At 27.7% G+C, this 460,528-nt stretch overlaps 21 protein-coding genes and 5 long non-coding RNA genes across 55 annotated transcripts; 16 read left to right on the top strand and 10 right to left on the bottom strand.

Annotated features, from left to right (window-relative positions):
* Window positions 1-21,495: 21,495 nt before the first annotated feature.
* Window positions 21,496-124,887, top strand: SLO2 (slowpoke 2). 2 transcript variants are annotated; one of them, XM_015327841.2, is made up of 23 exons: window positions 21,496-24,830; window positions 83,208-83,287; window positions 85,802-85,901; window positions 86,699-86,897; window positions 95,240-95,314; window positions 96,465-96,548; window positions 96,630-96,724; window positions 102,052-102,235; window positions 103,845-104,009; window positions 104,605-104,825; window positions 105,528-105,725; window positions 105,961-106,187; window positions 106,343-106,957; window positions 109,005-109,166; window positions 109,357-109,510; window positions 113,732-113,837; window positions 114,042-114,169; window positions 114,387-114,638; window positions 115,172-115,343; window positions 116,959-117,144; window positions 117,456-117,587; window positions 119,225-119,338; window positions 120,128-124,887. In XM_015327841.2, exons 1-23 carry the CDS (start codon window positions 24,268-24,270, stop codon window positions 121,037-121,039), a joined length of 5,124 nt encoding a protein of 1,707 aa, XP_015183327.2. In that variant the 5' UTR covers window positions 21,496-24,267; the 3' UTR covers window positions 121,040-124,887. The 2 variants fall into 2 exon arrangements, with proteins under 2 accessions (XP_015183327.2, XP_015183330.2); XM_015327844.2 differs by having other exon boundaries at window positions 21,497-24,830; window positions 115,172-115,283.
* A 237-nt stretch (window positions 124,888-125,124) lies between these two features.
* LOC107070033 (uncharacterized) lies at window positions 125,125-166,447 on the bottom strand. Of its 8 annotated transcripts, XM_089173273.1 has the most exons (10): window positions 166,309-166,447; window positions 161,931-162,036; window positions 132,389-132,649; window positions 131,343-131,414; window positions 128,130-128,310; window positions 126,494-126,628; window positions 126,263-126,414; window positions 125,841-126,204; window positions 125,545-125,734; window positions 125,125-125,456 (listed from the first exon to the last, which is right to left on the bottom strand). In XM_089173273.1, exons 2-10 carry the CDS (start codon window positions 162,014-162,016, stop codon window positions 125,299-125,301), a joined length of 1,599 nt encoding a protein of 532 aa, XP_089029399.1. In that variant the 5' UTR covers window positions 162,017-162,036; window positions 166,309-166,447; the 3' UTR covers window positions 125,125-125,298. The 8 variants fall into 8 exon arrangements, with proteins under 8 accessions (XP_089029399.1, XP_089029400.1, XP_015183348.1 ...); XM_089173274.1 differs by lacking the exon at window positions 131,343-131,414 and having other exon boundaries at window positions 166,309-166,446; XM_015327862.2 differs by lacking the exons at window positions 161,931-162,036; window positions 166,309-166,447 and adding an exon at window positions 157,537-157,675.
* A 1,975-nt stretch (window positions 166,448-168,422) lies between these two features.
* Window positions 168,423-169,358, top strand: LOC107070060 (protein LLP homolog). The gene is made up of 3 exons (XM_015327903.2): window positions 168,423-168,572; window positions 168,763-168,926; window positions 169,004-169,358. The coding sequence occupies exons 2-3, from the start codon at window positions 168,773-168,775 to the stop codon at window positions 169,327-169,329; spliced, it is 480 nt and encodes a 159-aa protein (XP_015183389.2). The 5' UTR covers window positions 168,423-168,572; window positions 168,763-168,772; the 3' UTR covers window positions 169,330-169,358.
* Window positions 169,359-169,502: 144 nt separating this feature from the next.
* Window positions 169,503-191,218, bottom strand: slow (epidermal growth factor-like protein slowdown). Its single transcript, XM_015327902.2, has 10 exons — window positions 190,892-191,218; window positions 190,165-190,731; window positions 172,548-172,613; window positions 172,362-172,447; window positions 172,180-172,275; window positions 170,614-170,739; window positions 170,386-170,508; window positions 170,129-170,208; window positions 169,900-170,007; window positions 169,503-169,806 (listed from the first exon to the last, which is right to left on the bottom strand). The coding sequence occupies exons 2-10, from the start codon at window positions 190,686-190,688 to the stop codon at window positions 169,654-169,656; spliced, it is 1,362 nt and encodes a 453-aa protein (XP_015183388.2). The 5' UTR covers window positions 190,689-190,731; window positions 190,892-191,218; the 3' UTR covers window positions 169,503-169,653.
* Window positions 191,219-200,536: 9,318 nt separating this feature from the next.
* Window positions 200,537-203,013, top strand: LOC107070017 (uncharacterized). Its single transcript, XM_015327802.2, has 2 exons — window positions 200,537-200,816; window positions 201,764-203,013. The coding sequence occupies exons 1-2, from the start codon at window positions 200,754-200,756 to the stop codon at window positions 202,334-202,336; spliced, it is 636 nt and encodes a 211-aa protein (XP_015183288.2). The 5' UTR covers window positions 200,537-200,753; the 3' UTR covers window positions 202,337-203,013.
* Window positions 203,014-203,194: 181 nt separating this feature from the next.
* LOC107070016 (uncharacterized) lies at window positions 203,195-204,718 on the bottom strand. Its single transcript, XR_001476196.2, has 3 exons — window positions 204,281-204,718; window positions 204,073-204,211; window positions 203,195-203,993 (listed from the first exon to the last, which is right to left on the bottom strand). It is a non-coding gene; the product is annotated as an uncharacterized LOC107070016 (long non-coding RNA).
* Window positions 204,719-209,012: 4,294 nt separating this feature from the next.
* Window positions 209,013-230,648, top strand: DopEcR (G-protein coupled receptor DopEcR). 2 transcript variants are annotated; one of them, XM_089173301.1, is made up of 6 exons: window positions 209,013-210,383; window positions 211,098-211,304; window positions 216,508-216,949; window positions 217,949-218,168; window positions 218,779-219,208; window positions 220,456-230,648. In XM_089173301.1, exons 3-6 carry the CDS (start codon window positions 216,838-216,840, stop codon window positions 220,633-220,635), a joined length of 942 nt encoding a protein of 313 aa, XP_089029427.1. In that variant the 5' UTR covers window positions 209,013-210,383; window positions 211,098-211,304; window positions 216,508-216,837; the 3' UTR covers window positions 220,636-230,648. The 2 variants fall into 2 exon arrangements, with proteins under 2 accessions (XP_089029427.1, XP_089029428.1); XM_089173302.1 differs by lacking the exon at window positions 211,098-211,304.
* A 3,286-nt stretch (window positions 230,649-233,934) lies between these two features.
* Window positions 233,935-237,279, bottom strand: LOC107070038 (uncharacterized). The gene is made up of 7 exons (XM_015327871.2): window positions 235,825-237,279; window positions 235,460-235,663; window positions 234,995-235,321; window positions 234,793-234,917; window positions 234,596-234,713; window positions 234,348-234,514; window positions 233,935-234,279 (listed from the first exon to the last, which is right to left on the bottom strand). Exons 2-7 carry the CDS (start codon window positions 235,652-235,654, stop codon window positions 234,054-234,056), a joined length of 1,158 nt encoding a protein of 385 aa, XP_015183357.1. The 5' UTR covers window positions 235,655-235,663; window positions 235,825-237,279; the 3' UTR covers window positions 233,935-234,053.
* On the top strand, window positions 235,434-241,931 carry LOC107070036 (lysosomal acid phosphatase). Of its 5 annotated transcripts, none has more exons than XM_015327868.2 (7): window positions 235,434-235,575; window positions 238,083-238,174; window positions 240,300-240,398; window positions 240,477-240,716; window positions 240,828-241,013; window positions 241,086-241,421; window positions 241,496-241,931. In XM_015327868.2, exons 3-7 carry the CDS (start codon window positions 240,303-240,305, stop codon window positions 241,670-241,672), a joined length of 1,035 nt encoding a protein of 344 aa, XP_015183354.1. In that variant the 5' UTR covers window positions 235,434-235,575; window positions 238,083-238,174; window positions 240,300-240,302; the 3' UTR covers window positions 241,673-241,931. The 5 variants fall into 5 exon arrangements, with proteins under 5 accessions (XP_015183354.1, XP_015183352.1, XP_089029422.1 ...); XM_015327866.2 differs by lacking the exon at window positions 235,434-235,575 and adding an exon at window positions 237,389-237,850; XM_089173295.1 differs by lacking the exons at window positions 235,434-235,575; window positions 238,083-238,174 and adding exons at window positions 239,211-239,565; window positions 239,915-239,965.
* LOC107070039 (uncharacterized) lies at window positions 240,920-243,455 on the bottom strand. Of its 3 annotated transcripts, none has more exons than XR_016176814.1 (5): window positions 243,323-243,455; window positions 242,422-242,541; window positions 242,048-242,349; window positions 241,108-241,269; window positions 240,920-241,017 (listed from the first exon to the last, which is right to left on the bottom strand). It is a non-coding gene; the product is annotated as an uncharacterized LOC107070039 (long non-coding RNA). The 3 variants fall into 3 exon arrangements; XR_016176813.1 differs by lacking the exon at window positions 243,323-243,455 and adding an exon at window positions 242,625-242,819; XR_001476203.2 differs by lacking the exon at window positions 243,323-243,455 and having other exon boundaries at window positions 242,422-242,618.
* Window positions 243,456-243,682: 227 nt separating this feature from the next.
* LOC149032388 (uncharacterized) lies at window positions 243,683-244,725 on the top strand. The gene is made up of 2 exons (XR_016176815.1): window positions 243,683-243,815; window positions 243,987-244,725. It is a non-coding gene; the product is annotated as an uncharacterized LOC149032388 (long non-coding RNA).
* A 521-nt stretch (window positions 244,726-245,246) lies between these two features.
* Window positions 245,247-262,439, top strand: Dhc1 (dynein axonemal heavy chain 1). The gene is made up of 34 exons (XM_015327800.2): window positions 245,247-245,742; window positions 245,873-246,112; window positions 246,214-246,371; window positions 246,460-246,683; window positions 246,770-247,047; window positions 247,120-247,293; window positions 247,378-247,607; window positions 247,697-247,896; window positions 247,961-248,184; window positions 248,410-248,585; window positions 248,688-248,870; window positions 248,952-249,350; window positions 249,432-249,676; window positions 249,753-250,004; window positions 250,079-250,242; window positions 250,313-250,573; window positions 250,644-250,872; window positions 250,943-251,616; window positions 251,678-252,483; window positions 252,550-252,757; window positions 252,827-253,213; window positions 253,270-253,442; window positions 253,525-253,891; window positions 253,947-254,141; window positions 254,209-254,347; window positions 254,424-254,700; window positions 254,758-255,199; window positions 255,269-256,626; window positions 256,696-260,273; window positions 260,344-260,570; window positions 260,652-260,963; window positions 261,032-261,483; window positions 261,553-261,847; window positions 261,947-262,439. Exons 1-34 carry the CDS (start codon window positions 245,653-245,655, stop codon window positions 262,331-262,333), a joined length of 14,004 nt encoding a protein of 4,667 aa, XP_015183286.2. The 5' UTR covers window positions 245,247-245,652; the 3' UTR covers window positions 262,334-262,439.
* On the bottom strand, window positions 262,433-264,737 carry LOC107070048 (protein Loquacious). 6 transcript variants are annotated; one of them, XM_089173298.1, is made up of 5 exons: window positions 264,610-264,737; window positions 264,341-264,517; window positions 264,103-264,201; window positions 263,797-264,011; window positions 262,433-263,235 (listed from the first exon to the last, which is right to left on the bottom strand). In XM_089173298.1, exons 4-5 carry the CDS (start codon window positions 263,947-263,949, stop codon window positions 262,594-262,596), a joined length of 795 nt encoding a protein of 264 aa, XP_089029424.1. In that variant the 5' UTR covers window positions 263,950-264,011; window positions 264,103-264,201; window positions 264,341-264,517; window positions 264,610-264,737; the 3' UTR covers window positions 262,433-262,593. The 6 variants fall into 6 exon arrangements, with proteins under 6 accessions (XP_089029424.1, XP_089029425.1, XP_015183369.1 ...); XM_089173299.1 differs by having other exon boundaries at window positions 264,103-264,181; XM_015327883.2 differs by having other exon boundaries at window positions 263,797-264,201.
* A 991-nt stretch (window positions 264,738-265,728) lies between these two features.
* Window positions 265,729-269,003, top strand: LOC107070057 (wee1-like protein kinase). The gene is made up of 4 exons (XM_015327900.2): window positions 265,729-266,257; window positions 266,672-266,996; window positions 267,077-267,959; window positions 268,019-269,003. The coding sequence occupies exons 1-4, from the start codon at window positions 266,017-266,019 to the stop codon at window positions 268,352-268,354; spliced, it is 1,785 nt and encodes a 594-aa protein (XP_015183386.1). The 5' UTR covers window positions 265,729-266,016; the 3' UTR covers window positions 268,355-269,003.
* Window positions 269,004-270,886: 1,883 nt separating this feature from the next.
* subdued (anoctamin 1) lies at window positions 270,887-272,534 on the bottom strand. The gene is made up of 4 exons (XM_015327901.2): window positions 272,297-272,534; window positions 271,896-272,129; window positions 271,579-271,778; window positions 270,887-271,474 (listed from the first exon to the last, which is right to left on the bottom strand). Exons 1-4 carry the CDS (start codon window positions 272,359-272,361, stop codon window positions 271,368-271,370), a joined length of 606 nt encoding a protein of 201 aa, XP_015183387.1. The 5' UTR covers window positions 272,362-272,534; the 3' UTR covers window positions 270,887-271,367.
* Window positions 272,535-273,106: 572 nt separating this feature from the next.
* Window positions 273,107-276,146, top strand: PPP1R15 (Protein phosphatase 1 regulatory subunit 15). 2 transcript variants are annotated; one of them, XM_015327877.2, is made up of 3 exons: window positions 273,107-273,576; window positions 273,693-274,090; window positions 274,337-276,146. In XM_015327877.2, the coding sequence occupies exons 1-3, from the start codon at window positions 273,381-273,383 to the stop codon at window positions 274,535-274,537; spliced, it is 795 nt and encodes a 264-aa protein (XP_015183363.2). In that variant the 5' UTR covers window positions 273,107-273,380; the 3' UTR covers window positions 274,538-276,146. The 2 variants fall into 2 exon arrangements, with proteins under 2 accessions (XP_015183363.2, XP_089029477.1); XM_089173351.1 differs by having other exon boundaries at window positions 273,154-273,576; window positions 273,686-274,090.
* Window positions 276,147-276,619: 473 nt separating this feature from the next.
* LOC107070044 (uncharacterized) lies at window positions 276,620-279,825 on the top strand. Its single transcript, XM_015327878.2, has 2 exons — window positions 276,620-278,717; window positions 278,772-279,825. Exons 1-2 carry the CDS (start codon window positions 278,376-278,378, stop codon window positions 279,705-279,707), a joined length of 1,278 nt encoding a protein of 425 aa, XP_015183364.1. The 5' UTR covers window positions 276,620-278,375; the 3' UTR covers window positions 279,708-279,825.
* A 144-nt stretch (window positions 279,826-279,969) lies between these two features.
* Window positions 279,970-290,564, top strand: LOC107070045 (uncharacterized). Its single transcript, XM_089173352.1, has 3 exons — window positions 279,970-282,184; window positions 284,756-284,925; window positions 289,219-290,564. The coding sequence occupies exons 1-3, from the start codon at window positions 280,836-280,838 to the stop codon at window positions 290,223-290,225; spliced, it is 2,526 nt and encodes an 841-aa protein (XP_089029478.1). The 5' UTR covers window positions 279,970-280,835; the 3' UTR covers window positions 290,226-290,564.
* On the top strand, window positions 285,867-287,556 carry LOC149032387 (uncharacterized). Its single transcript, XM_089173350.1, has one exon. The coding sequence runs from the start codon at window positions 286,406-286,408 to the stop codon at window positions 287,537-287,539; it is 1,134 nt and encodes a 377-aa protein (XP_089029476.1). The 5' UTR covers window positions 285,867-286,405; the 3' UTR covers window positions 287,540-287,556.
* A 155-nt stretch (window positions 290,565-290,719) lies between the features above and the next one.
* Window positions 290,720-296,694, top strand: LOC107070047 (uncharacterized). Its single transcript, XM_015327882.2, has 2 exons — window positions 290,720-291,196; window positions 295,468-296,694. The coding sequence occupies exons 1-2, from the start codon at window positions 291,073-291,075 to the stop codon at window positions 295,809-295,811; spliced, it is 468 nt and encodes a 155-aa protein (XP_015183368.1). The 5' UTR covers window positions 290,720-291,072; the 3' UTR covers window positions 295,812-296,694.
* A 310-nt stretch (window positions 296,695-297,004) lies between these two features.
* Zip102B (Zinc/iron regulated transporter-related protein 102B) lies at window positions 297,005-299,600 on the top strand. The gene is made up of 5 exons (XM_015327892.2): window positions 297,005-297,524; window positions 297,657-297,789; window positions 297,881-298,104; window positions 298,169-298,303; window positions 298,383-299,600. Exons 1-5 carry the CDS (start codon window positions 297,432-297,434, stop codon window positions 298,629-298,631), a joined length of 834 nt encoding a protein of 277 aa, XP_015183378.1. The 5' UTR covers window positions 297,005-297,431; the 3' UTR covers window positions 298,632-299,600.
* A 207-nt stretch (window positions 299,601-299,807) lies between these two features.
* On the top strand, window positions 299,808-302,193 carry uri (unconventional prefoldin RPB5 interactor). Its single transcript, XM_015327801.2, has 6 exons — window positions 299,808-300,282; window positions 300,369-300,618; window positions 300,689-300,838; window positions 300,923-301,076; window positions 301,148-301,946; window positions 302,049-302,193. The coding sequence occupies exons 1-6, from the start codon at window positions 300,187-300,189 to the stop codon at window positions 302,175-302,177; spliced, it is 1,578 nt and encodes a 525-aa protein (XP_015183287.2). The 5' UTR covers window positions 299,808-300,186; the 3' UTR covers window positions 302,178-302,193.
* Window positions 302,194-303,972: 1,779 nt separating this feature from the next.
* Window positions 303,973-450,108, top strand: LOC107070049 (metabotropic glycine receptor). 6 transcript variants are annotated; one of them, XM_089173199.1, is made up of 15 exons: window positions 304,000-304,039; window positions 304,718-304,797; window positions 304,926-306,859; window positions 376,976-377,159; window positions 413,732-413,855; window positions 415,373-415,516; window positions 421,588-421,788; window positions 435,805-435,873; window positions 436,161-436,270; window positions 440,001-440,215; window positions 444,426-444,564; window positions 445,153-445,258; window positions 445,544-445,711; window positions 446,463-446,706; window positions 447,134-450,108. In XM_089173199.1, the coding sequence occupies exons 3-15, from the start codon at window positions 305,341-305,343 to the stop codon at window positions 447,508-447,510; spliced, it is 3,600 nt and encodes a 1,199-aa protein (XP_089029325.1). In that variant the 5' UTR covers window positions 304,000-304,039; window positions 304,718-304,797; window positions 304,926-305,340; the 3' UTR covers window positions 447,511-450,108. The 6 variants fall into 6 exon arrangements, with proteins under 6 accessions (XP_015183373.2, XP_089029325.1, XP_089029323.1 ...); XM_015327887.2 differs by lacking the exon at window positions 304,718-304,797 and having other exon boundaries at window positions 303,973-304,039; XM_089173197.1 differs by having other exon boundaries at window positions 304,023-304,039; window positions 304,676-306,859.
* On the bottom strand, window positions 381,676-383,716 carry LOC107070050 (uncharacterized). The gene is made up of 2 exons (XR_001476204.2): window positions 383,287-383,716; window positions 381,676-382,075 (listed from the first exon to the last, which is right to left on the bottom strand). It is a non-coding gene; the product is annotated as an uncharacterized LOC107070050 (long non-coding RNA).
* Ir87a (Ionotropic receptor 87a) lies at window positions 388,645-395,339 on the bottom strand. 4 transcript variants are annotated; one of them, XM_089173202.1, is made up of 3 exons: window positions 389,921-389,952; window positions 389,204-389,323; window positions 388,645-389,116 (listed from the first exon to the last, which is right to left on the bottom strand). In XM_089173202.1, the coding sequence occupies exon 3, from the start codon at window positions 389,041-389,043 to the stop codon at window positions 388,768-388,770; it is 276 nt and encodes a 91-aa protein (XP_089029328.1). In that variant the 5' UTR covers window positions 389,044-389,116; window positions 389,204-389,323; window positions 389,921-389,952; the 3' UTR covers window positions 388,645-388,767. The 4 variants fall into 4 exon arrangements, with proteins under 4 accessions (XP_089029328.1, XP_089029329.1, XP_089029330.1 ...); XM_089173203.1 differs by lacking the exons at window positions 389,204-389,323; window positions 389,921-389,952 and adding an exon at window positions 395,078-395,339; XM_089173204.1 differs by lacking the exon at window positions 389,204-389,323 and having other exon boundaries at window positions 389,921-389,963.
* A 7,166-nt stretch (window positions 450,109-457,274) lies between the features above and the next one.
* Window positions 457,275-457,920, bottom strand: LOC149032385 (uncharacterized). Its single transcript, XR_016176751.1, has 3 exons — window positions 457,781-457,920; window positions 457,555-457,642; window positions 457,275-457,402 (listed from the first exon to the last, which is right to left on the bottom strand). It is a non-coding gene; the product is annotated as an uncharacterized LOC149032385 (long non-coding RNA).
* Between the last annotated feature and the right edge of the window lie 2,608 nt (window positions 457,921-460,528).

Here is a 460,528-nt window from a genome sequence, read left to right as displayed (position 1 = left end):
AAAAAGAATAATCGTAAAATGGACGTGTTTATATAGCATAATTTCATTGAACGTTTTACTATAATGAATTAATAAATATTAGAATAAGTATAAAAGATTGTTACAGAAATTATCAGTAGTCGCGTAACTTTTTATTCATTGGATTGAGTAACGCAGTTCCTTAGAATTAGACATTACGAGAGTAACTTTATGTTCGTGTGCCTACAGGCGTAAAAGAACGACACGTAACGCAATAATATGGCGTATGGCTTTGCAATTCTAACTAACGTTTGGTACTTTGTACTAGAACGAAAGTACTTTGACGATCTTAAGACGGAAACACTATGACTATTCGGTCACACTCGATGATTTCTGGTTGTTACGGTTCTCGCCTTTTGATAATGATCGGCTTTTAAACCATTTGTCTATTTCATTCTAATAATGTACTTTGCATAGATTTTAACCAACTTTTTTCTCGCTTTTTTTCTGTATAAAATAACATTAGTACTTTTACAACAAACTGGTTTGTACAAAAATACTACGGTGACTACTTTTTGCTATAAATCAAACACACTTTGAAAAAAACACCAACTGTGTTGCGTTTTTTTAGTAATGAAATTATTAAAAAGGTTCGTTCTATTGTAAAAAAAAAAAAATAAAAAATAAAAAATAAAAGAAAGAGAAATCCAAGAGTTTTTATATGATTGAATATATTATAATATACGTGTGATTACTTGAAAAAAAAAATATATAAAAAAGACAGGTATGCGCATTCGTCTTTGCGTCGATACGTCGAATTTATTATTTATGTTTAAGGTCGATAAGAAATATATATATATTGTAATGTTACATCGTTGTACAATTTTACGTAATGGTCATTAATGTATTTAACGACTTGGCCGTGTACCACGTTTTTGACGTCATCCTTACGAACGGTAATGGGCGATTCAACGTTGTAGGCGCTTAACAGATAACCAACTTGTGAAAATATTGATAAATATTAATAAAAAAAAAAACCTTTACGCGAATTATCTGCCTTAATGAACAAAAAAAAAACCGAAAAACTAAATAAAATTCCAAAGAAATGGTAGTGGTGGAAGCAAAAAAAAAAAAAAAAGAAAGAAAAAGAATGAAAGAATCCGGTTTTACGGTGTCGAAAGTTATGCGAAAAAATACACGGTTGTTAGTTATCATCATTAAAAAGGAGAGTCCCTAATGAGAATTCCAACATTGTGGTGTCGTCGTCGTGTACACATAAATACAAGTGCTACCATAATCGCACAATGGCTCGTGTTTTCTCTAATTGCGAATGATAGCGTGTTACCTGTCCGTCTGTCCGTCTGTCTGTCTGTCTGTCTGTCTGTCCGTTTGTCTGTTCTGACGTTTACCAACGCGTTGTTACAACCAACGATTTGTCAATCGGTGCTTCCTGTGCCGATGAGGATTATTGATACAAGCAATACTCACTACACAGTGTAACATTATATCATACGTGATTCTATCTTTACGTTAAAAAGATAAAAAGATAAATGAAAATATGTCATCTTTTAGTTTCACAAGTTAATTTTAAATGTCATTAATAAATCTTCTTTTGATTTTAAATTATTGTACTAACTTCTTTGAATATTTTTTCTTCTTTTTTTTAAATTTTTTTAAATAAATGCGATAGCAATCCTAATATTTTTTATATTATATATTATATTATATTTATTTATTATATATTATATATTGTATTATTTTTATATAGTATTGGGATCTCTAGCACTTGAATACGCTATCTGGTGGCTAAATTCAGAACTAGAGCTGTAAGGGGAATTGCTGACAGCTGATTTAAACTAAACGATATTTATGTGGAAATATTTATATTTTTAATTTTATGACTTGCTTATTTATTATTGAAAGTAGAATTGAAAGATAACTAATATCGTTAAACTAAAAAGTTGTTGTAAAGATTTTTTTGTTTGTTATGGAGTTCCCAGCAAAAAAAATACAAGTAAAGTGTGTTGCTTTGTATTTGGTTGTAGAAGCATGGGTTGTCGTGATGAAAAAATTAGGTTTTTTCAAATTCCACCTCGTAAAAAACAATTTGTTTATCGAATAAACAAATTTGGTGATAAAGAAATAATTGATAGATATATAGCTTGGGTACGAGCGCTAAAAATCGGAAAAAGTATAACTCCCAATATGAAAGTCTGTTCACTCCATTTATTAAAGATGATTTTTTACCTTCACGTGAGTATTTTCAATAATTATTTTTTCTGATTATTATAAATTGTTAAATCAATAAATTTACTCATGCTTATATTGTTTATGTGAATTGTTATAGCTATTGATTCAACTCGAATTTATTTTAAAAAAACAAGTGTTCCTAGTCAAAATCTTCCTTTAGGATCATCCAAAGAATGTGCTTGTCTTGTAGATTAAATAGATTCTGGAGAAGAAAGAATACGTAGAAGATCAATTGAATTAGTGACAGTTAATGATATTGCAATACTGCAACAACATGTTTACAAATACCACTTAAACCAGCCTTGCATGAACAACTCATTCTAATTATTCGACCATCTTTTAATATTTCACCAGTTATTTCATGTGGATTATCTTTAATATGTGAAGTTTCTTAAACAAAAAGCTAAAATACTTATAATATTACAATCACAACTTGGTACTTGTCCACACTTAATAACATGTCCAGTATTTAATACACTTTCATCACCAACAATATTTTTATTGCTTGGTTTTGTGCAAGCAAACTTACAAATTTCTTGCAATGTAAGTTTCATTTTATTTAATTTAATTACAAAAAAATATAATAATAATATAAATAATAAATAATAGATAAATAATATATAAATAATAATATTATGCACGTTGTTCTCTATTTTGGTTATACAAGTAATGCACAGACCCATTTAGTCTCTAGTTCATATTTTTCCCACTAGGGTAAGCCCCACCTCTGCCAGAGATCCCAAAATATTATATATTATATTATACTTATATTATATTATTTTATATTATATTTTATAGAAAACACACAAGAAAATAAAAAAATATAAAATATTGGAAAGTAAAATACACTACGAATTGTATGAGATCATCGATAGAACCATATCTAATGGGGGACGAGGGGGTGGTATGACAACATTTGGAATGATCGAAATAATCGCGTGCAACCAACACCTTGTATTTTTGTGCGTGAATGCAAAACGTCGGTATTGCGATAGAAGTGTCTGATAGAACACTGATAGCAGATGATGAAACTCAACACGATTGGTCAATACCGGAGCCTAGAGGCGTGAATAAAAAAATGTTTAATTTATTAACTTATCTGTTTCTGATTTAATGGATCTACTTGTTTTTTATTTTTTATTTTTATAATATTTATGACAGGCATTTCAAATTTTATTTTACGAAATATTTTTTGTTGACTTTTAAACAAAAGTTTAATTGATTGATAGTTTATTATTAGATACAGGCAACGTTTTACGTTTATATAAGTTTCATACTTATTAATAAGTTATTCCTCTTAGACTTGTCTTTTTTATTTGATCTCTTCTATTCGAGCAATTAAATTTAAAGAATATTCTTTGCTGTTTGCAAACTTGTCGCTTGAATTTATTATATCGCCTACACTTTTCTCGTATTTAATGATACGTCTCGTTAATATTTTTTTGTTGTTCCCTTCGGTTAGTATCGTTTGAGTATTCGCACGAATCTGATTCTAATTAGAAAGAAAGAAATAAATAAATAAAGAAACATGTTCGAATTTAGTTGAAATAAATCCCATGGTACCGTAGTACTTTTCGATTCATACTCTACACGTATTATACCATACAACTTACACACACACATACACACGTTTATTCACGCGTGTACATGCCACCAATTGGCCAAGACTAAATGCTGTAATACGGTTATAGTTTATTACGATGTCTGTAAGAATACCGATGTGAAAGTATCACGGATTTGACTCGACATATTATATAACATAAGTGGGAGTAAAATGCTTTTGAAGTGTACACGACCACCACATAGAAAGTATATATATATATATATAGGTAGTACGATCATGTTGCGTTTTATGCTACTATGTCGTGTGGGCGTTCTATCGGTGAACGGATAAACGTAAAAACTAAAGAAATTTGTTCTTTTACCCTTTCTTTTCTCTTAAAAAACTTTACTTTTATACTTTTATTTATAACTATTTATTATTTTATTTCTTTCTACTTCAACTTGTAAAATTACGGTCGCGTGTGCACGTATCAGTTGTCAAGCAAATCTTTGTAATCGATATTCATGTATTATTCTTTTACAATGCTTATTATTACTAACACGAATCTCTCGAAAACGTAATTTATTTTACACACTCTCACACGGGACCCAGATGTTTTTTTAAAAAATGTCAAAGTAGAAAAGGGGAACGATCCTTTCTTTTCTTGGAAAAAAATATTACTATTTTTATTCTTATAAATAATACGAAGTATTCATTAGACACGATATGCGTGACTGGTTCACATTTGACGGCTCTTTTATGACCCTATTTAAATATTACATTTTACAATTTTTTATTCATTTTATTTATTTTTTTTTATTTGGAATTAATATTATATGGAATTAACACTACATTTATTATTCACGGTTAAATAATCAAATGATCGTGAGCTATAATTTATAATAATGAATAAGATATATGTTATTTATTTCTAAATAAAAAGAAAATATATATCCTTTATTATCCAATAGGTATTTATACGTACATGAATTCATGATAGGTTTAGTGTTAAAATACTAACGGTATTTCATTTAGATTATCAAGAATAAAATAATAGGAAAATTCTTATGACGTAAATACATAAATATTGTACTCGAATATAGTTGTTGATTATTGTTAAGAATTATAGTTTTAATATATCATATAACAATCATAGCTGTACACGAGTAATTAATTTAACTATTCCGCAATGCAGATTAAAGTGCTAGCACAACCATGTTTCTTGCATAATCCGATTAGATTTGTAGTATTTTTTACCAGCAGATAATTTTGAGTACTCAACGAAAAGACATCGAAAGTCAACGAATTCTTTTTTTATATTTTATTTTAGATATATAAAAAAAAAAATAAATCTTATCCAACGTGGCAAACAAAAAGCTTATGTCAAAGATGAAAGAGATTTGACCTAGGCTAATATTATTCGCATCGATACGATTATCATCGGATCACCTTGAAAATTTATAAACCGTAACACATGCAATGTGAAAAGATAACGGTGATAAAAAGAGAATATGATCGACGAATGTATGAACGAAGTACTTACCGTTGTCTTATCGACCTTTCAATTTTAAAACGCCAGACGTTTTTCCTTTTGATAGGAATGATTGATAGATTTTTCTTCGAACTGTATTGTAGGATTATTTTTGTAATTTATTGAAGACGATTTTTGTCTGCGTCATTTATACAATCATTTATCATTTATTATGTATAATTATCATTTATATAAAAATATTTTACATAATATTTTTAAAGTATAACGATGAATATGTTACAACAATAATTAAAAGTGAAACGAACGTAAATATCACTTACTAAAACCTAACGAAGAATTATAAATAAAAGTACTATAATCTTTTTATAAATCAATAAAATTTGCGAACAAAAAAATGATCGATTTTATTGAGTTATATACTTGTTTATATAAAATTTGAATATTAATAATACAAATTACATTAGTATAACTGTATTTAATTAATTAATAAATAATCCTTTCTAATGCTATGACGAGTTAGGTCAGCAATTATGAACAGCATACAGATAATCTGAAAATACTTTGGTGCAAACTTATTATAAATGCACTTTAATGTTAAAAGAGCATAACATTTAATATTTTATAACATTTAATTGGTGTTATAAGTTTTTTTAGTTAAATTAAATTAATACACACAAAAAATGTTAAATGCTGATTAATCTAGAACGATTAGAACACACCATTGAATACAGTGAACGTACGATAGATAGATAGATAATTCTAATTTTTATTATTTACCAACATAATTAAAAATTTTTATTGAATATTTTTAATAAGAAATTTAGCCATTTATTTTGAAAGTGTGTGTGACCTAAGTCTTTATATAATTTTTTGCCAGGTGATACGATTTGATTGATTTCAATATTTCGATGTAACAAAATAAACAAATTTCTATTAGAATTTTAAATAAAATTTCATAGTTCATCTTTTATAATTATAGGTAAAGAGTATAACAACACCTCTTTTCTTGTAGTTTAGTTTTTACGTTGAAACGTGATAGGGTGTGAGAATCGTAGGAATCGAAGCCGGTTTTTGCCAAGAAGCGACCCTACTCCATCTATTATAATTTTTATCGAGTACAAAGGTGAATTCTCACGAATATGAAAGGCGACGAATTCTTTAGAGAATGGCGTGGCTCACAAAGCTGCTTATCGATCTTTTCCATTAAACTAGACCGTTACACAACGAACTATAACTATTTCCGAGCAATAGATTACGACGCGGTTTTACGCGGCCGGTCGGAGAAGCGCAAGGTAGGGGATGAGGAGTGAAGAGGGGGAGTAAACGAGGGAAGGGGGAGGGGGAGGAACTCGTCTTATGCAAGCGTTACATACATTTGGTTATATTACTGCCATTATATAAGATATATTATGGAAGAAGTATAGTTGAGAGAAAAAGAACCAACCTCTATCTGTATAATATATATATGTTAACATGTTTTTGATATATCCATATCTAACATAAGACTTTTTACATAACATTATATTTTTTGATTAATTGCTATAGAAATAAATACACTAGTTAATATGTAGAAAAGTGTCGCGTTTGACCTCACCCACTCAGATCGATCAATAACGTGCGACCTATATATATATATATATATATGTATGTATGATGTTTTGGAGGAATATCAGGATTCATCTTCCCTGATGAATCTTTTATTATCAACGAGTTAACCCTGTTATTCAGAGTAAATCTTTGAAATGTTTTCGTAGGAACAAAATCGATGATCATGGTGTATAAGACCTCAATCTGTTAATTAATTATTATAAATGAAATAATAATTATTATTTCGAGATTTGATTTTATTTTATCTTCATTGAAAGTTTGGTAAAAAAAAAGGATCTTCTTCTTTCTTTTTTTTTTTTTTTCGTAAGCAGTAATTGACAAAGACAAGATGAGTGTCGGGCAACTCGCTTGACTTTGAAACGTTCCAGCTTGGCTATAATATTACGAAACAATTCTTTTTACCTTGTAATCGAGCGCTATAGGAGATGATCGGCATACACGTTGGCTGCGTAAGAGGCTGGTTACATGAGCATGTAAATATTTCAACTTTAGAGCCAACGGTTTACATTGACACGAAGCATTATGTTCGCCCCTCTTGACCAGCTGCCGGCTGACTGGTTGCTTGGTTGCTCGTTCTTGTTATTACATAAGTTTTCCATAATAGTTGTTTGACGTTTATTTAAATTGACGCGCATTGTCTTACCGACACCGATAAAAAAAAAACACATAGTCAATTTCAATTGAGCAACTTCATCATGCGAGAAAACTAACAACGAAAATCAGCAATGAACCGGTGTCGATAATTCAGCAAGCAACCGTCGGTATCGAAGGTTGCTTTTAATATCCCAGAAATCGGTGCTGCCACTCTACGGATGATCACGTCATTTTTATCGATCATTTATAATATTGTTTGTAGAAAGTTTTGTCATTATTTTTAACATCTGTAATCGTTATTTTATCATTTATTTATATTTAAAAAAATTATTACCAGCTTTTGTAAATGAGTTCATTTAATTAATTCTTTATTTAATAGTAAAACTTCTGACATTTTATTCAAACTAATTTCTATAGTAAATGGTCAAATCACCATTTTGAAATAACTTATTATAGCATGAAATTTTTTAGTAAATCAGATAGCGAAGAAAATATTTCCTTTTATTCAGAAATGAAGTTTAGTGTTAATGATAGGGAATAAAATTCATTGCAAAGATTTTGTAAAACGTTTGTTGTTTTATATAACACGTTTTATCTGCGTGTTATTTTTCTTTGAACGAATTCTCACTTAATTTTTATTGAAAAAATTCGTTGAAATGAATTTATTCATAAAGATTGAAGTTACTCGTGGAAATATTGAAATAGGAAATTATTCCGAAGACTCTTCACATTTTTCTTTGACATTCGTTCCGAATTTATTACACGAGTTTATTTGTTTTGATTATCAGAGGAGCTTTTACTTTTATTTTTTACTTTTTTTTTTACATTTCACCGCGAACGATTAAAATGAATAAAAGTATCATATAAATAAAAGGATAAAATTGAATTAAATGGAAGAAGTTAAATATATGGTTTGAAGCATAGTTATTTAATTTATATTTTTAACATTTGTGTATTTGCGCCAAGTTTAAAGGCACAATGATATTATATATGTATACATATCTTCGATTTATATAAAAATAAGGAAAAAGAGAAATATATTTAAACATTGTTTACTTTTGTCCCTAAGAATTCAATATAAATTCGCTGACCCTTGTCGAGAATATACGTTGACGAATATTTCTTTTTCTTTTTCATCGATTCCCATATAAAATAGGTTTTTTCTTTCTTTCTTTCTCCCTTCACTTTCCCACGTTTCCAATTGGAAACAAAATTTTACAAATTTTCTATAACCTATAAAGAAATATTTTACTATAGGTTTTTTATTATTTTTTTTTTCATTTTGAAAACTTTTCCTTTGAGACTTTTTAACGCAAGTCAAGTTCAAAAAAGTTTATGATTGCGTACCATTGAATCAACTTTTCTTTTTTTCTTTTTTTTCTCATACAAAAATCGGAAAGAGAATGAACAACTCTGATCCATTATGCGAATCGAATGAAACAAAATCACTAGCTTTTATTATAGACAAATCGATTGCATTGCGAATAGGGAATTTGAATCCTCTTATGGATATTTAGATTGGATACACATACACCCTTTTACGACTTACAACGTAATAACACAAGAGTGTTCAAATGAATTCAACAACAACAACAAAACACGATGAAAGTATTAAATCGAAATAAAAAAATAATGTTATCTAATAAATAATAATAAATAATTTTTCATACATTTTGTAAAATATCTTTGATTGAATCTCATTGTTTTCACAAATTATAAAGTTTAGTTTTAAACGAGAAAAAGAAAAGACATTGATAATAATTAAAACTTAGTTTCCATTAGACCTTACTTACCGATTATTTATTTATTAATCTTTCACGATTGAGGTCAATACTTTATTATTTATTTAATCTCTCGTGAGAGATGTATACTAGGATATATCCATCTTTGTCTTTTGCTTTTTCTTGAAGAACACGCGAAGATGTACTCGATGTGTGGTTTCGTGGTATTCGCGTAGTTACTAAATAAATACTAGCACATGAGTGCTAGAATAAAAATAGCACGAGAAAGCTTTTATCGAGATATACTATATTATATGTAAATCTTATATACGATTATTAACCTTGAATCGAGTCGAATTATAATCCCATCAATCGAATAATATCAAACGTATCAATTTCGTTTGATAGAAAAAAAATTGTAAACCACGTATCTTTTATTTTTTTTATTTTTTTTCCCACAATATCGTTCGATTATTTCATTTATAATCTAAAAGAAACGTACCAAACGATCTTTTCAAATGTCACAGGAGAGGAAAAAACGATTAACCGAGTAATATAACTTCATTACACTTAAGAAAATAATTCCAATAATCCGATGTGTCAATTATGATTTTTAATAATAAATTGAAAGGTTAAACACAAATTTAACGAGTATTCGTATTTTTATATTTTTAACTGTGTCAGGGTAAAAATAAATATATATATTTTTACAATAAATAGTAGAGAAGATTCTCATTTATAGAATTAAAATTACAAACTCGAAAGATGAAAATACTGACCGCAGTAATTTAAAAAGATAATAGATAAATAACATATTAATGGTAATTGTGCTTATATAACATTTCATTTAAAACGATATTGAGATTAATATATATATATATATATATATATGAATGATTTTAATTAAAGAATGATAGAAACTATTGAAGTATATTTTTCATCCATATTTCTTTTTTCTTTTTTCTTATAAATGAATATCTTAAAATATATCTTTATTTAAGTCATTCATTATCTTATTCATAAAATTTCATTTGCTATTCATTTTTAGAGATAAATTAGTATTATAATAAAAAAAAAACGATCGAGAAGAAAGAATAAGTTGGGGGTGTAACCTTGCATAAATAAATCTAATTACTAGGAGTTGTAAGTTAAAAAAAAAAAATGAAAAAAGGTTGTGTAAAAAAAACAAATTAGTTATAGTAGTTAGTTGGTTCTCATTATAAAAGTTATGTCATCGGTAAAGAATAAGGTAGTAGACATCCAGCAGACTGAAGGATAGACGGAAAACGTTTATGAAGGAAATAATCGGGCCTTGGGGGAGGTAAAAAATAAAAGATTTGTGCGCTTGCGCGTTAAAACGTCAAACGTGGCCATCAGTTTGCACCCTTGGCACGCGTTTTAGAACACAGAACACAACAAACCGTCGAGAGAAGAACGTGCTTGTTATTTTTGTTCTCTCGTTACTAACCTAAGTTATAGTGTTTATTTAATCATCACTTAATCATAATAATTCAATTATTTATCATAGTGCAAACGTTTTATGTAATAAGTGTTAAACGTTCGTCCAATCGTTAGATCGGTATTAATATTATTTATTATTATTATTATTATTATTATTATTTTGTTTTATAATAACGTGAAATAACAATAAAGACTAGAAATAAAAAAAAAATCGATCACTGTGGCATACGCGAATATTTTATTTCGTACTTCCCCCGACAGGACGGGGGGTACACGAAAAATTCAAACATTTCTAAAGAAATTTTGAATACTGAACGGATGTCTAACACGATGAACGAACCGGATCCTTGTCTGCCACTCATCCTGCCACCCAGATATCGTCTTCGTGATCTTATCCTGGGTGATTATGCTTTCAACGACGACGGACAACGGTGGGTAAATAATTATTTATACATATACATATTTTTTTAAATATTTATTCCTAGCATTCCTCTCTCTTTTTTTTTGTGATAGCTAGATTTTTATGTTGTAGATTTATTGAATTATTTTAATTAAGAAATCATTCGATAAAGATTTGATTTTACATAGTTTTTATATTATTTTTTTTTAGTTGTTATTTGCTATCTTAAATTATTTTTATATCTTGAATCTTGAAGAATATTTTATTTTTGAAGAAAATTTCTTTAACATATTTGTACATATGTTAAACTTAAACCTCACTATTATATTCGTGAAAGAATTAAGAAAATTTAAAGTCAAAAACGAATTACGAACGAGTCTCGAAAAAAATAATCGATTTTGAATATGAAACTACACATCATTTATTTATTCTTCAAATAGATCGATAAAATAGCATGATATGATGAAATGTTAGAATGACAAGAAAAAGGTTTCTTCTTCTTCTTCTTCTTTTTCTTCGACGATGAACTTTAAACTATTCGGTCAATAATACATTCATTTTTAAGTAGCATGATTGAACGAATAATTGTGTTTTCGAATTTGGTAAAAATTCTTTTTTTGAAATGAAATTTTTAAAGTGAAACTTATATGTATATATAAATAAAAAAAATCAGTCAATGGCCTAGTCACGCTGAATTAGTCGTTCCCGTCAGATCAATAAGGTCAAACAACGTGAGAATGATTAGTAAAATTGATGGGAAACCTGTTCAGAAAAAAAAAACAAAAAAATCACGAGCTGTTTATTGAAGAGATAAAAAGGCAAAACTACGCGTTCTCTTTTAGTAGCATTGAATAAGAGTGCGTAGGCGTGTTAGTAAATAAATGATTCAAATCCGTTAAAAGGGTGAGTAAAAAAGATACTCAAAGAAAAAAAAAAGCTATGCATAGATTTTTTTTCATTTTATTACTCAAATTTTTTATTCTATCGTTAGCAGACGAATTTTTAAAAAAACAAAAAACGAAAATAGAAGTTTAAGAAGAGATTAAATTAACTCAGAGAAGATAGAATTATGTCAATCAAAATAATTATCATCTTTCCCGATCAGACAAATGTATTTGTAAAGAGGAGCAATAGGGTTTAGGAGAAAATATAGAATGACAGTTTAGATTGTCCCTTGTAGGGTTGTCTGGCGGTTTATTTGCTTGAACATACTGAAGTGAAAAGACTAATCAGATACCGGTTGAAACCACAATTAAACTGAAGTACATATCGATCTTGTATTATGCTGATAAATCAACATTATCTGTAGTACATTCTAGGATAATTCGTTGGTAAAATTGTTCATGATCATCGTATCCATTTATTGATTTCCAAATTATACCTTCGTATCTTTTTCATAAATTCCAAATCACGTATAAATCTTTTATTAATTATGTTAATACTAATAAAATAAAATTACTTATATTCATTTCAGTAAATAATGTCATTTCGATTAAAAACTACGAATGGTTTCAACTATCGTTATACTAATCACAAACGTTGCATGGTTGAAAGGTGAAGAACGGTATCAAGTCAAATAGTTCAACGCAAGTAATTTGAAATAGTAAACAACAGAAAATGAATTGTAGATCATACTAGACGAAAATTTGAATATTTCATTTCATTTCATTCAAACTTTATTATTAAAAATAAAATCTTTTATGATAAATTGGATTTATAGTATAAGAGCATATGTTTTGTCAGAGTTACGTCAGGGTTTCTATACCAATGCGTATAGATTTAAAGTTCGATACACCTAATTTTGTACTTGTATTGATATTTTATAAAAGATTTTTTATTTTTAATGGTACGACTTATATTTTTAACATTTTTTTTAACAATAGGACTATAGAAAAATTTCCCATACGTTTAATACTTTCTCATAATACGACGTGGAATTTTTTTGAAGTCTGGTGTTAATATTTTTTTATATTTTTTTTTACTTCTTTCATTCAAAACAGTTCATTCGAAAGAAACGACTTCAATACCGATAAAAATAACCATAGATATCAAAAGTTATGGTCTTCTTCGATATGTTTTTTTCTTTTTTTTTCTTTTTATATTTCACGTGCTTATCCTTAATTCTTTAACAAAGTATTTTCACTGTTATCGTTTCGTTCGCGTGTTAAACTTGAACGACAGTTTTTTTTAGAATCGCACGTTTTATAAAAAAAGTAAAGAAAAAAAAGAAATAGAAAACCTGGTAGAAGGAAAAGAACTCTCTTTATCTCTTTGTTTCTTGTTGCAACTATGTAAATGCACGTGTTACATTGTGCTGAGATACTTTGCAATTGTTTTAACCTTCCTAATGTCTAACGTATTAATGCAAAAGTTTCTCTTGTGAACTTAGAACTTTTTATATATTTTTATTGTCAATATATTTCGTATTCATTTTCCACCCCCTACGAATTTTTTTGTTTTATTCAAATATAATTTACATATATATGTATGTATTTATAATGATTTGCTTCTCATTCGACCCTTGTTTTCTTAACGTTGAATATCTTATCGAACAAAAAGTACTTAAATTATACCAACAACAAGTAGTAGGGAATAGGTAGGGAAAAGAAGATTTAAAATTTATATATATATATACTAATTTATACAATCTTACGAAATAATATTAATAATTTTAAAATATGTTTCTTCTTTTAAAAATTTGTATACATATATATAATTGATTCAAAATTGTACAGCAGTGTTACGAATATTTCGTCGATTAGTTTTACGTAATTACGTTGATAGAAAAATGTATTTCTTGTATGAATATTATGTGTAACTAGGTAAAAGGGATCTAACTTTGAAGGCATTGTCTTATTTCGTGCACGAGTCAAGGATCCACACTTGACACAATTAATATCGAGCGGGTCTTTCTATTTTTGTCATTTGAAAAGTAGCTTTAAAGAGAAAGAGACAGAGAACAATAAGAAAAAAAAAATAAAAGAAAAGGGTAAAAGGGCCATGTGTCTTAGACTCCCTTCAAGAAAAGCTAGCCTAAGATCAGGGTTTACCTAACGGATTGTGTCTCTCTTCTCGTGTTCTTTTTTTTTTTCTTCTTTTTACCTCGTTGAAATGCTTCGTGCTCTTAACGTTTCTAGATACACTGATTGTCAGAGAGTTTCAGCAGACGGAAAAGTCTATAACGTTCCTAACAGAACTCTTTTCATCGACCCTTTGTAAAGGAAACGGAAATGAGAGTATGGATATCCAGCTAGTCATATACAGAAGAGCAAATCATTGTATTCGTGTATCTCCTAGCTAAAGTAATTATCTCGAACAAATAGTTTTTTTCTTATTACATTATCGAAATTGAAGATTATGTTAGTGCCTAACAAAAAACTCAGAGATGTGATTTGTTATTAATTATTTATATAATTATTATTGTTAATTATTTTTTATTTGGTTATTCATTTTATTTAAGATTGTATACTTGTTTCTCATATTACTTTATTAACGCTAAACCTATCAGACGTATATATATATATATATATATATATGTATATATATTAGGGTGGGTCAAAAAAATCAATTATTTTTTTTTTTACAAGTGCCACGGAAAAATGGGTTGCTAGACACCTTAAAAAAATTCTCACCAAATATGAGCTCTTAATTTTAATAGGAAGATCCTCCGCATAGCAATTTTTTATTTTTTTTTTCAGTCTAATAGATTAAAATTCATACCTCATTATTTCTGGATTGTACAGAAAAATGTTCTAAAAGAATTTTGTAGGAAATTGAATGCTCTACAAAAAAGGTATCTTATATTTTTTCCGTAAACCTTACCATTTGAATGATATTGAAGATTGAAGTTTGATTATTTTTAGACAAATTTCATTTTTGTTTATGAATTTTATAACTAACCACCGATTACATCCGGTCGTGAAAAATTGGCATGGGAGACGTTGATTGGCTTCCTTTCTCGTAAAATCGAAAAATCTTAAAATCTGTATTGCGTAAAATAATAAAAATCCTATTTCTCATGACACAAACGTGGTGCCAATTTTTCACGACCGGATGTAATCGGTGGTCAGACGCGGTGCTACCAAATTTTTTTGTTTGCCCTTTGGTTTTTAATCGAAAGTTAGAACCTCGATAACAAATTTAGCAACGTTGCGTCGTAATCGTTGATGCTTGAGATTTTTCGATTTTACGAGAAAGGAAGCCAATCAACGTCTCCCATGCCAATTTTTCACGATCGGATGTAATCGGTGGTCAGTTATCAAATTCATAAACAAAAATGAAATTTGTCTTAAAATAATCAAACTTCAATCTTCAATATCATTCAAATGATGCGGTTTACGGAAAAAATATAAGATACCTTTTTTGTAGAGCATTAAATTTCCTACAAAATTCTTTTAGAACATTTTTCTGTACAATCAATTAATGATGAGGTATTTATTTTATTCTATTGAACTGAGAAAAAAATAAAAAACTGCGATGCGGAGGATCTTCCTATTAAAATTAAGAGCTCATATTTGGTGAGAATTTTTTTAAGGTGTCTAACAACCCATTTTTCCGTGGCACTTGTAAAAAAAAAAAAAATAATTGATTTTTTTTGACCCGCCCTAATATATATGTATACTTGAAGTATGTATACTGTACTTGATAGGTTTTAGTGTTAAATATCGAGTTTCTATTATTCTTCTAATACACGTTTAAGACTTGTTTGTGTTAAAATTCGACCAACATTGAAACCACGATATATTTCTGTTCGTTCTAAGAAAAAAACGGGACTTCGTTTAATCACGTACCAGACTAACAACGACTCGTAGATTTAGGCAACGTAGGACAATTCTCGTACTTGTCCTATAACTACCCGTACTAACGAGCACCCTGATGCATTTCCATCGGCTTCGCTTGAGTGACACGTTAAAAAATCATGTCAAGTATTAAGTATTTTGTGTCAATGAGATGTGCAATGAATATCGTTAAAAGATACTTCTACTCGATTTCGATTACATTCACCTGTGTTCGACAAATTTGTATGATAATTTGTTTAAAAAAGTATTTTTTAAATGAATAATCCATTATACTATGATAACCCATTAGCGTGCGTTATTTTATTAATCATAATTAGAAATACTAAAATACAAAAATTCCTTATCTTATTTTAATACAATTACGTTAAATGCATTTAATATCATAGTGCGTTTCAGACCACCATCTGTTTTTTGTTTTGTTTATTTTTTTCTTTTTTTACAGGGTAGGTATTCCTAGCAATTCTCGCAATAGTAATCACTCCGACGCGTTTGCGTGATATCATTATACTCACTTTTCTAGGCATCATCGTAATATCATTTCTTTTTTTTTCTTTTTTATCACATTAATGTTCTCGTAGGGGTTGTCTCAAATTACCCGAATGAAATGCTTTCTTTAATGGTACCTCTTATGAGCATCATATTTCATTTTATTTGCAATATAAATATTCATTGAAATGAATGCTTTTTAAGGATTATCAGTTATGATTTTTCTTTCACAAATTATTGAAACAAAAGTAACGCATATCAAGATATTTCACGTGGATTAAAAGTATTCTTTCAAATGAAAACTTTATAAACATGAAATTGAAATTCACTTTTTCTTTTTATCTAGAATAATTTTGAACATTGGGAATAAGGTTAAATTGAAATTTCTTTTTTTATTAATGAAATCCCTCTTGATCGTTTTTCAAACCTTTTGAGTGAAAATAAAATTCAATAGTATTTCAATTTATTTATTTTTTTCTTTTATCAGAATGATCGATACAACTGATACGATTAATCACAAACGGGTCGACAATTATTCAATAAATTTAATCCTATAATTAAAATCGTAGCTAGTAGAAGATCAATGAAATGTAGGTTGGAAAATGAACGATTTGTTGGGTATGGAAAAGGTCCACCCTTTTTTACGGTTAAATTACTCTTTCTCTCATGTCCTTTGTAACTTTTTTTTTTAAACGAATTAGTTTCATCTATTTCAAATAAAGGTCGATTCTACATGAAAAAATAAATCGAAAATATAGAATAAATATTTTTCGTTTGAGGTTTTGTTTTCAAGAAAATTGACTTTGAATTTTAGCAAAGTACGCGTGCACTTGATCATGTCTCGTTATAACGGACCTACGAACTTTTCAGAAATACCCTACGAACTTATCGGAAATACCCTACGAACTTTTCGGAAATAACCTACGAACTTTTCGTAGGGTATTATCGTAGTAACGAGACAAATAATTTTTGAATGTGGTAACAATATTATAATAATAATATTATAATAAATAAACCCAACAATTATCTTACTCTTGAAACTGTGCATTCGTCTCATTCTCTCGAAACTTAGTTTTTTGAAGGTTTCACTTCCAACACGTGTGATCTGCACACATGATATTTTATAAAACGTGTTATATCTTTTCTATTTCAAAATGTTTCTATTTTATTGAAAAATTAGTATTAAATTCCTTATTTCGCAAATATTATAATTAATAATTATGAAATACATAGAATATATAATAATTGTATTATCTGAAATATTTTACAAAAAAGAATAATTACAAGATACATCAGAGAAAAAGAATTAGACAACACTGTAGAATACATTAGGAGCAATTGACAAATTCCATTCAAAAGCAAGTTAATTATTGTCATATTTTTCTTTTTCTTTTTAATAAAATATACTTAATTCATACAGACAAAATATGTCTCTTAAATTTGATTTTTATATGTTTTTGGAAAAAATATCCAAAGACATGTACTGACCCATGCATATAAGAAAATTATATTATTAATTATAATATTTGTGTATTTACGAAACTTATACTAATTTTTCAATAAAATAAAAAAATTTTCAAGATGTTGAACGCCCAGCGTGAATCGGTGGAGCTTACCACGGGGCTGAAATTTGAGACTCGTAGTGTACACAGTTCGATAAGCTGAGAGAGCGATACGATTCAATGCATTTTTTTAGATTTTTCGTTGTTCAGATCTTTATTTAGACGAGAGTATGCTATAGAATTAAAAAAACATTTCTAGAGAATATCTCTATTAGATCTCTCATTGCATTTTACCAGAACCTTCATTCAATCCAGCAGTATTTTCCATATGTTTTTCGTAACGTCTTTATTTCGTCTATCCTAAAATGTTTGTTAGCAGCGCAAGAATGTAGATGAAAACGGGACATTGAAAACCATCTTAACAAAAAAAATTGTATACCTCAGTTTCCAAAAAAGGATTATTTATATTTACTTAATTTCTGACGAATTATATTTCCTTTGATAAACATCCTACGATTTTGGTGTCTATTTATAACTATCGCATTCAGCATTCCATTTTTATTGCTTGAATTTGGAAAAGTGTACTTTTTATTAGCTATTCCATCCAGAGACCATACCGGTTCCCTTTGATATATATGGTAATAATATTAAAATAAATAAATCCTACCATTATCTTACTTTTGAAACTGTGCATTCGTCTCATGCTCTCGAAACTTATGTTATATTTTTGAAGGTTTCACTTCTCACACGTGTAATTTGCACACGTTTTTTTGAATTCATTTTTCTTTCTTTTACGTCAGATTTTTGTAAATTTAATTTAGTGACGCGTGCTCTCGCATGATAAATTTGATTTACACCGCTGTGAAAAAGAAAAATAAAACAAACAAATGAATTATTTCACATGGTTTCGGATAGCTTTAGTTGTTTTTTTTTTTTTGTAAATGAAATAATATTACACAACCATCAACATAGGTTACATATTAGGATTATTTGAATTATATATAGGTATATTATATTATATTATAAGTATAGCACATTAGGATTTTTTGAACTGAGAAAGGGTTGGGAAGAGGTAAATACATTTAATAACTCTATTAAAAACTACCCTATAATTTTGACTAAATATTATTTAAGTTTTTCTAAATATACATACATCAATAAAATCATAAACGAGTCAAATCGATTAATATCCTGTAATTTAGTGTTAAATCCTATATAATATTGAAATATATTTTGTTTTTTATAATTCCGAAGACAACAAGCGCGCCGCCTATGAACCAAAAGGATTCATTTTATATCTTTGGATGAAACTATGAAACTTAATGGATGATGGTTTGGTTGATAAATCAGCCAGAACACATTCCAATGTTCTATGAAAAGGCCTCGTATGTAACATATATGGTACAGTTATGCGATAGGGCATCATCTAACTCGAGCTTTTAGGGTCATTTCAAATGAACTGTTCATTGTAGCCACTGCTTTATCGACAGAGTACGGCATATCATACTCACTCGAGCTTTCTCTGTGCTTTCAAGCTTTCCCGTTGGAATTTGCTCGGCGTTGGTCCTCTACTACACGTTCTCATTCGTTCTATCTCTTCATCATACATGAGAGAACATGCGAACGCCATTGTCCATTATTTCGCATAGTTATGGGGATGAGAGGATACATGTGAGCATGCAATATGAGAAAAGGGATTCACAAGGAAAAATCTTATTTTATTTTATGCATCACAATATCGATGCTTTCCCATAATACTAGGACCATAATAAACATATTTTAAACATTTTTTTTTTTTACATGAAATGTTTCCCTTTTTATTTATTTTTTATATTCGTGTACTTGGACGACCTTCACCCTTCTCGTCATTTTTGCATGCACGAATTTTTTCTTATTCATGAGAATGGTCTCACACGTATGGGAAAAACATATGTATCTTCTCTTGGGAAATGTGTGTGTATGTATGGGTGAGATTGAGAGAAGAAAAAAAAGATGAACGATCAAGGGAGCCAATGGTACATGAAAAAAAATTGCAAAATTTATCTCAGCAATTTCTCCCTTAATTCACCTTTCCACAAAATACGAATGAAATATTCACGATAGAGGAAGAAAAAAAAAGGAATTTAAGCTTTTTCCTACGCATTATTTTCAATTGGATTATTATTTTATTCGTAATGCCTACTTTTCGAAACATTGTTCGTAATAATTCATGGGAATAATTGATAATTGATAATTGATAATTCAAAATTGAATTCAAAAAAAGGATAGGGAGAATACCATTTGTGGTTGGATTCATTAGGCGAATTATTTCGTATTGTTTTAGAATAAAAAATGTAAATAATATTAATTGTTAATGAGTACGATTTAAAAAAAAAAACAAATTATTAAAATATAAATTCATTATAAAAAATCAAACAATGTTAGATACATTTATACTTAATTATTAAAAATAATGATAATTATATAATAATAATTATATATTATAAATAATATAAATTAATATAAATATTATTTATAATATAAGTTATTATAAATAATAATAATTATATAAAATACAATATAAAAAAACAAAAAATAAATAAAATATAAATTCATTATTCAAACAATGTTAGATACATTTATACTTAATTATTAAAAATAATTATAATTTTATAATAATAATTACATTATTATATATATTAAATTATATAATTAAATATTAATATATTAAAGATAATTCAACATGTGATTACATTATCATAATGAATCAAATTCATTCAAATGGTATTCGTATTTATTTGAGAATAAGAGGTCAAAGTTTTTTATACCTTCGATTCGAAAACCACCTAGTTGATGGTTCAAACTGATCGTGTTACAAGAAATAAGAAAAATGTCATGATCCTCCTTTACTTGGGATGATTTTATCTCTCAATAGTTCGGATATTTTCAGATATGATTGATCAAATTGGGTAACTTTAAGCGCTATTCCTAGATTTCTAAAGCGCAAGCTCACCAACCGAGTTTCCGTTTGCACTGCATAGAATCGATGATACATTTCAGCCATCCATTCATCTCGTGAGCTTCATGTAACATTACGTTATCTGATAGAGTATCTTAAAAGACATCATCAATTTATTGAAATATACAAATAATTTACAAACATTTATTATCATATTATAAATCAATTATACATGTAACAGAATAGACAAATTTTGTCCCCTTTTCACTTAAGAATAAAAGAAACAAATCACATTAATTTTCAGCTGGGGTAGGGGGTGGAAAAAAAATGATCAACGATTGTATTCGCAAATTGAGATTAGAAATATACAAGTATGAAGGTACAAGTATGAAATATATAGGTATGAAGGTGTATATAAGAAGAAGAAAAACAATAACCTGAAAAGGGATGGCTTTTATTCGTTTCCGTGGCGCAATCGCCTTGACAACGGCGGCGCCACGTGCAATATAAGTGGATGCAAGTGTGCGTGATGATCTTACGTTAGTGTGAGTTTGTTAGGTGAGATAGAAAGATAGTCAGAGATAGCTATATACATATATATAACGATAGAAAGAGAGAAGGATCTCTTGGTAAGAAGAAAAAAGAGAGCAAAATGAAGGGTAGGGAAGGGAGGAGAAGGGTAGGGTAGATGAGAATGGTAGGAGGGGTGGTGTGCGCGGGAGACGAGATTCAACCACGAGAGAAAAGCTCTACAATGTACCGCAGTACGGGACAGCGAGTCAGACAACTCTCGTGGTAGTGTTGGTGGTGGTTTTGTTGGTGGTATTGGTGTTGGTGGTATGAGAAAAGCAAGCAGCCATCTAGGAACACGACTTATTATTGGTCAAAATTTTCACACACTCGAGGAAAAGAACAAACAACGTCTTTTTTTTAGTGCATAATAATTGTTTTTTTTTTTTTTTTTTGGTAGGGCCAAAACGTTAGAATCGAATTCGGCCATTTCCAAATACCTTCAGTCAATTGGAAATCAATTGAGTACTTTTATTTCCTTGTTCACGAAATTATATATACTCTCACTCTCCCTTATTTCCTCCCTTTCTACTCCTATCACCCTTTCTCTTTGTATTTTCGTGTGAATTTCACTGTCAAAGTATTCGGCGTTGTTTCGATCCAAAGCTTTTAGCTGGCTTCCGCCCTTTACCTATCTCGTGACTGTGAGTGTTTTAGAAGGAAGAATTCCTTTTCTTATCATAGTTCTAATGACGAAAGGGACGAATGACACTTAGGGAGAGAAGATATTAACTTGAGTACCCTATATTAGGTTAATCGAAAGAATAATATAATATTATTTATAAAATTTACTTTTATTTTCTTATTACGTGTCTCATCCTATGAGAATTATTTTTCTTGATTAATCGATCAGAAATGTAGAAATGAAGGGTTTTTTTTGTACAATCAGTTTGGAGTATAAATCGTCAAATGATTTTTATTCGTAATGCAGTGACACAGAAAAAAAGAATCAAGGCACGCTGTTAACTGGGACATCTTCATATACCTAATACACACACACACACACATATATATAGATATATAGAGCAAACCTTTTTTCAAATCAGCATTGATCGTTGTGAATTATTGTTGATACTATTAATAACATTACTATCAATTGTTGTTATTATTATTACTATTATTATTCAGGGAAAGTAATTAAAGTCAGTTTGTGGGAGTCAAATGGTTAGGGTGGGACGTTGAGCATGCCCACGGCTCAAGTATGAATGAACGTTTTCAAGTAACGTGGTGGTAGTGGTGGTGGTAGTAGTAGTAGTGATCTGCGTAAGAATCAAATCGCGTGAGCGTGCGTGTAGCAAAAAAAAAAATGTGTTAGCAGCAAACATTGGTGTTGCATCCATGTTATCGGAGAAGTTAAGTATAATTTATAGTTGTTAAAGTACGGTAAGAACGTCGAAAGTAGTTTTTGCTACCGGTTGACCGTGACCTTCACTCTTTTCTCTTACTCCCACAAGCAAAGCATTTTATGACGTATCCAGGTCAGTCGTGGAAAACTACGAAGCGAATTACTCGTTTTCTCTCAGTTTTCTCGTTGTTGACGTATCGTGCGGATCGTTGAAAAAAAAAATAAAAAAGAAAACCGGAGTAAGATCATCAATTTTTTGAGGCAAGTAATCAGTAAATTTTGTATTTCTGAACCGCCATGATCCCCTTTACAAAATGATCTCTATAATAGTGTTTAGAAGTGGTATGTACGTGCGCGCGCGTACAACCAACACACCACATTGTTCCTAGTCATCCAAAAAAGAAACACGCGCGAATTTTAATAGGAACCTGATGATAACGTTGAATAACAAATATTTTTCTAATCTTTGATAGATCCGAACGTGTTGGTGACAAGTTGTGAATATATTTCTCGAGAATAAATGATTTGAAAAAAAAAAAAGAAATGAAAAGTTGTTTAAACGTTCGATATTAATAATAGGATTTTTGTAGATAAATTATTTAACGCGTATATGTCAGCTGTTGCAAGATAATCTACTCGTTTTTTTAATAATTGCGCAAGATTTGTTAACAACTCTAATTGTTTTTATTATTAATCAAAGTATTTAATGTTAAATTGTTCAAACATTTTGCATACTTTCTTACAAAATAGTTACAATGTTAAATCTAGTTAATATTGAAGATAGTTATTGTTGAATTAGGGCATCGTGGTGTGTTAGTTTGTTACGTGCCCATTATATAAAATATTCTTGTTGAAAAAAAAAAATCGTATTTGAGTTTAAAAAGTTTGTAAAATCCAAGGAACGAGGGTTTGAAATTTGATGTCGACTTTTACACGTCTTTTCAGTAAACGTAAGAAGAAATTCGATTGGATAGTTTTAACACGTACGAGATTATTATTCAGATTGTAAAAGGATTTCATGAATGTGTTAAAAGCTTCAATAATTTTTTTTTTTTTTAAACGAACGGAAGAAAAATAAAAATCAACGAGACACATTAATAATACTTTAAATATAGTTTTACCTTTATACGTAGTAAGTATAATAAATATAAATGAGATAGAGTTAGCACCTTATTTCTCGGTTTATCTCGTGCGAATGATCGATCAGAGTTATTTCAACAAATTGAAAATTTCCTTGTTAGGAGGGGTAGTAGGTATAAATCTAATTTTTATGCAAATTGGAATAGAACGAATGTGAGTTAGGTGAAAAGGAATAATACGTCATTGTCACTCGTTCTTTTTACCCTCTCGTTCTATCATTCGAAAACTATTTTCTTAAACACTATTCTAAAAATAGAAATATTCTAAGAAAAAAGATAAGAAATAAAGAAACAAATAAGATAATACAAGTAAAAAAAAATCGCGATAAAACGTAAAGATAAAAAAGTAGAAAAGGGGTAGGAAAAGCAAGTACTCGGTGAAAAAAAGAAAAAAAAAGCTCGAAGTTCCGAGGGAGTTTCATCATGAAAGGAAGCGCTACGTGCGATCGATGCAGTAATCGATGCCAGGATCAAAGAACAAATTGGATAAACATAAGAGAGGACCGCCTAAGATCGAGATATCTGTCACGGGGTTATCGAACGAGGAGAGCAAAGTGAAATTAACGAGAAAAATTGATAAAAATCAAAATCAAAATCAAAATCAAAATCAAAATCAAAATAAAGATGACGAGGAAACGTTTAGATCGAACAGATCTTTTTCTAACGAATCAAAGATAGGACAAATAATTGGTTTATTGAGGAAACGTAAAAAGCCTCGGGACCCGCTTCCGGGTGCTAACGCGTCATCGACGGTACCCTTGCTCGAAATGGGAGCCCGTGGATGGGATTATGAAGCTTTACCAGAATTGCATACTTCAACCGCGGTTACGCCAACTTCGACACCACCTAATGCTCAACAAAAAACTCACTCCCCTAAGGTTTATTTTCAAACCGATAATTTGGCCTCTACGAGAAGACGAAGTAGTTCGAGATTAATCGTACCCCAGACGTCATGCAGAAGAAGAAGTCGAAGTATGAGTGCTTGGAGCGATTTATCTAGGTCATCTTTCAGATTGGACGAAAGGTATATTATTATATTTATAATAATTATTTGTCGATAATTATTACATTATTTTATTTAAATTTTTATATCGTAATTAGTATATATATATATTAAATTAAATACGTTTAATTTAATTTATATTTAATTTAATTTAAATTTAATAAACTATATATATATTTTATAATTATATTGCGTGCAATAGAACAATGTACATATTTTTTTTTTATTATTATTTTTTTTTATGGAATTTTGTTTTTTCATCGTCAGGTATCCTATCGTTATTTTGCAAAAAATAAATATTACAGATCAAGAGAGTCCTTGTCTTTCTATCTTTTTTTTTCTTGTTAAATGTATATGACTTGTTAATATTATTAATGAGTTTATCTTATAAGAGAAATAAATATTTATTAAATGTTCGCTAGATAATCTGCATTATGAAAATGTACAAGTATCATTGTGCATTTTTTTTTTTTAATTAATTAATATTTCAGAATGTTTTATAAATCAATCTTTTAAATTACTTTTTCGTAATTATAATTCCAGTATATATATAGTATTTATCATATTTTAATTTCAATCGTGCAATAACTTTTCAGTAAACAAGTAATTTCAGTAAAGAAGAAATAAATAGATAATTATAATTAACTTCTAGCATATTTTATAATTAATTGCAACGATTTTTCCACCCTTCATACTACTTTCTAAATTACTTTCGTAACAGAAGGTGAGATAATTCAATGTTAAGAGTTAGTTAAATACAAGAAAGATACTCTTCTATACTCTTGTGCATATTATTTTTACGATTAATAGCAAGTGAAAATTAAAAGTATTTTATCTTGTTAAAATTTAAATAAGAAAATTTATTTTAGATAAGCTTTTTAATACTTGATAAAGAATTTTTGTTATCCTGTAAAAGAAGCTATTACTTTAAGAACATTGAATTCATTTCATTTAGGATTACATTCATCTCTCCCTTTTACTATGACGTAAAACATTTTCCTTTTTTTTGTAAATATCAGTATGTATAACATTTCAATCGTAAACTCGAGTAGACTTCTTTTGAAAAGGAAACCTTGACATTCATTTCTTCCTTTGAAAAAATATGTACCGCAATGATGCACTATACTAAATATATATGTATGTCTATGTGTAATAAACGTGTACTATTTTACAGAAGTCGGAGATAAGTTGAATCGATTGTAATAACTCACTTTATCATCGTTATGTTCGTGAAAATAATAGTACAAAGAGAAGAAATAATAAATTAACTTGAAAAGACAAAAAAATAGAAAACGTGGATCTATTAAAAAGTCCTTGGGATTCATAGACGTGACTGTCAATATATTATTTTAAAATGCATACACATACATATAAATTTTGTATTATGACCATATTCAAACTGAAGAACACAAGATGAGACAGATTTTTGGGTGGTATACTTAATACTTATATTAATGGGGGTGTATCGGATCTCGTATTATCGGTTGACCTACTTTATTAGATTGGAATAGGCTATTTCGAACTATTAAAGTTTTATCTACATTTTTTATTTTTTTTTTATTTCGTGTATTTAATCTATTAAATCTAACGTCAAACAGAATTTTTACTTTCATTTTAAAATGTGCCAATAATTATGAACCAAAAAATTTATACAAATGTATATTTTATAATTATTTATGAAATTTATTATTCCAATTATCGATAACAAATAATACTAAAATTATATTCAAACTTGTATCTATTTATCTATTTAAATTATACTCATATTAATTTACATTTATTTTAAGTATGAAATATATTCTCTGTTAGGATTACAATTACCAGTCGTAAAATGAAATTCTATTGTTTTAATAAGGTGCAATCGTATTTATTATACGTCTTGTAATTAATTTATAAATTAAATATTCGTATAACGTAACAGAGAAAGAGAGAGAGAGAGAGAGAGAGAGAGGATTTTAATTATCGAGAAAAAGATTATAATTTATAAAAATCCTGTGTATTTTATTTATTTCAGGTAAGTGGCAAATCGTAATAAGCGGATTACGTTAAGTACCTGTCCACGTGAGTACACTTTTTTTATTCTGAACATTCAATTATACGAAAGATAATGGAGTTGATTATAAAAAAAAAATAAAATTAATTTTGCGCTTACATTTTATTTGATGTAAAAAGTGTAGACACCATTAAAAAAAAAAGCTGTAAAATGCAGTGAAGCACTCAAGGTTTTATAGATTTATAATATATATTTTTATTTTTATAGCGTCTAGTTTCTTAAGAAATGGAAGAAAGTTGTTTTACATTGAATATAATGCAAGAATAAAGTGTGTGCGTGTTTTTCAAATAAATTGTAACTCGTCATTCGCATTTTCCAAGTAAAAACGTTGTGAGTACATTTCCATACAACGTGAAACTACTAAAAGTAAAATATATTTTACATTTTACGAAAAGTATATAAAAAAAAAAAAAATAAGAAAACATCTCAGGAAATTATCTTGTCAATAACTTGCATCTCGTACAGAAGATAAACATGCATTTTGGCGATGTATCAAAAAAAAAAAAAAAAAAAAAAAAACCATTTTAAGTTACCATCGTTCGCATAATTTATCATCACGTATCATTTTCATAATTCTTCGATAAACGATGAAACTGATATCTCGTTGAAATTTAATTCTACAAAGTTTGGATGCACGTGTTACATAAATGTTTATCTCGATAATTGAAAATAAAGATAACCGGTTAAACTAACATTAATTTTCTATTTCACGTATTCTATTTAAATCGTAAAATGTCGATAACAAAATCAAGAAATTCCTTCTTTTTTTCTTTTTTTTTGCAATAAAGAAGAAGAGGTAAAATGTATAATACTTTATCTACTTTTTCCAAACTTTCTTTCTTTTCTTTTCTGCTTTTTTTCTTTGTACTGTCCCGAATATATCAAATAAAATAAAATAAAATAAAAATTCAATATAGTTAAGATAAGTTTGGAACGAGGTTTTCTAACATATGTTAGAGTAACATCAATCTATTAGAAAAGTTTATTCGAAAATAAAGTTAGTTTGATAAACTCGTGAATATAATTTCATGGTTTGTTAACATTTTCACGTCAATGCGTATTATATTGTAGATCGATAAATACAATACTCAATTTTTAACTAGTTTCAATTTTGCTTTATATAAAATATGCTTTTGTTTAACATAAAATACAGGAACAATTGATTTAAGGTTTAATCAAAGTTTTACAACACGAATCTAATATTCTTATTTTATTTTCTTTATTTTTTACCATAAGTTTGATCGATAATTTAAAAATTCTTGCCGACGAAACCTTTGCTTTTTCTTATTATCATTTTTATATTATATATAACCAGGAACTTTTTTACGCTTAATGATTTACTTTATGAAGCAAAGGATTAAGTATTCTCTTTACGTAAATGTGCGCATCGCGCTTTGGCCTGATTTAAAAAAAAAAATAATAATAAAGGAAGAAGAAAAAAAGTAACTATCTATATCGTTTAAGAAAAGATTATCGATTGGTATGATAATGGACTAACGAGTATACTAATTAACGAAGACCTAGTTCGTCAGTACAAAAGGTAGAACATCGTCATTACGAATACTTAGCTGTAATTTTACTCTAATTATGATCATGATCCATCGTCAATTAGTATACTTTATATAACATTTTATTAATGTAAGGAAACTTTGTTTTAAACAATCTAAGTACTTTTGCAAATTAAACATTTAAGTCACATATTTTATTAGGTTTAAAATTGTGATGTAAAATTTCTGGTATAAAACCATTTGTTAAAGTTTATTTTTGAATTATTATAACATTACGCGCCTGTAAATATTTATCAACAGTTGGGAATTCTAATTTTCTTTTGACACTTTGTACGTGTACGATATAAATCATTTTCGTTCGAAGAAATTTAGCGATGACATTTTATCTCCGTTGGTAAGGTAGAGTTGATAACAGGTTTCTCACGAAACATGGCTTTTTTCCTTAGTTCAAGGTGTCCCATTTGGTGATAAAAGCTTTACTTTTCTTACGTTCTGTTTTACCGACCATGCTGATAAAACTTTCGAATGCTTTCGTTTAACTTCTCATAGATGTTCGGCTAAAAAAAGCTTCCTACTTGAAAAGTCACTAGGATGATTATTTATCAAATTTTTTAACTTTCATTACTAATTTTATATTTATTTTTAATTGTATTATTTATTATTTATTATATTCGTAATTATAATTATTATTTGAGCTAATACCAAAAGCTCATTTCTCCATATGGTTATTCAAATTTTTTAATTCTTTTTAAATCAGTGAGAAATCTCATTTTAATTACCAAGCTTGGAAAATAATAAAAAACCAACAGAGAGAAATTATAACCCTCAATTATATTTAATTTGACAATACGTAAAAAGCTCGTTAGTTTGATAAATCAACTTGTTCAGATATATTGGAGAGATTAATGGAGGGTAATATTTTTGGACGATGATAAAAACGTGTTTATGCATTAAAATATCGATTGCTTTAAAACGTTTTTTATTACTACGAAAGGTAGTCAAGAGATTATACCATATTCAAAGCTTAAACTCTTTTATTGTGTCATCTAATAACCATTGAAAAAAAAAAAATTAAACATCTGACAATTTCAATTTTTTTACGAAAGCAAATAATATTTTTTATTGTATTATTAAACGATAAATAAAAAGAAAATATGCTGTAGTTTTAAATACTTCTTTATTGCAACAGTTTATTCAAAGTTACGTCACGTACTACCTGTTACATAAATAAACCATTGAAATTGTTTATACATTAACATTAGAAAATTATTGAATTAAGTAGGCGGATTTATTTATACTATAAGCTATTCACAAATTTCTAAAGTGACATTGCTTACTCACTGCATATCAATTCATTTGTAATGACAAAACATTATCAAATTAAAGTCTTTTAATGTAGTTTCATTCATAATTGAAGTGAAATAGAGGTAGACATATCCGTCGGTAATGAGGAAGGAAATGAGAAAGAAGATCATTAAAATCCTTTCTACGCCTACTGAAAAGTCATTGGGTGGATAAAAATACTCAGAAATGACATATAAATTAAGGGTTGGTTATTTGATATTTCAAAATATCAAAAGTACTTGAAAAAAAGATTTTATTTGATATATGTTTCTTTTCTTTTTTTTTTTTTTTGATACTTGCAAGTGACATGAAATGTTGTTTGATGGTTCTTCATAAAAAAAAAAAAAGATCCAATACCCATAGGGTTTAACCATTTCAGTATACAAAATCTTACATAATATTTTCTATAATACTTTGGATGAATGAACGATCGAAATTTCATTTTTTTTTTTCAATATACTTTGATAACTTATGACGTGTCATATAAAAATTTGCCGTGTCATGTCACCTATAAAAAAAAGAAGGGATGATAGTTTCTATGGGGATTTCTTATAAATGATTGTATATTTTAAAAATGTATTTTTTTCGTGCATATTCTTTAAAATACATTCGAATTAAAATAGAAGTTCGTTAAGCAGTTTTAATTCGCAACGAGTAATCACGTTAGTAATTTATAATTAATATTACGTGACGATATAAAAAATAAAAGAGAGGGAGAGAAAATTATAATTTGATAATAAATAATGAAAAATATGATACGAAAAATCGTGTTACACGTTATGATGATACATATTAATTATGTAAGAAGTGGAAAATGTAAACAACACTTGAATTCATTGCATTCATTATTCAATATTTTTTTCTCTTTTTTTTTCTACTAATCCGATTAATTTTATTCCTACCTGTATGATCTACCTGTATGAAGGTTTGAATTCACGTAGAAAAATTGTGAATAATTATTTTTGTAAATTCGATAGAAAAGTAAAACATTGGAAATGTTTAATAATTATTATTTAACTTTAGGATACTTTTAGTAATAACAATTATGTTCGTGAAAATAATGGTAAAAAGAGAAGAAATAATAAATTAATTTGAAAAGAAAAAAAAATAGAAAACGTGGATCTATTAAAAAGTCCTTGGGATTCATAGACGTGACTGTCAATATGTTATTTTAAAATGCATACACATAAATATAATTTTTGTAATATGACTATATTCAAACTGAATTAGAACTATTCAAACTGAATTAGAATTATTTTTGTAAATTCGATAGAAAATTAAAACATTGAAAATGATTAATAATTATTATTTAACTTTAGGATACTTTTAGTAATAACAAAAGTCTTTAATTTTCCAGCTTAAACTTTGTGACATTGATTTTGAATTTCTCTATGTTAAACGTTGACAAATTTCCGTAGTTTGTTAAATTTAAGTTTACTATCTTTTCTCCTCCCTCGTTCATTTCCCACTTAACGAAGTTTATTTCTTACCTTAACTGATCGAAATGATCGTTTGATAAGAGAAACGATCTAACCGAACGAAGGGTTTGTTTCTTACCACCGACTATTAAATTAAACCAAGTAGAATGAAATTAAATGATGAAAATGATGAATTAGTTTTAAATTTGAGATTCGAATTTGCTTCTTGTAAAATTTCTCTCAATACTTTTCTTTATTTCTTTTTAAATTGAATTGCTTTAAAAAAAAAAAAAAAACTCGCAATTTATATCATCGATAAAATGTTAAACGTAATATTTTTCCATTAAATGAATATTTTTTCTTTTATATAGATCATAAATATTAACATTCGATGAAACGATTCGAATAGAATATTTGAATATTTGATTTTTTTTTTTCATTTTAACTTAGGTACGAGACGTACCTATAGGACAGAAAATCAATTCCCTATACTTCTTTTTCTTTTTTTTTCTTTTGTAAATCGTCTTCTCGGGCAATACGATTTATTATCTTCTTCACGATATGACCGTATTTCGCGACGACCCTGTCGAACCTTTGGGGAATAAAGAATAAAACAAAAAAAAAGGGAAAAGTACGTGAAAAGGTTTTCGTTACGAAGACTTTCAAGTAGTTCGAAAATTCTGATCTTAACGTAAGAGAAAGAAAAAAAAGAAGAAAAAAGGTTCGTAGCAATTTGACAAAAGCTCGGATTGATTACAAATCGTTAAGGAGAACGAATCGTGTCGTGAATTCGATGATTGGAAATAAAAAAAACTAAGAAAAAAATAAAAATGTAGGATTATCTGGTAGTAGTAATAGATCGAACAAATCGAATTGCACAAAGCGTACGTCCTTATCGTATTTGAATTATGTTTTCAGAACCACTTTCTTGAATCTGGTTAACCGTTTGTTGAATGTTTGACCAAATAATGCAATCAAGCGGAAATGTAAGAGTTAGAAGGAGAAAAAGATGTCTTGCATACATGTAGTATACCTTTTTAAAACTATTTCGTTAGACGATGGTGGTGAAAAAAAGGGTTGAGGTGGGATTTGAGAAAAGCATAAAGGCAACAAAAGGAAAAAGTAGGTCGAGTTTTCCGAGCATACTTATGAATTTTAAGCGTAAGTATATATTTGCAATGAACGAGTTACATCATCATTATCGTACACGTTTTTACTTATTTCTGTGATTAAATTTAAAAAAAAAAAAAAAAGGTTTTGTAACCCTTTTTTCTACCATATATTAGAACAATATTTTTTAACGAATGTTTCATATTTAACAACGTACGTGATGCAATAAAAACTTTTTTTTCTTTTTTTGATGAATATTATTTTTTTATTATATAAATATAAATATTTTATTATTATTATGTTATCGTCTATTTAAAGTAATGGAAATACTTCGCGAATTATTTTTTTTTGAGGGGAATTTTTTTTATCTTAGAAGAATTCCTTTTTTTCCAAGAAAATATGTTCATTTTTTTCTGATGAATATTTTTTTATTGTATAAAATATATTAATATTTTATTATTATTATTATTATTATTATTATTATTATTATTATTATTATTATTATTATTATTATTATTATTATTATTATGTTATCGTTTATGTAAACTGATGTAAATACTTCGCGAATTATTTTTCTTTTTTGTGTGTTTCTGTTTATTTTAGAAGAATTTATTTTTTTTTCCAAGAAAATATGTTCAATTTCAAAAAGAAAAGTATTTTACGCAAAGGTCATATTTGCTATATCGAAGATGATTCTTTTTTAAAGATAAGCTTATTTTTTTGCAAAATAAAAATACATCTAAAAGATATAGAACCAGAATCGAAGAAAAAATTCAAAAATTCCGAAATGGTGGTTGTGGTTACGATGAAAAATCCAACGCAAAAGTTATTTTTCTCTTCCTCTCTTTTTCGTGTAAATAAATAAAAACCGAACGTAAGAAAAATTTTGTTTCGCAAGTTATTTCCGTAACTGAAATCTCTTTAAGAAAGTCGAGTGGAAACGATTAGGTGTAGGTATCTCTCACTCTTTTTCCTTCAAGTTTTATATTTCCTCTTTTCGTTAGTTACTTTTGACAAATATCGCGACACGACTTATTTCACATCGAATAAATTTCTCTTTTTCGAAATTTACTTTTACTTCGTCTCCTTTAAGCATTGAAAAAGTTACCTAGACGAAAACAAGGATAAACGAGAATGACGTAAGTTTGATTTCTGATAGATTAAAAAATTAAATGAAACCCCAGTATCGATAAAACCTTGTGAGAAATTGATCGAAGTAACTTGTAAATTTGATTTAGAAAATTTTTCATCGAATGAGAAAGAAGATCCTTTTGATCGATATTTTTAACAACAACAACAAATAAATGTCACTTAAATATGATTGAATATCTTACAAATCAAACCATAAAATTTAGAATCTACATTTCTACCATATGAAGTCATAAAAAAGAAAGAAGAAGAAGAAAAAAAAAACAAAAAAAAAAGAATTGTAATTCAAAAGAAACCCAAGGAAAATAACCAAAAAATAAGAGAAAAAACCGAAAGTTTACTTTCCTATCTACGGTTTTCCCTTTTTCTCGATTCACGTGAGGGGGTGGGAGTAGAGGTTGGTTCTGGAATTAATCTTGAGAATAGTACGATGGGTTATACGCGATCGTTTTTCATGATAGTACTTTTGGGTCGGGACGTTTGGCAAATCTCAAAAACGGTACAACCTTGTACAAACAAAGATAAAAAAGAAACGCACCCGTGATGTTATTGGAAAAGTGGAACGAGTTAAAAAAGAAATAAAGAAATAACAAAATCAAGAAAAGAAAAGAAAAAGGGTCTTTGACGAGTTAAGTTACTTGGGTATCCAGTTAGAAAGTTGCTAAGAAATTGTAAAGATGGGGTAGAAAAAGAAAAGAAGTAGAAAGAAATTGAGTTGAGGTTGAAGTGGAGGTAGAATCGGTTGAAGAAATCATTGGATTGTTTATGAGTATCGAATGATACTGTTATCTAAGAAACCAAGTGATCAAAATGAGAGAGTGTGAGAAAGTGAGAATGAAAAATAGAAGGATAAAAATAAAAAATAAAAAAAAATGTTGTTAGACGATCCTCTGCAAGAGTTTGCTACGAGGTTTGAGAATTTGATAGGTGAAGTGAAGAGATTGTTGGTGTAGGGTTGGTGGTGGTAGTATAAGGGATGATACGTAGGTGAATCTCTCTCTCTCTCTTGAATCTTGTTCGGTTTGTTCGCGTTTGTTGGCAGCGCGGGAGAGGCGTTGCTGGCGTCGAAGCCTTCGGGATGGCAGTTGCCTACGAACCGTCGTACGGTTGAGACCCCACCTGGTTAACTACACTAGGGTCTCATTCGTGTTTCGCGTAACTCGACGCCATCTATTATTATTATTATTATTATTATCATTATCATTATTATTATTATTATTATTGTACCTCGTGTCACGTAGAAACAATTTAAACTTTTTTTTATTTTTTTTTTTGTTGAGTTTTTCCTTTTATTTCATAGCACCGGCATATATTTTTTTTTTAAATTATAATCCAACTGTCGCAAATTTTTATTGGTTGAATCTTTCAAAGATTCTTATCAACAAATTATCATTTTTTACATTGAATTTATTTTTGGTTTGAATCATTTTTTTCGACCCCAATTCCGGAGAGTTTCCTCCTTGTTTTTCGAGATCAAATTATATTAATCATTTGTTAATTAATTTTCCTTCATATCTTTTCTTTCAATCATTTGGTCTATTTTTTTATTATCAAATTTAATTGACCATAGATTTCGTAATAATAATAATTATTCGTGTAATATAGAAAAAGAAAAGAAAAAGGAATACAAAAATATAAGAAATAAATTTTTCTCGAGTAATTAAGGTACCGAGGATTAAGTTATATTAAAAAGGGTGAGGGTGGAGTGAGGGATTGATGAAGTTAATTAAGATAGTCAAAAGGGATTCTTGTTAAAATATGGTTTCTTTGAGAGAATCTTTCACGTTCCGTGTTATATGTTATAAAAGCTCAAAAGTGGCGCCATCTTGGATGGCTTGCATCCCTTTTCATTCCTCTTGGTCATCTATGATTAGGAAACATTGACTAGGTTGACTAATGAGCAAGGAATACTGTCGGAGAAAACGGAAAAGGGATAAAAAGGACATTTCGTTTGGCAGAAGAGGGTAACGTTGTTAAAAAAACAAAAAACCAGAAAAAAAGGAAACAAAAAACACACAGGAGACCCGCGAATATCTTATTTTTCATTTATAACTCACTAATTTTGAGTTGATGACGATGAGTATAACGATGACTATGTTCAAAGATAATTATACTAATGCTATTGTATTTTTTTTAAACAAAGACCGGAGAGTTCTAATTTTGTATTGATAATTAGCTAGTTCATCAATTAACTATAATCTTCATTTATGCGTGTATGTATGTATGTATGTATGTATTTATAACGTGTTTATATTAATCGAGAATGAAAATATTTTCTTAAGTTATCAAGGAACTATTATACAACTTGTTTCACGTGGTAGCAAAAGCTTTATAACTTAACTTATATATCTATATATATATATAGTTAGATTAGATTTATATTATACATTGAAGGTATTTGAAACGAGAAGGGGTAGGGAATTGATTTATTAATGGAAATTAATTTTGCATCGTTAATATGCGATTAATTCCGCGACACTTATGTGAATCAACAGATTGCAACGTTGTTTTCAATGATTAACCAACGAATTAATCCTCCAAATCGGCCAACTATAATATTAACTACAATTTCATGTCATGTTAGTAATATTTTATTGACACTATATATATATTTATATATTTATATCTGTGTGATCACCAGACACACATATGTATATGTGTTTAAAGTTTATTTTTCGTTTGTTCCATTTATTTGTTCGCAGGAAATTGTTCGGAGCATTTAATAGATCGATCTGTCGGTTTTATTGCATGATGAGGGAGAGGGGGGAGGCAATTACTTGGACCAAAAAATATTCTACGATTGGATTTCTTTTTCACGTTATGGGATTATTGTCAAAAATTTCACGAATGTCATAATAACGACGATCCCGTTACGATTTTTCTTCTTCAATATTTCGTTTTTTTGCGCCTAGCGAGAATATATTTCTTTTTTGGTTTTTTTTTTTTTTTTTGTAATCGTGATAAATCATCGAGATGTTTATTTTTTTATCAGAAGAATATCGAGAGACGATAAATATGCGAAGAAAGATTTTTTATCTTTCATGTTTATTTTATCAAATGATATTATTTCAATTTAATCAGAGTTGAATAATTCAAATTCGCGAAGTATTTATTTTAATTTAATTGAAATGTTAACATTTCAATTATTAATTAATATTAGTAGTAATAAAGTTTATGTTTTCAATTTTTCTTTTTTTTTATATCGTAGATTTTCTATTTTTTTTCTCTCACCAATGTTTATTTTATAAAATGATTATTATTTATTTCAATTTAACAGGTTAATGCATTCGTGAAGTATTCATTTTAATTTAATTGAAATATTAACATTTCAGTTATTAATTAATATTAGTAGTAATAAAGCTAATGTTTTTAATTTTTCTTTTTTTTTACATCGTAGATTTTCTATTTTTTTTTTGCTCACCAATGTTTATTTTATAAAATGATTATTATATATTTCAATTTAATCAAGTTTATACATTCGTGAAGTATTCATTTTAATTAAATTGAAATATTAACATTTCAATTATTAATTAATATTAGTAATAATAAAGTTTATGATATAATTTTGTTTCTATTTTTCTTTTTACAGTATAAAATTAAAAGATAATAAATAAAAATGTTCCTTAAGACATATTAACATCATAAAACTACGATTTACCATTTAATTTACATAATTGTTACGCATCGAAAAGTACACGAGTAGTTGTTTATACATAAAATAAAATTTCTAGACTAGAAAATATGTTTTAATGCAACATTACGTGTATTATTTATTATTAGAGGTTTTATATTTCTTTTTTTCTTTTTTTATTTTTTTTTTCTTTATACACACAGTATAATAATGTCGATGCAATAATTTCTTTTTTTTTCTCTCGCATATTTATCCTGTCTCGTCATTTTTTTTTGAAAGATTTAAACGAATAATACTTTATTGTCTCGCTATAAGTTACGTTAATCCTTAGCACATTTTTAACGAATAAAAAATTCTTTAGAAGAAACGATCTAAAGGACACTAATAAAAAAAAAAATCCGTTATACGAGTGATGAAAGAAATTCAATGAGAGATCCTTTTGATGAAACCATTTTTTTCGTGCATTGTTGCAAATCCAGATGAAATGAAAAAAAAAAAAAATTAAAATGCTTTTTAATCGATTGTCCAATAGACGCAAGAGAATTTTCTTTTCTCTACTTTTATATTTTCCTTTTCAAATATTACAAACTGATTTTTCGATTGCATTATCAAAAGATATATTATTGAAACAAAGTAGACACAACCGACTGACTTATTGTCCGCCTACGTAATTCATTATACTCGTCAGATATTCTCCAATAAATTCAACAGGTGGAACGAAATATTTTCAAATGATGAATTATCGAGAAAGAAAAGGATTATCTAAAAAGATATTATTTCAACATGAAGTATTAAACAAAAATAAAAGGAATAATCATTTGTAATCTATTATATAGTTAGCTAACTAACGTTAGATTATTTATTTTATTATTTTTCTATTACTCGTTGTCTATTTATTCTTAATATTATATATAATATTTAATATAAATATATATATATATATATATATATATATATATATATAATTAATAATATTATAAATTATATATAATTTATCAATAGCAATAGCTTCATTCAAGATAGTTAAACAATATATATAATTAATATTTAATATAATATATATTATATATTTAAAATTTAAAATTTAATATTTTATATATATACTATATGTAATTAATAATATTATAAATTATATATAATTAATATTTAATATTTTTAATATATTTATTATATTATATAATATATTTTAAATTTATAAATTATTTTTATTATATAAATTTAACTTATTTTTTTATAATATTAATTTAAAATTTAATATCTAATACATAATAATATTTCATTTTATTTTTCATGACCGGATGTAATCGGTGGTCAGTTATCAAATTCATAAACAAAAATGAAATTTGTCTTAAAATAATCAAACTTCAATCTTTAATATTATTCAAATGGTGCGGTTTACGAAAAAAATATAAGATACCTTTTTTGTAGAGCATTAAATTTCCAACAAAATTCTTCCAGAACATTTTTTTGTACAATCAATTAATGATGAGGTATTAATTTTATTCTATTTGACTGAGAAAAAAATAAATAACTGCGATGCGGAGGATCTTCCTATTAAAATTAAGAGCTCATATTTGGTGAGAATTTTTTTAAGGTGTCTAACAACTCATTTTACCGTGGCACTTGTAAAAAAAAAAATAATTGATTTTTTTGACCCATCGTAATATATATATATATATATAATAATAATATTTTATTTTTTCTTTCCTTCCTCGATATCTTTTCCATTGAACGGATGTTTAATCAAGTAGGATAGAATATCCTACAAAAGTACTAGGTATAGAATAGAACTAATGGGGATTCGAAGAATACACATACGAACACCTATGTAGTAGTGTGAAATTGTTATACCTCCTACTGTCACTGGAGATTTTCAACGTACAAAGAGACGAGAAACTACAAGATAACAAATTCAATCGAACCCTCTATCTCTTTTTCTTTTTCTTTTTCTTTCCCAATGCTTTAATAAAAGATACAGGAGGAGGACAACTCCTAAAGGATTCTCCTCTTCTCTCTCCCTTGCAATTAATCGAACTATTTCCTTTCTAACGTCTCGATATATTGACGCTACTCTTATCAGATATCGGATGATCATGATCATACACCTGCCATAAATATAAAGCACGGATATATTCGATTGATGATCTCCTTCTTCTTTGAACCCGACAAAGAAACGAACCCATAGAACAAACCTACATCTACGACATCAAACGGACCTACCGATTTTTTTTTACGCAACAGCAGTTTCCACCTATAACGTCAGATATATTTCCTGCTATTTCTTTTTATTGAACGAGCAAAAAAAATGATCAAGGATCAACGTGTTCCACCCATGCCATGTTTTCTCTTATTAGATTTTTTTCTTAGATTATTAGGGTGACCCAACTGCAAGTCACGAAATTAATAACAAAATTCATTTTTTATTTTAGAAATAATTAAGAGATAGAATACTCTCACTTTAGAAGAAAGAAAAAAATAATATAATCCTTATAAAATTATATAATTCTTTTTGATAAATGATAGAAGATTAATCTTGTATAAATGAGATAATTAAAAAAATCTGGTACTCCATTAGTTTGAATTATTTGATAAACAGAATTGAGATTTGAAGGATGATAATATGATACACGTCCTTAAAAATCTATCTCTATCTGACGATGGGATAGAACGTGATCTCCATAACGATGTTGGACATATGTAGATGTGTCTGGGAAATTGGAAAGTCGAGGACCTGTCTGCGTTGGATATCGTAATCATTAAGGGCTCTAGGGAATATATGTGTGTATGCATTTGCAATTCTATGTGATATGGATATGGTAGTTGAACAAATTCGAATCTAGTTAACACAAATATGCACACATGATTTTATTTATTTATTTTCTAGATTTAAAATGTATTTGTATTTGTATTGAAAACCAGTTTTTAACTCTTTGAGGCACGGATTAAAAAAAAAATAAATAAAAAATGACAGTTGTATTTCTTTTTTTAAATTGCACAAAAATTGGTTTATGTTTATTAATAAAAAGGAATAACATGAATAATAATTATTTAATTAAGTTATTTTTTAAAGGGTGGAACTTTGTACATGCAAGCATCAAATTGCACGAAATTGGTTTATTTTTAGTAATATATAAACGTATCAAAAAATAATAATAATAATTTAATAAAGTTTTTCTTGTTATAGCGATGAGACTCGTGCACGTCTGCTCATCAAAAAGATCAGACATTTTTTTTAATACAACCGTGTCTCAAAGAATAAAACACCAGACGATAAAAGAGAGATGCCTCGTAATATTTTGAGCAAAATTAATAAAAAAAGAAAAAAATAAGATGAAAGTATGCTAGGATTTTATCAAAGATAAATCACCTATCGCGTTGTTTTAACATTTGTTATCAACGTTTATTATTTTTCGAGAGGATTTTCTTTTCTTTTTTTTTTTTTTCAAAGACTCCTTGAAACAAACTTTTAATAGATAGGTGGTTTATTCGCGTTGATGTACAACGTAATATAGCGTTTAATGCAAATATTAACAAGATAAATAATTCTGCCATTTCTGTTTGATACAATCTTTTAGATAGATAGATAGATAGATAGATAGATAGATAGATAGATCGTTCGAGTATAGTTACGTTAGTTATACATATACTTGAATAACAATGATTTCACATATATACTACAACACTTTTCATTGGATATTCTGCGTATATAACATACTTGTGAAGAACGAAAGAATGAAAAATAAATATCAATGCACAACGACGACCATCGGTTAGTATAACCCACCAATACTACGTAAATATTACATATCGATGTGAACTAATGTTATATTCCGTCTTGAAAAAAGAAATAAAACAATCCAAGGCTGTGTAAAAGAACAGAAATTCGTATTTTCTACCTTTTCGAAAAACGACGTATCAACGATTATTAATTCGTTCTTTTTTCAATTAAAAAAGAATTAAATTAATCCAGTAAAAGAAAAATAAACAAAAATTAGATTTATATCTTTTCAAAAATGACGAACGAATTTTTCTATTTACATTTGCAAATAAATTAATCGCTTTACGTAAAATAAATATAATTTATTTCTTTTTTTTTCTGTTTCCATGACATTTGGCATAAAATATCGAATAGGAAATACGATAGGTAGAGTTATCATATGGTTTCGGGACTATAAATTAAAGTGTTCGTGTTAATACGAAAGTGTCGTCGTTAGTTACATTTCACATTTTTCAAGTGTAGAGAGAAAATAAGAGAGAAACCTGTCGACGTGTTGGTGAATATATGACGCTGTTAGAAAGCTAATTTCATTGGTACGAATTTACGAGAACCTTTTTTCGTATACAGGTCGTATACAACCAAATTCCCGTTAAGCATTTGCTAACAATAGTAACACAAAATCCGTATTACGAGTTGGGCTGTTTAATTTTCCGTGCTCGTAATGCCAATTAGAAAATGTTCATATCTTTATTTTGAACTGAACGAACACTTGGAACGATCGTTTAAAACACACACACGTGCAAAACGTTCCTTGACCGAATAATATTTCACAGTACAAAGGTTTTATTATAGCATCGATCATTTTGCCAGTTTTATACGAGGTAAACCATTTCAAACAACGATTCATCAAAGACCTCAAAGTATATGTGTGTATTTGTGTGTTTTTCTATACTTGTATGCGTATTTTCTTCTTTCAAAAATGATCTTATAAATTATTCAATTCTTTTTTTTTCTCTTTTATTACCATTTTATGATTCAGGTAAAATGTTTATTTCTAATGAAATAATTGCAATTTTGATATTAACAAAGTATAGATAATTTTACGAAATTATTGATAATGTTTCGAAAAGATTCAAACTATTTAGTTTGTATGAACTTTTACGAAAGTTTGGAAAGAGGTCTCATTGTAGAAGTATTCTTGAAGAATAATTTATCTTCGTTAATTAATGTTTTAGTTGTAACTTTGAAGTAAGTTTTTAACGATGCTGGACATTAATTCGATATTTTCGATAAAATAATTGTTAAGAGATTGTATAATTTTGATATCAAATAATAATATATTTATTGGTATAATTTACGCCAAGTTGAAGAACATTTTACATGTTTATTCCAATTCATGAACAGTTCATAAAGTTTTTATAGTAGTTTATAATATACTTAACTAAACGTATAAATAATCTGAAAGTGCATTAAAACAGAAAAAAGACAACTGAAAAGTCAGAAAACGATGAAACGTAGAATTTATTTTATTACTTTTCCTTTTAATACGAGAATAAAATACAATAACTGTTAGTCATATTTTTTAAATTTGATATTATATGCATAGTCAAGAAATTTAATTGGAAGAAAATTTTATTTAAACGTTTATCGTTATTTTATCACCTTATTTTATTTATCAGCTTGATCGTAACAACAACGATGGGTTTTTTTTTTTTTTTGAATATTTCAATACGTTGAAATTTGGCTATTCTCCGATCTACGATACAAGATATTTGAACGACACATTGAAATAGTATTATAGTATGTTTGTATAAAAATTCTTCGAATGATATAAAAAAAAAAATTTGATCTTGATTATATTGATTTTTATCCGAATGGCCAACTTTATAAATTGTTGATACATAAACTCGTAAAATTATTCCCCTGTTGGTACGAAACAACATTTACCAATCGGTTTGAAGGATTTATATACTTCTACTAGAAAAGTTCATTGGGGAAAAGCCAATATCATTGCTGAAAGTTCTAACTATTTATTGTATCCTTTTGCAAAAGTTAAACGTAAACCTATCAAGCATAAAAAAAGAAAAAGAAAATTAACTTATACAATAAAACATTTTCCATGTGTAAGTGTATAATGAACCCTAGTTAAATACCCCAATGGAGTTTTAATGAATTTCTTGTGTAACTTTGAACCTAGTAGCATCTTAAGTATCCTTGTTAACTTTCATCGATAGCAACATATTCGCGAGTTAGAAAACTTTTCTGATCGATTATTCATCTTTTCGCGTTTTAGAAAAAATAATTTGACAAAAAAAGAAAAACAAATAATAATAATATTTCTCTTGTAATAAAAATATCGATCAACATAGTTTATCTTGCAACAAGAATATTGAATTTTTCATAAAATAAAAAATAATAATACAGAAAAAGAAACTGCTTAAGAGAGAGAGAGAGAGAAAAAAACAAATAAAAAATATTTTCTAATGAATATTACAACAAATTAACCCCTTACCACCCCCCCTCTCCCGCCGGATAAGCAATTTTCTTTGGGCATCGATTTTCCGATATCGAAGTAGTTTGTTTAAATGACGATTTCCTTAAACGCAGTCTCCAGACACATTATGCTAATTTATCTGATTAAAAGAAGATATCGTTGTCCCGAACTTTTAAATGACTATTTTTTTTTCTTTTTTCTTTCTCAAAGTTTCCTTTTTCCGCACGATTAACAAGATTGAAATGAAATCTTCTTGGTTGGGTTACACGTGCACGATTGAATAAGAATTTTTGCATTGAACATTTTTTTTTGCAAACCAGAATCCAAATATAATCCAATCTTAAATAAATATATATATATATATATATATATATATATATATATATATATATATAGTATATTTTATATAATTCTTTTTTTTTGAGCTAGACAGGTTTTACAAAAGAAAAAATATGTCAATAATATTTAAATGAGTTGTGTCAAGGTTTGGTTCAAAGGTAGGAGTTGGTTTTATAAAACCTTTTACTACTTTTTAGTATACTAAAAATTTCATATCCATTAATTTCCTATCAATTTGTTATTCCCCCTTTATAAAGCGATTGAAATTCTAAACACAAACACATACACTGTTGGATATTAATTAATTAACTGACCACAAAGTCGTTCAAGTTACCCGTATATACCTGGTGCAAACACCTTTACTTTCTCTATTGTTTATACTAATTCGAAACATAGGAAGTTTTCAAAAGATGCTTATAACCACGAGAAATACACCACTAGTCATCGTTTAACTGTAACGTTTAATAAATGAAAACCACTCGACGAAATTCAAATCGAGTTTTAACCCTTCTTGGTAATTGCTGAGAACTTCTATTACTACTCCTTTCCCCTTCCTCTCATACCTGGTTTTCCAACATTATCGTTTACTCTCTTGATATAAGCAAATGATAGCATTATTATCATAATCATAAATATATTATTACTAATGTTATTATTTTAATTTTTTATACAATGTATTCAAAATATTACTTTTGATGATTTAATTAATTATAAATTAACCCTTTGACTGCGGCGCGCTCTCGAACCAATCCATTAATATGAAAGACGCGATTTTCGCATGTCAGTCGCTGCGACTGTTATTCCATTGACTACTGACCAAAACCGATAATAATGGCAAATAAAATAAAAATATGAATTTTTTAAAACTTTTTTTAAAGTAATTTTTTAAGCTATTTTAATTTACTTTATTTGTTTTGTGCATTCCTTCAATAATAATCGGTAATTTAAATATAAAAGAAAAAATACAAAATTTATCATGTAATACAGAGTATAATTACTTTAACAGGATATTTTAATAATTTTAACCTAATTATAAAAATAATAAAACGATAAAATGAACGAATAAAGATAATAAAATTAAAATAGACGATTTTCAAATATAAAATCAATTAACTAAACGACATTGAAATAATTGCCAATATTTAGTTGCTATGTTATTATACATATCACAATAAATTTCATGTTAAATTAATCGGGAAAACAGCAATATATAAAGGTGTTATAGCAAAAAAAAAAATACATAGGGCGTATATTTACGCCTTTCGTGTATATTGATGGATTTGTGAGAGCGTATATATACGCCTTTAGCAGTCAAAGGGTTAATGAATATATGAATAATTTAATCAATTATTAGAATAAATTTACTAAGATATCAGTGATAATGAAAAATTTGTAATTAGTACAATTATATTAATTGAATGATTCTGAGAAAGTGACCCAATTCTGCCTATTTCCTTGAACTATTATTACATAATCTTGGGTTTTATTCATCATGCAGATCTCATTATCTGTCACATTATAGGGAACATAGTTTGAGTATCGAACTTATCTTGTCGTGTTACACTTGCTCGACAAGTTCAACCACTTTAAATGGAGATAAAAGATAACGTTGTAAAATTTAATACCCATTTTACCTAACTTAAATATTATACCGTATTTCTTGATATATTTTTAAACCCCATAAGTATAGTGTTCATTGTAAAATCGATGAAAATCAAATAGTATGATTTCATGATAATTTATAGAATGAATTATAACAATTTTATGTGTCATTTTTCATTCACAGTTTATAAAATTATATTTCTTATGGTTAAAAGATAAATCACAGGTATTTTACACCTTTCTGACGAAATGTATATGATTACATTAGATATATACCTCTCTCGTAATGTACTGCATTGACCTGAATGCATATTGCACTTGCACAATGTTACTTCTGATAGATTAACTAAACTACAATGAAATGTCACTCACAATTCATTGCATAAAATACAAAATTTTAATTATCTTTAAAAATTAGAAAATAAGTGAAATTAATTTGACGCCGAATTGAATCGTCCGATTGATCTTTCACTATGAACCTTTTCCTTTCCGATAAAATAAAATAAAAAAAATAAAAAATGAAAAAGATAATAAAAAAAAAAAATGACATCAAAGGGGAACAAAGTAAAGGATAGACGTAAAGGGATAGGGTTGGATTGAGTCAAAAGGTATCTTCATTCCACTTACAATTAAATCCACTTAAATTACTATAGGAATCCAATAAACGTTAATAACCTCTGTTGCGTCTCTGGACAATCGAAAGCCGATCTTATTAGAAGTTTTTAACGCTTGTATCAATTACTCTCCGGTCTGTTAAAAATTGTAAATGCATTTATGATTACAGCCATGCCCCCGATCGATAATATTTATTATCATTGATTACAATGAAGAACTTGACAAGATTATAATCAAATATCAAGAATCTTATAATAATTATATGAATAAAAATTATCATCTATACAAAATATAAGGACCAAAATACAAAATACGGAGGAATACAGGGATATATACATATATATTTAAAATAAAAATAGAAAACACAAATCAGAGGGACCTAATACGTATACCTTAAAAAATACTAATCTACCTATCTAAATAATTGTCCATTCGTTATTGGTGGGGCCACAATTTTCAAGAATTATAATATATACATGTGATAGTCAATTATTATTAAAATAATAATAAGAAACAAGTAAAGAAAAAGTGTGAAAACGAATGAGACTAAAAAATATTTTCGACGTGTATTATCAAATTCATTAGAGTGAATTACTTTATATACATATATATATAAATTGACATTATTTTTCATCGAATATATCATCGAAAAATAACCGAGGTGACTCTCTGGAAAATTAAATTACAAAAAAAAACAGACCATAAAACGTCGTCCAAATTTGACGATTTAATAATACAAACGAATCGAAGTGTTTAATTAGTGCTAAAAGATCGCCAGGTACTGTGCACAGCCAGTTAAAAAATAAAATAAAAATTATATAAAAAAATAATAATAAAAAAGAAAGTGTATTATACTTGTTGCACGATATGTCTTGAGTGTAAGTTGGTGTATCCTGATATATTACATGGCTCGTATGCCCTTACGCATGCTAATTGAGTTCTTATTCGATATCTAGCACGTTTAATTGCATTGCATGATCAATACAATACGATACGATAATATTGTCGTACTGACGAAATGATTTCTCTTTATGAATAATTCATGAAAAGAAAAGAAACAGAAAGAACACTTTTTGTATTCTGCGTCTATTTGTTAACAAAATTATTAACCCTTATCAATCGTCAGCTTTATTAAATTGAAGATTATCATTAACATAAGTTGTAATTGATTGCAGTAAATATACAACAACAAAAATGTTTAGTATTATAAAAATAACTTATTTTTATTTTTATTTTGAAAAAGTACTACAAATCTATAAAATTATTAATTAGTTAAATATTAATAATATATTTTTATTTGTAATTCACTTTCCATGTGACATACGATTGATGAGGGTTAATAAATGTTGATTTTCGTTTCCTTTGGAAAAATTTTTTAAACGAAACTTATTTCATGGATATTTTTCTTATTTATTTTTCCTTTTTTTCTATTATCACCCTCGATATCCTATATCGCAAAATTCAACAAGCCTGGAACGTACACTTTAGCAAAATAATTTTGTCACGTCAGTGAGCTCTTCTCTGATCCTGTAATTGCTCACCGATTTTGCTATCCACTCGGATGTGCAAGTCATGGCCCATGAGATACTCCAACTTATCTGATAGATAGGAAATATCGAAGCTAGGCAAATGTAATTTCACGGACTCAAATAGCGAATTAGTAAATGTATCGATCATCGAACTCACGAGTTTCATGAATTTAAATTTAAGGTTAGATATGAATAATTCGTTCGTGTACCATTCGATTAAATCTAAGCGCTATATTTGATCAAATAAATCAATCTTAACTTATAATGACGAGGATTCTTAAAAAAGAATAGAAAGTTAATGTTAATCAAATTTATAAAATGGTGCAAAAATAAGTTTTTTTTAATTTCATTAAATATCAGAATTGGGGGCTTAGGATTATCACGTTTTTTCAAATGGAATCTTATTAGTTGGATAATAAAAAATTCATTTTCATTTGTAGATTATCTAATAATTTAATAAATTAAGATCCCTTTCGTGACCGTAGTTAAATACGTGTCTTATCCTAATTTTTCTACTTAGTGTCATTCATATTCATATTTATCATGTCGTTGATGATTAAATTCAATCCTTGGGATAATTAATATAACGAAGGTTTTTATTTTTTCTTTTTTTTTTTTAATTGGAAAAAAAAAAGAAAAAAAAGATAACCACATATAAATAACGAATGTAATGCATTAACGATGAATCCGCTAATGGATGTACTTGAATTTCGAGTAGATGTGAGTCTAAGTGCTTGTGTGTGTCATGTGTATGTGTGAAAGTGTGTTTGTAACACACGTGTTGTTTTAAGTGATATCGATATGACGTTAACTGTATTGATAAATTCATAAAGGTATTTCAACCTGTTAGAGTAAGGGGTAAAGTTCGTAACGTTCGAGCTTTACAATGTATTCATACTAATATTATTATCGTGTATTAATTATTACGTATTCAAATTGATCATTACAACTCGCTAATTGGTTTTAATCAATTCAATTTGTTCTAGAAACAAATAAGAACGGTGACAAAGAGACAGAGAGAGAGAGAAATAGAGAGAGAGGATGAGATCGAATGCAACCAAAATTCCGTATTGATATTTGAAATTAGATAAAAATGATAACAAGTAATATATTATTACTCTGTTTATTTAAATATTTAACTACAACTCTCCTCTTAAAAGATCAGTATTATTAGTGTAAAGTAAAATCTTTATAAATGAAATTCAAACAAAATGTGTAATATTATCAATGTGATAATATTTATTGGACCAATTAAAATGTTTCAACTTTGTATATATATATACGTTTGGTATAATAATTTTTCGAAATCACGATTATATTAACTAATTGATCATTTATTACAACTAGATGATTTATTTACGTTAAATAAATTTATTTGTAATACAAGACAACCAAATGTTAATTAAAGTTAACAATATTTTTCAAATCAACTCAATCATCAATGTTAAATTGTTAGTACATTTTAAAGGTAGATCAATCATTATCAATTATAAACATAATTATTAATATTATTTTTAAATTATTTATATAACAAAGTAAATTAAATTATGCTTTTCTGTAGTGCTAATATGACATGCATCATTAAACAAGATGATAAGTTTGAAGTTAATTATTTTTTAATTTATTCTCTTGGAATATACTATAACGAGATCGATTGTCGAGAGCAGATTGTCGAGAATTTGCTCGTTAATCCTTAAACATCCTTCGATAATACAACGTCCCTAACTCTTGGCAATCGTACAAGTACGCTAATCGACGACACACACCTGAAACTTTGTAACTTTCAATGGAATAGAAGTGAGAACGACATTTGGTAATTAACTCCATCGTAATACTACTAGTAAAAGTAGTAATAATAATAATAGTATTAGTAAAAGTTTTGAAACAAATTAATAATTGCAAAAACAGATCACACGTATTCTATTCTTTCAAATAAAAATAAAATAAAAATGCAACATTTAAAGTTTAAAGTCTCTATCTTGTTTGTTCTTTTAACTCAAAGTTTTCTACTTTACATATTACTAATTTTAATTAATTATTTTATTATTTTATTATATATAATTATTACGAACATATTAATAATTGCAAAACCAGATCACACGTTTTCTATTCTTTCCAATAAAAATAAAATAAAAATGCAACATTTAAAGTTTAAAGTCTCTATTTTGTTTGTTCTTCTAGTTGAAAGTTTTCTACTTTACGTATTCTTATTGTCCTAGAGAACGTTAAGATAATAATACGATAATATTACACATTTCCGTATAATCTTCGCTTCTTTTGTAAACTTATATCTTTCTATTTCTCTCTCTTTCTCTCTCTCTCTCTCTCTCTTTTTAAGAGAGAAGTTTCAAGTGCCTACGTTACTTTCGATAATCATCTTGCAACAAAAGCATAGTAGTATAAGCACAGAGAATACACTATAAGTAGTGACTCTTCTTTTTATTTTTCTTCCTCTTTCTATCCTTAAAAAATATGAAATTCCTTGAAAGGAAATTTGTATTTTTCCGTTAAGGGTAAGGGCTCATGTTTTAACAGTTTCATAGAAAGGTTCGTAGTGTAGCGTGTAACGTCTCAGGAAATACTGTTACCCGCATAATTGCTGCAATCGTTAAGTGCTCTTCGTGCAGTTCTAGATTACAAAGGTAGCAAAGTCAAAAGGAAAAAGGTGGGAGTAAGGGTAGCAAAAAGAAGGGGTTAACTTAAAGAGAATTCACTTCGACGTTAACGACCTATCGTATTAAAATTTTGCGATAACTTTCAACCATGTCACTATTAATTATTATTCATGAAACTTTTTTAATGCATTTTATTATTATTATTAATATTATCATATGTGCATGTACACGTGTCTCTTTGAGTTGAATTAAAGAAAAAATTGAAATTATATAGAATTTTTCTTTTCCATATTTTCAATGTACTTTATTTAAAATCCTTCTTTTTTTTTTATATAAATAGTATTTTTAAAATATAGAAAAACAAAATTTGGCATTGTAAAATTGGCAATATAATAAAAACAAAAATACAGAAATGGTTTCTAAGAACTGTGTTCGAAAAATGTCATGGTCACGAATAGGTTAAGCAATAAAAAAAAAAAAAAGAAAACAGGAAAGGGATCTATTGTGTAACAACGTAAATAATTTCAATCGATCGAAGGGAATGGGTTGACGATACAATTGATGATAGGGTCGTTGTATGATGTGGTGTGTGGTGTGTGGTGTGTTCATATATTCGCGTATACTCGAGGGGAGAGAAAGCAAAGAGAGAGAGAGAGAGAGAGAGAGAAACAGAGAGTGAGATTACAAGTAGTACGAAAAGGGGGTGGTGATGATGGGGGTGGTGATGATGGGGGTGGTGAGTAGATATAGGCAATTCACTCGTGCTCTAATAAACGTGCGATAGATCATAGCAAGCAATCGTGTCTGGGCCGCTCGTAAAGCACCGACGAAGCAGTTTGACAGTGTCGAGAGTCGTATAACCGCGAACGTTAACTGAAAGGGTAAAGTTCAGAAGAGGGTTGCTTCGTTTGGTTTGCTTGAGTTGAGTTCAGTTCAGTTCGGGATGAGAAAAAGATTCCAAGTACCATTCGACAAAGATGACAACGATACGACCAGATTCGATAAATGGGTCGCAGTTTCCTCCCCCTACCGCTGTGATTCATCCAGATCTTTGGATCGTAATGAAAAAAGGGGTTGGTAAAATGATAGGAATAGAAAAAAACAACTTTCTCTAAGATAAACACATTTCTAGAATGAAAATGATAATAAACGTTATACAAACTAGAAGAATACTTTTTGTATCGTGATAATTGAAATATTACACGATTGTTTATAGATTTGATAAATGATAGATATAATTATACGTTAGATATGATATAAATAATAAAATATATGTGATAAATTTTTGTTCTTTTACTACACGTACCAACGAAATCAATCAAACACTACATTTGTAAGTTTTATTCATGAAAGGTTTATTTTATCTTTGAGAAAAAGATTCAGCTTTTTTTTCTTTTTTTTTATCTCCATTAATACCTTCGAGTTTCTTTAAACGAGGGTGGGGAAAGGTAAAAAAATAAAATAAAAAGAGTAAGATCTTAGGGAAAAAAGGGAGACTAAATCAGAATCCGAAGGACGAATTGTTAGGAGTTTTTTCTCATCTTAATTTGAGTGCCGAGGCGTTTGAATACATTTTTAGAATCTTCTTCTTCTTTTTCTTTTTACACTTGGAATTTCCATTCGTATAACTCCTTTCGTAGAACTCGAAGCATTTTACTTTAAGTGGAATGATCCCTATAGCTTTTCCACCCCAGCAAGCAATGTCTATTTTCGGACGTTTACATACTCGCCTTCTTTTGGGCCGATCCTTTCCCTTTTCCTTTCTTCATTTTGTTTTCTTCATTCTTCCATAGTTCTATCAAGGATTATTAGCTTTATAAAGATAACATATCAAACTTATCTTTTTCTTTATCGATTAAAGTAAACGTTTGTTAAGTGTACGAGATAATTTGATCCAATTATTTATATTTTTATTTATATTTTATTTTTATTCACAATTCATATTGAAATAAAATAACTTTTACTTCAAAAATATACTTGTTAAATTGAAATGTATAAGTTTTGTAAGAGATGATAAAACTCTTTATGGTTTCAATATTACGATATTAATTAAAAACAACAAAGTATGATAAGATAAATCTGATAAAATCTTCGTTGAGGAGATCGTTAAAAGGTGTTTACCTACTTCCACCGATGAATTATTTGCAAAACTTGTTTCGAAAAGGTCAAATCCTTAAAGTCTACAGACACGAGGAAGATAATGGTGTATCCTTTTATGAAGTTCACCTTGTTACCTGAGATAGAGTAAGAGAGAGTGAGGTAGGTGATTTACAAAAGCGCATTAGATCAAACTGAAGCCAGAAATTCAGGCAGGTCAATGTATCTTTCCTAGTACTCTCTTGAGACTTCTAGTACTCCTAGAATATTGTTATCACAATAGAACATCTGCAATATTACCTTTGGACGTTTTCATCCAGCATATGATCTCTCGTTACATCACATTTTCTTATTTCAATATTATCGAACAGTTGAGAACTATTTCTTTTACAAAAGAAACTTTTATTCAATTGTTAAGCTTATCAATTACAGAATTGATTATCTTCTTTACTTCTTCAAAAAAAAAAATTAAATCCTTACTGGTAATTTCAATGAGAAATAAATCGAACAAAGGAGGAACGTTCAAGATCGTTTATATCTAGCCGAGTATTTTCATACTATAGTATAATCCAATTTACGAAGCATCTTTTTACCTGGAAAAAATATGGGATTTCGTGGATTGACGTTTTTGATGAGGAATCGATCGATAATTGGCACAATACCCAGTTACCCCTTGACTCCTACCACCTTATCCAAGTAGAAGGATCATCAACGTCTAAGGATTAGTTAATTAAGGTGGTATAATACCACACTATACATATATAGTAGACACACACACCACACACACACTAACAGATTGTCTGTTGTCTCACACCAACCAATATCAAGATCTCAAGAGATATTTTACTTTTAGGTTAGGTGTCTCACTTAAAACGTCCATTCAACAAAAACAAATTTTTTCTCACACACACACACACACCATCGGTTTATTGAGTTTTTTATTTTTGTTTTTTCAACATTTTATTTTCGCCTAAAAGAATTCGCGATAATTTCACCCCTTTCTTCCACCACTGGATCAATCGTGGATTTTTTTCAACGAGATTTCTTCTTACTGGATTTCGTTAATCGAGGCCAAACCTTCTTCGTTTTCTTTTTCTTTTCTTTTTCTTTTTTTTTTTTTTCTTTCAATCTTCAGATAATTTGCTTCGAGTAGCCGACTCCCTTCGATTTAACTACCTATTACTTTATCAAACGGAATTCACTGTAAACGTTCACGGGTTAGTCACATCTTTCCATCGAGTTTTTTTATTACTCGATCCATCATTCGTCATATTGAATTCTAGAGACAAATTTTATTCTAATTTCTATTAGTTTTTCATTTATCTTAGAATTTTCAAACGTGTAATAGATGGTTTATTTTATATGCGTATCGAATAACACATGTTTGAAATCTTGAACATTTTTCTTATGAAAATACTAACTTAGGTACACGTGGCTCATTTTAAAATGATCGAACATTAAACAACAAACAATTGGATTATTATTAAATTTATATATACATCAAATGTCAAAGTATACGTAAAATAATATTCCATTGCAAAAGGATGAGTGATGTGCAAATTAAAATTCAAACGTCGAGTTTACATTTTAAAATGAAATTAATTCGTCATACTTTAGGGAATACGCGAAATCTCTTTGGCAATATTTTGATTGATAGAAAAATTGAGTAACTAGTAGTCAATCATATTCATTCGTGTTTTATTCAAAGATGGAATAATTTTGAAAAATAATAATTTCACAAAGTTTTCTCTCGTATTTTTATAATTATTTTTTTCTTTCATATATCCAAAGGTGTTTTACAAAGTATTCGTAAACAACGCTTTGTCCTTCCATTATTTAAACAAAAAAAAAAAAAGAAAAAAAAATCAAATTTGAAGGCTTTAAAATCAAAGGTGAAAAAAAAGAAATGAAATTGCATCAAAATCATAGGAAAGCTGACAATGGTTTGCACGGCTGCTTTCGAAATCTTTTTATATTTTTTTTTAGGCAAACAAATGGCGAATTAAATTGCGTTGATAAGGTAACAAAGTATAAAAGATTCGCATTAAAAAGAGCGAGCGCATTTTTACATTCAGTTGCAATCCCCCATGAGGATGGATTGCAGTGAAACAACTGAACGACGAACGTACTTTCGAAGCAGGTCACACGTATGTTTCGTAAAACTGTTTCGATGTTTGTCCGGTGCTACGGAAATGAGATAAACCAATTGAAATACTCTTTTACACTTTTACGACATTAGAAACTTGAATATCGTAGTTTAAATTAAAGAGAAATTTCTCATTGGGGATTATAAAAGTTCAAACATTTTGATGATCATCCGTTTCAAGAAATATTTTACTTGTTTTCTCTGACATATCGATGCAATATCTTGTCAACAAATTCTACTTTAGTTTTTTTGCTTAATTGTAAATTGTAAATATTCTTTTTACTTCATTTTAATTTTTAAAATAAAGTGTTGAAAGATAAACAACACATAGATGTTTAAAGAAAAATAAGAAGAAAACAGAAAGCCATAAAATCACTCGACTAGGGAAATCCTATTTTTTTTTTTTTTATTTTTTATCGCGGTATCCGAGGAATTTCTTGGACATTATTTTCACTTTTTATCGCCTTAGGAAGAAGACGGTAAGCGTAGTGGTAGGATGGGGTGTGATAGGATGAGAGTGCAGAGGGTTAGGGGGGTGCAAAGGTAACGACAGTAAAAGCGTTTCGAAGTCGAGTTTGCGAAATCTACGATACGACAGGACGGAAAGGAACGGAAATGGTGCCTCCTACCAAGGACAACGCTGAAAATGCCTCTTTAATATATTTTCTGTTTGGTCGTTTTGCGGGTGAGAAAGAAAAAAAGTGTCACACGGGTTGAAATAAATGGGCTAACCCCAAAAGTCGAACTCATCTCTCGAGGCAATCAAGTTTTCTAGTATTGGAATAAAAAGAGAACTTTATTTACAGGGGGAAATAGTTTAGAAATAAACGGGGGATGGGAAGGAAGATAAAAAAAAATGGGAAGGAAAAGTTTAATACGTTTTTCGAACATATCCGATTGGATTGAATTTTGGTGAGAGCAATTATAGGATAAAAAGAGTTTTCATCAAAAAAGTTTAGATCCGTATCGTTAAGATAATGATTAATAATATTAGATTGTCGGATGTAAGTCAATTTTACTTTATTTATAATTTTATTGATATAATAATACTTGAAACAATATAAAAAGTGAGGTTAGTTATGTCATATGTAACTCTGAAAAAAATGTGAAATAATTGAATTATAATACAGCGCCAACTATTGAAAACTTATAGAACTTAGAGAGTTGGCTAACTTCTAAATAATGAATCCCTAAATTGGCGATAAAAAAATAAAAAATAAACGCGATAAAAACTATCTAAGTTGAATTTTTATTTAATTATTATTATATTCTAAGTTGAACAAAATTACACGAAATAAAATAAATTTCATTAAAATTAGTTGAGTAATTTCAGAATTCATCGCAAATCAACAACGTGACACTGAATTTTAATATAGAAAGATATAAATTTAGTTTTATTTTTTTTTTTGTAAACTTTAATTTTTATGTAAAAGTTTAAATTGATTCACATTTCAAGTAAAATAACATCCAGCAATCTAATAATAATCAATTGCAAAAGAGAGAACGCATGTTATGTATTTATCACAAGCACGCATTTATCAATACCAATATAACATATGTAATATATATATATCACGTCCCAAGATGTATGACAAAACAAATGTTCTCGCGTTATTAATTTTGCGCATGTATATCTCTATCTCTACCTAATGGCTCGCATGTCAATAATTAAATATGCATGCGCGAGTTGTAATAGTTCCGAGCGAGAAACGTTTCAGACAATTTACCTGTTTCTTTTTGCCTCGTTAAACGCTTTGTTCTACACTTTCATCTAACAAAGGCATTTTTCTTAAACGATGCTATCGTCGGAAGAACGTTCGCCTAAAGCTGAATTTTGCAGTTCTTTAAGATTCTTCTTACAGCAAATGCTATTTATAGTCAAAGTTAAACCCTTTTCGCGGAGTTCATTAAATTTTATAAATTTCAAAGACTCAACTCTTTAAATGTATAAGTCCTCTCGTAGTCAATTTTTTGTCGTGTTGTTTGTTTGTTTTGTATTTACGAACAACTAATAAGGGGATAAGTTACAACTTTTCGAAAGAATATAAGCGAATCGTATTCTGCTTTTTAATCTTATTTCAATATCATTGAAAAATATAATTCATTATCATATCTGTTTTTATCTAATCAATGTGTCAACTCGGTACACGCAATTACACTTATAATTAGTAATTAATATAATGAAAACTAATAGTAAGGGTAGTAGCTATACAATGTAATAAAAGTCTTACGTTACATAATATTATCTTTATACACGCAAAGAATGATTCGTATGATAATGAATTAATTTAGTTTATTAAAAATTTGTTTAATAAACTAAATTCCCCCAATGATGCAACAATACAGCCGTTTCGTTCGAAAACAATTCGGGGAAGAAAAAGATAGCTTTTTAGACACACATAATTGAAATGAAAATTCGCGTTTTGGAGAAATACCATTAAAAATCAATCTGACCGAAGGTGTATTCGCAAAATTGTGTGAAACAGAAATGTCGATGTACTTCTTTCGGCTGCACAACCTACGCCGTCAGGCGGAGGAGGTACGAAAGAAGCGATTAAAACGCGGAAGAAATAATCAAAGTGGACAACTCGGGACCAATTGCGGGGACCAATTGCAACCAATGGCAGAATCGATGCAGTGTCCCAATAAAGTTCATCGGGGCCCTAGTAAATTATTCGAACGGGCCCCACTACAACCAAGCGATTCACTCGACGAAATTGCATTTCAAATACCAAGGTAAGAGTGTAATTGTATAATTACGATATAATTTGAAAATTCTAAATTTCTTACGTACGTTCAGTTTGGTTTATTAGTTCTCGTGAAATATGAGACCTACTCCCCCCCCCCCCCTGTCTTCTTGATTCTTTGCCTGAAACGAAATATGATCTTTTTTACGAACTTACTTTTCCTAATATTCTACTAAAAATCTACTTCTACTACTACTACTACTACTATTATTATTACTACTACTACTTCTTTACAATGATCATACATTTGAAAAGATATCCGAGTAGTTTTTATCTATCCCAAAAACTTTTTACCATACTCGAATAAAAATCTTTTTCATATTTTTTTTTTTTTATTTAAACAACGAAATTGCTTTTCTTCTTTTATCAACGTTAAGTGAAGCCAATTTTTTAACAAGGATTTTTTTGAAAAACCATTGTGATCATAATCATCATCATCATTATCATCATTATCATCATTATCATCATAATCATCTCCTATTAAACAATCGTACCGTAATTTTATACTTATCGTACTTTTACGCGATATTATCATCATCCGCAAAACAATGTTGCTTGTAAATTTTGTACATATACGTAATTTAACTTTTTCTCTCTCTCTCTCTCTCTCTCCCTTTCCTTTTCCCTTTCAATTTCCCTCATTCGCGCAAAATGAAAAACTTAATGCGATTCGGGGATCGTGATACTTTTCTCTCATAGTCTTTTCCACTATGTATATATATCTTCTTTCTCGGAAAAGGTCAAAGGTTAAGTCTTGTAAAAAGGTAAAGGAGGGAAGGGAGGGAAGAAGAGAGAGAGAGAGAGAGAGAGAGAGAGAGAGTGTACAGGGAGTAATCTTTTTCCAAGAATTCTCGAGTGAAAGAACGAGACTTAGAATAAACATGGGGTTCATTAAGATCGTGATGTAAACGCATGTTGCGCGCCATTTGCGAGCATGCTCTTGAGGATAACGAGAAGAGGGACAGACCCCTTTCCATCCCCCTTCCATCCCCCTTCCACCCCCTGCCCAACTTCTTCGGTTACTCCAAAAGATTTGGTTAGGTTAAACCAACCAGGGATTGTCATCAAAAAACTTCAAGTGTATATACATTGTCTTTGATGCATGCGTCTATCTTTTTCTTTTTTTTTTTTGCATATATATCTCAATTTTATATCTTCTTTTTTCTTTTTTAATTAAAACTAATCAAATATTTATCATATCACGAGAAAAGTTTGAAAAATGTACTTATGTTCAAATCACAATTTTCTTATCTGGGATTTAATATTTTTTTTTTTTGTGAGATTTGTTCTCATTAATCTTTTCATCTTTTTATTATTATATTATCGAAATATTCGACTCATCAAAAATATTTTGACGAGAATAGGAATAAAAGCTCGAGTTAATCTTACATTGTGTTACGTATGTGTTAAGCTCATTCGTCTCTTAAACTTTACCACAGTTCTCCTACCATTCATTCTTTTATTTTCTTCTTATTCTTGTTAGACAACAATAACCTAGCAACTTATCACGCGAACTCGCGATGAAAAGCACCCTTTTGTTCTTACAGTCTCCATAATAAATGTAGCCTTGAGTAAAGAGAAAATGCTAGTCAATAAAATTTCATCTCGTTGTGTTGTTTATATCGTCATCGGATTATAGCATCATCCAAATGTTATATTTGTTTGAAAAATTCGAAGTATTATCTCGATATTAAATAAATCTGCAAAAGAAGACTGTGTTGGTTTATAAAAATTTGATAAATCCCTCGAAAATAACTTTGTTCCCGTCTACGATTATTTTAAGGAAAGATATTCTTATAAACGAACGGAAGATAGGGGTTGGAAAACGTCGTATATGGCAATAGGAATGGGGTGGTGGTGGTGGTGGTTTGGTTGGGGGTTATGGCAATCTGCCTTACTCGTGCAAGAAAGTAGCTTCGTGGATTGTGCTGCCATTGCTGCGTAGAGATTCGACGGTAAAGCTTCGAACTAAAAATGCCGCGACATGACACACGTGCGCAAAAACACACACACATGCAGAAAAACGAGAGCAAAAGGAAGAAATTTTACGATGGTGACAGTGGTGGCACTGTGTTTGAACCATCCAGCGAGTTAATCTCGTTGCCCAGTGAAATGATAGAGGAAATGCGAAACTGGAATACTAACCTAAGATGGAAGATGAAAATGGTAAAAAAAATGGCGGTGGGGATAGAAAAGGGAAAGTGAGATGAACCACCACTATTATTCCCTATCTCTCTCTGTTGACTAAAGAAATTTTCTTTTTTCTTATTTTTTTCTCTTCCATTTTTTTTTATCTTCCTCTTTTTCTTCTTTAGATACCACCGACGCCATTGTACCACCAGCTAATGCAGTGGAAGTGGTCTCTCAATGATATTACCTCTAATCGTATCGAACTCACCCCCGTACTCTCTCAACCTTCCCAACCTTCCCAACCTTTTCTCTCTCTCTCTCTCTCTTTCTCTCTCTCTCTCTCTCTCACTCTATCTACACCGTAGGAAAATAATTTCTGGCAAGATATTCATTTTGCAGATACCTTCGATGCGCCTGTTAATATTTTTATCATCTTCTTCCACCTACCTCACCCTCGAATCAAATCTCAACTTCTATCGATATTTTTTTTCTTCATCCCCCTCCATAGCTTTTATTTTATAATTTGAAGGGTCACACGATTGAAAGGATAAATTATTATGGTTCTTTATTTTCCTGTAATTTATTTCTCAAATAATGTTGACTTGGTCTAGTTGAGGAAAAAAAGAAGAAATGAAAAATACAAATAAAGGAAAAAGCATATTTTTTTCGTTTTAGTTAGAAAAATAAAAAGAAAGGATTGTACACAGAGGTAGAATATTTTTGTCGAATCGCGTTAAAGGAATCGTCTTTATATGACTCCAGGAGATTTTCTTCGTAAAATCCAGCTGCCTGAGTTGTGTCCTTAAATCCGAAGGTCCTTCTTCTTCTTCTTCTTCTTCTTCTTCTTCCACGAGGTCAAAGGTTTACGATCGATGGTGCCAGTGTTTTATGGACGGAACGGCTTTACTCGTAAATTTCCTATCGAAATATTTCGAGTCTGACAGTAGGGCGATAGCGATCACATTTTATCTTATGTTTTTCATCTATAAGATGCGAGTCATCGTGTAATGGCTTTCTTAGGACATAGAAAAAGAGAAGATAGTGATCTTTATTATCTCAAGAATTATTCTAGATCTTGCGTACACCTTTCATTTTATTTTATCAAAAAAGAAAATTGCGTGGAACGGATTTGGTGAACAAACAACCCGGGTTTGATTTTCAACGCCATTCCCCATACCCACACATTCTCGATAAAAATTAAATTCTAGATATTATGAAATGTTTTTTAAACAATTAAATAAGCATAAAACAAAAAGAAATAAAACAGCTCGATCGAGATTGTATAATTCCCCATAAATTTTACAACCTTGTCTATCTAGCAAAATAATTATTTTTCTTCATTTAACATCTTTGTCCTATTTTGCAAGAAAAAAAAACATTTCCCGGTTATTTATTGGCCCCATTTTCGTGCATTTGTCGCGAGTACAGTTTGAAGTTAGGTAAAAGGTGGTTGTGGTAGTGGTGGGTGCAGAGGAGAGGGGGAGTGGCGTATGGCAAGCAAGGATGGGTTTGAGAGATAGAGGGAAAACATTCGAATCGGTGGTGGGGATTTAGGTAAAAAGTGGGGGTGAACCAACAAGAGGGAGAGGGAGAAAGAGAGAGAGAGAGAGAGAGTGATAGAGAAATTTGCGGAGCTTGCGCAGGTATCCCCGCTACCGAACGAGCCTTTCTCTTCCTAAGAAAGGGCTAAAGTTTGACGATGAATCCGCTAGTCGGCGCTGAACCAGCCCACGCGAAGAGCTTTTTATACTTTGCGAGCTTACGGAGAGGAGGTCCTCTCGCGGCGGCTCTCGATGCCAGAACGGCGGGCTAATGAAATCGCGCGATTACGCGTTATCGTCAACGGTATTTTATTTCAACACGAATTTAATCAAAACGATGATTCGTTATCTAAAGAGGAAGTGTCGTTGCCTAAATGCCAAATTTCCTGACTCTCATCAAAAACCGTGACGAATAATTTAACAACGAAAGAAATAATTAGTAAAATTAACAACGTCATCATCGTCTTAATAATTATTTGTCAAGAAAAATTCAAAGAGAAGAAATAACAACAACAACAACAACAACTATAACAAAAGAAAACAACAAGAAATAAAAAACAAGAGGACTTTTCGTCGAATCCTTGTTTCTTTTTTTTTTTCTTATTCGTCCAATATTTTTTTTGTTTTCTATTTCAAATGGTTAAACTTTGTGTGATTTAATTGCTTTTTTTTTATTATTATATAATGTTTTTATTGGTTGTGTTTCTTTTTTATTTTCCGATAAAAAAAAAAGGCGCGCGAGTTAAAAGTTATCAGAGACTGTGGTTCTATTGTGAAAGAAGAATCAAAGCGATTGAATTTTGGGAAAACAATTAAAGAATAATTAATTAATTTAATAATTGAAAAATAAATTCTATTCCTGTTTATTGATTCACAACTGGAAGTTTTTATTGATAATAATTGTGAGCTAATGTATCGAGTGATCAATCAAACACGAATCAAATGAAGTAATTAAAAAAATAAAAAAGGAGAAGAAAAATGTAAAATTCGAAAAGAGAAAATGATTGTAACAATTTTAACGTGTTAATGTGTTTCTCTCCAGTATCACGATCCTTTATTCATGTTTCTATGATCAAAGAGAAAAATTTGAATTGATGAATAGAAAAAAGAAAAAAAAAAGAAATAAAAAATGAGAAAGTTTACGAGGATGAAAGAAAAAGTGAGAAAATGAGAGAGAAGAAAAGAGTGTTATGATTTTTCATAACGACAAATCACTACGTGTTATGTGTATTCGATTAAGAAAGTAAAATATCTTACCGGAGGAAGGTTTGTTCTCGAAAAGTTAAGGCACAAAAAAAAAAAGAAAAAATTTAATATATATTATATATATATTGAAAAAAAAAAGTGAAGAAGAAATTATAAATGAAATGACAAAAAAAAACCAAAATAATTATTATTATAAATTCCTTCCTCCGAATTTAGGATATTATCCCAGAGCACGCTGGTTGGCGGGTCCAAAAACGTAGAATATTTTTAATATTACGTACACATAAGAGAGAGAGAGAGAGGAAGAGAAAGAGAGACGTGTATATGAAAGAAAGAAAAGAAAAGAAAAGAAAAAAAATAAATAAGCCTTGTTGCTAGTTGCGTATGCGTGAGACCGTTTTAATATGCGTGACAACCTGATAGAAATGAAAAGCAAAATAAAAATGTTAATTAAATCTACGATAGAATTTAATCACTAATTAAATCGTTAATCGTTGAAGATAGTGGTGAGAAGAAAGGTGTGGGAGGAAGAAAAGTGTGGAAGAAGTGAGGGTGGGGGAAGTCAAAGTGTCAGTGGTCCAAGAAAAAGTTAAAGTAGCCTATTTACTGGTGGTCCAAGTATTAGTGGCTTAGTGTATTTTTTATGAGTGTTATGTGAAACTTTTGGGAAAAAAGATTAGATATGCGTGTACATATATGAGCATAAATGTGTACTCTCGAATAAACAGATATATATATATATATATATATATATATATATATTGTGTGTACATATCATATATATATATACGTATATATATATACGTATATATATATATATATACTGTACACATATCTTTTATATATGTGTATGTACATTGTTTATCTTTATGCATTACGGGTTAAACGTGTTCCGCGTAATCTTGCTCGTTCACTTGGTTGCTTCATTGAAGCTCAGTGACATCGAATATAGTCAATGTCGGCCGGTACTTGCATCGTGAGTTCAAAAACGGACCAAATATTACCTTAAGATATCTCCAGTTAATATAGTGCAGTTAACAAACAAAAAGAAAAGAAAAAATAAACAGTGTTACATAATTAAGACAACGTTTTACGTTGTTGTTATCTACTTTTTCTTCTCTCTCTCTCTCTCTCTCTTTCTCTTGATATTATTTCGTTCCATCATAAACGTGGGGATCGAGTTTGACGTGCCATCTTTACAAAAAAAATAAAGAAAATGTTAACGATGACTACGTCCAGCAGATACAGCAGCTACAATTGTCTGACCAGTTGGGACAGTTACGACAGAATACCAAGGTATTTTTTATTATTTAAAATATCCATTTTCAACTATAATAAATTGTATTTTGATTAGACTATAAATTGAATGGAAAACAGACAACTTGGATCTTGAATCCTATGAATGATGATATGCAATAATAGAAACGGATATGAGGATTGTAAGTTCTCGAGTTTACTATTAATTACTCGTACTTGTACATTCCAGAAAGTTTTACACGAATTGAACCAAGTTAACAAATGAAATTATACATTCTATTCGTTCTTATACTTTTATAATCTTCTTCTTTTTATTTTTTTACTTAACAAATTTGAAATATCAACTTCTCAATCCAACCAACCAACCAACCAACGTTTTTCTTCGATTATCAGAAAACTAAATTCTTTTCATTAGTTCCAAATAGAATCGACTTTAACGAACCTATCTCTTTCTTTTTTCTTTTTATCCAATTAGCTAACTAAAACTTTAATTCGAATAGGATTTGTTCTCCTAACAGAAAAAAAAATTTCCAAGAAAAAAAAAATAATCGTGAACATAATCGACAATTCCAAATGATTGTTATCTATTATTAATGGAAATAGAAATTCTTTGATATTTTTGATCCTGTTATTGGTACGAATTCAGATTTATCAGATATAAATGAAATTACCTGTTCCAATTTCATTGTCCTATTGGTTGAATTTGATTTCGTTTGTTCAATGACCAACAATTGGATGTTCATTTAAATTCATCTTTTTGACGAATCATTGAATCAATAATACTCCTATCTTTTTTTTTTGACTTAAAATAATTGTCAACTTTTGAACGATGAAATTAAGTTTCACAAATAACAAGTTCAATTCTAGCAACGTAAAGACAAGTGCTTGGCAAATATGAGAATACAACGACCTGATTTCGATTTGGAAAATTCGACTAGGCTGTAGGTAGTTTCTCTGTAAAAAAAAAAAAAGAAAAAAAAATATTGTTTAAGTATACAACGAAGCCCAGGTATAACAGGTATAACCTTCCTCCACTCGAACAAACACAAAGTAAACGATACCGCGGAATAATTCCAATTACGGATGATGAAAGAACGACTCGATGGATAATAATTTGGCATCTCTTCCTACTATTTTTATTATATTTTTTAAGATAATGTATTATTTATACATAATTTCTCTCTTTCTCTGAGAAAAAAAAAACAAATGTTATTGTATAATAAAAACTTGAGTTTTTTAAACGGAAACATTTTGACCATAAAAGAATAAATTGTTTAAATCAAACATGCATTAGATTACATTTATTGTAACGTGAAATTATTATTTAACATAGATATAATATTTTAATACCAATAAATAGATTGATCCTTTTTTTATTCGTATCATAGAAACCATCGTAACATAGAATCGATAAAATAAAATCCAATTGTAATATAATTATAAAAATAAGATTTTTCATTAGAATAAAATCATATTATTATCATGCATTAATACGAAACTTTAAAAAAGACGAGTTTAACGTTAATTTAAACTAAGTCAAATTTCCATATTTGGTATAAAATAAATGGAATATTAATTAAAGAACAAGTTATAGTATAATCCCAAGTATAATAGTAAAATATATATATATATATATATATATATAAGAAGTAACTTATATAATACTTGAATAGGTGTATTGTGTTAGCTTTTGCAAAGTGTTTAAAAGAAAGAAACGATACAAAAGAGCAACGATCTCTTAGCGTACAAAAGGGATACGGTTCATAAACTATTTACAAAGTTGAACAGAATGTTAACAATTGTTATATAAATATTAATACGATGATAGTGACCAGCAGGTAATATGTTACGTGTCGTATAATATTAAAAAGATTTTTAGTGCCAACGAAAGAACAGGAATCGATTTATTCTACAGAAATAAAGTAAAAGTCAAATGGGAACGAGAAAGGGGGATGAAGGGTGCAAGAGAGGGTTGTGGTGGTGGTGATGGTAGTCGTTGGTTGGGCAAAAGCCTTTCAGATAATTTCATGTCATATGTGAGGGACAACGATCACGTAATACCACGTCCTCTTTGACATTTTTTTTTAAATAATTACTTATCTTTTTATTTTCATTTGTTTATATTGTTTATTGATAGAGAAGGTTGATAATTATTGAATTTAATTGATCGGATTTACAAATCGTTGCTACTTTTGCAATAGAAGGGGTAAATGATTAAAATTGAATTGTCTTATGAATTTGTAATTAATAAAAAAAAGATGGAAGGAAAGCAATTATCAGATAAAATAAATAAAATTGAGTTTTAACGTTAACACGTGAAAGATATTTTTGATAAGGGATCGATAAGAAGGCATAACCAAGGCTATCGTGATCATTCTCGACATAGGGGCGTCACGCATAGGACAATAATGTGCTCATATATTGTTGATGAAAAAATAAATAACATTAGGGCGTACCCCCATGCTATCTTATTTTCTCACTCTCTGTCTTTCTCTTTGTTTCTTTCTTCCTTCCTTCTTTTTTGTTTGTTTTTTTTTCTCTTTTTAGTTTCACAGGTGTAGACGAACACGCACATCACGCAGATAAATTAGCGAAAAGTTCAACCGAATGTTTCATTTTCTTCTGCGTGTTATTATACCACGAAAAAGTAAAATATTTTTCTAAAAAGCAACGATTCCGTAAATCCGCAAAATAACTAAAAGTTTTGTAACATCGTAACAAGGTTGTAACATTTTTTCGAACTTTTTAAATATACAAAACTTATGTATGCATCGTGCAATTTAATACTTTGTGACATTTGTATGAAATTTGTGTTACATCGTAAAATGTTTTTTATCAATAATTATTTCGATATATAGTTGGTGTTTTTTTTTTTGTGAAAAGAGAAGAATAAATTTATTTAATAATCACAGTAAATCAATTAGGTTTCAACGTCATTAAATTCAATTGCAATATTTAGAAAGAAATTGATGAATCGTAATGGGAAAAGTTGCTGTTAGGATACTCGAAAAATCCTTGAATAAATATCACTTTTTACAGAAAAATTTTGATTAGTTTGTTTTACAGTAATTACCGGTTTATTCTTCGCAAACTCATTGTTCTACTCTTCCCTTCTATCCTTCCTTCCTTCCTTCCTTCCTTGTTCAATCTGTCATTCTCATACATCGGAACGTTAAAACGCTTTTACGAGATTGGCATCTTCGGAAAATATTTATTTCATGATAATAACTAATTCCTGTTATGATATCGAGTATGTGTTCTGTTCGAATCATTTTCCTATAGTTTAATAAATATTCTTATAAATATTATATTGAATTTAACATTACAAAAAAAAGAGAACTTAACTAACAACATTTATTAAAAATAAATCGTAATAGGAATCTTGACGAAGTGATTAAAATTTTCCTAATAGTGTTGCAAGTGACTTAATTAATTACTTTTCCACGTAGTATGAAAGTGAAATGACTTACTTACAATTAGTAAAAGCCATTTTCAAGAGAACCCAACTTGATTAAACAATTTTTTTCTTTTTCTTCAATTATTTCAACGAATAATGAAATTTCTTTTCAAGATTGAAATTGTCATATTTAATTATAAATAATTCTATTTAATTTTGACAGATATATTTATGAGATAAATAAAAAATACTCATATTAGTATTAGAGGATTGACTCTAATCGAAATACCTTGTTCCCACAAATACTGGAGTAACCACTATGAAACCAAGCTTTCCATCTGATTCTCCATTCTCGTTCTGTTAATGAAACATGGTCCGCTGTCAGTCCGTTTAGGTTTAGGTTTTGCGAATGTCATATCATAGTCAATGTTCTATAAATAGATTAGAAGATTATTATCATTTAATCTCCCTCTTATCATTTAATTAGAGTACATTGAACACTATTGGTATAATATGTTGTAAATTTTATTTCATAATAACTATAATATAAGTATGTTAACATAATATATCTTACAAGTAATATAAAATCAAATTGTATAAGTTAATTTTATAACGAATAAAATATTTTTTTGTGTACTTAGAAATAAATAATTATAATGATATTATTTAGAATTTAAAATTATTTAATTCAGAAATAAATAATTATAATGATTGTATTTAGAATTTAAATTATTTAATTTAGAAAATAAATATTTTATGAGTTTCTATCCCATTTTTTACAAATTACAAAATAATACAAAATATATAAAATTTACAGAATATAGAAATACTTGAGAATATGAGTTTGATGTGTACGAGTGAGTTAAACGATTGCTAAGAAGCACAGAAAAATACAATTGTTAAATTAATATTATATTTCCGTGCAAGATATCGATTAAGATTATTATATCTGTATGCTAATTATACAGTGTGTGCTACATTCCGATAAGAAAGAAAATAATATATGAGTTAGTGAGTTTGAATGATCGAGGAATATTATCCTATTATATTCCTAGAATTTAATTAGTGAGAATTTATTATTCACTTTTCTATTCATTATTCATACTTCAATAAATTGAATACAATTATATTCACATATATAAATATAATCTCTATATAGTTTAATAATATTATATTTAATATAATTTTAATAGGATTATGAATCTTGAATTTTTACAATGACACTGAATGAATTTTTATTTATTTCTATATATATGTGAAATGAATTATAATTAACAATAGGTTTATTTGAAGGTAAATAAAAAAAAGATTAATAGGAAAGAGTAAAAATTGAATAATCATCTTCCGTTTCACAATTATACGAATATGAATTTGAATTTAGAATCGGATATAATATAAATATGCAAATCACTCAGATTTTAATAATATTAGGATGGTAACAGGAGGAAAGTGATCGAACCGATCAAGGTTTTGATATTATCCAATCGGGCTATACTGACCATACTATGAAACAAGTTTAGCATTTGCTCGTTAGTAGGTAGATAACGAGCTTTCGCGAAAATTATCGTGGTCTACCTCGATAATCACATTTATCTCGTACAATCTGTATTTTCCATCATGAGAATTAATTTTTAATATTTTTTTCTTTTTTATTTATTTGTTTTCATTATAGTTATCTTTTTTGTGGATTGGAATATTTCTTATTAAAGTAAAAAGAGTAATCGGACAACCAAAGGGCCCACACATATTGAAAACTTTGACAATTTTTTGATAAACAACATCACCACCATCACCCAGTTTGACCCATTCCTCTCACCTGCTCTGCTGACGAGATGCTATCGATCAAACTAATTGTAGGATTGCCCTTCCGGGCCCTTTATATATCTACCAGGTTTGAATAGGCTCGAAGGGTGAACCAAGAGAAAGAGAGAGAGAGAGAGAGAGAGAGAGAGAATCCCTTTAACGAAGTACAACTTAATTGTTACTTCGCTTCTCGAGTTTCTAGTTAAGATGAAACTTCTGTGGGAATCTTAACAAAAAGAAGTAAAAAAAAAAAAAAAAAAAACAAAGAAACTAGGGTTGTGAGGACGAAAACATTGGGGAATTTTCGACGTGAGAGATTTATTAAGAATGACGACTACAACTGATAAAGAAAGTCTCAAGTAAAACTTGATGGAAGTATTATCTGATAAGAGACAAGATATTATTAAATGTAAAAGGTACATATTATTATTATTATTATTATTAAAGTTTGAAATTATTATTATTATTAAAGTTTGAAATTATATTTCGTTTATACGTAAAACAAATTTTCTTAACCTGTGTTGCCAGATTTCTATCAAAGTTGTAATAAAGTATGATGTAATTTGTTGAATTTATGCAAATGAATAAATAAACGGTAGGTTTTTAAAACCATTTTAACTTTGCATACACTTTTCTGAACATCTAGTAAAAATTATAAAAGATAAATTGGAGTGTATGTTATCATGTATCATAATCAATTTGAGGGATGCGAAATATATATTTGATTTTTATACGAAAAATGACCTTTACGTATAAAATCGTAAAAAAGAATGTGTCGTAGTATATTAAAAACTTCAATCTGTATTGACCTTTTATAAATGTCATCATATCTGAAGTCAAGATTTCATCTTAATATTATATAATTTTTCTTTTTATTTTAAACATATATTTACGATAATATATGATCAATTCCCTTGACAAGAATTATAACGTGATACTTTAACATAAGTTGTAAATTTAAAAGATTTCTTATAAAGATAAATGTATATATATACATTATAGTATAATTGTATATAAATAAGTATATATATATTATATAAAATTAATAATTATTTTAATATAATATTTGTTATATTAAATACATAGTAAAACTTATATACATTTATATAATAAATTATTATTATAAAAAAATTCATAATTATATTAATACATTATCGGCGGTAACTTCGCGAGCTTAACTCACGCGTGTAATGAGCAAAAATGAGCGAAATATGAAAGCAGTGTACTTTTTAGAAAACATGTTATATCTTCACATCTAATAGTAGGATTTCAATGAAATTTGGAAAATAAGTGTCAAATAGTAATTCGAAGATGTAGAAAACTTAAACTCAATGCTATCAAAATCAATCAACTAAATTTATACTACTTTGTAAGCACGAAACTTGCAGTGTCAAAATAGCACATTTCATAAAATTATTACTTTTTCCTAAAAATTAATAAATTTAAGACTAAACACTGGTCAGGCTTTACAAAAAAATAACCAAAAACATCATTTCTGCTTAAAAATTAGTGACAATGAAAAAAAAAACAAGCATTAGTAAGTGTTTTACTGAAATTTAGCTTACGTTTTACATAAAACGTATTAATATGCGACCCGCTGACCAGCGCCAGTCTGTGAAACGGGTAGAACTACCCGACCCGCCGATAGTGTATTAATATAACATCTATTATATTAAATATATAATATAAGTTATATATATATATATATATTCTAGAAATAGAATCGAATTCGCGAATGACCGAGGTAAACTACTTGACCGAATTGAACTTGTTAAAAGAGATGGACAAATAAAAAACACAGTAAGGTTGAAATTATTACTAATTAATATTAACTATTTTAATAATATATATAACGTTGGCAACAATTGCGCTCACATCGGAGTCTTGTTGAAAAGAGAGAGACGCGAGAGCATTGCATAGTTCAAGCAGTTCTCGCGGTCACATGATATTCACGCACACACCACAAGAGGGGATTCTTACATGTTTACCTCACTGTCACACACTCATCAGCGCTTTCATCAATATTTACATATTGAACTTGGTTGAACTTGACGAAATACATAATAAATGTATTATATATTTTAACAAATATAATATTTACTATATATTATAACAGAATTACTGTATTTTTCCGATGATCTACGAAACCAGGAAGAGTAGTTTACGATAGAATAAGAAAAAGAATCCACCACTAGCACTAGTTTTTTTTCTTTTTATATTTTCCTTCTTCATTCGCGATCTAATCCTACAAAAGGGTCTTTGTAAAGGTACGAGTAAAAAGAAGAAGAAGAAGAAGAAGAAGAAGAAGAGTGGTAATCAAAAACTTTTCCGCTTCGTACTCTTTTAACGTCGAAGTGGGAGAAAAGAGAAGGGGAAGGAAGAGGGATAGAAAGAGGTGAGGGGGATGATAGTGCACTTACCTTTCTCTCTTGGAAACCGATCTCGTGAGGGTTATAGGATTTTTCTAAGACGATGCTTTCGGGTAGATAGAAAGAAAAAGAAATAGTAATAATAATAATGGTTAGATTGTAGTATACTTGAGAATAGATACATAGATGTATGTAACTGATACAAAAAAAAGGATACAAAAAAAAAATGTAAGGCGTTACAGTAGTTCGAAGATAAGAAAGTGGTACCACGACTTTGTTTTTTTTTTCTCTTTTTTTCATCCCTTTTTTCGTCTTCTTTTACTTTCTCGTATCGAATCGAATCATGGCACCCGTGGGAAATAAAGTTTTGGTCGATCATCACAGCGCATTCGCGCTAAAAAGATAGATAGAGTGATGTGGGAGTGTGGGGTTAGATGTTGGTTGGTGGGAAAGTGTCCGATCGAAAAATGTTTCGACTACTGCACTCGAAGGAATCTCAAAACTCAACGTTCCACCACTGAGATCCACATTTTTGCCATTTTCCAAATGGTATATTTTTTATTATTATTATTATTATTTTTTGTTGTTTGTCGTTGGTACAGGGGTTAAGGAAAGTTCAATAAAAAGAGAATTCTTATCGAGAAACGATAGTATTTTCCATTAACGAATCATTTTCTTGTAGGATATCGATGTCATTCTTGGGTTTTACTATTACATCGAAAAAAAACTAGAAAGAGAGTCAAGTGTCTTGTATTTTTGTCCTAAAAACAAAAAGAAAAGATAAAGTAGAGAAAGGAATAATGTGGAAAAGAAAAAAAAACAAGAAAATAAAACAATCTATGCAATTGCATACCCGGTGCAGTATAATGACACTTTCACACGTTGGCATATTGTTTGGGAGTAAGAAGAATACTCAACTTGACAAGGTTTGAGTACAGTCGTTACAAAACCTAGATGTGGAGAATTCTAATTTTAGATTCATTTGAGTATCTTCCCTTTGGTCTAGCTACTTTTCTATTTTTATATTGAACAATGTCATAGTCAACATATAAATATATTTTTATTCTATTATTTAATGTTCTTTGACGCGACAAAAAAATAAAAATACATTTCAAAACGTTCGAATTGTTATTTTGATTGAAAGTGCTTTTGAGTTTCTCACACGAAAATGTCAATACACTTATCGTCTGTTGAAACTGTTCAACTGCAAGGAATACGAGATAAAATTTATCGAAAAGGAGAGAAAGGATGAATAAGAAGGTGGAACATTCGAACTATTGAAATATATATACTATATAAATATATATACTTTCACTCGCGTTTATCGATAAATCTTTCAAATTATTATTTCATACTTTTCTCAATAGTTTCCATTGTAAACTTATACAATAAGCTTGACTTGTTAAAATTTGTATTACGTTGTAGCTCTGCATCACATTTTTCTTAAACTTATTAGGGTTTTATCATGATTTTACCAGGGTTGCATCTGGGTTTATTATTTTATACTTTTCTCAATAGTTTTTATTGTAAACTTATGCAACAAGCTTAAATTGTTACAATTTGTATTACGCTTTAACCCTGCATCACATTTTTCTTAAACTTATTAGGGTTTTGTCAGGGTTTTGACTGAATTTTGTCAGGTTTTCTATAAGTAAGGTAGACAGGATGTATCTGTAAGTTTATTGTTAGTTTTAAGTATTATTTTTTGTTTAAATTTATCGGTATAATTTTTAGAAAAATTAATTAACACAAATATCTTTCATCAAAATGATCCTAAAAATTTTTATAAAATATTATTCGTTACAAATAAATTATTTTATTCTTATCTATTTGATATTATTGATTTATATATCAATATTATCTAGTGGTGAACCCTATTAATAAATACCTACGAGCTGGTATAGAGAATTACAGATAATACGATCCGATACAATACGAAATAGTTTGCTACTTGACACGATATACCCAAGAGGTTTCAAACTGTCCGTCGCTAGAAAGTTCAATCGTAGAAGATTTATTAGGAATCGGGTTACTCTCTGCCAACACGAAATACCATTCCTTCAGTTTTAAAAAAGTAACATTTTCCAAATTTATCTATCAAACATATTATTATTGAGTATTTAAACGAAATAGAAATACAACTTTCATTTTGTCACTCAATTTTTAACAGAAAAAACAAAATTGACAATAAATATAAATTTAATTAAACCGATACTGAATAAAAAATAACAAATAATTAGTAAAGATTTAAAATTTTTATAATAAAGTAGAATTTAAACGATACTAGATAGAAATACAACTTTAATTTTGCCACCTAAATTGAAAAATCCTAACAGGAAAAACACATTTAACAATTTAATTAAACTGAAAATGAAAAATAAAAGACCAATTATTGTTAATGATTTGAAATTGTTATATCAAAGTATTGTTATAATATTGATCGTAATAAAGTTGAGGTATCGTATTAAAACACTCATAGTTTTAAAGTTATTCGAAAGATCTAACCATTTCGTTTAGAGACTTTGATGCCTGGCATGCGGTAAGCAAACGAATATCAAATTGCGAAATGTCCGATGTTTGCTGTCGGTAGCATAATACTTTGACTTGAAATTATTCCTATTTTAGAAAATATAATATTAACACAATATTTCCCTATAATCATTCTGTGTTATCATCATCGTCAAATGCGAAATAATTCTTATTTGATTTACGTACGAAACAACTTCGTTTTATTTTCCTTTTATTTTTATTTTTCTCTTTTCTTCGTTTCTTTTTACGACTATCGTTGAGGGTAAAATGGGTTGGTAGAAGGGTTGTGTTTCTTCGAAACGTATCGCGCAAACTAGCGAGAAAAACATTTGCCAAGAGAAAGTACGCTTTAAAATATTTTTTTTCTTTCTTTCTTTTATTATACCATCCTTCCTAGGGAATTCTTTCACGAATTGTTCCTTTTTTTTATTTTTTTTTTTTTACTTTTAATCGGAAGTCAACGCGTCTCGCACGAAATATACATTTTCATGGCTTTACGCGGGTATAATCTTGGACCTTCTTATACAGGTGAATATTACGAAGGGTTCGAAATAAAAAAGAAAAAAAAAGAGAAAGATTTACCGACATTTTATCATCTCACCTTTATTTCCTATTTCCCGTTGACACATTTACTTCGTCACATACGCAGAACCTTTCTCCTTTATTTTTTATTTCCATAGGATCATGTTAAACTTCATAGTAGTAGTAGTAGTAGTAGTTATTTTTTGAAAATAATAAGATGAAGTAACCAACCCCTGATAGAGGGGTGATTACTGAAACATACAAATGGATTGCTTTAAAGAAGACATCGTGAATTCGACTAGGAGGGAGAAACGAACCCTTCGTAGTAATTTAAATGACTACTACCCCTTCGAAAATGTTCCGAGGTTTCGTTGTACAACGATTGGAGGGTTGAGGAAAACACCACTTGAAATTTCCCATTAAAGTCTTGTAATTTATTTATCTCACGCGTTTATTTTCAGATCAACCTTAAAACCGAAACCAAACCATGTTAGTGGTTAGCAATTTACTGGCCTAAAAATATAAAAACAAAATCTATTCTCATACAAGGATTCAATTCCTTTATTCCACCCTTTTCTAAAACCTTCCCACAGCTAGCTACATTTATTACAACATTCTCTTAGCAACTATCTTCTACTAGAGTGGGGTTTCAAGGACAATGCATTTAGGATACTTGGATAATTATTTTATGGGGGCACTCCTCTGGATTTTTTATTTTTTTCCTTTCTTTTTATCTTCTCCTCTCTTTCTTTTTTCATTGCAAAATTTATTATCTTAATAACTGTGTCACTCGCGTTATTACCATGGTTAGTACGAGAGTGTGAGTGAGTTAGTGAGTGTTAGAAAGAGTGAGATAGATAGAGAGATCATAGCTAGTGTTCATAGCTTCGTTACTAGCTAGCTCTACTTGCTTTTAGCCCTTTAATTTATTTATGCCGAGCCGAGCCAACGTGCGAAGGGCATATTAACGCTACCGGCACGCAATTTCAAACACGCACGTCCCCATATGGGAACTGTTTCCTCTCTTATTCATTCTTTATTCTTCTTTTATTCCTTCTTCCTTTTTCTTCTTTTCTACTTTTTTTTTTTTTTGTTATCTTCCTCCTTCCCTCTCACTCTCACACTATCTGTTATATATATGTTATATATATGTTTCTGTTTCTATAATTTTTTTAATTTGTAACTAACATTGATGAAAAAAGATAAGAATATATTATTATTATTATTCTTATTATTATTTTTGTAATTGGTTTTTTTTTATTCTGAAAATAAAATGAAAGTTGTGACATTTTCGCCTACGTTGATTATGTTATTTATTCATAACCGTTCTCTAATTAACTGCTTATCTCGATTTTAAAATTTACCTTACGACTAATCCACCAATAGTATTATTCATCTATTTTTAGGATTTTATTTTCTCGTTCTTTTGTTTCTTCTTTTTCTATTTTTCTTTTTTTTTTAAATTGATCGTACTTCGTCAAGTTCGTACTTTTCAATCGATTATGGTTTGGTGGTATTGAATGAAACTTTTGATATTTCGTCATCGTTGGTTCATAAATAGAAACAGTTAATTTGGTGTTTCGAAATGTATGTATACTCTTCTTCCTTTCCTATCGCTTTTATATTGTTTGAACTAGTTATTAAGGTTAAAGACTATATACGTGTATAGATAGATAGATACGTCAATGGTATTGTAAAAACTTATTACAGTGCAAGGTTGAACTATTTTATTTTGAATGCATCTTCTATTCTATTCACAACTTGGATATATACTTGAACAAAAAAATAATACAAAGAATATATTATATAATTATATAAAAAGTAAATATATAAAAATAATTATATATTTACACGATTTTAAAATAAATCTCTTTTACAGTAGATGATCACTATACTTCCAGACTGTCGTCCTTCTACACTTTTAACTATGATCATGAATTATTCCAGAGTTCTCATATATATATATACTAACTCTGATCAATGTTATGAACATCGATTGGCTTATCTCTGCCTGTGAAATATCGCATGATATTTCAAGTTATTTATTGAAATATAAATAATTTAATGTGCATAAAATTATTAACGAATTTATATAAATAAAATAATAATATAATAATAATAATAATAATAATAATAATATATTTTATATTTTTATTTTTAATTTATATATATATATTAATATGTAATATAAAATATATGATATATAAAAATATGAAATATATATAAAATTACATATAAATATTACATATTATATAATTATAAGTATATATATGCCTATTACTATTAAAGAAGAATAATTATAAAAAATAGTACGAAAATTATTTATAAAAAAAAAAATAATAATGTGATAATCGTGTTACAAACGGTTGAATTTTTATTAAAAATGAACATTCACTTCTTCTCGAATCAACTCTAACATTTAACTAGTATTTAAACATAGTTTTTTTTTAATTTTATTATTTACGAAGCACGGATCGTGCATGGGGTGGTTGAATGAGGGTGGTATGTTTCATTTAAATGACAAACACCCAATCGATTATCGAAGGAAACATGTTTTTGCGTCGAATAAAACGAAATTACCTTTATACCCGTTGCTCTCGTTATTCGTAACCAATTTCTACGGTTTGTTGTAGACACTTTACAAATACTCGATTCGAAACGATCGGTAGACGGGGATGCTTGTCCTCGTTAAATCGTTTTCAATCACTTGTCCGAGAATCCTGCCACGTGACTCGTAACGTTTTGTTGACCTATCACATAGGGTAATACCTTTTTTCTATTCCGCCAATTCGTTTATATCACGGGGTAGGAAACTAACGTCAAATATGTGACAAATCTTCAACGTCATGAACCTTTACTCTAACTTTAAATTAAAAATAATTAAAAAAAATCAAACTGCCTAACGAGAAAAAGTCAAATAAAAGACAATTGGAGGATTATAGTTCAATGATAAAAAATAAAAATTAAACTTTAATATAATGAACAATTATTGAATATGTTTAGGTTTTTGAATGTAATGTAAATGTAAACTTTTTTGTTATAATATTACGAACACATATATTCTTAGGATGAATTAAAAATAATTAAAAATCAAAAAGCGTATCCTAAATGTCAACAAAATAAATTTAACAAATAATTATTGGGAGATCGTAGTTAAAAAATAAAAAATAAAAATTAAACTTTAATATAATTTTAATATATATAAATTTTAATATAATTATTGAATATATGCTTAGTTTTAGAATGTAATGTAAATGTACGAACACATATAGTCTTGGGGTGAATTAAAAATAATTAAAAATCAAACTGTATAACATAAAAGCCAACAAAATAAATTTGACAAATAATTATTAGGGGATCGTAGTTAAAAAATAAAAAATAAAAAATAAAAATTAAACTTTAAATGTAATTTAATAATCCAATATTTCCTAGATTCGTGAATGTTACGAAAAAATATATATATATATAAACGATCAATTAATCGAAATACTTGTTAAAAGCAAGTCATTGGTTACTGAAAGGTTAGGTACTTCTGTCATGGAACAAGAAGAAGAAGAAATAGAAGTAGGAAATGCACGACAACTCGATGTAGTATTTCGCGTGTAAGTGGTTTGCTCGAAGTAAACTTCGTGCGTGAATAGGAAGTTAGATAGGGTTACCTTCGTGGCATCGTCGAACAAAACAGCACGCAGTTAGAGTGTCGAGTTGTGTCGTATACTGGGTCATACCTGACCGATCGATGTTGCTGCAGGTAAATATAAACGATCGATTGTTTAACAAGCTGCAGTCAAGATGGCCTGCCATTGAACGGGGATCCTTCGCATAATTGAGCAACCTTACGAGGTTCGATATTAGAACAGCATACTCTCACTGTTGTACAATTTACAAACTAAAGGAATTGTTAATGTTTTCTAAAATATTTTATCAATTTTTTTAAGCATATGTTTTAACAAAATTCTAAATTATCTTTAACTTTAATCAAAATAAATTTCTAGATTTTTTATAAACGTTATTGCTAATATTGCAGAAAAGGAACCTCAACATACCCACTGCTGTACAATTTACAAAAATATTGTTAATGTTTTCTAAAATATTTTATCAATTTTTTCAATTATATGTTTTAACAAAATTCTAAATTATCTTTAACTTTAATAAAAATAAATTTCTAGATTTTTTATAAACGTTATTGCTAATATTGCAAAGAAGGAAGTTTCTTTTCTTTTCTTTTCTTTTCTTTTCTTTTCTTTTCTTTTCTTTTCTTTTCTTTTCTTTTCTTTTCTTTTCTTTTCTTTTTTACTTTGTTTTATCTTTTTTCTTTATACTTTTAATCGTGTCATGCCGATCCAACAATTCCTACGTGAAATTATACTTGAAATTATTCGCGATAAAGTTTTCTCGTTTCCCCGGTGGTCTCTAGGATACTTAATTATTATCATCGCGTGTCTCGCATTATGATTCTGTCGAGAACTCGACTTCTGCATGCTTATATACAAATATATGTATACTATGTGAGCATGCGCTAATATAAGTCATTTTTTTTTCTTCCGTTGTATCAAACCGAGTACGAAGTGCATATAAATTACATTTACAGATATTGCATGTTGATAGAACTCATTGAAACGTGTTTGAATCTCTATAAGACTATACAGACTGATACCAAACTTCTTATCTATGAAACTTAATAGAACTTATCGAAAGCTGTATACAAAATAATAAACAAATTAACGTTGATTTACAATTATATAAAATGATTTTTATTTTAATATTTTTCTCCTTTTTTATGAATCACAAAATAGATGACCCTTACGTACCTGCATATTTATTTTTGTACATTAATATATTTACATATCCATTTTGATGTATACATTACCATATGTAAATGAGATGAAACATCACTACCAACTATAAATTCCTGAAAAAAGTTTCAAGAGTTCCTGGGTTTGATAATATAGTTGGAAAAACAATCATCGGACAAGAGAGAGTTCTCAAATTCAATTCTGAATTTAGCGACCTTTTTTCCGAATACCTATATTTTTGATTCGAATACTTTATAAAATTTGTACGAGACCACAAAAATAAAAATAAAAATAAAGTATTCTATCAATATTGCAATCAAATGATTGAAATAAATCAAATCAAATTAATCAAATTGTTTATTCATTTTAATTGTACAAATATTGTATACAATTTAGGACTATTCTGTTTGCACAATTTGTTAAATAACAATTTATAATATAAACATTTTAATAGTGGCAATTAATGAAATAGCTTTATCGATTGTTACAAGCACACATTTGTTGTAAAATGGGGAAATATATGCGTAGTTGATTATTACAAAGATAATAACATTGAAAATAGAGATCAATTTATGTTAATCATTTTAATATAAAAATATTAATGAAATACTTATATTGATTCGTTCAAATTTTCATATTTATTATTAGTTAAGAAACATTTCAATAAATTGTTGCACTATCAAAGAAATGACAAAAGTAAACTATTGAAACTATAGAATATAACGTAGAAGAAATTGTTTCTTCTTTTCTCAATTTATAGATTGGTTTATGGTTAGTCTTCTTCCTGTTTTAAGTTCAAATAAAATGAAGTACAGTGTTAGAAGAAGATAGTTGTTAGTAGTATTTTCTTTCGTAGAATGGAAACATTTGTATGTTGTTATTTTCTTCAAGAATCCAATAAAAAAACAAACAACCATATAAAAGAGAAGAAGAAGAAGAAGAAGAAGAAGAAACGAAAAGATGAAACACAGAAAGTATTGAAAAATACAAAATAAATCCTCGTTATGCTCGAGTTTGTTCAAATGATATCAAATAATTCAACTTCATGAATTTATTTTCAATATTTTTTACGTAAATCGATCAATTGAAAATTTTTCAATTCGAAAGACACGTTTTAACAAATTTCGGTTAAATCTACTTTCGTTTTGCGAAGTATTTACCACCACCCAATCGTATCGGGAGAAAGGGAAACGAAAAACAATTTTCAGATGAACGATAAGGACGGTTGAAAAGAAAGTAGCAAAAAACTTGAAAGACAAATTGCGGATAGAGGTGAAAAGAAATAGAGATGAAAAACATTTCTTTCAATTTATATAAATTGCCCCGAGCAATATATATATATATATCTCAAATTGGAATAAAGAGAATCGTGGTATAGAAACCCCCTGTACAATATTTTCTTCCTTTAATGAAAAAGGTAAACCATGTAAACCGCGTTGAAAAAAGTTTAAAGAAGATACCAAAGAAAATGTTCACACACACACACGCAACTGTTAATCAGATTAATACAAATAATATAAATTAAATAATAAAAATAAAATTATGTTCACATAAAGGTATATCAATTTGAAACAAACGACAAAAAAAAAACAAATACAAAGTTAAATAAATTTAGAAAAAAAAATATCAAAGAAAATTGTCAACTGTTAATTACTTTGATATTTTTTAATTACATTAATAAACAAAATAAATATAAAAATAAGAATCACGTTAAAAATAAGGAAATACTTACTTTTATTATTTGAGGCAACAAATTAGGATAATAGGTGCAACGTTAAGAAAAATTTAGAAAAAAAATATCAAAGAAAATTGTCAACTGTTAATTACTTTGATATTAAATTTTTATTAATTACATTAATAAAAAAATAAATATAAAAATAAGAATCACGTTAAAAATAAGGAAGTACTTACTTTTGTTATTTGAGGTACCAAATTAGGATAATTTTCACATTTCATTTAATAGATGACGTTCTTAAACTCTTTCGTCAAATCGAAATAAATTTCATTTTGCATATGTGTAGGATATATTTCATACATGATTCCTATACGGTTCGTTACATTAAACGAAAGAGTTAAACAGAGTATAATTCACGGAAAAGGTATAATACCGGTCAGAATCAAGCAATAGGAAATTGGGTAACACAGTGTTCGAGAAACTCGTTATTGTGGGGATTGACCTTTCACTGGCGACCGAAACGAAACCGCATAGCCATTAATCTTGTTATAGAGAAATAGTTTTCATGACGCCTCGTTTGCTATAATTTTACACGTATCTAACTAGAAAAAAAGGGTATATATAAAACAAAAGGTAAAGAATAAAAAAGAAACTATTTTAAACGATATTATTTCTTTCTTATCGTATCACACATGAATATTTTATTTATTACAAATTAATATAATTAAATAAATAAATTTTATTTTTTATTTATTTGAGGAGATTTTTTGTTAATTTTTATTTTGTTTTGTTTTTCTATTATTCGAGCAATATAATAAAGTTAAGTGTGTCTCTGTGTAAAAGTGTGGTTAGAGTATGAGAAAACAAAATAAAATAAAATGAAAGAAATAAGCTCGGAAAAGAGCAGAAGAAGTTTCTCAGTATTTAACGTTAAACGAGGCAAAAAAGTAAGAAGAATGAAGGAAGAACCTGGGTGTGCTTTTCTTCGGCTCCCATAATCGGTGAATGTGTGGATAAAGAGATCATTAATCTTCTCTCCAAGGTTTAAGCTAACCAACGGGCATCAACCGCAACTTCTTTCCTTCATCCGATATCCTCCCTCAACCCCAACACTCCTTTCTAAGATTAGTGACATGAAGTTTTATTTTTCTACCGAATTCCTGGGACGTGAATCTCCGGAAAATGTGCCAAAAAATACAAGGGTTGAAAATAAAACGCGAGTCATCATCGATCTTATGTTGGTTGGTTGGGGTTGTTTTTTTGTGTAGGTTTTCTTTGTGTGTAAAAATATCGAATAAATTTAAAAAAAAAAAAAAAATAGAAAGTACGTAGGAGTTCATGCAAGTATTTTAATATGCGTTCCTTTAGAAACAGTATAGTAGAGCAAAACCATTTCAATCCGCAAATCAGAGGCACGCCCCAACCTACTGAAACGCACATGCACTTTTATCGCGATCTTTTACAGTAATTGCATCGTACGAATAATATATCATCTGTTACCATCTTGGCTACGATTTTTTGTCCATAAGGTTTTCTTCCATTTGTATTTTTTTTCTTTTCTTTTTACTCAGGAAGCTCTTGGATAATTACTAATTATAGTTATTTTATTATATTATATTTATTATAATGGTATATTAAAATTATAATATACCATTAAAATATTTATTTATATGTATTTATTACTATACTATATTATTATACGTATTAATACGTATTTAATATACGTATTTATTATACAATAATAGTGTATTAATTATAATTTGTGGTATAGTATAATATTTTATTTATATATAATCTAATATTTTATTATAATAGTATATTAATTATAATAAAATAAATAAATGAAATATATATATTTTTATTTTAATATATATATATATATATTATAAATATTATTTAATTATAAATATATATATACTTTATTATAATATATATATTATAATAAAAATAAATAAAAGTATATTTATAATAAAAATATAAATATACTATTATAATAAGTAAAAATACGTAATTACTATTACGTATTTATTTAGAAAAAAAAAACATAATTTTATAAAAATAATTTTATAAAATAAAATATTCATCTATAAAAAATAAAACATATAATAATAAAATAATATAACAAGGATAACAGTCAAAATAAAAAACGTTTTGATTTGTTTAATTTGTTGTAAGGGAAAGAGATGATGCATTTGTGAAGGGTTGGGTAAGAATGACGTTATATATGTAGGTCAAAGAACGAGTTTACAACGCAACCGGAAAGGATCGGGTATATGCCCACCACTGTTGTCGACCGGTTGTCGACGTTGCCCAAGTGACGTCACGTAACACTATTCTCAGTGACGCTACTGCATTACCGAGTCTAAGAATAGAACTCTCGTGTTATAACGAGAATGGAAAAGTGTGTACTACTACTACTACTACTACTACTATTACACACTGATTCAATGCAATTGATTCTTACTTTATACCCTTTTTTACAATGATTAAGTAATGCATGTCCCAAAAGCATGATCAATTATTTCACAGAACTGCTAGGATATTTATTGAACCATCAAATTCGATCGATAATATTGAATGCACAGGTAAATGCAGTTATACAACGTTTCTAAGAAAAATTCTGCAGTTCTCTAAAATTCTATTACTTTCAAATTGTAACACATTGATAGAGTCATGAATTTTTGTTTTAAAAGTATGATCAATTATTTTACAGGAAAACTCGGATATTCATTGAACCATGAATGGTATGCATAAAGAAATGCAGTTACACGTTTCAGAGAAAAACTCTTGAGTTTTAAAAAATTCTAGCATTGGTAACGTCATATTTTTAGGTTTACCATTAAACCCTTTTGGGGGTTACTACCATGTAAAGGTCCTTTATGAACGATTGACCCGTATAACAAGGGTTGGTAACAAAGATATGACATTTACCATTGGCGTGAAAATTTATCGAATTCTCAATAATAAAAAAAAACAACAAAAAAATCACATATACCTATACATATATATTTCTCTAACGAATGTGAATCTATATATATTTTTTTTCTGTTTGTTACAGAGTTCGCGTCGAGTATTACGTTAACGAGAATACCTTCAAGGAACGGCTCCAGTTATATTTCATCAAGAACCAACGATCGAGTGAGTTAATACATTCTACGATTCCATTTCTAATTGCTACGCTTTTTTTTAACCCAGCCTAAGCACATTTCTTTTTTATAGATGCTAGTATTGATTTGTTTAATCCGTTAATTCATAAAATAACTGGCTATTAAATCAATTCATCTGACAAAATTATATTAAATCAATATTATTGATTGATTCATGAAATAATTATTATTATTGTTATAAAAAAATAATAAATAAATAAATAATAATATTCTATTGTTATAAAAAAAAATACCAAGTATATGATCGGAGTACCATGCTCCTCAAAATTCCCCTTTAATCTGGCAGATGGTCATTTATTCAAATTCTTATATTACATATTGTTTATATGACTTTCAGAACATTGCGCATGTGCATAACAGGAACCATCTACCTAATTAATAGAATTTAATATTCTAATTTTCTAATTTTATCATTTTTTTGATCAAACGATGAAATTTATCCAACTTACGATACAATTTATCCATTAACAAATCAATTTATTAATTAACTTTAAACAAATTTTGTATAATAAATATACGACTATGATTAGAAAATAAATTAGAATATTGGGACCCATTGTAAGGATTTACCAATGATCTATTAATATAAATTCTAATCAGATTTATTCTGAACAACGTAACAAAGGGACCAAAACCATTTGATTGAACTATCAAAGAAATCACTCGGTCGTAATAACGCGACCATCAATGGGCCACGAATTTCAGGCCTAAATTCTGCCTAGATGTGATGTTATATTGCTTTTAGTATTTCACAATATTACCTTCTCTTATCTGTTATCAACGTTTCACCATCATAGTAAAGCATAGAAATCGTCATCGTATTCGCATTTAAACCTTCACCACAACGCGTAAGTCGTGACCAACGTCGATATAAAAGCTCGTAAAATATTTTGATCGATACTAAAGATAATCAAAGAATAGTTTTGGTTTAACTAAGATAGTATACTATTTTTTATGTATCAGTTATATGAACGCAATAAACGCAAAAATACGCAATTTGTGTGTTTGTTTTCGGATTGGTTCCCTTGTTTCGTGACAATAAATAAAAAAAAACCCTTCGTATTTGAGATTTTATTTTATAACTAATAAATTATACTGTATTATTATTTTATCTAATTTTATCTATAGGTAATACTGATTTAATTTACGCAACGTGTTTCTACAATAAATCGAAAACAACATAGTTTAACAAACATATTTTAATACGTTTTCAATACCCTACATCAAAGCTCTAGCAATGAGATGAAATTTGAACCATTTCATTCCTAAATATTTCAAAAATATCTTATCGATAATTGACAAACTGTATTAAAATGTTTGTTTCTCTTATACGAATCGATAAATTTTACAACGTTCCTCGATATTAAATGCCGAACAACCGACCAACTTTGTCTGGCACTTAAACGATTAATCAAATTTTCATTGAATGTTATTTGGAATCATTTTCTCAACCCCTTTCGTACTTCCACCCTCTCTTTCTCTCTCTTATTTCATTTTTCATGAAAACAAGTAAATATGATTAATCTCTCTTTTTATGTTAGTACTATAATGTTCAATTTACCTATTCCCATTGCGTTCACTCAGAAAGTAAAAAAAATCACTCGTTAAAGATCACTCAGCTATCACACTTTTTTTGCAATGACAGTTTTTTTGTGATGACAAGTTGAACTATAATTCTAGTATTGCACTTCACACTTTTGACAAAACGGACAGATTCTATTATCGTAGAATTTTCGTAATGCACATTTCACTGTAAACAAAGTTGAAGTTATTTTGACAACTGACTATGCATTGTATTACAGTTAAAAAAAAAAATAACAGAGATAATAATTAATTCGTTTAATTGTAACGTATTGAATTACACGGAAATAAAAAAAAAATAAAAAACATTTTGTTCGACGATACATTTCTCTTTATGGGGTGGATGGGACGAGAGTGAAAAATGAAGAGTGTGGAAGGGGAATAAATAATTATTTCGTAACGAGTTCGGTTCGTAATATGAAATTTGATAAATTTGTTATTATTTTTTTATTTTTAATACGAAATATTTTTTACTGGTTATATTTTTTCTCTCTCCAAAAAAAAAACATTTTTGTTGTTTTTTTGTTTATTTGTTTGTCAAAAGATTTAAATGCCATGTGAAATGGTGACAATCGTTTAACACTCAAAGATTTACACTTTCGAAAGCTTCTTGCCAGTGGCAGCAGTCAATAGCAGATATCACAAGTTGCAAGTTGCAAGTTGCTTTCTCGTACCTTGCAAGGGCCAATACCAACCTACAAACCTATCTACCTTTACCTAGGTGATATTGATTTCAATCAATATTCCTGTCACTCTTACTTTTCTTTTAAACTTCTATTTTGTTTACCCTTCTCCTCCCTCCTTCTCCTCCCCATTTCATATATATATAAAATCTATTCTTTTTCTATAGAAAAATTCTTTTCTATACATTGACATTGTGTTTCTTTTCTTTATTTCATTTCAGGTTTAAGAATACGACTGGCCAATCTTTTCTTCAAACTTCTGACATGTTTCCTTTACATATTCCGAGTTATAATCGACAACGATCCGACCTTCGCAGCATGGTGAGTCCTCTCATTTTATTTAAACATATAAAAAATTAAAAAATAAAAATATTAATAAAAGTTTCGAGAAAAAGATTTCAAAAAAAGAAAAAAACAATTCCCTTGTTTGTTAAACTAACGAACGTTATAATCAAACCCTTTCGTAGTTGAAATAGATAATAGAAAAATAAAATCATAAAAAAAGGATTAACTCAAAAAAAAAAGAAGAGAAAGATTTTTATTCTTTCCAACAGGGAGATTTCATTAAATGCCTTAATCGGCCCTTTAGGACAATTTGGTTCAGAGAATCCTTATAATCGGTAATCTTCATTTCTCGTCTAAAAACTAAATAGGGTACCTAAAGAAAATGATTCCCCCTTCTCCCTCTTTTACGTAGAATCTAGTATAGGCTATTCCCGCTCACGACCTTAACGCAATATTCATGCACGATTACTATACTTTGTTGCAATGCAACATCGCGGTGCAGAATAAAAGTCCGAGATAAGATTGCAGCAGCACCACCAGCATCAGCAGCAGTTTCAGTAGGAAAACGTTTTAGCATCTTATTGCTCGACCGTGTAAAACTTCCTTTATTCTTCTACCCCCACTCTCATTCTCTTTCAAACCATATTCCCCAAAGAATTTTCCATTGGTTTTACCTTTCATTTTCTTTTTATTTTTCTAAATTTCTTTTATATTCCCACATTGCTTTTCCTCTTTTTCTTTTTTGTTTTTTTTTTTCAAAGTTCCTCGTAACACTTCTCATTTTACCCTAAAGAGACGTTTTTTGTGTTTTTTTTTTGTTTTGTCTTTTTCAGTTACGGATGTATGCCAGGAAACAAAACGGAATTTTTAGCATCGCAAAATTTAACCGAAGAAGAATTTCAGGAACATCCAACCATCAATTGGGACGCAATCCTATGGGTAAGAAGACCATTGGAACTTTGGATCGTACAGGTGATCCTAGCTATGGTTTCACTCACGGAAGCCTTGTTACTTGCTTATCTTGGCTACAAGGTACGTGTCTTTTCATTTTATTTCACCTATACGTTTATGGTTCTTCTCTCTTTCTCTCTTTCTCTCTCTCTCTCTCTCTCACTCTCTCTTTTTCCATCTTTTTGGCTGTTCGTCGTCGTTGCATGGAAATTTTTCTTGTTGCTTTTTTGCTGATAATACAAAAATTTTTATGGTGGTTTGTTTATTTTTTTTTCATTACAATTTTTATTTGATCCAGTACCACCATATCACCGTAAATATATCGAATTTTATTCGCCAATCTTTTATATTGTATATTAATAAAAACTTAATTTTATTTTAGTTTATATAATAAAATTATAGTTTATATAGTTAAAGTTTATATAATTATAGTTTATATATAATAATAAAATTATAATTTTTATATAATAAAATCATATAGTATATATATAATTAATACTTCATATTAATTATTTAAAATATTATTATTTATTAAAAATTAAAATAAATTTATTATATTAAAAAATTATATACTATATAACATTCATGTATTATATGCATAATAAATTACATACTATATATACAGGGTGGGTCACCACATTTTACCATCTAGATTTACGTTATCATTATTACGCGTAGCAGACAATGTTTAACATGGAGTTGAATGGCTTTAAAAGGGGTTCATACTGATGGTACTTTTTTTTTTTTTTAGGTGGACGTGTCAAGGACATATGAAGGTCATTAATGTTTTTTTAAATGTCATGAATCATATATTTTTTATTGCATCATCTGATACTCTTTCATATTATTTACAAAAAAGTATTATCCTATTTATATAAAAAAATTATTACTTTAGGAGATATTTTAATTTTTATGTCTATTTACAAAAAAGGTTCAATGTGGACCATTTGCATCAGAACACTTTCTGAATCGAGAAATTAATGACTCATTAACGTTTCTTAATGTATCTAATGTTATTTTCTTGCATTCATTGACGATACGATCCCTCATATCGGCCATTGTAGTCGGAGGCTCAGCGTAAACTTTATTTTTTAAGTAGCCCAATAAGAAAAAGTCGAGGGGCGTTAGATCTGGTGACCTAGCCGGAAAATGAAAAAGTTGTCTCTTTGAGTGAGAGCCCAATTACAAAATTCTAAACGTTTATAACAGTCATTTGCGGTCAGTTCTTGAACATGATACATGATATGAATGGTATTTGTGTTTTCTCAGTATGCGTAAAATGCTTTTGCGGCTAATTCCAGCTTGTCTTTCGATTTCGCGAGAGCTAACGGATGGATTTATCGTAACTGCGACTAACACTTCCCAAATAGTTTGATAGGACGGGGTAGGCCCATTCATTTTCCGGCTAGATCACCAGATCTAACGCCCCCTCGACTTTTTCTTATTGGGCTACTTAAAAAATAAAGTTTACGCTGAGCCTCTGACTACAATGGCCGATATGAGGGATCGTATCGTCAATAAATGCAAGAAAATAACATCAGATACATTAAGAAACGTTAATGAGTCATTAATTTCTCGATTCAGAAAGTGTTCTGATGCAAATGGTCCACATTGAACCTTTTTTGTAAATAGACATAAAAATTAAAATATCTCCTAAAGTAATAATTTTTTTACATAAATAGGGTAATACTTTTTTGTAAATAATATGTAATAAATAATATGTAAATAATATTGCATCAGATGATGCAATAAAAAATATATGATTCCATTTAAAGAAACATTAATGACCTTCATATGTCCTTGACACGTCCACCTAAAAAAAAAAAGTACCATCAGTATGAACCCCTTTTAAAGCCATTCAACTCCATGTTAAACATTGTCTGCTACGCGTAATAATGATAACGTAAATCTAGATGATAAAATGTGGTGACCCACCCTGTATATATAATAAATTATATACTATATACTTTTATTATATATTTATATTGTAATAATTTTATTTTAATTTTTTTCGTCGGAATATTTCAATTTTTGTTTACACGAATATTTGAATAAGCTTTAACGCTTTTTGACGATAATAATTGGCATATTGTCGTTCTGCAGTTTCTCATTATATTATTTTGTTTATCAAATACTCATATTGTATTAAACCGATTATCAATTTATAAACTTATTCCTAAATTGAAACTGAAACTTCTGAAATATGAAATCATTTATCGTATGAATATTAAATCTTTGTTTTAAAAAATTTCCTTATTGTAAAATCATGATGGTTGAACGAATTCGATTAGATTTTAAACAGTAATCTCATTACATCGTAATTATACGAATCCAACGGATTAATCTGAATTCAACGAAGTGATTTCTGACTATTTAATCAGTAGGTTAGTTTGTTGAGTTAATTGGAGCGGTTAGGTGGAAAATCGAATGAACCTATGTATGAGAATATGTGTGAGAGGGAGAGAGAGAGAAAGCATAACGGTATTCTCATTTCTCCGATGCTACTTACAATTCCGTTTGCGATTCGTGAGGCTTTACCTGAAACGATTCCATACGAAAACTGTATATTCGAAAGACAGAGCCTAGGGGGTTAAAGATAGGAAAAAGAATGGGGTGGTGGATGTTGAGAAGAAAAATTTTATAAATAACAAAACACGTAGAAAACGTCCGCGTCATAAATACCACAAAGCTATATTTCTGTTAATCAAGCAACACTATGAAGGGTTGAACAGTAAACCTACCGATACTTTATGTATACCTATTTCTGACGTGATCAATCAAATGATTGGTTTAACAAAGTTATATGTTTTTATATGAAATGAGATTTTAGTTTAATTGGATAGGGAAGAATATAATCTTTGTATATTTCGTAATAAATAATATCCCACATAACAAAAACTTTCTAAAACATTTCTTTAAAAGTTTTAAACCTTTCAAAAAGGTTTCTAAAAAAATCTTTCTACAAGGTGAAAATGTCCGCGTTCAGAGACTTACAAAAGATTAATCTATCAGTAAAATATTTTAAAATTGTTTTTAAAATATTTTTGTAAAATCTTTTATGAATATTTTTCAAAATATTTTAGAATGATGCCTGCAAGATTTTTGAAAGATTTTTGGAAATATTTTACAAAACTTTCGCTGAAAGATTTCAAAACCTTTCGTGTTATGTGTGGGATAATATTATATATAATATATAATATATAATATAAATATAATATTATAAAATATTATTCACACAATATAATTTCAATATAATAGTAATTTTTATTTATCAAATAATATATATAATTTAAATAATAATAATTTTATTTAATTATATATTTATCATTATTTATCATATTTATCATATATATAACTATATTTTATTTTATATAATATATATAATACAATATAATTTTTAATTTGTTTATTAATTAATATTTAATTTAACATTATAATATATATATTTTAATATAATATAATTTTTAATTTTATTAATTTATATTATAATATAAATTACTAAATAATAATAATTACTATTTATCAGTACTAAATATAATAATTATTTATCAACTTTTTTTACAAAATTACATGATACGATTGGTCATTTGACCGACATGATAGATTTAATGTTAGGAAAGATTCTAATCTAAAATTCTAAAATTTTTAACTTTCGAATGATTTCAAAGGTATGAAGATTAACTACAGTTATAAATCCTCCCCGAACATCCAAATATCTTGCCAATGTATATACATTCTTACGTATATATATCTATGTATGTATTAGTGGGCCATCGCGTGTCTCTCGTTAAACGCATTTCCACCTGTCGCTTACGATTCCCCTAAGTTTCTCATTTTGCTTGCCTTCGTTGCTCAGAGAATTCGAGTAAGCTTACGTCTTGTAAGTGGAAACTTGCACCTCGTTAATCGAGTTAGACGCAACCCAGTATAATACGATTAAACGTCTTGGAAATATTTCTCGATATTCATTCGAAGAATTAGTTGTCCCTTGTCCCTAACACCAATTTCAAATTTCCTTTTTTTCTATGTTAGAATATTTTATTGTAATAAATAACCCATAACATGAGATGCAACTTGAAACACGTCGCATCAAAGGAAATGTTTTTCTTTTTGTATTGGATGTTTTAATAATTATTATTAATAATCGGTATATCAAATATTTATATTAATTAAATAAAGTAATTGTTATTGAAATATATAAGTATTTAAAAAATTATTATTAGTGTATTTTATTTATTAATGTAAGAAATATTTATAAATTATTATTAGTGTATTTAATTAATTAGTATAAGAAATATTTAAAAAATTATTATTGGTGTATTTAATTTATTAGTGTATTTAATTTGTTAGTATAAGAAATATTTATTAAATAATTATTATTAATTAGTAGTCAATGAACTTTATTTCTAATCAATGGATATCTAATGAAATTCATTTATTTTTTTTCTGTTTTTGAGGATATTTTTATTTTATTCATTTTTCACAAGCATTATTTAATTTATCTTTCTTATTTCTGAACACGCATAAGGAATGTTAGTTTTAAATGAAATTCATCGATTTACGTAAAGTTGAAGATTTGAAGCATCCTACCTTAACGCACTAACTACTAGACATAGCAAACTTTCATTCTCCTGAGACTGATTCAGCTCGTTCAATCTTCCTACCTTCTTCTTCTTCATCTTCTTCTTCTTCTTCTTCTTCTTCTTCGTTTTTTTTTCTTTTCTTCTTTATTTTTTTATTGTTAAAGTTTCAACAGGCGATTCAAAAAGAAAATTAGAAGTTTAAGCTAATACCGTTGGAATAGTTTGGAGCATAATTTCTAACCAAGTTCGTTTTAACAAACTTGCAGTATCATGCAAAAAAGCAAACGTAAACGTTTGAAACGAGTTATTTCAATTTTCTCGTATTTAATTAATCAACACAAATGATTTTATTTCATATTTAACAAAAATATTAAAATAAATTTGAAAGGAAAACGTGATAATCCTTTTTAATTCCTTCTTGGGTTTTATTATCGTTAACAAAAACGTACGTTTAGTAATAAACGAAAAATTTGTAAAATAAATTAAATAAATAATATTTAAAAAGAAAAATTAATAAATCAGAATAATAATAATAATGGTAAATATATAGGGTCTACAAGTAAGTTTCCAGTGTTTTTTAATAAGATGGTGTCACGAGTAGATTCCGAGCAGAAATGTCACATCTCATGTGTCATTTTCGAAGCTTGTGTATCTGTGAACAACATTGCATCATCATATTTGTGCATTTCTATCGGCGTCGTATATTTTATGAAGCAAAAACATGGCAAGTTGTGCCAAATAAGCGTCACTTGCGGGAAGCGCTGCTTCTATTCTTTAATATGAAGAAAAGTGCAACTGAGGCCTATCGCTTGCTTTTAGCAACTTAAGGGGCGGAATGTATTGGTGAATCGAAGTGTCATGAGTGGTTCAAACGGTTCAAAAATAGTGATTTTGATGTTGAAGACAAGGAGCGCTCCAGAAAGACGAAAAATTTTGAAGACGAGGAATTAGAGGCTTTGCTAGATGAGGATCCGTGTCAAATTCATGAAGAGCTTGATGCATCATTGGGCGTCACACAACAAGCTATTTCCCTGTGCCTGAAAGCTTAGGGATTCATCCAAAAAGTTGGAAACTGGGTGCCGTACGAGTTGAAGCCGAGAGATGTCGAACGGCGATTTGGCATGTTAGAAATGTTGCTGTAGTGGTATAAAAAAAGTCGTTTCTGCATCGTATTGTCACTGATGACGAAAAGTGGATCTATTATGATAATCTTAAACGCAAAAAAACATATGCAAAGCCTGGCGAGCCGGCCAAATCTACGCCGAAGCGAAATATTCACATGAATAAGGTCATGCTCTGCATATGGTGGGATCAGAAGGGTGTCATATACTACGAACTGCATCCGAGTGGTCAAACCATCAAAGGACCATTGTATTGAACCCAACTAATTCGTTTGAAGCTGTCATTGGCGGAAAAACGGCCAGAATATCAGACCAGGCACGAGTCCGTAATTTTTCACCACGACAACGCTCGGCCACATGTTGCTGCTTCGGTCAAAAACTACTTGGATAATAGTGGATGGGAAATTCTTCCTTCCCCGCTTTATAGTCCAGATTTGGCGCCATCCGACTACCACTTGTTTCAGTCGATGCAGAACACTCTTACCGGAATGCGCTTCACTTCAGTAGAGGGAATCAAAAATTGGCAAAAATTGGACATTTTTGGATTCAAAAGACGAGAACTTTTTTTGGTCCTGAATTCACAAATTGCCAGAAAGATGGGAATAAATTGTATCTTTCGATGGACAATATTTCGAATGAAAAATATGTAACCATTTTTTCAGAATAAACTATGAAATTTTATGAAAAGACGCTGGAAACTTACTTGTAGACATAATAATTATTATTACATTATAATTATATATTAACTGTTAGTATAATAACTATTATATATAACTATTATTATAATAATTAATAATAATAATAATTAGAAAATTATTAAATTGAATAAATTACAAAAATATATAAGTTATAAATCTCATATCGATAGTATTCCAAATCTGACATGGAAGATTTGCTTTTCGTAAAAAAATCCATCATAGTTGTCTGTTTCTTGTACTAACATGAAAAGGAAGAATCTTGAACGTTTTAAAAAGCTAAACCGAACTATATAGGAAAAAGAATCGACCCGATCACAAGGAGCTTTTGCTTGCTAGCATAGGTAGCTTACTTGCAAGCCTGAAAGCTTTACGATGGATAACTGAAAATCTATAAAGAGGGGTCTTGCATATAAATCAAAATTTTACCAATGTTCAAGTACAACCCTGTCATCGAGAAACGAACCATTTTTCCACCTAATATAATAATAATATTTTTATTTAAATATTTTTTATAAATTTTTTAATACTTTGTTTTTGTTTTTACCATATATATATATATATATATATAATATAAAATAATTATAAATTACGATAAGGATTACATATGTATATGTAAAAAATATGTATATGTATATGTAATACATCAATTTCCTATTTATTTTGTCCTATCGTAAAAAAAAGGGTTAGTAGGTTTTTTTTAATAAAAAATGTGTCCCTTAGGAGAAAACTATAATATGAATTTTTTTGGCAAAGTTTACGTATTGGATGGAAAAAGAAATAAAAAAAAAAAACATTCAGGAACAATATTTTAAATCTTTCAAAACGAAAAGAAATCCATTAGGGAAAAGTCATTGTTTTTTTGGTTTCATTTTGTTTATTTTTTGTTTTTTTTTTTTATTGAATAATATGAATGAAAGAAAAATATGTCCTGTCGGCAGGACGATTCACATCAACGAAATGCAATTTATTTCGTTGATTGGTTTGCGATATTATTTTATACAAAAATTTGTTCGTACGTGAGAGATTTAAATAATTAAAATCTATGTTATTATTCGATGTTTTTAATAAAATAGAATAGAAAAGAATAGAAAAGAAAAAGGAAAAGAAAATTCTTGCGAGAAAAAAAGAAAGGATCGATCAAAAATTCTATTCAAATTCTGACTTTGACGGATTAAAATATATAGCGTGGTTAAAAAGTTATAGTTTAGTTAAAAAATACAAACTTTCATAGTTCGAAAAAAGATTGTTCTCAATCCTAGAATAAATTTAAATATTCACACCTGTATGTTCGTTTTAAAAGAATAAAATCAAAATATTGCTTCTATTCTACCTTTTGAAAAATGAGAAATAAATTTTGAAAATAGTCTAAATCCATTTTAATATTTTTTTTAATTTTTATTGGTGATCATAACAACAGATAACTACCTGTCGTCATAAAAACGTCATTTTACGGGGAAAAAAAATAAAATCATGGACTTAGATCACCATGAAAATATTTCAACCTAAATTTATTTCAAATTTCAGGGATTATCCAAAAGTTTTTATAAGTGAAAAAAATGTGATATTTATTCATACCTATTTCGTAGAACAAACACCACCACCACCACCAATCATCATGTTGTCTAGAAACGAAAGTCATAACAAATTTTTTTTATTTTTGTTCAAAAGGATAATCAATAACTTTAACTGCAACAAAATGTTTGACGAGGATAGAAAATAAGAATGCAACGAAACACCACAACTTGCACAATAATTGCATTCGTTTAAATTGATTTTGTGTGGGTGTATTTTTTGTTTCTTCTTACGATGAATTTTTATGTAAATTAAAATTAATAATTGTTTTTATTATTAATTCGGAAAGAAATGAAGAGAGTGACACTGAACATTGCAAATATAGAAAATGCAGGACGACATAAAATTAAAAATTGCGCTTATGTTGTTTGAACGTTTTTGATTCTTTAATGATTCCTATTGATAAAATTGTCACTGGGTATGTTGAGCTGTCTTCCTAATGTCCACAGGGTAACGTCTGGCAGCAGCTTCTATCATTCCACTTCATATTGGAGTTAGTCAACACTATACCTTTCACGATTACGGTAAGTCATGTTAGTTTTTTTCTTTTGTTTCTAAGAAGTAAATAGGTGTTGTAATACCTTCATCAAGTTGGCAAGATCGATTCGTAAGATATATTATATTCTTTTCTATGAACTAGTAATAGAATTAGAATCATCTATGTTATCCCACCACCCACCCACTCATACACTTACATTTAACTATTGTATCTTCTCAATCGCGTTAAACGAGAAATAAATAGGTGTTGTAATACCTTCATCAAATTGGCAAGATCGATTCGTAAGATATATTATATTCTTTTCTATAAACTAGTAATAGAATTAGAATCATCTATGTTATCCTACCACCCACCCACTCATACACTTACATTTAACTATTGTATCTTCTCAATCGCGTTAAACGAGAAGTAAATAAGTGTTGTAATATCCTCATCAAGTTGGCAAGATCGATTCGTAAGACATATTATATTTCTTTTTATGAACTAGTAATAGAATTAGAATCATCTATGTATCCCACCATTCATCTCCCACCACCCACTTCACACTTACACTTAACTTTTGTACATTCTCATTCGCGACGAAATCACAATATTGCATCGATCTCCCTAAAGAAATAACCTTTATATATATTATAACAATATTACGTGCGATATCTCTATTGTGCTTTTGAATTTAATTAGTTTAACCTCATGCTTTATGCGGCGACAACGTTTCCTAACCGTATGGGTACCTGCTACCTGATTCATTATACTTTAGAATTGCTTATAATATATATATATATATATTAATATAAATATGCGTGTATAATTAAATAATTATTATGAAAAGTAGGTTTATTTAATTTATCAATATTTTCATCTATAAATAACACACACTGCATATATTATTTGTATAAATATAATTATATATATATATATTATATATATGCGTGTATATTTAAATAATTATTATGAAAAGTAGGTTTATTTAATTTATCAATTTTCTTCATCTATAAATAAAACACACTGCATATATTATTTGTATATTTTAATTAATTAGATATTAGATATTAGAATATTTCATTCAAAGTTTCCAGTAAATAACGTGGAATTGTATTACGACGTTTGTAATTGTTTTTAAATAATATAGTATTATAAATTGATAAAATTTTGATATATTTAAAATATGATTTCAGTTATTATATCCACCTATGAGAAATCTGTTCATCCCGGTATTCTTAAATTGTTGGTTGGCCAAACATTCGTTGGAGAATATGTTTGTAAGTATTTTGATATATCCAATTACTTTTATTGAAAGAAAAATATTTTATTAATAATAATAATTATTTGTTTAATTTCAGAATGATTTACACAGAGCTATGCAAAAATCTCAGTCAGCCTTGAGTCAACAATTAATGATTCTTAGTGCAACGTTACTGTGCCTTGTCTTTACTAGGTGAGCATTACAATTTATTTTATTCAAATATTTTTTATTTCGAATGAGAAACACCACACAATAAGTATTAGTAAAATTAATAGTATAAACAATTAATATTATTTTGATGAGTATTTTAAAATAAATAATACACAATCTCAAATAATTATTGTAGAAACTTTGTATGGGGGTGTGAAGAAAAGAGAATATTCATAAACCAAATTATATGAAAGTTGGTAGCATGATTAATGTTCTAATATTTCATTTAATGCCATGACAACACTCAAGAAGTAAATTTTTTATTAATTATTTAAATACAGAAAGTGATAAGACATAAAATTAATTTTTGTTTGTTCGTTGAATAAAAAATTTATATTATTTATATAATATAAAATTTATATAATAAAATATATTTAATATTTTTCATTTATATAATTATATATATATATATATATATATATATATATATATATATATATATATATATATATGTTAATTAAATTAAATATAAATATAAAAATATATAAAATATATATATTTCTTGTTTAACTTTAAAAATGAAATAAATGTTTATAATCGATATTATCAAGATTCAATCGAATCGTACAAATCTTTTAAAATATCTGCAAAAGAAAGAAAGAAAAAAAGAAAAAAAAAAAACAATCGAACGAATACTTTATTATTTCTTTTGATCGTTCATCAAATACCATTTAATTTCTTGGACAAGTATTTAGTTTGTGCATTCTATAAGGGGGAAAAAGAAAGAAAAAAAATTGTATAAACGTCCTTCGTACTAAAATACTCCAGAATATTCGATAATTCCCAGGTTGTGAGAAGTAACAAAGCATCAACGACCGAACACACTCATATACACAAATGCATTTTGCTTAAACTACTCGAAACTGCAATCAGAATTTTCTAAAGATGTCTATCATGGTAAAACAGAAACTATTGCGGTAAACGATAAAAGGTTTTTTTTTCAGAACAGGATTCGATTTATGTTAAATTTATCAGAACTTTTTATTTCGAAATAAACAATTCTTATTTCCATTTTTCTTGTTTAATTTCTTTCAAAACAAAACTTGAAATGTTTTTTCTCTTTCCCATCAGTTCTTGCAAAAATTACAAAAATAAATCGAACTCTAGGACGTTTACCAGTTTCATTATAAATAATTCATTATTATTTTCAAATTATTATACCACAAAGATTTCTTAATAACTAAGAACAATTTTTAAACATTTAAATAGTAAAAGGTAGCTAGTACGACAACTTTGGGGGCGTATTTCAAATGCCAACACTTTAATTTGTTTGTAGACGTTATTCAGCACTTTTATCCACGTGGTATGCTAATTTTCTTCGTCAACCATTCTCCATAGATGACTTGGACGATACCACACCCTTTTTCTTTAATCATTTTACTACTTTCGTATTATTTTATACCTTTAAAGATGTACCTTTTCTAATAAAATTTGATTACAAAGAAAATTCTAAGTTCTTCTTGAGAAAAAAATAAAATAAAATAATAAAATAATCATCGTGGTTTTATAAGGATTACATCCTCTAAAATTGTAAAATTAAGGATCTTGAGAAAAAACTAACAAAAAGTAATAAAATAATAAAATAATCATCATGGTTTCGTCAGAATTACAATTTTAATATCCAATATCTCGAATCATGCGAATTTTTGTTGATTAATTCGTTTTAATTCTAATTTTTTCTTGAGAAAAAAAAATGACATACAAAAATAAAATAAAATAAAATAAAATAAAATAAAAAGTACATACAAAAATAAAATAATCATCGTAGTTTTATCAGAATTACAATTCTAACATCCAATATCTCGAATCATGCGAATTTCTCTTGATTATTTCATTTTAATATAATTTCATTTTAATTTAGAGAAAATCTAATTGTTTAAAATTATGATTTCATTTCTAGGACAAAAATAAACAGTTAGCAGTTTCCAGACGAGGTTTAATATGATTAAAATGAATTTATAGTATTGGTTTTTTCTATGAAATCCAACGAATCTCGATATTAACATTCGTTATTTAAGTTATGTTTGTTTCATACACGACTTATTGTTATATACGTATAATGAGAAAAGTTTCCTACCGAGAGAGAAAGAAAAAGAGAAAGAGAGAGAGAGAGAGAGAGAGAGAGAAAGAGAACGTGTTAGAAGTTTGTGAATACAAATTCATCTTGTGAGGATAGGATTCTCCTTTCATTTAATCTCTTACTAAAATAATCAGTAATCATTTGTATTTGTCGCATGTTCACGCTTTTAAGTGATTAGTTTAGTTTCTATATCTATCTCAAACCCTCCCCCATTTATCTTTCTATCTATCTTTTTTACTATGTCTCTCACAATTACTTAAATCTGTCTCTCTGTAGTTAAAAAAAAAAAAACAATATAAATTTTACATTTTTATTATTATTTATTTTAAAAAATTTGTCTTACCTCTCACCACTCCCTTTGTTTTAATAAATGAATAAGAACCATAATTTTAAATTAAAAATAAAAAAAAAAAAGAAAAAAAAACTCATTGTAAACTCCGTAAATCACGTTTGGAGAAAAAGAAAAGTAATAGTAAGAAAAAACACGTTATAGTTTGTCGAGTATAAATATAAATGTGATGATAGTGTGTGTGGGTGAGAAGAGGGGGAGGAGGAAGACAGACACTATGGCGAATAGTTTCATCTAATATTCGTGGCGTCAGTAAAAGTAATAGGTTGTTAGAGATTTGTGACGACACCATCCTTCTAATCGATCATATCTAATGTTCAATATCACTTGAATACACATGTGTCTGTATATATATGTACATAGATACATTTAAAAGTTATATCATACAAGTGCAATGTTAACGTTAGTTTCGTTGCAAAAGAATAAAAGAAAAAGGAAGAAAGTGTTATAGATAGGAATAAAATTAAGTGGGGATGGTATAAGAAGGGGTTTAAAGGAAAGGTAAGAGAAATAAAGTTGAGTTGATCGAATCGAATCGTAATGTGGGACATACGTTAATAAGTAATCGTGGCGGCTTCTGCAGATGGATTGGTGTCACCATCGATCGTATAGGATTTATTATGTATGGTGTAATTCTGATGCTACGTATATAATATCAATGTATGAACACAATTGTTTTGCCCTTGTATAATCTAAGTGCGTTTTAATCAACAAACTGTAAAAATTTTTATCAACTTGTAACATTATCAAATTTCTTAGATAAAATTATCAAAATTATTATAATATCGAATTAAAGTATAGGAATATATTTATAATATGGGTGTTTAATTATATTAAACACCCATATTATACATAATAAAATATAAATATAAATATAAATATAAACTATAAAATATAAAATATATAATAATTAATTATATAATATAAAAAATTAATATAATATTAAAATAAATATAAAAATATAAAATAATATAAATATAAAAAATTAATATAATAATAAAATAATAATAAAAAATAAAATATATAAAATAAAATATAAAATATATTAATTAGTATATGGTTTTATTAAAAATCATTGAATAATAAATTAATTGTTTAAATTAGGATTCAATCTTTCAAATGTTCTATTTTTTAACTTTTGTTGTTGTTGTATTATTTATTGTTAGAAATAATATTTTACAAATGATTCCTCTCTTAAGATTTTCGTTTGCTTATCTTCCTCTTATTCGTCGTAGGTATTCGTCGTTTTCTTTCAATTCTTTGACGTTTGTCAAACGTTTTCCCTTTTGATCGTTTTGAATACTCGAGAAGTACTTTTGATTATAAAATACCAAATAGAAATGTATATATTCTCAAATGTTCTTCTCATTCAACAAATACATAAAAAACAAATTAATTCTATCGACAAAATTAAAATACACAAATCCATGATCTCTCATAAAGGTAACACAATTTGATAAATTATTTAATAATTAAAATAATAGGGGAAAATATTGTTGAATACTTTTGAATAATTTTCTTTTTCCTTTTTTTTTCTTCCCTTTGTGTACAAATTCAATTACAAATATTTTTTATAGAAAATGCGTGACAATATATTTCGTTTAGTATAAAAGTAACGAGAGATAAATTTTGTTCTTTTATTATATTTTTTTCTTCATTTTTTTTTTTTTTTTGAACGAGCTATTACGAGCAATTCTTCGCACGACTTTTTTAAAACCATTTTTCTACCGTGGCCGTGACACGTGACGCACAATTGAACGCTCTCTACAACCTTTATAATATAATCATTTTAAATGCACTTAACTATACCGGAATTACGTTCGTTGACCGTTCACATTTTTTCACGTTTCGTTTTATATATATATATATATATTTTGTATCCATCAATATTTTATCTCCATCAAAATTGTTATATTATATTATATTATCGGATGATGAATTTAATGGGATATTATTTGTATTCACTTACATTGAGATTTATTTATAATAAAAAAAAGGAAATAAAACATCGTTAAATCAAAAAATAAATATTCCGAAGTAAATTCAAATATAAAAAATATCCAAAGGAAGTAGAATAGAAAAAAAAGAAATATTTCAATCAGTTAAAAAAGTTTCAACCCCTATCAACGTAAAAAGAATTTTCTATTTTGCATTCTTTAAATGCTTATGTAAAAATCCTTTATTTAATGTCACGTTTCATTAAGGCTAGTCTCGTTATAACACGTGGCCAATGGTCGTCCGGTGTGTTGGACGAGTGAATAGCTTCTGTTAGAGAGAAAAAGAAAAGGAAAAAATAGGGAGACTGGGATGTAAAATGGGGAAGGAAAAAAAAGTGAAAAAAAAAAATAGAAAAAATATCCATACTTGATATAGATATAAAAAGGAGGCCGCATGCATAATGGATATCAGTCGTTTATAAATGCCAGCAGCCCTTATATTCCTTACTAGTAAACCCTGTATACGGTCTTCAACCTTTTTTCTGCAGCCTTTCCTTCGGTCCATCCATTTCTACAGAATTTATCAAGTATTTGTAGTCGTCATTATGCTCTTTGACGAGGGTTGTTTTTTTTTTTTCTTTCTTTCTCTACTCCACTTTGTACAGGACAAAAAAAAAGTATATATATATATTCCTGAAATGAGAGGTTAAAAAAAAATAATTTTTATCATTGATAACGTTGAAACATTTTTTCTTTCTTTTTTGATTGTTTTTTTTTTGCATCATATGTTTTTCAAGTAATATCCAAATGCAAATTGATATCTCGTTAACGATGAATACACCATGCACGTATCAATTGCAAATGATTCGTTTTTTTTTTATTTATATTAAAATATATTTTTATTTTATTTATTATATTTTGTTTCTCGTTGTATTGGTTTCAGTGTATGCGGAATTCAGCATTTTCAGAGAGCAGGGCATAGGCACTTAAATCTGTTTCAAAGTACGTACTTTGTCGTGGTAACATTTTCTACGGTAGGTTATGGAGACTTCGTGCCCGATATTTGGCCCTCACAACTTTATATGGTTATCATGATTTGCGTCGCACTCATAGTATTACCAACTCAGGTATGTATAAACATTATTAGTTTATTTTAATTCTCTTATCATTCTAAGAAACAGGTGTGCAGATCACATAAGTTAGAAGTAAAATCTTAAAAAAAAAAAACAAGTTTCGAGAAAATGAGACGTGTGCATAATATCAGGAATAGGATAATTTTTTAAATAATATTATTCTAATATTATTTATTTGATTTATTTAAATAATTATAAAAATGCGCGCCTTTAAATATGCAACCCTCCAAACACACTTTTAAAAATCTGCTTGCAAGCGCCATCTACTGGGACGGAATTTTTTTCAAGCCCAAGCTGTTCATACATATGTGTATAATGGGTTGCCTGTCTTTCGGGCAAAAAGAAATTCCGCTTCATCAGATGACGCTCGCAAGCAGCATTTTCAAATTGTGTCTGAAGGGTTGCAATCCAATAGGCGTAATGTTTTTTTTATAAATAATGACAAAAATTATCAATTATTAATATTAGTAATTAGTTCAGCATATTTTTAGCATAATATTTAGTATCTTATATAAAAAATAAATTTTTAAAAATTAAAATCTCGTTTCCAAAAGAAGTTTTCACTTAAAAAAAAAACCAAAAGAAAAACCCTGATAAAGACCATCCTAGTTCGCATATTATACGTTGATTCGAAAATAAATTAACCCCACAACAGGGTTGAGGCTCGATTAGAAAATGTCAAATATATCGACGACGATGACCATGACGAGTAGTAGTGAATTTATTTGGTTAAAAAGCGAAAAGTGAAATGAAAGCTCGACGTTCGTTGAGGATCAAAAATACCGCGTGCTAACTCGATCAAAGAGATAGGGGCGGGGATGGATGGTTGTAGGAAGGATTTAGGTGTAAAGTAGCCTGGGGTTAGCTCGGGTGTAACGTCGACCAAACGAACGAAATTTTCAAGAGTGCTATACGAGTGCTGTCCGATTAAATAGAGAGCGACATTGAACTGTTTAAAAATGGCGGGGCTATAGGAGGGATGGATATGAGGGAGGGGTTGTTAGAGTGGTACGTAGTACACTATTTGACAATCGTCTACGAACGTGACGGATGATGGAGGCTAAAGCTTGCACGAAACCAGTGGGGGAAGGTTCAACTGTCGATCCTTGATAACGACGAGACAATGATAGCTATGATATTGCCCTATTCAACTGTCAAATTGACTGTCATCTACATACACGCGAGAAATTGCGATTCTCTTCGTCATCGTCGTAGTCGCAGTCGTAGTCGTCGTCGTCGAAAACAACAGATGTTTCATCATACCTGGGTGAGAACGGATTTATTATACGTGAACGGATGAAAGGGTGAGGGTGGGATGGGATGGGTCTTCGATAACGTTTACACGGTGATCAAATATTTATTTGAGAATAGTTTTTGAAAAAACACGAACGAAAGAGAGAAAAGTTTTGTTTTTATTCTATGCTCGAAAAGGAATACTCGTATGAAAAGAAGAAAAGAAAAATTTAACACACACGTTCCTTTGAAAAATTTCATTCGCCTGTACGTTCATTTCTCTCATATCGGACGTTGAGTTGCGTTAGACACAATATTTTATACGCAGTTTGTTTTTCTTTTTTTCTATTTTTGTCCTATCATCCCCTAGTTCGAACAGTTGGCTTTTACCTGGATGGAAAGACAAAAGTTGGGTGGCTCCTATTCGTCGCACAGAGCTCAAAGCGAAAAACACGTAGTTGTTTGCAGTACAACACTACACGCCGATACGATCATGGATTTTCTAAATGAATTCTACGCTCATCCATTGCTGCAGGTCAGCAAGCATAGTATTCTTAAATTATAGTTTAAAATTATCAAAAATTGTTCCTAGAAATACTAGAATTCTTGTTTTAGTTTATTTAACTCTTTGTGGTACAAAATTTTGGGTAATAAAATAGTCCTGTGTTGCATAAAAATTTTATTGAATTTTTAAATGAAATAAAATTGGTATATAACAAAAAAAACATAAGTATACTTTAATTATACGTAGTGTTTTATGTAAATAAGGTGAAATTTTATGAACATGCAATTATTGCAATATTTAAAAATATCCCACATATTGAATTTTAAATGAAACAAAATTGGTATATTCTTATTAATAGAGGTATTAATAAGTTAATTATATTTGTAACATTTATTGAAAATATGTATTTTACGTAAATAAGATGAAATATAAATTTATTATGAACATGCAGCTACTTGCAATATTTAAAAATATCCCTCACTGTGCCCCAAAGAGTTAAAAAGAACAATTCTAATCAAAATTGTTGTTTGAAATGTAAAACTGGTGAAACAACACCAAACGAGAAATCGGATCTATCGTAGATCTCTAGCCACTAGTTAAATCTATTAAAGTAAAACGTGTTTAGGATTATTACGTCGTCCTGTTATCACCTATGGAACTCGACACGACGATGAGAATGATCCTGCAAGTGCCTATATGGGCACAAAGAGTGATTTATATTCAAGGATCCTGTTTGAAAGACGGTGACCTAGCCCGTGCCAGGATGAACGAGGCGGAAGCTTGTTTCGTCCTTGCTGCGAGAAATTACGCTGACAAAACGGCTGCCGACGAGCACACGATACTAAGGTCGACTATTTACCGCAGTTGGTAGCTTGTCGTGTGCCTGCCATTATATCGATTGATATTCGCAACTTCGTCATTTTCGTTCGTTATGGGCCAACTAGTTAAATGGATGGATGTTTCAAATGGAATTATCCGCAACTAGAGTTAAGACGATCAATAAAACCCTGTTCTAACTCCCCGCAAGAATATTTTCGTTATATGGGGAGGGGTGGATTGCTTTACAATTTTTTTTTGCAAATCATACATTTACATCCAATTTAAACACGTTGACTGTAGCGAATAAATGATATCGATTATTTATAACAAAATTATATTTTATATATTTAATAACATTTTAATAATAAAATATTATCTCGAATTTTATTTAATTGAATATCGATCGATACTATAATTATTTAACCCTTTGAATGTTGAATACTTTTCGTTAAAATGTTTTGTAAGGTACATAATAGTTTATTATTAGTTATATTATTTTAACCAAATCTAAAATAATAAATTATATTTAATAACTCAAGTTTTTTCTTCCTTTTATAATTTTAATAATAAGAAGACAAACCAACATTAAATTATTTGCATTTATATTAATGCGTGATTATTTATTATAAATATTATAATTATAAACGCGTGATAGTTTACATACTGAGGAACTTTTAACAAACGCATATATAATAATAAAATAAATATTTTGTTTAACATTGCATACAGGTCGTGGGCAGTTAAGGATTTTGCACCAAATGTTCCACAATACGTTCAGATCTTCCGTCCGGAGAATAAACTTCACGTGAAATTTGCGGAACACGTTGTTTGCGAAGATGAATTCAAATACGCCCTTTTAGCGAATAATTGTACTTGTCCCGGTGCATCGACCTTGGTAACCCTACTGTTGCATACATCGAGAGGACAGTAAGTTGTTTTCATGTTTTCTTTTTATTTTTTTATTTTTTTATTTTTTGATTCGCAAAGTAAGAAATTTAATCATCAAACTTGTCTCTTCCTAAGTTACGAGAGTAAAATAAAATGACTGTACATTGTATTCCCCATGACACTTTTGTAGAAAATGCAGACTTTAGCAAAATCGTTGTCAGGATTATCCTTTTACGAGATACTCCAATTGCATCCTTCCCCCTTGTAATTTTAGGGAGGGACAACAGTCACAAGAGGAATGGCACAGGCTCTATGGCAAATGTTCCGGCAACGAGATTTACCATATAATCCTAGGAGATTCACGATTCTTTGGGGAATACGAGGGCAAGTCCTTCACCTACGCGTCCTTTCACAGCCACCGGAAATACGGCGTTGCCTTGGTTGCAGTCAGACCGGCCGAACTTCCCGAATTTTACGAAGACACTATTCTACTCAATCCCGGTAGGACGTCTCCCTTGTGTACTATACTTCTTCAATACGATTTATATATCTCTATCTCTATCTACCTTTCTTTAACAAAAACTCATTCTACTAAATAACAGAATAATAATAATAATAAAATAATGAAACAAGCTTTACCGTGTTTTAATTGACAGGTCCAAGGCACATAATGAAAAAAACTGATACGTGTTATTACATGAGTATTACAAAGGAAGAAAATTCAGCCTTTGTTGTGGCAAATCATCAAAGTGCAGCTGAACCTACACAGGTAGTCGTAGAGACGAAAACAGACGCGGTGAATTCTGGTAGCACGACAGGTAGTGGTTCGACTACGACAAATACCAACACAACTACAACGAGCATCACTACGACAATGACATCTTCGAGTACAGCAGCCACGACAACAACCACCACTGCAACAACCACAACAACCCTCTCGATAAGTTGCAGTATACCTGGAACCGGTGGTTCACCTGGTGGTGGTGGAAGTGGAGGTGGAATTGGAAGTGGTGGCAATGGTACTGCAATGAGCCACGGTGCTGCTGAACAGCACCGGACATTTTCCAACAGTTGTAACGTTGCTCTCAGCGAAACATCCTCAAGGCAGGATACCTGCACGGGGCCCCGAGGACAGCAGGCTCGTACCACGAACGGTACCACACCTGCCAATACTCCTAGGGCCCCGTTACCGCCACAGGTTATTTTGCAGGTCCTCCCTAGCACGCCCACACCACACCAACACCACAACCTACTCGCATCCGATGTCCACCGTGAGTGTTGCATGCGCCTATTTCTTTTTTCTTTCTTTCTTTCTTTCTTTTTTTTAACTTATTTACTTTAATTTATTTTACTTTTATATTTCTCTCACTATTCTTAATTTTTTTCTTACGATTCACGCCAATGGATATTTAGGTAAAATTTATGCAAAATTGAAATTAGTTAAATGGGAGTAATTTATGTTTCTTATTTAATAGAATGGTCCTATTATTAGTAATAATAATAATTTTAAATTATTCACGTGAAAAATCTTAATAATAAATTCAAACGAAGATATGTTAACAAACAAAAAAATTGTGTAATCTTGTCAAATCGTAATTTTGTATTATAAAATTATAAATATTAAGTGTAGTTGATTATCGAAAAAGTTTATTCGATAACCTCGTTCATTTTCATCGTGCGACGACAACGCAAATTTTTCAATGATAGCCTTGGGATGTATATCGTGGAACTGGGCTTTCCAATATTAGAACATAAGTGCTCTATAATCTCATATCTAACAACTTCCACCCCCACTTCCACCCCTGTCTCACTTTCTTTTTTTTATACTTTTTTAATGCATGCTCTTCTTCTTCTTTCGCTGGCACGTTGTCCCGTAAGTTTTAGAAGCTTTTAGTATTTTTTTTTAAATTAGGTTTGAGACGGTGTGCAAATTAGAATGAGGGATGGGAAAAGAGAACAAAATTGGTGTCAAAAAACAAAAAAGAAATACTAGAAAATATGTAAAGTATAAAGCTTGTGGAAAAAAAGAATTTAATATTTCCTTTAGAAATACGCAAAAAGTTGTTTTTTTTTATCGTTGCGATTAGGCTACGTGGCAATTACGCGTAATTACGTCAGTAGGATATATCTACCGATAGTTTTATGCTTTGTAATTTGTACCTTGTGCATGATACCTTTAGCTAACGCCAGTTGCTGCAACTTAGCAGCCAGTTTTTTGATGCACGTTTTATATGCGAACACTTTAACACGGAAAGAAACGATTAAAACACTTACCGAGGATCGTTAAAGTTATTCGAACGATTTTACAAAGAGAAAGAAAAAATGTTTTAAAAGTTTTTAATGCCTATTTTCATATTTCTGACAATTAACACGAAACTTTATTTAAATCGTATGATGAACTTTGTTTATTAATCATAAATAATTGAAGAATATTTTCTGTCAGAGATAATACTTTTTTTATTCTCGAATTTTTATTATTTTATAAATGAAAAATTTATTGATAAGATATAAGTAATTGTTTCTCGTGATTATCATTTTGTTCTGTGTCAAGTATATTAATCCTTAATGTTGTATTATTTATTATTTCCAATAATACACACAGCTTGTATATTTTAAATGTATCTTGTTGCTTTTAAAACAATAAAACTTTACACAAATTACACGATGTGCTTTAAGCGTGGAAAAATTAAAAACAAAATAAATAATTAATTGTTTAATAACGCGTAATAAGAAGAGGGAAAAGTATAGATTGATATGTCTATATAAAATATAATATATTATATAATTATATATATATATATACTCTAATATAAATAATATATATATATATTAATAATATATTTATTACAATATAATAAATAATTAATATTTATATAATATAATATTATATTACATAAATTATATTATATAAAAAAATTATTATTTTTATATAATTTAATATATATAATTTATATATTATAATATTAATAATAATTATTTATATAATTAATTTATATAAAAAATATAATTTATATAATATAATATTAAATTATAATAAATATGTTATTATAACGAAACTAATTTTTACAATAAAATTTTATAAATCAAAAATATCTATTTATATAAATGTAATATTTTGATTATTTTTAATTGAATATTCTTTAATAAATTTATAAAAGTTCAGGACACATATTATATATCTATATCACTTCTCTCTTAATTAAATTAAATAATAAAATTTTTGATGATCACATAATCGCACATATAAGAATTATGAAAGGATATATAAAAAATGTAATTTTAAATTGAGCTCACTATCGTTGATTTGTAATGTTGTAGCAAATTATCTCGATCCTGGAGGGTTGGGTGATTCGAGACAATATTTAAAAGAAGCAAGTTCTACACCTCAAACACCAATTACAGGAAATCATTTGGATGTACCACGTTCTATCGATCCTAATCCAAATCTTCTCAGTCCAGAAATTCTCACACAGAGAAGAGGTATAATTGAAAGAAAATAATGAAACCAATTAAAAAAACCTTTTCGTTAGGAAATCCTTTTTTTTTTTAATGAGAAAAAATTCAATTCGTATCTATACTAGTATCCTATAAATAATTCTATAGTAATAATAATAATAATAATTTATAATAATTGTTAAAATAATTAGATTCGTTAAATTTGAATTTTCAGGAAGCAGAAGACCGAGTATCCTTCCTGTACCTGACATGTTAACGAGTTCAACTTTACATCTACCAGGACAAGAATCCTTGGATCACGAAGGTGACGAATCGGAGGACGAAATGGACGATGACGTTCCATGGAGATCGCCTAGTGAAAAAATAGCGTGAGTATTATTATATTATTATTATTTTTTTTGTTTCCATTACATTTTTTTACATATCTTTCTTTTTATTTATTTATTTTTCTTCTATCTATCTTCTATCTTTCCTGCATCTTTTATTTCATTTATTGAACTACACCCGAGGGTTCCAGGAATCAAGGTATAGAATCGAAATAAACAAATAAACAACAACGAAAATAAAAATTATAAAAAAAAAACTATGAACGATCTCGTTTGACGTTGAAAAATTTGATTAGAATTGTTTCTATTGAAAAAATAAATTAAAAAAATAAAAGTATACTTAAGATTTGATTTTAATATGCAGTTGTATTTAATGTAAGGTAATTTGATTTAAATTTGTGAAACGTCGAACGATATTTAAAAAAGTAAATCCTTAATATGTGTTAACGTTAGATTAAACTTAGAAAATATCATTTATACCACTTACGTCACATTTTTTAAATCTTTGCAATCCTAAATTTATATCTTTTTATAAAAAAATATGATTATTCTTGCACTGTGCATTTGCATGGCACACACAAATTTTTGTGCATTAAGTACATATATATTTATTTATTAATATATGTAATTATTAATTATATAGTTTGTGTATTATAATTATAATATTAATATTATATATAATATATAAATAATAAATATATATGTAAATATATATATATATATATATATATATATATATATATATATATATAAATTAATTTAAATAGTATATACTTTTATCTATACTTGCTTATTATACATAAATATATGCATATATGCATATATGTATGTACGTATATTAGGGTGGGTCAAAAAAATCAATTTTTTTTTTACAAGTGCCACGGAAAAATGGGTTGCTAGACACCTTAAAAAAATTCTCACCAAATATGAGCTCTTAATTTTAATAGGAAGATCCTCCGCATCGCAGTTTTTTATTTTTTTCTCAGTCCAATAGAATAAAATGAATACCTCATCATTAATTGATTGTACAGAAAAATGTTCTAAAAGAATTTTGTAGGAAATTTAATGCTTTACAAAAAAGGTATCTTATATTTTTTCCGTAAACCTCACCATTTGAATGATATTGAAGATTTAAGTTTGATTATTTCAAGACAAATTTCATTTTTGTTTATGAATTTTATAACTGACCACCGATTACATTCTTTCGTGAAAAATTGGCATGGGAGACGTTGATTAGCTTCCTTTCTCGTAAAATCGAAAAATCTCAAGCATCAACGATTACGACGCGACGTTGCTAAATTTGTTATCGATGTTCTAACTTTCGATTAAAAACCAAAGGGCAAACAAAAAAATTTGGTAGCACCGCGTCTGACCACCGATTACATCCGGTCGTGAAAAATTGGCACCACGTTTGTGTCATGAGAAATAGGATTTTTATTATTTTACGCAATACAGATTTTGAGATTTTTCGATTTTACGAGAAAGGAAGCCAATCAACGTCTCCCATGCCAACTTTTCACGACCGGATGTAATCGGTGGTTAGTTATAAAATTCATAAACAACAATGAAATTTGTCTTAAAATAATCAAACTTAAATCTTCAATATCATTCAAATGGTGAGGTTTACGAAAAAAATATAAGATACCTTTTTTGTAAAGCATTAAATTTCCTACAAAATTCTTTTAGAACATTTTTCTGTACAATCAATAAATAATGAGGTATGAATTTTAATCAATTGGATTGAAAAAAAAAATAAAAAACTGCGATGCGGAGAATCTTCCTATTAAAATGAAGAGCTCATATTTGGTGAGAATTGTTTTAAGGTGTCTAGCAACCCATTTTTCGTGGCACTTGTAAAAAAAAATAATTGATTTTTTTGACTCACCCTAATGTATATACTTATATATATTTTTTTTTCATATTTTTATTTTCTTATAGAAAAATCTTCACTCTCTCTCTCTCTCTCTCTCTCGCTCTCTCTCTCTTTTTCTCACTCTTTCACTCAATCTATCTTTCTCTTTTTCACATAATATATTTATCTTCACGTTTTATCGCGCGTATCGAACCGCGTAAAGTGCAGCTTAAGTAAAAAACTCTTAAGATATAAGGATTATACGATCGTAAGGAAAAAAAAAAAAAACGAGCAATACGTTTAACGATGAGATTGCTCACAAAACGTCGTGAAAATTTTCTCTCTAACTCTCTCTCTTACTCTCTCATTTTCTCTTAACTTGATAATATAATCGTATTATCATGGACATCGTATCCGTTGTGTCCATTTACCAAATGAAATATAATCAAAATAATTAATGCAAGTATTATTAATCGTCAATTCTTCTAGCACATTATACTTTTTTTTCTATTCTCATTTTCTGCACTTTGAATTTTGCGTTACACTCTCCTCACATTGATTGTTAGTTTTATTTGCATGAATCAATACATATACGTATATTTATTTTTTTGAATCATCAAGATTTAAATATGTTTAGTGTTTACCTTTAGGTTATTGTGGGGGCGCCTATAGGCGCATAGAAATTATGCATTTGACACTAAAAGTGCCTATAGGTTGTTTCTCATTAAAATTGTTAAAATTCATAGTAGAAATTCGGTTTAATATATAAAGAATTAATTATCATTGTTTTATTGTAAATAAAAATTGAGTTTTTTTTATTTTTTGTGTGTGAAATATGTTTCAAAGAAAATGCATTCTCGAATTCTTACGTCGGTGCATCTCAATGTTTGCCATAGTCAAAGGGTTAACATTTCGACTACCACTCAGAAATCACGTATGTCAATTAGGATATTCACTGTAGTATTATGTTTTTTATTGCAATAAAAAACTAAATTAAATACAATTAAATATATTATTATATAAATATATTATTAATAATATTAAATATAATAATACAATAAATAATTTAATATTAAATATATTATTATATAAATGAAATATATAATTTTAAAATTTTCAAACTATCCAAATAACTAATGACCACCATGGTCTCACAAAAAAATCCACACTCTATCATATGTGATCAAAGATGGTAGTCAAAATGTTAAGATAAAAGATAAATATTAAATATTCTATAGATTAGCTATGAAAATTCATAATTATATAATTATGTAAGTTTTCACGTTAGATCGGTTCGATGTGTTCTCTGTCATGTTTTTCAATGTATGTATCTCAAATACCTGTTCCAATTCACGGCACACCGAGCATGTGCCCGTCGTATATGCTGTTCGATGCGCTGTCCTGCCTGACACCCTATAAAAATCCTCGTGGATATTTTTGCTGTCTTCTTTCCTGCATCATCTTTGTGCACACTGCGTCTATCTTGCCGCACGACTTCTTCTTCTTCTACTTCCACTTCTACTTCTTACTACGTTTGACTACAGATTTAAAGGGTGAGTTTATAGTTTTATTTTATTTTCCTTCATATACTCATACGTTTTTGTTAATTCATTTTTTGACGAATATATATATATATAAATTATTGAATGTTATTATATATATTTTTAATTTAGATCATAGATGATTAAAAACCTTTACACGTGTTTACCTTAATCCTTATCGGTCGTCAGGTTTTTATATTAATGATTTGAATTAATTAAAAAAGAAACAAATAGGCAACAAAAATTGGTGAATGTTATAAGAATAATTTATTATTTATTAGAAATGATTTATTTATATTTTGAAGAATATTACAAATATATAAAATCATTAATTATTGCATATATCAATTATTAAAAAAATATTTTTATTTGTAAGTAACTTCCCACGTGATTTATGACCGATAAGGTTTAATTATATTTGGCTTTTTCCAATCTTTCAATGCATCTTTTTTAAAAAATTCTAATTATTATTACCTTCTTTGCTTTTTTTATAAATTTCTTTTTTAGAATGCACTTTAGTGCCTTTAATACACGAAAGTATTAACTAAATAATTTTGTCTAATACTTATACTTATATAATAGTAATAGTTTTTATTACAGAAATAATAAATTTATGCTCAACTCTAACTAACAAAGGTTTTTTTTTTATTTGATAAAAATAATTGAAAATTGTCGAGAATATTGAAGATACGATGATTTTGTTTTAACATATGTGAACTTTTTATTCTCGTGAGACATCTATCACAAAATTATCGTCGTCAACGTTGAACATTTTCTTTACGAGAACGTAAAGATTAAGAAAACACGACATTCTCACATTAAAAGTAAAATCGAAAAAGAAATTTAATCGATCATCGATAATTGTTACAGGATAGTCAAAGGTTTTCCACCTGTATCACCTTTTATCGGAGTTTCACCTACATTGTGTTACCTTTTGAAAGAAAAAAAACCCCTTTGCTGTCTTCAATTAGCTCAGGTATCATTATTATTAATATTATTCTCACTAAATTCATTTAATTCTATTTCAACATTAGAAATTATACAAATAATTACAAATGATTTCATTTACGTGGAATAATATTATAAATATCATCGTAATTATTTGTTGAAATAAAACACATAATATATAAATTCGTACAAGTAATTAAATGTTTTTCGATGCACTCACATTCTCGTACAGGTTTGCGAACATTGCACCTATAGAAACGCTAAGGAATATAATTGGCAGAACAAAACGATCATTCTAGCTGCCGATTATGCGAGTAATGGAATTTACAACTTTATAATTCCTCTACGAGCTCATTTCAGGTAAAATATAACTTTTCTTTAGAAAGTATACATTAAAACAATTTGATTAATCGTTTTGACGTGTTTTCAATTTAATCGCAAAAGTAACATTTTACTTACTCGTAAAATCATTTTATTTTACATCGAATGTTCTATAAATTATGTTTCGCAGTAATTCCAAACAATTCTTTGAAATGAAATCATTATTACAAAATATTACGTGTTACGTGTATTATAGATCTAAAACATCTTTAAATCCGATAATTCTACTGTTGGAAAGAAGACCGGAAATAGCTTTCTTGGATGCTGTATCGTATTTCCCATTGGTCTATTGGATGTTGGGTTCAATCGATTGTTTGGACGATTTACTTCGTGCTGGCATCACATTAGCGGAAAATGTCGTCGTAGTCAACAAAGAATTAAGCAATTCTGCTGAAGAAGATACATTAGCCGATTGCAATACCATCGTTGCGGTTCAAACGATGTTCAAGTCGGTATTTTTATTATAATATTATTTTCATTCAATGAAAGAAACAACAAAGTTTAAAAAAAGAAAGTTTGGAAATTATATAATATTATTCTATAATTATTTATTTAAATAATTAAAAAAATGTTTGCCTGTAGATATGCAACCCTACAGACACACTTTGAAAATGTTGCTTGAGAACGACATCTGTTGGGACAGAATTTTTTTCTACCCAAAAGATAGGCAATCCGTAATACACGCGTGTATAAATAGTTAGAGCTGAAAAAAATTTCCGTCCCGACAGATGTCGCTCACAAGCAACATTTTCGAAATGTGTCTGAAGAGTTGCATTCAAATAGGCGCAGTATTTTTATAAATAATAACAAAAATTTAACTTTAATTTTATAATTATTTATGCATATGTTTAAAATAATATTCATTATATGAAAAGTAAATTTTTAAAGATTGCAATATTTCTTTTTCAAATCACCCCCATTCTAAAGAAAAAGAAGTATGTTTTATAATAAACGTTTTCTTTTGATTGTTTTTGGTTTCAGATTCTTTCCAAGCATAAAGAGCATAACAGAATTGTCCCAATCGAGCAACATGCGTTTCATGCAGTTTAGGGCACATGACAAATATGCTCTTCATCTCAGCAAAATGGAAAAGGTACTCCTCAGTGCTAGTTCCGGTGACAACTACCACAATGAGCCTCCGATGGGCTCTCCGGTAACACGATATCACTCACTCTCTGACCTCTGATTGATAATTGATTGAATTATTGTTGGATTGACCGATCCATTGATTGTTAAAGATATATATCCTATTTTTTATCACTGATCATTACACACCTCGTACTCATCGTTCTCGTACAGAAAAAGAAAAAAATAGAAAAAGTAAAGAGTTATTCTTCTAATTAAAATTTTCAAATTTTTGTTTTGTACATTAAGCTATTACAAGGTTTATAATTAAAATGTTTGAACTATTAACCTGTGTGACAATTTTAATTACTCGTTTAAAAAATAAATCGACTTTAATACGCGTAGTACGTTTTTCATTATCGTAACGAAAAGAAAGGAAGAACATTTCTATTTTTAAACACTTCGGATAAAAATATAAAATCGTCTATGGGCGACGTGACAGATTTTAAGAAAAAACAAACATAATTAAAAATGTAATTAGCTTCGTTCTAAGAAAGGAAAAATGGTTTTTTTATGCAAAGTGTTTCTGTTTTAAAAATCCTGCACTTTCGCATAAAATATTTTCCTGACCTATTTTATTTTTATTTAATATTTTGTTTTGTTCATATTTCACGCAGAAATTGTTTTTTTTTTTTTTTTTCTAAAAAGGACAAAGTTACAAAAAAAAAAGGAAAGTAAGAGAAAAAAAATCTAGAATAAAATTTAAATTTCGATAATGTTCAAACGAAAACGATGAGAACGTGCTAAGAAAATTTTTATTTTTTGACATTGGCAGTGCTAGAGCATCGCTGATAGATAGTTATTTTGCTAGATAATTATATTTAGAAAGCATAATTTAATTGTTAAGGTCTTAACGCACTAGTCACGAAGGTCAGATTTTTTCAAAAAAAAAAAAGAAGCAAAAATAAAAATAGAAGGAAAACAATTAATCATTGAACAAAAAAACTATTAATTTAAATTAACTTAAATTAACATGATTAGTGCCTCGAGATCACTAGAACGCTTAGTAGTTTTTCCCTAGCAAGTGATATATTTATACTTCTTCTAATATACTTCCGTAAAAACTTAGTAGATATAAAAAGCATGATACATTGCATCAAATATATGTGTGTGTCATATTATTCTATAATATTTATTATTTATTATAATATTACGAAGATTTTAGTAAGAAAACTATACACCGATCGTATTTTGATCGCGTGTACAAAATTTTACACTATCAAAACGTGTGTTAATACTCACACGTTTCTAATTAATAAGTTTATTATTATTATTATTTATGTATATTTATTGTTTTAAAATTTAACGTAGTATACGCTTAACGTGAATTTAATTCTACGGGATATTAAATGATTTTTTTATCTTTCAACTATAGTCTACGATTATAATATTATTTGTTTAAAAAATAAATATATGAAAAAACGAATATGCACGTGGGGAAAGAAAGAAGAAACACGAATATATTTTATAGTTTTTTTAATAGAAAATTTGATGTGTGGTCCGTAGAGAGTAAAAAATGGATGAAAAAAGAAGTTATCGATCAATTGTTGAAAGTTATTTGTAATTACGAAAAAAAAAATCAAAAGAAAAAAAAACAAATCATGGTATTTATATATATGTATATATATGTATTTTATAAACAGAGAGAAAAGGAGAGAGGATCCCACATATCGTACATGTTTCGATTACCATTTGCCGCTGGCAGCGTATTCAGTGCATCCATGCTCGACACACTGTTGTATCAAGCTTTTGTCAAGGATTATGTAATAACCTTTGTAAGATTGTTACTCGGAGTTGATCAAGCACCTGGATCTGGATTTCTCACGTCGGTTAGTATCAACAGAATTGTTATATTGTTAAATCGATTTTCTCGATTAACACTTTCATTATGAACGATGACTATAATCGACATATGTGAGAAGAGAATCTTATCATTGCTAAGAATGCAAGAAGATTTTATAATTTAATTTTAGAGTATCTTTTAAATTTTAATAAATCGTATTGAATTAATTCTACTTACAACAATATATAATTATATAAATAATACGAAATACGATAACGAAAGGGTTAAATAAAACATCATCGAGACAAACAACATCAATTAAAAATTCGATTTAACTTATTAAACATTTTTTTACAGATGAGAATAACAAAGGACGATATGTGGATACGAACCTATGGAAGACTTTATCAAAAACTTTGTTCTACAACTTGTGAAATTCCTATTGGAATTTACAGAACTCAGGACACAACCGTATCGGATACTTCGCACGTGAGTACAAACAAAATCATTTGGTTTTTTATCCCATTAGGATAGAAAAGTAAGATAGAATTTATATATTAGTATGTTCGATGGTATTCGTAAACCATTCGAATAACATGAGTGAAAATTTGTTAAATGGCAGCTGTGAGTAAAGCATGATCGTGATCTATCGTTCTCTTTATCTCTCTCTCTCTCTCTCTCTCTCTCTCTCTCTCTCTCTTCACTATATATATATCTAGTTCTCCCGATTGAATCCCGATTCTATTTAACCCTATCTTATTTTATGCAATTTTTCGAAAATAGAAATCAAAAGTTAAGAATATGATGGAAAAAATGACAATAGTTAAATTATAATGCGATTGTAACCTCGCATCTTGATTCGAAGCACGTCCTCCGATTTGTCCAACCTTATTTTTTATTTTTTTTATTTTTTATTATAATAATTATTATTATTATTTTTATTATCAACGAAAAATCCTGCATCGTGTTATAGAAACTAGTATGATTATTTAGTGTGCTTTATTCTGTCGATATATATATATATATATTGTTTAGTTTTTCTGCATTGAGATATTAGCGGAACGGATAACGTCGAACTACGGCAGTCTCGATGTAGTTGTAAAGCTTTGAAGATTATAAAAAAAGAAAAAACGTGGATAGATCGTTAATCAAGATAGAGGTATACGATCAATAAAACAAAGATGTCATATTTTATAGTAGTTTTATCTTTACACGAACTATAACATATTAAATTTAACAAATAAATAAAAATATATAATAGTATATAATTATTAAATTTAAATTTAAATAAATTTATTATAAGGATTAAAAATTAATAATTAATCTAATGATCAAATAATACGTAAACAATTAGAAGAAGTGAAACAACAAGTCGGAAGTGAAACCTTCAAAAAAAAAGCAAGTTTCGAAAGAATGAGACAAGTGTATAGTATCAGGAATAAAATAATTTATTAAATAATATTATTATAATATTATTTTTTTCTAATTATTTATTTAAATAATTAGAAAAATTCGCGCCTGTAAAGATGCAACCCTCCAGATACACATTGAAAATGTTGCTTGCGAGCGACATCTGTTGGGACAGAATTTTTTTCTGCTTAAAAGATAGGCAACCCGTAATACACGCATGTATAAATAGTTTGAGTTGAAAAAAATTTGAATTCCAACAGGTGGCGCTCGCAAGCAACATTTTCAAAGTGTGCCTGGAGAGTTGCATTCTTACAGATGTAATGTTTTTAAAAATAATGATAAAAAATTAACTTTAATCTTATAATTAATACAAATTCTATTTCATTCTCTCCTAAGCTAAATCCTATATATCAATATATGTTTGCCTCTTTCTCTCTTCTTACCAACATAGTCGTTCTTTTCGTTTCATCGAGTTTGTTTGTTTTATTTATCGCTACTTGTCGCTTTTTCGTCGCATCTGTTTTTCAAATCATCCCCCCATGGTAAAAAAATTTTCACTTCAAAAAAGACTCACAACCAAGGCAGAAATATAGAGTTGAACGGGCTCGAATGAGGGTTGTGATGAGAATATTACGAAAAAAAAAAAATGTTAACGATTGCATATCATTTGGTTCAGTAAAATGAGTAGTAGTTCTTGTTGCTTGTCATTTTGACAGGGCGACTCAGACGCAGAGAGCGACGCCGGCGTCGGCGTGACGTACAAGGTGCGTCATTCGGCGGCTGCATCGTGCCTTGCAAATTGTTCAACCCGTGACAAGGGTACCTCAGCTGTGAGTACAGTGTGTCGAGAGAAAATTGCCTGTTCGTTGTTCTTTGTTCCTTAAAAAAAAAAAAAAAAAACTGACAATTTTGGTCTATTAAAAAAATTTACGATCATCGTTTGAAATTTTTCTCTAATTTCTTTTTTTTTTTTGTTGCACTCTCTATCTCTATCTCTCACTCTTTTTACACTCAAACTGTAAAACTCTATGCATAATGTAATTTATCTCTATTACCTTGTTATATTTTTATTCTAATTATTATTATTATTATTATTATTATTATTATTATTATTATTATTATTATTATTATTATTTGTCGTATTTTAATTAATTTGTCCTTGTACTACAGCTCTTTGTCACACTTTGTCGCTCTGTCTGCCTGTCTGTTTGTCTGTCTGTCTCGTATTATTTAAATGGTGCACATAAAATGGGGATTGTATGCACGAACAATCGCTTAAAACGAATTTAACCTGCAAAATGAATAAAGTTTGTTTTATATAACATTGATAATAAGATTAGGAACGGTAATCGATGAAACAGAAAGGGCAATGTCGGTTACCGGTCGAAGTATTTCTAGCACGGATCACTTATTTTTTAATTATCTTCTTTTACAATATTATGGGAACCGGAAAGTAATTTTTACATTACATTCAAACACTTTGAAGTTATACAATTATGTTGATAAATAATAACGAAATATTAACAATCTAACTTTCCAGTCCCCCTAATACATAAAAAGAATAATAATAATAATAATACAAATTAATAATCATACGTTTTTTGATCTTTTTAAATTAGTATTCGGTGAGCCTGGGTGACGAGGCAAGGGACAATCACGCTCAACAAATCGAGAGGGCAGAAATCGCCAACCTGGTGCGTTCCCGAATGGAATCCTTGAATCTACCTGTAGCCGATTACGACGACGTATCAGAAAAACGCAACAGCCTGTCCTACGTAATCATCAACCCTAGCTGCGATTTAAAGTTGGAGGAAGGTGACATAGTTTATTTGGTCAGGCCTAGTCCATTTTCGGCACAGAAGACCTTCGAGCGTCACAACTCAAGGCGTAAGAGCAACATCAGCTTTTGCTCGGCACAATTAGTCTCGCAGATGAACGCAGCGGTCGCCTCGGCAGCTGGATTTCCCGGTGGTTGTCCGGGTGGTAGCCGTCGAGGTTCGGCCATTGGCTTGGCCAGACCACCCCCATTAGGTACAACAAAATCGAACTCTTTGTCTCTTCCCGACAGTCCTACAGTAGCCGGTACACTTAGAGGACGTTCGAATTCCTTGAGAGTAGTCGATGACATCCTATTGAGACGTAGCAACTCTTTGAGACAAGGACTCACCGTTTCGAGGAGAAAAAGCAGCTTGGAGGACATCGGATTGGGTGCTTTACCACATCCCACCAATCACAACCCTATAAAGATAGCGCTCAACGGATCTATCGGTTTGGAAGTTACTCCACCGGAGGAAGGTTCTATGGGTGGTGGGGGTGTAGGTGCAAGTAATACGGGAATACTCGATGTTGGTTTACCATCAATGCCGAGTATGGGTCTTGGATTTGGACCTTCATTGGGTACAGGACTGTGCAGTTCCTTAGGTGGTCTGTACGATCCATCTAATCTTCAAAGTCCCATGGTGCAATCACCCCAATCACCGCAAATTCAAGCAACGCAAGATCCACAGCACATACAGGGAACGATAGTATGATATAACCTTATGTGGGGACGCAGACTATCCGGCGTAGTGCGAAACAAATGGCTCTAGCGTTCCCACATATTTAGGTATATATTAGTAATCGTACAAGTCGTTTTAAACGAGCGGTAGCGTGCTTCTTCGTAATCATCAAACGGTGATATCTCCCCCTCCCCAACCATCTGATTCATCACTACAATCCTGACCCCCTGACTACCCATGCATACAACACGATCGTGCATGGAATTTCGATGGAAAATGTGCAAAACCACCGCATTGCGCCTTTTACCATCGTTTATCCTTAATCCAAATAGAATTTATTGTTAGACGAACCCCCACCCTCAAGTAGATGATACTCTTATGATGCAGCAGTAATATTATTTCCTTACAGTTTTTTTTTTAACTACCCTAACGATTTACAAACTGTGATATATTATACTTTCGTATGCGTTACCTTTTTATCTATCGTTGTGATTTATTTTTCTATTTCAATTCGTTTGATAATTTTTTCTATTTTTTCTTTTTAATTTATTGACAAAAATAAAACAACAAAGGCGAAAGTATTACGACGAAAGGAGTAAACTTTAAATCTTTTCATTCAAATAATTAATATTCTATGTGTGTTCAACATAACAATATGTATATAAATTGAAGACATTTTTCTGAACGATTTACTACTACTACTGTCATCATCAAACAAATTGATCTACTCACAAGCCAAGTCGTTCTCCTACTCGTTCGCGTAGCAAGCAAAGTGATTGATCTTTTCGTCAATCGTAAATGGGGAGGGGGAGGGGTGGGTCAACGTGACGTTTTAAAACAAATGATACATAATAAAATAAGTGAGATTCCTAACCAGAAAGAACCAACCAACAAATATTAAAAACACGCGGTTTATTCTATTAATCATTTGAAAAGGTCTCGATCGGTGACAAATATCTAATTTGGAATTTTTTTTTTTTTTTTTTTATAAAGAGACAGTGAAAGTGAAAGTAAAAAGTTTCAAATGAAAGTAAAAAAAGAAGTGAATATTTCGATAAGATCGTTGATAATTCTATTACGAGTGAGATTTATAATTTTTTGTCTAATTACGAGAGTTATATAAAAAGAATTTGAATATAAAGTTGGACAAAATAAAAAAAAAAAAAGAATTCAAATTAGATAATATGAACTGATCAACAAATTTGGTAAACTTGTTCTCGACTAAAGGAAACGTACGAACGTAAAATATATTTCCCCTTTCTCCCCCTTTTAGCAAAATTCCTAATAATTTTATACTAGCAGAATTTAAGGTGAAAATATACAAAAGTAATACAAAAAAAAGAATACTATATATATATATATAAATACGAAAGAAAAAATATATATATATATATATATATTATAAATATAAAAAAAAGTATATATGTATATGTGATTATAAATATTAAAAAAAAAAGAAAAAGAAAATGAAAAAAAAGTAAAGAAAACTATGACCATACTAATCATATCAGTCGAAAAATGACACTCGAAAAAAAACGTCATCGTACTTAATATGCGTATACCAAAACGAATGAACAAAAACCATGAGAGTAGGAGTGAAACTAGATACTTATTAAGAATACGTAAACATTTAAAGTTTAACATTAAAAAAAAAATAAAAAAAGAATAGAAAAAAAGGATTCGAAATAGAACTAAAAAAAAAAAAATGTCACGTTTCTATTTTCGAATTCGATTCGAAATTAATTGCGCGAACGATTCCGAATGATCTAATTATAATGTGCAAGTAGGAAAAAAAAAAGGAAAAAAAATTATTCAATCATTTAAAAAGGAACAATCCCCCCTCTAAAAAAATCTTTCTTCTTATCTTCTATTAGTTGGAACCCAAAAAAAAAGTAACCCAGAAAAAAAAGTAATATATTGCAGTTAACATTTATATTAAGCGTGGACACTCGTCCTTTAACGAGAAGATGAAAAAAAATGATTTAGAATTAGCCGATTAAAAAAAAAAAATACGAAAAAAAAACAAAAAAAGAAATAAAAGAAAGCAAGGATGATCCTAATTAATTTGGACAATCCATTTTTGATTAGTTTAGTTATCTCAGACATTGAAATTTCCAAAATTTTTGTCTTTTAACGAAAAATCAATGATTTAGTGACATTTTTTCTTGGCGCCACGAGTTTTTTAGTGACGTTTTGAGCCAAATTATTATAATAATAAAATATATATGCGCGATCGTTCGTTGACCAATTTACACACGTTTTTTCGACCAAAAATATCGTCATACTTTAGCAAATACGTATTTTACATATACATATATATATATATATATATATTTGCTTGGTAAATTGCTTTAAAAACTAACCCCCTCTTCTTCTTATGCCAATAAATAAACGCACGAGACTTTATTCAAAATCAAGCCAAAAATTAATTCGTCAACAGTTGATGATTAATGATGATGATGATGATTTGCTACGTTCGAGTGATTATATCTTTTGCGATTTAAAAAAAAAAAAAGAAAAATAATCAAAACTGACTATTAAATCAGCAAGCCTTTGCTTTGTACAACTCACTTCTCTTTCTACAAATCTTCTTCTTGTCTTTTTACAAATGTCATACGAATAAAATAATATTATTTTATATTCATTCATTGATTCGTCGTCTAATTAAAAAAAAAAAAAAGAAGACAACAGGAAAACAATTACAATATTTCAGGAATTATTAATTCGGAATTTTATTTTAGATCGGCGAACGAATTTTGTGATTTGGTAGAAATTTTTTGACGTTGAAGTAATGAAAAAAAAAAAAAACAATTACAAAAAAACTTTATGAAAATTGTTATTATCTCTGTCTATCTATCAATCTCTCTTTCTCTTTATCTCCTTATTCGCTTTTTCTTACAATATTCGCTCGGTAAAATTTAGGTGATTGGTGTTAACATATTAACCCTTTCAATTAGGGCATGGTTTGACGTATAAATTTGTTCATACGTACGTCTCGTCGTGTGATATATGAACTCTTATGTGGGTCAGGACCTTTGTATAGATGACCCTTATATGAGTTTTCAGTCATGAAAGGGTTAAAAAAGAATTTGAAAAAAGAAAAAGAAACTATGAATCATCTTAATTTAAAAACAATGAAGATTAACTCTGTAATCTTGTCTATGTATGTATGTATATATGTTTTTGTTTTATATGTAGAACGTTTAAGTATATTATATCATCTGTGTGAGGGTTAAGTATTTTTTTGAAAGAAAGTAATTTTTCTATGATCTAAAAAAAGTTTCGTATAAAAAGGTTTGAATAAAATTGAATAAAATGAAAATTGTGAAAAATAATAATCGGTGGAAATAAAATTATTCCTTTTTGAACTTTGTACATTTTGCAAACCCAATACTCGTTTTTCCTTTCGAGGAACTTAGGGTAAATTTTAAGGGTTAAACTTTAATATTTTTAACTTCATTGAGGGGTGGTCTATTTCATAAACATTTGTTTCTTTTTCTTACATAAAAAGCAACGCATAAATTCTTTTTTCGCCGAACGTACCGAGCATCGCACAAATCTTGTTTTCACTTAAAAAAAAAAAAGAAATGAGGAAGAAAGAGAGAGAGAGAGAGAGAGAGATAAAGAAAGTACAGAAGTAAAAAATAATAAATTTAGGTATATTTGAAAAAAGTCAAAAGTATTCTGATAATTTTAAATTCAACTGATTAAACATTTCTTCGACCATTAAAAAAAAAAAAAAACAGAACACAACATTGTAAACTGATGTACGTAATGTAAAATAATAAATGGAAACAAAAAAAACAAACAAACAAACAAAAAAATACAAAGAAAAATAATGTAAATTAAAAATAAATATAAATATAGATACGTGCAATTTATGCGAGTGATACCCATGTAAATTTATTATGAATAAATTATTATAAAGCAATGGACAACAACAAAAAAATCAACAAACAAACAAACAAACAACGAAGCGTTCGTGTCGGATATGGTGACGACCAATTCAATTAATTTTTTTTCCTATATTTTCTTTCTCTGGTAAATTGTAAAAAAAATTAATAAAATAAACGAAAAAAAAAATTAATCAAACAAAAAAAAAAGAAGGGACGAAGAAATAATAGTTTACGTGGAATGTTTATTCTACGTATATGCACACGCGTGTGTTATATACATAAATTATGCGTATTGTCGTCTCTCTATGCACGATGTGTATATATATATATATAAATACAGCCCTTAAATACATTATCGACAGAATTTTTTGTTCTTTTTTTTCCGACAAATTCGGACTAGACGTTCTTTACAGGTTTAGGAACGTTTTCCGTAAACTGTCCAACGATATTACCCCTTGGGTGATAACACGCAACAACAACGCACGTTCCATCCCTTTTTGCCATAGCTATACCCATTTCAGTCGTGTTTTTCCATACGATTTGTGTGAAATGACCTAAAGAAAAATAGAAATATTTTTCAATTTACAAAAACAATCATTAATATTACTTACATTATTATTGTATAATTTATGGCATACGTACAGGTATTAAGAACCTTCGGTTCCGTACCAAACTTATGTTCCTTTTTCTCAGAATACCATTTAGATACAACTTCACGTGCTGATACTACCAATTTTGGATCGGAACATTGCATTGAGTAAATATTTTCTCCATAAGGTGAGGAAGATTGCGGTATCAGTTTATTTGTATTCAACAGCGTATTGGCCCATGCCTAGATCAATCCAAATAAGAACAACAACAAAATTCCCCATATATCAATGAAATGAAATGTCTTGTGAATTATACAACAAAAACGCAAAGAACGTAAACAACGGTACCTTAGCAGCTGCTGTTAATTCAGGACTTAACCTCAAGTCAGGTACACGATGCCTCCTTCTGTATTCGTTGTGAACTAACAAGGCCTCTTGTTGCCAGGCCTGTTCGTCTAATGTATATTGACTTTTTGAAAAGGATATCCTTTTGCTTGGACTAGTGCCACCAGGTGTAAGAACATTATCCGTAAAGCTACCTAAGAAGTTACCAGCTGGATTGTAATTGCATACAACGTAAACTTCCCCGTTTCTATTCCTTGCCATGCCAACACCTAACTCAGTACTGTCTCTCCATACTACTTGAGTAAAATGACCGGTTTTTAAAGTAGTGGGTTCCTTTCCATACTGATGTAAAGCTTCCTCAGCATACCTAAATAATATTAATATTTGAATCCCTTCGTTAGGGTTTGTTTGTAATAAAAACGTACCATTCGTTTACAGGCTCATCACCACCAACAACTGTCTTTGGATTGGAACTCCACATACAATAAAGATTTTCACCATAATCTATGTTAGCCCTATGTTCTAATCTACCCCTAGCTGCTAAAATATTTGCCCAATCTTGGCTGGTCTTGCATAACTGTTAATATAAATAATTGTTAATTATCTTAATAGATTTTGTTTTTGTATTATTGGGATGATTATTAATCGATAATCACCTGTTTGCTAAGTCGCAAAGGTGGTACACCATGTCGAATCCGATAATAATTGTGTGTCTCCAAGCACATATTGATGAATTCCTTTGGTGGTCCTGATCTACGCACAGATGGTTTACGCGTGTCAGTCTTTGTTATCTATAAAATAGATAGAGAACATTACTGAATAATCTAATGATCGATTTCTTTTTTTATTTGTGGAATATGATGATTAATTATTATTATCATATTATTTCAGAATAAAATTTTAATTATATGGGTGTGTGTGTGTGTGTGTATGCAATTGGTTCTGATATTTTTAGAAATTACACATCGGCAATAATTAGAATTATTTATAATTAAATAACTTATTTTTTTTTTTTAAGTAAAGTAAGAGGGAACAAAATAATGCTAACAGGTTGCAACGATTTCCCATCATTCTAACGAATAAGAAATATATTTTTTTTTTTTAATTGATTGGTCACGCCTTTGAGAAATTAATGTATTCTTTTCTTGTTGATATTCTATTCAGATTTTCCACACACGTGTTTCAAACTAGATTTCTCACACTTATAGAATGAAATGTTTCGAGATGCGTCACGTTTTCAGATCGCAGACAGACAGCACGTCGGAAAGAAATCAAGGATGTCTTTTATATGACTCGTACTACTTTTATACGATATAAAATTGTAAAGAAGTTATTAACGTTTTAAACGTTTGATCGATAACAAACGATAATGATTTTCTTTTCTTAATCGATATATCTATCGATATTTTTCTAAACGATATCACATCACACTACTTGTAAATAAAAACGAGATGATTGAAATTACTTGAAATTAACAAAAAAATAATCGTACAAATTATTAATTTAATTTTATAATATAATAAAGTTTAAATTTTGCATTAATCTCAAACAAAATTATTACAACGAATAGAAAAGAAATTAAATACAAACTATTTAAAATTAGATACAGTTGTATGAAAAATAAAATGATCTTCATAAACAAATATGATTTTACAACGACACGGATTTGTATTAATGTGAGTGTAAGCTAAGGTATTCACATAAAAGTAGCTCAACGAATAGGATGATTGAAACGTCCTGTAATCGAGATGATTATAAACGTTTACTACTCTCCCGTTCACCTAAGTAAGAGAGTAGTTGACCGGAAAAATGTGATTTGAGATTAATCATTTGTGCAGATCAATTCGATATCGTATAGTAATAATCCAACTTGATGAAAGGTAAAAAGATCTAAAAATCATTTTTTAATCCTGTCAGAAATTTTCTACTTGTCATATTTATCAATGTTTTAATACCCACGTTTGAATGAAAAGATGTTTGAAGTCATGTTTAAAGTGATGTTTGAAATCTCGTTCAAATTCAAAATAAATAAAATGATTGGAATATAATTTTATCTGAAAAAGGTTCTTATAAAACGATTTATATATTTTGCTTTTAAATTATATTATATTTAATTGTTTATTTTGAAATTTGCCTAAATCAAATTTAATATTTTCTTATCGTTGACCATAGTAACATTTACAATTGGAAATTAATTGTCCTAAAAATGGTCATATCATTTCACGTTGAAAAAAGGTCGTTATCGAACGATTTGGAATCTAATTTTGATCAAAGTGACGATTAATATTGTACCTGTGAAGAGGAATATCTAGCAGAATCAGGTGAAGCAGATGAAGACCTTGCACTACTGCAAGACATGCCATCGCTTCCTAAACTACCGTGAAAACTGCCGTGTAATGAATTTGAAAGTGGTCCTGGAGATGCTGGTGACGCAGTCAAAGGTGATTTAGATCTAACCGATTCTGTCCTCGACCTGAAAAATAAATCGATAATGACATGGCAGACGAAAGAAACTCTGACAAAGAGTCTCTTTCAATTTTTACACAGTAGTACTACTGTTTAAATAATTAGACAGTACATATATAATTTGATTTTTTTTTTCTTTCATTTTTCTAGGCAAAGCAGAGTTGTAAGTAATGTGCGAGAGAAGCTTTTTGAATTTGTAATTCAATAAAGCGTGAAAATTTATAACACATTGGTACGATTTTTTTTAAACACAAATCTTTCATAACAATTTTTTAGATTTATATATACATATATTTGGTTAGCAATTTTTGTTGGAAAAATAATAAATAAATTAAATTTATTAATTTATTTATATATAATTATATATAATAATATTTATTAATATTATATATTATATATTAATAATATTATATAATAAAAATAATAAATAAAAGTTAAATTATATTATAAAATAAATTATTAAAAAATTCTTTAAAATTGCAGGAACTTAGTTGCCAATTCAATATATGTATACATTTAACAACCATACAAAATAATATATATATATAAAATACAACATAATAATAATAATAATAATAATACTTTATAAACGAGTTTATTTATATATTTAAGAAAAATCAGTGCTTAAGCTAAAAGATGCTGCATACCTACTTGCATCATCATCATCATCATCATTTTACGATCGTCCTAAATATGAGGAAGAGAAATTCTTCTAAGAAGATCGAAAAATGTATGAATGAAAGGTAATGAGAGCGAGAAATATAGTAAGCATTAGAACGTATGAAATGGAAGCATAGAAGAAGAAGAAGAAGAAGAAGAAGAAGAAGAAGAAGAAGATAAAGAGGAATAATAATAAGAAAAAGAAACAAGCAAATGATGGAAGAAGAAAGTATACGAGGTCGGTCCGATCTTGATCTTGTGAATCGTACAAGTAGTCATTACGACATGCGGAATGGGTCTAAGCAATTCATGACGAGTAGTATATCTAATGCACTATCTAATAGTACTTCTAATCTATTTTCCGGCTAACAGCTAATCGCCCAAGCTGAACACTGTGCTTCTATTTACAACTCGATCTTCCATCCTACACGTTTAATCTATCTAAATACACACACATATATATGTATATATATATACATATATGTTCAAACATAATATATGAATATATTCTATTTAAAAAAAAAAAAACAAGAATTTTATCTTTTAAAAACCCCTTTGCATTAACAATTATATTTTTTCTTTATAGTTTGCAATATTTTTATATGTTTTATTTGTAATTTAATTTAACTCAAAAATATTGTATATTTAATATAATATAATAAATGTAATATTGTAAATATCAAAATAATATTATATAATATAATATAATTATAAAAATATATTATAATAATATATTTAAATATATGCAATTGTAGAAACAGATTTAAATTAAATGCCTGTTTTATTTAGATTATGCAAAGGGTTAAAAATCATTCCATAATTTTATAACAAATATATATATATATATTTATACATATAAATGTTTGTTACGTAAAATACGTAAAATAAAAAAATAAAAACATCATCTTTGATCTTTTACCGTCACCAATAAATAATAAAATATGATCGGTAATTCAATCCGTAGATAATGTTCGTAATGTTTTTTTTATGTTTCAAAGAAGCAAAGAGAAAGCTGAAAATTTCAATGTACGACAAGAACTAGCAAGAGGAAGGGATTGAGGGAAGGTGAAGGAGGTGAAGGAGGTGGAGACACGTCGTTCCGTCGAGAATTACGAGAAGTCTCGCTAAACTCTCCTAAAGTCCGTGTTGTTCAACACACGGTTTTACGATCAACGCTTTTACTTCCTCCTTCCTTCCTTTCTTCCTTTCTTCCTTCATTCTTCGTAGCACTCTAACCACGTCATGACCACGGTCATGGTCGTATCCGAAGACCTTCCCCCCTTTTTCCCTTTTCCCTTTTCCCTCTCCTTCCTTTCGCGCTAGTTCATCGACCCACCCCGATCGAAACCATAGACAATGTTTTATTATTTTATTAATATTCCTTATAAAAATTTAATTAAATGTACAAATTATTTCGAAAGTTCTATATTTTTTTTTAAATAATGCACGCGGGCCAATAATTATCTTAATTATTTTTTTTTTTCAAATCAATTAGTTTAAATTCTCGTGTTAGAATTTTCTAAACACACGTGCAACGATTAAATGTTTTTTTTTTTTTTTTTTTTTTTTTTTTATTATAGAAGTTAATTCGATCTTCTATCTTTTTAATACTCGTTTACATAGAACGATCTTTGAGAGACGTATGTATAAATAAACGAACCAGTTTGAATACGGTGGTTCTTGTAAACAAACGAACGTTGTCTCACACGGTCTTCAGACGGTCGTGGGAACAAAACGAAGCTGCATTTTATTACATTGAAAAATTTCCTTTCGTTAAAACGACATAAACAAGAACTGTACATTACGTAGGAGAGTTACGTTCGATTCATGAGAAGTCTCTTATGTCAATAAGTAAATATTTGAGAAATAAAACAAATCGAAGTAATGATACATTGAAAAGGGAAAGTGTTCTCTTACTTGTTATTTAAATATTACGAAAGCATATATTATGATACTTAGAAAAGAGTGATAATATTAATGATCAATAAATTTGAAAATGATTGCATTTAGTTTAAACGATTCGTACAATAGAAAATATTATAATATGTTTTAAAAGAGAAATTTTCAGCTGTCACTTTAAGTGTTGCAAAAAAAAATTAAAAATAAAATAAAATAAATATAACGCTTATACTACATAATTAAATTAATGAACATAATTAAAATAAATCACCATTACCGATTTGAGTGATTTCAGCGAGAAGCGTTTTCCTTGCTAGGATGCAAACAGTTGAGGGGAAGGAGGTGAGGGGTTGAGGGTAGGTGTAAGATTCATTATCTAGTGCTATAAATCATTCATATACTTTCTCGCTTCACTGGAAATTGGAATTTGACTTGACTGCAATTCTGCACCATCGCATAGAGGTGTGTTTGAGTGTGTACCTTTCGGGCGACAGCTGGTCGACAAAACCGACCACCTTCTTTTTCGTTCCACTGACGCTGAGCGAGGGCATACTATAGGGCAAGGAAGTAAGGGAAGATTTACGATGTACACAAACTATCATCATTTTGAACAAAAATAAAGTAAAATAAAATAAGTTACACACTATGTTGTCTAGAATACATAAGAATTGTATGAAGAAGAGAAAGAAAAAGAGAGAGTGAGACAATTTTGTAATAAATTTTATTCAAAATACGACATACTAACAGTAAGAGGATATGTATATTTCAACTGTGTAATGAAAGATACGTCCTGCAATTGACAACGAAACGCACACATGCGCAAATCGAGTCATAGTTTCTCTCTCTTCTTCTTTTTCTCTTTCTCTCACATTTTCTTTCTCAAATCTCACCATCCTCTCTATCTCTCATCTCTATCCTCATCGTGATATATCTCTATACACACACACATAGATACACACAATTCTAAAGGGGGGAAAAAGGATATAACGTAAAATTACCGACTACAACTTTACGACGTATAAATCTTTGCCTACTGAAACGCATGTAACGAGTTTCCGGTACTAGGATATATACACATAGAAGTAACTTCTAAAATGAAATTTCGTGCATGTGTGTTACCACCGACGTTTCTCACAATGCGATTATTATCGAGCAATATATATATATAGTATAGTAGGTTTTATGATAACGATTATTACATATATTATTATAAATACATGCTAACTCATCATCTAACGTTGTTTATTATTTTTTACTATTTTCTATTTTTCTAAGGGAATTATTTTTTTCTAGAAAATATAACACGACACATCGTTCCGGTTTTTTGATTTATGATAATTTACCGACTATTCCTTTTCTTATATAATATAACTTTTTTTTTCCTGTTGTTGTTTTTTTATTTCCTACGTGAATCTTCATCGTACCATCCTATATCTATTTGTATAATTCTTTTTCTTTCGCAATAATATAATTTATTTCTAAGAAAAATAAATTGAAATGAATATTTTTTTGTACTTATTACCAACCTGTTTGACTTTGGCGTTACGATATCTCTAGTTTCAGAAGTATATTTTCTTTCAGCTCTGCCACCGTTGAACAATTCGACGGTTTCCCTGGTTACGGTTTCCAAGAGAGGTTCACCACCACGTCTACCCTTACTGAAAGTTCTCTGATCCGTTTTACGGACCATAACAACCCTCGACAAGGGTTGGTTGAACTCGTGACCATGCATAGTCGGTGGAATCATTGCTAACGATTGCGAGAGGGGTCCTCCTACGCGTGGAGACCTGAAATTTAATTCAAATAATTGTATGAAACTCATTCCTATATGTGTAGTCTTTTTCCCTCTTTTTATGGTGTAAAAATTTATTTTTATGTAGTCGCATTTAACGATGAAATCATTAGTATATTATTTTCAATAAATAAAATATAACAATTTGTATTATTATTTTTCTGAAAAGATAACTTTGTTGGTTTTTTTTATCAAAAATTTCAAATAAAATTTTAATTTGTATTAGTAAAATTCATTTATATGTATATTCTTTTTCCTTTTTTTTATTTGGGAATAAAAATTTATGTTTTAGTGGTTCTATTTAACAATGAAATCATTAACATATCACTTTCAATAAATAAAATATAATAATTTGTATTATATGTTTTTCTAAAGATAGTTTTGTTGATGTTTCATCAAAAGTTTCAAATAAATTTGCAATTCATATTCGTAGATTTTATTAAAACCTATACAGAAATAAATTTAAACATTTATTCATTAATATTGTTAATATCTTTCCATACAGGTATTGATAATGTGATTATCAGATGATTCTTAGCTATTTTTGTTCACCTTTAAACAATCTAATTAACATAACATTTAAAACAAAGTATGTGGGGATTTTTTGTGATGTCAATAATATAGGTGAGATAATTTGAAAGAGTTTCGTAGAAAGAGAAGGTAATGTTTGACGAGTAATCTTATCTTATCTTAGGAAAGGTATGAGATGAGAAAAATGTATCTACGATTATTTCCGTTCCGTGACCGAAGGTCAGTACGTGGTGCAAAGCGGTTTAGAACGTTGTTACGTACTCGAGGCTAACAGATACATATAAATGAAGGTAAGTATATACACACACAGACACATATAGACGCACGCACGTATTAGAGAGGATATTCACATACTCGGATGACCATATGAGAAAGAAATTTTTTTCTCTCTCGAGGAAAGTTAAATGCACAAAACTTGGGATTATCTTCGACCAATTAGATCGCTAGAATTGAAACTATTCGTATAACAGTGAATTAGTAATAGTTGGCTCGTTAAATTATCGGCACACGAGGAGTTTTTTTCCTTGTTACAAAGTGACAATTAAAATCGATTAGGTTTAGTCTCTGGTTTTTTTTTTCTGTAATTTTGGAAAGTCTCGTGGGTGTTCGTAATTTTCCAATTAACCAGTTAAGTGTGACGATCTGTGAGCAGAGTTCGCTCCGGTGTGTGTCGCGATAATCAAGCGATGACGGATATAGTCGTCAAACACAGAGTAAGTGGCGCTGTTAAAATATTGGATCAAAAAGACGACTTTATTTTTGAAAATGAACAATTTTGCTAGTAATGTACACACAGTTTCTTAATATGAACATATATTTATACATAATAAACGGAAAAATTAGAGAAAAAATAATCGAATATTTATAGAAGTTAAAAATTTATTCTTGAGATTTTTTTTTACCTCTAAGCATTTAAAAAACATATTAAAATTTACGAATATTATTTAGTTTTCGCCAAAGTAACCATTTAAACATCAAATTAAAACGAACTTTTACGTATGACAAATATAGACGTCATAACACATGTCACATCTCCATGACGGATATAGTCGTCAAACATGCTTAACTAGTTAATTAGTATTTTTTTTTTATAAAATTGTTATTATCCTTCGTCTCAATTAATTTTTTTAAACTCGAAAAAAAAACACTGTAAGTTCACGAGTTCGTTCTCTAAGGAAATCGTAAATCGAAATAAATCGTTTCGCAGTTTTCATGGCACAACATCTTCCTGTTCTTTCGAAATGGTTTTTCCGAAGATAACTTTGTTGGTTTTTCATCAAAAGTATTAAAGTAAACTTTCAATTCGTATTCGTAGAATCCATTAAAACTTGTATAGAAATAAATCTAAACATTTCCGATCCTAAATTGGTTTAGGGTCAATGCAGAAAGTTTCTTTTTCAGAAAAAAAAAAAAAAGAAAAAAAAAATAACAAAACAAAACAAAAATATGTTTGACTTAACGACTTTCGTGAGAAATCCATCATCTCAGCATCGTAAATATATTGGAAAGTGTTCCATAGAAAGAAAGTAATATTCATACTAACTCTCAGAAGAAAAAGAAGAAGAGGAAGAAGAAGAAGAAGAAGAAGATAAATAAAAATAAAAATAAAAAGAAAAACAAGATGATGAAGTCTGTTTTGCTTCTCATTTGCAAAAAAAAAAAGTCACCTTATAGTTTGTTTAAGCAGCAATGCGTGTTCGCAACGATGTTAACCTTGACTTGAAATGCATCCTCCTCGTGTATGATTTAAAGATGATCGATAAAAAAGTTGCGGTCACGCGTCGACTATTCGAGGTCGATAGCTCGATAGATTGTCGTAAAGATCATAGATCGATTCGTCATACGAAATTTGTATGAAAAAGTTAAACAAAATCCAAACGATAAAACGAATTTATTAATAAGAAATAACAACAAATTAAAATATAACGATAATATAAGATAAAAATGATAACTTACGGGTAGAACGTAGGTGAAGATGAACAACAATAATAACAAAAATACTAGAAAAATATCTTAGTTAATTCTAAAATTCACGAAGAAAAGGAAGAACAAGGACGTGATGAGGATGAGGATGAGAAAGACGAAGAGGTGGATGGAGAAGAGAAGGATAACACGGAGGATCCATAATTTAGATTTGTAATGTGAAAAACGTGGGGTTTATTGAGGATCCGTAGCAAGGTTTATATAGGCGCCGACTTAACTCGGCTTCAAGTCCACAACTTCGATTCTGCACTCGGTTTAACCCGCGCGACAGGACGAACAAAACTGGCACGAGTCGACCGGCTTACTGAGGGAGAAGGCGTCGTGAAGAAAGAAAGAAAGAGAAAGAGAGAGATAGAGACAGAGAGGGAGAGAGAGAGAGATGGTAGAATGGAAAGGAGAGAGGGATTATTCTCTCTTCTTTTTCTTTTTCTTTTTCTCTTTCTTTTTCTCTTTCTCTTTCTCTTTCTATCTCGTTCTCGCACACGAAGAAAGAGAAAGAGAGAGGAAAGGTGGCCAATTAGCCGTTACTCGGTGCTGCAGCAGCAGAAGCAGCAGCAACAGCAATAGCAACAGCAACAGCAACAGTATAACAGCAGCAACAGCACATGACTATACTGAACGAGTAACTAACTCTCTAGATGATACCAGCTGCAACGAGAAAATACTATACTACACTAAACCGTACCTCCTAGCTCGACGATGTTCCAAACAACACTGTGCTGGTGTTTGCATGCAATGTTCTTTCACCGATCGCATTCGTAAGTTCGAGACGATTCAGAATCCTTTAGGAAAGAAGAGTCGGTCTGTTCGATAAGTTCGCGAGAAAATCATTGCAATCAATGCATCTTTAACAATGTGCTCACAGGATTATAACAAGGATAAGAATTGTATCGAGATATCGCGTAGTGTGTGTATTGCAATATTAAATTAATTACAAATGGCTCATTTGAGTTAAAAATAAATTACAGTAATATTATAAATGTCAAAATTTTACATGTATTCTTTAAAACAAAAACCTTGACACCCACAGGACAAGATGCTCTAAATATGTTTGGCAGTCAATGGGTTAAAATAAAACAAAAAGAAGAATAATGAGAGATTATAGTTTTAGCAATTCGTGATAATAGTTTATAAGTTCTTCCGCTTTCGCGACAGAAAGCGCATGCGCAATACGCTTTTAAGTGTGTTCACCGCGGGAAGGCAAAGAGATAATTCGAGACGAAGACACACACGGCCGAACGAGTACCGCTATTCCTGCTGACCGGAATCACTGCTCTGGAACAGCACGATATTTCGTCGTGTCGTATCTTCTTCTTGTACACACGTTATATTCTCTCACGATGAACAGAAAACACACGCACACACTGTTGTCCACCAATCTCTCATTTCGGAGCACGTGCGATTTGCAGTTGCACAGCGTGCAGTTGCACAGCGCAGTTGCACCTGACTCGAACGTTCCGCTTCGAGAATATCGGACGAAGATCGCGAGAAGGAAAATTTCTAAGCTGATACGCTCGGAAACGATTCATCCTTTTTCTTATTTTATTTTCTTTTCTTTTTTTATTTCTTTCATGACGAGAAATCATATTATCTTATCATCTTATGGCAGATCATTTAATGTTCACCATTAATATTGATAAAAGTGCACTTTTAATTCATGAAATTCTTTCGATATCTTACTCTGTTTTATTTGACGTTTTGTTTTATTAAATAACAAATTTAATCATATTTATGTCTAATAGAAAATTTGGTATTGATCAAAACTGTAGAACAGATTAAATGTAAACATTTCTAATTATTAATATTCATTTATAATAAATGTTAGAAAATCTAACATTCTGATTTATCGACCAACGCACTTTTTATATTCCATCGAAATTAAATAAACTTCACATTTTATCGTAACAATTAATCGTTGCAATTAAATACTTTATTGCAGATAAAGAACAAATAAATAATTAATGTTGAAATAGTTGTATTTAATAGAAAATAATTAGTTCTATTATTCTTTTGATCTAATAAAATAATACTTTGATAAAAGTCATGATAAAATGGGAACACGTCCTTCTAGTACTAGGTCGAGTATCTACCTGTTTCAAATTGTGGAACACTTGATTAGAAAGGATCTAATACAATAAAAAATAAAACTATGAACATGAATATGAATAAGAATAAGAAGAAAGAAGCCTTAGAAAGGGATTACTATAAGTAACATGATGTGTGTCCTTCGAACGTGCACTATACTTTCGTTTCGTGATACTCAACTCGAAAGTAGCATAATTCCTTCCGGAAGGAGAACAATTCTATCCCAAAAATATAAATACTTTTCTATTACGATTTATATATTCAGATTATTATAAATAATACTGTCGAAACGATAAGTTTTGTTTTGTTCTCTTAATCCAAATATTTTAATTGATTATTATATCTAAAGAGAAATCTTTGAGTGCACGAAACAACGCGTAACCTTTTCATTAATTCTTATCACGAATCAGATTATAATATTTGCCCTTCGATCGTGTTTCAATTCGCATGACCATGCATGCGCCGTGAAATCGATGACACGCGTAGATTTTTATATACCAACGTGTATAATTAATTTAATTTTATTTATAATACAATATAATAAGCACACGTACATTACCAGTGAAAGCAACCACGAAGTTGATGATAAACGTGATGAAAAAATAAACAGGAGTAGTAGCAATAGAAGAAGAAGAAGATGCAGATGAAGAAGAAAAAGTTGCAATCTCATTGCTCATTTCGAATTCGTGAAAATGAAAATGCTAATTGCACGCATATTTCTACGAATCATTTACCAAGATTTTCTCGGCATGCAATTCTTTTTTTATTTTTCCCCTATCTTTCTCTGGATGTTGTATCAACGATGATGAATGTAATAGAATAATCATTATCCTATATATATACGTATGCGTGTGTGTATTTACGGAACGTGCTGTATAATTAAACTCGAAGAAAGTCGTTTTGCGAGCGTGCCGAAGTAAAACGGTATCTGCGTGAAGGAAAAAGAAAAAGAAAAAGAAAATAAATATAAAAAGAAATAATTTCGAAAGATTACCTTTGCTTATATCTCAAAGAATGTTTCAACTCTCGATAGAAATTGTCATAAACGAAGGAAGAACACACGAGAGTATTCTTTACTCGAAAACTATGTGCGCTTTCCGTTCCATTCAGTTCCGTTTTAACGTTTGCGGAATAAATTTCGTGACAAGTATCGCGTGCCATCGAGTAATCTCAATAAATTAATGCTAGTAGAAATCTCTTCTCGATCTAATCGACATTACTTAGAAATTGTCATGTTTTCTCATTCCCGATCTTAAAGATAATAAAATACTTGGACGGTGAGATATTCCATCCTCTTTTTTTTTTTTTTGATTACATAAATGTAAAATACGCAATGCGTTTATTTTTTTAATGTGTTTGAATTTTCTAATCTTTCGATAGAATAAAATTGAAACGAGCGTTCTGAAATTATTGAATGAAAAATAATTGAAACGATTCTTAAAGGATTTATTATTCGAAAAATATCAAATGAATTTAAATAATTTCATAATTTTTCTCAAGGAAAAATAATGTTTGTCACGTGTTTAAATAAACGGAAGTGCAATTTTGCATTACAATCATTTAACGACACCTGGAATATAACGAGAAATACGCGTAATAGTCGTGCATAAAAAAATCAATGAACATAAAAAAAAACCTATAATTACTAGATTCATATCGTATCGATTATGTTTTTACTGTCACACTGTAAAATAATGATATTATATATCGAATAGAAAGTGAAATTATGAACATAAATCACCAAAACTTCCTTCCTTCCTTCCTTCCGCAATTAATTCGTAAAAAACCATAATGTTTAATCTCTACAATGAACCATAGTCAATAATTAAAAAATCTATATATACATTAAATCGTTCCTTTATATGCGACTTTTTAATTAGTATTCCGTAAAACGATAAAACGAACGATCGTTTTAATTTCCTTTAATTTCCTTTGCTATAAAAAAGAGAAAAAAATACAAATGCATGAATATATCTTTTCTTTGACAATTTAATTGCAGGTAATTAAAAAGAAATAATACGATTTTCATTTAGAAAAAAAAAGTAATCTAAACTAGGATCCGATAAATTAATCGATAAAAATTGTAATCACATTAATTTGTAAATAATCGTAATTACGTATTAAATCAAAAGGAAAATATTGATTAAACAACAACCGATTAGATCATCAACGTTTCTGTTCAAACTTCTGTTAAAACCAGCTACTACCATCTCACACGAATTGTCCTACTTTTTCGTATAAGTATTGTTTATCCTATTTTATCTTCAGATAAAAGAGTAGTCTCATCCTATCTTTTATAACTTCGATGTAACATCAGTTATCTCATCAGTAGTATTCTAAAGTATTATATATTATGCAGATGCACATTTTATCGCTGAAAATAACAACTCTAAATGCGAGATCATTGCGGTTTATTCTCTACCAATCACAATACTGATTCTCCTATCGATACTAATACGATCATCGAGGTCATTGCGAATGACAGAAAATGAAATAACGTAGAAATTGATTATAATGTCTAACACACACGACGTTATCAATAATACTAAGAAGAAGTCTTTCAAGACTCCAGACAAAAATGATGATGATAATAATGATGATAATGATGTTGATGATGATGATGTTAAGTTAATTACAAAATCTTCGTCGCGTTTCGTTGAATAACATAATGCAACGAAACAACAAAACGTAATAGCCTTGACATTGTCGATCCCATGAATGTCACGAATAAAACGAGTTTCGATTATCTTTCAATAAAAACCAAGAGATAATATTTTTTTAAACTAATCACGTAAAGATTGATAGTTCAACTATCATAATTTCGATTAAAATTTAAAAAAAAGAAACACGAATATTCCAAAAAAAAGTCATTGCAATTTGTTTTGAATGGTATAACAAAAAAAAAAAAATAAAAAACAAAAAAACCACATTGACTTTGTGAATTTACGAGTAAGATATTAGTTTTTTTCGTAAAAATATTATCATCGCGGATAGAATAATTATTTACAAAGAATATTTTTTACCGTTGCACGAAGAAATGAATACGATAATGTTATAAAAATACATGATTAAAATGTGAACAATGATATCTTTGTTAAACGACAGCAGGTGGTGTTTTCTTCGTGTATCGTCCTCGAAACCTTGCGATCTTTTTATTCATCTTTTTTTTTTAAGTTATCTCACTCATACTTTAACCGTGTTGTTATTCATTAAAATTTCTTTTATATACGTCTCTTTACAAGAGAGAGAGAAAGAGAACAGTGCAAATAGGTTACCACTGACGCAACCAGGAACGCGCGCCACCGGTTTCGCCTAATGACCGATAATTAGTCAACTTGTTACGTAACTATTCTATTGTCGAGTAATTTATTCTAACGAGGAGTCTCGTTCGAGGATTTATTTAACGATATAACGATAAAAGAAACAAAATGTTCTGTAACATTTCTTAAATGTTTCAATAGAAGGGTTTTTTCTTTTATTAGAACTCGTTGAAGTTTCTCGTAAGTCAAAAAAGTATTTACAGAATGAATAATTTTTTATAATACTTTGAATTTCAATGAAATTATATTAAATACAGCCATAAATATAAAGGTGAAGTTATTGCAAAAATTGTTTCAATATTTTATAGTTTGCAAACTACTCGTGTTAACTTTAAATATTTTGTAGAAAATAGAAAAATAAACAGTACTTTATAGATGTTTCTTTTTTTTTTTTCGAATTTTCGTACCCTCAATTTCATCTGAATTTAGTGTATAAGTCGAATATCGATTCGATTGAAAAACAAAAAAAAAAAGAAGAAAAAAATATCGTTTATTTGCATACAAACCGGCTGCATAAACTACGAGTTTATTTTTATATACGCGATCGTACGAATTTATTCATAGTAAACGACGATTTCTACCGTATAAAAGTATTAAAATTTGTATGTTTTTTTTTTTGTCGAATACGTCGAAAGAAATCTTAGACCTTCATGGAATATAAAAAGAAGAAAAAAGAAGAAAAAGAAGAAAAAAATAATATCTTTCACGTGAAAAACATGGTACGGCACGCCCCAAAACATTGATCATAGTTTGGTTTATCCGTAAAGGTGTGGCCAATCACACACGTGGCTTGGCTTATCACGAAAATATTATCGAATATAAATTTTCGTTAGGACCTTCCTTCGTGAACAGTTAACCCAGAAATGACGTTTATTCTGATTGCTCATCTACGTTGACTCATATAAAAATAAATATCACATTCGGTGTAATGATAAAATGAAAATCGATTGGATATCACAAAACACGTGTGCGTTGTTTGATTTCAAATCGATTTTCAAATACATTAGAACACGTTCGTGTTATTTGAATTTTCTATCTTTCCATTTCTATTTTCTTTTTTTTTTTTTAATCCAAACAATCTATATTGTATTTTTTCTTTTTTTTTTTTTTTATATGAAAGATCTCAAGACTAATCATTTGAAATATTTTAATACACAATAAAAATCTAATGTTCAAAAAAGAAAATTGATAAAATTAATATATTTTGTTTTTAAATTCGGATGAGTAAAATAATTACAAAATTATAGACAAAGTTTAATTAAATTCAAACGATTGATTATTTTTATTATTCTGAAATAATTTTTTGTTAATCTTTTTATTATTACTTTGTAGAATAAAACTTCTTATTGTAAGTTAAACATAGTTGAAGTTTAATGATATTCGACAATTTTTTTTGCATTATCATGTTTCACACGTAAGAAATATTAAAATAGAGCCGAGTCGTCTTACGATAGACGTATCGGTTTTAGGGTCAAACGAAACGGCCGAGTAGTTTTAAATACTGAACGTGCTGAATGTATACATTCCAGATTATTATCGTATCACGTTTTATACTTAAATAAAGCAAAATAATATTTCAACAAAAACTCAAACAATTTCTAACTGAAATATACTGTAATGTAATTCGATCCAAAAAAAGAAAAAGAAAAAGAAAAAGAAAAAAAAATCAAATACAAAGATATCTTATCATTTTTTTTCTCTCGTGTTTCCATAAATAGCTTTCTCGAGATTTTTTTTTTCAAATTCTACTAGAGCTTATCGAAACACTGAGAGACTCACTTATGTGATAGGTTTTTTTTCATTGTTATAAATATCTGAAGATGCATAAGATGATATAAGAAGTATCGATGAAGGTGTGGTACTGAAACATGTATCGTCCATTTTAACGAGCTAAACTATACTCACATGAGTGAATTATCTTTATTACAAGCTGATACAGATAATAATAATAATAATAATAATAATAATAATAATAATAATAATAATAATAATAATAATTTAGTGCTAGAAATTTCCAGTGAGAGAAAAAAGAAGAACAGAAGTCCTTGAAGATAAAACAATTTTTTTTATAAATAAAAAAAATATAACAAATATTCCTAACAAAGATATTCTGGTTTATAAAAAAATTTTATTAAATTTCTATGCACGAACTAAACGAATGCAGCAGGTAGAAAAGTCAATTTATTAACTCGATCGATATTAAAAGAACCCCGCAGTAATTTACTTTCAAAGCTGTTATGATGAACGAAAATAACAAGAGGTAGGTGATGGCAGATAAAAAAGAAAAAAACAGAAAAGGAATGTTTTTATTGGTATCGCATGTGCATAAAGTGTTGGGTTAAAGGAGTGGGAGTTAACACACGCTCGTAAACTTTTGTACCGGTCTACGCGCTTGGGAAAAGGCCTTGAGCAAGTTCAAGGTCATGGTCATTGCATAAATCCTAACTTCCGCTATGTGACATCGATTGACGATTTTATTATTGTTCGATTATTATATAATATACTAGTATTAGTAGTAATTAATAATATTAATATTAGTAGTTGTAATTTAGTATACTAATTTGTATTCCAATATTAGTACACTTTATAATATTAATATAATATTGTAATATTTTACAATATTAGTATAATTTATCGAATTTTTTTCTACTTGATTATATAAATATATATATTTTATTTTTTTATGTTAAAAAAATTATTGTATGAAAGAAAAAAAATAGAGAAAAATTATAATTCTCACGATTATTCCAAGCCTTTCACCCTAGAACCAAACAACTGACTCTATTTCTTAAGATTGGAGCATGATGCAGCGATAATGACGAAAGTAAGAGACGGAACACACCGTTCGATAGAAATCGTTGTCTAGCCATCGGCCATTCAAACATAACCGACACAAGACGATCCCTTCGGACCTTTAATACGACGGGTTATTTACTTCGAAAGAACGAACCAACCTTTCGCAAGTAAACTGGGTGCAGCCTTAAAAATTCATCTCTCGTTCTCGCGCTTCGCTTTTATCGTGAGAAAAGGAACTCTAACCAATAGCAAATGATCGAGCCTTGCGGCTTCAAAATAATATCCTCCTCCTCCTCCTCCTCCACCTCCTCATCCTCCTTCTTCTCTTTAGTTATATACCTCGGTTATTATTTTTTTTTTGTAAATAAATAGTTACAGACAGACACCGTGTCCAAAAATTAATGTCCACTTTATTTCTAAAAATAATAAATGGTATTATTAAGTATTTTGCATTCATTATTATTTTTTTTCTTTTTTATATATTTGTTTTTTTTTTATATTTAACTCTTTGTTGCACACAGAATTTCAGATATTAAAATAATCCTATGTTGCATAGAAATTTTATTGAATTTTAAATAAAACAAAATTGGTGTATATTTTTATTAAACAGAGGTATTACATATAATGTAAAAATATAAAAAAGAAAGAGTAATAATTTAATTACAATTGCAACATTTGTTGAAAATATTAAATAAAACGAAATATGAATTTATTGCGATATTTCAAAGTGCATCAAAATGATGACATACTTTTAATTCCACCGTGCCCCAAAGAGTTATAACGTTGTCAGAAATTGTTTGATCATCCAACAACTTGACACACAATACTTTGTTTTATGCATATGATTTATGTATTTTTAAATATGATCGATGAAGAAAAAAGAATAAAAACTTGGCAAATGTATTCTCAAGTAAAAGAAAGAACAACGATAAAGAAATAATCGAACGAGTTTAAACCAGTCCAAGATATCATTCCTCGGAAATTCTTTTATACTTTTAACGAAAAATAGGTCAGCAGAAATTTAGTACAAGAAGTAAATATGTGTTTATGTGTTGGCATCATATTATATACATGTACATATATATAAAATGTATCTCGACGAAGAAACGAGTGCACTCGAACGATATATCTTATTTACCCTGACCCTTTAACAAAAAAAAAGTCTAACACCGTGATAAATTTGTGTCTACAGTTTGAGACGGTGCAACTAACTGTGAGAGGGATTTTAATTAACGATTATCGATCAAATGGCTTTTTCGTACGTTGCTCTAGACAAAAATAGATATCGTGGTGAAACAGAGAGGGCAAAGAACTATCACGAGAAATTATGGGATACATTAGTAGTGCGTTTAACAACAAAGGGATTCACTCAAAGGGAAATAATAATTACACGCTTGTGTTCATTCTTGATCTCTCATTCTTACTCTCACTTTTCGTAAATTCGATCCCTTTTCTTTTTCTATATTTTCTTTTTTAGAACGAACGGGATTTAAAAGATTCCTCGTATCGGTAGAACCGGCACACGGCTCTTATGTTAGTTCTTAGAATAAAAGTAGCTGTGACTGGGGTTCAAGAGTTCAGCGACGTGGGTGGAAAGATCCAAGAGTTAGTTTCTCGTCGAACAGTAAAACAAGAAATCATTTCTTTTTCTTCTTTTAAAACTAACTTAGGTTTCCCGAACTCATTCTTTTTATCATCAACTCTTGGAAGAAAGCCGGCCTTGCAGCGAGGAAACATTTACATTTTTCTTTTCGTCATTAATTAACGTAACGATTATGTATGATCAGCTTTTTTTAAGAACAAAGAATATATTATTAAACCGGTCCAATCATAAATCTATTTATTTAAACAGCTGAATAATTATACTCCATCATTCGATCGATTGATTTTAAATGATTCATTAATAACAAATATGACGAATCCGATTAAAATAAAAGTCGATACAATTGTAAAACATTAAAAAGAACGGAAACGTGACAAAAAGAATAAAAAAAAATAATCGTCTCTGAAACTCTGAATAAAAATTAACTATATTTTCTATCAAAAGACTACGAAGGTAAAAAAAATATTTAAAAAAAACATTGTTTATTGCAATTTATCGGACAGTGGTCATCATCCTTATCATCATCCTTACCTTACGCTGTAGGACCTTCCTGGTTTGGAGGTCATTGCACTAGATGGAGAATGGTTGCAGCAAAGGATGAGAGGGTGGATTGGTGGTGGTGGTGGGGTAGGCCGAGTACACCCAATCGATTTTCCACAACTACGACGGAGACGACGTCAACGGTTTGACGGTGTAACCGGGAAAAGCCGGTTTTCAGCTTTCAGCTTTCCACCCTTTTTCGTTTGAACGTTAGCAATGGGGGGTTGGTTTGCTAGCTTGCTTACTCGTTTGCCACCTCCCCCCTTCGCCCTATGCGCTCGTTCCGATCCTCAGCACCGCCTCTTGGCACGTGACTGCGAGGTTAAACTCAGAAGGGTGCATCCTCTTGAAGTCGCAGACCAATCGATAACCACTAGTCGGCTTTCTCTTTTACCACAATGATATTAACATATAACAACGACTATGTGACAACTATGAACGATGAGGAGAATGATGACGACGATATGACCTTCGATTTTTTAAATTTCCCGCCTATGAAAACACTTTGACTCTCGTAAGTCACCACCAACCCCCCGCCACTATTATCCAAATACCTGTCTCACCACCTTTGATTTTGTCTAACCCTTCTAACTACTTGTTGCTACTATTTTCTATCTTTCGATTGTATTTTTTCTTTGTTCTCCTTCCTCTTCTTCTTTCACCTTTTTTTTATTCTTTAGTATTACCAATACCATTTCGAGATAATATGATATTTCATAAAGGAATGATAGATAAATATATAGTTCTGAGTTTAGGTATAAGATTATGTCTGTTTGTCCAGTTATTAATGGAAGGGGAGTGTTATCTTCTTTTCTATTTTTTTCTCTATTTCTTTTTTACGTTTTATCGTACGAAGAATCCACAGGGAGTAACACGTGTTACCAATTTCCCGTTCTTTTTGTCTACGAGTACTACGAATATTCGTCCTTGATATTCCTCCCACATTCAGATTCTTCGAAATGCACAACAAGCCCTTATCTTTCTTTTTATTTATTTCAATGAATACATTGCTCACATTCGATAATAATTATTATTTATCACATGAAATAAAAAAGTAATCAATAAACAATTAAAATAATTCACAATTCCAATGAATATAATTTCAAACGTTAATCACAGACAAATGAATTGAAATTATTGAAGTTATTTGATGCAAAGAAAAAAGGTCTTTCGTCGACGACATCACGCAAGGAAATGGACGCTGAACGTTTCCGTTCCTTTTTCTCGATGGCGCTGAAAGGGTGTGTATACGAACGTAATATGTGTCTATGTGTGTATGTGTATGGAGGGGGTGGAATTACGTATTAGGTATACTTTCCACTGGTAAAAAGTGGGATCGAGTAAAGGGTTCGAGAGAGAGAGAGGAAGAGAATGAAGAAGAAAAAGAAGATGGAAAAGGGATAGAAGGAAGAGGAAGAGGAATAGGAGAAAGGGCACGTAGTATTCTCTAAGGAGAGGAACCCACTATGGCAAACCGTTCTCGTTTATGCTATCGACCGTATCGCACTGCGACGACGAATAGAACTGACGGTATTATACGACCTCGTGGCGCGCCGTTCGTTTTCTCGCGCACGCTCCTATAATACACATATATATTTACACACACACACACACACATATACATGTCAACGTATTCCTCAACGTGCACAGGTGGCGCCAAAATAAAAGGGCTCACGTACGTACCCATCGACGTTCGTTCATTCGCCACGTGCGTACGTACGGTGATATCGCTCTCCCTTTCTACACCTTCCCCAATTATTATCTTCTTATTCTCATTGAAAATTTTTTTAATTGATAATTTATCTCATTAATGTTAATTGATTATTTAGGATTGAATGTTGTTGGATATAGAAATAAAATAAATATGTTTAATCGTTCATTTGATTCAAATTTTATACTTCAAGATCATCATTATTGAATTATATTAATGATTCAATGATTAATTAAATAATGATATCTCATTGGAAAAAGTTTATATAGTTTATTTTATTTAATATTATCCAATCATTCAAATTCTTTTTTGCCCCTTTTCAAATATCAACATCACTCTCATTAGACTATATTTTTTGTGTACCTAACACGAACACTTTAATGTTAAAATTAACTTTCGATTTGTAGTTACAACCCTACAAAAAAAATATTCCAAAGACAAATGTGATATATCAAAAGAAGAAGAAGAAGAAGAAGTAGAAGAAGAAAAAGTTAGAAAATATTTCAGTAGAAAAAAAAAGACTAATCGAAACGCAATTGGTGGCCTGGTTTCTCTCATCCCTTTAGGCTAATTATTCATAGACCGCGACGCGAAGAGCTTTCTAACAAACCCCCCTTCCTCCTACTCTCACCCTTTTTCGAAGAAGAGAAGGAGGACGTTCCACGAGCAGACACAACGATAATGATCGTCGGTTGCTCGCACTCTCGTTTCCGTTGAGACGATATAAATGGTAACGAGCGATGCACGCTGAGTGGTGGGTGCCACATTAAGGTTTGCGGCGCCTATGATCTCCTTGCTTATTGCTATTAGCTGACGAGATTTGCCGACACTAAGTCGAATACCGCGTTTATAACTCTCGAAAACTCGTGGAAATCTTCTGGCTGTTGGCCACATAGTCCAATCTTCCAAAAGGTATCTTCTACCAAAAGCAGAAAAAAAAGAAAATGAAGAAGAAGAAGAGAAATCACCGATCGTGTCTTATTTTATGGTAAGGACAACCTAGAGAAATGGGTGTGCAAATGTTTGATACAATAAGAAAGATTTCTAAATGATGATTCATTATAGGATTCTCCATGGGAATTAAAAAAACTTAAAAAACAATAAAAAATTGCTAGTCAACAATGTGTGCTAGAATAGAAATTTAGTTTCAACGTACAAACAAAAAGGGTACAAGAAGAAGTAAATAAAATAGAGAGTCGAGATTCGCAGTGTCATTGTCAGTTGGCCAGTAGTCGTCGTCTGCCGTAGGTGGTTGCTCGAGGGATGAGGATAAGGGTCAGCGGGGGTGAAGGGAATACTCGGAGGAAAATTCCAAAGTCGCTACGCGCGACGAGACTAGGAAAAAAAGGAAAATGAAAAGAAGAAGAAGAAGAAGAAGATGACACGCGCAAGGGGTCTCTTATTCGTGATGGTGGTGATGGTGGTTTTAAACGAATAAACGAAGAAACGATGGAACGAATGAACGAAGTGTGGTGTTGGTGGTGGTGGTGGTGGTGGTGGTGGTGGTGTTCTTCTTCTTCTTCCCTAGGGAAGAAGAAGCACAAAGAAAGTCGCGAGGAATGCCGGGAGTTCCAGACGCGTAAATCGCTCAGCGCTTTCCCAGCGCATAGGTGCACACACACCATAGGATAAATATAGAACTTAGCCAGAAATATGTCTTTCAGCCCGCACTTAAAATCGTCGCTTCCGCCGTTTGGGTGTCGGATGCTGCGTTATACCTTTAGGGCTCGCACGACTACTCGAAACTTAGGCGCACGCATTTCGACGCGCTATCATCAAACATCCTCCTTCCCTTCCTTCTTCTTCTTCTTCTTCTTCTACGTCTTCTACGTCTTCTACGTTTTCTACATCTTCTTATATGTTACTTGTTTCTCTTCATCATTCGTTGAAACACGACTTTTATCATTGAGATTTATTAATCTGTCATTTTATCTCGAATATTATCGACGAATTACACCATAAACAACGATTCCTACATTTCCCGTTTTCTTTTTTAAATAAAAACTTCTTCATACAATTCAAAGGATTAATCAGATCATATTTAATAATTTTTTATTTCTTATAGAATTTTCATGTTACGTTAATTGCAATATGTAATGTATTATTAGTTTTTCAAATACACAAGGTATTGAACAGCTGTTCTTTCCTTATGGCCTATTAACCAACGCAATTTCATTCGACATGTAAAATATGGTTAACGTTTTTTTTTCTCTTGGTTGTATACAGATAAGTCAATTATTACTTGGAGAATTTCCCGTTAGTAATAAGCCTAATAAACGTTATGCCTTTTAAACTTAGGAAAATGTAATACCCCGTTATGCATAGAGAAAACTGTTTATGAATTATGATTTCTCTTAACGGATAATGATTTAATTATATTCTTTTTCTTTTTTGATCAAAATAATTCCATCCAGTTAGAATTACCGTAAGTATGAATAAATAAATATATTATAAATAAGATATATTATATTTGCCTTATTAAATATACTTTGATTAATTATTCAAATTTCAATATGTCAAAAGAATAATAAAACGATCTTATGATTATAATTTGCAATATTACATAATGAAATTATGTATCTCGATAAATTCAAAAGTGAACTAAAACTATACTCGATACTCTCGTAAGATCAAACGGAAGTATAGCAGCGTGAAACAACTATCAAAGTGGTTGTCCTCGATCGTCCTGGAAAAAAAAAAGAAAGAAAAAAGATCTACACGATCACTCTAGCATGAAGCGAACTTCCAAAGTAGTAGAATATAGCATGATCGAGACATTAACCAAAAAAGGGTAGAGAATCGAAGATTTATTTTCATTTCGAAGAAGAGAAGAAAGAAAAAAGAACTAACGTGACTTTCTCGTATAAAACAAAAAAAGTTATAGAAAAATTATACAAAAATAGTAATAAATATAATACGAGATAAAACTTGAATCACACCGTAAAACATAAATAAAAAAAAAAAACATACCCTCGATACTTCCTAGTTTAAGGGATTATAACTGGTTCGTGGATAAGAAGAAGAACCAAAGATATAAATCAGCGTAAACGTTTAGGATAATTTAAGGAAACAGAAATGAAGTTAACACGTAGGATAATATCTTCCTCAAACTACGAGGGACGATAAATCCTACGGACGAAAAGCCTATCGGCAGAGTAAATATAAACCCTGATCTATGCGAGCATAATCGTTGCATATTATTATTATTATTATTATTGTTATTATTATTCTCGACGCGTCGCCTCGGGTAGCTTTAGGTTATTTACGATCATGGCGTGCGCCTGCTGTTCTTTCGTTGCAACTGTCTCTTCTGTGGTCTTTGTACGCGTTCACGCATACATATATACACGCATTGAATCAAAAGGTTTCTATTCATTATGAATAACGAAAAGGTGAACAACTTTTTTTATGTTCTAGAGTATAGTATTTTCCCGACGTAAGAAGGAAGACGTTCGCGAAATGGATTGAAAGCACAACGATCATAGAACAACCCATAGAAAGGTGCGGTTTCACGAGATAGGTCAGCTCCTTTAACGCGAATATCGGTTTGCTAATCGGCTCGTTAATCCTTGCAGGATCACCTTTCTCTTTCATAGATGTGAACCAATTGATGAAACATTCGTTTCTCGTTCAGAAATTCTTTTTTTTCTCTCTAGCATCATCATCGTATTATTAACATTCAATGGATCTCTATTCATTCTTTTTTTGTATTACATCAGTATATTCTTATGAATGATTATTCCTTTGGGAAAGTGTTTTATTATATACATAAATGTTTTACCATAAGAATAATTCGAAGTCATGAATTAATAAATTCGCAGAATAATAAATAATATAAACAATAAATTGTCAGAATGAATAACAATAAGAAAACTTCTACTTTGTATATTAATTATATTATTAATTATTCTAAAACAATTTTCAAAAAGTATAGTTATATATATTATTCATAATTAATTTCGACATTTATAGGTAAGAAATAATCGAGCGTGTCGAAAGTGAAAGTTAGTCTAGCTTGATATCTATCATACTTTGTCTTGATATCATTAAATCAATTGAACACGCTTAAGAAAAACGAAATTTCATTGGAAGATCTGACGAGTAAAGTAACTCATCTTCTTAATCATTAACATAGCGATCGAGCTAACTATAATTAAAGAACAGGATGATGTTCGTAAGTAATATCGAAGGTTAATCGAGGATGACCCAAGTTTATCCGACGAATAGGCCGACCTAATTGTAATCCATGAAAGATTATGTCCCAGCGTGTGTTCAATCACGTTTTTCCAGTTGAACGATGCAATAACCATATAAAAAAAAAGGTTAAATAATGATTCGAATTTAATCAAGAAAGTTTTCCCCCATCCCTTTTTTGGGTATCTTGGTAAGGTACAGAAGAGAATTCGTTTAATTCTTTGAAAGCAAAGTTGTATTAAAAGTTTGATATATATATATATATATATATATATATATATATATATATATATATATATATATATATATATGACTTTTATACGTTTATTAAACGTAATAAAATTTAAATTTAAATTTAAATTTAAAAATATTAAATATTAAATAATTTATGAGCAACATGGGTAATTTTATTTTTCTAAAATTTTATGCCTCAAAGAGTTAACCAAAATCCTTTGAACCCTTCTAGCGAGAAGCATCGTTTGTATAGCAAAGTATCGAAAACTATGTTGTGTTATTCTAAATTGGGATAGTTAGGCTTACGTAATCGAATCTTTTTTTTCTTTCTACTTTTTCTTTTTCTAAATAACGTTTAACAGAAGAAAGATATCCATCGTCTATTACGAACTACGAGAGAAGACCGTTTACGCCAAGCACATGTCCGACGTTCGGTAAAAACCTTCTACCATAAATCCTTGACTTTTTGCGGATACATATGTGGGACGACGGCACACGTTTATACTCTTCTCCTAACTCTACGGCGTTATAGATATATATTTTCTAACTTAATTTATACTCATTCTCTTCGTTACAATTTAGAAAACATACGTGTTAAATAATAAACATTATTAATATCTTTTAATAATTACAAAATAAATCATCTTTGAATAATTTGTTAAATGTTAAACGTGGATCTTTTTTTATTTTCTAAAATTTCGTACCTTTAAAAGGGTTAATGCTTCATCATTAAAAAAAACTTTCCTTTCGGTTTCAATACGAACACAACGATCGAGAATTTATACATTTTTTTTTTTTTAAACGTTCCGAAAGGAAATCCTTCGCAATGTAATTTCTTTTCTCTTGTTGCATAAAACTGTTTTCAAAAAGAACACACGTTGTCGGTCTAGCGAATCGTACAATTGACCGTACTATGATACGATGTACGATTTATACTCTCATGTATGAAAAAATACGTGTATAGAATTCATACATTACGTATTCATCCTTCTTATTCCTACAACCTATCAAGTTTCCTACTTATTTTGTTGTTGTTGTTGTTGTTCGATAGATTCGAAATGATTCTTTTGCACGATTGCTATCATTCGAGTTACGAGTTATTGTACCACCTTCGATACAAACTTCTTGTAATGATACTCACATATCTCGGATTACATTAAAATTCATTTTAATTCTCTAACTATATTACGAAATTAAAATCAAATCAGGTAACGGGAAAAATAACAAATAAACCAAGCAATTTTCAAATTAAAAAAAGGTTCAATTTTCTTTGTTAAGTTTCTACTTTGGCAATGATTTAACAAGTTTGTCAATGTCATCATTTAATTTTAACTTTCATTCTACTCTTTCTCTTTTTTTTTTTTTTTTTTGCTAATCGAGAACAACGATTTCAACAATTACAAGAAGATTTTTTACGTTCAGAAAGATTTCTCTACTTAACGAGCTTTCTTTCCCAATTTTCCTATTCGTTAAATACGCATACACCATTAGCGTATTAGTTATGTTCGTCAAGATATCGGATGTATCGATTACATACGAAGGTCGTATCGAAACCAATTAACCGTGACACTAGTGATGGATGATGAACCGCAAGATGTATCTTGTTACTTTGGCTACACGTATGATTTTATGCAATAAAATTCAACAAAAATAGATACTATAATAAGGCAAAGGAAACGCATAAAACTGGTTTTTTTTTTTTTTAGTATTAAACATAAAAGTATAATATATATATGTGTGTGTGTGTGTATACTAGAAACTATATTATTTAATTGATCAAAATTTACGACAAAGTTGTTGAAATTTCAACACTGAACTTTATAAGAAATATTTCATAAACGCGTTTATTTTTTTTTTTTAATAATTCGTATGAGGTATCTGATTATTTATCCGTTTTTTACAAATATAATTCTATTGTAATTCGCTCGCATTACTTAAGAAAAATAATCAAATTATATTGCATTCATCATCCGTTACATTATCAAATTACTTATATCTCGAAACAATCTATTTCTATTACCCCACACACGATATCGTTGTGCAACATGAAAAATATTACGTAATACTCGTCAAGAATAAATTCCAGGTACGGCACGTGAAAGATAGATCGTTGAAAAGGGTTAAGAGAAAGATTACCAAAGGGGGAAATGGAGTCTCTCAATCAGATTTATCTATCACGTTGGTTTGCATGAAAAATCATCGATCAATCCGAAAGAAACGAAAAAAAAAAATTAATTGACGACAAAACAAAAACAAAAACAAATGCACTAGAAATACGTGTGCATCACTCGAAATCGAAAAGCTCAAATTCAAAGCGCAAAAAAAAAAAATAAAAAATAGAGATTTTCCTTTGAATTTCACGCGAGCATTCTATGCGTACGTTGATTGAATTCTCAAACAAAACCAAAACAAAAAAAAAATGAAAAAATTCAATTGACACATGCAAATGAATAATTCACGAAGGTAGTAGTACGATGGTATAACGAATTAACAAAAGGATCTTTCTTTCAGGTAATTTTTCACGAATTTTATCGAAAAATTAATTAGAAACGCGAGTATATTCGAGTTTACATTTTTTTCATTTTCTTTCAGTTTTTTTTTCTTTCTTTATTTCTTTGCTTATCTCTCTTTCTCTCTTTCCTTTTAACCTCGTGCTAAAATTATCATACTCGTTAATACGTTGATTTCTCTACTATTCGTCAAGACGTTATTAATGCTAATAGCCATTACGACTACACACATACATATATCCGTACACGAACGAACATTTCTTTGAAAAGTACTGAAGATTTCGTTCTCACGAAAGAATCTACTTGTTAGGCTCCCATTCCCAGCGAGATCTGGTGAACTTGATGAGCGGGCAAGCGGAAACTGTTATGTTAAAGGCACTACTAGTAGTAGCTTGAAGTACCCGGTTTATTTTTTTTTATCGAAAGTATTTTTGAATAAGATCTTTTGCGATCTCTCTTTCTCTTTATGTATATGTGTAACCACATATGTTCCATACAAAATCTAACCGTACGCGTTTCCGCAAAGATATCTTTCAAAATGTCCCAGCATTGAATGTATTCGACTGAAGAATCTTTTCAGGGATCATCAACGTTCTCTCTGACATTACTGTTATTTATTTTCTTTTCTTTTCTTTCCTTTCTTTCTGTCTGTCTCTCTGTTTCTTTTTTCTTTATGAAAGAAATAAACGGTAAAGAACGAGCCAGCAGTTGCATTTATTTTTTTCACGACAAGAAATCCTTGAAAACTGACGACGACAACGACGACAACTTGCCAGGAGAAAGTTCCTGCAGGTTCTTCGAACGATTAACTGTGCTTACCCTACATATCGCAGGACAATGTTTCGTCTCGTAAAGTTTAATTCTTTGTGCAGCACAGTATTTTAGATAATAAAATAATCCTATGTTGTATAGAAATTTTATTAAGTGTTTTAAATGAAACAAAATTCGTATATATAATATGTAAAAACATAAAAAAAAAGAATAATAATTTAATTACATTTGTAACATTTGTAACGAAGTAACATTTCTACGTGTTGAGTGATCAAATTCATTTGAAAGATTAGTTCGTTTTGTTGTATTGAAATGTTCCTTTTTCTTAATTTATTTCATAGTTTTCGAAAACGTATGTGTGGTCTCGTGTTTTAATCTCCGTGAAAATTTATATTTATTTATTTATCGTCCTTATAGAATCTTGAAAATTCTTTTTTTCAAATGAGGATGATACTAACACGTGAAATGTGTCCCGCTTCGTGTATTTGAATTCGAATACGAGATTCCCGTATCTGGGAGATCGTAACGCAATTACCGGCTAACTCGTACGATGTCGTTAAACGGCTAGACTACTTTGCGGTTTTCCCTTTGCGTGGTTAAATTTCATGGTCAGCAAGCATACATAAGGAAAAAAAAAAACTAGATCGTTTGCCCACCACTCGCTGAAATTACGACGAAGGTACGCACTAAGGTGAAATTAATTATTTTCAACTTTAATTCATCTATCGCGACACTGTTTCAAATGGTAAAAAGAAAAAAAAACAAAATATTATTTTATTCGTTTGATATTAAAACGAGAATATGATTTTTTAATTAAGTATACATGAAGCTCCGGTAAGCTTAATGTTAATTAAAAGGTTTAGCGTGTACCATCGTCGTTCTTACAAGTGTTAAAAAAAAAAAAAAACAATTCCGTAATTTCTCAAATGCCGTACCTTTCACACCCTTTGAAATTTCCTATAGTTAAACTTTGCTATAAATATATCGAAATGCAATCAACTTTCGATGCCTAGCTATCTACTTATCTACCTATACTATACCTATACTATATGTTGAAGGAGGAATCCACTTTCCCGTAGCCTTGAAAACTTGACCCGTGGAGAGAAACGACGAGAGAGGTGGCTTTAGAATGAAGGAAGAAGAAACGCGAGTGAGGTGAAAATACTCTCTCGATTCGATTTCTTGCTAACTTTTTTTCTTCTTCTTACAGTCGTTGTCATTATTTACCGATCGTCATACCCATTGATATTCCATGCGAGTAATAAAGACAATGACCCGATTAAAAAGTCTACTCTATAGTCAAATCGGTGTCAATATCTCGTACGAGAACATTGAAAGAAAATAAACGTAATCAAAAGTGGGCGAATAAAACAATGATTCTATGAATTTAATTTATGTATCTTTATCTTATTCATGTCGTAGAAATCTTCATCATCTTCCCACGTAATTTCGTTCCTTTCTACAATGCAATCTCGTTTTAATTCAATCACCGATGAAGAAAATATTTGCAACCAAAAAATAAAAAAAGACCAAAAAAAAATTGAATTTAATGAGAATGAGAAAATATACATCAGACTTCGGGAAAAACGTATCATTAGAAGTTAAAAAAAAAAAAAAGAAAAAAAAAGGGACAACAAAATCAACGCTTTTGCTTTTCCTCGTGGAATCCCGTTCATTGAAAACCGGTTCTATGAGATTGCGCACAATTTCGATATACGTTTCTCGAAACGAAAACGTTATTTTTAACGAGATCACGAAACAACACGGACTCGTTGTTAGATCAAATGAACGATTTTTTATCTGTCCTTTTTTTCTCGTATTATATACATACACATATACAAACAATTTTCTCGTATATCAAATGAACTCGAATGAACTTATTAACCCGTGAAGTGTGTATTATTATACTTGCTTATTAGGTATATTTTTAGAAATACATTTACGAGGTAACCGAACTGACTTAATTAAAACGTACAATCATTTGAAGTAATTGACACTCGTTGAATCTATCGAAAACTCGAATAACATATTTATCTAGCAAATCAACTAATTTTCTTACGAGAATTAAACAAAAATCACGAACAATTTTATAAAAAATAATTATATATTCTGTAGCATAATACCGAGTTCAAATAACTGTATGTTTCTTTTAGTGGATTGCAAGTGGTCAATCGGTAGAGTAGGATTTTTTTTAGGAAGAAAGATGAAAGTATCTATCATATTGTATCTATCTACAAACGTTATACTGTCTAACATTATCTAAATATTCTAGTAGCATACGATTCGTTCGTTCGTGGCCTAGTTTTTAAAGTGATGACACTTATGACATGAAAAACCAGGTCAGTAACGTGCACACGATATGGACCCTAGTTTGTCCGTTAATCGTGCATAGTCACGTATGCATTACGCACCTAATCTAATACGTCTACTCATACTTTTAGCTACGATATATGCACACATAAGCATATTTTATGCTACGTTGGTTGGTCAAGAAACTATTCTCTATCCTCCTAGGTAGTTCGATAACTAGCATGATTTATGACGAGAAACGGAAACAAGTAGCATTTGGAAAGTATCGCGTATAGTATATATAGGAATACATACATCAAGCATCAACCGATCAGATCGAAAAACACCGTCCTAGATCGTGCTTCGCAAAATAGGATAAACACATACATGGGATTAGATTGCTTTTTACATACTTTAACATCGTATCGAATCGTTGAAAAGACGTTATTCTTATTTCGAAAGCTACCGTAACTAAAAATTACACTGAGCTACGCATGCGCCTTAGTTGGGAGAAATGCAGATCGATAACTTTGACGATAGAAGTATATATATATTCTATACTATGTATGTACATATATAATTCAATGTCTGTTCTTCTGACTGTCGGATACAAAGTTTACGTTGCGTTACTATTTAAATGAAACTAATCGAATTGCTAAATAACACATACGCTTTATTATCGTGTAACTTCGTTACAATATTGTATCATGTCAATTCTATTTAATCTAATCTTATTTGATATATAAACCTACACGTTACCAAAGAATATCATTTCCAATCAATTATGTTATTATACGTATAATATTACATATGTTTTAAATATTTATAAGACACGCTTGAGTTAATCATAAGTACATGGAAAAATATACGACTATGTGCATTGCACATCAATTGATAGATACAAATGTTTAACGAAATCTCACAGATTTTTGGCTGCTATAATTCTAGTGTTAAAGCTAGATGAAAGATTACGTTGCCCAATTTTTTCTTTCCCCCCTTTACTCATCAAATTTTGTACCGATTATTTTTCGAATACTATATATTATTTTCTCGTATCATAGAAACAAGCAAAATAAAATCACATCCTTTTCAGATGACTGTCATGAATATTATTAAAAAAAAAAGTAAATCCATTTCAGTCTTAAATCTGAAACAGAAGTGATAATAAATTAAACATCTTATTACCAAACATATTAAAAATCTTTTATAAGCCTGTTCAAATATTCAATGTTATATATATATGTTTATTATTTAGTTTTTGTGTATGCCTTCAGAAATGCCTTTATGCATATATATTATAAAAAATAGCCATTATAGAAGCTCAAGTAGAAGAAAATCAAAATGAGTAGATGAAAAATCCAACGATGATCACCTGTAACAAAAAGCAAAACTATATTAATCATACAATCAAGTGATACAATAGCCTAACATACAAATCGTCCAATTTGCAGATGCACTTTTCCATTGAATTCTTTATTTACTTTTATCAAATATCTATTTACCGTTGCAATGAAAATAATTTAAACGCGTGATTTTACATTTAGAAAAAAACAAAAAATAAAAAAGGAAAAGTACAAATATTACCTTACTAAATGAAATAATATCCATTAATTATTATAATTAATACTTTTAAACTAAATTATATAGAAAGGAAAAAATTACAAATTTAATAAAACACGATCAGAGTTAAAAATCTTAAAGACAAAACAGAAAAGAGGGATTACTTTAATATTCAAAAAACGATAATTAGGCTTCAAAATGTAATAAGGGAATTTGAATTTTTTGACTCAAACTAACTAAACAAATATGCAACTTTTTGACGATAAGACACGAATTTTGTGTCCCAAGGAGATAGTATAGAGATAGATACTCAATAGCCTGTAGTTGCCCTCTTCAGCTACAATTAAGTGGGGGCCTCTTCGGCATTGAGCCTCTTCTTTCTTCATTCTATGAAAACTGCATGTGGACATTTTCTACGTACGAGCAAGATAAGATCTTTCATACTAATTTTGCAAATGAACTAGTATTTTGTTATGATTCTAATTCTCAATTATTCAAAAATTAATTTACATTTCGTGTTTACTTTTCTAGCTTTCAATGAATCTCGTCTCGTTCGAGATAAAATCGAAGTAGAAATAAATCTTTCAAATGGTTGCAAATACATTTGAATCATGATACATAATAAAGATCACAGAATAGTTATAATACTTATATACTAGTACATTACTAGTATGCATATATATACTAGTGTATACTTTTATTTTTGATTTAGTTTTTTATTTAATAATTATTAGCCTTCGCAATCGATTACAGCAAAAAGTACGTATACCCATTAGCATATAAGTTTAAAAAACGTGGTTGAACTAGGGTGACGGCGGTTCCCCGTGGCATGCTCTCTAGTTTAGGTTTTTGCACCCTGGTAGTATGTGAAAGAACCGTGGAGTGAGTGAGTGGGTATGTATTTTTTTTCTTTAAACGGGTAAACATATTGGTAACAGGCAGGCAGGTAGCATACTTTTCTGAATGAATATAAAAACTTTAATTTTAAGTAGGTAGGATCCAGGAAAGGTTCAGGCTCGCTTCCACTCCGAACTGAAAATTCCGCCTCCTGGTTTATACAGAATTGTTAAAAAATTTTATCATCTCATTCTATTATGCTTGATTTGTTAATTTATTTTGTAACTATTCTATGATCTTTCTTATGTATCATGATTCAAAGGTATTTGCAACCATTTGAAAGATTCATTTCTACTTCGATTTTATCTCGAACGAGATAGAGTCGAATCAAATTCGCAAATTCTTTGATGCATTTGATACTTAGTTTTAAGTATTTCAGGATTAGCACTACGCACCATCGCGATTTCGTCTTACAGCTGGAAATATTTGATTTAATTAAATATAACACAGTATTGCAAAAAAATGCATTACATTTATTGCACTTTTTTTTCAATTCCATTTTATTACTCGACGTTAAAAGTGCGAAGTGTTATTAGGTCATTGAGGGAAATCATTATCTGCTTGGACATTCGATTAAATGTTCTTGTGTATGGTCAATGAACTCTAAGTTCATTGATGGTCCACGAGGTAAAAAAGTGAACGCGAATTGTAAATTAATTTTGTAATAATTGAGAATTAGAATCATAACAAAATACTAGTTCATTTACAAAATTAGTATGAAACATCTTATCTTGCTCGTACGTAAAAAATGTCCAAATGCAGTTTTCATAGAATGAAGAAAGAAGAGGCTCAATGCTGAAGAGGCCCCCACTTAATTGTGGCTGAAGAGGGCAATTACAGGCTATTGAGTTATTTTCAAAGGTTCAACAGCAAGTTTGTACCTTTAGAGAATGGCTCTTTAGTCATATTTTATATTTTTTTGTATTACTTTTTTGCTCGTCATTAATTTGTAGTTGTAATTGGAGATGATGGACCATTCCATCTTCTTGGGACATAAAATTCTTGTTTTATCGTCAAAAAGGTGCATATGTGTTTAGTTAGTTCGAGTCAAAAAATTCAAATTCACCTATTATTACATTTTCAAGTCTAATTATCGTTTTTTGAATATTAAAGTAATCTCTCTTTTCTGTTTTGTCTTTAAGATTTTTAACTCTGATCGTGTTTTATTAAATTTGTAATTTTTTCCTTTCTATATAATTTAGTTTAAAAGTATTAATTATAATAATTAATGGGTATTATTTTCTCTAGTAACTTAATATTTGTACTTTTCCTTTTTTATTTTTTGTTTTTTTTTGTAAATGTAAAATCACGCGTTTAAATTTAATTTTATTACAACATTAAATAGTTATTTGATAAAAGTTAATAAAGAATTTAATGAAAAAGTGCATCTGCAAATTGGACGATTTGTATGTTAGGCTATTGTATCACTTGATTGTATGATTAATATAGTTTTGCTTTTTGTTACAGGTGATCATCGTTGGATTTTTCATCTACTCATTTTGATTTTCTTCTACTTGAGCTTCTATAATGGCTATTTTTTATAATATATATGTATAAAGGCATTTCTGAAGGCATACACAAAAACTAAATAATAAATATATATATATATATATATATATATATATATATATATATATATATATATATATATATATATATATATATATATATAACATTGAATATTTGCACAAGTTTACAAAAGATTTTAAACAGTTCTGAAATACGACTTTTGCTGACTCGTCAGAAAGTTTGGAGAAGTTGTAGGCTTCCGGCAACGTTGTGTCGTCATCGTTCTTGTTATCAGTGAAAGTTACTCTATTAAAAATGCGTGTTTTTAAACGACTCTAACTGGTAAACGAGGAATCAAGCAAATCGTTCCTGTTTATCTTACTATACACCGACGCCAATGTACCATCATCCAGCAACACACACGAATAGCAACAACCAGCCTGTTCGACAGCTTTCCATTTCCATTGACAACGATTTTACTTTCGGCAAGTATTTAACAGATTTTATGCTCCGATTAGCAAGAAGGTTTGAGAAATTAGTTTCTAAAATTTAAATATTGTAATCGAAGTATCAACATTGTTTCTTTTTTTATTCTACTATATAAATTAAAATATTTAATTTATATATTATAAATTGAGTTTTGTGGAAGATAGTCACGATGGTCGTGAATTTTAGCGTTCACATAGAAACATAATTTTGCGATTTTTTTTTATAATTATTATAATGAATGATAAAACACTTACTCGAGATAAAGTTGTTCTAGCTCCTCATTGATGTTCGAAATATCATCGAACGAATTGTAGATAAAACTCTGTGTTGCGTGATGCATTTCTTTCGTATAAATTGTTTCTGAAATATTGAAACGTAAGAATATTAGAAATTTAATTTAATTTTATCAAGTGAAGGTGTGTATTTAAATCGATGTTTATTATTTTTTTTATTTCATGCTTCCTATTACGACTAATAAAAAAGGAAATAATTTGACCGATTAAACCGCCGACGTATGATAAGATTCACGCGAGTATCTCGTAAAACGTAACACCAGTCTCGTCATTCACCCTTCTAAGTTTAGATCTTACATAATAGTCTTGCCTAAGGTTTTAACTGACTTTAATTGGTAGTCCCATTGTTTTTTTCTCAACCGGATGCTCGTCTTTTCTCCGGACGGGGACAGGGGGGAATAAATAAAAGAAAAAAACTATAACAGATATAATTCGTATGTTAAGATAAAAAAAAATAGAAAGAAAATAGAATAAAGAGTCCTTGTAAACGATAAGAAAAACAAATCAAAAGATAAATAGCAGAGAATTATTTGATGTTCATAATATGTACTCGTTTTCTTCTTATCGTTTTCCATAAAATCCTTGAAATATTATTTGATAATAAGTATTATAATACTACGATTCTCTCCATTTGGAAATGTGTATCAAAAAAGAAAATAATTACAATTTTGATTGATGTAATTGAATTATTTAAAACATCGTAAAACGTGAAATCATTTCTCTTCGAACGTTTAACTTTTAACGAGATTCCAATAAGATGGTTGATGTGAGATATGTTAAAGGAAGAAGAAGAACGAACTTTATAGGGTAGTCGATAATCCAGTCATGGAGAGAGATAGAAAGAAAGAAAAAGAAAATACCTTCATGGTTACAACGAAGGTCATTGCACTCGCTGACGATATTCCTTACTTCTCTTTCTTTATTTATTTCTTTATTTCCTTCTCTTTTTCGTTCAAATATAAAGTTTGTATTCACTCATATCTATACAGTTCGATGACCCGGTAAAAAATGACAAAGATAAGAAAAAAAAAAGCAAAAAAACATGTGTGCAGATCACACGTGTTAGAAGTGAAACCTTCAAAAATCGAAGTTTCAAGAGAATGAGACGAATGCACAGTTTCAAGAGTAAGATAATTGTAGGATTTATTTATTATAATATTAATACCATATATAGCAAAGGGAACCGGTATGGTCTCTGGGTGGAATAGCTGATAAAAAGTACACTTTTCCAAATTCAAGCAATAAAAATGGAATGCTGAATGCGATAGTTATAAATAGACACCAAAATCGTAGGATGTTTATCAAATGAAATATAATTCGTCAGAAATTAAGTAAATATAAATAATCCTTTTTTTGAAACTCAGGTATACAATTTTTTTTTGTTAGTATGCTTTTCAATGTCCCGTTTTCATCTACATTATTGCGCTGCTAACAAACATTTTAGGATAGACGAAATAAAGACGTTACGAAAAACATATGGAAAATACTGCTGGATTGAACAAAGGTTCTGGTAAAATGCAATGAGAGATCTAATAAAGATATTGTCTAGAAATGTTTTTTTCAACTCTATAGCATGCCATACTTCGAGACCATTATTATTTATAACATATCTCGTCTTTATTCTTTGGACCACAAACTTATCTTTCTAAATACTCTCGTCTAAATAAAGACCTGAACAACGAAAAATCTAAAAAATGCATTGAATCGTATCGCTCTCTCAGCTTATCGAACTGTGTACACTACGAGTCTCAAATTTCAGCCCCGTGGTAAGCTCCACCGATTCACGCTGGGCGTTAAACATCATAAAAATGTTTTTATTTTATTGAAAAATTAGGATAAGTTTCTTAAATACGCAAATATTACAATTAATAATATAATTTTCTTATATGCATGGGTCAGTGCATGTCTTTGGATATTTTTTATAAAAACATATAAAAATCAAATTTAATAGACATATATTTTTTCTTTATGAATAAAATATATATTATAAAGAAGCAAAATAAAAATGTGACAGTAATTTACTTGCTTTTGAATGGAATTTCCCACATAACATTAAAACTTTCTAAAAACTTTTAAAACATTTCTTGAAAAACTTGAAACCTTTCAAAAAGGTTTCTAAAAAATCTTTCTACAAGGTGAAAATGTCTGCGTTCAGAGACTTGCAAAAGATTACTCTATCAGTAAAATATTTTAGAAATGTTTTTAAAATATGTTTGTAAAATCTTTTATGAATCTTTTTCAAAATATTTTAGAATCATGCCTGCAAGGTTTCTGAAAGATTTTTTGGATATATTTTACGAAACTTTCGCTGAAAGATTTTAAAACTTATGGCGTTATGTGGGTTGTCAGCTGCTCCTAATGTATTCTACAGTGTTCTCTAATTCTTTTTCTCTGATGTATCTAGTAATCCTTTTTTTTTTTTTTAATATTTTAGACAATACAATTATTATATATTCTATGTATTTCATAATTATTTATTATGAAATTTATTTCTATTTTTATTTATTATGAGATTTATTTTTGAATATTTATAAGAACAATATTCTACAGTGTTGTCTAATTCTTTTTCTCTGATGTATCTTGAAATCATTTTTTTTTTTTTGTAAAATATTGCAGACAATACAATTATTATATTCTATACATTTTATAATTATTAATGATAATATTTGCGAAATAAAGAATTTAATATAAATTTTTCAATAAAATAAAAACATTTGTAAATAGAAAAGGAATGACACTTTTGGTGAAAAAAACAGACCACGCACTTTGATTTTTTATTTCGACCGTCGGTTCATTTGTACCCTATTCTTTTGTCGCATACCTACGGGCTTATCTCTGTTTATTCTTCTACCCTTGTATCACTTCTACCTCCAAACATTTTGAGTATCGAAATAATATATGTCTACGCTTCGTAGTATGCAGTCGCATACAAACACACACATATACAACCAGGAGCGACACTACGAAACAAAGCATAAAGAGGAGACCGAGAAGAGAAAAAACTATGTAGCTTTTTTCTGTCTCATTCTCTCGCAGGCTCAATCCTATATGTTTATCTCTTTTTCTCTTTTTACCAAATATCGTGGCCATTACAAAGCCGCCCGCCTCTCCGTTGCCTCGCCGCCTACCGCTCCGTTTCCTGACGGACCGTGTTTCATTTTTTTCAAATCACTCCCTATTCTAAAGAAGTTTTCACTTCAAAAAAAGAAAAAAAAATAGAAGGAAGTCGATGTTAAAGGTAAGAAACGACTTATTCGGCGATACAACTTCTTCCGGTAATTGTAAACTCTTTTCCTGATCTTTTGACTTGTTCTTTCTCTTTTTTTTCGATTAAGTAACCCGAAAGATATAAACGAGTGATTCAGTTTTTGTCAGAATTTAAGTAGCGTCACGCTAATGAAAGTTTTCTAAATGAGACTGACATGTTGTCTACGATCTTGAGAACAAAATGTTAATGAGAAGTTTCTTTTTATTCATTACAGTTCAATTCGTTGTTATATTTTTTAACGATGAGAATGATATTCTTTTAGAGGAAGTTGTTTTTTTTTTTTTTTTAATAAATCATGCAATCTTTTATGAACTTATCTTTAACTATTTTTTTTATCGGTTATCATTTTTTTTCGGATACGTCTATCTATTTTATTTGGAAATCCGATAATAGTGATAAAATCTTAACTATATTAAACTATACTTAAATTTGAACTCTCAACGGTTTAAATTTCGTCACAAAGAAAAAGATAAAAAAGTAATACGAAATTTAATTAACAAACCGGTTTTTTTTTATAATTCTCAATTTTGATAATTATATTATTGATATTTATGAGAAAAATATATTATTCAAGGCTGAAATATATATCGTTAGCGAGAATATTAACACGATTATTATTTTTCATTTCGTTTTATATTATAATCAATTGAAAAAGTTAAAAGGCATCGCTATCACTTAGCATTTTTCATTCAAACTTGATGTTTACTCGTTGACATTAATTGAAAATCGATGCAGTTTACCTCTCTCTTTCTCTTTCTCCTTTTCTCTTTCTTTTTCTACGGTACGTTTAACTGGCGCCATTCATTTCGAACGACCGTCTGTTAAAAAGAAAATTATGCTTGACTGACTTTTCTCTCTTTTTAACTTCCACCAATAATTTCCAGGAAACGAACATTTGCATAATCTTATTATTTACATATAACAAACAAAATATCAAATATCGTCGTATAAAAAAAAAAAAAATAGAAATTTAATATTGTTCAAAAATAATTTCATCGAATAATTTTAGATTGAAGTCTCGATGGTTCTCACAAGTGCTTATGCAATTGAATTGGAAAAAAAATTACTTACTACTCGTTAGTTAAAAGATGAAAGTTAGCACGTCCCGAAAAGGTTTTATATGCACTGAAACGTCCGACGTTTTATCCGACAATCCAAACGATTGCACTAACAATGCGAAAAAAAGGAGACTCGTGTCGTCTGCCCACACGTCGACGAGGGTTCTCTCTTCTCTCCGTCACTTTAGTTAATCCATTACTAAATTAACGACTTACTCTCTTCGTATAGCTTTTACACGGCATTGACACTCACTGATAAGACTTTTTTTTTCTCCCATTGTCAGTGATAGAAAACAATTTCTGTGTAACGACACCCAGCCCCATCACATACTCGTCTCGCAATTTTTTTTTTTTTTCGTTGACACATTTCATTTACTTTTACAATTTTTTTATTTTTATTTTTTACTAAACGCGACAGTCTCGTTATTTTCATGTAAAGTGGTCTTTAAAACGGTTTTATATTTTTTTTAACATATTCGTTGTTCATTTTGATGACCAAAAAGTTTCGTCTAAAAACTTTGACCAATAACATAGAAGCTGTTTTTAATATTTTCATTCATGTTGTGTTATTCGAATCTAAATCAAATCACGTGAGTTTATTTTTGGAATTTTTAAAATGAACAAACTTTGATTATACAAGTTACGTTTGATTTAATGAATTTATATAATCATCGTCAAACATAATAGTAAAGTGAAAGGTATAACAATATGAATATGTAAAAAACATTGCTGTCCTCGCTCCGATTAATTTTTTATTAAGACATTTCCTTCGTTTGTCATGCTCCAACGAATAGAGATTATTAAGATCTATTAGATCTATCACTAGATTAGATCAACATTTTTTCCCGAAGTATTATCATATAACATATGTAGACGAATTTGAATAATTTATTATTTAATTACAATTTTCTATCTTCCTTTCTTTTTTCTTTACATTTAAGACTGGTATATTGGTGTTAAACGAAATATGCTAATTGAATAAGTGGAAAGTAGAATGCATCGTTCTAATAATTAAGAAAAACTTGTTCAAAGAAATAGAACAAAAATAGAGTAGAAAATGATTATATAAAAAAATTCAATCTGATATATGTTCAACTTCGTCAAATATTTACTTATCATATAATGCATTCCATATATGTATTATCATCATTTCTACAAAGCATGATAACGATAATGTCCGTGTTTACTTTCTTGGGAGTGTCTTCGGACGAAATTGAAAGTATAAAATTATACATGTGTATGTGTATGCATGTATATGTCTGTAATAACATATTAGGAAGTATATATCTTAATTTCACAAGACGTGTTATTAGTAATAATTGGTTGTAAAAGATCTTCATGTTAAAATCACGCGTTGAATTGTGTCGAAGTAAATCTTTGTTTTATATTAATACTCTCTGTTTATTATTTTCTCGAAATTATTATTTGTATCTTCTAAATAAAACATATTAATTAAAAATTAATACAAACGTACCGCGTTCAAAGTATTTGTATACTTTTAATTAACGAAAATAATGATGTAATTAAAATAATCTATTATTACAATTATACACGGTATATACATACACATATATTCGTATAATTTTATAAAGCTTACAATCTGTTTATAAACAATTTCAAAAACTTACCCCATAATTTTCTTCGAAAGTTTTCAATTTTAAATTTAAACAGTACATACTGAAAATTCGTTTATTTAGATAACAATTAAAAAAAATACTTAATTAAAAATATCACATAATTATTAAATGTTTAAGCAATTGATTAAACTGATATACCGCGAATCAGACATATGTATTATTAATCAAAAAATATTTATCATTTTATCTTTAGTTGGTACAATAAACACAAGAGAACGCTAGTAATCGGGATACTTATCCTATTTAATTAATGTTATTCCTTACTCTGATATAAAAAATATGAAAAAAGACATAATTCTTGATCGATTTTGACCAAAAAAAAATTTTACTATAAATACTATCATATATTATCAATAAATACTATATTCATTGATAGTATATCAATGAGTACTATCATATACTACAATGAATACTATATTCATTGATGGTAGTGTACCGTCATTCATTTAAGTAGTTAATCCATGCTTTGTCCGCATGTGGTGCTGTAGTATATGAAAGATGGTAACTGGATTTTCTCAGTAGGTGGCACTATTGTTTCCTTTTATAATATTGCTATTTGCAGTAACACGTGGTGCGTGCATTGTTAATTATAATTAAAGTTACAATATTTACCAAGAGGGATATTTACTATAAAAACTAAGTAAGTAATCATTATTTTTTATTTATATTTAAAAAATTCTAATACAGTTTAAATTTTCGATTCTTTAGAATATATGTTTTAATGAGGTTATGTTGTATGCATTATTTTAATGCATAATATTATAAGCACATTTCATTTATAACCTATACATTGTTACCATTTATTTCATTAATTCATATTTCTTCTTAAGAATTTATACAATGGCAAAATCATTACGCAGCAAGTGGAAAAGAAAATGCAGAGCAGTTAAAAGAGAACGTTATGGTGCTAAAGAACTGGCAAAATTAAAAAAAACTCTTGGCATCGATGAGAATGGGGATGTTGAAATGTCTGAAATTACGGAGATTGCTACAGGTATATAAAATACAACTTTTTCATATATAATTTCTTTATATTTAACATAAATTATAAAAATATGGTATTTTACATAGTGGTCAATGCCAATGACATCAAAGATAGTGCTAAAGCGAAGGAAAGTGATAATGCTGATGTAGAAGAAATGGAAGTGGATAGTGGTAGAGTATATAATAAGAAAACGTTAAGAGATCAATATGGAAACTATCCAGTTTGGATGAATAGGCGAAAAATTTTAAAGCACAAAAAGGGAAGAGCGAAGGCTGCTAAAGGTACTACCAAAACAAATAAAAGATTAACTAGGCGACAAAAAAAAGCACTTAAAGAAAAAAATAAAGAGGAATGTAAATTGATGATTAAAAAGATATTTTACAACATCTTATCGTATATTATAAATATATAAATGAATTCTTTCCTCCTGAGCAAAACATATTCGCTCCTGGCAGTCAAATTATGCCATAATGAAATAGTTAATAACTAATCTATAAGAAAAAGAAAATATCCTTACATTTAGTTTATATTATAATTTTTATTATAAAGCAGCGTACAAAGATTCGTAAAATAATATTTAAATTACATACAAACTATGTTCTAACTAAGGTATAAATGCTAAAGTGGCAGTGACACCGGTACATCGTATTTTCATCTAAGAGAAATTCATGCAAACACGATAACAATACAATCGTGAGTTCTTTTACAATAATCTATCTAAAATAAGTTTTTAAATTTATGGATCCAGTGTTAAGGAAGGTCTACAACGTGTTCTTAGCCTACTTTCTAAATCTGTTACACGATTCGTTAAGTGTTGTACCTTCCTTGCCTCTAACTCATAATGCTTCATCTTATTTCTCATGTCATATATTTCTTGTTGCATTAGTTGCTGAAATAAAATTTGTAAAAGTTTCTTCTTTAATATTTTACATAGATATTGTAAATTTCATGTACGTAAGATCATAATTGATCTTAATCTTACCACATTTTCGACAGCTCTTCTCATATCGTTTATACTTTCAACAGCCATAGTAATTCTTGCGCTCATATCCGTAGATTCGGTTTCTCTTTTTTTATTTTTGGCCACTTGCTAAAAAGTATAAAATTTTATTTCAGTAATTATCATTGATAAGTTCTTAGAAAATTGAGATAGATTGATATTTAATTAAAAAAGAAAAAGAATAAAATCAATGTTACAACGATGAACATACTTTTTCAAGTTTAGTTAGTCTCCTCATGATGATTTCATAGTCCTGATCGAGGTCAACATCCCCCACTTCGTTATCTACATCTACAAAAAAAGAAGTAAAAATCGCATTTAGAGAGAAAGAGAGAGGACACGTCATTATTTGTTGATTCCAAACGATGATGAGAGGACAGGAAGAACGTACAGAGTTTTGCGGCTGGATATTTTTAACTTATATCTGAGAAGCACTCACTCTCTTTAAATAAATATATATATACATACCATGAGAGGAGGAGGTGGTAGTTGGTTTTCTCGTGGTACTCGTCGTCGTGGTCGACGTCGACGTCAACGATTCATGGAAGTCGTTCTCTAGATCTCGAGCCTCGAAAGCTGTGTCCTCGGTGCCTACAAAATTACAACTTAAAGTAACGTTGACCAACTTGATGAAAGGTCAAGAAAGAGAGTTCGTGCTGTGTTATAAAAAAAACCTAACTCTTTATGAAAACTTACCGTTTCTGCGACAGGATTGTCCATCTTGTTGAAGATGAAAACCGGGTCTACAGTAACACTCGTAACTACCAGGTAAGTTTCTGCAAAGTTGTCCACATGGTTTCTCTGTCACACACTCGTCTACGTCTGTAATTTACATATGCATAAAAAAAAATAAATTATTTTAACCATCTCGTTACTAGCAACCCATAATAATACCGGTCATTCATGCAAAGCTCTCGACTGACTCATATATGGGTCAAACCATGCAATGATAATTATAAATATGAATTAATTCTTAAACTTTATATAGATTTTTGTCTTTTAAAAATATAAATTATCAGAACTATATTTATGATATTAATATCGTGACGTAATTTTAAAAAAAGCTTTAATAATTATCTTGATTTAATGTGTATATATATATATATATATATTCTAGCTAAGCATATGCATTCACACGTATATGCATAGTAACACCTTCGTTTTGATTAGCACGTACGAACGTGCATGTACTACAAACTCGTAGCAATTAATTTCGAAAAGGCGATTGCACGTTGAGGATTAGGGAACGTCCGGTATATATCCTCGTCGTCGTCTTCGTTGTCGTCGTCGTCGTTCCTATCTCAAGCTAAGCTTCGTAAATCTTTCTCAACTGGTCTCTAAATAATTTTAATCGAGTGACAAACTTTTCCATTCCTACCGACAAATCGTTAACTAACAATCAACAAAAATAATATGATCGTGTTACGGGAAATGTTGTTACAGTTCCAGGAGTAATTAGAACGTTCGTGTAACCTATCGATAATTGCTCGTAAATCTATCGAAAACACATAGTCTAAGGTAAGTACTATGGTACTTAGCTGCGTGTATGTTCAACCTATAGGGTGGTTTATATAATTTCAATTAATTTATTTTTTTTTTTAGAGTTAAATATCGCACGTGTTATCTTTTTCAATGAAAATATGTTTATTTTTTTTTTTTTTATACAAATTGCTATGATTTTATTTGTAAAGATAGTTAAGAGATTATAGTAATTGTATGGCACGTTATTTGCATTGAATTAATTTTTATGAATTGTATTTATTGTAATTTTTGTTTCATCTGTGTTTTTTATTTTTTTTTTCTTAATATTAACAGCAATATCTAAATGATTTTTGCGCTGTATAGACCACCCTGTAGATAGATAAATAGGTTTCTCATTGGTTCCATTATGTATGTGTATACCACTCTAAGCGTAAATGCTATCGAACGGAATATCACACCGCGTCGATTTAATTACGTTCAACAATTCCTAGCTACACCAAGCGTAATCGTTGTTTGCTATCGATACACTCTAGATATTTCATGATTTAACGACCCGTATTCGTCAGTCGAGTCATTATCGTGAACTTTGTAAGGCACTTTTACTACTAGTTACCTTAGAAGGATATCAAAACTTTACAGGACTCGTGTAGAATTGAAAGAACTACAGATATTTCTAATCTAATTTAAAGTATAGATATACCTAACTTCTAGTTTAGTTTTTAACATTTATTTCTACACGCATTAAGATATTTTTGATTTCAATGAAAAGCATTGACTTACCCGATTGGCATTGGCTACCGGTAAAACCTTTCGGACAAATACACCTCCCTGGAGAAATGCAGGTTCCACCGTTCAAACATAACGGTGAACAAGTTGCTACAAAAAATTAAATATTTTAATTATATTTCTTATAATATATGTGTAGGTTCGTATGAATGTGTAAAAAGAAAAAAAAATCTTACGTTTATTGCAACCATAACTGAAACGTGTAAATTGCATCCAACCTGGACAGCACATAAAACCGCGCGAAACTTCGGTGTAGACAAACCTAAATTACATAAATTGACTTATTTGGAGTAATTTAATATTGACAAGAAAAAAAAAGGAAAGAATCTCAGTAGATCGATTTGGAAGATAATCAAATTTACCTGATTTGTTTTCCGTGATGATGGTGGGGGGAAGAAGAAGTGGTTTGTCGCGCACATACACGCCTTCTAAAAAAAAAAAAAACAACAAGCGTTAACACTTTGGTTGAAAATAACTTTTTGAAAATTGAGGATGACGGAAGAAAGATATATATATATATATATATATCTGATCGAAAAAGAAAGAGAGGTGGTGTGGAAGGGAGGTAAGGAGAAAATTTGAAACTCAACGATGGGATAGATCTGAACGCATGATCTGAAAATAAATCGCTCGTATTCGGTACGATACGACACGTAACGAGTTGTTTTGTGTTGCTTTTTAAAAGAAGGCCGCATCTTTCACGTCGAGAAAACGAATATCTGGATTTGCATTTATTACCACGCCTCGATTCTTCGCCATTACCTTTTTGTAACAAAACTCTTTTGTCGAATACAAGATGAGAGACAAAAAAAAACAGAAAAAGTTTTAAATAAGTCGTGTATTAAATAAAATAATTTATATTTAAATATATATTTTGAACCTATCACAGAATACAATGTTACCTTGATTTTACCACAGAGCAGATTGGCAAGTTGGTATAATTAAAAAAAATAGGGAGAATTGCACGGTAGTCGGTTGAACGCGGTTATGGTGACAGTGGTTAACGAGAAGCGATAGATTTGCGTTCCATGCGGTATTCGCATAATTTCGAGATAGAACGATGCGAAGATGACTGTGAGAAACAGTGACGGAATATTGCGGTATAGTATCGTAATGAAATATTCAATTAATTTTACATAAATTTTATGATTTGAAGAAATTCTTATTTGATATTTTTGTTAAGTTAATAATTGGGAATTCGTTTTTGTACTTTGTAGATTTCAAATCAGTTTTTTTATTAACTAATTGCAACTTAGATGATGTAACGGTGATGGGCAAATTATTCGTACACTTAGAAAATAATTTTATACTTATGCTTAAATATTTAAAAAAAAAAAATACAAAATAAAGAGAGTAATAATTAGATTTTTTTCATTAAATTTAATTTTGATTGTAAACAAAAATGTATACACGAAAAGGGTTTGCTACATTTTCCCATAATTTGCGAATAAAAGTTATAACTTGGATAGAAATATAACACGTGAAAGTAACTACATATATATATATATATGAATTTAATATATGAATATATTATATAAAGATCATATATAATTTTGTACGAAGAGGCGGACTTGGTGGAACCACTTCGTCATCATCAGGGCGCAGAAAATTGCGTTTTGCCCGTGTCGCTGTCATGTTTACTGAAACGCAACACGACATTAACTGTCCCAACAACGTATCCCCCGATCCGCACGATGCACATGCATTCCATCCCATATTTTCCGACTCATGATCTTCTTCCTTCCCGAGTAAGAAAATAAAAGGACAAGGTTTCTCTCTAAAGGGAAAAAATGAGACGTATTACGGACACACACATACACACAGCACACAAAGAACCTGGACTCGGCCGATTAAACTCTGCTAACGGGCACGAGAGTACAATTAAAACGCCTTCTAACTTCCAAAATGAGAAAGAAAGGGATAGAAAAACAAAAAGAGAGAGAGAGAGAGAGAGACAACACATTAGAGTAGTACAACCCTTATCTTTTTCCTCATTTTTGTTACCCCTATCTTTCTTTCTTTTTTTCTATTTTTTTTTTTTACAAGCTTTGTTTCTATTGCCAGTCGTTGTTGTCAATGCCGCAAGAGTAAAAAAAAAAAAAAAAATACTGAAAATAGTACTAAAGAAATATTGGAATTTTTGGCATACTTTCTTTTTGGTTACATTGTATAAAATACTCATTTTAGTAGAGTTCAATTTATGATGTAATAATATTTGAATAAATAAAAAAAGAAATTGATGAGTATTATTAATCGTTAGTGAATTAATATTTAAATTCCAATTGCATTAGATATCAAAGATAATCTTATCTAGATATTTTCTATTGTATGTAATATTTAATTTTTTGTATAGACTGGCAGTAAGTAGCACGTATAAACGTTTTAAAATTAATAATCCGCGTGATAGAAGTATACGCAGTATATTTTTAAGTAAAAGGGTTGTGTGTATGTGTGTTGGATTCTTTAAGGAAGATAAATTTTCCTAGTTTTTCGAATTAATGATCCGTAGAGAATATTTTTCATAGACGGTTACGATAGAATTATGCAGCATTTAAATTCTTGCGTCTTGATGCGTTCTAGGATGATTTTCAAGGTCTTGGACGAGGTTAAGAAATGAAATACTTGTTGCTTGAAGAAAATGTCTCCACGTACATTTCTCTGACGCATTATTTTTCAAGAGAAAGAATTGAAAGATGTAAAATACATATACATATATATAGAACTTTTCTCTACTCGAACGATATATACATATATATAGCATACTTATTGATTTAAGTCTTGAACACGCTCGGTGAGTGTACTTTGGGTAAATATTAGAAAGTCTCGCTGTTTAAAAATGAGTCACTTCCAAGTAATGGAGGATATACAGGGTGAGTTATTTAACATGTGTGTTAAACTTTCTAAGATTTCTGCTTGTTATGTTTTTTCTATGACAAGTTACATACTTTTTATTTATTCTTAAAAACAAACTATCAAGTTAATTGAAAACGTTTGACAATGTATCACGAAATAATAAAACATTTTAAATTAATTTTTCATGAGAGATATGATTGTAAATTCATTCGATATATGTATGCATAAAATTGATTTCTTTTTGTGTTGGCATAACATATGTACGACATTTATTTTCTATTCTTCTTGGTGTTCTTTTTCTTTTTTGTCGAACAGTTAGTTTTAGTCCTGTTCTATTAACTTTCCCACACACTACTACAGTGTACAGCTATTTATCTAATTGAAATCTCGAGATATAAGATACGTCGGAGTTGTTCAGTTTATTTTTTATTTCTTTCTTTAAATATTGTTTCTCCAATTGATGAAATCTAAACGATCGATGAAAACGTGATTATCGTTTACTGTCTTACGTAAAAATCGTTCACGAGTAAAGTTCGATATAAGAAATAGTTGATTCGTTGAGTAAACCGGTTTACGTGTTTTTAGAAAAAAATCTGTTAGAATAGATCGGTCGACGCTTTTGGAAATCGATGAAGAGTTTCTCCGATATTGTTTCGATTCTTTCAAAAGAAAAAGAAAAAAGAAAAAATTCGTGGGGGCGTTTAAAGCACGCATCGACAAATTTGGTCGTCGAAATTTTGGAATTTGCCAAAACAATCGTTTACAGTTATCTTTTTTTTTATCTCCAACTTACTTATGGTTGTTTATGGTGAATATTTGACAATTACATTTAGCAATGAGTACAATTATATCATATAAATGTATCACTTTATTATAGTTGAGAAAGAATGTGTTAATGTGTGTTATCATGTGAGTACTTAAATATTTTAGAGATGACAGTGTTATTTAAGATAACTTTTCGTAAAATGAATGTGATATGCCTTGCACTTATCGACATTGAATTTTATTTTCCATAAATTTAACTACCAATCGATTATTATGATATGTTGCTGTAGTAAAAGGTTTACAGATATGGGATGCCCGTGAATAACTATGATAACCGTGTGTCGTGAATATTACAGTAATCGTTTAAAGTAGATGATTCAAATTGAAAAAGATAGAAACAAAAATATTTTTAAAAAATAAAAATACATTTACGAGATAATCCTGCTGCCACTTTTACTCTTTGCCAACGAGGGTACCACTTTCACGCATGTCTATGTATTTCAAATTAAAAAAGAAAATAATAATAAAAGAATTATATATATATAAATAGAAACAAAAAATTAGTTAAACGGATCTCAGAGACAGTTTGGATACGGTTCGGAGGACAATCGCGTGGGAATACTGGTTCAAGAACAACTCTCCGTTATACGGTACATCGCTCGTCAATGATAACACCATGTAAAAACATATAGGGTGATCGACAATATAATCGAATAATTTCCAAGAAGATAATGTATTATTTAAAGTAAGAAAGTATATTTGTTCTATGGGTGTGTGTGTGTTTGTCACTTGTCTAAATTTTTTAATACTAAAAACCTACCAACACTTGATGTATATATGAATGTTGGTAGATTTATAAATGAATTTTAATACTAAATTTGTATAATTTAATTACTACATTTTTTAATACTAAACCTACCAACATTTTATGTTTATAAATGCATATAATGTTTGATGTGTCTATTACTATGATGTTAAATGATTTAAAGGTTTAGTTTAAGTATAGGTATTAGTAAACGTGATTTAACATAATTTCTATATTAAAAATTAATTTTTAAACAAACCACAACTCACAATGATAATTTATTTTATTTTTACGTAATCAAATAAATCGTACGCGAATTATATTTAAATGATAGATCAGAAAATATTAACTTAACCTACGACATTCGGTTATTTTATCAGCATTCCTTGCGTGTGTCAGACGTATCATAGTTGTATCATAATTCGTATAAAATTTCACGTGACAAATTCGCATAAGTCATATTATTATTTTTCGTTTTTTTTTCTTCTTTCTTTTTCTTTGCAAATGCAATGAAAGGTATCGATGATTTTCGAGTTAAATGACAGGGTATTTGTTGCAACTATTATTTAAGGCAAGTTAGTCTTATACGCCATAATCGCATAGTACTTTAAATTTCTTTTCTTTTTTTTCTTTTTTCTCACGTGGAAAAAGGTACTCTCGTGACAAGTTGGAGTAAAATAATATAATCCAATGAATTGTGCCAATTTTCAAATTAGTTATGGAAATCTTTTCACGAGTATTACTGTTTTATTTCATTAAAAAAATGAAATTTCTTCGCTTGGAAGAATTTAAATGTCATTGTCGTATGAACCAAGAAAATAAAAGGACACGCCTAATTCATATTTCATTGTTCTGAAAAAAATTTGTTGTTGAAAACGTAAAACATAGAATTGTCTTTGTAAATTAAGGTGATATTAAGTACGTATCGTATTTCTTAAATATTATCTTTTAAAAAGATTTCCGTGGCGTGCGAGAACCAAGAGCGTCGAAAGACTAAACAAAAAAAAAAAAAAAAAAAGAAAGAAAGAGGAAGAGAAGAAAAGAGAAAGAAAAAAAAAAAGATAAAGAAGGTATAAGAGACATCGGTAATAAAATTAGCAACGTCGTAAGATAGGAAAGAGAAGCAAGAAGCAAGAAAAGGGAAAGAGAAAGGGACAAGGGAACGTCCCTTTGCGTGATCCGGCTTGGAGCCTTCTCCAGGGTGATAAATTTCCGATGAGTTATCGCATTGGTTGCTCGCGTGTCTTACGGCTCTCTTAAGCACTTCCGAAATCTCAACGGTTATCTTCGAGAAAGATTTCACCTCGAGTATCTTTAACGCATTACGATAGACAGACACACACACATATATATATACACACAGATATATACCGGCTTCTTTGAAAATAACTATACAGATTCATTATACGTTATTTAGTAAGATAATATCTGTACAAAAGGGACAACAATTTTTATCTAATTTTCTCTTAACTCTATCTATCCCATCTATCTTCTTCCTATTTTATTTTTCTTTTTTCTTGTTTACTTGCCTTTTTTTTATATTGAACTTTGTTTCGTACGATTAATTCGCGAATACGAGAAATTTAACTTAAATAAACTTACATTTATTAAAATTATAAATATTTAAATGTTTAAAAAAAAATATAAATACAGTATAAAAGTAAAAAAAAAAATCTAAATGTAAAATTTAAAAAAATATTAAAATATAAATATAAATATTAAAAAAAATTATTAAATTTAATTACAAAAAAAAATATTAACTTAAATATTTAAAAAAATTATTAAATTTAAATAGGAAATAAAATATTAACTTAAATAAATTTAAATTTAAGTTTTTTTTTATTTTCTTATATATATATTTTTTTTTTTTTATATATATATACGATTAGTTTTGACAATATATGAATTAACGTTGGTTAGGTTTAAATCAAAATTTGACAATACAATTTTCTATTAAATTCTTTATCATTTTTATCATTAATATTTCTTTCGATTAAACAATTTATTTCGCAAATGTGAGAAATTTAGCAGCAGCAATAAACGCGACATTTTTATTATCCTTTTTCCCGAAGGATAATTTCTTTTTCCAGTACATAAGACTTTTGACCTAGGATAAAAATGTATATATATATATATATTACGCGTTAAGTTTAACCACTTTCCAAGTTCGTAGACGGGGTCTCGTAAATCAAAGATTTAATGAGAGTTAAGTGTAACGAACGTCCCTTCGAATTAACCGAAGCTCGTAAAATGCGATATTAAATTTTGCCCGTTGCACCGTTTCTGCATTAGCGCTTATTATGCATCCTCTCTCAGTTACCACCATTTTATATTCTCTAACATTCGTTTTTACCCTTTATCGTAATCGTTTCTCCCTCCCAACCACCCTGTGTTGCTACTGGTTTAACTTAAGAATTATTTGATTGACGTTATATGATCCTTTTGCATTAATTTTGAATATTGCAATAAAAAAAAAAAAACAGTCTCTCTCCCTTTCTCTTTCTCTCGAACATCATTGTAATGAAAACGTTTGACATTTGACGTTTCTCAACGACACCCGCAATTTTTCTCTTCTCTTTTTGAATAAATCAAAAAAAAAAAAGAAAAAGAAAAATGCGAGGTTAATAATACAATAAAAAAAATACTTCGCAAAAAAGTATGGAATCTCAATGACTTCGATCGTGCTCTCGAACTCGTATTAAAAAAAAATAAAAATGAGAAAGAAGAAGCCGTGAATTGAAGTGGCACTCGTGACTCAACGAACAATTCCCTTCGCAAAAATTTATCAAGGGGAATAGTATTGGCCAGATTGGTGTTTTGCGTTCGAAGGCAAAAGGATCGATCGAGTGCAACCTCGAGATACGTGACACCTCATTTTTCATCTTCTTCTTCTTCTTCTTCTACTTTGCAGAGGCCAATCTTTCGAGTGGTAGCAAAATGAAAAAAAGAAATTCTGGGGGATGACTTATACGATCGTCCATTTAAATAAATTTACGAACTCAACCGTAAAATGATTCGATTTCCTATTTTGTATTTCACCCTGATGAGCTTGCTGCAAATTGTATAATACATATTTCGTAGAAAAATTTTAATTTCAAATAAAGAATGACAGATATACAGATACGTAATAAAATTTATGTCAGTATTCATTTTTATTCCTGAAATATAAGAGAATTGGTTTAACACTTTTGAATTCGTAGAATAGTTTAACACTATCGTGATTTATTATACACCCTATTTTTTACCGTGAACGGTCAAATGACAGCTTTAAATATGTATATATGTATATATATATATTTTTTTTTTTTCATATAGAATAATATTTTTTATAGTCCAGTTGAACGACAATAAATTTCCTATTGTCTAAAAATACATAAACGTACATTTTAATGTGTTTTCGTCGAATTTATTTTTTTTACAAATTACATTACACGATTATTTGATCTTTCACGAATCCATTTAATGTTAAAAATGTTACAATGAGTTTCCATATAACGTAGAAATCCTTCGTGGAAGTTGAAACGATTTTATAAGTTCGTCCTTGAAGAGATTTTTATTCTTTCATTCCTACGTTTTTAGTTTTATAATTTCTACGAGGTAACTTCAACATACCGATCCCTTGTCTCACCTCTTTCTCTCTCTCTTTTTCTCTTTCTCTTTCTCTTTTGCTGCTGTCTCGTCGAGGGTACTACACGAACGAATAAAAGCACGGTCCGAAGTGGAAAGATAAAGGAGCACGAATCAGACATGACAGGATTTGTTTGATGGGAAAAATAAACGACACGGCGTTATATCCACCAATTGCAATTTAAACGCGATTTAACCATTAAAAATAAATTTATATTTACAACGAAACGAGTAATATATAATATCATAGTTAATACTTTTTTTTTTTTTTAATAAGAATTTCGAGAAAAATTGTTTTGACGATTATTAGCACGATTTGTTCGACAATAATAATTTTATTGTATATATATAATATAATATATAATAAATAAAAATAATATATAAATTATTAATAAAAATATATAAATAATTATTAATAAAATATAAATTATTCATAAAAATATAATAAATAATGTATAAATTATAGAATATATAGATTTATTTATTTATACTAATATTATAGAATATATAGAATTATTATATAATTCTTTAAATAAATATTTATATATATATATATATATATATATATATATATATATATATATATATATATATTTATATATTTTTTTTTTTTTAAATATCTAAGCAGTTTATTGTAAAATCTAAAATTAATTTAACTTTTATCTGATAAAAAAATTGACATAGATTTGTACGATATATTTTTCCATTCCAAATACAATCTTTTGTTTAACACCTTAAATTCATCTTCATGTTAGGAATAAAAGCAGAATATTTATTTTTTTCACCGAAGGAATTTAGCTTGAAGTATATATATATAGTCTTGTGGGTCGTTAACAGTTACTATATCAACGAATCGTTATTTTTCCCCTTTCTGAGGGTTAACGTACGATACCTAAACAATCTGACGCCATAGTAATTCTACTGTGTGTATACGTTTGCGAATGAACGGATGGAAAATCTACGAAAGCTAAACTTGCAACCGACACGACCGATTCGAGAACGTGATTCACCTTCGCTAATTTCAGAAATGCGATATTTCAAAGTGTTTATAGAAAATCTAACGCGTACTATGAACATATGTGCATCTCTGTCCGTAGTTAGAGACTATTTTCTTATTATCGATATTTATTTTTAGATTAAATATTAATTATTTTTATTTTTCTCACTTGTATTTGAAAAATTAAATTGTTCAAACGTCGTGTACACTTTTATGCAAGAAAATTCATTCGTCGTTTCATCAAAATCCAATTTTCTATTATTTTTTTGTTCACTGATGTTTAAAATCAAATTTTTTAAACGTTGTATTTAATCAAGAAAGTATTCAATCATTGTTTTACCAAATAAGTTTCTTTTCTCCTCTAATATATTTTTTGTTATTTTAAATATAAAAAATATTTAATAAATTTACAATTATAATACAAGATTGATAAATATCGAAAATGTGCAAAATAATAACTAAGGGCTATAAGTTGTAAGCACAGGTAAACTTGCAGCAAACTTCCAAATTACTAAATTACTTGATGAAAGGTTAAGAATCCTATCGAAAGTGAAATAATTACACGCTTATGTGATGCCGATAAAACATGCATCGGTCTTGCATTACTCCTCCTACTTTGACTTCTTCTTTTTTCTTCTTCTTCTTCTTCTTCTTCTTCTTCTTCTTCTTCTTATTCTTCCGTGTCCGTTAGAATGCCATTGGTAGTCTTGCAAATCGTTTACAGAACCGGACAAGACTATATATTATTGATTACCATGTGTATCATTTACGATTAATTATGTTACACCTCGCAAAATCCATTAACAACAATTACATTACCATAAACTTTTATTGAACAATGTTAAAACGAAAAAAAAAAGAATTTGCAACATTTTACGATTGGATGGACACTAAAAAAAAAACTTGTCATTTGCATAAAAATTGGAATCCTAGGAAAACAATGAAACCTTTTTACAGATGAACAATTCTGATTTTACAATCAAAAGAATAAAAAAAGTAAAGAATATTTTTTTTATCCTAACCAAACAATAGGTGAAACCAACCAATGTAAAAGAAAAACGAAGTTCTTTTTCTACCAGCGTAATATTTATTAGAAATAAAAAAATAATCAACATTACTTAATAGTTGATCGATCCCAAGGGAAGGTGGGGGGTGGGGGTGTAGGGGAGGATAAAAAGATTTTATAAACGTCAAGCAGAGTTCTTTGGCATACTTAAGTGGCGCTATTGTTCCAGGTCAATCAGGAACAACGAAACCAGTTCCATAGGCGGCTTTCAGGATACTTTAAGGAGAACGTAGACTTGAGAGAAGACAAAGAATCTCTCTAGAAAGAGAAAGAGAAAGAGAGAGAGAGAGCTTTTTCTTTGCATCATATTATACTTGTGGGTTCGCGTGTGGGAGCCTTGGAGAATTTCTCACGCGTTTGCTTACGCAAAAATACATGCTCTCTCCGGCATCCTAGCAAAATACTTCTTCTTCTCCCACCCCCACCTTCTTCTTCCTCTTTCTGTTTCTTTTTTTCTTTTTTTTTTTTCTCGTTAATATGCGTTTCACCAGCCGCGAACACCCTCGAGCACAATCTTTCTCTCTTTCTACGTGCCTATTAATACTTGCACTCAGGCCGAATGATCATATTCATGACGACCCCTTTCTTCTTCTTCTTCTTCTTATTTCTAAACATAAACGAATAAAGTGAAATTGATCTTTTGAAATTTCACTGAAAATCTTCTCTCTCTTTCTTTACTAATGTTTTTAAAAAAAAAAGGTATTATAAAGTAGAAGAAGGGGCACACGCGAATTCCTCGAGAAGAAGGTACGACGACGTAGTTTTTTACTCGAACCATCCATTTACGGTGAATATGAGCAGCCATCCGGTTCGACCACCCGAGGGCCATCGCTCGAGGGCCTTTTGCCGGTTCACAAGGGCCTTCCTCCCCTCCCCCTTCACCAGTACCTTGACTGCCTCTGTGCAATCGCGTGAGGAGGACTCTTGCAACTCTCGCGATTTTTTGACCTTTAACCTCTCCATCACTCTCTCTTTCTCTCTCTTACTTCTTCTTCTTGCTACTCAACGCGTAACTAAAAATGGGATCGATTTATATCAATGAGAGGATTCCTGAAGGATCAAGTTATTTCCATCCTTTTGAAAATGATCCTTTTCAGAAAATTGTAATATATTTATATATATATATATATATATATATATATATATATATATATATATATGTTTGTTCCGTTATGGTATTAATCAGGGAATCATGTTCTCGAGGAGGACGTCTAAATTCTAATCTATACTTAACACACATACACACAGCTTATCTCTAACTAATCTGTAAATGTATATCTAACACCACGTTGTTGTATTTTTTTAATATCAAAGCAAGCTCATTTAATACTCGATAAAATAACGTATTTATATCAGTGCACTTATTTATGTAAACATTTACTTTAAATATAATCAATGTTTTTATATAGAACAGACATATATATAAGAGCATTAACCTGACATGTCTGACTCATGTGAATCAGCAATTAGAAAATTTTGAAGACGAATTGTGGTGACTTTAAATTGTTACAATTGAACATTTTACGATCCTGTCTTTAACCCGTCATCGTACGCACCTGCATTCAACCAACGTGTGTTGAGAGTTCACAGTACCAACCCAACCAACCAACCAGTTTTCGATTCTTGTTTGGAACAGGTTCCAAATGTTTCTCTACAATGACACGTGACGAATTCATGAAACACGCATCAGTTAAATACTCCGGATACGGCTACTGGGTTGAACGTCCCGTCACTGTTATGTTTATCCTATGAGACGATCGACCGAACCCCCCTTTCTAAGTGGATGAAGGAAAAAGAAGCAGGGAAAAAGAAGAAGATGAAGAAAAAAAAATGATTCGTGGCAAAAGATGCGCTCTATTTGCGGCCATGGTATCTCTCTCTCTCTTTTTCTCATTCCACCTTGTTTGTCTCTCTCTCTCTCTTTCTCTCTCTTTTCTTTCTTCTTCTCGCAGACGAGCCAGTCACGTTCCAAGCTTCAATATCAACACCAAAGTTACCCAAAGGCGAGTTGTTTCAGTCTTCAGCATTCAAACGAAAATCCTATTAAATGAAACTCCCATTTGACGGGGTCTTTCTAGGATTCTTTTTCCCTTTCTTTATATTTTTGTTTAATTTTCATTCAATTATTACTCGATTTTTCCTTCTATCTTTTTCCAGGTACATTTTCATTCCATTTGTACAAATGTTTTATTAAAGTTTCGAAACTTTTGTTAAGTAAAATTAAATTCAATGGGGAGATTTGAATTAATTTCTTGAATGATAAATTTCTTTCAGAATGGATTTTCGTTGAAGTGAATAAATTCTGTTTTATAGGATTTATATTACTTATAGGATGTATATTGTATTTTATAGAAAGTAGCTGGCTTTGAGGAAATCCCCCAACTACCAGCGAGTATTATAGTCGGAATCGTAATTGAATTTGTTGACTACAAAAGTATTGGAATACGGGATATAACATTGTAGATACGAGTTTCCGATTAGGTATAATATTATTTATTCTATTAGTATTATCACGCTCGTAAAATTGCATTTACAACTTTAATTCAAGTTTGTTCAATTGATTCTATTGTCTTTTCTATCAGCGATATGTGCACATAGTTTTAATAACTTTATGAATTTAAATACAAGTTCACGAATAGTATAAATCGTTAGGAATTTTTTTATTAATCTTTCCCTTTTTTTTTTTCGATAAACATTTTCACGAAACGTGTAACATTTATTTTACGTTTTTCGTTAAAAAAAGAAAAAATAAAAAGAAATTTCTCAATCTATTTCGAGTGTAGCAAAGACGGCGTTATCTTCGTACGTTTGTTCTATAAATACGAAAGTCTAAATATTTCTCACATGAATTCACGATCCAGTAAGAAAAGTTTAAATACCGTTGATAGATATATTCCAAAATTTTTCCTAATTCTTTTTTTTTAAAAGAACATTTAGTTGGAAAAACAATTAATAAGTTTACAACAAATTTATTTCATCGTATGATCTATCAAAGTAAGAACAAAACGATCGTTTAAAATACATGCTGATTATTTTTTTATTTTATTTAATTTTTTATAATCAATAAAATAATCGTTCAAAGTATATATTGCATATTCGTGTTACTGAGATAGGGATTGTGGTTAAAGTTGATTCGATAAGCAGGTAATCTCGATTGAGGCGAATAATCTAAGCGGATTTAATGAACCGAGTGACACACCGATGAAAGATCAAAGAAGCGACGATACATGGGTAGCGAACTTTGTTCTTGCCAACTCCCTCACACCACCACCACCACTATCTCTTCTGAACACATTGCGTGACACACGTGATTCATATATTTATGAAATAATATTCCCCACATTGCAGGTACATCTCATTCATATATTATTATATTTAACATTGAAAATAATTATATAAATATTTATATAAAAATTATGTTTCCTTATAATTAATGTAATAATATTAAAATACAAAAAATTATAATACAATATTAAATATAAATATAATAAATAGAAATATAATAATATAATAAATATATAAAAGAAAATAAATAAAATAAAATATATAAATAAATAAAATGGATAAATAAAATATATAAATAAAATAAAATAAAAATACTAATACAAATAGAAAATTAATATAAAACACTTCAAAATATTTTTACCACTCAAACGTGTTAACGAGTGTTTGATAACACCATAAAAAAATAAGATAAGAGAGATATGAGAGATTGGGTGGGGGTGTGTGAGAAAAATGGATGTTAGTACGATGAAAAGCAGGATGATTTTGACATGGTAAAAATGATATTAGAATGACAGGACGTATATGGTTTTCCTCATCTGTAAGACCTTCTTCTTCTTCTTGAAGATGAAGAAGAAGAAGAAGAAAGGGAGTTCGTTTCTTCGTTGGTTGATAGTTGTTCATCTATCTTCGTCGTAAACACCACCGTCATTTCTCTGATACATATCATGGATTTATGACGAAACGAAGATCGATAGTGTATGATAGATTTGAAGCTTGCACAAAATCGTTGTTATCCAATGACATAGACCGGGATCATTATCTTTTCCTATTTGAAATTTCTCTCTTTTGAATATTCATCATTCTTATTTTTTTTTTTGTTCCAAGACTATCGATCATTCGTAAATAAAAGTATTTGTACAAGTGAACGATTAAATTTTTTATTTTGTTCACTCACATATGCGACTGTTTGTTTCTTTTATCAGGGAGTTAGAAAATAAATGAGAGATAGTGAGTAAGCTAGTGAATAATAATTTATGTTAATTGTTGTTTAAAATTTAAGAATAAATAAATTAATTAAAAGAAATATAATAATAAATATATAATAAAAATAAATATTATTATAGTAACGTATAGTATAATAATTGAAGATAATTTTATAATAAAAATAATATAATATATTATTTTTAATTAAATTAAATTTAATAATATTTAAATATTAATAATATTATAAATTTATAATAAAATTCAAACGATAGGATAATTTATTGATTTATAATTTAATATGAAAATTATTTGTATTATTATCAAATAAATCTCATTCGTCAAATAAATCTACGTAATTATTTTGAACTTAGGTTCATTATAATTGCTAGACAGAATATATGTGGGTGTTCGTGATTTTTCTCAGTCAAACACTATTGTTAAGAATATTTTCTATAGGCTTATGACGATAAATACGTTCGAGAATATAAAAAAAAAAATATATATATATATATATATTCTAAAGATTATAATAAAGTATGAAAAATGAATCACAACGAGATATACACGCAAGTACACACAAGTGGATGAGTAATAGCAAATACATGTAAGAAAGTACAGATATTTATTGATGTAAAAATAGAAAGAGATAAAGAGTGTAAAGGTAGAAAGGGTGGGGGGGGACAATATAAAACGAAATAAAATAAAATAAGAAGAATTAAGAAAAAACGTAGACGTATAAGGCAACGAAGAAGCCTTAAAGCTTTTTCTTTTTCTTTTTTATTTTTTCTTTTTTCTTTTTTATTTTTTCCAAGGAGAGATTTATTCGAATGGAAGTCATTCTCGATGGTAGAACTTAATAATAACTGTGTGTGAAACTTTATTCGGAGATGCAGAGACAAATTGAACTCGGTTCGTAAGTCTCTTGACGTACTTTTGAAAGAAAAAAGAAATAAAAAAGAAAAAAAATGGTCACACCAATCTTAACGTTATGATTTATGAATTATTCGATTTGGTCAACGTGCGTTGATTCGTTTGTCAGACGATAGAAACGATTATTCATAAACGTCATGAACTCTAACGGTGGTAACCCTCTAATTTCGTTGAGTATAAATGTTTGGGGTCTTCATATCGACAAATCGCGTTTTAAGTGTTATTATTATCCTATCAACTAGTAGTCGAGTCAAAAATCAATGATTATTTTCAAGATCGATGTCACGATATAAAAAAAAAAAAAAATATAAAAAACAAAAAGAAAAAGAATGGACATAACAAATGGGTGTGTATGATTTCTCGTATGCGAATAAATTCTTGTTCTCTTTTTCTTTTTATTTTTTTTTTTTTTTAAATACAAATATGGTTAAACCGGGTGTGACGAGTATCAATCGTTTAAATCCTACGAACAGGTTTATGAAAACATTTTAATTTATTTTAATTAAATAAGAACTCTAATATTATCTCGAATTACAATTAATAAAATTAATGAAATAATATTGAAAAATATCATGAATTTTTAAACTTATCTAAATATAATATATATATTTTTTATTTTATTATATCTATTATAGAAACTTTGAAGAATATGTAGAAATTCATTGTTTATTAAAAATTAATTGATAAACTGCAATTTCACAATATTTTATTTTAAATTGATCGGTAGAAGCGAATATTTGTTACATCCACTGTAGATATAAACAAATAGCATACTTTAATATGATATAATTTTTTAGATTATCATAAAAACACAGAGATAAAAACAAACAAAAAGAAATACCACGTTGCATTGATATTTATTTCAGAAGAGACACGTTTAGATTTATATGCAACGAGTTAAAAGTTCAGCTTTAAAAAATTACGAAGTAAGAAACCCATATGGATATATTACGAATATATGTATTAATAATTTACAATACGTTGATACGATATAATTCCTTAGATTATTATAAAAAAATATTTATTCCAAAAGAGACACGCTTACAATTAGATTTATAATGTAACGAGTTAAAAGTTCAACTTTAAAAAGCTCTACGATGTAAAAGTATAAGAAACCCATATGACTGAATATATATTACGAGTATATGTGTTAGTAATATACAATACACAGAAATACTCATGTACGACGAACAATTCGAATGATTGTAAGGTTCACGGTGAGAGGCGTTAGTCGAGTGATAATTAATCGATCGATTAATTAACCGGCCGCGAATGGTGTAAGTAAAAGGAACCTTCGATAGTATCGGTGATGTTAAATCGAGTACTTGTACAAGTATAAGTATAAATATGAATATGAGTATGAATATGAGTATGAATATGAGTTAAATTTTTGTTCAAAATAAACCTTCTCACTCTCTCTCTCTCTCTCTCTCTCTCTCTCTCACACACTCTCACACACATTTACTCAGTGAAAATGTTATTACACCGCGTACGAGATATACCGGGTTTTCTCTTCGATCGTACATCATCTCGCGGATATCTCGCGCGTCGCTTATTGCTCGTAAATATAGTAATTCAACGACACGCCGGTACTAACAGCAGCTTATATTTATGGGTCGCTTCGTTCGGCTCCATTTGCGTGTCTCGAGATAAAGTCCGTTCGATTGGAGCCCGAATCCGTGTGGGTCTTTCTTCTCCCCCCCCTCTTCCCTCCCTCTCACACTCATTCACTCTCTCTCTCTCTCTCTTTCTCTTTTTCACGATGTACTTTTCGAAAGGTACTACCACTACGTTTGCTGTGAGATAAGAAGAAAAAGATACCAAATGAAAACAAAACAAAAAAAGTGACTCTTCGGAATTCGGCGTATGCGTTTGCGTGGAACGTGATCGATGAGGTAGCACATTTATATTAGCTAGCAAAGTTACAAGCAAGCAAGCAAGCAAGCATGCATGCATGCAAGCAAGCATGCAAGCATGCAAGCGAGTTAAACACATTTGCGTTATAGCTTAATACTACTTCGGATCGTGACCATTTAATGATCGCCCCGACTGACAGTAAGGATCTATGATCCTGGAATATGATACTATAATATCTACCCCCCCTATACACCCTACTCTCTTCGTATAAAAGAGAAAGGTAGCCTTTCTTATTGATAACTCGATTACCCTTTTACGATGAAATCCTCGAGTAAAATTGGTATCTCTTTTCCCCCTTCCCTCATTGCTTCTGGATAATACTAAGTTTCTTTAATTAAATTGCTTATTTGTTATGGGTTATATATCATGGGGGTTTTTTATGTCAATATTGGAAATATTACAGAATTATTTTGATTATTTGAGAATAGTTTTCTTTCATCGTGTATTCAACTGAGGATATAAAGGAGGTGCAACGGTGCACTGCGTGACAATCGATAAGAATCGTTCGATTAATTTTGGGTACGAAAGAATTTTTCAAGTTTCGTTTGGTAATATTGGTATTATAATTTTTCTTTTTTTAAAGTTAGAAATAAAAAGATAGAAAAATGAAACGTGGAAAATATTTATAATTAGATTAACTCTTTTGAATTTCAACTTAGAATATGACTCAACATTAGTTTTTATTTCAATAGATATCGTAGGTTGATTATTTAAAACTGTTGGTAATTAAAATAGAAATCTAATTTGAAATAATACACAAAGTAGAATTTTATTTAAAATAATAAAAAAATAAACTTTTTAATGACGTACCCTGAATGATGTCTGGTGTATGTCGCAGGTGTAGTTGTAAGAATTCGTTGATAGCCACGTGTAACAGGAGTTTCTGGATAAGAATGATGCCGATGATCATCGTGAAATCCTGCATAAGCTATTGCCCTGGTACCGGAATATTCGGCAACAGCAATGGCACCAAATTTGTCCGATCTAGTTGTTGCATTAGGTCTTACAATTGATCCAAACGATGAATAACCAATCGATGATGATCCTCCGATCGTAGGTGCAACTGCTATAGTTGTTTCAACGTCATCATCGTTATTATAGTTATTATCATTTTTGTAACTTCCAAAATGATTCCACTCATGTTTTCTATCTTGAAGACGACTTTGTCTTTCACGGAACCAATGGGGCCAAACTACTTGACGATTTTGAATAGTGTGAGAAATTCCTCCATGAAAATGATCGTTCTTAACTCTTGTCTCACGATCGTTAGATGATACCGCAGTAACTATAGCATGAAGTATCACGAGGGACGACAATGTTGTTAGGACGACCATCGTGTGTTTCTCAAACGATGAACAGGATGGTTGTTCACGTTACCTGATAGACAAAATGATACCTTATATTAATCAAATACAATATAACTGTATATATTTCCAAGAAACGTAGACAACATAATCTTTAAACTATGAAGTACTTTCCATTCTTCCTGGAAACAATTTTGTTCTTTTGTAATTAACAATTTGAACAACACACTCACCCCCTTTACGATGATACGTTTGGTCCAAGAAACGGACTAATCCAATAAATATCTTCCCTCGTAAGAAGTTCGCATTATACGTCTTGGAATAGTGCAACGAACGGTGCAACAACAACGAACGCGTCTAGAACGGTGGTGGTGATGGTGGTGGTGGTGGTGGATGGACATCCGGTGCGAAATTATCCGAGAGGCAGCTGAGAGCACTACTGAAGGAGAGACACACGGACTTCGGGGTCCCCACGTGCTTCGTTCCTCGCGTTTACCACCACCACCACCCCACCATTCTTCTTTCTCCTTCCTTCTACCGAACCTTCTTCCATCCTTTTCTTTCCCCAGGTCGCTTACATTAGCTAGCTTTCTCTCTCTCTCTCTCTCTCTCTCTCTCTCTCTCTCTCTCTCACTTTTATTCGTCGTAGTCGTCGTTGTAGTTTGCCAGACTCTCTCTGAACGAACAATCCACCTCATTCGACGAGAGGTACACCTCCTTTGTCCTACTCTTTAACCTAACTAAAGTTCTACTCTCCTGTTACGACTATGTGTCTTTCAGTAAAACCACCTACGTATCCTTGTGCCTAGCTAGTGCAACCAGCAAAGCCACAGGACAACGGCTTCGAGTTTCTCTTTTTACGAGCTCTCCGATAACTATACTTGTACCTTTCTATACCTATGAACGATTCGTTTCGTTCTTTTCACCATGTGCATCCACGATCCATAGACCGAGTAAAATGAATTTAATACAAAAATTCATCCCCTATTTATCTGTTTATCTTTGAAAATTACTCTATCTCACGTGTACATTTTTTTATTTTTCTATTCAAATTATTCAAATCGTCTTTCAATGGTTTAAGATTTTAATGTTGAGATAAATGAGACTCCTATTACAAAAAGATATTAGTATAACGAATATTTAACATCTTATTATGATTCACCGACACGAATTTCATTCACTCGGTAAGATAACGTTCTCATAAGCGTAATATAGTAACACGTACCTTCTTATAAATACCTGGTAACGTGTATATGCAATTTTAGTCATATTATCTCGGATAAAAACGTGATTAACTCAGCGGAAAAAATATATATACCAACTAATGGTAGTAATTCCTAGGAGAGAATGATTTAAAAAAAAAGAAGTCAACTTTTCTCATTAGTCGAATTATATTTTCATTAACATTGGCTCATAGAAAAAAGTTTGTAATATTTCCACCGAGAGTATCAAAGAAGTATAAAAAAAAAGTAAACATAAATTTGAGTTAAGGGTGAATTAAAAAAAATAAATGGACCAGAATACATAAACACACACACACAAGCATGTACTCACTTGTATCAGGAAGGGGGGGGGGGTTTGTCTAATGTTGTGTTTATTTGAAACCTTTGCTTTAAAGTAGTATTAGTATTAAAGAATGAAAACAAACAGCTCTCCATGACACCCCCCACTCACCTAAAAACTCGTTAAAACTCGATGATGTAACGAAGCTTCAGTAGACAACTACTATGAGATACTTGAAGCATAGTCGATAAGATAGCAAGCGCAATGCGAGCCTCGGTGGTGGTGCCGAGAGGAGGGAATTTTAAAGCGACAACCGACAACCTCCGCTCGATTACATCGTGCTCCGCTACGATAATCTTGTCGGAGGATGTTTGCTTCGATCGATCGTTCACTCTCTCATTCTCTCTCTCTCTCTCTCTCATTTTATCATTCTCTCTATCTTCGTTATATACTTTAGATCGTAAGTAAGGATATATACAAATCACTATGGAATATTATATATAACACACATGTACAAAAAATATATATACACATCATTATGAAATATATAACATACCCATATGTATATCAAATCACTATGGAATATATAACACACACATATGTCACAAATATATACAATACAGATCATTACAAACGTAAATACAGATCACTATGGAATACATAACACACAAACACATCTACAAATATATGTACAAATCACTATGGAATATATAACACACCCATATGTGTACCAAATTACTATGGAATATATAACACACCTATATATGTGTACCAAATTACTATGGAATATACAACACACCCATGTGTATCAAATCACTATGGAATATATAACACACAAACACATACACAAACATACATACAGATCACTATGGAATATATAAAACATACATACATATGCACACATGCACCTTTACTTTTATATTTATAACACACTTACATCAAATACATACACTTTTACTCTTATATTTATTAAGTTTATGTTTTATATATAAACTTATAAAAGCCTCCTATATGTATTATACTTCTTAACTTTGCAACGATATGACCGCACCTTTATTTGTTCGATCAGGATCGAAAGCGAAAGCATACTTGAATGGCGTAAAATCTACTCTAACGTCTTCTCGATAGGAATCGAGAATCTCATTAACGATTATTTATTACACGAAGAATATTTTAATATTTTCATTTATACACTTATTATAAGCATGGTCTAATCGAATCATATTTGTTTTGGGAATTATTTGGAAAGATTTAATTGAACAATCGATTAGTTTCATTGAAGTTTGTTTATAATCTTTTAGAAAGAATATTTCTTTCAGAAAATTATTAGACATATTATTCTAATAGGTATTTTAAGGAATATGGTTTTTATTTGATGTTGAAAAAAAAAACAGAAAGAAAATTGAATCGGTTTACTCAGAGTACGTGTCACAGAGGAAGAAGAAGGAAGGAATGAAAGAAAGAAAGAAAGAAAAGCTTGCGAATAATTCGAATCGTTGCATACGTCGGTATGAATTATCTCAAGATAGGAACGTGTCCGTAGGACGTAGCATAAACTCCGAGCGAAAGATTACATAGTATGGTGCTAGGTAGAAAAGAAGGTGGAGGAAATTCTCCTCCCGCGTGTCTTCTCTCTCTCTTACACATAGCTTTAGGATCCTTTGAAGAAGAAGAAGAAGAAGAAGAAGAAGAAGAAGAAGAAGAAGAAGAAGAAGAAGAAGAAGAGCAAGTCGGACTCGTAAGATATTTTCCTAAGAAGATAACATCTGCAATAACTATGAAAAAAACCAAAATAAAAAACAAAAATGAAAAATAAAACAAAACAAAAAAAAAGAGAAATTTGCAGTAGACGATGATTCGAAGATACAACTGCCTACGCATCTTCTTCCGAGTGCACCGACTGCTTATTGGTTGGTTAGTTGGTCCAGCCTGTGGACCAGCCGCTGGTTCACCTGCATTGCGGTGCATTCGGCCCCGGGCTCGTCGCAGCTGCAGCTGCGCGCGAAATACCAAGGATGTCCGCTTTTGAGAAACTCACCAACCTTTACTTCAAACAAACATATATATATATACTCATAATACTCATTAAATATTTCGGGTTAAAAGATCTATATATAATGAAACCAAAGTTTTATTTCTAATTCGTATTTTTATTTATGCACATGTTGCATATTATAATATATATTTTTTTTTAAATTGTACTTATTATATTATCGATAGTTTCATAATGAAATTGTAATACTAATTAGTGTTGAAATACTAATTAAATACTTTAGATTAAAAGCTTATTTGGTATATCAAAGTTTAATTTTAAATTCGTATTTATAGTTATGCATTTGTTGCATATTATAAAAAATTTTTCTCTTTTTGAAATTGTAATACTAATTACTATTAAAATACTAATTAAATATTTCAGGTTAAAAACCTATTAGTTACATCAATGTTTTATTTCAAATCTGTATTTTTATTTATGCATTTGTTACATTTAAAATTGTCAAATATCTAACCATTATAATATAATACATTTTTGTTTATACTTATTAGATTATCGATAGTTTCGTAATGAAATTGTTCGTATAGACCAATCATGAAAAGATGTTTACACCCACGTTAATGCACATCCGGACTACCGGATACGATTAGATCGTAAAACGTTTTAGAGGTTCTTACAAGAAATCAAGGAAATAAAATATTGGAAAAGGGCGTGCGTCCTTGTTCTCGTTCCTGTTGTAAGTTGTAGTTGTAGTTGTAGTTGTCTTTGTAGTTGTCGTTTGAAAAAGATAAGCTAACTCTCGGTTGCAATTTTTTGAACTGTCGGAATGGACGGTACCCGGTCTCTACCAAGGACAACGGTGTCGAGTATTGCAACCACATCGAGCCGTTTTTTTTTTTTATTTCCTCATCCTTCGAGGCTACTACCTTCATGAACCTTGTGTGCCTTCGTTCGAACGAAGGGCAAGGTAATTGCTCGGATCATCGTCACGTTATTACCCATTAAGGGCACGAGACACTTGAAAGCTGTTTAAATTAAAATAATACTTACAAAGAACAAAAATGGTCAAACGTATTAAGAAAATAAATTTGATCTTTGTTGCATTAACGTTAATCGTCCTTCGTTGTGATTGAATATATCGTGCATCAATATTGTAATACACGAAGCGGATTACTTTCAAACAAAACAATTGATTGATAGTTTTTGATACACCCCGTGAGTGCCCCTGTTGTTTCGAATTATTTTTCAATAGATGAAACGATAAATGGTTTTGACTTTTAACCTTAGAAAATATCAATTTCAATGACAATTATTACAAAACAAATTTTATTATATTATTCAAACAAATTTATAAATCTAACACAAAATTTATATATTGTATATAACATAATAATATAATATAATAATATATTTATAATACAATATTTATATATTGTATATAATATAATATATATATAATAATATATTCAATATTAATTATATTATAAATAAAATATTACATTCTCGTTTTCTTTTTCGTTTATATTTCGATCAAAAATTTATGCTGTAATTTATGTGTTTGCATGCATCATGGAGGATTTCTCCTTTGGCACATGTCCTATCATTCTATTTCAAAAGTTTCTACAACCTTTCGTAAGTTTATGAATGGTTGACGTGTTCTTATTGGGTCAAACACACACACAAACACACACGAAAATTGACATTTGATCTTTGACCTTTAAAAATCCAAAAAGTTTTCCTGTTTTTTTTTTTTTTTTAACAAGAAAAATTCACGTAAACCACTGAAAAGCTTTATAAGTCGAGAAATATCAAGGCTAAGTATACAGAACGGTGGAAAAAACATGATCTTTTTTGAAGATTTTAAGAAGAACGAACAAACGACTATAGTTTTGAACTAGTTCATTCCAATTTCACAACCTTATGTAAGCGAATTTGTCAGTAACTTCAAGGTTAATCTTTTATTCATCTTATATAATAAATTGTTTCGTTTTCAAATTGATTAAACATTTGTAGAAAAGAACAAAATACCTATTTTGATATCATAATTTATTTATATTATTATTTATAGTAATATTAATATATTAATGGAATAAATAATATAATAAATAATATAATAAATTAATATAATAAATAATATAATAAATAGTATAATAAGTAATATAATAAATTAATATAATAATGATATATAATTAATTTATATTATTATAAGCAAAAAAAAACTATTAAAATTAAAATACCTTTTGTGATATTATAATTTATTTATATTATTAATTGTATAATAAAATTACTATATTAATATAATAAATTATATAATAAATTATACAATAAGTAATATAATAAATTAATATAATAATGATATATAATTAATTTATATTATTATAAGCAAAAAAAACCTATTGAAATTAAAATACCTTTTGTGGTATTATAATTTATTTATATTATTAATTATATAATAAAATTAATATATTAATATAATAAATAATATATATTAATATAATAAATAACATAATAAATTAATATAATAATAATATATAATTAATTTATATAATTATATACAAAAAAAATTGTTTTAAATTAAAATATTTTTAATTAAAAGTTGTATAAATATCTCAGTTTTGTATTATTATTGAAAAATCAAATTTTTAATAATTAATTTATTTGTTATATTAAAAGTATGATATTTAAAAAACAAATTTGAAATGAGTTACATTAACTAAGTTCAAAAAACGAGTGTAAATTTTATTTTATTTAAACGATGTGTGTGTTCTTTTCCTCGTTTAACTATTTTTGTGTGTTTTTTTTATTCGATTAACAGTAAAGATAGGTAAAACGTGTATAAATGATCGAGAAATCGATAGACTACCATTTATAACTTGTCCTGATAGCTAATGAGTTTCATTTCAAATCCACTTTCTTCTTGTCTTCAGATAACAGAGAAGAATTGTACCGTAGAGATCTATATTACCGGCCGTGTGAAACCCTTTTTATTTTTTTTTTTAACGACGAGAAAATGATTTCATTTCGCTACGTAGACAAAAAACGTCATGTCAAACGACATTCTTTTTTTTTTTTTTTTTCTTAGAAATAGATGTAAGGAAATAAATTTTGAGATCAGATAAATTTCTCAGATTATTCTAATGGTAAAGATAATGTAGAATTTCCAGGTATAAAAATCATAATAATATCGTTAAAAGACCTTGACGAACTAATAAACTTTTTTTTTACGTTTTTTATTTTATAAAAACGTAAAGGACACTTGTGTATTTTATATTAAAAAAAAAAAAAAATTATTAGCCATTCAAGCAACGATTTTAATTACGGATTTAAATACGGATGTATATAAATACGCCATTTTGATTTTATAAAAAAAAAAATAAAAAAATTAAAAATCAAAATAACTTTTTTTTACGTCGTTACCAACTCTCAATTCAAACGCGGAATTTTATTTTTGTATAAAAATTACGCGGATATTGATGTGCATCGTAAAATATAAAAAAAACAAAAGTGCAACTTTGTAAGAAATACTTTTATGTTATAATTATTAATACTTTTATATTGCAACGTGACATTGAAATTCCTTTTCTTGGAAACCCATAAAACAAACTTGGACCTTCTTTTTGCAGTTTTATCTAAAAAAAAACACATAAATAAAAAAAAAAGAAACAAAGTAATTCGCTCGTAAATATTGTGGCATAAAATAATTTTCTTTTTTCTCATTCGTACATAATAAATTCACACGATATGTATCATGATTTTCAAAACACGTGATTCTCTTCCATTTTATTCTTCTGATTAGAAACAACACAAGCAGTTTTCTCTATTTTTCTGTTTCTTTCTTACTAAACATGCGTGGGTGTAGAAATTGCTTTATTGTAAGGGCGTCGCGACGTCTGGCGTCATTCAGACGACTGTTTGAAGCTTAGAAAGTGGTCTTTTACTAGAAAGAAAAAACCAGTTGACCGAATCGTGTATAATAAAAATCATTCGTATGTTGATATTTGATGACTTTTCAATCCATTTAAAAACTCTGTTAAAATAATCAACAGTATACCGTTCGATATGTCAGATTGTCAATCAAATGAATTCCTTTATCAGAAATTAAAATGATAACTATTTAAAGAAATGTTTGACATAACTCAAACTGATTGAAATAAAACAATGATTTTTTTTTCCTGATTAAAAACATCTTACAAATTAATCTCAAAGTGATAGAATTCATAATTATTTATAAAAAAAAAAAAACATAACGTGATTGAAATCATTATTATTAATTCATGACAAGTCTTAATTTTTCATTTGTTCAATTTAATTAGTCTCAAAAGAGTATAGCGTGTAATGGTGGAAAATGAACCACCCGGTATATGGGAGGAGCACGACACGCAGAATAAAGCAACCTAGCGCTAGTTCGGGTAACGTATCCAGTATTTGACCTAATGACACGATCCCGTGACGTCAGGGAACGAAAGGTAGGTCAACCGAGTGAGTGTAAAGGAGGTGAACCGGTCAAAGAAGGCCAAAGACTGACCTATCCTAGTCACGAAAATCGTCTTGCACAGAAGTCTAAGGGTTGTCCTAACACCATCAAACTAAAAGAAAGTACTTTTCCTTGCTCTTCATCTTCTTCTTCTTCTTTTTCTATCGTAAGAACTAGTGAAGGACCTTGACCTAACTTCTTCTCCTAAAACGTTAAAAATTCGTGTCCTTGGTTGGTATGACAGAAAAAAAAATTAAAAATTGAGAAACCCACCCCCTTACCACTCCTTACACTTTTACATACTTAAGTTATATGCATTTGTACATATATATATATATATATATATAACTGAAATCAGCTACAAATTAATGAGAATTGTAAAAGGTGACAACTTATAAGGGTTATTATAATAATATTAGTTTTTTAATATTATATTAGTTAATATATTTATTAGTTTATATATTAATATATAAAATATTTATAATATAATAGCTATAGTGTAATATATGTAGATTATATAGTTATAGTAATATATTTTTAATAAAAATACGTTATATTAACCCTTATTGGTTGTCACCTTTTACAATTCTCATTGATTTGTAGCTGAATTCAATTTGAATGCAATGTTTACACATCGATTGTCATTTTGATTTGATGACTAAAACGTCAAAATCCCATTATCATTGAAAACGTGTCACACGTCTGATAAGGGTTAAAATTAAGGGAGCTGGGGAAGGGGGAGTTTAACCAGAAAGAAGATAGGTATATATAATTCATAAAAAAGATTCAATCTCGAATTGATGTGATCATCGTACAGCGACTAACTTCAAACGGTCGATTCCACAATCCTTTGTCTAAATTCCGAGCCGAGGCCATTTCGTACGTCATTTATCCAAACCTTTTTTTTTGTCCTTCCCTTTCTTTCATTTTTTATTTTTTTTTTTCTAATTTTTTTTTTACCAACAAAATAATTTCTTTATATTCGGAAAGAGTGTTTGTAATTTGTAATCGTGTGTATGAAGACAAAGAAAAGGATATGAAAAGATAGTCATTGTAATATCATCGAAGTGGATGATGTCTCCGTGACAACAAGAGTGGCCAAGTGTGTGTATGTGTGTGTAGTGGTGACACTGAGATTTACTAATCTAACCAAATCAAATTTTGGTTAGCAAGAAAATTTGATTTACACCTTTGAGTAATTCACCACCCCCTCTTATTAAAATAAAAATTAAAAAAAAAACCAGTGGGTAACCTATCTCAAAATAAGTTGATGGAAGTTCTTTTTACAAGGATATTATCATCCTAATCACCCTAATCATCATCGTCATTAATTCCAAGATCATCTTTGGTGAAAAACAGAAAAGGTGTTACACGAGAAACGACCCTTCTAGAATCTTTCCATATTTTCACTGATGCCAGTAAGTTATGTGTGTATATATATATATATAACATATGTACATATGTATATACATATGTATGTATGTATATATGTAATATAACCATTCGAACAAGTCAACGACGAGTTTTGCCCCTATTCGATCGATAATACTCTTTCCGATGACTCAAAGAAAACTCCAGCTTACGAAGGGCAGAAGGAAAGGGGAATGTGGGAGAAAAGGAGAAGAACTTTGAAAATTTATCCTCTCCGTCCTTCTCTCGAATTCTCCATTTTCCCTAGAAACTTTTTAAAGTCGTCCTTAGATACGAGTTTTGCCTTGGCATCGTACCACTCCTCCTTAAACCCAACCCCTTCCCTTTCTCGTGCTTTCGTATTGTATAAAACGTATCTGTACCGTTAGCACACTTGACCTCAGTACTCTCCATTTTTTTTCCTTACAAGATTCGGCTTTTAGAATTCTATAATTCATCATAGATAGTTTGGTCAATAATTTGTTCATTTGAATTCAATTGGTATCATTTAATGACTGAGTGTCAGTGTCATGTTGCCATTAATCAAATACTTGAAATCTCAGGTGTTTTCCTATCTTCAGTTTGGCCTGGTCAACTGTTATATCTTATGTTTTAAAAACCATGTGTACCTATTACTAGTTTTTTTTGTTCCCATATCTCACTCGTAGGGTTCCAACAACGAAGGCCTCAGCTTATCATCGTTCACGGCCATTCTATGTTTCGGTTAGTCGATCGACCCCTAAGTTTCAGGCAACGCGCCAACGGTTGGATATATAAGGTCAGTTTTCATAATAAAAAAATGAAAAAGAAAAGAAAAGAAAAAAATTATCGTACGGTTTAATGCGCAAGAATAATTGTCTATATCGCAGTAGTAGTCTTTTGGTCACTTTGCCAAATGGGTCATCACAACTATGTTGAAAAAACATTATTGGAATAATGATGAAGGATACAAGGAACGAAATTTCGAGCTCGTTGTGTTTTAAGTTAGCATTTAACGCCCACGATGGAACCATAAAAGTCCCTAGAAATTCAATAACGTTAAGAGGCATCTTTTAAACGAATTATCAAAAAAGATTTTCTCATTTGATGTAAGGATTCAACCTTGAACAAAATAAAAAAAGAACATACAACACGTAGATCGATTCGTTCGACGTAAATTCGTTGCAATAACCAATGAACCATGATGGACAGTGATATATGTAGATCGATGAAGCCCAATCAGTGCTCTAACCAAATCCAATCGCTAATGACCAAAACCAATTACCGTGTTGCTTCACCATCTCGTACTCGCTAAAGCAAAACTATAGTATAACTAATTACGAACAAAGTTAACTTAGTTTCAATGCTAACTTTGTTGCAACGCGTTAGCTCGAGATTTCGTGTATATATCCTAATGGTTGATGGGTATTTAATAATTATAACATGCATTGCAGATTTTCTATTTAATTATAAATATAATACAATACACCTTGATTCGTGTGTGTGTTTTAGATTGAACTATTATACAAATATATCTATAATGTTGCTTATCCTTTTGTAATATTTCAACACACGTTTATTGTTTTTTTAATAGAAAGATATTTTTCAAAATGAAATAATAAACATGTCAATCATAAACAAAACAAGAACCATTTGGCAATAAGTATAATAATTATCTTAAATAAATCAACGATCCATCTTTGATTAGAAGTCCCGTGGGAAGTGCACATTAAATGTACTCTTCAGATGTTATTCCTCTGGTCAAAGGAACCTGCGGCGGATCCTAGGGCAAGTCCATGGTTTGCCTGGTTGGCTACCGCTGTTATACTATGGCGTTGCAGAAGACGAATTACCAAAGCCATTTTAGCGGTGTCACCGTTTAGGCTATTAAAAAGACGTACGGCAGTTGCTTTATTGAAAGAAAAATCATCTTCGGTGACGATGAAACCTAAAGGAACGACTACGACGATGACAACAACTGCAGCTACGATGACTATGGCAACACCAACTATGAAGACTCGGGTTAAACAACAACAATATGGTCTTTTACGAAATCATCATTTTCATCAACAATTTCAACAACAACAACAACAACAACTGAAAGAAGACAAGTGTTGCAAGAGTACTTCAACTGGAATTAAAACTCGTGTTAAACGATTATGCACCGGTGACGGTCCTCATATTTTTTCGTCATCGTCATCAGTCATAACGAATAATAATCATCATCATCAGGTCAATTATAGAGTTACCAGAAGTGGCAGAATATATGGGAAATATCATAATAGAATCTTACCGACGGAAACAATTTGTTTAACATAATTTTGACAATGGTTTACATAAACGTGTACATATCAAAAATATTATCGTATCTTTAGTCCCTTTTAAAACATTTTTTTTTATTATTAAACTAATTAGAATCCTTCTAAAAAACCTGTCTATAGAAATATGGGGTCATCTTTTGACGATTCGTTCTCCTTGTGTCCTCGACACGTTTTCAAACTACGATCGTTTGGCAGAGACCTTCAACGAGGTCGTGTCATGGTACTTTTCGTAGACAATTTTTAGATCAAATGGCAACTATAGTCTATGCTTGGCTATCCAACCTTTTTTTGGAGACTTGGCTGGCGTCTTGGTATAACCTCCTTTTTTTTTTTTCAACAGAGTGCAGATCGATACAAACCTTCCAATGCGTTGAGGTCTAGGGCATGAACTGTGTTTCGTACGATAATATTTACGAAATTTTTATTATTTTTTAACACTTTGATAATAAATTCTCGATAGCATTATTAGGGTGAATCAAAAGTTTGTATGAGTTTTGATAGTGTTGCAAATTTATTTTTGAAACTGCATAATTGATTGGTTTTCTTTTTTTGGTAAAATTTAATTTGGAAATATTAATGACTAAAAAACCCACGAGATCTTGGTTCACCCTCCTTCTTCTGATTAGGATTTAAGGTTTACCCTAATATATTTTTAAACTTCAGCTTGGTTTTATTTTTTTTTGTAACATTTATTTTGCAAATATCAATGAAAAAATTATTATTTAAAAAAATAATTAAAAATTTAAATTAATTAAAATTAATTTAATTACAAAATTTATTTCTTTTTTGTAAAATTTACTTTGAAAATATTAATTAATTAAATTACTAAAGTTCAGCAAGATAAAAAATTAAAAAAAAATATCATGTGTGCAGATCACACGTGTCAGAAAAGAAACCTTCAACAAACGAAGTTTCAAGAGCAAGATAATTGTAGGATTTATTTATTATGATATTATTACCATATATACGACATGCGTCGATCACGAGGCTCATTTAGGAGGCTCGTTTAGAAGGCTCGTTCACAAGACTGGTTCACGAAGCTTGTTTACGAGACTCGTTCACGACGACGCACGAGACACGAGACACGGGACACGGGAAACGACACCACACGTGTGTGTGTGTGTGTTAGTGTTTTTTTTTTTATTTTATAGAGGAAGAAATACATTTACGTATTCCAAGCTTAGGTGTTTCGCCTGAATATGTCGAACTCAAGATGTTAATACCGACTAAAACCTACCCTTTCCTCTGGCCTCTGATCCCCACGGAAACCGCCGTTAGGCATTACTTCGTGGAGGGAAGATCTAGCTACTGCTCTTCCTTCTGGTAGCTAAGGTGACTTCTTCCTTCCTTCTAATTACTGTCTTTCGCTTTTCTTCTTTCAATGGAACGCAATTCCGTAAGGACTTCAGTAGCAAAGGTACTGATAGCGTTCCAGGCAGTTTTCGATGACAGCATTACTCTCCTATTAGTGTCTCTGGTTGGATTGTCTGGTTCAGGATACTCTCCAGTTAATCACGCTGCGGGTAGACACGAGGGTACACAAAGAAAACGTGCTCCACATCTTCAGTGACTCCTGGGCAGGACGGACACTCCGGGGAATCATCGTGCTTGAAGCGGTGGAGATACGCCCGGAAACAGCCATGTCCTGACAACATCTGTGTAAGATAGTATTTGACTTTGCCGTGACTCCGGTTCAGCCAAACGTCAATCTTAGGTATGAAACGGTGCGTCTACCTTCCCTTCTCTGCAGCATCCCACTATAGTTGCCATCGCAAGATGCTATGTTGCCGTTGTTCTGTTCTGAGTTCTTCCGGGCTCAGTGTGGTTGGACCTCTTTCGTTGATATAGGTTCCATCTTTCCTCAGCTAAGACTCTAAGAGGCAGAGTTCCAGAAATGACACACACTGCTTCCTCAGATATTGTGCGGAAGGCACTGGCTAACCTGTAAGGCACTAAGTCTGTAAATTGGACCCATTTTTCTCCATGATTCTTGGTTTTCCAAGGCATCAGACCATATTAATATTCCATAGGTCAGCACGGATGTGACTACTGATGACAACAGTAACCTCCGATTTTGCTTTGGACCTCCAACATTCGGCATCAATCAAGATAAGCTAGCTCTGACTACTGAGGCCTTCTTACTCTCGTGTTCAACTTGCTATAATAATATATATTAATAATATATATATATATATATAATAATAATATTCATACTATATTCAAAAATAATATTCATACAATATTCAAAAAAAATATTCATACAATATTCAAAAATAATATTCAAAAAAAATTAACGAATAAAATAAACGAGGCTCGTTCACGAGGCTCTTTTTTCGAGGCTCCTTTACAAGGCTCTTTTACGAGGCTCATTTACGAGACTCGTTTACGAGGCTTTAACGATGATGATGAATGATGAATGATGAATGATGAATGATAAATGATGAAAATATATATTATTATGATATATAATATAATGATGATATAATAATATAATTAATAATATAATAAAAAAGGCTCGATTACGCTTAACGCGAAACTCTTAACGCGAAACGCTTAACATGAAACGCTTAACGCGAAACGTGAAACTCGTATACTAGTACACTAAATACTAGTAGTACTAGTATATTAAGTAGTACTAGTAGTACTTGTTAGTATAAGTACTACTAACTTAGTATAGTATAAGTATAGTATAACGTATAGTATAAGTATACTAGTATACTAGTATACTAGTACTAAGTAGTAATAGTACTTACTATACTTTGTATAGACACTATATTTCTAATATATAAACTATGGTTTCTTAGAAAGGGGAGCTTTTCTTTAACGCATAAATAATGTTTTATTATACCATCTATTAGGTACGATCACATGTTTTATTTCTCATTTTAAATTCTCTCATTTTCCCTTCATCGTAGCTTTTCTCTTAGGCCAGAAGACTTTATTTTTTATGTATCGCAAACTACAGAAAAAAGTGTGAAATTAAGCAGGAAAACACGATAGGAAGATTCCAGAGTTCAACGGAACGTGTTCTTGCACGCCAGAAGGCGTTATTAATTGTGTAGAATAATATCTCTAATGCGGGTAATTATGCGTTCACTATTGGAAATAGTAAAAACGATCATCGTAAGTCATTAAATAGCTTCCAATCAATATATTTCTTTTTTAATCCTTTCTACTCATACTAGACAAGTACAATCTCAATAGGTTACTTTTGTAACATTATTTTTTATTTTCTATTCAGATGATTCGCAATTGGATATTGTGAATTGTGATTCAAGTGTCTCTCGACCGAAAATTAACGCCGAATAGTGTCGTGAAAATCTGCAGAAAAAAAATATTAGGGAAATTTCAAAGAGTTCGTCGAAAAGCGTTCGTGCATTTCGTGCACGCAGAGAGGTGTTTAGTTACCATACATATTTTAGTTACCATAAGCAACTCGTCTCATTTCTTCAAATTGAGAACTTGCTTACTGTATAATATGTTTTATATAATATGTCAATAAAACGTAAAATAATTTTTGAATTTGGTAACAATATTATAATAATAATATTATAACAAATAAACCCCCTACAATTATCCTACACCTGGAATTCTACATTCATCTCATTTTCTCGAAACTTCGTTTTTTGAAGATTTCACTTTTAACACGTGTGATCTGCACACATGTTGTTTATTTTTTCTCTTCCTACTTAGTATTGTGGCCGTCTCATAGACGCCCGCCGCTCCGTTACATTGCCGCCTACCGCTCCGTTACATTTTTTCAAATCACACTCATTCTAACGAAGTTTTCACTTCAAAAATATTAATTAAATATTTATTAAAGAAAATATGAACTTTTGGTTAATTCTAATATTTTGTTAAAGTTTAATTTGACATTTGAACGAAGCTCTTTTCAATAATTTTCTTATTTCTAAACCGAATTATTGTTGATGATATTTAAGATTAAATGAAATAGAAAGGAGTGATGATAAGACACAAAATTTGGGAAAATATTTAAAAGAGTATGAAAAAGGGTATAGAAAATGTGTATCTTTTCTAAACGTTTCTTCTTTTCTCGAGTCCTCTCATCGCGTGAAGAACGCCTAGGCTCGCAACAACGAAGACAACAATGAAAACCTCCGCAAGTTTCATATCAGAGATGTGCCAATTTGAAAGGCACAATGCTCGCGGTTTCAGAATGAGCCAACATATCGAACGACGAGTAACACAGTCATGCAGAATGAAACGTATCTGTGTCAAATTTAGTGACTCTATACAAGTATACTCTATCCATTGCGTCATAACTATGACGAACACGTTTTACTGGATCCATCTATATACTCTTTTTTGTACCCACGCATTTAGGAAATAACAAAAAAAAAAACACAATTGGGCCAAGTTGAACTGAGATTTACCTTAGAAATGAATACAAATTTTCCTACACATTCTTAGGGATTTTATTATATTTATATTTCTAAATAATTTTTTAAAGAATATTCATAGTTTAGAATTTTTCTTAGAAATTTTAGGAACGTAAATTACAATTTTAGTTTATAATAAATTTTGTTGTGCACCCTATTAACTAAAAACACCGTATTTGTAAAATAGTAGGTAGAAATAAAATATATCTGATATATTAAAAAAAAATACATATATATATACAATATATAATTAAGGGTTGGGAAGTTATTAACCCTATAAAACAAAGTCATAGTTTATAAATTTTTAGAAATACCAATTTTAGTTAATAAGAAATTTTATTGTGCAACCTACTAGCTTAAAATATCGTATTTGTAAAATGGTAAGAAGAAATAAAATATATTAGATATGTATTAAAAAAAATATATATATATATATATATATATATAATTAAGGGTTGAGAAGATAATAATCCAAGTAAATTCCAATTTTATTTTATAACAAATTTTGTTGTGCACCGTAATTACTAAAAACATCCTATATAAATAATAGGAAAAAATAAAATACATCAGGTGTATTAAAAAACCAAATATACATAATTAAAAGTTCCGAAAATAAATTGAACTAATTACACAAAATTTATAAATAAATATTCGATCAATACTATTCTTTTTTTTTTTGTTCTTTTTTTTTTTGTTCTTTAAAGTGTATCGAATAAATTTTGTAAAGCAATTTAATCGATGCTATTAAAATTCTAATACAATGCAAAATAGATATATTATATATTCGAATGAAGTAACAAAAGGTTTTGAGAGAAGATGATAAAAGAAGGAACGTGAAAGTGAATCCCTTGTCTTCTAATCAAGTGTACACGAAAATAACTCTGGAGAGACTTAATCAACGTGTCTAAGGTGAGCGGATGAAATGAGGCCCTATCTGATTTGAATAGAATAACCTGCAGGGATGGGGCTTCGCTCTAAGGTCACCACGGAGGCCTTGCTTGTTCCAAATTAGCAACGATCAACGATTTTATGTCATCGAAAATTCCACTGTGTATTCTTTTTTTTATTATCTACTACCTTTTAACATCTAATCAAATTACATTTTAATTAGAAATCTTAAACAAATTCTTCTTTAAAATGTTCATTCGTAAATGGACCTTTTTAATACCTAATCAAATTAATTTTAATTAAAAATCTTAAACAAATGAATTCTTTAAAATGTTTATTCGTAAATTCATCTTTTAATACCTAATCAAATTTCAAATTTAATTTTTATTAAAAATCTTAAACATGTAAATTCTTCTTTAAAATGTTCATTCATAAATGCAACCTTTTAATACCTAATCAAATTAATTTTAATTAAAAATCTTAAACAAATTCTTGTTTAATATGTTCATTTGTAATTGCACTTTTTAATACTTAATCAAATTAATTTTAATTAAAAATCTTAAACAAATGAATTCTTTAAAATGTTCATTCGTAAATTCTTCTTTTAATACCTAATCAAATTTCAAATTTAATTTTTATTAAAAATCTTAAACATGTAAATTCTTCTTTAAAATGTTCATTCATAAATGCAACCTTTTAATACCTAATCAAATTAATTTTAATTAAAAATCTTAAACAAACAGACTGTTCTTTAAAATGTTCATATCGTAAATGCATCAAATTGGTTTTGTTTCTTTTTTTTTTTCTCAAACAAATAAAAGTTGCATTTTTAATCAAAGTAATTTAGGGTGTCGGTTAAATGAAAAAGTTTAGTTGGAAAGAGTTAAAGTAATTAAATAGTAATCAATCGAGAAATGAAAACAGAAATAGGGGTAGAAAAAAAGAGAGAGAGAGTGAGAAGGTAAAAAACTTTTTTTATTCTCGTTTTATGAAAATCGGAAAAAGTTTTTTTTAAATCACTTGAACCCCGAGAGAGAGAGATAAGGGGTTGGAGGGTGAATGGGGGAGGGTAGATGATGAAAAATTAGCTTTCAGTTTATTCATCGAACGTATAAATAACACGACGAATAAGCCTTACAAAGAACATTAACGATAATTGCATTGATCAATAAGGAAAATGAAGAAGGGGTTAAAACAAGGAGTTGGAAATAAATATGATTGTGTGTGTATGTGTGTGCATATGAATGAATATAATGACATTAGAATGAAATAATTGAATGAACATTTTTTTTATAGTAAAACAAAGTTTACTTACTTTTTCTTTTTTTTGTTCTTTTTTTTTCCACCCCCTCCTATTTTTTACTGAAAAATACTCGTGTTTGGTTATAAATATTATTTTAATGTTGTAATTTTTTTTTATTCACCATTTTTCTCTCTGAATAAAGTTTTTGTTAATTAATGTGAATTTAATTAATTAAATTAAAACTTTCAACGCGTTTTAAAGTTCGACAAAGTTGTTTTCCAAGTAATTTCAATTTTTTCCAAACATAATAATTTAATTACAAGTATCGCAAAGAATAAAAAAGAAGATAAAAAGTAATCTATTAAAAATGATAAACATCAAAGACGAGTATTAAAAATTTATTAAATGTTTTGCTCAAGTTATCTCACGAATCCGACTAAAAAAGAAAAAAAGTTCCTATATCTGATACTGAAACTTTCTTTATTCTGGTATATTAAACTTTAACCATTCTCATATTTATGACTTAAAACAACTAGCACAGATCATAAACTAGGGGATAAAATAAAAATAAAAATAAAATAATAAAAGAGAGGATAGAAAAATAAAATCAATTGAAATATAAAAAGAAATGTAAAATCACGTGCTGTTATGAAAAAGAAGTTCAAGCTGAAGAAAAGGAGTGAGGGTGGAATGAAAGGACTAAGGGAAAGTAAGGAGGTTTTGAAGATTTTATGAAAGATTCCTATAAACTGAAAAAAAAGGGAATAAAATAAAAATAAAATATAAAATAAAAAAAATAATTTATAAATTAAAAAAGAAAGGGTTTGAAGAACACAATAAATTAAAATATCCAAAAATAAATGTAAAATCACGTGCTATCGTGAATAAGTTGAAATCTAAAAATTGAGGGTAGAAGAGGGAATAAAAAAATAAAACAAAATATCATACAAATTAAAATAAAAAGGGTTTGAAGAATACAGTAAATTAAAATATCAAAAAAATAATTAAAAACCACGTGCTATCAAAAATAAATTGAAACCTAAAAACTGTGAGTAGAAGGGGGAAAAATAAAATAAATTAAATAAACAAATTTAAAAAAATATCTTACAAATTAAAAGAAAAAGGTTTACAAAATACAATAAATTAAAATATCCAAAACAAAATGTAAAAACACGTGCTATCGTATAAATAAATGTAAACCTAAAAATTGGGGGTAGAAGATGACCAAATGACATAAAAAAAAAAAAATCATACAAATTAAAAGAAAAAGTTTAAAGAACCCAACAAATTGAGATATCAAAATAATCTAAAACCACGTGTTATTTTGAATAAATTGAAACCATAAGAAAAATATTGAAGATACAAGGAAGGGCAAAGGAAGGGAGAGTGGGGAGGTGTTGAAGATTTGGTGAAAGATTCCTTCGGTCCTCGGGTAGCGTTCAGTGTCGGTAGTTTATGCATAGAAGGAGGGTGGTTGGAGTTGGCAGGCAGAAACGGCAGCAGAGAGAAACAGAGTGAGTGAGTTGTTGGGAAAGGGGGTAAAGGAGGGTGTACTGAGGGCGGCGCGCATGCGTCGTCGGGGTATCGACGCCTAAGCACCCGGGCAGACGACAAAGGGAAGAGAGAAAGAGAGAAAATTGGTGGGGGTGAATGAGGGGGTGATCGAAGGGTGAAGGGATGGAAGGAAGTTACTTGGCCGTTCTCCCTCCCCCTCTTTCCCTCTCTCTCTCTCTCTCTCTCTCGGTGTTCTGCTGGCAGTAGTAAAGCCCAGGCCGGGTCAGACACTGCGCGAACATGCACGAACGTAAAATGTGCATAACGTGCAATACTTGCATTCAGATCATCGCGTAAACTCATCCGAGTTATTGAAAATTTCACAAACTACTAGGATTCGTCGAAACTTTTGCACTTTTTTTTTTTTAATTGTTATTATTATTATTATTTTTTTTCCTTGACGAATCCTAAATTTGTCTCAACCACTCTCCTAGTTGTGTGTCTGTGTGTTTTTTTTTTCTCTACTTCTTTCTATCTCCCATTTTTCTTTCTATCCCCACTCTCTCTCTTTTTTATTTTTTTCTCTGTGTTCTGATTTTAAAAAGGAAGAGGAAAACTGGTGAGAGAGTGTTAGATACAAAGAGGAAAGTGTGTGAGAGAAAAATTGACGTGTGTTCATCGGTTGTTCTTTTTTTTTGGGGTGGGGGGGTTGTTTTTTTTGTTTTTGGGAATAGGCAGTTTATTAAATAAGAAGAGAGAGAGAGAGGGTGGTAGAGGGTAGGCATCGATAAGACCCTGACACGAGGGTTGTAGAAAGTGGCGCGAGCAAGGAAACTCGGCCGAGTGAGAGAAGCTCGTGGAGCTTCGAACACCACCAACGAGGCTACTAAAAGCAAAAGTCTAAACTATCTGGCAAGAGGGATGACGATGAAACGTTAAAGGTACGAATAAATAAAAAAAGATGGCAGTGGTTGGTAGGTTTCGTGTCGTGTAGCATTACAGTAACATCTCTTGGGATGGATGATGCTGCACGGTTACGAGAATTAAATCCTTAAACCCTTATCGGTCGTCAGATTTTTTATATTGATGATTTTCACTAATTGTAAATTATAAATGGTATCAGTAAATAGATAACAAAATTATTTAATATATTATAAGAATAATTTATTATTTTTATGAAAGAAGAAGAAGGGTACTACAAATGTATGAGAAATTATTAATTTAATTATTAATAAACATATATAGTTTTATTTGAAAGTCACGTGGTAAGTGGCTTATAACCGATAAGGGTTGATAAGTCTTTTAAAAAGGTTTTAAAAATATTATTAAATAAAATTTATGTGTATATATGTTATAATAATTATATAATATTTTATATAATTGTTTTTATATTTATTTTAAAACATAACTCTATGATATTTTATAATTATTTTTATATTTATTTTGAAATAAAATTTTATTTTACATATTAAAATATAAAATAATATAAAATATATAATATAAAAAAAATAATATATAAAATATATAAAATATAAAATGATTATATAAAATATTATATATATACAAAATTATTAGATTATAAAATAAATATATCTATAAAAAGATTTGTAATTTATCAAGTATTTTATATATTTGTCGTTAATTATTTATTCGAATAGTTTGTATTTGTTATGAGTGTACTTATAAATATCTATATGTTGTTAAATGAAACCATACGCGGGAAATTTTGTTTAATTTTTATCTAAAACAATAGCCGTTTCATCTACAAATTTTTCTCAAGGGATTTTTCTCATAGTTGTTGTTATTCTCGTTATCGTTATCGTCACAAATTCATAAGTAATTTAAAATATAATTATAATTTTCTATCTATTCTTTTCTTTATTACGCTTCTTTTTGTTTATTTTTTATTATTATTTTTTTTTAATTTTAATGAATATTTGATAATAAATGGTATCGAATCGATTAATCGATCACTTTGACCACGTTTACCACGTCGCGGATAATACATTTTTCGAGGAAAAACTTGGTCGTTTTGTGTATACGTATATATATATATATATATATATATATATATATATATATATATATATATTTTTATGTGTGTACTATTACATATCTAAGACTATGTATTCTTGGGTATATATACATGTATTGTATTTATATATATATATGTATGTATGTACATCGTGTCGTACGCTTAGATCGCTTCCGATTTTGCCTTTGACATTCTTCTTCAACAGCCCAACCAACCCTCGTCACATTTTCTCTTCTTTCTCTCTCTTTCTCTCTCTCACTTTCTGTCTCTCTTTTTCTCTTTCACCCTCTTTTTCTTTCCTTCATTTCTCGTTGACGTTCCCTTTGATCTACCTCCCGAACGCAAACGTTCGAAAATTGATATTTACGAGATTGGAAAAGCGCAAGTTCTATTTGTATATATATATATATATATAAATATACATACATAAAGGTATGCGTAAACCTGGGTATATAAACCAACGTGGAAACAATAAAACAAATAAAAAAACCGCAACTATGTGTTGTGTTCATCGTTAAACAAATTTTACTATGTAACTAAATTCATTTGCAAATTATATCATTGACGGTTTATAATTTTTCTATGTAAAACCAAATTTTTAATTCTTCGTTATTTTTTTTTTTTTATAAATTAACATAATTGTTTTTTTTTGTTTAGTCAAACGATTAAAAAAAACTTACATATATATATATATTATATTCATATATACCATTTACTGATAATAATTTTACCTAACTACTATAAAATCAAATTTTCAGTGCTTCGTTATTTGTTCATATAAGTTAACATAATTTATTTTTTTTTATGGTTGAACCATTAAAAAATTAATGAGAAACCATGGTGAACATATTCTCTAAAAGAAAATTTCTTTTTGATTTATATGTTTAATCTTCTTTTTTTCTTAGATCATCAAATTTATCGAACATCGGTGTAAAATATAAATAAGATGAAACAAATAACAAGGTTAGGGGGTATCTTCTTTATTTTTTTTGATTTATGGTTGTATCGTTAGTAAGCAAGCCGTCATCAATTTCGCATTGGCGCCAAGCCGGTTGTTCCCCCTTTTTTCCCCACCCTTTTTCACCCTTCCTTACTTAAATCGTCTCACGCATGACACGAAAATGTTGCTGATATCTTATCGGTCGTATCCTCATCAACAAAAAAGAAGAAAAAACAAACAAAAATATCTGGTTATATGCAAAACGAAAAAACAAAATAAAATGATCTTACAAAACGGTTTTCGTTAAAAAAAAAAAAAAAAGATCTTAGGGTTCTTTATCGTTGCATCGATCAGAAACCGATGCGCAAGAATTCGCGAGAATAGCCGGATGCCGCTTCCATTGACTTGTTGGAATTCCCTTTGTCGCTCTTAGGTATTCAAATGGAATTTTTTTCTTTCTCATAAATAAGACAATATCCTCTACCTCCTCTATAGTTGAGAATTTTATTATAATTTGCCAATCGAGTTATTAAACCCCCTTTTTAAAGTAGTAATAAATTGAAGTATAATATCATTGAACAATGTGGAGTTAAAACTCTTTTTTTTTTTAATAACAACCCTTTATCACAATTCATATATTTTTATTTTCTTATTTATTTATATAGTTAATTAATTTATTTATCTATTTGTTTATTGAAATTTTCTAATTTATAAACATTTTTAAAAATATATATTATTGATATGTAATAAAGTAATATAATATAAATACATATTAATTATTATATTATATTATTAATTATTTATATATTTTTATTTATTGGAATTTTCTAACTTAAACGTATTTTTAAAAATATATATTATTTATATGTAATAATATAATTTAATATAAGTATATAAATTATTATATATATTATATTAAATTATATTACAATAAATTAATTATTACTAATTATTCTATAATATTATTAATTATCTTTATATATAAAATATATAATCAAAAATCGAAATCTAAGTAGAATGAAGAATCTTTGATAGGAATAGGAGTCACGTGCAAACTAATACTATTTCAGAAATAAGAAAATAAATAGTTCGATAGTATGAAGAAAGAAGAAAAGGGGGTTAATGTTACGTTGTAATTTGAACTTTTTTTATATACGTTCGAAGGTTTCGTTAAAGTAGCTTTTCTCGCGTAACAGTATTTGATCGAAACGAATGTCGCGTGACGAAAGGGAACAATGATTTTTCTTAACAAGTTGTTATCGAATAATTTTTTATTATTTTCTTCCTATCGTGACCACGAAATGGCACTTACCTAGAAAGAAAAGTAAAGAAAATAAATGAAGGAAAATAAAAAAAAATAAAAAATGTAGTAGGTTACGAAACGATTCTATTTTCTATTGACAATTTTCTCACGTGTTTTTCATCGAGAAAAATGTAAGTGTTTTTAATGCCACATTGCGTCGAAAGTTTTTCAATATATTTCTAAATTTATTACTTTTTTTTTTGTATTTGTTAAATTACAAACGCTTGGCAATTTAATATTAATATATTTTTATTATTTATTAATTGGAATATTAAATTAAATGGATAAGATGAGTTTGTTTTTGAAAAATTACATGTTTTCAAAGAAACTGTTTTCCTTACGTCCAAATTAATTCTTGAACGTATCATTTCATTTCAAATTATTATTTAAAATAATAGAATTAATATTAAATATTTAATGACAATTGTAATATATAATATTAGAAAAATTCAAGACCAATTTTTTATAATTCTTTTAATTTATTAATTTATCTTCAAACGATTGTTTTATTTCAAATCAATTTTCTATCGAAAAATATGTTATAAATAATTATTAAATCGTTCGAGGAAGTTGATAAAACATTTTGACATAAATGAAATATCACAGCAGTGAGAGTTTTCTTTTCTCATAGAAAAAAAAAAAAAGAAAAAAAAATCAAGAAGTTTCACTTAAATTCGTAAAATACGAAAGGGAAGAAGAAACACGGTTTACTTTATGCTACATAATCTATCCCCCTCATTCAGAATCGACTAGGCTAAATTATGAATGGCGGTCGATAACTGAGGAAGGGTATACGCGTGTAAGTCATACGACGTATTGCGACGTGGAGAATAAGCTTACGTGGTTTTTTTTTTCTAAGAATACAAGAACTAATTCTACATCAACATCGTAGTATTATCCCCCAAAATGTAGTAAGGGTAGTATCCCCTAATTTTCTTTCGTACAAACAACCAATAAGAAATTAGTGAATTAATTTCTTATTTTTAATAAAAGTTTATTTAAAATTGAATTTAACATTATATATATATATATATATATATATATATTTTTTTTTTTTTTTTTTTTTAATTAAAGTTAACAAATTTTATTTAAATTATTGAAATTAATTATTTTATTTTAATTAATGTTAAAATTAAATAAAATTACATATATTTAATTCGTAGATTATTGAACTATAAATCTTGAATTTAAATTAACACAAAAATTTTATTATAATTATAAACAATAATTATATTATTGTATAATTTAATTAAAGTTAAAAATAAATAAAATTACATATATTTAATTCGTAGATTATTGAACTATAAATCTTGGATTTAAATTAATATATTTTATTACACTTATTAAGATTAATTATTATATATTATTTTATAATTTAATTAAAGTTAAAAATAAATAAAATTACATATATTTAATTCGTTGATTATTGAACTATAAATCTTGGATTTAAGTTAACAAATTTTATTAAAATTATAAAAAATAACTATATTATTTTATAATTCAATTAAAGTTACAACAAAATTACGTATTTAATTCGTAGATTATTGAATTATAAATCTTGGATTTTTAAGGGTTTATATTTTTAAATATAAATCTTTAATTTTTATTAGGAGGAATGTTAATTTATTAATTCTTCAACAAGATCGTCCAAAATGGGAACTGTTATTATTTATTAAATAATAATTACTAATTTTATAGATTAATGCACATTTATATAAATTTTTAATTTTCTTTAGAACGATGTTACTTTATTAATCCTTCCACAAGATCGTCAAAAATGTGTGAACCTTTTATATATTTATTAAATAATAATTATTCATTCATAGATTAATCAAACATTCTAATAAATTTTGATTTTAATTACAGGAATGTTACTTTATCGATCATTCAACAAGATCGTCGAAGATGTGAACCTTTTGACGAGAACTCAGTCGCATGAGGGGTTCCAAGGTTTGAGTCAAGTGGAACGACGAACGTAGAAAATCGAAAAAACGTCAAAGAAAGAAAGATAGAAAAATAGATAAAAAGAAATAGATAAAAAGAGTGAGTGAAAACGAGTTCCACAGAAAAAGAAGAAGAAGAAGTAAGAGAGAAATAGAGTGAGAGAGAGGGTTTCGTGAAGAAAGAAGGCTGTAAAGAAGAGTAACAGGAGTTAGAAGGGCGGGTGAAGGGGATGCAGCTCGAAAGGGTGGCGGCATGGAGGAGCCCTCGCTGGAGGCTCTCATGCAGGCAAGCCTCATCTTCGTGGTCTGTGTCGCCATCATCCTCTCGAATCTCCTCGTCATCGTCACATACCTCAATTTCCGTGGTAAGTCTTCTTCCTCTTCTTCTTCTTTTTTTGACAAATGAGAACTAGTTTGCAATTTGATTACACACAATTGTACTATCAGTTTATTGACTTTTCATTGGTTTAACAAAAAAGTAAGGAAAAGAAATTAAAATTAAAAGAAAAGAACAAAAATATGAGTTGAGTTAGCAAATAATTTAATAATGTAATTTATATATATAATATATAATACCAAATTATAATATATCCAAATCCAATTATATCCAAAATTATAATATATTATACTGAATATAATATTTATATAATATACTAATTTATAAAATAATATTAATAATATATAAAATATTAATATTATTGTATTATATATAATACCATAATATATTATACCCAAAATTATAATATATTATATCCAATATAATATTAATATTATTATATATAATATATAATATACTAATTTATAAAATAATATTAATAATATATAAAATATTAATATTATTGTATTATATATAATACCATAATATATTATACCCAAAATTATAATATATTATATCCAATATAATATTAATATTATTATATATAATATATAATATACTAATTTATAAAATAATATATAAATATATAATATATATAATATATAATATATTATTAATAATAATAAACATAATTATAATTATAATTATTAATAATAATTTATCATATATATATATATATATATATATATATTATAATATATTATACTAAAATATTTGTAATTGGTATGTGTCAAAATTCAACGATACTAATCTTGACATTCATCAATTCCGATCATTCACCATAACATATATATATAATTTCATAAAAGATTGCACAAGAGAGTTCATAGTTAAAAACTTATCTTACCTTGTCGTATAAATATAAATAAATAAATATATGTATATAACAATATATAAAAATGAAAAAGTATACGTGATTACCCAACTTTAGAAAACCCAACTTTAGAAAGTTTGAGAAATGTTTTTAAGATGATAATATAACGCACAGGTCCCTCCGAGGTGATAAATTACTATTTGCTGTCACTGGCTTCTGCGGACCTTCTTTGTGGTCTGTTGGTGGTTCCGCTTTCGGTATATCCGGCATTGGTGAGAAAATGGGTCTACGGAGACATCGTATGTCGTCTCGTAGGATACCTCGAAGTTACCCTATGGGCGGTATCCGTTTATACTTTTATGTGGATTTCTGTCGATCGTTACCTAGCCGTCAGGTAAGTTCAAATTACACTTACGAGTATAATTAATTAATAATTATTATCTTATTATTATCATATAAAATATTTTTCTTACCCTGAATTACATTTCCAAAAATCGAGATTGAAAACATGACAGATTATCTTTTTGAATAGATGACAAAATTATTTAACAAAAATTATATTAAATAATTTTTAAAAAAAGGTATAAACAAATTAGAAGGAAAAATAAATGACCCTTTTTATTTATATAAAATGTACCCTTTGAGTGCTATGAACGCAAATATATGCGTTTGGTGAAAGTTGTGTCAGCGTGGTTTATCAAATACATACAACGTATTTGTGTCAACATTAAATGCATAACAATTTAATATCGTGTTATTTATAGAGTATTGCTTTATTTATTGTCCCATGAAAATTATATTAACAAAGAAAAAGTTTAATTATTAAATACAATTTGTTATTTTGATTTAATTTAAAACACTTAAATTAAAAATAGTATTCAGTGCTCAAAGGGTTCAATAAATTATGCTATCCTATAATAAATACAAAAATAGTCTAATGTAAGAATTTAATTAAATATAATAATTGTTATTGTAAATAAATTGTTAAAAAACTATTTAATCAGGAAACCATTGAGATACGAGACAGTGCAAACGAAAACGCGATGTCAATGTTGGATGGTTTTCACATGGATCAGCGTAGCAATGATGTGTTGTCCTCCACTTCTTGGCTTCAACAAACCGATATTTGATCGTGAATCTTTCATCTGTATGCTAGATTGGGGTAACATGGTAGCATACACCATCACCTTGTCAATCCTAGTGCTCGGACCATCAGTAATCACCATCGTCTATACCTATTTCTATATATTCTCGATGATGAGACGATTGAAATCTGGTGCACTGTTGCACGACAAGGAATATGCCACTGCACTTTCAGAAAATTTGAGCAACCCAAGTCACATCATGTCATTTGTCCTGGTGATGACTTTCTGGTTATCATGGGCACCCTATGCAGGAATCAGATTATACGCTGTCTTTAGCGGTCCTCCTCAGGTACACACCTGTCTATTATTCTTGATTTGTCTTTTTTTTATCTGATTCTCTATTTTTAACATTTTAATTTGAGTTCAATGAAAATTTACAGTTAACATTTTGAAGGTTTTTTTTGTCACTAACGGGGTCTCTCTTGCACGTTTAACGAATGAAAGAACGATACAATGTGGATATATACTTGATAAAAGAAAAGAGTTTTAACGACCACCGCTAACTTAAATTTAGGTCAGACTATTTAAGAAGCGGAGTAGGTTAACAGAGAATTCTTAAAGCCGTAAAATAACGTATATACCTAACTCGTGTATATGTATATACCTAAAGACTCATTTTTCGATTATGACTTTCTTTTTACCAACCGTGAAAATATTCAACATATTCAAATGACTTCTTTAAAAAAAAGAGGCTAATAACATGTTCTAAATTATATCGAGATTATTAGTAGCACCTTTAATATTTTAAATTTGCTATTCTTATTTCACTAACCATAAGTGGATAATAGAACTACGTAGTATGCACGAGAACGGTGTTTACGTGTTATTTATAGATATAGAATACAGGTATACGTTTAAAAAAGAAAAAAAAATAGAAAAGAATAAAAACATGTAATGTGTATACATATACGTAATTAAAAAATATATTTAATATATAATATTAAATAAATTTTATTTATCACAGAGATAGGAATTAATTTAAATTAATTAAAATTATAGATAAACATAATGAATGTATTTATTTTTAAAATGTATAGATTACATATATAGACATATATAATAAAAAAAAATATATTTAATATATAATATTAAATAAATTTTATTCATCACAGAGATAGGAATTAATTTCAATTAATTAAAATTATAGATAAACATAATTAATGTATTTATTTTAAAACGTATAGATTACATATATAGATATATGTAATAAACAAAAAAAAATTATTTAATATATAATAATTAAATAAATTTTGTTGATCAAAGTATATAATATCATTGTATGATAGGAATTAATTAAAATTAATTTAAATTATAGATAACAAAAATTAATGTGTTTATTTTAAAAATATATAAATTACGTATATAGATATATGTATATAGTAAACAAAAAGAAATATTGAATATATAATATTAAATAAATTTTATTGTTTAAAGTATATATCACTGTGATAATAGAAATTAATTTAAATTAACTTAAATAGATAAAAATTGAATGATGTATTTACTTTTGAAACAAAATATTTGTTTGTTTTGCAGGTACCGTTTTTACACTTTGCCGTTGTATGGTTGGGGATAACAAACAGTTTTTGGAAAGCGGTCATCCTCGGCGCACTTAGTCCCCAATTTCGGCTCGCTGCGCGTGTTCTTTGCTTGACGCTGTGCTGTCGACACAGAAGACTTCCACCAGAGCTTCTTGGCCTCGACGACGACGATTAATAATTGAGAAGAAACACGCCTACGCGAGAACGACCATTTATTTTTTTTTCTACCCTCATTTCTTTTCTTTTTTATTTTTTGAAACGAGACGCAGTTCTTAAAATATCCAACTGTTATTTTACAACCTTCTGGTTTCTATTTTTATTTTCTTTTCTTTTTTTTTTTTTTTTTTGGTTTTTCCGTCAAATTTCAAATTCAATTGTTGTTTTGTTAATTTTTTTCATTTGCAAATATTATTTTATTTCTAATTTCTTTGTATTTTTATTTAGTTTGTTGTTTTAGTATTTTATTTTATTTTATCAACTTCGAATCCAACCCCTTATTATTTCTATAAAAATATTCTCTTACTTTTACTTTCTGTTTTTATTTATTTTTTTTTATTTTTCTATTTTACGTTCTACCCCATCCAACTTCAAATCCAACCCCTTGTTATTTCTATAAGCTTTCACTAATTTTCCTATTTACAAATATTATTTTACTTCTACTTGCTTTTTACTTTTATTTTTCTATTTTACGTTCTACCTCATCCAACTTCAGATCCAACCCCTTGTTATTTCTTTAATCTTTCGTTCATTTTTCTATTTGCAAATATGTTTTTGTTCTCTTGTCAACCCCTAAAATAACGCATGCGTTGTTTAAATTAGTCAAAGTCGTTGTCAAACCCGGAACAACGACGACGACGACGACGACGACGATAACCGTCGGATGCATAATTTTCTCTTCTTTTACTCCTCAAAGCGTGAAGAAAAAAAGAATAGAAAAAAAGAAAAGAAAAAAGAAGTTACACATCAGGCTCAGAGATTTGTTCAATCACGGTCTACGTTGTGCACAAAAGCATCGTGGAACTGCATCCTCGCAAGCCGTTAGGACAGAGAAATTAACCAGCGAAGCAAGACCGACCTAATGCGCGTGCAAAATATCGAACTACGTCGGCTTCGACAAAAGGAAAAAGAGTAGTGACAGAGAGAGGGGGAAAAATAAACAGGAGGGAAAGAGGTAGGAGGAGAGTTTAAAAAAAAAAAAAAGAAAAGAAAAAAAAAGGAAAAAAAAAATAATAATACTCGATCCGTTCAGTCGCCGTTCGCGCGGTTGAGCGTAAAGCACGCAGATACACAGCGAATTACGTACGTTTCGTTGAACGTATAACGTATTATCCGTGAAACCGTTTCCACAAGAGCTTTTTTACCTTTTACCGATACGTCCGCTCGGTTCTCATTTTGTTTTTCTTTTTTATTCAACAAAATATTCAATTATTGCAAGGAAATTGGTTTTTTTTTTTTCAATCCATCGAAAATTATTCCTAAGATGAATTTGTTTTGGTATTTTGATAGTTTGGTATTTTTATAATTATGATTAGATGGTACGAATCAATGAATTATAATTCATTTATTTTTATTAATTTTTATTTTATATATAGATCATCAAATTTTGGATTTTCTTTTCAATCCATTAAAAATTATTCTCAACATAAATTTGTTTTGGTATTTTAGTATTTTGGTAGTTTGATAAATTTATGATTTTCAATGGTACGAATCTAAGAATTATAATTAATTTATTTTCATAATTTTTTATTTTATATATAGATCATCAAATTTTGGATTTTCTTTTCAATCCATTAAAAATTATTCTCAACATAAATTTGTTTTGGTATTTTAGTATTTTGGTAGTTTGATAAATTTATGATTTTCAATGGTACGAATCTAAGAATTATAATTAATTTATTTTCATAATTTTTTATTTTATATATAGATCATCAAATTTTTCATTTTTGTCCTACCTGTTTTTATTTTCAATCCATCAAAAATTATTACCAATACGTTTTGGTATTTTTCTAAATTTATGATTTTCAATGGTACGAATCAAAGAATTATAATCAATATATTTTTATAATTATTTATTTTAAATTATTTTATACAGATCATTCAATTTTCATTTTTTTCTTATATCTATTTCAATTTAGTCTATTATCATAATTATTAATACAAGATTGATCAATTTAATCATCAGTTTAAATATCATCTTTTTATTAGAGGTTTCCTAATAATTTATTCAATTCTTGTTAAACGTACGTTTTCTTTACAAATATTTAGAAAAAAAAAAAAAGAAACACTTCTCGATAAAAGTTATAAATAATATATGTATTTGAAAAATATACGAATAATTATTATTCTATATATTCTTAAAAAACTATCGAAATGTTACAAAAAATATTAGATGAAATATGGATAAAAGTTGAACGTTAAAAATAAAACCAATAACAAAAAGAAAAAAGAAACTAAAGAACCTGTTAAAGAAACTTTTATCGATGTTTAAAAGAAAACTAGAAAAAAAAAAAAAGTAGAAAATGAAATAAAAAAATACGATTCGTACGTTTGAAAAACAAGAAAATTGTAATCGTGTATGTATATTTTTTTAGATAATAATAATTAATAATATTATTTTACTATCGTAGACAATCAAATGGGATTCCTAGAATGTTGTTTGGGCTGACTATAAGTAAAAAAAAAAAAAAATCTTAATAAAAGTGACGGCCACGATTTTGCAGCTCCACGTTTGCCTCTTTGATAAAACGATGTTTTATGTTTAACAAAAAAAAAAACAAAAACAAAAAGATAGGAAAGGAAAAAAGAAAGAAAGAATAGAAATAAACGAAAAAAAAATAATCTAATGATTTCTGGATACAACGAAGATCACAGGATCCTATTTAAAAAAAAAAAATAAAATAAAATAAAAATAAAACCACACCACTCACGCACGCATGTACTATGCACGCATTCACGCGTGCATGACAATTTATTGTTACATTACGAGAAGAAAATTTTTTTCGTTAAAATAATCCGAGCAAACCACAGAGACTGAGAAAAACAGAGAACGCGATCAAATAAATTTAAAACAAAATAAAAAATAAATAAATAAATAAAATAAAAAGCCCGGGTGTCCGATAAAATACGTTGTTCGATAAGATCTTACATTTTTTTCTTACGATATTGTTGTATATTTTATCAAAATAGAGAGCCAAAGTTTTCTAAACGAATAATAAGCCTTTTAAAATAAAAAATAAAAATAATAAAAAACCTAAGTATATTAATTATGATATACGATAGCTTGTAAAAAAAAAACAATAATTACAATAATTAATTAAAAAAAAGTATAATACAAATACGAGATGTGTGCAAGTGAAACGAAATTTAATTAACCCTTTGAGTGTTGAATATTTTTATCTAAAAAATATTTTGTAGAAATAGAATTATTATTATTAATTAGATTCTAATAATTTAATTACATTTATTAATTTTATTTAATTATTTTGAATTTTGTTTTTTATTAATTTAATTATTTTTATTAATTTTATTTAATTAATAATTATATGTAATAATTAAAGTTTGTCTTTATAAATATAATTTAATCAATTAATATAAACATTACATGATTTTACGTTAATATAATCAAACACCACTTTAGTAATATAATATAATTATATTAATAATTATAATCTAGTAATATAAACAAATTAAACCACTCTAATAATTTGTATTAAACGCATATATGCGTCTATAGCACTCAAAGGGTTAATTAGCCTGGTTTTTTATTTTTCTTTCTTTTTTTTTTTTTATTCTTCGTGTAATCGGCTAACAATTTTTACGTTTATTCGGCTTTTTTTTCTTATTTTTTTTTTTCTATTTTTTTTTTTTTTTAAATGGAAAATTGAGAGAATGGAAACGGACGAAATATTTTTCATTCATTTGAAAAATTAATATTACATTTTGTTAAATATTTTTCTTAGATAATACGTTATCTCGATAAAAGAAAAAAAACCCGTAACTCGCTATTGTCAAATATCGTCTGGAAAAATTATAATGAAAGATAAATAAATTGAACGAGTAAGAAAAATAGAAAGAGAGGAATCCTTTTAACGCGTACGGTACCTGAAAGGACGAACAAAATATATTTTTACGTTTGTTATAACGTAATACTAAAAAAAAAAAAAAAAAAAAAAATAAAAAAAGAACATTTTCAAATTTAATAAAACAAAATCTCAAAATCTCGCTTATCGTTCGTGACAAATTTCTAGAGCCGAATATAATAAATAAATAATAGATTTTTAATATTATAAACGTTTAAATCATTTTTCGTAATTGCAAATTAAAATACACAAACAAACACACACACACATATACATTTGACAAAACGTGTGTCATGATGATCAAACGGATTGAAATAAGAACACAAGAAAAAAAATTACCAAATTAACGAGAAAACGTAAGATTCGCGTTTGTTTAACGACATATATATAGATAGATATACATATATTATATTTAAAAATTAAAATAAAAGAAAAAATAATAAAAAAAAAAAAAAAAATTTAAGAAACTAATTGTTGCCTATTTTAAATCGTAAGATCAAGCGCTGAAAAATTAAGTGTTGTGTAGTAATATTTTAAAACAAACAAAAAATAAATGAAACTAAAAGTTACTATGGCTGTCAACTATGAAGAAATAATAAAAAATATAAATGAAACAGAGATGGAACAACAACAAAATTTAGAGAGGAAGAGAAAGAGAAGGAGATAGAAAAGATAAAGATTAAAAAAAATTTGTAGAGAAAATGTGAAACACGATTAAAAAAAAAGAAAAAAAAAAAAAGAACTAGTCAATTAATGGAGATGCCTCTACAAATGCGACGTGCAAATGCGATTTCAATTCTCGTTTAAAGTGCGCGCCCGTAGAAAGCCACCCCTTTAAAAAGAAAAACAAAAATATTATTATATTATCGACAAAAAAGAAAAAAAAATATTATACAAATAATAATAATGATGATGATGATGATGATGATGATGATAATAATAAAAATGAAAAGATTAAAAAAATAAAACGTCTTGACGTTTGAATCTAAAAAATCGGTGATTATGGTTGATCATACGCAAATTTTTATGTTAAAGTAACCCTTTTGAAAAAAACAATAAAAATAATCATATTACGGACAAAATAACAAAATAACAAAAAAAAATTATTATACAAATAATAATAATGATTATGATGATAATAAAAATGTAAAGATTAAAAATATTAAACGTTTTGACGTTTGAATCTAGAAAATCGGTGATTATGGTTGATCATACGCAAATTTTTATGTTAAAGTAACCTTTTTGAAAAAAAAAATAAAAATAAAAATAATCATATTACGGACAAAATAACAAAATAACAAAAAAAAAATTATTATACAAATAATAATAATGATTATGATGATAATAAAAATTAAAAGATTGAAAAAATAAAAATTTAAATAAATCTGAAGATTATACGCAAATGTTTATGTTAATTTATTTGTTTCTTATTTTTTTTTTTTTTTTTTTTTTGAAATTATGACAAAAAAGAAGGAAACTTATTACTCTCTAAATTACGATAAATAATTGCAAAATATAAATTTAAAAAAATATAAATATTTTTAATATAATTTTTCTCTTTTATGTTAGAGAACGAACGATCGGTGAACAAAATATAATTTGCATAATTCTACGAATGTGTAGGTGTTTATAAATATTAACAAATATTAATTAAACATTTGATATGCGTATAATCGTCGAGCATGATAAGAATAATTATAATTCATTCGCATATTATAAATTATAATAAATCTTCTTCTTGAAAGTATACGAAATAAGTGATATTTTTTTTTTTTTAGAAAAGAATAATCTTTCGATTAAATGCAATAGTTATTTTGTTTTTTTTTATTATTTAATAATTCTGAAGAATTAGATGAACGTTTTTATTTGTATTATATTTAATTGAATAATTACGATAAAATTTAGAATACGATTATAATACGTGGTAGACAATCGATATGCGTCGCATTGTTTTATGAAAATAAAAAATTTTGACTATGAAAAAAATATTTAAAGACAAAAAAAACTCGTATTATATACATTGTTACATCGATGTGTAGAAATTACATTTTAAGGGATATCTCAAGAAAGAAAATAAAAGAAATACAGAAAATAGAAAAAGCCTTGCGTATTCGATCGAATAAAAAATCGTATTTTTTTTTTCAAAAATCTACATTAAAAAGAAAAAACCAAAAAAAAAATATAATATTAATAATAATGATGATGATGATAATAATATATTAAAAATGTTAATTAAAATGTTTAGAGTTTACTTAAAATATTTAAAAACATTTTTGGGGTAGTAGGGGGAGGGGGAGGGAATATAAAAATCGGTATTATTGGTTTTTTTTTTTGTAAATGGAATTGTTATTGAATCATCGAGGTGATAAAAAAATAATAAAAAATAAGAAGAATAAATAAAATAAAAAAACTAAAAGAAAAGGGACAATGACAAAAATTAGTTTTTTTTTTTTTCAATTTATCTATACATATTTATTTTTTAATATTATAACAAATCGCCAAGAAAAAAATCGGTGTGCAAAATAATCGTCGACATACACAAACTCACAGACATGCAAACACATAAATAAAAATCCTGTTGTGCTTTTTCAAAATTATTATAAAAATAAAAATAAAAATCTTCATTGATCGCTTCGTTACATATATATATATATATATAAATATAAAAAAAAAAGAAAAAATAGAAAAAAATGTCGCGCGAATACGAAGAACATAACAAAAAAACCAACAACTTAAAAAGAAAAAACAAAATAAAACCCTTCGGCCCTCGCGTTAGATTTCCACCTCGTTGCATCAGGTACCCTTCAATGAGAATAGAAAAAGAAAAAATTAAAAACAATTAAAAATTATTTAATAAAATAATGTTATAAACAAACGAAAGAATGGGTAGAACAAAACGAGGAAGAAAAATGTAAAAGATGCTCCTGCTTATACAAAAAAAAAAAAAATGAAAAATAGATTATGCTATTAATAATCCTAGAAAATAGGCTTTCGACGGGAGCACTGATAACATCGTCGCGTTATAAAAAAAAAAAAAAAGAAAATACAACTCAACCCCAAAAAAGAAAAGAAAAAAAAAAAATACAAAATATCTTTCATTTTCAACTAACATCGGTCCCATAAATTTGAATTGAAATCTAATGAAATTTTCTTCTCACTTGTAAAATTGTAAAATGTTTTTTTTTATTATATTACGATGCATATGGGAAGAAGAAGAAGAAGAAGAAAAAAAAGAATAATAATAAAAAAATGAAGATTAAATAACAAACATTAACCCTTTAAAAAGAAAAAGGTAAACGATGATAAATTTGAGACTTCAATCTTTTTCTTCTTTCTTTTCCGATATTAAATAAATTCTTGTTTTGTTTTTGCACGGATTAGAATTCCTCAAAAAAACGTAAAAACATGAAAACATGTTATGTAGAATAACTTGTTAGATTATACGCTAAAAAATTTGTAGAAACGAGCAATCAAAAAAATGTTTACCCGTTCGGGACATATCATTGAAATTTTTGATAAATGTAAAATTAATCAATTAAAGGGTTAAGGTGCCTAGAAAAACGACTAGATTGTACACAAACGTGTTCGTAAATGAATGTTTAATTATTTTCAAATTTTTCTTCTTTTTTTTTATTCATTCATTCTTTCTTTAACCCATTGAGTGCTGAATACTTTTAACTAAAATGTTTTATAGGAACGGAATAATTTATTATTAACTAAATTATAATAATCAAAGTTTTTCTTTATAAATATAATTTAATTAATTAATATAAACATTACATTATTTTACATTAATATTAACAAACACGTATATGCGTCCATAGCACTCTAAGGATTAATTATCCAAAGATATAAATAAATGAAAATTATGACAAATGCATTTTAAAAGTGCATCTGAAAAAATATCGAAGAAGAATTCGAAGAAAAACAAAACTATAATAAAAAAATAAATTATTTTATTTACGAAATCGCGTTTGTGTATTTATCAACACAGATATATAAAATACAATACTAACGTACACACACACACACACAAACATACATAAATACAAAAATAATCAAAGAAAATTCTTTATTTTACAAAATCATAGACAAAAGATTGAGAACATTCATTTAGATGAATGAAAAATAAATTCGATCAAGTGAGAGAGGGAAAAAAGATGAAAAAAAAAAAATTGAGTATTTTTTAGTAAAAAAAAAAAAAAATAAATAAACACCATCGATAATAACAAGTTAGATATGATAAGACGAGTATTGTGTAAAAGCAAAAGAACGTTCAATCGCAAAACGCTTACTCGCTGCTTGTCAAACATTTTAAAATTATCAACATATGAAATTATTAATAATAATAATTATTATTATTATTATAATTTACATAAGATTCTGCGTTCTATTGATTATTTTCTTAATTCATTTTATCGTAAGTTTGCAAAACTTGTAAACAAATAATCTTCACGAGTGCAAAATGATTCGAAATAGTCACATTTATTAAAAATCAAAACAATGAAACATTCTAATTAAATATTTCTTTTAAAATAAATAAAACATAAAAATTATTGTTTAAGAAAAAATGTATAACTATTGTTCGAATATTTTATTATAAAAAATTTACTTGGATCAGAAAAAATTATGCAATTTTTATGCAATTCAATGCACTGTGACAAGAATAATAAAAGTCAAACATACTAAATAAATATTCTTTTTTCCATAAATAAAACAAAAAGATTAATATTTTAAAAACATTATATAGCTATTGTTCGAATATTTTATCATATAAAAATTTACTTGGATCAGAAAAAATTATGCAATTTTTATGCAATTTTTATGCAATTCAATGCACTGTTACAAAAATAATAAACGTCGAATGTTACTCGACAAAGTATTTTATGAAATAAAAAAAATCCTATGTCGAGTCACGCTCAACACACACATATAGTGCAAAGTATTAACAAAAAATAAACTAAAATAAACTAAAAAAAAAAAATATAAAAATAAAATCTGGATGTTTCAATTCTTATCAATAATTTTAATCGTGACTCTCTCATTTTGCACTCGTAAATTCGCCAAATAAAAATATAAAAATAAAAATAATAACCAGTATTATTATTTTTATTATTATTATTATTATTATTATTATTATTATTATTATTATTATAATTATCCGTCAGCGATAAACGAGATTCCTCGAATGAAATAATAAAATGAAAGAGAATAAAATTACGTGACAGAAAAAAAAAACGAAATAAAAAAACAAAAACATGGCTGCTGTGCATGAGAAAATGAAAAACATTGTAAAAAAAGAAAACAGGCTCATGGTGGTGATGGTCGGTGGTGGTGGTGGTAGGGGAGAGGAGTAAAAGAAGAGTTTTGCAGGAGTACGGAAAGATGAGGAGGGCCGTAAGGGTTGCAACAACCATTCCCCTAGCGTACGAAGCAAATGATTAACTAGATGGATAAAAAAAAAGAAGAACAGTGAGGATTGGTAGAGAGAGGGTGACAGGAATGAGAATGGTGGTGGTTGAGGATGTAGAGGGGAGGAAAAAAAGAGAAAAAAAAAAAGGAAGAAGAAGCTGGTCCCTGGCAGTTTCCCGGGCGGCCTCCATTATTAACGATTAATTACATTTTTGTACCTAGCTGCTAGTTTTGTACTAGTTTTCTAACGTACCTCAAAATGGACGTGCTGTTATTACATGTTTTAAACGGTTGTTAAAGAGAACAAAAAAAGATGGTGATGGTAATGAAGGAGGAGAAAGAGAAGGAGGAGGAGGTGGAGGAGTTGGTAGTGGTGATGGTGATGAAAGAAAAAGAGAAGGAAAAAAAAAATCACAAAACAAAAAGATGATAATACACGTTGATCGATCGTTCGTAAAATAAAATATAAAAGTACGTAAGACAAAAAAAAAAAATTATAAAAATAAAAAAAAATATAAAACAAAAACAAAAAAAAAGAAAATAATCGTAAAATAACGTATTATAAAATAATTATTCTCGACTCGGTGTGAATTATATCGAGTAGGTGTTGTCATTTATTACTTTTTTGTTTTCTTTTTCGCATTTTGAAAACAAAATGAAGAAGAAAAAAATACAAAAAAAAAAAAAAAGAAAAGAATCGATAGAAATAAAATAAATAATAATCGCGAGAAAAGAATGAAACCCAGTGCTTTTGCGCGTTGACCGACACAAACCGACAGACAGACAGACAGACAGACGATAAAATATACCTAATTAATTAATCAATTAATTAATTAATTAATTAAAAACAAACGATCGAACTTTTTAGCTAAGCAACGAAATTATTCGCCGCTGCTTTCTACGAGATGATTATTTATCATTCGCCAATAAAAAATAAAAGCATTATCAAAAAAAATAAAAATAAAAAAAAATAAAGATGATACTTCATCGATCATGTTAGGAGTATGATGCGAAATTATTATTATAATTATTATTATTACTATTATTATAATATTATGATGCTTTGATGATGCAACGCGATTGTTCGGGGAATGTTTTACAGTTGTGATCGAATTTGATGAATGGATGAATGGATGAATGAATCTGACAAATAAATAGATTGTTATTAGCGATGGAAGTTGACACACAACACACAAACACACAAATTATACACAGTCGGAAGCTTTCGTTGATGGAAATAATATTAAAAAAAAAAAAAAATAAATAAATAAATAAATTGCTCGTAGATTTTTACGTGAAGCTTTCGTCTGATTGTGAGTGATAATTAAATACCAGGTGTATGTATTATCACAAAAAAAAAGAAATGAAAGATTTATTTAGGGTGGAAGTATCTTTTTTTTATTTGAAAGATTTGGAAAAAATTATGATGAGAAAAAATACAAGAAAATAAAAATAAAACAACGACGACACAAAGGGTTTGTGACCGATATGCATCCACCCTAAAATTCTTGATGAAATATTTGAAACGATATGTTATATACACATACATATGCATATATATATATTATTATTTATATAATATATATGTATAACACAGTGAAATTCTCGAAGCCAATCTCTGATCGTTCGAAATAAACGATGTGTGCAAAACAAATGGAATGCGTTTCAGGTGTGAATGACGTGAGATGATTTCGATGATGATGATAATGATGATGATGATAATGGTACAATATTTAAAAAAAAATGAATTATTGTCCTAGAATTTAGAATATAGTTACAAAAAATAAAAGAAGAAAAAGATACAAAAAAAAAAAAATAATGAAAATTCCAAATAATAAACAGCGAGGGCATAGTTGCAAAAAAAAAATAAATAAAAAACGAAAAGAAAAAAAATATAAAAAAAAAAAAGAAGAATAAGGAAAAGTATTTTATTATTTTGTGTCGAGTATTACTCGGCAATTTTTTTTTTAATTTTGTTGAACAACCCACCTTCCTTAAAATTAATTATTAATTTTAATGATACACGTTTGATTATCGATTTATTTAATTTCATTGCTAGGAATATTTTATCCAATAATTTATTCACATTTTAACATGAAATGCATTAGCAAATTTATTGCAAAATTATTATTCATAATATTTTGATAAATGATAAAAAAATTCGAACGATAAACATGAAGAAAATTGTTAACTGTTGGTTAAATTAATCGAACCGTAGTTTTATTTTATTTTTTCTTTTTTTCAGACTTTATTCAAAGAATGTAGGTCGAGCAACGAAGCAGTTTTCTCGTACCGCATCCTCCGTATAAATACACTTTCTCTACCTCTCAGAGCTTTTACACGGATAGACAACATAAAAGCACAGACCTACTCTCGAGTGTGTCCGTCCTGACACGGACTGGTACTACTTACTTGCTTACTTGCTTACTTGCTTGCTAGTTCGACACACCAACCAACCCCATTAGTCAATACTTTAACATTTTAGTCGATACACTTTATAAACTACTGCCAGAACTTTCAAATCACCTGAATTCAAACAATTACAAATTTTCACTAATAAAATAACATTTATTTCTTTCAGATTTAACATTGAAAAATTATCAACATTTATATTTCGTTTAGTATTCTTTACTTTTGTTTTTTTTATTATTCATTTAATCGATATAAACAACACATTTATTTATTTATATTCTACAAACAGAATTGCAAATGTGTAAAATAAATTATTTCTACGATTCAAAGTAAAGTTTTTTCTGCAAAATGAAATCAATACAGTAAAAGATAAATACAAATAATTAAGATACTAATTGAATTAACAATTTTCTAAATTTTTATCTAACTTCTTTGAACGTTTCTAACAATTTTCTTTCGTACCAGGAACAAAATGTACAATTTTAAAATACGATCGCATGCAACGACTAAAGACTATAATAAAATTGATACGATAGTGCAATTTGTATAAAATTAATATGTATTCATAAATTTATTTACAGATATATATATACACACGACCGTAGTTCAAAATTACACCTGCATATCATTGTTGTATTATCCAAACGGGAAACTATTGTAAAATATTACGTACTTCAAATAAGTACATACATAGAAAACATAGCGTGAGTATATTATTTGATATCAGTGATAGATTATTTTTTAATACGAGTTACGTTTATCGTGTAGTCATTTGATTTATTTTAATGTATTCCTTTTTGATTAAAATCGTACTTTATAAAACTAGTATGAAATATACAAACGTATTATTAAATAATTTAACAATTATTAATATTAAAGTTCAATTTTTTATTATTATTTATAAAAAATATTACGCCTGTAGAGATGCAACCCTCCAAACACACTTTGAAAATGTGTAGCGGACGTGTATCTACAGTCACGCCTCTGCAGACCACTTATACAACTATATCTCAAATGATAAAACAGACCAACAACACATAAAACAATGAGAACAATAGCTAATGGCATTATACACACTACACGACACACAATGCATTGTACTCACCACGTGTTCCAAAGATTTATTTCAACTACTTGTTATACTTATTAGATACAGTTTTATTAATAAAGTTTTCTATATTCGTTAATCATTTTGTATATCTTTAATCTCGTGGTATTAGTAAGCAGTGATACCACAAATGTTGTTTGCAAGCGCCATCTACTGGGACGGGAATTTTTTTGAAGCCCGAACTGTTTATACACGTATGTATTACGTGTTGCCTATCTTTCGGGCAAAAAATTCCGCCCCAACAGACGGCACTCGCAAGCGACATTTTCAAAGTGTGTCTGAAAGGTTGCATACCTACAGGTACACAAATTTAAAATAATTAAATAAATAATTATAAAAAAAAATAAAAATAATATAATTATAATAATAGTATTGAATTAATTAATTGCATACGTACAATATGTGCATTTCTTATATATTAAAAATAATATTGCTATTTTATTAGAAAAATATATTTGACCAATTTCACATAAACGTTAAATATATATTTAATTATTGATTATGTCATAAATATATATATTTTTCATTAATAAATAGAATATCATAGTGATGACAAATAGCTTAGAAATATTTAGAAATTTCTTAATAGACTTTTAATTGGTCGTTATCGTCAAATCCAGCACTGTGTCCTGCATTGCGTACGATAAAACTTGTTCCATCGTAATGCATACGCCGTTCACCTCGACGTACGAATAAATGAGATGTTTGACCCAATGACGCTGTGCAATGTAAAAACGGTGTTGTCAGGGATGCAGTACCATTGCTGGGTGACGTTCTCAACTGATACTTGTTGCTATTTCTTCCAATTCTTTTAAACAATACAATCATCATTAATTATTAGAATTATAAATGAAGTATATAGATGATAACACATACCTGACAAGACCATCAGGAGTCTGAGAAATCCTAACATTGTTGATGATCCAATTTTCAATACCTTCATCGGTAATCCAATATTGTGAAGCTCCAAGAATTGTGGCAGCTTCTTGCAAACACGTCGAACCATGTCGCGAACCAGAATAAAAAACGCTTAAGGAAAAATCCTAAAAATAATATCATCCAAAAATGAACAATTAGTATAAAAATAATTGATAGATTTACAAGATTATTAATTTATTGTATACTTGACTCATATCCAAAAACGAATCTGTGGTAGTTCTGGTTCCAGCAGTGTCCACTAAATATACAAGTGCACATTGTTCGCACGTAAAACTGACACCCTTGTACCACATCTTTGCGTATCTATTAAAACCAATAGAAATCAAAATTAGATAAAAGTATCTTTAGATATATGTTTGTTCTTTTAAAAAATATATCTAACTTGTTATTCCCGTGAGTATCATGAGCTAGAATTTCAACACGCGACCCATATTGATATATTCTTCCATTTGGATGCAACAAAGCTGAAGCTGATCCGGATGAGCTTAATGAAAGCACGATATTATTCTGCATTGATAAAAAATTAAATAATTATTCATAAATCAAACAGGATGATGATTGAAATATAAATTGTATAAATGCACCTTAAAGTTGATAACTCTCACAGCACGATCGACAGTCATATCAACACGAATTCTATTTCGTAGTCTCAAAGAAATTGTACCGTGTGGTGTGGTAAGTGCACCTCTGGCAGTACCACCCACATCAGTTTCATGTTGTTCTCTCCAATTATCCGAATAAACGCATGCTTCATCGGTAGGATAAAATTGTGTTTGAATAGTTTTAGGTGTTCTTGATTTTCTCCAAATGGCAGGTGAACTTGTTGAATAATTAGTTGCACTAGTTGTTATACCGTTCCATTGATCAGCTGGTGGTGGTGTTTCAAAGTACTTAGACAATTCGCTGTATCGCTGAAAAAGTGTTAGTAGTACTCGGACGAATTACGAAAGAGTTAAATAGAGAATAGAAGAATGTGGCTTTCAAGATATATGTTACATAGAAGAAAAAAAAGAAAGAAAAAAAAGAAGTGAAACTCTTAATACACGTACTTGAAAGTTAGTGTCCTCGGTTTGAGCGTGATAACTGTGTGCAGTGTAAAGTGATCGTGGTCTCATTGGCGTTATTGGTATACTTTGATTTTGAATAGTTGTCATAGAACATGCAGGTAAAATTCCTGACTGTGTTGTTCCCCCCGTTGTTGTTGAAACGCATGCTTTTTGCATATCTTTGCAAGAATTTACCATGACTTTGACCTGTGATATTACATGAGAAACTAAATTACGTATCAATAAGAAAAAAATCTAAATTATATCATTATTTATTGTTATATTTCAACGAGAATCGCATGTTGAAGAAACGAACTAAAATGGGGGACTAAAAATGGTATCAAAAAATTATTAAAAGATGGATAAACCTTTGTATCACCGGTCGTTATTCCTTTCGTTGATTTTTTATTGCGAACATTTCGGGGTTTGGTTACCACCGGTTTTTTCTTCCCGTTAATACGATCCACGGCTGCTTTTAAGCGGTTTTCCTTGACTCAAAATTTACCTATACCATATCACGTAGAAACGTGTTACAAATTAACTATCTATATTGTACTTTCTTTTTATTATCTTATCTTATTTATATATATTCAAATTTATGTTATAATTTTACGTGTAACCTCGTTCAAGTTTCCGCTTTTAAAATTCTTTCTTCCTTTTTTTCTTCCTTCCTTTCTTTTTGTCCGAAATAAAATAAGTTTCCTGTAGATCTGGTGAAGAAGGAAACAACCAGTGAAAGGCAAAAAAAAATCAATGAAAACTGATAAATTGTACTACGAAAGGAGCTGATAACCGATTTACATACGATTCCGCGATCTTTACCATAAAAAACAAATGAATATTCATTTTATTATCCGGTTGCCCTTGACGATTAACGAAAAACAAAAAAAATACATTAGATACATATACATTTATACTTTATACATATTAAATAAATTCATTCAAAAATTGTACTCATCCTATTTACAAGTGTTAAAAGATTATTCGTGTGTTCGTAAACGTTCACGTTATATTACAGTGTTGTGTTGACTTGTTAACGCTGTCGTAACACCGATGTAATCGTTACCATTTATTACTTAACCAATCTGAACCAATTCATGCAAGGATAATTTAATTGAATAATGATAGAAATAAAATTAGGATAATCATTTGGTAGAATGATTACGTGTATCATCCAATTTTTTTGTACACACATGTATACCTATGTATATTACCAAAAAATCTTATCTGTGACTTTGAAATAATTAATTACACGAATGGCAATACTAATGAAATATTTATTACTTTTTATCAAGAATACTGATAAATCTTTTAATAATTTGACAGTTACTTATACGAAAAGAATTTAATCTTTTTACGCGTGATTAAATTTAGATTATTTCATTTAAAATTTAATATTATGTAAAATAACATTACTATTATCAATGTTTATTTACTGTACAAAAAAATTGTTAATGAACTTTGTTCTATTATCAGTTTTGTTATTCATTCTAATAATTTTGATTGATAAATAAAAAAAAGTAATCTTCATGTAAAATTATGAACTTCACCTTGGATGATCTATTGGATGAAACTATGAAACATGATATTCACTTGAACTTCATTCTTTTATTCTTGCAATATCTAAAAGTGCAAGCGTATGTATAACAATAAATGACCTTATTATCAGAAATGAAATATTTTTAATTATAACATATACGATAAATAGCAAATATATATTATTTATCTTTTATACTTAATGTTGATGATCATTCATACTCATTTTTTGTAATTAATATTATAATAATTATAATTTAATAAATATTATAATTATTTAATTTATAATAATTTAATAATATTAATTAATAATAATAATATATATATAAAATTTATTTTTAATAGTATAATTAATATTATATATTAATTATGCTATTATATTATAATTAAAATTACCAAGATGAACACATATCGCATTTTAATTTTGAATACACATATTTTGATAATCTGATGATTCGTTGGTTTTCTTATCAACGATATTAATTTTTAATATCTTATATAACTTTCATTTTCCTTATTATTAATCAAACAATTTAATTTACATTATATACATCCAATGTCAACACTACTATTACAAAACTTTCCTCCTAACGTGTTATAGCCGTTTCTTATTCTTTCAATATGGTGGGGATGCGCGATTTATCTACTTGCGTTTGTTTCAAAGCTTCAATTGGCGCGTACACGGCACGCGTAGCTCCAAAGTTTATATTTTAACGTAGTCGTTTTAAGTTTTCAATTCATCCACACAGTAAAATAACACTTAATTATTTAACATCATTTCGTATTATTTAATCATGAATACTTCATCATTGTTCGCATTATTATTATTAACTGTTATCAAATTACGCTTAACTTTAGGTAATGATATATATTTTTTTTAATTTATCATCCGTTCTTTAGTATATCATTTAATAAAGATAAAGACAAGAGAAAAAAGAATGTAATTATAAGAAGAACAACACAAATTATAATAAGAACGTTTTATCGTGTTGAGTTTTAAACGAATGTTAAAAAATAAATCTTTAATTATACGTGTTTAACATGATTATCATTTAACATTAATCATCACTCATTGTAAAATTATTTTCAGAATCTCCTATTACCAGTGACCATGTGCACAAAGCGAACGATGCATTACATAATTACAAATCTAACGAAGATACTTTGCGTCTAATTTCAGTGGTAAGTTCAACCATGATAATATCATCATTGAATGATTAAGAAATTGGAGATAGGAAAAGCACATTTTCAACTTTTTATATTTGACTTATCGAAAATGAAACGATAAGCGTCTGATCTAATTTGTTGAAATAGAAAAGAATTCTGAGAATTATTTCCTTTTTCTTTCTCTCTCACTCTTTTTTAAATTCAATGTTTTTTTTTTCCTTTCACGTTATTCTACGCAATTTTATTACCAGCTGTACAATCTCATTTCAATATATTTATCATGAGTGATAAGAATTGACAGCAAGGTAAAAAGACAACACTTCTTTTTTCTTTTTTTTCTTTTTTTCTTTTTAACGATTACCAAGTTATTATATACATGTGGCCTCGTTTACGTAAGAGATGTATTTAAGGGGACGTTCCACTCTGCAATTTTGAAAAAATCTAATTTTTTTTTACATTTTTCGAATGTATATATATATAGAAATATTGTGTTAAAATTTCAAAAAGATCCGATGTCTCTAACTACATTTTTTTGCTGCCTGAACGTTACTACTTCGGAACGCTCTCCTGAGCGTTCGACGCGCACGGCCGACTCTTATCTTGTTCAATCGAGAAATTTGCTGTGCGGTATGGTTCTTATATCGGTTACGGAGACTCCAAGATTTTTAAAATGCTGCTTTACAGTCATCCATACGGTGAAGATTTCATTGTTAAAAAGTTGGAGTGTATTTTGCATGTGGCAAAACGTATTTTTAAGCGCGCTAATAAGGCAAGAAAAGCTCTCATACAAAAGAAGAAAATTGAAAAGAAAAACGCCGAACCGCTGAAAAAAAAACAAATAAGAACCATAGCAAAAACAGTAGTGAAGAGAAAAACGACTGTTGTGAAAAAAGTTCCTGAAGTCAAAACTAAAAATTTACAATCAAATTGATGAAAGAACTCTCAGAGAACTACGGTTTAGCAGTCAGAAGAAATATGAATTCTTTATAGAATATGCGCAATGAGATTTGAGCAGGATACTATCACAAAATTTCGACTGATGCCAAGCCGAAGCGTTCCATCGATTGGTGAAAGTACCTCAAAGCTAAGGCACATGGCACCTAAACACATGTTTAACGGCAAAAAAAGTTGTTGAAATTGCATGCAAAGTTTCTGCATGTATCTTCAACGAAGGATTCCGAACAGTGATGAAGATAATGGAAACGATGGGCATGAAACTTGGGCCAGGAGCGATCGACTTTGCTAAAAGACGCGACGACCGACGTATCGAATGTGTGAACCGTCGAAGCTCTGAGTGCTCAAAAGATGCCAGATCAAAGTGGAAGAAGGCAAGGCTGGAAGAAATTGAAGAATTTGAACAAGAAGAAGGTCTTTTGTACGGTCCAGGCATCGCAGATTAAGTTTAGGTAAGAATTTTTCACGATTTTTAGTAAAAAAAACTTTAAACGCGTTTTTCTCGAAACAAAGTTTTGAAAAACTAGCTCCATCTTATCTCGCGAACCAGTAAACCGATACTTATAAAATTTAATCCACATATTCTACACATGAGTTGTAACAAAGTGACGCAAAATCTTTTCTTAATTTTAATTTTTACTATTAATTTTTAATCAAAAACAACAAAAAAAAAAAGGTCATTTATAACGTTTTTTGTAATTTGTCCACCATTTTTTTATTTATTGATAAAATTTCATATATTTGCGTCACTTTGTAGCTAAAGTCATACAGAATATAAAACCATTTGATTTTTTGTTTCAGTTAAGCCGTTCTCAAGTTCTGATGGAGCTACCAAAGCACTACAGTTTTGAGGTGTTTTTTACAACTACTGTTTTTGTCATAAAAAATTAAATAAAATTAACAAAAAAAAATCTTTTTGTGCAATTTAAGACTTCATTTAACAAACCCAACAACTTTTATATCGGTATCTTTTATAATTTTCTTGGAAAAAATTCGCGAAAATAGCCTTTTTTTTTGGATACTTCGGGTGGAACGTCCCCTTAAATAAATTTATCATAAAACATATTGTTAATAAAGAAAAAAAAATATATAAACCAAAACTGTGTTTTCATTCTATTATAGAAAAAAAAAACAAATAACATTTTAATTAATTTGTTAAATACAGTAATTCATTTTGTATTTGTAGATTATGCGTCATGGAGAACGAGCACCTCAGGATACTTATCCAAATGATCCTTACGTTTCGGATACAATGAAACCTTATGGTTGGGGTCAATTAACTAACGTAAGAATGATAATGTGATTTGTTTTTTTTCTTCTAATTAATACATTTTATAATACTTTTAATTTGTATTTTATTTAGGTAGGTCGAGTCAATCAGTATAATCAAGGAATCTACTTAAGGCAACGTTACAATCGATTTCTTGGTGAAACTTATAGTCCTGATATATTTCATTTACAATGTACGTCAGTAGATCGTACGAAAATGTCAGCAATGTTAGAAGCAGCTGGATTATGGAAACCAACCGAAGAACAATCGTTCAAAGCTGATTTTCCTTGGCAACCAGTTACCTTGTTTTATCAACGCCGTTCTGAAGATACGGTAAAACACTTGTGTTTATTTATATTAATACTGCGTATAAATATTTTGTATTAACAAAAATACACATAAGAATATTTGGAATTTTTTTATATGTTCATTTGAATTTGTTAGCTTATGTTAATTTGGGATACGTGCCCTAAGTATGCTCAAGCACGTAATAAGATTTTACAATTACCGGAAGTACAAGATGTTCAAAATAAAAATGAACAACTTTACGAAGAATTAAGTAATTTAACAGGCATGACTATTGCAACACCCGAAGATGTTAGCTCGTTGTACAGCACGTTAAAAGCAGAGGTTTCTAAATAACAAAATATTCACTTTTTCTTTTTGTTTGTTTAAATGTACAATTGTTTTTTTGTTATTTAGGAAACAATGAATTTGACATTACCTGATTGGACTAAAAAATATTATCCAGATAAATTAATACCATTTACGTTGTATGATTTTCAACTTAACACTTACAACGATATGCTTAAAAGACTTAAAGGTGGTCCTATGCTTAAGAAAATCCTTTACGACATGTTGGCGAAAAAGGAAAAAACTTTACATCCTGAAACGAGAAAAATGTTTATGTACGTTGGACATGACAGTACTGTTGTAACATTACTTGATGTATTACATATTTGGAATAATCAAATGCCAGAATATAATATTATGATTATGATTGAACTTCATGAAGATGCCAATGGTTGGAATGTTCAGGTATAATCGTTTCAATAGTATTCAATGATGTTACTTTATATAATTATTATAAAAATGTGTTTTAATTATAATAGATATTCTTAAGAAATACAACCAATTACGAGCCATATCCGATGACTATACCCGGATGTGATACGATTTGTCCTATTGACGAATTTATACAAATTTTAAAACCAATGATTCCTGACAATTGGGAAGAGGAATGTAAAACTGACGGAGATTATATTATGCCACCAGCACCGGCGCCTTAATTTATTACAATTAATAGTTTTAAGAAGGAAATTTCTGACATTATTTTAAGTCAAGAAATACTTTAGTATTATTTATAAATATACAAATGTTTTACACGGACATATCAACTAGACAAATGATATGTATCATTTGTTACTAATATACAGGCTGTGATTACAAATGGATTAAATTTGATGAAGAAATCTTTTAATAAGATTTTTTTGACTTAACTTGATACAAGTTATCTGGAATACAATTCAAAGAGATAAAAATTTTCAATGATTTTCATTAACTTATGCACCTTTTCATATCGTTCCTTATTTTTTACAAACATATTATCAACAAAGAAATACTCATCAAACTGTAAAAGTTAGAAAGTACATTAAAATACTTACATTTCATTTAATTTCACATTTTCTGATATGCTCTGAAGAAATTTCTTTTGATTCCATTTCAAAGTCTTGGTACTGAGACTTGTCTAATCATCCCATAAAAAAATTGTACACATTGTCATTTTCCAAATCAATTGATAGATCTTCTTGCATGTTCTAATTAAATGTAAATTTTCTAATGGGTCAATCTTCTTGCTTGATGTTTCATTTGTACTAAATCAGAACAATGTTTCTCAACAGCAGCCATTTTTGTTTCTTTATCTTTATCCTTCATCTTTTTTTCTCGTGAACTTTGAACGTGTTTCCTAAATATATTAGATAATAAATTAAAATATCAGTATAATACAAAAACTTAAAATGTATCAAACCCAACTTACCATTTTTTTATAATTCTGAATTAAACAATTAGAGTAATGGAGAAACATTGACAACATAATGAACGAATAATTTTATTAATATTATTGGAAGATTTAAATTTTAAAATAATGCACAACGCACTGTAAAAAAACAGATAAAAATTTATGAGTAATTTAACCTTACTTTTAATATCACTATAATAATAAATTACAAAGAGTGTTACACTGTGTTTATGAAAGGAAACACTGTCTCTCTCAACGCTAGCATATCGATGCGGTAAAAGAAGGAACTAGAATGCACCTTGCACAAATGCATTAATTCCGGATGATAAAAGTGGAACGAGAAATAATTAAAAATATTAAAACAAATTAATATTTTAATAAATTATTATTTGTTTAAGTTTGTTTATTTAAATTTAGTAATGCACTTGAAAATATTTGCATTTATTTAGCAATAAAATAAATCAAATTATTGACTGGGGAAAGTAAAAATTATAATATAAAAATGTTAATATAAATTGAGGGTATTAATAATTAAATAATTAAATTCTAACTAAAAAAAAATTAATTAATTAATTTTGATGATATAAAAAAATAATATAAAAGCATTAACATTTTTCAGAAAAGATTTAATTCGAAAGGGATTATCTAAAATATCGATTTATAATTTATCTCGTATCCAATTAATCTCTGAAATGGAGAGAACGAAGTTCTCCTGTTCCCTCAGGATGCACTGAGAAGAATAGATAGATATCCAGTACAAACTTATCTTTAGATAACTGAGAGAACTATTGAATAACATTTACGAACTTCGGGTTCCCATAAACTTCATTCATCGTACTATTAATCTAATTATATTTTTGATCTCTATTATTCACCTAACTCAATGAACAAACCACCCCTTATGGCCACTATTACTTACCCTATTTTCTCTCTAATATAACATCTATTGTTCTAATACAAAAGCTTAACTTTCGAAACCTAAAATTTGAATTATCTTCAATATCATCGCACAATTAGCTCGATAATTTAAATAATTCCTTTTTCAGATGTTATCGAAAAATTGTATTTAAAATAATGAAATTTTAAAATTATAATCTTTCTTTAAATACGACTTATCTGATTGAAACACATGCACTGTAAACAAACTCTCGATTATGTCTGTCCTGATACCGAGTGGTACTACTTGCTCTAAGTTCAGCTCACCACTAAACCCAACCATTAGTCAATACTTTAACGTAAGTCGATACACGCATTCAACCACTACCAAAAGTCATTTTTTTTTACAGTTAGAACAATTTTTCAATATCAAACAGACCAATTTAAATACGATTATCTGTCATATTTAATATCATTTGATACCTGATAACATCAACCGATCTTTTTTTTCACAGATATGGGATTTTTTCTTTCAAGTAATTATCTTCTTTTCTATTTTTTTTTCTTATTTTTAGATAATCTTTCATATAATTTAAAATAGATACAAAGATTGATGAATTGTTGTAATTTATATCTAATTTGTAATGTTTAATGAAATAATTTGGAAAAGAACAAACGAATGATCGATTTAATTTATTAATTTATAGTTTTGAAAGAAGGATGAGGATAATTGTGAGCAGGTAGAGGAGGAAAGTAAAGGACAAACGGGAGAAGGAGGTGGTTTGGTGCCAGCAGCAAAACTCAGATTCGCAGTTAATGTCGCATTACGGGTGCAAGTTGCATAAGGACGTGCATCGTTCTAAGGAAAGACACTTTTTTCATCCTGATACAACGAAAATAATAATTCTTGACAATGACCGAAACAACGGAAGAAGCCAGAGTAAGCTTGAATTTAAAAAAACAAAAAAAAAACAAAAAGAAACTTACAATTAGTTATAAAACACATCGAACAAATGAATAAACTTAATTGAAATAATTAAATAAACTTGTTTGAAGTTATACTACTATTGCATGATGTATACTAATTGTAAAACGAAATAGGATACGCATAAGTTTTGTTCATAAATGAACAATTAATGGTAGTAAAAAAAAATGTTTAAACATAATAATACTTTTGCAGTGTTAAAACTTTCTAAACGTAGATGCGCGTTTACAAACTTTCACAGTGGTAACTCGTAATTTCTTCAAAAACATTTATACGAATAACAATTCGTTTGTAACAAGAATAGAAAGTGGTAAATTTTAGTGCGATCGCATGCAACGAATAGTATAATAAAATTGAGATAGGGCAACGATTTGTGTAAAGGGAATATTACTGTTTGCAAGTGTATTTATACGTGTTACCAAATATAAACGAACACAAACATATACACATATATACATATACACATGTAGTTATTGAAAATTAGACCTGCATACATAGGTAATATCTTTCATATGTTATCCTAAAGAAAATACTGTAGAATATTACGTGTTCCAAGTACATATAACATGTGGCGTGGGTGTATTATTCGATTTTGGAAAGAGATAACTCTCTTTAATTCGAGTTATGCTTATCGTGTATTACCTCGATTTAATATAATGCATTTGCTTTTGATTAAAATCATGCATTTTAACATTTGTACGGTTTATGTATACTAAAAGGCATCGAAATAAACATCAACAGTTAAATTTATTTATTTATCGTGACACACGTAACGTTAATATTGCAACAGATTTTATATGCATGATCTTCGATAAATAATAAATCATTCATTTCTTTTTTGTGATTATATATTCAAAAGATATGAAAGTAAATAAAAATAATTATATTAAACATGAATTATATGATTTGAAATTATACAATTGATACAAAATCAAACAAATAATTATACGTTTAATATTTTATATAAAATGAAAAATGAAAAAACACGATATTATTTTATTTTCTGTTTCACTCATAAACATATTAATTTATAAAAATTATAATTAGGAATATACAATGATTTATTTAATGAGAAATAAAATATTTGAACTCACCTATTTTTGTAAATTAGAAAAAATAGAATTGAAGTAAAGAAACCTTTGTTTGTTTCTATCGACTGATAAAAGTAGAATCGTGAGGAAATTGCCACATAGAAAACACGAAGGATACCTTCCACCTAAGTGAAAGAAGGGTGGTGCCAGACACGAAATAATGGCACTGCTCCTACTAAACCCACCCGTACCTTCGAACCCACGCCTATACCCAAAACTTTCCTAGTATAGTCGTCACAATAGCTAAACCATTCTTAGCTGTAATACTCGAGGAGTAGGATCACCTGTTCATAAAAGATGTTCGTTCAAGGACCTGGTTTGATCCAAGAAGGATCATATAATTCTGACGATGAAAGTGAAGATGAATCATCCGGTGATGTTCTTCAGGTCGAATTAATTCAATTTCAAACGCAAATAATTTTTTTCTTGATAATTATTGTAAAAAATTGATAAAAGTATTATGCATTTATTCTGATTATTATGTTTCTAATATTATTATTATTTTTGTTTGTTTCAGAAACGAAAAGAAGAATGCGAAAGGAAAGCAAGAAGAGGAGAAATGGATCCACGTTTGGAATTTGCATTTCAACTTTTGATGGATGCAACCCAATTGGCTCGTCACGAAGTAATGGATCATGTTTTCGAAGGCGACATGTTGGACGAAATCAATGAATTATTTTTACCACATATGAGATCTACTTTAGTATGGTTTTATCAAGAAGTCGTCGAAGTTGAACCACCTCGTCCACTTGACACGGTTCTTTTTTATTTTATTTTAAACCAATCAACTGATAATGTTCTTTAATGGTTTTTATTTTATTTTTTCTAATTTAATAAAAATAAATATTTTTTTAACAGGTTCAAACTAAGCCTACAGGTACACGACTAGCACCAAATACATCGACATCGAAAGCCAAAGAATTGCAAAAGGAGACAAAAGAAGCTACGAAAAAGAAACTTTTTTTAACAGATGGTTGGCAGGTGCCTTGCACAGGAGTTTGCATTTATATGTTTCGGTATTATATATTAACTGTTTGTTTGTTTTTTTTTTTATTATACAATATTATATATGTACTGAATTTTTGTTCATTTAATTGTTATTAGAATTAATCTATCAAAACAATTACCAGAAGAAGGTTTTCAAAAAGATTTATACACTGGTATAATAGATACCATGAAAATTGGTATCATACCATCGATTCAACGTGTCGTAGAAAATGTTTTTATGGAGGCATTGGCACATTCAGTTGGTGAAGGAGAAGATGATTGTCCGATGATCAAAAGTCTTCTATTACCTGGTCTCAGATCATTTTGCAGTGCATTGAAAGGTTACAATATTTTATTTTATTTTATTTTAAAATATATTCATTGTAATTTTTTGTTACAAATTTAAATTGATTGCAATTGATTATAGTATGCGAGGATATAGCTTTGGAAGGTAACATATTCAACGATGGTGAAAATTTCATGACAAACGTCCACAATTTTGAAGAAGCCAAAGTTTTTATGTCCGATACAAATAATGTAATCAAAGTTGAGGAAAGAGTCAAAGTGTGGATTAAAAGATTGAAAGATTTTATAGCAGAAAGTAAACAAGTTAAAAGAGAAAATGATCATTCTGGGCCACAACAAGAATTGGAATATTGGAAACGAAGAGGTGCACAGTTCAGTCAACTTGTTTGTCGATTACAGGTTTACACTTTGATATTACTCTTTTTTATTTTTAATATTTAATATTATTATATTAACTTATTTGATTTTTAGGATCACGAAATACGAATGTCACTTCTTTGTTTGCAAGTTGTACGTTCGAATTACATCAAAAGTTGGGTAGACACAGAAGATGAAGTAACTTATTGTTACAATGAAGCAAAAGATAATGCAAAGTTTATTCAAGCATTAGAAAAATGTTGTCATTGTTTATACCTAGATGATCCTGTAAGATATAATTTATTAATTTAAAATTTTATGATTGATACGTTCTTAAAATTAGAAACAAAAATTCATTAAAAATGTTTATAGATAAAAATGAAAGATTCTTTAATATCTTTACTACAAACAGTAAGATTAATCTACAGTGTATCAAAATTTTATAACACTTCGGAACGTACTAGTTCACTAATGATCAAAATTACAAATCAAATGATAGTAGCTTGTCGTGATTATGTTACCAAAAGAGGAAGAGAAACTATTTGGGGTCAGGACAGATTGGCAGTTAGATCAAGATTAAAACATTGTTTGAAATTGAACAAGTAATCGATCAAATTTTTATTTGTAAATATTTGTATCGATAAAATTGTAATTCTTTATTTAGAATATATATTATTCGTTTATATAAAAGGTCGTACAGAGAAACGTACAGATTAGTACGATGTTCACCAGCTGTAACAGAACAAGAATTTTCATTTTCCGAAACCCACGTTTTTGGAAGATTCGATTCGTTTTGTGCTAGGATCAGAAAAATCGTAACGATGTTCGATCTCATCGAAGATTATCAAAATTTATTCGAGAGACGAATGGAAGGATTATTGTTAGGAGAATGTAAGTTTATATTTGAATGAAATAAAATATCAATGGTAAGATAATACGTTTGTTTTGTTTTTAGCTTTGGAAGATACCACGAAAGTTTTCGAAGAAGCAAAGAAAATAGCTACCAACAAATCTTACGATTATTTAGACCCAAGAAATTTGGAATTCGATACAGATTATGATATGTTTATGATAAAAACGGATAACTTAAAAAAAAACATTGGTGATATCATAGAAAATAATTATGCAGATGTATGGGAAACACCACAAGGTATACGTTTCCTAACACGATTCGAAAAGGTAATAAAATTAAGTATTAATTATTTTAATTATATTAATTATATTAATTATATTATATTAATTATTTATAAATATTATTAATCCTTTCGTTACAAACAATTCCTCATAAAGGGATTCCTATACCATAAAACGATACTCTCGTTAAAGTAAGTCGTAACGAAAGGGTTAAACAAACTTGCTAATTTATTTATCATTAACAAAATGACTTCTATTTTAAATACAAAGGTGAGCGAAAAAATTCCATTGACCAAACTCGAAGAAAAGTATAACATAGTGATCAAATATTGTGATAGAGAAATTGAAAGGATTGTAAAACTTTTTAAAAAACAACGAAACGATCCACCGTTGCCAAGACACATGCCACCTATAGCTGGAAGATTAACTTGGGCGAACTCGTTAATGTAAGCCAATCAACAAAATACTTATCGAACAAAGTTTAAATTGCTAATGACGTTTATCAGATTACTAATCTCTCGCTACATAAATCTCCTACACATTTTCAGAGTACATTTAAACGAATTAACTACTTCTGTTACGAGTCACCCAGTTTTAAAAACGTTGCCGTTAGCTGGTGATTTAGAAAAACGTTATGCTCAAGCATTGGTTGTTTTAGGCCAATATCGATCAGACATTACTGAAATTTGGACTCATCAAAATTCATGGATCATCGAAGATTGTTTACAACGGTAATATTTTTTTATTTCTAGGACGCACAAGTCGTGATTTAATTTTTTTCTTCTGTTTTTTTTTTTTTTTTTGAAGAACAGACCACTCTTAACAACCGATCAGAAGACAGGAAAAATCAAAGTCAATTTGGAAAGTCGAATCGTTCTGTTATTTCGTGAAGCTGATTGTTTAGCAAAATTAAACTTTGATGTTCCAATCGTAGCATTGGCAATATTGTCTAAACGTGATCATTTCACAATGCTAGCGAATTCTCTTCAATTGGTGATCGAGGAATTTGTAACAACAGCTAGACGCGTTAAATTAGAAGTTAGGCCACTTTTGTTGCCACATTTGGTTCACGTTGCATCGTTATTCGAACCTGCTTTGACTTATTTAACTTGGACTCAACCAAATTGGAACGAATTTTGTCAAAATACGAGAGAACAAATCAAGATTTTTGATATACTCGTAACCAGAATCCACGACGTTTATTCCAACAGGTATAAAATAAAATAAAATAATTGTATTCTTTGTTTTTTTTTTCTGTTAGAGACTTCATAAACTCCTATTTTGTTTTGTAGAATTCTACACGTTTTGGAAAGCATGCAAAAAATTACTTTACATTCCTTACCAAATTCCAACGATCCATGGACGATAGAAGAATTTATCGAAAAAACTGAAGAAGTTTGCAAAACTGGAGCAGTTGATTTGTATCGCAAAAGTATGATGGTTGAAGAAGCTGTAGAAGAAGTTTTGGGTTTGGTTAAAAATGCAGCTGCTGATTTCAAACAACTCGCTGATTTTGATCAATTCGATTTGCTAGAAGGTTTGGGGATTTTTCATTCATTTTTTTAATACATCGTGTCAAATAAATGTAACAATAATATTTTGTATATTTAAAGAAAAAATAGAAAAGGATACGGAACAAGGTGTTCAGCAACACGATTGGTCAATCGTTTGGGCATATTTTGATAATCCTCATGAATTATTAAAGATTGGTGATAGTTTACCTAAAGGAATGCAAGAAATGGTTGGAAATGCTATGTCAGAGATGAGAAGATATTATTCAAGAAAAGTTGTTGATGTTTTGATCAAAGTTACAAAAGCTTCTTTGGATGCAATTAGAAAACGTTTCGTTCGTAACATAGATCCTGGTAAATAATTTTTCAATAAAATTAATAAAACGTAACATAATAATAAAATAATTTTGTATCATTCATGTTTATAGAATGTCTACCAAATCCTGTGTTTCTATTACACGCAACTTTGATGATTCCAACGGTGACGGTGAAACCAACTTTGAACGACGTACAAGAAACTTTGTGTTCTGCTGGGAAAATAATTACCAGCGTTACGAAAGGTGTTTCGCAATGGAATGTTAAAAGTACTAAGGTACAAATATATATACAGGAATGTTATTATTAATAATTGTTTATTTTTAATTAAATGTATAATCATATAGAATTCATGGAAAGATTTGCAATGGGATATTAAAAGGAATTTAGCTGATGTAATAATGCGTGTTCAAGTAGACGTCAAGAAGAAAAAAGAAGAACAATCTGAAGATTTAAAAACTAGAAGACGCAGACTGTATAAAATGATTTCCGAAGAAAAACCTATATTTGTCGTTCAAGAAAGAAATTTTTATGCAATGGTCATGGAAAATAAAGATATCGTTAAAATATTATCAATGTTGAACAATTGTACTCAAGAACTCAAACAAGTAATCGTTTGATCAATATTTAAAAAATTCAGAAAACATTTTTATACAAATTTATTTTTTTTTTTTCTAGGATTTGTCAAATTTTTTCGAACGATGGGAACCATATAAATTTTTATGGAAAAACGAACGAAGTATGAGAGAACTTTTGCAAGTTTCTTTATCAGAATTTGAAAGTACTTTAAGAAAACATGGTGAGTTAGAAGATTTTTTAATAACAGAACCTGACATGGTTTTTATTGGAACATCGATAGCTGTTTCTACGGAAAGATTGAAATATGGGCTTTACACTGAAATAAAGAGTAAGTTTTATTTTTTTAATCTTCGACAAAATAATTGTATTACAGTTTAATAATTCCAAATGCATCGCAGGTTCAACTCACAAAATTGGCCAAGCCATGAAAAAGAAGTACAGAAGAGAAATGGAATACGTTTATGCTGTTATCAACGAAATGGAACGTAAATTGGATCGACAAATCCGTGATTTGGACGACGTACGTCTGATAATGGATACCTTGAAAAAAATTCGTGAACAAGAAGTAGACATGGAACTTAAAATTGATCCTATCGAAGAAGCTTTTAACATAGTCACGAGATACGAGGTTCCAGTTGATCCTGAATGTTTAGAACAAGTTGACAATCTTCGTTACACATGGCAACAATTATTAGCACGTGCACAAGAAAGTCATGTTTTATTATTAAATCTTCAACCACAGTTTGAAAATGATTTGAGAAATAATCTTGAAAAGTTCCGTATAGATAACGAAATGTATTGTGAAGAATACAAATCATCGGGACCTATGCAACCTGGTTTAAGTCCTCGTGACGCTTCCGACAGACAAATTTTATTTCAAAATAGGTTTGATGGTATGTGGAGAAAGCTACAAACATATCAAAGTGGTGAAGAATTGTTTGGATTACCAATTACGGATTATCCTGAACTTACTCAAATTCGTAAAGAATTAAATTTGTTACAAAAATTGTACAAATTGTATAACGATGTGATAGATCGTGTCAGCAGTTATTACGATATTCCTTGGGGTGAGGTAAGAATGATCAATTAATTGTTTATCTTTCATTTAAATCATGTGTTCTTTCATTTAACAGGTAAATATCGAAGATATTAACAACGAATTAATGGAATTTCAAAATCGATGTCGTAAATTACCAAAAGGTTTGAAAGAATGGCCAGCATTCTTTGCATTGAAGAAAACAATAGATGATTTCAACGATATGTGCCCGTTATTGGAATTAATGGCTAACAAAGCTATGAAACCACGTCATTGGCAAAGAATCGTTGAAGTTACTAGTTACAATTTTGATCTTGAGAATGAAAATTTTTGTTTGAAAAATATTCTCGAAGCACCTTTGTTAAAATACAAGGAAGATATCGAGGATATTTGTATCAGTGCAATGAAAGAAAAAGATATCGAAGCAAAATTAAGAACAGTCGTTAATGAATGGTCCTCACACGAATTAACATTCATGACATTTAATAATCGAGGAGAATTATTGCTACGTGGTGACACCACTGCTGAAACTATTGGACAATTGGAAGATAGTTTAATGATTTTAGGTTCATTGATGTCGAACAGATACAACGCACCATTCCGCAAGCAGATACAACAATGGCTTGCAGATCTTTCTAATACGAATGAAATACTTGAAAGATGGTTACTCGTTCAAAATATGTGGGTTTATCTCGAAGCTGTATTTGTGGGTGGTGATATTGCTAAACAATTACCCAAAGAAGCTAAAAGGTTCAGTAAAATCGATAAGAGTTGGCAAAAAATTATGCAAAGGGCTCACGAAACACCTGGCGTTGTACCATGTTGCGTTGGGGATGATCTGTTGAAACAACTTTTACCACATTTGCAAGAACAATTGGAACTTTGTCAGAAATCTCTTAGCGGGTAAATATTATATATTATTATAATTTTGTTAATATCAATCTACGACTAATTATTTTTATATTTTAGATACTTGGAAAAAAAACGTATGATGTTTCCAAGATTCTTTTTCGTTTCTGATCCAGCACTTTTGGAGATACTCGGTCAAGCATCGGATTCCCACACTATACAAAATCATTTATTATCAATTTTTGATAATACCAAATATGTTAAATTTCACGACATTGAATACAATAAAATGACAGCAATTATTTCCTCGGAAGGTGAAACTATAACTGCGAGTATCCATCATTATTTATCCAATTAAATATATACTTTGACAATATTAACAAATTTAACTTTACAGTTAGAAAAAGCTGTGCAAGCTGAAGGTTCTGTAGAAACATGGTTGATGCAACTTTTACAAACGTCTCAACAATCTTTGCATTCGATCATTCGACAAGGATACTCGATGATGAATGACATAAGTTTTGATTTATTAAATTTTCTTAACAAAATGCCAGCACAAGTAGGAATATTAGGAATTCAAATGATTTGGACAAGAGATGCTGAATTAGCTTTGGCACAAGCACGTGCAGATAAAAGGATCATGAGCGAAACAAATAATAGATTTTTAGATTTATTAAACACATTAATCGATCAGACAACTCGAGATTTATCAAAGATTGATCGAACCAAATTTGAAACATTGATCACTATACATGTACATCAGCGTGATATATTTGATATACTGGTCAGTATAATCATGTTAATAATAAACATAATTTATTTGCAACAATATCATTGCAGTGTCGCATTAATGTACGTTCCGTACACGATTTTGAATGGTTGAAACAATGCAGATTTTATTTTAAAGAAGATATGGATAAAACTATGATATCAATAACGGATGTACAATTTGTATATCAAAATGAATATTTAGGGTGTACTGAAAGATTGGTAATAACACCATTAACTGACAGGTTCTATTTGTTAATTAAATTCATGTATAATTTTTTAAATTGATATAATATCAAATATTTTTGATTGGTTTTAATATTATAGATGTTACATTACATTAGCACAAGCATTGTCTATGTCAATGGGAGGTTCACCTTGTGGACCTGCGGGAACTGGTAAAACTGAAACTGTCAAAGACATGGGAAAAACATTGGCAAAATACGTCGTAGTGTTCAATTGTTCTGATCAAATGGATTATAGAGGACTTGGAAGAATTTACAAAGGATTGGCACAAAGTGGATCCTGGGGTTGTTTCGATGAATTTAATAGAATCGAATTACCAGTTTTATCTGTAGCTGCTCAACAAGTTGCTGTTGTATTAGCTGCTAAGAAAGAAAAGAAAAAACAATTTATATTCACCGATGGTGATCAAATTGACATGTGTCCAGAACTTGGAATATTTATTACAATGGTAACGTGATACAAAATTATTCGTGATTTTATACTAAACATGTTTTTACTTTTAGAATCCTGGATATGCTGGTAGAAAAGAACTTCCGGAAAATTTAAAAATACAATTTCGTACTGTAGCAATGATGGTACCAGACAGGCAGATTATTATACGAGTAAAATTAGCCAGCTGTGGATTCTTAGAAAATATTACCCTTGCTCGTAAATTTTATACGCTTTATAAACTCTGCGAGGAACAACTTACCAAACAGGTAAATGTTTATCAACATTTTCTTCTGATTCTTAAATTAAAATTATACTTTTTTTTCTTCCCTAAAGGTTCATTACGATTTTGGTTTAAGAAATATCTTGTCAGTGCTTAGAACATTGGGTGCAGCAAAGAGGGTGAATTCTAAAGATTCGGAAAGTACCATCGTCATGCGTGTTCTCAGGGACATGAATCTTTCAAAACTCATAGGTTTGCATAATTAATCATTGAATTTTCAATACAAAACCACTTCTATAGAAATAATTAATGATAAATTAATTTGCAGACGAAGACGAGCCACTGTTTATATCATTGGTAGCAGATCTTTTTCCTAATCAAGCATTGGAAAAAACTTCGTATCCAGAATTAGAGACAGCAATTAATCAACAGGTAGAAGAAGCTTCTTTGATTTATCATCCACCGTGGGTATTAAAATTAATTCAACTTTATGAGACTCAAAGAGTACGACATGGGATTATGACTCTTGGACCAACCGGTGCTGGAAAGACAACTTGTATACAAATTCTGATGAAAGCATTGACCCAATCCGGTGATTATCACAGGTAATTCATTAAAATAATATTTAAATAAATAAATTATACAAATATTACGTTCCTCAGAGAAATGAGGATGAACCCAAAGAGTATAACAGCAGCACAAATGTTTGGTCGTTTGGATGTGGCTACCAATGATTGGACAGATGGAATATTTTCTGCACTTTGGCGTAAAACATTGAAATTGAAAAAAGGTGACCACGTATGGATGGTCCTTGATGGACCAGTTGACAGCATATGGATTGAAAATTTAAATTCCGTATTAGACGATAACAAAACATTGACACTTGCCAATGGCGATCGTTTACCAATGGCACCTACTTGTAAAATTATTTTCGAACCGCAGGACATTGACAATGCTAGTCCTGCAACTGTTTCTCGTAATGGTATGGTTTACATGAGTTCGTCAGGATTAGATTGGAAGCCGGTAGTTACAGCATGGCTCAAACGTCGATCAACACTCGAACGAGAAACTTTAGAACAATGTTTTACCGATTCTTTTGTTCAGGTATTATTTTTTCTTTTTTTATAAACGAATTGTTATACAATTGTGTACAAATTATGATTTTATTTACAGGTATATTCCTGGTCAACTCAAACGCTTCTATTAGCTATCAATGTTTTACAATGTAATATCGTTCAACAAATGCTTTCTATTCTGGAAGGATTAATACCACCAGAAATATCTACAGAAGATGATGAAGATGATGATAACGAGAGAGATAAATCTCAACCAATAACTGCGGAACATTTAAAACGTCTTTACATTTTTGCTTTGATCTGGGGTATGGGTGCACTTTTGGAAACAACTGATAGAATAAAATACGACGTATTTTTGAAAGAAAACTTTCAAACTTGGGATCTTCCAAAATCAGAGAATGATCCTGATGCAAAGGTCTTTGATTTTTTCGTCACTGAAAAAGGAAAGTGGGATACTTGGACAAGTATGGTAACGAATTATGTATACCCCGAGTATTCAACACCTGATTACAGTAATGTACTCGTACCAATACCTGATAATGTACGGATTCAGTATCTGATCGATTTGATAGGTCGACAAGATAAAGCTGTTTTATTAATTGGTGAACAAGGATCTGCTAAAACTGTTATGATGAAGTCGTATATGAAAAAAGCGAACCCAGATACAACCTTGAATCGATCCTTTAATTTTAGTTCAGCGACTAGTCCATGCCAATTTCAAAAAACCATAGAAAGTTATGTGGAGAAACGTATGGGAAATACATTTGGACCACCAGGTGGTAAAAAGATGTTGATCTTCGTAGATGACATAAATTTACCTCAAATAAACGAATGGGGTGATCAAGTTACCAACGAAATTGTACGACAAACCATGGATATGAAAGGTTTTTATTCCCTAGAAAAACCTGGCGATTTTACCACAATTGTTGACGTTACATTCGTTGCTGCAATGTGTCATCCTGGTGGAGGAAGAAATGACATTCCTTCGAGATTGAAACGACAATTTTCAATATTCAATTGTACATTACCCAACAACGAATCGATCGATCGTATTTTCAGTGTACTCGGTGAAGGACATTACAATGCTAAAAGAGGTTTCTCTAGTGAAGTCAGAAATCTGATTAAAAAAATGGTTCCATTAACTCGAATCCTATGGGAAAGAACGAGAACAAAATTATTACCAACTCCTGCTAAATTTCATTACGTTTTCAGTCTTCGAGATTTATCACGAATCTGGCAGGGAATGGTCGGCACTTTGTCCACTGTAATAGATAAGGAAAGTGTATTAATGTCACTTTGGAAACACGAATGCATGCGAGTTTTTAGCGACAGATTTACAATGCAATCGGATAAGAATTGGTTCGAGGAAGAGGTTGTTCAGGTTGTTAAAGATATTTTAGGAGATGATTACGTCGAAATGACTAAACCAAATCCAGCTTTCGTTGATTTTATGAGGTAATTACTTTAATTACAAAAGATCATTCAATTAATTTTTATCAAACATTGTTTTTCTTTTTATTACAGGGATGCTCCTGAACCAACCGGTGAGGAAAACGAGGATGCCGATGTTGAATTACCAAAAGTTTATGAACCTGTTTATGATGAACAAGTATTACGAGACAGGTTGGAAATGTTTCTAGCACAATTTAATGAAATGCAAAGAGGTGCTGGAATGGACCTCGTATTTTTTCCTGATGCTATGTTACATCTAGTCAAAATTTCTCGAGTGATAAGACATCCGAAAGGAAATGTCATGTTAGTAGGAGTAGGTGGATCGGGTAAACAAAGTCTTACTAAATTATCATCTTTCATCGCTGGATACAAAACATTTCAAATAACATTAACAAGATCCTACAATGTGGCAAACTTTCTGGAAGATTTGAGATTCCTTTATCGATCTTGTGGAGCTCAGGGAAAAGGTACTACCTTTATTTTCACCGATCTGGATATCAAGGAGGAAGGATTCTTAGAATATCTGAACAACATTTTGAGTTCCGGTGTAATCAGCAATTTATTTACTCGCGACGAACAAGCAGAGATCATTTCAGAATTGACACCAATATTGAAACGTGAAAATCCTAAGAAAACCATCAACAACGAGCTAGTGATGGATTTCTTTTTGCAAAGGACTTGTCAAAATTTACACGTTGTCTTTTGTTTCTCACCTGTAGGAGAAAAATTTCGAAACCGTGCTCAACGTTTTCCAGCATTGATATCAGGTTGCACGATCGATTGGTTTCAACCGTGGCCTAAAAATGCACTAGTTTTAGTAGCTAAACATTTTCTTCATGATTTTGAAATCGCTTGTACGACAGAAGTTAAAAACGAGCTCGTCAATGCTCTTGGTTCTATTCAAGATATCGTAGCTAAAACTTCGATGGATTATTTTCAACGATTTCGTCGTGCAACTCACGTAACACCGAAATCTTATCTGAATTTTATCGGTGGTTATAAAAACATTTATCGAAACAAACAACACGAGTTAGGAGAGGGTGCTAAAAGAATGGACACCGGATTGGCTAAACTCGAGGAAGCTTCTATATCTGTCGAAATTTTAAAGAAGGATTTAGCTTTAATGGAAAGGGAATTGGTTCAAGCGTCGGAAAAAGCGGAAACGGTTTTGTTAGAAGTTACGGAAAGAGCTACGCAAGCGGAAGCTTTTAAAAATCAGGTACAAAAAGTAAAAGAAAAAGCGGAACAGTTAGTTGCATGCATTGCCGAAGAAAAAGCATTGGCAGAGGAAAAACTGGAAGCTGCGAAACCTGCTTTAGAGGAAGCGGAAGCTGCTTTGAATACCATCAAACCTGCTCATATAGCGACCGTTCGAAAACTAGGAAGACCACCTCATCTTATAATGAGAATAATGGATTGCGTATTGATTTTGTTTCAACGTAAAATAGGTTCAGTTGTACCAGATCCTTCAACACAATGTCCGAAACCTTCGTGGGCGGAATCCTTGAAGTTAATGGCTAGTACAACGTTTCTCTTGCAATTGCAAAATTATCCGAAAGATATAATTAACAACGAGATGGTCGAATTATTGCAACCCTATTTCAAAATGGAAGATTACAATATGGAAACAGCCAGACGAGTTTGTGGTGATGTAGCAGGTTTGTTATCTTGGACAAAAGCTATGTCGTTCTTCCATTCAGTTAACAAAGAAGTATTACCCCTAAAAGCTAATCTAGCTTTACAAGAAGCAAGATTGAAAGTAGCTATGGAGGATTTAGCAAATGCCGAGAGAGAATTGTCGGAAAGAGAAATGGCTTTGCAAGCTGTAAAAGAACAATACGATGCTGCTGTTTCGGAGAAACAAAGATTAACCGATGCTGCAAATGTATGCCTAAGAAAAATGACAGCAGCTACTACACTTATCAATGGATTAGGAGGTGAAAAGGTTCGATGGACTGAACAGAGTAAAGATTTCAAATTGCAATTAGGTCGTTTAGTTGGTGATGTTTTGTTAGCAACAGGATTCTTATCATACTGTGGTCCTTACAATCAACAATATCGAAGTAATTTGGTAACTGCTTGGATGGATATCTTAACGACAAAAGTAATACCATTTACAAAACATTTGAGTATAACTCACATGTTGGTCGACACAGCAACTATGTCAGAATGGACACTTCAAGGTTTACCAAACGACGAATTATCCGTGCAAAATGCATTAATCGTTACGAAATCTTCGTCGTATCCTTTATTGGTGGATCCTCAAAATCAAGGTAAAATGTGGATTAAAAATAAAGAATGTTCAAATGAATTGCAAATCACTTCTTTAAATCACAAATATTTTCGTACACATCTGGAAGATAGTTTATCGTTAGGGAGACCTTTATTGATCGAAGACGTTGCTGAAGAACTTGATCCTGTTCTCGACAACGTGCTTGAAAAAAACTTTATCAAATCCGGTTCTATAGAAAAGGTAATTGTCGGTGACAAAGAATGCGACGTGATGCCTGGTTTTATGCTTTACATTACAACCAAATTACCAAATCCTGCGTATAGTCCTGAAATATCAGCCAAAACATCGATAATAGATTTTACTGTGACAATGTTGGGTCTGGAAGATCAATTATTGGGTCGTGTTATACTCATGGAAAAAGCTGATTTAGAAGCTGAAAGAGTAGCTCTGTTTGAATCTGTCATGACGAATCAACGTTCTATGAAAGAACTCGAAGGTACTTTATTGCACAGGCTTACATCTTCAGAAGGATCTTTGGTGGACGATGAAGAATTGATAGGAGTACTTCAAGAAACTAAATCTACAGCAGAATCGGTTAACGAAAAATTAAAAGTATCGGCTCTGACTGAAAAGAAAATCACATTGGCTCGTGAAGAATTTCGTGCGGTTGCATCCAGAGGATCTATTTTATATTTTTTAATCGTAGAAATGAGTAACGTCAATGTGATGTATCAAAATTCTTTAAAACAATTTCTAACTTTATTCGATAATTCTATAACGAGATCAGTCAAGAGTTCTATCACTGTTGAAAGGATAAATACGATATTACAATATCTCACATACGAAGTATGGGCTTTCACTTTGAGAAGTCTGTACGAACGACATAAACCGTTATTCACGTTAATGTTAGCAATGAAAATCGATTGTCATCGTGGTCAAATTTCTCATATGGAATTCAATGCGTTCATAAAAGGTGGTGCATCATTGGATCTCAATGCGGTGACACCAAAACCATTCAAATGGATTCTCGACATAACGTGGCTTAATTTGGTCGAAATTAGCAAATTAAATAGCTTCGAAGATATTTTAACGAAAATAGAATTTAACGAGAAAGAATGGCGTGTTTGGTACGAAAAAGAAAGACCTGAAGAAGAAGAATTGCCATGTGATTATCAGAAAAACTTAGATGTATTTAGGAAATTATTACTCATCAGATCTTGGAGTCCTGATAGAACTTTATCCCAAGCAAAAAACTACGTCGTCGAATCTTTAGGCAAAGAATATGGAGAAGCAAAAATCTTGGATTTGGAAGCAACTTGGTTGGAATCAGAAGTTCGAACACCATTAATTTGTTTATTATCTATTGGCTCGGATCCTAGTCCACAAATTACTGCACTAGCTAAACAAAAATCTATTCGTAAGAATATTTACATTAATCAAGTAATATAATTCAAATAGATTTCTATTAATCGAGATTTCTTATTTAGAATTAAAATCAGTTTCTATGGGTCAAGGACAAGAGTTTCATGCACGCCGAATGATTACTGATGCAATGAATATAGGTGGTTGGGTTCTTCTACAAAACATTCATTTGTCCTTACCATTCTGCACAGAAGTAATGGATGCACTCGTTGAAACAGATATCGTTCACGAAGCCTTCAGATTATGGATGACAACAGAAGTGCATCCACAATTTCCAATTGGTTTGCTACAGGTTTATACTAAAAACAACAAATATTTCGTTACTTCAATATTAGATTATAAATACAGGATATTATTTAGATGTAATTTTCAGATGGCAATTAAATTCACTAACGAACCGCCCCAAGGTATCAGAGCTAGTTTAAAAAGAACTTATCAAAATGTAACACAAGACACATTAGATTATAGTACACAATCTCAGTGGCCACCGTTATTATACGCGGTAGCATTTTTGCATACGGTTGTACAAGAACGTAGAAAATTCGGTCCGCTCGGTTGGAATATACCTTACGAATTTAATCAAGCAGATTTTGCAGCCTCTGTACAATTTATTCAAAATCATCTTGACGATATGGATCCTAAGAAAGGTGTATCCTGGCCAACAGTTTGTTACATGCTCGGAGAGGTATAATAGATTGATAATATCTCATCTATAATATGTTATTTAATACTGTAAAATTTTGAAAAAAACAGGTTCAATACGGTGGTAGAGTTACAGATGATTTTGACAAACGTTTATTAACAACATTCACGCACGTATGGTTCTGCGATGTACTTTTACGACCTGGATTCGAATTTTATCGTGGCTACAAAGTACCACAAACTCGAAATCTCCAAGCATACGTAGATTACATCGATAGTCTTCCAACAACTGACAATCCAGAAGTATTTGGACTGCATCCAAATGCAGATATCACTTATCAAATAAATACAGCTAAGGGAATTTTGGATACTATTCTCAGTGTCCAACCAAAAGAAGGTGGTGCACAAGGTGGTGAAACTAGAGAGACCATAGTTTACAAATTAGCAAATGATATGTTATCCAAATTACCAAAACAATACAATTCTTTTGAAGTTAAAGAAGCTCTCAATAGAATGGGAGCATTATTACCAATGAATATTTTCTTAAGACAAGAAATAGACAGGTAAGTTTTACCTTACATGTCCCTTTAATAATGTGCAAATATATATAATATGTAAATATATCTTTTAAGAATTTCGAGAGTCATCAAAGAAGTTTACAGTACATTAACGAATCTAAAGTTAGCTATAGAAGGTACAATCATTATGAGTCAGGGACTGCGTAAATCATTAGATTCTATGTACGATGCCCGTATACCAGAAAAATGGTTAAAGGTTTCTTGGGAATCTGCTACATTAGGATTTTGGTATACAGAACTTTTAGAAAGAGATCATCAATTTAGACACTGGTGTATCCATGGGAGATCTAAGGTATTTTGGATGACAGGTTTCTTTAATCCTCAAGGATTTTTAACAGCCATGAGACAAGTATGTATTTAATAAAAATATAATTCATATAATAATTACATCCTATATAAAAAAATAATTAAAACTCTTATATATTTTTACAAATATATTGCAATCTAGGAAGTCACCAGAGCGCACAAAGGTTGGGCTCTAGACTCAGTGGTATTACAAAATCTTATAACACGATTTAATAAAGAAGATATTAAAGAACAACCTCAAGAAGGGGTTTATGTACACGGATTATTTTTAGAAGGTGCATCTCTTGATCGTAGGGCTGGTAAACTCATAGAAAGTAAACCCAAAGTCTTATATGAACAAATGCCCGTTATTTATATATATGCGATTAATACTACAGCGGGGAAAGATCCAAAACTTTACGAATGTCCTATATACAGAAAGCCTCAGAGAACAGATCAAAAATATGTTGGTTCTATTGATTTTCAAACAGATCATAATCCTCGCCATTGGACATTGCGCGGAGTAGCTTTGTTATGTGACATTAAATGAATCAAAATGAACAAAATTGTTTGCATGATAAGAATACATAATAAAATTATAATTTTGTAAAAGTTAATACACAGAAATTGGTAATAAAATAAATTAATATTGTGTATGTATTAATCTTTTATTAAAAATTACGGCACAGCCATTTATTAAGTTTTAACTTAAAATGATCAATATATTCGTTAATTATTTACTTTGTATTCTTACTGTCTCTTTCAAATACCCTTTGGCTAATAAAAATCAATTCTTTATCTGTCTAGTTACTATTCTAAAAGTAATATAAGAGAATTAATAATATCAGGAATTGCTTTAAATATAGCTTCTTCTTCAGATTTACCTGTGCCACATTGTATAATAGATGGAGAAGTATCTAAACCTATGCAAACTATAACAATATCTGACTCTTTAGAATCTAATGTTGTTATACTATGATTTATGGCTAGTGGCGTTAAAACTGTCTGTAGTCTTTTTAAAATATCGTCAGATAATTCACTCTTATCCATGTCAAGTTTGATGGATTTTAATTCTTCTACGATTTCTTTGTTCATTGCCATAACAAATTGTTTTAATGCAATATGATATTGGGAAATTTTAAGACCTAAATTAACTTTTTTCTGTGAAATTTTAGTTAACTGAGGATAAAGTGATATAGCAATGGCATTGCTCTCGCTTACCACATCGTGGTCATCATTCGAAAATTCTGGATAATTAATCACAAGATCTTTTATACGATTCAACATTTTTCTAGCTGCCTCATGTTTCGCTTGTTTCTTCGTAGTAGCAACTCCTTCTTCTTTAAACATTGAAAGTACACATTGATAAGTAAAGATTTTTGCATGTGGTGGACCTTCATCACTAATTGAAATATATTTTGGTTCTTCCAAAGAATTATCTCCACACAGTGACTGTAAAATATAAGACAATTTATATTGACTATATAATATAGATTTTGATAATTAACACACTATCGGCGGGAACGTCGCGAGCTTGACTCATGCGTGTAGGGGGCGAAAATGAGCGAAATATAAAAGCAGTGCACTTTTTAAAAAACATTTTATATTTTCACATCTAATAGTAGGATTTCAATGAAATTTGGAAAATAGGTATCAAATAGTATTTCGAAGATGTAGAAAACTTAAACTCAATGCTATCAAAATCAATCAACTGAATTTATGCTACTTTGTAAGCACGAAATTTGCAGTGTCAAAATAGCACATTTCATAAAATTATTAGTTTTTCTTAAAAATTAATAAATTTAAGACTAAACACTGGTCAGGCTTTACAAAAAAGAACAACCAGAAACATCATTCCTGCTCAAAAATTAGTGACAATGAAAAAAAAACAAGCATTAGTAAGTGTTTTACTGAAACTTGGCTTACGTTCTGCATAAAACATATTAATACACGATCCGCCGATAGTATGTTAATATATATATCTATCAAAATATTACAAATAAAAGTAAATACCTGCAAAGCACCTATTGCATTCATAAAAGGTTCATTTGGTGGAATTCTTGGAGAAACTGGTACGGCAGTTCGTATAGGTGATTTTACAGGAGAATCTGCTGGTGATGCTGGTAATTGAGGATAAGCTCTATGAGCTGCTATTTTTTCAAGCATAGCTTTGGCAGCCTCGTGTTTAGCATCTTTTTTACTACGTCCTGTGCCTGTTGCAGTAAGTCCTTCGCATGAAACACGATAGGTGAAAGTATTTACATGCGTGCCTCCACCATCGTGTATTAAATCATAATTTGGTATCATTTTACTCTTTACCATCATTTCTTGAAGAATTGATACTGGAGTCTTATTCATATTGATTTGTTTATTTTATAACCTTCATAACCTTTAAAGCCTAAAGTACAAACAGCTGCTCTAATATTAAATGAGATAATATCAATTATTTTTAGAAATTATTAGCCAATATTTTCAAATTCAATAAATAGAACAAAATTAATTTGTCACGTAGTAAAATTAAGTACACATGTAAATAAAATATTTAATTTTATCTTACCTGTCAACAAATATACACAATTTGGAAATATTAACGTGGCCCAATTAGATGTACTTATATTTTTTGTCTTTTTTTCTTTACAAAGTTACTTTTAATATTAAAATTATTAACCATATATATTTTTTAGTTTTAATATAGATAAAAATATAAAATGGTTAAGATTTATAGATAGGAATCCTAAGAAATAGAAAGTAAGAGTAAAATGAAAGAATGTATTTTACAATGTTTCATAATTAACGTAAGAGAGAAATAAATATTTATTGTGTTACCATTCGAATAACATATATTAATTCAATTGTTTTTCCCCAATTAAGAGTAGAATTTTAAAAATGTTCATTCTAATATATCAATTAGTACCAACCTTTAAACTTTTTTACCAACGCCAACTCTACTTTCAAAGAATTCTATCTACCCAGGTAGTAAAAACAAAGGCAATATAAAAGACAATATTCAAACATTATTTCTTCTATTATATACATTTTTTGTATGTATTTTAATAGAAACATTTTAAGAATTAAGTGAAAACTCGTTTAATTAATAATTTAATTAAATTTGGCTACATTATATCAACACTACGTTTAAAAAAAACCGTTACATTATCAACAAGTTGCATTGTTGCTTTCATTGTTGCCACATTATTTTTTAAAAATCAAAGAATGTAATTTTTTAAATGGATAATTTTTCGTTTATTATCTAATTTTATCATGAAATTAAATTTTTATGATTATTATGATTTATTAATTAATACCTTTCGAAGTTTACCTGTTAATTGCATGATTTATTTAAACACTCGTATATTTTGTAGTATGTAAATAATTTTATTTATCAAAACAGGAAATATTTTATGTTTAAATAAAATAGTTCAAAATAGCAACTATTATTGTGACTTGGAATCGTCTAGTAACCATTGATCCTAATAGTTTGTAAATAATTTCAAATCCTAATTATTATTTGTATAGACTTATTAGACTAATTTCTTTTTAAATTATAAAATTACAATCCTAAAAAGTTTCGAAAAAAAATAACACGTACGAGATGATTTATCGAAAATCAATTACGAGTTTAAATCGTCTAGGAACTTTTGGAAGTCTAGTAACTTGTTACTTACCCTGCATTTAACATTAAACGTTTATAAAACGTTTAAAAAATAAAAAATATGCATTTATTTATATTTCTTTTAAAGTAATTAAATCTTTTAAATATTATGCTATATAAAATAACTACAGATATATTTTAAAAGATTATTTAAAGATTATATAAAACAAGCAGATGTTATAATTGAAGACGGCCATTGTTAACGTAGTGTTGAATCTAAATATAAATGTAAATCTCTAAATTGAATATAAATTTATTATTAATAAAATTGTTAAATTAATCGTTAAACGGTAATACATAAATTTATTAATAATTACTATTTTTTACTAAAGATAAAAATTGGTAGACTGATCAAATAAAATGAAATTAAAAAAATATAGTAATATTGAGAATAACGTGTCTTATATTCAAGCTTGTGCCACCCGCCATAACGAACGCCTCTTTATACAAACGAGTTCGTTTGAATGAGCCTTTCCAACGTGTGTTAAGAATTGTGAATTAGTGTTTGTTCTTAGGTGTGAAAATTTAACTTCACACGAGATAATTGCATAGAATAAGACTTATGGTGACAAAATAAAGTCATGGAGGTTGCACGAAAGTTGCATTTTGATGCATGTGATATTGAAGACGAGGAACTGAATATAAGCGGCATTGGAAATAATTCAAGTTGCGATATCGAAGATGTTTTGGATTCCTCAACAGAATATTCATTATCTAGCCTACAGCCGAAAAAATTGGCTTTTAATAGTTCAACCGACAGTGATCTCAATGATAGTTTTACAATACCACATAATAACAAAATACCGACCATTAGTGTGACAGGTTAGAAATTTTAAAAATATATATATTTAACTCTCATGATATGTGTGTGTATATATAATGTGTGTGTATACGATAATTTATGTGAACACACACTAATACACCCTTTAAATATTTATAAACAAACATTAGTACATTTGTAATTGTAAAGAGTACTATCAATGAAACATTGCATTTAAAATGCATCGTGCTTTGTCTTACAATTTACATCTGTTTTTATTTTCTTGTAATATTTATTAATAAGATAATGTAATACAATTTTTAATGAAACCATATGTGTTTTGTGTGTTTATGTGTGTGTATTTGTGTGTTCAAAACATTATGGTTAACTAGATTTTGTTTGATATAAAATGATAATTAAAATATTAATTATTTCATAGTGATATCTAATACTTGAATCGTTTAAATTGTATATAGGACCTACTGGTTTAAAAATTCCAACCCGTGAAACTGGCTGTTCACAAAAAATGTCTTTAGCTTGTAGTCCTCCATACAAGCGCGTCAGAGCGTTAAGATTATTTGACTCACCAGCTACGCCTAAAACTTTAATGGAAAAAAGTACAATACATACTCCACTTCCTAATAAATGTTCTAAATTTTTCATAATGGAGAAGCCTAGATCTGTAGCTAGTAGTTACCAAAGTAAACCAGATAAACCCGCAGCCAATGTTAATCCCTTTACACCAAGTGGAATGTTAATAACAGCAAGGAAAAGAAGTAGATCAAAACGCAGTCTCAATGGGTAAGAATTAAACTATTTGCTATGCTTTAAGATTTGTATCTCATTTTATTATTAATCTTTTATTTTTGTTTATTTTTCAGATCCCCAGACATTCCTAATGATAAGTTTGAGCTCGCTGACTCTGAGGAATCTGACACTGAAATAGAACAACCAACTAAACGTGTTGCTTTACACGAATCAAACATTCCCAGGTATCATAGAGAGTTCCATGAACTTGGCTTGATTGGTACTGGCGAATTTGGTTCTGTTTACAAATGTATTAATAGATTAGATGGTTGTATTTATGCTCTTAAAAAAAGTATTAAACCTATAGCTGGAAGTATCAATGAAAAAAATGCATTAAATGAAGTATATGCCCATGCTGTTCTTGGCAAGCATCAACACGTTGTACGATATTATTCAGCATGGTCAGAAGATAATCATATGATTATACAAAATGAATATTGCAATGGTGGTAGTTTGGCGGATGCCATATTAAACTTGCAAAATGAAAAGAAACTATTTTCTGAAACAGAAATGCGTCAATTATTATTACACGTTGCTGAAGGTTTAAGATATATACACAGTGTTCAATTAGTACATATGGATATCAAACCTGGAAATATATTTATTTCTAAGGAAAAAAGGTTGCTTGCTGTTAATTATGATTCTGCGGATGATGGTTTTGACGAAGAAGAAATAGTTGAAGAAGAAATTACATATAAAATTGGAGATTTAGGCCACGTAACATCTATTAGTAATCCGCAAGTGGAAGAGGGCGATTGTAGATATTTGCCAACCGAAATCTTACATGAAGATTTTAATCATTTAACGAAAGCTGATATCTTTGCCTTGGGTCTTACAGTATATGAAGCTGGAGGTGGTGGACCACTTCCGAAAAATGGTCCCGAATGGCATGATATTCGAAATGGAAATTTGAAAGAATTACCAGCATATAGTAGAGATCTCAATGATTTGTTAAAGGTAAATATTTATTAATTAATTTAATAGTAGAAAAGAGAAATAATGAATATTCTTTGCAGTTGATGATTCATCCAAATCCTGAAATGAGGCCATCAGCCATATCTCTTATTCAACATAGAGTACTATGTCCATATGGAAATAAAACGAAAGCTCAACTTCGTCGCGAATTAAATGCTGAAAAGTTGAAGAATGAGATTTTATCAAAACAATTGCAAGAAGCAGCTAAGTGTATCAAATCATTTGCTCCTAACGTAGCTGCAATTAATAATACAGTAAATTCTGGAGGATATAGATTAAGATCTGCAACGAATAAAGCATCGAACATAGAACATAGGACATCGAACAGAGTTATTGGCAAAAAGGTCAATCGTAGCAATAGTAATACTAATTTTTAAATATAATCTATTGCTTTTTTTTACATTTTATTAAAAATTAAACAAAGATAAAGATGCTATACAGAATGATAATTCTGCTAAGCATTTTTAATCTTAATATTGTGATATCCTATTAATTGTAGTTTCTTTCGAAGGGTAAGCAGCAGCTAACTCTCAAACTTTCATGTCATTGTAATATTATAGAACATTGATTTCATTCTTATTTATAAAATAGATTTATTATTATTAAATCTTGTTTAGAAATATAAATGGATTTGGGAATCAACAAGAGAAAACAATATTAAGTGTAATTTATAAGTAACAATTGATTCAATGATAATATTTCAATGATATAAAGTGCAGTGTGTAATTGCATGAAACTATAATTAATCCCTTTTAGTTACTGTGATGAAGACTTGGTATAGTCTTTTATACAAAAACTAAGAATTTTTTATTAACAAATTTCCTTAGCTTTTGTTTCGCAGAACATCTCAAAAAAAAAATCCAAATCACATGTAATATTTCACATTACACAACTGTATTATTCTTGATTATCATTGTTACGAATATATTCACTTTCTTCTTCTTTACTGGATAATAATACGGTTAATGAAAATAATTTGGTACAACATTAACACATAATATGATCTTCTATTATGATGGTTGTACATTTTTTGAACTTACGTGCAAAATAAATCTATGCACTTAACGTTTATAAATCCAGTAAATGAATCCTACTAAAAAAAATATTTTTTCCATTTAAATTTCATAATTTCAAATTTTTCATTATATTAGTTTTAAGTAGTATTATTTTTACAAAGGGTTAAAGGTATCAGTTTAATTGAAATTACGCTGTGTTCTATTTGAAACATAGCTTTTTTCTTTTGTATACAACTCATGAGTAGCTGATTTTGTGTGAATTTGCTTTTTCATTATTGATTTTCTTATATTTTTCTCTGGTTTTGAAAGATGTGTACATAAATCTTATCTTTCATTATTTTTACTTCTATTCTGTGTTTTATGATATATTACATTCATTTCAATTTTATAAATTGATAGTTCTTTTGCATGTTAATCAATAATTTAAATGTTTTATCCGAATATTAACTCATAAAACATTTATTATTCATGATGATTCGTTGACATTAACAACACTGTTTTTCTTTTTAAATAAAGCTTGCCTTATTTTCGACTAGTTTGTTAAATCTAAGAATCCTAATTATAAAGAACCATTAGGGTTTTTTTTTTTTTTTTTTTTTTTTTTTAAACTATACTCTCTCTCCTCTCTCTCTCTCTCTTCTCTTTCTTTCTCATGTATTAATATTTATAAAGGCTCTTATATATTATAATTTAATATTAACTATTTGTATATGATTGGGACAATTCATATTACCAACCTACCATTAGAATGGCATATCTGAAATAATAGACTTTACACGACTAAAATTCATTTAGAATTTTTTTCTGTTTGCTACTGAACTCATTTACAAAAAAAAAAAAAAGAACAAGAAAAATCAAACGATAATATTTAATGTACTTTTAATTTATATCTTTCAGACCTATTATAATCAGTTTTTGGATGCATGTAATTAAAATATAATAAAGAACAAAGAAAAGGTTGTATCAATCAAATAGTAACTTGCTGTTTCATAAATTCTAAGTTGACAAAGTAATACTTTTTTTTACCAAGGTTATTGTTTATACGACTCATTTATATGTATCTAAAATAATCATACTTATATTTGTAGTATCTTTATGTTTATATAAGATACTTTTATGAGTAATTACTAACCATGTTTTTTTGTTAAAAAAATGAATCAATTTTTCTATGTAAGAAAAATATTGTCAAGTTCTTTGCATTAGCATGAGAGATAAATAAATTTAATATCATCATAGTTACACATGCATCAGTTCCAATATATTATATACATATATTATTCTTATATATATATATAATATATATTTATGAATATGTATATTATAATATATATGTATATATAATAATATATGTATATAATTTCTGTATTGTGATATAGTGTATTTAGAAAATTATGTATACATATACCTTTTGTTTTTTACACATCATTTATTTCGCATCGTTGTTCACAAATAAAATATTGGATTGTAAGTCTGAAATAGAATGTATAATAGCATGTATAGGATATAATTGTATTATCGTTATAATTTCAAAACTATTACCGCATTTGCTATTTAAAAATGGTACATAAATGTCAAATTTTTGTAACAAGCCATTGTAGTATTCAGAAAAAAAATATGTCTTATATATGACATAAATCTAGTTTGCTTCTGTTTTATTTGTGTTCGTTTAGAAAGCATAAAAGAAACGTTTTCTTGACTAACACGTAAGCATTTAATTTTTCATTAAAACTTTATTCCTAATTTCGATTGTAATTTTAGAAGTAAATCGAAAATCCATTTTTTTTGTTTGTAAGATGCTTGTATTACACAATAATGATTATATATAATCTAATACAAATTTTGTAATAATTTTAGCATACGTATAATTAAATTTGTAAATCATGTTTTTTACTCTTTTTTTTTTTTTTTTTTTTTTTTTAATATTTAAACTTAAGTTAATCCATCGTAATACTTATCTATATAAATTAGGTAAATAAAACAGTGGAAGCTTATAATAATATGTGCCAATTATAAGGTGGATCCTAATTCTTGGCAGAGAACTGATATCTTTTAATCTTTCATAAATATATATTATTTTTTTATTACTAATAATAATTACAATAATTAATAGTAGTAATAGTAATAGTAATAATAATATATAATATTAAAAAATTAAAATATCTTTTTTCATTAATTTGAATATACGATTTCTATGCAATTTGTTATAATCATATAACTTTGAGTAAAACAGTAGATATTTTTAATGCTTAATCAGAAATTATTTAAAGACTCATGAAAATTATTAAAGAGGAATATCATTCTTTCTCGATACGAAGTTTTTTATTTTTTTGTCCTTATAAAAAACATTTACCTGTTTCGTATACTTAAAATAACTTCACACTTCTTGAACTACTAATGAATCAAGTTCCTCTTGTCCTGGACACAAAACTGAATCAATGTTGTAAAAAGTAGCATGAAGCGTTATTAAAAACCAGGATGCACCTATAATAAATTTACATATATTTGAAATTATTCTGATTGTTTTTTAAACATTATTGTAAATATTAATGGGCAACGATGAAGATAATAATTTATCTTAATCTTACCGAGTACCCAAAAAAGAACTGCTCCAGCACCAACCAAATAAAAAATAGGCAATGAACAAATTCCTATTAACAAATATAATTGAGCTAAAGTCAATTTATGACCGAGTACAGATAATCCTTCATTAGAATGTCGCTTAGATATTTTATAACAAGTTACAAGAGGTACCATAACAGCGATGAGTAATAAGGGCGATGTAATCCTAAAAAAATATTGCATTAATGATGTTTCATAGTTCAAATGTTACAATATGATGTAAAAATAATATCATTTTTCTCAATCGTTTGAATACATTATCAATATTGTTGATAAAACTTACAGACAATATATGAATAATCCAATGAATACAAATAGATAGTTGCTCTGGAAGTATTCGATATTTTTAACAATTCGTTTACTCAATCTTGAAACGCTTGGAGGTGAACGAAAATAATTGGTATTTAAAAATAAACTCCAAGGTTTGATATTAGCTTTCCTATGTTCGATCCATGCTTGAACTTGAGGATATTCTAATTTACTAAGTTGAAATTGTGACAATTGCAAGAAATTAGATCTAATGATGTAAAAGAAAGAAATATACAAAATAGGTTATATTCAGTTATTTTTTTTTTTTTGCGTAAAATATGTTGCATAATTTTCATACAAACATGATAATAAATAATAATAAACAATATGTATAAATATTATAATATATTTAATATATTTGAAATATTTGTTTACCCGCTTATGTTAGGTTTAAGCGGTGGAGCTTGCATTTCTCCTGAAATTGTAATATTCGTGTCCATTGTTTTGTAAAATACGAGTAGCACCAGATTTCAAAGTAAATAAAACTATTTCCTAATTGAAATATTTGACATTTTACAAAATTATGTTGCAATTATTTTTCAATTTGACCATAAAGTCGAATTAAAACTAGGCGTATATATGTATGCATGTGTAAACATTCTGAAAATACATATTAGTCATATCTCATCTATTATCAATGAATCAAAAATGATTGCAGTGTTTATAACGAAGTAATGTCAATATAAAACACGTGATATTAAATTTGTATTTTCATTTGAATTTTTAATTTTTATTATTTTACCGAATTTGTTGCTACAAAATTCTGTAATATCAAATGATAAAAATAATCGAGAAAATATTTGAAGAGTCTCAATTGTTTTCGTTGTCCAACTTCTTACTGACTTCCGGCATTCAAATATTGTTTTAAAAAAATTTGTTGTATTTTCGGGGCATGTTTGTTATGGGTAAATAAATACGAAGTCTGAGGTCAGTAGAAAATAATAATATTTATTTATGCATTAGTCAGTTATTCGATAAAACGAGATAAATATTTAATTAAACTTTGACCACACAAAATGGCGGCGGATATTTTAGATGGATATAAACGAGGAAGATCGATTAATCATCTCAGAAAGCGGAAGACAAGTGTCGGAACCTAGTGTTGTTCGTGGTGCTGTATATTGTCCCTAGCGTAAAATAATCGAGACGCCACATGTTTATTTGATTATTGTAATTATTCTTTATAATTGCAATTAATTGTTCGAAATAAGTGAAAAAATAAAAATAGCCTGTGAAAAAAATACGAAAGTTAAAAAAAAAACTAATATTAAAGGTGTCTGAAAAAATTTCATTGCGTTAATTTTCTTACATACTTTCGGTATCAAAAATAACTGAATACTTACTCTAGGGGAATTAGTTTTATTGAATTGGTCAAACTGTGTTTATCTATATATTACTAACTCAGTTCAGTTCCGCTTAGTTTAGATGTAAAAATGGCCGAATAAAAGTTATAGTCAAAATGGTTATACCAGGATTAGATACGATGGAGCCTTTATCGAATGAATTGGTGAAAACACCTGATTTGGCACAGTGTTGTGATAGTGAAGATGATGTCGATTTTTCAAGATATCCTAGTCCTATTGATAACGAGAATTCACCTACGGCTGCTTCAGAACGTGTTCGTCAAAATTTCCGCGCTAGAACCTGGCAGATTTGTAAGCATCTATTATAGCGTATAAGCAAATTTTAACGCTTTGCTTATATACTAACCGATTAATTGAAACTATATTATTTCTGGAATATTATTGTTCTCATATTTTGAAGATTGCAGGTTTTCGGGAAATAGTTCCTACTAAAATGATTTTGACCAACTCGGGGCCGCTAAACAGCGGCCCTAATGTCCCACCAACCCCGGAATTTCTGTCTAATGATGAGACCAAAACTGAATCCACCTTATTATCAGATAGTTCCGATTCTAGTAGTTCGTGTGAAATTATATTCAACGATTCTACAGAATTGAACAACGAGGAAGGTAACTCAGAATTTGATATTTATGGCAGCGACGATAATGATGACAATGATACAGAAACATCAGATGATGACAGTGAAGAAAACGACAGTTGTAGTAGTAGTAGTAGTAGTAGTGAGAATGAGAGTGACAGTGAGAGTGAAGATGACTCAATTGAAAACACAAATGAATGCAATTGTCGTAGGAGAACGACGAAAAAGGTAATTCATTGAAAATATACAAATTCTTCTCTATTTTATATTTGAATTTTAATTAAAATATATTACACAATCATTAAATTATTGTTTAAACGTATTGAAAATGTAAGATTTGTAATCATGGTGATTGCTTAGAAATAATTCAGAATAGCATGCAATCGTTCTAAGTTGCATTATCATCTTTGATACAATAATATGCTATGACGTGTACAATGTTTATTTTAATATATATGTATAATATAATTGCAGGTGACATTTGACCTTTCGCCTGTTGTACATACTATGTTTAAGTGGGACTATGCATATCGTGCTGCCAGGAAAGGCCCATGGGAAGAAATGGCCAGAGATAGATGTAGATTTAATGGACGTATTAATAATTGTCATCTTATACTTAGTCCTGTTTTACAAGATGATCATCGGGTTCGTGTATGGACAGAACGATTCTCTTAGGTCAAACAATTATTTATTCTTCAATATCTACATTAACAAAATTTGTCATCAAGGTTGTTGAGGTAATTAACAAGCATGATGAATATTTTCATATCAAAAATAATGTACTTTGAACAGTTTACATAGAAAATAAGAGAAAACTGTGAATGTTAATAACAGGGATTTCTCAATAGTATCTATATTTTGATAACAAATATTTACGATAATAGTATTCAAGATATTAATATTAAATTTTGATAAACAAATGATACTTTACAATAGTTTTAATGATACATCTTAATTTCAAATTAATATAAAATTTTGATAAATAAATGATACTTTCCAATAGTCTTAATGACCCATCTTAATGATAATAATATCAAATTTTGATAAGCAAATTACACACATTACAATGGTCAATGCATTCATCTAAATAAGAAACTATGGAAATTGAAGTAAAGAAATTATTCGATGCACACAATGCATAAGCTTTTGCATAATACTTTGCATAAGATACCTGTTGCAATTTTGAATTCAAATAAGAATCCCTGTATTACTTCACAGCTTTAGATTTTTGGTTCAAAAAAGATAATATTTTAGCTAGAATTTATGCGTGATTTTAATAACAATTTAATAAACATAAAAAAAAGTATAGTACTATTTTATTGAACAAAGGTAAAATGAGATACTTTAACAAAGCGTTTTTAGAACACGCTCCTTTTAAGAAAGTTAATACTTTACTGTTTATTATGATTATTCTTTTATATTTATTTCTTTTTAATTTTCTCATATTAAATTTCATTCAATTAATGTTTAAATATAATGATTTTTCAAGTAATAATGACAAACATGAATATGAAACATAACAATGACTTTTTTAAAGATTCAACAAACGCATTTCTGAAAGTTCAGCAACCTTGAGAAAAAAAAGATATTGAAGATTTGTAAAATTGTTTTAAATAAATTCAAAATGAAAACTCACGAATAAAAAGCACTGCATACATAGTGGTTTATTTCAATGGGAATAACACTAAATTGTTGAATAAATCAATAGATAAAAGAAAAGATCTTTAAAAATGACTTCGAAGAATATTCTTCTACAATTATCCATGCAAAAACATTATGTTATAAATCGTTCCGACAATATACTTTACGTTGATAAAAAAAAATAACAAATCAGAAATATATGTTCTCATTGAAATATTCCATACTGTATATTCCATCTGTAATCATATCCATATTTATCAAAATGAAATGCAAAATCCTAGATATTCAGTATAATCTGCTATAGTTTTGTTTAAGACATTTTATGTACTGTACATAACATTAAATTATTAGGCAACAATTATTTTAAGTTCTACCATATTCATCAAATGTATATAATGTATAACAGATTTTTTTAATATGACACAGTACTAACATTACGATTCTTACGCTCATCGTATAAATATGTGTATATGTGAGATGCGTGAGTTCAATAAATTAGTTAATGAGAGAGCAGTAAATAACATACGCGTGACCTGAAAATAAAATTAAAAAAAAAAATAAAAATAAAAATAGGAATGCTAAAATCTAAGATAAGTAAATAATCTATGCGAAATACGTAGTTAGAAAATTGTCACTCTATTCATTTTTTATTATTGTCAATAATTGACAAATCAAAAATCACTATTTGTATATGCTCTTCACATTCCCAAAGAATACTTCTTCATTAGAAAAATTAATTATTGTATTTAATTGCATAGATTAAAGTCTGGTGTTGTCTTTGTTAATGACAATGTTATGTCGTTGTTTAATAATGGTATTTAAAATGTTAAATATAAAACAAAACTAAAAGAAAAGAACATAATTTCTAGAATTTGGAATAATTTGAAGAAAAATTTTTTATACAATTCGAAGGAGTATATTTGGAACGATTGAAGTAACGTCGAATAAATAAAATTTATTACAAACATTGTAAATAATTCGTTTTACGAACATTTATAATTATTATCCTACTTCATTTGTCTTTAAATAATAATAATAATAATTGTGATGATTATTATTATTATTACTGTTAAAAATGAAATTTATTAATTCAATGTGTTCACATTAAATTGAAAATAAATGCAATTTTGTTAAAGAAAGATAGTTATATAGATGGAAAAAGTAAAATGTGTAGATAATGATATAAGAAAATGATGAAACTTTCGACTATTATTTCGTTAGTTTCTCTATCTTTACAAATACACTTTTGTTATACTAGATTTAGTAATGGTGTTCAGTATTACTCATACGCTAAGATTTTCCTATCTTCTATTTACAAACTTTATTAGTCTTTTTTTCCTAATCTTTAATCTTTTATTCAAATCTTTTTTTTTTTGTAACTTCATCGTTTATTTACATACGTAATATTATTTATTCTCTTTTACTTTTATTATATATATATTTTATAATAATGACGCTACGACAAGTAGTTTATCGATAAATTTAATCAACGACGATGACGAATTTATTTATTTATTTGTTAAAAAATGGACTTTATACATATTTATAAATACGATGAATAGTGAAAGCGTGTGTAAAACGGTAACTATTTATAAATACTATAGTGTTATAGACTATTCGATGGCATAAGTAATCTTATATCTCTCCTTTCACTAACTAGAAGATAATATTCGAGATTGTGGTCATGGATATGTTTATCATAATGTTTGAATTATGCGATAAAATGCAATGAGATCGAATTTTAAATTGATTCTTAAAAGCAATATTGATTAGTTAACTTATACACAGTTTTCCCTTATTATACGGAAAGATCTACATTCATATTCAATTTCTATCTGATTTCAAATAAGAAAAACCAGTTTGTTTGTGAGATAGAAAATTATTCTTATAATATATTTTTCTAAATTAAAATCTTAATTAATTTAAATATAATCTAAAAAAAAAAGATTCAAACATAGAAACTTGCATTACGAGTTTACTTAGAAAAAGAGAAAGAGAATATATTTTTTTAATATAATAAATTATATGTGTGAAACAATTTGTATATATATATATATAAATAGTACAAAATTACAAAATTAAAAATAATAATAATAATAAATAAAAAAGAAATTACAAATGTTTCAGTAAATTTCTTCACGATGGCGTGACACGTATCGTTTGGCTCATATTTTTTTTTCGATAAGACTTAATTACTATTCTGAATAAAATTCATTCTTATTGTTGATATGCATATATATATATTTGGAAATTTCAAACTCCCACTCCTGTGCAATGTGTATTTTGACGATGATAAACATTGTGCACATATATAAGTAAGACGAATGGAAAGATTACGGTTATTTTCGCTTTCAATGTAAAAGGTGGAAAAATCTCGATATTGTTTTTAACAGGATACAATTTTTGCGCCGTCGACGACACCTTAAGAGTTGCAATTATTAATTTGATATTGTATTACATTAATAGTAAGATTGATTACTATCGTTTCATCTAATATACCCTATATAAAAAAAAAAGAAACAAATAAATAATGAAATATCTAATTTTGTAAAAACATATGTACTCGTTAAAATTAAAATGAATATTTTTCCAACTTATATCATCATTATATTCTATATGATAATTATATAAAACAGTTGAAATTTATAAGATTCTAGAGATAGAATATAAGATTTGATTTCATCTAAAGAATTTTGTATTTCATTTTAATTTTGTATTCTATTAACAGTACAGAATTTTCATAAATTAGCGAATGAGATTTATTCGATGATAGAAGGAGAGGGATAGGTAGATAGATAAAGTAAAGACGTGTCTTAAAGACAACATATTGGAGAACAAACAGAGATCAATAATATATAGAATCGAAACGGGAATGTTTTTACAATTGTCCGATGTGGTATATAATTGGCGTAAGAATGAAATTCATCATCAATGTACGAAGTTTCCATCCACGATGAAGATATACTTGGCATATTTTCTTCTTTGGGGTTTCATAAGTAACCAGAAGTTGGTTGAGTCTACAGAAGTTGAATCTTCATCAGGAACAATATTGGTTAATGGTTCATCAAAAAGCGTTAGCGATAACGCGGGTGTCCTTGAAACGAGTTCATGGTCGTCCGAAAATGGACAAAAGTCGATTAGCTCGAATTCGTCTAACTTGGTAGAGAAAGAATCAGAAGGGGAGGCTTTAGCGAAGGCTATATTGAACAAATCGGTAGGTTCGAAAAACAAAGTAGAATCAACAGGCAAAATTAATCCTGTTCTACAGGACGATAATGTTCCAGAAAGCAACAACGAAGTATCATTGGAAGCAGCGGCCAAAGGGAAAGTAGAGGCAGAATCAAAGGTCCAAGTTGATGTCAACGATGACAAAGCGAATGTCGAAACAAAGTCTACGGTGAAAGTAGAAACCGAAGCTGATGCACAAGCCGGAGAAGATACAACTGGAGTCAGGGCCGAAGCGAAAGCTCAGGCTACTCAAGCTATAGAGGTCGAGGTTGAAGATAGAATACGAGCGGAGGTAGCTAAACGATTGTTAGCTTTGGCTAAGGAAGAAGCCAAGATTCAAGCTGATAAAGCAGCCAAAGCAAATGCCATTGCTATTGCAAAAGCTAAAGCTTACGTTAAAGCATCCTTAGCTGCTGAAAAAGCTGCCGTGGATGCGGCTGAGAAGACGAAAATAGCTCTGAATTTGCAAACTACTGCAGCTATTAAAGCAACAGCTGCTAAAATAGCACTCGACGAAGGAGAGGCAGCATCTTTGCAGGCAGTTGCATCCGCTGCTGCGGCTGAGGCTTCCCAAATCCAAGCCTTGACCGCTGCACGAGCTGGTGCTATAGCACAAAGAAACAGTTTCTTGCAGGCTTTGATAACTAGCAAAGTTGCTGAGGCAAATGCGGCTGCAGCAAACGTAGTTCTGGAAAAAGCGGTCGTCCTTAAACAACAAGTCAAGCAAACCACGAACGATACCGAAGCGGCTACTGTAGCTCAAGCTAAGGCCAAAGATGAAATAGACACGGCAGTCTTGAATCAAAACGATGCCTCAAAGACAGCTGGCAACACGAACGTCTTGCAACTTGCCGCACTTGCGGAAACCAATGCAGCGTTTCAGGATATTCTTGCGGTCAACATTCGTTCCACGAGATTTTTTAACCCTCAAAGAAACTTTTTGAAATCCCTTGTCTCGATTGATGAAGAAGATTGATCAATATTTCTTTTAAAATCTTAAAATATACGTTCTCTTTTACGTGAGCATTATGAAATCCAATTGTTAAGAAAAAAGAACTTCTGCGTATAATAAATTGAAATGACAGTAAACCGAATATGACTTATTTATTTATTTCTTTAATTTATATTCTCGTTAATAAGTCCACAAGTTCCTTCGTGTTTTTGTGATTCAAATAAAATTTTATATATGTAGTTGTGTGCAATGCACGAATGTAGAATAAGATTGTTATCAAACACTTGTCGAATATATATTGATAAAATGGAGAATTATTTTTTTACGTAGCCTAATATTAATGTCTATCGTAAGCAAAAAGATAATATAAGATAAAAATAAATTAATATGTTTATATATTATCCCGTTATATTATATTTTGTAAAGTATATTTATAATAAATTATTTAATAAAGGCAACGTCAAAAGATAAATACTATATCTATCGTTTTCATTCTTGTTTCATATGACCAAAGTAAAATATTTATAAACCATAAATACTTTGTCTATCAAATTTTATTTAAAATAACAATTGAAGATGCTACGAAAATATACTTTACGTTAGAAACCTATGTGTTAATTCTGTAATATGTTGCAATGTACAAAGACTTGGAAAGTAATCGAATGAAATTCCAAAGTTAGAACATAATTTGAATCTGAATCTCCTGTAAAATTGTTACCTATAGACTAATGCGAATGTGTTTATTCCTTCGTACATATGTATGTACTCGAAGCATTATCGTGACATCGATAGAGTTTCGTATAAAAATGAGTCTTGTTTATATTTCGAATGGAGTAAGTTGCATTAATAAAAAGCAAACAAAGATTGAATGCGAGGGACATATATACCTAAAGAAGATAGAATTTAAGAAACATGAGAATCGTGAGATTCGGGGAAGGAAGAGGGTCGTCTGTAGGTTGATATTTCAAAAGTAGTGGGGGAAAATCTGCAAGTGTTCGGAGATTACTGAAAAAATATTTTCAAAGGGGATTGAGTTGTAGATATAGCTTGAAAGTAGAGATGCCAATACAGTATTTAGACAATTGTGTGCGAATCGGTATATAACGAGGAACCGCGAGGAATGATCATCAATATTCGAAGTCACAATCGAAGATGAACATCCTAACGATACTCGCCACGACCCTCTTCCTGTGTGGCTTCGTAGCAGCCCAAAGTTCCAGCTCGGTTACCGCGGCGGCTTCTGCTTCGGCATCATCCGAAAGTAGATCATCGAAACAAAGGAGTTCGACCAGAAGTTTATTGGACCTAGTGAGCAGTGCCAGGAACAATGCAGCTTCAACTGCATCAGTAGCAGCCGGTGCCAGAGCGGCACTTCAAGCGAGTAGATCTGCGAATGCTGCCCAAGCGGAAGCGTTAGCGCAAGCGAGAAATTCCGCTGCTCAGAACGCTAAGGCACGTGCGGCCGCAGCAGCTGCAGCATCGGCAATCAATGCGGCAGCTAGATCACAAGGACGGGCTACCGTTCAAGCAACCGCAACCGCGGTAGCTGCACAGGCCCTTTCAAAATCCGCTCTCCAAGCCCAGTCTGCTGCAAGTAGTTCCAAGTCGGAGGCAGCCCAAGCTTCCAACTCGGCTAATGCTGGAGCTGCTGCTCTTGCGACAGCCTCCGCTCAGGCCCGAGCTACCAAAAAGGCAGCCCTCGCGTTCGCCGCAGCAGCTGCTGAAGCAAGTGCCAAAGCTGCTGCTGCACGTGCTGCCGCTGCCGCCGCGGAAGCTGCCGCTCGTAGGGCCGTTCAAGCTCAGAGAGATTCCAATAACGCAGGATCACTTGCAGCTAAAGCACAAGCCGAAGCCAGAGCTGCTGCAGCCGCAGCTTCGGCCGCAAGAATCGCTGCATCAACCGCCGATGATGCCAGTGCTCAAGCCAACGCAAGATTGAAAGCTGTCACCTCTATAGCAGCCTCCAGTGATCGTGCTAAAGCATCCGACGCCCGAGCCTCGGCCGAGGCTGCAGGTTCAGCTAGGAGCAGTTCTAGGGGTGCACAACCTTCTTGGCTCACAAGACAAGCCAGCTCTTCATCGTCCAGAGCATCGAGCAGCTCATCTGCTAGCGCAGAATCGGATGCCGATTCAGTATCTATTGCATCAGCCGATTCAAGAGCCCGTGCATCAGCCGATTCAGAAGCTCGTTCATCATCCCGCTCAGACGCTGATTCATCTTCCCGCTCAGACGCTGATTCATCTTCCCGCTCAGACGCTGATTCATCTTCCCGATCGGTCGCCGGTTCATCCTCCCGCTCAGCCACAGGTTCTTCTTCCCGTTCATCATCCGCCAATGTAGCAGCCAACTCAGCTTCTAGTTCACAAGCCGGATCTGCAGCAGGTTCATCGGGTCGTTCAGCAGCCGGTGCATCAGCCGATGCATCAGCCGATGCCTCCGCTGATGTCTCCGCCGGTTCCTCTGCCGATTCCTCCGTTGACGTCTCCGCCGAATCTTCGTCGTCCTCCTGGTCCTCTTCCGACCAGAATGTCTGGTCTCTCTCAGAGACTCTCCCTTCATATTGATGAAATATCTATTTCACGGTAGCTTAACAAGCAAACTCTTGCACAAAAATCTCTAATTAATGAGAAATCGTGTCTAAATTGCTCTCAACTTGTAATAAAAATAAATTTGAATCTAGCATGTATATGATTTTATCATCCCTAATACACTTTCTACATATCACCTTTTCTCTTGCGCTTAAAATGCGTTTCACGATGAACGTGCGAAAATTATTCTGAAGAAAAATAAGAAGAAAAGATTTTAGTGAATCTACTATATCTATTTTATGGTTTTTAATTAATTATCTATTATTTTTTTTCGAATTGAATCTAATAATTACAACTGCTCATAATCTTACTTAATGTAAGTATACATTTTTTAAATTAATAATACATATAATTAAAAAATAATTGAGACATTTAGGGAAAGTATACGGATGGAGACTTTAATGCCTGCATATTAGTAAAATATATATACATATATATTATTCAATTTCATTAGTTGTACTATTTAATATTAAATATATTTTTTAATAAATCAATATATATTTTACTTCAACTATTTTACATATTTTTGTCCTCTCTTAGAATTTTCCATTTGAAACATAAATTTTATTTAATTATCAGTTACTTGACAGAAATAAAACGCCATAATGTTTGTACAAATACTGTAAGTAAGTATTGAGAAAATTTGAGATTAAGATATTGTATGAATACAACGTGCTGAACTTAAATAAAAGATTTAAGATTTAAATAAAACATGTTTTTTCAATCCTACTTTTGTCAATACGGTAAAAATTCATCGATTATACGTAAGAATGAATTGTTTATTGTTTCGATCATTGAAAAATATTTTTTAAAGCTGTATAAATATGAGAGAAAGAATTTATTTAATATGTAAATTTATTTGTAACAACACTCCGTAATAAAATTGTTGAATTATTCGTAAGAAAGAAATTATTGCAATTTCTGTTTCTTTTTCCTTTGATGAAAAGTAGAAACCATGAAATGTTAAGTGTACCAACTATTTAAATTTTTAATAGTTTCATTAACACGATGAGTTATTAAAGATTTTTTTACTATACACGCTAACTGGCAAGTGGTTTCACCAAGTTTGTTATTTACTCAATATAAAATATCAATGCCCAAACGTTGTGTACATACCCAACATTTACAATAATTATTATCGACTGTACCAATATGAAAAAGAAAATAATTATCGAGTGTGTACTGTGCAAATTTAGCTTGAAAAAATAGATAAACAAAGAAAATATGCACGTAATAAAATTCTTTTGGCGATGCAACAGCTGTTGAGTGTGAGCTTTAGGACAAGTGGGCTTTGATTTTCTTAACTAACAGTGGCAAGTGCACGATAACAAATAAAAGAAGTCGATCGTGATTGAAATAACAGAGGAATAGAGTAATACAAAATGTGCTATTGAGTTGGTGGCAGGGGAGAGGACAGGGGGAGAAAGAAAATATTTAAGAAGAAGTTGGTTGGTGTGTTAGAACGAGTAAAGATAGGAGCAAAAGTGTTTGTACAATTGTTGTCGATCGTTGTAGGTATATAATCGCGTATTCCTATATGATTCGGCATCAATCTGCGAAGTACCGTACAAGATGAACATACAAGCGACACTCGTGCTTTGCCTTCTCGCATGGGTCTATGGGCCAACGGCCTATGCTGATCCGCAAAGGTCCTCCGGCTCCAGCGAATCGTCTGCATCCTCTTGGTCTTCGAGTTCGGCCTCGAGTTTGTCCTCATCCGAAGCAAGTTCGGCAAGTTCGGCAAGTTCGGCAAGTTCAGGGAGCGATGAGAGCAGAGTACGAGCTTGGAACCGGGGTAGAGGAGGCAGCGACAGTCTGGTACTCTCGGTGGATTCGTCAGCTGACTCGAGAGCGAGGGAATTGATAGAAACTGACGCTGGTTTGAATGTAGCCGCTGCGTCTGCTCAAGCCAATGCTGAAGACCAAGCTCGAGCAGCAGCTAGTGCCGATGTTACGGCCAACAGAGCAACCGCAAAAGCCCTCGCGTTAGCTGAGGCAGCCGTAAGGGCGGAAAACGCAGCTATTGTCAGGGTTCGTCAAGCTTTGACTGCAGCGCAAGATCTCGTCGCTGCTTCAAGCCGTGCAAGAGCTGCAAGCAGAGCCGCCTGGGAGGCTGCAAAAGAATCGGCAGCAGCTGCTGCCTGGGCCTCAAATAACCAAGTGAGAGCTAACGCCGACTCGCTGATCGCCAACAGAGCTGCAGCCGCTCTTCTCGCTGCTGCCGAGGAAGCCCTTCAGAGAGCTACCGCTTCGCAAAATTCAGCTGCCGAAGCTGCCGCTAAAGCTCGTGCTGCAGCCAGGGCCAATGCAGCTACCACCAGAGCTGCTGCATCCGCTGTACTCGCTTCCGCACGTGCCAGAGCAGCTATCACGAGGGCATCTGGTGCCCAAATAACGGCCTCCGCTAAGGCTACTTCTGCAAGTCAAGTACAAGATCGTGCTAACATAGCACAAGGCGCAGCCTCAGCTTTAGCCGAATCCAGGGCGGAAGCTGCAGCATCCGCGGCAGCTGCACAGGCCGCTGCAGTTGCAGAGGCTAACGCTCAAGTTGCTCGTCTCTCCAAGTCATCCGGTGATGCTTCCAGCGAATCTTCCGCTTCCGCTTCGAGCTCGGCATCCGCAAGTAGCAGCAGCAGCAGCAGCAGCAGCAGCAGCGATTAATTAATCCAACCGACTACTACTGCCCACCTTCGATATACCTGTGTGCTGTACAATTAACTCTGATCTTTTTTCCATGGCACGCAATATCGCAGATTCACCAGATATGATCTTCAGATTTTGCCTAAAATAGAGGAGCAATGGCGAGAAACAGCAAAAATAGACGATTCGAAAATTGTAATGATAATAATAAAAATCTTTTATCATCTCAAAAATGATTTGTACATCTATCTGTTTATGGTTATCCCTATATTCATCCCTTTTTACTCGATTAATGTTAGATATAAGTCGATGAAAGTCTATGTCTATGTTTCTTTTTAAACTTGAATATATATATTCTTATTTGTTTAAACAATTTTTTATTATTTATTATAATATTTTTTATCATATTATATGATAAGAAGAATATTACTTCCAAAATCATTTTTTTACACTCGGAAATCTACGAGTGTTTCTCGTATGGCTACTTTCCCTGTTCAGACAGGTGTAAATATTACTGTAACATTACGAAAGTTTCAAATGAAATATATGTATGTAATAAAAAAAGAAATGCATTTGTGTGTAATTATATTTAATTAATTTATGTCATTTCCTATAAACCTTCTTCGAATTTAGTGATAAATATTTTATTATATTTTTAAGTATCATTTCTATGTTTGTTTTAAATCAATAATTCTATTTTCTGTATACAAAATGAAAAATTATTTGATTCTGTTTAAAAAATAGTGTATAATAAATATATCATTTTTTATTGCACCTAGAAAAATTGTTTTTATTCTACATGTATTATACATTTATATTTTTAGAAAGAATTAAGATTGCAGTTACCTGTCCGAAGAAATATCATTTGTTATAAGAAATATATTTTTTACTTTTAAACATTTTGTCATATTTAGATAGATTTGCAATGTTTTCGCAATTTTAGAATATTTTTAGTAAAAGGTACATATTAGAGACCAATCAAATCTGTCTAAAAATGACGTTGTTACATTTATTAATTTATTATCAAAGGAATTTAGAAAAATTTAGAAAAAAATTGGTTGACTTTGATCTTTGATACTAATCCTTATCATGTTCACGTGATTTAAAAGTTTGAAAGTAACATGGAAGTAACAAGTCTAGAAAGTAATTTAATTTCTTTTTGATTAGAAAAATAACAAAAGTTATATACCTATGACGTAATTAAAAAGATTCATAGAAAATAGATGAATTATAAAAGTAGTATATACAGGGAAGAAGATAGAATGAAACGTGTATCGCATTGTATAGCAACTGTTATCAAAATCCGTGAATATTTGCGATAAATAAACGGAGTTTATTATGACAATGGGGAATCGTTAGCGGTAGAGAAAAGGCGAGTGGCAATATTTGGAGAAGCAGGGAAAATCGTATCGATTGTTTTCACAATTGCGCGTCATGGTATATAACCGGTGAATGATGGATGGTAGTCACAAAGCTACAAAGTTCCGTGTAAGATGAAGATCCCCTCGATTCTCGCAACGTGCCTCCTTACCTGGGGCTTGGCCGCCGGGAATCCGGCATCTTTGGATTCATCTGAATTATCGCTATCGTCTTCAGAAGCATCCTCTAGCTCGTATTCGAGCTCATCCTCGAGCTCGTCCTCGAGTTCGTCCGCGAGATCATCTTCTGACGGTAGAACACCTAACGTCATCTTGAACAAGCCACCTCAATTAGGAGCTAGCGCTGCAGAAATTGCATCGGCTCTGTCGAATAATGCAGCGAACGCTGCAAGCAATGCAAAGTCGGCCCAAGCAACACGAGCTACTGCGATAGCTCGAACGAAGGCTGCCGCGGTGGCTGCAGCACGTGCAGCTGCAAGAACGCGAGAAGCTGCAGCTGCTGCTAGAGCAGCGGCCAACGCCCAAGCCCAAGCGGCCGCCAGAGCATCAGCGGCAATTTCGGCAGTAGCTGCAGCTGAGGCTGCAGCACAGAAAGCAGCAAGTGCCGGATCTGGAGCATTAGCAGCCAGCGTAAGGTCCAACAAAGCCTCAGAAGAAAGTTTGGCGGTACAGAATCGTGCCAATGGTGACGCGGAACAGGCTAGTCGTGCTGCCGCTGCTGCTCTTGCTGCAGCTATTCGCACACGTGACGATGCCGCAGCAACAAGGAAGCAAGCAGCTAGATTGAGGGCGGATGCTGCAGCTGCTGCCAATGCCAACAACAGAGCAACCAGTCTTGCCGAAGCTTCTGCAAACCAAGCGGCTAGGGCAAACTCGGCTTCTGATGACGCATCTTCCGCTCAGGCTGCTGCCCTAGCACAAGCCAATGCTGAAGCTTCGCTCACTGCGTCCATCACCTCTATCCAAAGTGTGAGATCCGCCCGAACGGACTCTGAAACTGCCCAAGACCAAGCTGCCGCTGCAGCCAAGGCCTCCCCTCAAATCTCTACGAAAGACGGAGTCGTCGTTGGTTTCGGAACTGATGCTGGTTCATCCTCTCAACTCAAAGCTCAAGTCTCAGCATTAAATCGAGCTAGTAGCAGAGTTAGTTCCGGAACTGCCAGATCTTCGCCAAGATCTTTGAGTGATGCATCCTCGGAAGCTTCAGCCTCCGCCAATGCCAGCTCCGATTCTTCTAGCAGCGCATAAGGAAAGAAATTAGATCGTTCTCGAAACTCGTACGATAGTACGACCAATCGATTTCACGATCGAATTTAGATTCATGTATTCCAGAGCTCGATCACTTGCAGAAATAAGAAAAAAAAACTTAACTGAACTTTTGTCATTCCAAAATTAATAATAAAGAATAACATGCTTTTCAATCGATTTCGTTGTATTTTCCTTTGAACTCCTACAATCGTTTCAAATCAACATGTATCTTCTATGCGATAATATTAATTAATATTATATTCATTATAAATAAAATATATTCTAAGATAAGCTAATTTGTTTTGTCTTTCTTTTCTATAACAAAAAATTACAATTTAAATTATTGTAATTTTTTACGGCGGCCAAATAATATAATTGATATAAGATTAAAATATGTAAAAATTGGGAGTCTAAATCTGGGTTAAAGAAATTATCTTTGTCAGAATATTTTATACAATAAAACTGTTTTACGAATATCAAAAAAGAATTTGACATATTTATTGCATTCTATTTGCCAAGAGATTATAACTAAAAATAAATTTCGTACTTGGTAAGGTTCATACAATTTGAAAGTAATTATTGATTGACCTAAATGCGGATTGTTGTATCTGTACTTTGGTTTTAATTCACGTTGCTTTAAAAAAGGGATCTTGAAGTCTTGATTGTTTTCTTCAAACGTTGCAACGATTGTTTATGCAATTAACAAAGTATCAATTTATTAAATATTATATCAACTCCTATCATAGTCAACTGTATAGAATATAACACGAAAATCTTGGAATTCATAGATTGTTCAATGCATTTTTGCAATAAAATCAACAATAATAGTAACCAATCAGATTTGAACAGAAATTGATATGTTAATTTGTCACGAATACTCTAAACATACCACAAAATTGACACAAATTGTTGTTTTAATAAATGATGTTTTGCAAAATAATAAACGCAACAGGTTTTGTTATTTGAGCAAACAACATCCTATGAACAACATAGATACCATTGTCATAACAATATCTGTTTTATATTTCAATATTATTGATTCGACTTTCTATGATGTTTTAAGTGTTCGACTACTTTAACATAACACAAACAAAAGATAAAAATCGGTTGAGTTGATCAAGAACAACAATCCTCCAGATTTGCATAAGTTCTGTATGAAAACAAAAAATTATAGAATGAAATTTCTCAACATTCCACAATAAATCTAAACCAATATACTTATGATTATTGATTTATAATGTTCGTGTCAAATTTCCTAAAGACAAAGAATTTAGAGACCTAATGATAATGATAAAAGTATAACAATCTAATATTTACACAAAATATTTCGAAAAAATGTAAGAAACGCGACACCCAGAATTTCGAAGCATCCCTGTCGCAGATTCGCATACCAAACAGATATGTAAAAGCATTAAAGTACGAATAAAGGCGGGGAACGTGTAATGTTTGGACAGTTGTGCGATGTGGTATAAAATGGAGGAGCTATGGAGTAGATGCATCAATCGACGAAGATCCAACGAAGATGAAGAATCTCTCAACGCTCGTGTCGACGCTCCTGTTGGGAGCCTGCATACTCGGTGCCCATGTCAACAGATCGTTGGCAATAGAGGACGTAGGCGCGGATGCGGAATCCTCAGCTCAATCCGCTGCGGAGTCATCTTCCGGAGCAAACGAATCAGGCGGGGAAAGTAGTAGCAGTTCTAGCGCAAGTGTTAGTGTAAGCGCTAGTGCAAGCTCGTCTAGCGAATCGAAGAGGAGTGGTGTTGCCATTGAGGGAGCCCTCGTAGGTACTGGTGCGGCGAGTTCGGCTGCAGCATCCGCCGAGTTACTTTCGGACACCTTGGGATTAGGTCAGACGTCTGCCCAAGCACAAGCAGCGGCCGTAGAAGAAGCCAATGTTTCGAGCAATGCCAATAATAAAGCTAGTCAGTGGGCAGCCCAGGCAGCAGCAGCGGCAACAGCAGCGGCTGCTTCGCAAGAGAACGCTGCCGCGTTGGCGCGTGCATCAGCCGAGGCATCTCAAAGCGCGGCTAGAGCAACGTCCAGGGCTGAGGCCAACGCCTCGGCGGCCAAAGCATCCGCGGAAAAAGTTTGGATACTGGCACAGGATTCCGCACAAGCTCAAGCTCGTGCTACAGAACGATCGGAGTCCTCTAACAGAGATGCGGCCGCGAGTGCAGCAGCTGCGATAGAAGCCGAAAGCAAAGCTGCCAAGGCCCTCAAAGCTATTGCCGATGCCAAGGCCAAGGCCGCCGCGGCTGTTGCCGCTCAAGCGGAGGCCGCCGCAGCAGCTGCGGCTGCAGCTAAGGCCCGTGCTGAAGCCGAATCAGGTGCCGCCGTAGCTGCAGCAGCGCGTGCCGTTGCTCAAGCCGAAGCCGCTGCTTCCAGTCGAAACAACCGCCAAGCTGGCATTGCTCAAGCCGGTGCAGTCGCCGCAGCTCAGACTAGGGCTCTCGCATCTTCAGTAGCAGCCACCGCCAAAGCAGCAGCCTATGCCAATGCCGATGTCCAAGCACTTAGAGCGTCAGAATGGGATTCAGCCTCATCTTCTTCTTCCTCTTCTTCCTCCAGCAGTAGTGCCAGCGCATCCGCAGCTTCCAACAGCAATTCCAGCAGCGGCAGGATTTCTTCCAGCGATGCAAGCAGCTCTGCCGAAGCCGAGAGCGATGCTAGCTCGAGGGTTTAACAATCTCCACGTTCCCGTCTATCTCCATCGATGGACTAACCGAAGAAATGCGAGTTAGAGCTTACTTTCCATTAAATTACAATCACGATTATTCTCAATAATAAAAAAGGGATAACACCTTTGATAGAACGAATATACCTGAAAGATATTCTACAAATTAATTTCTCATAAACGAGTCTTGCAAACCCGAAAACCAAGTATACTTTTATTATTTTACCTTTATACTCCTACATTGATTGCATATAATATTACGTCGATTAACGATATATGATGATATTTATTTTCTTATTGTTCTCGTGTGTTGTAAATATTCTCTTTTATTTTTTTTCCAAGAGACGTTGTAAGAATAATTGACGTTTTAATAAAAAATGATCTTAAGAAGAGAATGAGCGTGTAATTTAATGACTTAATACTTCTCAACGATTAACAGAAAAAGAAAAAAGGAAACAAATCGAATGGTGCAAGATTCATTATCCGTCGTCGTTTATACTATATAATTCCGTGTACGCTTACGCATAGTAACTGTCCCAAGGAGGATATAGTGGGTGCGTCGAATCAGACGTTGTCGAATGCAACAACACGGGCTACGAATGTGAACGACGACGATTCTTTGGTGACTGGTGGTTCAAGAGGTGAGAGACCATGGAGAAGTTGGAGGGGACCCTACGAGTAGGGAGGTACCTCGCCCGGTGAACGTGCCTATAAATTGCCGGCAAGTGCTACGGACCCAACCAGTCTTCATCGGAACACTAAGGCCCTTTTTTTTTAATCATCATCACCAACAACAACTATTTCTCTCTTTCTACGAGGGATTTACACTTTGATCATTCGTTTGGAATCTGTAACGATGAAGCTCCTAGTAATCTTCTGCATTACCGTTGCAGTCGTACTCGCTGCATCCGAAGACGACAAAAAAGAACCGGAACGACCTAAAACATTCAGAAGGCTCATACCTGCCGATGTTCTTCGTGGTGAGTTAACTACAACGATTTATTTTATTGCAATTAATATTATATGCGTTCGTATTATTTCGCATTTATTTTTAACAATTTTTAACAAACCTACACATGCATATGTAAATATTGAGATGATAACCAATTGGATCCCTCTCTCCTACTCTTCTTTATTTCTTTTTCTTATTTTTGTCTATTATAAAAAATATATTTACGTAAGTATCTCATGAATAAATAATGAGTATGAATATAAAAACTTATTGATATTCATCTTAATTTATACAAAAATTCGATACTTTTGATTAGTATCATCATTCATTTTTTTTTTGGTTACACATCGAGATTGATCGTACGAAATTCGTTCGATTGATGGCTATTTTTTTTCACCTCGTAGAAAAAAAAAATAGCAGAACCAATCAGGTGAGAACCCAATGTTGTTCGGTGAAAGGCAAAGTATATTAAGGTCGTTTGTTATACGCTCGTAAATAAAATAAAAGACCGGAACGCGTCAATCGATGATTCTTATTTTTGGTAAAAGAGACAAAAATTTTATATATTTTTTATAAATAAAATTCATTTATGTATATAACTCCGTCTTTAAAAGAATAAATTAATTCTTTTAGTAAATAGCATATACCGGATTTAAAAAAGAACAAAAAAAAAACAAAAAAGAAAGACACATGTTAAGTAGGACAATCTCGGGTCTCCTTTTAAAACCACAGATATGCATCTGATATTCGTTCGGAGTAGTTTAACGAGTCCGAGTGTTGGAAAGAGAAACTTCGAAGGATCGAGATTTAATATCTCGATTGTATATCCTCGATGACTCGAGAACTTTCCAAAATCATTTCAAGCTGTTAAAATATATTATACAAATTTTTTTTTATTATTATTATAGTATGCAAAAAGTAAAGTATAAAATACTTGTAAAGTATTGATACAATTATTTCATTTTTATTCCACATGCCAAATTATATTTGAGTATAAAATTAAGTATAAAATAATTATATTAAAGTATTAATACAATTATTTAATTTTTATTCCACTTGTGAAGTTATATTTGAAATTATCAGATGATTTATTTACTTGTTACTTATTTATTTACTTATTTTTTACTTATTACTCTATATTACTTATTACTTGTTACTTATTTATTTACTTATTACTCTGACACATTGATCAACTAAAATGATTACTTTAATCATAAATCAAAGATTATTTACTTATATGACTCATTATAAATAAAATGATAATTTCAATCGATCAATCAGTAGAAATTGTTTTTAATTAGAGACCCCCTGTTACGCTTGTGATTACGTGAATTAAAAAAAAATAAAAATAGATTAATATCAGTAACATAAAAAAAAGAAAGGAAAATTATATTCTGAAGTAATATTACGGAAGTTACAATTATATCTATATATATGTAACAAATATAAAACTTGTTGAAAGAAGAAATATCTTGTAGATCTTGACAAGTCAGTAAGTTTTCTACATTTAATCATTGATATTATCATAATTATGTCATATGGTACAACATATTGATTATAAATTTACAATTCATTGTCATCAAGTTTACGTCCTTGCTACGTTTTCTTTTTTCTACGATAAAATCTATGTCATTTCATTAACGTTTACCTATTTAAACTTACATGTGTGTATGAGACAGAAAGTAAAAAAAAAAAAAAAAAAAATATCCGAGAAGAATGACGTGTCCGTATACGTAGGAGTAAAAGGTCCGATATACAAGGAGGGAATCAGAAAGTGCAAATGAAAGCGACGAGACTCGGTTTCTTCTCGATTCGCAAAAGGTCTCTCTGTTCCACAACATTCCGAATGGCCACATCAGCAATAGTTTGCAATAGTTGTCCTGCATACAAACGTGTTAGTGTTTGTTATATGATTGTACACACATGTTGTCTATAGAATAGAATAGAATAAATCGTATGTTACAAGTTACAAATAAGACATAAACTTCATAGTACTTTCGTATGTCCAACTAAAAAGAAAAACAGGAAACAATAAGTGAACATAAGTTCTTGAGAAAGTACACTGTGGTGTAACTACCTTCCTCTAACAGATCTCGTTAAAATCAATTTCATTTCATTTTCTTTATAATTTATACAAAATAATTTATTATAAATGAATGTTCGAAGAATTCTCAAGAATTAATCTTATCTTCTTTTGTATAGTTAAATAGTATACGTAATAAATGATCATCGTTCACGTTTGCTAACAAATCATTTATCACCGATTATTATATCTTAGGTGTTAAAGTTCTTTTCCAAGAAATCTTTGTATTATTTTTCAGTTTTTATCACTTATTTGAAGGAAAGACGATATTTAGGCGAAACTAAGAGACTCTTATAACGCATAACTTTTAATTGGTACAACCTCGATACTCGTTATGCGTTTGCTCTAGTCCCAGATTCCCAGGAATACTTGAATTACCGACAATGACCTCGTTACTACCGATTAACCAATGGCTCACTTAAGTTCAGGGATAATCACCTATTTCAGATCGTTTTTATATATATATATATATATCATTCAAATTAACATAATCCTTTATGGGAATTTAACTTGGAAAGTTGTATGGCATCTAATTGTAAGAATTACGTAAACAAACGGTAGTCCGTAGGAAAGTGTGATTCGCCTAAGCTATTACTATCATAAGATCTATTACAGAATCTTAGAAGGTTGTACGATCGTTGAACATACTAATTGCAGTTATTGCGATTCCTTTTATTAAAAAACTTGCGATATTTTCCTGACACATATTCTTTTTATTATTATTATTATTGTTTATTACGTTGCATATCCGGGGAGGGGATTCGAACGTTGTAGATGAAAATTTTGGATATTTTTGATCATCGCGTTCGATCATCTGATCTAACAAAAGATACTTCTTTTTTCCTTTCTCGAGGACAATGAACGTTTTAGCTTGGCAACGAATGTAACGGGACTCTCTACGAGAACGAGAACCGTTGAACGGTTATTTCGAAATAAGACCAAATAAGAAAAAGAAAAAGAAGAAGAAGGAATTACCAATATCCTCTTCCCAGAAATTTTTTTTTCTTACAAATCATCCAAGGATTGCATTTGATTTAGAAACTATGACAGGAAGAAAGCAAGCACATAGATAAAATCTAGGAAGTCACGAAGTCCTAGTATTATCCTGTTAATTGAATTTCTAGTTTGCAATTGAATAAAAATACATATATATATGTACGTGTAACATATGCCGACAAGAAAGCGAGAAATTGGAGATGGGAGAGTAAACTTCTTAGGGGATATTCACTTTCTTCTTACACTGGCAGAGAAACTGCTACGGAAAACCTGATCTTAGAATACACGTTCAGATCGTATTTAACTGACAAGAAATCTTTCCCTCTTTATTTACATCGAGATTCAACGAGATTTCGAATATAAAATGAAAGTATATACACAAAAGAAATAAATATTTTCAATGATTTTTTTGTTGAAAAATTATAATACGTTTTGTTAATCTTACGTATGAATGTACAAATAAATACGATTCTATTTGAAAGCAAGACCTTGTAAATAGGTATATACATATGTAACTATCTTGCACATTACATATAAGTATAAATGAATTTTATCTCAGCATCCAAGGTGTATCATTACGATGTATGTATCTGTATCACCGTTTCATTTCTGATTTACGTTGGTGTTAAATAGTTTTATCTTAAAGACCTTCGTTTTATGGATAGTGTACGGATAAGTGGAACAAGTCTTAAGATTATTTAAGTTAAAGTCTAGATACGTAGTTCGTAAATGTATTTAGTATGTACATAATTATAAAGACACGATGGTGACTCATAAGTTAGTTCTCTAATACTTGAAGACTTTAAGGCGTTGATGGGTTTCGTCGTTGTTGCCCATTGTCGTAGATATTATCATTGTCATCGATGTTAGACTGTTGTTGCATAAACGGTATTCCGGTGTGTGACAGTGAAAGTGTTTCTCCTTGAAGTTTCTACGATCTACCGATCACGGTACCTTAACGTTGACTAAACACAAATCTCAAGTTGTGCATACAATAGGTGAAGGTACTCGATGGATGACAATAGAATTATACCTACGATTCGTCTCGAACCTGCAATTCGATAATATGATAGTATTATTACATGGGAAATTATTAGATATAATTATCTTATTCCTCAAAGATTTATATCCGACGATTGTTTAATTTATGAAGAAAAAAAAAATGAAGAAATATTCCAATTGAAATGATTAACATCACGATTTTTCTTTATTCGTTTCAGATTTCCCCGGCATGTGTTTTGCTTCAACCAGATGCGCAACCATAGAACCAACTAAAACTTGGGAGCTTTCACCTTTCTGTGGTAGATCAACTTGCGTACCGGCCGATGACAATTCTGGTCGTCTTTTCGAATTGGTAGAAGATTGTGGACCATTACCCAAGGCCAATCCAAAATGCAAACTTTCCGATAAGACTAATAAGACCGCAAGCTTCCCAGACTGTTGTCCAATTTTCGAATGCGAGGATGGAGCTAAATTAGAATACCCAGAGATTCCAACTTTGGCACCACCTACGGAAATCATTGAAGTTGAAAAAGTGGCTGAAACGACAACGGCAAAAGCTTAATTATCAATGATTACTTTCTATTGATATATTTTTTTTTAATTCTACCCTTTTTTATATTTTATTTTATTTGTATGATTTTTGTTTTATTCGAAAGCGAATAACACATTTTAAAGCTCTCTTTTCTTCTCTCTTTTAATCACGCCCGATTTCTAATTAGTATTAACAGCATCATAGCCATCGGATAATGGCGAAATAAATCGTAATAGTGCCGCGAATAATTGGTTCCTGGCAACTGGTTAACACAACTTGTATCATTAATTTTACTTGCAAATCTCTTTATGGAACGTTACTTTCACTTCGATTCCGGGTTATAAAACTATCGATCAAGACTCTCGAATAAGGCGCATCCGAGAAACCTTTAGACGCTTTCGTCTAAAATATCAGAGGACACCGAGATCATTAATTCCTTTTTTTTTGTTTTCTTTTTTGTTTTTAATCTTAATATCTGCTCAATGATTAACTGCGTTACGCTTTGCTAGTTCGTCATGGTTCAAACATAACGTGATCGTACTTTTTATATATTTAATGCTCCCGTGCACGATAATTTTCGCCAAGCTTGCATTTGTCGATCCTAATTTCCTTAGCAACACATGCGTGTTTTCACGATTGCAACTTTCTCGTATTAAGTATTTTTTTTGTTTTGTTGCACATCACCGTTGCGAAATCAAAATACAATCTTTTCGCATTATTATCCTAATGTTTATGGAACATGTGCACCTTCTAATATAATTAATGCGATCCAGCTAATTTTCGTACTTTGTTACAGTGATATCAAATATATAAATGTATTGTATCGAACGAACTTGCATATGCATTTGTAAATGTGTGTGATCCTAAGTATATATTATAAAATAATAATAAATTAATATCTATTTAAAAAAAAGATATTATTTTTTATTGTATCCTTTTCCCATATTTTTTATTATTTAATAATGACTCGTGCCATTTATAAATTAAATATTTTTATTATATCATATAATTGGCAAAACTTTTCTTAGCGAAATTTCTGTGGTTTCATTAATTAATATTATAATTAATTTGATTTTGTTTAAAAAAAGTGATCACGTTGCTTTCGAAATAATTGATTGAAATATTGATACGTTTGAATTTCGATATTTCGATACAAAATTCGCGCGCAATAGAAAAGGATGAGATACATAACCTATAAAAAACGACTAGAGCGCACCTAGTACAATGGTGTGTGGTTATTACAACAGATCCCGTTTCGCTATGTCAAATGTTACATATTTCTATTAAAAATGTCCCTAATATTAGTAACTAGTAATTTACGCGTGGGCGTTATATTTAGCTGCCCATTTTTAACATTATTTTCTTTGTATGTATAGAAAACATATAGTGCACATATATGAATTTCTCTCAATTAATAAATCACAAAATAACTCACTTAACCACTTTACCTACTTTCCTCAAACGTTGTTGCTACGTAGACGGAAACGGATTAAAATAAGCGCCATAAACTGTCATTTAACCAGCATGTTATAATTTAAGTGGTTAACATTTGAAAAACAATTACAAATAATACGAATGTAATTTATATATTTATTGTAATGTGTAGATATTAATTAAACCGATTGTTTTTTTGCATAAACATTTCCTAAAATGTCAGAGAGTTCGATAATATGGCTCTCTTTAGTTATGTTGGGTGGCTCATATTTGGCCGGTTTTTTACCATTAATTATGAATTTATCGGAGGTAAGATTATTCGTTGAATCAAATTATTTTTATAATCATACCTGAGATCATTTGTAAAATCACTATTAACTTTTGATTGATTGTTATTTTAAAATATACAAAAACCATATATTACAATGAGTTTACTTTTAGGATAAACTGCAATTAGTATCTGTACTTGGAGCTGGGTTACTTGTTGGAACTGCATTGGCTGTAATAATACCAGAAGGTATTAGAGCATTATTTACAACACCTGCTGGCAGCATAGATCATCCACAAAATGATAGTAAGCTTCTATGCAACTTTATTTATTTATTTTGTAGAATATATTCCAATGAAACTTGTAAGGTTACACAAACGTTTTATGTTTGTTATAGGTGACTTACACTTTTTGATAGGAATTAGTTTAGTACTCGGTTTTGTATTTATGCTTTTGGTCGATCAATGTACAAGAAGAGGTGGTGGAAAGGAGAAAAGTTTTACTGCAACCTTAGGCCTAGTTGTTCATGCAGCTGCCGATGGAGTTGCATTGGGTGCTGCAGCAACAACCTCGCAAGCTGATGTAGAAGTCATCGTATTCTTTGCAATTATGTTGCATAAAGTAAGAGCAATACAAATTCTAATAAATTAGATATATACATAATAAAATATTTTGTTTACTACAGGCACCTGCTGCATTTGGCCTAGTATCTTTTTTACTTCACGAAGGAGTGGAAAAAAAGAAAATAGGAAAGCATTTATTAGTATTTTCTCTTTCTGCACCTTGCCTTGCTCTTCTGACATATTTCGGCATTGGAAAAGTAAACAAATTTACTTTTGAATTTTCTTTTTATATATTTTTATGTAAATAAATGAAATTATGTTTTGTATATATTTTAGGAAGGCAAGGAAACCCTCAGTAATGTCAATGCGACAGGATTAGCAATGTTGTTCAGTGCAGGAACATTTCTGTACGTAGCTACTGTACATGTATTACCAGAGTTAATGACCAGAGAGGCTAATTATTCTCGTCTACCAACAACTGAAACTACGACACCAACTGTCTCCGGACTTAAATTTAAAGAAATATTAGTGCTAGTTGTTGGTTCTATTTTACCGTCATTACTTACAACCGGACACCACCATTGACATAGAGCTCATATTTTATACTACACCGGTTCCATTCATTATGCTCATAAATATCATAAATTTTTCTTATTTCATTTTTTGTACAGATAAAAAAGACAAAGATTTTTTAATAGGTGTACGAATAATAAGCACCTTCTGTTGTTAAACGGTATATGTATATAACAGTGCTCAAGTTTAAAAAAATTAATATTAAAAGAAACTCTAGATGCTATTACAAAAAAATATTATTTAAAGATATATAACTGAAAATATTATTATTATTTTATGTTATTGCAATATTATCGTACATCACTGTAATAATTATTTAATTTTTAATCAAAGTTAAATGAACAAAATGAATATTTAATATGGGTTTAGGGTGATAGTCATGAATTTTTAATTTAATTGTTATTTCATTATAAGCAATGCATAAAACAAGGAAATTTTGTATGGTAATCTAGCAGTACCTGGAAAAAGACAATTATACATATGGACATACATTTTTGTTAATAATATTAATTAGTTTCGAATTTTTATGTTGCAGGTGTAGCACTCCAAATTCAACCTTTTGCAAAAAGACACTTTGTGAATGGATAAATTTGACTAGCAAAAAATTGAATTTGGAGTGGATAAAACCTGTATGTATCTTCGATTATAAAAAATAATATAGATTTATTTTATTTTAATTAAATTATTTCTTATATATGTGATAATTTCAATCATGCAATTTAATAGGTGCAATTGAATGATTTTATTTACAACCATTACGAATAATCCATTATATAATATTTTGAAAATCATATTATTGACAACAAACGAAAATATTTTACTGTATTTTAACGCGTGCGATTGTCATCGCATACGGTACATAAGTAAACTAATTGATTAACAAATTATTGTAAACATCTTATTTACTCAGATGATATTTTTTTAAAAAATAAATTATTATTATAAATAACTTTTCTAAATATTAAACGACATTCAATCATATGATGTATCTTTTTTAAAATTAATTATTTTCTAAATCTTTTCATTTTACATTATTGTTAAATTGTAAACTACAAAAATTAGAAATATCTAAATCATATTAGATGGAACATTCAAATGTCCCTAGATTTCCAACGACACAAGTGCCACTTGACGGTGACACTGCGAACTATATACTATTTAAAATATTTCTATAATATAATTTTATTTAATTATTATTTTTATTGTCTCGTATTCGTCGACGTTTTCTCATTAATAATAACAGTGAAATCAAATTATTTATTTAAATGTAATTTATTTGTAATTTAAAAAATTCAAAGTCTTTTTTACATCTGTGATGTACTTAAAAAAAGCATCAAGAATGGAAATACATTAGTGTTGTTTTTTATCAATATAAATGTGCACAGTTTATTTAATGTGTTACTGTAAAATTATAAATTTTATATTTAATTGAAACGTAATCATGTCATTGTTAATTACACAAATTTATAATTAACAATAAGTCACGTGTCTTATTAAAAAATAAATTCTTGGTTACATAACCTATTCATCCAAACTAGTATGCTATTTTATCATTGAATTGATCAACATGAACGGAACGAATGTTTCAATGGATCTTTCAAATGAGAATTTTAATTCATTAAAAGCATGTCAAGAAATTATTCTAAATAGAGCACTAAAACAGGTATAATTTTGAATAATTTTGTTAAAATATTCTAACCTTACTTATACATTGATTTTATGATTGTATTTAATAATTTACAATAATAGGGAATTCAAAGAAATGAAGAACAATTTAAAGTATGGACAGATTATAAGAAGAGACATAAGAAAGTTATAGAAGCGTTGGAAAAATTACCTTTAGAGTTATCAATCAATTGTATGGTACCTATTGGTAAACGAGCATTTATGAAAGGAAAATTGATACACACTAATGAAGTTTTGGCTTGTATTGGAGATGGTTACTTTGTCAAGTATAGTGCTGCTCAAGCAATTGCTCTATGTAATCGTAGAATTCAATGTAAGGATATTTATATTATGTATAGTATTTTATTTATAACATTTATAATAATTCATTTAATTAATTTCAGCTACCGACGAGATGCTCACAAATTTAGAAAAGGAAAGAAATTTATACGAAATGAGACAATTTGTTTGTACGGAGTTGGATGTTTTTGGTAAAAATGAAAAGAAAGATTTAACAGCTTACTGGGATGAGAAAAAATTAGATGATTGGAGAGGTGATTATTTAAAAAAAAATTTAATATTCATTTTTATCTCAAGTAATATTTGTGTATTCATTCATTTGTGTATTTTGTTTATAGTTGAACACAGACGACGGGAAAAGGAGTATCATCAAAAGTTGTCGGAATTAAAGAAAAAAGAAAAAGAAAAGACTGAAATTAAAACTGAAGAAGATCTTTTTAGAAGATTAGACGAGTTAGAACTTCAAGAAGAATTAGCGGATGAAATGAATAGGTTTCTATCTTTCTAATTTACTTTATTATATTAATTAAAAGTTCTATTTTAAATCTTTTAATATTCGACAGATTGGAGGATGAAGATGAAGATTATTATGAGGAAGAAGGTGAAGAATACAATGAATCGGATGAAGAAGGATATGATGAATTCGACGAAGAAGAAGAAGATAATTATGAAGAAATAGAAAAAGAATTGAAAAAATTACGAGAAATTCGAATGAGTAGAAAAATGAACGAACAATCGACGGAATCTAATATTATAAATAATATTGTAAATACAAACAAAGAAATAACTGCAAGTAATGTAACGATAACTGAAAAAGAAGTAGAAGAGAAAACTTTGTTAAAAACTATTGGTGAAATTTCTGATAGTAATTGTAAGAATGAAAAAGAATCAATTGAGAATACTCAACCAAAAATTACGAACGACATAATAAATGAAGAGAAAATCAAAGTAAAGGAAAAGAAAAGAAGAGTATCGTTTGCAGAACCAGATATTTCGATATTCGATGGTAATAAAGAAACAATTTCTATTCAAAATCAAACTAAACAAAGTACAACATCGTCGAATGAGTATCCAAACGATTCTACAAATAATATCGATGATGATGATGATGATGATATTATTAGAATAGAATTTAAACATACGGACAATAATTTCTTTGTACCAGAATCAACAGGAAATGAAATAAAGTCGCCTGGTGATATATATAAAATATTTTCAAAACCAAAATCGATATTGAAAAGATCGCCGAACGATGTAATGCCTTTGCAAAATATTTCTTTACCTACGTATAGTTCAGGTGAAGAAGAAGAAGAAGAAGAAGTAGAAGAAAGTGTAGGCGTTAAACCTTCCGCATATCATTCCGTAAGTAAACATATTTTATTTTTGCAAATTTAATTTATATCATCAAAGAATAATAATAATAATAATAATACTAATATTTATTTTTCATTTTATTAATATTAGATCGTGAAGAATATTAGCGAGAAGGAATTAGCAACGCCGAAGAAAAAGACAGATGAAATTATTACAGAAAAGAAGAAGACAAAATCGGTTAGTAAATTTAAAATGGAACGTTCGTCTTGCGTCAAATAAATGAAAAATAAATATATCGATCTTGAAATAATTGACACCAATCCTCTCTTGTTTCCTTTATTTCATAATTAAACACAAAGATATTAGATAGTAATTCCAGCAGGTTTCAATATAGCTCTCGTGTCATATATTTAAGAACTATAACTTTGATAAGCCTAAATAATTTAAAAGCCCACACATATGATTATAATTTCAAAAGGATAAACATGTTCTCATTTTGAAATACATTTTAAACGAGCAACTTGAAATAGTTTCACGTCCGTTCAACAAGGTCATCGAATTTCTCACCTACTCATTTATTCGACTGGTGTAGCATAAAGGACAAAGGGCTTACGTAATGTAGCACTCGGAATGCAAACGAGTCGAGGAATACCGCGATTAGGAGTACGATTAGTGTAACGATCTTTATCTCCTGACAACGATTAAAAGCTTCGCGAGTTATATGTTCGATTCGTACGTGAGAACCTTGATGTTTATTGAAGAGATTTTATCATTGAAATAAAAATAAAATAATCTCTTTCTTCTACCTTTCCTTTCTTTTTCTTTTTCTTTTTCTCATGAATTTATTGAAATTTTAAGATCAACGATAAGACAAAAGGCTTTTGTCGAATTAATTTCTTGCACAATGCACGTTGCTTCTACGTTGCTCAGAGTTCATTGACGTTAATCCTTTTATGTATCTAGTCGTGTTTATTAAATAGTATCTTTTATTTTTTTTTTTTTGCATTATAATAAAAGACTCCGACGACATTGAACAAGTTTTTGAAAGGATATATATCTTTTCTTTTTTTAAATGAATTTTTTATTTAACATCGCGTAAAAAATATGGCGCGAATAAGTGAGATCGTAAGAGACGTAATTTTTTTAAATAAAAAAAAAAAAAAATAATAAAATAGTAAAATATATTTCCTTCAAACGTATTGAAAATGACAGAAAAAGAGATTCATGTGGTACAAAACGATTAAAATTGTTTACAGTCTCACGTGTATTGTCCCTTATACATAATACGCCCTAATTAGGGCGAGACACAAAGCCACATAGTGGATAGATCATTTTAAAGAGAGAAGATATTCCTCTCCAGGACAATGAGATAATTCAATACTGTGTTGTACTTGTCTCTTGCAGTTAACGTTATAATCAGAACATATGATAAATTATTGAGATACGTTTCATAAGCAGCAGCATCATGGTTGCTGCATAACATCTGCAAAACGTTAAGAAAATTTCGTTACTCGATTGCTACGAGTTTCAATAAAAAAAAGAAAAGAAAAAAAAAATGATAAATCGATCCTTCTTCTTTACAAAGTTCATTGACTTGTATTATAGTATTTGTAACACGAGTACAACAACTAGTCGAATGGAATTAACTCGAATTGGATTTTGTAGAATAATTTCAGTCACGTTGTTGGACTTTTTTTTTTTAAATAAAATCGTTAAGAAAATATGAGCAACATTTTGATTTGTATTCTTCGAAGAAAATCGGACGTAGGATTAGTGTGTTGTCATTTTTCTACAATGTGTATTTGTATATGGGGCATTCCACGTCAAATCGACCACTTTTAACCCCTTTCGATTTTGCTGAAACTTTTTTATCATTTTTAACATATATATATATGTATGATTTGCGAGGTTTGAGGAGGAGAAGGAGGAGGAGGAGGAAGAAGAAAAAGAGTAGTGAGAGAGACAGGAGACATGCGCTCTAGAAGGGGTGCGTTTCCCTTTCTTATTGCAACGGGGATGGGATGAGGGAGGGGTGTATGTAGTAGGGGTTGGAGATCCAGTTTTCATCCCTCAGTTGAACGCCGCGTGCGAGCGTGACACGATGAGAGACCACGGTGGTTCATTTCCTCATACGCATTTTCGTAACTAACATTCCTAAAACTAACGGTCGTCCAATACGATTAATTTTTTTTTCAACCCCCATAAATTCTTTTTTTCATATCCTACTCCTTTACCTCTACCTCACATTTTCTAATTTTTAAATCAGGCGGACAATTTTAAATTTTCACACTGATCGCACCAAACTTTGGTTGACAAAATTAGGGTTGAAACAGAAAAGAAAATATATTTATTTAATATGTAAAATAAGAGGATGCAATTGGAAGAAAATTTATGAATTTTATTATAAATAATATTTGGTTGATTATTTTTCTTTTTTTTTTATTTGTAATATTGATGTAAAACCAAATTACAAACCCCTGTTGTATATTTGTCTCTTCTACATATTTTTTTTAAATAATTATAGATTATTTAATTATCATTTCTTTTTATTATTATTATTATAAAAGAATAGTATATTTAATTATTGAAAATATTAATCGTTGAAAATATAGAAAAAATAACAATAATTTGCATGGATGAATTTCGTTTTGAAAATACTAAATTATCTCAACTTTAATTTATTATTTTTTATTTTTAAATATTTATTTTTGATCTATCCATCTCTCTCTCTCTCTCTCTCTCTCTCTCTTCATTTTATTAATAAATGAACTTTAAAGCAACGATGATCATAAAAAATCAATGAACTATGCGATTGGTAGATCAAACATCACTACTACAACTATCAAAAACAACAGTTTACAACACAACTACTAAACAAATTTGATTTTCCTGAAAAAAAGTATGAATTTTATTTATTTATTTATTTATTAGAAAACTCGGTTAATTCCCCCATAAATATTTTGATTTTGTTTGATTATAATATCTCACAAAAGGAAAGGGGTTTTTTTTTTCTTTCCTGTCTTCCAGGGTGATACGAAAAAGGAAATCAGTCATGTTATCATCGACGTTGTTGTCGTTGACGAGATTGAGAAAGACAGGTACGTTTTTGCGATCATCCAAGTGGAAGGTGCAGTGCCTCGTGACCTTGGAATTTCGTTCCACAAAGGATAAGAAATAAAAAACAACAAAAAAAAGTATAGGAAAATCGTAATATACGATTTACTTTTATATAAGTTTGAACTTCGATTTACTTTCGTAATTTGACATTTCAAAGTTGATCTATGATAAAAACAAATATAATTTGTTGTTTGAAAAATGAATGGTGTGCCAATCGAGAGGTGATGTAACAGTGATGACGTGATTTGTCTTCAGAAAAGAAAAAAAAGGATTTTAGAAAGAAAGAAAGAAAGTTCCTGATGACAGAAAGGAAGAAAATTTAACGATGAGTGTCAGTAAATTTCGTTACGCTTTAGTATTGTTAGCGTTTACGCGCGAATTTTTGTTAATCGATTGTAAATTGGATACAACTACAACTACCACTACAACAACTGAACAATTGGAAATGTCGAAAAAAGATTATCAACTTCTACTCAACGAACAAATCGATAAAAGTTCTGATGAAAAGAAAGAAAGTGTTGTTTTGTTCGTAACGAAAACAACCGATCGTAATAAACGTGATGTTACGACGAAAGAATTTTTATCTAACAAAGATGAAACTGAAAAAGAAATTGAAACGAGTATAGAAAAACCACAAACAACGCAGATAAGACACGGAAGATCGCGTAGTCATTTCGTTCGACAAATCAAATTGGAAGATTTGGAAACTTCATTGAGGATAAGGACCAAAAGGATACAACACCTTTCATCGAATTACAGTGATACAGAAATTGAAAAGAATGAAGATTCCAATTACTCGAGAAGATACGAGTCACGTGATGCTAAAGAAAATATCCTTGAGGAAACAACTAAAAAGGATCGATTGTCTTACGTTGATGATACACCTGAAACATTGACAGAATCAACTGTACATTTGAACGATCTTATTCGTAAAGTATTTCGTCAGCACGCAAACATACCTGCTCATGTAAAGGAAGAAGAAGAAGAAGAAGCTGGGGGAGGATTACTGTTGAATAAATTTCGGAAAAAAAATAAAAATAAAATGAACGATCCTTACGATTCTACCGAGAACACGATCATAGCTTATGGTCGTGTTTTGCATACCTCGGTGAATAACGAAGAATCTTTGAAAGTGAATACCAATGAAAATCAATTCAAAGCATCCGTGTCATTCGAAGAAGAATTTGACAACACTTTGAGTGATCGTAGAATAGTTGGGAATAGTAGTTCGATGAACAAAGACAATGATTATGATGATAACGAAAGTTTTACTACAGACTTTATTGAACCGGATGATAATGATGAAGATGATGACAATGAAGGTGAAGATGTTCTTCCAACGAAACGATATCCAGAGAAGGAATCCGTCCAGGTAGACATTGTAACGAGATTTCTTCGTATTATCGAAAATCAACACTTGTTAGGTGAAAATTGTACAGCAGGTACCGATTTAAATCTCGGTGAAGGTGTTGTTGATCGTTACGCTCAAGAAAGATTTCGATTGGAAGCAAATTTGGCTGTCAATCGTGCTAACATGTTAACCAGATTATGGAAATATGCACCTGATGTTATGTTATCCTCAGAATATCTTCTTCACGCTAGCGTATTATCCATGGTTGAATTTGACGAAGATATATTTGCAGCTGGTAATTGTTACGACAAACTACAATACAAAGATCATTGGCTTTATTGTCCATTTGCTCATCGATTACCAGACCAGGAAGGGGTTTTAGTTAAGGACTTGGCAATCGAGTATAAATACTTGAGCAACAGTAGCGAGTGGTTTTACATTGCTAGGAAGAATGCTGAGAGGGTTATCGCAAGTAACAACACATTTAGTCGAGGTGAGTGTTACAAGTTTAGATCTGTGTTTTGTCCTATTTTTATTTTTATTGGATCAAATAGAATACTTTTATATTTGGTGTCTAGGATTCTAGGAGATTCTAGGGTTATCTTCTATATTTTTATCTTATTTTTCTTTTGACACATACTTATATTATATATGTTAAGTTTTATATATATATATAAATTTGTGTATCTATAAAAATATATTTTTATTTAAAAAAATAATTCGATTTAGAAACAAAGATTAATTTTATTAAATTATATAATATAAATTTATATTTATATTAAATATTAAATTTAAATATTATTTTATATTTATGCTAATATACTAATTTTTTTAATTTAATTTATAATACCAAAAGTATTTGGTAACTATGGTCATATATATAAAATATATTTATATTTAAATAAAATAATACGATTTAGAAATGAAGATTATTAAATTTAAATATTATTTTATATTTATGCTAATACTAATTTTTTATTTATTTAATTTATAATACCAAAAGAGTATTTGGTAACTCTATGGTCATATATATAAAATATATTTATATTTAAATAAAATAATACGATTTAGAAACGAAGATTAATAAATTTAAATATTATTTTATTTATGGTAATACTAATTTTTTTATTTAAATTTATAAAAGTATAATATTTTTTGTTTTCTTTTTTTTTGCCTTGAAATATCGTCATTCGTGTACCAACCACGTTACGATTTTCTATCATAGAGATTTAGTTTTATTTTATATATTTTCTTTTTTTTTTTTTTTTTTAAATTTCGATTAGTTTTTCTCATTCGTTAGACTTTTGCGTGACACATGGCACTCCGTAAAAAAAAGTTAAAAGGATTTATGCGTTGCCACGAGTAGTTCAAAAATTGTTCATTCTCGACCTTTTCGAATTCAATGGAAGGGTGAGAGAAATACGAGAAGAAGAAGAAGAAGGGAATTTTTCGATAATTCATATTACCAACGTAAGTATAAAATATGTCAGGTCGTTATAATTGTCGACAATTAATTTAACAATTAATTCAATTTGAAAATTGTAACGTGCGGCTTTTTGCTAGGCGTTTTCCCACTTGTTAAGTCGTAAATCGTTTTAAATGGCTGTGTTATAAGACAAAATGTATGCTGGATAGTATTATCCGTTATATTCTTCTAATAGTAAAGAGTTCAGATAAAATGTATCATTAATTATATTTATAAAAAAAGAACAAAACAAAATAGGAAGCTTTTAGAAAAAATCCAATTTTTTCCAATCCCCCCCACCCACCCCCCGCATATATTTTCTTCTTTTTCTTTTGAATTCAAGAGTCAAGAATAATCTAAAGCTTAGTATAATATGTCATTTAATTAATCATTTGGTTGAATGAATTATTCATTAACTTTTATTATCATTGGTCAGTTTTGTTAAAATGTCGAAATTAAAAGTAAAGTTTAATTTTAGTAGAAGAAAAAACTTTTAACTAACGTTTATCCATTTGTCTAATTAAAAAATCGAATTTGTTTTAATAATAAGAAAGAAAATTATAAAAAATTTTCAGCTGATATTGCATAATATAATCTGATTTATCGACTTCATTTTTGCTTTATGCAAGATTGTAGAAAACTAAGAAAATGCATACTATTGATTAAATCTTTGTCTTCTATTAAAAGTTACTTTGTCCTTTTGACCTATCAAATCGGTAATTAATATTACAGAAAGTGTAAGAGAGAGAGAGAGAGAGAGAGAGAGAGAGAGAAAGAGAGAGAGAGAGAAAGAGAGAACAGGATTAGTGAGAATCGTGAAAAGAAATCGATATACACAACAGCTTGTTGCGATTATTATCAAATTAATATTAAATAATCAATAATTTAATTGTAATATTTGAATTATGAAACACAAATTTTCATATTAACAATTACGATTGGTAGAACAAAAGGATTGATTTACTGTAAAAAAAAAAAAAAAACATTGTCTTTAAAATAAAATCACATTCAAATTAATAAAATATATGTTAAATATAATAAATAAATTAATTATTTATATTATATTAAATAATAATAATTGAAATATTAATAAATGCATGTTAAAAATATTACATACAATTATATATAATATAAAATAATATAAATTTATTTTATATTAATTACAATAATGTAAAAATATTACATATAATTTTGTATAATAGATGTATACAAAAATATTACATATAACACATAGGGGTGGGGGTTATATGTGTTATATTATTAATTATAATTTTATATTATTTAATATAAATATATTAAATAATAATTTAATATAAATAATTATTAATTCAATAATATATATAATTTAATATAAATATATTAAATAATAATTTAATATAAATAATTATTAATTCAATAATATATATAATTTAATATAAATATATATTATTTTATATTATTTAATATATATATATATATATATATATATATATATATATATATATATATATATATATAAAAATGTAATATAATTAGATATATAATATCTCTTTAATAATTAAATATTATATGTTATATATAATATAATATTATTAGTTATATTATTTAATATAATATTAAATAAATATATATTAAAATTTATTATTATTAATTATTATAAAATATTTCGAATAATTTCCATAAAATTATTTAACTTTGTTTGATTATTATAATAATAATTTCGAATAAAAACAAATAAAAATAATTCTCGTTTTGTTGATAATCATGAAATTCAATTATAAGGAAATAAATATATTTAAGTATTAAAAAAAAATAAAAATTTAAAATATACCAAAAGTTTCTATTTTATCTAATAAAAAGATAAAATAGGTAACACATGAGATATATAACGTTTAACTTCTATCCTGTAAAATCCATATACGATCAAATCTATACTTGTTCTCTCTAGAGTTTATTAAAGGTTGTTTAATCAATGTTCGATCAAACCTAGAGAGAAGAAAGCTTTTAGGAAATCGATAAGGTATATATATATATATTAAATGAAAGAAGAGTATACACAAATTTTGTAATTAATTTCAATCTTAAGGTGTACGAGTGTCTAGAAAAGATCGATTCTATTAATAATAAATAAAAAAAAAAGTTACAGGTGTGGGTAAAAAATGTAATCTTCATCGTCAGATGATACCTTTTCCTTATCAGGATAATAATTACAAATTGAAAAGTTTAAAACTATGATAGTGTTAATGCAATTGTCACACGACTTATAGAAACTCGTATTTCACTTTTAAACTATGCATAATTTTCTACTTCAACTTACTTTTCTTTTTTTCTTTTCTATAGTGTTTATGCACTTTTAAACTATGCACAATTTTCTACTGCATCTCATTCATTTTTTTTTTAATTTTTTTCATTTTTTACGATTTATTTTTCCACTTTCATTTTAGTTCTCTTTTTACGACAACTACATTAATTTTTAAATATTATTTCAATCAAGTAAATTCACACTGGCAAATAAAATATTTCTACGAGTGTTTAATTGTTAATTTATATTTTCCATTGTTTATTGGTTTTGTTAAAACTTCGAATAAATTATTGAATAATATTTGTATAATTATTATTGTCGATTCAATGATTTTATCGAATATCATTTTACAATTATTAATACAATCGAAATAATAACAGACTACAAATTCTTCGTATTGTGATTTATAATTATTATTAACATATTAATCATTTATCAATAATAATTAAATGAATTTGTAAAGCAATAAAAAAAAAAAAAAAAAAGGGGGATGCATCTTTTACTTGAATGTAAGTAATATTTCAGAAATTTCATATATAATATTTTAGAGAGTTTATGGTACTTTCAGATTAATAGCGTTTTGTCTAGCATTATCTCTAGGAGTCGGTTATAGAGACTATGGTTTATTCTATCGGTGGTTTCGTGGTTTTCACTGACAATGAAGTTGAGTATTTTCTCGTTGAAAGTTCACATTTTCTTCCTCGATATTTTGCATGCATATAAATACATATATATGTATATATATATATATATATATATGTGAGATACAAGGTTAGTGTGTTGTATATGTATGTATTGGAATAATTCTAACAACAAGTATGTTCAAAAATAAAAAACTTTGAAATAAAATAATATCGTCGAATTAAATTAAACAATTATTTTACAAACAATCGTAATAACTAATTACGAAGGATTAATTAAAATATAATTAAATAAAAAATATAAATAAAATTATTATATATAATAATAATTATAATATAATTAAATTAATATAATATATATAATAATATAATATAATAAAATTAATATAAATTATTATATTTAATAATATTAATTATATTATATATAATACTATTATTATATTAATATTATATTTATTTTTTTTTGCATATGTTACATTTTTTTAAATATATTTTTTATATATTTTTATATACATACATATAAATTTAAATTTATATATATTAATAATATTTATAATAAGATAATAATAATAATATTTATAATAATATAATAATTAATAATAATATAATAATATAATAATTAATAATAATATAATAAAATTATATATAAATTAATATATATATATATAAATTAATAATAAATAATAAAATTATAATATATATATAACAATAATAATAATAAAATTTAAATATATATAAATTAATAATATTTATAATAATATTATTATTAATAATTAAATAATTTGAAATTAAATTATAACAATTGTTATTTGATAACTTGGTAAAAATATTATTGAAATATTTTAATATAATTATTGATTGTGAGAAGTTTATTATATTCATTTTTATATTAATATTTTATACTTTAATAAATCAAATCCTCTACATATATGTTATATATATAAACGAAAGGATTATTACGTCTATTATTTAAACGCTGATCAGTGCAGGATTTTAAGCCTCTTTTAAGCTCCCTTTTATTCATAAATTTTAATTACCGTATTCCATTTTCAATGGACTCGATTTTCTCTATAATTATGTACTCTTTCATAGGAAATAATTATCAGTACCTTTTACATTAATTAACTCTCTGCCAAAATCTATTTCATTTGTAACAATATATAAATAGAAGATATCATTTATTGTATTTTAGTAAAAGTAATATATCACATGATGAAACTCAATAATTATTTAATAGTAGTATTTATTATAATATTATAGTGAATGAAAATCATATGTGATTAGTATTATATACTTCTCATTATTCTTTTTTACATAAAATTCTTCTTAGATTTTTATTACAAATGAAAATTGTTTGTTCAATTTGTTGTCATCAAATTACACATCAATCTAAAATTTTTTTTTACATTAAACAAAAATATAATATTTCAAAAATATTTGAAAGAAATGATTTCACGGTTTAAAATTATATTTTACGACAGAGTTAATTTATTTTTATTTGTTCGAAATAAAATTCATTAAAAATTGTTTTTTTATATTATTAACAAAATAACAAGTTGAAAATGAAGTTAATAATAAAGTAATAGTAAAGTAATAAAAACAACGGATATGAAAACATTGTTAGGAGTATATACTGTATTATACAGGATATTCTCATGGGATGGTAATTACGAAGGAGACATTCTCCAGGAACGAGGTTCATTCTTGAAGAAGTCTTTTGTTGACTATTATTGCTCCTCACTATAGTATCTAAGTTTCCTACCATCTAATACTAAGCAACAATAATAAGGCTCTTCCTGACAAATCGATTTTATATTAGCCTTAGGTATTATATCACAAGAATTCATACGTGTATTTTTGTTAATTATTACATTGTATTTACAATAAGTTGAGAAAAGAAATTTAAAAGAAATTAGAAAAATATAAATATAATATATATTAATATATATAATAATATATTTGTACTATTTATTTTATATTAAAATTATTATTATTATTATATATATATAATATATGTTAAAAATTAATAATTATAATAATAAATTTATATTATATAATTATTAATATAATATTGTATAATATAATATCTATTATATATATTTATTATAATATATATTAAATATAATTATGTTATATTAATTTTAATATAAAATAAATTGTACAAATATATATATATATAATTATAGTAAAGTCTATTTACATATTATATATATATAATTGACACATAGATAGATAGACACATAGATAGAATTATATATAATACATATACTATATATATTTATACTACAATTATATATATATATATATATATATATATATATATATATATATATATATATATATATGAAATAATTATTTATTACAAAATATGGGCCGTTTTATTTTGAAAGTGGCCTAACTCCATTTTCCAAAAAAATTGAGTTAGCTACTGTAATAGTGACATTTTTACATAATCTTTTAATTCTGAAGCAATTGTTGTTATAAATGTATTTAAAATCATGAATATATTGTAACACGAAAATTTGCTGATCAACAGAATGATGAAAAGTTTATTTTGAAAGTAGCTTATCTCCATTCATCATTTTTTATTTTCCGGTTGCACCTGGTTATTGTACAACTTTATGTTATGTATCAATAAAGCATTTGATTTTGCATATATTCCGAGTAAATACGATAATACTTTATTGTAAATAAAATGAGATAAGAAGACTGTCTACTAACAAAATTATTAGAAGACGCAATTTTTAAAAGGGTAAACAATTCTGATGAAGAATCAATAAACTGCTTAAAAATATGCTTGATGCATTTTTTTCAGAAATAAACTGTATAAAATTTTCTATCAGACATCAATGAATGAGAATGAAAATTTGAAAGTCCTGAATTTATTACCACGTCAAGGTAGACTAAAAAAGTTCAAAAATATTGTATTGACGCCACTATATAAAATATCAGACAAATTACAACAGCAAAATTCAAGGACATAATTGACCTATTACGATATATACCATCGAACATCATGATTTCTTCAAATCCCTTTTACATTCACAAAATGTAGATGAGTTGTAAATTGTTTTGTAGGTTACTTTGTAATTTTGTACATTATGTAGTTAAAAAATGTTTTCAATCGCATAAATTATGTTTCTAAAGTGTTTTAAAGATATGTAAAATAAATTAAGTATTGTTTTGTTCAATTTGAAGCATTTTAAATTACGTTGAATGGAGTTGGGTCTTTTCGAAATTTTATAACAAATCAGATTGTTAATTTTGAAAGTGGCCTATCTCAATTCGTGGTTAGAAAACGCATATTATTCACTTAATAATTGCCACTATTTTAGCAGGAAATATAAATTGAAGGCCTTTAGATACATTTAAGCAGTATAACTCGTTAGTATCTTGTACGTACATATATTTTTTATTGTATTGAAACGCAAACCCTTGAATATCTCGATTCGAACATAAATGGAGATGAGCTACTTTCAAAATAAGCGGCCCTTATATTTGTTAAAATTATCTTGGAATATTTTATATTAACCTCATCATAAGAAATCAAAAATACAAAAATCAAAGCATCATTTAAAAAAATAAAATCATTAAATGATATCACCAGAATAATTCATAGATCAGAATTCATCTATTCATCTATTTATAATTTTTATTAGTATCTAATTATCGATTTTGAATCGAAGAAAGAAAATCGTGTCTTAAGACGGTAGGAGTTTGACTGGGGGTGAAGAATGGGGGTGAGTTGGTTTCAGGTTAACGACTAGTTTTAAGATATTTTATTTCCAAGCGAATAAAACCAGACGCTGACGCGGAAGTAATCCGCGTATATTTCTCTCTCATCTACCATCTTGAGTTTAACAATCGATAATCCGTGACGGTGGTCCCCCGATGGAAAGCATGACGTCGGAAAGCGTGTCCTCGGTGATCGATGTCGCTTGCACGTTGGTATTATTGCCCGTAAGCGTTGTTACAGGGTATCTAACTTTGCATAACTTTTAAATTATTCGTTGGATGCAAGCAAAATTTCTTTTGTATATGATAGTGTGTCGTCGAATATAGTTTTTAGTATCAGAACACAATTTGTTTTACATAGTTGTTAGCACTGAAGTACAGGTATCAGTTATTCTACAGATTAACCAGGGTATTCAGTTAAAGTATGGAAGATTGTTTTGTATATAGTAGTTTTTGAATAGTTTTTATTATCAGAAAACAATTGGTTTTACATATTTGTTAGCACTGAAGTACAGGTATCAGTTATTCTGCAGATTAACCAGGGTTATCAGTTAAAGTATGGAAGATTGTTTAGCATACTATAGTTTTTGGATAGTTTTTACTATCAGAAAACAATTGGTTTTATATGTAAGTTATCATCAAAGTGTAGAAACCAGTTATTCTGCAGATTAACCAGAGTTATCAGTTAAAGTATAGAAGATTGTTTAGCATACTATAGTTTTTGGATAGTTATTACTATCAGAACACTATTGGTTTTATATGTAAGTTAGTGTTAAAGTACAGGTATCAGTAATTCTGTAGATTAACCTGGGTTATCAGTTAAAGTATGGAAGATTGTTTAGCATACCATAGTTTCTGGATAGTTTTTACTATCAGAAGACAATTGGTTTTATATATTTGTTACAGTCACAGTTCATTAATCAGTTATTCTGTAGATTGCCTAGATAATATGTAGATTAATCATTGTAATTTGTTAAAGTATATAATATTGTGTTGGCAAAAAAGTAATTTCGTTTTGCACCAATAGATAAAGTAATGTTTGTTTCGTTATTCTTTAGTTAATGTTAGAAATTTTTTCTTTTGAGGATTGGTAATTGACACTTTTTGGTTGCTATACAAACAAATTCCGGGTAATTTTGTTTAAAACTGTTAGTTTAGAAACAATTGAGTTTTATTTCACACTAGAAAACCGAAATTACTGTCTTGCCAACCCAATAGTTATAGAATAGTTTCTACTATCACAAAATAATTATTTTAAAAATATATTTGTTACGACTAAAGTGTAGACATCAGAGTTATTTTGTAGATTATCTAGATAAGGTACAGATTGATCAGGTTTATCTATTAATATATCGAAAATTAATTCACTACCTGTATTACTTGTTTGACACTATTAGCTGAGCAACGCGTGATAATAATCTCGTTAGCTTTGCTGTATAACGATTTCTTTTTTATTTTGTATACAACATCTAATTTACAAGTTATTCATAGCAAGATGTCCCTTCTGAATTTCTATCATATTTGTGGTGGCAAGTTAAACGTTGCTACATAAAATCGAATAAACTTTATAAATCGTGTCATAATATATTCTATTTCAACTATTCACCATCCTAATCTTCTCTCATTCGTATCTCTCTTCTTCATCTTCATCTTCTTATACTTCTTCTTCTTCTTCTTCTTCCTTTTTTTTCCTCTTTAGAAATTATTTTTATTTTTTTTTATTTTTTGTCTACTTTTTCATCTTATCATTTATTTCCACAAATCTTGATAAAAACCTACCTAATTAAAGAAGAAAGAAGTTACCCTTTTACGTGAGAACTTCTTCCATCTCGTTGAATGACCATTCTTTAAAAATACACTTTATTTTGTTTCTTTCTTTACTTGATTCTCATACATACGTAATGTGTAATGAATCATCAAACGAAAAAGTGAACTATAAATAATCATTTATACATATTAATTGGATAAATGCAGGTGTATAAAAATGAGGGGTGTCAGTATTAGTTAATATATGCATGATTATAAAATCAGTATAACATTTTAAATAAAAAATACATAAATATTTCGTGTGACAGGACAAATATTTGAAAAATAAAGAAAAGAAAAAAATGATGCCAGGTATTACCATAAATAAAAAATTCTTGAAAATTTGATCGATAATCGAGAATATTTCCGATGTCAGTCAGTCAAACAGCCAGTCAGCCAGTCAGTCAGTCAGTCAATCAGACAGTCAGTTAGTTAGTTGATGTTAATTATCAAACGCTTTTCTTCATCTAAAGTGACGGTAACTCTCGGCGAATAGAAAATTTTTGCGATAAAAGCAGTCATTGTTTTTTTCATACAATACATGTTACTATTACTACTACTACAACTACTACTACTACTACTACTACTACTATTACTATTCCTATAACACGAGTTATGTTACCATTCTTACTTTAGCAAGGATGAAAAATCGATTGAATAGGAAATAGCTACTAGACCATAGATATATATGTAAATGGCAAAGAATAATCGATTAATAGTACTCACAGTTTATTCTATTTCTTTCATAAACGTTTAATGAAAAGCTTTGTGAATTCAATGCATACTAAAATACTTAGATGAACCTTGGTATCTATCAATTATGCAACTCATTTTTTCTTCTTTTTCTTTTTTCATATGTAACATACACTCGTGTATATATGTAAAATGTGTGGATATGGAAAATAGTTTTTTTTTTTCAGAAAATAATAATGATTACTTACATGAAAGTATCTTTATTAAAAACAAAATTAAAAAACGTATATTTTCCTTTGATATTTTTCATTATGTTAATGATGTAATAACTCATAAAGAATTCAAAAGTTTTAGAAAATATATTATATATTATATATATATGTGTGTGAATATGTTGGTAAAATTATATTAATGATTTAATGTCAAATAAAAATTTAAAAAAATTTATTTCGGTAAATAATTTTAATATCAAATAAATTATACAAATTTATTATATTATATATCTATATATAATTATAGTATATATGGATATATACTTGTATATAATAAAATACCATGTACCAATATAATAATATACCATACCATATAATACAATTATTATTATAATTATATTTTACTACTACTCCTAATAGTGTAGTATACTAGTACTAGTAATAATATAATATGGTAATACTACTATACTAATTTATACTACTATACTAGTATTAATATTATTACTATATATTAATACTATTATTACTACTATACTAGTATTATTATTATTGTATACTACTATACTGCTATACTAATATTATACTACTATACTAATACTATATATATTATAGTACTATAATATTGTAGTATTATTATATAATACTATTATAGTATAGTAGTATGTAATACTACTATACTAATATAATAAATACTAATATATAATATATAATAATAATAAACTACTATACTACTATACTAATACTATATATATTATAGTACTATAATATTGTAGTATTATTATATAATACTATTATAGTATAGTAGTATTACATTCTACTATACTAATATAATAATACTACTAGTACTAATATAATATTGGTATATATAATATAGTTACCTATATTGATAACTATATATACTATAATTAAATAATATGTACTATTATTTTATACTATCCATATATATAATATATGGATATATTATATCCATATATAAATAATATGTATACATATACATATTATGTATGCATCAAAAGTTAACAAATATACGTAAATAGAAATATTAAATTTTTTTTCATCTAAAGCTTTTACGTAATACTAAAAATTCATAAATTGTTTTTCATTTGACGTTAATTACAAAAAAAAAATGAAAAAAAAAATAAAATGTTTAACATTTTCAAGCTATACTAATTAAATGAGAATACTTTAAATGGTGCAGCAAAGCAGAAATTCAATGTAATTAAAGTTTTCTGACAAATATACTTTTTGAATTAAAAAAAAAAAGAAATAAAAAAAAAGATAAAATACAAAAAGAAAGGAAAAGAGAAAGAGAAAGAGAAAGAGAAATAGAGAAAGAGAGAGAAAGAGATAATATAAATAGGTCTTCCTAATAATGACTAAAACAGAATGTCACGCGAGCTACAATAACAACAACAACAACAACAACAACATCTACAATAACAATTAAGTGAAGATTTTCTATTTTGCTCTATTACTATGAGAGCACACTGGTATAATTGCAGGTACAATGGAACCTTTGTATTTACTCAACAGACGCAATATCTCGTGTTTAATAAGACGAATATTTCCTTCTTTAGAACGTTTACCTTTTAGATCTAACAATATGAGTTGTTTTATCTTTACATTTATCTTTACCTTTACCTTTTACCTTTCAGGTAAACCACATACTGAAAGTTGTCAAAGTATTTTACGAAATGAACTTTTATATTGTTCACGTTCTCCTAGGTTCTCTTTTTCTTTCATTTATTTATATTATTTATATTTTATTTCGTATAACTTTGAATTAACTAAATCATAGAAACTTTCATTATTTGAAATTGAGAAAAATGATTGAAAAAAGGAAACACATTAGGTTGATTTATTCCTATGAAATAATTTGTTAATGAAAATGATAAGATTTTTAAAAATTATTTAGCACATTAGTGTTATTTAAATGGAATATATAAAACAGTTTATTTAATATTCATTGATAAATTGTAAAATAGAAAATGAATAGTAATAATTACTTAAAACCTTTAAGGGTAGTAATTTACTACTCACGTGTTACTTAAATGGAATAAATAAAAAAATTTATTTATTATTCACTGACAAATAGTAAAATAGAAAACAACTAAAAAAAAATTAAAAAAAAATAAAAAAATAAAAAAAAATAAAAAAAATATAAAAATGAAATAAACTAAAATATAACAAAATATATAATAAAAGAATAAAATAAAAAATAAAATAAAATAAAATAAATAATAATTAAGTAAAATAAAATAAAAAAGCAAATAATATATTATAATATATTTCATACCAACTTGTGATGATGAAAAAAATAAAAAGGTAACATAAAAAATTGAAAAAATAAATAATAAATAATATAATTTAGAATGGTAGTTAAAAAGTATTTTGCAACTATTTCTTTTCGAACAATTTCGTAAAGGATTTTTGCGGCCGGTCAGCACTTTGACCGAAATCTAGGACACACACGTGCAAGCAGCACACATTTTTACTATAGGCTAACACTCATTCTCTCTTTCTCTCGTTTGAAAGGATCACTTATCCTAGCTTTTTCTATCTATCTCACTTGTTCTTTCGTTTCCTGTTACATTATTTCTCTCTTTCTTCCACTCACTTTCTTTTTCTCTTCTTTTTTTTCCCTACGTCATTCTGTAAAGTAACGTCCATCCGGGTGCAAATTCGAATACGGCCTCTCGACAAGGCACTAGACGACGATAAACCACCCTTTCCCTTTACCCTTTTCCCTACCTATCCATACCCAATCCCTTTTTTTTCCATCCTGAAGCTTGATTTTATCGAATACTCACGTATACCCGATAGAACCCTTTTGCTTTTTCAAAATCCTCTATTTAAAAAGCATCCTCTATCTCTCATTCATCTTATTTCCTTTCTCTCTTTTTCTTTTTCTTTCTCTTTTTCTCGTATTTTCTACCACGATTCTCAAAAACTCCGCATTGTGCACTAAATTCCAACACGAGCATTTCTACTTTGCTCTTTTGAGAAACGCAATGCGAAAAAATCCACCTAAACGCGAGACGAGAATAAAACCATTTTTCTCTTTATATTCGACACGTGAATTTACCTTCATCGAATATTTTTATCCCAACCACCACAACCCCTGTAACTCACCCTCTACCTTAAATGTTTCCCTTTCTTCTACTCGTCATTTTACAAAATGATCCGAGAGAACAGAATGGAAATTTATCCATATATGTGTATGATGTTTGAAATGGTTTTTTTTTTGAATGGTTGTAAAACGTCATTTTTATTTTATTTATCATCGTGTAAAAGATTTTTTTCTTATTTAAATAATTAATTATTTTATTATGTTTTTTTTTTATTTAACGTATGTAATTATTTTATTATTTTATTATATTTACTATTTAAAGTATGAGTTATTTTATATTGTAATTATATTTATTATTTTTTTTTTATTATTATATTTAACTTAAATATTATTTTATTATTTTATTATATTTACTATTTAAAGTATGAGTTATTTTATATTGTACTGATACACTTTATTCCATGTCTACCCTCGCGGGTTTCAACATAGCCTCCTTGCTACATACAGTGTCACATATTCCTTATCCTACTTTCTTATAACTACTTATTTCCTATTCTTTTCTCCTCGCTACCCTCTCAAAAGACCTTGCTACCTCACACATCTCCTCTACTAACACTTTTCCCTTCCAAAGCCTTCTTCCATCCACCCTCCGGGTCCTCCCTCCGTTGTTATTTTATATTGTAATTATATTTATTATTTTTTTTTATTATTATATTTAACTTAAATATTATTTTATTATTTAACATCGACAAATCTCTAATCTAATTTATCGTTGTTTATATATATATATATATATATATATACACGTTTGAATAATGTAATATTCCTAGTAATTTTTATTATAATATATAAAATTTCTTGTAGTTTTTATTATACCATGTAATATTTTTAGTAATTTTTATTAAAACATATAATATTTCTAAAAATTTTTATTATAATATATAAAATTCCTTGTAGTTTTTATTATAATATATAAGGTTCCTTGTAGTTTTTATTATAACATATAAAATTACTAGTAATTTTTATTTTAATATATAAAATTCCTTGTAGTTTTTATTATACCATGTAATATTTCTAGTAATTTTTAGTATAAAATGTAATCTTTCTAGTAATTTTTAGTATAAAATGTAATCTTTCTAGTAATTTTTAGTATAAAATGTAATCTTTCTAGTAATTTTTATTATAACATATAATTTTTCTAGAAATTTTTATTATAATATATAAAATTTCTTGTAGTTATTATTATAATATATAAAATTTCTTGTAGTTATTATTATAATATATAAAGTTCCTTGTAGTTTTTATTATAACATATAATATTTCTAGAAATTTTTATTATAACATATAATATTTCTAGTAATTTTTATTATAATATACAATATTCTTAGTAATTTTTATTCTAACAAATTATTATTTATAACGATATGTTAGGTTAAAATTTCTTCTTTTTATTTCTTATTATTTTGTGATATGAACATAAATGTAAAAAGGATGTTAATTGAACAGTAATGGATAATAACGGAAATACATAATCATAAAAGATATCAATGTATAAATGGAAACTTAGTAAACTGAAAGATAAAACCCTCTTCCTCCATCTCCTGCTCCTCCTTCTCCTTCTTCTCCTTCTCCTTCCATTTCCCTTCGTATGTATGATATTACTGTTTCCCTTTTTTGTAGGTACGAGAAAATATAAAAGAGAATAAAAATATGTAATTGACGATGATAAAAGAAAGGATCCATTTATAACACGAGTTTATGTATTACATTTCGTATGAAGTAATTTTGTTTAGCTTATATTTTTTTTATTTATTTATTTATTCATTTTATTTATTCGCAAAGTGCATTTATTATTTTTCTTGTCCCCTTTCTGTTCACCTGTAAAAAGAATAGATTATTAATTAAGAACCGTAAATTGTTATTTTAAATTACCACCGACAACGTTATTACACGTATATAAATGAAAAAAAAAAAAAATAGATTAAAAGATTAATATAGAAAAAGTAATTTTTCTTTCATGTTACGAAGTAGAAAAATTTTAATTATGAATCGATTTATATGAACACCATTTTTCAATTTTATTTATAAAATCCTAACTAAAAGAATGATACGAAAGAGAGTTTTAAATATTCGATAGAAATAATAATTAATTTCAATAAATACTTTTAATAAAATATATATTTTAATATTAATATTTAATATCAACTAAATATTATATATATTATATAATTATACAATATATATTATTATAATTGTAATTATTTATTATTATTATTTATATATATATTATATTATATTATATTATATTATATTATAATAAGTATATATATTTAATACTAATATTATACTTACTATATTAATACTAACAATAATACTAATAATAATAATATACTATTATTAATATATTACTATTAATAATATATTAATAATATATGTAGAAGAGTTTTAAGTGTCGAAGATGTAGACGAAAAACTAGTATTCAGTTCTTTTCTTTATATTTTATTTTCTGGAAAGGATAACTCTATTCAGAGACTAAAAGAAAAGATTAGGAAGGCCATAAAACCATAAACAAACTTAAGAATTATCAAAATATATTGGTGCAATAAAAACTTTTGTGCAGTGTCGGGCCCTTTGAGAGGTTTCGGATTCCTATGTAAACACATGCGATACCATAAAAAGAAATAACATTCCGATGTTCTAGATCAAGTTTCCTTATTCATAGTTTCCACTATCGAAAACCATAGGCTGTACTCGTCGGTGGACTATGGGGTGGATCCTTATGCTATTGGTCAATAAGATTTGTAAGCTCCTTCCTTCTCCAAAGGGGTGTAGATCATTTCTGATATAAAATATGTGGAAAGAAATAAGAAAGTAGCCGTAGTGGTAGTTAGTCATCAGTCGAAACAGTCGCAGTTGTATTATCAATCGTTATCAGTTGTAAGAATACAGTCACTCATCTAAGTTGTAATCGTAAGATTGTCAAACTATTATTGTACTTTTTCTAATACCTGTTTTAAATAAATCTTATTAGTAGGATTAAACTGGGTGTATGTTTACATCGCACCACTCACCCTAAATAAAATTTCCTACATATATATTATTAATATTTATATTAAATATATACGTATATTTATACGTTATTTATACGTATATTTATATTAAATATATACGTAGATATATATATATATATATATATATATATATATATATATATATATATATATATATGTATTAAATAAATTAAGAAATTTTATTAATAAATTTTATTATATAATAAATTTATATATTAATAAAATTATATATTAAAATTATTTTTTTAAAATTATATATATAAATAATATTTAAATAATATTAAATAATATTTAAAATTATATATATATATATATATATATATATATATATATATATATATAATAAATTCTATAAAAATATATATATATAAATAAATTCTATAAAATTTTACTTATAATTAAAATTATGAGAATATGACGAGACAGGTAAAAAAAAAAAAAACATTGTAAAAATCAACCATGTTATTTGTTTTATCAACGACGATATAAACCAAACAACGTTCTTAATAATAAATAAAAAAAAAAATTAAAAAAAAAAAAAAGGAATACGAATGATGTTAGGCGTTGAACGAACTAAACTAAAGTTTTTCCTTCTTTCTTAGGTAACTACCTCGTTAACTTTGCATCTATTTTTCAACTTAATTACCATGAATACTGTTACACTTAATCCATCTTTTATTTTTTTTTTCTACTTCTTCTACTTCTTTTTTATGTCGCGTTAAAAGTGGAATAAGGTGGGGGGAGGGGTTGTGAGAGAAAAAAAAACAACTTTCAAGAAGATTCTTTTCATTATTCTCGTGTTTCTTCTATCCTCTTTTCATAGTAAAACACGTTCTGACGATGAGGTGAAAATAAATCGATGTATAAATAAAAATATATATGCATAAAGGGTTTAAGGGTTGGAAGGGGGTGAGAGGAATGTAGTAGAGTGAAACGAATGCAATATATATATATATATATATATGTATATATAAGTGTTTATAAAATTAAAAATAAATGTAGTGGAAAATATGAAGTCAAAATTTGCGTGCACGCTAAAAAGCAATTTTTTTTTTATTCAGAAAAATAGGAGGAGACGAGAAAGGGAAAGAATTTAATTTTTTTTGGGGTCCTTTGAAGACAAAAAATTCCTTTTTTAAAAATATATTATATTTGCATATATATATGATGGTACTTGAACGTATAATCCTCCAGCCACTACCACCCCAGCCTACATCCCTTCTCTCGTTTTTATATTTCACACTTTCTAACCTGCCATATTCCAAACGTGATTATCTTTTTCGTCTTGCCAAAGTAGAACGTTTTTTGCTTGTTACGTCAGGGGATTCTGATCAAGATGATCCCCTGGCTCACTCTTTTCTTTTTTTATTTTATTTTACTTTTTTTAAAATTTTTTTTTTTACGTAATTGCTTCAAAGGAATCTTTCTTTTATATCTTTCTGTTTGCACGCACAGCAGAGACATATGAGAAATCATTTTTAATAATTATTACTTGTTATATTATTCTATTTGCTGCTAAGTAAATTTAATATTATAAACATAGCATATATATCGGTAAATCTAATAATATTTAGTTATAGATATGAAAATACATATATAATAAATATATATTAAAAATAAAAGAAAATAAACTACATTATGATTAATATAGTTTAAAATAAAAAACATTTAATATTATATATATTAATGAAAATATTATTATTATTATTATTATTATTAAAATATTATTAAAGTAATATTATTATTATTAATTAAAATATTTATAATTATATAAAAAAAAATTTGTAATCATCAATTTCTAATAATAATAATTTCCTAACCAATTGCATTTAAATTGAAATGCAACGCAATGCAATCTAATTAGAAGTAAATATGGATTAATATGTAATAATAAAATAATAATAATAATAAATAATAAGAATAATAAATATAATGTATAATAAATTTAATAATTAACTATAATAATAACTATAATAATATAATAAATAATTACTAATAATAATAACTGTAATATCATTATATGTAATTATATAATAAATAATAACTATTAATAATAACTTTAATATTATTATATGTTATTATATAATAAATAATAATTATATTATTATTATAATATTATTATAATATAATTAACACTAACAATTTTAAAACAGGGAATGGGGGTAGTTTCGTGCAATGAAAAGAATTTCAATTCAATAGAATTATTTTATATATATATATATTTAATAGTTCACGTTAGGAATTATAAAAACACATATGTGTACTTACGTAGTAATCAAAGGGTTAAAAATAATAAATTAAAGCAATACGACGTTTCGTTTGTTTTCCATCCTCTTCTACCTCCCTGTGACAGTACGCTAACGAGCACAAGCATCTTTGTTTTTTGTTTCTTTTTATTTTATTTTATTTTATTTTTTCTGCCACCACGAATTGTAATAATCTCGTTGAAAATAGGAAAAATCTCCTCTTACTGATGAGCCAGACGAAATATGCTGCTTTTAGGTAAAAAGAAATAAAAAGATTTTATTAAAAAAAAAAAAGAAAAAAAATAAAAATGGAAAATAATGAAAGAAATGTTAATAATAGCTGCTGCTACGGCAGCAGCAGCAACAGCAGCAGAAAAAGTAGAAACAGCATCAGTGTCAGTGAAATTCTCGTTACTCGTAATTAAGAAAACTCTTTAATGAAAGAAAAAACGTTGACGTGTGCGTGAGGTTATTCTATTGTCCAAGTATTACGTATAAAGTATAATATATATGTATACATATATACATATATAACATGGTGAATTTTAGTTCAAATAACATTCTCTACTTGCACGATAATATTCTTCAATTTTTATCCAAGATATTAAATAATCGAATTTTTACTGTAATTATTTTATTTATGATGCGTTATTTCGATAAAACAAAAATTATATCAACCAATATTATAATTTATATAAATAAATTTTATGAAGGTTTAATTCCATTAAATGTAAGTCAAATATTCACTTTGAATTCTTTAGTATATCACTATGATAAAAGTTGAAAGACACATATTCTATAATTATACATAACAAAAGACAAAAAAATAGTCAAGTGCAAAATTATAAAAAAAACATTGAGTAGTAAAAATAGTTACATTGTAACTATTAAAGCATTTAATAAATTATTTAATAATCTCAAAGATATGATGTATATTGTGATAATACTATTAAACGTAAATTAAAAAATGTAATATGTGATATAGTTTAACTAAATATTGATATATCACTGTTGACAATTATTTTAAAGTTTAAATAATGTTATTACAATTTATTTACATTTCTTAGTTATAAGTATTAGTAATTTAGTACACCAGCCTATGTACAGGTAACTATGTTTACCTCTTGTAGGATTTACTATGTATTGACCTTGTTATTACTATGTAAATTATTTTTTTCTGGTATAAATAAATAAATAAATAAATAAATAAATAAATATTATAAATTTAAAAAGTATATCAACTGATATGTTGTCAATTTAAAAATAAAAAAATAATACCTAAAACAAGATAATAGATTAAACAAAACTAAACTAAATAAAACAATTTATAATGCCTTAATTTAAAAAAGAAAAGTATACCAACTAATGTTATAAATTTACGATAAAAAATATTTCTAAAACAAAATAATAAATTAAACAGAACCAAACTAAAAAAAAAACAATTTATGACGAGTTAATTTAAAAATAAATTATATCAACCTTATTATAAATTTAAAAAATATATCAACTAATATATTACAAATTTACGATTAAAAAATATTTCCAAAATAAGATATTAAATTAAACAGTAACAAACTAAATAAAACAATTTAAGATGCGTAAAATTTAAAAAAAGAAATTATATCAACCCATATAATAAATTTAAAAAGTATATTAATCAATATGTTATAAATTAAAAATTATATTAAAATTAATATATAAAAATATAATTAATATATTAATATTAAATATATTAAAATTAAAAAATATGTAAACTGATGATATATATCATAAATTTAAAAATTATTCCCCTAATCAATGTTGTAAATTTATGAATAAAAAAATAATACCTAAAACAAGATAATAAATTAAACAAAACTAAACTAAATAAAACAATTTATGATGCCTTAATTTAAAAAAGAAAAGTATACCAACTAATGTTATAAATTTACGATAAAAAATATTTCTAAAACAAGATAATAAATTAAACAGAACCAAACTAAATACAACAATTTATAACGCGTTAATTTAAAAATAAATTATATCAACCTTATTATAAATTTAAAAAATATATCAACTAATATATTACAAATTTACGATTAAAAAATATTTCCTAAACAAGATAATAAATTAAACAGAACCAAACTAAATAAAACAATGTAAGATGCGTAAAATTTAAAAAAAGAAGTTATATTAACCCATATAATAAATTTAAAAAGTATATTAACCAATATGTTCTAAATTAAAAATTATATTAAAATTAATATATTAATATTAAATATATTAAAATTAAAAAATATGTAAACTGATGATATATATCATAAATTTAAAAATTATTCCCCTAATCAATGTTGTAAATTTACGAATAAAAAAATAATACCTAAAACAAGATAATAAATTAAACATAACCTAACAAAAATAAAACAATTTATGATGCATTAATTTAAACAGAAATAACAACTGATATTATAAATTCAAAAAGTATACCAACCAATATTATAAATTTACAAAAAAAAAACTACCTAAAACAAGATAATAAATAAAACAAAACCAACCAAAACCAAACAAACCAAATAAAAATGAAGTTAACCGTACCGATACATATATGTTTATGAATACATTAATTTGGTTGTTCAGAAAATAATTTCGTATTTTCCTGACACAATAAAGTCATTAGTTGCTGCAAACCAGCAAATACCAAAACGTAAGATCGGTGAGAGGTTAAATGTATCAAATTCAATTATTTAAGCCAACTTGAAGGGCCTAGGTTTAACCTGGAAGCGAAAATTGTCTTCATTTTCACAAAAAAAAACACGAAATCACTTTCCGAACAACCCAATAATTCTTCGATCGTATTTATACCTGTCCCACATATCATGAACTCTTCCCCACCTTTCAGAAAATTGTCCTATCATAGAAAAGTAATGAACCAACCAAACGGGGATGGGTGGATCGAGCTGCGAGAGAGTAGGGGGTGCAAAAAAAAGTTTCCAATTCAATTTTACGGCTCATTACATGGAGTTATTTCTTAATGACGTTGCTAGAGCGTTAAAAAAAAAAGCAATAATCACTCCGAGGATAACCTAATTACGCGGATAATTTAAAGATAGAACAAAAAAAAAAGCAAAAACCCAGAGAAGGGATGTTAGAAAATTCACTTTTTTTTTCTTTTTTTTTTTTTTAAACGATCTTGAAATACACGATCGAAGTAACAAACTATTTCCCTTTTTTTTTATACTCCGTGTCAGTGTTTTTTAATTAATTTTTATCGATCACACAGAGAGTCAATTTGAAATTGAAATGAAAGTTGAGAAAAAAAAAAGAAATTAAGGATTCGAAGAAGAATTTTTTTTTCATTAACAATCTATACCAAACCCACCCTCCTCCTCCATTTCCAACCCCTTGCCGATGGTTTTGTTGCGTGAATGGAAGTTTCATTTGTTCCTCTCTCTCTCTCTCTCTCTCTCTCTCTCTCTCTCTCTCTCTCACGTTAAGAGAAACTAATTTTCTCTTCGTTGAAAACTCGGTCTATTCGTTTTTTATCATCCATCCCCCACCCCCTTTATACGTGCGTTTCGAGGCAGAACAAAAGGAGAGATGGGAAAAGGGTGGAAAAAAAACGGGACAACAAAGTAGACAAAAAAAATCAAATAATAACCAAGAAAAAGATGATTGTTTGGGAGTCATAAGAAATTACAGGATAAAAAAAGGGTGCAAAAGGGATGAAGAAAAAAATCTCTCACGTGAGTTTATAAAAATGTAGCTGACGTGTAAAGAAATTATTATTACGCTCATTTTCCGTTTCCTATTTTTTTGTTCTATTTTCTTGCCACTTCCGTTGACAACAAAGTTGCAAATTGGGCGTTGTTATTATTATTATTATTATTTCAGTTAAATTTGAGTTTTAGGAATAAAAATATAAAATACTCGGATTATTTCCTACCATCCATCCATCTATCCATCCATCCATCCATCCAACCTTTCTGGTTCTTCTTTTCTGTTTCTTCTGTTTGCACAAAACAAGTGGAAAGTAAAGTAGAAAAAAATAATAAAAAAATATAAAAACAAAAGAAAATATAACGTTGAAAGGTTAAAAATGTCAGGAAGGAATTGTTAACGAATGAAAAAAAAGAATATACACACATATGTATATGTATATGTGTATTTTTGTACACATGTATGTAAGGGAGTGTTGGTTTGTTGATTGGTGTAAGTGGTGGGAGTTAGTTTGCTTGCTTACTTGTACCTTTATGTATATATCTATATGTATGTATGTATGCATGTATGTATGTGTATATTTAGGTGTGTATGTGTTTGTTAAGGGAGAGGAGGATACATATTTGCATGTGAGACTTTCTACGCGTGCAACGAAATGCTCTCAAACTCAACGTGTTTTTTCTACTCTTCTCGTGACTATCGCGCACGACTATTTGGCAACTTTCCAGTTCTCATTTCTAACCCTCGACCAACCCACCCAACCAACGAACCAACCCCCACACTCCTTTTTTCTACCCTTTCCACCTATTTCCCGTTCAACCTCACAGTACTCCTACAGCACCCACACTTCTCGCCCCCTTTTTTCTTTCTCCCTCGTGACCATGACTTTACATTTTACCACGAATTTTAGAAACGTACCGGCAATCTTTTTTTTTCTCTTTTTTTTTCTCTTTTTTTTCTTTACTTTTCTTTTTTTCACACGCGAAACGACAGCGCACGTAGCAGCAACTTTCGTTACGATTACGTTTATTTCTCACCTTTTTTTTTTTTTGTATTAGAAAATTTTCATTTTCAAGATCGAAAATTAGGGGTTGGAGGGGGGGGGGTTGTAGGAACAATTTATATTTTCAATTTTGTGCTATAACTATACACGTTTGTTTTGTTTGAATTTTTTTTTTTGTTCTCTTTTATTTCTTTTCACAATTCTAATTCGAATTATTGATTCTAATTGATTTTTTGTTTTAAGTTTAACTCTTCGTGGCACGAAATTTTAGAAAATAAAAAAGACACTTATGTTGCATATAAATTATATTTTTTTTTTTTTAGATTAGTTGATTTATTTTTATTAATATGAAATAATATGAATTTATATTATATTGGTTTTAATATAATTTGTTTATGTAATATTTTTCTTTCAGATTTTTATTTAAATACTTTGAAAGGAAGTGTACTTCTTCTTCTTCTTCTTCTTCTTATTATTATTATTATTATTATTATTATTATTATTATTATTATTATTATTATTATTATTATTATTATTAACAATCGTCATTTAATATTTGATATTGATCATATAATTCTCACATTTCATTCAATTATATCATTCATCGTCTTTTATATACATATACATATATATTTTTTCAATTTAATTATCTTTCGTGAGAAATAATTATCTACGTTTCATTAACCTTTCTATTAAAAGCAGTATCAGAAAAAAAGAAGAAAAAGAAGAAGATGAAGAGACAGAAAGAGAGAGAGAGAGAGAGAGAGAGAGAGAAATAAATACGAAATTAAAAACCCTTCCACCCCTATCCTTTACTTCATTCACCCTTCACTTCACTTCAGTTTATACGATTTCATTAAAATATTTTCGAACGTAAAAAGACAATGAAGATGAAAATTTTGTTGAAGAAACTTTTGTTTTATCATTTCGTTGAAATATTTTCTATTTTTCTAATTAACAATATCTATTTATTTTAATTAATATAAAAAAGAAGAAACAAAAAATCGTAATATTCTTTAATATTAATATTTAATAAATCTTTATATTAATTTAATTAATTATTTATTATTATTATTATTATTATTATTATTATTATTATTATTATTATAACTATTATTATTATTTTTATTAAATGGCATTAGGAACTTAAAGTTCACATTGTCATTTTAATTAATATATAATATATTAATATATTAATAATTTTAATTAATATATAATATATTAACCCTTTGCACTCGGTTGTTCCCTCTGAGGGGACAATGTAAGTGTAGCATATCACTCGGTTGTCCCCTCTGAGGGGACATGAAAGTTTATTAACGATTACGGAGAATGAACTTATTCCATCGCAATTTTTTAAGAAATACGTGTTTTCCTGTCGTTTTCTATTAAAATGGCACCAAAAAAACAAATCGAAATATGATAAAATTAAGAAATATATAATAATAAGATAATAAAAATGATAATAATAAGAAATATATATATATATATATATAAATAAAGAAAGGAAACGGGATTGTATTGTCTGTTCTGACAGAAAAACACCAGGTGGAAGGCGGCAAACAACATTTTATTGTGAAACATGTACAAATCAACCTGCTATGCATATTGGGAAAATTGCTTCAGACTTTACCATACTGTAGAAAATTATAAAAAATAAATTTTGATTTTTTTTTTATAAATATGTATTCTTCAATGTCCACAAATACATGTAAATCAAATTTCATTACAATTCCTTACTTGGTTCTAAAATTGTACTGTATAATATCACGTTTCCAGGGGGTGTACGTTTTCGCGAAAAAGTCGCGTCGAGTTGCTGATAAGTAACTTCTGAAACAGTACCGAGTGCAAAGGGTTAATAGAAAAAATAATCTCCCCTAAGCAGTTTACATCGTAAATAATAATAATAATAAAAAAAAAGGAAACTTTGAAATCATCAATGCAAATTGAAAATCACAATGTCAGAAAGTGATAGTATTTCTCCCCCCATTGAACGAATCGTAGGGGTGGTTTCTTTAATTATTTCAAATTCAATTGAAATATTATCCTCTTTGCGATATTACTTTATCTACGGTTTTTTTTTTTAATAATTTTTATTATATATTTTTAAATCTTCATCTAAATAAATTTTATTGGAAAAAATACTAGTCTATCGGGGAAATATCTCGTTTGAGGTATTTTAAAAATAAAAAATAAAAAAAATAAAAACGATAATAAACGTAATCAATGAAACAGATGGAACGATACAAACGCGTATTCCGATTATTCTTTTCTTTTTTATATTTTATTTTTATTGATTTTATACGATGAAATTGAATCTATTTTAACGTGTCCATAGAATATTTTAATTAGAACCCGAATCTGTTTTATTTTTCTTAATTTTTTATTCGATCGTGTAAAAAACTATTCTCATTGATCTTTCATTTGTGTTCTATTTTTTATATTATTTTTTTTTTAATTTTTAGACGAATATCGAAAGGAAGGTTGAAGGTTGAATAATTTTTTAACTCAATAATTCAATTGATAAAAAAAAATATTCAACAAATAATTGTTATACTTTTATTTAACACAATAATTCATTCAAGCGATTAGTATTGTATTTGAAATAAAAATAATTCTATTCGATTTTTCAATCATTCAATTTTTATTCATTGATTCATTCACCTTGAGGTACCAATTAAGATTTATTTTTCTTCATAAATACGAACATACATAGTTCATTTTTTTTTGAAATGGTAAATCAATGTTTGAATTTAAATATTTTGTCGTATCTTTATATTTATCTTTGAATTGTAGATAACTGTGCGATATCTGTTCAAATAGTACGAAAATATTTGAACTGAAGTATATCGACAATTTTCACTAACATTACTAGATATGCATGTATAAAAGTTTGTCCAACATATATATATATATTAGGGTGGGTCAAAAAGATGGCTTATTTTTTTTTTCAAGTGCCACGGAAAAATGGGTTACTAGACACCTTAAAACAATTCTCACCAAATATGAGCTCTTAATTTTAATAGGAAGATTTTCCGCATAGCAGTTTTTTATTTTTTTTTTCAATCCAATAGATTAAAATTCATACCTCATTATTTATTGATTGTACAGAAAAATGTTCTAGACAAATTTGGTAGAAAATTTAATGCTCTACAAAAAAGGTATCTTATATTTTTTCCGTAAACCTCACCATTTGAATGATATTGAAGATTTAAATTTGATGATTTTTAGACAAATTTAATTTTTGTTTATGAATTTTATAACTCGACAATTAAGCGTTCAAAAGATATTCAGAGACAAAAATCAGTATACATGAAAGTTTGATGATGAATATCTTTTGAACGCTGAATTTAATCGTTAAAACATATGACACCATTTTTATAGAGCAATTAATTTCCTACAAAAATTTGTATTGTGCACTTTTTAATAGTCATCCATTTGAATGATATTGAAGATTTAAATTTGATGATTTTTAGACAAATTTCATTTTTGTTTATGAATTTTATAACTCGACAATTAAGCGTTCAAAAGATATTCAGAGACAAAAATCAGTATACATGAAAGTTTGATGATGAATATCTTTTGAACGCTGAATTTAATCGTTAAAACATATGACACCATTTTTATAGAGCAATTAATTTCCTACAAAAATTTGTATTGTGCACTTTTTAATAGTCATCCATTTGAATGATATTGAAGATTTAAATTTGATGATTTTTAGACAAATTTCATTTTTGTTTATGAATTTTATAACTCGACAATTAAGCGTTCAAAAGATATTCAGAGACAAAAATCAGTATACATGAAAGTTTGATGATGAATATCTTTTGAACGCTTAATTTAATCGCCAAAACATATGACACCATTTTTATAGAGCAATTAATTTCTTACAAAAATTTGTATTGTGCACTTTTTAATAGTCATCCATTTGAATGATATTGAAGATTTAAATTTGATGATTTTTAGACAAATTTCATTTTTGTTTATGAATTTTATAACTCGACAATAAATGGCTATTATAAGATGGGCAATACAAATTTTTGTAGGAAATTAACTGCTCTATAAAAATGGTATCTTATGTTTTGACAATTAAATTAAGCGTTCAAAAGATATTCATCATCAAACTTTCATGTGTACTGATTTCTGTCTCTGAATATTTGTTTTATTCTAATATACTCTGGGGTTTAGACAGAGAAAAATAATGTAACTGACTGATGAAATATAATGATATGTGATATGTGTGATAGTTTATTTAATTAATTATGATGCGATGTTGATCGGTATTTAAAAAAAGTTTACAAAAACGTGGCGTGGTTACAAAAATACAGAATACAAAAAAGTTATGAATATAAGACCGACTGACTGACTGACTGACTGATAAACTGATAAACTGACTGATAAAATACGCAGCGAATAAAATAGACTAAAAGTATAATTATTGAACTGAGAACTAAGGACTAATACAGACGGATATACAGACAAACAGATATGCAGACTGATACAGATTAAGAACTGATAGACTAAGCTTGAAGACTAAAGATTTTCTTTCACATATTTATATCATAAAAGAGTAACACCCCTTTGGAGAGGGAAGGGATTATAAATATTATCGACCAATAGCAGAAGGATCCATCCCCCATAGTCAACCGATTGGTACAGCTTTTGTTTTTGATAAAGATCGTAGTGAAATCATGCATAAGGGAACTTCGTTTTTTTAAATAACGGAATATCGTTTCCTCTCAATCTTCGAATGGAGTTTCCTTTCACTAAGATCGATAGCGTAATCAAACAGGAAATAAAATAAAAAAAGAACTACATATTAATTTTATCGTCTACAATACAAATATTTAAATATATACAATCATTATATTAACACTTTGTTGAGCGTTCCCGAGTTAACTCGTGTTTCTGTGATTGAACGTTGCTGACCGGTCACGAGTTAACTTGTGATGCGCTTTTTTTCCCCATTACTCTATTTAATAGGAAAACACAGTGAAAATAAATATTACAATAATAACAGATTTTGTTGTACTATTGTTATACTGTTTATCATACGAAGAAGAAATATATTTAAAGTCTAATAATAAGTAACATTTATTAAAAATTACTTATATTGTGTTTTACTGGTACTTACGTACTTAACACTACCGCAGATAAAATTCCGCTAATGCACCAATAAAGAGTAATCTAAAATTGTTCGCACACAACAACCTTGTTGTTTGCACACAGTAACCGTCAGGGTTGCCTCAGGGTTTCGTCAGGGTTTCGTCAGGGTTATGGCGACAGCATCAGGTGAAAGAAAATAGAGACTGTTTTGAATCTATGTTAAATTCTATATCGGTCCATTTTTCACCGAAATCCGATTGACTACATTTTATAAGTACAATTTTTTGAATTTTGAAAGTGTTTTGATTTTAAATAAAGTTAAAATTATTCTATGATTTGTCACAACAGTTTAAGGTGTAGATTGGCGCATTACCAGAATTTTTGCTGCGGTGGCATTAATACGTAAGTACTGTTTTACTTTACAATTCAATTACGAAGTAATAGCCGGTGACATGAGATAAATTTAAAAAAAAATATCCTGTCAATAAAGTATTAATTAGTAAAAATTCTGAATTTCGTATTATTTGAAGAAAATAATTTTCCCCTTACAAGAAAAATGATAATAAAAACAAACAAAAAAATAAGATCGAAGTATAATAAAAAATGTATTCCAATAATAGTCGAATGAATTAATAATAATAATCGTAAATCGTTTGTAATAACGTTTGAAGAAAATTAGTCAAGTAAAATATCAAGATCGTTCGTTAAAAAAAAGAAAAAGAAAAGGGCGGGAAATGCAAATGGGTTTCTTAGTGTTCGTTGTAGTTCATAGTTTCTCTATGCTTTTATTATTCTACTACTAACCTAAGTTATCATGACGAAAGATCTTTCGGTGTGTTCGCGTGTCTGCTGAAACAACTCTCGTAGTTGGTCTCCGTTACAAGCTTGCACGACGTCCATTTAAGTAGATTTAAATTTTCCTTGATTGAACTACCATTCGATGTTAATTCTTTCTTTCATTTTTTTTACTGACGTCATTTTGATACGTATTTTGTTTTTATAGATAATTATTATCATAACAATTTATTCTTTCTAAAATTCAACTTCAATTCAATATAAAAAATATATTTTAAAATGTTTGAGATAGTATGAAAAGTATGTTTTACAATTTGCTCATATTTACATATATTTATCAATTTTTATTTAATTAAATATTATTGGAAAAGTTGATTATTTTTATTCCATTGGTAATAATAATTTCTTTTTCCTATCTGCAAAAATTTTTTTTAGAATATAATTAGATTTAAATAATAAAAATATTATAATAAATAATATAATTTAGAATAAGTTTTAGAATAATAATAATAATAATAATAATAATAATAATAATAATAATAATAATAATAATAATAATAAAACATAGAATTATAAATTTTCTTTAATTGGTATAATCTTTTCTAGCACATTGATGTTGTAAAAGATATTATAAATATTCGCAAATTTTTAATTTTAAAAATTTTGACTTACTAAAACACTTTTAAAACAAACTTTAAACATTTCTATGTTCCCACCTACAAAAATATTTTTATAAAATAATAATAATAATAATAATATTAATAAAAATTAAAACTAAAAAATAAGATATTAATTTGGAAAATAAATTAAAACCATAGAGAATAAGTTTACAGATTATATCAATCCATTTACTCGTTAAAACATTTTTAAAAATAACTTTAAACATTTCTCTTTTCTACTTATAAAAACATTTTTATAGAATAATAATATTAATAAATATAAAAACTAAAAAATGAGATTATTAATCTTAAAAATACATTTAAAACCATAGAGAATAAGTTTACAGATTATATCAATCCATTTACTTATTAAAACATTTTTAAAAATAACTTTAAACATTTTACTTTCCTATCTACAAAAACATTTGTATAGAATAATAATATGAATAAATATAAAAACTAAAGAATCAGATTATGAATCTTAAAATTACATTTAAAATCGTAAAGAATTAGTTTACAGATTATATCAAAAGTATTACATACATATATTCACGAAGTTTACATTATCAACACATTTACCTACTAAAATATTTTTAAAACAAACTTTAAACATTTCTATGTTCCTACCTACAAAAACATTTTTATGAAATAATAATAATAATAATAATAATAATAATAATAATACATATAAAAACTGAAAAATGAGATTATTAATCTTAAAAATACATTTAAAACCATAGAGAATAAGTTTACAGGTTATATCAATCCATTTACTTATTAAAACATTTTTAAAAATAATTTTAAACATTTTACTTTCCTACCTACAAAAACATTTTTATAGAATAATAATATGAATAAATATAAAAACTAAAGAATCAGATTATTAATCTTAAAATTACCTTTAAAATCGTAAAGAATTAGTTTACAGATTATATCAAAAGTATTACATACATATATTCACTAATTTTACATTATCAACACATTTACCTACTAAAACATTTTTTAAACAAACTTTAAACATTTCTATGTTAATACCTACAAAAACATTTTTATGAAATAATAATAATAATAATAATAATAAATATAAAAACTGAAAAATGAGATTATTAATCTTAAAAATACATTTAAAACCATAGAGAATAAGTTTACAGGTTATATCAATCCATTTACTTATTAAAACATTTTTAAAAATAATTTTAAACATTTTACTTTCCTACCTACAAAAACATTTTTATAGAATAATAATATGAATAAATATAAAAACTAAAGAATCAGATTATTAATCTTAAAATTACATTTAAAATCGTAAAGAATTAGTTTACAGATTATATCAAAAGTATTACATACATATATTCACTAATTTTACATTATCAACACATTTACCTACTAAAACACTTTTAAAACAAACTTTAAACATTTCTATGTTAATACCTACAAAAACATTTTTATAAAATAATAATAATAATAATAATAATAATAATAATAAATATAAAAACTAAAAAATGAGATGATTAATCTTAAAAATAAATTTAAAACCTTTGTGAGAATAAGTTTACAGATTTATTCTTCTGTACGTGAAGAAAAATGGTGTCGAAGTGTTGACAAGGGAGTGGAAACAGAGAAAAAGAAAGAAAAAGAAAAAGAAGAAGAAGAAGAAAAATAGAGAAAGATAGTGAAAAAAGGAGAGAAAATTTGTAGAAAAAAAGAAAAGCAGAGTAGCAGTAGACGAAGACGACGACGACGACGACGACGACGACGACGACGACGACGACGACGACACATACACTTAACGCGAAATTCAAGGCAAAGGTACAAAGTCAGATGAAGGAAAGGAAGATATACTGTCGGGATGTCGACGATAGAGAATAAGACATTCCTTTTCTTTTATCTTCTTAAGACGCATGAATCAGAAAGGTTCTTCCTTTTTCGGTCACGAGGTTCGTGGGCTCCGACCCCCGTACATTTTGCTGAATTGGCACATAGCTTTCTGAATGTCGATGAAACTTCGCTTTATCTTCAATGTTTTTTTTTTTTTGTTCTTTTCATCTATCCAAAAAAAAAAAAAAATAAAAAAAACTTTTTCTCTCGTTTATCTATAATCATTTTAACAAATCACTAAATATTTTTCTATTAATCTCTATCACAATTTTATTATAATTTTCTCATTATTATTGAAGAAAGATAGTTTTCATACATTTTTTTTTACACCCGTTACAATTTATATTTCATTTAATATTTTTCATGTTAAGTAATCATTTGCTCTTTTGTTTGTTTGTTTGTTAGTTTTTTTTTTTTTTTAAATAATTTCCTGACTACTATTATTAATATTGAACTATAGTTCATAGATTTTTCTTACACCCGTTACAATTTATATTTCATTTAATATTATTGACGTTCGGTAATCATTTTCTTTCTATTTTTTTTTTTTTTAAAGACATCTGAGAAAAGAATCACGTTCTATCAACAACACCACCATGACCATCAATTTAGTATCCTACGAGTGGAAAAAACAATTTGGAAATTTGCCAAATTGATAATTGAAATAAGGTCATTGAAATGAATTGATATAACAAATTTCAAAATACAAAAGAAATCAAAATTCTATTGGTATTTATATTTCCTGTAAATTATATCCCATAAATATATTTTTGTATTATCGGTTTAAATGGAATTAGCATAAAATACAAATACATATATCTATATAAAAAGGCTTGTTTTGCAAATTCTTTTCACAAACGTTTGAAGAAAGACCCTGGAAGATGCTTGAAATTGGTGAAGCTTTACACACGAACACTCACTCACTCAGCTAGCCATCCATCCATCCACCTAACCACCCACACACACACAAATATATACTGTGATACCCCCGTGCGGAGCTTTCACGATTTTATTGGATTCGCCAATGCACCTCAGCGATCCGTGAATAAGCTGATATTTCAATTGAATCGACTCGCTTTCAACGATTCCGAACATGCGCATCTGTCCCTTCCACCTATTACTTTAGCAGGAACCTTACCCCGAATCAAAATCCTGATCGAATAAACGAAGACCGTGTTTTACCAACTGAACCAATACCTATTCAACTTATTTCTTATCACCTAGGTTTATTCGATGATGCACAAGTAAGGAATCTGTGTGTTGCTGTGGTACTCTTGAAAAATATCGAATTTTCTTTTATAATTAAAATAATTATTTTATTTATTTTTGTTTGTTTGTTTATACCCTTTTCCATCTAATTTGAATCATTGAATTTTGATATATTTGACCAGTTATAATTTAACTGATTATTGTTATGATTTTTGTTTTATATTTAAGTTGATTTATTTTCTGTTTTATGTTAAAGTTAATTTGTTTTTTGTTTTATGTTCAAGTTGATTTGATTTTTTTTTCTCTTGATTTTTTTTTCTTTTAATTTCATTTATTTTTATTTCTTTTATATTTTTTCTTTACACTCTACGTCACCTAATTTCAATCATTGAATTTTGACATCCCTGAACAGTTATGATTTAAATTATGTAATTATTGTTACGATTTTTGTTAATTTTTTTTTTTTAGCTCTATTTTGGGTTGTTGTTTTTTTGCTTTGCTTTTTTTTCTTTTAATTTTATTTAATTTTATTTCTCTTTTATTTTTTACTTACACTCTTCCCCATCTAATTTTCCTAACCGAATTTTAACACACTTGACCATTTGCGATTTAAACTATTTTTGTTGTTGATGTTTTAGTTGTTGCTACTACGTATGATTATTGTTGCAATTTTTTTTTTGTTTTTTTTTTTTATTTTACGTCTACGTTGGGTTGTGTTTTTTCTTCGCTTTTTATCTTTTAATTTTATTTATTTTTCTTTCTTTTTTATTTTTTATTCACACCCTTCCCCATCTAATTTCCATAACCGAATTTTAACACACTTGACCATTTGCGATTTAAATTAATTTTGTTGTTGATGTTTTAGTTGTTGCTACTACGTATAATTATTGTAACGAATTTTTTTTTATTTTTTTTTATTTTACGTCTAATTTGAGTTGTTTTTTTGCTTTTTTTTTTTATTTCAATTTTATGTATTTTTCTTTCTTTTTTATTTTTTGTTTAAACCTTGAGCCACTTAATTTCCACGACTGAATTTTACCACACTTGACCATTTACGATTTAAACATATTTTTTATTATTGTTACTGTCGTTTTTTTCTACCTAAGATTATTGTTACAATTTCTTTGCCTTTTTTTTTTTTTTATGTCAACGTTGGTTTATTATTTTTTTTTTTTTTTATGTCAATGTTGAGTTATTATTTTTTTTCAAATATTTTTTTCTCTTCTTTGTAATAATTTTCCATTCAAATTTAGTTCGGGTGATTACATTTTATATTTTTCTTTTTTTTACCGTAATGTTCCGATCGAATATAGAATTTCTCTAGAAAATTTCAAATGCCATTGGAAAAAAAAAAAAAAATAGAACAAAAAAAAATGTATGAAATATATTTATACCTAGAAGAACAAATTTCTATTCCAATCGCGAAGACTTTGATACAATTTATATATTTAAATAAGACATTTTCATTTCTCCATTATCTCTCATTGGAACTATTTCACGCGATTTACCTTGATAACATTTTCCAACCTACACTTTCTCTCTCTCTCTCTATCTATCTCTCTCTCTCTCTCTCTCTTTCTCTCTCTCTCTCTTGCTCTCTCTTTCTTTTATCTTTCAACGAGCGATAAGTTAAATCAATTGGATAGAAAGGTAATCGTTTAAATCCTAAATACTTCGTAGAATGAAATTTTCCTTTCAATTTATCGTCTCGTTAAACGAAACTAAAAAAAAAAAAAATAATAAAAATAAAAATAAAAAAATAAAGAAAATATAAAAGTACCAAAAAAAAAAAATAAAAATAAAATACGAATCAAAGGATAAGGGTAAGAAGGGATTATCATTCAAAACTTACCCTAAAACTTACCCTCCCTATTTCTTAAGAACCAACTTCTGTTAACAATTCGAAATAAACTACTGAATGAAGAAAGATTCTTCGAATTAGTCTCATCCAATCAGAAATAATCGTACATTGAAGAAAATCAGATAAATAATCAGATGGGTATGGGAGGGTGAGTACTTCAAAGATTCCAATTGAATTTTACATTAAATCGATATTTAACTTTGTTTTTTCTTTTTTTTTTTTTCTGTAGAGTTACTCGAATATTTTATCAAACGTTTATCAAAAGAAAAAGAAGAAGAAGAATAAGGAAAAATGTATATTCGGTTATTATAATAAATGTATTCAGTTTGTTATTATCGTGTTTGAAGTTGGAAACACAAGTATTATAAGTAAGTATGTATACAACCTTCGTTCTAAAATAAACTCGTTTCGATTTTACTTTAGAAAGAACCGTGACGAAACTAACTTCGAAGGTAAATAATATGAATCCCTAATTTTACTCGTTAGCGTGTCAAGAAAATCAATTATTGGTTTAATAACAAGTTATAATAGTGATTTACTTAATTATACATATATATATATATATATATATATATATATATATATATCTATTTATTAATATGTATGCATAAGGAAAAGATATTATTAGAAGAAATGGATATAATAAATGAAATAGCCAAAATTATTAACGAGAAATGATTTTTCAATGAAGATTAATAAATCATAATAAAATTATAATATTTGTACAAATTTTACATTTTAATATATATTGAAAGAAATGAATCTAATTATAATTTTATTAATTTATAATTTTATCATTTAATAATAAAAAATTACCCTAAAAACTATAACGTGAAAAGATCTTCCAGTGAAGATGAATAAATGTTAATAAAATAATAATATCTATAAAAATTTCTTATTATATATTTAATAATAATGCATTTTAATATATAAAAGTATTGAATATATTAATTATAATTTTATTAATTTATAATTTTATCATTTAATTAATAAAATTACTCTAAAAACTATAACGTGAAACAATCTTCCAATGAAGATGAATAAATGTTAATAAAATAATAATATCTATAAAAATTTCTTATTATATATTTAATAATAATGCATTTTAATATATTAAAGTATTGAATATATTAATTATAATTTTATTAATTTATAATTTTATCATTTAATAAATAAAATTACCCTCAAAACAAAAACGTGAAACGATCTTTCAATGAAGATGAATAAATGACAATAATAGTATAATATCTGTACAAATTTCTTATACATTTAATATTAATGCATTTTAATATATATTGAAAGAAATGAATCTAATTATAATTTTATAATTTAATATATATAATTTTATTACTAAATAAATGAAATTACCCTCAAATGTGAAAAGATCTTTCAATGAAGATGAATGAATGATAATAAAATTATTTTTTAAAAATTTCTTATTATACGTAAAATATTATAATTTATTTTAATACATTAAAAACAAAATATAATTATTAAAAAAATAGATATAAAACATAAAATAATAAATAAATAATTTTTATCATTTGAAAAATAAAATTACCCTCAAAACTATAACGTGAAAAGATCTTTCAATGAAGATGAATAAATCATAATAAGATTATCTGTAAAAATTTCTTATTATATATATTGCAATTATTATATTATACGTTGTAGTTATTTCTTATTACAAAATATATATTTAATATTATTGCATTTTAGTATATTGAAAAAAAAAACAATCTAATTATAATTTTATTAATTTATAATTTTATCATTTAATTAATAAAATTACCCTCAAAACTATAACGCGAAAAGATCTTTCAATGAAGATGAATAAATCATAATAAAATTATCTGTAAAAATTTCTTATTATATATTTAACAAGTTACGTGCCACAAGCCCTTTTTACCTGACTCGTCACTCAGGCCATTTAACTTTGCTTTAACAAAATCAATCATTACATGTTATTATTAATTATTGTAAATATAACAATTATACACACTTATGTGCTTTGTTTTATAGTACATTTTGTATAATGCATTAATATTTTAATAGGAATATTTTAAATTTGTTATAAACATATATTTTAAGTGTATTAAATAATTATGTTTAATGGTAAGTGTACCACCGGTGGTACACATGGCCTGGAGAACAAGTTTACCGTGTACCACTGGTGGTACACGTGGCATGGAACGTATTAATATTATTGCATTTTAATATTGCATTTAAAGGAAACGAATCTAATTATAATTTTATTAATTAATAATTTTATCATTTAATTAATAAAATTATCTTGAAAACTAAAACGTGAAAAGATCTGATCTTTCAATAAAGATCAATAGAAGATAATAAAATTATTTTTTAAAAATTTCTTATTCTACATAAAATATTATAATTTATTTAAATACATAAAAAACAAAATATAATTATTAAACAAATAAATATAAAACATAAAATAATAAATAAATAATTTTTATCATTAAATAAATAAAATTACCCTCGAAACTAACCCGCGAAACAATTGATTCAATGAAGATAAATAAATAATTACAAAATTATCTGTAAAAATTTTTTATTAGACATTAAATATTATTGTATGATATTTTAATAAATAAAAAAATAATTATATATACATATATTAAAAAAATTAAACTAAACATGAAATATCATTTTATGATGATGATTGAATGATAAGAAAATCATTTCTAGTGTACTTATGGAATTTGATTATGTTGAAAAATCATCTGTTAAATGTATAAACATTTGATATTAAAAATATTCTATTACTTTAACGACGTACACGAATATAACTTGTTAAATGAAATATTGAAACTCGGTAAACCAGGCCGACATATGTTATATTCAACGTTACTTTTCTCGCGATGAATTTCTCGCATCGGTGATTTGTTTCAATTAAAGTGTCGCGTTTCAGTAAAGTCGTAAAAAAACCAATACAAACAAATATACATCCATACATATATATATATATATATAAAGAAAAAAATATGATTTTATATCAGTTACTATTAAACTAGATCTCACTCTCTCTCTCTCTCTCTTTCTTTTTCTAAAAAATTCTTTGAATTCATTCGACGTTTCCAACGCAATAACAAAAATAACAAAACAAAAAAATATTAGGAAAGAATCGACACTTTCATTTTCATTTTTTTTAATTTTATTAACTTCTCCTATTCTCATCCTTCACACATTCGAATATTTTTAGGAAGACGTAGTATGGTTTGTTTAGAATTTTTTTTAATGAGATTGTCTAGATAAAAGATTACAAAATAAAATAAATAAAAAAATAGCAGGAAGAAGAAACAGGTAAATAATAAAAAAAAAAAAATAGAGGAGAAAAAAGAATAGAAAATTTTTCTTTTCCACCATCCTAATCCACTCATAGGAATTCGAATTTAAATATGTAATTATATATTTAATTTAAAAATTAAATTTATTATATTTAATTATACATTTATTTATATATTAAATTATCTATAATTGAATTATAATTAATTTAAAAATTAAATATGCAATTATATATTTTATTATATATATTAATAAATATAGTATTAATATTTATAACATATATTAATATATTAGTAAAATACATATAAAATATATTATATACATATATTTTAATATAATAATATAATATTTACTAATTTATATATTTAGTAATAGTATTAGTAATAGTAAAAGTATTTATATATTTAGTAATATAAAACTAATATTAATATATTTTAGTAAAATATATAATATAATATTATTTATAATATACTTATAATAAGACTTATAATAATTAAGTTGATTTTTTGATACTGACTTGGACCACTTTCACAATTATGGGTACATATTATGGGTGGGTCAAAAAAATGACTTATTTTGTTTTTCAAGTGCCACGGAAAAATGGGTTGCTAGACACCTTAAAACAATTCTCACCAAATATGAGCTCTTAATTTTAATAGGAAGATCCTCCGCATAGCAGTTTTTTATTTTTTTTTCAATCCAATAGATTAAAATTCATACCTCATTATTTATTGATTGTACAGAAAAATGTCCTAGACAAATTTTGTAGGAAATTTAATGCTCTACAAAAAAGGTATCTTATATTTTTTCCGTAAACCTCACCATTTAAATGATATTGAAGATTTAAATTTGATGATTTTTAGACAAATTTCATTTTTGTTTATGAATTTTATAACTCGACAATTAGGCGTTCAAAAGATATTCAGAGACAAAAATCAGTATACATGAAAGTTTGATGATGAATATCTTTTGAACGCTGAATTTAATCGTTAAAACATATGACACCATTTTTATAGAGCAATTAATTTCCTACAAAAATTTGTATTGTGCACTTTTTAATAGTCATCCATTTGAATGATATTGAAGATTTAAATTTGATGATTTTTAGACAAATTTCATTTTTGTTTATGAATTTTATAACTCGACAATTAAGCGTTCAAAAGATATTCAGAGACAAAAATCAGTATACATGAAAGTTTGATGATGAATATCTTTTGAACGCTTAATTTAATCGCCAAAACATATGACACCATTTTTATAGAGCAATTAATTTCTTACAAAAATTTGTATTGTGCACTTTTTAATAGTCATCCATTTGTATGATATTGAAGATTTAAATTTGATGATTTTTAGACAAATTTCATTTTTGTTTATGAATTTTATAACTCGATAATAAATGACTATTATAAGATGGGCAATACAAATTTTTGTAGGAAATTAATTGCTCTATAAAAATGGTGTCATATGTTTTAGCGATTAAATTAAGCGTTCAAAAGATATTCATCATCAAACTTTCATGTATACTGATTTTTGTCTCTGAATATCTTTTGAACGCTTAATTGTCGAGTTATAAAATTCATAAACAAAAATGAAATTTGTTTTAAAATTATCAAATTTAAATCTTCAATATCATTCAAATGGTGAGGTTTACGGAAAAAAATATAAGATACCTTTTTTGTAGAGCATTAAATTTCCTACAAAATTTGTCTAGAACATTTTTCTGTACAATCAATAAATAATGAGATATGAATTTTAATCTATTGGACTGAAAAAAAAATAAAATCTGCGATGTGGAGGATCTTCCTATTAAAATTAAGAGTTCATATTTGGTGAGAATTGTTTTAAGGTGTCTAGCAACCCATTTTTCCGTGGCACTTGAAAAAAAAAAATATATATATATATAAAAAGCAAAAGAGAACAAAAGTTTTAAACATTTTTTAATCGCGAATAAAATAAAAAAGAAGAGAAAAGAACCCGAACCTTTTATTCGACAAATTGGAAACAATTTGGTTGGAAAATAGTGCGAAACCCGTTATACTGATAGCGTCAGGTGTATACAAATTTGCTTCGGCGTTAAACGCGAACCAAAAAGGGGAAAAAGAAATAAAAAGAACGAAAGGGTTGAGGGAAGAGAAAAAAAGGTTCTAACTCTCCCAACGGGAAGTAATAAAAGGTCCATGAGTGTTAAATAAAACCCGTGGGATATGTCATTGGCACGGTGAGGAGGGAGTTGTAGGAAACCCACGTCACGTTTTAAAACGGTCATATATTTTTAATAATTTTCTCTTCCCTCCCCCCTCCAACACCCTTCTTTTTTCTTTCTTTTATGTTTCCAAGCTTCTTTTGAAAGGAAAGTTATAAACAACGAAAAAACTCAGACTGGAGAGTGGTCAAGCAAGCTTTATGTGGTTTAAAAGTGAATATAACAATAGGTTGGATCGTTAATCTCATGATTATTAATTTTTATTGAATGAATGTAACAATAATTATAATAATAAAAAATAGAGAAAAAAAATTCCCTTTAAAAAATGAACAAAAGTTTATCTTTTTCACATAGTTATTTCTTATTATTTTTATATATTTTTATATTCTTTTATTTTTTTTTTTTAAAGTTAGTAATTTTGCAATAAAAAATCGAAGAAGAAAAAGTTGGAAAAGAAAAGAGAAAGAAAGGTTCTATCTACTTAGAAATTTTGAAAAACGAGCAAAAGCGAACAAGCTTTAAAAATTCCTTTCATATTTCTCGTTAAATTCGATTATAAAGTTAAAATATATATATATATATTATACATATATTATATCATATATATGATAATGATGATAATATATGATAATAATTTTTTTTTCTAGATACTTAATTTATATTAATTATATTCTTATAAATTATATATTATGTAATACATATATAATTATATTATATATAATAATAATATTAATATATAATAACATAATAACAATAATAATAAATGATAAAAAAATAATGAGTAGATTATAATTTGTAGATACTTCATTTATATTAATTAAATTTTTTTGGTTTATTATATATAATTTATATCAATTATATTTTTATAAATTATATGTATATTATTATAATATAATAATAATACTAATATATAATAACATAATAATAATAATAATAATAATAATAATAATAATAATAATAATAATAATAAATGATAAGAAAATAATTAAATTTATTTGTCAATTATTCGTTCTATAAACTGTAATAATATTTAATCTAGTATTAAACAGTTATAAATATATTTTGCAAAATAAATAAAAAAAAAAATTTTAAAAAAAACCAGCAACTTAAAAGAAGAAGCTAAAATTTCTTGAAAACATGAATAAAACTAATTAAAACCCATTTTTAAACAAATCGAACATTTTTTATTCGTACCTATGTTGTAATTGGTATTCGATTACACCTATAAAGTATTTGACAATTGAAGTTCAGTTAAGTTTGACAAAAGAAATTCGTCAAACAAAAAACACAACAACAATAATAGCAGTTTAGAAAAGAAGAAATGTTAGATTTGTTCGACAAATGAAACAGAAAAAGGAAAAAAAGAAAATAAAAAAAGGAAAATTGTAAGGGAATCGAGTGAGTCTCTTTATTTTTATTTTTTAATTCCACTTTGATAAAAAAAAAAAAAAAAAAAAAAGAAGAAAAAAAATTCCATCAGCGTAAAGGGTAGGTGGAAAACTTGATGAAGAATTCAGTAGGATCAGTAACGCGCCAGAAATGAAAAGTAAGGGAACAAAAGCGTGATGAAGGGACGGAAGGGAAGAAAAAATCGGGGCGTGGGAGTTGAGGGTGAGGAGAAGGATTCTAGAAAGAGGAAAGGCACAAATACGTGCGGAAAATCGATAATAATACTACGATAAAATCAATCGATACCTGTTTCAATCCTATCCTTCTTCTTCGATATCTATCGAATATTATGCATAACTCATATTTCCTCGTAAGAAAATACAACATTCAAATTTATCCTAAACGTGCTTTCAATAAAGTGTTTTTAGTAATCAAACAATCATGTGTTCGGGATTTTTATTTATTTTTTTTATATTCTTTAGGTATATTAATTTCAAATAAATATTAAATTATAATTAAATACGAGTATTAAATAAATAATTTAATAAATTAATAAATAAAAATTAAGCAAAGAAATTAAAGAATCATGTGTTCGGGGTTTTTATTTATTTTTTTTTATATTCTTTAGGTATATTAATTTGAAATAAATATTACATTATAATTAAATACGAGTATTAAATAATTTAAAAAAATTAATAAATAAAAATTAAGCAAAGAAATCAAAGAGTCATGTGTTCGGGGTTTTTATTTATTTTTTTATATTCTTTAGGTATATTAATTTGAAATAAATATTAAATTATAATTAAAGGTTCATTAAAAAAATTTAATAAATTAATGAATAAATATTAAGTCAGCTTATTAAAGTAATTTAATTTGATAATATTTGTATTATTTATTATCACAATACGCGAATTTGTTCAATGATGTGTTTTATTGAGAAAAAGAAAGTTTATTATTTGTTAACTAATCATTTATTTGTTTTTTAAATTTCGATGGAGTGTTTTTGAAAAGAGAAACAATTTTTCTACCACGCACACACATTTAAAGTTAAATTAATTTAAAATAAATATTAAATTTTAATTAAACACGAGTATTAAATAATTTAATAATTTAATAAATAAATATTAAGCTTATCAAAGTAATTTAATTTGATAATATTTGTATTATTTATTAACACAATACGCGAATTTGTTCAATGATGTGTTTTATTGAGAAAAAGAAAGTTTATTATTTGTTAAGTAATCATTTATTTATTATTTTTATTTTTTTTTTTAATTTTAATCGAGTATTTCTAAAAAAGGAAACAAATTTTCTACGCTTTAAAGTTAAAATAATTTAAAATAAATATTAAATTATAATTAAGCACGAGTATATTAAAGTAATTTAATAAATTAATAAACAAATATTAAGAGAGAGCTTATTAAATTTCATAATATTCGTATTATTTATTAAATGGTATAATAATAATTAATTATTAAAAGGCATGAACGATTTCCTTCGTCTCATTTTTTCGTTTAGTTTCATTAAATTGTTTCGTTGCATTTACATTTTTTTTTTATCTATTTTTTTTTTTTTTTTTAAATTTCGATCGAACGTTTAAATACAACGATGAAGCAAATGTGCATTTGTTGAAAATTCAAAGTAATTTCTATTGACGTAGTATAATCGACAATAATGAGCGCGAATGTCGAGCATACAATGTGCAAGTATGAAACTGTATATATATATATATATAATATGAATGTGTGTATATATGTGTGTATATAAGTATGCGTGCGTTTGAAGGATACCTAATTGTGTACCAAAATGACATGGAACTATGAGAGTACAATTTAATATTCCACAGCTGGTCTTTGCTATGTGCGACAAGACGCGTATTTGCAACTGCATTTAACTCATTCTCTCTCTCTCTCTCTCACTCTCTCTTTCTCTATTATACTTTATCATCTTTTCATAGGTTAAATCTGAAATGTACGATCAAACTAAAAAGAATATTTCTTATCCTATTATCATATATATATCTAGTACATTTGACTGTTAAAATAAAAAATAAAAATCACGTAAATAGTTCACTAAATATATGTATAACAGAAATATTTAATTATTAATTTAATTTTATTATTAATATATAATAATTAATTTAATTTAATTTTATTATTAATATATAATAATTAATTTAATTTAATTTTATTTTATTATTAATATATATTAATATAAGGAAAATATATATATATATATACTAATTAAAAATTATATAATATTATAATATTTATTTATAGGAATAAAATAAAGTTCTTTTATAATTAAATTATATTATAATATAATTATATTATAATATATATTAATTATATTATATTATTATATATTTTAAAAAAGAAACCAACAAAGAAATATGCAAGTGTATTCACATATGTGACCTTATGTGTGTATGCTTCATATTTTTAATACAAAAAAAATAAAAAAAAAGAGAACATATGAATTGATTGCAGTAAAAAATGTATTTTAAATAGAATACATAAAAAGTAAGTATTGCTTGTAAATGTACATATGTACATGTTTATGTATATGTGTGTTTATATGGATTCTCGTCTGTTTAATAATTTGATTAAATAAAAAAAAAAAAGAATAAGGATTGAATCTTTTAAATTTTTTGACACAAATGTGATCATATGATCATACTATTACAATAACAGTACATGACGTGAAACTGTATACGTATTTGAAATTACAGAAGCGGAAACCACTACTAAATCTGTCCGCTAAATTTAACGCGAACTGAAAAGACTCGAGATTTTCCCTTAGGTATTTAGGGTATATATTATATTACATATGTACTTTATATATATATATATCCATGACACATATATAATGTATATAACATATATGTATTTCTATATGTATACACAACAACACTTTTCTCGTAACCCTATAGGCTATTTCAAACTTTTCTTTCTCAACTTTTCCTTACCAACTTTTTTCTTCTTTCCCTACTTTTCACCCCTTATTCTCCATACTTTATTCTATCACCAAATACCACACCCCTTTGGTTTCGTGTTTTTCTCTTCTTTTTATTTTTTTTTTCTTTTTTTTTCTTTTTTTTCCCCCTACGAGAGAATCCTCTTCTAGCTGCGGGTAACTCTTTCACGAAATTCTTTCGTACGCGAATTCTCTCAAGGATTCTTTTTTAAATTTATACTTTTTCTTTTTTCTTTTTTGGATGTAGTTTTTATTCTTTTGAAAAAATTATTTCTGAAAATTCCATTCACGAATCGATCGATCGAACGATTTACACACACGTATAACGAATTATTAACGCACGTTCAATCATTTTTAATTTTTGTTTTTTGTATGCGAAATTATAACATCACATGTTTTTGTTTATTTCATTTATAATATTTATAATATGTATAATGGGTGTGTGTGTATGTGTTTAATTTCGTTCGAGTTTAGTAATTTAAGTATTTGTTATATAGAAATGGGGGCATTATTTAATATACGCTTACACACACATATATTTTTCATTTAATATTTTGTAATATTTTTACATAACGTGTATAGTACGATAATCAATGTTAACTTTATCAATTAATAACTACGTGAATTAAATGGCAAAGATAAAATAAATATCTCGATAGATTGTATTGATCTTTATTTTTATTTGTTTTTTGTTTTTTTTTTTTTTTAAATTTATTTGAATTTATTTTAATTAGTTGTCGTTACGATTATTCGAAATTTCAATGAAAAAAAAAAAAAAAAAAAGAAACGAATAATAAATTGGAACAGGAGTATTTATTTATAGATTATTTTCTTATCATTAGAAATACAGAACGTCATACTGATATTATATTAACGTTTTTTCTGTCAAGCTGCATTCGACTAATGTAAGTGTCATTTCCACGCCATGTATATTCGAAACGATACACTTTACAACGTTTTAATACATCTGCGAAACATTTCTATTTCTTTTTCTTTTATATTATATATATATATATATATATATTTTTTTTTTTTATTACTGGAAGTGCATTTAAAATGAAAAAAAAATAATAATAAATTGATATGCAAATGAATGGGGATAAATCAATATGAAATAATCAATAAATCAGACGTCAAAAGTTAAACAATTATTTTGATTCACTTTAAATTGAAAATACTAGAATTTATATTAACAATTAGACAACAGTATAATAAACTGTTTATTTAACTATACTAAATTAAAAGATTTTATCTTTCTGATTTAAAAATAAGATTTGACTAATTAATAATTTTGTTATGTTAACAGAATGTATAATGCATATTTTACATTTATCATTATAACTTGTATTTTGTATGTAAAATCATATGTTTTATCAAAAAAAAAAAACAAAAACAGAGCTCATAGTATCAGAAGTAGGATAATTAATAACATATTATATTAATATACCATTATTTGCACTCCGTTTTTCTAATTATTTATTTAAATAATTAGAAAAATGAGCACCTGTAGGAGTACAACCCTCCAGACACACTTTCAGAATGTTGCTTGCGGGCGCCATCTGTTAAGACGGCATTTTTTTTCAGCTCAAACTGTTTATACACGTGTGTATTACGGGTTGTCTATCTTTCGGGCAGAAAAAAAATTCCGTAGAGATGACGCTCGCAAGGAACATTTTTAAAGTGTGTCTGGAGGGTTACATTCCTACAGGCGCTCATTTCTCTAATTATTAAATAATTATAAAAAATGAACTTTGTTTTGAATTGTGTAATTAATACGCTTCGTAGTATGCAGTCACACACAAACACACACATGTACAATGTACATGTACAACAAAATATCCAGGAGATAAGAATAATCTAAAAACTGTATATTATATTCTATCTCATTCTATCTTACACTAAATTCTATAAATCTATGTATGTTTGTCTTTTTTTTGTTCTTCTTATTAATGTAGTCGTTCTTTTTCACTTGAGAAATAAAAAAATATTTAAAAAAATTGTGGTGGAAAAAAAGTGGGTGCCTGTTTGTACGAGATTTAAATGTAAGTTCTGGAAAGGGTTACGTTTATGGCCTTCGGCCTTACATCAGCAACTATATACCTTCGATCACCTGACGTACTTATGTACCTCATCGTATATACTAACCGTTACCATCTCGACGCGGTTATTGGCTGCTATGCTAGCACGGTAACATAAATTATTGCTTTAGTTAGCCAGTCAGAGGTTATATCCGTTTTTACGAGCAACCCCGAACCGATCGAAATCGCTGCTTTTTTCTCTACTTTTCTTTTTTTATCTATCTATCCATCTATCTATCTTGTTTCCTTCTTCAAAAATGTAACGACTTATTTCATGCGAAATTTCAACCCACAAAATGTATTCTATTTCAAGCCACCCCTCTACGTTTCTATTAAGAATACTTTTTTCAAATATAATTTTTTCATTTAGGTTTTGATTATTTTTTTAATATTTTGTTTTGTTAATCCTACATTTATAAAAATACAATTTCTTTCTATAGATGCCATAATTTTATAATTATGTATATTAATTATTGTTCGTTAAAATGATTTCAATAATATAATAATAAAATAATAAAATGAAGTATTATAAAGTGTATAATTTAATTATATATATTTTTAATATAATTTTTTATTTTAGTTTTTGATTATTTTATTAATATATATATTTTTTTTAATCTTACATTTATAAAAAAAAAAACAATTTCTTTTTATAGTTATCATAAATTTATAATTATTAATATATATAATATTTATATAATTGTAAATATTAATATGTATTTTTTAATTTTATTATTTTTAATTTTTAATTACTTAAATTATAAATATATAATATTTATAATTCTTAATGCAGAAAATAATTATATATATATATATATATATTTATATTTATATTAATTATTGTTGGTTAAAATAATTTTAATAATATAATAATCAAATATAATAAAATGAACTATTATAAAATGTATAATTTAATTACATATATATGTAGAAATATATAAGATATATAATTTTTAATTATATTATATAAAAAATAGAAACACCTTCTTGTTTTCATATAATTTTCAATAACTTTACTTTACAACTTTACAAATTTTAAGTTTGTTCAATAAACAAGTGTGATTTATCGAAATGAAATTTTTCATCAACCATTATCTTAGATCAGTAAATCCTATAAATGTGGTAGTATTGTGATGCAGGTATACCCCATATAGATTCATTAATCTTATAGAAAACGAAAGAGAAAGAGAAAGAAAAAGAGAGAGAGAAAGAGAGAGAAAAGAATTTGACCCGTTTGAGTTTTGAACGAATCGAAATCACACTGTTCACATTTCATGTCGAAAAGTGCTAGAGCATTTGTTCGCCCTGTGCAATTGACTGTCTACAGAGAAATAAATCATGTATATCTACTTATAGATAGTAACACACACACACACACACACACACATATATATATTTGTAAGTATAGTTTGAAAAGAAAAATGATAAGAAAAGGGAAGAAAAAAAAATATGTTTGTTATCGCTTAATGACATTACAAAATCGATATTTCGTTCTCGTTGTAAATCAAATTCACGCGAGTTTCCTAAAAATATCTAAGTTTAATAAATAATTGTTTAATATCATTTTCAAATAATTTTAGATTCTCTACGTGCTAATCAACTTTTATTACAATTTCTCAAAATAACAAATATAGAAATTTTTATTTTTTTTTTGAAACAAATTAAATTAAATAATCCCTCAAATTATTTTTACAAATGTTAAGTAATTATTTTTTCATATAATAAAAATTAAAAATATATATTAATCAATATTCATTATAATTTCTTAAAATAACTGTAAACAAATATTGAAATTTTTTTTTTTATATAACTTAAATTAAATAATCAATCCCATTATTTCTACAAATTTTAAATAATTATTTTTTCGTATTTATAAATTAAATAAATATTAATCAACGTTCATTACAATTCCTCAAAATAACTGTGAACAAATATCAAAATTTCTTTATTTTTTATTTCTTTGGAAATAAGTCAAATCCATCAATTAACAAATCAATCAATTCATAATCAATTAAATTATTTCTACAAATGTTAAATAATTATTTTTTCGTATATATTAATTAAATAAATATTAATCAACGTTTATTACAATTTATCAAAATAACTGTGAACAAATATTGGAATTTCTTTATTTTTTATTTTGGAAATAAGTTAAATCCATCAATCAACAAATCCATAATCCATTACATTATTTCTATACGTGTTAAATAATTATTTTCTCATATATTACAATTTAAATAAATATTAGTCAACGTTAATTACAATTTATCAAAATAACTGTGAACAAATATTGGAATTTCTTTATTTTTTATTATTTTTTTTTTTAAATACAAGTCAAATCCAACAATCAATCAATCCATAATCCATCAAATTATTTCTACAAATGTTGAGTAATTATTTTTTCATATAATATAAATTAAATAAATATTAATCAATGTTCATTACAATTTTGTAAAATAACTGTGAACAAATATTGGAGAATTTCTTTTTTAATAGAAATCAATTAAAATAATACATCAAATTATTTCTACAGATGTTAAAATAATTATTGTTTGTATATAATACAAAAATATAACAATGAATTTAAATTAGTTTGTTTAAATTGTAATACTTCGAACTTCTATTAATATAATGTTTACTAATTATAGTTTATGTTATCGTCAGAGAACAATAGAAATGGTATTGAGAATTATTTGGAGAAACAAATTTATTCGATTTCGGAGTATTCAGATCGTCTTTGATATCGTATTTGTTTGCTTCGAGTAAACTGGTACGTGATTCAACAAGAGCTCTACCTGAAAATTTGATTTGTTCAATCAATAAGACATGATTCTGCATTTATCCAAACTCTTGGTTTTGTTCGCGTGCCGATTATTATTGAATAATAATATTATTGGAATAAAAATACAGAATATACATAATCGATAATAAAACTATCCCTTATTAAATCCTTATCTTCATTAAAAACAAAATCATTTATGCTAAAAAATAAATGTCCGATTATTTTCCAAATAATTTCAAATGATTCATTGATTAAAAAAAAAAACCTGGTGCGCATATCACACAAGTTAGAAGTGAAACCTTCAAATAAAAAAGTTTTAAGGATAATTTATTATACAAGATTATTATAATATTATTTGTACTTTTAATTTGTAATTATTTATTTAATTATAAAAATGCGCGCCTGTCCATATGCAACCGACCAGACACACTTTGAAAATGTTGCTTGCGAGCGCCATCTACTGGGACGGAATTTTTTGCAGTCAAAACTGTTTATACGCGTATGTATGAGGAGGTTGCCTATCTTTCGAGCAGAAAAAATTTCGTCCCGACAGATGGCCCTCGCAAGTAACATTTTTAAATTGTGTCTGGAGGGTTGCATACATACAGGCGCGCATTTTTGTAATAATTACAAAGAAAGTAAATAATAAAACACTTCAAAAAATGTTTGCAAATCAAATATATAAATAATATATATATTTATATATTTATACATAATATAAATAATGACGATTTATAAATAATAATATGTTTTTCTCTTGTTCTCTTCTTACGTAGTATTAAGGCCGTTTCTTACCCCCACTACATACCGGTTTCGTTTTTCCGTTACATCATCGCCTTTCATTTTTTCAAATTACATCCATTGTAAAGAAGTTTTCACTTCAACAACACGTAATTACATTGCTTCATTTTTTTTTTTTCATTTACTCGATGTTTCTTCTTCCTTCTTTATCACTCCTTAACATGACCCCTCACCCCCCATTACCAACACTCGTTAACAAGTTTTACAAACAGCAGCATTTTCATTGACTTTGAGTAAAGAATAAAAAAGTGTGTCATAAAACTAAAAACATTTTCTATGTCTCTTTTAGGAATAAGTTAGAACCCCACGTGAGTTAAACCTTGAAGGAGTAAACTTTTACTTTTCCGTTCTTTTTTTCCTATTTCTACTTCTTCTTCTTTTTCTTGTTGTTTTTTTTCTGTTCTTTTTTTGTTTTTTTTTTTTACCTTTTCCACCTTCGCACTAAAAGAAACAAACTGTTATTCGGAGTGTTCGCACGATGTTTCTTAAACATCATTTCTACGAAACTTATTTTTGTTTTGGTACTCTATGAAAAAATTCAGAAAGAGAGAGAGAGAGAGAGAGAGAGAGAGAAATATTGTGAGAAATATAAGATGTATAGAAAAAAGTTAACAGAAGAAATGTTATATTCGTTTAAAGTTTGAAACGTTGGCAAATTGTGAAACGATGAAAAGATTGAAAATAGTTTAGAAAAATTAAAAAAACCATTTTTCCCATATCACCCTTACTCACATCCCCAAAAAACAAAATCAAAAAGGAAGTGAATAGATTTAAATCCTGACCGAGTACTTTCTTTTATTATTTTTTCTTTCTTTCTTTCTTCTTTTTTTTTTTTTTTGATAAAAGTGACATCCGTACATAGTATTAAAAGTTAAAAGCTTTTATTAATTTTTTGACCCAAACGGATATCAGTGTAAATGAATTAAATGAAAAATTTTTCTTCAAGTTGACCGCACTCGCGTTTCCATCAAAATTACATTTTCGCTTCCCTTGCTTTTCCCTTTTTAGGATTTACTCGTTAATATTAAAATATACTCTTTCTGTGTGTGTGTGTGTGTGTGTGTGTGTGTGTGAGTGAGTACTTTATACAAAGTCAGTTCATTGAAATATTTAACGTTAATATTTTTATATATTAAATATCCTTTTTGTATTAACACATTTGCGGCCAGTATATTTTTGCTTTTTTTTAATACTGAGTACCGGCAAAAATAATGAATTATTTATTTAAATTTATATTTAAATAATAAAATATAATTATTAAAATATTATATTGAAATAATTAAATATAAATTTAATGTTGACGCAGCAGGTTAGAGTAAATCACGTTTATATGAATGTATATACTTTATTATACTTATATAAGGTCATAATGAGAAAAATAATTGCACTTAGTTTACACAGAAATCGCGACTACATCGTTCAACATATGGGATGTTTCTAAAACAAAAAGAAACACGCGGTATAACAATAGTAACGCACAAGGGGCCTAGTGTCCATCGACTGTGGCGACTCGTTACGGTGGGCCCTAATAATATTCGCGGCGGGAATTATAACCCAACTACATTAAGTTGACTGTGGAATTTAGTTTCAAAAGATCACCACAGGGTGCGGAATTAAAAACAAGCAACGACGTGTATACACGTCGAACGCAGGGCAAATGGTTTTATTATACATTTTACGAAAAACGAGGAAGGATTACATTTTTATTCAAAGTCAAAAAAACTAACAATTCGTTTCTGAATACGTTATTCTTACTAAAATCTTGAAAATTGTCAAAAAATAATAAAATACATAAACAAGAAAAATTGAAGAATTTCAAGCTATGTATGTGTGAAATGTTTCAAAGTGTGCACGGTACTACGCAAAGTGCGACTTCACAGGTCGACACCAAAACCTTGTTTCCTTGCGTTTTCCATTTTGTCGAGCAAACGGCACATCTTATAAATAAAAATAAATTAAATAAATATAAATAAAATACATAGAGGTAGTATTGGTAATATAAAAGGGAACATATCACCAAATATATAATATTCTTATTACATTTTATTGAGATTTCGAGTTTTTATAGTGAATGGTAATTTTTTTATTTTACACGACGAGTATGCATGTCAAACGCACCGCAGTAGAGATTTGGTTTGACGTGTATACACGTCGAACGCACTTAACTGGTTAATATATAAAATTGATGTAAATATGTATATAAATATAAATTTTATATTTAATAAAAATAATTAGTAATATGTAGACGAAAAAACTAGCATTTAGTTCTTTTTTTAATTTAAATACGCTATCGATCTTAGTGAACGGAAACTTTATTCAGAGATGAAGAGGAATATTCTGAAGGGTAATAAATTTTCAGACAAAACTTAAGAATTATTGGGACCTACTGGCGCGACGAAAACTCTTGTGCAAGTGTCGGGTCCTTCGGATAGTTTCGGATTTCTATGGAAACACGTGCGACACATAAGAAGAAACGTTATTTATTAATAACTTGTATAAATTAATACAAAAAAAAAATCAAATTAAATATATATAAATTTAGTTTATTATTTATAAATTTAAATCTTTAATTATATAAATATATAATAAAATAAAAATATATAATTTATACAACTTATCTAAATTAATATAAAATAAAATTAAATATATATAAATTTAAATACATAAATATATAATAAAATATAAAATACAATTAGATATATAAATTTAAATATATAAATATATAGATATATAATAAAATAAAAATATAATTTGTACAACTTACATATCTAAATTAATATAAAATATAAATAAAAAGAAAAATTCATTCAATTGACAAAATTTCAAAAGTTTAACAAATATTGCTGTGACTTTCCACCCCTCTATGAATATACATATATATATACATGTGGGTGCCAGTTTTGAGAGAAAAGCAATCTTCGTATATATATATATAATATAGCTTTGATATTGGACTGTAAAATCCCAACCTTTAGTAGTATACCTGACTACGAAATGGTATAAAAGCTCTGCGAAATGTGTTATAGTTTGGCTAAGGGAGAGAACTCATTTTCTATCTCCCTTTCCCTCTCTCCCTCCCTCCGTCCCACTTTCACTTTCTTTGTCTCTCTCGCACACTTTTCTGATGTGATACGAATGTGAAGAGAAAGCTGTTAGAGCAGTTACGTAGTTGTCACAGAAACAATCGTGAGCGTATCGAGAGGGTGCGAAATATACTTTGCTTTTAATAAAGACCTTTCCAACCCCTTTCTCTTCCTCTACTACGATTATGATTCTATTTTTGGCATTTTTTTTTTTTGTACATTTATATCCCCAAATTTTTATTTTTCTCGTATACGAGCTGTCTATTATCTTCTTCACCCTTTTGAAATATTATTTTTTTATTATTTATTTATTCAAATAAAATTATTCCATGTGATTTAGAAAAAAGAATTCTAAAATTAAAAAGTAAGATGACATAAATTATCCTCTTCACTCTTTTAAAATATATATTTTTTTTTTATTATTTATCTATTCAAATGAAATTATTTTTTGTGATTTAAAAAAAAATTCTAAATTTAGGAGGTGGTAAGATGGAATATATATATATATTTTTTTTCACACATTCATAATAATTAATAATATTTTTTTATTATTTATTTATTAAAATAAAATTAATCTATGTGATTTAGAAAAAAGAATTCTAAAGTTAGAAAGTAAGATGACATATATATGTAGGGATTTTAATTTATTTAGGGTGAGAGGTGCGAGGTGAACATACACCCAGTTTAATCCTACTATAAGATTTATTTAAAACAGGTATTAGAAAAGGTACAATATTAGTTTCACAATCTTACGGTTACAACTTAGATGAGCGACTGAATTCTTATGACTGTTACAACTGATACAACTGCGACTGTTACAACTGATATCTAACTACGGCTACGACTGCTACTGTTCTACTTCTACGACTGACACTCCATTGCTTCTACCACCGAGACTCTTCCTTCTTATTCCTTTCCATGTCTTTTATATCAGAAATCACCTACACCCCTTTTTGAGAGGGAAGAAGCTTACAAATCTAACTGACCAATAGCATAAGGATCCACCCCATAGTCCACCGACAGGTACGGCCTATGGTTTTCGGTAGTGGGAACTATGCATACAGAAACTTAATCTAGCACATCGGAATGTTACACCTTTTTATGGCATCGCATATCGGAAATTCTTCAAAGGGTCCCTACACTGCACACATGGTTTTTTATTACACCAATATCCTAATAACCCTCAAGGTTCGTTTATGGTTTTATGGCCCACCTAATCTTTTCTTTTAATCTGAATAGATTTTTCCTTTTCAATAAAACAAGATCTACAGAAAGGGCTGAATACTAGTTTTTGTCTACCTCTGCTACACTTAAAACTCTCCTACATATATATATATATATTTTTTTTCATTTATAATACTTAATAAGTCATTGATTAATAGTGTAAATATAAATTTAGCGAGCTTTAATCTTAATCTTTGAAATTTGCATTTAATGATTTATACAAAGAGAGAGAGAGAGAGACAGAGAGATGAAGAGAAATTCAACTACAGATAAGAAAACATTCCATTATTATTGCCCAGACAAATAGCATAATTCTTGGTAATAATTCATCCAACGGTCGATGATTATCTGCGAAGCAAAATGCACTTTAGCAAATGTTATCTATAACTTAGTGTACTTGGTCGTCAGTTGACATTGATTAAGCCATGAAATGGCCCATTCCCTTTGAACGCAAACATTTGTCATAATCGAGTTACGAGGTATTATAACGTTTCAATTTCCATTTGTTAAATTCCTGGTATTTTCTTTGAAATAATTATTTATACAAATACAAATTAAAGCTATTATTATTTATTCGCTCAATATTTTAAATAACAACAATAATAATAATAGTAATAATAATTAACATAAATATTTATATATGAAACATTAAAAGTGTTACGAAAAAATGATGACCAAATATAATAAATAAATAAATAAATAAATATTATTTGGTCAGTATTTTAAATAATAATAATAATAATAATAATAATAATAATAATAATAATAATAATAATAATAATAATAATAATAATAACAATAATAAATATAAATATAAATATTTATTTATTAAATTTTAAAAGTATTACGAAAAATGCTGACCAAATATAATAAATAAATATTATTCGGTCAGTATTTTGAATAATAATAATAATAATAACAATAATAATAACAATAAAAAATGTAAATATAAATATTTATATATTAAAAATGCTGACCAAATAAATAAATAAATAAATAATGAACGACAATTTAAAAGGGCAAATAAAAAGTTGCGAGAAATAAAAGTCGCGTTAAAAGTGTTGTCTTATCATATCGTTCTAGGTAATGGTGGTAAGGGTAGATATATGCGTGGTGGTGGGGAAAAAGATTGATTTTTTTTTTATTGTCTTTTTCTTCTCTCCCTATATAAGAATAATATTCCTTCCGCGTGTAGTCCCTGAAATCGTTCGTAGAATCGTTCGTAGAATCGTTCGTAGAATCGTTCGTGTAACGTCGTGTGTGTCGAATTTATTCGCAAAAGATGATCTGGATACTAAGCACGATTCGTGTATGTCGCTTCGTTGAATATCGAGAAGCACATACATAGTAGAAATAGTAGCAGCAGAAACAGCATCCGTTGATATATCACAACTTCTTATTGGCACGTGCCAATGGTGACCAACTAGCACATTCTATCCTCGTATCCAAACCACCTATCTATTTCTTTTCTCTCTTTTATTTTTATTTTTTTTTTTTTTGCAAAGATGTTATTTTTCTTCGAACCATTTTCTCACAGTTTACGAGTTCACTATGGGGGATTTACTTTGGACCATTGGTCATCGATTTTTATTATCTACTATTATGCGATACTTGATAAATAAATTTATCGATCATTTAGATCTATATTTGAACAATAACATTTTTATTTTATATTATTTATATATATATATGTATTAGTTAAAAAATCATAGTTATATTATTAAAATAATAAAATTTAAAATATACTTTTTATTATTTTAATTTAAAAAATATATAATTTTTAAATAAAATAAAAATAAAATTATTATATTACATAATTAATAAATAAAAATATTTATTTACAATGTATATAAATAAAAAAAAAATAAAAAAATAAAATAAATTATTTTAATTTAAATTTATATAATTACAAATAATAAAAAGTTCAAATAATAAGATATTTGTCATAGTCAAAATAATAACTATATTAATTTATATTTTATTATTTTAATTTAAAATATATATAATAATTTTTAAATAAATGAAAAATAAAATTATTATATTACATGATTAATAAATAAAAGTAAAATAAATTATTTTAATTTAAATTTATATAATTACAAATAATAAAAAGTTCAAATAATAAGATATTTGTCATAGTCAAAATAATAACTATATTAATTTATATTTTATTATTTTAATTTAAAATATATATAGAAGAAGAAGAAGTTTATTTTTCAGGTATACCCTTTTAGGGTGTTTACCCCGAAGGCCCCCGCTACAAGTTCGTTCCCCTTGACAATATACTTAATTCTAATTATGCCATAATATAATATTAAATATATATAATAATTTTTAAATAAATTAAAAAGAAAATTATTATATTACATGATTAATAAATAAAAGTAAAATAAATTATTTTAATTTAAATTTATATAATTTCAAATAATAAAAAGTTCAAACAATAACTCTATATTATATAATTTATATTATATATTATAATATGTTATACCGTGAAAGTCTGAAATTTTAGAATGTCAAAATTCACATAAGTTGAAATGTCAACATATACTAAACACGTCGTTGAAAGATCAAATATATTTGGATTTATTTTTATACATTAATATTTCGGACACATACCAAACGACCATGTCAATCTTGACATTATCCAATTTCAGTCTTTCACTGTAACTTTCACTGAATTACGAAAGGTTCTAGCTTTAGTAAGTATGTATTTGTGAAATTCATTAGTATGATTACATGAGCCGCTTATTCTGAAAGTGGCTTTACTCCATTTTCCAAAAAAATCGAGTTAGATACCGTAATAGTTAGATTTTTACATGATCCTTCCATTCTAAAGCAATTTGTTACAAATGTACTTGAAATCATGAAGATATTGTAAAACGAAAATTTGCCGATCAACAGAATGATGAAAAGTTTATTCTGAAAGTGGCTTATATCCATTCGTCATTTATTATTTTCCGGTTGAGCCTAATTATTGTACAACTTTATGTTATGTATCAATAAAGCATTTGAGGTTGCTTATTTTCCGAGTAAATACGATAATACTTTATTGTAAATAAAATGAGATAAGAAAACTTTGTACTAACAAAATTATTAGAAGACGCAATTTTTAAAAAGGTAAACAATTCTGATGAAGAATCAATAAACTGCTTAAAAATATGCTCGATGCGTTTTTTCAGAAATAAACTGTATAAAATTTTCTATAAGACATTAATGAATGAGAATGAAAATTTGAAAGTCTTGAATTTATTACCACGTCGAGGTAGACTAAAAAAGTTCGAAAATATTGTATTGACGCCACTATATAAAATATCAGACAAATTACAACAGCAAAATTCAAGGACATAATTGACCTATTACGATATATACCATTGGAACATCATGATGTCTTCAAATCCCTTTCACACTCACAAAATGTAGATGAGTTGTAAATTGTTTTGTAGGTTACTTTGTAATTTTGTATATTATGTAGTTAAAAAATGTTTTCAATCGCATAAATTATGTTTCTGAAGTGTTTTAAAGATATGTAAAATAAATTAAGTATTGTTTTGTTCAATTTGAAGCATTTTAAATTACGTTGAATGGAGTTGGGTCCTTTCGAAATTTTATAATAAATCAGATTGTTAATTTTGAAAGTCGCCTATCTCAATTCGTGGTTAGAAAACGCATATTATTCACTTAATAATTGCCACTATTTTAATAGGAAATATAAATTGAAAGCCTTTAGATACATTTAAGCAGTATAACTCGTAAGTATTTTGTACGTACATACATTTTTCATTGCATTGAAACGCAAACACTTCAGTATCTCGATTCGAACATTAATGGAGGTAGGCCACTTCAAAATAAGCGACTCATATAATAGAATTCTCTGTAGATATTCCTACTAAACAAGATACTGTAATATTCACGTTTGCTATCCTAACTACTCACAAAGACCCCCATATCATTATGTATTTAATTTGTGATACTCCAGAACTAATGCAGATGAAACAACATACTATCCTTTGTAACCAAACGCTTATAAAAGGGTTGCCATAGTCAGAGTCAAGTTTCTCGATGATCGGACTACAGAAAATGGTACTCGGTTTTGTTTAGTTTGAGTCAGTTAGTTCTACGTTATATTTCAAGTGCATAGAAAATATCGTATGGGTCAAGTTAGGTTAATCAAATCAAATCAAATAAAACGATAGTTTAGTATGAATGGTAAAAAATTGGGAACAGTTAAAAACACATAAAAGAAACCCCGTCTATCATCCTGAGTTTAGTATTAATATAACAGGATAATAAAATATATTAGGGTTAAACCAAATAAAAATATTTTATTTAATAATTAAATATATAATATATATATATTTATTATTAATGCATTATACAATATATTATAATAATAATTTTATATATTTGTAGTAGTCTTTCTTCTTTTTCAAAATAAAAGAAAATAAATTATTTCTAATAAATAATAAATTATTTTTCATATAATATTACTCTCGTAGAATATTTATAATATTTATTTATTATACTAAATAAAATATATTAAGTTTACCCCTAAATAAAAATATTTTATTTAATAATTAAATATATAATATATATATATATTTTTATTATTAATGTATTATACAATATATTATAATAATAATTTTATATATTTGTAGTAGTCTTTCTTCTTCTTCAAAATAAAAGAAAATAAATTATTTCTAATAAATAATAAATTATTTTTCATACAATATTACTCTCGTAGAATATTTATAATATTTATTTATTATACTAAATAAAATATATTAAGGTTAAAACCCAAATAAAAATATTTTATTTAATAATTTCATATATTTGTGGTACTCTTTCTTCTTCAAAATAAAATAAAAAAATAATTTCTAATAAATAATAAATTATTTTTCATAAAATATTACTCTCGTAGAATATTTATAATATTTATCTAATAAAGTAAAAGTATATTTTAAAGGTACCTAATATATTATTTTAACGTTCAAATAATTCGACAAAGTGTTAATGCGTTATCGACAAAATGCAACTTGCACACTTTTCGATATTACTGGTGTCATTTAATTATTTTAACGAAATGGAGACTGTTGTAACGCGAAAAATGGTTTAACAGTAATTCAAGTTCATTTCCTTTTCCTTATTATCTCCCTCCGCCCTTTAAACGTGGAAACTACTTGAAAGAGTCAAGTCTTATAATCAAACAGTTTCAGAAACCACTTGTACGAGTTCCATGAACAATACAGAAATTAAAATTCTACCAATATAATTAAACAAAGATATAAACAAATAAATGAACAACAAATAATACAAGATAGTGTTAATAATAAGAATAAAATTTCTCGAATAAATCATGCAAGTAATCTTTCTTGAAAAGTTTTAGTAAACTAAGTTACCTGTGAATTTCTTCTTTCATACCCTCAACTAACTCATTCACTTTTTCACTTTTGTTGTGTTGTTTCTTTTTTATTATTTTTTCTTCTTCTTCTTCTTCTTCTTCTTCTTCTTCTTTTTCTTCTTTTAACTTCTCACTTAGTTTAGTCTTTTTTTTCTTTTGTTCGTTTAATCGAGCAAAAGTCTTCATTCAGCTTCTCTACATCTTTTTACCTCTTGACATCGAGAATTAACATTTTTTAATTGGGGCCGAGTATCCTCTCGAGATGGACCGGGAAATGAACAAAAATTGCATTTCTATAAGATACTGATAACGTCCTTGAATTCAACGAACCAATTTCAAATACATATAAAAAATTAATAATAATAATAATAATAATATATAGATGTTTCAATTATTTAATCATAAAAGATTTTTCTTTTTATCATTGACTATGATGATCGGTGGTTGTGGTATACTAAATTGGAATATAAATTACTTATAGTGATATAATATGGAACATGCTAAGCCATCTTTTTCTTTTTTATTTTTTTTCTTTAATTTTTTTTTTTCTTATCTAGTACGTGACATTTATATTTTCTTCCTGTACCGTAATCTCGAAATAAAAATGTTGACAAAATACTTGGAATACTAAATAAATTATATTTTATTACACACACATATATATATTTATATTATATTTTATATATAATATAATATATTCTCTATAAAATATTAATTATATTATTAATAAAATTTTAATAAAAAAATTTGAATACTAATTAAATTATATTTTATTGTATATATATATATATATTTTTTTTTATATTATATTTAATATATAATAAATTATTAATTATATTAATAATAAGGGGTTGACAAAATACTTGAAATACTAAATAAATTATATTTTATTATACATATTATATTTTATATAAATCTCTATAAAATTTTAATTATATTATTAATAAGATTTTAAAAAAATAATTTGAATACTAAATAAATTATATTTTATTATGTATATATAGTTTTTTTAATATTATATTTTATATATAATGTATTCTCTATAAAATATTAATTATATTATTAATAAGATTTTAAAAAAATAATTTGAATACTAAATAAATTATATTTTATTATGTATATATAGTTTTTTTAATATTATATTTTATATATAATGTATTCTCTATAAAATATTAATTATATTATTAATAAGATTTTAACAAAATAATTTAAATACTAAATAAATTATATTTTATATACAATATATATTCTTTATAAAATATTAATTATATTATTAATAAGATGTTAACAAAATATTTAAAATACTAAATAAAATATATTTTATTGTATATACATATATATATATATATATTTTTTTTTTCATATTATATTTTATGTGAAATATATTATCTATAAGATATTAAAATTATATTTTTATTATTTTATTAAATTATATTTAATAAATTTATATTTTTTATATTTTGTAACTATATGCCTAAGGATAAGAAATGATAGATGAGAAAGTAAACCACGAAATATGATTTGATTTGTTTATTTTTCTATATATATATTTTTGCTTTTATTTAAACCATTATAATATTTTTATATTCAAAATGATCTTTCAGAGATTTCAAGAAACTCGATTTAACGTCGACACGTAGGACAAAAATCGTTGACACGAGATTTTTCGAGGAGAGAAATAATAGTGACAGTATAGTGGGATTTTTATCCAATGATATTTTTACGAGTATGAATTGCATTTACGTATTCATGCTATCAAATTTTCAAACGTTTCGAGAAAAGAATATGTTTTAAATTTAAAGAATACGAGAATACGAGCTCTTCTTTCTTTCTTTCTTTCATTCTTTCATTCTTTCTTTTTATTCTTTTATTATTTGAAAAAATATACGTTTGAAAAATATAGAAAACATCTACAAACGTCGTAGTTCAAGATTTTTCTTTTTACTATTTCTTTTTTTTCTTCTTTACGATCTATTCTTCGTAAAACACATTTTTCCTCTCATTTTAGTTTTATTTAAAACCTTTTTTTTCTTTTTTAATCTCTAGCTTAACAAAAAATGTGAATTTCTTTCGAATTCTTTTTCCTCGCAAAAGATTTTGGTAACACACATGTGTTGAATACGAATTTTGACGTACTATTTTTCGTTTGTAAAAATACAAAAAAAAAAAAAAAAAAAAAGCTAACGATTTTGAAATATATATTTTTCTATACATTGATGAAAAATTCTCGTTAAAAATTCAATATTGAACTTTAATAATGAAACATTTCAATGAGAACTTGCAGTTTAAATACATCAAGAGGATGACAAAGGGAATGCATACAGTGTGGACGTGGTGCACTGCAAAAATGTTACGATTTGTCCGAATAAAAGAAAATGATGAAAGACGAATAGGATGCCTGGATGTTTTTTGGGAAAGTATTATTGTTAGAGTACGTGTCTGTTAAAAGTTAGGTCGATGTTTAAACAAAGTTTAAAGGTTTTCCCCTATTCTCGATTTCTTCTTTGTACGGTGTGACGTAATCCTCACTCCTGGCTTACTAAGCGTTGTACATATGTGTATTTGTGTGTGACTGTATACTATAAAGCGTATTAGTTACAAAATTAAAGTTTAATTTATTGAATTATTTAATAATTATAAAAAATGAGCGCCTATGGGAATACAACCCTCTAGACACACTTTGAAAATGTTGCTTGTGAGCGCCATCTACAGGAACGGATTTTTTTTCTACCCGAAAGATAAGCAACCCGTAGTACACGCGTGTATAAACAGTTTGAGCTGAAAAAATATGCCGTCCTAACAGGTGGCGCTTCCAAGCAACATTTTCAAAGTGTGTCTGGAGTGTTGCATTTCTACAGGCGCTCATTTTTTATAATTATTAAATAAATAATTATGAAGAAACGTATTATTGATTGTATGATAATGCATGTTATAAAAAAGAAATATATTTTTTATAATTAATCGATTTTCTATACGAGATCAATATTAATTTAATTTCGACATACATGATACCAATATCGCTGACCCTATAGAAAATTCCATGAAATTGTCAGGATTGTACCAGTAGGAGGTACTTTGGGATAGGTCGAGATATAATACCTTTTCTCTCGTCATACTTAAAGGGGAACAATCGATTTATCTTTTAACCATACTAACTTTACCTAAAAAGAAGAAGAAGAAGAAGAAGGAGAAGAAAAATCGTCAAAGTTTCGAAAGATTGTTATCTTGAAAAATTCACATTTTTCTTTCTATCTTCTTTTTTTTTATTTTTTTAAGTTTTGTTATTAACCCTTTGGAGTACATTTGATGAGTGAGACTCGTCATTTGAATTTAAGAAGCTTATATAAATATATCAAATATATAAAATGTATAAATATTTCGATTTTGTATTTTATTTCTATATTTATTTATATTTTGTAATTGAAATGGTGTTGCAAAAACCATTTTTTTATATTTTATATATAAATATATATTTTTATCGGTATAATAATAATAATAATAATTACAATAATTATTGATATAAAATATTATAATAATAATTATTATTATAATAAAAAGTTTTATAATTTATTAAATATCTAATAATATATTAAATATATATATTTAATTTAATCTAAATAAAATATAAAATTATATTTTTATATATTAATATATATTATTATAATATATTAAATATAGTATAAAGAAAATTATTTACTTAATAATAATAATAATAATAATAATAATAATAATAATAATAATAATAATAATAATAATAATAATAATAATAATAATAATAATAATAATAATAATAATACAATAATTATTATTATAAAATATTATAATAATAATTATTATTATAATAAAAAGTTTTATAATTTATTTAATATCTAATAATATATTAAATATATATATATTTAATTTAATCTATATAAAATATAAAAATATATTTATATATTTTTGCAACAACATTCCAATTAAAAAATATAAATATATATTCCAAATAAAATGTATTACTTTTACATATTAATCCATATAGCAACAAATAAAAACAAATAGATAAAAAAGTTACATATGCATAAAAATCTTCAAATAATTCTGTAATCAAAGGGTTAGTGAATATCACTTTTAAATAGAATTTAAAAATTAAGTATTAAAATATTATATAACACCACTATTATAATTGTTTTTCAATTGGTTTCTTTTTTCTTTTTATTCACCCCAGAGATTCGTATTTTAATAACGGCACGTTAACTTTTAGAAATATTTTCTTGGAAACGTCGAAACAAGAAGTCAATAATTCGTATTAGAAAGAAAAGAAAATTGATATCTATATATATATAGATATATATGAATATCTGGGTATAACTCAAGTATAGTAGGAAAGATGACCGAACTAGGAAGAGATAAATCGTCTTTGACGGAAATCCTTAGCGAATAAATCGAAGTGAAAAGGAAAGAGGAAAGGAGATATCGTAGAAAATAGGAAGAAGAGGAAGAGGAGATGAAATAGAAGGGAAGTTTCAGGGGGTGGTATAGGAAGAAGGGAGAGAAGATTCGTCCCAGTTTTGAGTTTTACGACAATTTTGCATTCTTGCGAAAAGAAATTGCACGTATATCGGCACATAAGTTTTTAATACTAAATTCTATTCAATTATCAGTCAAATTACTGTGTTCTGTAGTTTACGAAAATTGCAATTAGTTATAAAAAAAAAATATTTGTACAATTTGTAAACAAACAAATGTCATAGAAATTCATAAAACTTACATTATTCGTTTGTAATAAAAAAAAAAAATAAATAAATAAATAAAAATATTTACTTCAGTAATTCAATTATTTAAAATTTCATTCTAGGTTAAAGATTACACATAATTATTATTTAAATAAATAATAGGAATATATAAATATACATCAAATTTTGGTAAATTAACTTTTAAAAAGTCACGTATATAATTCAAAGGGATGCAATATTCAAAAAAAAAAAAAAAAAAATAAAAACCCTAATAAAAATTTACTGCCATCAATTTCTAGTTGAAGTAAATGAAATATAAATAAAGTAGTATTACGTAATAAAAAATAAAAAAAGAGGGATGAGATAAAGAAAGGAAAATATATTTAATAAAATTATTACTCATAAAATTATATTTCTCTTAAAAAAAAAAAAAAAAAAAAAAAAAGTAAACTGAAATAGATGAGACCTTAAAAAACAAATTTTCGAATAAAATGAATATAATTAATAATAATAATTATTATTATCTTGAAATATTGAATACACATGCACACAAACAAACAAATAAATAAGTTGTCTGATTTCTTTACTTTTAACTATTGAAATTATAAAAGAAAGTTAAATATAAAAAAGGATGGAAAGTTAAAGGGGGTGAGGGTGGGAGAAAGAGAACAGTTAAAAGAATCAGTTTTATCAAAGAAAATAAAGAAAACAAGTTTTGTCTACATGGAAATCAGCTTTCACACTAGCAAACGATCGATCACGAACGGAAGCTTTTTCCTACCTAGTTCGAGAACGATAACGTCTTTATTTCCATCCCCACCACCCCTTTCTTTCCTACATTTTCTCCGAGAATCTAAGAAATTGCTTCGTTTTATTGGCTATGATCCGGTCGAACCTGGAAAATGTTGTTTACGCTACTGCCAATGAAGATCTTGTTTCCTTCGACGTATATTCATCTATTACATATATATATACAGGTTTTATACAACCAACCTACACACACATACATACACATACACGTTTTTAAATACGACCTACACGTATTTATTTCCTACTGAGTAGATTTTTCTTTTTTTTTTTTCAACGTTTAATAATTTTTTTTGCTTCTTCTTCTTCTTCTTGTTTTTTGTTTTTACAAAATTTTTTTTTTAATTAGGAATATAGTTTCCAACTGTTGTTTTGATTTTAACAATTAGTGAGAAGAAAATATTCTTTTCTTTCTTTTTTTTTCACTTTTTTTTTCAATTTTCAATTTTGTTTTCTTCCCCCCTCCCCTCCCCTTTCCTGTAGGATTTCCTTTCATAGTATTTTTTAATCTATTTAAAATATATTCATTGATTATATAAAAATATACAAATTTTGATAATATATAACGTCAACATTGACGTTAACGAAACGAATATATCTATATATATATATATATATATAGTTATTTCTTTTTTTTTGTTCGTCGAAAGCAATAGACAAATTTAAACCGCTTTTCGAATTCGTTAGGTATTTCGAAAAGCTTTGACGGACATACGTCCGTTTTGGTTGAATACCCATGGTTAAATTACAAGCTCGTTCACGATATATACATACATATGCGATATAAATACATAAACGATGAATATATATATATATATATTCGTTTCGTTAACGTCAATGTTGACGTTGGTCAGCCTTTACATTTTTAAGCTTCCTTTTCAATACCGAAGATAAAATATTTGCAAGATTTTGTTTTCAATATCATATACCATTTTTATAATATCTATCTACCGTCCGAATGTATATATGTGCCCATAATTATGAAAGTGGTCTAAATCAAATTAAAAAAAAAAACAAGAGTTTATTAGCTATTACGTACCACATTATTTTAAACTAAATAAATTCAATGTAATTTTCACGATATTGTCAAAAATGAGTCGTCAGATAATGTTGGTTTTTTCAATATTACATAGAATTCATATAATGTTGAAATAAAAATCTTTAAATATCTCGAAACAAGAGATACATGACTTAGACTACTTTCATAATTATGGGCACATAATATATATATATATATATACTAGGGGTGCCCCGCCACGCGTTGCTGTGGCTCACAATAAGTCCGATACATACGTTTTTAAGTCAAAGAATTACCTTATACCGCCATCTTTTAGAATCTTATCGAACTAGCAGAGATAATCATGACTATTTGTTAATAAACAAATAATTTGCAATAAAATAATATTGCGATTATAAATTGAGATATAAACTATCCTATCTTTCAAGTTGGATGAAACAGCATACAGTGTTTAAAATTTGATTAAAATCGGTTCAGTAGCTTAGGAGTCCATTGCAGACAAACAACGTGACACGTAATTTATATATATTAAGATTATACGTAAAAAATAAATATACGTATTGTCAGGGTGAGCCCTTATATTTTTAAACTTTGTCCATTCGAAGCAGTAGCCGTTTTTTTCTTCGCATATTCGACAAAAACTATAACTATTCCAAAATCTATTTTTATTATTATTAATTAAAATTAATATTTTATTATTATTATATATTTTTTATTATTATTTTTTTTCATTATTATTATTATTATTATTATTATTTATTTTTAAATAGTTACAGTTTTATTATATATTATAATATTTTATATAAATTTATATATATATATGGTTTCAATGGATCAAAACAGCTATTTTTTTTTAAACGTGTACACCATTATTTGCAATAATTACATCGTTTCATTAATAATAATAAAATATAAATACAAAATAATTAAATATGATTATTTTTTTCCATATTGATGATAATTCATAAGTGATATTTAAGTTATCAAAATTTATATATAATATAATCAATGATATTTGAATATATAAAAATTACTATTGAAGAAAATCCTATAGAAGAAAAAAAGAAATATATTATATATATATGTCACTATTGTAAGAATTAATTTATAAAAATAATTATGCTTTATATTTAATTTAATTTATATTTATTATTATATTATTATATTTAATTTAATTATTATATTTTTATTATATTTAATTAGTTTATAAAAATAATTGTACATTATATTTTATTTTAATATAATTTGTAAAATATTTAAAAAATTATATTTTAATTATTATTATATATAGTATATTATATTTAATATAATATTTATTATATTAAAATATAATAAAAATAATTATATATTATATTTTATAAATTAATTCTTGTAATCGTTGCATTTCACATTTAATAAATAATATTAAATTAATTAATATGAATAAAACACAATGTTATTTTTATAATTTACAAATCAATTTTTATAAATATTATATTTTAAATGATGTCAAATACAAATATTATTTCTCTTTGAATTTATAATACTAATAATAAAATTTGTTTATTTAATTAAACATAAAAATGATTTATACTCAATCTTTATAAAGTTGGAACAAATATGTTTTTAAAATGAATACAAAATAAATGAAAGATTATAATATCATTTATACAGGTGTAATTATAATGAATTATCTTGTTAGAAAGGTAAGATTATAATCCAGTGTCATAAGATTTCTGTTAAATTAGCTTATGTCATTTATCATGTGCCTATTACTCATGATTTGAAACTCAATGACACTGTTGTGATCATTGATTTAGACCAGTATCACAGTGAGACATATTTCATAAACTGTTTATGTCGTTGACAGATAATTATTATCACTATATCCAACTATACGAAACAATATGCTCACGGCATTTAAAGCCCACGTCATTGATTCCAAAACAAAATTCGATTGAATTTAATCATCGCACAGAAAGAAAAGAAAAAAGAAAATAAGACCATTCTTTCTTTTTTTTTACATCATTTAATTCGTTCCATTTCTGTTCATTCGTTGTATGCACCTTGTGCAAAAGAAATAGAACGAAAGATAGGAAAGGTTTTTCTAGTCACGCGAAAATATTCATGTTAATAAGTCACCTAATCGATTTGTTCTTTTTTCTAAGAATTATACAAAGAAATTTCCTCAGAAATTCACTTTTAAATTCAACACGAAAGATTACAATTAGGTTTTTGTACAAATTTTCATTGCATTTCAATCTTATTTTACAATAGATTTATAATCATATTAACAATCAAATTCTGTTATTATACGTTATTTTAATTAGACGAGTTGAAATAAATCTATTTTATGATCAAATATTTATAAATATTTAAATATTATAATATAAATTTATATATATATATATTTTTTTTTTTAAATATTATAATACTGAATAATAAAATATATATTATAATATATATTTTAAATAATATAAATTTATAAATAGTTTCTATATATTTTAAATATTATAATATAAATTTATAAATAGTTTCTATATATTTTAAATATTATAATATAAATTTACAAATAGTTGCTATATATTTTAAATATTATATTGTATATTTATAAATATTTGCTATATATTTTAAATATTATAATATAAATATATATATATTTTAAATATTATAATACTTAGTAATAAAATATATATTATACTATATATATTTTAAATAATAATAATAATAATAATAATAATAATAATAATAATAATAATAATAATATTATTAATTGGCATTAGAAACTCAAAAGTTCATTGCCGCAAATATCAAATCCTGCCATTATTCCCGTTCCTGAGCGCTATCCTTCCATTCGCGGTCTTCGTATACTAATATTTTAAATAATATAAATTTATAATTATTTTCTATATATTTTAAATATTATAATTTAAATTTATAATAATATAAACATATACTTTAAATTTATAATAATAGAAATTTATAAATAGTTGCTATATATTTCAAATATTATAATATATATTTATAATAATATATATATATATGTTATATAAAATATATTATTATACTTAATCCTTAAAATCATATATACATCACGTGTGTTACGTGCGTTCGCGAATATTAACATATTCGATAAATTTTCATTTGGGTTAATGAGAAATGATAATATAACGAGAAATATTTTGATTAACATACTATATATATATATATATATATATATATATATTTAAATCTCGTCAAATTCAAATTATATTATAATACTGTTTAATGATTATTTATTTCATTTTTTTCTTTCTTTTATATGCATACTAATATCAAATACTATATATCTCGTGTTATGTTACCAATAATAAAAATTAATTGAAAAAAAAAACATGAAAAATATCTAATAATTGGTAAGAAACGTATTATATTTTTTTTTTACAGGTCTGCATACTTACGTATACAACGAAAGTACTCATACAGAACGAGAGGAGGACGAAATACTAACTGTAAAGTATGAGGATGGCAGATGGTCAAAACCTTACTACGATTGTGGTGGTGGTAACATCTGGATGTTGACATACACCGTACCTTTTTTTGGATACGTTAACGACACATACTTCTTTAAGTACGTATACCAATATCCATATTAATTAAATGAATTAATTGTATTGAATGAATGAATGAATGAATTGAATTGAAATGAATGAATGAATGAATAAATAAATGAATGAATTGTATTTAATTGAATAAATGAATGAATGAATGAATTGTATTGAATTGAATTTGTTTCAATGAATTTTTATAAGAAAAATAATTTAAAATACTTCCTCTAGCCTTTTTAATCTGTCCAATAATAGAAAAGTATTTTATCATCCCCCTGACAAACCATCGATGCAAAAGGGTTAACATTTTTCATGAAACTACGTGAAATCATCCTTTGAGTGCTGAATACTTTTAACTAAATTGTTTTGTAGTAACGGAATAATTTATTATTAATCAGATTCTAATAATTTAATTACATTGATTAATTTTATTTAATTATTTTTAATTGTATTTATTAATTAATTTAATTATCCTTATATTAATTATATTTAATAATAAAAGTTTTTCTTTCTGAATTTAATTTAATTAATTAATATAAACATTTACTACACTATTTTACATTAATATTAACAAACATGTATTTGCATCGATAGATCACTCTGGTAATTTTTACCAAACGCATATATGCGTCTATAGCACTCTAAGGGTTAATAGAAAAACTAATGCATCGCGTTTTGCATCGAATATTTTACGAACAACCTTGTTTTCTCAAACCATCAATTTCTTAACGTAAGTGTCCACGTTTCGTTACCATAAAGGACTACTCGTTAGGATGATTGTCCTATATATCCTAATTTTGAAACACCTAAACAGCAATCGCAATCTGAGTTAATTTATTGACCGAATAAAAGCATGCATTGACTTAACCCTTAGATTGCTATGGACGCATATACGTGTTTGTTAATATTAATTAATTAAATTACATTATATTCAGAGAAACAAAAACTTTAATTATTAAATATAATTTATTATTAGAATCTAATTAATAATAAATTATTTAATTAAATATAATTTATTATTAAAATCTAGTTAATAACACATTATTCCATTCCTACAAAACATTTCAGTTAAAATTATTCAACACTCAAAGGGTTAAATTAATTCTTTTCTTAAGTTCTTCGTTTTATTTTGTTAGTTTGGTTTATGATCCATTAAATTTGTACGTAAGAAATATTGAAAAGTGAGAAACTGATTGTGAGAGAAACAAGTAGGGGGTGGTGGGTAGTTTGGAAGGAAGGAAGGAGAATGAGGATGAAGATCGATGAGACACATTGAACGAAGCAAATCGATTTTATGTCAAGCAAAGAACATTCCCTTCCATCCTATTCGCGAGGACGACGACGTCATTACACGCACGTAAAGAAGCTTTGTATGTGCTAATGAATATTAAAACCTTTCGTACCTTTTCCCTTTAAACTCTTACGGCATGCGATGCATGGTACTTCGGTTGTTGCGTTAATTAGCAGACGTTTCTCGAATTACCGATTTTAAATGAACTTTCTTACTTCAAACAACGATTATTTTCTACCAATAAGAGAAAGAGATACAAAGTTGGCTTGTCATATTTCATAAGAATATTTAAAGTTACTTAACAATTTTTTATTTATGGTACAAAAATGTATTCTCATTGTCAGATATTATTTTATTGAGAAGAGAGTATATTTTTTGTTTTTAATTATTTATTTATAAAGAAGTGAAAACTTCTTTAGAATCAGGGTGATTTGAAAATCGTAAAACGGAAGAACGTAAAACCGATGAAACAAACATAATTAATAAAATTCAATATATAATTTAATTCTATATATTTAATTTTATATATATAATTTCTATATAATTTTCTATATATTTAATTCGATATTATTTAGTTCTATATATTAATTAATTAATAATAAAATTCTATATTTAAACATTCAGTGTAACAATATGTTTGTCCACTAATAATTCCGAAACTACTCAACTTATTTTAATAAAATTTATTTTATTTCACGTGATTTTTTCCAACTTAGCACATAGTACAATTTATATAACGATTTTTTTTTTAAATTATTTTTTCTTACGAATTTAAAGATTTTTATTTAGAGGTTATCTAGGCTCTGTAAGGTTCTTTCAATAGATGGCGCTGTATTGTAATTCAATTGTTTCGATATATTCACGTCTCGAAGCTTGGTTTTCTTTGAAGGTTTCACTTCTACCTTGTGTGATCTGCACACATCTGTTTTTTTGTCTTTTTTTTTCTTTTGAAGTTTATATAATATGTTAACGTTAAAGTTTGCAATTTGTTAATGTGCATATTATTTAGATAATTTGTTTAATAATTGATTTCTACACTTCGGTGGTAACATATCTATATATATATATAATTATTTTGTAATATTTTAAAATATTTTTTAATATATATATGTAAAATTATTTTTTAATAGTAGAAACTATATGAAGACTATGGTATGCGACAATTTTCTATACTTTAATAAATCAACTTGGTTAATTTGTATATTACCTTAGATTATCTGCAAAATAATTAAATTAATTAATTTTATAAAATTATTTTCTCATAGTTAAAACTATATACAGACTATCATATACAACAATTTTCCATACTTTAACGAATCAACTTGGTTAATTTGTATATTACCTTAGATAATCTGCAAAATAACTGATTTACATATATATATTGGTAATAATTGGTATAATATATATATATAAAATAATAGAATTTATAATAGTAGAATAATAGTAGAAACTATTCGAAAACTAATGTTATAAAACAATTTTTAATAATTTAACAAATTAACCTAGTTAATTTGTAAATTACCTTAGATAATCTTCAAAATAATTAAATTAATTAATTTTATAAAATTATTTTCTGATAGTTAAAATTATACACAGACTATCATATACAACAATTTTCCATACTTTAACGAATCAACTTAATTAATTTGTATATTAACTTGAATAATCTGAACAATAAAATAAATTTGTACACTTTATCGATAACATATATCTTCTAATATAAAAATTGGACACACATATCAATGAGAAGAGTGGGAAAAGGACAAAAGGTAAATCGATGTATCTTCCAGGAATATCTATCTAATCGAACTGAGAGTTTTCCTACGCAGTTCTGGGTACAACTAAACAGAGACTCTAGGAGCTAGCTGTTACAAGTTACGTCAAAGTTTATGACTTACTCAGGCGCAACTTTACCGATATTGCTTCGACAAAGTTGAGTTACCCTCTGGCAAACAAATTACCTTAACTGTTTCGAATTTTGTTAAAAAGATATATGTATTTATATATATATGAACACGAGGGTCGAATACGCATTGTCTTCGGCACATCTGGAAATTTTCACAAATTTAGTTTCCATATTACAAAATAACAAGTTTTATTTCAAAAGGTAATTGTGCCCATATTTATGAAAGTGGTCTAAGTCATGTATCTTTTGTTTCGAGATATTTAAAGATTTATATTTGAACATTATATGAATTCTATATAATATTGAAATAACAAACATTATCTGACGATTCATTTTTGACAATATCTTGAAAATTACATTGCATTTATTTAGTTTAAAATAATGTGGTACGTAATAACTAATAAACTCTTGTTTTTTTTTTTTTAATTTGATTTAGACCACTTTCATAATTATGGGCACATATATACATTCGGACGGTAGATAGATATTATAAAAATGGTATATGATATTGAAAACAAAATCTTGCAAATATTTAATCTTCGGTATTGAAAAGGAAGCTTAAAAATATTTAAAGATTTATATTTGAACATTATATGAATTCTATATAATATTGAAATAACAAACATTATTTGACGATTCATTTTTGACAATATCTTGAAAATTACATTGCATTTATTTAGTTTAAAATAATGTAGTCCGTAATAACTGATAAACTCATTTTTTTTTTTTTAATTTTGACTTAAATCATTTTCATAATTATGGGCACAATTATAATCTATTTTTAATAATAATTTAAAAAAAAAAAAAAAGAAAAGAAAAGAAACAATACATATTAACTTTTATTTCATTTATTCGTGAACAATATAATTACGTAATATTATGGTAAAATACAAGGCAAATTATTTGAAAGGTAATTAACACGTTGATTAAAATCATTTGTCGATTGTCTATAAATATAAATAAAATCGAAGATTAATTAAACTCTAACAATGGTGTTATATAATATCTAATTAGTCAAATATAATATCATTTATACATTTACACAGTTAATTTCGTTTATTATTAATAAATATTTTCTAATAAATAATAACATTCTCATTTCTTTATTATTTATACGTACGAAAAATTCAATTTAATTAAAAATCATTTATATATTATAATGAATATTAGAAAGAAAGATAATAAACAAATCGAAATTATTGACAATCATTTAAAATCCAATGACAGTTCTACAAACACCTCCTGAGTCTGCTTTTTGACCAGACGGACATTTTCTGTCAGGTACATCAATGATACTCATTACATTAAAATTAGGTTTTTCTGAAGTTGTTGAAATTTCTGGTGTTGTTGTTGTTGTTTCTGAATTAATACTTCGAGATAATACAGGATGGAAAAGATTCATGAAGAAAAGGATAGAAATCAAGGTGGTTACGATCAATCCCATGGATAGGTTTTTCATATTTGTATGGGGGGTGGGTGGGATGGGGGAAATAAAAACTAACAAACAAGTACGTGTACAAATGAAAAGTGAAAAAAAAGAAGGTTCAAAGTGGATATGTAGAAGGGGGGGGAAAAAAATTGGGAAATATAATCTTTCAAAAGGAAACAATTTTTACTAGAAAAAAATTGGAACGAATGTCTTCTTTGTAAAAATATAAATCCAATGTTTAGTTTAGGTTCTGTTTTTTTTTTTTGGTTTTTTTTTTCGTTTCTTCTTTTGAACAGCTTTCGAACAACGGCAACTGTAACGTAATCGTTAAAATATAATTGTTAATTAATTATTGTTAGAGAAACAAAAGGGATATATTGTTTTTTTTTTTTTTAATTTAAATTACTTCATTTCTAGAACAACTTTTTGTTTAAATATTTTTTTCAATTAATTTCAAAAATATTTATTCGGAAATAATACGAATTTTAAAATAAGCGTTGGTATTGAATATTCGATTTAATTTGTTTGTATTTTTTTAAATAAAATCAAAGACGTTTTATCGATCGTTGTAAAATGTCAGAAACACCATAGACGTAATTGCAAGATTTTAAACAAAATTTAAACATATTCGCGAGTGCACCCACGTTATACTAATTTATAAAAATCTTATCGAGTACAAACACTTAATTCTTTCGTAATCGACATAAATAAATATTTGTAATGTGTACATATCAAATCGTCTTAGATAACATTTCTTATCGTTCGATTGACACAAGAGGCGGACTCGTCATTATAATTTTATTATAAATAATTTTTTATTTGAAAAAATAATAATCTAAATTAAATCACTCACGACACATTATAAATATATTATTATATATATTATATTTATTATATTATTTTTAATTATTTATTATAAATTTATATATTTTTTATATTTATTTATATTATTATATTTATAATATAAATATTTTATATTATATATATAATATATAATTAAAATTATAATAATATTTATATAGATATATTAAAAAGTAATAAAAAAAAATAATAATAAATATTATTATATTTCTAAATAGTATATATATATATATATATTTATATTATAAATATATGTACTAATAATATTATATATATAATATAAAAATGTATATATATTATATACTATTAATATATATTATTATATTTTATAAAAATATAATATACTTAATATATTATATTATATAATATTATATAATAATAAATATTATAAATAAATTAATAAAAATAATATTCTAAATAAAATATAATATTGTAAATTTATATACTATTATATATTATATATATTATTTATATTATACTTTTTTATAATATATTATATTATATACTATTAATATATATTATACTATATAAATATAATAATATACGTATATATATTATTTTCCTAATTAATTATTCCTGATAATAAAACTTTTACAAATTTGTAAAAAAAAAAATGTTGTATAATTAAGAATATTAACAATAATAATAATAATAATTCGGTACCTTCGAATAAACTCGTAGTTTCTTCTACGTTTGTCTTATTTTATTTTATTTCGTTGTAATTTCACTCCTATTTAATTGTCCCAGTGTATTTTTGTATTCTTTGTCAAAAATTGTCTTATTTTCTTCACTGTCGTCGATTTTGCAAAATGCTTCTTGCAAATGAGGATACGAAAAAATGTATCCGAATGCAGAAAAAAAAAAAGAACTAACCGAAGTTACCGCACAAGTGTCTAGTAACACATCATCTGTTTTTAGAAACGATTCAACGTTCACATTTATAACCAACTCTGCCTGCCAGTAGAATCGTTCATATGACGTAATCACTATTATCATTATCTTCATATAGCCGGGCGAAAAAGCTTTCTCGGAAAAGACGTAACAAAATTCGTCCTTGAATTGTGCTACTACTACTACTACTACTACTACTACTATTACTTCCCTTCAACGTATTTGTATTTAACATATATTTGTCTGTTTACCCGAATGTTAAATGGTTTCATTTCAATCGGCGGTTTTATCACTTTATGTCAAATTTTTGTTCACATAATTTGTATAATAATAATAAATAATTAATAATAATAAAACAGAATCAATAATTTAATCGATTGATAAAATGTACAGATAAGGTAAAGGTACCAGTCATTGACCATGTGTCTGAAGTTGATCACTTTCAATGTAAACATTAAACATAAGCTTTTTATAAATAAATGTCTATGTAAACAAACAACCTTTACCGACGTGTTGAACATATCTTTTTTCTTGGATACGACTATTTATCGAAGCTACGGAAGATTAAACTTGGTAACGTCAGACGTATTGCTCGACGCTATTACCTTGTTAACATTATTATTAAGAAACCGTGCGCAGTTGATGGTAATTAATTTGTCAAATTTTAAACCTTTATACTTGAAACTTTCACAATTTAATTGTCAATAAATTTGATATTTATTAAGCAAATTGTTTTTCTTATACTACTTTCAAAAACTTAATTTACCAGTAGGTCACTTACTGATGCAGTGATAGCCTGTCGATAAACGTTTATAATTTTTATGTCATGCTTTAATTTTCGAAAAAGTATGCTTTGTTATATGATGTTTGAAGTTCATAGAACATTTTAACGCATTGAACCCCACTATGTAAAAAATATACAACAAGTTACAACCATTTACGATAAAAATTTGTGTTAACTGGTCAACTACTAGTGCCTTTACCTTTAATTTGTCAAATAATAGTTATAATAATATTAATAAAACAGAATTAATAATTTTATTTCATTTTTGTTTAACGATTTGATTGATAAAATGAATTTTATCATTTTTTCTTTTTTTTTTAATTCATAAAGATTTGTCAAATTATCTTCCACCCGTAGAGTTTTCAAAACGCGACTTTTGTTAAATAAACAAATAAAAAAATAAAAAATAAAGAACGTGACAAAGAATTTCTGTAAATACGAGAAATACGTCAAACAAGTGTTCCGACACAGTTTTTCCATTGATCGTTTTTTCGTATCCTCCATCTTTCTTGTTATCTACAAAGATCACGCTCTTTCGATGGGATGTAGTATAACCATGTATATGTGTGTATCTATGTGTATATAAATTTATATATGTATGTATCATTGATATATATATATATATAATTATATCCCTCGAGTAAAAGAGTTCAAGTTAAATTTAGTTCGAAACTAAATAAATATACTTATAGTATATTATTTAACATTATCGTTTACATTAAATTCATTTAATTATAAATATTATAAATAGAGTAACTGAAGTATCATATTTATTATTGTTATAAATATTAAATATTATTAAAATATATATATATTATTATTATTAAAGTTATTGAATATATATATATATATATATATATATATATATATATATATATATATATATATATATATATACTATTAATATTATAATAATTATAAATAATTATTATATATATATAATTTACATATATTTTATATAATAATATAATTTTATATAATTATACAATATAATTATAATAATAATTATATTGTATATTATAATATACTATTATAATATAATTATAATAATAATATAATAATATTAATTTAATAGAATTATATAATAATAAATAATTATTATAATATATTATAATAATAATATATTACTATTAATAATAATAATAATATATTATATATTTATATACATTATATATTTTATATTAAATATGTATTATTAATAATATATATATATATATATATATATATATATATATATATATATATATATATATATATATATATATATATATATATTTAAAGTTATTTTATATTTAATTTTTTATTATTTTATTTTATATTAAATTATACTATATATATATGTTTTAATTATAAATAGAAAAATTTGATCTTATTAATTAGGTAAATTTTTGTTTAATATTTTCTACTGTTTTTTGTAGACTAAAATTTGTAAAATGACGAATAGAATTTTTTTTTCGATTAAACTACTATATATATATTTATTATATACCACATGATACACACATGTAATGTACATTTTGAAATTCAAATGATAGGGATGCATATGTTATTATGCAACTTTAATGTTTCAAAATTTATCGTATGATCTTACAGAGATGATTTTGAATATTTATTAATGTTAGTAAGTGCTTTTTTTTTTTTTTTTTTGCAAAAACCAACAATTTTTAACTTCAATATATATTTTTTATAATGTTCATTTGAAATATGTATACGTTTAAACATCTACTACTTCAATTTAATTCAACATTTTATTACGATAATATTTCACGATAATTATGAGTTATTTAAAAATTGTTTTTTATTTATTAACATTTATATTCCTACATTATTTGTTCAAACAAAGAATGATAATTAACAATAGTGTAAGTGTATTCGTAAAAATATAATTTTGACATTAATACGAAATGGAATTTCTGTTTGATAAAAAAAAAAAAAACAATGAAATATCTTTGATCGTATTATGTTTTCATTAAGATTTTGATTCATTTAGAATCTTGATTATTATCAATGATTTAAATTATCATTTTTTAATCGATAATCATCCTTATTGAATTAATAAACACTAAGAGACTTATCGTTAATGAAAAAAAAACATTGTATCAAATTAATCGGTAGCTATTATCGTCTCGTGTTTAAAAAAAAAAAAACTCGATTACGTTTTCACGCGATCTCAATTTTCTCATACTGATAAATATCTTTATCAATTTTTTTTTTTTGCTTCTTCTTCTTCTGCTATGATAAAAATGTACTTTTATATCTCTTTACACAAGTTTATAATTCCTTGAAAATTCCTAAACCGATAACGATCATAAACGATGAAACAAATTATAATCCCAGGGGTCGGCGGGTGGGGGGTTATTGATATTTAAAAATATATATATATTTTTTTTTAAATTGAAAAAATAAAATCAACATTTTTCATAAGTATGATCAATCGAATGAATTATGAAAAATATTCCAATTATCATTTCAATAGAAATCTGATATTACATTTAGTGAGAATATTCTGTATATTTCACTTGGTATATATTTCATCCATTATATTATTACCGTAACTACAATAATACTAAAATCATTCTACCATTGGTATATTATTTGTTATATTACTCCATTTGCTGCTAAGTAAATTTAACATAATAAACATAGCATATATTTCATTAAATGTAATAATATTTAGTTATAGATATGAAAATACATATATAATAAATATATATTTAAAATAAAATAAAAGAAAATAAACAATATTATTATTAACATAATTTAAAATAAAACATTTAATATTATATATATTAATTAAAATATTTAACAATAATAAAATATTTAACAATATTTAATAATAATAATAATTTCCTAAGCAATTGCATTTAAATTGAAATGCAACGCAATGCAATCTAATTAGAAGTGAATCTGGGTTAATATGTAATATACAGGATGATTCTTGTAACGGAGACGGATAATAACTTTTTTTAAGTAACATTAGAAAAAAATCATAAAGGAAAAAGTTACATGGCGCAACCAATGTCAACTTTTGATGACCTTACTTTTTTTGAAAATGCATCAATGCACCCGCTAGATGCAGTTGCACTTATTTTTTAAATGGAACTCTAGATTTTTGTTTTATACCATTTGATTCCTCTTTTTATTCTGCGTTAAAAAGTATTAAGTGAAGGTCATTGAAATGTCAGTAGTTTATGAGATATTTGATGTTTTATACCAGTAATGTATTTTATTACAATAAGTGTTCGAATGTTCCTCCATTGCATTCTAAACATTTTCTAATGCACTTTTTAACATTTTTCATTACATTTTTAAACTGATATTAGAACAATACATTGTTATACGCTCCTTTAGACCATGTATGTTCATTGCGTCTATTGAATATTCCATTATTCATAAAAGTTCATTCATCTGTCCATAAAATTCTTTTTGCAAAATTTTCCCTTCGTTGTACTTATCAAAGAAAAAATTGACACAAACGCATTCTTCTAATATCATCCCCCACATATAAAGTGTGTCCTATCAAATAACGATATGGATGTGTATTCACGTCCTTTTATATCAGTCGATGATTTAAAGGAGCGTATAACAATCTATTGTTCCAATATCAATTTAAATCAATGAAATAAAATACATTACTGATATGAAACATCAAATATCTCGTAAACTATTGACATTTCCATGACCTTCACTTAATACTTTTTAACGCAGAATAAAAAAAGGAATCAAATGGTATAAAACAAAAATCTAGAGTTCCATTTAAAAAATAAGTGCAACTGCATCTAACGGGTGCATCGATGCATTTTCAAAAAAAGTAAGGTCATAGAAAGTTGACACTTGTTGTGCCATAAAACTTTTTCCTTTATGATTTTTTCCTATTGTTACTTGAAAAAAAGTTATTATCCGTCCCCGTTACAAGAATTATCCTGTATATTATTATTAATACAATTTAAAATAAAACATTTAATATTATACACACATTAATTAAAATATTATTAATTGAAATATTTAATATTATATAAAAAAAGAAAAAAATTTGCAAACATCAATTTCTAATAATAATAATTTCCTAACCAATTGCATTTAAATTGAAATGCAACGCAATGCAATCCAATTAGAAGTGAATATGGGTTAATATGTAATATATAATATGAAATATAATCTTGAATATATGTGAAATAGAAAATAGGTAATTATTTAGAGTAGCATTGTCTGGTATTAGAAAAAAAGTAAAAATTAATAAAGAAACATTTGACTAACTTATTGTACATACATAACAATTGTAAACAACAAAATATATAATATTTGTTTAAAGGAAGGAATATATTTGAAATTATCAACAACGATGATAAATTTTGTTAATTAGTTTATTCTTTTAACTATGACGATTAGTTCAATGTTTCATTTTTCTTTTATCGTCACGATGATAAAAAAATACAAATGCAAAAGAACAAAAAAGAATATAATTCATATTAATCAAATACTTGTCTAATGGCACCTGTCGAATCGTGACGATAAGTGTGTTCACCGTCACTTATTTCAAATTGTGGAACAGTAATAATATTTCTTTTCCTTCTTGATTTAACTTCACCACCATCACCATCATCACCATCCTCCTTGTCCTCCTTCTCCTCCTCCTTTTTTTCCTCTTCGTAATTATCATCGTTTTCGTTTGCATTTTCAACATTTAGTTCATTCTCAATTTCTTCCTCACCATCGGGCACATTATCATTCGTATTATCTGCCATTTTTTTTTTTTTTTTTTTGTTTTTGTATGTGTATTATATTTTGGTACTCTTTTTCTAGTTTTCTTTTTTCTTTCTAGATAACAAAAACAATCAGAATGTACCCTTTTTTGTATTTTATTGTAAACCTGATTGAAAGTTCAAACGATAATTCTAATCTCACATTAGCAAAGATGATAAATCTATAAATCCTCTTTATGTTTTAGTTTTTTTGTCTCTTACTTCCTTACTTTGTTAATGTTGATAACAAGTACGATAAGAATAATGACGCAATTCTGAAAATCTGACGATGAAGTAATTCTTATTTGATGTACTACTAATTGTATTTTATACACGTGTGTATAATTATATTTTATATAGATATATATATTAAATTATATTTACATGTATTTGTCTATATTAATATATCAAATCAATTTGATTAATTGAAATTAAAATAAAAATTCAAATGAATTAATGAAATAATTAATAAACAATGTAATGAGTTTGTAATTTAAAAAAAAAAAATATTTTCAAGTATTTCAATTGAATTTAAAATAATATGATTACACGCACGTATACATATGTAAATTCATAATTACATATTCTAGTATTCGATGTAACTTTGTTATCTCAGATTTAATATCAAAAAAGAAGAAAAAATAATTCGTAGAAAATACTCGAGATGTGATATACGATCTAAATTAAAAAAAAAAAAAAAAGAAAAGAAAAAATCAACGAATAAATCTTCGATCTTTTTGATTTGATAATTAATCGAATACTCACCAAAAAAAAAACAAACAAACAAAAATAATAAAAGATATGACAGTTGATGTTAAATTTATTAGATATTATGTTGTAACACAACTTGTTGCAAATGATTTAAAAAATAAACTCACACCTATCCCTTGGATGGATTGATCTCGAATGACCGTTCTATCTTGAACAACTCCAATAACTATAGTACATATATGTATATATATATATATATATATATATATTCAGGGCCAGAGAAAATGTTAAAATAATCCTTATTCTCGGTAATTCCTTACTTTTTTATCAAATTGCGAGTGTAAATATCGGATAAAAGAGATAAGCTTTTAAACTTTATCATTTATTTTCTACTATAGTTAGATTATCGTTTATAAATATAATAATTCTAATACACACGTGCTACAATAAAATGTGCATAGGTTTTTTTTTTTTTATTTTCTAACTCAAGTACAAAAAAAGAAAAAGAAAAAGCAATTTAAAAAAAAATAATAAAAATAAAAGAGTAAAATAAAGTCATTTTGGTTATCGTTTAATCGCAAGGTGAAATAGTTCGATTTAATTTTATCACTTAAGCACAGGAAAGAAAAAAGAACACTATAAAAAAAATAATAATAAAAATAAAAGGATAACATAAAATAATTATTTAACCACAAAGTGATATAGTTTGATTTAATTATAATACTCAAATAAAATAAAGGAAAAAAACACAATAAAAAAAATTAAAAAATTAAAATAAAAAATAATTATTTAACCATAAGGTGAAATAGTTTATTTAATTTTAGCACCCAAAAAAAGGAAAGGAAAAAAAACACAATAATTAAAAAAATAAAAAATAAAAATATAAAATAATTATTTAACCACAAAGTGAAATAGTTTGATTTAATTTTATTACTCAAATAAAATAAAGGAAAAAAAACACAATAAAAAAAATTAAAAAATTAAAATAAAAAATAATTATTTAACCATAAGGTGAAATAGTTTATTTAATTTTAACACTCAAATAAAATAAAGGAAAAAAAACACAATTAAAAAAAAAAAATAATAATAAAAAAATTAATATAAAAATAAAAAGATAAAATAAAATAATTTTGATTATCATTTAATCTTAAGGTGAAATAATTTGATTTAATTTTAGCCATGGTATTTCAACCCGTTTCTCTTTCACTGTTCTTAGTTTTTTTTTTTTATTCTTTCCACTTTTCTCTTTCTATTTCTGTTCTTCTTCTATTTGAGAACCGAATTTATCGACAAGTCAAAGAGTCAGCTTGAGGGAGAGAGAGAGAGAGTGGTTGGTAGAAAACGTTTCAAGATTCTAACTCGAAATACACTTCGACGATCCTTTTCACTATCTCGTGTGTTTCCAACTGAATTATCTCGACAAAACGAACCACTTCTCTGTTTAAACATTGTTCCCATTATCGTTTGAAGTATTTTTACGATCTAACCCTACGATTATATTTCTATGTATCCTACAAGTCATTACACAAATTTATAATCTTTGTCTTTAATAAAATAAAAACACAAAAACAAAAGCAAAAAAAAGAGAGAAACGTAAATAATTCAATTTCATAAAAAATTTTCAAACGAATTAATTTCAATAAATTTTTGTATCCATTTCTCGTAATTTTTCTTCGATGTTTAAATAATTGGTTACTGGGGTATTTAAAAACAAAAAAGAAATAAAATTTTATAAAACCAAATACAAAGATTTATTTTAATACAGGAAATGAAGGAAGAAAGAAGTTTTGAAAAGATTGAAAGAAAAAAAAAAATTGTTGACAAAAATTTGGAAACAAAATTGACAAATTGACGAATGGAGAATTTGAATTTAAGTTTTCAATGTTTATATTACTCGGAGTAGTAAATTTTCAATAAAAAATACTAATTGAAATTGCAATTGTTTACCAAAGGAATTAGATGGAGGTTTGAAAGAAATTTGAAAAAATTGAAAAAAAAAAGAAAAAATTTTTGACAAAAATTTGGAATCAAAATTGACGACTAGGGAATTTTAATTTGAATTTTTAGTTTGTAGTTTATATATTATATTACTGAGAATAGTAAATTTAGAGTAGAGAATACTAAATGAAATTGTAATTGTTTATGAAAGGAATAAGATTAGGGTTTGAAAGAAATTTGGAAACAAAATTGACAAATTGACGAATGGAGTATTTGAATTTCAGTTTTAGTGTTTATATTACTCGGAATTGTAGATTTACAGTAGAGAATACTATTAGGTGGTTCAGAAAGTCGTTTCGTTTTTTGCTGCCGCAATAATGGCATTAGTTGATGCAAACCGACAAATAGTAACACATGAGATCGATAGGAGGTTAAATTTATCAAATTCAACTATTTATGACCACTTGAAAGGTTTAGGTTTAACCTCGAAGCAAATATTATCTTCATTTTTACAAAAGAAAAATAAAACGACTTTCTGAACCAACTAATAATTGAAAATGTAGTTGTTTATGAAAGGAATTAGATAGGGGTTTGAAAGAAATTTGAAAAAATTGAAAGAAAGAAGAAAAATTGTTAATAAAAATTTGGGAATGAAATTGACGAATAGTAATTTGAGTCTTTAGTTTTTGTTTTTTTTTTTTAGTTTTTATATTACCCGAAATAGTAGATTTTGAATAGAAAATACTAATTGAAATTGTAATTGTTTATGAAAGGAATAAGATTAGGGTTTGAAAGAAATTTGAAAAAAATGAAAGAAAAAAGAAAAGTTGTTGACAAAAATTTGGGAACAAAATTGACGAATAGGAAATTTCAATTTGAGTTTTTAGTTTGTAGTTTATAAATTACTGGGAATAGTAAATTTAGAGTAGAGAATACTAAATGAAATTGTAATTGTTTATGAAAGGAATAAGATTAGGGTTTGAAAGAAATTTGAAAAAAATGAAAGAAAAAAGAAAAGTTGTTGACAAAAATTTGGGAACAAAATTGACGAATAGGAAATTTCAATTTGAGTTTTTAGTTTGTAGTTTATAAATTACTGGGAATAGTAAATTTAGAGTAGAGAATACTAAATGAAATTGTAATTGTTTATGAAAGGAATTAGATGGAGCTTTGGTTAAATAATTAAAACCGTGTGTGAGAAAACAGATGTGTGTTGAAGAAAGATAGGAGATCACTGACCCGTGATCAAACTCACCGTAACCATTTACAAATTAGATCTGTTAACTCTCTCTCTTCTCTCTCTCTCCCTCTCTCTATTCTCTCTCTATTCTCTCTCTATTCTCTCTTCTCTCTTTTCCCACTCTTCTACTGAGATAATTCGTTTAAGCGTTCAAGCTGGAGAATGGTAGAAAGCCGAGTTACGTTTGATGGAAAATATATAGTTACACTTCGTAACAAACAAAAAGAGAGAGAAAGAGAGAGAGAGAGAGAGAAATAAAATGGTTCGAAAAAAAGAGAAAAAACAATAAATAAAAGAATACAAAATAGTATAATGCATTACAAATAGATTTTTCAAAACGTGTTCAAACTGTAACCTAGATCACCAACACATAGATAAATATTATTACACTTTTATCGATTAATCCTTTTATACTATAAGTTATTTATAGAAAAAAAGTAATAAAAATCAAATACCAATGATTATATTTCATTTATTATATTTGTTATATTGTTGTTTTTTTTTTAAAGTTCTATCATATTTTTTAAACGTACATCGTAGTACTAACAATAACAAATAAAATTCGATTATACGAATTATTATAATTATTTAATTAATTGAATATTAATAAATAATTATAATAAATACAAATTTATAAAATATTATATATTAAATAAAAAATATATTATAAATCTATCTTCTAAGAAAGACAATTGAGTTTTTAAATATTTATATAATAAATAAAATATTAAATATTCGTTTATACAAATTATTATAATTATTTAATAATTTAAATATTATTAAATAATTATAATAAATAAAAATATATAAAATATTAATATATTAAATAAAAAAAATATATTATAAATATATCTTATTAGAAAAATAGTTGAGTTATTAAATATTTATATAATAAATAAAATATTAAATATTCACTTATACGAATTATTATAATTATTTAATATTTTAAATATTATTAAATAATTATAATAAATAAAAATATATAAAATATTAATATATTAAATAAAAAAAATATTATAAATATATCGTATTAGAAAAATAGTTGAGTTATTAAATATTTATATAATAAATAAAATATTAAATATTCACTTATACGAATTATTATAATTATTTAATATTTTAAATATTATTAAATAATTATAATAAATAAAAATATATAAAATATTAATATATTAAATAAAAAAAATATTATAAATATATCGTATTAGAAAAATAGTTGAGTTATTAAATATTTATATAAAAAATAAAATATTAAATATTCGTTTATACAAATTATTAAAATTATTTAATTAGTTAAATATTATTAAATAGTTATAATAAATAAAAATATATAAAATATTAATATATTAAATAAAAAAAATATTATAAATATATCTTATTAGAAAATATAGTTGCGTCATTAAATATTTATATAATAAATAAAATATTAAATATTCGTTTACACAAATTATTAAAATTATTTAATATTTTAAATATTATTAAATAATTATAATGAATAAAAATATATAAAATATTAATATATTAAATAAAAAAATATTATAAATATATCTTATTAGAAATACAGTTACGTTATTAAATATTTATATAATAAATAAAATATTAAATATTCGTTTATACAAATTATTATAATTATTTAATTGTTAAATATTACTTATCATACGATTAAATAATAAATTATACTACTCACTGTTTAATAAGATATATTAACATTGGCAAAAAAAAAGAACCTTTTTCTATAATGTAACACCTGTTAAATTAATTAACTCTTAAAAATTTCGTGTACCTGTAATCATCCTTGAATCATTTCAGATTAAAAATTAATTAGATATAATATTCCGAAAAAAGGAGTTGTCATTTATTCTTCAAAAGATAAATTCGTATTTCAAGTTGAGATATTGAAAAATTCATTTTCCAAAAATATTAAACGTTAATGAGAAAATCGATTAAATAATAATAATAATAATAATAATAATAATAATAATAATAATAATAATAATAATAATAATAAAGTAAAGGTAAGGTGAGGAAAGTTTGATTAGTTCGGTGTTTTATTCCCACCCTTTTTCTTTTCTTTCATTTCTTCATTCCTCCATTTCTTTTTCTTTTTTATTCTCTTATCAAATGGTTTTCAAATCACAATGCGCGTACCTTTGGGATATACCTCGAACCTTGAACGTTTTCAGCAGATTTTTTTCTTCGCGAAAGGTTCGTCCTTAAAGTGCTGGTGGTAGTTTTTATTATCCTATCACACCTTTAAAACCCGTTTTGGACGTTTGTAGAATTTTACATTCGATTTTGTGGACGTTCTCTCTCTCTCTATCTCACTCACTCTGTCACTCTCTTACTCTCTCACTATTGGATTTGCAATTACTGATCTTCCTCTCGTGGGAGCCACACCTGCGAATGATTGAAGACGCGAGAAACGATCTCTCTCTCTCTCTCTCTCTCTCTCTTCTACCTTTCAAATAGAGATATTATATATGTCTCTCTGTTCTCTATATCTAACTCACTCTAATAAACGTAATCTACCATATGGTGACACTACCAAAAGATTTTCTTCTTTTTTGTTTATGTTTATATAACATAGAAATATATTATCAATTATTAAGGAGAGAATTATCATAAATAATTTCTACTGACATGAGTTGTGTTAGTTTCAAAGTATTTTACAATGATTAAGTATTGTAAACATATATCATTTTTTATTAGAATAACATAGTTATTAATTAATCAAGTTTTGTATTTTTATTTTTATTTGTTTTTTTTGTTTTTTTCTTTGTTTGTAATTAGAAAGGGGTAGAATCTTTTAATTTAAGTATTAAATTTGAATTTGAATTTTTTTGGGGAAGGATATGAATGGATTTTTAATGAGCATTTATTTTTTTTTTTTTTTTATAAATCAGGAAGGTAGAATTTTGTTTTTAAGTATTAAATTTGAATTTGAATTTTTAAAAGAATAATTTAATATAAAATATAATAAATATAACTATATTAAATAATATATCTATTAATAATATTTCATATTTAATATAATACATTATATTATTTAATATAATTATATAATATATTAAATTTCAATTTTTATTAAATATAATATATAAATAATATAATATATATAAATTTAATTTTCTCATTTAATATAATTATATTATATAATTATAAATTATATAATAAATATAAAAAATTATAGAGACGGATTTTCAATCAACATTTATGTTAAAAGTTACAATTCTAAATAAATTGCATATCTTCTTTAATTTTTTTTTAAACAAAAGCAATAATACGTATATATATATAATAAGTGTATATTGAAATATGTGAAATTTTTTCTGATATAATGCCAAAGCTGAGCCACTTGTTAAACATGTTCCCTATCGAATATCATTTTAAAACTATCTTTTACAACCCAACCACCCAACCACCCACCCACCTATCCACCTTCCTCTTTTCTATCGAATAACGTTTGGTAACTATTACTTTTATCGATTTTCCAAAAGTAACGTAATACGTCATTATTATTATTATTATTATTATAATTATCGAACGTCAAGAAATTACTAAAATGACGTTGGCTTTCCAAGTTTCAAATTCACAATGACGCTTCATAAAATCAAGTTTATCCAACTTACTTTAAGTTTTAGTATAAAGTTATAATATTAAGATGGAAATAATGTTAGAAGTATAGTATATATATATGTATATAACACAAGGATAACATCAAAATGAAATAATGTGATTTTCCATGACGACCTTACCCAACATGGATTTATTCATTCGCGTAATTTCAACATACTAATGTGTGTATGAGTAATACACATAAATACATGTGTATATTATGATACAAATTATGCATCAGTCTGTTATGTGCGTGTGTGTACATATGCATTATTAACAATCCGTCAAATCTCTTATTTTTGCATTGTAGTTTTTATATTTATTTTTTTTAATAATATTCAACATTATATGAATATTTGAATATTTTAAAAAGAATAGTAAAATGCATTGCTTGTTTTTCATTTTTATTTGTTTTTTTTATATTCCCTCTTTTATTTATTTTTTTCTCTTTTTAAATATTACATTACATTATTTATTTATATATAATTATTATTATATATAAATTTATAAATATTAAATATACAATACAATATTAAATATATAATTACTATTTAATAATTACTATATGTTTATTTTTAATATATATTTATTATTATTTATTATTATATTTATATTACATATAAATATGTAAATATTAAATATATAATACTATATATTTATTTTTAATATATATTTATTATTATTATTTATTTTTGTATTTATATTATATATAAATATATAAATATTCTATAGAATTATTATATATTAATTATATAATTATTAATATTATAAATATATAAATATATATTACACATAATAAATATAGAATTATTTTTATATTTTTTTTTACCAAAAGTAACTTAAAAAAAAACCAAAGAAAAATAATAATTAATAATTCATAAATAAGAATTATTGTATCTATATGTATTATGCAATTAAACATTTGATATTTTACAAATTATAAATTATTATAATATTTAAATGATATAAAAACTTAATTAAAATCAAACGAAGAGATTTTTTATCGTTTTATCGATTAAAATACTAGAATACTTTTCTTGTATGTTATGTATATATATATATATATATATATATATTATGGGAATCTATTCTATGGGAAATTACGTTGAAGATAAAGATACCAAAAGGAAGGAAGAATAATATTGAGTTTGTTCAACATTTAATGAACTTCTCACGTATCGTATAGTTCGCATTTTAGGTGACCCCCCAAAGGGCACATTTGCACTGTGAAATTCCACTTTCCAGAGGAATATTTGTCGATGTCACGCCATTCGTCGATTTGCTCTAGATTTTTTTTCTTTTTCCACTTTTTTTATTTTTCTTCTTCTAAATTCTACTTTCTCTCATTGTTACTTTTTGAAAAATAACCATCAACCATTTTGCTCGTTTGCTCGTTTTGCCCATCTCTGCCGCACCCTTTTGCTATCCAAATAAACGAAAAAAAAAAAAAAAGGAAATCACACATACAGATAGATACATACATACATACGAATAAAGTAACAACACCCATTTTCCTTTTTTCCAACCCTTATTCTCTCTTCTATAACGTCCCAACCATCTTTTTTTGTATTCCCATTGTATTCGATTGACAATTTCGTTTCTTTTATCGTACCTACCGATATGGGCCGTGTATGTGTTTTCTCACATTCTTTTGTTATTTTTCCCTACTGCACTACTACTATTACTACTATTACTTGATAACGCACACTTTTAAATCGTCGAAGGACAAGAAAAAAGGAAGAAGATATAAAATATCTAACAATTTCATTTGGATCCAATAAAAATCGAACGAACGAGGAAAAAACAATCATAATTTATTATTATATATGGTTTTGTTGAAATCCTAGTATAGCATGAAATACAAAACAATTCTATTATTTGTATGTTACAATCCTATATTTCGTATTATTATTTAACAGGGAATTATATGAAAATATTATACAATACATAATTTATTTTATGTATATTATATATTTTTGGTTATAAATCCTAGCATATTATTATACCTATTATTAATTAATTAATTATTTATTATAATTCATCGTAATCGTATTATAATTAATACGAAATTATACGAAAATATTATACATAATTAATTATAATAATAATATATACATATATAATTTTATTTAAATCCTAGCATAGAACGAAATAAGAAAATTACAATTATTTGTGTATTACAATTCTATATTTGGTATTATTAATAACACAAATTTATACGAAAATATTATAAATAATTTATTATATATATATATATATACTGTTTATTAAATCCTAGAAAATCACAAAATAAAAAAATTTAATTATTTGTATGCTATCATTAATAATACGAAATTATACCAAGAAACATAATATATTATTATATAATTAATTATATGCATATGTATATCAATTTTTATATTTATATTCTATATATATATATATATATATAGAATATAATATATAATTATTAAATTAATTATATAATTAATTTATTAATTATATTAATATAATATATAATTAATTATATATATATTTTTGTTTAAATCCTTGCATAGCACGAAATAAAAAATATTTAATTATGTATATACTACAATCCTATATTAATAATACGAAATTATATTAAAATTAATACTTTACTACTATTACTATTATTATTATTATTATTATTATTATTATATATTTGTAGAAATCTTATCAAATCAAAAAATAAAAAACATTTAATTATTTATACGATATTATTTACAAACAAATATCTCCTAATATTTAATAATAACCTTTTAATATTACTCTAATTATTATTTATTATAATTAAAAAATTTTCTTCTGTGGATGATTGAGAAAAGAAATATTCTAAAAGTATTCTACAATATATATATGTGTGCCATTTTCGTCATGTTAAATATAATATTTTAATAAACATAGTCAAAAAGAAGAAAAAGAAAAAAGAAAATAGAAAAAAATAACTTACGTTAGAAAGAAAAGTTCACTATGGATAAAGATTTTTTAATATTCCTTTCTATTTGAAAGAAATCAAAGTAGTACTTTATACGAGTTTGTTGAACAAACACACTCAAACGAAACTTTTCGTTCTACCATATTCACCTCGTGTTTACCTTCATTCTTTCCTTTTTTCGAACTTTTCCTTTCTACTTTGATCTATTCTTTTTCTTTCTACTTTCCCCATATATATGTCATCTCTTGTATTTTAGCAAAGTCATTGATAAAAATAAAAATAAAAAATATAGAAAGAAAGAAAATCATTTGACGTATTGTATTAAAAAAAAAAATAAATAATAATAATAAATGAGCGAAATGCGATATTTATTATATTTTGTTTTGTTTATTTATCAAATTGATTGGTTTTACGTGTCGACGAATATTTATTTCTTTTTTTTTTTTTACACAAAATAAATGATAAATAAAATTTTCATTTCGTTTCGATATTCGCATATTCGCATGATTCTCGTATTGTATTTCTGTTCATTAACTGATGTATTTTTTTTTTTTTTTTAACATATTATATTTCATTATTTTGCATTATGAACAATTTGCATTTCATGACAAGATGGTTGATAAAAAATAAAAATATTTTAACATTATAACAGAGAATGTTAAAAGATCCTATAACAAGAGTTGAACTTACTGGACATTATTTTCATTATTATTATTATTATTATTATTATTATTATTATTATTGTTATTATTATTATTTGAATTGAACCTTTGTAAACGAACAAAATCCCAGTAGGCGTATATAGTGAAATTTTCGAATTAAATCATCCTTTAATTGGCTTACCTTTGAAGCATGACTTTTGGTCAACTGATGTTTAATCCAATTGATGTACTTAATTATGATTTTACTCCAATTCCTAAATCGGATTGTGAATGGAATTGAAGCGTTTTAGCGTAAATAACCGATTAGATTAAATCGTTTTGGGATTCGAGCAAAGCATTTTGCATATAAAACCTACAAAATGTATATGTATAATACTATCTCCTTTTTTATTTTATTTTATTTTTTTTAACGATTAGAATGAAAAAATATTCTTAAACAAATATTTGTGGATAGAGAACAAAATTTATCAATGATACACATGAAAGATATATATATATTTTTTTTTATAGTATTGTAGATCAATTTGATAAACGTCCAGTTTTGTTAATAATAAAATTGGAAACGTTATACTACTATTTATTTATTTATATGTTTTTTATTTTTGGTTATTGGAGTGACAAATATTAGAACAAATATTTGATAAAAAAATGTTCTAACGATACACGTAATAAATCAAATTTTAAAACGTCGAGTTTTTGTTAATAATAAAATTGGAAACGTTATACTACTATTTATTTATTTATATGTTTTTTATTTTTGGTAATTGGAGTGACAAATATTAGAACAAATGTTGGATAAAAAAATGTTCTAACGATACACTTAATAAATCAAATTTTAAAACGTCGAGTTTTTGGAAATAATAAAATTGGAAACGTTATACTATTATTTATTTATTTATATGTTTTTTATTTTTGGTAATAGGAGTGACAAATATTAGAACAAGTATTTGATAAAAAAATGTTCTAACGATACACGTAATAAATCAAATTTTAAAACGTCGAGTTTTTGTTAATAATAAAATTGGAAACGTTATACTACTATTTATTTATTTATATGTTTTTTATTTTTGGTAATTGGAGTGACAAATATTAGAACAAATATTTGATAAAAAAATGTTCTAACGATACACGTAATAAATCAAATTTTAAAACGTCGAGTTTTTGTTAATAATAAAATGGGAAACGTTATACTACTATTTATTTATTTATTTCTTCTTTTTGGTTATTGGAGTGACAAATATTAGAACAAATATTTGATAAAAAAATGTTCTAACGATACACGTAATAAATCAAATTTTAAAACATCGAGTTTTTGTTAATAATAAAATTTGAAACGTTATACTACTATTTATTTATTTATATGTTTTTTATTTTTGGTAATAGGAGTGACAAATATTAGAACAAATATTGGATAAAAAAATTTACTAACGATACACGTAATAAATCAAATTTTAAAACGTCGAGTTTTGTTAAGGATAAACTTGAACTACCATTATTTTATTTATTATTTTTATTTTACTATAATATTTTACTATATATATTTTTTTATTTTAATATAATATTTAACTATATATGTTTTTATTTTATTATAAATTTTACTATATATATTTGTGTACTGTTAGATTCAAATATTCCCGCCAAATGCGCATGTCACTTCTCCTAATACATCCTATTAGGGAATTTTTAATTTTCTTTTTGTTCTCCCGTCTGAGGCCATGTAGCTTCCGCTTCTTATTCTTTTCCGTTCAGTCTTTATATATACTTCTTACTAACATATGATCTGTACGTTTATCTACTCTTGTTCATTCAATCTTAATAAATACTCTCATGTTTAAGTTAAATATATTCTCATGTTAATTAATTACTTCCACTGGAAAATATATCTTAACATATACTTTAATTTTACTAGAACAATTATTCGATCAAAAAATTCATTAACTATACATAGAGTAGATCAATTTCTGAATTTTTGTTAATAACAAAATATTATTTAGCTTAAGGGTTCATTCTGGTTTCTACGCCGAAAAAAAAGGCTATTTTCACGATTTTTTTTTAGGCTTTGTAGAATACATATACATATGAAAGTTGTTGGGTATGATAAATACACTCTAGAAGTACAAGAAAAAATTTTTTTTTTATTGTTTTTAACGTTTTTTGACATCCAAAATGGCTGACAAACGTGAACCCGTCAAAAAAAGGTATGCTGTTGGCGGGCATCGAAATTTGAGAACGGGTGGTCTAAAACAAAAAAATTAAACGGTTTTAAATTTAGTATGACAATGGCTATCGGGTATGCTAAAACTATCAATTTTTATGAAAGCAAAACAAAATGACAGCCATTTTTCGAAAAAAAAAAAAATCGTTGATTTTTTTCGCAGTTTTTTGTGAAAAAAAAATAGTAAAAATTAATATTTTGACTTGGTTGTAGCATGCGAGATAGCCATTCATGTGTAGAGTATGTGGTTAAAATTTCAGAAGGATCGGTTGAGTAGTTTCGGAGATATCATGCCCGCCAACCGAAAAAACGTTGTTTCGAGAAAAACGCGTTTAAAGTTTCTTTTAACAAATTTTTAAAAAGTCTGACTCTACCTTATTCTGCGATGCCTGCACCATACAGTATGTCTTCTGCTTCTTCAAAATACTCATTTTCTTCAACTCTAACCTTTTTTCGTTGTGTCCTGGCCTCTTTTAAAGATTCTCCGCTCAAACGATTGGCTGAACGCACACGCGTGTTGTCGCGGTGACTAGCGTAATTGACTGCGATAGGGCCAAGTTTTATCTCCAAAACGTGCATTATTTTTAGTATTGGATCAAAACCTTCGTTAAATATACAAGCTGCCAATTGACAAGCTATTTCCACAATTTTTTTACCATTAAATAGATGTTTAGGCACCATAGCCCAAACGCATTTGTTGAAGCACTCATTATTATTTTGAGTGTTGCCACCTAAACATCTTTCAAGCATTTCTGGTTTTGTCAGGTCTTCGTACACTGGCTTTAATACTTCTTGGACATCTTTAGCGAGAGGAGGAGGATGTTTATAAGTATCAAGGGTTTTAGCTGCCTCAACTTTACGATACTTACACCAGTTGCTAGAACAGTATGTATGTTGCGGGTCATCATCAGTAGAAATTTTTCGATAGTACCCCGCCCAAATTTCCTTTCTCATGTTCTCAATTGAATTTTTATTTCTTTGAACAGCTAACCCATAGTTAGTTGACAATTCCTTCATCAACTTTATAGTCAATCGTTGAGTTTTAATCACTGGAACACTTTTTTTAATAACTTTTTTCTTTTTTACAACTTTCTTCGGTCCTTTTTTTGCAGCAGGTTTCTTGGCTTCCGCTTGTTTCAAAGCTTTTCTCTTTTGAATCAGTGCTTTTCGTGCTTCATTAGCACGGTTGAAAACTCGTTTGGCAACATGTAAAACACACTCTAATTTTTTGATAACAAAATCTTTGCCGTAGGGAAAAACATTTAGCAACATTTGAAAAGTTTTTGTGGCGCCATCGCCGATATAAAAACCATATTTTACGGAGATCTTCTTGAGTGATCAAAGAAACATCTCCACGATACCATCAACCTCCATCTTCCCGGCACTACCTTCATGGTTTATCGTACAATGCGTTTTATGCTGTTCGTACCAGGCAAGATAGTTTACTTCCTTCACTTTTCTTTTCCACATCTCACATCCCTTACAGTAAGTTGACCTTATAGAAACGACGACAATTTTTCCACTGTATTTTAAAATTAGAAAAACTATTCCAATCAACGAAGAGAATCCTCTTTTGGCCCAAGAGCCGTCGCCAGAAACAGACAGAATATTCTCTGGTTCTCCTCGTATCTTGTTTTCGAGTTGCTCTTTGGTGACGGCTTTATGCGACACTACGTTAAAAACAGTATTGACCGCGATTAGTATAAAGTCAACGATTCCATAATATGCAGAGATACTTAAACCTTTTCCGAGGTCCATAAGTTTGCAAAACATATTTATACCATGCACACCAATACCAAAAAACCTTTCCAAAAAAAAAGAATATAGCGAAAAAAACTGAATACTAGTTTTGTTTTCCTACACCATTCTGAATAATATGCAGAGACATTTCCACTTAAACAACCGTTTATGGTTTGTCTCCTCTCTCTGTAATATCTCTGTGTTTGGGTCGCAAAATAATATACTTAGACTGCTCGGATCGTTCTAAAATTTTTGTATGATAATTCTACATATGTCTACTTTCGAAAAATGCAAAAAAAAAAAATTAATTTTTTCAAAATTATAAACCAGAATGAACCCTTAATCCATATACTACAAGAAACATAAACTATTCAACTTATTTCTTTTTTATTTTTTATTTTTTATTTTGGGAGAGATGGGAAGGGTGAGGGGTTTAGGAAATGAAGTTTCCCTACGATAAACTAAATGTTTCAAAGTTTAATATAACAAAGCTCACCTAGACTCCAACTATGTGCGAAAAGTTACGAAAGCTTGTACCACATATACGAAACGATATAAACAACTTAAAGCACTGTCAGAGCTTTGACAATAAATGACCGAACGAGAATATCGTTTAACAAAACCGAAAGAATTCTAAATCGAATAATAATAATAATAATAATAATAATAATAATAATAATAATAATAATAATAATAATAATAATAATGAGTGTCCGATCAAAATGATTAATTATAATTGGATAAATGAAAATAATTCTATTAAAAAGACAAAATAATTAATCAAAGTAACTCTTGTGTTTTCAAATTTCACACGTTTTCTCTTTATCCTTTTGATTAAATAAAATGTCAAACGATTTGTTAATATTTTTTGTTGTTTAATATGATAACATTTGTCAATTATTTCATTAAATCATTTTCTTATCTTATTATACATAAGTTTTTTTTTATTAATAATTTTTTACCTGTCCAATTTAACTAATTTAATATTAGAAAATTATTATAATTATTAATTAAATTACATGTATTATATATTAATTAAAATTTATTTAAAATTAATTACCTGCTTGATTTAACTAATTTAATATTTAAAAATTATTTATAAATATATTATATATTTAATAATTAAATTATTGTATATATATATATATATATATATATATATATATATATATATATATATATATATATGTATATTATATATTATTTATTTTATATTATAAATTTATAAATATATTATTTATGAATAATGTTTTTTAATATTAATTAAAATTAATTTTAAATTAATTACCTGTTCAATTTAATTAATATAATATTTAAATGATTATAAATATATTATATTTTCATTAATTGATTTATATATATAATCTATATTAATTATTTAATATATGTATTTATAAGTTTTGCTTTTTTTTTTTTTTTTTTTTTAAAGGAATGACAATAATTTTGTTTATAAAAAATAATAAAAATTTGAACAAAGAAATGTAAACGTTTTTCAATGTTTTTTATTTCTAAACTTTAAAGAGGCATCACATACCAAAGCAAATGTTGAGGGGATATGCGATAAATTTTCCAAAAGATTCGACAAGAGATAACGGCAGTTCGATCAATCTTCAAACACGGTAACCACCTACAAAAGTCTCTATCGTTCTCTGGAGAGAGATTGCGAAGGTCATCGGGAATGATAGATACATTATGTGTCCCTATACCTTCAAAATATACCCCAAAAAATCTCTTTTCGATGACCGATTTTTTCAGATATCTAAACGTTAACTAACAAACTTATCTTTCTAACACTAAACTTATCTAAAATCAAATGATTGTGTTCTACTATAATTTCAAAAAAAAGAAATAATTAAAACAATGCATTAAAAATGCATAAAATGTACATTTTATTTATTTATGCTATTTTTTTAAAAATAAAATACAATGTTTCATTGAGAATATAAAATTGTAAGTGAACAAATAAATTTATTCATAGATAAATAACAATACCAAATGTACGAACGAATAATATTGCAATGATCAGTTTGATAAAACAAATAAAAATAAAAGGAAGTTGTGGAATAACAAAACAAAGTAATACAAAATCGCGAAACTTATCTTTAATTAAATGATTGTGTTCTACTATAATTTAAAAAAAAAAAAAATAATTAAAACAATGCATTAAAAATGCATAAAATGTACATTGAATTTATTTATGTTATTTTTTAAAAATAAAATACAATGTTTCATTGAGAATATAAAATTGTAAGTGAACAAATAAATTTATTCATAGATAAATAACAATACCAAATGTACGAACGAATAATATTGCAATGATGAGTTTGATAAAACAAATAATAATAAAAGGAAGTTGTGGAATAACAGAACAAAGTAATACAAAATCGCGAAACTTATCTTAAATCAAATGATTGTGTTCTATTATAATTAAAAAAAAAAAAAAAATAATTAAAACAATGCATTAAAAATGCATAAAATGTACATTTTATTTATTTATGTTATTTTTTAAAAATAAAAGTGAACAAATAAATTTATTCATAGATAAATAACAATATTAAATGTACGAACGAATAATATTGCAATGATGAGTTTGATAAAAGAAATAAAAATAAAAAATAAAAATAAAAGCTAGTTGTGTTAATGAAACAAATTAATGCAAAAAGCTGCGAATTTATTTCATTCATCAATTTATTCGGTTTTTAAATGAGTGAGATCACAATATATTATGTAAAAAAAGAAAAAGAAAAAGAAAAAGAAACAGAAAAAGAAAAAAAGAAAAAAAAGAGAGAGAGAAAGATTTCTTTTTAATTGGGAAGAAAAGGAAAGAAGCACGTTAACATTCGCAGGAACGTGAGCATTTGCGCGAATACCGGAATCCACAAATTGGAGAACTTCCAAATAACCCTGAATATGGAAAAGAGATGGTAGTGATGGTAGGTTGCTTCCCCAACTGAACCCATTTTCTCCTTCCACCTCACATACCAAACTTTGACTTTTATTTAACGACGAATATTGATCAACACGGACAAAAATACGGGTTTTTTTAAATGTTACTTTTATACACATAAAACCAAAAAAACAACAACGAAAACATTTTTGTAAATAAAATTAACTCTTTCGTGGTATGAAAAAGTGTCACACGTTTTGAATACGTACAATATATAGGGTGGTACCAATTTATTTTCAATTTATAACAAAATATTTAACACTTTAGGGTGCAAGGAATGTTAATTGTGAGTTGTTTTTTTTTTTTTTCAAGTACTTGAGATAACTTAAAAAAAAGATATTTTAAATAAAAGTTGATCTAGTTGATCTATTTTTGATTGACTATAACACTGATATAAGAAAAAATTAAATGACAAATATATTTTTTTGTAATTTATATAAATGAATTTATATATTTATATTTGTATTTGGAAATTTATATTTTATTTTTTTCTAAATTTATATTATATTTATATTATATTATATATTATATTATATATATATATTACATTATATTTATATTTATTTTTATTTGTATTTGGAAATTTATATTTTATTTTTTAAATATATATTATATTTATATTTATATTTATATTTATATATTTTTTTTAATTTTAAATGGCACCCTCTATACTTTTAATCTTACAGTATTAATTAGTATATATGTATATTTAATACACACGTAATGTGAGTGTAATACGATTCCATAAAGATTTAATCGAATTATCATACTATTATTACTATTTTCTTTTCCTTGAATAGTATATACTACCCTGATTGAAAAATGTAAAGAAAAAAAAAAGAAAGAAGAAAATAATACTTTTTCGAATGCCATTAAAATTGCATCAGCATTACGTTAAAAGTACTATGAACGAATCGGACGCATTCCTTTCGGACAGATAACGAATTCGAATTCGTCCGCGATAGACGGACGCAATTTCCTTTCTGAAACGTGTCTAGTTAAAAAAAAAAAAAAATAAAAAAATAAAAAAAAGAATAAAAAAATACTCCCAATGGTGGTGGTGGTTGGTGGTGATGGTGGTGGGTAGGATCAAATAGAGAAAGAGATAAAAGATAGAAAGAGAAATGAAGAAAAGAAGGAAATAAAGGGAGAGCACCGGTGCTTTTCGATAAAAAGAACCACCCCCTCCCCTACCCATCTACCCACCCCACCCCTCAGATGTCCCTCAATAAGAAAAATGCAATATCCGTTTAAAGGAAATTTGTTATCGGGGTTGAGTGTGTGAACGGCAACGATCGATGCTGTAATTCTCGCAAATCAAGAATCGATAGATACCAAACCATTCCCATATGCCTATGGGATAAACCATAATGATCAAATCAAACTAGGATGGATAGGCCACGAATCATAGTTTTAAATGATAAAAAAAAATTGAAAAAGATACAAAATTTACAAATGTTGTTTGTAAAGTTTAAATATAAGTATAAATATTAAATATATATTAAGTATATATTTAAGTATATATGTATTAGAATAACCATGTGAAATATGATAAATATGGTGGTATATGTGAAATATGGTGGTAAGAAAATAAAAAAAAAGGATGGAAAAAATAAATCATGTGATTCAAATTAACATTTACCCTTGATGTAATTAATATGTAATAAAATTATTATTAGTTAATGAAGGGAACACACACACAAACACACACTAACAGGATTTAGTATTTGCTTGCAATGAAATTTTGTAAAATAATAAAGAATAAGACAATTATTCTTTGAGAAAAATATGTTATTAATTTAATAACAATACAGTTACTAGATTAATAACTTAATTGTTCCTGTGTTAGTCGCCTTTTACGACAGGGGGAACAGTTCGTGGTACTATTCTTTCTAATCCGACAACCACACGGATAATTATTGGTCAATGAAATGTTGTTAAATAATAAAGGATAACAAATACTGGAATTCATTGTCAAAGAACTGCAGAAAAGTAAAGATGGTTTTCAGTTGAACGGGACAACACAATTGTTGACATACGCGGACAATATTGCTTTGTTAGGGGACAATGAACAGGCATTAATTAATAACACAAAAATATTAATAAATAATACTAAAGATCTGGGACTGCAAATAAGCGCGGAAAAAACCAAATATATGATAACCGATAGAGTTCAGAATAGGCCTAGTACTGGAACTTTGGTCGTCCGGGATAAAACTTTTGAGCAGGTCAGCAACTTTAGGTATATTTAGAATCGATCATAAACCAGACGAATGAAATTAACGAAGAACTTAAAAAAAGAATCAATCTAGGCAATTCATGTTTTTATTCGGTTAACAAATTACTCAGCTTGCGGTTGCTGTCTAGGCGATTAAAAATCAGGATATACAGGACAATCATCCTGCCGGTAGTCCTTTATGGTAGCGAATCGTGGTCGCTTACGTTACGGGACGAAAAGAAATTTAGGGTTTTCGAAAACAAAGTTCCTCGTAAAATCTTCGGTGCAAAACGCGATGAGGAAAAGGGTAAATGAAGAAAACTCCATAACGTTGAAGTACATCGATTGTACAACAAACCGGACATTATCAACGTCGTAAAATCACGCTGATTAAGATGGGCTGGTCACGTGGCGCGCATAGGGGAGGATCGAACGGCGCACAAAATATTGGTCGGTATACTAAACGGGAAAAGACCACTAGGTAGACCGAGACGTAGATGGGAGGATAATATTAGAAGAGACCTGAAAGAAATAGGATACGAAGACCACGAATGGAAGGATTGCGTTCAGGGACGGGAACAATGGCGGGATTTGGTATTTCCGGCAATGAACTTTCGAGTTCCTAATGCCTGTTAATAATAATGATAATAAAGGATAACAAAAACTATTTCTTCAGAGAAATATATATATATATAACTAAAAATATAACTCTATATAGTTATTAAATTACTATACTAATAACTTAATATAAAATAACTTTACAAAAAAGAAAAAGAAAATATTTTAATCGATCGAATATTTTCCCTTTCCTCTCGTTTTATTGGATTTCTTTTTTACCAAGCGTGTTGTTACCACCAGTTATTATTAACGTGTATGTAAATGCAATCGCAGTTATACCGGGTGCCGATTTCAAATCTCCATTGAAATTTATTGCGTTTAATTTCCGTTAAAATATCGACCCTTTGTGGCGAACCACAAAAAAAAAAAAGAAAAAAAGAAAAGAAAATCCTTGTATATTCTTCTTTTACTTTTACTTTACTGTTAACATTTATTCTATTAATATCTATTATTTATTATAGTAATATATTTATTATTAGTTATTCTATTTTTTCATTGCTATTTCTTTATATTACTTTCTGTTTTATTTTTTTGTATTTTATTTTGTTTTTTGTTTTTTATCTGTTACATAATTATCGGAAAAATGTTTTCTAGCTGGGTTTTCTTCCATACGTCGTAGAAAATCTAATGCAGGGATTCTCTTTTGCACGCGTTTCTTTCTCACAATCGAATAGACTTTTAACCTTAGAGAGAGGATGAGGAAGAAAACGAGAGAAAAAGGGTTGAAATAGGAGAAGGATATATAAGAAAGAAAAAAAAGAACGAATAAAAGTAAAGAAAACAAGAGACGTGTGTGTATATTGAATAGAGGAAAATGTCCGTCCTATCGAAGTTGCTGCAGCATACGTAAGAAGCTTACGTTGCTAAGCTTTTTCTTTCCTATTTTATTTTTTATTTTTTTATTTTTTTTTTTTTTTGATATAAAATAAAAAACAAAACAAAAAAATATCCAATGTACACGTAACTTTACTTGCGAAATTTCTTTGCAACAAATTTCTACAAGGATTATTTTTAATCTCGTTCAATGACATTTATTATAGAATAAATGGAAATGGTCAAACTATTATTTGGGTTATCGATTTTAACGAAAACCTTCAGTTTAATTCGGGGATTCGTATACTCCTTATCGAATTCCTATGGGAGTATTATTAGTTTCACGAATATGTATGTATATATACGTATATATGTGTTTGTGTGCGAAGTATTCGAATGATCTTCCCTCAAAATGGAGAAACGTTCCACTTGATGTATTTCAGAACGCATAACTTTGATATATAAAGAAAAGAAAAAAATAGTAAAAGAATAAGAAAAGAGATAGATAGAGAGAGAGAGAGAGAGAGAGAGAAAAGAGATAAAGAGAGAGAAAGAGATTATGTTCAGGACAAGAATTTGAAATGTTTAAAACAATCTTTTCTCTTAAAAGTAGTGGTGGTTTGTGGTGGTGGGTAACCACTGTTAACACTTTGAAGTTTAATGATTCGTTTCACGATTGGCGGCTAGCCAAAACTAAATAATGAATATATATTTGATCCTCATTCTCAAACACACACACACACACACACACACATATATATAAATAAATATAGAGTATTCTTTTAGGTTTTTTCTAATATTTTTATCATAACCAATCATTATTTCGTGTATATGTTTCAATAAGAAATTATGATTGATTTTTTTTATTAGAAAAAATAATTTTTATAACGTACTATATATATATAGTATAATTACTAGTATATAAAGTTACTTTATATATAAAGTACTATATTTAAAGTTATTTTATATTAAGTTATATTTTATATTTAATTTTTTATTATTTATTTTATATTAAATTATACTATATATAATTATACTAGTATATATATATATATTAGTACATAAAGTTATTTTATATATATTAAGTTACATTTTATATTAAATTATATTTTATTTCATTATATATATATATATATATTTAAAGTTATTTTATATTTAACTTTTTACTATTTTATTTTATATTAAATTATACCATATATAGATAATTATATATAGTATAATATATATATATATATATAGAGTATATACTAGTACATAAAGTTATTTTATAATATTTATATATATACTATTATGCAAAAATAATAATAATAAGAATAATAATTAAAAAAATATGCATTTGATAAAGAAATCACAATCGGAATTTTATTTTATCCCTGAATGGGAATATTGTCTTCCCTTTGAATAAAATAAACAATTTTTTTCCCTTCTCATCGAGGGACTAGAATAATTCACACTTCGATAATTTGATTGTAAAAATTCGAACGTTTAAAAAGAAAAGAATAAAAAAAAACACTTTTTTTTCATCGTCATCGACGCAGAAATGAAATGAAAGAATGAAATTCGACGCTTACAACCATTTCATACATGTGTGTGTTCGTGTGAATTTATTTCATTTGCTTTTGTTATTATATATATATATATATATATATATATATATATATATATATATATAATATATTATATTTCAAAAGAAAATCTGATACGACAACGAGGATGAAAATAAAAAATAGAAATATAAAACTAGGAAAGAAAGAGACTTGGTTTTAACACACACATTTTTCCATAGAAAGTGCATTTCTGAATTCGATGAAAATTGACATTTCACGTATGTTGAATATAAGAAGAACGTTTCAAGTTAAATTCCAATTTTATTTCCTCATACTTATTTTTCTAAGCTTCTTTTTATTTTTTTTTTTTCAGAATCATTCGTATAAAACCGAATGCACGTAATTATTGCAAAAAAAGAAAAAAAAGAAAAAATAATGAAAGTGTTAAGTAATTTAATTAACAATTACAAGTTGATAGTTTCAACCTATTTATTTAACCATTTGAGTGCTATGAACGCATATAAGTGTTTGTTAATATTAATGTAAAATAATGTAATGTTTATATTAATTAATTAAATTAAATTCACAGAAACAGAAACTTTAATTATTAAATATAATTTATAATATTAAAATCTAATTATAATAATAAATTATTTCTGTTCCTACAAGAAATTTTAGGTAAAAGTATTCACCACTCAGAGGATTAATTATTTGAATAAAGTTTTTTTTAATATGATTTACTTTTATGTAACATTTTTCTTTTTTCTATTTTTTTCTTTTTTCTTTTTTACTTTTGTGCATAAAATACGCCGTCAACATTTTACTGAAAGAGGGACTTTTGAATTTTAAACATTTTGTGTATAATATTATACTATGTGTATGTAAATACTACGAGTTTACGTGTACGCGTAAGAAAATGAAAAAGATCTACTCGAACGAAGCTAACTTTATCCTAAGTTTATGTGAAATTGTAAATTTGATATCCTTACTTGATATACTCCTGAACAAAATTTACACTTTTTTCAAGAAAGTTCTTAGGAAAAAAAAAGTTACTAAAAACATATATTTTCTTTCTTTGTTACTAGTTTCGTTTGAATTTAAATATTTTTAACTAGAAAGAGAAAATTCAAATTGTGTGAAAAAAAATTCCAATTCAAATGTATGAAAAATGAAAAAATAAAATTCATAAAAAATGTTTATCATTACGTACATGTACGTGTCTCTCTCTCTCTCTCTCTGTGTGTGTGTGTGTGTGTGTGTGTGTGTGTGTGTGTGTGTGTGTGTGTGTGTGTGTGTGTGTGTGTGTGTGTGTGTAAATTAAGGGGAGAAACTGAAGATAAAAATACATAGTAGAAGAAAATATATTTACTGGCAAAATATAGTAACTTATAATGTTTCTTGATAAAATATGGTGAATTTAATTATGCAACCTAACGCATTGAAATTAGACCGATTAAATATTAACTTCATATATTTGTACATTTATTTTCAGAGGTACTAGTGGCATTGATATCGATTTGCGAAGAGTTGACATAGATCAATGCCCATTACCACCAGAATCTAATCAACTCAACATATTCGCTGCCAGTGACAAATGTAAAAAGCGTACCACCAAGGTAATATAATAATAATAATATTAATTAAATAATAATATAATTACAAATAAAAAATAAAAATAATGCCATTTTGATTTTGTATCAATTTATTTTCATTATATATTTGATTTTTATTATCTTATTTTAATTTTATTTTAATTTATTTTATTTTATTCTAGTGACAAATGTAAAAAATGTACTACCAAGGTAATATAATAATATTAATTCAATTATTATTAAAATAAAATTAAAGAAAAATTAAATTAAAATAAATTACAAATAAAATTAAAATAAAACAGTTTCTATTTTTTATTAATTTTTTTTTAATATTAATTCAATATATTTGACTTTTATTATTTTATTTTATTTTACTTTATTTTCATTTAATTTAATGTAATGTAATGTAATGTAATTTAATTTAATTTTATTTTATTTTATTTTATATTATTTATATTAATTTTAAATTTTAAATTTTAATATGTAGGGAAAATTTGTTTTCTCAACATTTTTCATATTACATTAAATGATACCGAATTTATTTCTCTCCTGTGAATTAATATTGATTTTTAATTCGACGAATTTAATTTAAAGAAAAGAGACCAAAAATCATATTAATATTTATCAATTTTATGAAATAATCATCGATCCCAAAAGTTTCGTACTCAAATTGCACCTAACAAACGAAGGAAATGGGAATGAAAATTTCGACATTTTTATCTCGAACGAAATTACTCAGATATTTGTTTGTTCGTTCGTTCGTTCGTTCTTATCACTATTATTTCTTTCTATTTTATGATTTTATTTCTATGTTTTATATATCACCGTGACAAAAACGAAAAACGAAGGTTCCCAACGTTTCGTCGTAACATGAGCCACACATGCAAACACACAGAAACACACATTCACATATCCATACATAAACAAGAATGCATTCTCTCAGTGCTATGCAAATTCCAATCGTAAATATTCGAATTCAACGATACGGAGTGTATCCCGATTGATTTCTCAACAACCAATGGAATTTATTTTACCCGAATACACGATTTAAAATGCATATCTATATGTAAACGTAAAAAAAGAAAACAAATGAACAATACTTTAATAAATACAAATAAAATCCTGTATATATATAATAGTAGGTATGTATATATATATACTAGAAATATACGAAATTAATATTTCTAAGAAAGTAAATGGGATAACAATAAATTATGTGTTTGTTTACATTAAAAAAATTAAAAAAATAATAAATAATTATAATAATAATTATTATAATTTTATAATATTTCTAATTATATTTTAATATTATTAAATATAATTTATTATTAGAATCTAGTTAATAATAAACAATTCCGTTTCTATGAAATATTTTAGGTAAAAGGGGGTTAATATTCCTAAGAAAGTAAAAGGGATAAAAAAAGAAAAAATCTTTCGATCTAAGAAGAAGAAGAAGAAAAAGGAAGGGAATAAAAAAAAGATATGAAAGTTTTTAATCGTACGATAATAAAATATTCTTTTTTTTATTTTTTTATTTTTAGTGCGTCGCAATTCCTGGATTGGGATTTCGTCGTGGAAGTTATCGATGTGTATGCAAACGTGGATTTTATTACCCTGACACGAAGTCAACCAAACGTTATTACAATGGAACGGTGATCGAGGAAGAGTATGAAAAATTGATGATGGTATGTATGTTATCACAATGCTGTATCATTCTCTCTGTGTTCTATGTTATGTCTTTTAGTTAGATCATCGTAAAACATTTCAATTTGATTCTAATCTATCATCATCATCTTCATCACACCCACAACTCGTTTATAGTACGAGATATAGTATACTACGGATAAGTCATAAGATAATAATGTTTGTCAAATTTATTTTTCTTGAAAAGGGGACATTTATTTTATCAGAAAAAAAGCAAAAAAGAAACAGAAGAAAAAAATTAAACACGTTAAAAAATATTTGTACACAGGGAGGGATTTGATATTTGCAGCAATGAACCTCTGAGTTGCTAATGCCAATTATTAATAATAATATTAATAAAAAATATTTGTTTTGAAGTTTAACGAAACTATTATATGTACTGTACTTCTCTTTTTTTTTTATTTTAGGAATAAATAATAAATTTTATATATACTACGAATAACGCATAAAATAATAATTTTTGTCATATATTTTTTTAAAGAGGACAAAATAAAAAAGAAAATAAATTAAATAGGTTAAAAAAAATAATTTAAATAAGGTAAGAAAAATAAATTAAATAAGTTAAAAAATACAAATTAAATAAATAATATTGAAAGAAAAGATTAAATAAGTAAAAAAAAATATAAATAAATACTATTAAAAAAAATAAATTAAATAAATAATAATAACATTAAATAAATTAAATAAATAATATTAAAAAAATAAATAAATAAAGGAAATAAATAATAGTTAAATAAAACAAATTAAATATTTTGTTAAAAAATATTTAAGCGATTAGCTTAACAAAGCAATTATACTTCTTCTTTTTTATATCTTAGAAAAAAATCTTTATAAATATACAAAGAATAAAAAATATTGAACAAAACAATCTGATATTCACGTGTAAAACAAGATGGCTTATTTTTTTATTTTCATTTTTTTTTGTTTGAAAATAACGTTTGCCATACGTTCGAAGAAAATCGTGAAAACTTATTCGCGTGAAATATCTTCGTCGTTGTCTAGTTTCTAGACGTGTAATATCTATACCGACACTAGCTGTTGCTGTCGATAACAATTTTATTTGAAAGACAAAATAGAAAGAAAAAAATAGACTGTGAGATGTGAAAATGGTGCCGACGTCTACTTTTTACACTTCCACTTCAACAACGTTTAAACGTTAACTCTTACAAACGTGTGTTGTATCAAATTCACTTTCCTATTTATCCAATCGTATTTTTGTAACAAATTAAAAAAAATAACGATAGCGATTTTTGGAGATAAACGTCGAAAAGTTAAATAGTTTGTACGAATTTTTTAAATTTTAAACCTAAATATCTCCCTCCCTCCCCCCTTCCTTCCTCCCCCACTTCTTCCTCCTCCTCCTCCTCCTCCTCTTTCTCCTCCAACAAATATGATTTTTCAATTAAGAAATTATTCGATTATTGGATTATGGTTTTTTTTTTTACAGAGACTTCATTGGTCGTCAGGTTTTTATTCTTGATAATTCTTACTAAGTTGTAAGCTGTAAATGGTTTTGATAAATATATGCAACAAAAATTGTTCGGTATTATATTATAATAATAACAAATTATTATTTATTTATATTTTATTAAATTTTATTTTTTTAAATTAAATAAAATTAAATACAGTAAACATAATTTTATATTTAAATAAAAATTATATTACATATAATTATATGAAATAATATATTTATATATTATTTATATATATCTCTCAAATATTATTTATATTATTTATATTAAATTATATTATATTAAATATTATTTACATATATATATTATTTAATATAAAATTAAATAAATCTAGTTTTATAAAAATTATATTTTTATTTTATTATTTACTTTTATTTAATTTTATTTAATTATATTTTTTTTTATTATTTTTTTATTTAATTTTATTTAATTATATTTTTATTTTTATTATTTTTTTTTTTATTTAATTTTATTTAATTATATTTTTATTTTATTATTTATATATATTTTTTTATAAACTCACCAAAGTCACAATGCTATACACTAAAAAAAAAAAAAAACTAAAAGAAAAATTGTTAAGTATCTATTTAATAGATAGAGATAGAATATTAAAAAAAAAAAAAAAATAAAACAAAATAAAAGTTTACTGATCGGTTTTTTGTTTTGCAAAATTGAAAAGTTATCGTTTGATTGTGACATGAAGTTTTCTGATGTCATTCAAACTATGTCAACTGCTACTCATGTTCGTATCATCGATATAAATGGAGATGAGATAAAAAAAAATACAGAGAGAGAGAGAGAGAAAAAGAAGGGTGTGGTGAGATGGGTGGGTGGGTGAGGTGGGATAACAGAGAAGGGGGAGAAAAAAGTTTTGATATCCAGACGAACGAATGGTAAACAAGTTGAAGACGACTCGTACATGTACGGAACATATCAAATGTAGAAATAATGTTGTTGATAAAAATACTCGTACGAGTGTGTTTGTGATTGGTCTTGTCTGGCGACTTCATTTTTTTTTTATTAATCCGGGTATTTATCTGATAGCCGAACGAAAATATCTTTCTATTTTTCCTTCTTGCTCCTATTCACTCTCTTTCTTTCTATTTCTCTCTCTGTCTGTTTGTTTAGCAAAGTCTGGGCTCAAATATCGCGATAAATTTTCACTTGGGTGATTCAACTTTTACGAAACTATTCATCCCATAATCCATCGAGACTGTCCAATTTCCTCAATTTGACACATAAAACGATAATTGTGAAAACTTGTTTGCGTTCATCGATAGAAATTCTCAATTTGAGGGTGGGTTGAAGGTGGGTGGATCCCCCACCATGATCGTAGACAAAAATAAAAAATAAAAAAATAAAAAAAAAGGATCATGAATTATGATAATAAATTTGTTATATTTGAAATCACGTATTTTTATTATTATTATTATTATTATTATTATTATTATTATTATTATTATTATTATTATTATTATTATTATTAACACGTTCCAAATGCCAAGAAAATCATTTTGTTTAATTTACTGTTTAGATCATTTGATCCTTGCTTTAATAGAATCAATTATTATATGTAATTATTATTAAATTATTGTCAATATAATAATTAAACAAACTTATGTGCTATTATTATTTTATATTGCATTTATTTTATTTACTGCAATTTATTTTATACAATGCATATATTTTATATATATATATATATATATAATATATTAATAATATTATTATATATATTATTATATATAATATATGTATATTTATATTATTATTTTTTATTATGGTATTTTAATACTATTATATATTATTATATATAATATATATTTATATAATATATTTTATTATATATTAATAATGTTATGTATATAAATATAATATATAAATATAAATATATTTTAAATATAGAAATCTTTTGTTTTTACACAATTAAATTTGTAATAAATATAATATATATTTTTTTAGTTCATAAAATAAATAATTGTAATTGTAATGGTAATTGTAAATGTACCACCGGTGATACACGTGGACACATGGAAAGTGAACGTGTTAAACATTAAACGGAAATAATTTTTGTGTTAGCAAATGATGCAAAAAACAAAAAAAAAAGAATGCAATCGGCGTTTCGTCGCTTATTGGATTATATTGTAGTTCAAAAATGCACATGTTCCTGTTTTTTCATTTTCTTTTTGTTTTTGTTTCACCGTTTATTAGTCTGTTGGCTACGAAATTCCAATTTCAACGTTGACCTATCGAGAATCCACTTTTTATCGAATTTTTACGCTCCTACACGTATGCCTCACCCCCACCCTCTTCTCATCTCTTTCATTACTCTCTCATACTCTCGTAAATTTCTCATAATGATTTTGAAAGAAAGAGAGAAAGAGAGAAAGTTAATCACCGTTACGTCAAAATATGTTTTTCACCATTATTCCATTTTTCACGTTTCTTCTCTTCGAATTCAATGATTCCTGGTCAACAACAATGAATTATTAATAATTTAGGAAACCGAGTTAGGGTTGGAGATGTCTAAAAAAAAAAAATAATAAAATCGATGAATACGTGAAAAATTCTAACGTTGAATAATAGTTTGAAATAGAAAATGTGAATAATAAAAAACATGTGAGAATATTTTTTTTTCTTTAAATTGGAAAGAAAGGATTTACTACTTTCATGCATTTAAATTTTATTTCGTAAAATGCAATACATGAATGAGAGACTTTGCTTGATCCTTGGTTAGGACTCGAATCAAAACGTATAAAGACGAAAATACTCGTTGTCGTCGTCGTTGTTGTTGTTGTTGTTGTTGTTGTTGGCAGTATGTCGAGCTTTTGAAGCCATTGATTCTTTTCAAATAAAGTGAGAGCAAGTTTGGAGTTGTTGTATGGTGTGTTGAGATAGTGGTCGTTGAAAAAGAATAAGAAATAAAGGGATGACTAGATTGTGAGAAAGAAAATGTAGGAGAAGGTGGAAGAGACAAAGGGGATGATGAAGAAGAAAAGAAAGAGAGAGAGAGAGAATTGGATAGTAAAACCTCATTCAACTACTCCGAAAACAACAACAACAACAACAACAAGAACAGCAGGTACTTTATCTTTATATGTGAAAATATTTTCTTATTTTTGTAGTTTAAAAATGCATTCACATTTTTATGTTATACACCTGTACCACTACCATCCTACTAGACTATCCGAATAAATTCTACTTTTTATTACAATCGAACAACTTTTTAATGTATTTATGTTAACTTATATTTGTCGGAATATATGTAAGGATATCTCCTACAACTTCTACTTACTTTTTTTATTTATATTTCTCATATATTTTTCATTGTTTTTTTTTTTTTTTATTACAACTACTGAACAAGAGAGAATTTGTGATAAAAAGAAAAAAATGGGGTATACATATCCTACATTTTGTACGAGTCGGATGGAAAGTTTGCATTTGAAAGTTGTTAAAATTATAATAATTGTTGAAAACGATGAATCATAATGTTGACAGAAAGTTGTCATTATGTTATCACATATATGTATTTTCATATAAGACTAAAAGATGATCGATGTAAGTTCAGTTGTTGCATTTTTTTCAAAGTATATTAACCTATTAATTGCCAGACATATTTAGAGCTAAAGAATACATGAAATTTTACAAGTTAATAATAATATTAAATTATTGATATATAATATTGTAATGCCATTTAAAATAATTGATAATTAATATATTTTTTTACGTCATATAAAAAAGTATATTAACCCATTGACTGCCAGTGTGGGTGGTGCCAAGGTTTTATTTTTAAATATTACACGAAATTATTTTACAAAATAATAATAATATTAATTACCTATATAATTATATAGGAAATTAATAATCAATTATTGTAAATGAAATTACAATTAATATTACCCCTATATATAATTATAATATAATATAATAATATAATATATAATTATATATAGGTAATATTAATTGTAATTTCATTTACAGTAATTGATAATTATATATATATTGTTTTTTACTTTAATATATTAAAATTGATTATTCATACATTTCAATAATTCTTAACTCAAATTATTTGTAATTAAATCTAAAATTGCAGCACACAGACACACTACAAATATCTCATAATTTGACAGTCAATATGTTAAATACTTAATAATAAACAAAATGTTAATTTGTTTGTTTATTTTTGTTTGTTTTTAGAACAGAAAATAAATCTTGTATTCGTCATTTCACGTATGACTTTTATTAAGATTCATCGAATTTTGTTTTGGAGGGTGGAAAAGGGGTGGTATAGGGGAACAAACGAATAATCAAAGTATTCGATGATGTTAAGAGATGAATGATCGAATACTAAAGTTTCACGAAAGAAAACCTGTCAAAATGATGCATCGGCAAACACGACAGAAGTTAACTCGAAGATTCCCCGACGGTCCTAATAACAGGAAAACCGTCAAAGTCTCGGTTCCCTTGCCAACAAAAGAGATAAATTATGATTCGCATAAGCGACATACATACACACATACATCCATCTATCTAGCCATTCCCCCATTTTTATTTTTTTCTTCTGCTTAACCTTTTTACAGGGCGAGGAAAGTCAATACGCTGTAGAAGATTCCTTCGAGTGTCTACCTTGCGCTGAGGGTTGCGAATCATGCGTCGATGGTTCGGCATGTGTCGTGTCCTTGAATTGGCTTATGAGAACTGCTATACTTATATTGGAATGTTGCGTCATCGCTTGTTTACCTGCCGTTGCTCTATTTACTTGGAAATACGGAAACGTTAAGGTCAGTAACCTTTTGACATTTCTTTTTTATTTTCATGTGTTTAATGTTGCGAAACTAACGTGTGCAGTTGTAGGAGTTGAAAGTGCAATTATCCTACTGATTGAATACCTTTTTCGTTTATTTTTTTAGATTTTAATGTTCATTACAATCCAAAGATTATTTTCATTCACTGTAATATTAAATTTGTATTTATTTGTTTATCTAACGAATTGATCTAATTGTTACTGGTAAATTTGTTTTTATTGAGTAATGATGATAAGCACAGTGTAACAGTATTTTATTTTTTAATAAAAAAGTATCTCGTAGTTGATTTCAGTAAATATGCAACAAAATATTGTTTAATATTATAAGAATTAATTTATTATTTATTAGAAATTATTTCTAATAAATAATAAGTATATAATTAGTTATTTATATTATATAGTTGTTTATTTATAATTAGTATTATAAAAATTAACTGATTATTTACTACAAATTATATCCATTTCTTTTTTCGAAGGAGTATTAGAAATATATGAGAAATTATTAGTTATTTAATTATTAAATAACATATTTTTTTATTTGTAGTTTTGCCGTTGCGATTCGCGAATATCTATCTTTACAACCACACCCACACATACAAATACATTTCACACGAACTGTTATATAGATACAACGAAAACTTGAATTATTTAATTTAACGAAACAGATCTCTTTATCTTTTTTTTTTTTTTTTTTTGAATGATTCTAACAAGATAGAATTTCAAAAAGTTTCGTAATATTTCTATGAAAAAAAAAAAAAAATAAAAAATAAAAAACGTCAGAGAACAGAGAATCTTCACTTTTCTTTCTTTCTCTGAAGTTTTTTCTTTCTCTTGATTTTAAAGAATCTTTTTAACATAGAAATTGAGGTTGGGTTTGAAGACTCCGCTAAAAAGCATCAAAACGAGATAGAATAGGTTGAATATATGTATGTGAACTAGGTGAGTTACGGTAGGTAATCTTAATGGATGATCAGATAAATCAAGGTTAATTCGTTAACCTTGTTCGGCTCAGATCAAGAGAAGAGATACGACGTGATTGTTCCGAAACCTCTTAATCTTGTTTAAAGCTCTTGCTTCTCTCTTAGCGAGAGAAAATGCAAGATCGACGGTAAAAGAGTTTCCAATTGGCTTTATAACAACCAAAGGCACGACGACAGATACTTTTCACTTTCGTTAGGATTAAAACAACTTATTTATTTAAAGTGTAATACCCAAGAGAGAGAAAGAGAGAGATTAAAAGTTACAGTATCCGAATAATTAATCGTCATGAAACAAACAGGCCAACGTTTCACATCTTTCTTTTTGTTTCATAAATTATATTTTTTTTTTTTGTAAATAAAAATAGTAACAGAAAACTATACATAATCTTGAGATTAGTATTAATATAACAGAATAATACAAATAACACATTTTTTTTTAGATTTTATTATAGAAAGTTATTTTTAAAAATTAAAAATTAAAAAATATATATATAAATTTTTATATATTATATAATTTGTATATTAAATTTATATTAAACTAATATATAAATATATATAATATAATGTAGTAAATAGTATTTATATTATTATAATATAATAATATAAATTTATATTAAATTTATGTATTAAATAAATAATTTTCCTTAAAGTATCACAAATTGGTTCAAATTTGTTCCAAACATGTCCCAAATAATACGACAATTTTTAACACTTTATCATATATATATATATATATATTATATAATTTATATATTAAATAAATAATTGTTCTTTTAAAGTATCATAAATTATTTCAAATTTGTTCCAAACTTGCCCTAAATAATTTGACAACTTTGAACACACTTTATCGTAAAATAAATTACTTTACAATTAAAAATAAAAAAATATATATATATATATTTTTATATATTCATTAATTTAAATACTATAGAATTTATATAATAAATATATAATTTATTTTTAAAGTATCACGAATTGTTTCAAATTTGTTCCAAGTAATTTGACAATTTTGTCAAGTATTCTAGATGTCATGTATTCTAGAAACTTACTTTCGAAATTACAAAAATAAAAATAAAAATATATTAACCCACATTGAAAAAAGAAAAAAGGATAAAAAATATTACAAGAGTACGTAGATTACTATTCCTGATTGTCACAGTTTCGTATCAAGGAATTGCTGTTTCCCTATACTTTCTTTCTTTCATCCTTCCCTCTCTCTCTCTCTCTCTCTTTCTCATTTCTTTTTCTAAATATTGTTGTCCTTAATCGAGAATAGTTTTCCCTTACTGGCGGTTATGAGAATCACGTAGCCACAGAGCAAACCTGTATCTCGGAATATCTTAGTGATAAATTGTCTCGCTTGGTATCTTTAATACAGACTCCCATAGGACCACTCTTAACATCTCTCTTTCTCTCTCCCTCTTTCTTACGTTTTTCTTACATCTTTGTGATATAGAATGGTAAGTGGACCGTTTTCTCTCTCAGATCTGACTTATGACAGCTTTTGGATTTCTAAAATGTAAAGATTCCCTCGAGCACCATTGCAAACTCCATGATGATCAACTTTATATCTTTCTACCATACACACACGTATACACGCATATACAAACACCAAGATAAAATGTATATATGAATAAAAAAAAATGTGTTGAGTATGGAATATCAAAATATTCAACGAAATATTCAACATGAATGCCAGTTCTTCTCTGATTTTTCCATTTCAACTAAATTTTCTTTATGAATATATTTGATTATTTCAAATTTATTAAATGTCAACAAAATAGTGAAAGAGTAATGAAATAATATGTGAACGATAAACATTCTTCAAGATAAATATTCAAAGTAAAAACAAATAATCTAATTAAAAGTTTTGTTAAAGTATAGAACAACTTTTCAATTACTTCACTCGATAATTAAATCATTTTTTTTTTTTTTTTAATAGATCATTCATTGATTATTAAACACAGTTCGTATGACATAAAAACGAATAAAAAACTGATGGTAAGAAATAATGTATTATTTAAGAAAAAGAAAAACAAATAAAATTATAAATATCTAATTAAAATTATCTAATTTAAATTTTGTTAAAGTATAAAATCATTTTTTAAGTACTTAACCCACACACACACACACACACAATAATTAATGATGATAGCATTTTTTTAATGATACAGTTCGTTAAAATATGTTGAATAAAATAACTAATGGTAAGAAATAATATATTATGTTTAACAAAAAAAAAAACAAAAACAAATAAAATTCTGAATATTTAATGAAAAATATTTAATTTAAATGTTGTTAAAGTATAAAACCATTTTTTAAGTACTTAATCGACGATTACACTTTTTTAATGACACAGCTCGTATGATGTAAAATATGTCGAATAAAAAAACTAATGGTGAGTAAATAATAAATTATGTTTTAAACAAATAATTTTTATCTACAGTCGAGAAGATAATTTTGAAAAAAAGAAAATGTCATTTGTTCCGTACTGATATCTCAATGTTTAAATATTCATACGTGTTGTAATTACTTATATGCATTTGCAATGGCAAAACTGTTATCAGGGCTTTTTTTCTGTTTCTACACATGTTCTATTTTGTTTATTTTTTTTCTTTTTTGGAACCAGACAATACCAAACAAGATAAAATATCAGAAAGCAAAGAAAAAGAAAGGGGTAACAAATCCTATGCAAGTTTAACGTCGAATCTGAAAGAAAGTAAAATGTAATGTAGCGAATAATGTAAAAGAAAAGGAAAGAAAAGAAACGAAACAAATAAATAAAAGAAAGAAAGAATAAAAAAACAAGAAGTGTAGGAAAATGTTTTTTGGCTAGCAACATTTATATGCTAAACTGTAATATTATATATATATATATATATGTGTTATATAGTATGGTGGGCATATTGCCAAGTCTCATACACCGTGGTTTCTATTCTGAACACGGTTTTTAGGAATGGATGTTATACCATGGAGGATGAAAACACAAACGTACATGAATTAAACCTACTTAATGTTTCCCGATTATAAAAAAAAAAAACCCATTTTAAATCTCTTTTGCCAACTGGTAACTCTTCGATTATTTCTTATTCAAAACAAAAATCAATTAAAATAATAATAATAATGATAATAATAATAATAATAATAATAATAGTAATAATAATAATAAAAAATAATGATGTAGAACATTGTGAAACTGATAACATTGATAATACCGATCGTTAATTCAAGAACACGAACTCAAATAACTAATTCCAATGGTTTCCGGTAACACATTCGAGCCTTGTGTGTGAAAATGCTTTTAAGACGTCCAAGAAGAAAAGAGGAAAAGATAAAATAAAAAGAAAAAGAAAGAAAGATCATTAATACTGAAATACGATAGGTACGATCCTAAGTAACGTTAGGTAATTGAACGAAAAAATAAAGTGGAACCTATACATGTTTCTGTAAACGCATTATTCATTATGCACTTCTTGTTAATACTCTTATTACAATGAGTGTATCATAATCATATATTATCTAACCAAATAATTGATAAAAAAAATATATAGATTAATATTATTATTATTATTTACACGTTAATGGAGTAATACCATTTTTTTTCTTACTACGTAAGGTAAGACAATTTTTTTTATTTTTTATTGTAAAATTTGAAGAAGAAGTAAAATTTGTAATTTTGTTTATTTGTTGTATTGTATTTTAATATTGTAACTTGGTTTATTTGTTGTATTGTATTTTAATATTGTAATTTTGTTTATTTGTTGTATTGTATTTTAATATTGTAATTTTGTTTATTCTATAATATTTTAATATTATAATTTTATTTGTTTTATTGTATTTTAATATTATAGTTTTATTTATTGTATTTGATATCAATTATATATATATATATATACTCATTGCTAAATGATTGTCGACCTTTGACAAATTGTAGGTGGTAGTTGAAGCTAAAAAAAACCTCAAAAAACAAGAAAGAAAAACTTTTTTTTAGATATCGTATTATATTCCCTAATAACAAAAAAGAAAAGTAAAAGAAAGTCCTATTAAACTCGAGTTAGGAAAATAAATCCTGCAACGATGATATTATACATACTTATATGTATATTTGTGTATATATGTACGTAAATATAATATAAAAAAAAGGGGGAAAGAAAACAACCTGCGGCGGATTGTAGTTACTCGGTGAAAAAAAAAAGAAACTAGAACGCAAATGGGTAAAACCCAGAACTACCTTAATGCGTTTGAACGTTATTTAAAGTTGTAATAGAGAAGTTGAGAGAGAAAAGTTACTAAAGTATTTCAAGATAAAATGAGATAGAAACAAAAAAAATAAACTGGTAATTAGCTTAGGTTGAAAAGTTAGATAATATTATTGTACAAATTCTAATTTCATTATTTTCTATTATTGTACAAATTATTCTAATTTCTATCTATCTATATATATATAAAATATAAAAAAAAAATAATTGTAATAATAAAATATAAAATATAAATATATACTGTATTCAATCTGAATACAAATATGTGTACAAATAATATTTGTTCAAAATATTTTCTTATATATATATATATATATATATATATATATATATATATATATATATATTTTTTTTAAATATATTATATTGTATATTTTTTAATATATTATATTATATATTTTTTATATAAAATATATAATTATGTATAATTTATTATATTTATTTTATATTATATTATTTAATATATTATATTAAATATATAAATTATTTATATATTTAATTATATATATTTAATATTATTATTAATATAATAAATTATTATATTAATTATATAAATATTAGGTCGTCCCTCTCTCTAATTTAAATTATAATATATATAATAACATATATAATCATATAACATATATATATATATATATATATATATATATAATTAAAAATAATATATAATAATAAATATAATTAATAATTTAAATTATAAAAAAGAAAAATAGAATAGATTCAATATTATTTAGTAAAATAACATAAAATACAAAAAAGAAGGTATATTATGCAATATGCATGCAATATTGTTTAACTTATCACCAAAAAAAAAAAGAAGAAATTTTCCTGACGACCTAATATATATATATAACGTTGAATAAATATTTTAATTTTAAAATAGATAAAAAACTAAAAAAAAAAAAAAAAAGAAGAAAAGAGATAGAAATGAACAGCGAGAACGTTACGAATCTTGAAACTTATCTCTTGATAAATCTCACTTAAGATGGATAACATCGTGTCCTAAGGAATATTTCTTCTCGTAGCTTTTCTTATCTTCTTTTCAAATTGAATTCCGCTGTAAAATTGTTCACGCACCTACCTACCATCATCTTCTCACCGGACAAGATTAAACTACCGGCTAAGATATTATTACGTTGATCAGATAACCAGGTCACGTTTCTTAAACTGCTTGAGAAATTAAGAACGTAATTAAGAATGTTCCAATATCTATTTTTAATAAAAGTCTATTATCAAATAAAAATATTAACCAATTAATTCTATTTAATTAGAAATATTTTAACCAATCTTTTCTTCCTTTATATATATATATACTTATTTTTAATATGATTTTATATGTGTTAGCTACGTGTAACGAAAGCTACATTTTACTTTTTATTTTTCTATTTTATTTTTTATTTTATTTTTTTTTATTTTATTTTTTTTTATTTTTTACTTATTTTATATTAAAGGAACATTTTCTGTGTTCAAAATTGTCCCTTTTTTTCTCCTCTTATTAAACTTTTTTTTTATTTTCTTATTTTTCTTTCTCTTTTTGTTTTTCTTTTTCTTTACACGTACACATGGCTTTTACTTTTAATTTCTTTCTACTTCAAGTTTAACCAAGAGTTAAATAACTGTAATATTCAACACCAAAGTACAAAGTTTCCTTTGTACACTAATGGTACTTTATATATATATATAATATGCATAAAAAAAATAATCTGTAAGTATCCTATTTTCTCTCTCTCTCTCTCTCTCTCTCTCTCTCTCTCTCTTTTCAAAGTATTATGGAAGGAAAAGGAATGGATATTTCTCAAGAATGAATGTAATTTCAGATCTCTCTTCAAGATATTTCAAATCTTTTTCCACTCACTCAGAGAAATCGAGGATTATTCGATGTCATATTTTCTAAGTTGTTATGAAAAAAAAAAAAAGAAAGAAAGAAAGAAAGAAAGAAAAAGAAGAGACGATAAAAACCTGCAAAAATTTTTCAACTTTTTTTTTTAGTACTTGTCCACGTGATTTTATGCAAAATTTATCAAAATAATAATAAGAAAAAGTTTACACGTATTGACGATAAGAAATTAAAAAAAAAATAAGAGTAAGAACATGTTCTGTTTGAAAATAGTTAATAATGTTTAAATAAAAACGTTGTGTTGAGTTATTATTTTAATCTCAAAGGAAAATAATAAAACCTTTTTCTCGTTTAAACTATTCAAACAATTTATTGTACGCTTCAAGAAATAATTTTATTTGTCTTTACTTTTACCATTTAACACATTTTATTATAACTATTTTACGTATAGTTAAACTTTTCTCCCATGTGTAAAAAAATTAAAGGACTATTAAAAAATAAATTAAAATAAAAAGTTAATTAATTAGACGAGGAAGAAAACCCAGTCAAGCCTTTGCGTTAGCATTTTTCATAATAAGCGTAAAAACATATTTTTATTCGAATTTAAAATTGCATTTCTATTTCTTCCTCCCACTCTTTCTTCTCTTTCTTTCTTATTCTTGTTCTTTTTCTTTATCTTTTCATATTTTCTTGGCCTTAATAGATGCTTTCTGTTAAATGTAGAATCTTTGTGATAGTAGATTCCTATATAATGTATTTCTTACTGAAAAATGTGTGTCAGCTGTTTCTCGTTTGAAATTCAACGTAACAAAAATTAACTTTGAAAAAAAGGTTCAAATATTTTTTTTTTACTGTATGAAAATAATATTTGAAATAAAGATATGAAAACTATTAAACTAAGTGTATAAAGGTCTCGTTTGTTATGTAAAATATGACACGTGTTCGTGCTTTTGTTAAATCGACCAACTTTCGAACAATTACTGCACTGCTTTCCATTTTATTCTACATAATATAGTATAGATAAATTATATATATATGTTCTTATATTTGCACAATAGACAACTATTATGGATTGTCAAGTTGCTTTCTAAATTCATCTTTCGTTCTTCAAATGTACATTTAAATTAGTTACGAGTAAAACATAAATAGTTGAGTATCTCGAAATTTACATGCATTTTCTACATAATAATAATAATAATAATAAGAATAATAATAATAATAATAATAATAATAATAATAATATTCAAATGTTAATAAGCAACAATTTATCTAAAATATTATTCGATATTTCACGAATATATTACTAATTATTAAAATACAAAATTGTAAATAACGCGAATCAAACTTTGACACCGATGATAAGTTGACTTTCCACGTAAATTTTTAACAATTATAAAATATATTTACATGTAACAATTTTTTTTACACCTTAACAAACATCTATAAAATGTTCTTAAATATTTTTTATTACCAATTCGATTTTTACTTCGACATTTCAAATTATTTTCTAAGATAAAATTTTCAACAATAAATGAAAAATAATCGAATAATCATCCTTGCAATTGTTCCTGGATAGATAAACAAATATACAAATAATATCATTACTTTAAATAGATATTTAACTATCTAGTGATAAATGTAAGAAACAAAATATTGTATTAAATAACCTGGAAAAAGATAAGGATGTGAAAAACAAAGTGGATGACAGTAAGCTTTCAAAATAACTTCGATTTCGATAACAGTTACAAACGACTAGTCTACCTGTTTCCCACACCGATTACACTCGTTGACAGTTCATTTTTCTAAAAACGTAAACACACATGATGAATCGTTTTAACATATATCACGTACGCTCATACGACGGTTAATTTTGTTTGGTTAGCAACAAACTGACAGATATACTTGTCTGACACTTTGTTCCATTTACATCTAACACCACAACTCTAACACATAAATATGAATCATTCGTATTGCTAATAATATAGTCAAAATATTAATATTTAAAATAAATTTATATAATATATTAATTATAATTTTTATATAAAATAATTTATAAATATATATATATATATATTATATAAAATAATTGTTTTCCTTTTTATATTTGCATTTGTCTACTACATTTTTCTTTTATTAAATTTATTAAATTAAATCTAGCTCATATATTAAAAATTAAATTAAAAAAAAAAAGAAATGTTAATTACATTCACTTTGTTGCTGAAGCAATTAGAACAGGTGACAAACCATATGAACACACACCCCAATCTCATAAGGGTTAAATTCACACTATCAAAGGAGAACACACATGCTTATGACATTTCATTTCCCCGTTTGTCTAGAATTTCTATAAAATGAAAGATTAAACAATGTGGAATGTTATATAACCTTAAAACTGTAAGAACATTTTGAATTTTGTATTACTTTAAAAAGAAATTCAATTATATATTACTTGCAAGAGAAAACACAATTGTAAAATTACGATACATATAACAACGATTATTATGGTAAAAAGATAATATAGAATATGGAATAATTTTACTTGAATTTATTTAAGATAATATCACTCTCTAAAATGCTTTCATACATTATTCCTAAAGTTTCATTCTTGAATTTAATTAGAATTTCAAATTTGTTAAACATTGATTCACTAGTAATAAAAAGTAAATTGTATTTGGCCTAGTCACATAGGTTTATATACCTAGCATATAATTTTACAATTTATGAGATGAATCGAAGAATATTTTTATATTTATTTTAAATCGTATTTTCTATTTTTCTTTAATTATTTATATTTATTCTAACAGACAAAACAAGTCTTATTTCATACCCTAACACCCCAACACTTTTTTTTATTTCCTCTCTTTGGCAATTCCCATTGTTTAAAATGGTAATACCATTTTTCCTGTCACCTCGAAAAAGAAAATAAAAGAACTCTCCAACAACAACAAAAATTGGGTAGAAAAGTGTGAGAAGGGGGGTGTGGTAAAAAAAAAAGATAATAGAAGAATTCAACGTAGAGTGTTTTTGCAGTTGTTGCTTTCTAACAACACTGCACACGACTAATTCCACCCTATTGGATTTTCTTTACAAAAGCAAACACTATTTCTCTCGTTGGAGTAGAAAAAGCACGTATGTTGGTTGTATACCATCACTAACACTGTTACCACCAACACCCACCCACTTTCTGGTTTCTTCTTTTGGCTCGTTCATAACATTTCTTCCTCTCATTGTTCCGAGAACGAACGTCTTTCTTCCAATGTCGAGAAAAGAAAAATCTAAAAGATAACAAATAAACAAAAACAAACAAATTTTACCTGTAACATAGACACTTCTATTCACGGTGATACGAAAGAAAGAAAAAGACAGACAGATGGACGGACAGACAAACAGGGAAGCAAGAAGTACTTTAACGTTTTGTTCTAGCATAAGAAAGATGCGGTTTTGGTACAAGAGGACGCCATTAGAGTGCATTTACAATTAAACGTTAAATTGCTTTGATTACGAAAACAACAATTTAACTTTTCTGCATCTACGTTTGGAATCCCTGTTTCTCTCTCTCTCTCTCTCTCTGTTTTTCTTTCTCTTCATTTGCTCGTAATTTTTCTCTAACGTTAATTAATTTCCATTATAAAAGGATCGATAGTATCGTCCAAGCAAAAGAAGCTTTGAGTAATCATTTTTTTTTCTTGTTTTTTTCCAATTAAATGATCCCAGGTATATTCAGTGGATAGGATTACAATTTTTTTCGTCTTAGTCGTTAATTTTACAATGTAAAAAGTATTAATAATTTTTATATACACACACACACACATATGTCTATATTATTTCATTGTTTTATATAATATTTTATTCTATACGTGTTATAATAATAATCTCAATAAGTTGAATACAGGGTACAAGGATTTCAAGGAATATTTTCCCGTAAAGCATCTATGAGAATGAATCGAACGTTAAAGTGAATTACCTCCTCCAACCTCCTCCACCTTTTCCCCAAGGCAAGAACGTCCGGTTCATACATAGAACCAGAATATTGCTACGATAATATCGACAATTTGCATAAGGACAAGTATCGGTGTCGAATATTCCCCGTAGATCCATTTAGATATAAATTATAAAGGGTTTGAAAACATTTAATCACATCTTAAGATAATATACATGGGATTATTGCAATTTGTATGTAATCGAGAATGAACTTATTGCTATAAAATATATATACATATATACACATATATACACACTGAACAATCCTTTTCTTACGTTGGAAATTGAAAGAATAAAAAATAAAAATAAAAGATATTTTACAAAATTTGCATAACTCGTAAAATAATCGATTATCTTTAGGTAAAAGTTTAAGTAATTAAATTAATAATCGGGTAATTAACATATTATGTTAATAATATAATATATTATATTAATTATTTTATAAATCATTGTATTAATATATTATTTTATATTTTTATAATTTATATAATTGTAATATTTTTTTTATACAATTATATATTTTTATAATTAATTTTTATTATTTATTTTATATTATATATATATATATATCTATTTATATTAATTATAATTAATTTATATTTAAATAATTATATATTATTTATAATAATTGTATATATTAATAAAGTATTTAATTAACTAGGTAATATATTAATTAATTATATATTAAATTAATATAAATTAAATTTATGTAGATCATAGAAAAAAAAAGGTAATTTTAAATTTATACAAAATCATTAAAATATAAACCCAACAAACAAACGAACAAGTAATATCAACCGATACGAGCATTTGCATAGATGTAAAAAAAAAAAAAATAAACCACTACAACATCCGATAAGAAAATACGATACCAACGGATTAAAAAAACATAAGTACTTTATGCTAAATAGATTTGTTTAAAAAATAAACTTCGCGATAAAATTATACATTATTAATAAAAACGTATCACATATTCCTATACACATATTACGTTTTATCCTACGATTCTCGCGTGTATTTATGTATGAATGTACGTGTTTATGTATGAAAGGTACGTGTGTATTATTGAAACGATAAATCTTGAAGAAAATAAGGTCCTGACGAGGGGGGAATGAAGAGGAGAGGAGAGGGGAACGATACGATAGTACAAGAAAAGAACGCATTAATCGAGTTTACGGCTTTAGGGAACACTTTTTCCTTTTGAATAATATAAAAAGTTCCAAGTAGCTTTGCGTTTTATACAACCAGAGAAAGATACTGGACAGTTTGGACAAACTTTCAATGATACAATGGGACCAAAAATTTAACTCTCCTTATTGTGCTCCAATTTTCTATCTACTAAAAGATAGATTTCTCGTTTTGGGTAGAAACAATACAAAAAAAAAAAATAAACTTCTAAACTTTAGAATCGATTCTCACGAATTCAATCTTCCACCAACCATATTCTCTTTCTCTTTCTTTCTCTCTCTCTCTCTCTCTCTCTCTTTTCTCTATCTATCTTTTATTTCTTTTATTTTTTTTTTATTTGCTTTCACTCTTATTCGATCGAATTGTGAATTGTTCTCCTTAAATGGAATTACTTTATGTCGTACGAGTTCTTTTTTCTTTTTTTTTTTTTTTTTTAATAAATAGAAACACAAACACTTTGATAATAAATTGTTCAGAATTATTATCGTATATTAATTTAATTTTTAATCGTCTTTTATATAAAAAATAATCATAGAACACGAACATTTTTCTTAAATCACTAGAATACCTTCTTTTTTTCCTGACGAATAATTAACTTCATTTACGAGACATTTATTTCATTCGTTTTTAAAAAAGTCTCGTATTAATCTCATTTATAAAATAAATAAAACAAAAGAACAGATGTAACAAAAGGGGAAAGAAAAGATTTAAATTTGTAAGAGGAAAAATTTCCATCCCCACATCTCTTCAAAAAAAAAAAAAAAAACACCTAGCAACTACTTTGTAATTTCTGTGTATACGTTAGACAATATTGAAAAGGTAGTAGTAGTTAAGGATTAGTGAAATAAGAAAACATTCGAGAAGAAATGAAAGAGAAACAAAAAAGAGGTAAAAGTTTTTCTTCTATCAGAGCAGTAGCAGCGGCAACAACAAAGCTAATTTCCCCTTTGCGTGTTTCACTGTTTCATTTACTGTATTGCATTGAATAAACTTGCTTCTTGTGTATTACTGTGTGTGTTCTTAACGCGAAAAGAAAATGAGAGAAAGAAAGAGATGATGATATAGTCAAAATAATAACGAATTTAGCAATAAATAATTTGAAACTACTACAGAATAAAATTTTGAGAGAGAGAGACTTGTCATAATTCACTGATTCCCTTATTATTATTATTATTATTATTATTATTATTATTATTATTATTATTATTATTATTATTATTACTATTATTATTATATCGAATATAATTCTATTCTTGCATCCTAATATTTATTAACACATAATACTTAATAATTATTGAAATAATATTTTGTTCATTTTATATAATAATAATCACTTTTACAAACGTGGTTAATTCGTTCAATGGTTACGTCGAAGGAAAAACTTAAACATAAGAATATTTGTTACAAATTATGAAAAAGAAAAAAAATGTATGCATCACGTATGAAGATTGTGTTTGAAATTACCATAATTTATGCAATATACTTTTAGATTAGTCCAATCTACTTTGAATTGTATATTACAAATGTGTAACATCGAATTTTTTAATGAACATATAACTCAATGTATATATAATATTACTTTTGTAATGTGTACGTACACATACGTTCGTTAAAATAAACCCATATATGTGAGAAAAGTGTAATTTTTCATTAAAAAATTCGTTTGACAAAAAAAGAATCTTTCATGTATATATATATAAAGTATGTCGCAATAACAAACAATACCTAGAAATTTTGTTTTATTTCAGATAGTCAGAGCTGCCAGCCCGGTTTTGCTACGCGTTATAGTGTTGGGTGCATTCTTCATATATTGCACGGTAAAGTCCGATATTTATTTTTTTCTTTTTCTTACTACAAAGAATTATATCATCCATGGACGACGGATTTTAATAAACTTTTTTATTGTATGAATAATATTCCTCGGATTATGTTCTCTTTTATAATATTACTGTTTTTTTCATTAGACGTATTATAACATTCGTATACGAATAATTTTAATATAATTATAATTATAATCCTATTTTTTTATCATATTTTTTCATTTAAAAAAAAAGAAAACAAAAAACAAAATTGTGCACATTTTTTTTATATTTATATGTTACAGACGATAGTAATGTATCCTCAACCAAATGTTATTACTTGCACCGTTCGCGTTTGGTTAAGAGAAATTGGATTTTCTTTGACGTACGGTGCTTTAATGTTGAAAACTTGGCGGTAAGTAAACGAACGATTGATAATTACTTTTTTTTTTTTTTCTTTAAATTCCCATATGTATCTGTTCCTCTAGTACGGTAAAAAAAAAAGAAAAATTAAAAATTGCAACACGTAATTATATTTTTTTAAATATGCACAAAAATTTGTATTAGAAAAATCTAACGTTTTAAAAAAATTACCAAAGCATCTTTCAATACTCTATTATTTTATTTCTTTTCTCTACAACATACATGAAAAGAAAAAAAATACTAAATTCTTACAACGTAGACATATATTTCTTTTTTCCACAATAGTGCACGCATTTCTCTACGTTAGAAATATAATGAAACTTGTAAGAGAAGTTAAAGGTAAAAGGAGGAGAAACAAAAAAGGTTGTTTGAGAGATAAATAGTTTTACCTTAGGATAAATTCTAAAATAGTAGTAAGTGTAAGTGTCGAGAAAATAAGAAGAGTCATTGAAAGGAATCGATTACTTGGATAATGACGCTTACAACTCTGCAATTTACCATCTGTGGCGAGTAAATATACTCTCATGCTTTCGCACGTTCAAAGAACGTTAAACGTTAAGCTTCTGGCATCGAAATACACCAACTTGTCTCATTAGCTTTGAAACGTTAACGTGAGAACATTTAATTATTTAACATCGACGATACGATCTAAGATGGAGAACGTATAATTGAACACGTATATTGAATTATTTCGAATAAGACGAATCAATGCATGAAATTATATGCTAGAAAATGATTTCTTAATTCGATAATACATTTTCTATTATAGTTTTAAAATAATCAAGGAAAACATTGCAAATATTAATTTTTGCATAATTTCAAAATCCATAATTAAATGTTACTTAATTAAAATTACCATACAATTAAATAATACATTTTTATTATTAATATTATTTCTCTAATTTTGTTCAAGCGTTAAACGTTTCAATTGCATTATAAATATTTTTATTTTAAATTTAATTATATTATTACTTTCGTTAAGCGATGCATACAAACGAAACAAAAAATATTGAAGAGTAAAAATAAAATTATTTTTTTATCACAGGTCAAGAACTAGTTACAGTCCATCCACGAATATTTTATGTATACATATTTTAAATTATTTATGGTGCCGTCTAAAAAAAAAAAAAAAATACTTGATCACGAATAATTAGAATAATCCATCTTTTAGTACGATTACAAAATGAATATAGGATTATGATGAAAAGATATGATTACACTAATATCATTTAAATTGGAAATTAAGATCATAGAGTATTTAGGAGCGAATTGTATTCAACTCTGGATATGTTAACGAGTCAATATCGTAGGGTGTTAGGAACATTGCCATTATCCCGATTTACATTGGTTCGATGAAAGCCACGTTTCTCTCGCATTATATCTACCAATACTACGAACATATATAATACGTAACGATATATATATATATATATATATATATATATCGCTGACATACATCCGGTCATATTCTGATAATATGGCTGACACTACCGATATATTCAGTAATAGTAAAGTCTTCGTCAATTCTGTTTGTCCCGACACATGGCAAAAGCTTTAATCCAGCCCGCATGCAATCAAACACCCCACTCACCCCTCCATACCACCCCAACTCAACCCCCAAAACCCAACTTCAATTCCCCAACCTCTAATATCTCCTGTTCTCTGGATAGAAATCGAACATTAAGAGAACATTTTGAGAACATTTTAACGCGAAACTGAACAAAACTAAACTTCAATTTCCCTTTTCTCGTTTAATCCGAACATTATCGTATATTCAAAATGAAATACCAAGCTTCTTTCTTTCTTTTTTATATCTAAATTTTTATTTTTATTCAAAACATCATCAATATTAAAGAAATGTTGAATGAATAAAATCATTTCTAATATTTTTTTCCTATTCATTCATTCATTCATCCATCATTTTACCTCATCTTCTTTTTACTTTTTTTTTTATAGAAAGTCATTGAAACGATTTGACCATTGCGTTGAATTATTTTTCTAAAGTCACATCATTCCTTGTATCATAAGAATATTTACATACCAACGTTGGATATGTCCCAACCATTGAAAAGAATTCTTTTCACGAGAATTTTATATCTCATTTGTATAGTACATTTTCCTTGGCAAACTATCTCTTACATATTTTACTTGGTTATTTATCGACCGAAAAATTTGATGAAGGATCTTTCCTTTCCTTTTCTACTTTCCGCAAGGATTCACAATTTTTTCTTTTTTTTTTTTTGAAGTATATGCACAAGTGCAAATCGTAATTTGGAAACTATTTACGATCTCAGTTTCCTCTCTTTTTCTTCTTTATTTCTATAGAAATATTCTTTCATATTTAAATAATAATTATAGAAGTTATTGAAGTAATTGAGATTTGTGAAATAATTAATTTATGTTAATATATTGAATTAATATAAATATTGAAGATATTTAATTTATAGAAAATTAAAATTTAAAATTATAATTATAATTAATACTAATAATAATATTTATAATTAAATATTGAAATAAATATCTTTAATATTTTTGATCGAAATTGATATAGTAATTTTTCTTGTTTTGAGTTTTAAAATTAAGCCCTTTGATGACACGTTTTACCAGCATTTAACTTTTACTTTTTAATCGTAAATTAGAACTAGAAAGAAAAAGAACTAGAAAAGAATGTTGAGAACTTATAAAGGATCGATAATAGTACCCGGTACTTTACTATTACACCGTACTTATCTTTTTCGATTCTCACCGACAAAAAACGGCACCTTCTCGAAACCACAGGATTTCCGTACCTTTCAAACTTCCTGGACAAAAGATCGTTTCTCCTTTTTTTTTCCTTTTTCTTTTCACCATTCCTCTTTCTCTTTCCTTTTCTTTTTCTACTCCTTATTCTTTTCTTCATCTACTTTTTCCTTTTCTATTTCTACTTTTATTTCTTCTCTTTACTCGTATCTGGTCACTTCTTCTAACTTCATTCGTTTTCACGCTGTGAGAAAGAAAGTTCATGGGAATCTCTTTTTGGTCTTTTAAATCTTTTCTTTTGTCATCTATCTGATAAATATTAAAATATTTCGATGCTTTTGACAGATCAATTTTATCGCAAATTAATCCTATTGAAATTTAAATTCTATTGAAGAAAAAATTTAATAAAAAAATTCCAAAATCATAATAGATAATATTTATTTTAAATACATTATTATTATTATTATTTCTATTGGATAAATCAAATAGGTTGGGTGAATCGTTAAAAAATAGAGTAAAACGAACTCGAGTAAAATGAAATGGAACGAATTGAATCCGTTTCACAGTGTGTTCATTAAATCGACTAAACTAAAGGGAAAGCTTTACCCTTTCTCGATCGAATACCCTACTATAATTATCCCCCTTTTCTCTACTATTGTCAAATCATCGTTAATCTTCTTCTCGAGACATAGATTTTACATTACGAGACTGTTCAACTTCTACAACTCGTATTCGGGTATTCTTCGTTAATGATAAGAAACTTTCATTGTTTCTCGTGATATCATTTTCACAAAGACTCGTGTAATCATTTATCGTCTTAATACTAATAATCAAAATAAATTAATGAGTTACGAGAGACGAATATATATTACATAGAAAATAAAAAAATAAAAAAAAAAGAAACACACGAATGATTTTTTTTTATAAATAAAATAACTATTTTAATGAATTGTAAATAAATAAATTCTTGTTTAACATTACAGGATATCGGTGATATTTCGTGTAAAATCGGCAAAGGCAGTCAAAATAACGGATGCAAGTTTACTCAAACGTCTTGGTATCATAGTAATGATATTCAGTGTATTTTTAAGTATTCGTACGTTGGTAGCACCACCGGTTGTCATAGTTGCACGTACAGCGGATGATTTGAAAGCTTACCTTTGTCGAACGGATTGGTGGGATCACAGTTTTACAACGCGTAAGTATCATTAATTAAATGACACAAATAAATCAATGCAACAGATTATTTGCAAAAAAGAAAACTTATGAAATGTAATTAATATTTTTAATCAAAGAAAAATGTGTTGTAAATTACATAATAATAAATCGAAAGGGGTTTGATACAACGTAGGTAATATCAATTTCGAACGTATCAAACCGCTTCCATCATCATTAATAATGCAATAATATTCAAAGCCGTTGGGAAGTAAATTTATGCAACGATACTTGCAAGTATACAAACGTCGAGGTCTTAACGTAAACTCCCTTAAGGATTTATATCAATGCCTTTAATATTTTCTATTTACGTCATTCGTTGTTCTATCAAAGTATAAAATATCGATTTAATTAGCCATTAATGTCAATGATCCTTTTACTCGTAATTTTTATTATCACAAAATTAACCATCTAATGAGAAAATATTTTCCAACTAGATATCGACAACGCGAAACTTTTATTACGGTTCTTTAAAAAGTAAAAAAAAAAAAAGTATCGTTTCTAAATAAAAAAAAAATAAAAATAACTCATCAATAAGAGTATCGTTTATTAAAAAAATTTGTTCTAAATAAAACATCCAAGTATATTGCATAAATATTAATAATTACTTTTTCTTTCTATTTATAATTGCACGAGTATAACTTTTAATTTATTTGACTTAAATATTCGAATTAATATTATATAATAACCAAATTTGTATGTTCCTTGATAATATAACACATAATATAACTATTTTCCATATATAATTGTTTAGAAAGTTAGAAAATTATCGATCATTTAAAACGTATACCCAACTAGATTAGCAACTGCTGTAGAAAGGCTAGTCGAAAAGCCAACACACAAAACATAATGATTAGTAGTCCGGTACACGTAACTAATTAATCTTACAATATCATTTTCTTCTACCAGATTCTGATAGATGTATATATATATACGTGTATATGTATATTATACGTGTAGAAAATGTTTTACGCAGAAAGATCCGACCCGAACGGTTAGCGTATGGTTTAAGTGCTATTAACGATGGGTTACACAAGCGTTACAGCTTATTACACGTGTATCGTTAAGATGAAAACTTTAATGGAAGATCATAAACCTCGTTCCGGTATATTTCACTTGAATATAAACGTACTTCCAATAGATTTTAAAAGAATCGTAAACATTTCACAAAACTTTTCTAACATAAGTTACTTGCAAAAATTTACCCTCCTTCCACCCATTTCTCCTCCTAAAAAATTTCGATTTTTATAGAAACTTCGAAAGTATTAAAAGTTTACATCTTTGATATGTTTTCTTATTTCTACACGTACTATATATATATATATATTTCGATAAATATTATTCTGATAACAATCTTATCGCGAGATAAAATACAAGCCGAGAAATCGAAGTTCAGTGGTGTTTTTATTATTTTTTTCCCAAAATTGATTACTATTTGTTATTCATTTGTAATGCAAAATGCACGATAACAAAAAACAAATAACAAAATAATTTCGAACGATTTAAAATTGTTACCATAATAATCGTACATACAAAATTATACGATTATAAAATATCAGCTGTAAAATATTACTTGGATAATCGAATCTCTGGTAAAAAGTACAATTTGTTATTCATATTAAAAAAAAAAAAAATACCGTTTAAAATTCAAACGATTATATGAAAATAATTTTTATTTATTTTTGTCCTCTGTTTTTTTTTTTTTTCCGATGGAAAAAATTTCCCTAAACGCAAAATTGTTTGAACTTGTAATATTTTTTTCCTATTCTAATCTAATTTTTTACAAGGATACAACTTGTAAAGCAAACATCCGCTTGAAATTTTATGCTCATTTATCAAAACGAAAATTATATTCGTAGAGGAATCATTATCATCATTATCATCATCAGAGGGATGGCCATTTTGCGTTTACCTTTTTTTAAAAAAAAAAGATGCCTCTCTCTTGAAGTAGAAATACTTTACTTATAAAACCTTCCTCTCTCTCTCTCTCTCTCTCTCTCTTTCTCCCTCTCCTATCGTCTTGAGACGAGATCTTGCGAATTTGGTATGATTAACTTTTATCTTGAAAAGGGAAGTGGTCGGAATGATGGGTCGAGGGTCGTTAAAGTTAACCTTCGGAATTATGCATATATCTTTGACGTATTTTCTAATTTAGAAAAAAAAATAAAAATAAAAATAAAAATAGAAAACAAATTCTAGTTTTGAAACTAGTTTATGAAAACTAATCATAAAACATAGAAAAAAAAAAAAGGAAAAGAAAAATTAAAACAAGGAAAAAACAAAATGGGAGTTCATTTAACATAAGAGAAACATCGTGTTTTACTTAATTCGATCGATTAGAAACAATTAAGAGTATGTTAGTTCGATTTTCGAAATAAACTAAAAGAGAGAGAGAGAGAGAAGAGAGAGAAAGAATACTAAAATAAAGAAAGAAAAAAAAAAGAAAAAGAGAAAGAGAGAGATGAGGCGTCAAGACCAGCAAAAGAAGTAATAAATCTTACCGATTTAAGTCTAACCCAGCGTTTGTTCTCTTTCTTTATCTCTCTTTCTCTTTATTCGTGGCAAAAGGGAGATGAAACTAATCGTAAGGAAAAAAAAAACGAAATAAAATAGAAAAAATATAAGAACTTAACCTCTGCCAGTCTTTTAGTAAAAGTCCAAACCCGCATCTGAGGGACTAAATCTCTAAGACTTATCTTCTTCTTTCCCTCCTCCTCCTCCACCTCATTTACTCTTTTTCATCTTTGTTTTATTTTTATTTTCTTCCTAGGAAGAAAAAAATCTAACGGCATTACACACGAGAAAAAATAAAAAAGATTTACAAGAGGGAAGAAAGGAAAGTTAATCGCTCGAAATTTGACACGTATATCGATAGTTTCCTTTTTTTTTTATTATTTTATCCCTAAAACGATAAGAAACGTATATCAAAGATTCGTAGTATAATAAATAAATAGTATATATAACAAATCTTTACGAATTTATAACCTTTCATTCTCGTTTATTTCTTTCGTTTTCTTTTTTTAAGAATAAATTATGAGAAACGCGAGTGACGACAAGTAGAAGAAAAAAGGAAGGCAACACTTGCTTTCGTTATTCTTAAGTCTGGTGATTTTTCTAACGTCTAAACAGAAACAAATAAGGAAAAAAATAAAAAGAAAATAAAGAGTGAGGGTAAAAAAACACAGAGCGTTGTTAACTTATAACTTCGTGCTTTGCTTAAGTAGAAAATAGAGCACGGTCTAAGAGAATTTAAGTTTTACAAAAGCGAGGAAGTCGGCTTACATCAAAGTCAAGCTCAACGTGGGAACGGGAAACTTGCCCAGAGCTATCCGAATCGTTTCGTTTCGTTTCGTGAAAGACTGTGAAAAAGAATGAGAGATAAAAAATGAGAGATTTTTATGTGAGCGTAGTGTACATGTGTGTGAAAAAAGAGTGAACGATTAATTGCAGGAAAGTCACGATAGTGAATTTATCGAAAACGAATTCTTTTTTATTTTTTGTATAAGACAACACGAAGAGAAGATTATTCATTTCTATTGTAAAATTAATACTCGAAATTCGAAAATCATTGAATCGAGATAAAAAAAAAAAGTACAAAAATCAAACAAGTATAAAATTTACTTTTCACACACAGTTCGAATATTTTTTCTACTTTTTTTCAATTTAATTCTGAATCGATCTCGTCAAAACTAATTAATTACAGTTAAATAATTAATTGTAAGAGTGTAAAATAATTGTAAAGCAAAAACTGGTTAGATGAAAAATGTAATTAAAAAAATCTACCTTTCTGTGATCCAATAATTATGTTAATTCAAAGCACCTGTAAATAGGATAGGTACTTGATTTGAAATGAACAATAATTGTTCTTTTAATACTAATTACCTAATTTAAATTCGACCAATACGAAATGCGGTATTATCCGAAATGTTGCCATTGCATATTTAGTTTTTGATTGAAATAACACGACAGACATTAAAGTAAATTTCAAATTAAGGTAATGATCTGTAATAATTTAACATCGATTATTCAATGCTAATTTCGACGAATTGTCAAAGTCTCGTTTTTGATACTAATGTATCATTATTATCATTATACACACACATATTCACTTACGCACAAATATATCGTTCTTGTTATTTATTAAATCTAATTACTCTCTATCTCTATTATTATTTTTTTCTTTTTTTTTTCAGTTGAAGTGATGTTCCTAATTTGGGGTATCAGATTATGCATCGTCGTTAGAAAAACCCCGTCCGAATTTAACGAGAGTCGATTCATATCGATGGCCATTTACAACGAATTTTTGCTATCGGTCTTCCTCAATGTTTCGATGTAAGTTAAACTGTAATTAATTTAATTATTTATCAATAACACAATACCCCCCTCCCCATTTATATAAATTTTTTTTTAAAGTATCTTAAGCTTTGTCAAAATCAAACGAATAATTTAATGAGAAGAATGAAATTTAATTGGAAATAAAATGATTATGATAATTTTTGTAGTATAATATTTAAATGTTCTATATTTTATTAAAAGAATTATAAGTTAATTGCTAAAGTATTTAAATACAATTTCTACTTAAATATTCGAGAATAAATTGAATCAACTATGGCCCACGAGGAAACGTTTTAAATTGAAGAAAATTCTAGTTGCGATTGAATCCGACTATACCAGTAATCCTCACGGCAAGTGTCGTTTTCTCTAAAGTCTATTCAAGTAATTATAAATTTCTCTCGTAAATTTGACAAAGCAAGAAACTAGAAAGGTAGAGAAATCCAATCCAATTGATTTTTCCTACTCTTTTTAAAACTTTTTATTTTATTTCAAGACACGATTAACATTTCTAATTGTTTCTTTTCTGATAAAAATTCACGAATTAATTATCGTTTTTTTCTTTTCTCTTTATCTTTCTACTCCTAGGTTGTTTCTCCAATCACCGGCCAATCCGGATTTATTGTATATCATATTTTTCTGTCACACCCAACTAACCGTCACGCTATTGTTGTGTCTCATATTTGGCAGCAAGGTAAGAACAAAAAATGTTTAAATAATTAATAAAAAAAAAAATAGAAAATATATTTGAAATATTGCATTTAATTTGCTTAAATGATTTTATTTATTCGTTTGCTTTAAACCTAAACTTTTAACTCTTCCTTGTAACATGTTAACATTTAATTTGCCATCAAAGTAAACATAAATTTCAAATATATTCACAAACGAAGTAAACCTAAACGATTAACAAGTTAAATGTTGTGTAGAAGTCTCACTAATTAGGAATGTAAATGTTAATATCTGTTTTATTTTTGCAAAGGCTTATGTGGTATTTCGTGGTTATGGCAAAGAGGATTCAGCTGGTAAACTTACCGGTCCGGCTACCAAATTTATAAGCAAAAGTAGCCGACCACAAGGTACAAGTAATCAGACAAATTCAATATCACTACAGCAAGGTAATTTCACTGAGGAGAGCGACGGTTCTACGGTAAGATATTTTATTTTTCTTTTTTTTTTTTTTTTAACGACCCGCTTCTGTTACTTTATTTCTTTTTTTTTCCTTTCCTTTTTTTCTTTTTCCTTTGCTTTTCTTTTCTTTTCCTTTTTATTAATTCATCTCGAATAGATTTTCTAGTCTTAATGAATATTCATAAAAAAGTTCAAGCGGATAACCGAGTGAGAAAAAGAAAAAATGGACTAAGAGAAAGAGAAAGAAAGATGGATAAGAGAAAAATTCACTCTTCTTAACTAATTTAACTTTTTTCCAACTTGAATCGCCAAAAAATGAGTTCGATGGTAAGGTTAATGAAACTCGATAATAATTATGATTAAATTCCTACTTTGAAAGATTGAATAACAAGGAGGAAAAGTTTCTTCCTCGTCTTTGAAAATCTATGATACCTTTAATAACAAATAACTACAAATTTATTTAATTATTATTTATATACAACAAAACAAAATTGACAAAAATTATTTCGCGCGTTGTTTAAAAATTTCTAATAAAAAGGTACAAACTAATTTTTATCTACGATAGAAATTTGAAATCGATTTTTAAAATATTTCTACGTTTCGTTTAATGTAAAAAATATGAAAGAAATTAGCTAAACCATTTCTTATCTATCTTTCTCTTTTTGTACTTTTATTTTAAATTTGGATAGAAAATTTCGTAGAAAATAAGAAGAAGAAAATTCACGAGGAAAAAAGAAAAAATACGACAAAAGTGGTATTTAAATTTTTAGGAAGAATTTTATCGTCTTATAGCACAATTGGATGTTTTAAAGGAGAAGAACGTGTTATTGGGTAACCATTACCTAGTAAATAAAATTGTAGCTATGCAAGAAGCAGCAAATCGTAATGAAGCTCAAGTATCGACAATTCAAACAATTTCTACAAGCATTAGATTGAACGATCTTAACGGTTCGCGTACTTTCGTGGAAAGCGAAGCCGGCGGTGTATCTTGTGAAAAGGAACACAAACGTGAAGGTAAGAGTTACTTTAAGGTACTCGACAATATCTTCTTACCTTTCCTAAGAATATTTTCCTAAGAATATATTTCGCGAATATATCTTCTTTGGTTAAACACATTTATTTCGAAATATCAAATTCGTTTCGTTTAAATAACTTTTACGTTGAATGTTAGCGATGTTAAAACTTTTTAGAATTTCTATCACGTAACTGGACACTCGGTTTTATTTAATTACTTTTAAATATTTTTTTGAAATGTATACTTTCATATTTCATATTATTTTACTTGTTTTTATTTATATTATATTAGTTTACTTCTATTTAAAAATCACGTGTCAGAACTCCTAACAAATAAATAAAAAAAAAAAAAAACCAGAAAAAGATGGGAAAAGAAAACATAGAAAATACTAAAATAAATTTTCTCGTGGTTTATAAAAAAAAAAAGGTATGGAACAACATGAGAAAAAGTGTCAAGCGTGTATCGAGAAAAATGGTTTACGAAGTAAGGATCAACATCGTAATAGTTATCCTAGCAGTAGCAGTAGTACGAGTATACGAAAAGGTGAACATTCGGATTTGAGAGAAACCGATAAAGAAGTTCACGTTAGCAGCAACGATGGTAAAAACGATGTAGGAGTTTCTACGTCCTCGAAACTAATCGTCACCAGCGAGGATATAGCCACGGAAACGAACCCCGAGCCGAACGGAAAAGAACATGATGCAAAAGATAAGTCCAAGAGCAAATCCGGTCACGCCAGGACCCATGCCATTGTAATCAACCTCGATGATAAGAGCAGATTCTCAGAAGAGGTCACCGTCTAAAGGTCCATCGAGATAACCTTCGGACCCTTCTCTTTTTAACTTTACTTTATTTTATTTATTTTCCTTCACGACGAATTAAATAATATAATACGAATTTTTTTTAATATCCAAATTCTTTCTTTTTCGTGATGTTTTCATTTAAATACGTTTCCTTTCGATTGCTTTTTTATTTATTTATTTTTATTTTTATTTTTAACCCTAGCATACTTCGCAATTTGTTCAATAACGGAATATCTTCAGTGGATTGGCCTAACACAGTGAGTATGATTATAAAGATAATTTTTTATTTGAAAAATTGAACGAAATATGCAAGTCAATATTTATTTTAACAGCGAGTATATGAGAATTGAAAAATATTTCAATAAGATTTGCTCTTTGTGAGAAAAGGTTGAAATAATAATAAAAAAAAAAATAAATAAATAAAAAATTGACACGCTTAAATTTCGCAAAAAAAACTCGCCTAAAAACATGTAAATACGTTTTGCGACAACGCGTACGTTTACGCGTGCTCTAAAGTCTTGCCGTAAATAATAAGCTAATAACAATTGTAAATATCCTAAATATCTATTATATAAATATATAAATATAATTATATAAATGTAATAATATATAATTTATTATATATTTAACGATCAAAAAAAAATTCAAATAAAATAAAATAGGAAATGAAACCAATTTCATATACGTAAAAATATGCGAATTCAAAACGAAATTTGTTCTAAACAGTTAAAAAAAAAAAAAAGAAAACGGACTCGAGTTATATAAAAAAAAAAAAGAAAGGAATATCGATTTCAGTCCGTTCTGCCATATCATTTTTTTGTAAATATTTTGTAAATAAAAAAAAAAGAAAAGAAAAAGAAACTCGAATATCATCGCAAAAACTAATTAAAGTTAATTATGTTTTATCTAAACATTCGCAGACACTATGCGTGTCAAATTACTTTACGAAAATGAAGAATAGTTTATAAATATATCGATATGAAAACATAATTCATGGTTTCATAAAATGAACAAAATTTAGATTACCAATAAACGAAGAATTCATTAGTCGAATCAAACGACAATCAATTTCGTTTACCACATTTTTTAATTCGCAACGGATTTCGATTCATGCGCTAGTTGATAATTTAATTAACAAAAATATACAAATATTTATAACTCTCGAATTAAAAGTTTGACCATTTTAAAGAACCAAAAATCATGTTGGACGTTGTTTACCGCGATCAAATATTGAAATAATCGAATTTGTTTAATTATTAATTTTATCCTTTCAGATTTTTCTTTTATGTAATTTTAAATAATATACACATACGATAATAGAAACACTGATTGTAGAGTCCTATAAAAAAAATTAAAAAAGAAAAAAAGAACAAAATCGAAACTGAAAAATCGGTCTACACGAATAATAAGAAAAAATAAAATAAAATAAAAAATAAACGAACAAGAATGTTCTTATAATTGTCGAACGAGAAGACGCGTTCTATTGTTAAAAAACGAAAAGAAGAAAAAAAAAGAAATAATAATTCATTAAGATAGAAATAACAGTGCAGTAATTCTTAATTAAAGAAAAAAAAAATAAAAAACAAGGGGATTATTTCTAATATCCACCGTTAATATTTGATGCTGCGTCAACGTATGATATGTATATCTTAGAAAAAAAAATATCAGTAGTGATTTAAGGATTGAGATAAGAAAATAATTACATTAAATAAATCAAGAAATAAATAAAAATATGCGAACATTCGTAAGGAGCTACCGTTTCGATCTCCGAGATCCTTGATTTTCTGCACCTTACTAGAAAGCACGAAAACCTCTCCCGCCCTCCTCCCCACATCGAATTTAAATATCACTTCAAATGATATCGAACTATATAATATTTCTAACGATCGGGATTATATTCTTGCAATTACGTTCAAAAATCTAACGTTATTGTAATATGTCGTTGTTATTTATTGTAAATAAATAAATACATGTGCACATGAGTCATCAAAGTCAAGGAGTCATAGAAATATTTGAAGATGTTTTTCTTTTTTGTTACTTTTTTTATTAAACAAAAACAAAGTGTCTTGAAAATTTTTTTATTCCTGTAACGACAAAAATAAACAAAACGAAAAAACTTTTACGTCGAATATTTTCATAACAAAGTTGTGACTAATGTTTACATCTCTAAATAGATCAGAACGTAATGGAACGAACTATACTGGGTTTAAAAGTTATTGCGCAATTTAGAAAATGTTATCAAATAATAATATTTAAAACGTATTCTCATACTTTTATGACTCATTACAAATGATGAACATACACACTCGCCGGACTGGTTCCTTTTTCAGACCATAATGTAAAATGAATGTCTTTCGATGTATGGTGTGTGTTCCACGTATCTATAAATACGTAATTACATACTTACATATATTAGAAGATTAGAGATTATGCGAGTACGAAAGTAATTCAATTGTTTCTGTTTTAAATTCAAAAAAAAAAAAAATAATAATTTGTTTTCAAAAAATCTTGATTTATGTTTAACCTATGTGATTGAATAAAATAAAAAAAAATAAAATAAAAGAAAAAAAAATAAGGATGAACGACGAAGTATAAAAATTGTCTTCATGTTTTTTTCTATCTATCGAACACACCTTTCTCTACCTCCTATATACTTCCTTTTAATACTATAATTAATATCAATTAAATAATTTAATTATATGCATAACAGATAAATAACAGAATATTAAATTCATGTAAAATATGAAAGTTTCTGACCGTGTTTAAGGATCAATGAACCTAGGTATAACTAAAAGGATATAGATATTTAACGAGACATGCCTGACATAACCCAACACGAACATTTTGCAACAGGTGTACGCATATGTCACGAGTTCCATCAGAACTAATTATTAACACATTGTATATGTGGTATTTCTTGTTTGATCTAATCTACGAACACGTGGGATATTTTCGATTTCTCTATTAAATCGAATAAGATTTTTACATTACTTTTTATATAACATATTTAAAAATTTCAATTCTATTTTACAAAATATTTTTCTGTGTAAAATAAATTTATATTTCATGACATGATATATGTTAAAAATTTGTCTTGCAGATTATTGAAGATATATAAAAATAAATTAAGTATTTTTCATACAATGTGTTAATTAATTTTAGAGAATCCCCCATCCCAATGATCTAATTGAAACTAATTTTCAAATCTTTGATTTTTAACCAGATTTAATAAAAAAGGTAAAAATAAATCAGTCATTTTATTCTCGACAATTTCGAGGTCGAACGTAAAGTGAACGTTGCATATGTGAATACGTGTGGAATTTGCCTGAATACACGTGTTGCAATACATCGACAAAGTTCAAGATACAGGTTAAAATTGCAGCTACATAATATTAACCCTATTCCTACGACTTTGCCCGTCAACATTCTCGTTAAAGAACAAATTTACGATTACGATATTGTAATTACCTGTACCCTATTATAATTCTTAACACGTTGTTCCTGCACCAACAATTCTTAAGCTCGTATACTTTTCACCGTATGACTTTATTTTCACAAAGTTATACCTTACTCTATTTCCTATGTCTACTCTCTCTTCAGGATTTCCGCTTGAAGATACTCTTTCAAGAAAATGATCTTTACAAAACTACTCTCGGTACGTGGTTATGATACACAGTAATGTATACAAGGTGTCCGAGTTTTTTTCCTAACCATACTGTATCAGTATACTATATTCTATACGACAAAATAAGAACAAAAGTATTCTATAAAAAATAGACCATTTAAAATTGGTATAATTTCAATTTAAAATATTCACGTTTAATTCAACAAGAATTATATTTATATTTCCAAACGATCACGATTATCTTTCTTATGCTTATTTATGACTTGCGAAATAAAATCGATCGAAATACCTAAAGTATTATTAAATAAAAAATTATTCAAACATTTTTTACGCGTATGAGCTATTGTAAAAGAATATCAACAGAAAATTTCCTATCAGAATAGTTGAATACGCTGACACATTTGACCAGGAAAATCTCAGACACCCTATATGTCTCATAATATAAGGTAGCATGTGTATTATACCGGATACATAAAACTTTACGTAAAATCTTTATAACGTCACAGAGATGAGTATTATACTTGATATATCTATATAATTTTACGATATACACTAACGGCTAAAAGTTTGAAGTCACTAGGTAAAATAAAAGAAAAAACAAACAAAATATTTAAAAGAAAAATTTAAATACTTTTTTTTTTTTAAATAGATTGTATACACCACTGTGATAATTAAATAAAAATTTTTCAGTATAGAACAAATTAATTTATTGACGTATCAGGTAATGAGATCGGTAAGACAATAGATGAAATTTTAGAACCTAACAGTTAGGTATTATTCTATTGTGAAATATCTTTTGTATTAGCCAAGAACGATATTGGAGATTCTGATGATGAACCGTAATATGGAACCGGATAGTTTCATGAATCGAAATTAAAACTATAATTTCAAACTTTTAACTGGAAGTGTATATGTGCGTAAGTATATAGAGAAATATGTGTGATATAAATGTACTACCTTACTGTGACGTTAAACTGTGACGTTAAAAATATTCTGAAAAAGCCAGTAAAAGGTAAGGAATATAAAACAGCATCCGTATTATCTCATAGCCACGATTATTCTCAACTGTTCCTTTTAAAACCTATTCCACAATACACGACCGACGATTTTTAATCATTAAGTCCGACAAATGATTTCCATGTTCTTTTCCCTAGAGCTTTTCGACTCTTCAAAGAAAACTACCATTGTTCTTACCTTTCTTGAAAAGTTTCAAGTAAACTCGTCTCAAAAGAATACTTTCTAAAACCAAGGCCATCACGTGGATAAAAGTCTAGAAGAAGATACAAGATTTCTTTGATACATTTACACAAATATTTAAAGTTAAATTTGTTACAGAAATTTAAATAATAATATTTCATATTTAGTTTTTGTGCGTGCCATCAGAAATGCCTTTATACATATATAATTTTAAAAATAGCTATTATAGAAGCTCAAGTGGAAGAAAATCAAAATGAGTAGATGAAAAATCCAACGATGATCACCTGTAACAAAAAGCAAAACTACATTAATCATACAATCAATTGATAAAATAGCCTAACATATAAATCGTCCAATTTGCAGATGCACTTTTCAACTGAATTCTTTATTTACTTTTATCAAATAACTATTTAATGTTGTAATAAAATTAAATTTAAACGCGTGATTTTACATTTACAAAAAAAAACAAAAAATAAAAAAGAAAAAGTACAAATATTAAGTTACTAGAGAAAATAATACCCATTAAATATTATGACTAATACTTTTAAACTGAATTATATAGAAAGGAAAAAATTACAAATTTAATACAATACGATCAGAGTTACAAATCTTAAGGACAAAACAGGAAAGAGAGATTACTTTAATATTAAAAAAACGATAATTAGGCTACAAAATGTAATAATAAGGGAATTTAAATTTTTTGACTCGAAATAACTAAATAAATATGCATCTTTGTGACGATTAGACACGAATTTTGTGTCCCAAGGAGATGGAATGATCCATCATCTCCAATTACAACTACAAATTAATGACGAGCAAAAAAGTAATACAATAAAATATAAAATATGACCAAAGAGCCATTCTCTAAAGGTACAAACTTGCTGTTGAACCTTTGAAAATAACTCAATAGCCTGTAGTTGCCCTCTTGAGCCACAATTAAGTGGGGGCCTCTTCGGCATTAAGCCTCTTCTTTCTTCATTCCATGAAAACTGCATTTGGACATTTTCTACGTACGAGCAAGATAAGATCTTTCATACTAATTTTGCAAATAAACTAGTATTTTGTTATGATTCTAATTCTCAATAATTACAAAATTAATTTATAATTCGCGTTCACTTTTCTACCTCGTGGACCATCAATGAACTTAGAGTTCATTGACCATACACAAGAACATTTAATCGAATGTCCAAGCAGATAATGATTTCCCTCGATGACCTAATAGCACTTCGCACTTTTAACGTCGAGTAATAAAATGGAATTGAAAAAAAGTGCAATAAATGTAATGCATTTTCTTGCAATACTTTGTTATATTTAATTAAATCAAACATTTCCAGCTGTAAGACGAAATCGCGATGGTGCGTAGTGCTAGTCCTGAAATACTTAAAACTAAGTATCAAATGCATCAAAGAATTTGCGAATTTGATTCGACTCTATCTCGTTCGAGATAAAATCGAAGTAGAAATGAATCTTTCAAATGGTTGCAAATACCTTTGAATCATGATACATAAGAAAGATCACAGAATAGTTACAAAATAAATTACCAAATCAAGCATAATAGGATGAGATGATAAAATTTTGTAACAATTCTGTATAAACCAGGAGGCGGAATTTCCACTCCGGAGTGGAAGCAAGAAGTCTAATGCCTTTCCTGGATCCTACCTACTTAAAATTAAAGTTTTCACATTCATTCAAAGAAGTATGCTACCTGCCTGCCTATTACCCATATTTTTACCCATTTTAAGAAAAAACATACATACCCACCCACTCACTCCACGGTTCTCACACATACCACCAGGGTGCAAAAGCCTAAACTAGAGAGCATGCCCCGGGGCACCTCCGACACCCTAGTTCAACCACGTTTTCTAAACTTATATGCTAATGGGTATACGTACGTATTTTGCTGTAATCGTCTGCCAAGGCTAGTAATTATTGCATAAATAATTAAAGCAAAAATACAAGTATATACTAGTATATATGCATACTAGTTATATACAAGTATATCAAAGTTTCCACAAATAAATCCAGTAACTCTACTATGCAAACGAGATTATCAAAAAAATTAGAAATATTTAATATAAATATAAGAATACAGAAACGTGATATGAGGAAGTAGTGCTTTAAATATTTAATAATGTATTAAATGAATAAAAAATATCGCGAAACGATGTACAATACACACTACCTAATACGCACACACAGGTGTAAAGTACATCGTGCAATCACTAGCACAATAACAGCCGCCAATAGGGAAAAAAACTAAAACTAAACCCACTCTAACTGTTTCTCACCCATCCGTGTAACACCTGGGCACACGCATAGATGAGAACGCAGAAAGTATGGGGGGGAGAAACGGGAGATTAGTATATTAGAAGCTGAAAATCCTGATCTAAAAAATATGATTAAGACATAAACACATAAATACATTTGTATAAAAATTCATCTAAGCGACTAAGGACTCTACAAGTCATTTGGTGAATAATGACTTAAACAAGCGAATGAAAAAAAAAGTTACCCCATATGAAACAATTATAGTTTCGAGGTAAGGATGTATTAAAAGACTCTACAATAATGATGGATATTTTTTGCAAACCTCGGACGACTCCTTTCATTAAGTTGGCTGTTCTAATTAAAGAACTGGGCTTTGAGCCGCCACTCAACTGCCAAAGTCTATCCGTCGCGAATGAGTTTGTCTTCTTGCTCATTTATTTAAAATATCAAAGTATTGATATATCAAAATTAATTTCGATTAGATAAACTATGTACGAAGAAATGCATGTAAGACATTTATTACATGCTTTTAACACGTAATAAAAAAGAGAGTGCATTTATTAATTGCATTATGAATTAAATGAATTTAACCGATGAGACAAGAAAACCTATCCTGAACTAATAATAAAACATACAATAAAACATACAATTTTCATGAGTATCTCCTAAAAAGGAATTACTCATGTGCTCGTCAATAATTTATTTAAATAATTACAACCAGTAACTCGTGCCGATTTGGATCTTTCATCCTCGGCATGATTGAGCACTGGAGGGACTTTAAATAAAAACTCACGGTTTAAGAAGTTCTGCGATGGCTCCAAAACACTCCTACTTTGCAGGAAGTATTGTAGTCTGACTATGGAAGACGATACTTGATTTGCCATTGAAGAAGATCTATCGAAGATCCATCGAAGAATTCATCCAAAATCTTTGAAAGGAAGAGAATCCATGCTTATATCTGCAAAATAAAATAGAACAAAACGATAAGTTATCTGGAATATTACCCAAAATCATATGAAATAAAATTGAATACTTACAATGCATTCCAAGAAGATGCAGCTCCATTGCACCTCCTTGCACGAGGTGATGCACCTCGCGTGAATCTAATAACGTGGTATGAACGAAAATAAGAAACTATAGATGAGTTTCTTATCGCGAAACCGAAATTTTATTATACGACGAACAACACTGACTCTAATTCGCGTTTGATTTTAATTTATTACTCGCCCGATCACTAATTCTACAACTAATTCAAAGACTGCATTGCACGCAGTTTGATGATACCACCATAAACACTGCACATATTGCTTCGCTCACTATAGCAATCTGAAACTGAAATAAAAAACAATACTATTAATATCATTACTATTACAAAAAATCATTAAAATTTTTAAGGAATTATTTAATAAAAAAATATACTCACTTTAAATCTTTATTGATGAATGCACAATGGGTCTCCTATCCTTAGGATGACGATGACAATGCACAAATAATGACTATAAAACTGCATTATACATGCAATTAATTCAATTAACACTAGATTTATGAACTGAGCAAATTTGATTCATTTCAAACTTTTTTTCTACATATATATAATAGAAATATTATTATTTTTTAAATATATGTTAATTTTTAATACTGTAATGAAATATACATAAATATTAATTCCTCTCCTCTACCCACTTATTCATTTAAAAAATGTTTGTAGATTTTTAAAAAATAGTGAACAAATCTAGTGTTAAACGAATTTCTAAATGAATTTAATTAATAAAATGTGAATACCATTTCAACGATGATCTGAAACACAAATGAAAACAAAATTATATAAATCTTTGTTATATAAAAATAACTATAATTATTGAGAAAACGTTTAATAGAAAAATATACTCACTGTGATGGATGCAGGATGAATGCAGGATGGGTATCCTACCCTTAGGATGACGATGAGCACATGTTTAAACTTAATAAAAGAAACTTGCGAGTTTCTTAACCGAGCAAACGAAATTTTAACATGCGACGATCAACACTGAATCTACTTGTCGACTTTTTTATATTTTATTTTAACACGATGCAACACACGAGAACCTCATTGCCTACGCGCTCGATTGCAATGATTTTCTGAAACAGAAAAAGAAAAAGAACAATTAAGATCATTGTTGTAATAAAAATCAATTGAAATTATCATAGAAATGTTTGATAGTAAAATGTACTTACTTTTAGTCTTCGTTGATGATTGCAGGATGGGTATCCTACCCTTAGGATGACGATGTATAAAATAAAATTAAATAAAAAGTCTGAAAAGCTGAAACATACTAAAGACTATATTACAATATTTCCTGTAAATCATTTCTGAAGGCAGAGCACACATTAAAACCATTGAATATTTAATCAGAAATATTCAATGGTAAATATAAAGTATAAAAATTTTGTATCAAAGTATACCAAAAATGTAATGTTAGTAAAAATGTTAATTAAAAATCTTTAAAGTTGTCTAAATAAAACAATAATTGTTTCAGCAAACTCAATAAAGAGTAACATAAAAAATAAACCAATTCTTATACCATTCTATGCAATGAAAAACTTTTTAAACTATTAAAATCAAAACGATAACGTTAGAAATAAAATTATTAGATAATTTAATACGTCTCATTTTCGTTTATGTTGTCTCGTTGAAAGATAGACGACGAATACGAGGTATGTTACTACGTAACCTTGGTAGAGGAGATCTCGGGAGTGTCGAACGTTCGGCTATTATACCTATGTTATCGGCTGTTTACGTTTTGTCGTCGACTCGAGAAATACCTGCAAATATAAATAAACATTTATATAATAGCTTATATGTAGAGTGTATTGTTTTCTTATTCTTCCTCTCTCTCACACACTCCTTCTCTCTCACTCTTTCTGTAGTATTTCTATATGCTTATATGCTTATACTTAAAAAAAATAATGCTCACCTCGCCGTATATGGAGTAGATAAAAAAAGTTGCCACAAGATTAAAAGGTTAGTGAATTCGTGTTGCAACTCTCCCCATGCTCAGAAAGCTAAAAAAAAAGTAAAATATGAAAAAACTCACGTATAAAAATTATGCATGTAGTATGCATTTGATATATAACATTCGTTATATATCATTTAATATATAACAGTAAGGTGTACATTAAAATATTAATTGAAACAATTACCTGAAATTAACGGGATAACAAAATCCGCTGCAAGAAGTATACAGATGGCAGATTAAAAAATTCGAAAGATTCGCCATATTGATGTGCATAAAACAGGCGCATAAGACTGGCGCGAAAATGATGCGCAGTAGATCTTCTTTCCATCTATAATAGAGAAAAATTTTGAATGATTAAAAATACGATATAAGACCATAAAAATTGTCAAAATATACTCAAAAAATCAAAATTGATCCTTACATCCTTTATATATTATAATAGGAAGATGTAAACTTTACAAAATATCTTTTAATTACCTGATTTTAACGGGACCCTGACACTCCGATGTGTTCTCCACGAATGACGCCATGAAACTGAAGAATTCGGATGAAAGCTTGGCTGTGATTGGCTAATTCATTTTTTGGAATATGAAAAGGGCCAACACAGCTTCTTACACGGACCGAATCTGACCTTCTTCATGACCACGCTAGTCAAACTACATATGATAATTTATTTATTAAATAGATTAGAAATCATTTCTATTTTTTAATAAATATACACAACACTTATAAATATTCTAAAAATAATGAAGAGAAAAAAGACAATGTAGACATTACGAAAACTTTGTCGTATCGTATGATGCCTAATATGAAATGCAACACATGAAAGAATAAATTCCCAAAATATGTATCGATAAAGAATCCTTACAATTTAAATACTTTCAGAGATGCGTAAGATGGTGCATTGTTTTAAAATTATTTACAATAATGTTTATACACGATATACACGAAGATTATTCTACATGATCTTTTATTCTATGCGATACTGTTTTTAGTTTACATTCGTTTTATTCTACTCCTTTTTTTATAATAATTATAAGTAACGTGTACAATTAATTTGTAATCGAAAGAGGAAAAATAAATTTATAATATATTAAAATTATTTTCTATTTAATATACGTTAAAACATATGAAATATTTAAACCAATGTATATGCTTAGAAACAATCTAAAATGTAATTAGAGTATATTAGAATTATAAAATAATTGTTAATTAAAGAATGAGAGTGTCTATTTTTATTGAAAGGCTCATTACATACGATCTATGTACCTGATTGAGACATTTTCCTCTAAAAAAAAATACTTTTTTTCAATGTAGTTTATATTATTTTCCAAATGTTGTCCATGTATACAACGCAAATAACATTCAAAATAAACAGAAATTCAGATTATAACTCTCTTCTTTTTACATTCTTTTCACTATTATGTAATTACTATTTTTATTAAATGAACATATCACTTGTAAATATTCTAAAAATAATGAATAGAATAAAGACAATGTAGACATTACGAACATTTTGTCGTTTCGCGCAAAAGAATACAATCGTATAGAAGAGAATTGTCGATATAAAAATGCCCAATATGAAATGCAGCATATGAAAGAATAAATTTTCAAAATCTTTACGGATAATGAATCCTTACAATTTAAATACTTTCAGAGATGCATAAGAAGTACAATGTTTTAAAAATATTTACAATAACGTTTATACACGATTCACACGAAAATCATTCTACATGATCTATGAGATACTGTTCGTAGTCTACATTCCCTTTATTCTATTCATTATTTTTATAATAATTATAAGTACCAAGTAAAAATTTAATTTGTAATCGAAAAAAGAAACAGGAATTTATAACATAGCCAAATTATTTTCTATATAATTAACGTTAAAACATATGAGATGTTTAAACCAATGTATATGCATAGAAACAATCTGAAATGTAATTAAAGTATATTAGAATAATATAATAATTGTTAATTAAAGAATGAGTGTTTATTTTTATTTAAAAACTCATTACATATGATTTATGTACCTTCCTCCTAGAGACTTACCTTCAAACTGAGACACTGTCCTCTAAAAAAATACTCTTTTTCAATGTTTATGTTATTTTCCAAATGTAGCCCATGTATGCATCGCAAAAGCATTCTCAAGAAAGAGAAATTCAGATCATAACTCTAATTTTTACACAATTTTCACTATACACAATACTTTACACACTTTAACTTGTAAATATAAAAGTAATGAATAGAATAAGAAGAATGCATAATAAAAATATTATCTCACTGCATACAAAAAAACAATTATGTAGACGAGAAACTTTGTCAAAAATAATTTTCTCGAACAATTGACAATCTATCGCTTACCAAATGTACAAAAGTCCCTATTATTTGCATCAAAACGTAAGAACTCGCCTTTACGATAGGGATTTATTTTTATATGGGTGGCAAGCGATAGATTGTCAATTGTTTTAAGAATTTCTTTGACAAAGATTCCCTTCTACATGATTGTCTTCTCATTTGCCATGAGATAATGTTTTTATTTTGCAATCTCTTTTATTGTATTCATAATTTTTATAATATTTACAAGTGATATGTTCATTTAATAAAAATAGTAATTACATAATAGTGAAAAGAATGTAAAAAAAAGAGAGTTATAATCTGAATTTCTGTTTATTTTGAATGTTATTTGCGTTGTATACATGGACAACATTTGGAAAATAATATAAACTACATTGAAAAAAAGTATTTTTTTAGAGGAAAATGTCTCAATCAGGTACATAGATCGTATGTAATGAGCCTTTCAATAAAAATAGACACTCTCATTCTTTAATTAACAATTATTTTATCATTCTAATATACTCTAATTACATTTCAGATTGTTTCTATGCATATACATTGGTTTAAACATTTTATATGTTTTAATGTACATTAA

The sequence above is a fragment of the Polistes dominula genome, unplaced genomic scaffold, assembly GCF_049000335.1.
Source record: "Polistes dominula isolate Pdom_NZ unplaced genomic scaffold, Pdom_raw_medaka scaffold_35, whole genome shotgun sequence".
In the NCBI taxonomy this organism is placed as follows: Eukaryota; Metazoa; Arthropoda; class Insecta; order Hymenoptera; family Vespidae; genus Polistes; species Polistes dominula.
The sequence above is the reverse complement of the archived record's forward strand: the minus strand, read 5'-3'. Positions and strand labels throughout refer to the sequence as shown.

Bases quoted from the DNA above. Each gene is read 5' to 3' on its own strand.
- SLO2 (XM_015327841.2), top strand. From the start codon at position 24,268: ATGCCAGGATCAAAGAACAAATTGGATAAACATAAGAGAGGACCGCCT. The intron at 109,511-113,731 runs GTGAGTATTATT...TAATTGTTACAG, and splicing joins TCGCCTAGTGAAAAAATAGC to GATAGTCAAAGGTTTTCCAC. The intron at 113,838-114,041 runs GTATCATTATTA...ATTCTCGTACAG, and splicing joins GCTGTCTTCAATTAGCTCAG to GTTTGCGAACATTGCACCTA.
- LOC107070033 (XM_089173273.1), bottom strand. From the start codon at position 162,016: ATGCATCACGCAACACAGAGTTTTATCTACAATTCGTTCGATGATATT. The intron at 126,629-128,129 runs GTACAATATTAA...TCTATTTTATAG, and splicing joins CTAGATATTCCTCTTCACAG to ATAACAAAGACTGACACGCG. The intron at 125,457-125,544 runs GTACGTATGCCA...ATTTTTCTTTAG, and splicing joins ACCGAAGGTTCTTAATACCT to GTCATTTCACACAAATCGTA.
- LOC107070060 (XM_015327903.2), top strand. From the start codon at position 168,773: ATGGCAAAATCATTACGCAGCAAGTGGAAAAGAAAATGCAGAGCAGTT. The intron at 168,927-169,003 runs GTATATAAAATA...TATTTTACATAG, and splicing joins AATTACGGAGATTGCTACAG to TGGTCAATGCCAATGACATC.
- slow (XM_015327902.2), bottom strand. From the start codon at position 190,688: ATGGTCGTCCTAACAACATTGTCGTCCCTCGTGATACTTCATGCTATA. The intron at 172,276-172,361 runs GTAAGATTTTTT...AATTTTTTGTAG, and splicing joins CAGTTATGGTTGCAATAAAC to CAACTTGTTCACCGTTATGT. The intron at 170,209-170,385 runs GTATGTATATAT...CTTTTTTTGTAG, and splicing joins TACCACCTCCTCCTCTCATG to ATGTAGATAACGAAGTGGGG.
- LOC107070017 (XM_015327802.2), top strand. From the start codon at position 200,754: ATGTTTCGGTTAGTCGATCGACCCCTAAGTTTCAGGCAACGCGCCAAC. The intron at 200,817-201,763 runs GTCAGTTTTCAT...TGTACTCTTCAG, and splicing joins CCAACGGTTGGATATATAAG to ATGTTATTCCTCTGGTCAAA.
- DopEcR (XM_089173302.1), top strand. From the start codon at position 216,838: ATGGAGGAGCCCTCGCTGGAGGCTCTCATGCAGGCAAGCCTCATCTTC. The intron at 216,950-217,948 runs GTAAGTCTTCTT...TATAACGCACAG, and splicing joins CACATACCTCAATTTCCGTG to GTCCCTCCGAGGTGATAAAT. The intron at 218,169-218,778 runs GTAAGTTCAAAT...CTATTTAATCAG, and splicing joins GATCGTTACCTAGCCGTCAG to GAAACCATTGAGATACGAGA.
- LOC107070038 (XM_015327871.2), bottom strand. From the start codon at position 235,654: ATGGTAAATTCTTGCAAAGATATGCAAAAAGCATGCGTTTCAACAACA. The intron at 235,322-235,459 runs GTACGTGTATTA...ACACTTTTTCAG, and splicing joins CCGAGGACACTAACTTTCAA to CGATACAGCGAATTGTCTAA. The intron at 234,714-234,792 runs GTTAGATATATT...TGGTTTTAATAG, and splicing joins GATACTCACGGGAATAACAA to ATACGCAAAGATGTGGTACA.
- LOC107070036 (XM_015327866.2), top strand. From the start codon at position 237,787: ATGAATACTTCATCATTGTTCGCATTATTATTATTAACTGTTATCAAA. The intron at 237,851-238,082 runs GTAATGATATAT...AATTATTTTCAG, and splicing joins CAAATTACGCTTAACTTTAG to AATCTCCTATTACCAGTGAC. The intron at 241,014-241,085 runs GTTTCTAAATAA...TTTGTTATTTAG, and splicing joins ACAGCACGTTAAAAGCAGAG to GAAACAATGAATTTGACATT.
- Dhc1 (XM_015327800.2), top strand. From the start codon at position 245,653: ATGTTCGTTCAAGGACCTGGTTTGATCCAAGAAGGATCATATAATTCT. The intron at 246,372-246,459 runs GTATTATATATT...AATTGTTATTAG, and splicing joins GTTTGCATTTATATGTTTCG to AATTAATCTATCAAAACAAT. The intron at 254,142-254,208 runs GTAAATGTTTAT...TCTTCCCTAAAG, and splicing joins AGGAACAACTTACCAAACAG to GTTCATTACGATTTTGGTTT.
- LOC107070048 (XM_015327883.2), bottom strand. From the start codon at position 264,141: ATGAATAAGACTCCAGTATCAATTCTTCAAGAAATGATGGTAAAGAGT. The intron at 263,236-263,796 runs GTATTTACTTTT...TATATTTTACAG, and splicing joins ATGCAATAGGTGCTTTGCAG to TCACTGTGTGGAGATAATTC.
- LOC107070057 (XM_015327900.2), top strand. From the start codon at position 266,017: ATGGAGGTTGCACGAAAGTTGCATTTTGATGCATGTGATATTGAAGAC. The intron at 266,258-266,671 runs GTTAGAAATTTT...AATTGTATATAG, and splicing joins ACCGACCATTAGTGTGACAG to GACCTACTGGTTTAAAAATT. The intron at 266,997-267,076 runs GTAAGAATTAAA...TTTATTTTTCAG, and splicing joins TCAAAACGCAGTCTCAATGG to ATCCCCAGACATTCCTAATG.
- subdued (XM_015327901.2), bottom strand. From the start codon at position 272,361: ATGGACACGAATATTACAATTTCAGGAGAAATGCAAGCTCCACCGCTT. The intron at 272,130-272,296 runs GTAAACAAATAT...TTACATCATTAG, and splicing joins CTTAAACCTAACATAAGCGG to ATCTAATTTCTTGCAATTGT. The intron at 271,475-271,578 runs GTAAGATTAAGA...AATTTATTATAG, and splicing joins AGTTCTTTTTTGGGTACTCG to GTGCATCCTGGTTTTTAATA.
- PPP1R15 (XM_015327877.2), top strand. From the start codon at position 273,381: ATGGTTATACCAGGATTAGATACGATGGAGCCTTTATCGAATGAATTG. The intron at 273,577-273,692 runs GTAAGCATCTAT...TGAAGATTGCAG, and splicing joins CGCTAGAACCTGGCAGATTT to GTTTTCGGGAAATAGTTCCT. The intron at 274,091-274,336 runs GTAATTCATTGA...ATATAATTGCAG, and splicing joins GTAGGAGAACGACGAAAAAG to GTGACATTTGACCTTTCGCC.
- LOC107070044 (XM_015327878.2), top strand. From the start codon at position 278,376: ATGTTTTTACAATTGTCCGATGTGGTATATAATTGGCGTAAGAATGAA. The intron at 278,718-278,771 runs GTAGGTTCGAAA...CCTGTTCTACAG, and splicing joins AGGCTATATTGAACAAATCG to GACGATAATGTTCCAGAAAG.
- LOC107070045 (XM_089173352.1), top strand. From the start codon at position 280,836: ATGAACATCCTAACGATACTCGCCACGACCCTCTTCCTGTGTGGCTTC. The intron at 282,185-284,755 runs GTCCTCCTGGTC...AGCCGAATCCAG, and splicing joins GTCTCCGCCGAATCTTCGTC to GGCGGAAGCTGCAGCATCCG. The intron at 284,926-289,218 runs GCGATTAATTAA...CAAACGAATCAG, and splicing joins CAGCAGCAGCAGCAGCAGCA to GCGGGGAAAGTAGTAGCAGT.
- LOC149032387 (XM_089173350.1), top strand. From the start codon at position 286,406: ATGAAGATCCCCTCGATTCTCGCAACGTGCCTCCTTACCTGGGGCTTG.
- LOC107070047 (XM_015327882.2), top strand. From the start codon at position 291,073: ATGAAGCTCCTAGTAATCTTCTGCATTACCGTTGCAGTCGTACTCGCT. The intron at 291,197-295,467 runs GTGAGTTAACTA...TATTCGTTTCAG, and splicing joins ACCTGCCGATGTTCTTCGTG to ATTTCCCCGGCATGTGTTTT.
- Zip102B (XM_015327892.2), top strand. From the start codon at position 297,432: ATGTCAGAGAGTTCGATAATATGGCTCTCTTTAGTTATGTTGGGTGGC. The intron at 298,105-298,168 runs GTAAGAGCAATA...TGTTTACTACAG, and splicing joins TTGCAATTATGTTGCATAAA to GCACCTGCTGCATTTGGCCT. The intron at 298,304-298,382 runs GTAAACAAATTT...TATATATTTTAG, and splicing joins CATATTTCGGCATTGGAAAA to GAAGGCAAGGAAACCCTCAG.
- uri (XM_015327801.2), top strand. From the start codon at position 300,187: ATGAACGGAACGAATGTTTCAATGGATCTTTCAAATGAGAATTTTAAT. The intron at 300,839-300,922 runs GTGATTATTTAA...TTTTGTTTATAG, and splicing joins AAAATTAGATGATTGGAGAG to TTGAACACAGACGACGGGAA. The intron at 301,947-302,048 runs GTAAGTAAACAT...TATTAATATTAG, and splicing joins AACCTTCCGCATATCATTCC to ATCGTGAAGAATATTAGCGA.
- LOC107070049 (XM_015327887.2), top strand. From the start codon at position 305,341: ATGAGTGTCAGTAAATTTCGTTACGCTTTAGTATTGTTAGCGTTTACG. The intron at 306,860-376,975 runs GTGAGTGTTACA...TTTTTTTTACAG, and splicing joins TAACAACACATTTAGTCGAG to GTCTGCATACTTACGTATAC. The intron at 436,271-440,000 runs GTAAGTAAACGA...TTAACATTACAG, and splicing joins TTAATGTTGAAAACTTGGCG to GATATCGGTGATATTTCGTG.
- Ir87a (XM_089173203.1), bottom strand. From the start codon at position 389,043: ATGGCAGATAATACGAATGATAATGTGCCCGATGGTGAGGAAGAAATT.